The sequence below is a fragment of the Dama dama genome, chromosome 18 (genome assembly GCF_033118175.1).
Source record: "Dama dama isolate Ldn47 chromosome 18, ASM3311817v1, whole genome shotgun sequence".
Classification (NCBI taxonomy): domain Eukaryota; kingdom Metazoa; phylum Chordata; class Mammalia; order Artiodactyla; family Cervidae; genus Dama; species Dama dama.
The window spans coordinates 30,803,346-31,380,061 of record NC_083698.1 but is presented as its reverse complement, the minus strand read 5'-3'; the positions used below and the strand labels follow the sequence as shown (position 1 = coordinate 31,380,061).

Below are 576,716 nucleotides of genomic sequence, written 5' to 3'. Positions count from 1 at the left end.
AACTGAACAAGAACACATGTTAAACACAGAGTTACCATATATAACACAACAATTCTATTCCTAGGTATTTACTGATGATAACTAAAAACATAGGTTCACACAAAGACTTGTACATAAATGTTTATAGCAATATTATTTAAAATAATCAAAAGATGGAAACAATCCAAATGTTCATCAACTGATGAATGGATAGACAAAATGTAATATACCCATACAATGTGATATCATTAAGCAACAATAGGGAATGAAGTATTGATATATGCTACAACATGGATAAATCTCAAAAACATGCTAAGTGAAAGAAGCTAGTCATAGAAGACCACATATTGTGTGATCCTATTCATGTAAAAGTGTCCTGAATAGGCAAATCTATATAAATAGAAAGTAGATTATGATTGCAGAGACCTGGGGAGGTGGTGGCGGTCTTTTTGGGGTGCTAAAAAATGTTCTAACATTAGATTATGGCTATTGGATAAACCTGTAAATATAGTAAAAGCCACTGATTTATACACTTTAAATGAAATCTTAGGGAACTGCCTGGCAGTCCAGTGGTTAGGACTCTTTCACTGCATGGGACACAGGTTCAATCCCCGGTCAAGGAAATAAGATCACATAAGTGGCATGGCAAAAGTAAATAGATAAATGGGGGTACTTTATGGTATGTAAATTATATCCTGACAAAGCTGTTAATTTATGTCCTGCTTAGTAATACAGACTTTTTCTGAGATTTAAAGACATCATGGTTATCTTAAATCTTCCTTAGGATTTTGGTGGTAAATTTTTATATACAGTAAATATCACTAAAGACAACTCTAAACCAAAGAATAGTGCTAAGAAAATGCCCTTTGTATGTTTATCTGCTGTTGGTAGAGGAGTTAATTTTTAATCTCAGGTTGATTACTTGGTATCCAGAATGCTTTCATTTGTTGTGAGTTGCTTCCTCAAGTGAAGCAACCTGTCTACTGCCCCCACCCCCTCCTTAAAAATAAGAAAAGATCACATAATTATTTCTTTAATATGTTCACTTTATACATTGGAATGAAAGTAGATTAAAGATCTATTCCATAGGTTACAGCTGTTTATACTACAACTCATTACTTATCAGAGTCACAAGTCTTAACAGTTAGCTAGCTGTGCATATCTAAAGTATAAATTCCTGGTGTTTTTATACTTTTTACAGTGAAACTTATCCAGATTTGTCTACAGGAGCTATTTCTGTTTGTGGTACACTGAGAAAGAACTATATAGGATGAAAAATGAAAGGTCTCATGGGACTAAATATGAAATATCTTTTATGGCAACTTAAAAACCTTACTCACTACTTGGGCTTTCCTGGTGGCTCAGTAGTAGAGCAGCCATCTGCCAATAAACGCAGATTCGATCCCTGATCTCAGGAGATCCCACATGCTTGCAGCAACTAAGCCTTGGGCGCCACAACTATTGAACTTGTGCTCCAGAGCCTGGGAACAACAATTACTGAAGCCTGTGTGCCCTAGAGCCTGTGTTCTGCAATAAGAGAAGCCACAGCAATGAGAAGCCTTTTCGCCGCAACTAGAGAGCAGCTGCTTCTCTCTGCAACTAGAGAAAAACCCACGCAGCAACGAAGACCCAGCACAGCCAAAAACAAATAAAGCTAAATAAAAAACGTTATTATCACTACTTGTAGCAATTACAAGTTTTTCTTCAGAAAAATATTTTGACTCACAATCAATTTTTAACCTTGGGACAACTTCTTGTTAACAATATATGTCATGTCCCTGAACTACGGCTCAAGAGCCATTATCAGCCACCCCACTGCAAGAGATGTAAACGAATTCAAATTTAACCTGAACAGAATTCAGAATCTGCCATTAAAATACATATTGTGTATTTTGAAGAAAAACAAGTCACTTTTAACTATATGCTTTGGGGAATTATTGGTAGACTTGCTTATTCATATATTTTTAAAGATTACCTTTTCTCCCTTGCATACCCAAGTCTCCGTTTCCCTCCTTTGCATTCAGTCCCACGGGTTTTTTTTTTTTTTTTCTAAGAATCCAGCAATGTTTACAGAAATATTGTGTTTCCCTTTAAATTAACAAGATTAGGAGGCATTGACGCTAAGTGACCCTAAATTCTATGCCACCCTGAGGTATTAGACATGCAAAAACAGTAAGAGGTACCAAAATTCACTAGGGAAGAGAAAAAAATACTTTGAAGCTTTTTTGACTATTTTTAAAATTGTGTTTAAGAATAATATCTTGCAAGCTAATTTTAACATCCAGAACATAGCATCTAGATACTATGAGAGAAGTCTCCCCCCCCCCCCCCCGCATCTTTAGAAATCACAACTTTATAACCCCTATCTAAAGCCTTATTTGGCCTCATATGTTTCAGAAATCAAAACATTTATCAGAAAAGTGTGTCTGCCACTATTATGTAACATCACTAGTGCAGAAGATGCACTGTAACCAAACTCATTCATATTTTCGCAGAGAACTTAACAAATACTCATTTGTATCCTCAGTTTCCTTCTGGTCAGATTTTACAGTTAGGAAAAGATTGGGGCCTGGAACGGACATGTTAATTTGAAATCCAGTTATTTATATTTGATATCCAGTTCACAGTCACTGTAAACTATTGGTCTTTTCTTTCACAAAAATGAAAGTGTATTTAAAACGAAAACTGAAACAGTGTATTTCCAGGAGTAAATGTAAAATAGATCTGCTTGTGAAGCTATGTTCATTGTATTATGATCGTTCTCTAGCACTTGCCTAGTTCCCTCTGGTTAAAAACTTCATTTCTTGGTGCGACAGTAGAAGGCATCAGGTCAGCCTGAAGCCTGCAGTGTGAGTCCCTGCCCGCTTCAAGGACCTCGGGCAGCAGGAAGAACTGTGGGAGGGTGGGGAAGCTCCGACAGCCCAGTGCTGCAGGATGTCTACGCTGGGCAAACTTCAGCCTCAGAGGATGAAGCAAAAGAGAGACCAAGTGGGGATTTATGTGGTTACTGTTCTCTTGGTAGGACATGGAGGGAACGACAGTATTCCTCCTTAAGGCACTGGTGTAAATTCTTACTTGGGAGTTACAAAAAGTGACAGGAGTTCTTCACTTTGGAAAGTGCGGCTGCTAAGTAGGAGCTGGAGCTCGAAGAGGACAGCGCAGCGAGTCTTGCACAGCTTGCGTGAACATGGGCCATTTGTTCTTATACCGGTTCCAGAGAGTCAGGCACCTGAGCGGAGCGCGGCCGGCCCTCAGCTCCAGCCGCGTCCCGAGTGAGGCGCTGTGGTCCACCGGCTGCAGGCAGTCAACCACTGCCAGGCTGGGTTCGGACTGTGGCCCTTGGCGCCCGCCCGCCAGGCCGGTCGGTCGCCGGCAGCCTAAAAAGCTGCCCGGGACCAGGAAAGCCCGAGAGAGGCGGGGCCAGGTCGCGAGACCGCGCAGGCCCGGCCCGCCCTCCGCGCCTTCAAGGACCGGGCGGGACCCTCACGGCATCCCAACCAATCCCCGTTCCCCGGTGACCGCGGGGCGGGACCCTCGCGGCTTTCCGTCCAATTCTCGCTCCGCTGGGCGTGAGGGGAGCAGGGCGGAGCAGCTGGGGGCTGCGGCGGGGTTGGTGGAGTTGCGCTCCCTCCCTCTCTCCCCCAACATTTTGCGGGTGGGGAGAAGTTAAGGACTGAGTTAAAGGGTGTAGAGCCGCAGAGGTGACAGGACTCGGCGGAGGTGACTTCGGGCATCTCGCTGGCCGGGGTCTGAGAGGTACTCCTGAAGTCGGGCCGCTGGGCTGGTCCGTGGTGGTGCTTCGTTAGATTGCTGTCCCCTGGTGGCTTTTAGGGTGCGCGGAGCTGCCTTTGCTTTGGTGGGGGGCGTCTCCGAGCTCTCGTGGCCCCTCCTCCTGTCTCTAGAGCCAGGCTTTGAACTTGCACCCCTGCGATAAATTGCCAGCACCAGGTCCCTGGGCACCGGGAGGTACATTGTTATCGGGGGCTTATCTAACGGAAGGGAGTGCGGTTGTCCTAGTAGTTAACCTAGTTAATCCGTGTGGTAATTTTTATCTGGCTTTCTGGCAGATGGACTTTTTGCGTGTGTTTGCTGTGAGTTCCGAAAGGATGAGACTTGGCGCCTCCCAACCCTTCAGTTGTGTGTCTTCCACCCTTTTTCACTCGTTGTTAATTTTTCACTCCTGCAGTTGTTAAGCTTGTTTTCGTCCGTCCAGAGTTCGCCAGCTCAGTTCACATCCCTGTGGGTCCTGAGCAGAATTGTTGCAACAAGCACTTGGCAGTCCTAAACAACTCATCTTGGTTTACTGGTATGTGGTAATCTATGCCTTTTATTTTCTGTTCCCTGATTCTGTTTTGTACTCAGAGTTTCCATCTTCCTGCTCCCAGGTGGCCCACTGTAATGAAGTCCGGCCTCATCACTTTCCTAAAGCATTTATTTATAAGTTCTTTTGGAATTGTTTTATTCAGTCTTTGTGATTGAGAGATCAAAACAATCCTCCATGAAAGAATCGGATAATTCATATTTTTACTGTGTACCTCTTGCTGAATTAAGACTGTAGTGAGTATGGAGTTGATAGTCGTGGTCTCAGATGCCTAGAGTCTTTAAGTGGCACGGATGTATACAGAGGATAGCTTGTTTTTCTACATAGGTGTATTAGTTTCCTATTGCTACATAACAATTTATCACAAACCTAACAGTTAAAAAACAAATTTATTAACTGGCATCTCTATAGATGCAAAGTTTGGGTAGGTTTAGCTGGGTTCACTGCTTAATGTCTCACAAAGCTGAAGTGAATTTGTTGGTCCAGGCTTTCTGAGGGAGAACCCATCTTCAGATTCATTGAGGTTGTTGGTAGAATTAATTTCCATTAGGACCGAGGTTCTTATTTCCTCAATGGCCATCACCTGGGGCCTCTCTCAGTTCCACAGGAGCATGTGCCTTTTCAAAGCCAGACAACACCTTCAACCCTTTTCATGCTTTTAATCTCCCCGACTCATCTTCTGACACCTCTTGGAGAAAGCTTTCTGCTCCTTAGAGCTCAAGTGATTCGATTAGGCCCACCTGGCTAATCCCTCTCCTTTGAGGTCAATTTTGGAATAACACCATCACAGTCCAAGAAGTGATAATCTCATATTCACAGGTTCTGGGTATTAGAGGGCGCAGAATCAAGAGGGCCACTTACAGAAATCCTGCTTAACATGATGTGGTTGTCTCAAAACTAGATTATTTTTATAATTCAATTTTGAAAGTATTAAGGAAAAAATTAACCCTAACAACGACTCTCATTATTTGAGTATCCTCTCTACAGATAAAGAAATTCAGATAAAGTTATTTGTCCCAGGGCATGTGAGTAGAAAATGATGAGTTGGCATTTGGACCCAGATCTGCATTTCCTTTAATCCTAAAGCCATGTTTATGGATGGTCACACTGAAGTGCAGTCAGTCATTTAGATAGGAAAAAGCTGAGGAATTGGGATATTTGTTGTATCTCAGTTTTGGATTATCTCTTTATATTAGTGGTGCAAGCTAAGCTCTTCTTCCTTAACAAAGAAAGCCAAACTACAGTGGTGTAAGTAAAAGGGTTTTTTGGTGGTGGTGGTTTTTGTGTGTTTTTCTCATACATCTAGAGGAAGGAGCCCAGGGCTAGTAGGAAGATGCTAACAGCCTCAATACCTGTCTCCTATACATGGGTCCAAAGTGCTAGTCCAGTTGGCGCTTTCCTGCTTGGTAGTGAGGAGGAGAGAAAGCAGAGAACACCTGTAGTTCCTTACAGGGGCGTGGTCTGGAGGCAGCATACACATCCAAAGGCCATACCCAGCTCCAAGGGAGAGTAGGAGAGATACAGCTGTGTGGCCTGCTTCCCAGCTGAGACTTGGGATTCTGTTAAGGAAGGGCGAGAATTATATTGGCTTAAAGCAGTCTCTGCTACACCATTGTGTTTTGTTTTTTTTTTAATGTTTTATTCTGTAAGTTTCTATGAGTGGAGTATACTTTTTGACTTTGCTATTAGTTTTAACAAGTAGTATTTGAAAGGACAGGAAACTTTTTTTTTTTTTTTTTTAGGACAGGAAATTCTTAATCACTATTACTGTTCCTTGATTTCTCAGCTGCTATTTTAATATATAATTTTAAAGACTTCTTTGAGGAATTTCTTTTTCTATTCACATTTTGTGTTACTTTGATTTCTCTAAAAATTAATACATCTGGAAAATGTTCAAGATTGCTTTATGATGCTTGATCATTTTGTGTAGGCCTCACACCACTGGACAATTAGGTTACAGAAGTTTATGACTTATGCATTCTGTTGATTTATGCATTCTGTAATATTTTGTAAGTTTATGATTTAATGACTCTTCCACGCCTTTTCATATTTTCCTCTTGAAATTTTTCTCTCAGTCCGTTATCCTTTTCTACACATTTGCATTCTACCTACCCATTTTGACTTACTGTAAGTCCCCTCTCCCACTATCAGGTATGGGAGGAAGATTATGGTCAAACAGATCCGTATTTGAGTTGTTGGTTTGATCTTAGGCAATTTACTAAATCTCTGAGATTTGACTTCTTATGTAAAATGGCAGTGAATGCCATTTTCATAGAATGAAGATGAAGGAGATGACATGTTTCTATCACACTTACTGCAATACTTGGCCAGTATTCAGTGCTCAAAAAAATATAATAATCTTGAGGATCACTCCTTGACCTCTAGCAATTTGAGTCTCTGTTTTTGTTTTTGTTTTTTTTTTATTTTCTCTCTGACGAATCTGTGAATTCCTAAGGACTAGAACCAAGTCCTAGATATACTGTGATCCCTAAATATTGATGTAGTGGATTGAAACGAGTACCTAAAAGAATATTTACAAGATTTAATTATGAGGGCTTTTTTCTACAGTGTTCCTATTGTGACTGCATCATGGAAAATCAACTGGCTAAATCCACTGAAGAAAGGACATTTCAGTACCAAGATTCCCTTCCATCACTGCCTGTTCCTTCACTTGAAGAATCATTAAAAAAATACCTTGAATCAGGTATGTTTGTGATCTTTCAATGTATGTTAATATTGCTAGCAGCTTAACTGTGAAATTGTCAGAAGTTGATGAGGGTCTAATTGTTTTGTCCTCTAGGCTCATGATAATTAAAAGTATCCTTAAAATGTCCACAACATTTCTGTCTTTCTCTCATGTTAATTTTTCTATAGTTTAAAAAGCCAGGTAGTACTATTAGGTTTTTATGCTACTCATGCTTGATTGTTTGGCTGAGTATAGAATTCTGGGTTGGAAATGACTTTTCTTAAGTTTTGAAGGGACTGTTTCTCTTGAGAAACCTGATGCTGTTCTGGTGTTTGACCTTTTATATGTGACCTGTTGTTTTTCACTCCCTAGATGTGTTTGGAAACACATTTCTTTATCTCTGTTATTCTGAATATCCCAGTGATGTATCATGATGTATAGGTATTTTCATTATTTCTCTGAACATTCAGTGGGTCCTTTCTGTTTAAAAGTTATGTTCTTCAAAAAAAAAAAAAAAAAAAAGTTCTTCAGTTCTAGGAAATTATTCTTTTTTTTTAATTAGAGGAAAATTGCTAGCAATCCCACTCCTGGGCATACACACTGAGGAAACCAGAGCTGAAAGAGACACATGTACCCCAATGTTCGTCGCAGCACTGTTTATAATAGCCAGGACATGGAAGCAACCTAGAAGCCCATCAGCAGACGAATGAATAAGAAAGCTGTGGTACATATACACAAGGGAATATTACGCAGCCATTAAAAACAATTCATTTGAATCAGTTCTAATGAGGTGGATGAAACTGGAGCCCATTATACAGAGTGAAGTAAGCCAGAAAGATAAACACCAATACAGTATACGAACACATATATATGGAATTTAGAAAGATGATAACGATAACCCTATATGCAAAACAGAAAAAGAGACACAGATGTGTAGAACGGACTTTTGGACTCTATGGGAGAAGGCGAGGGTGGGATGATCTGAGAGAACAGCATCGAAACATGTATATTATCAAGTGTGAAACAGATCGCCAGTCCAGGTTGGATGCATGAGACAAGTGCTCGGGGCTGGTGCACTGGGATGACCCAGAGGGATGGGATGGGGAGGGAGGCGGGAGGGGGGTTCAGGATGGGGAACACATGTAAATCCATGGCCGATTCATATCAATGTATGGCAAAACCAATACAATATTGTAAAGTAATTAGCCTCCAACTAATAAAAATAATTGGGGGAAAAAATAAATTCTAAAAAAAAAAAAGAAAATTGCTTTATAATGTTGTATTGGTTTCTGCCATACAACAAAGCACATCAGTCATAATTATATGTATATCCCATCCTTCTTGAGCGTCCCTCCCCCGCACCATTCCACCCCAGAAATTTTTAAAGTATCACTTGTTTTGTAGTTTTCTCCTCTCTTTTTTTCACTCTCTTTCTGAGAGAAGCTCCTATTACTTGGATCTGGTTCTTCTGGGCAAAGTTTTTAATTGAAAAGTTGTTTTCCTTTCATTTTATTAGTGAAAGTGAGCGTGTTAGTCACTCAGTCATGTCCGACTCTTTGCAACTCCATTGCCTGCAGCCCACCAGGCTTCTCTGTCCATGGAGTTCTCCAGGCAAGAATACTGGAGTGGGTTGCCATTCCCTTCTCCAGCAGATCTTCCTGACCCAGGGATTAAACCCAGTTCTCCTGCATTGCAGGCCGATTCTTTACCTTCTGAGCCACTTATCCCTTTTTGGTCCGTTTAGTATTTGGCATCATCAGTCCTTTTTTGGTCTGACTCCTACATGAAAGGCTTTCCTCTAATATGTGGCAATCCTTTGTCATTCACATTTGAGTCAGATCCTGAGAAGCTTATGGGGAGCTCTGAGTGTGTGGGTAGACCTTGGTGACCTGTGGGCCTTAGAATGAACCATAAAGGGTAATAGGGCAGAGATCTAGAGGTTCTATTGGTACATATTCAAATGCCCAAACTCCTTTCTCTTGGACTGATATTTTCCCCAAAGAAGAATTCTCTCATCTTTTGTTAAGAAGGCAGAAGCCTGATGGCTAGTATTTGGAGAGCTGAGTGGAGGAAGAGGCAGGAGGGATCATTGTTCTAGTGTGCACTTTCATTGTTAACCCTCTTTTTAAAATGTGAGCTGGAATTCATGTATTCTGCTAGTTTGGTACAACTTCTCCTAAGGGTAAACCTTCATATTTCTAACGCTGTTGGGAGGGAGGAAGTTGTCTGGCTTTCTGGAGTGTAGGACATTCACAAGGACAAGTGTGGATGGGGTGGTTGTCAGCTGCTTTTACAGGCATTGAAGCAGTCATACTGTTTTCAGCCTCATATTGTCCCTTATCTTTAGAAGTTTGTATGTCTTGAATTTTTGAACCTTCCTAGAGTTCCACTGCAGGACTTGGCTTGCTTGGGTTTGCACCAAACCCTCCTTACCCTCCCATTTCCTTCTACTCCTAGGCTATGGATACTTTGTCCATTCTGTGGTCAGTCACCATTTCCCCACCTGTTTTCTAATTTGTAAAATGTTAACCTCTCTGCTGTCCTCTCTTCTTTCATGTTCTTTGTCCTTATACTTTTTTTTAGTAATTCTCATTTTAGTGAGTTACTAGAAGTGAAGATACATTTATCAACTTAGTTCCCTTTGTTTAACTGGAAGACCTCTGATTTTTAAAATTTTTTTTCTCACTGACTTTCATCTGGGAATTCTAGTTTCTTTTTTAAAAAAACTTTCTGATTATTCACTTGTGCTGTCTGAATGCAGCTATTTAAATTAACGTTAAGATTTTGAGGAGGCAAAAATAAATCAAAAGGAAGGTATTAATGCCCCTTGATTTCTAATTAAGGGATTTCTACTTTCATCTATAGCTTAATTTTCAGAACACTTGGTTTTCATGGACTAGGCACCCTGTATTCTGTGTATGTGTTCTTGAAGAAAATCGTTATTGGCTACAAGTGATTCTACACTGCTCTGGGAAGGCTTTACACTTAAATCTACATATATGCTGCGTTTACATTCATAATGTGTAAGGCTCTGCTTGAACATTAATGGAAAGAAGCTTTTAATTTCTCACAGTAATGGCTAAACAGGATTTACTTTCCTATTGGACGAACAACTAGGTGATAGTCCTGTGCGTCATTTTAACTATCATTGTCTAGAATGATTTTAAAATAATTTTGGGAGAAACAGTTATCAGACTGCATAGTATCCACTGTTTTATTTTTTGAAGTATTTTGCATTATTGCTTTTCAGCCATTTTCATGTTATAAACTCTAATTTAGTGGACTGCTCTAATATATATATAAGTGTTTTCTATAACTAAGTCAAGATTTATATAAGTAATAATAGAGGTGAGTTTGTGGTACTTGATGTCTAAATACTTTAATGCGTATTTCTTCCTTTTACAGTAAAGCCATTTGCAAATGAGGAAGAATATAAGAATACTGAAGCAATTGTCCAGAAATTTCAAAATGGTATTGGAGAAAAATTGCAGCAGAAATTACTTCAAAGAGCAAAAGGAAAAAGAAACTGGGTATTTATGTTATTGTATTTATTAGAATATTGATACTTAATGAAAAGTAAACGTGTATCTAGCTTTCATTTTTAAATTACTACTGTAGAATATACTGTAGAATACTATTACTGTAGAATTATACTGTAGAATCCTTACAGCTACTGTTGGCTTTATCATCCAAAAGAATGAATGAATTGTTTAACTCTGGGGAGTTTCAAGTATTGTGTGTGGGTTCCTCTTATTATGTGGGAGAACTTGGTAAAATGCAGAATTCCTGGGACCAATGATTCTGATTCAGTATCTCTGGAAAGGGGGCCCAGATATCCTTATTTAACTACCCTATGCAGTTCTGATGCAGGTCATCTTTAGACCATGTTTGAGAAAAACGTTTTGTCCAGATAATCATAGCCTAAAAAAAAGCCCAAAATACTAAAAAAGATATCACATTGATGGTGTGCAAATATTTATACAATGCATAGGAGAAAAGGGCCATTAGAAAACTGGAGTGAAGAATGGTTATGAGTATTCTGTGTTTCAGTTGGAGAGATTGAGGAAACATTGGTATAAAGATCTCAGTAATTTTTCACAAGGAATCTTCTTTGATTTTTCATCTTTAACAACTGTACTTCCGTAGGATGAGTTTTAATCATTTTAAGATACAGCCTTAGTCTAGAAATAATGTTTGTAACTATCATTTAGTTTTAGAAGTAAAAGGCAAACTGATCTTTTTATTGTTCTTTAGATACCTATGATGTAGTAATACAAGTTTATATGTCTAGATTCCTTTTTTTCTCAGTTTTGAGCCTTCAGTGACTTTAAATTAGGGTAAAGGTTAAAGAAGTCATTGTTCTGCCTGTATCCTCTTCACTTACATTTTTCCAAATGACTGACTATAGTTTGTAACATCAAATTCTTCAAAAAGAGCTCCAGGTAATTTGATGAGATCCACTTGCTTACACATGAAATTCAATTGCAGTTGTGAACAGGTACTCTGGGAAAACACACCTAGGGTGCTTTGTTGGATATTGATGATTTTAATATGCTCTGTCTGAAGGTGTTTCTTTCAATGCTTTCCTGTTTCATGTTTTTGATAATGTAGTTATACTTGAACAGTACTTAATTCAGATCCCATAATTCCAAAAGAAAGAAATGATCACAATAGCATTTTTACTATTTGTAATGATTTAAAATGAAATGTTTTTAAGTGTTGAAGAGTAATTAAAGAAAAAGGAACAAATAGAGCTTTTTTTTTTCCTTCTCAGCAGTTACACCTTCAGGTATTGATACTATCAATAGCATTAGGCTGATGTTCTTAATTTCTTTTAGCTAGAAGAATGGTGGCTGAATGTTGCCTACCTGGATGTCCGTATACCATCACAACTGAATGTCAACTTTGGGGGTCCTACAAGCCAGATTGAACACTACTGGCCTCCAAAGGAAGGCACACAATTGGAAAGAGGAAGTATAAGTCTTTGGCATAACTTGAACTACTGGCAGCTGTTAAGAAAGTAAGGATAGTTATGTCAATTCAGTTACATATTTACCCAAAGTCTCTGGTGGCGAAATCTTGAGAAGCTTAATTTACTCATTTGGGGATGAATACTATAGGTGTGACTATTTGGTTTAAAAGTTCTATAATGATTTCTTGGTCAATATACTTTTGTTTGTTTGTTTGTTTTTAATAGAGAAAAGTTAGCTGTTGAAAAAATTGGAAATATTCCTCTAGATATGAATCAATTCCGAATGCTGTTTTCCACCTGCAAGATTCCAGGAATTACTAGAGATTCAATTATTAATTATTTTAGGACTGGTAAGTAGAAAACTTTTGTACTTTTTCTGGTAAAAGCATTGGGATTTGGATAGTTGTTTTTTTTTTTTTTTTTTTTTAAGATTTATTTATTTAATTTATGGCTGTCTGGGTCTCTGTTGCTGCACTCGGCTTTCTCTGGTTGTGGCGAGTGGGGGCTTCAGTAGTTGCAGCACCCGGGCATAGTTGTTCCTCAGCATGTGGGATCTTCCCGGACCAGGGATTGAACCCTTGTCCCCTACTTTGGCAGATGGATTCTTTACTACTAAGTCACCATGGCAGCCCCAGGATTTGGGTGGTTTTGCTGCAGTTTTTCTGTGACGCTGTGGAATGTACTCTTTTTTTTTGACTGTGCCGTGTGCCTTACAGGATCGAAGTTCCCTGAGGAGGGACAGAACCCAGGCCCAGAGCAGTGCAAGTGTCAGGTCCGACCACTGAGCTGCCAGGGAGTTCCCGTGGTGTTATGGAACATACTATTTTGAAGAATATTTCTTACTGGATTTTGACTAGTTTTATTGGATTTTGATTTGGACTAGTCATAGAAAGACTAGGCTTTCTATGAACTTTACCATTCAGCCATAGTGATTTAACTGGAAGTAATTTATGGAAATGGATTTTTTTTGAAAGTGTCTTACATAGTTCGATACAAATCCTAGTGCTTACATTGCATCATTTGATAGTTTGAAATGGTCGTTTTGGAAAATGGGAAAAGCACACATTCTGTACAAACATAGGGTACCTAAACAGTGTTGGAATGTGTGTTTATGAGTTTAAAGTTAGACTGTATGGTATATTGTATTTTTTCTTAAGCAGCCGCAGTGGAAGAGGGAGTGAAGGATTTTTTTTTTTTTTTTTTTGGGAGTGAAGGATTTTTGCAAGGGAGAAATTACAATGTTGGGTATGGAATCTACTCTGGTTAAGGAGAAAATCGAAGAAATTATGTGTTGATGGGGATAACAGCGTGCTAACCACTGCAGCTAAGATGCTAGTCTCAGTAAGGAAGTAATACTTAGGCCTGGTTTGAAGTTTCTGCTGTTTTTTGTTTTTTGTGTGCATGCTAAGTTGCTTCAGTCATGTCTGACTCTCTGTGATCCCATGGACTGTAGCCTGCCAAGCTCCTCTGTCCATGGGATTCTCCAGGCAAGAACACTGGAGTGGGTTGCCATTTCCTTCTCCAGTGCATGAAAGTGAAAGTGAAGTCGCTCAGTCGTGTCTGACTCTTAGCGGCCTCATGGACTGCAGCCTACCAGGCTCCTCTCCTACAGCCTCCAGAAGGAACCCAGACTCAGGGACAACCCTCATTTTAGCCCAGAGAGACACATTTCAAACTTGTAGTCCCCAGAGCTCTAAGACAATAAAATTTTCTTGTTAGTGGTGATTTACCACTAAGTTAGTGGTAATATTGAATGTATTACTACATTATATTAATAATTTATTACAGCAGTCGTAGAAACATATTCATTCAAATGTTAGCCCATTTTGCAGCCCCCTTGCAGTGCTCTATTACCTGTTCATATACTTTGTCTCTATAAAGATGGATGAACTGTTCTGATTCCTGAGGATAGCCCTTCTGCATGATGTCCTGGGCTCCGCCACCTCTTGTTTAATCATGGGCCTTGCTTTTGCATTATCCTTCCCTCTGTGCTGCGTTAACAATTTTCCCTCTTTACTGGGTTGGACAGGTTTGTAATATGTCCCATCTTAAAAGGAAAAAATTGACCTCTTGCTTTCTTTCAGTGTCACACCCTAGTCAAAGCCACCATCATCTCTCTGGTTGTTCTCACCTGGACTACTTCAGTTACCTCCTAACTGATCCTGTTATGTATTCTCTTCACGCTTATAATCCCTTCTTCATATGGCAGCTGGAATACCCTTTGTAAAGTATTAATTAGATGACATTATTACTGTCCTGCTTAAAACCTTCCATTGGCGGCTTTTCCATCATTTTTTAAATTGCAAGCCCTTTCTAAGGCCTGTAGGATGTGGCCCCAGTTTTTTCTGCCATTTTAGTCATTTCTCTCTGCTGCAGCTGCACTGACCTTTTTCTCCCTTTAAGCAGACCAGCTCATTTTGCCCTAATCCTTTGCACTTCCTGATTCCTTTGTCTGAAGCTCTCTTCCTGCACATATTTCTGTGTTAGCTCTTTTACTTTACTTTGGCCTCTTATCAAATACCACCTCTGATGCTCATCCTTAGGTAGCACCCTCTGTCCTCCTCTCCCCAAATATTAACTTGGCCTCAGGTTTATTTCCTTTTTACAGCCCCAAATTTTAAGTAGTAGAGGACAATAAAAGGTAGTGACGGTAAATGTAAAAGGATATGGAGGTTTGTGAAGGGGAAGAAATGATTTGGAAATAGCCATGAGGGACACAGAAAACACATACCCCAGCTCTGAGGAAAGAGGATGTAAGAGGGAAAATAATAGTGCTTTCAGGAAATAGTTCTTCCTCATAGCTAATGAGTAGATATCATGAGAAAACATGTGTAAAGCATTTAGCACATTTCCTTGTACATATCAACCAATCAGTTTGCTTCCAATGGCATTATATGTCTCTCCTAACTTCCTTCCTTTTTTGGGAGGGAAGAGGCAGAGATGGTATAGGAAGAGCCTTGTCAGAGCCTAGTACTCGAAAAATGGGACTAAGTCAGAATAGTCTGTTATTTACAAATCTCAAAAACAAATAGTTCCTTAGTAATTAAGGTGTGCCAAATGAGTCAAACAATCGTCAGTGGCTTACCAGGTGTTATCAGAGCCTTCGGTAACACTACAAATTGGGCAGAATTCTTTCTCCTTGCCACTCAAGCGAAAAGTACCCTTATTGTACTGAAAAATACTTTGCTGAGAAATCCTAGCTAGATATTATTGCAGTTTAATAATCTGATGATCAATCAACAGTAAAGTAATCCCCCAAAGAAACTTAAATAACTCTCCTCCTGGACTTCTCTGCAACCCTTTCCCCCTCCCAGCCTATCCATAAATAAAACTAGAAAGCCCTGTAGTAGTATGGAATTTATATGATTCTTAAAGTATACAGAATTTGAAACATGAAAATCTAGATGTGTGACAGAGGTTTCAAGAACATGTATTTATGGCATAACTGAAATTTTATCACCTTATTGTTTTTATTCACTTGACATATTTGATGAATATATGATAAATAAAATATTGGAGGAATGATTTTTTACTCTTGCTTTCAGAGATTTGAGTCTTGTGTTTTCTTTTTTATTTTTCCAGAGAGTGAAGGACATTCCCCAAGTCACCTTGCAGTGTTATGTCGAGGCCGAGTTTTTGTCTTTGATGTAGTGCATGAAGGATACCTGATGACTGCACCAGAGATTCAGAGGTTTTCAAACTACTTTCTTAAGTCTCATTAGGTCTTAAACTTTTACTTGAGTTAAAAAAAACAGTTCAATATTAGCTTTTAAAAAGTGATAGTAAGCTGAGAAATAAGAATTTTATATATGCTAATTTTTAAAAGCCTATTTTTATTTTATTTTTAATTTAAATTATCTTTTCATTTTATTCATTGTATATGAATAAACTCTCCTTGGAGAAAAGATAAACATTACAAACATTACTCATCCCCTTCGCTGCCCCAAAATTAATCACTGTTGCTAGTGTGGTGTGTCCTTCCAGACCTAATGCAGTGAATTTACATGCACATACAGATTTTTTTTACAAAGAACATATATATATATATTTTACATATGCTGCTGCTGCTAAGTCACGTCAGTCGTGTCCGACTCTGTGCGACCCCATAGACAGCAGCCCAACAGGCTCCGCCGTCCCTGGTATTCTCCAGGCAAGAACACTGGAGTGGGTTGCCATTTCCTTCTCCAGTGCAAGAAAGTGAATTCGCTCAGTTGTGTCCGACTCTTAGTGACCCATGGACTGTAGCTTACCAGGCTCCTCCATCTATGGGATTCTCCAGGCAAGAGTACTGGAGTGGGTTGCCATTGCCTTCTCTGATATTTTACATATAGTATGTGGTAAAAGTGAAAATTGCTCAGTCATGTCCGACTCTTTGTGACCCCGTGGACTGTAGCCTGCCAGGCTCCTCTGTTCAAGGAATTTTCCAGGCAAGAATACTGAGTTGGTAGCCATACCCTTCTCCAGGTGATCTTCCCAACCCAGGGACTGAACCCAGGTCTCCCACATTGCAGGTGGATTCTTTACCATCTGGGCCACCAGGGAAGCACATAGTATGTAGTTTATATATATATATATAGTATGTACATGTAATAGTGTATAAGGAAATGGCACCCCACTCCAGCATTCTTGCCTGGGAAATCCCATAGACAGAGGAACCTGGTGGGCTACAGTCCACGGGATCACAGAGGGGTGGACACGACTGAGCGACTAAACAGCAAGCAGACTGTTATTTTGGATGTTTATATTTTTAAAGTTGGCATTATGGAAAATTTCCAAAGGTAGAGGGAATTATATAATGAAGCTCCCCCATGTAGTCACCCCTAGATTCAGCAGCTATTATATTAACTCCTAGCTTCAACAATTATAAATTCATTGTCTTATTCAACTATACCTCCGTGTGCCCCTCCTGTCACTCCACCACAGATTAGTTTAAAGAAAATCTCAGACATAATATCCTTTCACTTAAATAGTAAGCTTCTCTAAGATATAAAGACTCTTAAACATAAAAAAAAAAAACCATTATCACACCTAATGACTTTCTTCTCCTAAAATATTAACAAGAATTCTTTAATATATTAATATACAATCAGTTGTTCAAGTTTTCTGGTTTGTCTTCTAAAATTGTATGTATGTGTATATATTTTAAATTATTTTTATTGAGTATTACAACCTGTACACAAGCACACACGGAAGTCCACAACTAAATACTCATGCATCTACCACCCAGGTCAAGATACAGAACATTTCCATTATACCCCTTGTACCAGAAATCCCCCTTCTCAAGTGTAATCACTTAGCTTGCTTGCAAATTTTATTAATACAAAAAGTGCTGCTGTGAACATTCTTGTACGAGTCTTTGATGTATACATGCGTGCATTTCTGTCTCATTACACTCAGGAGAGGACTTGGGGAATCATAGTTTATGTGTATGTTCAGCTTCAGTGGTCATGCCAGTTTTCCAAAGTATTTGTGCTGATAAACACTTCCCACTCGTATAGGAGTGTTGTAGGAGTTCGTTATACATTCTCAACATGAGGCTTTCGTGGATTTCAAAGCGTCTCTTTGATCATCAGAAATTCTTCATCTGAATGTAGTCCAATATATCAGTATTTTACTGTATGTATTATACATTTTGTGTACTGTTGAAATTTTTTTCTAATTTTTTAAAATTGGAGTATAATTGCTTTATAATGTTGTGTTTGTTCCTGCCGTACAGTTGCACGAATCTACTCTATTTGTACAAATATCCGCTCCCTCTTGGACCTCCCTCCCTACTCCCACCCTAGTGGGATCATCATCCCTAAGCTGAGCTCTCGGGGGCATGCAGCAGCTCCCCACTAGCTGTTTTACACATGGAGTGAATCTGTGTCACTGTTACTCTCTCAATCCGTCCCGCCTTCTCCTTACCCTCTCTATGTGAGTAAGACCGTTCTCTGTGTCTTTGTCCCTGTTCCTGCCCTGAAGATAAGTTCAACAATACCGTTTCTCTAGATTCCGTATGTATACGTGAATAAGCAGTGTTGGTTTTTCTCTTTCTTACTTCACTCTGTATGACAGATCCTAGGTGCATCCACATGACTACAAAGGACCCAATTTCATTCCATTTTATAACTGAGTAATATTCTACTGTGTATGTGTGTGTGTGTGTGTGTGTGTATATACATATATATATACACATCACATCTTCCTAGTCCATTCATCTGTTGATGGACGTTTAAATTCCTTCCATGTTCTAGCTGTTGTAAATAGTGCTGCAATGAACACTGGGTACATGCATCTTTTTAAATTATGGTTTTCTCAGGGTATATGCCCAGTAGTGGGATTGCTGGGTCATATGGTAGCTTTATTCTCAGTTTCTTAAGGAACCTCCGTACTGTTTCCCGTAATGGTTATATCAGTTTGCATTCTTACCAACAGTGCAAGAGGATTCCCCTTTCTCCACACCCTCTTCAGCATTTACTGTTTGTAGATTTTTTGATGGTGGCCATTCTGATTGGTGACGTGATACCTCATTGTAGTAGTTCTGATATGCATTTCTCTCATAATTAGGGATGTTGAGCATGTTTTCATGTATTTGTTGGCCATCTGTATGTCTTCTTTGGAGAAATGTCTGTTCAGGTCTTCTGCCCATTTTTTGATTGGGTTTTTTTTTTTGGAATATTGAGCTGCATGAACTGATTATTTTTAGGGGTTTATTTTTAGGGGTTAATCCCTTGTCAGTTGCTTTATTTGCAAATATTTTCTCTCATTCTGAGGGTTATCTTTTCATCTTGTTTATGATTTCCTTTGCTGTGCAAAATCTTTTAAGTTTAATTAGGTTCCGTTTGCTTATTTTTGTTTTTTATTTTCATTACTCTAGGATGTGGGTCATAAAGGATCTTGGTGCAATTTATGTCATCTAGTGTTCTGCCTAGATTTTCCTCTATGAGTTGTGTCGTGTCTGGACTTCCATAAAAATTTTTTTTCCTAACACATTGTTAGAAAGATATTTTCTTACATTGTGCTCTAAACTTTCATTCTTTTATTTTTCACATTTACGTTAAAAGTCTGCCTAGAATTGATTTTTGTATGTGACATGAGGAAAGGGGTAGTTTTATGTATTTAAAAATAGTCTTTTAAAAATGATTAATTAGTCAATTTATGTTTGGCCGCACTGGGTCTTTGTTGCTGTGCTCGGGCTTTCTCTAGTTGCCACGAGTGGAGGCTCCTCTTAACTGCGGTGTGTGAGCTTCTCATTGTGGTGACTTCTCCTACTGCAGAACAAAAGCTCGAGGGTGCACAGGCTTCAGTAGTTGTGATGCATGAGCTTAGTTGCTCCGCAGCATGTGGAATCTTCCCAAACAAGGGATCCAACTGTGTTCCTTTCATTGGGAGGCAGATTCTTAACCACTGGACCACCAGGGAAGTCCAGAAAATAGTTTATTTTAGGTATTTTTCTGCAGTTCATTTCTTTTAGTGAATAATAAGACAATGAATAATAAGACAATAATATATTCATACTGGAATAGACATATCTACCTTACTCTTTTTAACTGTCATATAGAATTCCACCAAATGGTCATACTATATAGTTTGACATTTCTCCCTTAGTACCCATTGAGGTAATTTGCATTTGTTACTATAAAAAACAACCAACATTTTCAAGCATGCCTCTTTGTGGATTTGTGAGAAAATATCTATGTATTGACATTAGAAATGAAATTTCTGGAAAAAAAAAAGAAAAAAAATGAAATTTCTGGATCATAGGATACATACCTTTAAATTTTTAAACAAAGTCAGATTGTCGTTCATAGCAGGATTATGTTTCCTGCTAGTGTTTTAGGAGGATACCTACTGCTCTACATGATTGCTGACATAGTATAATTAAGCTTAAAACATGATGAACTGACCCATGAAAAATGGTTTTCGTTGTTGCCTGAATTGACACATCCCTCATAACTAGTGAAATTGAATATATTTATATATATTTATAGGTCACTTGTATTTTCAACAAGTTGCTTTTGCCTATTTTTCTATTTGCTATTTTTTAATTCTTATTGATTTGTAGCAATTATATGTCTGGGCACTCATCCATTAGTAGTTATATGGGTTGCAAACATTTCATTCCAGTTAAATTTTTTTCGTAATTGGACAGGCATTGTTGACTTTGATATAGACATAAAGATCCATTTTTTAGGTTTTTTGCTTTTGTTTCTTGGATGATCTTTCTGTCCCAGCTGTATTTTAAAATTTGTTCCAAATTTGACATAAAATAATTGAAGTAAAGTGAAGTTGTTCAGTCGTGTCTGACTCTTTGCGACCCTGTGAACCCCGTAGCCCACCAGGCTCCTTCGTCCATGGGATTCTCCAGGCAAGAATACTGGAATGGGTTGCCATTTCCTTCTCCAGGGGATCTTCCCGACCCAGGGATTGAACCCAGGTCTCCCGCATTGCAGGCAGACGCTTAAACCTCTGAGCCACCAGGGAAGCCCAATAAAATAATTAGGTCAGGCTTATTACTTGGATCACTGAAAGCCACTCTCTCAGAAACTGCATACATGTGATTTGTGGTCTGAATTCAGCCTGTAGCCTATTTTGCTTCGATAACAGAGAATTTGAATTGCTATTTACAAATCAGGAGAATTCACATAAACATTGACTTCTGTTTTTATTCATATAAAAGCTTGGATTTCTGTTCTTTGAAATAAAATCCTTGTTTGTTCAGATTGTTAACTCTGATTCAGCTTCACAGCTGGTTTTCTTGCTTCCCTACATTCTCTACAGTCATCAGTCCTGTGACTTTAAAAATTCATATTTGATTGAATCTCACCTTTGCTTACAATTCTTGAGTAGTTCCTTGAGGTCTAGCTAACAGTCTCATTTTTTAAACTGTGGTCTCGATCTGACCTTCGTCTGTCCCTTCAACCGTATCCTGCTCTTCCTCCCTCTGCATCCTATTCTACCCAATTTCTCTGCTTGCAGTTCTGAAATGTTAGATTATCTGTTATCTTTGTGTGTGCTCATGCTTTCTATTGGACTGCCTTCCCCTGCCTTGTCCACCTTTTAAGTAAGAATTGCTCCTCGTGCTTTGCTTCTGTTCACGTGTCACCACAGGCTTACTACTTTCTATTTTATGTTTTATTTCATAATTTCCCATTCCTTTTCCTCTCTTCATGGCCCAAGGACTTAGCCTCTTATTTATCTCTATTATATTGATTATTAAATTGTATTGAAGTCATTTATTTCTATATTTTCACATTCAGATGGAGCTCTAAGAGATTACTTAAAGATTTTTTTTTTTTTAATTCCCTCTGCTTAATACAAAGCAGAAAGGTGTGGGTGTGGATGTGTGAGTGAACTGAGTGATTTAGGCCAGCCCTATGCATTAGGAAATTTTATTTAGAAACATAAGATATGTATTAGTAGTATAAGATAAATTGGTCAGATTCTGAATCTTATGAGTTGGAGCCTCAAAAGAGATGTGTTAAAATTTGCAATAATCCAGGAAAAAAGTTAGAGGTTGGGACTTTAGGATATGGAACACTGTTCATAAATAGTAAGATTCTACTGTATGGTATAGGGAACTATATTCAATATCTTATAATGAACTATAATGGACAAGAATCTGAAAAAGAATATATATGTGTAAAACCGAGTAACTTTGTTGTATATCAGAAAGTAATACAATGTTGTAAAGCAACTATACTTCAATTTATATATATTTTTAAAAGAGATAAATGCAGAAGTAGTTTTGGAGATAAGATTAATTTGAATTGGTAACTGGATTTAGAAGGAAAGGAAGCTATTACTGAGTAAGTAGATAGTGTTATAACAGAAGAGGAAGTAGCATTTCCATTTTCAGTTTTTTCTTGTTTTTAATACTAGCTTTGAGGCAATTCACATACTACACAGTTCACCCATTTAAAGTGTATATTTCAGCATTTCTTAGAATATTCAGAATTGTGCTGTCATCTTCACAATCAACTTTAGAACATTTTTGTCACCCCCCAAAGTAACCCTGAACTCATAAGCAGTAATTCCCCATTTGCTCCCCAACTCTTACCCATCCATTAGCAGACATTTCTCATATTTCCCAAACACTCCCATCCTACCAGCCTGAGGTAGCTTTTCTATCTGTTTCACTTGACTTTTTGTCTCTATGGTTTTCCTTCTCTGGACATTTCATATAAATGAACTCTTAAATGGCCTCTTCTGTCTAGGTTCTTTCAGTTAGTATACCTTACATTTTCAACATTCATCCATGTTGTAGTGTCAGCAGTCCCCAATCTTTTTGGCACCAGAGACTGGGTTTCCTGGAAGACAGTTTTTCTATGGACATGGGCTGGTTTCATGATGATTCAAGCGCATTACATTTATTGTGCATTTTCTTTCTAAATATATCACATTGTAATATGTAATGAAATAATTATGCAGTTGTCACTTGTCACTCACTGATAGGGTTTGTATACAAGTCCATAAGCAACTGGTTTATCATGGTCTATGTGATGGGAATACCCGACCTCTTGAGAAACCTGTATGCAGATCAGGAAGCAACAGTTAGAACTAGACATGGAACAACAGACTGGTACCAAATAGGAAAAGGAGTACATCAAGGCTGTATATTGTCACCCTGCTTATTTAACTTTTATGCAGAGTACATCATGAGAAATGCTGGGCTGGTTGAAGCACAAGCTGGAATCAAGATTGCCAGGAGAAACATCAGTAATTTCAGATACGCAGATGACACCACCCTCATGGCAGAAAGTGAAGAAGAACTAAAGGGCCTCTTGATGAAAGTGAAAGAGGAGAATGAAAAAGTTGGCTTAAAGCTCAACATTCAGAAAACTAAGATCATGGCATCTGGTCCCATCACTTCATGGCAAACAGATGGGGAAACAGTGGAAACAGTGGCTGACTTTATTTTTCTGGGCTCCAAAAATTACTGCAGGTGGTGACTGCAGCCATGAAATTAAAAGATACTTACTCCTTGGAAGGAAAGTTATGACCAACCTAGAGAGCATATTAAAAGCAAAGACATCACTTTGTCAACCAAGGTCTGTCTAGTCAAGGCTATGGTTTTTCCAGTGGTCATGTATGGTTGTGAGAGTTGGACTATGAAGAAAGCTGAGCCCTGAAGAATTGATGCTTTTGAACTGTGGTGTTGGAGAAGACTCTTGAGAGACCCTTGAACTGCAAGGAGATCCAAGCAGTCCATCCTAAAGGAGATCAGTCCTGGGTGTTCATTGAGAGGACTGATGTTGAAGCTGAAACTCCAATACTTTGGCCACCTGATGTGAAGAGCTGACTCATGGGAAAAGACCCTGATGCTCAGAAAGATTGAGGGCAGGAGGAGAAGGGGACGACAGAGGATGAGATGGTTGGATCGCATCACCAACTCGACAGACATGGGTTTGGGTGAACTCCGGGAGTTGGTGATGGACAGGGAGGCCTGGTGTGCTGCAGTCCATGGGGTCACAAAGAGTCTGACACGACTAGCGGCTGAACTGAACTGAACTATGCAGTCAGACCTCTTCACTAGTGATAATCTATCTGCAGCCGCTCCCCAGAGCTAGCTAGCCTCACTACCTCACCTCTACCTTAGATCCTCGGGCATTATATTCTCATAAGGAACTCATAATCTAGATCCCTCGAATGCGCAGTTCACAGCTCCTATGAGAATTGAATGCCCCACTGATGTGACGGGAGGCAGAACTCAGGTGGTAGTGGGAGCGATGGGAAGTGGCTGTAAATGCAGATGGAACTTTTGCTCACTCACCCACTGCTCACCTCCTGCTGTGTAGCCTGGTTCCTAAGAGGGATTGGAGACTCCTGGTAGCATTTATTAGTACTTCCCTTTTTTTGACTGAATAATAATGCAGTTAATGGCTAGACCACATTTTATTTAATTATTTATCAGTTCGTAGATGTTTGGGTTGTTTTGACTACTGTGAATAATGCTGCTGTGGACATCTGTGTATAGGTTTTTGTGTGGACACTTCTCATGGGTATATTCCTTGGAGTGGAATTGCTGGATCATACTTCTATGCTTAACCATTTGAGGAACTGCCAAACTGTTTTCCAGTATGAGTGCACCATTTTACATTCACATCAGCAGTACTTGAGGGTTCCAATATATTTTCATTCTCACCAGCACTTGTTATTGTTAGCCTTTTTGATGGTAGCCATCCTAGAGAGTATGAAGTAGGATCTCATTGTGGTTTATAGTTGTGTCTCCATAATGACGAGATTGAACATATTTTCATGTGCCTATGACTATAAACTCTGGGAGGTAGTGAAGGACAGGGGAGCCTGGTGTGCTGCAGTCCATGGGGTCACAAAGAGTCGGATATGACTTAGCGACTGAACAATAACTTGGAGAAATGTCTGTTCAAATCCTTTACCAACTCTTAATTGGGTTATTTGTCTTTTTTATTATTGAGTTGTAAAACTTCTTTATATATCCTAGATGTAAGTCCCTTATTAGATACATAAATTACATATATTTTTGTCCAATTCTAGTGTTTACTTCGCTTTCTTCATGGTTGCTTGTGAAGGGCCAACATTTTAATTTTGATAGAGTTCAGTTTAACTATTCCTCAGTTATTTGTACTTTTAGTGTCATATCTTAGAAACCATCCCGTAATCCATAGTCATGAAGAGATAACTATGTTTTCTTCTAAGATCTGTTTTGTCTTAATTTGTCGGAAGAGGTCAGGGAGATAATTTTTAAATGTATATTTAATTTGGAACGTTGGCAGAAGTTGAGGTGGATATATCTGACAAGCATTTGGAAATTTGGTATTAGAAATTTAGAGAGAAAATAGGGTTAAAGTTAGAGACTTGGTTGCCTCTTAGGTAAAGGTGATAATTGAAGGTATTCAAGTAATGGGTGAAATTACCAAAGAAGAAACTTGTAGAAGAGTTTGGGGGAGGCCAGTGAGGGGAAATTTGGGAAGACACACATTTGATGGTGGATAGAGAACAACAGTCGGTGAAAAAGATCAAGTAGTCAGTGAGTTAGAAAGACCACAATGTAACAGTGCTACAGAAGCCAAGGCAGAGAGAATTTCAAGATTGACTCCTGGGTGGCAAATGACTTTATAAAGAGAAAAATGAGACTGAGATAAAGCTGCGAGATCTCATGGGATGCCATTGCTATTATTCAGAAACACATTTTCAAGATAATCACTGGAGGACAAAACCTGATTACATTAAAAGAATGAGTGGAAAGTAATGAAGGCAGAAAGATTTTGAGGAAATATCAAGGATAAAATATTTTAAAATATGTATGATTCTGAAATGTAAATATTGTTAATACAAATTTTTGTGCTTTTAAATATCAAAAATTGCATGTGTACTGAAAACAAGTCCATAGATAGTCAAATTGAAGGAGAAGAGGGGTAATTACAGTTACCAAATCTGTACCTCTTTTTACAATATGAATAGAGATGTTATTTTTAAACCACCTTTGAGGTATGATTGACATATGAAGCTGTGCATATTTTTCTGTGTACAACTGGATGAGTTTGGAGATAAGTTTACACTGATTAAACTATTGCCATAATGGATACCATAAACATATTCATCACCTCCAAAGGTGTCCTTCCCTCTTTATTTTTAAAAAAAATTTTGGTGGTAAGAACACTTAAGATCTACCCTCTTAGCAAATTTTCAAGAGTGCAGTACAGTATTATTAACTACAGCACTATGCTGTACAATAGATCTCTAGGACTTACTTATCTTGTATAACTGAAACTTTGTGTCACTTGACAGTTCTGCGATTAGTCACTCAGTCGTGTCCAACTCTTTGTGATCCCATGGACTGTAGCCCACCAGGCTCCTCGGTCCCTGGGGATTCTCCAGGCAAGACTAGTGGATAGCCATGTAATACATGGTTGCCATGCCCTTCTCTCAGGGATCTTCCCAATCCAGGGATTGAACCCAGGTCTCCTGCATGGCGGACGAATTCTTTACTGATTAAGCCACCAGGGAAGCCCAAGAATACTGGAGTGGGTAGCCTGTCCTTCCTCCAGGAGATCTTCCTGACCCAGGAATCGAACCACAGTCTTCTGCATTGCAGGTGGTTTCTAATGCCTCCTCATTTTCTCCTTAGCCCAGCCCCTGGCACCCGCCATTCTTTTCTGCTTCTAAGAGTTTTATCTATTTTAGATTCCACATATAAGTGATACCATGTAGTATTTCTTTTGTGTTTAGCTTATTTCATTTAGGATAGTGTCCATCAGGTTCATTCACATTGTTGCAAACAGTGGAATTTCTTTCTTAAAGCAGAATAAAATTCCATTTGTATGTTTATACCACATCTTGTTTATTCATTCTTCCATCATTAAATATTTAAGTTGCTTTTGCCTCTTGGCTATTGTGAATAATACTGCAAGGAACATGGGAATGCGGTGTCTCTTCGAGACCCTAGTTTCAGTTCCTTTGGATCTGTACACAGAACTGGGATTGCTGGATCACATAGTATCTCTAATTTCTTGAGGAACCTCCATAGTTTTCTACAGTGGCTGCACCAGTTGACGGTTCCACCTGAACTGCAGAAGGGTTCTGTTTTTCTTCACATCATCATCAGTGCTTGTTACTGCTTGTCTTTTTGGTAATAGTCATTCTGACAGGTGTGAGAGGATATCTCATTGTACTTTTCATTTACACTTCCCTGATAATTAGTGATGTTGAGCACTTTTTCATGTACCTCTTGGTCATTTTTATATCTTCTTTGGAGAAATGTCTGTTCAATTCCTTTGCCCATTTTAAAATCAGGTTGTTTGGTTTTTTTTGCAATTAAATTGTGAAGGTTCCTTGACCTCTCATCAGGTATATGGTTTGCAGATATTTTCTCATATTCTGTAGTTTGCTTTTTCACTTCACTGTTTCCTTTACAGTGCTAAAGCTTTTGGTTTGATGTAATCTCATTTGTCTCTTTTTACATTTGTTGCCTGTGCTTTTGGTATCATATCTAAGAAATGATTGCAAAAGGTTAATGTCTGGAAGCTTTTGTCCCATATTTTCTTCCATGAGTTTTACTGTTTCAGGTCTAATATTTAAGCCTTAAATCTATTTTGAGTTGATTTCTGTGTAAGGTGTAAGGTATAAGATAGGGGTCCAGTTTCATTCTTTTTATGTGGTGATATTCCCAACACTGTTTACTTAAGGGACTATCCATTTCCCATGTATTCTTGGTCTCCTTGGCACCTCAGTTGACTGTAAGTGGATTTATTTATAGGCTCTCTGTTCAGTTCCATTGACCTGTATGAGTGTCATTTGTGCCATATTGTTTTGATTACCATAGCTTTGTTTGGGTTGGCCAAGATGTTACAGAAAAACCCTAATGAACTTTTTGGTGAACCCAGTATACTTTTGGAAAACTCAACAGTGGCCACAGGACTAGAAAAAGTCAGTTTTCATTCCAATCACAAGGAAAGGCAATGCCAAAGAATGCTCAAACTACCACCCAATTGCACTTATCTCACACACCAGCAAAGTAATGCTCAAAATCCTCCAAGCCAGGCTTCAACAGTCTGTGAACCGTGAACTTCCAGATGTTCAAGCTGGATTTAGAAAAGGCAGAGGAACCAAAGATCAAATTGTCAACATCCATTGGATTATCAAAACAAGAGAGTTCCAGAAATACATTTATTTCTGCTTTATTGACTATGCCAAAGCCTTTGACTGTGTGGATCACCACAAACTGGAAAATTCTGAAAGAGATGGGAATACCAGACCACCTGACCTGCCTCCTGAGAAATCTGTATGCAGGTCAAGAAGCAACAGTTAGAACTGGGCATGGAACATAGACTGGTTCCAAGTAGGAAAAGGAGTATGTCAAGGCTGTATATTGTCACCTTGCTTATTTAATTTGTATGCAGAGTACATCATGAGAAACACTGGGCTGGAAGAAGCACAAGCTGGAATTAAGATTGCCAGGAGAAATATCGATAACCTCAGATATGCAGATGACACCACCCTTCTGGCAGAAAGTGAAGAGAAACCAAAGAGCCTCTTGATGAAAGTGAAAAAGGAGAGTGAAAAAGTTGGCTTAAAACTCAACATTCAGAAAACTAAGATCATGGCATCTGGTCCCATCACTTCATGGCAAATAGATGGGGGAACATTGACAGACTTTATTTTCTTGGGCTCCAAAATCACTGCAGGTGGTGACTGCAGCCATGAAATTAAAAGATGCTTATTCCTTGGAAGGAAAGTTATGACCAACCTAGATAGCATATTAAAAAGCAGAGACATTACTTTGCCACCAAAGGTCAGTCTAGTCAAGGCTATGGTTTTTCCAGTGGTCATGTATGGATGTGAGAGTTGGACTGTGAAGAAAGCTGAGCGCTGAAAAATTGATGCTTTTTAACTGTGGTGTTGGAGAAGACTCTTGAGAGACCCTTGAACTGCAAGGAGATCCAAGCAGTCCATCCTAAAGGAAATCAGTCCTGAATATTCATTGGAAGGACTGATGCTGAAGCTGAAACTCCAGTACTTTGGCTACCTGATGCAAAGAATGAACTCATTTGAAAAGACCCTGATGCTGGGAAAGATTGAGGGTGGGAAGAGAAGGGGACAACAAAGGATGAGATGGTTGGATGGCATCACCAACTCAATGGATGTGAGTTTGAGTAAATTCTGGGAGTTGGTGATGGATAGGAAGGCCTGGCGTGCTGCAGTCCATGGGATTGCAAGGAGTTGGACACAACTGAGCAACTGAACTGAATAGTCTTTATAATGATTTTAAGTAACAATGGCACATATGACAATATTTAAAACTACCTGGTATTTCTATTTTGGGGATTAAAACCCAAGCATTAATTGGGTATAGGATAAGTCCTCTGTTAATATATTCACATAGTATTTAGTTAGATAAAATATATATGATACTTGTGAGATTATGTGCCAGAATATTTTTAAATTTCTCCATTATGCAGAGTATTTACTTGGATCTTGGAAGTGTGTGTACCTTTTGAAAGTATAAATTATATCAAACAGAAAGTTTATTTACTTAAGCTCTTATCAAGTATACTGATATTAATAGCCACATAATCACTGTCGGGGGGGAGGGTGTAGGAAATAACTCCATTGCTGTAGAGACCATAATCCCTGTCTTTGGATAATACAGCAAAACTTTTAAGTACTAATAAACTTCGTAGCCTATGAAAGGCCAAAGTAGCTAGTGCTCCTGCCTGTGCTCTTTTTGAATCTTCCTTATTTAATCTTCCAAAGGCAATTGACATACATCCAAAAGAAATGCCACAGTGAACCTGACGGACCTGGGGTAGCGGCATTAACTACTGAGGAGCGAACTCGATGGGCTAAGGTTATAATTTACATTTTTCTTTTCTTTTGAGGTACAATTGACTTACAACATTCTATTTGGGTATACACATAAGGATTTAGTATTTGTTTATACTGAGAAATATCACAGTAAATCTGGTTAACGTCCATCACTGTATAGAAAATTTAAAAATTTAGAAATTCTCTCTTGTGATGAGAACTTTAAGATCTACTCTCTGGCAACTTTCAAATAGGCAGTACAATATTATTAACTATAATTTAACCCTGGGGAGAGGATGCACTATTATTTTGTTTACATTTATACTTCAAGCACTCAGCTCAAGCACATGCTGGCCGTTTGTTCAGATTTTGAAATAAAGACAAATAGACAGCTTTAAGCTTTAAGCAGTGTTAAATACATTGTACAATATTGAGCAATCAGAAAATCTAGCGGGTGGCATAACTTTATGTGTGCTTAGTCACTCAGTCATATCCGACTTTGTTGACCCCGTGAACTGTAGCCCACCAGGCTCCTCTGTTTATGGGATTCTCCAGGCAAGACTATTCGAGTGGGTAGCCATTTCCTTCTCCAGGGGACCTTCCCAACTGAGGGATCAAACCTGGGTCTCCTGAACTGCGGGCATTTTCTTTACTGTCTGAGCACCCAGGAAAGCGGGCATAACTTTATACCTTTATACATTTAGTAGCACAAGTGTAGGGAGTAGGCATGCTGTTAGAGAAGAAAACCTGTTTAGGATTCAACACACAGGTCCTTGAATATACACTTTTCTTGATGAACCTTTTCTCTAACTTTTTGAGAACCTGTTGAGCTTTTCTGGCTATTTTATATTTAACTTGTAACATTTTATTTTTTCTCCTTGCCCTTTAGGCACGAGAATATTTGATTAGTCTTAATCCCGAGAACCTGACTATGTTAGAAAAAATTCAGAGCAGTTTACTGGTATTTTGTTTAGATGATGACAGTCCACATGCTACACCGGAAGATTATTCTCAGGTATTCAGCTATCTTGTTCTGTTATTTCTTTCTTTCTTTTTTTTTAAAAGAATTTATTTATCTTTGGCTGTGCTGGGTCTTTGTTGCTTTGTATGGGCTTTCTCTCTAGTTGTGGCAAGCAGGGTGTATTCTCCAGCTGCGGAATGTGGGCTTCTCACTGCAGTGGCTTCTCATGGTGGAGCACAGGCTTGTAGGTGCGTGGGCTTCAGTAGCTACCACTTATGGGCCAGACCTCTGTCCCCTGCGCCAGCAGATGGATTCTTAACCATGAGACCACCAGGAAAGTCCCTTGTTTTATTTCTTCCCACAGATTTTTCTGGAGAACTCTTGTGTAAATTGAACATGAGAAGAATTTTGTTACATGCAGGCTTTTTTTTTTTTAAAGTATCACTTTATTAAGTGTAATTGACATGCAAAAAACTGTATATGTTTAATGTATACAGCTTAGTTTGAAGTATACACCTATAAAACCACCTTGAAACATAATCGTGAAAACAATTGTTTCCTAGATTTTGAAAATATCTTTTATCTTAGAATGGGGCAGCTAAGAAAAGAAAGCACAAATACTAAGTCATAAAATATAAATATTTTGTGCAAGCTTTTAAAGCATTTTCTTAGCTACACACACACACACACGTATCATAAGATTATACGTAAATAAATCTGCTACTGCTAAGTCACTTCAGTCGTGTCCAACTCTGTGCAACCCCATCCCTGGGATTCTCCAAGCAGGAACACTGGAATGGGTTGCCATTTCCTTCTCCAATGCATAGAAGTGAAAAGTGAAAGTGAAGTCGCTCAGCCATGTCCGACTCTTTGCGACCCCATGGACTGCAGCCTACCAGGCTCCTCCGTCTATGGGGTTTTCCAGGCAAGAGTGCTGGAATGGGTTGCCATTTCCTTCTCCAGAGGATCTTCCCGACCCAGGGATCGAACCTGGGTCTCCCACATTGTAGGCAGACGCTTTACCGTCTGAGCAGCAAGGCTGTTTAGACAGATCTTATATGTTGTTTAAAGAAGTATGATTATTATTTGCTTATCACATGGCACTGGTTCCCAACCTTTCCACTGATTATATATACAGAAAATTTGCATAAGGCATGGGGCAAAATGAGCTTTTCAAACCAAAGGTGACATGAAAACCTACCTATAGCCCACAGCAGTGGGCCTTGATACCTTAGTTGGTGAGGTCTGTCCTAAGAATTATGTCACTCTTGTGTCTTATTTTATCATTTGGTTTTATAAAACACACTAACGTTAGTGAGTTTAAGGATAATTGGGGTTTTATTTTTTTTTCTGGGACATTACCATTTCCTGGGAAAAAATAAAAGATAAGCAGTTGTATTTGTAGGAATCTCAGAATCTTTGCATCCATCAGTATTAAATGAGATAAATATTGGATTGAAAAATCTTGTAGCTTGAAAAATTTTCCCTCTTTAGCTGCTTTTTTATTTTTATTTATTTATTTTTTTAAACTGTTAAGAAAATTGTCATGGTTTTATTGTATCATGAGGCATTGAAACATCTGAACAAATCAATATCTGGGCGGTGAGGCAGCTACTTTCTCCTTCACTTCTTTGGGTTACTAGAGCAACTGTCAGTAGATTTAAAAAAAAAAAAAAAAAAAAGGCAACCTTTTGCACTACTTAAGTCTTTCCAAGGCATGCACTGGTACAACACAAACTTCTCCTGTGAGATGCAACTAGTCTAGCGTCCAAACATCATGCACAACACCTCGGTAGCAGCAGCGCACTGCGCCCACGCCCACCGCGGCCCTGCTCATTTGTGAATGATATTTGGAGCATCTGGAGGAGTGTGAATAATATCGGGAAGAGGAGGGAGGAAGAAACAGCATGAGTGCCTGGCTGGGAGGAGGTCAGCCAAAGTTGTGCAGGGCAAGCCTGAACATGTCATTGGTGCAAACCCAAGCATCGTTGATGTTCTTTAATAGGAACATCTGGTGGAACCCCATGATGGGGTCTTCATCGGCCTTGAGCTGGCCCACAACCATGCTGATGATGCAGCTGTCTGGTGTGGGCTGATGGTCCTGTGCCGTGATGCTGTGCTAGATTTTCTGGAATGGAAGGCTAGACAATTTCTCCACAATGGCAACTTTCCCCTGGGATTGCTGTCCTTCCCACGTAAGGCATGATGCATCAATCCAAGGGGCTGGCACGATGGCGGCGGCAGCGGCGGCAACCCCAACTGCCTTTTTAAAAGTAGAATCAACGAACTTCTTGAGGAAGAATATATTTTAATTAAATGTTGCTCAGACTTTTTTGCTGCAATCTACAGTTAGACATATTTAGATTGTAGCTCATTAAACACACATGTGCTCACACACACAAATGCATACATAGTAGAAGTTTCACAAAAGAGTAATTACTTTGACTATCTGTGATATACTCTGATGTTTATGTTCTATTGTTATTCCTTTTGTTCTTTTCCTGACTCATTTATGGCCAAAACCTACCATTTGAGAAACTGGCTTAGTGGGATATGAATTCTTGAAATATTTTCCTTGTAACTAGATTTTCATGACTAAACTTCAATGCTTCTTATCCTATTAAAGTTGCAAACACCTTGTCCTTTTTCTTTGATATTCTCTAAACATTCATGAATATTGTCCCATCCTCTTTTCTGGTAGAATTTCTTGGATTTTGAGTATTTAAATAGTCAGGACCTGAATTATTATTTCTTGAGAATAGCTGTTATTTTATTAAATTTGGTTTACCTGAAGAGAGGAAAAGTGAGATCATGTGTGTTTGTATGTATTTAAGATACAAATACTTAAAAACCAATATTAAGATTCTTTTAATTTGAAATAATAAATTTATTTTAGGTTTCTGCAAAGATTCTTAGTGGAGATCCAACAGTACGCTGGGGTGACAAATCTTACAACTTGATTTCCTTTTCCAATGGAGTATTTGGCAGTAATTGTGATGTAAGTAAACTACTGAAGTTACTTTTTCCTTTTACTCTTTTCAGTTAAATGAGTGGCAGTAATCTACAATAGTTAGGCTGTCCTGTGGCAGGATAATAAATCATTTTTTAGCTTTATGGCATTAGAGTAAAAGTTTTAGTTATGAATTCTCAGTGAAAACAGTATAGGACAAATTATTTTCATCTGTAGTTAGGCTAACAGTTTGGTGTGTGTCTGTAAAATGGAATTTGCATGTATCTTTATGTGGTAGAAGCTCTTTTAAAATCTACTGCTACTTGTTGAAAATAACAACATATTAAAAAAGATATAGCATTATGCATATGTTCTGTGTACAGAGAAATGTATGTAGCTATATTTGTAAATTTGCCTAGTAATTTTGTAACCTTGTTAAAAAAATGACACATGATCTTTGAAACATTATTTACTTCTGGATATTAAAATATTTGGTACTGGATAGCATTTTTTTTTTTACCTTCTATATGCAAGACAGAAAAAGAGACACAGATGTATAGAACGGACTTTTGGACTCTATGGGAGAAGGCGAGGGTGGGATGATCTGAGAGAACAGCATCGAAACATGTATATTATCAAGTGTGAAACAGATGGCCAGTCCAGGTTGGATGCATGAGACAAGTGCTCGGGGCTGGTGCACTGGGATGACCCAGAGGGATGGGATGGGGAACACATCTGCACCCGTGGCAGATTCATGTCAATGTATGGCAAAAACCACTACAATATTGTAAAGTAATTAGTCTCCAACTAATAAAAATAATTGGGAGAAAAACAAAAATAAATAAATAAAATATTTGGTACCGGATAGCATTGTTTTTTTTACCTTCTTTACAAAATATATGTATACACACACACGACTTGTTTCTCTTCTATTCTCCTATGTTTGTCTTTATCATCTCTCCCCTGCCATTGTCTGATGGACATTCAGGAGGTCTATGAACCAAGAAAATGAAGAAATCAACTGAAGTCAGAATTGCAATCTATACTTATAATCTTGTTATATAACTTTTCATAAAGTATGTGACTTGGTATAAAGTAGTATGAGACAGATTTTTTTGTTTGTTTGTGTTTAGGGGCTTTCCTCCAAAAGATTTAGTGACTAAAATACTAAAAAGACCTGTTGATCTGGGTTCAGTAGTTGTATTAATCAGTAATGTTTTTCAGTTTTAGGTGATAGAAACCTAAATCAAACTGTCATTACCTTACGGAGATATTTGTGGCATGGGATACAGCTAAATTTGGGTCAGGCTGACTTCCAATGTCCAAATGCTTTCGTTAGAAATTTCTACATTTTTTGGCATCACTTTCCTACGCTCAGCTTTATTTTTATGTAGACTGTACCATGTGATGGTTTTACCTACAATCTCATGTTTTCACAGCTCTCCTAGTACGTTATTGTTCTTCATGGAAATAGCCAGTTTTTTTTTTTTTTTTAACCCCTCTGGTTCCAGCAAAAGACCTGAGAATAATGCTCGTTGGTTGTATCAGCCTGTGTGCATCTTGTGCACATTCCAGGGAGTCCACCTGGCCTGGGTCACCTGCCAAACCTTGGGACCCAGCTAGTAGGATCACTCACTCATTCAAACCACCACAGAGATGTGTGCTGGTTGCCTAAAGAAAAATAAGGTAGTTGTTACTGCCAAAGAAGGTGAAGTAGTTGATGTGCAAGTAGTAGAATGTCTGTTAACAGTTGTCTTTCTTCTTCCTTAAGAGTCCCCTGTTTTTTCACCTTACTTATAGTTTCCTTTGTAGTGCAAAAGCTTTTAAGTTTCATTAGGTCCCATTTGTTTAGTTTTGCTTTTATTTCCAATATTCTGGGAGGTGGGTCATAGAGGATCTTGCTGTGGTTTATGTCGGAGAGTGTTTTGCCTATGTTCTCCTCTAGGAGTTTTATAGTTTCTGGTCTTACATTTAGATCTTTAATCCATTTTGAGTTTATTTTTGTGTATGGTGTTAGAAAGTGTTCTAGTTTCATTCTTTTACAAGTGGTTGACCAGTTTTCCCAGCACCACTTGTTAAAGAGGTTGTCTTTTTTCCATTGTATATCCTTGCCTCCTTTGTCGAAGATAAGGTGTCCATAGGTTCGTGGATTTATTTCTGGGCTTTCTATCCTGTTCCATTGATCTATATTTCTGTCTTTGTGCCAGTACCATACTGTCTGGATGACTGTGGCTTTGTAGTAGAGTCTGAAGTCAGGCAGGTTGATTCCTCCAGTTCCATTCTTCTTTCTCAAGACTACTTTGGCTATTCGAGGTTTTTTGTATTTCCATACAAATTGTGAAATTCTTTGGTCTAGTTCTGTGAAAAATACCGTTTGATAGGGATTGCATTGAATCTATAGATTGCTTTGGGTAGAATAGCCATTTTGACAATATTGATTCTTCCAATCCATGAACACGGTATGTTTCTCCATCTGTTTGTGTCCTCTTTGATTTCTTTCATCAGTGTTTTATAGTTTTCTATGTATAGGTCTTTTGTTTCTTTAGGTAGATATACTCCTAAGTATTTTATTCTTTTTGTTGCAATGGTGAATGGTGAAAAGACAGCCTTCAGATTGGGAGAAAATAATAGCAAATGAAGAAACAGACAAAGGATTAATCTCAAAAATATACAAGCAACTCCTGCAGCTCAATTCCAGAAAAATAAATGACCCAATCAAAAAATGGGCCAAAGAACTAAACAGACATTTCTCCAAAGAAGACATACAGATGGCTAACAAACACATGAAAAGATGCTCAACATCACTCATTATTAGAGAAATGCAAATCAAAACCACAATGAGGTACCATTACACGCCAGTCAGGATGGCCGCTATCCAAAAGTCTACAAGCAATAAATGCTGGAGAGGGTGTGGAGAAAAGGGAACCCTCTTACACTGTTGGTGGGAATGCAAACTAGTACAGCCGCTAGGGAGAACAGTGTGGAGATTTCTTAAAAAACTGGAAATAGAACTGCCATATGACCCAGCAATCCCACTTCTGGGCATACACACTGAGGAAACCAGATCTGAAAGAGACACGTGCACCCCAATGTTCATCACAGCACTGTTTATAATAGCCAGGACATGGAAGCAACCTAGATGCCCATCAGCAGATGAATGGATAAGGAAGCTGTGGTACATATACACCATGGAATATTACTCAGCCATTAAAAAGAATTCATTTGAACCAGTCCTAATGAGATGGATGAAGCTGGAGCCCCTTATACAGAGTGAAGTAAGCCAGAAAGATAAAGAACATTACAGCATACTATCACATATATATGGAATTTAGAAAGATGGTAACGATAACCCTATATGCAAAACAGAAAAAGAGACACAGAAATACAGAACAGACTTTTGAACTCTGTCGGAGAATGTGAGGGTGGGATATTTCAAAAGAACAGCATGTATACTATCTATGGTGAAACAGATAACCAGCCCAGGTGGGATGCATGAGACAAGTGCTCCAGCCTGGTGCACTGGGAGGACCCGGGGGAATCGGGTGGAGAGGGAGGTGGGAGCGGGGATCGGGATGGGGAATACTTGTAAATCCATGGCTGATTCATATCAATGTATGACAAAACCCACTGAAATGTTGTGAAGTGATTGGCCTCCAACTAATAAAAAAAAAAAAGATTTAAAAAAAATAAAAAAAAAATAAAAAAAAAAAAGAGTCCCCTGTTGACAAAAGATTCTTGTTAATTGCCTCAGCTTTTTTCTCTTCCGCTCCTTGTTTGATTCTCCTTAACCTCCTCAGTCTGGTTTACAGCCTCACTGTTCCCTGAAAACTGTGCTTTGTAAAGTAGTTAACAACCTTCTGGCTTCTTCCTTCCATCTCTCCTTGACTTGTCAGATGGAAAGGATCTCCCTCTTCTTCATGTGTGACTCACATTGCCTTCATCCTCCTAAAAGTCTCTTCCTGTCTCCAGATTCTAAAACTGAGCTTAATATTATTCATAACCATTTTCCCCCTCTGCCTGCTCTCTCTTCTGATTTGTTTGCACTTATATTTTTCTAGTTTTTACTCCGTACTCTCATTTTGAGAGTTTTGTTTCACTGTGTGTTAAATTGTCCAAACCGAATGTTACATTGTTATGTAAGGGATAAGTTACTCTCATCATCAAGAGTTCATCTTCTTGCTTTCCTCCCTCACTCCAAGCCCCCTAAAATTACCACCTTGTACTACCTTGATTTTTACTGATGACACCAATATCCTGCGGTTTGCTCAAATTCAGGAGAAAGTAATTTTAATCATATTTTCTATTTTGGGATAAAAATACTGGTCCTATAATGAGCATGTGTCTTTGTACAACTGAGATGCTTTCTTGTAGTAAAGTGTGTGGACACATTTTCTGTGTATGCATTATCCCCCATATATTTATAAAATTAATCTGATGGTCTTCACTAGATAATATGCTTTCAAAATTCCATGTAGGTTACTCTTGCACCCCAAGATGATTATTGAAAATACTATTTAACCTATATAAAACATTATTAGTAAAGCATATATACTGTAAAGTTAACTTGCTCTTGATCTAGAATCATGTTGCTGCTCTCTTACATTGGTACTAAAATATGTGCTTTATTGATTAGACTACATAATCACATTTCCCTCTAGGGATTTAAAATCCTGGGCTCAATTGTTTTGTCTTCTCTTTGTTAGAGGGTTTTGTGGAGATTACATTTGTTGTTCAGTTGCTCAGTCATGTCCGACTCTTTGCCACCCCGTGGGCTATAGCATACGAGGCTTCCCTGTCCTTCACTCTCTCCCAGAGTTTGCTCAAACTCATGTCCATTGAATCAGTGATGCCATCCAACCATCTCATCCTCTGTCACCCCCTTCTCCTCCTGCCTTCAGTCTTTCCCAGCATCAGGGTATTTTCTAATGAGTCAGCTCTTTGCATCAAGTAGCCAAAGTATTGGCACTTCAGTATTGCTCTTCTTACTGGTTGCATTTTAACACTATTGTCTCAGTGAAACAATATATGCAGTGTCTGTGAAAATTTGTTGTAAAGCTACAGAATACTATGCAGCTGTGAGATGCAGTTAGAAGAGGGTTTGTCCATGACCGGTGAGTCTTGTTACCTGGCATACATGTCACTGGGACCTCCATCTGCTTTTCCATAGTGGTCTTACCATTCCTTAACGTTTTACCATTCTATACGTATATGTGTATACCTCCTTTAACTTCCAGTACAAATAGCAATTGTCTTCTCTTTATGATTCATATTTACTTTACATCCCTTCCCGTTACTTCAAGAGCCCTGATTAGTTGCTTCTAACTTTAAATATGCGTTCTTCCTCAGGAAATAAAATACATCAATTGCTTACTATACTGTAGAATATCCCTATCTTTATCATTATGAAGTGAGGCAGATGAGAATTCTGCTCTTGTGTGTTAAGAGTGGGGCAAAAATGAAAATAGAATACTGGGTCAAGTCTTAACTTACATGAAGTATTCAAAATTTTGTATGTTTTCATTTTAGCATGCTCCTTTTGATGCAATGGTTATAGTAAAAATCTGCAATTATATTGATGAGAGCATTATTAAGAATGAAGGAAGATGGAAGGTATGTTAGAACAAATCATTTCCTCCCTTTTCACCTCATATTTTTATAGATACAGTATTTTTAAATTTTCTGTATTTTCAGGGCTCGGAAAAAGTACGGGATATACCGGTTCCAGAGGAGCTTGTTTTCACTGTGGATGAAAAAGTATTAAATGACATCAGCCAAGCTAAGGCCCAGTATTTCAAGCAGGTAGATTTTTCACTTTTCTCTTTGATAGTTAATACTTTATCTTTTAACTACTGTGTATGAATATTTGGCTATCATCCAAGTATGATGGCATAAAACATTTAGAAGTCATAGCTTTTAACACTTTTATTTCTGTTTTATTCATTTAATGCTAATAATAATTTGCTTATCTTTGGGGGTATTCTCCTTGGGTATATGCTCACTCTTCCCATTTAATTCTGTTTGTTAGGCATCCGATCTCCAGCTTGTGGTGTATGCCTTTACGTCTTTTGGCAAAAAGCTAACCAAGAAGAAGCAGCTTCACCCTGATACGTTTATTCAGCTGGCCCTTCAGCTGGCCTATTACAGACTTCATGGGCGGTGAGGACCAGTCCTTCTCCATTTTCAGAGTCTGGAGGCCAAAGAGGATATCTTTACTCTAGCTTTTCTACTGTAACTCCCGTGTTTCCTCTGAGGTTTTCCCCCCACTTGGCGCTGTGCCGTAATTTGTACTTTGATCAGCAGTGTTGTTAGGTTTCCACCTGTGACACTCTGACAGTCTTTCCTTGTTTTTCATTACCTTGATTCTTTTGAAGTACCTGTTCTCATCTCACAGAGGTTTGCCATGCTTTGAAATTCAGATCACTTGGTTTTCTTGAAGCCTGTTTTCAGATGGGCTCATGAAAAGATAGAGTTTTGTGGAATCTAGTCTTTACTCATTTTTAGGATAAGAGAGATGGTATGTTGTGACTTTCTACATCCGAAGCAGAAGTGGAAGCTTCTTGATCTTTTTAAAATTTTATCTGAGAATATGTATCTTTATGTTTTTAAATTTTGTTTATTTTTGGTTGAGCTGGGTCTTCATTATTGTGCATGGTCTTTCTTTAGTTGCAGACAGTGGTAGCTACTCTTCGTTGCTGTGCACAGACTTCTCATTGCAGTGGCTTCTCTAGTTTTCAGTGTACAGGTCTTTTTGTCTCCTTGGGTAAACTTAATCCTATGTGTTCTTTTTGATGTTATTGTAAATTGTTTTCTTGATTTACTTTTCAGATTACTTATTGCTAGTGTATAGAAATGCAACTGATTTTGGTGTGTTGACTTCATACCCTGAAAAACTGAATTCATTTATTATCTCCAACAATTTTTTTGTGGATTCTTTAGCATTTTGGTATCTATGAATAGAGATAGCTTCAGTTTTTCCTTTCTGATTTGGATGCCTTTTATTTCTTTTTTTATAGTTAGAATAGCCAGTACTATGTTGAGTAGAATGGCAGAAGCAGGCATCCTTGTCTTATTATTCATCTTAGCTGGGAAATTTTTGGTTTTCCACCACTGAGCATGGTGTTAACTGTGGGTTTTTCATAAATCTTTATCATATTGAGGAAGTTCCTTTGTTCACTTTTTATTATGGGAGAGTACAAGATCTTATAAAAAGCTGTTTCTGTATCAGTTGTGATTATCATGTAGGTCTTTTTCTTCATTCTATTAATGTGGTGTATTACATTGATTTTCATATGTTGCACCATCCTTGCATTCGTGGGATAAATCCCAGTTGGTTATGGCATACAGTAAGTTCCCTACATACAAATGAGTTCTGTTCTGAGCGCTCATTTCTGAGTCCAGTTTGTTAGTAAGTCCAACAAAGTTAGCCTAGGTACTCAACTAACACAGTCAACTGTATAGCACTGTAACAGCATGTATACTATCTATGGTGAAACAGATCACCAGCCCAGGTGGGATGCATGAGACAAGTGCTCCGGCCTGGTGCACTGGGAAGACCCAGAGGAATCGGGTGGAGAGGGAGGTGGGAGCGGGGATCGGGATGGGGAATACATGTAAATCCATGGCTGATTCATATCAATGTATGACAAAACCCACTGAAATGTTGTGAAGTAATTAGCCCCCAACTAATAAAAAAAAAAAATAAAATAAACGTTTAATCTTATAGTAAAGCCTTGAAGAATACAGTAGTACAGTACAACAGCTGCCATATGGAGGCTGGCATTGAGTGAACAAGCAGGAAGAATTACTGACTGGAGGAGGTAGAGGAGATGGGGAGATGGTGGAGCTGAAGGATCATCTGCAATAGGAGATGGAGGGCAGTTTGAACAACCACTTGCAAAGGTTGCATGCTCATGACAATGTACGCCAGACACGTGCACTAATTCACATGATTGATAAGTGAACACACGTTCACATCTTTGAAAGTTGGCAGCTTGAAGGTTCATATGTAGGAGACTTACTGTGTCATCCTTTTAATCTGCTGTTAAATTCAATTTGCTAGTAAATTGGAGAGGATTTTTGCATCTATTCCCTGATGGCTCAGCATGTAAACAATCCGCCTTCAATGCAGGAGACATAGGAGACAAGGGTTTGATCCCCGAGTCAGGAGGATCCTCTGGAGGAGGAAATGGCAATCTACTCCAGTGTTCTTGCCTAGAGAATCCCACAGACATAGGAGCCTGGCAGGCTACAGTTCATGGGGTCACAAAGAGTCAGATGTGACTGAGTGATACTATTTGGATTTTGGACATAAGGAATATTGGTCTGTAGTGTCTCTTCTTACCGTGTTTTTGCCTAGTTTTGGTGTCAGGGTAATGCTGGTCTCATTTTATGAGTAAGGAAATGATCCCTCCTCTCTGGTGTTTTTGGAAGAGTTTGAGAAGGATTGGTGGTTGATTTTTTTTAAATTTAGAATTCATCAGTAAAGCCATCTGGTCCAGGACTTAACTTTGTAGGGAGGTTTCTGATTGCTGATTTATCTCACTACTTGTTATACGTCTGGTCAGATTTCTGTTTTTCATTGAGTTAGATTTGGTCATTTGTGTATTTCTCAGAATATGTCCATTTCATCTAGGTTATCCAGTTTATTGTAAATGGTTGTTCATAATATTCTCTTACGGTGCTTTTTTATTTCTGTGAAGTCAGTAGTAATGCCCTCTCATAGTTGGTAATAATTGATGTCTTCTCCCTTTTTTCTAGTCAGTACAGCTAAAAGCTTGTCAATTTTGTTGATCTTTACAAAGAATCAACTTTTGGTTTAGTTCACTTTCTTTGTTTTTCATATCTGTATTTTTTTTTTTATCTCTATGATGATCTTAATTTGTTTTTTTGCTGGCTTTGGGTCTAGTTTGCTCTTCTTTTACCTAATTCCTTAATGTGTGCAGTTAATTTACTGATTTGAGATTTTCTTCTTTAATATAAATATTTAGAGCCATAAATTTCCCTCTGAACAGTGATTTTGCTTCATTCTATAAATTTTGGTAAGTTCTGTTCTACTTTTCATTTATCTCAGTGTGTTTTCTGATACTCCTTGTGATTTCTCCCTGACCAGTTGGTTGAGTGTGTTGTTTTATTTCTACATATTTGTGAATTTTTCAGTTTTTCTTCTGTTGCTTTTTGGCTTCATCCTATTGTCATTGAAGAAGATACTTTGTATGGTTCCAGTCTTTTAAAATTTATTGAGATATTCTGTGCCCTATTATATGGCTGTCCTGGTGAATGTTCCATGTATACTTGAGAAGAATTTATATTCTTCTATTTCCTAGTGGCATATTCTCAATCTGTCTTTTGCACACGTGCATGCTAAATTGCTTCAGTTGTGTCTGATTCTTTGTGACCCTGTGGACTGTAGCCCACCAGGCTTCTCTGTGCATAGGTTTCTCCAGGCAAGAATACTGGAGTGGGTTGCCATGCCCTTCTCCAGGGGATCTTCTCAACCGAGGGGTTGAACCTGCATCTCTGCATTGCAGGCGGATTCTTTACCATTGAGCCACTGGGGAAGCCCTTGTCTTTTAGGTGTAGTTGCTGTTCAGGCCTTCTCTTTCCTTGTTGATCTTATGTCTACATGTTTTATCCATTATTGAAAGTTGGATATTTCTGAAGTCCGTGACTGTTGTTGTAGAGCTGTCTAGTTCTCTCTTCAGTTCTGTTAGAGTTTGCTTCATGTATCTTTGAACTCTGTTGTTTGGTACATATATTTTTATAGTTGTTATATCTTGATGAGTTATATCTTTTATCAGTATATAATGTCCTGTGTGTCTCATTCAGCTTTTTACTTAAAATACAGTTTGTCTGATAATAATACTGCCACTCCAAATAGAAAAAAAAAAAATCTGTAGCCACTCTAGCTCTCTTTTGGTTACTATTTTTTTCATCCTTTTATTTTTAACCTCTATCTGTTTTAGTATCTAAAGCAAATCCCTTGAGGATAGTATATAGACTTATGTTTTTGTTCATTTTGCCAAAATCTACCTTTGGAGAGTTTAATATATTTATATTTAAGATGATTACTGATGAGGAAGAATTCTGCCCTTTTGCTATGTATTCTGTAGGTCTTATGTGGTTTTGTTCTTCAGTTCCTTCATTCCTGCCTTTTTTGGTATTTAGTTGATTTTTTTCTGTAGTGTACCATTTTGATTTCCTTGTCTTTTTTGTCTCCATTTTTAAAGATATTTTCTTTATGGCTACCTTGGAAATTACATTTAACATCTTAAATTTATAGCAACCTAGTTTGAATAATACCAGCTTAGTTTCAGTAGTATATGCTGTGCTTTTGTCCATCATTGTGCTTTTATTTTGTCACAGATTACATTTTTTTACATTGTGTGTTCATTAACATAAATTTTTACTACTATTTTATGTATTTGTCCTTTAAGTAAAAAAACTGTTAAGCGTTCTTGCTCTGTCTTCCATGTTTCCTATAAACTGATGGTTAGATTTGGAAACTTGAAAATAGTAATCAGTAAATTTTATTATTTTTTTATAACAGTAAATCATATAGTTCATCTTATTTGTTTCCTATCATATCCTGTTCAGTTGTTAGCCGACATCCACTATAAAGTTTCCTCCCTGATGTTTTTACCTAATGGTTTTAGTGGCCATTGATGATCATTACCAAGATATCTCTATTATTTCATTACAAGTTGCTGAGTAGTGATATTTTTTCATTCATTCTTACTGCATTTATTTTTAATTTTTTTAAAAGGTTTTTTATGTGAGCCATTTTTAAAGTCTTTGTTGAATTTGTTACAGTATTGCTTCTCTCTTGGTTTATTGGTCAGGAGATATGTGGTATCCTAGCTCCCTGACCAGGAATTGAACCCACACCCCCTACATTGGAAGGCAAAGTCTTACCCACTGAACCAGGAGGGAAGTCCCTAAATTGTTACTTACACTTTCTTATTCCCATTTTGGAAATGATACTAGTTCAGCTCAGGGAAATGGTCATAGAAACACTGAACAGAGGAGGCCCAGTAACTATTTGAGGGAGTTTCTTGGTGGTCCAGTGGTTGAGACTCGATGCTTTCACTGCCGTGGACCCACGTTTGATCCCTGGTCAGGAAACTAAGATTCCACAAGCTGTGTGGCATGACCAAAAAATAAAACAGTGTTGACCCCTTTTAGTACCCACTTTCACACCTTTTACTCTAATTCCATTTGATTGCTTTAACTCTGAATTCCTATCACCAGGAAAGAGAGCTTTGTACCAAAAGTTGTTATATCATTTATATCATTCTCTAACCCAGGAAAATAGTCATCATCCTTGGGCAGCAGTTCCCAACCTTTCTGGCACCAGGGATGGATTTTGTGGAAGACAGATTTTTCTGTGGGGGGATGAGGGGGATAGTTTCAACATGATTCAAGCACATTACATTTATTGTGCACTTTATTTCTCATATTACATCAGCTCCACCTCAGGTCATCAGGCATTAGATCCCAGAGGTTTGAGGGCTGCTGCCCTAGGGAACTTATTAAATAATGCTTTTACTTAATTTTACAGTCATTCAAGCTCTACACAGCAATAGAGAAGACAGAGTGCTTGGCCTTTAGTTCTCTCATATAGGCCAAGCACTGTATTCTCTATTGCTGTGTAACAAATTACCCGATATCTTAGTAGCTTGGAACAGCAAACGCTTAATATTCATCTCACATTTTCTGTCTGTCAGGAATCCAGGCGCAGCTTAGCTGGATGCCTCTGACTTCAGTTGTTATAGTCAGGGTGTCAGCCAGCGCCACGTCCTCATCTGAAGGCACTCCTTCACAAGGATGTGCTTCCAGTCTTACTCACGTGGTTGTGAGTAAGGTGCCTTTCCTCCCAAGCTGTAGCCTAGAGGCCTCTCTGTTTCTTGCTCGCTGGGCCTCTCTACAGGGCAGCCCCCAGCATGGCCGCAGGCTTTCCTCAGAGTGAGGCAGTGAGAGCTCATGAGAGAGCTCACTTTGTAACCTGATTTCAGAAGTGACTTCTCACTGCTTTTGTCCTGTTCTTTTTGTTAGAAAGAAGACACCAAGGCCATCCTACACCCACCGTGAGGGGCTATACCAGGGCATTAGGAGCTGGAGGCATCTTAGAGGCCACCTACCACAGACACCAAAGCATACAGCCTGACGGCAGCCACGCCTTTGAGACATTTGTTATACCAGGCCTGAGTAGTTTTTGCTCTTGGCTGTTGAAAATAGCCTGTTTGTTATTGAAAATCTCAATTGCAGTCTATACCATAGAACTTAATCTCTGACCAAAGCCAGCTTTACTAGGTAAACTCTTTGTAGTAACATTATAGTGTTTTCTTTCTCATGATACATTCTCTTTCATTTTCATTTTTTCTTATAGTCCTGGTTGCTGCTATGAAACAGCTATGACAAGATTATTTTATCATGGCCGTACAGAGACTGTGCGACCGTGTACAGTAGAAGCAGTCAGTTGGTGCCAATCCATGCAGAATCCTTCTACCAGTGTGAGTATTCAAAAAGCAAAAAGATAAGTTGTTTGTCCTAAAGGAAACTTGACCCTTGAATAACTAACTTCTTCAAATCCCTGAATCAGTAAAATATTTTCAAACCTTTTTTCCTGGAAACTGTCAAACATTTCTTCATTTGTCAGTGAAGTATGTACTTGGAGAGAGGAAGAAACAGGGAAGACCTGATAAGCCCATTTGCATCATCTTCTAGGCAAAGTAATTTCCCACACCTTGAGTATTTCACTACTGTTGATCTGCCTTTAGATAACACCCACACAATGCAGACTCTTCCCAAACGCCTTTACAAGGGAACTTTTCTTGATGTGGTTGAATGTTTTTGAAATGAGGTTTTTTTTTTAATATTAGAACCAATATAGCTTTATATGTTTTGTTGTTTTATACTTACTTTTAAGCATTTACCACAAAAGAGTAGTGCATTCCCACTGCTGTTTTGGTATTGCATTTGCTTCTTTAGTCTTGATAGACATAGTTATATATTGTTGTTGTTTAGTCACTGTCGTGTCCGACTCTTTGCAACCCCATGGATTGTAGCCCGCCAGGCTCCTCTGTCCCTGGGATTTCCCAGACAAGAATAATGGAGTGGGTGACCATTTCCTTCTCCAGGGGATCTTCCTGACCCAGAGATCGAATCCCTGTCTCCTGCATTGCAGGCGGATTCTTTACCACTGAGCCACCAGAAAAGCACCTAGTTATATATGTGTTGCCTTACTTTAATTTCATGGAGCTGCTTAATTATCTTTTTTGTACAACTATGCTTTCGTTTTGAAATCATAATTGCTTTTGTCTTTACCCTTGTTAATATCATGTTAGTGCTACCCACAAGTTCCTATTTTCTTGTTCTGGAAAGGAAATAAGTTTCAGAGCATATAGGAAGGAAAAGGCAGTGGAAGGAGGTAAGGGTTGAGGGGAGGGATAGGTTGGAGGTTTGGAATTGACATGAACACACTGATATATTTTAAATGGATAACCAACTAGGACCTACAGTAAAGCATAGAGAAGTCTGCTCAGTCTTCTGAGCATAACCACCTAAATGGGAAAAGAATCTGGAAAAGGATGGATAATGTATATGTAGAACTGAATCACTTTGATGTGCACCTGAAACTAACACCACATTGTTAATCAACTATACCCCAATATAAAATACATTTTTTTTAAAAGGCAATAGAAGAAGTGCTAAAAAAGACACAAAAATTATGTGTCTCAAGGTCTTTCTTGAACTCTTTCTTTTTTCTCTTATAAATTACCCAATTTCTAATTACCTTGAGCTCAGGTTTTTCTGTTTGGTTTCTGTACAGTCTGTTATTAAAGTATCTCTTGATTTTTAATACAGCTTCTTGAGCGGCAGCACATGATGTTAGAAGCTTTTGCAAAACATAATAAAATGATGAAAGATTGTTCAACTGGAAAAGGTACATACACTGGAATTATTATCACTCAAAAAAAAATTATCTTGTGCAGGAAATTCTTCTAACCTCAAGTTTGGGGTTCTATTGCAGGATTTGACCGTCATCTTTTAGGCCTCTCACTCATAGCAAAGGAGGAAGGCCTTCCTGTTCCAGAACTCTTCACAGACCCCCTCTTCTCCAGGAGGTAACGTAAAGCGGTGTCTTGTCACCTCAGCAGTTCTTCTTCCTGGATGTTCAAAGCTTTTCAGAAACAGCATAAGCCTCTGTAAGCCTAGTAAAATATCCTTTCTTTGTGCCGCACAGTGGAGGCGGTGGGAACTTTGTTCTCTCAACCAGCCTGGTTGGTTATTTGAGAGTCCAGGGCGTGATGGCCCCCATGGTGCACAGTGGCTATGGGTTCTTCTATCACATCAGAGACGACAGGTGAGCCTGCTCTTGTTATTCTCACTGCTCGTTTTCATTGTTTGAATGTCTTCCCTGCACTATGGTTCTGATGTTCTCGTCTGTCACTTGCTCCATGGGCAGGTATTTTTTACCACTTAGGTGTTTGATGCTTAATTAGTCTCTCCTGCTTTTGAGACTTTTGTGAAATCAGTCCTTGAGGTGTTTTGTGCACAACACCGTTTCAGCATTGACTCGGTGACCATGTCCTCATCATCCTCCAAAATCAGTACACATATTACCATACTTGTTCTACCTCAGGTATTTGATGCTAAGTTCAGGTAGAAACTGATGGTCTAAACATATGTGGTTGTTAGTACAGTCATAGACAGTAGCAATGATACCAGGACAAGAGACAAGGTAAATTAATTTACATTCAGAAAAGGATGGTTTACCCTTTCAGATGCATTTCATTTTTATTGTATGGGGTTTGACTTAAATTTTTGGAAAGAGTGAGAAAGAAAATACTAAAACCTGGCAAGAGAAAGAGAGGTGGAGAACAAGGTAATCAGGAATTGACAAAGACTTGGAAGGTCCCCTTTCATAGAGTCTGGCTGTCTCTTCTGTAAGAGCTTGGGTCAGGGAATTAAAATAACAGGGCTACATTTAGCACTGTGTGAATAAGAAGAGAGCAGGCTTAGAGGCATTTCAGGTGGAATGTGAAAAATGGAAATAATGGTATGTCTGACATGTTTCACTTTCTAAAATATTGTTTTTCTACTTCTTTTTAAAAGAATTTAGTCAATATTGTTTTTTCAAAATTTTATTATCTGCCATGTCAAGTGTGTTTGTGTATACTCGAGGTGCTCGTGTTTGTTGACATCTAAGTCTTAGATGGCATATTCCCATAGTCATATTTGCAGTTTCTATACATTAATTTGTGAATTAATGATAAAGCTTAAACATGGATCTTATTATCCTTTTTTGCAATAGTCAGAAGTCAAAAATCATCATCACATACAGAGAAAACTGAAGACTGTAACATATTCCCTGGCAAGTCATGGATCTCACCTTGCATGCAGGGTTAAGAGTTTAGGCCAGATATACCTCAGGTTTTTGACTTTTTGAAAAAATAAATTTTTCATGATCCTGGAACAGAACTTCTATTCACTCACTCAGGAAGTATTTAGTAAGAACTTACAATGTGCCGAAGATTGTTTTGGGTGCTCAGGACACAAGGCAAACGAGATCCCCTCTCTTGCAGATTGTACTTTTTACATGGGAAACAGGGACCAAAGGGGACAAACAAGTAGGGTGACTGCAAATAATGGTGACTATTGCAGAGGAAATAATTGAGTCAATGTGGCCATAGAAACAAACTGGCAGGGAGACAGAGCAATGCTTTATATAGTGTGTGGTCAGGGGAAGTGTCTGAGGGAGGGCTGATGAGGCTGAGATGGAGAGGACATGAAGGAATTCATCATATGAATCGCCAGGAGGACAGCCCTCCAGCATCTGTCCCCCGCTCACTCTGCAGCAGGTCCTCCGGGCTCTTCTTGCTTTCGCTTCCCTTCCCTGCAGACCATTCTCTGCGCAGCAGCCCTGATGGCCCATTGGAACCCAAGTCATATTCTCCTACTCAGAACCCTCTGAGGGCTTTTCCTTTCAGTCACATGAGATCCAGTCCTCGTGAGAGACCCTCATGATCTTGCTCTCTTCTGCCTCTCTGACCTTGTCTCCTGCAGTGCTTCTGATTGCCTCCACTCCAGTCCCAATGGCTACCTTCTACCTGCCGGGAAAGCACGTCCTCGAGGCCCTCACAGCCTCCTCTTAGTAGTCTGGTCTAAGATTTCCTCCTCTTAGTAGTCTCTTACCTGCAATATGTGCAAGGGTGACCACCTTATTTCAGAGGCTCTCGTCAGAGAGGCCTTCCCTGACCTTCTAAAATAGCAGTCCCCCTTCCCCACACACAGCTGTTGAATTTTAACATTTATAATCACCCAGTGTGTGTGTGTGTGTGTGTGTGTGTGTGTGTGTGTGTGTGTGTGTGTGTGTGTGTGTGTTATCTATCTTTACTTCCTAGAATATAAGCCTGCAAGAACATGATTTTTAATTTTTTTGAATCCCCAGCTCAACATGTTGTGCTCATTCCTATTTCCCAGTGACTTTGTTGTTTAGCAGAAGCATGCAAGTCTGAGGATAGGGAAGAGCTTGGAATATTAAGGCGCAGTGTGGCTATACATTAACAACTGAGTGGGAAGTTGGTAGAAGAAGAGATAGAAGGAGGGGGAGACCAGAGCGAAAACTGGCAGGAAGGGCAGTGTTCTCAACCCTGAGTGCATCTGAGAATTACCTGGTGAGCTTTAGAAACAGTATTCCTGGAGGTACTGATTAGGTTGGGGTGCTCCGTTGATGTAGGGCCTTGTAACATGGTAAGGAGTTTAGATTTCCTCCGAAAAGTAATGGGAAGCATTTTACTAATTTTAAGTATGAAAGTTACTTGTTTTATTTACATTTGAGAAGGACCCTTGGCTGTTATATGCAATATAAATTAGGTAGATAGTATTATGAACAAGAATGAGATGAAAGAAATCAGGAAGCATGGAAGGTATGTGTGTTGAACAAGGCAGTTGATACTGAAGGTGGAGAGCAGTAGAGAGGTTTGAGAGATGTTTTGGAGGTAGAACCAGTAAGACTTATTGATGGATTACTGATTCTAATGGTGGCATTTACTGGGATGGAGAAAATTAGAGGGGAAATGGGCATGTTAGGGTAGAAGTAATAATTTCGTTTTGTACATGGTCACTTCAAAATTTCTGCTAATATAGGAATTAACTATAATTTGTATTTATATACAAGATAATATGCCAGTAGGCAGTTGGATATATGAGTTTGGAGCTCAGAAAACAAGTCAGAGCTCAAGGTGTACTCAATTTCTGAGTCATTACTGTGTATATACCCCAAATACATAGAAATTCTCTGAAAGGAATTTCTCCTTCACCGTTAAGCTTGAAAATGTATGACCTAGAGAAAGTTAGTTTATTTTTGAAATAGCATTTTATTTTATGTGTACTTCATGCTCATTGTTAAAATATTTTGTAAAATATGGAAAAATATAAGAACAAATTTAACATTTCCGTTGTAAGACATGACATTATCTTTCTAATCTATAATGTGCATAGATTATAGCGTATACTTTTTTATAAATGTAGATCATATTATAAGTATTTTAGCACCCTTTTTGTGAATTGCATTCTCAATATTATTTCAGGCATTTCTCAGTGCCATTAAATATGCTTTGAGGTATTTTTGGTTGAGTAATATTTAGTCTTGTTGTTTAGTCACTAAATTGTGTCTGACTCTCTGTGACCCAATGGACTGCAGCACGCCAGGTTTCCCTGTCCTTCACTATCTCCCAGAGTTTGCTCAAATTCACGTCCTTGAGTCAGTGATGCCATCCAACCATCTCATCCTCTGCCACCCTCTTCTTTTGCCCTCAATCTTACCCAGCATCAGTCTTTTCCAGTGAATTGGCTTTCCGCATCAGGTGTCCAAAGTATTGGAACTTCAGTATCAATCCTTCCAATGAATATTCAGGGTTGATTTCCTTCAGGATTGACTGGTTTGATTTCCTTGCAATCCATGGGACTCTCAAGAGTCTTTTCCAGCACAGTTGGAAAGCATCAACCTTCTTTATGGTCTAATTCTCACATATCTACATGACTACAGGAGAAACCACAGATTTGGCTATACAGACCTTTGTCAAAAAAATGATGTCTCTGCTTTTGAATACACTGTCTAGGTTTGTCATAGCTTTCCTTCCAAGGAGCAAGCAAGCATCTTTTACTTTCATGGCTCCAGTCACTGTCTGCAGTGATTTTGGAGCCCAGGACAAGAAAATCTGTCACTGCTTCTACTTTCCCCCCTTCTGCTTGCTGTGAAGTGATGGGACTGGATGCTATGATCTTAGTTTTTTGGATGTTGAGTTTTAAGCCAGCTTTTTCACTCTCCTCTTTTCACCTTCATCAAGAGGCTCTTTAGTTCCGCTTCATTTTTGGCCACTAGAGTGATGTCATCTGCGTATCTGAGGTTTAGTCTTATGGATTTCCATAATTAAACCACTTCCCTACTATTTCCAGTTTTTCCCATTACAAATAATAATATGATAGTTAGTATTCCTTATTTTATCACATCATTGCCAACTTTAAGCTTTATAAAGCAGTCTACAAATTTTTATAGGAAAATATAACCTAACCTGAATTCATATGAAGAAAGACATTCTCTTTGTTTATTGTCATCTGTGTATATTCTTTGGTGAATTACGCATGTAGGAATGATTATTCTTTCTATAGTTTAAAAATATAACTGAATTAAAAAAAATTTAACACAGAAATTGTTCCTCTTTGTGAAGAAATACTTAGCTTTTGCTAAATATTTAGAGGTGTATGTACAGTATAGCTAGAAAATGCCTACTGATCATGAATCACCAGTGAAAGCAAGGCAGGACTTTCTGTAAGTTCCTGTATATCTTTCAGCAAATATAATCCACTCAAAGATTGGTTTCATTATTATATACTGAGCCAGAACATGTTTTTATTTCATTCTGCTTTGTCTAAAGTACATGTCGAAGATACCTACTTTCCTGTCTTAATTTTCAGTGATGTGAAAATCACATGGTCATCCACAAGACTTATATTATACAACATCTTTATTTTCTTTTTAAATTTATTTATTTTAGTTGGAGGCTAATTACTTTGCAATATTGTAGTGGTTTTTGCCATACATTGATATGAATCAGCCATGGATTTACATGCATTCCTCATCCTGAACCCCATCCCACCTCCCTCTCCATCCCATCCCTCTGGGTCATCCCAGTGCACCAGCCCTGAGCACTTGTCTCATGCATTGAACCTGGACTGGCGATCTGTTTAACTTGAGCATAATGCATGCTTTGGTGTAGAAAATTTGTGTGTCTATAAAGGGGAAAACTAGTTCCAAGAGAATTAGTAGCCATGTTTCTGCTCTGAACACTCGAAGAGCCAGGCTTTCTTCCTATTTATTTCAGCTTCCTGGGGCCACCTTTATCAGCTACTACATAGGGGATTTCTTCACCAGGAGCTTCTAGAAGAACATAGTGTGGAGGGCATATCTTGGTTTCAAGAAAGTTTCTCTGGCTTTTCTAGAAACAGCCTTTCTCTCCTCTTACCCTTCTTTTTCTATTTTATTATTTTTGTTTACTCTCTTCAAGTAGTCTTTAAAAATAGTTGAAGTTTTATTGCAGACAGTGGCATGAATTCATCTAACTCATCCCATCTGTGGCATGTTAGGAAGGTCTTTTATAGGAAGAAGTGAGTTATTTAGCACACTCAGACCTAACTCCAGAGCACCCATGAGCTCTGACTAGTTTCTTGTTCCCTTTTGTCCTTAGGCTCTAGTTACAAGGTAAATTAGGTGTTGTGCTATATGCACAAATGTGGCTTTACTTTCTCCTGTGTCCGGTAACCTTTGCCCATGGTGAGCGAACAATCCTGTTTCATACATGAGTAGCGGGGGGAGTAACGGCCGCGGCTCTCTCCCCTGTCGCCCTTGGAGCCGTCCGTGCGGACGTGTGTTGTGATCGTTTATTGTTTGTGCTTCGCAGGTTTGTTGTGTCCTGTTCAGCCTGGAAGTCATGTCCAGAGACTGATGCAGAGAAGCTGGTTCAGCAGGTTTTTCATGCTTTCCATGATATGATGCAACTGATGGAAATACCTCATCTCTAGAGACTAATCATTTATTAAGCACTTACCAAAATATATAATTGGGTGCCAGGAGTGGGTGGTATTGTGAAATAGGAAGGGATATTGACCGAAGGAAACTTGTTAAATGTAGAGACCAGTAGAATCATGCTCTCAAAATTTATCCTAACATAGAAAGTAGAAATATTTTTAAGCTTCCTCTGATGCAGCAGCAATGCAAATTACAATATGATTATAGAACTATGCAAAGTTTAAGATCAGCCTCAACAATGCAAATTTTTTTAACAGTGCAAATCTAACTCTTAAATATCTTTGTTGGTACCTAAGTAGGTAATAAGTCTCTCTGGACATCATTGTAGAGTCCATCTTTCAAGCACTTTAACATTTTCTAGTTGCCAAAGGATATGAAATACATAATTGGACACTAACTTCCCTGAAATCAGTGGTTCCACATTCACCACAGGGATACAAGCCTACTATGTTTAGGAAAGACCACTACAGTTTAATCTGAAAGTTTATGTAGAACAGACAGAATTAGGTTGTAGTAAGGAGGTTTACATGCTCTGACACATACAAAAAACCCTCGAAAATTTATTATATCATTACATTGAATTGCCCAAAGTTTGTTTGGGTTTTTCCATAGCATCTTACAGAAGAAGCCAAATGAACTTTCTGGCCAAACCAATAATTAGTTTTGTGAACATGAACTTAAAGCACTTATATTTAAACTTAATGACTTTAAAAGGATTGAATACTAAATCAGATTCTCAGGATTTCTTTTTCCTTTATCCTGTTTTATAGTTTTTACTCTCAGAAAATAAAATTTTCAAAATCACATAGCTTCTTGTTTTGTGTTTGAGTGATTCATTCCTCTGTGGCCCTCTACTTTCTGATCAGTTGCATATTTGTTGTCTAATAACCGCCCCCAGAACTTACTGCCTCACAACAGGTGGTCGTCCCATGATGTGTCAGTGGACTGTGCCCACTCGCTCGGCTGTGCTGCTGTCTTGCCTGAGTTACAGCGCTGCCCGTACCAGGCAGGCGGTGAGGCTGCAAAGTCTGAGACAGCCTCACACCTGCCTGGGGACATGGTGGCTGGGGCTTGTCTGCATGGTCTTTGATCATTCAGGATTCTAGCCTGGACTTCCGAACTGGGCAGTGGGAGTGTTCTTAGGAGGGAAGGGTGGAAGTTGAAAGACCTCTTGAGGCCTAGGCTCTGAAGTCATTTTGAAGGCACATGATGTCCCTTTTGTGTGCACTTGGCTAGAACGAGTTACCAGAGCAGCCCAGGATCAAGTGGAGGAGGAAAAAGGTTTTGCCTCACAGTAAGAGGAGAAGCAAAGTAATTTATAAATAATTTGGTAAATGTAAATGAGTGGGCACAAGAAGGCGTGGTTTATTGGGGGCCATTTTGTAGCAACCTACCACAAATATTACAATACATTTAGTGCACTGGTTGTATAATATATATCCTTTTTTGGTTACATTTTCATAGGTTCTGGTTCTGATGACTGGTTGTCATTGTTATTTCTTTGTGAAAACATTCAGAATTGGCCTCTATGGCACTTGATGTATCCTTAGGAGTTAATACAGACTACAAAGATGAAATCCGAGTTAAGACCTTTATACTCACTAGTACAAGTGTTGACTTGATTGTCAGCACACTTAGAATCATTTGGCTGGTTTTTTTTTTTTTCTCTTTTTTAAAAAAATATTTAATTGGGGGCAAACTGCTTTATAATGTGTTGGTTTCTACAGTACAACGTGAATCAGCCATAAGTATACATATATCACTTCCCTCTTGAGCTGCCTTCCTCTTCCCCACATGGTGGTTGTACCAACTTACATTCTCACCAACAGTATAGGAAGGTTCCCTTTTCTCTGTACCCTTTCCAGTATTTGTTATTTGTAGAGTTCTTAATGGCCATCCTGACTGATGTGAGGTGATACCTTATTGTAGTCTTGATTTACGTTTTTCTAATAATTAGCAATGTTGAGCATATTTTCATATGCCTGTTGGCGATCTGTATGTCTTCTTTGGAAAAATGTTTAGAACTTCTGGTCATTTTTTGATTGGGTTGTTTGTTTACCGAGTTGTAGAGCTGTATATTTTGGAAATCAGTCCCTAGTTCACATCATTTGTATATATTTTCTCCCATTCTGTAAAAGCTTGTAAGTTTGATTAGGTCCATTTATTTATTTTTGTTATTATTTCTGTTGCCTTGGGAAACTGATCTAGAAAACCCTGGTATGAGGACTTCCCGAGTGGTCCAGTGGCTAAAACTCCATGCTCCCAATGCAGGGGAGTCCAGGTTCAATCCCTGGCTGAGGAACTAGATCCCACATGCTACAACTTAAGATCCTGCATGCCGCAATGAGGATAGAGGATCCCATGTGCCACAACTAAGACTTGGTACAGCCAAAAAAAAATTGGTATGAATTATGTCAGAATGTTTTGCCTATGATCCCTTCTAGGGAGTCTCATGGTGTAATGTTTATGTTTGTCTTTAAGCCATTTTATTTTCACTTACAGAGTGAGGGAGTATTCTAACTTCATTGATTTACATGAAGTTGTCCAGCTTTCCCAGTACCACTTGCTGAAAGAGACTGTCTTTTCTCCATTGTATATTCTTGCTTCCTTTGTCAAAGATTAATTGACTGTAGGTGTGTGGTTTTACTTCTAGGCTGTCTGTCCTGTTCCATTGATCCATATGTCTGTTTTTGTGCCAATAACATGCTGTTTTGATTAGCTTTATGGTACTGTCTGAAGTCTGAGAGGCTTAGGCCTCCTGCTTTGTTTTTTTCCTTCAGGAAAATAATTGCTTTGGCAATTCTCTGTCTCTCATGGGTCCATATGTATCTTAGGATTATTTTAGTTCTGTAGAAAATGTCATGAATAATTTGATAGGGATTGGATTATATCTTCAATCTACAGTTTTCTATACCTAAATTTTTTACTTTCGTTTTTTAAATTCATATATAGTTGATTTACAATGTTTCAGGTATACAGCAAAGTGATTCCATTATTTTTATATGTCTATTTTTCAGATTCTTTTCCATTATAGATTCAAGATATTGAATATTGTTCCCTGTGCTATACAGTGGGTCCTTGATGTTTATTTTTATATATAGTAGTGTGTTTCTGTTGATCCCAGATTCCATATTTAAGCAATATCATATGGTATTTGTCTGAGAAACATTTAGTTAAGATAATGACTGATTTTATTAAGATAATCTCTAGGTCCATCTATGAGGCTGCAAATGGTGTTACTTCTTTTTTTATGGTGAGTAGTATTCTCTCCATACATTTTTGGTAACTCAGAGCCAGGCTGTTTTCATGCTGCATCAAGCCAGATGTTACTTTTAACAACTAAATTTCAAAAGCTGTAATATCCAACCCCAAATTGGATGTTGCAGATTGGAATAAGATATACCTATGTTTTATGGTGACTTATAAAAGAAGTCTCTAAATCAGAAAAAGTTGTCGGAATTTATTTTTAAGATACACTATAACAAGAGTTCATCAGTTCTCTGTCCCAGCCTGGACGCTGACCATGGTGAAGTAGATGCCTCGCTGTGCCAGCAGCTGCTGGTGCGTGCCCTGCTCCCTGACCCTGCCGTTCTCAATCACCACTATCAAGTCTGCGTTCTGGATGGTGGACAGGCGATGAGCGATCACGATGCAGGTGCGGCCTTCTCGGGCGTTGTCCAGGGCTTCTTGGACAATCTATTAATAGAACAGAAGCCTCACCTTAAAAATGATAGAAATAAGTTTTAAAAGTAAAGGAAATCCAAATATTTTTACCATCTATACAAAAGAAAGTCACCTTTCATTTCTTGTGTCATCTTTGAATTTTTAGCTTTATGTATTGAGTTTTACATAGTCCGTCTTGCATACAGTTATGTTCTTTATAATAAAAATGTATTCTCAAACTAATCTTCACAAGTCTTTAAATTTTCTAACCAGTCACAAAATAATTTAAACTAACGGCTTCAATTTTGAGTGTTTTTTTCCCCCCAGTTTTTCCCTTACTAATATGCTAAAGCATTCAAACAAAAAGTGCAATAAAAGTACTTTTTGTGTATAAAATGTCTATAAAAAGTACTTTTTGTGTATAACATTTTCTAAAATCATTTTAGAAAATTTGGAAAATGCTGGAAGTAAGGGATGAAATAAAAATATTTTACCTCAAAATAACTGCTGTCTACATTTGTTTACTTTTTTCTGTGCTTACCTATCTTTTAAAAATTTTATTAAAATATAGTTTACAATGGTGTGTTAGTTTCATGTATGCAACAAAGTGATTCAGTTACATATATCCTTTTTCATATTTTCCATCATAGATTATTACAAAATGTTGAATAAAATGCCTATACTATATAGTAGGTTCTTGGTTATCTATTTTATATATAGTAGTATCTATATTTTAAAATCAAACTCCACTCCTAATGTATCCCTCCCCTCTTTGATAACCATAAGTTTGTTTTCTATGTCTATGAGTCTTTCTGTTTTGTAAATAAGTTCTTTAGTATTATTTTTTAGATTCCACATTTGCATGATATCATAATGGTATTTCTTTCTCAGACTGACTTCACTTAGTACGGTACCTCTAGGTCCCTCCATGTTGCTGCAAATAGCATTATTTCATTCTTTTTATGGTTTATTAGTCCATTGTTTATATGTACCACATCTTTATCCATTCCTCTGTCGATGGACATTTAGGTGCTTCCATGTCTTGGCCACTGTAAACAGTGCTGCAAAGGACACTAGGGTGCATGTATCCTTTCAAACCAAGTTTCTTTTCCAGATATATGCCCAGGAGTGGGACTGCTACATTATATGCTAACTTTATTTTTAGCATAGAAAACTAAAGAAAACTTTAGTTTTCTGAGGAACCTCTATACTGTTCTGCACTGTGGCTGTCTGAGTTTACGTTCACCACCAGTGTGGGAGGGTTCCTTTTCTCCACACCCTTTCCAGCATTATTTGTAGACTTTTTGATGATAGCCATTCTAACTGGAATGAGGTGATACTACACTGTAGATTTGATTTGCATTTCTCTAATAGTGATGCTGAACATCTTTTCATATGTTTGTTAGCCATCTGTATGTCTTCTTTGAAGAATATCTAGGACTTCTGTCCACTTTTTTTTTTTTTTTGCCAGAGTTCTTTAAAAATATTGAGCTGTTTGTGTTTTTCTCATGATTGCATGAAAAAGTTTAGTTTTATGAATTGAATGGGACGTGAAGTAGGACGCCGTACCTTCTCACTTTCAGTGTCCAACGCTGATGTAGCTTCATCCAGCAGTAAGATGCGGGGGTGTCGGACGAGGGCTCGGGCAATAGCAATCCTCTGTTTCTGTCCCCCGGAAAGCTGAGTCCCCTTGTCTCCCACTCTTGTTTCATATTTCTGCAAGTTAGCCATTAATAAAGTTAGTAAGGTTCTAGTTTAGAAAAATCCTAATAGTATATTGAATAAACTTTTACTTAACACTTGACAGTTCTAATTGTAGAAAAAAATACTTAATAATAAAGTTTCTATAACAACTACCAAGTTGTGTATTTACTTTTTTTTTAACATGACATTCAAAATCAAACTAGAATGTTAATGATCTTAGTTTTCATTTCATTTCATATTCTGCAACAAATTGTCTAATTCCTATCATTATCTGAACATCAGTTCCCTTCTCCAGGGGATCTTCCCAACCCAGGGATTGAAGTCTCTTGCATTGCATGGACTTCCCTGGTGGCTTGATGGTAAAAAAAAATCTGCCTGCAATGCAAGAGACCTGGGTTCCATCCTGAGGTCGGAAGATCCCCTGGAGAAGGGAATGGTTACCCACTCCAGTATTCTTGCCTGGAGAATTCCATGGACAGAGGAGCTTGGTGGGCTACAGCCCATGTGGTCACAAAGAGTCAGACACAACAGAGGAACTAACACTTTCTTTCACTCCTGCATTGCAGGCAGATTCTTTACCATCTGAGCCAGCAGGAGTCCTAAAATGGTTACATGTCAGTATTCAACATTTTTAATTTAAAATATTCACATGACCCACACAGAGCCTAATTTACTCTTTTTTTAAATTCATTCATTCACTTAAATATTTACTGACTACCTGTTATGGTAGGACTGTAGGAAGTATAAAAATGAATCTGCCTCTCTTCTTACCCTTAAGGAATTTGTAATCAAGAGAAAAAAATACATAGCATGCAATATAAGATTAAATTACTTGTAACAGAAAATTGTGTCACTGAATTCTTACCTTAGTTTTCAAATCCGTATTGATCTCACTGCAATTTGGCTATAGTCACAGCAACTAAAGTAAAGTGAAGTCGCTCAGTTGTGTCTAACTCTTTGTGACCCCATGGACTGTAGCTTACCAGGCTCCTCCGTCCATGGGATTTTCCAGGCAAGAGTACTGGAGTGGGCTGCTGTTTCCTTCTCCAGGGGATCTTCCTGACCTAGGGATCAAACCCAGGTCTCCCGCATTGCAGACAGGCGCTTTACCCTCTGAGCCACCAGAGAAGCCCCAAGGGTGTGTTACCTGCCCGTCGGGGACTCGATCCGCAGTCTCCCACGTGACAGGCGGGGATACTCACCACTATACTAACGAGGATATATACTATATATATATATATATATATACTATACATATGCTATATACTAACGAGGATAGCAACTAAATGAGGTAACAAATAGGGAGTGTTGGGGACTGGAAATTGGACAGTACAGGTCCTCTCCAAAGAAAGAAAACACTAAAGAAAAACAGCCTTATGACAAAATTAACTGAAAGTGGAGCATGAAATTAAAACTAAATTGTAAAACAATAAATTTCGAAAATAAACAGTGGAGAAAATCTTTAGGCCCAAGGCCTAGACAAAGAGTTCTCAGGCTTGACATCAAAAGCACAATCTGTAAAAGGAAATAAAGGATGAACTGGGACCTCATCAAAATTAAAAACTTAAGCTTTGTAAAAGACCCTGTTAAAAGGATGAAAAAAGATAAGCTACAGACTGGGAGAAAATATTTGCAAACTACATTTCCAACAAAGGACTTACTAGTAAGTAGAACATATAAAAATCTGTCAACACTCAACAGTAAAAAAAAAAAAAAAAAAAATCCAATTAGAAAATAGGCAAAATACATGAAAAGACATTTCATCACAGAGGAAATATAGATGGCAAATAACTATATAAAAAATGTTCAACATCCTCTGCCATTAGGAAATGCAAATTAAAATCACAATAAGATATCACTGTGTACCTAACAGGATGGTAAAAAACAGTTGCAACAGCAAATGCTGGCAAAGATTCAAACTATATCCCTCATCCCTGCTGGTGGGAATGTGAAATAGCAACACCACTTTAGAAAACGGTTTAGCCATTTCTTATAAAATTAAACAACCAATTACCATATGGTTTAGCAGTTATACTCCTGGGGATTTATCCCAGAGAAATAAAATTCAGGTTCACACTAAAACCTGTACACAAATACTTATAGCAGCTTTACTCTTAAAAGACTCACTGGAAACAATCTCAATACACTTCAATAGGTGACTAGTTTAAAAAGCTGCAGGTCATACAGTAGCTCTAGTTTAAGGAACCACCACACTGTTCTCCACAGTGGCCGCACCAATTTACATTCCCACCGACAGTGACAGGAACGTTCTCTTTCCTCTGCAAAACAGAAATAGAGTTACAGATGTAGAAAACAAACATGGTTACCAGGGAGGAATGGGGAGGAGGATGTTAAATTAGGACACTGGGATTGACAGAAACACTCCACTATATATGTAAAAGAGAGAACTAATTATGACCTACTGTACAGCACATGGAACTCTGCTCAATACTCTGTAATGGCCTCTATGGGGAAAGAATCTTAAAATTGAGTGTATGTGGAGACACACATATACGTAAGGTATAATCATCACATATATATATGTGTATATATATATATACACATATATATATGTGAAACTAACACAACATTGTAAACCAATTATACCCCAATAAAAAAATTTTAAAAGCTGCAGGCCATCCAGACCATATATCCATCTGATTCAGTAATAAAAAGGCATGAACTACAGTTAACACACAAGAGCTTCAGGGAATTACACTGAGTGAAAATGCTAATCTCACGAAGTTATACACTGTACATGTCTTTATATAACATTCTGAAAGTATGACAGAAATGGAGAACACTTATTTGTTGCCAAGCGTTGTGGAGAGTGAGGGCAAGGAGGAGAGATGTGTCTACAGTAAGGTAACATGAGGAATCTGTGGTGATGAAAACGTCCCACGTCCTGACTGGAGCAGTAGATGTGAGTCTACACATGCAATAAAAGTGAAGAGAACTAAACACACATGTATACAAATGGATACAAGCAAAACCATCGAATTCTGAGTAAGGTCAGTGGGTTGTATCAAATTAGTATCATGGTTGCAATACTCATCACTTTTGCAAGATGTCATTGGAGAAAACTAGGTCAAAGGTACATATGATCTCCATATTCCATAACAACTGCATGTGAATCTGTAATTACCTCAAAATAAAATGTTTCATTAAAAAAGAAAGTGCCACTGTTTATAACTGCCAGGACATGGAAGCAACCTAGATGCCCATCAGCTGATGAATGGATAAGGAAGCTATGGTACATATACACCATGGAATATTACTCAGCCATTAAAAAGAATTCATTTGAATCAGTTCTAATGAGATGGATGAAACTGGAGCCCATTATACAGAGTGAAGTAAGCCAGAAAGATAGACCAATACAGTATACTAACGCATATATATGGAATTTAAAAAGATGGTAACGATAACCCAATATGCAAAACAGAAAAAGAGACACAGATGTACAGAACAGACTTTTAGACTCTGTGGGAGAAGGTGAGGGTGGGATGTTCTGAGAGAATAGCATCGAAACAAGTATACTACCAAGGGTGAAACAGATCACCAGCCCAGGTTGGATGCATGAGACAAGTGCTCAGGGCTGGTGCACTGGGAAGACCCAGAGGGATGGGATGGGGAGGGAGGCGGGAGGGGGGATCGGGATGGGGAACACATGTAAATCCATGGCTGATTCATGTCAGTGTATGGCAAAAACCACTACAATATTGTAAAGTAATTAGCCTCCAACTAATAAAAATAAATGAAAAAAAAAGAAAGTGCCATAAGGGATAAAGCAAACAGGGCTACAGTCCGAACACAACCCACAACCAACAGTTTGAGGTGACTTAACAATCGCCTCACTTACTTCCCACAACCTTGGTACAAGATAAACACCACAAGTAATATTTCCATTTCCCAATAAGGAAACTTGGTATCATGGACTTCAGTGTGTAGTCCAAGGTCACAGTGCTAGTACAGAGGCGAACTCTGGGACATGCTGGAGGAGGAACACAGTCTGCAGTTGATTCCGACCTCATCCAGGAAGTCACCAGTTCACTTACGTGGGGCAAGGTCTCAATGAAAGGATGGATGTTGGCTGCTTTGGCTGCGCTCACAATTTCAGGCATGGTTACGGGCCGGCTGTTGTCCCCATAGGCAATGTTGTCGGCAATGCTGCAGTCAAACAGGATGGGCTCCTGGGACACGATTCCAAGTTGGGCTCTGAGCCACTGGATGTTGAGCTTCTTTGCTTCGTGACCATCTAGGAGCTGAAAACCAAACCCCACAAACTGTAAGAAGGACTTAAACAAACAAACAAAAAAACTGAAAAGCACGTTACTAAGAGGACTGTGGCACAGGGATGTCGGCAGCTTGTGAAATACCAACCCTCACAGCCTGTAAGCTCTTACACTGTAAGAGCCTGTAAGACCCACACAGCCAACAAAAAGATTTTTTTATGGCGACTCAGCCATCCCTTTCTTGTTCTACCTGGGAAAATGGTAGCACATTTGGCCCTGTCTTTCCACATTACTCTGTTCCTGTCTGCCTTCATCCAGCAAGTGTATCATCCTCTGCCTTCACCACAATATTGTAAAGTAATTAGCCTCCAATTAAAATTAATTATTAATTTTAAAAAAGAAGCAAGCAACTCAGTGTCCTACTTGTATCTGCTGTCGCCGAACAGCTCTGACCTTTTCACTTTGACGCTGTGCCCCATCTCCAGGCACACCAGGAGGAAAAGCAGGTCAGTAGCAGGGCGCCACATTCTGAAAGCTGGTTATCTCCTGTCTTACCCCCCTCACCTCTCTTTCCCCTGAGAACTAACAGTCTTCACCTACCCTCACTGTTGGCTCAGATGGCAAAGAATCTGCCTGCCAATGCAGGAGACTGGAGTTCAATCCCTGGGGCGGGAAGATCCCCTGGAGAAGGGAAAGGGAACCCACTCCAGTATTCTTTCCTGGAAAATTCCGTAGACAGAGGAAGCTGGTGGGTTACAGTCCATGGGGTCACAGAGTCGGACAGGACTGAGTGACTAACACACAAGGACAGGAGTTCAACTGCAAGTGGATAAGTTCAAGAGTAGTATCTTTATCTTTGGTGGTGGTTTTATTTTTTGTTTGCTGGAAGCAGGAGGCCTGATGCTTCTAGAGGAGCCTTGTGATGTGCTAAGTGAGGATACAGCTTCCACAGTGCAAAGGACATGGTGAAGTAATACACACAAGTCCAACTAGTCTTGGCCTTTTAAGAAAGAAATCCCCACCGGAGGATTAGCATAGCATACCTGCAGAGCACTGTTGAGCTGGTTTGCCCAAATTCATATCTTCATAGTAATTGTAATAGTGGAAACATAAGATTTTCCCCCAAAGAAACAACTCAAGAAGGTTTAACATCCTGGTGACTGCCTACATGGGGGTTGGCTCCCTGGACCAGGTCGGTGGGTACCATCCCAAGGTAATGGGAGATGCAGGCATTATTGGTAAGAGCCACATTTCTGCTCGAAGAGGGCCCGGAGCTAGACACCAACAACATCAATGCTAAAAGCCAAATGTGAGAGGCCCGGAGGTAAGGATCAAAGAGAGCTTCAAGTTCAGGGTTAGAGAGATGGCCAAGCAGAAGGGAGGGGAGGGAGACCTGGGAATCTGCTCAGAACTCTGGCAGGAGTGTGTGGTTACCTTTATAACCCAGGAAGTGAGTGTGTGTTCTCGCAGGGGGATCTGGCTGGTGCAAAGGGCCCAGGGCGGGGTAGAGATCAATTTCACACTCAGACCTTTCTGAACTCCACTCAGTTCCAGATATTCTACCCTACTGTCCCCATATATTTGTCTGACTGTGGGCGCCAGTTTGGGATCCACAGAAAGTGATCATTTTTTCATTAAGATGATAGGTCTTGTCCGATAGTGCCTTAAGTCAGGTTACTGATCTCAGAAAGCATGCTCACCACTGTGCCAGCCAAGGGGTCGTAGAACCGCTCCAGGAGCTGGACGACCGTGCTCTTCCCGCAGCCGCTGCTGCCCACCAGGGCCAGCGTCTGGCCCTTCTTCACCTCCAGGCTCAGCCCCCGAAGCACAGGCACGTTTGGCCGGCTGGGGTAGCTGAACACGACTTCATTAAGTGTCACATTCCCTTCAAACTTATCCTAAAAAATAGGTATGTTTATATTGCTACTATAATTAGTCTGATAAATCATTGGAATAAAAAGTATAAATTCAAGGAAGCTTTAACAGAGACTACAGCAGAGTAACATAAAATCTGTGTTCAGTACAAGTGGTGGCACCAGTTAGTATTGGTAGCAAGTTGTTATAAAATGAAGACGGGAACCAGGGCTACAGGTTAAAGAGAGTCATATTTTAGAGTTGTCATATATACAAAATGAAGATGGGAACCAGGGGTTCAGGTTAAAGAGAGTCATAGCGTTGTTGTCTAAACTCAAAATTTCTGTGTCACTGAAGACAAATATTTAGTGTTCCCACATGATGATTTTGCAGCAGAAGCCAAGTCAATGGCTCAAGGCTCAAAGGCGTGGGGATTTAGAGCAGTCTTGGGGGACAGCCCTTAACTCAAGCCCTGCAGCCTCTCTAACTCACTCACTCGGCACAGTAATTTTATCATAACAGGAATTACATGATAAAGTCCCCCAAATGTTGCATAAGTCCCCATCTCTTTACCCACGCTGCTTCACATTAGAATGTGCAGTGGCTTGTATTATACAAAGAACACCGAGAGCTAAGCTTGGAGACAGTAAAGCCTTATTCCTCCTACTCTGAATAAAGTAGCCGTCTTACCATTTACAACACAGCCATTACACCAGGTGATGAAAGCCAAATTGCTAATGCAGTTACTCACAAAATTAAAGCCACATACCTTCCCTGCAGGAATGACTCAATTTTCATGGAAATTATTTCATTCTAGTACAATCTGGATATTTGGTGGTTGTTTTTTTAACTTTTGATGTGCTCAACTTCAGAATCCTTGCAACCCCCTATGAAATTTGAAAATGCCAGGAAAGTTGGCCAAATATCATTAGCCCTGTAACTATCACAAAGCTAGTGAAGTCAATGTCAGCGTAATCACTGCAAATTTATCCTGTGGTTACGATTGCCACTTGACATCTGCCTCTCATCTACAAGGGCTAAGCCACAAACTGCTGTAACCGCTGACCTTCAATACCCCCTGAAAGGGGTTCAGGGCAGAGATCAGGAATGAGGCACCCTGTGCTCTGGGAAAACACCAGCAGAACAAGCCTGCAGACAGACATTTTCGGGAGAAAATTTTATGAACCCAGTTTCTTGCATCTTCTCATAACTAGAAAAGCACTAAAACCATTAGCAGAGACATCTGTTACTTGTGACTAGCAGAAAACCTCTGCCAAAATGTGTGCCTGATGGCAGGTACCCCCTTCAGTAAAATCAAATGGAAAACTGTGGAGCAGTCTCTCAGAGCTATCTGAGATGCTGTCTCCCGGCTATTGGCCTCATTTTGTCCCCAATAAAACTTAACTCACAACTCTCACATTGTGCTTTTTTTTTTTTTTTTCCAGTCGACATGATCTAGCAGACAGAAAACCTTGAGGAAAAAAATCAACCAAGTGCTCATGAGACAGCAAGGAACTCACGGGCCTCAGGCCTTCCTCACTGTGGCTGTCAATCAAGGGTTGTCTTTCAAATAGCTTGAATAAGTGGGCTGCAGACAGCTTGGCTTTAGCATAGTCTGGAGCAAAGGAACTAGCATGTCCTAGAGCCACGGCGCCCAACACAATCGCTGAGAACACCCTAGATGGAAGCAGAGGGATTTTGAAAATTAGTTTATATAAGAGCTGACTCACTGGCAAAGACCCTGATGCTGGCAGACTGAGGGCAGGAGGAGAAAGGGATGACAGAGGATGAGATGGTTGGATGGTATCACTGATTCAATGGACATGAGCTTGAGCAAACTCTGGGAGATAGTGAACAGGGAAGCCTGGCGTGTGGCAGTCCACAGGGTCACGAAGAATTGGACACAACTAAGCATGCTCTGACTTCCTTCAGGACTTCTCATTTCCTGGATTTCATGGAACTTTGTAAAGTCCTTCTCTCTCCAGAAGTTGCTGATCAGACAATCAGAGTTGTGATGATTCTACTGATAATTCTCAGGTAATTCTACTGATTAGCTGCTTACCCTGTTTGGAGTTGAGGGAACTGGAGCTCTGGGTGCTGAAGGGGCTTGAACAGGACCAGATCAGGAGTGAGACTTCCTCCCAATTCTACAGCCCTGACCTCCAGACAGTGACTTCCACACCCCCACTCCCCACCTCTCCGCTGGGCAAATGATAATCATCGGCACTATGCTTAAAGAATTCTTACTAGGAAAAATAAGCCTTTACTACAAACAGCTTTTCTCTTATAAGTAAAATATCTATTGCTACAACCCTCAAAAAGCAATCCTCTTAACCTAAAGGTCTATTCTCCAATTCAGAGAGTGGATATGGATGATAACATCTAGGAAGAACTAAAGATCCTGAGATCTGCATGTGCATGCTCAGTCGCTCAGTCGTGTCCAAATCTTTGTGACCCCACAGCCCACCAGGCTCCTCTGTCCATGGGATTCTCAAGGCAAGAATACTGGAGTGGATTGCTGTGCCTTCCTCCAGGAGATCTTCCTGACCCATCCATCGAAACTTCATCCCTTAATGTCTCCTGAATTGGCAGGTGGGTTCTTTACAATTAGTGCCATTTACAAAGCTATTTACTTCTGGCATCAGAGCTCCCCAAAGAAAGAGGAGGGTAGGAAGATCTCTAATAATAATGGAGAACTTAAAAAAAATTTCCCCCAAACTTCTAAGGTTTTTCTTTTTTAAGCTGTTTGTATTGTTTTGTCTCTTTGAGCTACATTCAAATAAGTGAGACTAAAGTTCCACAAGCTTGAAAAAACCTGAGTCAAATTGAATCAAACTCCACGCACTGAATCGTCTCTGCTTTGCTTCTGTACCCTGATATGGATTAGATAATTCTGGGCTGGGTATCATGGCACTTGGCTTCTTGTTTTGGCTTGTAAGTTAATTTTTTTCTATTTTTAAATTCTTTTTAAAGAATTGAGGTATAATTGATTTATAAGACTGCATTAATTATTGCTGTGCAGCAAAGTGTAAACCTAATTATTAAAGTGTGTTTTAAGTACGAGAGGCTGGGGATGGTGGGTAGAGTATTCACGTAAATACGTGAGAAGGTTGATTACCAAAAATCAAATTTTCAGAGAGAGATGAACAGCTCACCCATAGCTATCTGCCTGACCTTCCTATAGAGCCTGCCATGCAGCCTTAGTATGAAAGACTTTAAAGGCTGTCTTCGAATTACCCAGAATTTAACATTTTAAAGATAAAAATAAGACAGCTTTCAAAAGCAGGGCCAATTTCTTCGATGGTGTTTTTCTAGACAGTATGCATACTCCAAGTGGTAATTCCCAACTGGCTGTTTGCATCTGTCTCTCTGAAACCACTTTCTACTCTCCATCTCTACCTGACACCGTCCTCCTTCCTCTGTGCCTTAGAGGCTGACCTACAGGGTCTGCATCGAAAGGTTTCCTCTTCCTCTGGCTCCTGATGGCATTTGGCAAGGACCAGCACAGTAGGGATGGAGGCTGGAGGAGAGGGGCCAGGGCATTTGTTGTGTTGGCCCCTTTTCTGGTGGATAGTTGTGGTGTTCCCCCTGGACCACGTGCTGGGTTCTGAAAATCCCTCCCTCTTCTTGCCCTTTAGGCTTAAGTAACATCTTGGAAAAGACCCTGATGCTGGGAGGGATTGGGGGCAGGAGGAGAAGGGGACGACAGAGGATGAGATGGCTGGATGGCATCACCAACTCGATGGGCATGAGTTTGAGTAAACTCCAGGAGTTGGTGATGGACAGGGAGGCCTGGCGTGCTGCAATTCATGGGGTCACAAGGAGTCAGACACGACTGAGTGACTGAACTGAACTGAACTGAACATCTTGATGGTTCCTAGCTAGGCACTGCTGACCTCGATACCTCTCACACCTTTAAAAACAGACCCTTCATTGTTTTAACTGCAGGATAATTGCCTTACAATGTTGTGTTAATTTCTGCTATACAACAGTGTGAATTAGTTCTAAGTAGACATGTACCCCCTCCCTCTTGAGCTCCCTCCTCCACCCTGTCCCTCCCCTCTAGGTCATCACAGAGTCCTGAGCTGAGTTGCCTGTGCTATAGAGCAGCTTCCCACTAGCTAGCTGTTTTATACATGGTAATTTATATATGTCAATGCTGCTGTCCCAATTAGAGAGACCCCGTACTTTGCAAGACCATTTGTCCCTGCTAGGATCCTAACTGATGCAAAGATACATATTTCTTTTTCATGGTTATTTTAATTTTGGATGAAAACAAGAGAACAGCTTGTAAACTCTTTCACTTTGTCTGTCTTGACCCTGTTTTTTTTTTTTTTTTTAAGTTGTTTGCTACTGCTTTAAAAATCATCCCATCACACCAGAAATATGCCAAGTGATCTTAAAAGAATAGCTTCCCCTTGGCAAGACTAGACTGCAACCTAATTGAATGTATTTGGCATATTTTGAAAGACCATTGGTTAGCCTTGGAAACCAAGACAACAGGAAGGCGAAGAGGCAAGAGTGGGCAGGGTCATCCCAGGTCTGGTTAGGGAAGAGAGTCTTTCCCAGATTTCAGTCATGCATTCCTATCCCACTGGCAAGGCCATCTTTGGTTGCCCATAAATAGTAAGCTATTTAACCTCTTGAAGTTTTCTAATTATGTTTTATTTCCACATTGAGAATACTGGCTATCCTCATGTCCTTCTATGTATTACTAGAAGTCTGGTTTATGATTGTGTACACTAGCTTGGCTGACTTCAGTCCACTCAATAAGGGAAACTACCCTTGGAGTACTGACAACGTCCAATTTTTGGAGTAGATTCAACTCTCTGGCTTCATCATAAATTAGTTTTTCAGTCTACTACAAACTTTTGCATAGACCTACTGAAGCTCTATTATGGAATAATGTCAATAAACTTAAAAAAAAATTACTTACAGAATAACATCTCTGAAGCGCATGTGTCCATTTACGATGAGATAGGCACCAAATCGAAAACAACCAGCATAGGAAAAATACATAAATGCTTGTGAAATACTAAAACTAATCCCATAGACATGTGCCTTCCGCACAGAATTCCTGAAAAGCAGATTAGTATATCTGTAACCATCTCTTCAGTCTCTTTAACACCGGGTTATACAAACAGCACAGCTTCTAAGTTTAGTCTACCTGTTAAGTTCTGCTCCCAATTATAATCAGAGGAGGTGATTTAACCTCTCTATATATCAGCTTTCTGATTTGTAAGAGGGGGATAACCAGGATATACAAAACTGCTTTGAGATCTAAATACACAATATAAATGTCTAGCACAGTACCTAGCTCACAGTGGATGTTCAAATGATAGTTGCTATTCTTATTACACATGAATATCTAGTAATTCAGACCTTCAACACATGATATAAACATGATTGTTGTGTCAAAAATAAAGGATGTCAGAGTTAAGACTGAAGCTTGAATGATCTAAATTCGACTGTCTAATACTATCTCGTCTTCTGTGACTAGTTATAGTCTCTTATGTTTTGGATTATAGTCTGTTCATGTTTTGGATTTGGAAAAGTAGGGTCAGCGAGATCTACACAGGCACATCAGAACTTCTTCCTGGAACTGGATCCCACCAGCCCCAGCACAATTTGTTCTACACCATTTCTAATTAGACCTCATGCTATCCTCTATGACTAGTTTCGCTACTTTATTACACTTCATTATTCTAAATCCTCCAAAAGAACAGTAATTTATTTACTTTCAAATTAGAAGGAAGGCACTTGGTAAGAGGGAAAATTCAAAGTATTACTTATTTGGCTAGTTTGACTTATGTGCTGTAAGCAGTATTACAATACTTAATGTTACTGAACAATTTACAGTGCTACTGACATGTATGTCAAACATCAAAGGGACAGAAAAACGTCGCTACATGAAGTATACATAGCTAAGAGGGTGGATACACTGAGAAATTCACAACTATCTCTGTCCAAATATGTAAGTGTTCAAAACCACTGTTCTAGTCCACAAAGTTGCTATTCAGCTTGTGTTCAGGTCTGTTAGTCCTAAAATATATCCATTCATGAGAACCGGCCCTAGTTGGAAACAAGTGGCAAACAGATGCTGGAGACTTGTTGAGTTGCTCAAGAATAAAGGAGAGAAACAGACTGTGTCTTTGTTTTCAGGATAGGATGGATCTGGCCCTCATCCAGAAAACAATGGAAACACTTTAACCCCAAAGCAAGTCTCATCTTTGGTTTAGTCTTACACAATCCAAAGAAAATAAAGGCTTGAGCAACTGCCTAAAAGAATGTTTACCCTGAATCACCAGATGGGTTGTTTATGTTGCCTGCACTGGTTAAAAAAAAAAAAAAAAAAAAAAAGTACTTATGCAGCCCTTTGTTCCTGTTAGCTCTCAGAGACCCAATCATACTATTTTATGAGATGTAAAAATCCAATCTTATAGTCCAACTGCATCAAAAAATTACTTGTTTTCAGTGAGATAATTATTGAAAAAAGGCCATCCTTATAATCATATCATTATTTGCAGCAGCAATAAAAACTGCAATCAAAAATTCAGCCTAAAAATTGCAATCAATAATACTAGGTTCTTAGTAACAATCATATGCTCATTACCTGTAAGCTCCATACAATTTTTCAACATACATGGATTCAAATTTTCTTTCCTGGGTCAAGGACACGACTGTCCTAATATTTTCTATTGCCTCTGTTGCAATCTGTAACATAGAACAGACCTTGATTAGAAGTGGGGCTTTTACTTCTGAAATAATAAATAATACTACTTCTGAAATAAATGATAAATATACATGTATTTATTATATATATAATATATATAAATAAGTCTCAGGGCTCTGTCCAAAGAACTCCAAAGTTTCCATTGAGGAGTTTTCTATTCCTTCAGTTTGTAGAGCATGGGCATAATGTGTTACTCAAGACAAGCTCTGTGAGAAACCTGGGGCATCTTCAAAGCCCCACTGGTTGCGCTATTATGTATGGTGGGCAAGCCTTCCTATGCCCTAGGCTGAGAGACAGATCAGCTTAGGGCACGAACAGTGGTCTGGACATGAAACCAAATTCTGTTCCCAGCCTTGCCACCAGGCAGTTACTTGACTGGCTTTAGTCAAACCCCTGTGTGACTTCGCTTTCTTTATAGGGTAGGATCTTAGAAGAGATAATCATGCTAAGTCCTTTAGTCATGTCTGACTCTCTGAGACCCCATGGACTGTAGCCCACCAGGCTCCTCTAACCACGGGATTCTCCAGGCAAAAATCCTGGAGTGGGTTGCCATTTCTTCCTCCAGGGGATCTCCCGCACTCAGGGATCGAACCTGCATCTCTTACGTCTCCTGTGTTGGCAGGTGGGTTCTTTACCAGTGAGCCACCTGGGAAACCCCAAGTGATTTCTAAGAGCCTACTGAAGGTGCAATCATTTCTTCCCTAAGGTACACTGCTTCTTAGGAAAGAAAATGCTTATCCTCATTTGAGAACATTCCAATTGTAAACACTACGACCTGGCCTTAATGATGAAACCAGGACAGACATCTGACTGATTTACGCCACTTGGATTTAGTTTCTGCACTTGAAGGCAACTCTGTGACTTGGGAGGGCCTGCAGATACAGAGGTTAAGGTCACCAGAGCGTGTGTAGGAAGCTGGCCTGAATATTCAGTGACTGAGGAACAGAACAAATGTCTGAACAGACTCAGAGATGAGAGAGCTAGTGGCTCTAAGAGAGGAGCTGCTGGGGGCCCTGCAGTCACCATCAGCTGTCGGTGTTCCCCTCACTCCCCCATGTGCTTATAGCAAACCCTTTGACCCAAACCCGCCAGAGCAGTTTTCTGACTGTGACAGCTAAACCACCCCTGACTAAAGTTAATTGTCTGTGATTCTGCTATTTAGCCTAAATCAGAGTTCTGCAGTTGATTCATCTAAACCGTTGGCACAAGGCGCATGAGACAAAAATCTAAAACGAAATCTTAGGTTGGAGACTTTTATCTCAGTTCTCAGCTTCTGGAACCTGATAAAAGAAAGATATTCAATACTTCAAGCCGAAGAGCCTTTTATCTTTATTATAAATGAAACACCTAACAGTAATCACAGCCGGAAAAGAGAATGTGCTCAGTCGTGTCTGACTCTGTGTGACCCCATGGACTGTAGCCTGCCCGGCTCCTCTGACCATGGGATTTCCCAGGGCAGAATACTGGAGTGGGCTGCCATTTCCTCCTCCAGGGAATCTTCCCAACCCACATCTCCTGCATCTCCCGAGTTGCAGGTGGATTCTCTACCGCTAAACCATCTTGGAAGCCCCTGAATAGATAATACAGATTGGCTTTTACTCTGTGCCAGATATTACCTCATGTGACAACCCTGTGAGGTCCATGTTCTTTTTCCTGTTTGCACAGGTGAGGGAACAAAGGCTCCAGAGTTCATGAGGAGGCGGGACAGGATTCCCTACGAGGCTGTTTGATACCAAGTCCCTGCTCTTAACCCATTATGCTCTTCTACTTTCCCTGCTTTGTAATTGAAACAAGGAGAAACTAGTTGTTAGGACTTTCCACCCAACTTCTCGTTTTCTGGTCCCTGGATTAAGTGCTTCCAGGGTTCATTCTGGTTCAGTAGGCCACTTATCTCAGTCAGCAGGCAGGGCCTGAGTCAAGAGGGTGACTAAACAGCCTCCCTCCCCTCTTTCCAGTCCAGCAACCAACACCCTCATTACTAAGCCTTTTCTGGAAAATGAAAATGGGAAATTATCCCAAGTCCCTATGTTCCTGAACCATGACTAATCTGCACACAGGTCAATGAGAACTTTAAAAAAACACCAAAAAACAGTGATGTGGCAGAAGAGCAGAGGGCAGGGGTGGGGGGCGGGGTGCGGCAGAGATTCCAAGACCTCATTTTGGGTTAATCAGGAGTTGACAGAGTAAACCAAATTGAAATATGATTGAATTGCTGATAATTAGTATTTACAGTTTCTAACCTCTCGTTAAAAAAAAAAAAACCCTTATGAGGTTAAAGTAGCTACTAAAAATGTTTCAGACTGGTCAATGTGAGTTGTTCATCCTCTGATGCCGGAAATGACAGTGTAGTAGCTGAAAGGAACCTGGGACCTTATCTGGTACAAGTTCTCACATTACATAAGTGAAAACTGAGGGCCAGAGAAGTGGGGGGTCTTCTCCAGTATGATATACCGAGTGGCTACAAGGCCAGGAGGGATGATCCAACATGGCGTTTTGCTTGCCAAGCTGTTCCATCCTGACCGCCCTACTGCTGCCAGAAAACTCTGGCTACTTTCAGTGTCATTGGCTATTTTTAACAGAAGTGAGGCTCTATCAACTAGATTTAAGAGGTTTTCTTCCATGTAACTGGTCTAAGAAAAATGACAATTTCCCTTCTGAAATGTGAAAAGCAGTAGGGTTCGGGAGAAAGGGAACAAACACTGTGGGGTGGCTTTTAGTGGCGACAAACAAGGAAATGACGCCATAAAGGAGCCACAGTCAGCAGCCAAGAGGTCTTCCAGGACTCTGGATATGAGAGCTGAAGTCTGGGGATCATGCTGACTGCTTTTCTTCCCCATGAGCGAGACATGCTATCTGCCCCACCTCGAGTAACCATAACTGTATTAAGGCCTAGGCAGTATTGTCTGTGAAAAGGCTTTGCAAATGCTGTGCTGTAGAAACTACATCACAATTTTCACTATTTCTTCACCTCTTAATGTTTCAGTATAGCATAATATTTACATAAGTAAGGGTAAAAAAAATTCCTGGTTGTTGTCTACATTTAACATTTAAATACATGTACGTCTAAATAAAATGTAGGTTTAGACACATTTAAACCCATATGAAGAGGCTATATTGAAATAGACCAGGACTTGAATCCCAGCCATGCCTTTAACTTGTTTCATTCTTGAGTTCCGCATTTGTAAAATTGGCAAAACATTAGTACTTGACTCACAGGATTCTTGTGAGGATGAGTTGGAACATATAAACCTTAGAACAATAACTGGCTCAAAGTAAGGTCCAAGTTTAAGTGTGTGCCCAATTGCCATTACAATTAGAATCACAAATCTGAGCATTACTGCCCTCTGGTGGCTGCCTAGCTTAACTACAGAAATCACAACCAAGAAGAACAGGACTGTCCACTTAAAACAATACACTTCTATTTCTCTGCCTTAAGGACTCTTCATCTGTAAAACAGGGGTAACCTTTGTCCTAACAATGGCATCATTGTACAAAGTAAAAGGTAAAACGAGCTCTGAAAGCTCAGGAATTCTCTGAATATAGCACTTTCTATATGCCAAAAATTTTACATTAATTATCCCATTTTCAAGTTCTAGGCATTGACACAATAAGATATTTCATACTCAATATTGACCACTATTAGTTGTACGGAGCACTAACATTATCAAAACATGCATGTTGTAACAAATTAAAAACCCATGTCTTAACAACCATACTTATATCCACTGAAGCCTTATTTGACCCACCTTTCCAGCAGTTTCCAGTTCCTTTTTATCTCTCTTGGCATTTCCAGCCAGCAATTTCATTTCAACAATTCCTGATACAGCAATAATTGGAACAACCGATAACAGCAAAAGGGTTAATTGCCAACCGTAGATGAATGCTATGATAATACCAGTTCCAAGGTTAGCCGTATTCTGTGCAATCAGAGCCAACCTGGTCCCAGTGGCCTGGATGAGCAAAAGAAGAGAGGGAGCTGTAGTTGAAGTTGCAGATCTATGAGCTACAGCCTTCAGCCTCCTGGCCAGAACCATGAGACAGGGATTCATGCCTGTGCTAACATTTGCTCTCTTTCATTACAATAAACCCAAGACTGTTGTTGTTGTTTAGTTGCTCAGTCGTGGCCAACTCTTTTGCGACCCCATGGACTGCAGCATGCCAGGCTTCCCTGTTGTTCACTGTCTCCCAGAGTTTGCTCACACTCATGTCTGTCTGTCACCCTCTTCTCCTCCTGTCCTTAATCTTACGCAGCATCAGGGTCTTTTCTAATGAGTCGGCTCTTTGCGTCAGGTGCCCAGAGTAGTCTCACGCATCACTTGGGAGGCTCTGCCGCTTATTCTCTGGCTGTGCCTTTCAGCTGTCACGCCTTTCCTGACCACATGGATTCAGCATCACAGAACCAGGTCATCACTGCTCTGCTTTGGGGAGAGGCTATGGGGCACATACACTTTTTCCTGAAGGCAACGTTTAAAGAGGAAATAAACCTCAGACCCTCTGGTCATTTTAAAGCCTGTTTGCTTCACATGTATAAGAGGGAGGCTCATGAGCTCCAAGAGACCATCAGTTGCAAAGGGTACAGATCCTAAGAGACCATCCCCTGGAAAACCTTTATAATGATGAAGTACTGTTTCCACCAATCAGAAAACAAGGGATGTCATAGGGACATCACAGGTGACATCTTGCATTGTGTAGAAGCAATGGGCTTTGTGTAACAGGCCTCAGCTCCAAGGCTGGGGGCAAAAGCCAGGGAGAGGGCGACACCCTCTGGAACCAGTTATTGGTTCAGTGTTGGGTATGCGGCCCAAATTAATCTAAGTTAGATTTAAAGGAAGGGTGTTTGTTTGGCGGTTGAGGTCCAGGTATGCCTTCTCTTCCATTGGATGAAAAACAAGGAAGCTTATAGCTCCGGTTGCTCCCAGAAGCCACCTTGTGGCCACAAGGGAAGGAGCTTCAGGGTGAAGCCAATTCTGAGGACTGAAAGCTGCTCAGAGTCAACAGAGTCCTGGGTCCTTTTGGACACTTGTGAGCCAATGGATCCATCAGTCCTGAAGTCTAACCTTCCTCTTTATTGTTCAGGCCAGTTTGAGTTTTCTGTTATTTGCAGCTGAGACAGTTTAAAGGTGGCAGCTATGCCATATGTTTCTCCCAGACCAAGTCAAAGAAAAACAGTAGTAGAATGAGGTCTACATACCCCTTGGACTTGCGAGGCATCCATTGCAAGTCTTGTAGAAAGTGCACCAGTACTGTTTTTATGATCATCAAACCAGCTCATGTCCTAAGGCACACGATACACCTTTAAATTAGTTCCAGATTAAAACAAGCAGAGAAAAATAGGGTGAAACATCTCAAACTCTCAATGCTGAGGAAGTACCCACTCTGAACTTGGCTGTTGGAGTTTAGGGGAGACCTCCCATGTGGCGGGGAGCCCGGGTCCCTGCCCTGAACACACACTGGGAGCCCACAGGACCCCTCCCAGCTGTGCCCGGAAAGCACACCATGGGTGCGGGGCTTATCCAGATGGCAGCCAAGCTCACCGCCAGCTTCACCGGAGACCGCGGTGCCTGCGGGTCCACCCACCCACTCCTCAAACCTGTGCTCCCAACACCTGCTCCCCGAGGGGGCCACTCCGCTCATAAAGGGTGGCGGAGCTGGGCTGAACATGGCTCTTTCTTCTAAATTCTAGGCATGAGATCATCAGCCCTGGTTTCTCACCATGTTTTGTTGTGTTTATTTGAAGCCAGGATCAAAGAGTCTATCTTAGGGCTTCCCTGGTGGCTCAGTGGTAAAGAATCCACCTTCCAATGCAGGAGACAAGTTTGATCCCTGGCCCAAGAAGATCCCACATGCTGTGGGTCAACGTGAAGCCTGTGCACCTCAACTATTGAGCCTGTGCTCTAGAGTCCGGGAGCCCCAACTACTGAAGCCGTGTGTGCCCCAGAGGCCGTGCACTGCGACACAAGAAGCCCACACACCACAACTCGAGAGGAGGCCCCTCTTGCAGCAACTAGAGAAAACCCTGAACAGCAATGAAGACTCAGTGCCACCAAAAATAAAGAAGGAAATAAATTTTAAAAAATTTAAAGTCTTAGATATGATTTTGATTATATGCCCCTCATCCACAGAATCTTTTAGTTTCATATAAAATAATTTTCCCTACATAGCAAGAGTTTAAAAGACACTGAAAAAAGTCTTGCACAAAATATGATACCAGCCCTGTGCCCTCCTGTGAACCAGAATGTCATCCGTTCCTGTCAACTACATGGATAATATTCTGGCCCTCTCTTAAGCCTTCTCTATAAAATAGAGAATTCATGCCTGCACATCTTCCCATGAGTCCTGTACTAGGTGTCACCCTCCTGATGGAGCCCACAATGCACGTGATAGTCCCAAAGACCAGCACACCATCTGGGACATAGCGAGTGACGCTGGAGTGAGCCAACAAGTGAACCAACATGGAAGAAGAGGTCCAAAAAAACTCAATGATCAACACGTGGTGACACCCATAGTAAGTTGCATCAATTGTTGGGCAGAAACCCTGCCAACCACTGTTGCCTTTGTTGAAAGGCATCCTAGTGTCTCAAGTGACTCCGAGGACCTGCACAGAATCCGGAAAACACAGGCAGATCCTTGAAGTGAGAGTATCCACGTGGATAGAGGGAGTTGCAAAAGAAGCCCCCAAAGTCATGACATACTAGCCCCTATTTATTACATAAACTAAGCCTATTCCCACGAAAACCCTAAGAGGTCTTTGGATGCTGAAGGACTAGTACAACTAGCGGGGATCTGACCAGTTCCTGCATGAACACCCGGGACCCACAGCACAGAGGGCAGCACAGTGAGGCCCGAAAGGAAAGGAAAACACTGCCCTGGTGCGCACACCTACCTGTCTCAACATCGCTTTAAAAGCCATTGACCGTAGCCTCGTGGTGAGGATCTCACCAGCCTTCCCAAACGTGAAGCCCTGGGCAGGAAGAAAGGCTCTTGTCTCTCTTAATCATCACAAGCATTCTGACACAAGTGTGTGTATTCACATGGAATTCTATAATCTTTATATATGACTCAACTATTCAAATAACAAAGTCTATGATCAGATACTAACTCAAAGTCCCAACTTCAAATTCAAGTGCTACTAGATGTATGCTATTACAGTTGGAATAGATAAACAGCAAGGACCTACTACACAGCAAAGAGAACTACATTCAGTATCCTATGATAAACCATATGGAAAAGAATATTTTAAAATGTTTATATATGTGTAACTGAATCATTTTGTTGTACAGCAGAAATTAACATTGTAAATCAACTCCACTTCCATAAAAAAACAAAAATAAAAAATTCATGTACTGGTAAATCATTGGTATGCAATAGAATCCTAAGACCAAAATCTGTAAATGTGTCTTAGAAATTGGCTTCTGACCCATTCTAAAGAGACTTCCTTTTCAAAACTCTCATGGACAACATCTCAGTGAGAATAATACCGTCTTAATTACAACCTTCAGAGTGTACCTATTGCTTGAAGCAAAACGGTCTCCAAAGCAAGTAACAAAATTCTATGCGGGGATGAATTTTGGCTCCTGTAGTCTAGAGACATCACTTTGCCAACAAAGGTCCATCTAGTCAAAGCTATGGTTTTTCCAGTAGTCATGTATGGATGTGAGAGGTGGACCATAAATAAGGCTGAGTGCCAAAGAATTGATACTTTTGACTTATGTTGTGGAGAAGGCTCATGAGAGTCTCGTGGACTGCAAGGAGATCAAACCAGTCAATCCTAAAGGAAATCATCCTTAATGTTCATTGGAAGGACTGATGCTGAAGCTGAAGCTCCAATACTTTGGCCACCTGATGCGAAGAGCTGACTCACTGGAAAAGACCCTGATGCTGGGAAAGACTGAAGGCAGGAGGAGAAGAGGGTGACAGAGGATGAGATGGTTGAATGGCATCACCAACTCAATGGACATGAGTTTGAGTAAACTCTGGGAGACAGTGAAGGACAGGGAGGCCTGACATGCTGCAGTCCACGGGGTTGCAAAGAGTCAGACACGAATGAGTGACTGAAAAACAACAACAAAAATTGGTCCCCAAGCTTTTTGGCATCAGGGACCAGTTTCATGGAAGACAGTTTTTTGACAGATGGGGTGGGGAGATGGTTTGGGGATGATGCAAGAGCATTACAATTTATTGTGCACTTAATTCCTATTATTATTACATCAGCTTCACCTCAGATCATCAGGAGTTAGATCTTGGAGGCTGGGGACCCCTGGTGTAGACAGATGTCTCTAGTGCTGGCTCCAAGGGAGTTTGCTGCTTTCCCGTCACAGCTCTGCCTGCTCTCAGATCAGCCAACGGTCAGTCTACTTGTCTTCTCCCAGCATCGTTGCCGGACACTTCCCTCTTTCTAACTATGGAGAGCAGCCCAGATGTCCACAGCTGGGCTTGCTTCCGGGGCCCTGGGATGGGTCTCCAGCCACGTTGAGTGTTGGTGCAGGCATGCGGGGTGCTCTTTGGGAGCACATATCACTAAGCCAAGAAGATGGGGGGTCAGTACCCCTGGAGTCCAGGCCTAGAGCTCGCTGATTTCCTAGAGTACCTTTGCTGGCAGATTGCTCAAGGCCTGGCCATCTGCCCACTGTTGGTGCAGCACGTGTTTGTAACTAGCTTCACTCCCTAACACACCGGGGCTTGTGGCTACATTGGACACTGAGTTGCCTGTGGCTACATTGGACACTGAGTTGCCACCAGCAAGGCAATCGTTTCTAAACAAAAATCTTGGCTTACTTTTACCACTGGCTCAACAATAGCAAAAGAGAAACACACTAGGCATGGCTAGGAAATATTTTGTGGACTTAATGGATTGTACTAGAAAGGCACTGAGTTAAAGAGACAAAAAGCCACTGGTAAAAGTCTAGGTAGACAAGTACAGAGTTTACTAGTTCATTTTGGGCAGGTCTATAATATCTAAATGCAGTATAATGTTCATTCTTTCAAATAGTTCATCAATTAAGGAAGAAAAGATCAGAGAAGTTACTTGATATTATATAAAAAGTAAGGTGGCTTAGACAGTAAAGAATCTGCCTGCAATGTGGGAGACCCAGGTTCGATCCTAGGGCTGGGAAGATCCCCCAGGGTAGGGAATGACTACTCACTCCAGTATTCTTGCCTGGATGATCTCATGGACAGAGGAACTTGGTGGGCCACAGTCCATGGGGTTGCAAAGAGTCGGACAAAACTGAGCAACTAACACTTTCAGTTTCAAAAAGAGAGTGCTGTTGTACTGATTTTTCTTTCAGTTTATGTCTCGTTGCATTTAAATGGAACTTATGTTGTCCTGTGAATTAAAGTCTCTTTCCTCCTTGGTAATGAATGTCTAGAGGGCCAACCTGTAACATGATGTAACTTAGCACCCAGGGAAGTCACAATGCCTACTACTTAGGACTCTGCCCTCTCAAAGAGCCTTGTGCCAATGGAGTCTGTAATTCATTTCAGTCTAAGATTTGGAAACTCCAAATCAAAGCTAAGGGTTTTTATATTTTAAAAAAATTTTAAACTGGAGTATACTTGCTTTACAATGTGTTAGTTTCTGCTGTACAATGGCATTAATCAGCTCCAAGTACACATATATCCCCTCCCCCTTGAGCCTCCCTCCTACTCAGCCCCCCTCCCACCCCTCTGGGTCATCACAGAGTGCCGAGCTGAGCTCACTGCGCTATACGGCAGCAAAGCTAAGGGTTGGATAACCTGTTTCCTTTATTGGATTTTGATTAATCAATAATTAATCTATATTAACATATAATTAATGAAAATCTAATTGATAATGAATCTATATTCTCTACTTGAATACAGACTCGATAAAGAAGATCAAATTATAGGTACCTACCTGAAGGAAGAAAGTAAAAAAGGAAATAATTCCCAGGCCTAAGAAAAGCAATGAGAACATGTTGCATTTCTGCTGCTTCACTTCATCGTCTCCTGGTCCAAAAATCTACAAGAGGACATTTAAAATACCCACTTGGATTACATGAACCTTGTATATTCCTCCCAGAAACAATGGCTTGAGCATTCCATTTTAAAAACTAGGTTTTGAATATGTGTTGTCTTTTTTCTAACTGTGGTAAAATATATGCAACATCAAGTTAGCTAAGTGGTAGATTTTAAGTGTACCACGCAGTGGTGTGAAGGATATTCAGAGTGTTGTGCCACCTTCGCCACCATCCATTTCCATAACTCTTCATCATCCACAATGAAATCCTGACCCATTCAACAAGGACTTCCACAACCCCACCCCTAGCCATCTAGTCCCACCATTCTACTTCCTGTCTCCATGAATTTGAGGAACACAGTAAGTGCCCTACATATGAATGAGCTCAGTTCCAAGAGCAGGTTCATAAGTCCAATTTTTTTTTGTAAATCCAACAAAGTTAGCCTAGATAACCCCACAAACACCATCGGCTGCATAGTAACATGTTTATAATACTTATTGCACAAATAATGCATACATAAAAAACAAGCGCAAAAAATGAAGGAAACCTCTTAAATCTTGTAGAACAGAACCCTGTAAAGTACAGTGGTACAACAGTGGCATACAGGGCCTGGCATGTGCGTTTGCATCTTTGAACGTTCACAGCCTGGAGGTTCGTATGGGGAGGACTTGCGGTGTGTGGTTGTTGACGTGGGTTGAAACACTGCACATGGACTGTGGTGGCTGCACATTCTCATGTTTATTCCTCTTCTTCTGCACCTGCTGTTCCCCCTGCCTGAACTCCTTCTGCCCCTCACCTGCCTCCCACCCCACCCCACAGGGCCTCGGCCCAAAGAGGTCTCTCCTGACCAAACTGCACGATACATCACCCCCATTGCCAGCCCCTCCACTGCCTGACAGTGCTTTTAAAATGCCTGCCATCCTGTGATGTGTAACATACGTGTTTTGTGTGTGTGTGTGTGTGTGTGTGTGTGCTATGTATCTGTCCCAATAGAAAGTAAACTGTTTAGGGGCAGGACTTGGTTTATTTTGTTTTCTACTCAATCTCCAAAAGCTCTGTTTGACACCAAGAAGAGGCCCCCACATATAAATACAGCCCACACTGTTTTTGAATTGCAAGAGAGTCAGGGATTGTGTTATTCTGCACTGTAAAAACAGTTGGTGGGTTCTCCCTAATTCATTTATTTTTTAATTTGTGGTCTTAACTGTAGACCAACGTTCCAACTCAGAAGCATAATAAATTCTTTATATGATGGGGAATAATTAAACTCTAACAAAAATTATCTCCAATAACATTAGAGATTAACTAAGGTTATAAAACATAAATGTTGGGTTTTATGGAGCCTTAGATATTTCTGATCACTTCTGATAAACATCCCTCAGGGAATTTAACAATTGGATTGTAGGAGTTTTCTCTCTGTGTCTCAGCCTCTCCAAGCCTTGTAAGGATTACTGAACAATGATGTAGTAGATAGCACTTTTTAATACTTATTTTGAGGCAGACACTCTTAAATGCTTTCTGTATATTAATCGTTACTTATATCATCTCTCTTTTTAAAAATTTTTCTTGGCGTATAGTTTTTATCATCTCTTAATCATCAGCCATTCTAGGAGGTAGGTTTGTTTTACAGATGAACAAACTGAGGTACAGCAAGGTGAAGCGTTTGCCCAAGTTTGCACGGCAAGTGGGGGCTTCCCAGGTGGTGCTAATGGTAAAGAACCCACTTAAAATGCAGGAGACGTAAGAGACGTAGGTTCTATCCTTGGGTCAGCAAGGTGCCCTTGAGGAGGACATGGCAACCCGCTCCAGTATTCTTTCCCGGAGAATCCCAGGGACAGAGGGGCCTGCTGGGCTCCACAGGGTTGCAAAGAGTCAGACGTGACTGAAGCGACTCAGCACAGCAATCAAATGGCGAGGGGTCTGAGCCCAGAGCCCGGCCTCTTAAGCCCTTGAGACTTGAACTCTTCCCCCACCCACACCCCCCAGCCATCCTGTGAGGTGGGCATCTCCTCTCCACAAACAGGGTGGGGATCACGGCCTGACACCCGTTCACCCGAGCGGAGAGAGTGACTAGAACGCCTCGTTCAGGGACCTTGCAGTTTCTAATTTCCTTGACAGCATAACTGGCCGATGTTTTCTTTTGCCTCCCGGCTTTCCTCAACAGGGAATGAAAGCCTTTGGCTTAGTTTCATTGGAGGCTGCCTTACTGCAGAGTGGACCGGGCTGGCGTGAGAACTGATTTCCTGGTGAAGTGATTTCACTCAGGCCATCCAGTGGTGTCCCCACACTCACCGCTATCATTTCCGAGAAGATGACCGAGAAGGCCGGCTGGAGCGCCCCGTTGGCAATGGCGCACAGCGTTCCCACCACTAAGTAGGGCCACTCTGTCTTGTTCAGTTTCAGGATCTTCAGAAAAGACACCGGTGGCACAGATTCATCCTAGAACACACACACATCAAGACGAACAGGCAGCAACACCACAGTCACGAGTGTGGACCCCGAGAGGCCCCGACCTGTCCTCCAGGGACTTACAAGTTGGGCGGAGGGAATGACTAGGCCACGGCAGACCACGGGAGGGTCCCACAGATGCTAACTGACAAGATGCTAACTGTGTCCCTGTCAATCCTAAAGGAAATCAACCCTGAATATTCATTCACTGGAAGGACTGATGCTGAAGCTGAAGCTCCAATACTTTGACCACCCGATGCAAAGAGTCTAGTCATTGGAAAAGACCCTGATACTGGGAAGGATTGGAGGCAGGAGAAGAAGGGGACGACAGAGGATGAGATGGTTGGATGGCATCACTGACTTAATAGACATGTGTTTGAGCAAACTCCGGAAGATAGTGAGGGACAGGGAAGCCTAACATGCTGGGGTCCATGGGGTCGCAAACAGCTGGGCATGACCGAGTGACTGAACGACAACAAATGGACTGCACAGCCTAAGCTGAGGGAGTCCATCACCCAAGGAGCAGTCCTCACGGTGTGACCAGCCTTTCTCTATCCCAGCCTCAGCAAGTGAGCAGCAGCAGGATCTGGGCATCAGATGCCCTAAAATTCAAGTCATGATGCTGGGGTCACGCAAGATATGACCCACGAATAGACGGGTTAAGTGTCCTCACCAACACAAGGCGCTGTGATTCATCTGAGGGCCTGGGCCTGGTCTCCTCACCCGAGAACCCTGCCTAGCACCTTATCCGTGTCATGTCCTAACTGACAAAACTAAAGTACCCACGCCCTTCTCTTTCACTACTACTAATGGTAGAGCAGACTAACTTTAGTCTGTATTCCCTACAGACTTCTGCTTCATAGCTTAACTTGTTTTGTGACTTTCCCCCCGTTTGTTTTTTTTACACATCTCTGTGACTTTGTTTTAAGATGTCTTGGCTTATGTCTTGGCTTTCACTATGGCTCAGATGGCAAAGACTCTGCCTGTAATGATCCCCTGCAGAAGGAAAAGGCAACCCACTTCAGGATTCTTGCTGGGAAATCCCAAGAACAGAGGAGCCTGGTGGGTTACAGTCCATGGGGTTGCAAAGAGTTGGATATGACTGAGTGACTGACTGAATGACTAACACTTGATCTCCTTAGAAATGGCCCAATGCCTGGCACATACCAAGTTCTCAGCAAGTGTTGAACCTGATGTTTGGTCAAGCATGAGGGATTTAAGTCACATAAAGGAGAATATTATAGGGAATTCCCTGGCAGTCCAGTGGTTAAGACTCTCTCAGCACTTTCACTGCCATGGGCCCTGTGTTCAATCCTTGGTCAAGGAACTAAGATCTCATAGACTGTGTGGGGTGACCAAAAATAAAAATAAAAAGGAGAATATTCTGATTATAGAGGTGGTTTCACAGTAAACTAGATACCATATGTGCCTATGGAATCCCATGGCCTTACAGTTGTTTAAATAGGTCACATTTTTGTCCCTATGAAATACAGAACATAGGAATAGTTTCTATTCAGCCCTTTGCTTTCAAACCACCCCTCTCCTCTGCATTTTAGGGGTTTTTTTCCTCCCTAGTTAGCACTATCTTTTAGACCTGGCCTCCAGCCTGATAAAGGAACTCAGGCTGCTTTTCACAAGCAAACAGTCCTTCTAATCAGATTTAATCTCCCTCTCTACCTGGGCACACCGTTTATCCCTCTATGATGGCACCAAGGACAGTCGTATTGATTGTGGCATTTTCTGCCTACCCCTCTTTGCATTTCTCCAAGAGAAGTGCTCCTCTAAAATACCAGACTCCAAAGATGTAACAGTGTAACTATCCAGACAAATGAGAAAATGAGAAGCAAATACTTCACAGACAAAAAGGGAGAAACTGTTTATCTTACTTACAATAATACAGCACCACAATAATACAATGTTATTCTCTTTCCACAAATACACCAAGATTGAGACTGCTAAAAGAGCCCTTCTCATCTCTGCAGTGACTAACATCCTGGGCAGAGGAAAACAGATGCAATGAACTCTCAGTAGGATCAGTTTCTTCATGCCAACACAAGAGGTAAAATACACTCAGCTTTTATTAACTGTTGTTTCATTGCTAAGTCAAGTCTAACTCTTTTGTGACCCCCTGGACTGGATGTAGCCCACCAGGCTCCTCTGTCCATGGGACTATCCAGGTAAGAATACTGGAGTGGGTAGCCCTGTCCTCCTCCAGGGGATCTTTCCGACCCAGGGATAGAACCCTTGTCTCCTGCTTGGCAGGTAGATTCTTTACCACTGAGGCACCTGGGAGGCCCCAGATTTTATGAGTAAATAACATCAAAGTGAAGGGAAAGTTGCTCAGTCATGTCTGACTCTTTGCAACCCCACGGTCTATACAGTCCATGGAATTCTCCAGGCCAGAACACTGGAGTGGGTACGTTTTCCCTTCTCCAGGGGATCTTCCCAACCCAGGGATCGAACCCAGGTCTCCTGCATTGCAGGCGGATTCTTTACCAGCTGAACCACAAGGGAAGCCCAAAAATACTGGAGTGGGTACCCTATCCCTTCTTCAGGAGATCTTCCTGACCCAGGAATCGAGCCAGGGTCTCCTGCATTGCAGGTGGATTCTTTACCAACTGAGTTACCAGGGAATAACACCAAAATACACTCCTAAATCGTTTCTTGAAGTCATAAAATATCTTTTCTTAGAATGTGTTCCCTTTCTATTATAAAAGCTTCTGTTAACTTGAATTAATAACATCCCAGTCACTTCTCTTGAGGTCCTTTGTGTTTTATACTGTCAACATGAGATTTGTGTAAACATGTGTATTATAAAGTGCAAGATGTTGATCTAAAAAAAAAATTCCAAGTTTTCAGGTGAGAAATATTAAAGAATGTACTCTTTGGCTATTTCTGGTTATTCTGTCCTTTTTCCTAGTAAGAGAATTCCAGTTTTACTCAGAGTAGCAATGCATATAGCAAAAGGGTTCCGTTTTCTACCCTCTCTTGTAGCTAACTTTGGACATGTGATTAAGTTATGGCCAATGACATAATTTTTTTTTTTAAGTATTGTATGTCTGGAAAATCTTTGTTTCTTCTTGCTGCTTGGAACATAGATGGAGCTTCCAGAGTCATTTTAGATTATTGAGAATGAAAGCTACATGCCAGGGTAATGAGAATAAATATGACATGAGCCTGAGTCCATGGTAACCATGGTGGAGTTACCATTGTAACCCTGGGTTTCTCACCTCTAAGTTTTTTAGTTTGTTTGTTTTAATGTCAAAGAGAAATAAAACCTTATTTTTCTTAAATTGATATTACTCTGGGTTTCCTAGCATAGACAATCAAAAGTAACCCTACATAATAGATCATGCAAATATTAGGGCCTCTTATTTTAGACTAGCCTTGTATTATTCTGGATCTCAAAAATGAATGGAACATCTCGTTTTAATTTTAAGCGTCTAAGCACAGAGCCTATGTTTTGGGATCCCTGTTCATTGAAAATCCATTGTTAATTGGAATTTATTTCAATTTTTGACAAGTACAATTAATATTGGATATGTCCTTCTTTTGAGAAGAGTATGGCTCACGGTGGGAATCTTCTGTGCCTACAATATACTTGTAAGGCTACGGATTTCACCAGCAAAATTAAACAATGAAACATAATTGAAAAACACTTACAAGTTCACTGGTTTCCACATCAAAGCCGTTCTGATACTGTCGTGAACTCCTCAGGCTTTTATGAAGAGAACGCCTAACTATGGGATGAGTCAAACCCATGGCAGGCTTTTCATCAGCGAGTGCAACTTTAAATTCTTCTGACTGGATCTGGCTTCCTGAAATCTAGAAGAAGAACAAAATGTTGAGTTGTGTGTCCAGATGGATGTAACCTTCAAGTTTAGAACCAGTAACTATCATTTGTCAGGCATCTATTTTGTGTTAGGTGCATTGAAAAAAAAAAAAAAAAAAAGATATAACAGCTTTATTGAGACAAAATTCACATACCATGAAATTCACCCTTTTAAAGTGCTTTTTATAGTATATTCAGGTGGGGCTCATCACTATGAACAAAAATAGTGGAAGTAATGGAATTCCAGTTGTGCTATTTCAAATCCTAAAAGATGATGCTGTGAAAGTGCTGCACTCAATATGCCAGCAAATTTGGAAAACTCAGCAGTGGCCACAGGACTGGAAAAGGTCAGTTTTCATTCCAATCCCAAAGAAAGGCAATGCCAAAGAATGCTTAAACTACTGCACAACGGCACTCATCTCACACGCTAGCAAAGTAATGCTCAAAATTCTCCAAGCCAGGCTTCAACAGTATGTGAACTGAGAACGTCCAGATGTTCCAGCTGGATTTAGAAAAGGCAGAGGAACCAGAGATCAAATTGCCAACATCTGTTGGATCATCGAAAAAGCAAGAGAGTTCCAGAAAACATCTATTTCTGCTTTATTGACTATGCTAAAGCCTTTGACTGTGTGGATCACAACAAACTGTGGAAAATTCTGAAAGAGATGGGAATAGCAGACCACCTAAACTGACTCCCGAGAAATCTGTATGCAGGTCAGGAAGCAACAGTTAGAACAGGACATGGAACAACAGACTGGTTCCAAATAGGGAAAGGAGTACGTCAAGGCTGTATACTGTCACCCTGCTTATGTACCTTATATGCAGAGTACATCATGAGAAACGCTGGGCTGGAAGAAGCACAAGCTGGAATCAAGATTACCGGGAGAAATATCAATAACCTCAGATATGCAGATGACACCACCCTTATGGCAGAAAGTGAAGAGGAACTAAAAAGCCTCTTAATGAAAGTGAAAGAGGAGAGTGAAAAAGTTGGCTTAAAGCTCAACATTCAGAAAACTGAGATCATGACATCTAGTCCCATCATTTCATGGCAAATAGATGGGAAAACAATGGAAACAGTGAGAGACTATTTTTTGGAGCTCCAAAATCACTGGAGATGGTGACTGCAGCCATGAAATTAAAAGATGCTTGCTCCTTGGAATAAAAGCTATGACCAACCTAGACAGCATATTAAAAAGCAGAGACATTACTTTGCTAACAAAGGTTTGTCTAGTCAAGGCTATGGTTTTTCCAGTAGTCATGTATGGATATGAGAGTTGGACTGAAAAGAAAGCTGAGTGCCAAAGAATTGATGCTTTTGAACTGTGGTGTTGGAGAAGACTCTTGAGAGTCCCTTGGACAGCAAGGAGATCCAACCAATCTATCCTAAAGGAAATCAGCCCTGAATATTCTTTGGAAGGACTGATGCTGAAGCTGAAACTCCAATACTTTGGCCACCAGATGTGAAGAGCTGACTCATATGAAAAGACCCTGATGCTGGGAAAGATTGAAGGTGGGAGGAGAAGGGGACGACAGAGGATGAAATGGTTGGATGGCATCACCGACTCGATGAACATGAGTTTGAATATGCTCCAAGAGTTGGTGATGGACAAGGAAGCCTGGCGTGCTGCAGTCCATGGGGTTGCAAAGAGTCAGACATGACTGAGCGACTGAACTGAACTAAACAGGTGCTTATTTCTTAACCTTGCAGCAGCCTCACATGGTAGGTTTTGTATTTCAAATGTGGAAACTGAGACTCAGAGGAGTTAAATTATTTGTCAGAAAACAAAACAAATTTTTGACTTAACTTTTTTGGAACCCACCCTCACCCCACTCCCTGCCACGTGCTCCCAAAGGGCAATATTTAGAACAGAGAATTATTAGAAACAAGTCACGTATTCAACTTCAGAGAAATGATTGAGCAGTTTATTATACATTAATGTAATTACTGCTGAGGACATAGAAAATGATAGTATTTGGATAATGTGTATCTGAAATGTGAAGAAGAAATAACAAAAATATGTACATATTAGTTACAGTTATCAAAGCAAATGTATAAACTTTTACAAATAGAAGAATTGTGTTTACAGGATAAATATTTTTCAGTTATTTATTTTGCAAAATTGCTCAAGTGACTAATTTCAATAATAAGGCAAATATAATTATCAATAGAACCTGCTTTAGGAAATAGAGTGAATAGTTGTTATTGTTGGTGTTGTTTTAAAGGAAAACCAAACTCAGGAATTCCCTGGAGGCCCAGAGGTTAAGACTTGGCACTTTCACTCCTGTGGGCACAGGGTTTGATCCCCAGTCAGGGAACTAAGATCTCTCAAGCCAAAAACAAAACACTGATTATTTACTTCCAAGAGCCATGAATCTTGCTATTGGCTTTATTAGGATGATCTGGGAAGTATTTTAAGGTCTCATAGGACTTCTCCCAACTGCCAGAGATCCTGGCATCAGTCTTTTACCCCCACCACCACTCTGAACATCCCTAATCTACTGGGGGAAGGACCCACTAGTTTGAAAAGGCAATTAAGAATCACTGTCCTAAACAACAAGTTCAAAATGTTTTTGGCATTTTCTTTTATTTCCACCCCCCTTCCCACCTTTCTCTTTCAAGATTCTTTCAATGACTCTGAATTAAAGTCTCAGATGTATCCTTGGCATCTTTCTGATACTTCTGATTTCTCCGTACAGCATTAGCTATGTGATATTTTAATAAAGAAAAATATTATATTAAGGAAAAAACAACAGAAAAACTTCCGAAGAAGCAGATACCTGCGTGTTTACCAGCCTGAAGTACACCCCTTCCTTCTTCATTAGTTCTCTGTGGCTTCCTTGCTCCACAATGACTCCGTCGTCAAACCCAGCGATGACATCTGCATTTCGGATCGTAGACAGCCGGTGCGCTATCACTATGGTGGTCCGGCCTTCCCTGGCCTAGAGGGGAAAAGGACAGGCATGGAGGGCAGCAGGGTTACACTGTCCTTGCACTGTTGATTAACACACAATGAAGCATGCAGATGGGGGTGTCTGTGGTTGATGGGACAGCAGCTCACCATGCCTGTGGGATCAGGGCACAAAGGCATCGCTCACACGTGAATGGATACAGGTGACTTAAATCATGGACCAGACAGGAGGCCAAGCCCCCAGGATGAAGATGGAAAACTCTGGAGTTTCTCTAATGTTTTCATACCATTGTGAGGAGTCCTGGTTCTGAGTTATATGATATGCTAAAGACTTTAGCAGAAGCATGTGCAGAAGTTGTTGCCACATAAGGCCTTCTCCAGAGCACTTCTGTCTGATTTCTTCTGAAGTGCCTGCAATTCTGTAATTACTGCGATTGTAATTCTGATGGACTATGTGCAGGCACCTTAGGCAAAAACATATCCTGGGGTCTGGATGGTTTAAATCATGGTTCAAAGACCATCTCAGTCACAAACTCTGGAGAGGGGCCAGTAACTGTGGTTTTTAACAATACTTTGGGTGGTTTTTATGGATACTGAAATCTACAAATCACCCCCTAAGTAGTTCAGTGAACTCACATGTCATTAGCTTGATGGGTTTATGAATGGGCATTTATACCCTGGAAAATGTCCATCAAATTATTCACGTTATGTCATTAACAATAGTTATTCTTTTTTTTTTTTTAATTTTTATTATTATTATTTTTTTTTCCAATGGGTTTTGTCATACATTGATATGAATCAGCCATGGATTTACATGTATTCCCAAGTTATTCTTTTTAATATTCATTACCCTATTAGACTAACAACTTCTTAAGACCACGCCTACCTACTCTGAGGCAATAAAACCACATTGTCAGGATGGTATTTAAGGTGTGGCCCAAATCACCTAAGCAGTTAAAAACATAAAAAAGAGAGGCTAGATTCATAATAGCCAAAAAGTGAGAACAATCCAAATGTTCAGTTGATCACAGGATTTAAAAAAGGTGGTATATCCATACAATGGAATAGCACTGGGCCAGGAAAAGAAATGAGATTCTGATACATGTTTCAATATGGATGGACCTCGAAAATATGATGCTAAGTTAAAGAAGTCAGTTAAAACAGACCATTCCTTGTATGATTCTATTTATAGGAAATGTCCAGAATGGGAAAATCCAGAGAGAGAGAAAGATTAGTGGTTGCCAAGCACCAGGGTGAGGGTAGAATAGAGTGAGTACTATGGGGTACAAGAGTTTGGGTTTTTTTTTTGGAAAGATGAAGATATTCTGCAGTGAGATCATGCAGATGGTTGCAAAATCTTGTGAATATATTAATACCAAAAACCAATGAACTGTGCATTTAAAAAGGGTGAACTTCAAGGTATATGAATATTTTTAAAAGATTCATCAATCTTTTTAAAAAGAGCATCCACAAAAATTCTGAAAAAGTTAATAAATATCTGGTAATATCTCCACTAGATACTAAAACATAAAAAGCTACAGCAATTAAAACAATAAAATCCAGAGGAAGCTATCACATGAACAATTTGATAAACAGAACCATATAGAAAGTCCAGAACAGAAATACATTTTTAAGAATTAGTGTGTGATAAATATGCATTGTCTATCAATAGAGAAAAGGCAGACTATGTGATTAATGGTACTGAGTCAATTGTATAGCCACCTGGAAAAAAATGTTTTTTTCTTCAGGCCTTATACTAATAACCAGATAAATCAATCAATTATGTTTCAATAAATATAAAAGAGCCTGGTAGCTCAGATGGTAAAGAATCTGCCAGCAATGGGGGAAACCCATGTTTGATCCCTGGGTCAGGAAGATCCCCTGGAGAAGGAAATGGCAACCCACTCCAGAATTCTTGCCTGAAGAATCCCAGGGACAGAGGAGCCTGGCGGGTTACCATTGATGGGGTTGCAGAGTCAGACACGATTGAGTGACTAACACACAAGAAAGCATAAAAAGACAGAGACGAGAGCATAACTCTACTGGACAACATTTAAGACTGTTCTTTGATTTTTAGCAATGCGGCCCCAAAGGAAACCTTCATAAATCTTTACTGATACACTAAGAAGGAAGTTGCACAGCTTTGTCCATGAATGATAAGGTATATAGGAAATAATTCGATCAATCTAATTATATTCATGATACTAACAGTGATGAGTAACTGCTAACAGTGGCTGGGTTTATCATTTGATAACAATAGGTTAATGCTATGTCAACTGAAAAAAATAAAAACAAAGGAATTGGGAGCCAGACTTGTGATTAAATGACTGGTGTGCAGGAGAAACAAAGTATGTATTTGTGAATTTCGAAGTTAGCAACTGTCACCCTTGACCAAAGAATTTTCGCTAGAGTAGAGGAGATGTGACACAAAAATATGTTCAAACCCCGCCACGATGACAAGACACTGGCAAACAAGTATCCCAGATTCAAGGAGACCAACTGTGAAGAAATCTGAAACTTCTAATGTTGGATGTGCAGGCGGGCTTCCCTGGTGGCTGTGACGGTGAAGAATCCGACTGCGATGCGGGAAACCTGGGTTCGATCCCTGGGATCGAACTTGGCAGCCCACTCCAGTGTCCTTGCCTGGAGAATCCCACAGACAGAGGAGCTTGGCAGGTACAGCGCCTGGGCTCCCAAAGAGCTGGACACGACTGTGTGACTGAGCACACAGCATAGGAATGAGAGGTGGGCCCAAACAGAGGAAGGACTAATCTATGAGTCTCTTTGACTTCTGGGGGAAAAAGCATAAATGGAAACTTTTAGGGATCATTTCACTAGATCACTATTTTCATTCTTTTCCTGCCCCTCCAGTATGGAAACCTATGAGTAGAAGAGGGACACAGGTACAAAACTTTGTGATTATTGACTTTCTTTAAAAAATCAAAATATCAAGTCTGCTTTTCTATTCTTCTTTAAGATTTTATACTGAAAAACCTATTATTTATTTTGAAGAACAGTTGCTATCTATTGAGCCAAAAGTGGATATGGTCATTAATTATTTTTTTCTAATGTAGAATGTGTTATTCAATGAACTAGGCCATGGTAATCAATTCAGTAAAAATTTATTCAGGCTTTATTATGTGTAGGCACTGGAGTAGGTGTTACAGAGTAAACATGAGCCATTTATTCGTTCTGCCTCTTAGGAGAGAGAAAGAGAGAAAGCATATAAATAAACAGCTAATTACAATAACATGGTGCCGGACAAGACATGGTGATACATGTAGAAAGGATCTACAAAAGGAAAATATTACGCTTCCAGGCTAGGTAATCAGAGAGGAGAAACAGTAATAGTGTTATATATATCCTTATGCTCCTCAAAGGACAGATAATTACAAAACTCAACTTTTCATTGTTAAAAGAAAGTTGGTTTTTAACCAGATGGACCAGCCAACTGACTGACCAGTATCACTGGGGGAGAGTGCAGTATGAAGGACTTCCCTCTTAAAGGCATAGTTTATTGTCTGAAAAATATTTCAGTTATCTTGCAATGTATGGAGTCAATTCCGTAGATTAGAAACCATCTATAGCAACTACGGTAGATAAAAAATGGCCACAAACTCTTTGTAGCTATTCCCTTCAGAGATGGACTATATTTTTCCACCTCCTCAAATTTGGGCAGGCCATGTGACTAGTTTTAAGCAAAAGATGTGAAGGAATCAATGCTTGTTCAATGTCTGAAGCACAGACTTTAAGGGGCCTTAGAGCTTCCGTGTTTAACAACACAAACTGCTAAAATTGAAAGAAGTAATGTATCCAAATATGAATTAAAACTTGCAAGGATACAACTTCTGCTGACAGAATCCACATCATGAACAGACTGGTCAGTCATTCTGCTTGTTTAGCACAGCCAGGGCTGCTACCCTGAATGCACACCTCCTAGAAAGCTTTGGGGCCTGGGTCCAGGGCTGACTGGGACTTTTCTCTAAATACCTCTTATCACACGTAACTCTATGCTAAAAAAGCTATACTGACACGTTTGAAATCGATTGTTTAATGAATGCATGTATTTATTTTCATGATTTCCTGGTTTAAGTCACTTCTAATTAACCAACCAAATATAAGTCCCCCATGTGTTATATTTCGGTTCCTTGAGACTTAATATACAGGAAAGCAATGTAATTCAGTATGAAAATTTATGAGGAATAACTATCATATTCTCTCATTAATAATTAAATTACATTATATAAAATAAGCCAAAATGTTAATATGATAAACCACAAAGTCTGAATTAACTGCAGTTTATAGCACACAAGGCAGTTGTGTTTACTGAGGATTCAAGTATAAGTTTTCCTGAGAAAATAAGGTTCATACAGCTCATCTGTATAATTTCAAGAGGACATATGTCAGATATAAAATATATAATATACATACACACACATATATGTATGCCTGAATCATTTAGCTGTACACTTGAAACTAATGCAACATGTAAACCAACTATATTTCAATAAAAACTGAAAAATAAAGTAGGTCAATTCAAAAAAACAATATTTCAAGAGGCAATGTGGATAGACTGTTAAATAACTTGCACATTTTATTACTAAACTTTCTGAAGTCAAAAATGCTTATGATGTTTATGTGTGTGAAATCTATTTACATAGTGTCATCTGACTAGTCTTTATACTGTGTTGTCATGACAGATGACACCAGCACTAACCTTGAAGTGTCCCAAGATAAGGTTCATGCTGCGAAGCTTCAGCTTAGTAAAGACAACAGTGAGAGATTTAGAAACGCTGAGCCAGGCCCATGAGTTCAGCGGCCTTGAAATATGTTCCTTATTTATATGCTTAAAGAAACACACAAATCAAACTTTATTTCCAGAGAGGCACTTGTTCACTTTTATGAACAGATAAAGATGATGTACTGCTACAAAATAAGGCAAGTATTTTGAACTGCTTTTCAGATGGACCACTGGGTAAGTAATCAGAATTTTCTTTGTACATTTTACTGCAAGAACTTTTGATTAAAGTCCTAACCTATGTGTAAAAAACCAAACAAAACCCCCAAAGCTAAGCAGCTCACTGCACAGGCCTGGACTGGGGGATAACGGCACCTTGGTCCAACAAAGCAAGCCAGGAAATGGGCTGCCCGCCTCTCTCTGCAATGTGCCCTGACAGAAAGGAGAAATCAAGAAAGTCCCATGGCATTGATATGTATACACTGCTGTATCTAAAATGGATAACCGACCTACTGAATAGCACAGGGACCTCTGCTCAATGTCATGTGGCAGCCTGGGTGGGAGGGAGTTTGGGGGAGAGTGGATTCATGGATTGGAAATGCGGAGTCGCTCTGCTCTGCACCTGAAACTATCACAACACTGCTAATCAGCTGCACTCCAATATGAAATAAAACGCTAAAAACAAAAGCCCCACGGGCGAGCTTTATCTGCTCTCGTGTTCACCTTTTTCAGCCTAGGCTCGCAAAGCATAGGTGAGAATTTCAGTAAAGTTTCAGTGGGCTGGTCCTTCAGGGGTGGAGGATCCACCCACCTTATCCAGGGCCGCCTGAACCTCGGCTTCACTCTCCGTGTCCAGTGCTGAGGTGGCCTCATCCAGCAGCAGAATCCTGGGGTTGCGAACCAGCGCCCGGGCGATGGCGATTCTCTGCTTCTGTCCACCGCTCAGCTGGACCCCTCTCTCTCCAACCAGGGTGTCAAATTTCTACAACAGAAAGCGTGGTAGAGCTCTTGAAATATTTCAAATAGAAGCAGCTATGGAGTCTAGGGATTCATGGAAGACAACAGGGCGTTTATGAGTCACAAATCACAATAAATCATGTCACATTCTAAAAAACCACTAACACAAACTCTGTATAAAATTTCCTGTGAGTCACTGTACCAAGCTACACTCCTTAACGCTCCAAATGGATAATTCAAGGTCTTACCTAGCAAAGTTGGACAACCTGGAACCTCAAACATTATTAGCTTAAGTTTGAAGAAAGAACTCGGTGGCATGAGTGAAGTCCGAGGGCACTTAAATGAACAGAGGCTTTACCTGTGGTAATCTCATGATAAACTCATAGGCGTTGGCTTCCTTCACAGCTTGCTTTATTTCATCCATGGTGACATTTCCACGGCCGTAACGGATATTTTCAGCAATGGTGGTGGCAAAGAGCACTGGCTCCTGACTCACCACTCCAATTATTTCCCTCAGATACTTTACATTAAATGTCCTAATATCCTGCCCATCGATGATAATCTGAAGAAACAAGACACTTCCATTAAATCTTTTAAACCATCTGACGTTGAAAGCATTTGTCACCAAAAAAGCCTTAGCTAATGTGTGATTCACGTTCTAAAGCAGAGACCAAGACAACACTGTAAAGGAATTATCCGCCAATTAAAAAAAATAACAATAAATCCACTGGATCCATACAAACTGATGAGCTATTTATGATTTTACCACATGACATGTAAATAAAATGGTGCTAATAAAATTTTTTCTTTTCCTTTTTCTGGCCATGCCTCTTGGCTTGCGGGATCCTGGTTCTCAAGCAGGGAATCAGATCCAGGCCACTGCAGTCAAAGTGCTGAGTCCTAACCACTTAGAGCGCCAGGGAACTCCTGCTAATAAAGTTTCTTCACTAGCACTCACATAATATTAAAGTCAGCACCAGTAATTTATATCTTTATTCTTTTAAGAGACACTTTAATGGGATTATCAGCTATTTCTGCTTGTGTGTTTACAAAGATGCTATATTTTGAATGCTTTAATCTTTTATTTAAATTATTACCATTCAATTTATACATTGGAATCTATTATTTTAATTGGGGTGTTTTCAACATTGATGAAACCATCTTTTAAATAACCTTTATCAGAACTTTACATATTATTTTTAGAATATAGCTCAATAAAATCTGTTTGCTGACAAGACAAAAAGAAAAAAAAAACCTTAGCTAATATTTAACTTATTTCCGTGGTTAGAAATGGGAATTGGAAATAAAGAGCAATGGGCAAGGCTAAAAATAAAGTCTATTTTCTCTTTTGATTTTATCATGGATGGAATATTCTCCATAAATGATTATGTATTGAGTTATGTATTTTGGCATAACTACGATTTTTGCTTACCATTATTAAATCTGAATTAAAATGGCCATTTACCTGCCTAGTCTACATATCACTTTGATGGCCTTATGATGTTTTACTCTACATAATGTGTCAATACCACAATGTACTTCTGCACTTCCCACCTGCTGAGTATTTGGCTTCGTGCAAAGAACACTGAAGGACAATCATAGTAAAAGGACAGAATGACCAGACTGAAGAGTGTGTTTCATTTTTTCTTCTCCAATAATAATTGCTTAACTCATACAATGACTGTCACATGTTGGGTATTTATTATTTGCTGAATAAAGGTTGAACAAACTCTCTAAAAAGATTTTTAATAATTTACAGTGTCAGCAGGAATATATATATTTGCTTCACTGTAATTTACTAGCTTTTATCATATTAATCTGTCTTTTCTAATTAATAAGTGTATGGTATAAGTTATATTTAATTCTTTTATAAGTGAAATTGAGCATTTCTTCAAACTTTTTTACAAATCTACATTTATTCTCAAAAGATATGCATGTTCATAGCCTCTGATAGATTCATATTAATTTATAAAATAGTAATATAATAGTTTTACCATATATCATAAATTTTTCATTCCAATTTCTTTCTTTCTTAAACTATAGCTTTACTGGTTTTTATTGGAGAGAGGGTTTAAGGGAAAATTGAATCAATCAACTGTACCACTGGGCATTTTTTCCATTATTTCAGCAGTAAGAAAACTTAAATCACAATTTGAACAGTGAATATCTCTGAGTTATAGAATTTCTGAAGACTTTTTTTTCCTGCTGACATGTATTTTCTTTTAAAAATGTATTACTCCAATAGTAATTTTTAAAATAAGATGTTTTCAAATGCTTATCTCAATGTAAGTACTTACTAGGTTCTTTTTTAAAAATGAAGAAAACTGTTTATACTTAAACCAACCTAGAGTTTGCTTTAGGAAATGAGAATGGGCCCATGTTCCTACTTGGTGTATCAGATTTTTCAAAGAAATTTTGTTAATTTTATTAAAGAAAGTAAATGATTCATGTATCCTAGAATCTCTGTCCTATATTAATGCCTTTTTGTGTGTTTTTTTTGTTTTTCTGTGTAACTTGTAAACTTCTGCTTTCATAATTATAACACATTTCAATGTCAGGTAAACTCAATGTTCGCAAGTCAGTACAACTGAGGAAATTTGAATATTTGCTGTGGGCCCCTATATTGCTGTTAAATTTACTGATTTTGATGATTGTTTTGTGATTAAATAAGAGAATGTTGTCCTCTCAGAAAATACATTCTGCTTTCCTATACGCCTGAAACGAACACAATATTGTAAAACAACCTATAATCCAATAACATTAAAAAAAAAAGAAATTATACTCTAATGTATGTAAGGGTCAAGAGGCATAATATCTTTAACTTACTCTCAAAGGTTCAGAAAAAAAAACGGCATGTATGTTTGTGTTGTGTTTTATACATACACATAAACATGTAGTAAGAAAGAGATGATAATAATGCAAGTAGGTCAAAATAAAAACAATAAATCTGGGTGAAGAGTATATGTGAGTTCCTTACTTGCAACTTTTCTGTAAGTTGGAATTTATAATAAAAATTTTAAAAGATCAAAAAACTATACCATAGGCCATTACTATTTCTCATGTCCCCAGTTTCTTGGAGACTGTTCCACTTTCTTTTTCAGATATTCCAACACTGAAGAAAACTCAACTGTCTTTGATGAATTTAATTACTGTCCTAAGATTCCTTGTGACCCTGAACACAAGCTTATTGACAATTACTAATGTGGAACATTTTAAACCAAACTCAGTAAGTCATTGAAAATAATCCTCTCAGTGGTTTGGATGACTATTTTCCAGTGACACAGTGGATTATGAAAAGCTTAGTTGGAACAGAGAAGAGCATTGTCTCGCTTCTTTGAGTTTTATCATCTTGACTACGTTTTTCAAAATAGCCCAAGGGTCTGAAGGTCTTATCCAGATGCATTGCAATTCCATAGCCTTTTTTTTTTTTTTTAACCAAAATTGGATTCACATGCAAATATGTTACCCAAAAATTTTCTAAGGGCTGTTTGACACCCAGCTTCCCGTCTGGACGAGCGGGGCTCTTCCCACTCACCCTCCCCACGTCAGGGTCGTACAGCCTCTGCACCAGCTGCACTGCCGTGCTCTTCCCGCAGCCGCTGTTCCCAACCAGGGCCGCCGTCTGCCCGCTCTCGACCCTCAGGTTGAGGCCCTTCAAGATCTTTAAGGGAAAGAGAGAAAAAGAGCACACTTCACATCAAAAGCCTGAAGGAGAAGTAATCTGACTCAATTTTACATTTGGAAACATAGTACTAAATAAGGGAATATAACCCCCAAAGGAAAAGGCACATACATATCAAAATAACAGAGACTGTGGATTCCTGAAGATGATTAAACAATCAATCTAAATTAGGAATCCCTATAAATATAACTTATAATACCTTGACATCCGGCCGAGCAGGATAAGAGAAATGAACATCTTCGAACTCCAAATTCCCTTTGATGTTGTCTGGTTTGTGTCCTCTCTCTGAAAAACTGTCAATTTTAGGGTCCTAAACAAAACAAAATTCAATGGCTATTCCATCATAGCATTTTTAAGGAATATGCTTCAGCAATTCCAAAAACAGGACCCCAAAAAGCATAATTCCCTTCACGTGAGTCAGAACCCAAGTTGAAGACTGTATATGTGTGTGTGTGTGTGTGTATGTATGTTTGTGTTTATGTGTTTAAGGAAGTATTCCTTCTCCGAAAATAGGTTTTTCTTAAAAAGCACATAAGGGATATATTCTTTTCATTTCATATGATATTTCACTTTAAGTGTCTGGCATATCCTCATAAATTTTCTAAATGTACATTCCTATGACTGCAATTATAAAATATACTATAATTGATGTATCCAGGTATTTCAGCATTTAGTGAAAATTAGCTTACTCCTAAACAATAAGTGTGATGGACTGGACTGAGAAGACTGAACAATTGGTTAGGGACAAGTTAGTTTGGAATGATGTAAATTTTCAATATATGCAGAAGCTGAACAATTTTCTCATGACTTAGACTGATGAAACAGGAATTGCTGGGACTAGACAATTACATTTCAGTTAGCTAGCTAGCATTTTCTCTGTGTAAATGCAGAGACCACTTTTAATGTGCCAAAATGATTTTCTTTATTTCACTTCAGTCAGGATAACTTATGCAATACAACTGATTCAAAATTATATCATATATACAGTGATCATTTTTTTTTTTTTTTGAGAGAGAGGGCAACCCACAGCAAAACATACTATCAATTTTGGTCTGACCAATCATTTTTCCATCCACTCATCCTGTCTACAAAGCATAATATTCTCAGTCTGGCTACAAAATGAAAGAGCAAAGGAGAAAAACTAGGAAGACAAACATCTTTGCTTTGAACTCTAACAATGACACATTAGTTCAGATGCACTTTCCCAAATGAGATCAGTGCTATTTGATTAAAGATAAGTATTCAGAAATATTTTTTCTTTAAAATAAAGTTTATTGGAGAGAGAATTCTTTAAAAAAAAATCTGTTCTCCTTTATAAAAGTTCTTAGCACATTCTGCCTTTTATTCCCCAATTGGCTAACTCAAAACTTAAATTTATTAAACCCTAACTTGAGGCAGGGATGGTAATAAGCACTCCTAACCTCATTTATTCCTTACTTGAAATCCCATTTCTATTATTTATTATTATTTTGTATTGATTCTTTAATTTGGAACCAGTGTGAATGTTACAAATAGTCAAGTCTAGGCTTAACCAGAAAAAGTTTCCTCATCATTTAGAGCTGGTTTTGATTACTGATCTTGGGATCCTGTGAGTTCTCAGACTTAGAATATAATGCAAATATTTAACCTTAAAAAAGAGGTATTTTTTCAAACTTTCACAAATATTCAAAAGAGGCATTTGGTTTTATTCATTAAGAAGCAGAGGTTTTTCATGTCACTTAATTTTTACAGGACATTTAACATAAAGCCAGATTTAATTATCCAGGCCTCAAACACATTTTCAGCATTAAAAATAATAAATGACTCACATTATCAATAATAGCAAAGATCGCATATGCTGCTCCTCTTGCATTGGCAAAAGCATCAATACAGGGAGCCGCCTGTCCAATGCTGAAGGCACCGATCAGGATTGAGAAAAAGACCTGAGCAAAAGAGCACAAGGAAAAGTTACCTGTCCCATCCCAGCGTCCACTGTCACCTCAGACATCATGTTCGGACACAGGCTGCCCGAAGGGTCAAGATTAGGTCTGTCCCTTGAAAATTTTTTTCAGCACAAGAGCAAAATTTACAAGGTCACTATAGAATTTTGTTGCACAAATGGGTTTCTTCAACCTCAAAAATATTTTTTCATCTATCTTGTCAAACTATTGGTTGTTCTTCTCCTGGGCTTAGACAAAATCAGAAGGATTTTTCAAACCTGTTGCCTTGATTCTGAAGCCATTGCCACCAGAGGAAAACATTTTCCATCAGTATTATTCATTACTAAATTATTTTCTCTAACTATGCATGGAATTACACAGAATTTTCAAGATGAAACAAGGTAGATTTTGGCCCCATATAACTTTCCTTAAAAAGTGCCATGTTATATATATGTATGTATGTATACACACACATATATATACATTTTAATAAGATTTTTAACATTAAAAAGTAATAGTTCACACATTATAAATCACATCTGTGTGCATTAGTTAATAATTCCTGAACTGGAGGAATCAACCTGCCTGACTTCAGACTCTACTACAAAGCCACAGTCATCAAGACAGTATGGTACTGGCACAAAGACAGAAATATAGATCAATGGAACAGAATAGAAAGCCCAGAGATAAATCCACATACCTTATGCACACCTTATCTTTGACAAAGGAGGCAAGAATATACGATGGAAAAAAGACAACCTCTTTAACAAATGGTGCTGGGAAAACTGGTCAACCACTTGTAAAAGAATGAAACTAGAACACTTTCTAACACCATACACAAAAATAAACTCAAAATGGATTAAAGATCTAAATGTAAGACCAGAGACTATAAAACTCCTAGAGGAGAACATAGGCAAAACACTCTCCGACATAAATCACAGCAGGATCCTCTATGACCCACCTCCCAGAATATTGGAAATAAAAGCAAAAATAAACAAATGGGACCTAATGAAACTTAAAAGCTTTTGCACAACAAAGGAAACTATAAGCAAGGTGAAAAGACAGCCCTCAGATAGGGAGAAAATAATAGCAAATGAAGCAACAGACAAAGGATTAATCTCAAAAATATACAAGAAACTCCTGCAGCTCAATTCCAGAAAAATAAATGACCCAATCAAAAAATGGGTCAAAGAACTAAACAGACATTTCTCCAAAGAAGACATACAGATGGCTAACAAACACATGAGAAGATGCTCAACATCACTCATTATCAAAGAAATGCAAATCAAAACCACAATGAGGTACCATTACACGCCAGTCAGGATGGCTGCTATCCAAAAGTCTACAAGCAATAAATGCTGGAGAGGGTGTGGAGAAAAGGGAACCCTCTTACACTGTTGGTGGGAATGCAAACTAGTATAGCCGCTAGGGAGAACAGTGTGGAGATTTCTTAAAAAACTGGAAATAGAACTGCCATATGACCCAGCAATCCCACTTCTAGGCATACACACTGAGGAAACCAGAGCTGAAAGAGACACGTGCACCCCAATGTTCATCGCAGCACTGTTTATAATAGCCAGGACATGGAAGCAACCTAGATGCCCATCAGCAGATGAATGGATAAGAAAGCTGTGGTACATATACACCATGGAATATTACTCAGCCGTTAAAAAGAATTCATTTGAATCAGTTCTAATGAGATGGATAAAACTGGAGCCCATCATACAGAGTGAAGTAAACCAGAAAGATAAAGACCAATACAGTATACTAACGCATATATATGGAATTTTAAAAAGATGGTAATGATAACCCTATATGCAAAACAGAAAAAGAGACACAGATGTACAGAACAGAATTTTGGACTCTGTGGGAGAAGGCGAGGGTGCGATGTTTCGAGAGAACAGCATTGAAACATGTATATTATCTATGGTGAAACAGATCACCAGCCCAGGTGGGATGCATGAGACAAGTGCTCAGGCCTGGTGCACTGGGAAGACCCAGAGGGGTGGGATGGAGAGGGAGGTGGGAGGGGGGATCCGGATGGGTAATACATGTAACTCCATGGCTGATTCATGTCAATGTATGACAAAAACCACTACAATATTGTAAAGTAATTAGCCTCCAACTAATAAAAATAAATGGAAAAAAAAAATAATTCCTTTACACAATTAGTCTGTACTATAGCACACAAACTTAACACATTTCCCTTCATATTTTTTTTCCACTAGGAAAACAAATTGATACAGAAAAGTTAAGACTGTAGTTTCAGAAATCCAGGTTATTAGCATACATTAACTGAGAAAAACATAAATGAAGAGAAATGACTCCTTTCTCTCTGGGCATGGTGAAACATCTACTTTTAGTTCGGCTTTTCTCAGAAGATGACAAAAAACAAAAACACTTAACATACCAGAATTCAAATATCTATCTACTATCTGCAATACAGAGAAAGACCAGCAAGAGAGCAAAACAATGTCCCTACCAGAAGCAATGCCATAAAGTTAACACACTCGAGTCCTTGGTCTTTATGAAGACGTCATCACTGGGCTCCCTGCATCATGGGATCACTCTGCCCTCCTATTTGGGAGAAGTCACTGTCTACACCCAACAAATGGGGAGACCAGGCCAGAGAGGATGAATGCCAGAGTCAGGGCTCAACCTCCCTGCTTTGTAAAATTTAGCAAGTGAGGAAGTAAAGAGAGGTGGAGTGCTTCCAAGCTGACAAGGAGAGGGGACCAACCAACAGGAGAAAAAACAGACTAGGCAGTGATGAAACCTCATCCAGCCAAACAGCCCTCAACACTTTGACGGGGCTCTGAAGGTACCACTCTAGAGAACATTCTGAAATGATACATTTTCATAACACCCCTAAGTCATCATCAAGGGGTCAAACTGTGTTCCATGTCCTCTGTTTAGAAAGACAGGGAAGTGCAGGTTTTAAAACATGGCTAGTTGAATGGTTACATGTTGTCCTGACCATCACTGACATGGAAAGAAGGTCACAATATCTTGTTAGTTTACAAAAAAATTTACAAAAAGATATGCATAATACAATTTAGGTTTTGAGAGAAAAAAACCCATATACAGAAAATAATCTGGAAGATACACACCAGAAGTTATCATTAAGTGTATATGGATTTTTAGATCATAAGTAATTCTAAGTAATTTCTCATTTTTAAAAGTATTCTAATTGTTTGTATAACTAGTATGTACAATTTCTCTAATCATAAAATGAACTTATTTTCATTTTATAGAAGAAAAAAAACTAAAATCACTTTTCATCTTGTATTTGGATAGCCAATATGATGTAAATTTAACGTTTTCTCATACTATGATCTATGTATAATAATGTTTACTTTCTTATATAATGAAAATCACAGGCACCACGAGGATGGTGCCAATTGATATTTGTTCACTCATAAACTCTTTCCATCTTTCTTTATATGCTCCATGTGTTTCTCACTTGGCCTAACCACATGTTACGCTCTGTGTATTCTAGAAGGCCAGCTCTGCCCATAGGACTGAGCGAAGATTTGCCACAAGTAAAAAGGTTAGAACCATGGTTCATCCTTCAAAAAGGAGGAAAATGAAAGAAGAGGTAGACAGATAAACAATATTTTCAGATTTGCCACAAATATTAGGAAAATGACTTACTGTAATTGCATTTCCAATAGTGTATTCTTTGGCTATAACTAGAGTGGATCCATACCAGAAGGCCAGTGCATACGATGCATATATTAGCAGGAAGGCAGTGCCCATAGAAATGTTCGCTGAAATAGCTTTTTTAATTCCAATCCTTTTGGCATTTTCTAGATGTTTCTGATACCTACCCGAAAATGAAGGGGGGAAATATGATAAGAATCCATAATCTTAGCTATATTCCCCTCCTGGACAGCTAGAGGTTTAAGGGACAAAAACCATCAAACAAGAAACCCGTGGAGATACCCAGCTACCCGGGAACTGAACCAGTGCAGGGTCAGCCTGGACCACAACCCATCTGAGCCTTTTCTCTCCTGGCCTGGACACACCTCCCTCAGTCCCCACCAGTCCCACCAATGTTCCCATAGCTGATCCAGGACTGAACGCCCAACCCTAGGAGAACCTCACCATCAACCTTCATGGCCAGCATCACAAGTCAAGGTTAGGGAGGAAGAAGAGAAACCACACCCACCAGGAGTGACACCAAAATGTAAACACTGTTTGGGACACTTAAAGCAGTTACATTCTCAGGACAGGCTACTTTGTCTTCTCTGCTGTCCCACTGGGTGAAAGGGAAAGTGTGAGTCACTCAGTCGTGTCTGACTCTTTGCAATCCCACGGACTGCAGCCCACCAGGCTCCTCTGTCCATGGGATTCTCCAGGCAAGAATACTGGAGTGGGTTGCCATTGAGCTTCCTGACCCAAGGGTTGAACCTGGGTCTCCTGCATTGCAGGCAGATTCTTTACCATCTGAGCCACCAGGGAAGCTTGACCCCAGTGGGTAAGGATGGGATTCTACCTGTTTGCATACTTACACTCCAGCCTTTGCTTTTTTGCTTTGCTTTGGTTTCCGTTTTGTTCTGTTTTTGATTAAGCCAGGGTACAGGGTACAAAGAGGTCACTACTTATGGGATATAGTTTCTTACTCAACTTTTTTAGATTTCCGTTTCATCACTTGTAAAATGGAATTGCTTTTTAAAAATTGAAGTATAGTTGATTTACAGCATTGTGATAGTTTCAGATGTATAAAGGGATGCAGCTATATACACATGCACACACATTTTTCAGATTCTTTTACCTTACAGATTATTACAATATATTGAGTATAGTTCCCTGTGCTGTAAGTAGGTCCTTGTTGCTTACCTATTTTATATAGAGCAGTGAGTGTATGTTAATCCTGAACTCCTAATTTCCCCCTCCCCTCCTTTTCCCTTTGGTAACCATAGGTCTGTTTTCTATGGCTGTGAGTCTGTTTCTGTTTTGAAATAAGTTCATTTGTATCATTTTTTAGGCTCCATATTGTCATAGGATTTCTGTCTTTGTCTGGCTTACTTCTCGTAGGATGACAGGCTCTAGGCCCATGCACATGGCTGCAAATGGCATTAGAAAGTGGAGGTACTGATGCCCACCTTGCCAGATGGTGCAAGGTGGACAGACAATGTCAGAAAGTTGTTAGAACAGTGCTGGCACACAGTTGGGACAATCTGATAAATCCTATTCTTATCATTATTGCCATTGTTTTAGAATTTAATCTCTTCCTAAATACCACTCATTCTATTATTACCATAATTTTAAATATTAAGTAAAATCCATTATTACTGGCTTCTGGGATTTGACATGAAGGTACACATGTCTAGAATGGTTCTGTTAAATAACAATGTTTTTTTTACATCAATTTCAGTTAAGCCTGTCATTCCATGATAGATGCAGAGAGTATATAAAATTTAATTTTGGCTCCTTAAAGTCAGAAAAGAAAAAACCCACTGGATGTACAATGAGACTTTAGGGAAAATATCACATCCATTAGAATGTTTGTAACAAAAACAAACAACATCATATCCTTTTTAGTTTAACCAAATAAGATGCATTTTAAAAATGCATCCTGCCACCCAAAATTATATCTTTTAATTACTGAAAGCACCTGAGCCTCCGGTGCTCTTTCCTCAGTGCTGGGCGAGGCACTGACTCAGCAGAGCTTTGTCCCTGGGGGGACAGCCGGCACCCCACGCCCAGGGCTGTGCTGAATCCCAGGGGGCCCGGCTGCAAGGTGCGGGCAGGAGGTTTACATCAGCCCCAGTGACACCGGGTCTGGGGACGCTGGTGGACATGCTGTAATTACCTTTGCTTAGATGGCTCGCCTTTTGCAGCTAATGGAGCGGCACTGATTACACTCACATCCTGAGGTGTGTGGGCTATTGTGTGCAGGAAACAGCAGTGAGAGAAAAAGGAAGCGGTTAGAGAACCAGGCACAGGTTGGCTGTCAAGAGGACTTAAGGAATAGAAAAACAGAAAATGAAAAAGAGGGGAGTGGGGACCTTTGCTTTCAAGGCTAGAGAATTTCCAGAGAATTTCTCTTTCATAGAGGCGGGGGTATCAGGAGTCCCGCGGAATGGCAAAAGAACATATTTTACATGGAGTCAAACTTCTTATATTAGGGTATGTTATTATTTAAAGAAAACTGGTTGGAGAGTTGAGTAGCCTTTATTAGGGGGGTATGTTCTGGCCCATACATTTTTGTCCGTCAACTCCCCTTAGAGCAGAGGTACTCGATGTGGAATCTCTGCTTAAGGAATTTAAACTTTACACTTCTAATTTTTCAACCCCTAACCAAAATTCAGCATTTCCTTCGATTATCAGTGCAGGCAACAAGCCCCTGTAGTGTTAGCAGTAACTGTGACTGTGTTGCCAATAGAAACCCCAGATCATTTTCATATCATGTTCTACTTTGTACAGATATCTTGAAATACATTTTACCCACAGACCTACTTTGAATTACAGTAGGTAAAAGACCTATAGTTAGTTCTTGATATTTAATAAGTTAAAAATAGAGACATGGATTTATTGTATCACAATTTGAAGAATGTTTTAATGACTGTGCCTCATTATAATTGGTTTCCTGTAAGCCTACGTATTTTGTTTTATGCATTTAAAATCATTATTCTAAGAAGGAGTCCATAGGCTTCATCAGACTTTCAAAGAAGTCCATGGAACATAAAAAGTTCAGAAAGTCAAAGTGTTAGTCGCTCACTCATGTCCAACTCTTTGCCATCCCATGCACTGTAGCCCACCAGGCTCCTCCATCCATGGAATTCTCCAGGCAAGAATACTGCAGTGGGTTACCATGCCCTCCTCCAGGGGATCTTCCCAACCCAGGGATCAAACCCAGGTCTCCCACAGTGCTGGTGGATTCTTTACCATCTGAGCCACTGGGGTAGCCGAAAAAGGTCCGAACCCTGCTGTAAAATCTGACAAACTCCAGCCATCAATAAAGGGTGTCTGTTTTGTGGGTAAGGGGTTTATATTAGGCAAAGGAAAGCAGTAGACACGTGTGCATGCCTGCGTGCTAAAAGTGTCTTCAGTTGTGTCCGACTCTTTGTGATCATATGGACTGTAGCCCTCATACCACAAAAGAATAAGTAATAAAATGTAATAGAAGCGAGCTCTTTGAGTCAGTGGACAAAGGGCCTTCCTGACCTCTCCAGCTCTCTCTTCTGGCCCCCAAAAGCGATCACAGTCCTGATGGCCCCCAGAGCTTCTTCCGCCACGGCACCTGCTTTTGCGTATGCAGCCAGTTCTTTGTCACTAAATGCTGAGAGTATCTGGAAAGAAGAGAAACACATGACTTTCAAATAGGGAAAAAAGTTAAAAGACACTCTGATCAACTCTTCAACTTACTTTTTCTTCCCAAACCCTGTCCTTTACCAAACGCTGTAGATGTGAAGCAAATATCACTCAGTGTACCACATCCCACAGCTTCTTCCATTCCCCTACAAAGGTTAGGTGTGATCTGCCTTGAGGACCTCTTCCCCAGGGAAGTTGTAAGCAGCTCTGGGCAGGAAAAAGCTCTCCACATCTACTACTATTCTCTCTCTATTGATTTCTCTCTCTCCCTCTGTCATCCCACCTACCTTAAACCAAGCAGCCCCATGTTCTGCTTGTCTCCAGCCCTAGCACAATTTTTTTTTTTTTTTTAAATTTTTGGCCACATGTAGGACCTTAGTTCCCCGACCAGGGATCGAACTGACATCCCCTGTGGAAGGCAGAGTCTTAGCCACTGGACCACCAGGGAAAGTCCCCCTTTCAAATCTTTTGATCACACAATACTTCACCTAACTTGTTGGTTCTTTTCATGGATCAAAGAAGTAGAAATAAAGAATAAGTCATTAACAAATGGCCAGGTCTCTTCCCTAGCTTCCCCTTCAGTAATCTCATGAATAAACTGTGTAAAGAGATAGCATTTAAAGAAAAATCACAAGAAGTTGACAGGCCTGCTCATAGGTCTGCACAATGGGGAGTACTGTCAACTCTGACCCTCTTGTCACGATGATTAACTGAGATGCTTTCCTTTGCCCCTTTAAAATATTTCATGAGTGAACAGAATCTTTGGAGATGGTTTTTGGTGGACACTGAGTCCACCATCTCTACCAGATTACCGGCATTCTGATTAAAAGCAACTGTCCTTTCTACCAGCTTTTGCAAGTAATGATTTTTTTTCAAGCAGCCGGACTTGATTCAGTAACAGAGTGAGGAAAAGGAAAGGCACATATAAATCACTAGATAGTGTTTTTGGTAATAGTGTTGAGTTCCACATCTACTACCGTTTTTTTCTCTATTGATTGCAAACTAAACTAAACTAAAATCTTGCTGCTCAGAAAGGATTCATCATCCTTATTGTTATTGTGTAATGATTTTTAATCACTTTGAAAACCACATTTCCAGACCTACTCATGGATAGTCTACTGAATTATAAGATGGCTAAACAAGATGCTGCAGGAGAAAGCTAAAGGAAGAATCGAAACACAAGAGACGCCAGTTGTCTATTAAGTAAATCATCAACCCCAAAATGAGCAAAAATTGCCAGTAAAATTTCTCAACCCTGGAATGTTGGCTGAAATGCAACAGGTTATATGGATTTTGCTGCAAGGCAAAATTGGCAGAGTGCCATGTAACCATCACAATTAAACGGCAAATCCAAACTTAGTTAAATGTTTTATAGTCATGCAATAATTTGAAGTTATGTTATATTTTTAAATTGGGCTTCCCTGGTGGCTCAGGTGGTAAAGAATCTGTCTGCAATGCAAGAGACCCAGGCTCGATCCCTGGATCAGGAACATCCCCTGGAGAAGGGAATGGCAACTCACTCCAGTATTCTTGCCTGGAAAATCCCAAGGACAGAGGAGCCTGGCAGGCTGCAGTCCATGGGGTCGCAAAGAGTCAGACATGACTGAGTGACTAACTGAGAGATGTAACTTTTAAATTATGTTTCTTTTAATAGGAACATAACGATTTATGTGATTTAAATTACTATGCCAGGAGATTTACCCAAGGTAATAAGAACAGTGCAGGGACTTCCCTGATGGTCCAGAGGTTAAGAATCTGTCTTCCAATGCAGGGAACACGAATTCAACCCCTCATCAGGGAACTAAGATCTCACATACCACTGAGCAACTGAGCCTACTCTCCACAACTATAAAAAGTCCGTGTACCACACCTGGAGAAACCCACGCAGCACAACAAAAATCCCATGTGCCACAACTAAGACCTGACACAGCCAAATAAATAACCATAAAAAATAAAAATAATCAATAATATTTTATTGATTTTAAAACAAGTAAAAAAAAAAATAAGAGTGCAAAAACTGTAATTGAGGTAATAACTGTGATGTTTTGGTTTTTTGGCCATGCAGCATGTGGGATCTTAGTTCCCTGGCCAGGGATCACACCCACATCCCTTGCATTGGAAACTCAGAGTCTCAACTACTGGACCACTAGGGAAGTCCCGTATCTGACATTTTGAATCACATTAAAAATACTCTTCCCTATTAGAGCATCATATTAACAACATGCTTCTGCATGCATTTTGAGTGACATTTAACGTAGATCTGTACAACACATAACCAGAATCCTGCATCTTGAAGATAACTCTATCTGTGTCAGTTACCACACATGGTCATGCCCGTGTTTCACATACCTTTGCCCAAACAGCTGTAGAGAGTCCCAGGATAGGGCTGATGGCCATTATCACAAGAGTGAGCTTCCATCCTCTGATAAACCCCACTATGAATCCTGCAAAAAACGTGGCTATTGCTTGAAAGAACATTCCAACCTTGTCACCAATTCCTTCACTGATTTTGGAGATGTCACTAAAAAAGATCACACCTAAGTGGTTACAGGTCTTCAGTCAGAAAGGCGAAGCAAACATCTAACCAACACAGACACAGGCAAAGCTTGTTCAGATGCCCGCAAGCCCCTCTCACAGTCTTAGCCTCTTGAATGACACTTTCCCCACCTAAAAACTGTACAAAGGAAGAAATTCAGGATTAGTTCACACTTCTGGGAAGTCAGTATCATTAAAAGTTGATGCTGTTCAGTTAGTTAATCCTATTAGAGAAGGATTAGCATTTTGAACACACGTCTCAGTTTTGTTTGAAAGTAGGACTAAGTGCTCCTTCCTTCTACCCGGGGTGCTTCTGTTAACCCAGTCTGTTCTCAGTACAGCAGCCAGAGTGATCCTTTGGAAATGGAAGTCTGAACATGCTACTCCCCAGGTCAAAAATGTCCAGGAGGCCAGCCAGGCCCTAAGTGCCCTGATCCTCCTTCCTCCTGGACATTTGCTCACTACCCTCTCGGCAGGATCTCCAGCCAGAAAACGCTTATCATCTATCACTCCCTGCTGGAACATAAGCAACAAGAGGCTAGAGATTTCTGCCTCATTCACTGTTAAGCCACAAACATCTAGAACAGTGTTTAACAAGCCCTCAATTGTTTGTTGAATAAGTGAAGAGTCAACAAGAACTAAGAGAAGTCTCTTTATGAATTCATTCAATCCCTGATTCACTCATTCATCCATCCTACCAGAGTGCCATCTTAATATCTGTCAGGCCTGTGATAAGCTCCATGAGAGAGAAATAAGTAAAGGATGTGAGTGTGTGTGTTAGTCGCATCCGACTCTTTGTGACCCCATGGGCTGTATCCTGCTAGGCTCCTCTGTCCATGAAATTCTCCAGGCAAGAATACTAGAGTGGGTTGCCATCTCCTTCTCCAGGGGATCTTCCCAACCCAGGGATTGAACCCGGGTATCCTGCATTTGCAGGCAGATTCTTTACTGTCTGAGCCACCAGGAAGCCCCAAAGGATGTGAGCTCAGTCCTCAAATACACCTACTTATATAACTGAGGCAAAAAAAACAAACCTAACAGGTAAGGAAGACGTACTGTGGCATGGGCTCTAAGTGCTAGAGATGGCTATCAGTTCATCTGTTCCCAATACACACCAAACGTTTAATTGAGCAAACTTTTTTTTTCATTTAAAATCTTCCCTTGACAAATTTGCACATAGCTAGTAGTTAATTTCTTTACGGATGTGTAGGTAACAATATACTTACTCTGTTAACCGTGTATTGAGTTCAGTGATGTCACTGATGTCAAACCAGCCTATTTCCTGTCGTAGAATAGCATGAAAAAACTCTTGTCTAATTTTCTTAATCTGTCGGCCAGCTGCCAAAGTCCAAAATGAAACCTGTACATAGGCAGCAACAAGAACTCCAGCACCTAATCCTGAATAATAATATGCATATCTGGAAAACAATTCAAAAGTTTCTTTTAAATAGAGTCTTAATGTTTGGGAGAGAAATATTCAGAATTGGAAATTAATAAATTTACTGACAGATCTCAAACACCATGTAGGACATTATAACACATACACATTTTTTTTCTCTTATCTTACATTATAATAGAACAGTGGCCAATCTATCCACTTGAATTACTAGCCAAAGGTAAAATAAAGTTGTGTGGTTAACGCAAACATACAGTGGTGTTCAGGAATCATTTTTAAACTTATATTGATAATCTGTAGACACAATTTGACTCTTCCATAATTCACATTCTAGACTTGCATATCTTACTGTTCTGAAAAGCTTCATCACATTGCAAATACAGGAATAAATAGGCTGAACATGCAAAATGGCTCTTAGTGTAAGCTTTTCCCATATTGTTTACACAAAGAACAAAAAACCCTCTTCCTGATTGGCAGAAGTTGAAAGATTTTTTTAAAACCAATGCTAAAATGTTATGAATTCAAATCAACTCAGAGTGTAGTCTTAACTAAATTAGAGGGAAGTTAGTATCTTTAGAAATAAATTCAATTTCATTACTCTCAAATATATTTTCCTTTCAGGCCACTACGGTTACAGACAGTACTCATTTAAGTCAGCAACATTAATTGAAAAGTCAACATACAAACATTATGTGACAGGCTTTGGGGATTTCTATTAAGAAGGCTGAAGAAGGAAAAAAAAGAAAAAAGAAAAAAAAAAAGAAGGCTGAAGAAAGGGGAAAAAATGCCTAAATGACATTATTAGATCAACAGACAAAACTGGAATTCAGATGGCAGACCAGGTCTAAGTATTGTATCAATATTAAATGTACTGAGGTTGATAGCTGTACTGTGGTTATGAAGAGAATGCCCTGTTCTGGGAACCAACCTGAAGTATTTATGAGTGAAGGACCATGCTCTGGGCAACTTACTTTTTAAAAAAAAACATTTATTCATTTGGCTGCCCTGGGTCTTCGTAATAGCACGTGGGATCTATTTCCTTGACCAGGGGTCAAACCCAGGCCTCCTGCATTGGGAGCACAGAGTCTTAACCACTGGACCACTAGGGAAGTCCCCTGTGTAACTTACTTTAAATGGCAGAGGAGGGGTATAAATGGAAACAATAGGATAAAGAGTCTAACAAAAGCTAAAAAGTATACAGGGATTCCTTGCACATGCTTATAACTCTTCATAAGGTTGAAATTATTTTCAAATAAAATGTTTTTTAAAAGTACAATATAAAGAAGTACATATGATATATACACATATTAGCCAATTACCTAGTCATTTCTTCTTCCAGAATTCTGCCTGGATTTAGCATTGCCAGTGAAAAATTCACTAAATAAAAACAAAATAAAAATAAGACATTTTTGAAAGGCACTGCTAGGTTTTTAAAATCTTTTTTCTCTTCCCCTGTCACTCTCAAGTCACTCTTACCATCTGGCCCATGTAAAGGGCCCTCAGGTTTAGGCGCACTGGGGGTCCAGTTGGGGAAGTAAAGCCCCCTCCCCCCCCCCAGCAGGTACTGCCCCCCTACCAGAGGCCTTGGGCCTTTAGCAACACAGCTTCCTAGAGCAGCAGAGTGGAGCTGATGAAGGGCATACAGAAGGCAGAGGAAGAAAAAAAGAAATGGTCCACATAGAAACACAGGACTTAAAAGGCACTTTTTTCTTAGTGGTGCAAAGCACTTTACAGATCCTTGCTTCTTTTGATTCTACTTTACTATATGTGTGTGTTTCCCTTACATGCTTCCTCACAACATAAATAATGGAAAGTCTGAATTACATTCATGGCAAAGGGAGAAAAATTAAAGACAAGAAAGATGACTGAGCTGCTCAAAGACAAGTCAGTGGATCCCTGGTGATCCGTCAGGGTCCTGCATTCCTTGTCTTGGTTGTTAGCAGTCCTGTAAATTGGTGTTTTTAAAGCAGCATTAACTGGAAGGAAATGGTCTTTTACTCTGAACTAATTTTGATAAAAGTGTCAATATGCCTTTTCTGGTTCACATGTTTTAGTAACAGCTAGGATCCAGTGAGCATTTATTATATGCTGGGCACTGTTCTGAATACTATACATGCATTACATGGTTTAATTTTCACAATTCTATAGATAGGACTACACAGGTAGGGTTCTATCATAAATTCCTATTTTACAGATGAAACTGATGCACAGGGATATAAAGTAAATTACCCAAAGTCACTCAGTTATTAGAGTAAGCAGGCTGAGAGTCCTAACACTACATCACACAGCACCGGACACTACACCACACCGATTGATTCACATGGTAATGACTTATTTTCACTTCTTTAACAAACACAAAGTAAAAAATAAAAGGAAAACAGCCCATACCTACTGCATTCCTAGAGTAATAGGATAAAATGTTACCCCAGCATTGTTGGGAAAACACACTTACCATGATGCTAGGGGAGAAACTAGGCTTTGTTCCTTTATCGTGTGTAAATAGCCCTGAGGTCACATTTTCTGGGTGCTGTATTATCACTCTTATCTTCTTCCAAAGGGAGATGAGGTAGAAATTTATTTTAAACTTAACCTACCATCAGGATCAATTACCAGGCCTGTAGCCCTAATGTTGGCATAATTTCTCTCTCAGGATTGTTCTTTCTATAGATGTTCATAGCAAAGTGTTTCTGCTTATTAACCTAGCTCTTTATCAGCTACTAGGTCCTTGAGAAAGCAGACTCTATTTTACTTCTGTTTTCATCCATTCAGTTCTGTGTGCTCATCTGCCTCCTGAGTTCATAAATCTGGCACCTTCGATAGCTACGTTGGAACTGTGTTTGGAACGAGAGGCAGACAAGCTATGTGAAAGCCGAAGTATGTGCAGAAATCGTTGTTTGAAACCACAGTAAACCTGCAGATTATGCGTACTATTTTCAGGGCTATTTTCCCCCTGAACTTAGAAAGCAGGTGAAATCTTAAAATGACTTTTTCTCTCCTCCAATACCAATATTGTAACTCAAATTGATCTTCCCTCCTTGCAAGTAAGAATCTACAAACATTACAAACTTGACCTGCTCCTGTCTCAGAGCCCCAGGCCAAGAATGGCAATCTAATTCTGGGTGAGTAACCCTAGAAGCCCTAAAGACCCTAGGAAACCAAGTTTCTGCTGCCAAAGGACCAAGGTGTTACAAATGTGTATGAATGTGTTCCTTGAAGAGTGATGAGATGAAATCTAGAATGCTACATCTGGAGATCTTACAGGATTTGATCTGGAGAAGGCTGCTACCTGGTCTTCCCAGATGCTATATATTAGGCTTCGGCTTCATAAACAATCTTCAAGCAGTTATCTGGTTGAGTGGTTTGCAGCACTGTCTGCCTGTTAGAATCAAGTAGGGTGGATGGAAAAAAAATACAGATGTCCAATAGGGACGACAGAAGATGAGATGGTTGGATGGCATCACCGACTTGATGGACGTGAGTTTGAGTAAACTCCAGGAGTTGGTGATGGACAGGGAAGCCTGGTGTGCTGCGATTCATGGGGTCACAAAGAGTCGGATATGACTGAGCAACTGAACTGAGGCTCCATCCAAGACCAGCTGAATCAGAACCTCTAGCGGAGTCTAGATCATAATCTAAAAATTTCTTCCAATTGACTTTAATGTACCAGGATGGAGAACTCCTTCTCTATTCTGCCTAAATGCCTCCCATAGCAAAGAAATGGGAAATTCTAAAGCTGCCTTTTCATTTTAGACAGCTCCCATATACTCCGTACATTTTATAGATGAGGAAACAGAATCTAAGAGTGGTTGTTGCATTTCCAAGTTCTTACAGCCAGTTTCCTCTCAATATTTATGCTCCAGACACTTGCCATAAGTCATCTCACTTAATTCTATCAGCAAGCCTACCTTTCAAAGCTGATAACAGTAGGGATTACAGAGGTTAAGCAATTTGCCCCAAATTCAGGTAGAGGCCTAAATAATAAATGTATACCGTAAGGAACACTCAAAGAGACATTAAATAAGGAGTGCTGACTGTCACTTTGAGTCTCAAAGTAAATGTCTGCCTCCCTTGATTCAGCCCAGGACCTCTTTTATTAATATTACATAGAAACACTCAGCACAAGACAGAATTGGTGGATGTCCAGGCAGTTTTAGCAGTATGGGTAATAAATCAAGGTAACGGGGGCTCAAAAATGTCTTTTCCTTTCATCTATGTGGCAATGCAAAGGCATGCAGGGTGTATAAATTTCTCCACACAACCTCCTACATTATTACAGACACACAGACTTGGCATAAGTTCCTAATACTCTGTAGAAACCCTGTTTCCTGTGACTCCATTCTTAAGGTTTGGATGTGGAATGTTTTACACATAGTTTCTGCACAACTGAGTCATTGTGAGGGAACAACCTTGTCACGGAGACTTCACTCTGTTGACAAGGATGGACTCTGTTCACAATAACTCATTGTCAGACCCTCTTGTAATTTAAACCTTTTCCTTTTTTCTTCTAACATTCTCGTCTCATTTGGCTCCCATTGAGTCTTGCTGTCCAAAAATCCAACTCTAAAGAATAGACTATAAACCAACATCATCTCAGTGAGACGACCTAGCGAGCTCAGCTAAGGACACCTGAGGACTCTATGTCTCTCAACCCCCATGACTTTGGCTAAACTCTACAAACCTAAACATATCTGGATTCAGAGCGAGCATGAAATGTAACAATTCATTTTCTCCAAAGAGCCATGGGAATATTATTTGTACAAACCTAGAGAGTGGACACTGGCATTAATAACATCTGGGGGACTTCTCATTCCAAGCCCCCCAAGACAATCAAGCTGCCTGATGACAAACGTGGCTGTGGAGAGCCAAGTGTCACTTAATCCGGAGGTCACTGCAACTGCGCTGGCCCTCTGGTGAGTGGGTCGCTCCACAGCCACAGGTCTGCAGGTGACTTGCTAATGCCACTCCCCAGAAGGACCTTGAATTTGGCCCTGGGCACAGTACGTGGCACCTGCCTGCCATTCCAGCTTCAAAGCAATTCGGTTGCATAATTAGAAACACATTAAAAATAAGCAGACTGCTCCAAATAAGAAAGCTGTGGAATTACTCTGGTGTTAGCAAAAACAAAAACGGGACTAATAAAACTGGACCAAAGGTCAGCTTCCCTGGGATAAGTACATTGCATCCAATTAAAAAAAAATAACTGTGATAAAATATACATTACCATCTTAACCATTTTAAGTGCATAGTTAAGTAGTGCTAAATATATTTACACTATGGTCAAATCAATCTCCAGAACTTTTTCGGCTTCGCCAACTGAAACTATGCCCATTAAACAACTCCCCATTTCCTTATCCTCCACCCCCAGCTACCATATCTTCTTTTCTGTTTCTATGAATTTGGCTACTCTAGACACTTCCTATAAGCAGAATAATATAATATTTGTCTTCTTTCACTTAGCATAATGTCCTCAAGATTCATCCACATTGCAGCAGGTGTCAAAATTTCCTTCCTTTTTAAGGCATTTTAACACTCCATTGTATGTATGTGACAACTTTTGTTTATCCAGTCATTCATCTGATTTTTTAAAATCCTAAATTGAAACCAGTTTTGATCGATATATTCTAATATGGGCCTCCTCCTGTTCTGTGTGTGTGTGTATTTATTATACATCTATAAATCTTATAAGAAGTAAAAGGAAAATAAATTAAAACTTCCTAGTTTCCTTAAAGACCTTTTTAAACTATCCTATCTTACTCTTTACAGTATTTGTGTTAAAGTTTTGGCCACTGGTCAAAAACAAGTAATCCAGTTAAAACTTTCCCAGACACAATTTCTAAAGGAGAATGTACAGTTACTTACATTGGTAGTATAATGTATACAGTCATGAGCATGGTATGGGTGGTAGAAAGACCTGAGTCTGAATTCTGCCCTAACACTGTATAATTTTGGGAGGTTATTTATTCTCTCCAAGCCTCAGTTGTCTTCATGTGTCACTGAGAAGAAGACCTAGCACATGATACACACTATGAAAGATTTCTATTATTTTTGTTATAAAGAGGTTCTTCTCAGACACAGTAGTACTAGAGAATCAATAAACTGTTTTTGTAGGAGTGTGCTTTAACTATTCAAAGGATGCTTCTACTAGACATCTAAAAGGTTTTAATATTCACCAATATTTATGTAAAGAGATCCTATTGTATAAATTAAGTCATCATGTTCTTAGGTAATTACATCTAAGCCCTACAATGCTAACCAAACATGTAGTTCTCAACAGTGAACACTGAAAACTCTTTTTGAGTGTCATCTAAATATATTCTACTGTTTCTCAGGTGTCTTTACTATGAAAGCTGCCTCTCCTTTATTAGCTGTTTCCTTTATATTCCGGCATCTGTGTGCCAGGACAGCTTCCCTCGGTGTTCTTCACCCAGTGCCCACAGGTCTCTAGGGAGGAACTGAGCCATCATGCTCGGTAGAAAGCATGGATATCTTCCTTTCTGTCTAATATGAAACTAATTTTGTCCATTGGAACCTCACTCCAATGTCGCTGACATAGCCCCTCGTATAGATGGCATTAACTTATGTGACTCCTTTTACACTTCAGTAATTTTAGTCCTTTGGGTGAGTTTCAAAGCACATCATTCTCATACTGAACCCATTCACTCTTTAGTAAAGTGTTCTGTTAAGGAACAGTCAACCTTGTTGATCCAAATATTAGAGACAGAAAGTAGGTGTAATTTTAGAAAGAAGGATGGGAGAGAGGGGGAGGGGGAGGGGAAGAAGAAAAAAAATCAGAAACAGACCTGCAAGCTGAGGACAGCTAAGAAGTATTGCCATGCTAACTGATTCATTTTGAGGCTCATCAATAGTCATTAACTGAATGGACACTGTGTAGACATGCTCTGCTATGGTTCCACCATCCTCAAGCAGACTGACTTCCTTACTTTATTGAAATACAAAGCTTTCTGGAAATTTCCTTATTCTATACTTAAAGTCCAATAGCATACACTTATTTGTTGAAATTTAACTGATTATTTGAGGAATTTTACTGAGAATTTTAAAACTCCTTCTGTGATATCTGAAGCTACCCAAATGTCCAAACGATGAAGCAAGTAGATGATGAATAGAAAAGTCAATTTCTAATCTTTCACTCAGTTAAATAAATGAATACATCTATACATCTACATATCTTAATTAAAGAAATGCTTACCTGGAAGGGAGAAATTTCCTCCAGTATTAACAAATCTGTCAGTCATTTCTCCAAATACTATCATCATGAGGGGCAGACCTGATCCATGAGTTATGGCCATGATAGTGCCAAAAGACATAAATAATTTATCCTGCCAATCAGAGTATCGAAACTAAAAAAAGAAAGAAAGAAAAGATAGGAATACTTAGCTTCTATGACAGAATTTCTCTTTTTTCACAATGTATGTTCTTTGGATTCCTCTTTAAGGTCAGTACTTTTGTAACCATTCCAAATAAATGTATAAGGGAAGAAAGAGAATTTCAATTCAAATCACTGACAGAGTAATTTCAAGAGTCTATTTATTTTGTATCTGTGTGGAAAACATTCTACTTTCATTTAATCAGTGTCTTATTTGGATAAGTCATTGCAATATAATCAGAAGGGACTAAGATTTGGTTTCATTAAGAAATACTGTTTGATCTTCCAGAGCTCCTGAGCTGGTGAATTAGAAACAGCTAGGGGTTTGATGTCATTTACATACACACACATAATACATCCTTTAAAAAGACATTCAGAATATTTCAGAGGGAGAATTATAAAGGGCAGAGAGGGAACAGATATTCTGGGTTTTGAGGATAAGGCCGCTTTAACAGGCTTAAGTTAGCTTTTGGAAGACAGATCAATAGTGAAGGGCAAGAAACTTAAGGAGTGCCTGGGTGTGTGCTCTAGGGAAGTCTTGCTTATGGAGATGATCCTCATTGTAGAATCTTGAAGGACAAGGGGGAATTAGCTGAAGAACTGGGGAGTGCAGAGAAAGTGGGGGAAGTGGGGGCTTAGAACAGCAGGGTGACTGGAAACTACACGAGTCCTCAGGGAACCCCATGTGGTGGAATTTCTAAGCACACAGTACAGACCATGGAGGACGATATTAGAGAGAGGTCTAAGAGGCCTGGTGGCCACACCAACTATCTCGGATTTAGCACCGTCTGTAGAGGACTTCCCTGGTGGCCCAGCTGGTAAAGAATCTGCCTGCAATGTGGGAGACCTCGGTTCGATCCCTGGGTTGGGAAGATCCCCTGGAGAAGGGTAAGACTACCCACTCCAGTATTCTGGCCTGGAGAATTCCATGGACTGAATAGTCCATGGTGTCTCAAAGAGTCAGACATGACTGAGCAACTTTCACTTATCACTTATAGAGGGAAGCGGTTATACCAGTAAAGTGCACAACACCCAAGAACTAACCAGCCGATCAGTGTCATAATACTCCAAAACCCTTTGTCCTTCACCACCTTCTTTAGTTCTCTCCAAATTCCCACTTTTTCTCCCCATTTCTGATTGACTGAAACTATGCCTCTCTCTTTGTTCTTCTCTCGTCCTCTGCCCTCCAGACGACATCTCCCATCTCTTAGTTTTCCATTTCTATACTTTCCCCTCTGTCCCCCACATCTCTCTCATCTTTTTAACCCTTATCTCTGCCCATTTCCCCACCCCACTCCCTTTGGGGGACAAAGAAGGAACAGTCATCAAGAGAATGGGTGATGAGTCAGGCTGGGCAGAGTGGGGCCCTTGAGAGTGGAGGCTGAGTCAGAGGGCGTCACTATGCAGGGGCACCCTGAGGTTAAAGCGGGGGGGTGGGGGGGTGCCAACTGTTCTCAGGGGTTTCCAGAAGTTCGGTCTGGGAGACCAAATTCCATCATTAAACACAGAGGGCAAGCGAGAGTGTTGAGAGAGACAAAGGGTGGGAAGCCAGGTGGACCTTGGAATGAAACAAGGTGGGCAAGTAAAGTCCAGAGCAGGTGTGGGGGGGGGCCCTAAAATTGCCACAAAAGGGACTAGTGTCCCCAAGGTTCACCTTAGTGGCTGGAGTGGAAGGGAGATAGAGCACTTGAGTTTCTGGGCCACAGCTCAAGCATAGGAGCAAGGTGACATGCAATGTTGTCTTCACAAAACATTTATGTGAAACTGCTGCTGCTAAGTCGCTTTAGTTGTGTCTGACTCTGTGTGACCCCATAGACGGCAGACCACCAGGCTCCTCTGTCCTTGGGATTCTCCAGGCAAGAATACTGGGGTGGGTTGCCATTTCCTTCTCCACATGAAACTGAGGAAAGTTTTAAAGGCTTTTCATAGCACATTTGAAACTCATGTAATGTAATATATTCACTGTTCCTCAATTAAAAAGTTTCTCATATTAATGAAACAAAATTTTATTGTCACCAAGCTTCAGTGAAAATTCCAGGGATTTCACAGTAATAAGGTTTGTGACATTTTGTTTTCTGTAAGATGCAGATTTAAAACCTTTGCATTAAAACCAGATTTAGTTTTACAAACAATTTATTCTCTAAAGTACTGAATTGAAAAAATGTTACCCTTACTGAGATTTTTAAACACAAAAGTCACAAGCATAAGGGAGAAGAGAAGGAAACTTGATAAGTTGGAGATTTCAGATGACATGCTTTTTTTTTTTTTTTTTTTTACCAGCTTCTTGGCTATCAAATAAAGGCTGTCATAGTTTGAAACATCTCTTATTCACCAAAAGTGGGTAAACATTTTCTTGGGTCCCCTCTCTAAGACATATTACAAATGAAAAACAGATTTGACTTCTTCCAAAACTATGTTGGCTTGCCCTGGACCAGTGGAAAACCACTGAGAATTGTCATAAATACATCTGAATCTGTAATAGTAACTTCATATTTAATCAATTTTCCTGGAGGCCAATGTGAACAGATTTCTTAAACATTTACAATTTTCTATAGTTAACAATCTACTTATATGCAAGTTTATTTTCAGGTAAATTTGTGTGTGTGTGTGTGTGTGTGTGTGTGTGTGTATGTGTGAAACAAGTGCAGAGATGTATTTTTATGAAATTAATTGGTTTGTATGGTGCTTCAAACACCAGTCCTAACTTCAGTTTCCCTGTACACCAGTTAGCTCTGCTCTCCCAGCCAGCCTATCCCTACCTGTTTTATCATCCACCTTGAGAATGTGGGCCATTAAATCAATGTGCCAATCCAGGACATCTATCGCTGCCTGCAGACAGTCTTAAAGTACTTCTCACTACAGATTCAAGACATCAAACTTAAATGAAGGCAGAATTGATTCAAACAATATTTCACAGCTTACCAATGTTAATGGTCCAATCAAATTTACTTTCTTCGTTTTTTCCTTAGCTTGGTTGCTGTAAGAAAAATATGTAACCAAATTTAAAAACTGTCACAAAATATTTCACAGTTAATTGAATATAAATTTAATAGTTACCATATTTGAATATTATATTTTCAAATGTAAAAGAGTGATGTCCACAAACTGTCAGAATTATCCAGTTTAATACACGGTGTAAGGCAATAACCAAGTGCAAAGGTGCTATAGGAACCTCCGGATAACCGGGGAATGGTCACCTGCCTTGCAGCACGCATGCACAGAAGGAAGATGACCATGTCAACAATGTCTGCAAGATCAGTTAATTCTTCATGTGCCAAAAAGGTACATATTGATCTAAAATTAGTAAAGGCCACTCTTCTGAATGATCATAGGGAGTGGCGTCAGGAAACCCTGTCGGCTCTACAATCAAAATACATCTAGAGTTCAGTCACTCTTCACCACTTTCATAAGTATCCTAATAGCCAGGAGAACTCCTGCCTTGTTCCTCCACTTCCACTTATGCCCACTTCAGTCTATCCACAACACTATACTCAGAGTCATCATTTAGAAACACAAGCCACACGCTTGCTAAAGAGGAGGAAGAGGCGAGGGACGGATTGGGAGTTTGGGATTAGCAGGTGCAGCTGTTACATATAAGATGGATGAACAGCAGGGTCCTACTGAAGAGCACAGGGAGCTACATTCAATTTGTAATAAGTCATAATGGAAAAAAGCGTGGAAAAGAATGTGTGTGCAAACATATACACAGATATGTATAGTTGATCATTTTGCTGTATAGCATAAATTAACACAACATTGTAAATCAACTACACTTCAATAAATTTAAAAAACTCTCAGGTCATACTATGCTGCTACTCTGCGCCAAGAGTTACAAGCGGCTTCCGCTTTTCTCAGAGTAAAAGCCAAATCCTTACGTTGGCCTCTAGGGCCCACATGATATTCTTCTGGTACCTCTCTGAGCACAGCGCCCACTCCCACTCCTGCTGGCTCTGCTCCAGTCACCTAGGTCTCTCTGCTGCTGCTGACCTGTGAACACGCCAAACACGTTCGCCCTGCAGGGTCTGCATTACCTCTGCCGGGAGTGGTACATATATGCCACACAGCTTTCTCTTTTTTTTTCAAGTTCTTGCTTAAATATTGCCTTCTCAATATGACCTACCTTAACTACCCTATTTAAAATAGCTTTTTTGCACTCCTGATTTCTTTAGCCTTAATTAATGTGTTCCCATAGCATTCATTACCTGCTAACAATTGTTTGCAGGACTAAGTGCCCCTGGGAAAAGAGTTTATGGATGCTTCTTTTTCACAAATGACCACATATTTGCACACATCTAACTTTATATTACTTAAAGCCCAAGAGTGCCCCTGGTCTGGGATATCTGATGCCCTTTGGTGATAATTTGTCTCAGAAGCCACAGGTTATTAATTTGGCTTTAGGTTGGAAACGCTGTTGCTTCCTCAGTCTTGGGTATAGAATGAAACACAATCTGGTTCTCCCCTTAGGCAGGAAGATGGAATTGGATACAATATTTTTCTTTTATGTATCTTGGGCTTTAATTCCATGGCATATAAAGATTACTTGCAGGATTTTAGCAATTACATGTTCAGCATATGTGTTGTTTACATCTATCCTCAACAATAAATAAATGCTAACTCTAAGAGGGCAGACTTTTTTACCTAAATGCATTTATTTAAATTACCAGGTAAAGTTTTATTCACAGGACTTGATCCCAAATTATCTGGAACATTTTCTAAAATCAAAGGACTGACATCTGCGATGAAATATGTTCACAAGTATGTGACCGGCAAAACTGCATGATTGGAACAACCATGTAACTCTCAATTTTCCCTAGACAACTGAAGTGAGCTGAACTTCCTTTGCCACACAAGGTTTGGTCTATTTTTTATAAAAATGTGTCTCATTACACTTAATTTCACAGTCTTAACTTTTTCTTAGTCTTCAGTACTCTTTGCACTCTCTTCTTCCCGACACAAGGCTGTGAGCTCCACTTCTGAGAACTTCCTTGGGTTCTGTTCTGTCACCGCATCTTTTTCAGGGGTAACCCCTCTGTACAGTCACCAAGGTTTAGCCAGTGCAACACAGAAATAGACTTCTTGGAGAAAATGCCATCTATTTATAGATTCACAGTCAATTCCAGCCTAAATTGCCAGCAAATGAAAACCACATTTTTCTAGAAGAAAAAATACCATCCATGGGTTTTCCAATTTTATAGGGCAAACTAGATATTCTGTGAATGAATACCATGGTACGTAGAAGAAATAAAGGAAGATCACTGAAGAAATTAACAGACTAAAATAATGCCCCGGTTTAACCACCAGATAGGCATGTTCTCTGCTAACTAATCAGGCCACTTGCAGCTTGAGGACCCACTACAGAACCTGATAAATTTGTCCCTCTGGGTGATCACTGGATGACACCGGTCAATTAGCTCTGGGTGGCTTGGCATGAACTCAGAGACCACAACAGCCTCATACATTTTGAGGCTGAAAGCGAAAATGATTCACTATCCTCAGAGTGAAAGAGGGACAACGACAGCATGCCACTTACTGATTGCTTATGCCCCACTAAGGTGGAGAAGTGAGAGTGACAAGGGCCCTGGGGAGCCACAGAGCCAGCAGAGGGAGAGAGACAGCAAGCAGAGAAAGGCGAGAGGTTCCCCCTGCATCGGAGCAATGATTTCTTTGGAAGCGCAGGTAACCTGCCCCATGCTGCCCAAGATTCCCCTCCCCACCTCACCCCTCACCCCCCAGAGGGGAGGAAGAGGGAACCTGAGAGCTGAGAGGAAGGTGGGTAAAATGAGGAGGAAGAGGAATAATGAGTGGAGGGAAGGAGCTGCCTGCTTCACTGCACTTGTTTAAAAAGCACAACCATCAACAGCAGATGTCTGATGCTCTTTAAGCCCAGAAGATCAGACGATGTTTACGAAAGTTTTCTGAAAAAGTTGTGAGCTACATAATGCAGGGAATGTTACACCACACGAGTTCATCGAAGGGCCCTGCACAAAGAGAAGAGGGCACTCTCAAACCCATGCTCTATTTCCTGTTGTTGTTTACTGGCTAAGTCCTCTCTGACTCTTCGCCACCCAGAGGACTGTAGCCCACCAGGCTCTTCTGTCCATGGGGATTCTCCAGGGAAGAATAAGGAGTGGGTTGTCTTGCCCGTCTCAAGGAGATTTTCCCAACCCGTCTCTGAGGGATACTTTACCCCTGAGCCACCAAAAAAGCCAGCCTGTCGCAAAAGAAGCCTCAGTGACATTCCTTGGGTAAAGTCAGAACCACAGAAAATATTCTAAGGAAACTCCAAAACAATGGCCAAAGGCATCATCAACTCAACTTCTTTGCTCGGCTACATGTGGCTCTGCTGACTCGCGTGTAAGGAGAAAAGCAGAAAAGCGGTGGCCGAGGGTGATGTACCTGCTGACGCCCAGTTCAAATCCGTCCTCCCTCGTCTCGGTGATGCGGAATGTTGCGATCCTTCCCACCTCTGGATCCATCTCAGCCTGGGGAGAAACCAGTCTCAGGCCCAAGGGCACCAGCCCCAGCTTGGGGAGGTCGCCCAGCCTCCTCACAACACCCCCCTCCCCACCCCGCCGGGGGATCGGGGCCAGCAGACTGGTCGCGGGGACCCGGGAGGACCGCGCGGATGGCACGCTGCCCCCCGCCCGGAGCCCACCTTCCCGAGCTTCCCTCACCGGGACGGCGCCTGTCTCTGGCCGAGCCGCCGGGCGCTGCGGCTGCGGCCGCGGGGCCTGGGACTTTGCTCGCTCCCGCCCCCCGCCCCCTCTGAAGCCGCCGGGGCGACGGCCCCGGGCAGAGGAGGCGCTCCAGCCGCCAGGCTCGCTCCGCACACCCCGCGGGGAAGGGTGCCCGGCGCGCCGCCCTCCGCTGCCGCCCACCCCGGGCGAGCCGCCAGCCCCGGGCCCGCCGAGCCAGCTGCGGCCGATAAGCCCCGCGACCAGCCTGGTGCCGCTGGAGTTCCGAAAGCCTCGCCTGGCGGGCCACTCGAGCCCTCCAGAGTGACGGTCACACTCCTTCACTGCAGTTTTCTTTTTGAAGCCTTGCGGGGGACAGTTTGGACATGCTCACCTGTGATGGGGCAGCTGAGGGACACGAGAGACCCCTAGGTCGCCTCCCGCTGCTTCTGCATCCTGGGGTCTGCTCCCCGGGGGGCACCGAACCCACCCATCTCTAGGGACGCTGAGAACAGGGCAGGGCCGCCCAAAGACATCGCAATAAGCTCTTCGCAGGATAATGCAGTTGGTGCATTTTTAGCAGAGGCACAGAACTTTAGGGCTGGAGGGGGCTTTAGACATCGCCAAATTCAAAACCGCTTCTCCTCCACTCCGTTTCCAGTAAGAAACTGATGCCCAGAGAGGTCGAGTCTCGCCAGTGGCTACATCCTCAGGACCAGGGTCCAGTCTGCAGTGACCTCTCCTGGCATCCTCTTCTGATCCTGGACTCTAAACCTCTAAACCTCGCGCTCACCAGAATCCTCTGTGTGGTTCTCTTGTCCCTTTTCCTTAACCTCGAGCCACACTCCTTCCTAAAGGAAAAATCTAAAACAGGGAGCAACATGTTCTCATAGCTTTGAAGCCAGTGGGATTCGAACTCAGAGCTTCCTATCTTACTAGTGATGTCACCCTGGACACTTTCTCGCTTCTCTAAGCCGCAGTTTCCTCATATGGTAACATGAGGATCAAACAGCCCCCTGACTAGGTCACTGTGAGGAATGAATGAACTAAGAAGCTGAAAGGAGCGAGCACGGCGCCTGAAACAGAACGCACCCCACAAACACGGCTTCCCTTCTCCCCACCAGGCAGCGGGGCTCCCTGCGGCTCCTTGCTCCTGCTGTCTCCTTAACACAGAAGTCATCCCGTGGCTTTCTCGGGTTCCCAGAGAAAAGTAACGCAGAGCAGCCTACGGGAGGAGGTGCTGCCAGCAGACCTTGGATCTCACCTGTGTCACCCACCGTTTGGCCTTAGGCGATTTACTTAATTCTTGGTTTTACGGAAACTGTAAAATAGAGGTGTTATTAGGATGAGACATAATGTGTGTAAAGTGCCTGGCATATAAGAGGTACCTAGTATTAATAGTTACAAGATCAGAAGAGGCTGATGAGGAGAGACTGGGAGAAGAGACAGGAGCTCCAGCACTCACTCTAAAATATGCCACTTATCTCTACCCCGCTCTGCATATCACCTTGAGATAGGCCGAACTTGACTTGAAGAGATGACTTAGAGTTGACTGAAACTGTGGCATGTTCTAGAATTATTAGAAATGAGTTTATTTACAGGTTTTCCTAAAAATGTTTTCTTCTTCTTAGCCCATCTACCACAATCAGGAGGATTCTCTTCTTTGATCAACCAGAATTCCTCTTCTTCACAAGTCTAACAGGTGGTCAGATCACTATTTAAAAAATACTCTACAATTAAAGCAGCTGAAATTGTTGAGCTGAAAGAATCCTTGGTGGTGACAGGAGGACATTATAAAACTCAGGAGCCTGTAAGGAGATGGTAGTCTGTTGCTGCTGCTGCTAAGTCGCTTTAGTCGTGTCCGACTCTGTGCGACCCCGTAGACGCAGCCCACCAGGCTCCCCCGTCCCTGGGATTCTCCAGGCAAGAACACTGGAGTGGGTTGCCATTGCCTTCTCCAATGCATGAAAGTGAAAAGTGAAAGTGAAGTCGCTTAGTCATGTCCAACTCCTAGCGACCCCATGGACTGCAGACCACCAGGCTCCCCCGTCTATGGGATTTTCCAGACAAGAGTACTGGAGTGGGTAGTAGCCTGTTAAGTTTCTATAAAAGACATCTTGGAGGAGTGAAAAGGTAGACGGTTGAGAAAGTAGGAAGCTTCTGAACTAAAACAAAAACAAAAAACCGACACACAGGAATATGACATTTTCCCCTGTCAGAGTCAGTTCATAAAGTTATCCCTATAAAAAGTGTTCATCATATGTTGCTTGCATCTGAGGCCTGTGTGTGGGAGAGAGAAGCCATGCCCACATGAGTGTATTTATGTATTTGCTTGTGTTACAGCCCATTCCAAGGGCTACTTTTACACTTATCTAATAACAGTAAAACCACCTTACCTGGTGCATCCATCCAGCTAGTCATTAAAAAACAGTATTTAAGCCACTGTGATAAACTGGAGAGTTCTCCATGACACTCAGGCTGTAAGAAATCTCAACTTTCTTTGGTTGGTAGGATATTGAGATAATCCTGCTTTGTTCTCCTTGATGTAGAGTTAATGTCCTTCCCTCCGTCTTACTTCTTCTACATGTTCCATTAGTTCTTTCTTTCTTTTTTAATCTTAATTATTGCTTTTGTTGGATTATTTTTATTCTTCGGTTCTTTTCCCTTGATTTAGTAAGTACATATTTCATTTCTATTTAACAGTTAACTCTTTCCTAGAGATTACGGCCCATCTTTGACTAAACAGTGGTGCTTTTCCGTCTTCCAGGCCAATGCAAGGACTTTAAAATTCTCAAACCTCATTTATCCACCTCTTACTTACAACTACTACTGTCATGCACTTTCATTTTTTTCTATCTTTTATGACCCTTATGAGAAATTATTTTATAGTCATTATCACTTAGATTTATCTATATATGTATTATCCTTTTCTTTATTTCTTCCTACATCTCAGAGCCACTATCTTGGATCATTTTCCTTTTACCTAAAGAATGCTCTGTGCTTCCTTTAGCTGGTGATAACTTTTCTCAACTTTTTTTTTCCTGAAAAGTTATTTCACATTTATTTAGGAAAATTATTCAGAGATTTGCCTCTGTTGTTGTTGTTGTTCAGTTGCTAAGTCGTGTTGGACTCTTTGTGACCCCATGGACTGCAGCACGCCAGGCTTCCCTGTCCTTTACTATCTGCTGGAGTTTGCTCAAACTTATGTCCATTGAGTCACTGATGCCATCCCACCATCTCATCCTCTGTCACCCCCTTCTCTTCCTGCCTTCAATCTTTCCCAGCATCAGGGTCTTTTCCAGTGAGTCAGCTCTTTGCATCAGAGATTTGCCTTACTGGATATCAAGAGTTTTATTGTGAAACTATAGTGATTAAGGCAATACATTTTGAACAGAGATAAACAAAATTAAAGTGAAACAGAATACAGATCTTATAACTGATGGAGCCAGAATTCTAATCCTGCCACTATTCTTAGCCACCACATTAACTAGAGCAGGGCAGTGGGGATGAAGAAGATGGGTCAGATGTATTGGGTGGTTAAAACATCTTCTTCCTCCAATTCATTGATCTTAGCATATTTTAACTGTTCCTCACTATCTTGGTGTGCTGTCTTCCATTCATCTTGCAGACATCCACAACCCCTTGCCTTCTCTCTTTATCAGATTTCTTGGTAAAAACCAGAATTCTGGCTAATTTAAATTATCCAACTACTGCAAGCTTCCACCATGCAACAGAGCATGGCTAAAGAAAAACACAAAACCATTTGACTTGTCCCACCATGAAACTAAGTGATCCTTTACTATATATTTAATGTATTTACTCTGCTTATTATTTATTGTCCATTCTGAGGGATGCAAGATTCATAAGAACAAAGTTTTTGCTGTCTTATCCACTGGTGTATTCCAACCTTTGCTGCCCAATAGCAACTGTTTCCTTATTCACTCCTCCACTATGTCAGACCATTACTTCATGCTTCCTTTCCCCTCAAATATCTTTCCGTCATTTTATATCTTCACATTCTGCTAAAGTACTATGCTTCTTACTTCACTGATAAAAGTCACAGTGTTTGGAAGGGACCTGCCATAATCTCCTGCCATGACACCTACCCACTGACCAGCGTCTACACCCAGCACCCCGGCTTCCCTAAAAGAACCAGCTTCTCCAAATGAACTATCCATGCCCTTCTATGCAACCAGTCCTTTTGTTTGTACTTTTATGCTATGGATCCCAGCACCTCAGAAATGAATTCTTTCGCAGACATTATTCCTTCTCTCTCCTGCCTCATCAACTTTTCTGTCCCTGCTGGACCATTCCTGTTTCTTCATCTTAAAAATTAGTCTCTTGACTCCACTTTTCTTACTAACTGCCACTGCATTTCCCTCCTCTTTGCAGCTAAACTGCATACTTAAAAGAGTTCTATCACTTTCTCCGTTTCCCATTTTCCTGTCCTCCCTGAAACACACTCACATCAGGAGTTTGACCGTTCACGCTACCAAAACCACCCTGGTTAAGTCACTGATAACCTCTACCGTGCTACATCCAAAGGTCAATTTTTTGTCCTCATCTGACTTAACAAATTCAAGCACTGACAAATTTATCTTTCTCTCTTCCTTGATACATTTTCCTCACTTGAATTCCAGGACACCACGTATTTCTTGGATTTTCTTCTGCTTTACTGGTCACTCTTCCTCAGTGTCCTTCCACTTGTGTCTCTTCTTTCTGCCTCTCAGCCAACACTGGGGCGCTCCGAGGCTGACTCTGAATCTTGTCTGTCTAGTCTCCCTCCCTCTGTGATCTCAGCCGGGCTCATGGCTTTAAATACCATCTGTATCCAACAATGTCTACGTTTTTTTCTCTAATCTAGACTTCCTTCCTGAATTCCTGGCTCATATACACAACTGCATCTTTGATCCCTCTACTTGGATGTTTAACATGCCAGCCTTGACTCTTGACCTTTCCCCTAAGCTGGCTTCTCTGACAGGTGTCTCTCCTCAGTTGACAGCTCCAGCCATCCAGTTGACCGACAAAAATATTAAGAGTCATCCTGCGTTCTTCTCTTTTTTCCCCACCTCATACTCCATGAGAAGATTTTATAGGTTCTGGCTTCAAAATATATGCTCAGTTGCTCAGTCATGTCTGGCTCTTTGGGACCCCTTGGGCTATTGGTCCTGTTGGGCTTTTCTGTCCATGGGATTCTCCAGGCAAGAATGCTGGAGTGGGTTGCACTTCCCCCTCCAGGGGATCGTCCTGACCCAGAGATCGAACCTGGGTCTCCTGCGTCTCTTGCACTGGTCGGCGGGTACTTCTTCACTGCGCCACTGGGTCTGCCTGTCTGTCTCTCACCAGTTCGACCAGCGTGGCGCAAGCTGCTCTCATCTCTCACCTGAGAGGCTGCAGTAGCTTCTTCAGGCTCCTCTGCCCCTGTCTTTGCCTCCTCTGCTGCCTTTGTTCATTCTCAAAGCAGAAGCCAGAGTGAGTCATCTGAAAAGTGGGTCAGAGCACGTGACGCCTCAAATCCTATTTCCCCAGAGGCCCCAGTCCATTGGGAGCCTTGGCCTGCAGTGGCTGGCTCTCTCTGTGATGTTTCTGACCTCATTTTCTACCTCCCTCCCTCCCGCACTGGCTTGCCAGCCACACTGGCTTCTCGGATGTTCCTAAAACAAGACAGAATTACACCTCAGGGTGTCTGTGCTAGGCGTTCCCTCTGCCCCGAAGTCTCTGCCCCCAAATATTCACATGGCTGAAACCTTCACCTCCTACAAGTCTCTTCTCCATTCCCATCTTGTCAATGAGCCCATTCCTGACCTCCTTAAAAACTGCATCTCAGTTCCCCTCAGTTTTTCTTCCCATATCATTTCCCACCACCTAGTATACTATATAATTTATGAAATGACTATGCTTGCTGTTTATTGTCACCTCAGTAATACATCAGATCCGAGAAAAAAAAGGTATTTTTCTATGCTTTATTCAATGAGGTAGCCAACATTTGCTACCCACACTTACTAAGTACCAGACCTTGTGCAAGGATTTGAGGACATAAAGAAAAACAGGTCTCAGCTCCTGCCTCAAAATGGACTGAGAATATATCAATACAAAAATCAGATCTCTACAGTGTTTTATAAAATTATGAAGCCATCACATGCAGGTATCACCTCATTCAAATCTCAAAAGAAGAAGCGCGTTCAAGGTAAACAAGTGCGGTGGTATTATTCTCAGTTTAAAGGTGAGGAAATTGCAATTCCTAAAACGTGAATGGAATTAGGACTCCCTGGGGAAGACTAGTGTCAGCAGAGTCAGGCCTATCTCTGTATCTGTCCCCAGAGCACCTGAAGGTCATTAAATGTGTACTGAATAGATCCGTAGCTCTAAGCTGCAGCATAAAAGATTTACATGGAAAAAAGAATGTCTTATAACTAAGAGCCAAAGGGAAGAACAAACTCCATCAACCAAAGTATTTTAAAATACTTAATATTTTGTATATTTTATATAATATTACATTGTAATACTTGAATATACTATTTTATATATTTTATATTATATTTACATGTGTATTAATTTGCAACAGTTTTCTCTGCAGAGAGAATGATGGAGTCGGTTCTCTGTTCAGTGGACCTTCAGCTTGATGGTAATACTCTCTGCAGTGTTTCTCCCACTATATTGTATTTGTGGCTAACAATTCTCTGACTTTTCATCTCTGAAGATAGACTGTTAGATGTTATCTTTGGCTGTTATATTTGCATGTCACCACACTTCACTGGTGCTTCCCTACAGCTGTTGAAGAACCTGCCTGCAATGCAGGAGACCCCAGTTCGATTCCTGGGTCAGGAAGATCCCCTGGAAAAGGGATAGGCTACCCACTCCAGTATTCTTGCCTGGAGAATTCCATGGACAGAGGAGCCTGGAAGGCTACAGTCCATGGGGTCACAAAGAGTCGGACACAACTGAGCGACTAACAATTTCACACTTCACTACATTCTGTTTCCAAATTTCCTGCCACCAATAGCTTTGCTTAAATCTTCTATCTTCCTCTCCAAGTTGATAGATCATCATTTCTCTTGTCTTCACTGCTTTCAAACTATGTTCAATCTTAAAATTTTTTCCCAAAATTCTTTTCAAAAACCTTCTTATCTGCTTGAAAAACAAAAATTCCTCTCCACCTCTGATCTCTTATCTCCTAAAAATCCTTCCCTTTTGGTCTCACTTTTCTTTTGCTCATTATAAAATTCATCTAACTTGGCTCCAGCACTTTGGAAGGCATTTGTAAGATGTTATGGATGAGGGTGATGCTGATTTCCAATGTAACTGCCTTTAACGGATATTTCCAATGATCCTTTCCTTGTCCATTGTGTGTGTGTTCAATCATGTCCAACTCTTTGGGACCCCATGAACTATAGCCTTCCAGCCTCCTTTTGCCATGGAATTATCCAGGCAAGAATACTGGAGTGTGTTGTCATTTCCTACTCCAAGGGATCTCCCCAACCTAGATATCTAACCCCCATCTCTTGTGTATCCTGCACTGGGAGGCAGATTCTTTACCTCTGTGCCGCCTCGGAAGACTGAACTCTTCCTTACACTCTCTTCAACCAGGGTAGACTTGCAAAGGTATGACAACGGTATGACAGAAATTAAAGCAGTTGGGAAGAAACATCATTACTAATCATCAATGTCATACCGTTTCCTCCAGGGTAGAGTAATGGCACATTGAGAATGCCAAGGTCACACTGCCTAGTGGAATTCTGTGCCCTGTGAGGATTATGGTAACATTTGGGTAGGGGTGCAGGGTGCCAAGGTTGGAGAGTGAATGAATAAGCCCCAGGTGGGGTCACTATGCTTTGGGTCATTAATGTTGACTCTAAAGTTTATTCTAAAACTGCACATTTTTAAAAAATTATACTTTACTTTGTAACAGATTAACAATATTTGCTCATATCATACTAAAATATCTATGGATAAGATAACAAAGAAGAACAATAACACTACATTTGCATTTGATGTTAGTTCTCAGTTACTCGCAGCACTATTTCCTAGCCCTAAAATTGTGGCATCTTAAGGGTTCTTCAATCACATTAAAGAGTGTTGTGAAATGTTCAGAAATCTACTGAAGCAAAGTAATTTGGGTTTGCAATCATCTGTGCAATATTTTTGTAACTCTACTAATATTACGTAGAATCTACAACTCTATCTCACTCCTTTGCTACTCTTTTAAAACTTTTAACTTTGAGATGCTTACAGATTCACATATGTTTGTAAGACAAATACAGAGAAACTCACTGTATACTTTTCTTAGTCTTCCCAATGGTGATATATTTTATTTATGTATCTAAATTGATAAGGGATATTGGTCTGCTGAGTGATATTCCACTGAAGCTTGGACATCTGAGGTATGATGTTGTGAGATTCTAGATCTTACTGAAACCTCCTGTCTTCCTTGATTTGAGGACAGTGCTCCGCCAGGGAGAGCGGTGTCACTCTTCACTTGGTCTCCGCTGACACCTGAGGTGGGAGGGGCCCCTTGTTACCGCAGAGCGGAGACAGCGGTTCTGACTCCCCACGAGGCCTCCACTGGTACCCTCCTGGCCTGGCAGAGAGGGAGTGCATTGTTACAGCTCTCCACGTGGTCTCTCCTGACACCGCAATGGGGAGGGAGCCTTGTTACTGTCAACATCAAAGTCCTGAGCCTCCACCAGGCCACCTCTTCTCAAATCCCAGAGGGGAGAGGAGAAGGTGCCTCATGGCTACTAGTAGGGATGAAAAGTCAGCTCCCTGCTGGCAGGCAGTGAAGCTGGGGTGTGCGTGTTACGGCCTCGTGAGGGTGGAAGTCAGGGCTTGCCACTCAGTTTTTTCAGGCATGGGTCTGGATGATACCATGGTTTTTCCTCTGATGTCTGACTAGAGTGGAGGCTGCCATCCACACATTTTCTATTTTGCTGGGCTGCCCCTTTCCTGGTCCTTTGGCTCGAGAGAGCTGGCTTTTGTTGGGGCTTTTTTGGTCTGTACACACTGTCATTTCTGGATTTTCATCTTCTTCAGCTCCAAGCTGACATATATAAGGCAAGAATAAAGCAAAACAAGACAAAAACATCAGACAAAAAAAAGAAATAAAAGATATCAAAATTGGAAGGAAGAGGTAAAATTATCATAGCATACAGATGATATGATGCTCTATATAGAAAACTCTAAAGACTCCACATGAAAACTATTAGAACTGATAAATGAATTCAGCAAGATAGCAGGATTCAAGATTAATATGCAGAAACTGGTTGTATTTCTTTACAGTGATATGAACTACCAGAGAGAAAAAAAAAATCCCATTAAAATCCCATTAAAAAAATATCTAGGAATAAATCTAACCAAGGATGTAAAAGACTCATACACTGAGAACTGTAAAACATTGATAAAGGAAATCGAATATGAATCAAAAAAATGGAAAAATATTCATGCTTTTGGACTGGAAGAATTAATATATGTAGTTAAAATGGCCAAACTATCCAAGGGAACTCTACAGATTTAATGTCATCCTTATCAAATTACCCATGACATTTTTTTCATAGAACTGAAACAAATAATTCTAAAATTTATTTGGAACCACAAAAGGCCCAGAATTGCCAAAGCAATCCTGAGGAAAAGAACAAAGCAAATCTATGGAACAGAGTAGACAGTCCAGAAATAAACCCACACACCTAAGGTGAATTAATCTTCAACAAAGGGGGCAAGAATATAAAGTGGGAAAAAGTCCCTTAGTAAGTGGTATTACAAAAGCTAACAGCCACAGTTAGTGAAGTTAGAATACACCCTCACACCATACACAAAAATAAACTCATAATGGCTTAAAGACTTAAATATAAGACATTACATCATAAAACTTCTGGAAGAGAACATAGGCAAACATTTTCAGACACAAATCATACCAATGTTTTCTTATGTCAGTCTCCTGAGGCAATAGCAATAAAAGCAAAACTAAACAAATGGAACCTAATCAAATTTACAAGCCTTTGCTCAACAAAGAAAATCATAAACAAAATGAAAAGATAGCTTATGGAGTGGGATAAAGTATTTGCAACCACGCAATATGGCTGCAAATTTTATTATTGGTTGGTTAAACCATGTAACCAACAAGAGCTTAATTTTCAAAACATACAAACACCTAATAAAACTTAATTTCTAAAACATATAAACAGCTAATAAAACCAACAATATTACTGGTTGATTAAACCATGCAACCAACAAGAGCTTAATTAATTTCTGAAATATACAAACAGCAAATAAAAATAACAAAAAAAAGAACCATCCAATTAAAAAATGGGCAAAAGACCTAAAGAGACATTTCTCCAAAGAAGACAAACAGATGGTCAAGGAGCACATGAAAAGATGCTCAGCATCATTAACTGTTAAAGAAATACATATCGAAACTACAATGAGTTATTACCTCACACCAGAATGGCCATCATCAAAAAGTCCACAAGTAATAAATGCTGGAGAGGGTGTGGAGAAAAGGGAATCCTCTTGCTCTATTGGTGGAAATGTAAATTGCTGCAGTCACTATGAAAAACAGTATGGAGCTTCCTTAATAAAATTAAAAAATAGTTACCATATGATCCAGCAATCCCATGCTATGCTGTGCTTAGTCGCTCAGTCATGTCCAACTCTTTGCAACCCCATGGACTATGGCCCACCAGGCTCTTCTGTCCATGGGGATTCTCCAGGCAAGAATACTGAAGTGGGTTGCCCCGTCCTCCTCCAGGGGATCTTCCTGACTCAGGAATTGAACCAGAGTCTTCTGCATTGCAGGTGGATTCTTTACCAGCTGAGCTACCAGGGAAACCCCCCAGCAATCCTACTCCTGGTCATACATCCAGGAAAGACAAAAGCGCTAAATCAAAAGATGCATGCACCCCAATGTTCACAGTGATTTTTAGCCAAGGCATGGAAGCAAAACAAATGTTCACTGACAGATGAATGGATAAATATGTGGTCAATCTGTATACAAAGGAATATTACTTAACCATAAATAGAATGAGAATGTCATTTGCAGCAACATAGACGGATCTAGAAATCTTACTAATTGAAGGAAGTCAGACAAAGACAAAGATTATATCACTTACAGGTGAAATTTAAAAAATAGTACAACTGAACTTATTTGCAAAACAGCAACAGACTCATAGACATAGAAAACAAACAACGGTTACCAAAGGGGAAAGAGGGGAAGGGTAGATTTGGAATATGAGATTAACAGATGCACATTACTATATATAAAATAAACAAGGATCTGCTATAGAGCACAGGGAGCTGTATTAAATATACTGTAATAAATTGTAACGGAAAAAGAATATATACATATATATATGTACTTTGCCGTACATCTGATATGCAACATTATGAACTATACTTCAATTACAGAAAAACAAAAATCCCCACAAGCCAAAACAAAAATGAGGAACTCAGCACCACGTCATTCTTTGGATTCCAAGTTCCTTGGCTTGGTTGTCTTCTTCTCTTCACTTCTCAGAGTGTTCTTATGGTTGTTTTAGAAATAATGCTCTGTGTTCCTAGTTGTACTTAGCAGGAGGAATAGGGAAAAACTTGTCTCCTCCATCTTCTTGGAGGTTGCTGCTGGATTTTTAAAATCCATTTTCTCTAATTGGATGCCAAGGCAAAGGAAGATTGTGAAACCAAATGAGCAAATCTTTATATTTGTTCATCAGTAGAAAAAAGGGATATGAAGTATTAGATTAAAAGATGTCTCTAACTTAGCTGCTCACTCTCCTCCTCCACACTCTGTCACCTTCTTAGTAACACCTAGTAGATGATGGCTACTTACAAAAATCTGTGTTTTTATATGTAAAATATGCAGGTAGGTGGATATTGCCTGGCCTTAAACTTACTCTATAGTAAAATACGAAGTCAAATGCTGATAATTATAGGGCTTATCAAAGTAGAACAATGAGGTGTCACTAAAAAAGCCAGGGTAGGGACTTTGCTGGTGTTCCAGTGGCTAAAACTCCACGCTCCCAACGTAGGGGGGCTCAGGATCGATCCCTGGTCAGGGAACTAGATCCCTCATGCCACAACCAAGAGTCTGCATGCCACAACTAAATATACTGTATACTGCAACTAAGACCCAGCACAGCCAAGTGAATAAATATACACATTTTTAGAGAAACCAGGGTACAAGATCTTCGTAGTTTTATCTTATGCTGTATTATACTGCCTTAATTATTCTAACATCTTTTTCTTCCCACTAGACTGATTTCCTTAAAGAAAGCGGATGAACTAAATTTAGTACCCAGCACATTGCAAGCACCTGATAAACACTCTTCTCTACCTTCTCCCCCACTTCTCTTCCACCCCCAGCTGGTTCAGCAATCAACAAAGAAAGCCCAGAGGAGAAACTCCATCCACAAACCATCTGGGCTTCAGGGCTCGGAGAAGACCCCTGATTCGAAATCCAAGCACCATCAACCAGTCCCTCAAACTAAGTCTCGCAGGAAGTGCGGGTCACCTCCCACCCCACCACACGCATCTTGCAAGATTCTGACACAGCAAGCACTGATGGATTAAAAGGAAAGGGTGATGGATCCTGTCTTCCATGTCCCTTCTCTGAGAGTTCTGACCAGTTTTGTCAATATTTGTTCAATAAATATTTATGGGGGAAGAAAAGGATGGATTTTAAAGAGCGAGGTTTTCCAAACTGTGACCTGGGGAGCCCCACCACGTGCTTAGATGACCAGGCTCCCTGGTCACATCCGTTTAAGAAGTGCTGGCTACAGGCTGCTCTCTCGGAGGTCAGGAGGATACCAACGTTCTGAGAGTTCTATAGTAACAGGTCATTTAGCTTTTTTAAGATGCATTTCTTTCCTCCACTCCCAGACCACAATATCCATTGGAAATACAAAATCCATATTCTCTAACCTCACACGTGAAGGTCATCTAAAAGAAATAATTCTAAAAGTCCAAAAGCAGGAAATAATACAGAAACAGATAAAAGTGAAGAATGGAGCCGGGAAGGAAGAAGGTATGATCTGACTGAGGCAAAAGGCAGATAAGGATGTGCTGGGGTATGTGGTAGAATAGATTAGGTAGGATTCTAGACTCACAACCATTATGGAGAAGGTTTTTAGAAAGCAGTCATTATCTTGTCAAGAATAGTGGCTTCTTTTTGAATAGCTGTAACTGTCTTTTATCAGTTGAAGTCCCACGAGGAAAGGCATAGCACACTCTGATTAGGATAATCAAGGCGCATGTAACACAGTGACTATTTACAAAGGCATGAGCAGAACACAGGGTACCGTGGACACACCATAACGGACAGGAAGGACGTTGGGGCCATGAGAACGGGTGGGCGGCTGCTGCCCAGGTCAGCATGGCTGAGGGGAGGGAGGGAGGAGGTACCAGATCACTTACGAATGTCATGTCAGAAAACTGTTCTGAGAAGGGCAGTGATCCACTCCAACTGTACCCCAGGTTTTCCTTTAGCTGAACCCACAGAAGTCAATCTCCCAGGGCAGAAGCCATGTGGAGAGAAGGGAGGACAGTTAACATACAAGGGCGAAGGGAAGATATCTGGCGCTTGTCTCAAGTAGAAGAATCTGGAGACTGGTGACTCTACCATTTCCTGCCTAGCTATGTCTATTCATGATTCACACAATGCTTTTGAAGAAGGCATGTACTAGGTCAAGATCCAGCACTGAGCACAGAGAAGATATATAGACGACAAGATCAAGAGCTCGCCATCAGATATATTAGAAACTGATAAACAGAGAAGAGAAAAAAGCAAATAATTAAAAGACATTGTGAAACATAAAAAGGTGTAGAAAGTATATGGTAGTTTGATGCTGAGAATTTGCAAAGCTAACGTGTAACCTTGCCCTTGATATGCAATGCTAGTATGTAAAATTGTCAGCCAAAGTGGACTTTCTGGCATAAATGCAAATTTTGAGAATCTAAAAGCTATTTGAAATTTAGTTCCATCCATTAATAGCCAATAAAAATTTTAGCTTCTCCAAAAAATTGCCTTCAGCATTGAAGTACATGCAAAAGATTTATTCATGAATTCAAACTTTCATGAAACATCCAATATTCTGTATTGAGCCTCTGACATTCTTAAGTATTTGTTCTCACAGAGGAAATTCATAAAATTGTGTTTTTCACTTCAACCCAACCATTTCCCTTTAGCATGTTGCTCTCCAGGTTCTATTTATATGTACAAGTTCCAGACCTGGGCTCCCTGATTCCAAACAATTTCACACCATTTTTTAAAATTAATTTTTTATTGAAGGATACTTGCTTTACAGAATTTTGCTGTTTTCCGTCAAACCCCAACATGAATCAGCCATAGGTCCACATACACCCCTCCCTTCTGAAGCTCCCTCCCAGCCCCCTCCCATCCCACCCTCTAGGTTGGCACAGAGCCCCTGCTGGAGTTTCCTGAGCCACAGAGCACATTCCCGTTGGCTGTCTATTTCACACATGGTGACGTAAGTCTCCATAGAGTCCAAGGAAGCAGATTATTGTGGCTTTAGTGTTCCTCAAATAATTCAGGTAGGTTCAGCCATAGCCTGGCAAGAACTGCCAGTCTTGCAGGCAACACAGACCATCCATGGAAAAATGACTTACTGCCTGAGTCACTTATTTAAAGTCTAAAAAGAGTGGGAGCAACAGGGTCATTGCCCACAGTGACAGACAAGTTTTGCTAAGAGGGGATTGGATAGGGACAATGAACTCTTTGAAGTGTTAGTCACTCAGTCGTGTCCGATAATTTGTGACCCCATGGACTGTAGCCAGCCAGGCTCCTCTGTCCATGGAATTCTCTGGGCAAGAATACTGGAGTGGGCTGCCATTTCCTTCTCCAGGGGATCTTCCCAACCCAGGGAGTGAACACAGGTCTCCCGCATTTCGGGCAGATTCTTTATGGTCTGCGCCACCAGGGAAGCCCAATGCACTCTTTGGGAAATGCAAAAACTGTCATACTCAAATTCAGACAGAACAGAAAAGCTTCAAATGCCATTGTTTAATGATAAAGATAAATATTAGAAGTATGATCTTGATAACATTGTTTAGTTTTCTCTATCTCTTCACTAAAATGAAAAAAAGAAAAAAAAAGCCCTCTTCCCCTCACCTTGCCTTTCCCCTCCTTCCCGAAAAGAACAGTGTGATTTCTGGCCTGAGATGCTAGGATGCTGTGGCCCCTGATGCTTGTGAGTGAAATATCCCGATAGCAGAAGCGGTCTTGCATGTTACCCACATGTGCAAGCGTAGCAAGCTAGGTCTCTATAGTGTATTCTTTTCTTCCTTTTAGGTAAGGAGTTTGTAAAAGGCTGATATGTCCATCTGCATAACAGAAATCAAAGAAGTTAAATGTGATTTATTTCATAAAATCTCACTGCACAGGTACCCTTGTAGGAATGTGGACACCTGAAAGTCAGGCATATCTCAACACTCTCACTATTTTAAACAAACTATAGCAAGAATAAAAATATATCTATTCTGGGACTTCCCTGGTGGAGCAGTGGGTGGGAATCTACCTGTCAATGCAGGGGACATGGGTTCAATCCCTGGTCCGGGAAGATCCCACAAGCTGTGGAGCAATTAAGCCCCTGCCCACAACTACCGAAGTCTGTGTGCCAAGAGCCTACAAACTGCAACAAGAGGAAGCCCTGCAATCCTAAGTCTACACACCGCAAACAGACAGTAGCCCCTACGAGCCGCAACTAGAGACAGCCTGCACCCAGCAACAAAGACCCAGCACAGACAAAAATTTAAATAATAATAATAATAAATAAATAAATAATGGCAATTGTGTCACTAAAAAAATAAAGCATTTGAATAAAATTACACCTATGCTGGCACATCTGGCGCTTCAGGCTCAGTTCCTGACTTCCTAGCCTCATCCCGGTGGTGGCCACCACCCACTGCTCCCAACCCAGCACCTGAAACTGACCATGAGTCACTTCCGACGCAGCCTTCTGTGCCCTCGCCCTGTGCACAGATTTCCTCTAGCGTCCATCTGACAAGTCGATACTTAGTTCTCCAAGAAACTTTTTTAACCCTCAGAGCACTCCCAAGAGAAGTGCTGGCGTTCTGTTTAGTTCCCCAAAAGTCTTGTGTAATGGCACCCACACATTACTAACCTTATTTCCTGTCTCCTTAAACTGTGAGCTCCTTATCACTGTGCTCCTAATATCTAGCCCATAGGCACTTAAGATAATTGTTAGGTGAAGAAACACAAAACAGAACTTTCTTTTCATGCAAGAGAACAGGTGGCCTTGAAGAGCATGAAGTGAAGGCAACCAACATTATTATTGTTTTTGCGATATTCTATCTGATAAGTATTGTCCTAAATATGATAATATCTAGTGTTCAAGTAATCCAGTGAGGTAGCTATTGAAATTCCATAAGGCCCAATGAGGAAATAAAGACTTAGAGACCATCAGTAACTTGCCCAAAGAATGACATATGTAACAAACAGTCAGCCAGGAGAGAAACCCAGGGTTTTTGGCTGGAGAACCTTGATGCTTCTCACAGAACAACCGACAATCAATGAGGGAAAACATTTAAATTGAGCTGCCTAGTACAGAAAGCAAAAATGTTCCATTTCCAATTCAAAGGTCACTTCTCCTTATGACCAAAACTGGCTCTTTTGAAAGAGTCCTGGTGAAAACATTTCATCATGTATCTTTGCCTCTTGCACACATCAGTACGCATTCCCGCTTTTCTCTTTGCTATCCTGATTCCTCCCGGCGCCAAGAGCAGAGGTCTTTGACCTTGGTGTTATAAGTTCCAAGTGGGACAAAGGACTACAGTTACAGATGGTGCTCCTGAAAATCTCTTGTCTAATCTCTTTCCTAAGATCAACAGATCTTTTGCTGTTTTCACTTAACAGATATTCTTAGTGAGGACTTCCAATGTGCAAGATGCTGACTGGGGTGTTGTGACAGCCTACAGGATACTTTTGAAGTTTTCAAGAGTTAAGGTAAGTGAAAGTCCTTTATAAGCTTTCCAACTCAGAGGGCTATTACTCGCTCTAGTTATCAATTGGCTTAAAATACTAGGTTTTTAAGACTCAAGATTCTGTGGATTGACTGGGCATGGCGGCTGGGTCTCGTCTCATGAGGATGCAGTTAGCTGCTAGCTGGAGCTAGTCATCTAAAGGCTTGAGTGGGTTGAAGTCTGTGGTACCCCCTCACGTGGCTGCCACTTGATAATGGCTGTGGGCTCTGCTGAGTCCAGTCACGTGGCCTGCCTATGTATCTCGGGCTGCTTCCTACGGCACGCTGGCTAGGTGCTGAGAGGGAAAGGCAGTCATAGTTCAAGATCTGATCCTCAGCTTATATCACTCCCAAGCTCCATTCTGTCAGCAGGGCTCCCAGAGGACGCAGGCCAGTGCTCCTGCCTTCATGCCGCCCTCGGCCGTGCTCAGCCAGCTCCAACCACAGCACCCTTCTGTGTGTACTTCCAGTGCTTTTAAGCAGAGGCTGAAAGGCGCTACTGAAATTAGAGTAGACGCTGGGATTCCTCCACCTGAAATGCTCTCCCTGCATCCCCAGGGCCTGTCTTCTCCACTCACATCACTTCTTGCGTAACTCATTTTTCATTTTAGCCCACATAATTAGCACTTGAAGAGCAGAAGATCTTTATGTTTCACCACATGAGTCTATCTTTAACTTTTTGTTGTTAAATAATCATAGACCCACAGCAAGTTGCAAAAGTTGTAGAGTCCCGTGTACCCCTCATCCAGCCTCCCTAAATGACAGCAGGTAACGACTATAACAGGGCTTCCCTGGTGGCTCAGACAATAAAGAATCTGCTCGCAATGCAGAAGAGCCAGGTTCAATCCCTGGGTCAGGAAGATCCCCTGGAGAATATAAAATCAAACCCAGGACGGTGATATTGGTATCATAATGTTATGGGGTTACTCTCACTTCATACAGATATTTCTTCTTTTACAAAATTATGGACACAAGTCCTAAAAGGCTTCCCCCTTTATTTGGTAGAGTAGGTAAAGCTGGGTCACTGGTCTTATAGTAACAATGGGCTTCCCTCCTTATTTTTTATGTAAAACTATATGGCCTTACAAAAGAGTACTCTTAATGTATCTTATATGAACAAATCACTTTTCAGATCTTAATTTTTGATAAAACTAACAGATAGGAAGGTACATACTAGATTTTTAAAAAACTTAGCAGAAGAGCAGACACTTACTGAACCGTACTGAGTATATACTAAGGACACTGCCAGATAAAAGAACAAAGTGATGCAAAGACACAGTCCTTTCCTCAAAAGGTTCATAAACCAGAGACAGGCATCTGAAATGAAGATGTGAGTATGAAAAAGGAATCAAAAACACTTCTTCTAACTGAGACCTGGGAACAAACGGCTGCTGTGTGCATCAGGAAACAGAAACACATTTTGACCTAAATTCAGAAGTTCATTCTGGTGAACAAAAAAATCATCATCATTGTTTAAAGTTGGACAGAGCTGGGTAATCCTAGGGTGGAACCAAGAAAATAAAACAGCTGGATGTCAGGTCGCGCCGCCTGGACCACCGAAATGCGCTACCTAGAAGTGTGGTGGGCACCAGCGCTCGCTTCTGTGTGGGCTGTGAGAGTGCTTCTTGGGGTTCGGAGGGGAAGAGGCTTGTAAGGTTCTTGCTTTTCCAAACCAGGAAGAGTGCACAGAGCCAGGGGACATCAGCCATGCTCCAAATCACTTGGCCTCAGCTTGTAAGGTTCTTGCTTTTCCAAACCGGGAAGAGTGCACAGAGCCAGGGGACATCAGCCATGCTCCAAACCACTTGGCCTCAGGAGCCAGTGACCTTTGAGGACGTGGCTGTGTACTTCACCCAGAACCAATGGGCCAGCTTGGACTCTGTGCAGAGGGCCCTGTACAGGGAGGTGATGCTGGAGAATTATGCAAACGTGGCTTCCCTGGTGTCTCCATTCCCCAGACCTGATCTGATCTCCCAGCTGGAGAGAGGGGAAGCTCCATGGGACCCCAATCCCTGGGAAGCAGAGGATTTGAGAGGCATCTGTCCAGGTGGTGAGAGGGGCATCAAGACAGAAGAGCCAGCAGTAGAGCAGCAAGCTTCTGAGGGCACAGAGGCCCACGGCAGGCCCGTGGGAGGGCTTCTCATGAACACGTCTCAGCACTTGGATTTTGAAAGCAAGGCAGTGTGGCAGACTTTCAATCTGAATCCCAATCTGATACTTCGAGGCGGCATGAAGTTCTACAAATGTAAAGAATGTGGGAAGATCTTCCGATACAACTCAAAGTTCCTTCGGCATAAGAGGAGCCACACTGGGGAAAAGCCCTTCAAGTGCAAGGAGTGTGGCAAAGCTTTCAAGTCCAGCCAGAATTGTATCATACATGAGAAAAATCACATTGGTCAAGGACCCTATGAATGTAAGGAGTGTGACAAAGGTCTGAGTTCCAAAGCCGCCTTGACCCAGCACCAGTGGATCCACACGGGGGAGAAGCTCTATAAGTGTAAGGAGTGTGGGAAGGCGTTCACCCAGAAGATCACCTCCATTCAGCATCAGAGAGTTCACACCGGAGAGAAAGCCTTCAAGTGGTACCCCAGCTTTCTTCAGCATCAGAAAAGGCACCGTGTGGAGAAGCCCATCAGGGCGCTCGGGCCGCCCCTGCTGCGTCCCCAGGACCCCTCTGCACCCTCAGCTCCCGGGCGTCTCCAGGGCCCGGGCTCTGCTCCTGCTGTGGCCGTTGCCTTGCCACACGCCATCCTCACTCCTGCCTCCGGGCCCGTGTTCATGCTGCTGCCCGCCGCTGGGGTGCTTTCGTCCCCTGTCCAAATAGTTCTTGTCTTCCAGGGTCTTCCTCCCGCTGTGAAGCCTTCCCCAGTTATTCTGACCCCTGCTCCTCACCCCCCGTGACCTCTGTCTTGGCACTTCTCTTGCTGTTACAGCAGATCTCTAACCTACCTTCAGCTTGATTATACTGTACCTGTGTTCCAGCTATTTGAGCATAAACCCCATTGTAATCGAGATATATTTAAAGACTGTGTTATATACAATATATTCTCTTCTGGGTAGAAAATGGAAACACTTGACTTTGATATTGGTCCCTTTCAGACTTGAACAGTGATGACTGTATCTGCATCATGGGGCTGCTCGTGGGTGAAGTGCTGGTAGGACGCTGTGGTGAATTACGGACATTTGAGAGAAGATATCCCCGTGTCAGGTCCCTGTGATGTGAGAGAAGCTGCCTGGGAGAAACAGGAGGCATGTGAGATCTGTCAGAGTTTAGAATTGGCCTGAGTTTCCAACCAGGGCCTCTAGAAATTAATGCAGGTGGTTCAGTGGTTGAAGGTTCATGGTGTTTTCATGCAGTTGAAGTTGGGTTATCTTTGACACAGATCATTGAGGATCTCGTACATCTGCAAAAAAATCATGTGAAATAACCAGTTAAAAAACATGTATTGGGCTTCCCTGGTGGCTCTGGGGTAAAGAATTCACCCCCAATGCAAGAGAAACGGGTTCAATCCCTGGTCCGGGAGAACCCACATGCTCTGGAGAAACTAGGCCCCTGTGTTGCAGCTACTGAGCCCACATGCTTCAGCTGCTGGAGCCCGATTGCCCGAGAGCCCATGCTCTGCAGCGGGAGAGGCCGGTGCCGTGAGAAGCCTGTACTGCAACTAGAGAATAGCCTCTGATTGCTGCAGGTAGAGATCAGCCTGTGCAGTAAAGAAGACCCAGCACATCCAAAAAAAAAGAAAGAAAATACGTGTACACAGTGATAGCAATTATTTATATGATTGATAGCAATCATGTAGTGAAAGGTTTTTTTTTTTTTTTAATCTTTAGTTTTGCTCTTGATACATAGTTGTTTCCTTTTAACTTTGGTTTCCTAGGCACACATACACCAAAGCATTTGTCTTTGCTCCACCTATTGTGTACATTTTTCTTGGTGGTGGTTCTAGTTTGCTGTTTGCAAGCATTGGTTTCTGCATTTCCTTTTCTCCAGATAGCATAAATTATGAGTTTGGCAAATTACTGAAGAAATAGGAGCAGATGATTTGGGGGAAATCTGAATATGCCTGTGTCATGTTTTTAAAATAATTATTTATTAGTTTTTGTTGGCACTGGGTCTTCATTGCTGCACATGGGCTTTCTCTACATGTGGTGTGTGGGCTTCTCATTGCAGTGGCTTCTCTTGTTGTGGAGCATGGGCTCTAAGGTGTGTGGGCTCAGTAGTTTTGGCACATAGCCTTGGTTGCCCCATATTATGTGAAGTCTTCCCAGACCTGGGATCAAACCTGCAGCCCACCAGGCTCCTCTGTTCTCTACTGTCTCTTGGAGTTAGCTCAAATTCTTATCCATTGATCAGTGAAGCTAGTTAACCATCTAATCCTCTGCCTTCTCCTTTTGCCTTCAGTCTTTCCTAGCATCAGGGTCTTTTCCAGTGAGTCAACTTTATATCAGGTAGCTAAATTATTGGAGCTTCAGCTTCAGCATCAGTCCCTCCAGTGAATACTCAGGGTTGATATCCTTTAGACTGGCTGGTTTGATCTCCTTGCAGGTCAAGGGACCCTCAAGAGGTTGTGACAGGTTAGTGAAGTAGAACTTTGGACTGCTCTTGCTTTTGACTTTAGATGAGGTCTTTTATAACTATGCAAAGGACTATGTGAAGTAATTCCTGGGAAAAGAACTTGAGTTATGCATTACAGGCACATCTTATTTTATTCCGCTTCATTATATCTGTTTTGCATATACTGTGTTTTTTACAAATTGAAGGTTTGTGACAATACTGCATTACTGGAAAATGGCTAATATTTTAGCAATAAAGTAATTTTTAATTAAAAAAAATAAAATAAAATAAATTTAAAAAAAAGAAAAGAAAACAGCTGATTTCAAGCAAACAGCACACAGTGGGACCCATCTGTGTTTAGTTAGTAACCAGAGGCCACACTTTAAAAAACCTTCTACTATGATGTCACCTTCAAGCCATACGAACAAACTGTCTCCATCCGTGTCACAGCGTTTTCCTAGCCAGTTTCTTCCCCTCCTTCCACCGTTCATGTCTAGACTCTGGATATTTCTCATAGCCACTGGTTCTTCTCTCTTCTCACTAGCCCAACTCAGAGTCTCATTACCCTTCTTTTTAAAAAGTAAAATAAAATAAAAGCATCATGTTTAGCTTCCCCGATCTGAGGTTTCTATTAGTTTCCCAATGCTACTGTAACCAATTAACACAACTTTGGTGGCTTAAAATTAGGGAAAACAGTGTGAAGGTTTCTCAAAGATATAAAAGACAGGGACTTCCGGGTGGTCCAGTGGTTAAGAATCCACCTTCCAATGCAAGGGACGTGGTTTCGATCCTGGCCGGGGAACAGAGATCCCACATGCTTCGGGGCAACTCAGCCGGTGCACCACAACTAGAGAAAGCCTAAGCACCACGACAAAGAGCCTGCATGCCACGACGAAGACCCAGCGCAGCCAAAGAAACATTTTTAATTAAAACTAGAACTACCATGTGATACAGCAGTTCCACTTCTGGGTGTGTACCTGAAAGAAACAAAATCAGCACTGCGTGTTCACTGTCACATTACTCACCATAGCCAAAATATAGAGACAACGTAAGTAGCCATCAAAGGACGACTGGATAAAGAAAACACAGTAAATATTTACAATGGAATATTGTTTAGCCATAAGAAGGAAATCCTGCCATTTGTGGCAACACAGATGAATCTGGAGGGCATTATGCTACTTGAAAGAAGCCAGGGAGACAAAAACATTTTCTGATAGAATCCTTAGGGTTTTCTATATGTGTATACGATTATATCATCTGCAAAGACAATCTAACTTCTTCCTTTCTGATGTGGATGACTTTTCTTTCTTTTCTTGCCAGATTACTCTGGCTAGAATGCCCAGTACTATGTTGACTAGGAGTCGAGGGCGGCGACTCTTTTCTCATTCCTGATCTTAAAGAAAAAGCTTTCAATCTTTCACCAATGAGTATGATGTTAGCTGTAGGCTTACAACATACGGCCTTTATTCTGTTAAGGTGTATTCCCTCTATGGCTTCCCTGGTGGCGCAGTAGTAAAGAATCCGCCTGGAATGCAGGAGACATGGGAGATGCAGGTTCAATCCATGGCTCAGGAATGTGCCCCAGAGGAGGAAATGGCAACCCACTCCAGTATTCTTGCCTGGAAAATCCCATGGACAGAGGAGCCTGGCAGACTACAGTCTATGGGGTTGCAGATGCAGACACAACTTAGTGACTGAACAACATATTTCCTCTATAAACAATTTGTTGAAAATTTTTTATTATGAAAGGATGTTGTATTTTCTCAAATTCTTTTCTACATCTCTTGAGATTTGATTTTTATTTTCCATTTTATTAATCTTATTTAATAGAATTAATTTATTAATAAACTATTGATTTGCCTATGTTGAACTATCCTTGTATTCTAGGGATAAACCCCCTTGATCATGCTGTATGATCCCTATAATGTGCTGTTAAATTCAGTTTGCAAGTATTTTGTCAAGAATTTTTGCACCTATATTGATCACATATATTCATCTGTAGTTTTCTTGCAATGTTTTTCACTTTTTAATGAGGACAATGCTGGCCTCATAAAATGACTTCGGAAGTGTTCCCTCCTCCTCCATTTTTTGAAAGAGTTTGAGAAAGTTTGGTGCTATTCTTTAAATGTTTGGTAGAATTCACCAATGAAGCCATCTGGTTCTGGACCTTTCTTTGTTGGGAGGTTTTGGTTTACTGACTTAATCTCCTTACTCATTATTGGTCTATTCAGATTTTTGATTTATGATTCAGTCTTGATATAGCATATGTGTCTAAGAATTTATCAGTTTATCCTAAGGTTATTCAAATTGTTAAGTGTGTAACTATTGATAGTAATCTCTTATGAAGCTTTCTATTTCTGTGGTATCAGCTGTAATTTCTCCTCTTTCATTTCCAATTTATTTGATTCCTCTGTTTTTATTTCTAGCTAAAGTTTTGTCAACATTGTCACCCTTTGGTGGTATCATGTTTCCTTGATTTTTCATGTCCCTCGAAGTTTGCATTGCAGTCTTCCCATCTGAAGTAATATTCACCATCTCCTGTCTTTATTAACTGGTTCAGAAGTATCTTCCATTGGCCCTGCCAGTGATTCTGAAGCTTTCTGACTTTCTCTGATTACACCTCATCCACATTTTTTTTTCCATTTATTTTTATTAGTTGGAGGCTAATTACTTTACAATATTGTAGTGGTTTTTGCCATACATTGACATGAATCAGCCATGGATTTACATGTGTTCCCCATCCCGATCCCCCCTACCGCCTCCCTCTCCACCTGATCTCTCTGGGTCTTCCCAGTGCACCAGCCCTGGGCACTTGTCTCATGCATCCAACCTGGGCTGGCGATCTGTTTCATACTTCATCCACATTTCTTGCTCCCTCTTGTGGCAGAACCCTTAGGCTTATCTGCCTTCTCTTGATCAGCAGGGCAGCCGACCATGTACTGGCTGTCTTCCTCCTGTTTTGCCAAAGGCGGCACTAAAGCTCAAGTTTGCGGTTTCTCCCTAGCCGGTAGATTTGGCTCAGCCGTCTGTGTGTGCTCACCAGTCATCAGCCAGATCCTGCTCTTGCCACTGCTGTCGGGAGCACGCAGGGGGCTGGCCACAGGGTCAGGGGCTATTTGTGGGTGAGGTATCCTGAGCACTTACGGCTCAGAGGGTAAAGAACCCACCTGCAATGCAGGAGACCTGGGTTTGATCGCTGGGTTAGGAAGATCCCCTGGAGGAGGAAATGGCAACCCACTCCAGAATTCTTCCCGGGAGAATCCCATGAACATAAGAGCCTGGCAGGCTACAGCCCGTGGGGTTGCAACGAGTCGGGCACGGCTGAGCGACTGAGCACAGCGCGGCATATGCTGAGCACGCAGGAGAGGCATCCCTGCAGCCTGAGGACAAGCCTCTTGAGTGCGGTCAGCTGGACCCGTGTGCCTTCGATGCCCTCTGAGGGGGCTACCTGCCATCTCCACCTCTTCCTGCCTCCCAGTCATGGATTCCACGTTTCAGGACTCTGGATGTGGGGAGAGAGAAATGAGCTTCTGTGGCAGCCTCCCGCATGGACTGGGAAGCCACGTGTCACCCACAAGCTCTCACTTGCCCCGAGAGAAAGTGCAGGATGAGATCTCTCTGGCCCTGGGCTGTGTCCCCTGGGGGCGGGGTGGTGCAAGTCAAGGGAAGCTGCACCTCGCGCTCTCTCAGCGCATCCAAACTCACAGTTTTGGGCTCCAAAGGTGGGCTGAGACTTCTCTTCTGGAAGCCCGGACTTCTCAAAGGCGCTCTGGTCTGTGGGTGACTGTTTTAGACAGGGTTTTCCAGGGGCTACTGGACCAAGGCTGGGGAGGGGGGTGCGGGCTGCTCGAGCCAGTTCATGGGCTGTTTCAGGGTCCAGCCAGAGCCCAAGCTGTATCCCTGTTAGTCACCTTGTGGGGAAGCAAGACTCCTCTCAGGTCCCCTTGGCACAGGAGGCCACAGCTCCCAGAGGTGCTTCTGTTCGTGGTTCAATGCCAAACTACTCTCGCTGAGGGCAAAACAAAGGACGTCTTATTCTGCCACAAGGCTGACGTCACTATTCAAGGGTTTGTCGTTTTAATCTGCATTGCTTTGAGACCGTGCACTTTCTTCCTCCTGCATTTCTTCCTTGGGAATTTCTGGACCATGTTCTCTTCCCATTTTTCCTTGGAGGTGATGGCATTTTTGTTCCTTTTAAAATTCTTCGTGTTTTCAGGATACCAATTGTTCATAATAAATATGGCAAATATTGCTCCCCGCTTGTGCCTTTCAGTCATGTTTATAGTGCTTTTTGGCTTGTCTTTTCGTAGTCAGAGCACCATTTTCTGTTGTATTTAAACTTATGGCACATTTTAATCATCTGCCACCAGAAGGATCAATTTGGAAGAGATCAGTTTACTGGGAAGAGTGATTCAATATCAAAACAGAAGAAGACTTTTATTGTTAAAAGTGCAAAAAGGAACTTCTTGGTGGTCCAGTGGCTAAGACTCCATGCTCCCAAGACAAAGGGGCCTGGGTTTGATCCCTTATCTGAGAACTGGATCCCACATGCCGTAACTAAGAGTGTGAATGCTGCGAACAGAGATCCCACATGCTGCAGTGAAGATGGAAGGTCCCATATGCTGCAACTGAGACCCAGCGCAGCCAAATAAATACATACAAATATTTTTCAAAAGTACAAAAATGAAAATTCTGTAAAAGCCCTTTATAAGAACAAAGCAACAGTCACCATACATGACAGTATATGCTTCACAGCTGTCCATCCTCTGCCCCATTTCAGCCCCTACAATCCTGTACTGATATATGTGACTAGTCTGAGAGTCAGCATAATGTGGAAATACAGGAATCAGCAGGATCAAGTTCAAGAAGAACAAAGCCATATGGCTTTGTAGAACCCAATGTGAAAAGACATGTACAACAGGAATTAATACACGGTTTAACCATTCTTACAAAATTAATGGGAGTTTTTAAAGAATCCCTTTTTTTTAAGTGCAGAAATGATCTTCAATAGTCCAAGTGAGAGATGACAGATTCACAGGCACTTCAGACAAGATGACTCCAGTCATATAAAAGTTTACTTTTATTATAGGCACTATATGCAAACATTCAGTACTTTTTGCTACTTCTATAATCTTTTAGCAGGGTAGTCAGTTACAGTCCGAATAAGAAAATATAAACAAAAATTTATACACTTTATTAACAAAATCTACTTTGAATGATTCTATAACCTTTCTAATGCCATCGAACTCACTGTTTTATGCCCATCGATGATGCTTCTTTCTGTTCTTTCAATTATAAAGTCTCTGAAGACCCAAAGTGGGATGGATCTTCCATTGCGGCAGGAAATGTTGAATAAGTAACTCTACATCGTTTCTCTGGTAAGTGTTTGCTTTTTAATTTTGACTAAATGCCACATTTTAACACAAATACTGTAAGACACTATTTAACAGCTTACACGGTCATGGCTCACTAGCGCTTCGTTCCGGCCTGGACGCTGACCATGGTGAAATAGATGCCTTTCTGTGCCAGCAGCTGCTGGTGCGTGCCGTGCTCCTTGATTCTGCCATTCTGAAACACCACGATCATGTCTGCGTTCTGGATGGTGGACAGGCGGTGAGCGATCACGATGCAGGTGCGGCCTTCTCGGGCTTTGTCCAGGGCTTCTTGGACAACCTGTTCAATAATCACACAAATTACCTCTGGTCAGGATAATCCTCCCCCTTGAATTCCTCCTTCCTAACAAGCCTCACCGTTAATGTATTCAATGATAAGTGCTCCTTTAACAGTGTCAGTGGAAAATAATACATATTTTACAAAGCAAGGGATCTGTTATACTGGAAGATACTGAATCCTAGTTTGGGTTAGTTCTCAGGTAGGGGCTATCTCCAAATTGTGACTATAAATACAGCCCCTGTGATCATTTAAAAGCATTCAGTGGTGGGCTTAGCCACGCAGCATCCTTCTGGTCTAGCAATACAGTTAAGTCAGGAAGCCTAGGCACGGGCCAAACACAGCTTCTTTGAAATAATTCTCAGTACAACATTATAAAATAACTATATTCCAATAAAAGATTTTTTTAAAAAAATCTCAGAATGAGTTCATCATTCAGATACCTGAATACTCAGCTTTTTCTCAAACTAAAAACAATAGCTAGTATTTACCTTAAGGAACAACCAGGTTTAAACATTTTTCTGTGCTTCCACTTTTTTATATAGTTGTTGAGGAGATGCTGTCAGGAGAGATGGGACCATGCCTCCTGAATGCAGCTTCTTGGATCAATACAAAATGATCCAGGGCTATTTTTTGGAGAACACGTGCTATAAAACTAATCTGTCTCATTTCATCTTAGTTCTCTTGAATGACAGCTACAGAAAGTGTTTAAATTCCACTCAAAGTAACAAAATTTGTTAGCAGCCTGAATTTTGTTCTCTACTGTGGAAGACAGTAGCACAGATTTATACCGTCTAAGGACAGCTGCTTCAACTGTGAATGAGTCCAATTTAAATTCTCACCTTTTCACTTTCTGTGTCCAGAGCCGAGGTAGCTTCATCCAGAAGCAAGATGTGAGGCTGTCTAACAAGGGCGCGAGCTATGGCAATGCGCTGTTTCTGGCCACCAGAGAGCTGAGTTCCTTTGTCCCCTACTCTGGTGTTGTATTTCTGTAAACAGGGTTTTGTTATTATGAAAAGTAGAACTGATAAAGCTGTGAGAAAGAGTCTGCTTGCAGAAAATAGGATAACCACTTCCATATACACAAAAACGTTGAGGTTCAGAAGCTAAGACTGGGTTGATGAGTTTAACAGCAAAAACATAGCTCTAAATGGCAGGATTAATTTCTCTTCTTGAAAACAGACACTTGTGTCTTAAAAATTATGTGTTAGTGTGGACAAATTAACCTGAGGAAGACTACTGTTGCAATGTTAGGCTCTTCAAGCCTTCTGGTTTCATTATATTTGGGACAAAGACTGGTCAGAGGAAGGAAATTTGATTTTAACAGGCTATGCATAATAATATAATTGAAGCTCATTTTATTTATAACCAGTAGGTGATGCCCTCTGCATTATTTCAAAAAGTGAGGAAGGGAAGATTCTTAGAATGCTAACCTTTTGCTGTCTGTTTTTATAAGACTATTTCCAAAGCTTCAACAATTTTAATGGATGCTAAGAAATTCTATTTTGCTATCCAACTTGAAAAACTGAAATCTCCTGATTTACTTTTGTTTTTAGAATTCTCCTGAAATTTTTCACATATTGTTTCCCACAGTAGATAATTAAGTATTAAATATGACGATAAGGACTAGAATTAAATAGTGTTAATAAGTGAGAGCAGAAATGCAATATATAACCTAGAAAACAACATTATCTTTTTCTATTCTCAGATCCTTGGCAGGCTGAAATTTTGTAAACTGTGGGCTCTGATTCTGACATCCAGAGTTTGATTTTAAATCACATCCTACCTCCTACTCTGTTGGTGAGAATGTAAGCTGGTGCAGCCACTATGGAAAACAGTATGGAAATTCCTCAGAAAACTAAAAATAGAATTAGCATGTGATCTAGCAATCCCACTCCTGGTCATACATCCAGACAAAACTCTAACTAAAAAAGATATGCGCACCCCTATGTTCATAGTAGCACTATTCACAATAGCAAGACACGGACCCAATCTAAATATTCACTGACAGATGAATAGTTAACAAAGGTGTGGTACATACATACAATGGAATATCACTCAGCCATAAAAAAGAATGAAATAATACCACTTGCAGCAACGTGGATGCAACTAGAGATTATCATACTAAGTGAAGTCAGTCAGAAAGAGAAAGACAAATATCATAAGCTATCACTTACATGTGCAACCTAAAACATGACACAAATGAACTTAGCCGTGAAGCAGAACAGGCTTGCGGACACAGAGAGCAGACTTGCGGTAGCCAAGGGGAGAGAGGTGGGGGAGGATGGAGTGGGAGGCTGGGGTGAAGCGGAAGTAATTACTATAGACAGGATGGATCCCCAATAAAGTCCCACTGTTTGACACAGAGAACTAAATTTAGCATCCTATAAAAACCATAAGGAAAAAGAATATTAAAAAAGAACGTGTACATATACAGGTAACTGAGTAACTCTGCTGTATGGCAGAACTTAACACAACATTGTAAATCAACTGTACTTCAATTAAAACAAACTCATGTTCTATGCAGGGCTGCCTGTTCTTGCTTGTTATTTCTAGCAACCCGAATTCTGTGGCACTCAACATAGAGCTCTCCACCTGCAGAGGCTGTGAGCAAGCTTGGAGGAGGTTTGGTCAGACGGTTGCAACAGGCCCACCCCAGAGCTGCAGCCCCCGGGGAGCCGATGCACTGAAGTGAGTCCCACGCGGGTGACAGATCCCACTGAGGCAGGTAAACGCAGGACTGTAAACCCTGAGAGAAGGAAACTAGACCAGCCCCGCTGCAGGATGAGGTAAATCCTAGCATGAACTGCAAAGGTGAAGAAGTAGGTCCTTGGACAGAAAGTAGGACTTCAGGGGTTTTGCCTTTTCCTTCCACATGTAGACACTGAGGAAAAGAATTCTGATGTGTACAGGTGTAAAGAGCCCAGAGCCCAGAAACATGGGTCCCTGTGGCAGACAAAGTGAGAGGGGGCAAAATACATTTCATAAGCTGGATGATAATCCCTCTCAGTATTTGCCTTTGTTAACCCCTAGCCCACCGGTTCTCTTAACTGCACCTGCATCAGTTATCACCTGCGGTATTAGAACAGAGACTCCTAGACCCCAGATCCAAGTTTCTGGTACAGCAGGTCTGGGGTAGGGCCTGAAAACCTGCATTTCTCACAAGATCCCAGGTGACACGGAGGTGCTGGCCCATGCCCAGACTAACTGACCTCATCAGTAGTGAAGGAGACTAAAGTTATACATTGAATGTTCCAGCCTTGGGAAGGGCCAATTATCCACAGATGGGCTAGAAGGTAAAGGAGGGGAGAGAGGGGACACTGCTTCTTCCTGGGGGGCTGTGATGTGTGGTGACGGCAGTGATCCAGAGAAGAGCCTCAAGAAAAGGCCGTCTAGGGAGTGGGCTAGGGCCATAGGGCATTGTCATCTTTCCCCACGAGGAGAGGACCTTCTCTGCCGGATTGAAGTTGAGCTTTGTTTTCAGGGGGCAATTCCTTATAATAAAGAACATAACTTGTGATAATGGGGGGCATTAGATAAGACAGGTCTAGTGTATATGTGTTGTCGTGTCTGAGTCTTGCGACCCTGTAGACTGTAGCCCGCCAGGCTCCTTTATCCATGGGATTTTTCCGGGCAAGAATACTGGAGTGGGTTGCCATTACCTTCTCCATACAGTCTGCTGCTGCTGCTAAGTCACTTCAGTCGTGTCCGACTCTGTGCGATCCCACAGACAGCCCACCAGGCTCCCCTGTCCCTGGGATTCTCCAGGCAAGAACACTGGACCGGGTTGCCATTTCCTTCTCCAGACAGTCCAGATGCACTTAAAATATAGCACCTAAGCAGCTTAAGAGAGGATAAGAGGCTCCACTTATCTAACTTCCTAGGAGGAATTCAGAGGGCATCAAAGGGACAACAGCCCAGGGCAGGCTTCAGTATCAGTCCTGCAAGTGGAGCGTGGGGCCCACGGAACGTGCAATGGTGAGAGACAACACCGTACCACGGACACCCCAATAACTCACCCTGCTCAGAGCCTTTTTTCTGAATGGGTCCAGCCCCCTGGCCTGGCCTGACTCCATAGAGAGAGGCTCGAGGCTTGGGGGAGAGCTGCAAGGAGGCGGAGGGAGGAAGGCTGGGAGAGAAATGACGGGGGAGGGTCACGCCTGCTTCTGTGGGCCCCACGCCCTGATGTGGAGGGAAAGGCCCCCCAGACGTGTACTTTTTAGTCAGACTGCTCACAGGGAGTCAGGCAGGTGATTGGGTCAACATGACATAGATGGGGATGGGGAGTTTCGGGTAAACAGGACATAGATGGGGATGGGGAGTGTCATATAAACATGACATGGATGGGGATGGGGAGTGTCATATAAACATGACATGGATGGGGATGGGGAGTGTCATATAAACATGACACGGATGGGGATGGGGAGTGTCATATAAACATGACACGGATGGGGATGGGGAGTGTCATATAAACATGACATGGATGGGGATGGGGAGTGTCATATAAACATGACATGGATGGGGATGGGGAGTGTCAGGTCAACAGGTCATAGATGGGGATGGGGAGTATCATATAAACACGACATGGATGGGAGTGTCATATAAACATGACATAGATGGGGATGGGGAGTGTCGGGTAAACATGACATGGATGGGGATGGGGAGTGTCGGGTAAACACGACATGGATGGGGATGGGAAGTGTCGGGTCAACATGACATGGATGGGGATGGGGAGTGTCGGGTCAACATGACATGGATGGGGAGATGCTTGTCCACAGCAGGGGTGTGTTTTGGTTGCTCATTTCTCTTCACCTTTGGGATCCAGCCCTTTACAAATCACAACCACAGGCTCCCAGGCACCGCATCTGGTGAGAGACTTACGTCTGGCAGCATCTCGATGAAGGGGTGGATGTTGGCCTCCCTGGCCGCGCGCTCAATCTCCTCCTGGGATACGACGCGGCTGTTGTCTCCGTAGGCAATGTTCTCGCCGATGCTGCAGTCAAACAGAATGGGCTCCTGGGACACGATGCCCATGTGTGCTCGCAGCCACTGGACATTCAGGTGCTTTATTTCCTTGCCATCGATTGACTGAAAACAGGAGATCATGGATCAGCCTCAGAACCACAACATTTTTGAATTTAGCAAACTTAATATTGTTATTTCCTATGTTAAGACTGCCAAGTTGTTATGAGACTTTTGTTGTTGCTTTTAGTTGGATTGTCAAGGTTAATTGAATCAGGTTATAATTGCATGCTTTGGGGAACCATCATGTTTCTTCTATTTTAACTCTGGCTTCTGATATATGCATCTGGTAGGCAGAATAATTGCTATCCCTTAGACTGCAAGATCAAATTAGTCAATCTTAAGGGAAATCAACCCTGAATCAACCCCTCACCGCCATTGGAAGGACTGATGCTGAAGATGAAGCTCCAATATTTTGATCATCTGATGTGAAGAACCGACTCACTGGAAACGTCCCTGATGCTGGGAAAGATTGAGGGCAAGAGGAGAAGGGGGTGACAGAGGACAAGATGTTGGATGACATCACCGATGCAATGGAATGAACTTGGGCAAACTTCGGGAGACAGTGAGGACAGGGAGGCCTGGCGTGCTGCAGTCCATGGGGTCGCAAAGTCAGACACAACTCGGGGACTGGACAACAGCAACAAGGCATAATGATGCCCATCTCCTCCATCCAAGATATCCACGCCCTAATTCATGAAGCCTGCTAACGTTATTCACACACAGAGAGAGAATTACGATGGAAGGTTGCTCATTGGCTGACCTCAAGATGAGGAGCTTATCTTGGATGATCCACGTGGACCCAAGATAATCATAAGGGTCCTTAACTGCAGGGGTGGAGGGCAGGAGAGTAGGGGTCACAGCAAAGCAACATGAGGAGGAATCGACCAGTCGTTGCTGGCTTTGAAGATGGAGGAAGGGGCCATGAGCCAGAAAGGATAAGCAAGCAGATTCTCCCTAAGGGCCTCCAGAAGGCGCACAGCCCCGCCGACACCGTGAGGTTCACTTCAGACATCTGACTTCCAGAATCTATAAGATAAATCTATGGTGTTTGACTCTCCTAAACTGGCTGTAATTTGTTGTAGGTAGCAGTCACCAGAAACTAATAACACATATTCTATTTCTGGAATGTATTCTGGCATTCTTTTTTTTTTTTTTCTTAAATAAGATGACTTTTTCATTTTAGTTTTCTGGCCATACCATATGGCACATAGGATCTCAGTTCCCCAACCAGGGGCTGAACCCTAGTTCAACTGGAGTCTTAACCACTGGACCAGCCAGGGAAGTCCCTCATCCTTACTGCTATGCATTGATTTTTCACAGGAAAAGTAGCCACGATTCGATTGTAAATAAGTAACTGCTATGACCACATAACAGGCCTGGAGGTCACATTTCTGATCTGACCTGTTAGTTAGGATCAGGTTTTTGAGGACTCAAATAAAACAGAAGTGAGCATGGGAGGACACCGCTCTCTCTCTAAATAGTTGATCTTAGGAAAGTGAGTTAGTATCTCAGTTTCTTTGCACATAAAATGGGAACGATTATAATCCCTAAACTCCAGAATTGAGGATTAAGTGACGTCAGTATGGACCCCACTGAACACAGTGCTAGGCACAGAGTATGTGAAGGACTGTCTGTGGTTTGGAACAGTGTCTGTGTGATGTACTTGGAACCACAGCAGATGGATAGATGTCTGAGGGGATAAAAGGAAGGACAGACATCTACAGCTTACCCAAAGGAGCAGGAGGGACAGCCCGGCCTTTCTCTAGGAACCTGGTTCCCCTTGTATCACCCTGCAGAAGCCTGGGGCGTGCCCATTACAGCCTCACAGATAAAAACCCTTCCTCTCTGATGGAGATGTATCTGCCCCAAAGATCTACTTTGCAAGAGAATGCTGGCATTCAAGTGAGAACTGCCGTAACCGCTAAAGAAGACATCAGTGACTCAGCTTCAGGCTTTTCTAATACTGATGAGTATATCCTGAGCTATAAATATACTCTGAATCCCATGAGCCTGACTGCACGCCTCTGGGAGACAGCTGGCCAAGGACAGGGAACATACGGGCTTTGCTGCAGGAAGACGGCTTCTATTTGTGAAACTAGCAGGTGCAAGGATGGATGGAAAACACAGCCATGACCTTATTAGTACCAAGCCCAGTTGCCATGGAGACTATTCCAAGCATCTATGCTCTAGGCTTCCTCATGGTGTTAAGTGAAAGTGGCAAGCAGAGGCTGAAGAGAGGAAGGAAAAGCCACACGAGGATGGTTAAAAGCCATATAGCAGGTCATGTTAGACGGGACACTGCGTACTGGAGAAAAGGAGAACTGAGGAAAGAAAAAAAAATTTTTTTTCCCCATACTTATACCCCTAAGGGGCTTACCTGGTGGCTCAGATGGTAAAGAATCTGCCTGTAATGCAGGAGACCCAGGTTCAATCTCTGGGTTGGGAAGATCCCCTGGAGAATGGCAAGTCATTCCAGTATTCTTGCCTGGAGAATTCTATGGACAGAGAAGCCTGGGGGCTACAGTCCATGGGGTTGCAAAGAGTCGGACACAACTGAGCAACTAACACATACACACACGCACACACACATACCGCTAGGGGAAAAAAGACACTGTTTAACTAATATAATCAGGCGAATATGACTGATCCCTGCAAGCGTCAATGAGTCTTTCCATCAGACATATAATAAGATGCTTAGAGCTCCTCATCCCCACACTATACACAGCTACTGCTAACTACTTAAAACTTTTTTGTTTCCTAAAGATCCTTTCTTGAGAGAAAATATGTTTAAAAGTCCAAATGTAAAAAGATCAATGCACATCTTCTTTGGCTGAGGCACGGGTGGTGGTCTGAGGAAGACCAAGGAAATCCAGTGAGTCTGTGAACACTGCTCAAAAGATACTGGCCTAAATGAAAATCTCAAGTAACACACTGGCAGTAACAATGAAAGGCTAAATTAAATGATGAGCCATCCCTATTCTAGACTTAAATCTACTGCCTGATTTCAGTAGCACAATCAAATGTTAAAGATGTATCATTTTCCGGTATGTATTTACTCTGAAATAATCATTTTAGATAAGTTACTGAGCACTGATTATATTATAGGTCCTGTGATTAAGTATATTAAGAGTGCCTCATGCACTCTCTCATTTCATCTTGACAAAACTTGCAAGATAGGTGTGACTTTAATGCCCATTTTACTGATGAGGACATGAGCAGAGTTCGGTCACTTGTGCAAGGTCATATTCTTAGTGACTGAGGGAGCTCAGATCTGCACACTACAGGTTAGATTTTGGCTACACAATGGCTGAGAATTGAAAAATACTTTCTGTCTTCTTTCAAAAGAACAATGTGTCCATCTTAGCCCAGGTACCCAGTGGGTAGCAGCCTGACGACAGGCTTCTAGCTGTGTCCTAAGAGGGAGAGAGGACTCTGATGGTGGTGTGTAGGATAGGCAAGGGGAGAAGGAAAAGGTCAGGGGAAGACTCAAGACTCGAGGGAGTCTCAGTGAAGCTAATGAATGCAAGATTCAAGGACCCTCATCTGCAGGCAAATGCTGGGAGTTAAACAATGTCCTGGGTGAGGGGAGGCCAGGCTTTTCTGGGTAAGCCTTTAGGATAACTTGCCTAAAAAGGAGAGGGATCAGCATCCTTAAGGCTTTAATATTTTGTTGTGAATTTTTTTCATTAGAAGCAAATATTTACTCTTGTGACTAATTCTGTATTCCTAACTTCGGACTCTTTCAAGTATAGTCCCTGAAATTGTACCACTTTCAGGCCCCACAAAACTCAGAACCTCTACTCTCTGAACAATCCCATAGCTTCATTTTCTAAGACTTGCCACAATGTGACCTGAAACTTGCAAAGTTACCAGTTCAGTGGTTCTCAAAGTCTGGTTGGCATCAGAATCATCTGGGAAAGTTTAAAAAATGAAAAGGCTGGGTCCTAATCTTTGTGAGTGAGCCAGGGTGGCTGCATTCTTTGTGAGCTCTCCAGGCCATTTGGACCCACACCAGTCTGAGAACCACCGCTCAGGTCAATGTTGGTAAATGTGACTTGAGGCTTGCTGATGGTCAGGAGGATTTCCTGACCTCAGGGTCAAGTCCTTGCTTCAGTTCTTACAATCAAATGATGCTCCAGCCCCCAGACTCATTTTTTTCTTTTTTCATGGCAGTAAGAACTAATTGCTAATAACCTATTAGCTTAGTCTTTTTCAAGATCACTAACTGATGTTCATAAACAGAACTTGGCATATTTACTAGCCGTTATTGTGGGCACTTCCAGTAAGAAGTCTGGCTGCGGTGTGGCACGTGGCGGAATCTCAAAGCTCCAGTGCAAACACACAGGAGCAGATCACCGTATTCCTCCAACAGATGAGGGCGTTTTGTTTCTGATCCGAGCATCATCACTGTTGTCCGGAGAGGGTTATTCTCCTATGCACTCAGCATTCATTTCCATATTCTTCTGTGTCTGTCCTCTCACCTATCAAGGGACTGGAGGACTAAAATCTATTTCCTAGGCTCCCTTCTGGTGCCAGAAGTAACTGAGGTTCTATCAGTGAGATGACCTGTGCAAAACCTGGAAAACAGAAGCTGTGGTAAACTATCACACGTGTTCCGACACAGAAGAGCTTTTGCAACCGCCAGATTCTGTTCTTGAATCTTTAGGTTCGGAGCAGCTGTGACATGGGCATAAGTTCTGGCAACTTCCTGGCCAGAGTTTTGCTGGGAGCACTGACTTTGACTTCCACTCTTCCAATGATTATGTAAGGACTGAATCCCCCTCATTAAACATGCAGCTGCTTGAAATACCCACAGCACTTGGTTTCCTACAGCAAACCATAACTGATACAGTTCATGTCTTTAATTTTGCTCCGCTGTGTTAATGTATGTGGAGAATAACCATTTATTTCTTTACGTTCTTGTAGTCTGATTATTTTACTGTTTACCATTATTGCTGCTTTGTTATTAACACTTTGTTATTACCAAGAGTTTTTCCCACTACAGTGACTACAAGTGGTTAGCGGGGCAAGGTGGGGAATGAAAGTTTTTGCCTTTCCTAACTGGGTTATAATGAAACAAGTTTGAGAGTCATTATTCTAATTAAATCCACTATTTCAATCAACTTATGCTGCATGTGTGCAAGATTAGTTGCTTTTGTTGTGTCCGACTCTCTGTGACCCCGTGGACAGTAGCCTGCCAGGCTGCTCTGTCCATGGGGATTCTCCAGGCAAGAATGCTGGAGTGGGTTGCCATGCTCTCCTCCAGGAGATCCTCCCGATCCACAGATTGAACTCATGTCTCCTGAGCCTCCTACATTGGCAGGTGGGTTCTTTACCCACCTGGGAAGCCCAACTTATGTTATGCTACATTAGGAACAAATCACTCATCAGCCACAGCTCACATTATCTTTCATCAAACAACATCTCGATTGCACACCCTTATAGCCTTATGCCTCTAGTTCTAGTTTTCCCTTAAGAATCAACTCTAGATCTTTCATCTGTTTAAAAAAAAATTTTGGGCCACGCTGGGTGGCATGTGGGATCTTGGTTCCCCCACTAGGGATCAAACCCACGTCCCCTACATTGGAAGCATGGAGTCTGAACCAATGGACCACTGGAGGAGTCCCAAAGTCTATCTTCTTAAGTCATGGAAGGATATGCCCTAACTCTTCAGTTAAAATCTTTAAGCATCCCCTCTAATTCATTAGAGATTAACATATAACACGCTGCTGAATAAATGCCTCTTAAGGACCATGACCACTGTCTCAGAGTCAACATTTCCTCCTCTGACGGCTTCATTCGCCAGGAAGGTCTTCACTGAGTTCTCTGTCCAAACTTCAATCATGAAACTGAAGCATGAAGTCAGAATTCAGAAAATATGTCATAAGGTAGTGAAAATAAGGAACCGAGCTTAAAGAAGAACAAGTGTACATAACTGTCACAGAATAGACTCACGAAAGGCACAACTGTCTCTGGATACAGTAAGAAATACTTATGATCATTGTGATCACTGTGAGGAAGTGAAAAGAGCCCTCACCTACAGGAGAAAATTCTATTTCCAGTCCATCATTAATGCAAGTAGGACCCACAAGGAGCTGGCGGGCATCAGTCTCACTGTACAAAGCAGGTGTCCGTCCTGGCTGGGCAGCGCCCAGGCCATTCCAGTTGGTGAATATTTGGATGTCACCCCTGAGTATAACCAATAACTCAAGGCCAACATAATAGAAATGTTTTGGTATAAATTTCACTCCTTCCTAATTTGATTCTTTTCTAGTCCCCATTACAGTCATTTAAAAATTCACTATTTGGGGGAGTTCCCTGGCGGTCCAGTGGTTACAACTTTGTAATTTCACTGCAATGGCCCAGGTCCCATCCCTGGTCAGGGAACTAAGATCCCACAAGCTGCACAGTGCGACCAGAAAATAACAATAAAAAATGTCCCTACTCCTTTCACAACTCCTATCTCGTTCCCAGTACCTAGGATAGTCCCTGACAAGCACTCATTGACAGTTTACTGAATGTCCCATGAATAAATCTGACCCTTCACTTATCCTTTTAGTTTAGAAAGAAAAGAGAATCCCTCTATGTTCTTTATCTGTTTCCCAAATTTGTTGATATCGCTTTTTTTTTTTCTTAGAATGTCATCTGAATTTCCTTTCTCCATCAATGGTTTTATCCCATCTTCAGCCATAAAAACGTTCACGAGTCCCCACGATAAACGCCTTCCCTGAGCTCTGCCCCCTCTTACTTTGCTTCCTTCTCCTCTGATCTGCACTAGTCTACACACACTTCGTCTCCGCTCCTGTCCCAACCACACCTCAGCCATGCTCAACGCTTTTCTTCCAGCACCACTTCCCTGAGAAGACTGAAATATCAGAAGCAGCCCATTAACTGCCAAGTCCTCCCATGTCTTCTCAGCCTTCATCTTACCCCGTCTCTCCACGGCATCTGTCACTGGTGACCACCTTCTCCTTGCCATCCCGGCTTCCATCTTGTTTCTCTCAGCACCCCTCCTCTGCCTTTCTGGATTTCCTCCCCCCACCGCCCCCCGGATCCTCTCATGTAAACTGAGACCAAGGGAAGGGGGACAGCAGGTAAAAAGGCTGCTTGCAGAGGAGGGGAGGGTGGTAGAGCTGAGGGAAAGGTTGGACAAATTGGCTGGAACAGTGGACACAGCTCTGAGACTGTATCAAGGAGGTCAGACTTTAAGTGGAATCATTGTTGAAAGGTTTGTAAAGCCATGGCTTATAGTCGAGAATTAAATACATCTAGGCATTAAGAAGACGAAAAATTTGGAATGAGCTGAACAAGAAAGGATGCTCTGAAGGACCTAGAAATTATTATATTAAATGAAGTAATTCAGACAGAGAAAGGCAAATATCATATGCTATCACTCATGTGGAATCTAATTTTTTTAAAAATTATACACATGAACTTTACAAAACAGAAAGAAGACTGTCAGATTTCGAAAACACACTTATGGTTACCAAAGGGGAAACATGTTGGAGAAAGATAAATTAGGAGCTTGGGATTAGCACACACAACCCTCTCTATATAAAACAGCTAACAGACAAGGACCTACTGTTGAGGGAACGCTACTCAATATTGTGTAACAGCCTGTATGGGTGAAGAACCGGAAAAAGAGTGAATATATGTATATGTATAACTGAATTGCTTTGTCGTACACCTGAAACTAACACAACACTGTAAATCAACTACACTCCACAAAAAAATAAAGAAAACAGTGCACTCACCACTGTGCCAGCCAAGGGGTCATAGAACCGCTCCAGGAGCTGGACGACCGTGCTCTTCCCGCAGCCGCTGCTACCCACCAGGGCCAGCGTCTGGCCCTTCTTCACCTCCAGACTCAGCCCCCGAAGCACTGGGATGTCTGGTCGAGTGGGGTAGTTGAACATGACTTCATTAAATGCCACATTTCCTTCCATTGTACTCTAAAATCAGGACAATAACAGTACATTTGATTGTTGCAATCCTGAAAACTGACTTTAGAGCCAACCCTCTGGACTGCCAGGTATCAGAAGGCAGCGATCTTGGATTCCAACCAAGCTTCAGTTGAAACTGCTAGAAAGTAATACAGATCTAAAAGGGGCAGTGTTTCCACAGCATGTCTCATTAACACAATACAGATGTGATAACCCAAAGCTATAACAGAATAACCTACACATAATAAAACCTGATTTGCAGGATTTGTGTATAAAATGGGCAGTATTCCTATATCCCTGTGGCTTTGTTATATAAAAGTACTAGATGTTAACATGTATCAATATTATCAGCATTTATTAAAATGAACCCATGATCAAAAAAGTTTTATTTTACTACCAGCAAGTAAAAGCATAGCTTTTATTAAACTTCCACACAGAATACATTCATTCATCAGTTAGGAGCAGATCACAGAATCAAAACATGAAACTGACCGGCTTTAGGCCTTCTGTGCTGTAGCTGTCGATCAGAGGAATTTTTTCAATGATATTGATGACGTGGGCCGCTGACACCTTGGCCTTGGCATAGTCAGGAGCAAATGAACTGACCTGTCCCACAGCCATGGCACCAAAGACAATAGCTGAGAACACTCTGCCAACAACAAAGACAAAACGCGTCAAGAGTTAACGACTGCAATGCCAAAAGCGTGACACATCTACAACCTGAGAGCGCTGCCTCGACGAATCACAACACGTTAGTAAAAAAATAAAACAACCGCTTCCTTATAAGTTCATATCAGTGTGGCTACCTGATTGCAAAATCACCCCATGCTTCATCTCTCTTTGGGTTTTCACCTTCTTATAATGTGACCTTGCAGCTTCTCCATGGAAGAAGTGGCATTTGTCTTCCTACTCTTGGAATCTGGGTTGGCCTTGGGACTTGCTCTGGCCAACAGGATGTGGTGGAAGTGACGGTTTCCAGCTCCAAGCCTATGATTCAGGGGGCCTTGCGTGCTCCTGTCTCTCTCATTCTGCCACAACCACAACCCCGGCTGGCCTGCTGCAGGACAAGGCACAGACAGAAGAGTGTCGTGTGGGCCCAGCCAACCAGCTCACTGCTCATTGCACACACGCGTGAGCCCAGCTGAGATCTACTCTGCCTAGCCCAGATCAGCAGAACTGCCTGGCTGACCCACAGACTTAAGCGCCAAGAACAAATGTTCACGATTGTACATTCCTGGGGGTAGTAGGTGGCTGTCTTGCAGCAGTATCTGTGGCCATCGATAATGGATACAGGCAGTTTCGCTGGAATTGGATCAGAGTCTTAGAAAACCCGTGACCCATGCAGCAAACAAGAGAGTTCCTTAAACAGCCAGATAGTGTGCTCCTCTCAAGAAGCACTGAGTTCTTTTTGGGTTTTTTTTTGGCCATGCTGCAGCTTCTGAGATCTTAGTTCCCCCTAGGGATTCAAGCCAGGCCACAGTACTGAAAGTAACCGAGTCCTAACCAGTGGACCACCAAGGAAGTGCCTGCATCACCATTCTTAATCTACAACATGAGAATTATAGCAGCTTCAAGTCGGGAAGGACTTCACAGGATGTCAAGTCCAGCTCTCCAAGTTTGTGCCAGGGCACACACCCCAAGCCAGCTCCCACCCTTTGTTTTAGGAAGGAGGAAGTTTGCTGGAGGAAGCCTTTTGTTAAAAAGTTCCTTTTCAAATCAAAGAGAAATGTACATCCTTTTGCCTAATACTGCCCTTCAAAGAATTTGAATTATTATTTAAAAAGACCTTTTCATCTTTGGTAACTCCTTTCACTCCCAACATTCCAGCTGCCCTTCTCTGGACACATTGATCAAAATGTCTTTTTAAACAGTGGGCCTAGAACCGATACAACATTGGGGATCCTCCCAGGATAATACCGTGAGTCCATCAGGTCTGTTTCTTTGGGCTCTATGCCTGAGCTCAAGGAGCACCCAGCGCTGTTTCTAAACACCTCTGAACAAATCACTCAGATGGTTCATGTGGTCTTCTTATCTAGACCTGTGGGATCTTTTTCAAACATAGCTCTTCAGACAGGTCTCCCCTATCTCCTACTCAGAAGACTGATTTTCCGAATCTAACAATCCAAGAGTCAGCAACTTCCATCAGTTGAATACCTTAACCTCAGAGTAAAGCACTAATTTGGATTCTCTGGTGACTCAGACGGTAAAGAGTCGCCTGCAATTTGGGAGACCTGAGTTCAATCACTGGGTCCAGAAGATCCCCTGGAGAAGGAAATGGCAACCCGCTCCAGTATTCTTGCCTGGAAAGTCCCATGGACAGAGAAGCCTGGTGGGCTACAGTCCATAGGATTGCAAAGAGTCGGACACGACTGAGCGACTACACTTTCATTTTCAAAGCAAAAATTATCATATAATTATCTAATCAAAGCACCAATACCAGTGATGCCTGAATACAATCTTTTGGTCATAGTTATAAAGAGCACCCGCATATCCTCTGTCAGATAGAGGTTGAGTTGAAATTTTACAGTCTTCTGTTGGGGTCATCCTGAGAACCTGGAATGCACGCACAAATCGATGTCTAAGCAGGATGTAAATATTATACTGACACATCCTTCCAAGTTTCCGTGATGCTGGTCTAAATGTAAAACTGTGTCACCACGGATTATGGTATGCTATCAAAGGGCAGCTCAGACATGACCAAATCAAGCCACTCAGAAAAATTACACTCACTTTCCACTACCAAACCACATATTTTAGTTTAACTGTATATTCAGTATTTTAGAAGGAAGTCCAGGCCTGTCTTCTGACTCAGGTACAGTCTTCTGCATTTCACGGTGATGAGCCAGATATTCTCACAGAGCTTTCCTTTTTCATTCCTCAATTTCTCCAGCTCTTACCTTCTAATTCCTTTTATCAAGCAAAGCAAATGTATCCTAGAATATTCCAGGGCTCTCAGAACTCAGTGCTCCACATCTATTCTTTAGCTGCCTTGTTCAGAATCTTGTCAAAGGAACCAGGTACTTGACTCTGGTTGAGGCTTCTTCCCAAACACCCAGGCCTGCTGGAAACCCCTTGCTGAATCACAACCCCACCTAGCCATGGATTTGAGAAGGTCAAATGTGTGAGTCAGTACTGGGGAGAAGGGCAGATACCAATTCCCCAAGTGAAATGGGATGCTTTCAGAGTAACACATGGAGACTCAGAGGCAAAATGCCAACTTCTGAATCACCAAAATCTCTTCATGAAGCTTCACAGTAAGGCTTCCTATCCAGGCATGAAGCACATGCACCTTGGTTTCATCTCTACAGCACGAGTGTCAACAGCCCATACTTACAAGAGAACATCCTGAAACTCCATGATGCTCTGAGCTACTAAGTAGGCACCAAACCGGAAACAGCCAGCATAGGAGAAATACATCATTGCCTGGGTGATGGAAAATGTAATTCCAAAGACATGTGCTTTCCTCAAAGAGTTTCTGAAAAGAAGACATTGTGACATTTACTTGACTTTCATTTCTCAGTCCTTAAAACATAATCTTTGATGCGTTAGCAGTAGGGGATGGTGGCATAGCAGACAAAGTGGGTTTCATTTCCAAAACACTAAGTTTGGTCCTCACATCTCCACTTCAATGGAGAACTAACCACACCTCGAAGTGTTGAGGTCAAGGTAAAATAAGCCAAGGACAAGAAGAACAGTTTGTTAGGGGTTAATGCACTCCTTCCCTTTCCCCCCACCTGTGGACATGTAACATGTATATACTCTACACTGAACAAATGCTCAGCACGTGTTGACCCAACACCCATAAGCTGTAGGGACGTGAAGGGCCACGCAGAGGTGCCAGGTGTATTCTTGTCCTTGGGGACTCAGGAGTTGAGTTGGATTATTCATGCAGTGGAAGATTACCTTATAACATGTTACAGCAAGAAAGGAGGAGGCACTAATCCTCTAGGGGGTTTAGGGAAGGTGCCACCAGGCAGTTAACAGTGTGGTTTTGAGCCACATGGAACTGGGTGATGTGGGCGCAGACTTGTGAGTGGGCCTGTTTCAAGCACGGCAGCTCAGCTTCTGTTTCGAGTACTGGGATTTAAACAATTTTTTTCCTAAAAAAGGCTCTACTATAAGACCCAAATCTGCTCCTTTCATTGTATAAGGAACAAGAGAGTCAAAGAGGTCAGGCCTGCTCGTATCCAGGTCACTTTTTAGAGCACTCACGATGAGTTCATTAAAAGACAAAGGGTCTGCACTGGAGACAGGTAAAGAGAAGAAGGAAGGGAGGGTGTCCTCAGGAAGCACCACCCCCTCAAGCCTCACAGACGCCCCAAATTTCATGTTCCACAAAGAAGTCATTCCCAGCAGGGTAATGTGGTAGGGTCATCACACAAATACAGGGTCAGAGGCATTCTCAATATCCTCACTCCCTCCTCCACCCTCAGATACCTGCTCTCATAGGTTCTACCTCAGAGACATTCTTGCCTTAGGTCAGGTCCTGTGATTCCTCTCTTGGAGAATTACAACTGCTTCCCAATTGGTTCCCTTCTAAAAGTCTCTCCACTTACTCCCTACCTTCTGGTCAAAGTAATTTTCCTGAAAACAAACCTGATGATTGAAAAACTCCCCATACTCCCCTCCTACTAGTCAGTGGCTATTACCTGTATGGTACCTGCAAACTCTGGGCATACATATATTCAAACCTCTCCTCCCGAGTCAAAGAAACAACAGTCCGGAAATTTTCTATCGCTTCAGTGGCAATCTGCAACAGAGAACACTCCGTCACTAAAGGTACAAAAGTCAACAGTGGCAATGAGTTGGAATTCCACTGAAGAGATTAATATTACATATTAAACAATATTTATTATGACCTCCGAGTTTCTTTGTTATGGAAAGAGATACTAGTATGTTATCAAACTGAGTTTTAGATCTGGAAAGAACATGAGCTAATTTAAACTCCTCTCTGCAGAAAGAGATTCTCAAGTGCAACAGATGAAGGCCCTTACCTAAAGCCACATAGCTTAACTGGAGCAAAAGTAACCTGAGAACTCAGTATTTTACCTCTATTGAAGTGCTCTTTTTTCTATGATGGTCACATTTTAAGTTCATAATTATTATATATAAATTATTATAATATCATTATAATTGCTATTATTAAAAATATGTAATATTTATATTTTTCTCTGCATAACTGTCATTTGAGACAACTAGAGAATATTTGGAAAATACTAAAAAGATAAAGAAGGTAATGAAAAGTTACATATTGGTGTATTTTACATAATAGCTTACATGCTGTTTGTTATTTTCTAAAAATATACCTGTTTAACAAAATTGGACTGAAGTTCTATGTTTGGCTTTACAGCCTTATTTTTTACTTTAACAAATATCAAAAGCCTTTTCCAAGGATGTTAAATATATATATTAACAATGGGTTGTTTAAAGGGCCCCTGAAAAAAGCTTTTACTGAACAAAGTTTTCAATTCTTATTAAAAAGAATGCTGTGAAAACATCCTTGCACATTTATGTCCCTATTAAATTATTCTCTTAGACATTCTTAAAAGTGAATTAACAAGATCAAAGAAAATAAACTAATTTTTAAGGAGTATAGCATATATTAACAATTTGTTTTCCAGAAAGTTTCTATCATTTGATTATGTTTTAGTTGAAAGTTTACTTCCAACAAGGCTATCTCATTAGGACAAGTACACCATTACCACCTTTTAGAGTCTGGGTAAAAAGGCTATAGAAAATACAGAAAACACCAGTGTACAATACAAAATGATATTTCAGCCTGCTTCAGTGTGGGACCTTAAAACATCTCTCTGTCTTGTTCTCCTCATCTATAAAATGAGGATAGACAAGAGGGTCTCTGAAGTCCCTTTTAACTCTAATTTTAAGACAAATAATTTTTAGATTGTAAGTCTAAATTATAAATCACTAAGAGAAATTACCCATATTAGGATGTTCTTCCTTTCTCTGGCCTCTTCCTGGTCAGAACTGACTCTAATACAGGCAAATTCAATTATATGAGAGTGATTTATGGCACAAAAATCAAAAATCCAAAATCTCACTTATTCTTTACTGAATCCTACACCAATACCTAACTTCAAAGATAATAGTGAATATTTGATAGGACATTGTTGGTTTTAATGACTAATGTGAAAGAAGAAAGAAATTAATACCATGTTCTTAAAAACAAAAAAAGTATTTTAAAAATAAAGTTAAAAATATTATATTCTATCTCAATTACAGGAAAAAAATTGTTAAAAATTCAAACATATGGAGGCTAAATAACACGCTTCTGAATAACCAACAAATCATAGAAGAAATCAAAAAGGAAATCAAAATATGCATAGAAATGAATGAAAATGAAAACACAACAACCCAAAACCTATGGGACACTGTAAAAGCAGTGCTAAGGGGAAGGTTCATAGCATTACAGGCTTACATCAAGAAACAAGAAAAAAGTCAAATAAATAACCTAACTCTACACCTAAAGCAATTAGAGAAGGAAGAAATGAAGAACCCCAGGGTTAGTAGAAGGAAAGAAATCTTAAAAATTAGGGCAGAAATAAATGCAAAAGAAACTAAAGAGACCATAGCAAAAATCAACAAAGCTAAAAGCTGGGTTTTTGAAAAAATAAACAAAATTGACAAACCATTAGCGAGACTCATTAAGAAACAAAGAGAGAAGAACCAAACTAACAAAATTAGAAATGAAAATGGAGAGATCACAACAGACAACACTGAAATACAAAGGATCGTAAGAGACTACTACCAGCAGCTCTATGCCAATAAAATGGAAAACTTGGAAGAAATGGACAAGTTCTTAGAAAAGTATAACTTTCCAAAACTGAACCAGGAAGAAATAGAAGATCTTAACAGAGCCATCACAAGCACGGAAATTGAAATTGTAATCAGAAATCTTCCAGGAAACAAAAGCCCAGGACCAGATGGCTTCACAGCTGAATTCTACCGAAAATTTAGAGAAGAGCTAACACCTATCTTACTCAAACTCTTCTAGAAAATTCCGGAAGAAGGTAAACTTCCAAACTCATTCTATGAGGCCACCATCACCCTAATTCCAAAACCAAAGATGCCACAAAAGAAGAAAACTACAGGCCAATATCACTGATGAACATAGATGCAAAAATCCTTAACAAAATTCTGGCAAACAGAATCCAACAACATATTAAAAAAATCATACACCATGACCAAGTGGGCTTTATCCCAGGAATGCAAGGATTCTTTAATATCCACAAATCAATCAATGTAATACACCACATTAACAAATTGAAAGATAAAAACCATATGATTATCTCAATAGATGCAGAGAAAGCCTTTGACAAAATTCAACACTCATTTATGATTAAAACTCTCCAGAAAGCAGGAATAGAAGGAACATACCTCAACATAATAAAAGCTATATATGACAAATCCACAGCAAGCATTACCCTCAATGGTGAAAAATTGAAAGCATTTCCCCTAAAATCAGGAACAAGACAAGGGTGCCCACTCTCACCACTACTATTCAACATAGTTTTGGAAGTTTTGGCCACAGCAATCAGAGCAGAAAAAGAAGTAAAAGGAAACCAGATAGGAAAAGAAGAAGTGAAACTCTCACTGTTGGCAGATGACATGATCCTCTACATAGAAAACCCTAAAGACTCTTCCAGAAAATTATTAGAGCTAATCAATGAATATAGTAAAGTTGCAGGATATAAAATTAACACACAGAAATCCCTTGCATTCCTATACACTAACAATGAAAAAACAGAAAGAGAAATTAAGGAAACAATACCATTCACCATTGCAACAAAAAGAATAAAATACTTAGGAGTATATCTACTTAAAGAAACAAAAGACCTATACATAGAAAACTATAAAACACCGATGAAAGAAATCAAAGAGGACACAAACAGATGGAGAAACATACCGTGTTCATGGATTGGAAGAATCAATATTGTCAAAATGGCTATACTACCCAAAGCAATCTATAGATTCAATGCAATCCCTATCAAGCTACCAACGGTATTTTTCACAGAACTAGAACAAATAATTGCACAATTTGTATGGAAATACAAAAAACCTCGAATAGCCAAAGTAATCTTGAGAAAGAAGAATGGAACTGGAGGAATCAACCTGCCTGACTTCAGACTCTACTACAAAGCCACAGTCATCAAGACAGTATGGTACTGGCACAAAGACAGAAATATAGATCAATGGAACAGAATAGAAAGCCCAGAGATAAATCCACGGACCTATGGACACCTTATCTTTGACAAAGGAGGCAAGGATATACAATGGAAAAAAGACAACCTCTTCAACAAGTGGTGCTGGGAAAGCTGGTCAACCACTTGTAAAAGAATGAAACTAGAACACTTTCTAACACCATACACAAAAATAAACTCAAAATGGATTAAAGATCTAAATGTAAGACCAGAAACTCTAAAACTCCTAGAGGAGAACATAGGCAAAACACTCTCCGACATTAACCACAGCAAGATCCTCTATGACCCACCTCCCAGAATATTGGAAATAAAAGCAAAACTAAACAAATGGGACCTAATGAAACTTAAAAGCTTTTGCACAACAAAGGAAACTATAAGCAAGGTGAAAAGACAGCCCTCAGATTGGGAGAAAATAATAGCAAATGAAGAAACAGACAAAGGATTAATCTCAAAAATATACAAGCAACTCCTGAAGCTCAATTCCAGAAAAATAAATGACCCAATCAAAAAATGGGCCAAAGAACTAAACAGACATTTCTCCAAAGAAGATATACAGATGGCTAACAAACACATGAAAAGATGCTCTACATCACTCATTATCAGAGAAATGCAAATCAAAACCACAGTGAGGTACCATTACACGCCAGTCAGGATGGCTGCTATCCAAAAGTCTACAAGCAATAAATGCTGGAGAGGGTGTGGAGAAAAGGGAACCCTCTTACACTGTTGGTGGGAATGCAAACTAGTACAGCCGCTAGGGAGAACAGTGTGGAGATTTCTTAAAAAACTGGAAATAGAACTGCCATATGACCCAGCAATCCCACTTCTGGGCATACACACTGAGGAAACCAGATCTGAAAGAGACACGTGCACCCCAATGTTCATCGCAGCACTGTTTATAACAGCCAGGACATGGAAGCAACCTAGATGCCCATCAGCAGACGAATGGATAAGGAAGCTGTGGTACATATACACCATGGAATATTACTCAGCCATTAAAAAGAATTCATTTGAATCAGTTCTAATGAGATGGATGAAACTGGAGCCCATTATACAGACTGAAGTAAGCCAGAAAGATAAAGATCATTACAGCGTACTAACACATATATATGGAATTTAGAAAGATGGTAATGATAACCCTATATGCAAAACAGAAAAAGAGACACAGAAACACAGAACAGACTTTTGGACTCTGTGGGAGAAGGTGAGGGTGGGATGTTTCGAGAGAACAGCATGTATATTATCTATAGTGAAACATGAGACAAGCACTCGGGCCTGGTGCACTGGGAAGACCCAGAGGAATCGGGTAGAGAGGGAGGTGGGAGGGGGGGATAGGGATGGGGAATACATGTAACTCCATGGCTAATTCATGTCAACGTAAGACAAAACCCACTGCAATGTTGTGAAGTAATTAGCCTCCAACCAATAAAAATAAATGAAAAAAAAAAATTATATTCTGACCCAGCAGGCCAACAAGACTGAACTAAGTTTACCATAAGCTACTAACAAATACAGGGAAATGTCCAGATTCAATTTATGTTAGAATATTTTATGCAATTATTTACATATTATAAAAATTATACTTATTTTAGAAATACTAACAGTGAAGAAAGCAAAAAGTTAGAGGAAAAAATTCATCTCCAGTCAAACCCTCAGAGATAATTGGTGGTAGAAATATTTTCATTTATGAGGCTTCAAACAAAGAAAAGACGCTTTTTGTGCATTAGTTAAGAAAATTCAGCAAACTTTAAAACTGTCTGCTGAAAAAAAACAGACCTTACTGTGAATTTCAATGTAATGATTTTAAGAAATATTTATTTTCTAGGCACATTTTTTCTAACGCCAGTGAGTATTGTTTGGTTTGTAACGTCATCACTTTATAGAGTGTGTGGAGAGCCCCATAAAAGTGAGAGTTCACGAGTTACACACCTTGAATAGTGAGTAAAACAATATAATCACTGCACAATCTTCATCTTGTCACAAAGAAGAAATTAGGAAAAGGCTTAATTAGTATTCTGCATCCTCACAGCTTCATTTACTCCAAATTTTACATAGAGACCCAGTAACCACTATGAGAAGAGAGAAGTTGTAATTCAAGAGGAGGAAATCAATAGCATTGGATTTCCCTCAGAAGTCATCATGTACTCAATAATTTTTAGGAATGCAAAAAATATGCATAGGTTTCCTGAAAAACCTCACACTTCTTTTCCTACCCTTGTAGCAACTCAAGTGTGATTACAATTTTCTTTATAAAAAAGAAAAAGCATCTATTCTACAAAAATGTTCATTCGTGAATAATGTAACAGAAATCAATGAAGCAGAGATCACGAGCAGTGTAGAGGTTTTAAGAGCTGGCTCTGACATCACACAGTCCTGCTCTGCACTGCTGGACCTGCTCTGTCCTAAGGGAAACCAACAGATATGATACTGGTCCCCACCTTAGTAGGGAAGACGGCCATTAATCATAAACAAGTGGGAAAGAAACATCAAGTGCTGAAAAGTGTTAGCAATAAACTCGAATGTCAAGAGAGACCTCTCAGAAGAGCTATGAAGACCAGAGGGAACCAGCTTGGAGTTTTCTAGGAACTGAAAGAAGGCCCGTGAGGCCAGGGCAGGGTGGATGAGGGAGACAGCAGTGCAAGATAGGGTCAGAGAAGTCATCATGGGCTGGGTCATGCAGAGTTTTATAATCCAGGGTTGATTTTACTGCCAGTGTGATCAGAAGTCACTGGAGGGGTGGAGGTTCAGTTCAGCTCAGTTCAATCAGTCATGTCCGACTCTTTGCGACCCCATGAACTGTAGCACGCCAGGCCTCCCTGTCCATCACCAACTCCTGGAGTCCACCCAAACCCATGTCCATTGAGTCGGTGATGCCATCCAACCATCTCATCCTCTGTCGTCCCCTTCTCCTCCTGCCCCCAATCCCTCCCAGCATAAGGGTCTTTTCCAATGAGTCAGATCTCCACATCAGGCAGCCAAAGTATTGGAGTTTCAGCTTCAGAATCAGTCCTTCCAATGAACACCCAGGACTGATCTCCTTTAGGATGGACTGGTTGGATCTCCTTGCAGTCCAAGGGACACTCAAGAGTCTTCTCCAACATCACAGTTCAAAAGCATCAATTCTTCTACACTCAGCTTTCGTTACAGTCCAACTCTCACATCCATACATGACCAGTGGAAAAACCATAGCCTTGACTAGATGGACCTTTGTTGGCAAAGTAATGTCTCTGCTTTTCAATATGCTGTATAGGCTGATCATAACTTTCCTTCCAAGGAGTAAGTGTCTTTTAATTTCATGGCTGCAATCACCACCTGCAGTGATTTTGGAGCCCAGAAAAATAAAGTCAGCCACTGTTTCCCCATCTATCTCCAATGAAGTAATAGGACCAGATGCCATGATCTTAGTTTTCTGAATGTTGAGCTTTACACCAACTTTTCACTCTCCTCTTTCACCTTCATGAAGAGGCTCTTCAGTTCTTCTTCACTTTCTGCCATAAGGGTGGTGTCATCTGCATATCTGAGGTTATTGATATTTCTCCCAGTAATCTTGATTCCAGCTTGTGCTTCCTCCAGCCTAAGGTTTCTCATTATGTACTCTGCATATAAGTTAAATAAGCAGGGTGACAATATACAGCCTTGATGTACTCCTTTCCCTATTTGGAATCAGTCTGTTGTTCCATGTCTTGTTCTAACTGTTGCTTCCTGAGCTGCATACAGGTTTCTCAAGAGGCAGGTCAGGTGGTCTGGTATGCCCATTTTTTTAAGAATTTTCCACAGTTTATTGTCATCCACACAGTCAAAGGCATTGGCATAGTCAATAAAGCAGAAATAGACGTTTTCCTGGAACTCTCTTGCTTTTTCGATGATCCAGCAGATGTTGGTCATTGATCTCTGGTTCCTCTGCCTTTTCTAAAACCAGCTTGAACATCTGGAAGTTCATGGTTCACGTACTGCTGAAGCCTGGCTTGGAGAATTTTGAGCATTACTTTACTAGCGTGTGAGATGAGTGCAATTGTGCGGTAGTTTGAGCATTCTTTGGCATTGCCTTTCTTTGGGATTGGAATGAAAACGGACCTTTTCCAGCCCTATGGCCACTGCTGAGTTTTCCAAATTTGCTGGCATATTGAGTGCAGCACTTTCACAGCATCATCTTTTAGGATTTGAAATAGTTCAACTGGAATTCCATCACCTTCACTAGCTTTGTAGTGACGCTTCCTAAGGCCCATTTGACTTCACATTCCAGGATGTCTGGCTCTAGATGGGTGATCACACCATCATGATTATCTGGGTCATGAAGATCTTTTTTGTACAGCTCTTCTGTGTATTCTTGCCACCTCTTCTTAATATCTTCTGCTTCTGTTAGGTCCCTACCATTTCTCTCCTTTCTTGAGCCCATATTTGCATGAAATATTCCCTTGGTATCTCTAATTTTATTGAAGAGATCTCTAGTCTTCCCCATTCTATTGTTTTCCTCTATTTCTTTGCATTGATCTTATCTCTCCTTGCTATTCTTTGGAACTCTGCATTCAAATGGGTTTATCTTTCCTTTTCTCCTTTGCTTTTCGCTTCTCTTCTTTTCACAGCTATTTGTAAGGCCTCCTCAGACAGCCATTTTGCCTTTTTGCATTTCTTTTCCATGGGGATGCTCTTGATCCCTGTCTCCTGTACAATGTCATGAACCTCTGTCCATAGTTCATCAGGCACTCTGTCTATCAGATCTAGTCCCTTAAATCTATTTCTTACTTCCATTGTATAGTCTTAAGGGATTTGATTTAGGTCATACCTGAATGGTCTAGTGGTTTTCTCCATTTCTTCAATTTAAGTCTGAATTTGGCAATAAGGATTTCATGATCTGAGCCACAGTCAGCTCCTGGTCTTGTTTTTGCTTGACTGTATAGAGCTTCTCCTGGAGAAGGCAATGGCACCCCACTCCAGGACTCTTGCCTGGAAAATCCCATGGACGGAGGAGCCTGGTAGGCTGCAGTCCATAGGGTCGCTAACAGTCCAACAGGACTGAGCGACTTCACTTTCACTTTTCACTTTCATGCATTGGAGAAGGAAATGGCAACCCACTCCAGTGTTCTTGCCTGGAGAATCCCAGGGATGGGGGAGCCTGGTGGGCTGCTGTCTATGGGGTCGCACAGAGTCGGACATGACTGAAATGACTTAGCAGCAGCAGCAGCATACAGCTTCTCCATCTTTGGCTGCAAAGAATATAATCAATCCGATTTCAGCATTGACCATCTGGTGATGTCCATGTGTAGAGTCTTCTCTTGTGTTGTTGGAAGAGGGTGTTTGCTATGACCAGTGCGTTCTCTTGGCAGAACTCTAGCCTTTGCCCTGCTTCATTCAGTACTCCAAGGTCAAATTTGCCTGTTACTCCAGGTGTTTCTTGACTTCCTACTTTTGCATTCCAATCCCCTATAATGAAAAGAACATCTTTTTTGGGTGTTAGTTCTAGAAGGTCTTGTAGGTCTTCATAGAACTGTTCAACTTCAGCTTCTTCAGCATTACTGGTCGTGGCATAGACTTGGATTACCGTGATACTGAATGGTTTGCCTTGGAAACGAACTGTCTGTCGTTTTCGAGATTGCACCCAAGTACTGCAATTTGGACTCTTTTGTTGACTGTGGTGGCTACTCCATTTCTTCTAAGGGATTCCTGCCCACAGTAGTAGATATAATGGTCATCTGAGTTAAATTCACCCATTCCAGTCCATCTTAGTTCGCTGATTCCGAGAATGTCGATGATCACTCTTGTCATCTCCTGTTTGACCACTTCCAATTTGCCTTGATTCATGGACCTAACATTCCAGGTTCCTATGCAATACTGCTCTTTACAGCATCAGACCTTGCTTCTATCACCAGTCCCATCCACAACTGGGTATTGTTTTGGCTTTGGTTCCATCCCTTCATTCTTTCTGGAGTTATTTCTCCACTGATCTCCAGTAGCATATTGGACACCTACTGACCTGAGGAGTTCATCTTTCACTGTCCTATCTTTTTGCCTTTTCATACTGTTCATGGGGTTCTCAAGGCAAGAATACTGAAGTGGTTTGACATTGCCTTCTCCACTGCATTCTGTCAGATTTTATTGCCAGTATGATCAGAAGTCACTGGAGGGGTGGAGGTTAGCAAGATCTTATTTGTGTTTATAAGAGATGACTGTGGCCTCTGTCAGACAAATATAAAAAGTAGACAGACAGACCAATTAGGCTGTTGCTATGTGACTTTGGGCAAGTTACCTGACTCCTCTGAACCCTGAGATTTATGATCTAACAGGGTAATTCAAAAGGGTTATTGAGAGTATCAAGTGAGAACATGTAGCATTCTTCGTATGATGCCTGGTACATAATAAACAATCAATAAATGGTAGCATGAGAATGACGATCAGATGGCAGCTGACTTTCACTATTTCATAGACTGGTTGGTGCAGCAATCACTTCCCCTGCCTGCTTTTATCTCTCTCACGAATCACCACTGATTTAGAGCATTTAACTCACTCCCAACCTTTATCCAGAAAACCTGCTCTACTCAAACATATCCGTTTCCATCTGCACCCCTTCACCTGCCCCACCTCCAACAAATTACCAGAGTCTTAAAGCTAACGCAATACTTCGAAGGTGAAAACCTGTGGCTTGCAATGAATCAGCTTCTGACTGCTCATCTTCCTACAAACAACCTAAACCTCCTCTCTGGGACACTTTGAACACCTCCATAAACGATGACACTAGAAGCAGTAATGCACTTTCTTTGTATGCACATTTTTTCATCTTCTCATTAGATGAATCAACACATAGGGGAAAATCCCACAAATTAAAGGATTAAATGAAGTGACTGGTCACAGGATGGTTCTCTGCCAGGGGCCGATGTCACCTGGGCCTGACCAATCCCAATGTCTGAGGGCCAGCGCCATCCTGTTGGACTTCAGGACCAGGCCTCAGACTGCGCAAAGGGAAACCTCACACGAGGACTTTCTCCCCCAGACAATCACCGAGAAGCACTAAAGCTGATCCAAAGAAGTTTCCTGAATGAATCCCAAAGACACAGGGTACAAAGTCAGAGGAGATAGCAGGGAGGCAACGGAAAAAGTGTGAGTGTTGACACCCAACCAAAAGGACCCCTTTCATCATCCTTATCGGTGAGGTGCCTGGTCCAGAGACAAAGTACCCAAGGCCATGGGATCTGGGCCACTGGATCTGCCCGGGTCGCTGCCTTGACTCTTAGGAACCTTGGAGGGTCCACGGGTAGATGTATCCCTATCCTAGACGGTAGGCCTGGTTCTGAGGGAGCTCGGCTCTGACCGCTCATTTCTGCAACGATACAGATGATGTGATATCAGACTGTGTCCCGCTGTCAGCAGACCTCCGTTTTGTTTTTTTAGTGGAGGATAATGCTTACACTGCTGTGCTGGTTCTTCTGTACAACGTGAGTCACTCTAAGTGTACACACATCGCCTTCCTTCTGAGCCTCCCCCTCCCCTCCGTCCTGCTCCTCCAGGTCAGCACGGAGCACTGAGTTCAGTCACCTGTGGTAACAGCAGCGTCCCACCAGCTGTGTGTTTTACAGTTTTGTATGTGTCTAAGACCTCTTTGTTTCTTAACTGAGGTACAACTTGGGAGCATGACTGTCTGGGTTTGAATCGAGGCTCTGAAACTTCTGAGCTCTGAGGCACTGGGGGCATTAGCTGCCTGTGCCTCAGCCTCACCTGTGAAGGCAGCTGAAAGAGGAACCTCTCTCACAGCTCACCCTGAGGAGGAAAGCAACTGCCGTATACGCACCTGTTCAACAACTCTACTCAAAACTCGGTAATAACCTAAATGAAGAAAGCATTTGACAAAGAACAGACACATGTATAACTGGATCACTTTGCTGTACACCTCAAGCTAACACAACAGTGTTAATCAACTATACTCCAATATAAAGTAAAACTTTTTGGGGAAATAGGGGGGAGATTCAAAATGCAAATCAAACAATGATAACAAACAGGCAAGCAAGCAACATGCTCCCCCCATGCCCAGCAAAATGTGTTAGGATAAAGGGTAAACAGGGTTTCCCAGGTGGTTCAGTCAGTGGTAAAGAATTTGCTTGCCAATACAGAAAACATAGGAGACGCAGGTTCGATCCCTGGGTTGGGAAGACCTCCTGGAGAAGGAAATGACAACCCACTCCAGTTATTCTTGCCTGGGAAATCCCATGGACAGAGGAGCTTGGCAGGCTATAGTCCATGGGGTTGCAAACAGTCAGACATGACTGAGCGACTAACAACAACAACAACAACAGACGGCAAACACAAGTAACATGAAGGGAGGAGGTGTAATGAAAGGGAGACAGTGATAATATTTTAGCCAGTTAGAGTGAATACCTTTAAGACTTCAATTTTTAAAAATCTCCCCTCCCCACATCTAATTAAATAGGCCTCCTTTCCTCAATAAAGCAATGGATTTCTGGAGAAAGGGGAAGGAAGGAGAAAAAGTGATATGAAAACAATTGTCTGTAACTAGAAAAGTCCCACAAAATTAGTCGTCAGTCTGTGAGTCTAAGAATTTGTTTTGATACTTTTCTTCAGATTGCAATCTGCTGAATAAGTGTCAAATAAGACTGCTTTGAGGAATGGTTATAAAAACATTCTCAGGGACTTCCCTGGTGGTCCAGTGGTTAAGACCCCTGTGCTCCTAATGCAGTGGGTCAAAGTTCAATCCCTGGTCCAGGGACTAAGATCCCACATGCTGCAACTAAGTTCACAGGCCACAACGAAGACTCAGCACAGCCAAATAAACAAACACAAAAGCCATCCTCAGAGCATAGAAAGTAGCCACGACTAACAGAACAACACGGCTTTGAATAGTTCACTCTACTCAGGTCAGAAATTTTATCTCATCTGACTCACCTTCCCAGCACCTTCCAGTTCTTTCTTATCTTTCAGGGCTTGTCCAGAGAGCATTTTCATTTCAATAACTCCTGCTACTGCAATGATGGGTACAATTGCTAACAGGAGAAGTGTCAACTGCCAGCCATAGATGAGGGATATAATAATGCCTGTGCCAAGATTTGCAATATTCTGGGTAATTACAGCAAGCCTGGAACCTATAGCCTGCAAAACAAACGGAAAACACTGTTAGACGCCTTCGGATCTTCTCTAAAGTTCATGCTCATGTATTTTCTTAGGGACTGTGAAAATTCAGCTTTGTGAAAATCTCATCTCCTCGGTTATGAGCTAATAAGTTAGTAAAAGTTTACATGTAACCTTATTTGGTTTCCCAGATAAGGATTTCCATGACTTCAGAATAAATACAGAAAGTAGGTCAATAATTCAGAGTTCAATTACATATTTCTATCTCATGTGATTTTTTAATACCACAAAACTTTTCATTACACAGTGACACCATGATCCCTAATGCAAGCTCTGCAAATTAGCAAGATAAAAAAGTCTGAAAATTATGTTCAAGTGGGACTGTTGGAAATTTCCAATGTTAGATGCATGACTACCCATAATTTAAGCCTAATATTGTCATTGAGGGTATCCAAATATTTTGTGGCTTATTTGAGATGCTTATTGTGTTTAGATGGCTTCCCAGGTGCTACAGTGGTCAAGAATCCACCTGCCAATCCAGGAGATGCAGGTTTCATCCCTGGGTCGGGAAGATGCCCTGGAGTAGGAAATGGCAACCCGCTCCAGTATCCTTGCCTGGAGAATCCCATGAACAGAGGAGCCTGGTAAGCTACAGTCCATGGGGTCACGAAAGAGTTGGACATGACTGAGCTAGAACTAGAGAGACTGTGTTCAGAAAAAATACACAGAGCTGAATGTTATGGAATTTAAATTTACGATACTAAGCAGGGATCAGAACCTTCAGTTTACATGCCAGAAGGAGCCTGAAGCATAACTGTCAGAAGCATTCAGTTATTTCCAACTGAAAAGTCATAAGTCAAAATACAAAGTCAATTCACTTCACTAATCTACACTTCTCTCCCTTACCCTGGAAACACCCCACAACCTCAAGCCTTTCCAAATTTCTGCTCTGGCCCATGTCTTATCAACTCTCCAAATTTCCTCTACCTGAGTGGGGCCATTCTCAGGGAAAGATTAATGATGGAGACCAGTCTAGAATGGTCATTTCCACCTCTGGGGTCCGGGTCAATATTTTCCCAACCCCAAAATGACTGGATACACTGAATAATAACCAAAGCTTCTGGCAGCCCTGAGTTTTAAGACAGAATTCTTTCCAAGCCCCCTGCCTCAATGTCAACCTTCTGAAATCATTTGAAACTTATGTTGGTATAAACACCAAATCAGTAACTAGGGGGAAACAGTATTAAAAAACTACCAATAGCTCTATAATTAAATTCCTTATCAAGGAATTGCACCAGGTCTGCAAAAAACAGCATATATAACAGAACATTTATTTTTATCTGATGCCATCATTGAACTTATATAAAGGGAGGTTCAGCCATATCTGGCATAAGTCAGAGTGGAGCGGCCTTTCAAATCAGCTCTGTATTTGTACATTTTCAATTTCAAAGTCAAGGATTATAATCTGAAAAGAGTCTGTGGCACAGGCAAGATGGAGACTGTTCCTTTTTCAGTATCCACCAGCCCTACTCAGAACTCATTTCCCACAGCACCTGACTGAAAGAAGCACTCAGAACATCCCCCAAGTTCACAGCAGACAAATTACTCCAGTATCTAAGCTTCCATACACATAAATGTTTCACCGAGGATGGCAGCCAAGGCCACAGAAATAAGTAAAATGGATCAAAGATGCTTCTTTAATGTACATGAAAGATGATGCAAAAAACCTAGAACCTTAAGCTGGTGGGGAAGTAAGCCCCTTGGCATAGTATGATTAAATGCGTCTGGTGATATTGCACTGGTTACTGTTCTTTATTCTAATGACACATTCACCGTCCCAATATCTATTCCTCATACAGAAAAAGTCTCCAGAACACTCCATGGGAGAGCATAGATTACTAGAAGCCAGAAACTTTTCATTTCAACAATGAGGAGGAGGGTAGGGAACATTCTAAAGCCAGAGCCCAAGAGTGAAACAAAGTTAGGACAAAAATGCTTTAATATCTGAAACTCACAAAGTCTCTCCTCAAAATCTCTCCACCCCACTATGCTATCACATTTTTCTACCCACCTTTTCCTGTTCCTCTCTCTCCTGTTATTTATTTCCTCCTCAGAGCACCATCATATCACTTGAAACCCAATTTTAAAATATGTGAGTTTACTAGGGAAAAAAAAAAGCCTATTTCCTGAACCTCCTTTTGAAATTAAGAACATTTCATCTTTCTCTCATTCCCCTTCTCCAGAAATTTTTTTCTAAAATATAGTTTCTTTTGACTTTTGCTGCTGCTGCTAAGTCACTTCAGTCATGTCTGACTGTGCGACCCCACAGACGGCAGCCCACCAGGCTCCCCTGTCTCTGGGATTCTCCAGGCAAGCACACTGGAGTTGGTTGCCATTTCCTTCTCCAATGCGTGAAAATGAAAAGTAAAAGTGAAGTCTTCTGACTTCTATATGGCTCTCATTTTCTTTTTTTCTCAAAATTCCAACCCTTTTATGAAAATTAAACAGCCCACCATTTCATACGGAAATATTGAGATTTTTGAAAGAAAATAAAAGTTTTCTTCTGATTTATGATTAGCAGGATTAAGCAAGCTACTTACTCAAAAATATCAATACATCAGAGAAAATCATTGATGGTGAAGTTAAATGTGAAAAAATTAGATAAACACTATCACTAACTATATACACACAGACTTGAGTTTGCCCTGTTTTATGTGGCAATGATTTTTGACAGCATTGCTTGCCTAACATATTTATATATTATAAATTATATACTTATATATTATATAATTATATCTATTATAAAATATACTACTTCCTACTGTAAAATAGATACACACATGTATATGTATATACATATTCTGTATTCAAGCATGCTCAGTCGTGTCCAACTCTTTGCAACCCCATGGACTATAGCCCGACGGGCTCCTCTTTCCATGGACTTTTGCAGGCAAGAAAATTGGAGTGGGCTGCCATTTCCTCCTCCAATGGATCTTCCCAATCCAGGGATCAAACCCGTATCCCTTGCATCTCCTACACAGAAGGCAGATTCTTTGCCACTTGGGCCACCTGGGGAGCCCCGTGCGTGTCTGTGTGTGTGTACATTTGTACATATAAACACACATATCCACCATCACAAGCAGGTCAGTTGGTGGCATGGTGGGGATTCAACTGTCCTCTCTCAGCCAATTTGTGACAACAGCTATATTTTATTTTGAAAGTTATGGGTATTTGCATTTATGAAATTTTACTTTTTTTTTTTCAACTGGAGGATAACTGCTTTACAATGTTGTGTTCATTTCTACTGTACAATGTGAATCAGCTATCACCTTATGCTAGCTTAAATTAAAAATAAAATAGAGTAATACTTTACATCTTCTTCCACCTACCACCCCATTTCCCTGCCCCACTTACGAGTAAGTCTTATGATGATTTGTCCAACTGTGTCCTATTCCTCTTTCCCTCTTTGTCTTAAATTCATTCCCATCAGGCTTTCATTCCTGTCACACCATGGAAACAGGTCTTGTTTGAACCATAAGCACTTCCATGTGGCTACAACACTGTACAACATATGCTTGTCTTGCGTGCTTATCAGCAGGATTTGAGACCCTAGACTGCTCTCTCCTTAAAATGCTTCCTCATGTTGTTCTAGGATACTGCCCATCTCCCTCAACAGCCAAGAATTCTTGCTCTTCTTCACTGGGTCATCCTCGTAGCTGTGCTCACACTATTCTCTTTTCTCTATCCACCCTTGCTCCCTTTGCTATCTCCTCCTGACTCGTGGCTTTAAAAGCCACCCATGGGCTGAAAAATCTCCTAATGTTTATCTCCAGATGTCTCTGCTAACCTCCAGACTTGCAAACCTATTTGCCATCAGGACATCTCCCATCTACTGTGGGCATCTCACATGCACCATGTCCCAAGCACAACTCTTTTCACAGGTTTCCTGGTTTCATTAAAAAGTAATTCCATTTCTTCAGTTGTGCAGATCCAAAATTTTGGAGTCATCCTTAAATCTCCTTTCCCTTATATCTCACAACCACATTCAGCCACTCAACAAATTCTGTTGGCTATTTCTTCAAACTATATCCAATTTGATTTTGTCATCACGTTCTCTATGACTATCCTAGTCTAAAACACTATCTTCCCTCCCTCTGGATGACTGCAATGATCCCCCTGTCTCTCCCTGGCCCCTTTAGCCTATCACACAGCAGTCTTCAAAAATTTCAGATCATGTACCTACTATGTTCAAAACTCTACAATGGTTTCTCATATAATTTCAGATATGATGTTGATCTCAACTTATGACATTTCCTTTCACTCCTTTTATTCCCAGTCACACTATCTTTCTCACTGTTTTAGGACCAGTTGTGGAAATAAAGGCTCCAGGAGCCTCAGGGGCTTTGCCCTTGCTGATCCTTCTGTTACAGAACATGCCACTTTAGACACCTACAGGGCTGGCAAATTTCCTTCCTTCATGCCTCTTGAGTTCGTCATCCCATCACTGAGACTGAGGCCTTCCTTCTCTACCATGCCCTAACAGCGTACCCTGCAGCCATTTTTCTCATAGCACTTACAACAATCTGACATCCTGTGAGGACTTCATAAGGGCACGATTATTGTCTGTTTAGGAAGTTCAAAGTTATTTCAAGTGATGTTCACATTCTGTTCTGTTAGATTCTGTACAGTTTGACCTAAACCTCAATTTCTGTTGATGTGTTTGCTTTAAGCAAAGAGATCTGTATTAAAATAACAATGCCTTAAGATTTTATTGGGATGTAATAACTCTGTATCGCTTCCACACTCATAACTGAATTTATTCTTACAGAAGCCCCATGTATTAGTAGAAGAAATGTAATCACAGTACTCTTACAGAAAGATTAAGAGCTAAAGACTGATATGGTTCAAGGGAGGTAAAGCCATGGCAGAGACCACATGCTTCCCCCGCCCAAATCCCACATCATCCTGTAGATTTTTCCCATAAACAGACCAGGTGGCGCTAGTGGTAAAGAACCTGCCTGCCAATGCAGGAGACATAAGAGACGTGGGTTCAATCCCTGGTTCAGGAAGATCCTCTGGAGGAGGGCACGGAAACCCACTCCAGTATTCTTGCCTGGAGAACCCTCATGCACAGAGGAGCCTGGTGGGCTACAGTCCATGGGGTCAAAAAGAGTCGGACATGACTGAAGCAACTTAGCTTCACCCGTGGTGCAGTTAAGGAAGAAACTGTCACTTTACCCACCGATCAAAGCCTGCTGGCTTAACAGTTTCTAGTTATATTAATTACAGAGATTCATGCAGTAGCAGAACTTAAGCTTTATAGTCTGATAGAATTGTTCCTTTTACCCTTGTTTTAATTTTTTCATACTCTTTTCATTTCTTTCAACCTTTGTCCAGATATTCTTCCCTCCCCTCTGAATTCAGTGCCCCTAAACTTTCTTACAGCAACCACACACACTTTTTTTCAGGAGCAATTACAATTTTCTGGGGATTTGCAAAGCATTAAAACAGACTGAAAAGATTTAAAAAAAAGACTGGGCTTGCATGATACACTGATAAATACTTTCTTTTTAAATAATTATCCTTCTACATGTATTTAGATAATAGCATGAGTAAGATGGAAAATAACAAACAAAGCTCAAAAGTTATCACTGTTATAGTGAAACAGCATATGATATTTAAACAGATAGTATTTTGTCCATAAGGCACATGATATATTGCATAGGTTAAAGGTTTAACATTTTCTAAATGATGATGAAAATTAACTGTGGGGAGAGAGTTTCATGCTCAAATTCTAAATGGCCCATTAGGACAATCACAGCAGAAAGGAGGCTGTCATACCCCTTTAACTTGAGCGGCGTCATTGGCAAGTCTGGTTGTCAATGCTCCCGTGGTGTTTTTAGGGTCATCGAACCAGCTCACATCCTGTGGCAGAGAAACTGATTTCATTATCTTAAAGTCTGACGCAGGAGACCTTCAGCTGAAGAGCACCGACACGGTGCCCTTATTCTCCTACATTAAGCACTTAGGACTTGACACTGAATAGATAAGAAAGGGACTTAATAAAGTCATAAAGAGATCATGTCACAAAAAAAGTTTTTTTGAGTGCCTGCTCTGTTTCAAACATAATTGCTATGTGTTGGACCTATTCAACACTGAACAAAAATGACAGAGTTGCTGCTTTCGTGAAGCCCAGATTCCAGGGACAGAAGCCATAAATTAACATACACCATGCCAAGGGGTAATACATGCTAGGAAGAAAACCAGAATGGGGTGAGAAGGAAGAAAGAGTGGGGGGAGGCACCATGTTATAGATCGGGGAGGTGAGAGAGAAGGCCTTGCTCAGGGGACATTTGAGCAGAGACCTGAGTACAGACAGGGATGAGCGTATCTGGACAAGGAAGGAACAGCATGTGCAAAAGCCCCGAGGCAGAGGCATTTTTGATCTGCTCACATACAAGCAAGAAAGCGTAAAGGTCGTCATCAGCCTTAAAAGCACCTCCATGTAAACGTATGAGGTGAAGCTCTAGGAGACGAGGTCTGGGGAGGTCGTGGGGGCACAGAGTTTGTGACTTTATTGGCAAATGCAAAGATTCCAGATTTGGGGAGTGGCTAGGACTCCACGTTTTCACTGCTGAGGGCCCAGATTCAATCCCTGGTCAGGGAGCTAAGATCCTACAAGCTGTATCACATGGACAAAAAAAAAAAACCCAGATTTTACCCTGAGAGATATGGGCAGCTTTCAGCAGCGGGATGTGATTTAACTTTTATCTTGGAAGAATGCTTCTGGTTCCTGGGCAATGAACCTAGTGGACTAGGATAAGGATGGAGGCGGTGCGACGGGTTAGGAGGCTGTTGCAATGTCGGACAAAGGAGAGGGGACAAGGACAACTCCTGGGACTTTAACCTGAGCAACTGGCAGAATGGAGGTGCCGTTTATTGATATTGGGGAGATCTGGGTAAGCAGTAAGCCCTTCGGCGAAGGGTGGGAGGGGTGTCCAAAGCTCAGTTTTGGAGACATTTGGTGTGAAATTCTTAACAGACATTCAAAGAGAGAAATAAAATAAACAGCTGACTATGGTTTATGGCCGAATAACTGAATTGGGTTTTAAAAAAAAATCAACCAAAGAAATCTAGATTAAAGTTTAATATTCTACATAAAACAGAATTTTCTTTATAAAACCACTTACACTTTTAAATACAAAAATAGTAAAAACATTGTGAGTTTGAAGTCTCAGTTTGTGTCTGTTACAAAAATAACTAAGGTCCTAAGAAGTTATCTCAACTGTGATTTGCAGTTAAAGCAGCATTTATCAAATATTCAAGAAAAAACTAATTATAACGCATTATAATTTATTATAGTGCATATCCACTTGCTTTTTTAAAACTGTTAAGTGCTTAAGTGTCTCCCCCATTGGAACATAACTGCCATATATACAGGCACCACTCTGACTTGAAGACCTTTACAACACCTAGTATTATGCCTTGTAAGCAGAAGGCGCTTAATGCACGATGGCCGGACTGAATAATTTGTGGAGAGGGTATGACACAAATCCTCAACTCAGCTTCCAAAGTATAAGGGGCCTAGGAGTTGGCCTACGGCCTGGCAGGGGAATGGGGCATTTAGCCCTGGGTCCAGGTCCTGAGTCTAAGTCAGATCTGTTACAAATACTTTCTGACTGAAAACCCTGACAAGAGGCCCTACACCAAACAGGGCTCTCTCACTCACTGGACTTGATCCTGGCTCTGTCAGTCCCACGCCAGCAATCCCCATGATCATGTCTTGGTTTTAAGTGGCAGGGGGTCACCATGCTTATGAGCCAGGGTTCAAATCCCGCCCCATGCCCCCAGATATATCTGAGGCATTCTTCTGAAGCATCACTGTATTAGTGATTTTTAAATGGAAAGTTACAAAGTCACAGGCAAAATGTGAGTGATTGTTAAAGACACCTTCCCCTTTGAACTGATCTTTGAGTGACATGTCTCGAACCCGCCTCTCCCTTCCCCTAAGAAAACATTCACACCCATGTGTTGTCAGGGTCTGGAAGGTGCCCAGTGTGAGAGACCTAAGTCATTATCGGCTGTAACACTGCAGCTTGAATGAGTCTATCAGTCAAGCCCCAGCAAAGAAACCAAGCAGCAGGAAGCGGGCCACGGGGATGCCTTTTGATCTGTGGAAAGAAAGGGTTCAGAGGGCACTTCTTGGCAGGAATAAACATGAGCATCATGGGTCTCCCGGGGAGAGAAGGAAGGAAAGAGAGGAAAAGGGTGTAGGGGCACGGAAGATCGCTTCCATCTCCTCTGCCTACAGCTGCTGAGATGGAGGGTGGAGGTGAACCTGCCTTGGAGACGCCATCTGTCTGGCGGGCACCCTGGTCCCCGCGCGCATCCCCAGCAGAGCACCCAGGGGCTCACTCTATGTCACCAGACAGCAACCCCGCCGCCTCCCCACAGGGCACAGTGCACCCTCCCGGGCACCGTCCCCGACAGACACACCTGTCTCAGCATGGACCTGAACACCATGTACCGCAGCCGCCTGGTGAGGATCTCTCCTGCCTTGCCGAACGTGAAGCCCTGTGAAGAGAGACACGCCACAGGGGATGGGACGGGTCAGAGACCTGGCCGCCGATGACGCCACAGGAAAGGGACTTGGGGTCAGTGCTGAGGCAGGACACCGAAGTCAGAAAGCCCGATTTCAGGGCTTGGCGGCTCTGTTTCTCAAACAGCATACCATGTGCGTGGCCACGCCACCAGCAGAGGTGGGAGGATCTGGTTTTGAAATCGACACTGCTGCTCCCCAACCAGCGGGTGGGCCCATCGCGGATCTACAGGAAAGTGGTTCCTCTGTCTCCCTTCCCACTCCCGCTCCTCTCTCTCAGGAACCAGGGTCTGTCACTCAGGAAGCTGGGGAGTTCTTCCCAAGGCAAGGGGAATTCTAACCCAGGGGTTTATATTATGAATCATCCCAAGCAGGAAATTTTTGACAGTGAATGGGGGGTGGTGGGTGGGTGGTGGGCACTGGTCACAATTACACGAGACCTGAGGTGCAACCTGGAAAAACAGGAATCTGCAGCCGCTCCAGCCATAAAAGATGCAGAGAACAAAGATATCAAATTCTTTGTTTCCAAGTTAAAAGAAAAGCCAAAGTCTAGGAGAGAAATAGGTTGGAAAGGAAGGCTTACTGGAAAGAGAGTTTTCTACACTGATCTCCCCCTTTCCCCAACAATATGACCTGGCAGGACAGAAGAGAGTAAGGTGTGACTGTATGGCCATGCCGGGCCACATCTGGGGAGGAAGGGGGACAGACCCTCGTCCTGGGAGCCTGGGGATATATAGGGCCAGACTGAGGCACTGCGTCACTTTCTGTCTGGAGCTCCGGGAAGGGGAAGTTCACACAAGGAGCCTGCCACACAATGGCCCAGGGAGAGCAGAGTGGAAATGGCTGGATGGTGCATTAGAAGAAGGGAAGCCCTGGGAAGAGCCCAGAGCCTCCTGCAGCATCTGCGACACGACAGGAGGCAACCGTAGCTCCTCCACACTCGCAGGTGGCAGGCTGGACATCACCGAGAGAGAGAGAAGAAACACGGCAAAGAGCCCAAGTGAGGAGAAAGCGAGCTCTGCCTCGTGGTCCTGGCCAAGGGGCACAGCAGGCTGGCCCGTGTAACTGCAGCCAGCGGCCCCTCCGGTCACCTGTGCGAAGCGGGGGCGGGGGGAGCGCAGACCAGCGCCCCCACCCGGGGCTGCAATGCCGCGTACCCTCTCTGCTAATGCACACCAAGCCAGGGACGGGGGGAGACAGAGACCCTGGATTAACTGAGCTGAAGCCTGCAGTTACCAAAACGATTAACTTGACTAGGAAATGACCAGATGGAGGTTTCCACTTGTTAAACTGAATGAAACCTGAACTATCCTGCCCACTATGAGAATACTACTCTTGTCATTTGGCTGAGAACTAGCCATTGATAAGTACGTCAGGAACATTATCTCTACAAGTCCTCAGGACAAACCTATAATTACCACTTTACAGAAGAAATGGAGGTTGAGGGGGGCTGGGAAGTGGCCAGAGGCTACAGTTCTAAGGCGGCAGACTTGGAATCTGATGTGCATCTAAGAGAACCTTAACCAGAATGAGCACCCAGAGCCTGGGCTGTAATCCCCCGGTGAGCTCCTTCCTTGCTTTTCTAAATGAGGGGCCAACTCCATCTAACACCACGTTCTGATCCCACTGCTGGACATGCCACCTCTGCACTTCTGAGGTCCTGAGCTCACAGCCTTTGTTCTCACCTGGGTTTGCCAGGCAAGCCAGGCTCCACTCTCCTGGGCATCACTGTGTGACCAAGGTACCGCTTTAACTGCCTTTGCGTCACCAACTCAGATTTCCAGCTCAAAGCCTATCCCGCTCCAAGCTCCTTAACCAACTGCACCTCAGCAACCTCTACATTCTCCCAACTTCTCTGGCATTAATACTTGGTACGACAATCCTGTATACAAGTTAGAGTGTCACATTTGTTCTAGTATGATCAGATTCCCCAAAGAGACTTGAAGGACTCAGTAACAAAAGAGTCCAGGGTTTGGGATCTCCTATCATGTCCAGAAAAGTGTCCTGTCTATGCAAAATATATAAACATGCTCACACCATGCAAAATAAAGAGATCTATTGAGAGTTCTATCTTAAAAAATTACATGTGACTAACCACTCATTCTGGAGAAGGAAATGGCAACCCACTCCAGTGTTCTTGCCTGGAGAACCCCAGGGACAGAGGAGCCTGGTGGGCTGCCATCTATGGGGTCGCACAGAGTCAGACACGACTGAAGTGACTTAGGAGCAACAGGAGCAGCAACCACTCATTCATTTAATAAGTGATTATGTTTATAGTCATCTCACACACAACTAGTAACTTACCTCTTTTCATCACCAAGAGTCAGCTACCATTATCCCCGTTTTAACAGATGAGGGAATTTGAGGCTCACACAGTTTAAGTTATTTACTTGCCCAAGGACACAAAATTAGGAACTGGTGCAACTCATACCTGACCCTACACCTAACACCAAAGCCCATACTGCCTTACCATGTGGAGCTTCTAGAGTGCTTAAACTCCTGGCAATTTCATTCCAGCCAAATGATCTGCAATCTGTAAAATCTGATACTTTACGTATGCTTACTACAATTTTTGTTTGAAGACTGACATTCTTCCATCATTAGAAAGGTTCCTTCTTCAGGAAAAGAATGACAAACTCTTCAAATATTTTTAAAACCAGCATGACTGGCTTGTGGGGCTCTAAGGTTTGTCCTTGCTTTTAGAACACTGGGAGATACGAGTATCAGAACTGGATGGCAGTACTTACATATCCAAACATATGTCCACAGCTCCCCTAGATCCCATTTTTAAGACCCCTGCTTTTACTTCTAATCATTGTGTTAGATCAAATACTCTCTGTTCTCTCTGACTTCATGAACATTTCCAGTCAGGGGAGAAGGTGGGGAGAAGGAAGGAAGCAAGGGTTCCTTCCTTTGGGGTGTAAGAGGAAGTCAGAGGAAGAAAACATCTTTAAGTTAAGGAAACTGACTGCTAAGAGCCCAGTGACTAGAAGAGTGACTCTACTAAAAAGCAAATCACACAGATGTTTAATAAATTCCCCCAGTTGGGTAATGATACATTTCTCCAAATGGAAAAAAAAAGTGAAAATGCAGACACTTACCTGAAGGAAAAATGTAATAAAAGAAATAATTCCAAGGATTAGAAACAACAGTGAAAACAAGTTACTATTCTGTCGTTTGGTTTCATCATCCTCATCTCTGGTGAAAATCTGGCCAAAAAAAATATTTAAAGCGTTTTCAGTACCACTGAAGAAATCATTCAAAATCTGACCCATTTTACATCTAGTTATAGTATTTGGGGTCAAGAGGACCTTAGCATGTGGAGGTCAGGCAGGCTTCCATAAGGCCAGACTTAAATGGGGCAGTATTGTGGGGGACACGTCGGGGGGCGGGACAGTCGCCTGGTCAGCGCCATGGGCTGTCTTCCACAGTCTCATTCCCAGGGCCCGAGGACAGAAACCAACTGCCACGACAAAGGGAGTTTTGAAAAATCGGTTTTCCTATCACAATAAAACTTCCACTCCTACATCTTCGAGCTACTAGATGAAGGTGCAATGCATGGTTTTGTGGCTTTTATATAAATTTACATATACAAACAGTTCATTCTTTAGGCAGGACTCACAGGTAAGTCCCCGAAATGAACATAAACACTTACTCCTATAATCCTTGAAAATATGACTGAGAATGCTGGTTGCAGACCTCCATTTATAATGGCGCAAAATACACCAATCACAAAATAAGGCCATTCAGTTATATTCAGCTTCAGAATCCTCCAAAAGGAAACTGGAGGTACATTTTCATCCTGGAGAACACAAAATATTACAACAAACTAGTTAGGAAAATAACTGATCTTAATGGATTGAACTGATGTACAGTTCTTCTGTATGCACAACAATTTTTAAACAAATATATCTTATTCCTACTTCCTTATCTATTGTTGGCTATGTAACATTTTTTAAAGAGTACTGACAGATTCTGTTACATTGTGCCTTCATTTTTAAAGAAATACATGATGAGTCCATAAATATTTAAGTCTCACCTGACATCTGGAATGTGACAAGTGTATTTGTAAGGATGAAAGAACAAAAATGTTTGTATTTGAAGACCCACTGTTATCTCTTTACATTATAAGCTCTAATTCTAAAATTCTCATCCTATAAATATAAATTCCACCTTAGAGTTAACATGTTGAGATTTGGGCCTGTGGACCAAGCTAAGGGATAGGACAGGGAATTCTGGATAACCCTTTCTTGCTCCCACTCCGATCCCAGCCTTAGCCCACTGGTAAAGACATCAGTCTGCAGCCTCCTCTGTACCAAAGTTTCTTCTGTACTGAGCTTTCTGTCCTGGCTTTGGGATCCACGGATACTCCTGCGAGTTGATTTTCTTCTGATTAGAATGTATCTTGAATCTTCGGAGGACGTGTACAAGTCATCAATTTCACTTAGGGATTCACCAGGGGTATTTTCTAATTCAAGTTCATTTCCTTTTGTCTAGAATAAACAAGAAATATGCATAAGTTGGTTAGGCGGAGTTAACCAATGAAATCTAATCGTTCAATAGCAGATATCAAGGAAAATGGTAATTTAAGTCCTTATGGGAAAGGATGAAGTGGAACTGCCATTTTTTTGGTGTGATTATATTTGAAAATTAAAACCATTAAATAAGTATCCCCATAAACTATGCTGAAACAACATGGCATCCATTCCAAGTATCTCATCTAGTCACCTCCTTTGTGTGAGTTTTTTTGGCTCAAACAGATTTGCTTTGGACCAGTGACATCAACACAAATAATGGTGCAAGTCATACTGTGAGACACAATGTTTTCAGTAGACATGTCAAAAAAAGTGATAGGTAAAGTTAGTTTTATTATATATTTTATCTCACCTCAAATGTATTTAAGATTAACCCACTTAATGGTGGGTTATGAGTATAAAAACTTTTTGAGATAGCTTGCATTTTTCTTTGGACTAAGTCTTTGGACTCTGGTATGCATTTTCAACTTACAAACACTTCAGTTCAGATTAATCACCACTAACGTGCTCAACAGCCGTGTGTGGCGAGCAGCTGCTAGAGCGGATACTGCCACAGCTGCTGGTTAGTCACTCAGTCGGGTCCTACTCTTTGTGCAACCCCATGGACTGTAACCAGCCAGGCTCCTCTGTCTGTGGAATTTTCCCAGCAAGAATACTGGAGTGGGTTGCTATTTCCTTCTGCAGGGGATCTTCCTGACCTAGGGATTGAGCCCATGTCTCTTGCCTGGCAGGCAGATTCTTTACCACTGAGCCACCTGTGAAGCCCTAGAGTGGATAGCTCACTTTTAAGCCTTTTTAACTTCACCTTTCTCTATCCTTCTTCATTTCTCTCCTTTCAAGAAGGGAAAAAAACATATCTAAAACCTGGTGTGATCCTCAATCCCCCTGCTTCCCACCCAAGAATATTTTTCCCTCTTCTCAAGATAATTAATAGTAACATACATTTATAGCACCAAATACAGCAAAATCAGCTCGTGCCTGAGATACTTGAGGAAACTGCTAGAGTCAGACTATACCTGCATTGTGACAAGTTTGAAGTAAATGCCTCTCTTCCGCATGAGCTCATCATGACTGCCTTTCTCGACAATGACTCCATCATCAAGACCAGCGATGACATCAGCATTACGAACCGTGGACAGACGATGCGCTATCACAATGGTGGTCCGGCCTTCCCTGGCCTAAAGGGAGAAAAATCTCATTTTTGAATACATGAATGATTATATGAAAAAAATTCAGTAATTCAATGTATATTTACTGACCACCAATTCCCTAGACATTGCAAAACTGTGTAAGCTATATGAGGCAGTCTTTGGCTTCAGTACATGTATTGTTAATGGTTTAATATGATGTTTTAATAAGTATAAACACAAATATGACAGTCTCATATTAATACTATATAAGCCTCTAAGATTTTACTCAACCTCTACTAGCCTAAGTTTACGTAATAATCAAGGGCTCATATAGAGGTAAAACACTCGAAAGCCCAGGAATCAGTCAATTGGAGCAGATATAGGCCCGCTGCTATCCCATGCAAGCCAGCCAGGACCAAGTCCCCCTGGAAGTCACCCTGTGCTCCCTCACAGACATCTGGATGACCAAGACAACAATAAATGTGAGGCAACAAAGGCCAGACTTCAGCATCACACGGATCTGAAGTCAAACCTTAGTTCTGCTCTATATGAATTCCAGGGTCTTATACAAGTCTTTAAACCTGTGTAAGGTTCAACTTATTCACATATCAAATGGGGATATTAATACAATGCTACTTTCTGGAGTGGTTGTGATATACAATAATGCACAGGTAGCACTGTGATGTACACAGTAAGTGCTTAATAAATGATGCTTATTTCTAGGGAGAAGCATTATGAAAAAACTAAGGAGTTAAGTAAATATCTTAAACACCGAATCTCATTTTTATTTTCATATGAAACAAAGCCAGATAACCAGCACATGTCTGAGATTTCTTTAACCTTTGTAACTTTCCCAATGCTTATAATTTTTCCTATTCATACGTCTCTCCAGGAAGTAGCAATAAAATTCTCAGAATAAGCTAGCAAAAAGAGGTATAAGGAACCGTATGAAAAAGAGAAGTGAGAAAAAGTCTAGGAAGAGAAAAATATGCACATCAGAAAAATTAGGTGGAAATAACTAGAAAGCGGAGAAGACAATGGATCAATTCTTTGGATGTTTTCAAACGATGAGGTGTGGAATGCCCCCTCTAAAATGTGCATTAAAAAGAAAAGGTATTTTTAAATGCAACCTTTCTAAATTCATTTTATTAATAATTTAATACATAGTAACATGGTAGAATAGAAAGAAAACAGATAAGCAAAGTGAAGAGGGAAAAGCAGACTCAATCGCATCTCCATCTATTTTGGTCCACAAAATTCTCAGGAACCTTTTTTCTTTTTCCTTTCTCAACAACCTGTTATGCACTCTGACAGGATGTTTAGAGAAACAGAGTTGCTTTGTTATTAGAAGAGGGAGAGAGTTGGGGCAGAAATGAGTTCATCTTTTAATTCTACTGGGAGCACTTCAACTCAGAGCACTCAGAGTGAAAAGGTTTCCGCGTTCCGTGTCCTCACAGAGCGAGCCTCGCTGTCATCAGACACCAGAGACCAAGCGCACAGTGACTCGCATGGCACACGCATCACGTCCATCAGGTGAGTGAGTCACACGGACTCAGGCACTGCAGGAAGGTCAACCTCTGTTGATGGTCAAGGACATTTCATTTCAATCCCAGCGTCATCAACTCTCTGGCACTCTCCTCAAGATAAGAGGTCTCTCACTTCCCATTGTCTCTGATAGGCATCTGACCTCTTAAGAACTAGATGTAAACCTTCCTCGTGTTGACAACAGGAAGAACTCATAAAACCTAAGTATCAGGGTTATCTCTAAGGCTAAGTTTTTAACATCACAATGAAGACCAACTTTCATCTGAGTCTATATTTCTCATTGTTTAACTTAAAAAAACGTGCAAGTATCTTTCAATGAAAGTTTTTTCATCTCTACCTAAAGATATACTAGAGAAATAGAAGTTATACAGGTCCAGAGAGGCCTGATGGTTCTAATAGCTTAAAGAATTACTTTAGGAGAGATTTCTCTAAAAATAATATTAAGAAGAATTAACAATGGAATGCTCTTATGCTTATAAACCAGCTAGGATTGAACTGAGGTTCACCCACCTTATCCAGGGCCGCCTGAACCACCGCTTCACTCTCCGTGTCCAGCGCTGAGGTGGCCTCATCCAGCAGGAGGATCTTGGGGTTGCGAACCAGGGCCCGGGCGATGGCGATTCTCTGCTTCTGTCCACCGCTTAGCTGGGCTCCTCTCTCTCCAACCAGGGTGTCAAATTTCTACAACACCGAAAACACAGGAGGATGAAACAACAGAATAAGCAATCTCAGCTCAGATTTGTAAGATGGGAAGTAATCCTATAAACAACCCAAACCTCACAGGCATATGGTCCAGTTGTGTGTGTGTGAAGTCGCTTCAGTTGTGTTGAACTCTGCGACTCTATGGACTGAAGCCACCAGGCTCCTCTGTCCATGGAATTCACCAGGCAAGAATACTGGAGTGGGTTGCCGTGCCCGCCTCCAGGGATCTTCCCAACCTAGAGATCGAATCTATGTCTCTTATCTCTCTTGCATTAACAGGTGAGTTCTTTATCATTGGCACCACCTGGGAGGCCTCATAAATTGGCAATAATCAACCCTAATCAAAAAAAAAAATGTCAGGGCTTCCCTTGTGGTCCAGTGGTTAAGAATCTTCCTTGCAATGCAGGAGACACCTGTTTGAACCCTGGTCCAGAAAGATCCCACATGCCAAGGAGCAACTAATACCATGAGCGACAACTACGGAGCCTGTGCTCCAGAGCCCAGAGCCCCAGAGTCCTGGGTGCCTAGAGCCCGTGCTCTGCAACAAGAGAAGCCGCCACACTGAGACGCCCTCGCCCGCAACTAGAGCAGCCCCTGCTCCCCGCAGCTAGAGAAACCCAGCTGGCAGCAATGACGACCCAGAGTAGTCAAAAAATAAGTAAATATTCTTAAAAAGTATGTCTGCTACTAGTTGATGCTACCAGAGCTTTAAAATCCGGAGTCATCTTGATTTGCCACCTTGGGAAGTTCCTCCAGTTTATATTCCTTTCCTGACTTCTGATGCATCAGGCCAGCATGCCATGACTCTCCAAGCACAACAAAGATGGAGAAGGACTTACATTAGGCAGTTTCATGATAAAGTCATAGGCGTTGGCTTCCTTCACAGCTTTCTGAATCTCATCCATGGTGACATCTTCACGGCCATAGCGAATGTTCTCGGCTATCGTGGTGGCAAACAGCACAGGCTCCTGACTCACCACCCCGATAATCTCCCGCAGATACCTTACATTGATGGTCCTGATATCCTGTCCGTCGATACTGACCTAAAATAAAAAGGAGCTGTGATATGCACACAGCGCAGATTTGTGACGTGCGATCTGCTGAGCTAAGTCAGTGCTGCAGCAGCTGGCTGAACAAGAGTCATCTCACCATGCCCTCCGTGGGGTCGTACAGCCTCTGCATCAGCTGCACAGTGGTGCTCTTCCCGCAGCCGCTGTTCCCAACCAGGGCCACCGTCTGCCCGCTCCCTACCTTCAGGTTGAGGCCCTTCAAGATCTATGAGAATGAACGAGAAATAAACTTAAACCGCAGATTTCAGGACTACATACATTGCTGAATTGTCAAGTAATCATTTCATTGTACCTTAACTTCGCTTCGAGATGGGTAATGGAAGTGAACATTTCTGAATTCCAGATTTCCTTTAATATTGTCGGGTTTGTGCCCAGTCTTCGAATAGCTGTCGATGCTTGGTTTCTAAACAGAATAAAATGTCAGAAGGTTATGGCAACTACTAGGTTACAATAAATACTTTCAATTACATTTGTGGAGAGCTGAATAAAAGTGATAAAGAAATGGACTGTTTTAGACAGATAGATAAATGGCCAGCCCAGACTTACATTATCAATGATCTTGAAGACTTCATAAGCTGCTCCTCGTGCATTTGCAAATGCCTCAATGTTTGGAGATGCCTGTCCAATACTAAAAGCTCCAATTAATACAGAAAAGAAGACCTGAGGAATGTGAAGTAAAAGCATCGAGTTACTTAGTATTTAGTACGCTTTTTTCATACTTTTAACATCACTAGTTAAAATTTTACATGGCAAGATAACATATGAATACTGACTATTAAAACTATTTTAAAATTGAAGTACTCTTCAGTTGAGAATGCTGAATTCATCTTACTGGATCCGTGAAATAATAAATTCTATATGACTGGAATACTTTCATATGTCTTCAAAGGCCAAGAATTTTGGGTTAGAGCATCAGCAGGGTATAGTGGAGATAAACCCTATTATGAGAGTCAGAAACCTGAGGTCTGAACCCTGGATTAAGCACTAAATGGCTGTATGTCTTCAGGTGATTCTCCGACAGTCTGGACTTCAATTTCTTTATTTGCAAGAAAACAGACAAGATTCTGTTTTCCCTACCAAGCAATCTTAGTGTTGTATCAAGTAGAACAGTACATAGGAAAATATTTTGTAAATGATAAAGCACACATTCTCCATCAGATGGAATCTTTTTATCCCCCTCCACCAAACTCTATTCTTTTTGAAGTCTGATGAACGGATTTTTTTTTTTTCATTTTGCCCAAATCAGTTTCTTATCGTACATTTGACACTGTTTCTCTAGAGGTGTTAAACAGGGCTAAAGTCAATGTTCATTTCTTTGTAAATCACAGTGGTTATATTATCCAACAACTTACAGAGAAGAAATTTTGCTAAGTGTTTGTATATTCACTTTCTCGATTAGTCCTTACAACAACACTAAAAGTTATGGCATCTTATTCCTGTCATTTCCATTTTGCAGAAGACATAACAGAGTCTTCAAAGGTCTAGGTGGCTGAACCAAATCATCCAGTCAGTAAGTGGCACAGCCAGAATTTGAATCAAACTGGCCTGATATCAAATCCCAGGCTCTCACTCACTCTTCTTGGCCATTATTTAATAGTTATTCAAAAATATATTCTCTAACAGTCAAACCAACACCACTAAATTTCATTGACATTTTAAAGGTGATTCATCTCTTACTATAACATCACTTACCGTGAGCACTTGTCCAATGGAATATTCTCTTGAGAGGACCAAGGAGGTCCCATACCAGAATGCCAGGGCATAGGATGCATAGATCAACAGAAAAGCAGCACCCATAGAGATGTTGGCCGTGATAGCTTTCTTTATTCCAATTCTCTTGGCTTCTTCCAAATTTTCGTTGTACCTGGGAGAAGTAACAAATTATCACACATGCTTGTAAAATCTTACAAAATGGGTCAATACAGCATGATGGTTGTTGAGTACTCAAGACGCACCAAGGCCTCTGATGGGCGCCTCACATGTATTTTCTCCCTTTGTCCACAGGTTGACCCTACGATGTTAGTACTATTTTAATCTCTTCTTGTAGAAAAGGAAACTGAGGCCTTATGGAAATTAAGTAATTTGTGGAGGCATGTTCTAAAAGCACCTTCTCTGGCCTTAGCAATAGTGAACTAAAAGATGTAATACTTAGCAAACTTACAGCACTTGCACTATTTCATATATAAGACAAAACACAAGCTATGAAAACACTTGTGTTTTCCCTTTAAAATCTGCATGCATTTGAAATGTATTAATAAAATGAAGATATAATGCTAGAAAGTCCTCAATACAGATGTTTGTGGAGATGTGGACCTAGAGACTGTCATACAAAGCAAAATAAGTCAGAAGAAAACAAATATCATATATTAACACAAATACGGAATCTAGAAAAACAGTACAGACGATCTTATTTGCAAAACAGAAATAAAGACACAGATGTAGAGAACAAACATACAGACACGAAACGGGGGAAGAGATGGGGTGGGATGAATTTGGAGGTTTGGACGGACACATATACAACTACTGATACGATGCATAAGACAGACAACTAATGAGGACAGGCAACTCCGCTCACTGCTCTGTGGTGACCTAAAGGGGAAAGAAATTCAAAAAAGAGAGGAGATGGGGGGGCGGTGGTGGTGTCTGTGTGTGTCTATGTCTGATTCTCTTTGCTGTATGACAGAAACTAGCACAACACTATAAAGCAAATATAGTCCAATAAAAATTAATTTAAAACAAAGAAAGTACTCAATACAAGTAAGTCCTTGAAACCTCTGCACATCAAGGATGGAGGCAGTTTGCTCCCTGTCCTGCCTCCCTCTGGGCCTGCTGGAAGGACCATGTGAGAAAAACACATGTGTAGGAGCAATCTGAGCGCTCTGAATTGCCATCTAAGACTTTTTACATGTAAATAAACTGTGTCCTTTGCTAAGTCCTGCCTGACTCTTTGCAACCCTAAGGACTATAGCCCGCCAGGCTCCTCTGTCCATGGGGTTTCCCAGGCAAGAATACTGGAGTGGATTGCCGTGCCCTCCTCCAGGGGATCTTCCTGACCCAGGGATGGAACTCAGGTCCCCTGTACCGCAGGCAGATTCTTTACTATATGAGCCACCAGAGAAGCACCCACGAATAATTCTTACAGCAAATACAGGGCATTACACAAAAGAGGGCAAAGCCAAGGAAGCAAACAAAACCGAAGCAATGCTGGAGACCACTGATGGACATTTCCCTCTCATTCTAATCACTTAACATAATTTGAGCACTTTTTAAACCCTGGGGAAGTGGTTGATTTCTGATATTCAAGTTAAAGGAGATATATACATAGCAGACTGTTCCGCTTAAGAAGAGCGATATGGAGGTAAGTGAATGGGGATCAGACTTAAAGAAAAAGAAGGATTTTTGCAGATACAGAACAATGGTAAAACTATCAGAGAGAGAACAGATTGTAATTGAGCCTTAAATCTGTCCTTATTCTCTTAATACAACTCCCTACAGGACGTCAGAACATTGCCTTGCTGAAAGAGGAGCTCATAATTGCTGAAATGAAAGAATTTATTTCTAATAGGATGTATTTTGAGTTCTTTGATCCATAAACACATAATGGTATAAACATTATACAGTTTTATATTAATTTTTTTGGAGTATTTGTTCCATTTGTTAGAATGTACAAGCAGAGGCCAAGCCCTGCTCAGGTATGAGCACGTATTCTTTCACGCCCTCATGACATTTAAAACTACTTCAACAATAACCAGTTACCAAACCATGGCATGGCCCAATGAAATTTACATGATTACTTCCTAAAGAGTAAATTTAAACAGAACTTTATAGTGATAAAATGGTAAAACATTATTAAAGTTTCTCCCTCCAAAAAATGTAAATCAACTAGCCAGTTATAACCCTTGACCAGAAAATTATTTTTGAGAAATGTCCTTCAATGGTTGAATATACATGTCTCCCACTTTATGAGTTGATGTGATGTGAAAGTACCACCGGGCATAAATTGCACATGATTACATTTAAGGAACTTTAATGCTTATGACTCACACTTTGTTTTGCCTTTATTTCAGTTCTTGCTTACCGAGACTAATGTAGAAATCACTGTGATATGCTGTGTCCCAAGCAGCCAGAGGAAAGTTTTGCACAGGAAGAAGCAAGAAGGAAGAAAATCACTTAGATGCCAGAAAAGATAAATGAAAAAAAGAAGGGGGTAAGGAAGGAGGAGAAGCAAACACTACTCCTTTTGTATAGGCTTTTTGATTAGCTTGTCAACAAAAATGTCACATGTACAAAATCAGATATTAAAATCATCAATTCATTAAAAACTCTAGTATCAAAATGGTAAAGTAGGATTTCCTAAAAGGGGTCAAAGTTACATAACAAAACACTGACAATTAGAAAAAACTATTCTTCTTAAGTAATATGAACACATTTATCAATGACGCAAATAGCCACCTATAGAGCAAGGAAAAATTTCTGCTGTGTGTGTGTGTGTTAGTCACTCAGCTGTGTCCAACTCTTTGCAACCCCATGGACTGTAGCCCGCCAGGCTCCTCTGTCCATGGGATTCTCCAGGAAAGAATACTGCTGTGGATAGCTACTCCCTTCTCCAGGGGATCTTCCTGACCCAGGGACCAAACCCAGGTCCCCTGCATTCCAAGCAAATTCTTTACTGTCTGGTCCACCAGGGAAGCCCCATTGTATACTATTGAATTAAAATCACTTTAAATTCTGAGAGAATTTGAGAGATCCTACTATACCTAGATAGCATATTAAAAAGCAGAGACATTACTTTGACAACAAAGGTCTATCTAGTCAAGGCTATGGTTTTTCCAGTGGTCATGTATGGATGTTAGAGCTGGACTGTGAAGAAAGCTGAGCGCCGAAGAATTGATGCTTTTGAACTGTGGTGTTGGAGAAGACTCTTGAGAGTCCCTTGGAGAGCAAGGAGATCCAAGCAGTCCATCCTAAAGGAGATCAGCCCTGGGTGTTCATTGGAAGGACTGATGCTGAAGCTGAAACTCCAATACTTTGACCACCCGATGCAAAGAATTGACTCATTGGAAAAGACCCTGATGCTGGGAGGGATTGGGGGCAGGAGGAGAAGGGGACGACAGAGGATGAGATGGCTGGATGGCATCACCGACTTGATGGACATGAGTTTAAGTAAACTCCGGGAGTTTGTGATGGACAGGGAGGCCTGGCGTGCTGTGATTCATGGGGTCGCAAAGAGTCAGACATGACTGAGTGACTGAACTGACTGACTGACTATACCAGCTAATTTGAAGAGAAAATGAAAGTAAGACCTTAATTACCTGTCTATGCGGAAGCAGCAAAGAGAAGGGTAAGAACTAGAAGGAAAACTGAAGAATTATATTTGGTCTAAGAATAGCTTTAATAATTCTATTATTGCTATTGTTTTATCACTAAGTCATGTCTGACTCTTCTGCCATCCCATGGACTATAGTCCACCAGGCTCCTCTGTCCATCAGATTCTCCAGGCAAGAATACTGGGATGGGCTGCCATCTCCTTCTCCAGGGGATCTTCCTGACCCATGGATCAAACCTGTGTCTCTCACATTTTCTGAATTGGCAGGCGGATTCTTTACCACCGAGTCACCTGGGAAGCCCCTTAATAATTTTACTTCCAAATTAAATCCCAAACCCAGGGACTTATCATCCTTCTTCTGGACCACTTCAATGGTCTTCTGAGTAGTTCAAATTTTTGACAGCTCTCATCCATTCACCGGACCAATTAGAGACAGAGAAATGATTTTAAAACATAAAGTAGACAGTCATTCCCTTGCTTAAATCCCTGAACTGCTTCCCTGTGCCCTTGGAGTTAAATCCTGACTCCTTACCAGGACATGCAAGTCCCCATGTTCTGGCCCCCACCCTCAACAGCCCCTCTTCACCTCAATCTCCTCTCACTCAACCGAGCTCCAGTCACACAAGCCTTAGGATATTTTCTAGAATATACCAAAGTCTCTGCCATCTCGGGAAACCTGGAAGACTCTTGTGTCCCTACCCTACCACAGCAGGCTTTTTCTCCTCCCTCAAGCACCAGCCTCCCAGGACACCTCAAATGTCCAACACGCATGCCTTCCCTGACCGCCATGGCTAAAGCAGACTTGTCCTGCTCACCCTCATCAGCACATTCTTTGCTTCCTTCAGAACACGTTTAAACAGTTCATGATCTAGTTCATGCCTCTGACGGTTTCTTTCTTCCTTCCTGCTCTCCTCCCTCCCTTCCTTCTCTTTTTTCCACCTCATGATTTTGACCAGGGATCATATGAGGGCAAAAAAGGCAAAGATAAAGTAGCATATCAAGCTGTCGAAAGACATATAGACTTCCTATAACTCATAGCCTGAGGAAATGTGCTAATTCTTTTACAAGGTTCACATCAACAGGGAAGGTAAGTGTAGTGTTCTAAATACAAACTGATGAAGCATTAGGAATTATCTGAAAAGTGAAACAGAGGAATATGATTATGACCTGAAACTTCCTTTTCTTAGGTTTTTAACTGTTTAAAAAACTTTTACATTTACTTTTTGAATAATCATTATAAGAAACAGTTAATAGAAACAGCTTTTCAAGGAAATTCTGATATGAATACCAAACAACATCACCTAATGCATAAGTAAAATTAAAACTGAATAAAATTCAGAAAAGTATTTCTGTCATATTCTGGAGGGTTTAACATAATTATATCCACATTTTGAGAAAACATTTCTAAATTTTCATTTTGTTTAACAGACAATTGATTTTTAAGCTTCTTGATGTTAAAAAAAATATCCAGTGAGGTCTACTTTGGTTTTGAAAGTTTATTATAATTTTTGAAGACCTGGTTACTTATTTGTATCAACTTAAAAAAAAAAACAAACACTGCTTAATTGAATCAGCTTAATACCAGAATTAAAACTCAATAAGAATGCCAGCATTTAATATGTGAATAATGCTAGAATGTATAAAAAAATCAGCCTGAGCACTGATTAAAAAAGATATTTTTCTTCCTATTTTTTATTCAAAGATTGGAGAAGAAAATGGCAACCCACTCCAGTAGTCCTGCCTGGAAAATTCCATGGACAGAGGAGCCTGGCAGGCTATAGTCCATGGGCTCGCAAAGAGTCGGACACGACTGGGCGACTTTCACTCACTGCCAATACACAAGTGAAAACCCAGAGCCTAGCATGGTGCTTGACATGCTGGATAAATTTGCCAAAAGAACTGAACGTTCAAGAAATGGCCAAGCTGGAGAGAACCTTAGGCCATCAGGTTGTAGTCTTGAGTCTACTCCTGATATTCACGAAAAACTATTTTCCAATAATTCCCAATTTTCCAGGGGACCTTGCAAAGACAGAATCCAATAAACAATATCTTCTGAAGAAATAATTCTACGCATAAAGTGAATCTTTGAATATAACTGTGTAAGCCCATTTGCTTGTTAAAAAGTTGATCACTATCTTCTCTAAAAAACAAAACAAAAAAACCTGTATCTAATTTCTTCAGTTTACTCAGTTGTGTCCGACTCTTTGTGACCCCATGAACCGCAGCATGCCAGGCCTCCCTGTCCATCACCAACTCCTGGAGTCTACCCAAACCCATGTCCATTGAGTCGGTGATGCCATCCAACCATCTCATCCTCTGTCATCCCCTTCTCCTCCTGCCCTCAATCTTTCCCAGCATCAGGGTCTAATGAGTCAGCTCTCCACATCAGGTGGCCAAAGTATTGGAGTTTCAGCTTCAACATCAGTCCCTCCAATGAACACCCAGGACTGATCTCCTTTCGGATGGACTGGCTGGATCTCCTTGCAGTCCAAGGGACTCTCAAGAGTCTTCTCCAACACCACAGTTCAAAAGCATCAATTCTTCGGTGCTCAGCTTCCTTTATAGTCCAACTATTACATCCATACATGACCACTGGAAAAACCATAGCCTTGACTACACGGACCTTTGTGGACAAAGTACTGTCTCTGTTTTTTAATATGCTGTCTAGGTTGGTCACAACTTTCCTTCCAAGGAGTAAGTGTCTTTTAATTTCACGGCTGCAATCACCATCTAATTACTTAAATCTAATTACTTAGCTCACTCCATTAAAAAATACTTTCAATTCCTTTAAACTTTCAGTGAACCAAAATAAGATTTATCTAAGTTTTGAATATTGGACTTGACACCTTTCCCTCCTTACACCCAGGTTATACATCATAATAGTTTTTCATTGCTAATAATATCTTCTAAAATTATCATGTTCTTCAAATTTTGGATGCCATTAATCTAAGAAGTTTTATAATCGTGTTCTTTTATGCAACATTAATAAAGGAGTTTAACAGAACACTCCGTATACAGCAGGGACCCAAAAGGCTCCAGCCTCAATATAATAAGCGTGTGCACCATGGAAAGTGCCAGCAGGGGAACCTGCTTGTCTCAACCTTGACGACAGATGGAGGGGGGGCGGCCCCGGAAACATGTCCCCTGGGAACTGGAACCATAAAAGGCAATGCTTATACCAGTCTGAAAAATACAAATTCACCAGTGTGGTTCAAAAACTCCTAGACCAAGAATATAATGTACATGGGCTCAGGTTAATAGTGCCCCCAGTGACTGGCAGAAGCAAATACAAATCCTTCCTGCAAGAACTCAGCTTCTCAATCCAGACCCACAGCAACTGTAAGATGGCTCTGATTGTAGGATTTGTCTCAAATTCAGAGATGATGAATTGCAAGAGAAAAATGTGTATCCTAGAATTGACGGAATACTACACGTTCTCTAACTGTTCACTGCTGTCCACACGAATGCCATTTTTACCCCTGGACTGGGTACCCAGAGGCCTGCCCGTACACTGTTGGTCTGCAGATCTTATTACACTGTTACTGGGATTGCTGTGTAGACAATCATATGCTCTATACAGAATGACAGTTTTGCTTTTTGTTTACCAACCTAATAACTTTTTTTATTATTATTATTCTTACTCTTACTTTTTCCTTAATTTTATTATCTTGTACCAGTACAACCCTAAATAGAAATGAGGCTAGCAGACATATTTGTTTCATTATTTTAAAGGAATGCTATTAACATTTCACCATTTAATAAAATTTCCTGTAGGTATCTGGTATATCCTCTATTAAATTAAGAAAGTTTTTGTCATGAATCATTTGTAATTAATACTTTTACCTCATCCATCAAAACAAAATGTCTTTCTTCCAGTCTACTAGTGTGGTTAATTATATTCATGGATTTCCTAACTTAAATCATCTTTGCACTTATGGGATCAAGCCATCAGGTTCAGAAATTTTTTTAATTTGATGATAGTTTCCACGTTGATTCATTTAGCAAATAATTTATCTAGACTTTCTGCATCTATGTTTTAGATGAAACTGTTTTATAATTTTCCTTTCTCATGTACCTGCTATCTTGTTATGATGTCAAGGTTATACTAGCCTCATAAAATGAACTCACAACTTCATATATATATGTTTTTTTCATTCTCTAAAACAATATCTGTTAGATGGGGTTATCTCTTTCATGAAGTTTTGGTAAAATCTGTCTGGAAAATTATCTGGACCTGGTGGTTTTTTGCATGTTTATGCGTGTACATATATGAAAGGCAAAAGATGGAGATTTTAAACTGGATCCAATTCCTTTAATGATTATGGTTCTACTCAAGTTTTCGTCTTAAGTGAGAATTTTAACCTATATTTTTCTGGGACATCATCTATCTCATCAGGGATTTTTAATTACTGGTATAAAACTGTAATTCTTAAAATAAATTTTTAAAAATCTGTAGCAACGTTTTTCCTTGTTCTCTTTCATTTTGTTCCTGATTAAACCTTCAAAATACTACTTCATTATTTATCTATATTTTCATAAAAATTAATGATTTTTTGTTAACACTTTGCTTCTTTATCTTTATTTTCTATTAAAATGTTTTTGCTCTTAATCCTTTACCCTTCTTATACTTCCTTTTCTGTTATTCTTTTTCCAACTTCTTAATTTAGCTGCTTAGTTCACAAATTTTCAGCAATTTTTAAATTTCTTCTACCAAACACCCTAGTGCTACCACTAGACGACTCAGTTTCATTTTTAATGTGAAACCCTCAGCTTTAGGAAGAGACAGCTCCCTGGTCCTCAGAGTATTTATTATAAATTCAAACTCTAGCAGCACCTGAAGATGAGGCTTGCAGTTTTGATTTCTATGGAGAGATGCTTTCCCTTGGCGCAATAACTAGGCAGAATCAGATAAGATTTGTCACCCCATGTTGGTAAACAGATTCTTTTTCTGATACACCTCTCCATTGAGAAAAACTGGAAATGAACGCCAAGTTCAAAACTTCATTCTGTCTCTACTCAGACATTTACTCAGAAAGTACTTTGTTGAATAAACTCTTGAAATAGTACCCCCCCCCCATGATTCTAACAGAGTATTTAACTTCCCCAAACAATATTTACCCCAAGTGGTACATTAGATATGTTGTTGACCTGTGGTTGTTTGTATCTGTCCCCTCCCCTTGCCAGAATTTAAACTCCAAGAGAAGAGGGGCTTCATTTGACTGGTTATTTCCCATTTTTTAGTCAGACTCATGTTAAGGCAAAAGCAAAAACCTTAGCAAAAAATGAGATAGAGCACAGATATTGCTTTCCTCTGAACTATGATAGGTACAGAGCCATCACAAATTCTCTCAGGATATCTTTATGGGTATGAAGTATATCATATGAGAAAAGTATACTCCAAACACAGTATGAACAGTTTAAAGAATAGACAGTGAGCATTCGTGTAAGCACAGCTGAGGTCACGAAATAAAACAAGGTCAGAATCAAGATGCCCCCACCATGTGCCCCACTTTTATCACCAGCCCCTCACCTCCCCCAGAAGTGACCATTATTTTCACTTAATGACCCCATCGATCTACAATACTCATTCTTAGAGAATCAAGAATTAACTTGATGGAGAAAAATTATCATCAGAGATATTATGTTTCAGCCTTAAGAAACTATTTATCTCACTACCCACCTAGGAGACTCTAGAAAACACTTTGAATTAGCAGATCTAAGAAGAATTACAACAATTAGAATGACAACTTTCCCAGAATATTAACTATGCTGTAATATACCCAAGAAGCTATCTAAGGAAACACATACATCAGAGAACACCCTTACAATCATCACCATCAACCTGAAGGGCATTTAAGATGACAGAATTTAACAGCTCTACCAACTTAAAAAAGGGGACTCAAACCTTTCAAGTTCTTTCTTTTGTCCTCCAAATGCAATCACAGTTCTGATAGCCGCTAAGACCTCTTCAGCTACTGCTCCAGCTTTTGCATATGCCAAAAGTTCTTTATCAGTAAATGAAGACAGTATCTGTTTAAAAATGCAATTGCAGATAATTTAAATTTTTTAACAAGTTAATTTTACCTTGTACACAAATGCTGCTGTCCATAGAATACTGTACTGTATATAAATCTTTTACTCGTCTTTGGTTATGAAGTCCTCTTTTTTAGTATACATACTGTAGACATTTCTTTTTGGACGGAGATGGTATATAATAAAGTAAAATTTCAACTTTCTCACTATACCCCATGGATCCTCATACAAATAAATAAATCTGGGACTTTGGGGGAGATTTTAAATCTTAAAAACAAGTGTATACTCTAAACATCAATAAATATAGAAAATGGGGTAGTATATAAAAAAAAAAAAATAGGTGTATTTAACATAGCAATTGCTAATTATATTCTGGTTCTAAAATACCAAGGTAGGAGGCTAGGAGAACACAGGGGACCAAGCACTGTGTAATGACAGGACCTCAAGAAGGTTTCAAATGGCAGGGAAGCAGAGTTCCTTTTACTAGGGTTTCTGAGCATGACATTAGGCCACCATGGAGGTCTCTTTTACGGATGCTCTCTGATTTTTCTGTTTGGTCCCTGAACATCTGTCCTGTGGAAGGAACAGTGCTGGGTCCTTTATATACACAGAATCTCCTTCATCAGTTCTTCTCAATTGTACCAAGAAGTAGGCATTATTTTCCCCGCTCAATACATGAAGAAATGGAACGAGAAAGAGGTCAAATCAATTGCTAATAAGTGAAATATCCACGATTTAAGGCTTCACAGCATGAATCAACGGCCACTGGAGTGAATCTCTCTCTAAAACCAGCCACTGACATGTGTGGAATCCCAGAGGGCCCTGTGATTAAAATTGAATCAACTGGCATGGGCAAAGGACTACTATTGTTACCTGAAATGATTGACTAGTCAACCATCTAAATATTGCAAGAATTCAGATAAAATTCTGAGTAAATATATTATACTCTTTCAATAAATAATTTATAGCATCTGTGGACTCATTTGTATAAGTAATTAACAATCTATTCCTTCTTGTCATAAAAAGTTCAATGTTTTGATTTTAAGAGTGCATTTCTTCCTCTGCTGCGTGTGAAAGTAAAAGGAGCTACAACAGATGTAGGAATGGGTGGGTGAAGGCAAACGAACCTTTATTAACCAGGTTCTATGTGCAGATGTTGTACTGTATACACCTTCTTCTTTGGTACCCCAAACAACAACCCACTGATGCTCTAGACCTTTCTGACCTCTCCAAATGACCTGCCTAGGGCTGCCCTATCACATCTGCCACAACTGCTCACAGCGCTGGGCCTGAACCAGGGAGATCACTGCCATCCCTGAACAAACAGGTCTGCATCAGGCAAGAGGCTCATACAATACAGTTTAGCTCTGTTTCTCTGCTCTTGCTGAAAACCTCAACCATCAACCACCCAGAAGCAGCTGACAACAGGAAGATCAGCAGAACTATTTTTGAATGAGGAGTTTCAAAACATGTCATTCTAATTTATTGTTGAAATATCAAGTACCATTCCAACTGATTCAATAAACCTGGCTTCTCTATGACCTTCCATAATGATAAGCATATCCTTAGGCAAGACTACGGTAGAATGTTCACGAAGTGTTTTGTTTTTTAACAGATCATGTCTGTTGAAAGAAAAAACACACCTTCAAATACTCTCAGGGATGTGAAAAGTCAACTTTACTGTTCCTCTAATATAAAATAACAGAATGGTGATACTTCCATTTTTACAATCACCCACCTAAACGATATCAAATTTCACTAACTTATCCCTTTTTCCAAAGGCTGCTAATTTTTTTTTAACAAAGCCTAATTGTAATAGTGCCAGACACATGAAATTGTTATTCCTCTAAGTTAAAAGCTAATACAGGCCATTTTACATTGTTCAAACTAATACATTGAAAAGCAATAGTTTTTACCATGACAGATGTTTTGGCCTTCATCTTTGTCCCTTTTTTCCAGTTCTCAGTGTAGGTTTTTATTTCAGTTTGTTTGGGATAATTTATACATGCTTTATCTTTTTAAACTTGTTATTGAGATAATTGTAGACACAAAGGAAGTTCTAAGGAAGATGGTCAGATCCCATAAACCCTTTATCTGGTCTTCCCCAAACAACATCTCCAACATCTCTTCAGAACAAGAGCCCAGCCAAAAATTTAACACTTAACATTAATTCAATGTCATTCAGATTTACCAGTTTTACATGCACTCGTGTGTGTGTGTGTTCAGTTCCAAGCAATGTTATGTTAGATTCTTGTGACGACAGTCACAATACAGAACAACTCCATCACAAGGACCCCTCAGTCCTACTCTTTGTAGCCACAGCCACCTCCTTTCCTACTCCTCATTTCTCCTCCCCTCCACACCATCCCTAACACCTGAAAACCACTAAACTGTTCTGCCTGTTATTTTGTCATTTCAAAAATATTATATAAATGGAGCATAAGGCATGTGACCTTCTGGGACTGGCCTTTTTCACCAAGTGCAAATCTCTAGAGACTCATGCAGGTTGTGTGTGTATCAGTGCTACTTTCCCTTTTATCACTGGATGCACCACAGCTGCTCAACCAGTGACCCGCTCAAGGGCATCTGGGGTTGTTTCAGTTTGGGGCTACTGCTGATACGGCTGCTATGAACGCCTGAATACAGACTGAGTGAATACATGAACTTAATTTCTCTTAGATAAATGTCCAATACAACTGCTGGACTGTATGGTAATTGCATGTTTAGTTTTATAAGACATCGCAAGCTATTTTTTCAGGTTGAATACCATTTTACATTCCCACCAATAATACATGAGTGACCCAGCTTCTCTGCATCTCAGCAGCATTTGGGGTTTCGCTTTTATTTTAGCCATGTTGGTAGATGTATAGTGGTATCTTGTTGCAGTTTAGTTTGCTTTTCACTGATGACTAATGCTGTTAAACGACCTTTCATGTGCTGACCTACCACCTGTATAACCTCTCTGATGACGTTTGTTTATCTCTTCTGCCCATTTTCTAACTGGTTCATTTGGGTTTTTTTTTTTCTTAATATATATTTTTTATTGACATATAGTTGACTTACAGTGTCTCAGATGCACAGCAAGGTGATTCAGTTACACAAAAACACACATTATTCTTCAGATTATTTTCCATTACAGCTTATTACAAGATATTGACTATAGTTCCCTGTGCTATACAGTAAACCTCTGTTGCTTGTGGCAGATCTACTTTTCAATTAGAAATCTAGCATTCTGTTTATAGGAAGTCAAACAAGTGGAATCAAAATGTCATAAATTTTTTTCAGTTAGGCAAAAGTCTATAAGTTTTCTAAAAAATACATATTGTACATACTATTTATATATATGTAGACAAAAGCTTTTCTACTATGTTCGATAAAGGCTTGAGAAAGAACAATAAAAAAAAAAGAGAGATGGAGAAATTGGAAAACATAAACTAAATGAAATGCCAGCACTGAATAAGAAATAGAAAAGTGAAACAAACTAAGTAAAATTAAAGATCATTATACAGTCCAGTTGTATTGAAACATGGTTGCTTATTAGGAACATATCTGGAACGCTAGGGAAAAAAACAATACCTGGGCATTTGTATTTTTCAAAAAATTCCAAGATAATTCAAATATGTATCTGGACTTTAAAAAGTGATTACAGGTTTTTCTATTAAATAGTAGTTTTGGTGATTTTTTTTTTAATGATCAAATTTTGAGAGTTCCTTATATATTTGATAAAGACTTATCCTTTGTCAGACATGTGACTTGCATGTTACTTTTTCCCAGCTTGTAGCTTGTGTTTTCATATCATTTACATGGTTTTCACAGCGCAAGAGTTCCCGCTTTTTGGGGAAAGCAGATAAAGCCTTCCTTCTTCTAGGGGAGATTATATAAAATTGGTGTCAATTCCTCTCTAAACGTCCAGTAAATTTTTCCAGTAAATGTTGTCTGTGCCTGGAGAATTCTTTTTCAGGAGCTCAGAACTTACAAAATAGATTTCTTTAATCACTATTTCATCTTAGTTATTCTGGATATCACAATATTCACAGGCGACATAAAAATCTACTGGTATCAACATTTTACCACTTGTAATTTTGGGTTCAATCACCAAATAGGATTTAGAAATCTCCTGGGAAAAGAGAGGCCCAAATCCCTGCTCTCTCTGTTGTTCCTTTCCCCTTCCTGATGCTCCCTCCAGTATGCCTTGTATCTCTTTCCTTCTGTTTCAAGAACTTCATTTAGCCAGTCTCTAATAGGCGGTATGCTAATGGAAACTTCCTCTATAGTCTTCCATGATCTGGGAATGTTTTTATCTCCCCCATCATTCCTAAAAAATACTTTAACCAAGTATCCACAGTTGACAGGTCTTTAAGCACTTGAAAAATAATTTGCCACTTCCTTCTGGTCTTTATGGTTTCAAATAAGAAATATATTGTCATTCACATTGGTGTTCCCTGTAGGTAATATGCTGTTTAGCTTTAGCCAATTTCAACTTTTTTGTCTTTAGTTTTCAATGATTTAACTATGAGTTTTAGCATGGATTTCTTTGGGTTTATCCTGTTTGAGGTTAGCTTAGCTTCTCGGGCCTGAAGGTTTGTCTTTCACAAACCTTGGACATTCTCAGCAGTTATTTCTTCCAATATTCCTTCAGCCTTACTTCTCTCCTTTCTTTTGGGACTCTGATGGTCACAAATGTTCTACATCTACATCATGTTACTGTCCCACAGGTCCCTGAGGCACTTTTCATTTTCTGTTTCATGGTGGGTGACTTGTATTGTTCTATTTCCAGGTCCACCGACTCTATCCTGTCATCTCCACTCAACAAGATTAAGCCCCTTCATCATGACTTTTGTTCTACGTTGTATCTTTCACTTATCTAATTTCATTCTGTCCTTTTTTCTTAATTTCTGTTTCACTGCTGATATTTTCTATTTCCTTTTGTTTTAGGATAATTTGTAATTGAATAGTGAAGCATTTTTCTGATGACTATTCCAAAATCCATGCCAAACAATACTGACATATGAATTATATCAGCACTTGTCAATTAAGTGTTTTTTTTCTCATTCAAGTTGTGATTTTCGTAGTTCTTGGTATGACAAGTGGTCTTTTTTTAACTATATTCTGGGCCTGGTGTCTATTATGTTAGGACACTCTGGGTCCTATTTAAAGTCTTTTATTTTAGCAAGCAGTTACCCTTTTGGGATTTAGCATCTAATTCTTAACCTACTTCTGTGAATTGTGGGTCAAGCAGCAGTTTTACATTCCGAGTGTTTGTGGTATTATTTTCGTCAGCATGGTTTGTCTGCAGTTGCTGGGGCCCCTGCTTCTGCTACCTGAGGGAGTGAAAGTGGTTCTTAAGCTTGGACCACCTCCTGTAGGAGGAGGCTATGGTAGTTTCCCCTCCCCTTGCCCCCTAGCTGACCCAGTGTCTCTGGGCGGGGTTAGAGAATTGCGTGCAGAGATCAAAAGAGGCTTTCTGGAGTAGGAAGCTTGCTGGGGCCAAGCCTCTTCCAGTTCTGCCTTCTTGCCCCAATGCCTCTGAGTTACAGAAGACAGCCTCAGAATCACACGGACAAAGCAGCTTCCTCCACCAGGCCTCATTTCTTTTTTAGAAAGACTGACAACCAGACAATTTAAGGCTCCATTTATTAAATAGTATCTGAAGTAACGCACAATTAATTATTAAAAGAGTACTTAACTGTTTTTCCCCCTAGCTTAAGTAGAACAAACATCAATACATTTTAGAACAGTTTTTCAGCAAATACTGATATGAAGAATCTGCCACCTGACTTGCCTGACGTGCCAGTAAACAGAAAAATCAATTAACACAAAGGCTTTTGCCAAATATTTCAACAGAGATGCCATTTAGCCACCAAGAACACCATTCAAACATTGTGTTAGTCTGAACAATAAATTAATAAGAGTTCTCAGAACTTCAATTTCTTCCTCTGTTAAATGAGATGATGTTTACACTTTACAAGAACATGTATTTCATGCCTTTGAGGAAGAAGATAATATGATGGAATGAGGGGGAAAATATTCTGTAATATTCTACAAACTTCTGCTTCATATGTAGAAAATATTATAGCTAAATATTGCAAAAAGTGTAACTAACATTTACTAATTTGGGGGGAGATTAAGATATGTTGTTATTTTATATTCTGAAATGCCCTGGGATTTTTTAACCTAAAAAAAGTGGAATCTGGGTAACAAGGTCCTATTGTATAGCACAGGAAACGGTATTCAATAACCTGTGATAAATCATAATGGAAAAGAATATGAAAAATAATGTGTGTATATATATATATATCTGAATTACTTTGCTGAGCAGCAGAAATTAACACACCATTGTAAACTAACTGCATTTCAACAAATATTTTAAAAAAGAGAAAAAAATATATATTTGCCTGACACAGTAGATACTTTAAAAAATGGCAGTTACCATTTATAATAGCAAAACAATATCCATCCTACAGGGTTAAATTTTTTAAATTTCTTAATGCAGTCTGATTTGTTTTGTGTTAGGCTTGGGTTTGCTTGGCCCTCCATTATTTTACATCCTTTTGCCATGTGAATGTGTTGTGCTGTCTCTAATTTCTCTTTTTCTCTAAGAAACTACATACCAGGCCAATCTCTCCACAGCCACCTACACTTACATGAAATCAATTTAGAATGAACACCACACCCAGTCTCAACAGAAAGGCCTCCGTGCAGAGACGGGGAGGGCCATTTGCATTGCTTTGCTTTCGTGACAGGGAACTGCAGACATCAGATGCACATGCATAAGGGGCTAGAAAATACCTTTTTAAAAAATTGTCTTCACACCAATGGACTTAAGTATGTATAAACACAGAGCCATTTATAATGCTCACAAAACTGTTCTGCCAACAAAATAAATAAAATCTACAAAAACACTGACATCAATAATGGTAACTGGATGGGATTTACGTGCTAGTCACTGAACGTGACGCTCTCCTTGTGAACATGGAACTGTCTGCCGGGGGACACAGCTCTCCAAGAGCCGGGCATGCCATTTGCACGAAGGCAAAGAAGGAGATGGGAGAGCTCCATCGTTCCCTTCGCCCATAACAGCACAGAGTCTGGGGGGGACACCTCAGTGACCTCACATCTGTCTATCCCCACTGATGTGAACAGAAGATTTAACACCAAGATTTATCAGAAGATTTAACAACAGTGTCAGGGCCATCATGTGACAAAAACAGCCTTCTACTGGAGGAGATGTGGGGTGTTTTTTGAGGGAGGAGACAGTTTAATAGCCTGGATTCACAGGCTTCACACCTACCTTTGCCCAGATAGCAGCTGACAGGCCAAGAACAGGACTGATGGCCAGAATCACAAGGGTGAGCTTCCAACCTTGTGTAAATCCTACTATAAAACCAGTGAAGAATGTTGCCATTGCCTGAAAGAACATTCCAATTTTGTCACCAATTCCTTCATTAATTTTGGAGACGTCACTGAAAGAAGAGTGTTAGAAATAAACATCAGGATTATGAACACCAGAACTCTCCTCCTGAATCTAGCTGAGTGCGTGTGTGTGTTTCAGTGTGGGGCAGGTCAGTTTACACCCAGGACTTTGCTCGGGAACGTCCCAGGCAGGCACCATGCCGCCCTAAGCTCACTCCCACAGGCCGTCTGGGTCTGGCACGTCCAGCCGCTCATTCACGGCCGGTCACGCGGGGCCTCTCATGCCCCGCCAGGGTTCTGGGAACGGAAAGACGCGTGAGGCGCGACCAAGACTCAGAAGGAATTTAGCTTCAGAATTACTTCTGAGGGATGGGCACTACCTCCAGGGATTACCTCCCGACAGATTTTATGACCTCGTTTCCATTCTAAAAGAATAAGAAGCACACGTCAGAGTTCAACACACACCCAGCTACTTACTCTATGAGCCGGGTGTTAAGTTCTCCAACGTCATGCACGTCAAACCAGCCTATCTCCTGTCGCATGATGGCATGAAAAAACTGTTTTCTGATTCTGTGCACTTGTCTTCCAGCGGCCAGACACCAGAACGAGACCTGGATGTAAGCAGCAATAAGCACGCCAGCGCCGATTCCGGAGTAATAGTAGGCGTACCTGGAGAACGGAGACAGCTGCACGCGCGCCGCTTTCCCGTCAGCGCGCCTGCGCCCAGCGGACCAGGCGCCCTGCCTTTCAGTCAGCCGGCAATCCTGCCCTCCCTCAGAGCAGAGCTGCGGGGCCGCGTCCAACCACGGCCACCCTGGCAGATGTCATGGTGAAGACCGTGCTTGCTGTTTGGGCTCAAATCCCAGTTCTCAACTGCTAGACAGGCTGACTTCACCTTTCGAAGTCCCAGTTTCCTAACTGGCAAAATGGAGATAAGAACTGTAACACAGTGGGACTTCCCTGGCGGTCCAGCAGTTAAGACTTCATGCTTCCATTGCCAAGGGCATGGGTTCAATCCCTGACTGGGGAACTAAGATCCCGTATGCCTCCTAACATGGCCAAGAAAAAGAACTGTTACAAAGTAATATATAAAAACACTTGCGTCTGCGCCTGGCACACAATTAGCATGTAGAGAAAGCCAGTTCTTGTGAAAGACGTGAGTGGTGCCTAAAAGCATCACAGCATTAGGTAAGGTCTACCAGTGTCATCCTGCATACCTGGGTTACCCCTGTATCAGCTGATGAACACTTGGGATGGTTTCTGCACACTGGGGAATGGAAAGAAGTGACAGAACTTGCCAGAAAGTGAAACCAAGAGATGGGAATGGTCACTGACCTTTTGGGTTATTAATCTGCCAAGAGACAACTGAGAATAAAAAATGTTTTTATACCATCTGCCCAACTGGCCATCATGAGTTATCCTGAAATGCTTAATCAATCAAGTAGCAGGCCCTCCAGTTTAAATTTTAACAATAAAAAAACATGAGCATCTTCTAAAACCAGACCCTTGATCAACTAGAAATGCCAAATTTATATTTCTTTATCTGAGTCTTCATATAGAAAAAAGTGAACAACTCGTGTGCTTCACTAAGCAATTACTTTTCAGGTAAAAACAAACATTCAAAAATGAAATACAGGATTCCAATAGTCTCACTTTTCAAAAACTTGCCACCTTCAAAGAAAAAACTTGTATGAATCATGCAGAAACTATAAAAATAGTGATGTAACAACCAGATAGTTGCTGATGTCGATGCTCACAACCTGATGTAAATGTATCTTCCCCAAGTTATACCTGGTAATGTACAATGTATTTATCAGGGAAGATAGAATACTAAATTTTAGTTAATAGATAACTCAATATTTATTATCCAAGTGTTAATGATACAGCAAGAGATAGCTAAAAACAAGTTCCTCATTAACAAGTGGAACGTGTGCTTTGAAAATGAGCTAATGTATTGTAAGCCACCAGTCTATGTTTACTCAGAAAGAAATACCTGTATTTAAGCGTTTATAAGATGATTACGGGCTTCCCGGGCGGTTCAAATGGTAAAGAATCCACCTGCTATGCAGGAAGCCTAGGTTCGATCCCTGGGTTGGGAAGATTCCCTGGAGAAGGTAACAACTACCCACTCCAGTGTTTTGGCCTGGAGAATTCCACGGACAGAGGAGCCTGGCAGGTTACAGTCCATGGGGTCACAAAGAGATGGACATGACTGAGAAACTTTCACTTTCAAGATGATTATAAGGCACTGTTTTTCATCAATATGAAAAAAGTGCCTCTCCATAAGAGTTTCTGGAGGTGTTTGCTTCTCAACTTTCAAAATATGGTCAAATATGTCCATTTTAATCAAACCTACTAGAGTACTTACAGGATAATATGAAATCATTTTCTTCTGAATCACCAACTCATGGCTTTGGCAAGTTTTATAAGCTGTTCTAAGAGCAAACTTCAAGGTAAGTAAATCATTAATGAAAGCTTCCAAAGCGAGTTAAGGTTAAAAGGACTATATTTATTCTGGAATGCCTTGTTTCATTGTTCAGAATAAGATGCTATCTATATTTTTAAAAATCCTGTTAACTGATCTCATTATATCATGACTAAAACTATCCAAGAAGCAAACTAATAATACAAAGCCATTGCAAATAATGTGATTCTTAACTTCATTTTAGATAAGCTCACTTCGAACCCCTCTAATTTCCCTGCAGATGATATTCTATATTTACCAATGCATACATCAGTCTGATCCAGGCTTAACCTTCACTTTAGAGTATCTTATGCAGCAAATTCTTTTATGGAAGAAAAAAACCTATACTAAATCCTCTTAAAAACTAACAATGATATTGCTCCCCTCAAAATTTTGAATCTTTATCATAATAGTGCAAAATTTTAAACCGTATCACAATTGGATTAAGACAGAAAGGCTTAGCAATAGTAGAAAAATGTCTACTTACGTGGTCATTTCCTTCTCCAGCTTCTTGCCATAATCTGTTTTGTCTATAGTACCTAGTTCACCACAAAACAAACATACACTGTTATGTCTCTTTATTTTCCATTAAAAATATGCATGTAAATAGAATGTCCTCCACAGTCAAGTATTAATAATCTGCTTTCCAATCCAGGGGACCTAGGTTCAATCCCTGGTCAAGGAACTAAGATCCCATATGCTGTGCATGACAACTAAGCCCTCATGCTCTGGAGCATGCATGCCACAACTGGAGAAGCCCATGCACAACAAACAGGAAAAGCCCACGCACCCCCAAAAAATTCCCACATGCCACAACTAAGACCCGACACAGACAAATGAGGAACTTTCAAAAAGATAAGCATGTAAAAATGAATCAAACTTGTGTCACTTAACAACCTACACAAAAACAGGTCGAACTAATTTAATTGCAATTATCTGTAAGTATCAGGGCATCTCTGCAAATCCTTTACTACGGCTGTGTGCAACCACACACACACTAAATTCAGTGAAGCTTACTTGCGAGAAGAAAGATGCATTGATTAAGGAGCCTGTCAGCAGAGATAACTAGTGTCCCTGCATTAAAATGTTTTATGAAATACCACTCCAGGATGACATGGAGAAAAATCTTTTCTGCAGGCTTTGTCCTGATAAATATCAGTGCAGACTTGACCCTAAACCATTTAGTATTTCAAACTGAACATCACATTTCTTCAGTTTTTATTTTAAAAATTTAAGATACAAAGAATGTAATAAATAACAGTGACCTCATTATGCAGTATTAGCAAATGTTAACATTTTAGGACAAGGTACATTAAAACTCCTCCCTCCAAACATACATATAAAACACATAAAACACCTCTCTCCACACACACACACACACACACACACACACACACACATGCGTGCATGCACTAGCCACTGTTCATATTCTGGTGTGAATTTTTCTTCAGATTTTATTTTCTATATGCAAGTATACACATACATCAATACACATACATGCTTATTTTAAAGGACAGAATCACAGTTCACATTCAGTGGCCAATTTTCCATGTCCGTGTGTGGGTATATGGGGCCTCCCCGGTGGCTTAGTTAGTAATGAATATGTCTGCAATGTGGGAGACATGGGTTTGATCCCTGGATTGGGAAGAGCCCCTGGAGAAGGGAACAGCTACCCACTCCAGTATTCTGGTCTGGAGAATTCCATGGAAAGAGGAGACGGGCAGGCTATAGTCCATGGGGTTGCAAAGAGTCAGACATGACTGAGTGACTTTCACATGTGTGTATATATGTGTATCTTTGTTTTTTCAAAGTTGCATCTATTTCAGTTGCTTCCAGTCTTACTGTTACACACAATGCTGCATTAAACATACCTGTCCACATATATTATAAATGGTGAATATTTTTGCAGGATACATTATCATAATCAAGATGGCTAGATCAATGGGGGGAGCACATTTTAAATCTTGTAGTCATTCCAAAAGTTACAATGCAACATAAGAGGGCCTAGTTCAGGTGAGTGTGCTCTTGACAGGTATGGGAAAGAAGAGGAAAAGTTTTTCTGGCAAAGAGGACAACATTGCATGTGTGAAGAATGAGTAAGCTGCTCTGACAGGAGTATGGGTGTGTTGTGTGGATGGAAGGAGGTGGATACATGGTTGAAAACATCATCTAGGCTCCCAGGTATGGGATATAAAAACTTGTAGACATTATGAGTGTATATATATATGTACATGTATATGTGTGTGTATGTATGTGCACATATATATACTTTTCTTCAGATTCTCCAACATACTGAGTGGAGTTCCCTGGGCTACACAGTAGATCCTTGTTGGTTTTCTATTTTATATACAGTAGTGCACACGTGATAATCCCCACCTCCTATTTAATCCCTCCCCAACAAGAAAAGTCAAACATTAAAGTGTAGCTTTTATTTTAATAAAATACTTGCTTAGATTCTTGACCACTTTCTCCTCCGGCTTCCAGAACCTCATTCTCCTGGTCCTCCCATAACGCCGATCCCTCTCGCTTGGTCTCATCCACCAGTTCCTCACGCCCTCTCCTCCCTCCATGCTGCTGCCTCGCAGAAGGTTACACTCACCCCCAGGGTGGGCTCTACACTTGTGCCGCTTCAGTGACCCCCGATCTGTCTGGGAGCCGCTCAAACCCTCTCCTTCCTCACAGCCAGTGTCTGCCTCAGGTCCCATCACCTCTCACATCTGCTCCAACAAGAGCCTCCTAACTGGCTTTTCTAATCCCATCAAGTCTTTATCTTGCCACCAGATCTTCTTTTGGGGAACAAAAATATAATTATACTGCCCCTGTTAATAACCTTAAATGACAGTCCACTGAATAAAGGACAAAGTCCAAGAGCCATAACATGCCCTATTAGTCCCTTTGCAATCTTACCACAATAAGCCACACAATGACTTTGCAGTTTTTTTCATCCCCACCGTTTCTCCTCATCCAGTAGCTAGGGCACTGTGCAGTCACCATCTTGGGTTGGGGGTAGGGGGCGAGGATACCACAGCATAAAAGGAAGCAGTGCCCAAGTCTGCTTGATCATCACGTTCCTGCAGCCTTTGCCCTTGGGATTGGAGAGGAAACTGGGCACGACAAAAGATGTTGCTTAAATTTCACGAGACTAAACTCTGTCCTTTGAGACTAAAAGCTACTTTCCACATACTGAGATGAGATGGAGAGGAGAAGTGCTGGCAGTTTTCCTCCTCTAAGCCTTTATTCATTCTCCTCTCTCTACCTGGACTGCCTTTTCCTAGTCTTTCTCCTGGAAAAGACCGGGCCTTCATGCATGAGCTCAGTATGACCTCTTCCCAAGTGGCTTATCTCCAGCAGGGTGACTCACAGGGTTCCAGATTAATCGACACACGATTCACTGACTAAGTCAACCCTAGAACAGACACGCCACGGTTTACATCCACCTCCTCCTCCCATCTCCACTGCTGCGAGCGCCTAGAGAACACGACTGTGTCACTTACCTTTGTGCCCCTGGCGCACACCCTGCTGCTCTGTCTGCTGTCCCTGAGCCTGTTCCCAAGATGCTCAAAGATCTCACAGAGCCAGCAACATGCGGACCATTGATAAGAATATTCCAACAATCACTCTATTTTGTACATGTGTCTTGCATATTGTAGGGTTAAACAGAGATACAGCAGACCACCACCTTACCACCTGGGGGAAGGAAGGCCTTTTCTAAAACCAAGCAAGACTGCAAAGAAATCTACAACTAAACAGGCTTTTGCCTGCAATGCAGGAGACCACCTGCAGGAGACTCAGGATCGATTCCTGGGTCAGGAAGTTCCCCTGGAGAAGGAAATGGCAACCCACTCCAGTATTCTTGTCTGGGAAATCCCATGGACAAAGGAGCCTGGAGGGCTACATTCCGTGTGGTTAGGGTTACAAGAGTCAGACACGACCTAATGACTAAACCACCAAACAGTGTCTAGCACCACAACTAAAGACTTCATACCATTTTGGAATCACATTTAATTACATTTTTATCTGACCCAAATATCTCAATAAGTTTAGTAGTTTTAACTACTGAACACTTAATAGTATAAATAACAAGTATGTGACATGGATACACTTGTGATTTCCTAACTGGTAAAATCAGATTATGTTATAAAGGTGTTTTCAAGCCATACTGCACATCACGCACTGTTCTAGATACTGTGGGCACAACCCAGAGCCAGAGTGCCGATTTTTCTAATCTCACTGGATTTCTGTGCAAGTAGGAAATCCTTTCACCATCAGACCCCAAACTCCATGTGATAGGGTACCACTGCTGAAACATTAAGATAGTTAACCTAAGATAGGAACTTTTTTTCTGTTATACCTTTCTTCCCATTTGAGAAGCTGTAATAGCCTGGCAGGCTGCAGTCCACAGGGGTCGCAAAGAGTTGGACATGACTGTGCGGCTGAACTGAATTGAATAAACAAGTAAATCAATAAATCAACAAGATAAGTGTAATAACTCATAAAAGGGAAATAAAGCAGTGATGCTACAGTAACTTTGGAGTGGACTAGGGACAAAGGTCTTTCTGAGGGAGAAATGAACGATAAGAAGCTGGGGCAGGTTCTACACGGCCCACAGCCAGGAAGGAAATGAGGGCATTCGTGGAACAGTGAGAAGGTCGCTGTGGCCGGGCTGTGCTCAGAGAGCAATAAGCAATGAGCCTGACGAGGCAGGGGGCGGCCAGATCAGGCGGGCCAGGTAGGCCAGTGGAAGACGCATTTACTCCAGGCTATGGAAAACCATCGAGGACAGATGTGACCTGCCATGTGTTTGTAAAAGCTCATTCTTAGGGACTTCCCTGGTGGTGCAGTGGCTAGGACTCAGCAATCCCAATGCAGGAAGCCTGGGTTCAATCCCTGGTCAAGGAACTAGTTCTCACATGCAGTAACTAAGAGTTAGCATGCTGCAACCAAAATCCAGAACAGCCAAACAAAGTTTTTCAAAAAAATTTTTAAAGCTCATCCTGAGAGTGTGTGGAGAACTAGATACTAGTGGGTGGGGGTGAGTGGAAGCACAGAGAGGAATTGGGAAGAAAAAGGATGAGTCGGCACAGGCTGCAGCTGGGACATATGTGGTGGCAACATATGCAGCGACTTCAGTACTGCTGCCAGGCGGTAGGAGAGACAATTAGCAGAGATCCTCCCCTCCACCACTTTCAGCCAAGGAAGGCTCTCTCTGAGCTGTTTTCCCCAGGCAGCATCTATGACAGACATCATTCACACAGGAGGATTCTCTGATTAAAGACATGAGTAAACCACTGCCTTCAGGGCCTGTCAGGTCCGTTCTAGCTCAAGAACGCTATGACTCAATTTCTCCCGTCATCTTGTGCAGGAAGCTCCATCAGACACAAGCAAGACGAACTTGGACCTTCTGCTTAGATGGTCACTCCCCTCTGGCACTTGCCTGCCACTCAGGGAGGCCGGGCTCATCGCAGGTGACCGAGGCGGCTCTGGGAGCCACAGTCCCTCCCGGCTGAAGAGTGGTACCTCGGGGCTGCCCTGCCTGATACACTAATATGTAAGCCCACAGGATGGCTTCTTAGGGAGAGAAAAGACCAAACGAAAAGTTGGGCTTGAAGCGTTTGCTTCAATTTTAGGCAGAATTTGAAAGCACCAATAGAGTGGGGAAAATACCAGAATAAAAGGCAGGATTCCTGGCCCAGGAATTCAGCAACGCCCACTAGCAAGCAATTCCATTCTGGCCATGTTGGTTCAACTTCCTGAGCATTGGTTTCTACATCTATCAAATTATGGGTTTGGGCCAGATGATTCTCTGGGCTCTTTTTCACCTATAAAATTGTGTGAGTTTGTCTCTCATTTATTCATCTCACTTCTTAAGCACCTAGAACGGGTCAGGTATTATCTATTTTCACTTTTTGCTGCTTTTTATATTATAGAGTTTACACTGTAACTAACCTACTTTTTAAAAAAGTGTCTCCCCCATAGTAACAAAACAGAAATCTGTAGTGTAGTATTCTACACTACTGCTACTATTCTAGAAAAATTAGACATATTTTGAGTTTTCACTCAAACTTAAAAAATAAACTGCCCACACTAAACAATATACTGCAAAATATTTTGCCATTAGTTGGTATTTGATTTTTCCAGAAATTTATCTCTAAGAATTTTTCCAATGAAATAGTTGGGAGCAGAGGAAATCCTTGAGCAAATAAAAAAAACAACCATCATGGAAATTTTTACAAAGTACTTAGAACTGAAATATCAGCTATCATTCTAGTTGGAAGCACACTCATCATGCTGGCCTTGAGGACACTGACCGCAGTGTTTCCTATATTTTCAACACCAAGGACACACACTCAAGATCTGCATATTCTTTATATGTTCATAGTTTAAGCAGAATATAGATATTATTTTGATTACTGGCATTTCACAAATAGTTTTCATGTTCCTCATATGAGTTTTAGTGAGGCAACAGTAGAAATGGTAAAAGATAAATAGAAAAGTAAGTTATTTCTACTTTTTTTTCCTTTTTCCCTGAATTATTAACTTGTCTTAGAAGTTGAGTGCCTCCTTTTCTCCCTTCCTCAGCCCACAGTCTGGTAACCAGAGACTAAACAGAACCAACCAAGACATAATTATAGAGAAAAAGAAAAGTCACCCATGTACCATCAACTGAACCACCAGAGACAAATAATCAAGAGTTTATTTTAAGGGTACCTCTGGGTGACAGTCACATCATGAGACATGGCAGATCTTGCCCACGTACTTTCATTTCTGGACTAACATGTAGTCCTCAAAGTGTCTTCCTTTCTGGGTCTCCCACTATCTACCTGATTCCTTGGACTTGGGGCTGGTCTGCATGGGTTCAAATAGTGAGTAACTCTATAACCTCAGTCAATTAAATATACTCAACGCTCTGAGCCCTGGTTTCCTCATCTGTAATGTACAGATAATAACAATATCAACCTCATGCCCATGAAGAAATAAAGGTGTCAGTACACATAAAACACCAAGAAGAGTGCCCAGAATATATTAAATGCTCAATAAATCTTAGCCCAGGAGACTTATAATCCCTTCAACTCAAGTGATGCCAAATCTCTAGGCCTACTATTTATGCTAAGATTCAGTCTCTCAGCTTTAACTGTCTGGATATCGTTTACACTTGTACCCAACCTGTCACCTTTAACACAACACGTCTAAAAATGACAATCACCTTTATTCAGGCTCATTTTCAGGCAGTGCACAGTCTCATGAGGAAGATGAGAACTCACAGAATACTACAGAACTTCAGCACTGGTTAAGCTCTGGTCACACGAGTGGACCAGAGTTCACAAGGCCCAAGTCAACAGAGATTTTAAAGCAAAGGCAAAATTTAACAAGATGGAGATGCAAGGGAGTAGGATATCAGGAAATCAGGTCCACACCAAAAAGATAAATAGAGAAAGGTGTTACAAGAAGAGAAAGCTTATAAGGGGTCTATTACAGCAGCAGAGGACATGCTCGCTCAAAAGTTTTTACGACTGTCTAGTTAAAGCCTATGTTTACTGTAAAACTCCCAGACTTTCAAGAGCCTTAGCAGATCCAAGCTTTCTTAAGCAAGGAATACTTCTTGTCCAACAAGGAGGCTCTGGTACCTAGTCTGCCCCCATGAAGAGGTCACGAGGTTCTACCTGGAGAAGGACAAGAAGAAAGGTCTGAGAGTGCCTGGGGTCCCAGAAGCATCAAAGACCTCGCTCGCCCTCATCTTCAGGACCAACATCAAAACCTTTGAAATCCTTCCCATCCAGGCAAATTTCAGGACATCTGGAAGTCTGACTCTGCAAACAGGTTTACAACAGAATACTGACTGTCCCAAGGTAAAAATTACTGTAGAGATAAATCATAAAGGCACAGAAGGATATATGACAGGGGAGAGGCAATCAGGAGTAGTGGTGAGAGAAGGGTATTAGCTTTGTTTTTTATCTAACATTTGTTTTTAAATGTTTTCACTTGTTACACAGAACATGTCTACTGTATGCACGAGAGAGATACCATCTGACCACACTTGGTTATCACCTCCTCTTGGAAGCCTCCCATGATTCCTAGATGGAGCCAAACACCCATCCTTTCCTTCCCAAGTATTTTGTGTATCACTGTATCATAGCACTACTCATATCCAACTGCACTGGTTGGCTCCCTGTCCATTCCACCCATCATACCAAGTTTCCTGGGGGCTGGAAATGCTTCTTCAGGACACATACTGTTGCTGGTACATAGAGCACTCTGTCAACTTTTTTAAAAATGCACAAGAGAGTTGTGAGCTGTTTTATTTTAGGCAAAATGAGGGCTATAGTCTGGGAGATAGCACCTCAGATAGCTCTGAGAAACTGCTCCAAAAAAGTGGCGAGGGAAGGACAGCATATATTCAATTTTGGTAAAGGGGGAGTTCATGCAAAAAAAGCACTTATCTTTGCAAAGGTTTTCTGCTAGTCAAGAGAAACTAATGTCACCATGAAGGAAATAAGTGCTTTTTTAAATATGAGGAGATGCAAGAACTGGGCTCCTAAGATCAAATCCTGAAAACATCTATCTGAAGACCTGTTCTGCCAGTTCTCCAGAGCACAGAGTGCCTCATTTCTGATCTCCATCTTAAACTCCCCTAGAGGGAGTAGCCATAAATAGTATAATAATGTCTGTGGCTTCCATGAAAACAGCCATAGATAATATGCAAACAAGTGGACCTGTCTGTGTTCCACTAGAACTTTATGTATAGATACTGAAATTTCAATTTCATATTATTTTATAATGTGTCACAAAATATTTTTCTTTCATTTTTTCCCAGTGATTTAAAAATGCAAAAATCACTCTAAGCTCACAGATGGCATAAAAAGAGGCAATAGGCCAGATATGGCCCACGGGCCATAGTTTGAGGTTCTTGCCTTCCCTAAAAGGCATGGCTAGCAGTCCACAGTTACTAAGGAAATGCACCTGAAAAGGACAACTTCACACTGATAACAGGTGCTGAGTGACTTGCAGTATGCCTTCCAACAACTATAAAAACTGAGTTAGTGTCACAGAGTTCTGAAAAGATAAGATGAGACAGGGAGCCATATCACTGCAAGTTATGAAGGTTCATTTGCGAGGAACATGGAAGCATGAGCTTCTCGTTGATCATTATAACAAATATTAACAATTATTGAGCACTTTTTTATTACTAAACCCTCTTCTGTGAGCCTTAAGTGAGGAATCCATTTAATTCTCACAATCCTTCTATGAAGTAGGTTCTACTGCTATCTAACTGTTCCAAAGATGAGGAAACTAAAAAGTATGAAAATAATCCCCCAAACTTCTTAACTAAAAAGTGACAGAGGTGGAGTTTCAGAGCCAGGCAGTCCTACGCTCCGGAGCCTGCACTTTAACTAATGAAAACAGCTTCTCCTAAGAAGGCAGCAGAGACAGAGACAAAACGTCCAAATAGTTCTCTAAATTTCCCCAAGACTGGAAGAGGGAGCTGGATGGGAAGGACTGGCAAGGAATGCAACCTGAACTACATCCCCATGTGGAAACTCTATGATCTGAACATCTCTGAAGACACATGCCGAGGAGGAGCATGTCTCCACAGCTGGACCATGTTGAGAACCTATATATGCTACTAGGTAACTAAGTCAGGTTACTGTCCATCTCACATGTAAATATAGACCAGGTAAAGCCAAGACACAGTAATGGTTAGTACTCCTACTTAAAGAGATTGATTATTTTCTTATGAAAGTAAGGGCCAAGTAATTTTTCAGTGATCGAGATAAAATGTATGTAAATGTTAATGCAGTTTTTTAAAAAAAAAGACCAGTTGAACACACATCCCAATGTTCATAGCAGCATTATTTGCACTTGCCCAAGATATGGAAGCAACCTGTGTCCACTGACAGATAAATGGATAAAGAAGATGTGGTGTATATACACATATACAATAGACTACTACTGAGCCACAAAAAAGAACAAAATCTTGGCACTGGCAGCAACATGTGTGAACTTCTATGGCATTATGCTAAGTGAAATAAGTCAAAAACACAGACGAATACTGTATGATATTATCAATTATATGTGGAACCTAAAAAAAAACCCAACAAACTAGTGAACATAATAAGAGAGACGCAGACCCACAGATACAAAGAACAAACTAGCGGTCACCGGAGGACTGGGGGAGAGTAGGGGAGGGGCAACATAGGGATTGGAGGGGGAGGTACAAAACTCCTGGGTGTAAGACAGGCTACAAGGGATGTAGTGTACAACACAAGGACTACAGTCAGTACCTTATAATAACTGGAAATGGAAAACAACTGTTAAACATTATATAAAATAAACATACACAAAAACGTTTCAAAAAATAAAAATAAAATTTGAAAAAGACCAATCCACACAGTTCAAGGTGAGTTTACTGTGGCCCATGCAAGCTCAGCTCTGCTAGCTTCAGGTAGCCATGTAATAGTCCACTCTTCCCAGGCGGGGCCAACCTCCAACAGTTGTGTTAACAGCCCAATATTTCCTGATTAACACAGCTGAGTTCAGCACTGGCCCTCCATGGAGTACATGCAGGTCACAGAGTGGTAAGTAGAACACCTCCCAAAGTTAGATCAATGTGTGTGTCTGGACTCAATTAAAAAATAAGTAAGATCAAAATGGGTCACAGATGTACATATAAAGTCGGCTGAGCTACCACAGAGCACTGGAAGAGTCTAGCATTGTAAGGTGGTAACACAACTCCAAAGACTGCTAAATTACAGCATGCATGGGCACCAATGAACACAGAAAGCCCTAAACATTTCCTTTTGGTGACTGATATGAAAGAAAGGTACCAGTCCAAATGCGATGCAACATCTTCTGACTGGTCCCTTTGAAGGAGCTTACAAACACAAGAGAATTTTACAGAGCTCAGACACACAGTAAGATTCTCTAGCCCAACTCGTTATCGGCATTCACATAAAGTGAAGTAGTCCTGCCGCAGGGTAAAGAATGTGCTCTTCAGGATCACACACACACACAAAAAAGTTCCTAGGACCCACAGACAGGTATCAGAGGATCCATAGAGACCCCCAAACAGCATGCATATCTATGTGCTTATTTCTGGGGGAAAAGATTCATAGCAATCATCAGAGACTTAAAGGTCCTGCAAAATCTATGTCATTAAATCCTGGAATGCACAAACAGGCCTCTTCAAGGTTTCCACGACTTGGGTGCACATCAGGCTGTAAGTCTTTGTGCATTTTAGTTCAAATCAGCATACACTTGACCAAAGGTGACTTGGGAGCTCACAGTTATGAACCAGTTTCTCCTCAATCAAGTTCAAGGATGTGAAAGTGTGACACCCCAGTCCACTCACTTTCTCACTCTGCTAAGAAACCTGTTTTAGTTTTTTTTTGCCATGCCATGCAGTTTAGGAGATTTTTTTTAGTTCCCTGACCAAGGATTCAACCTGGGCCCTTAGCAGAGAGAGTGTGGAGTCTTAACCACTTGATGGCCAGGGAATTCCCAGAACTTATTTTAGGTTTCCTTTCTTGATCAGCCAAATGTCTTGCTTCCTATTTGACTGAGAAGACAGGTTCTACAAATCCTCATGTCCAAGTACACCAACCTTTGGGCACTGACTTTCAAATACTCTGTCTTCTCACCCGTTATTATTGGTGAACTATTCATGCCTGTACTTCAAGCAAGTATGTCCTCTTAAGCATAAGTTTCCTTCCTTTCTTAAGGACAGCACTCAAACCAATCTCTCTCCTCTCCCCCAAAGCATCACTTTCTCTTCTATCTTGGATAATTTCTATTAGCATACTAACAAGCTGTTAATCTCCCATCCTAAACACACACACAGCTTCTCTTGTCCCCATTTCTCCATTTTTATGTTTCTAAAAAGCCCAACCTGTGACAATGCCCAAAATTAAATTTCTGGTATTTACTGCCAAAACTGATCTCCCTCTATCTTCCTCACCTCAATTGACAGTAACTGCATCCAGCTTATGCAGTTTCTCAGACTAAAACTTTAGAATCATCTTGGATTCCTGTCTCTTATACCCATAATCAATATGTCAGGGAACTGCCTAACTGATTCTTACTTACTATTCAAATACCAGATTAAGTTCCAATACCTTTTCCTGAAACTGCCTGGATATTTCTGACTTCACAGAACTCTCTTTTCCCATCTATCTCTACCTGCACTTCCACTGTATGTTCTAATGACTGTGAATATCATCTTCTCAAATTCATTACAGATATGAACTATAGCTCAGACCCCTCCATCTCCTGCAGCACTAAACATATTAATGCATACTTAGTGAGGACTCCACAAACCTCACTGTGAGTCAATGACTTTTCATCAAGCTTTCAAAAAAATCAGTACCACAAACAACACTTACTTGCATTAGTTGTGTTTGAAAAAGTTATGTTTCCTAAATTTCCAGCAGCTGCAAAGCTATCCGTCATGTCTCCAAACACCAGCATCATGAGGGGGAGTCCAGCTCCATGGATGATGGCAGCCAAAGTCCCCAGCACCATATACAACCTATCGAGCCAATTTGAATAGCGAAACTAAAAAAGGAGAAAATACAGACAATATGAACAATTAGCACAATGTCATGGGTGGTTAACTCTACTTTCCAAATGTATCCAAAATCTAAATAGTTAGCTCTCAGAGTACTATTGCAACCACCTTGGCCTAATAACCTAAGAGAAACAGACATTTGCTTCTTTTTTTTTTTTTTTTTGAGTTTTGACTTTCTTCTTTATATTGGACTTAGCTCACCCACTTAATAAAAAATTAACATATAGTTGATTTATAATATATTAGCTTGAGGTATACAACAGTTACTCAATAATTTAATGGATTTTACTCTAAAGTTATTATAAAATAATGGCTATATTCCTTATGCTGTACAATATATCCTTATAGCTTATTTATTTTATACAGTTGGTTTATACCTCTTAATTCCTACGCCTATCTTGCCCCTCCTACCTTCCCTTTCCCCACAGATAATACTCTTGATCTCTGTATCTGTGAGTCTGTTTCTGTTCTGTTACATTCATTTATTTTTCAGATTACACATATGATAACATACAGTGTTGGTCTTTCTCTGGTTTATTTCACTAAGCATAATACACTCTAGGTCCACTCATGTTGTTGCAAAAGGCATGACTTCATTCTTTCTATGGCTGAATAGTATTCCATTGTATGTATATGTGTTGTGTATACCACATCTTCTTCATCCATCTGTCGATGGACAATTAAGTTGCTTCCACATCTTGGCAATTGTAAATAATGTTATTAAGAACACTGAGGTGCAGAGATCTTTTTAAATTAATGGTTTCGTTTTCTTCAGCTCTATACCCAAGAGTAGAAGTGTGGTTCTGTTTTTATTTTTTTGAGGAAGCTCTATACTGTTTTCCATGCTGGCTGTACTAATTTACAGCCATACCACCTTGAACGTGCCTGATTTCATCTTCTTTCTTCTCTTACATACGAGGGCTTCATGAGATGCACAGGACATTCTGGAACATTACAGAGATATATAACGGCTCAATATAAGAAACATAGTATTTGTGACTCTGATTCCCAAGAGTGGAAGCCACTTTTCAGATCAAGATTTTTCTTGGTTAAAACACCATCACTGCCAAAGGTCCCTCTGAGAACACCACTGAGGAAACATGTTTTGCTGCTTTCAGAAAGTGGCTTGGGTCAAATATCTGCTGCCTAACAGCACTAGCATAAATGTTAAGTGGTATTAATGTAATTAGGCCTCCATGCCTGCATGCATTCTCAGTCATGTTTGACTCTTTGTGACCCCACAGACTGTAGACCACCAGGCTCTCTGTCCATGGAATTCTTCAAGCAAGAATACTGGAGTGGGTAGCCATTTCTTTCTACAGGGGATCTTCCCAACAGAGGACTTGAACCTGCATCTCCTGCAGCAGCAGGCGGTCCTTTACCACTGAGCCACCTGGGAAACCAATTAGGCCTCCATGAGAAGGAAAGGGAAAGCAATGAGTTATAAACATGCTTCCCAAAGACCAGAGCAGATCTGCATATACTCTTTAATTGCAGGCAAATCACAAGAAAGAAAGAGTGAGCTCTTGAGACGCAAACCTGATGGGAAGAGAACACAGTGAGGGGAGTGGGCGTGGGGCTGTGACAGGCCCACCTGGGAAGCAATGAATACTTCTCCCATATGGGAGGATCTTCCTGACCCAGGGGTCGAACCTGCATCTCCTGCACTGGCAGGTGGATTTACCTTCTATTAAAAACCATACAGTGGAAAAGTATCAAATTCCTCAATAGAGGAAGAAAAGATAAGTGATATACAAGGATTTCCCTCATCGCCACTCCCAAAGTACTATCTACCTCAAAAACTAATCACTGTCTGGAATAAAAGTAAGTGGGCCATGAATATAAACATTTACTAAATGCTACTCAATGACTGAAGAAATCCAGTAATAAATACCTAAAATACAATTCAAATTAAAAAAAAAAAAAAAGGATATTCAGTATATATTCTACATGCCTTGACAGCAGGGTATACAGAGTGGAGAAGACACAAACGAGCGAATGGGTCATTCCGTCCTTTGTGAAAAAGCTTCATAAAGAAGGTGATGCTTCCTCCCAGATTCGAAAGCTTACCACAGGTTGAAAAGCAAGGAGGGGGACTTCCCTGGTGGTCCAGTAGTCTAGCAAGAAATAATGTGTGTGATTAAGAATAATTTGGAGACCAAGTAATGCAGATAGCATGTGGACCATTGTTTTATGACCTTAAGACAAAAGCGAGAGAGATGATGGTTACTAGAGAGGGTTGTAATGCCAAGGGATAACTATTTAAAGAAATCTTCTACATGTTTGTAGGTAAAAGAGTCAAAGAGAGCATTGGTGAAAACACAGGAGGGAAACTGAGATGCCACAATGTCCTAGAAAATAATAGAAATAACTATTTTGAGAACCTGGAGTGAGGGATCATCAGCAGGCATGATAACTATTAGGAGAGACAAGATATTCCCTGATGCCCAAGACCCCTCATATCTGCCAGGGGGTAGAGCTCCTTCCACAGTGGAGGAATCCAATCTGTCATCACCTTAATCAAGCGATCAAACTCGGTACCATAAAAAAGTAAAATACACTGACATTTGGTGTTTCCAGGTGTGATGAGACATGAAGTACACAGCATTCCCTATGCAATTTTCTTACCAAAACTACTTAGCAGGAACGTATTAAAATCTTTAGACTTAACTCTCAGTTATAGGGCTTCTCTGGCAGCTCAGATGGTAAAGAATCTGGCTATGCCCTGGGTTCCATCCCTGAGTCGGGAAGATCCTTTGGAGAAGGAAATGGCAACCCACTCCAGTATTCTTGCCTGAGAAATCCCATGGATAAAAGAGCCTGGGCTACAGTCTATGAGGTTACAACAGAGTTGGAGATAACTGAAAGATTTGTACTTTTTTTTTTAGCATATAAGAAATGCAAGATGTGGAATAATAAGTTAAATGACACCAGAACAAAGGGATAAAAACTGTCCAGAAGGTGAAGCATTCTATAGGAAAATTGGTACCATATTTTTCAACACGTCAATGTTATTTAAAAAGAGAAGAAAACAGAACAAATCAACTGGAAGACACACTTAGCGGAGCTAATTGTGAAAGTTCAAATATGAACTATTACATAATACTGAGGAATTAACATTCATTTTGTTAAATATAATCACTTATTATGTTTTAGAGCAAAATTTTTGGTAGGAAAAATTTTTAAGAGACAGAAATGGAGGTACTTAGAAAATATCATGAAATCTATAATTCCAGGTGAAATATATGTAAAAAATGTTAACAACTACTAGTTATAGACAATGGTTATATGAGTATGCATTTTCTATTTCACCTTTCTACATGGTTAAAAAATCAAAATAAAACTTTTTAAAAGGAGAAAAGGTTCTCCAATAGGGAAAGGTATGTCTCTTCGTCTCAGGCTAGAAGGAATGAGCTAAAAGTGAGCACAAATACAAACAAGTGTCTGAGGATGAGGACAAAGTTGAAAAAGTACAAAACCTCATATTTATTTGTGACGTGAGGCAAGACTGATTTCTGGAGGGCATGTGGTAAGAAGATTTTGAGAGGGTAACAGGCAGGAAGGCCAGGGGTCTCCAAATGGAGGAAACAGGCTGCAAGTGTCAGACATCTTTTCTCTCTCTCTTAAGCAGCAGGAGGAAGCAAACAAGTGTTGGATTTTTTCCCCTTCTCTATGCACATTTAGAAAGAGGTTTCTCTTAAAATTCTGTGTTGCCATGACAATACCTGGCTCCACCTGAGCTTAACTTTTCTCAAACCATGAGCTAACCAATGGGTTTTTCTTACGGAAATGTTTGTCTTAAGCTATGTTAATGGACTATGCATTTACCCTAGACTCTGTCTTCCAGTCTTTTCTGCCTAAGACTCAGAACCACCTTGACAAACTCACGCAAAAGTTCTCTTAAGCTGTGTTGATGAGACTGTATTTGCTTGGAAACCTGCCTTTCTTCACGATTCATGTCCATCATTTTATGGCCGGGAAAACTCACCTCGTGCCAGTGTTATCTCAAACTGCATGTTGTGGGTGAGGGGCCTGGTGCCAGCCTCTGAGTTTTGAGACATTTCCTTTCTCTAATCAGCAGACTGCTCGTAGCAATCTAACATCCGGCTAAAGACTAGCAGGGGGGCACTCTTTCTGCCCCCTTCTGATGTCTATGTTAGAAGCTTTCTATCTCATTTATTCTTTAATAAAACTTTATTACACAAAAGCTCTGAGTGATTAAGCCTTGTCACTGGCCCCAGATTGAATTCCTCTCCTCTGGAGGCCAAGAATTCCGGCATCTTTCTCGGCTCAGCAACAACCTTTCAATTTGAGGGCAGCAGTAACACTGCTGAATAGGACAAAAGCCTCAGGGCAACATCCCACCTCTGTCATTTACTCAAAAGGAGACTTTGAAGGGAAAAAATCTCTTAATAACCTTGACCTTCAGTTTCTACATTTATGAAATGAGGAAAATACTCGTATACAGAAAGTTTCACATAGCTGTTATGAGACTAAAACCAGTACTTCATACTAGAAACATTTATTAGGCATATGATATAATACTAATATACAATATAAGCAGGTACTCTCATCGGTTTTAGAAATATAAAATAAGATTCTTTAGGAATTTACAGTAAGGGATCAAGTAGACAAAAAAAAAAAAGTAACACATAGGGTGAAATGTAGGAAAGTGAAAGTGAAGTCACTCAGTCATCTCTGACTCTTTGCAACCCCATGGACTGCAGCCTACCAGGCTCCTCCATCCATGGGGTTCTCCAGGCAAGAACACTGGAGAAGACTGCCATTTCCTTCTTCAGGGAAATGTAAGACAAAAGTTTATTTACAATTAAAGCCCTTTAAACAAGGAAATGAAAACTGTTTGGTCAGACACTTATAGGGAAGAGAGAGGGGATGAACCAGAACCACATGGGAGACAGGATGATCAGCACTGAAACTCAAGGGGTGGACTTCCCAGGGCAAAGAAGTAGAAGGTGCTGGCAGGGGAGAGGCTTAGGTAATATCCAGCAGGCAAGATGGCGAACATGATCTTACCATGGTACCTGGCTGGAGGCCAAAGTCAATGAATTCATTCATTCATGCATGCATTCATTCAACATTCAAAAAATATTAAGCACCTAGTAAGGCTCAAGCGTGGGTCTAGGTACTAGCAAAAGTGACTAAGACAAGCTATTTCTCCTCATAAACCTTATATTTTACTAATATGCAAATAGTTAAAGAGAAAATAGACATATTTAACAATCATTCACAATATTCAACATTCATTCAGTACGTAAGTCCCTATTGAAGTTCCAGGCACTGTTCTAGGATCCTGGAGCACAGCAATGAAGAAAACACACCAAACCCCCCTGCCCTCAAGGAGCTTAGATTCAGGGAGAAGACAAACATAAACAAGAAATCAGACAGTGGTTAATTGCTCAGGAGAAATATCACACGGAGTGAGGTGTCATGGTGACAGGTAGCTGGCTCAGACTGGTGGGGCAGGGGAAGTCACTATGAAAAGGCAACATGTGAGCTGAGTCATCAGTCATAGGAAGGACAAGGTCACGTGACAATCTGGGAACAGAGGATTCCAGGCAGAAAGAACAAAGATCCTGGGGTGAATACAAGCCCTGTGTGTTTCAAGGACCAGACATGATGACCACTGTGGCCAGAAGGTGAAGGAGACCTGTCTCACATGAAATTAGAGATGAGACAGAGGTCAGGTTACAGATGGCCTTTGATGGCCAGAAGAGGGAGTTTGTTTTTATGCTAAACCTCCCATCTGAGTGTAAAAGAAAGGCCTTTCTTAGAGGGTTTTCAGGCAGGAACTGAGGTGACTTGATGTGACTACTATGAGTAGGATAATTTGTAGAAGAGCTAATGTGGAGGAGGGTGACTAGGAGGTAGAGAGTGGTTGACAGAACCAAAGTCCAGAGCAGGAGTGGGAGGCAGAACAATGCCCCACCTCCCGAGCTTGACCACATCCTAATCGCAGGAACCTGTGAATATGCTTCCTTCCATGATAAAAAGGACTTTGCAGACATTAAGGATACTGAGATGGGGAAATTATCCTGGATTATCCAAGTGGGCTCAATGTCATCATAAGGATCCTTACAAGAGGAGCCAGGGGGATCAGGGTCAGTAGTAGGAGAAATGATGAGTGAAGTAAGGAAGGGGCCCAGAGTCCAAGAAGGCAGGAAGCCTGTAGAAGCTGAAAAAGGAGGGAAACATTCCCTCTTGGAGCCATGAGGAGAATCCAGCCCTGATGGCACCCTGACTTCAGCCCAGTGAGACTCTGAGCCCCAGAATTATATGACAATACATTTGTGTTGTTTTAAGCCACTAAGCTAGTGGTACTTTGTTCCAATAATAGAAAATGAATGCTCAAAGTAAAAAAAAAAGGATGATAAGGGAGAATGGCCAAGTGAGAAGGATCAGAAGTAGTGGGGGGAGCGGGGGAAGAGGTTCATCTGAGTTTACAGCAGCAGAGATGGGAGTCCACCCAGATGATAAACCAAAGGTCTTTGTTCACAGTGTAATTTACTAAAGGAAGGTAGGGATGTGGCAGGGAGGTAAAGAATGTGGCACCTAGGAGATGTTAATAAGGTGACCAAAATAAAAGAATGAGGAGAGCATAGGTGAAGGAAGGAGAAGCAATCAAATGCCAAGGTTCTCAATGGAGAAACAGAAGTGACTAGAAATCAGTAGAATTATCAGTAGAATTATCGCTGCCAATGGATAGAAGGCATTATAACTGTGCAGAATGAAACAAACATGAAAGGAAGCTCTGCATGAAAATGATTTCGAAATGGCCATGTGAAACTAGAGAAATGCCAACACCACCACTGACTCCAAGGATTGGGGTGGAGGAGCTCTAAGTTCACAGGCAAAGGTGACACAAGAAAAGAACCAAAGACCTGGAGGAAAACAAGCAGACTCCGGCATCGCAGAAGCAAACAGGAGGAATGGATATGGTGAACAGCGTCAAGTGCTCCTTAAACGTCAGCAGAGACTGTCCACTGAATTCAGTGAGTGGTGGAGGCAGAGCTAAATTAGAATGTAAGAAGTGATTTGGAGATGAAACAGACAGAAAGCAAAGTCATCTCTTATTTGTGAAGCAAGCTAGAGGAGGCTTAGTGAAATGAAGGAGGGCATTGGTAAAATTAAAGATAAGTGACATGTAAATACCAATCAGAAAGACCCAGTTGAGAGGGAGAGATGGAGGATACAGAAGAGAAAGTATGATAATAATAATGTAAGGTCCTTGAGAAAGTAGAGGATACAGGAGCCAAAGCACAGTGTACAAGAGGGTGATTAAAGAACCAAATGCTTCCTCTGTTATAACAGGAGGGAAGGAGGAAGCAATTGACCTGGGTACCCGTGTGTTTGTAGACTGGGGGGTGGGGAGAGCTGAGGAACTTCTGTCAGGTGGCTTCCATTTGGTTTGTGAAATTAAAAAAAAAAAAGGTGGGGGGGTCATCCACCAAGAGCTGGGGCTTGTGGGGAGAGATGTGCGAAATTTGTAAAGGGCTTAACATACTCATCGAGAAGAGGAAGAGTAGCATTTCTGTGTGGGATACATGCTGCCATGAGGTTTTTCTCCAGCACCCATCAGATGTAGGGGTTAAGGCACCAAGAAAGCAGATGGTCGATCTGCCTGGGCTGGGCTTGACAAGCGACAGGTGAAAGGAAGTCTGCAGCTCAGGCAGGAGCAAAACCAAAGTGATGATCATTGCTCTAAGGTGATAAGAGAAGGGAAACAAGAAGGGACTGATGGGAAATTGACAGGTCAGTGGACTCAGGATCCAAGGGAAACAGTGAGCAGGTAGAAGACAGAGGAGATAGCTGGCTAGTTCTATCTAACTGCTTCATAACAGCACTTTGGATGTAGAACAGTTTCAAATAACAAAATCTAGGATCTAAGTGTGTGCGTGGGTGGCTGGAATAAAGGAGAGGGAAAGAGTGGTTATCCTTATAACACCATAAAAGTCACCCAAGATAGCAGGAGCACCAGGGGCAGAGAGGGAGACACTGAGCCAGATGGTAAAGTCTCCAATGAAGAATGACCAGGTGGCCACAAGGTAACTGCATCAAAGAACCTTTCAATTCCAAGCAAATAAAAATTTAACCAATCACATATTATCATAAATGATTAAAGCTGTTAAAGGCTCTGGCTCTAATGTAAGCAAGGCAACCCACTCCAGTACTCTTGCCTGGAGAATCCCATGGACAGAGGAACCTGGTGGGCTACAGTCCATGGAATCACAAAAGAGTCGGGCATGACTGAGTGACTAAACAATAACAAAATGTTGCAACAAAGCCTGATAGAAAATAAAGGCCAGCAGAAAAATGTGAATCTATTCCTTACCTCTTTGTCATCATTTTCTCAAGACTGCTAAAAAAAAGTCTTCTACTAGAAAAAAGTTAACAAGGCTGGTGTACAGAAAACAGTTAATACTGCAAGCCTGAGACTGCATTCAAGGTTAGCCCTTGGCTGGCATCTAGAATTTGGATTTTGGTAAGAGTAACCATCACCCTAACTGATAGCAGTGGCCGAACAATTTGTACAAACAACGTGCTTTATGCTGACGGTCTGCCTTCCTTCTGTGAGTCTGGAATTTTGGTACATGCTGTGCCTACATCATCAGCTCCCAGTCAGAAACCCTCGGGCACTGAGTCTCTACTGAGCTTCCCTGACAGCCTTTCACACAATGAGCCGGCATAACTCATTGCTGGAGGAATCAAGTTGACCCCACTACACAGGACATTTGGTGCTTCTCTTGGACTTTTCCCTCCTTCCTTTGCCCACTGTTAATTTCGCTTTCTGTTCTCTTGCTGTAATAAATCTTAGCCATGAGCATGGCAATAAGCTGTGTCCTGTGAGTCCCCCAAGTGAATCATCGAACCCGGGGTTCTTGGAAACTCCCAACACACCTGAGTTTTTATCTTAGCTGGAAATTTTTAATTAATCAACAATGCTAATGAAAGGTTGTTGCTGAACCACAAAAGACGCCAGGATTCTTGGCCTCCAGAGGAGAAGAATTCAATCTGGGGCCAGAGACGAGGCTTGATCGCTCAGAGCTTTTGTGTAATAAGAGTTATATTAAAGTATAAGAGAGATAGAGAAAGTTTCTGACATAGGCATCAGAAGGGGGATGGAGACTGCCCCCTCACTAGTGTTAGCAATGGAGTTATATACCTTTTAATTAGTTATTACAATGAATCAAAAGAAATGTCTGGAGGTTGTAAAGATCTTACTGGACCCACTCCCATAGTTCACATTTTAAGATAACACGATTATCCAGAAGGTTTTCAGGAAGGAGAAACTGTCCTCAAGCAGGATACATTGTTGTTGTATAATCCCTAGTACAGAGTTTAAACTGAATTGTGTAACTGACTAAGACTAAGGAATGTAGACAAAAAAAGTTTGTCCTTTCCTCCTCCTTGAGAATTCCAGACCCCTCTCTTCATGGGGACCCCCAGATTTCTTACCAACCTGCCTAGGAATTGACTGTGTCACTAACAGCATCAGCATTTTACTGTCAAACATTCTTAGTATGTCCCTGTCTATACAGGTTTTACGCATAAGTTCAGTTTTCTGTGTCAACCCCTTTAAGACAAAGGCATGAGAAAAAGCCACATAAACATGTATTTCTCTGCCTTTTCATCTTGTTTAGGTTGCTGTGTTTGGAGTGGCCTTTCTGTATTCTGGCGGTCTGTGGCTCCTTTTTATTGTGGAGGTTTCTCCCAGTGGGTGGGGTTGGACGACTGGCTTGTCAAGGTTTCTTGGTTAGGGAAGCCTGCGTCAGTGTTCTGGTTCGTGGAACTGGATTTCTTCTCTCTGGAGTGCAATGCAGTGTCCAGTAGTGAGTTTTGAGATGGGTCTTTGTGTTTGGTGTGACTTTGGGCAGCCTGTATGTTGACGCTCAGGGCTATGTTCCTGCATAGCTGAAGAATTTGCGTGGTATGTCTTGCTCTGGAACTTATTGGCTCTTGGGTGGTGGTTGGTTTCAGTGTAGGTATGGAGGCTTTTGGATGATCTCTTATTACTTAATGCTCCCTGCAGTCAGGAGTTCTCTGGTGTTCTCAGGTTTTGGACTTAAGTCTCCTGCCTCTGGATTTCAGTCTTATTCTTCCAGGAGCCTCAAGGCTTCTCCAACTATACAGCATTGATAATAAAATTTCTGGTTAATGGTGAAAAGATTCTCCACAGTGAGGGACACCCAGAGAGGTTCACAGAGTTACATGAAAAGGAGGGGGAGGAAGGAGATAGAGATGAGCAGAAGAAAAAGGGACTCAAGAGGACAGAGACAGATCTAGGCAGTACTCTGTTCCCTAAGTGTTCTCCACAGCCCAGAACACCCACAGAGAGTCACAGAATTGGATTTTTGAGAAGAGAAGGGGGAGGGAGGAAATGGAGGTGATCTGGGGGAGAAAAAGGCGAGTCAAAGTGGGAGAGAGTGATCATCACGCTCCTGAGTAAAAATTGGTACTGAATATTGGATTCTTAAATGTCCAAAATTGATATCAAATGCTCCTTTCGAAGACGATGGGCTGCTTTTCTGGGTGCCTGATGTCCTCTGCTAGCGGTCAGAAGTTGTTTTGTGCAGTTTGCTCAGCGTTCAAATGTTCCTTCAATGAATTTGTAGGGGAGAAAGTGGTCTCCCCATCCTATTCCTCTGCCATCTTCCACATAAACATTTAGTATAGCTTTCCATCAAAAAGCTAAGAATATATTCCTTCCTTCCTATGCCAACCTGAGCATTATGATTTACAGTGTGAATTTCTCAGGTCTGAACCTTGGCCCTGACGAGTATTCCTGGGCAAGTTAGTAAGTCTCACCTCCCTTTCTTCACCTACAAAATTAGAACAACAATAGTATCTAGCTCCAAGAGAGTTGTAAAGATTAACGCATTCACATAGAAAGTATTTATTGCAACCCATGGCATAAAAAGCTATATTTGTGTTGTAATTACTACCTGGCCTTCAAACTTCAGATTTTTATTCTTTGGTGGCCTGAATTGGTTTAATAGTCTTACCTCTATATATTAGGTCTGTTAAATTTTCTAAAACGTAAGACTAATTTTTTAAATTTAACTTACTTACAAAAAATGAAATTACAAAAGACAGAAATATTCTAGTCTCAAAATGACAGAACTGGAAATTAAATCTGGGGAATAAACCCTATTTTAACACCCAAGCTCCTTTTAAGATAAGAATATAAAATGAAATGTAAAACAAAAACTGTCTCTTGGTTATTTCTGAGAATAACCCGAGTAAACAGTCTCATTTCCACAAAATTCCAAACAGAGTAGAGATGGACTCAAAGGTGGAATTTTATCAAGAGCAAGTGGAGGGCGAGAAGATGAAGTTCATATAAGATCACTGGAGTGTAAAAGACAGCTCTTTTTTATGCTTGTAACCATACTTAATATTCAATTTTACTAACATTCATTTTATAATTAGCCTACCCTACACACATACACAAATTTTATAAGTGTCTGGGGCGTTATGCCTGAATTACAAAGTGTATACTATAAGACTTAATTGGTTCAGTAAGTCTTCCAGGTTCTAACTGCATTCTCAGGAGAAAAAACAAAAACGGATACAGGTAAAGAGGGCTCATCAAGCAGCCTGTCTTATTCCAAATCTGATTAAAGAAAAGCTTCTAAGTGGCCATCATGAAACCAGAAAATAAGACAAAGAAGTATACTAAGGTTTTCAAATTCCAGATTTTCAGTTATTCAGCACAGAAGCATAGTGACAGGTACTAAGTCATAGTAATTAATAACCCATTGCTAACTTCTGAGTGCCTGGGACTTTGACCTCAAACCTGCCAGGATTAGAGCCCTTGGTGACAGCCTACCCCAGGTTTTGTTTGAACCACACTCCACGTGGCTGGTTTCCTGTGTCTAGGACTGAGACCACCAATGGGAGAAGAGCTTGTGCAGCTGACGTATCACTGGTGACGTAACTGGTTAGGAGAATACTGAAACCCAGGCCAGGACAGGGGACTCTGGAGGCTCACCGCACACAGTCTGTGTACAATGCTCATCACTCCCTGAAAACGAGCTAAGTTAAGTGAGTTCATTTCACCTCTTCATTAACATCTCTCCAGGAAAATATTATAGCAGATGAAATACCTCTTTTTTAGATCAAGAGAAGTCACAGCACTTTTTCTTCTGTTTTGCTTTGTTTTCATTGGAGTAAGATTGGTTTACAACCTTATGTTAGTTTCTGCTGTACAAAGTGAATCAGCTGTGTGTGTGTGTGTGTGTGTATATATATATATATAGCATAGTGAATACATTCAAACTCACCATTGCAAAAGTGCTGACAGTTGGTCTCTTTTCTTTCTTCTCATCTTTTTTACTGAAAAACCTAGCAACAGAATTACATAAAACTTTAAAAACTATGTAAATCTATATCAATCAATGTAGAGCTTATATTTAGCAACAAACAGGACAAAGAAACATGTCTACAATGTCAGTAAAAAAGAAAACAGGTTATAATATGATCCCATTTACCAAGTTTAAGTATGTTTACATATACCTAGAAATCTATGCATGGGGTTATCACTGAGTGTTGAGATTTCTGTCACGATTTCAAATTATTTTCTTCCTTGTGCCTTTGGTATTTCTTAATTTTCTATGATGAATACACAGGGACACACAAATTTGGAATTACAAAAACTAACACTAAAAAAAAGAGAGCTTCCTGTCTTCCTTGTACTTAGAACTCACTCATGGGCCCCAGAGTTAATCCCCTTAATTATCATCTCGGTGATTTTAGCAACAGATAGACTATCCTTCTATCTACCTAGATATTATTCCTTTACCTCAGGGAGAGTAATGGCAAACATGCACGGCATAAATTATCCTAAGAAAGAAACATAATTTTATCACTCTCCATGAGCAAATCTAATTCTGAAAAGATGTCTGGAGCCCTAAATGGGCCATTGTGGCAATACACACAACCTACAAAAAGCACCATCAGAAAAGGTGATTTGTAAACTGCAAAAAAAAAAGGTGTCCTCATGCAGAGAAAGCGCAATTATTTCAAGCGTAGATTCAAAACTCTCTAACTAGTGTTCTACTCTAACCACGAGAGCAACCTCCGCATCTGTATTTTCGTATTTATAAAACAGAGACTATCTGAGGGAAGAAGTACATTCTTTTTACACAGCTTTTCAAGTTCAAAAAGTAAATTCATCCGTGTCTTTGTTCTTTATGCTAAGCAAGGTCAAAGAGTTGAAGAAACTTCTAAAGAAAAAAAATCCAGAGTCTACTCCATATTTGGCTTTGGAGCAACGTTCCATGACTGAAAAACAGACAAAATACACAAACATAACTCTTCAGATTCGGTTCCACCCAGACATAGTTTCAGTATCCCTGGAAGCAGGATGAGAGGAGAAAAATAGCCATCCAGAATTGAGTTTTAGCTCTAAGCTTTTTATTTATTTTTTCATTCTCCAAAACTGCGGCTACTCTGAAGAATTTATAATGTTCCAGACACTGGCTAAGTAAACACTTCCCATACAAGACTTCATTTCATCTTAATCTCTGTGAGGCAGGCACATGTTTATCCTTCCCTTACAGACAAGAGAACTGCAGGTGAGAAGAGTTAACTCACTTGTCTAAGGTCACACAGTTAGAAAGAAGCCAAGCTTTCCATGGAGAAGTCCAACTCCCAGACACCAGGCTACCTGGTGCAGTGTCAGACTTCTGAGATACTGCCCTGCGGGAACACTGACTGTCACCCCTCTTAGAAGACTCATCTGTCCCCATTCGCTCCAACACAGTGCTGACAAATAGGAAGTTGCTTATCAAATCGCATTTTAATAAAGAATCTTATTAAAGCTCAAAAGAAACATTGTTTTCAAAATATGGGCTCTTACAGAAGAATAAATAAGTAAATGTCCCACAAATATTTATTGAACACCTTTTCCAAAAAGGTTCAAAAGGGAGGGGACATATGTATACCTATGGGTAATTCATGTTGATGTTTGGCAGAGACCAACACAATATTGTAAAGCAATTGTCCTTCAATTAAAAATAAATATTTTTTTAAAAACTAAGGTGTAACTGACATACACTGTATTAGTTTCAGGTGTACAGGAGAATGATTTGACATTTGTATATATTGGGAAACCATCACGACGAGTCTAGTTAACATCTGTCATCATACAAAGTCACAGAATTTTCTTCCTTGTGATGACAACTTTTATGATGATGAAGATTTACTCTTAGCAACTTTCAAATATGCAATACAGTGTTATTAATTGGAGTCACACTGCTGTACATTACACCTCCATGACTTATTCTATAACTGGCACTTTGGACCTTTTGACTCCCTTCACTCGTTTTGTCCCCTTTCCTCCACCTCTGGAAACCACCAATCTATCAAATTTCTTTCCTTCTACATAGCCTTAATACTTCTTATTTCAATGTCCCTAAGTGTTTGCGTCAAAAAACACGTATTTGTTTAAGGTACCAAGTTTAAAAACGTAAAAACAAAAAGGGATGTATCTACCTTCCACTCTATATAATCTATTTTATGAGAATTTATTATGAAAACCTTCAAACAAAAAGAATACTAATAATGACTACCCATTAAAAATTCACCTAGATTCAGCAACTGTGAACATTTTGACCATATTTTCTTTAATGCATAAGGAAGTTTATGACTGTTAATCACCAAACTATTTGAAAATAAGCTGCAAAGATCATGGCACTTCACATGTTTTCCTACCATTATCACATACAATAAAATTAACAGCAATTTTGATATCAAACCACATTCAAAATTTCCAAGAATGTTTTCTACAGGTTTTTCCTTTTTAGAACTCTGATGTAACTAAGGCTCATGTATTACATGTGATGGTTTTGTTTCTTGTTGTTTAGTCACTAACTCCTGTCTGACTCTTTCGCCACCCCACGGACCGTAGCCCGCCAGGTTCCTTGGTCCATGGGATTTCCTAAGCAAGAATACTGGAGTGGGTGGGCTGCCATTTCCTTCTCCAGTTGTCTCTTTAGTCTCTTTTAAATCTAGAAATTCTTCTCCCCACCAACCTCCCGCCAAACATTGACTTTTTATAGAAACAGAAACAGGTGTCTTATAGAATGTCCCACATCTTGGATATGTCTGTTTCAAACTTTGTCCAAACTGTGCAGTTAAGTGTGAAATACAGATTTGAGGATGCAGGATAAAAGAGAATGCAAACTATATAATTAATAATCCTTATTACATGTAGAAAGGATAATAGGTTGAATATACTTGGATCCTTAAAATGTATTTCCAACATTAATTACACCTGTTTCTTTTTACTTTTTAAAAGTTGCTATTAGAAAATTAATACTTACAAGTGTGGTTCACATTATATTTCTATTGGACAGCATTAGTCTGAAAGCTTGATAAGTTAGATTCACTAAATGATTTTGCAAACATACTCAAGGTGGTGTCATGTCACTAATGCAGTCTATTTCACCAGGAGCCAGGCCAGGTATGATCACTTGGTTAAGGTGGCGAACTGCAGTATCTTTCCACTGGAAAAATCACATTTTCCTTTTTCCAATAAAGAATTGTGGCTAATTCATAGATTCAACCTTTCTCTGAGTGGTTTAGGATCCATTAACAACCCTTGCCTGAACCAATTATAATAATGCAGGTTTCAACATTTTTCTGTGAAGGTTCTCTCTCTCTCTCCTTCTCTCTCCGTTTTCCTCCTCCTCTCAGAATTTTATTAAAAATTAATTTACTCAGTATCTCACAATCAAGTATAGTCATTATTCTTGTTGATGCTCAAATTGTTCCAGATTTGGGCCAGTGAAAGCCCCTTCAAGCCAGTTCCTATGTCCTTTTTGATAATCGCCTTCCGCCTCTTGTTTTCAGGTACCACAAGATACTCCAAGCTCAGGCTCAATTGGCATTAACCCTTTCTCTATGGGGTGCAGATTCCTTTTTTGTAAGGAAGGATACTGAGAAACCAAGATTGACATTGAGTGTGCCCTTTGCCACTCACTATCCATTTCAATGGACAGAAACTGATCTATTAAAAAAAATCATGAAATCACATTCAGATTCAACATTGTTTTTTAAAAGTCTACTTAATGTCCACACTTGTATGTCTTTTCTCTTACACTGAAAAGCTTGGTTTCTAATAATATTAATATCTATACTACTTTTACCATTTATTACTAACAAAGAGCTTATTGAGTGAAATTAAAAATTTCCTGTACAGATAGTGCACTGTGATCAAAATTTACTTAAGATAATTATTTTTCCTATGTGATTACAGAACCAATTCTATATACAGTCAGGATAATTTTACACCATTCTAATAACTCTTTGGTAGTACACTCGCCTCACAATTACTTCTACCAGAGTCAGACACTCATTGCCTTGAAAAGAAAAAAGAATACTTAGAAGTAGTTGTGGCCTTCTGTCCCATCTGCTGCGTGCCACAAGCATGCAATGTTCGTGTGACTGTTTTACCAGAAGGAACAGACTGGACCACAAGGCAGAACAGAAGCAGCGCATGGTTCAGGCTCATGCAAGATCAACATCACACGTGAAGCAGAAGGTTATAAAACACACGAAAGGAAGTGAGCCTTGGTCTGTGTGGGACCAGAAACCTGAGGAAGAAGCTCACCATGCAAATGCTGGGCTCAACTCAAGCCGGCGAACCTCCCCAACTGCCTGCATTTAAGATTAAAAAAAAACAAAAAACCCATCACCACCACCATCATCAGCTCATTTATTTCAGAGTTGGAGGCCTGAAACAAATCTCCCAAGTCATGTAAAGTATGAAGGTGGAACAAACTACCTTTTTTTGTCCCTTTTCAAGAAGTTCTTCCCCCCTGCTCTTCCATTGCGGCCGTCTTCAAGATCCATCGCGACCTGAGGAGCAATCCCAGCCAATCAGTCAAACCAAGATCCCCAGAAAGCTAACGTGAAACTGAACTTCAGTACAGCGCTCCGGGCAGAAGGGCGGAGCGCTCGCCCTGATGCGCCAGCGGCTCGTGGCCGCGAGGGTCGCCGCAGGGGCATGCCTCGGCGCCAGGCATCCAGCCTCCGCACGCGAGCCGAGGGGCAGGGCGGCGGCCCGGCCCGAACTTTGCCCGCCTCCACCGCGGCTTCTGCCTGCCGGTTCCCCACGCCATCCATCTGCCCGCGGGCTCAGCGCCTGGCTGCCCGCGCAGCGCTGGCTCTGCAGGCTCGGGGCAGCAGACTCCAGGACGGATAACTAGCGCAAAAAAAACCCCTAGAGACTGGAGTGCCTCAAGGGCTCCCCGACTGAGAATAAGTCTCACCCCTTTTAGTCCCCTTGGACTTGCCAATTGGAGTCTCCCCTTCCCTCTCCGCCGAAGCCCTCCGCCCCAGGGGACCCAGCTCAGGAAATTAGAGAGCCCACCCATCCTCCCCCCGAACCTTCTCCGTCTGGTCCCCAGCTCCCCGCGCCCTACCTCGGGCTTTCTCTCGGAATGTTCACTAAGGTGTGAATCTTGGAAGCAGAGATTCAGACTCCAGCGGAAAGACGCGCCGGATGCGAACAGCGATCTCCGCTCTTCTGAGCCTTGAAGAGCCGCTGCTCAAAGGCGCCCGGGCTTCCCGTGGCCCTGGGAGCAGGGAGCGGGGAACTTGCGCAGAGCCCACGCCCGTGCTCTGCGCTCGGCCAATCAGCCGCAGGCTCGGGACAGCTGCCGGCCGGTTCTAGTGAATCCTGATTGCGCCAAGTTACCGAACAGGTTGGAATTATGGGAGGAATGTCCTCCCTTCTGTTGCCCCTCAGTAAAAGGGCGAGCAGGGGAACGCTTATCAGCTGCATCACCGAGGACTTTTATTTATAGAGCCCTTGTCTGTACAAGTCCACGAAATTATGAATATATAGAGAGATATAAATGTCACTATACAATTCGCTTCTTGTGACTCGAGTAGATAAGGGAAATTATTTTTGATATCGCATCCAATGTATTCTAATAAAACAATCTCCGGCCTTGCCCATTCTGTAGTTAAAATTCCCTTCCGCTCTCTTATATTTTGTTTTTCATTCCACATCGTTTGTTACTTGTTTTTTTAAGTCATATATTTTTGTCTTTATAACAACAAATAAAAGATATGGTGAAAAAATAAAATTCCCCTCCAAGCAGCATTTTTAAAAAGGCCAGGTGAAATTTTTCTGCAAGTGTTTTTTTCAGTATGTTTGACAGTTTCTAAGGTGTGTATGTTTATCCTTTATTTGAAGAGACATACAAATAAATGTTCTTCCCTGGTGGCTCAGATGGGAAAGAACCTACCTGCAATGCAGGAGATGGGGTTCGAACCCTGGGTGGGGAAGATCCCCTAGAGAAGAGAATGGCAACCCACTCCAGTATTCTTGCCTAGAGAATTCCATGGACAGAGGAGCTTGGTTGACTGCAGCCCATGGGTTGCAGAGTCAGACATGACTGAGTGACTAACACTTTCTGCTTCAAGAAATAAATAGGAAAGATTTTTTCTTAAACATATAAATGGAAATGGACATTTCAAGGTAGAAATGTATGTAAAAGAGTGTAATATTTTGGTGTTTTAGCCATCAGGTGAATGCCCTGTTTTTCTCAAGGCATTTTAAAACATTTTTATTTGGATTCTAAAAGTATTGTGTATTTTAACATGTTACTTGAGTTGTAATTTAATGCCATATCTACTGTTACCATTTACAGGTTTTTCTGGTCCTCTCTTTTCCTCAAATTGATGAAAAGTAAGTGCAATTGTGAGGACAATTTGAATTCATAAAGCAGCATTAACTCACATCAAAGCTTTTCATACTTGTCAACCCAGGGGAAATGGATGTTTTTGTAACCTTTTGTCTGCGTTCTCTGACTTAGAGGAGTTACCTCTCAGCTCACTGCAAAAGTTTAAAAGAAAAAATTTTTTTAGTTTTTACTGCATAGTGTATTTTCTTTACTTTAAGTAACTCATATTTCAAAGCCATAATTTTCTTTCCTTCCTTTATTCCAGATTTTCTTTGCCTTGATGTTTTTTTTACTTAGCTATACAATTAGGTTTCTTTCTTTAAAAACTGTTAATTAGCCTTTCTAACAGACCATTCATATTCTCTGTGTTCTAATTGGAAATGTGTGTGTACAGCATCAGCCCAACCATTTAAAGGCTTAACACCAACCCTTTGTTCCACCTGGGGCAAATGTATAAGACTTTCCCCTTTCTCCCATGTGTTTTTAATCTGATTCATGCTTCTGTTCTTTTTTCCACTTTTGTTTTACCTTGTCCCTCATTTAGTTTATGTGATCTTGTCATATATTCGATATTTTATGTATCCTTGAAAAATGCCCTATATGCTCCCTAAAACAATGCAGGATTTTTTTTAATTCAAGTATAGTTGATTGTCAATGTTGTGTTAGTTTCAGGTGTGCAGCAAAGTGATTCGGTTTTTTTTTTTTTTTCTTTTTTAGATTCTTTTCATTATGGATTATTATAAGATATAGAATATCGTTCCCTGTGCTATACAGTAATTCCTCGTTATTTATTTTATATATAGTACTGTGCATATGCGATTCCCAAACTCCAAATCATCTCCTGCTCCCTTTTCCCTTTATTAACTAAAAGTTTGTTTTCTATGTCTGCAACTCTATTTCTGTTTTGTAAATAAGTTCACTTTTATCAGTTTTTTAGATTCCACATAAAATTGATGTCATGTGATATTTGTCTTTCTCCCTCTAACTTACTTAGTACGATCATGTCTAGGTCCATCCATGTTGCTGCAAATGGCATTATTTCATTCGTTTTTATGGCTGAGTAACAGGATATTTTTCAAAGTATAACATATATTTTGTTGATTGCACTATTTCTACAGGCTTGAACTTCAAGTGATAACCTCTATCAAGGAGTACATGGTTCACAGAATTTTCAGTAAAGCTCTTATACATATATATATATATACCTACATATATGTATATATATTAGTTGTTTTGCTCCACTGGCATGAAGATATGGATATAGAATACAATGGACCTAAACAATGGACGGTCCTAGCTACTCCCAAGCCGTAACCGTTGATGTTCAAGGCTGACTCCTGTCTCACGTTGCTGCAGCCACTCCTGGTAGCACTGATCAGCCGGACTGGGCACGCCCACTGTGAACCTCATTAACTTCCGGTGAAACCCTTTGGAGAGCAACCCCTTTGCAAGTCTTGACTCATTCACCTTCATTCAAGCAGCTATGTTTCCTTTTGAAGTGTGCTTCCCCATAATCTGTACCTTCCTGTCTTCTACTGGCTTGTCGTCCTTTCACAGGCTTTAATGTACTCTCCCAGCATTCAAGATTAGCATTCCTGCCACAGTTTCTTACATACCTGCGGGAATAATAACACATACCTACGGGAATAATAGTAACTAGCATTGACTAAGCACTGGCTGTGTGCCAGGAACTATCCCAAGTATTTGAAAGAGATTAAATCTTTTAAACCTCACAATTATCCTCTGACATGTGTAATTTTATTGTTACTCCCATTTTACAGTCACAGAAACGGAGGTTTGACATTTCGTGCCCAAGGTCACACAACTGGTGAGCAGCTGACCCAGGACTTGAGAGCAGTCCCGCTCCCAGCCGTCATAACTGCACTTTAACCCCTTGCCTGCAGTGGTGCGCTATTATAGCACACTCTCCTACACGGCCTTTTCAAGCCCCGTGAAACATTTTCATCTTATGACTCTATCTTAGAAATCATGCAACGGCTCCTTCCCACCAACTGTATCGTATCTGAGAGTTTCCACTTGACTCTTAAGGGCTGTAACACACCATGTCTCTCTGATCGTCTTCATCCACCTCACTTCCTTACACTCTCTCCCTCAACCCCAACACATACATGAGTGTTCACTCCATTTTGGCCCAACTCACCTCTCAGTAGATTTGTTGTTTTTCCTTTGTGCCTTTTCACATGTAAATCTTTAATTTACAGCAATTTTCTTTTTCGGTACCAAACTCCACAAACAACTCGAACTTAGATTCAGCTACTGCATGCATGCTAAGTCACTTCAGTCATGCGTGACTCTTAAGCGACCGTATGGACTGTTGCGTGCCAGACTCCTCAGTCCATGGGATTTCTCAGGCAAAACACTGGAGTCAGTTGCCATGCCCTCCTCCAGGAGATCTTCACAACCTGAAGAGCGAACCTATATCTTGGGTCTCCTACATTGGCCGGTGGGTTCTTTACCACTAGCACCTCCTGGGAAGCCCTTTCACTGTGTAAGTTTGAACAATTCATAATTTACTTGACTTTTCAGTCCTTGAGTTGTCTCTTTGGTAAAAGGAGATAATAATGGTACCTTATAGAGTTATTGCAAGATTAAGTGATTTGTGTATTGAAAAGGCTTGTACAGTGCCTGAAACACATTAAGCACTCAATAATTGTTATATATTAGTAATAAAACCCCCTTCTGAGTCTATTTTTGCCCTTCCTTGCTATTCTTCACCACTCATGTATGTAGCTACATTTATGTATTCTCTGTTACTTTGAACAAGCTTTCCAGGTGACTCAGTGGTAAAAATCTGCCTGCCAACGCAGGAGACACGGGTTTGATCCCTGGTTTGGGAAGATCCCCTGGAGAAGGAAATGGTAACCCACTCCAGTATTGCTGCCTGGGAAATCCCATGGACAGAGGAGCCTGGTGGGCTACATTCCCTGGGGTCACAAAAGAGTAGGACACGACCGAGCCACTAAACAATAACAAGACTTTCAACAGTCATAGAGATGCTAAATTATAGTGGTAGATGGTATAAACATTAAATTCTGCCTTCAGGGAGATTGTAGATTGTTTTATTCATAGAAGTTCTTCTGGCCCAAATAGACTGGGATTGTGTGTTTTATTATTTGTTTGTGTTGCAGTTCATATAGTGCTGAAAAATACAGTTCTTATAGTACTGTACTGTCTGTGGTAGAGATACCATAAATGCCATTGTCAGAATAGTTTCCCTATTTTCTTTGAAACTGTTTGCCATTCAAAATAACATTAACCTCTTCTGAAACACACCTTTCTACCCAATGTCAAGCAAAACTAGTATGTGATGCTCTACCAAAAAACTCTTTTTATTGAGATATAATTGATATACATTGCAGGGAGCCGGCCTGAATGTACAGGCCCCTTACGGCCCTAAGAGAGAACAAAGGGTCTCTCTTTGTCCTGCCACCCCTTCTTGTTAAAAGTATAGACTGGCATTTGTCTCCTTCAGGGAAAAAACACACCGGTGACCTTTTGCCTGTTTTTCTGGTGCTGATAAACTCATCATGCTCGAAACCTGCTTTCCATCTAGATAATGTTCTATTGATGAAGCCTGTTTTCTATCTGATGTTCTATTGATCTTAATCATGTTGGGCGCTAGGGTAATTAATGCTTTACTGATCTTGAGTGCGGGAATTTAAAACATCTGTAGCTCTGCACGTATGCAAACCCTCGATCTATTCTTAGTAACTCCTGTTAGCGTATATATAGGCGTGGTATTCTTCAATAAAGTCCGCGGAGTCAGACGCAAGCGGACTCCGCCCCTCTCAACCCCATCTTTCTGAGTCTTATTTTCCAAGGTACTCTGGTAATTGCGTTCTTGACCAGTTCGTTTGCCCGCAGGCTCCGGCAATACATTATTGTATTAGTTTTGGGCTTCCCTGGTGACTCAAATGATAAAGAATCTGCCAGCAATGTAGTAGACCTGGGTTCAATCCCTCGGTTGGGAAGATCCCCTGGAGGAAGAAATGGCGACCCACTCCAGTATTGTTGCTTGGAAAATCCCATGGACAGAGGAGCCTGATGGGCTACAGTCCGTGGGGTCGCAAAGAGTCAGACACGACTGAGCAACTAAGCAGCAGTATTCATTCTAGGTGTACAACATAATGATTCAATATTTGTGTATACGCTGAAATAATCACCACCATAAGTCTAGTTACATCCGTCACTATGTCTAGTTATGGAGTTTATTTTCCTTGTAATAACCACCTTTAAATTTCACTCTCTTAGCAACTTTCAAATATGTTATTCAGTATTGTTAACTTCATGCTGTACATTACATCTTCATGACATTTATTTTATAACTGAAATGTTGTACCTTTGACTCTCTCCAGCCATTTGTCCCACTCCCACTTTCCACCTCTGGCTACCACCAGTCTATTCTCTGGATCTATGTGCTTGTTTTGTTTTTGTTTTTAAGATTCCACATATTAGTGAGATCAGATTGTATCTATCTTTCGCTGTCTGACTTAGTTCACTTAGCATAACGCCCTCAATAATGCCCTTAGCATAACATCCATCCATGTTGTTGAACATAGTAAGATTCATTCTTTTTATGGCTAAACAATATTCATTTTATGTATACCTGCCACATTTTCTTTATTCATCTGTCAGGGGACACTTAGGTTTTTCCATATCTTTGCTATTGTAAATAATGTTTCAATGAACATGAGTACTCATATATCTTTTAGTGTTGGTGTTCTTGTTTTCTTCAGGTGCATACCCAGAAATGGAGTTGCTGGACCATACAGTGGTTCTGTTTTTAATTTTTTGAGGAAACCTCCATACTGCTTTCCATAATGATAGTACCAATTTACATTCCAGCAAGTAGTGCACAATAATTCCCTTTCCTCCATGTCCTCACCAGTATGTTCAGATGACTCAAACTTAAATGTAAGGAGTATTTGCCATGTAAGTCCCATAAGTGGTGAGTTTCACTCAGCGCATTGAAAAATTAGATATTATATGTGGAACCACCAGCACTTTAACTACCTTTATTTAGTAGGCTTTGTCTTACAGCCTATTAAACTATTCACAAATGAATCTTAATTCCAACTCCTTGTATTTTAATTTCTGTAAATGTGTTGTTAATAAATGTTTTTATTTCTTTAATGTAGAATTTTCAGAAGTTTTGAATTCTGCCATTAATAGAAAATCCATTACATGTGCTTTTATCAACTAACAAGCACTGACTAAAAATGGATTCTGAAGTATGAACAGGCTCTCTGGTTGTATATTTAGATGACTATTTATATCCTAGCTCCCTCAACCCTTCATTACCTTTTCAAGCTACTCTTACAATTTGTTTTTTATGCTCTCACCTACTTTCCTTCTTCTCCTAAGAAGAGAATTTTTTATTCTTCAGGAGGTTCTTCTTCCCATGACTCTTTTGTAGTAAATCCTGTGTATTTCTTTCCCTGGTCTCTCCAATAATTCATTTTCCTTATTTCTCCTACTTCTATTTAGCCAATCTGAGTGTGAATTGAAGATTCAATATTCTAAAAAAAGGAATGCAAATTCACACTGATGAACTCTGCTGACCTGAGCCAGAGAAAGAACACACCGGAAGTTTCAGTCCAAAGAGCAAGACAGATGACAACTGTGGCAACAACAGTCAGGGATCCACACACCCTCCACCCATTTATGTGTAATTAATTTTATGTACAAAGGATGTGTGACTATCTTGATGACAGGGGACATTCGATGACTGTACCTGAATTCATGTTGGATTACATCAGATTGCTTCTATGCACACACGCACTTTAAAAAAGAAAAACTCTTCACGTAAGCACATTGCTCCCCAAAGAGGTTATTTCTCTTGACATTGTTTAACCAGTGGATGCAACAGCCTTGACTTCGGTGAAATGGTGATCAGAAGATAACAAATTGACTTATTCTAAAACTAAGTGATTAACCCATGTATCCAAAGTGAAAGTCGCTCAGTCATGTCTGACTCCTTGTGACCCCATGGACTATACAGTCCCTGGAATTCTCCAGGCCAGAATTCTGGAGTGGTAGCCATGCCCTTTCCAGGGAATCTTCCCAACCCAGGGGTTGAACCCAGGTCTCCCGCATTGCAGGCAGATTCTTTACCAGCTGAGCCACCAGGGAAGCCCAAGCCATGTATCCAAGTCAATGACAAATAGAAGTCTGAATTCTACTCTTCTGTGTATCCTTCTCTGTCTATACTAGCCAGGAGTGACTCTTACCCACCCAACCCCCCGCCCCCACTGCTAATTATCTGTGTCCCTCATTTGGTATTTATTATTACTTTTTATATGATTAGGAATTTCTTTCTCTATCTTTTTTTTTTTTTTTGCCACACTACAAGTCATATAGGATCTTAGTTCCCCAAACAGGGACAGAACCAGTGCCCCCTGCAGTGGAAGCACAGAGGCTTCCCCTGCACCACCAAGGACGTCCCAGAAACTTCTGTTTATATTTTAATAACACAGCACATTAGATAAAGATTCAACACAAGCTTGTTGAATCTGTTAAGCACTGAGTCTGATGTCAGAGACAGCTTTATAGAAATTAGACCAGTAGACCAATTGCTCAAGTCAGTGCTTTGAGAGTTCTATAACCTTTATCCACCTCTCGTAGCATCTTGAATACTCCAATAGCGAATCATCCCTCTGAGTAAATCACTGTCTTCTATTAAAATAAATCTACCATAGTAGCACAAGAAGATTTTTAAAGTAAATCACAGAATTAATAGGAGAGAGAATAAGGCAGTAAGAACAAGGAAAAGAAGAGAATGAAGTGAAGCTTGGTGGTGGGTGGTCTAGTTACTAAGTCGTATCTGACTCTTGTGACCCCATGGACTGTGGCCCACCAGGCTCCTCCATCCATGGGATTTTCCAGTCAAGAATACTAGAGTCAGTTGCCATTTCCTTTTCCAGGGGATTCTTTACCACTAAACCACAAAGGAAGCCCTAAAGTGAAGCTTAGGAGGCTTTGAATTTTAATTGCATCATTTATTGACTGAATCATTTTGGACAGGTTACTCCAACCTTGATTTGTCCATTGTTAAAATTGAGACAATAGTAGAATCCACCTAAGGTTTTTGTAAGAAGTAGATTGGGTAAGACTTGAAAAGTATTTGGTGTTGAGTAAGTAGTATTATTACCCAGATAGCCTAGTAAAGATGATGAATGGAATGTCAGGAATAAAAATTAAATACAAGAATAAAAGTGTCTGAAAAGGACTGGTGATGGTCATTGAAAGTAAATAATCATATGGAAAATATAAATAATTATTTGAAATAAAGCTAAAAAGAAGGCAAAACTTATCTTGAATAAATTTAGATTTAGAGGCAACAACTAATCAAATAGTTCTTCATTGTAAATATCATGATGGATTAATATTCTTAATATTTAAATGGTTCATGTGAGTGTAGAAGAAAATTCAAAAGCCCAAATAGAACTGGGCAAAGTACACAAATAGATAAGTACACACAAAAAAGCAATAGTATTCTGGTCAAGAAAGTAGGATATAGTGAAATGTTCACTCTCACAGTACAAAGAAATTCAAATTGAAACAGCAAAGACATTTTGAAAAATGAGACTATCAAGTGTTCACAAGAGTGAAGTAAAATAGGTGGGAAGTGAAAATTATTAAGATGAATAAGGAAACAATGTTTGGCAATATATACTTTAAATGTTGGACTCAATCCAATATTAGGAATTCTGTTCTAAAGATGTAATCCAAAGAACAGGAAAAATGTCAGGCACAAAGACATTCATTGCTGCCTTATTTGATAACAGTGAAAAATGAGAAGTAACCTAAATACATAGTCACATATAAATGGCTGAGAAAGTTATGATGCATTCATTCAAAGAAAATATATAAAATGTACTGTGAACTTCATATTCAACAGTAAAAAGCTCTAAGTATTTCCTCTAAGATCAGGAACAAGACAAGGATGTCCACTCAGACAGAGAAAGACAAATATTGTATGATATATGGAATCATATATCTTGTAATTCTAAAAAAAACACATGTGAAATCTAAAAAGTATAACAAACCAGTGAATATAACAAAAATGAAGCCAACTAACAAATATAGAGAACAGTGGTTATCAGTTATCAGTGTGGAGAGGAGTTATCAGTGTGGGGAGGAGTATATATGGGATGAAGAAAACAAACTATTAGGTGTAGAATAAGTATATATGGGATGAAGAAGAACAAACTATTAGGTGTAGAATAAGCGACAAGGGTATATTTGAACAACACATGGAATATAGACAATATTTTATAATTACTATAACCTTTAAAATTGTGAATCACTATATTGTACACCTATAATATGGTACAGCAACTATACTTCAATAAAAGTAATTTTTTTAAAAAGGAAAAATGTACCTTCAAAGAATTTGCAATAATACTGAAAAATATCTATGCTAATATGCAAGGAAAAGGACAGGGGAAAATTATGACAGCATGATTTAACTAGGGTAAAAGAAATGAATTCATGTAATATTAGAAAGAAATATATCAAAAGGTGAAGAATGGTTGTTTTTCAGTGATGAAAGTTATGTCAGTTTTTTCTTTAAGCATTTCTGTATTTTACAAATTTCCCATATTAAAAGTGTAGAGAATTCCCTGGTTGTCCAATAGCTGGGACTCTGTACTTCCACTGCATGGGGGTTCGGGTCAATCTCTGATCCAGAGGAGAACCAAGATCCCATAAGCCACTTGGTGCAGCCAAAAATAAAGTGTATTATTTTTACAATAGAAAAAGTGGTGTTTTGTGTAGAGCATGGAGATGGCCATAAGGAAAAGGTTTCAGGACCCCAGTTACTGTTATCCACGTTTCAGTTTCAGTGGGGTTTGCTGCTTATTAAGGCACAAAGGGCCATGTTTAGTGAGGGGCAAAATTAACTGGCTAAAGCAGGTAACATGGAGAACTTCCAATATTCTACATTTCTTCAAAAATTTGTATTTCTGAAAATTCCTTTAGCATGGTTTTTCAAAGAAGAGAGAAAGGAGCAAGGAAGAAAGACAGAGGTAAACATAGAGCAATGTCTCTTTTAAGTGATAAGAAAACATATGGTAGACTGAAATACTGATTTTTTAGTTTTGCCAATTCACTGTCTGGGTGACATGGCTACATTTACCTTATTGCTGCTTCCCTATCAATGCCAAAGTGTCATGGAATAGATTAAAGACTAGAGGTACTTTTCCTGAATAACTATGCCATACCTCTCCCTGAGGAAAGTAATAAGGAGGAGGAAAGACCAGTTAGGGACTTCATTGTCATTCCCCTGAAGAGTAGAGCTCCATGATGGTGGAAGTCTTGTGTCTTTTTTTTAATTGAAGTGTAGCTGATTTACATTGTTGTGCCCCTGTCTACTGTACAGCAAAGTAATTCGGTTATACACATATACACATTCTTTTTACGTATTCTTTTCCATTGTGGTTTATGAAGGATATTGAATATTGTTTTACGCCGTGCCGCTGGGGCCTAGTACAAAGCACAGTGTAGATCGTAGGTACTCAATTTCTGTCTGTTGAACGGACTTAGAGAAAACCCATTAACAGCATGATTTGACTTTTTGGTTTCGTTTTTTGTTGTTTTTAATTTTTGGCTGTACTGCGTGGCCTGTGGGATCCTAGTTTCCTGACCAGGGATTAAACTCGTGTCCCCTGAAGCGGAAGGGCAGAGTCATAACCACTGAACTGCCAGGGAAGTCCGTATTTTCCATTTTAAAGCATATCCAAACAAATAAAGATGGATTTTTACCAGAACAACTAGGTCTTTCTTGAGTCTTCTTTTCTTAAAATTTGTATCGAGCGCTGTGTGGCCAGGCACCTGCTAAATGCTGGCAATGGGAAGAGGAAGGAGCACGAAGTCCCTCAAGTTGTGTGCATGTGTTTCCAGGGGTGAAAATTATTAGTATAACTTTAGTATACACAACAGATGTTTTGTTCGTGTTTTTTAAAAACAAAACTGAACTTTTACATCTAAAATGACCACTATCCTCTTCAAAGTAAATACCCAAGAAAATTATGAAACAATTTCAATGGTGCCAAGAAATAAGGTTGTTAGAACTTTGGCGGGGATTTGTCTTCAGATTCTACTGACATATGTTTTGAACGTCCTCAGTGTTAGCAAGTATTGCCTTATGTTGATAAATTCAAGTTTTAGAAACAGGTCATTTGATTTTAGACAATGTGTTTATTCTTACTGCAACAGAAATGTCTCATTTTTAAAATTAGTGAATGTAGAGCAGTTAGCTTAGTACCTGGATGTCTAAGCTTTGAACATTTACATCTCTTTTCTCATTATTAGTAGTAGGCTAGGGGCTGACTACCTTGAGAGAAGTTTCAGCTAAAAATGAAATATGGCTAGAAAGTAATGAGCCCAATTTTCTTGTGGGCTTAGCAAATTTGTTCTGAAGATTATTCCTAGAGGGAAATCCCTTCAATATTCAATGTTTATTTACTTGAATCACTCCTAGTATATATCCATTTAATCATTTTTTCACTTTATAGCCAAACCTTTTGCCCTCAGACATCAGCAGTGAGGAATTCCTAACACAATAACAGTGTTCCCTTAAATGGTTTTTGAACTTGCATAGTTCATAAAAAAAAAAATAACACTTCCTTTTTGGTTTTTAATTGTTTTATGATTCATTGACTTTGAACTTGCCTGATCTTAAATGAACTCTCTCCTCAGAACAAGGTCAAATCAGTTCACCAAGCTGACGTTTGCTCACTTATTTTTTCAAAAAGGTTTTGTATTATTTCAAAAGACAAATCTACTTAAAGTATACTTCCATGTGGAAGAAACATTTTGTGCTAATAGACTGACGCGTAGTCGTTAGATCTGATTTTATGATTATAACTCAAGTTAGGAAATGCTTCACTTTATATTTATATTGGAATTCATTCATGCATCCAGTCAACAATATTAATTGAGCACCTTCTCTATGTCATGTGTTATTATATGTCCATTGGCATTTGTCCATGAACAACAACAATATCTCTACCCAGGTGAAACCTACATTTGGTGGTAGGGTAGACAGATCAACAAAAGCATAGAAAATCAGTGATTTAGTATGTTAAAAAATGGAACATGCTCCGGGGAAAACAGCAGAGGAAGAGGACTGTGCCAGTCAGGAAAGATTGCAATTTTAAGTAGGATGACCCCATGTGACCGAGACAGGATGGAGCTGAGGAAGGTTATCAGTTATGCAGTTAAGATCTTGGGAATTCTAGATCCTGTCTCGGTCACATGAGGTCATCCTACTCAAAACTGAATATAAAAACTTTTAAAATTATTTCTGTAAAATGGTTTCTGCTATAGGATAATTCTCACGCTCCAGTGTTTCCTTCTAGATTCATGGATGTTTACGCTTGTATGAGATTTAGAGGTCAATGTATGCAGGTCTTTTATTACACCAAGTCTCTGAAATGCTAAGTCACTTGACTAAAGGCCATATAATCAGCAAGGGTCGAGTTAACAACACAGATTTTTCTGACACTGAGTTTGCTGTTCTCTCTATCATACTGAGAGGGATCCTAATGGTGAAGATTTCAGATTTGCTACTGTGGGGTGTGCGTTAGGGGCACAATCAGACTCTCTAGCTGTTTTACGTCACCTTTGTGGCAAGTTTCTCTCACTTGATTTTGTTTTTGCCCTTGGTCAGTTACATTACTGACTAGTGTTCTCAGCCTCCTTAATCAGTTGAAATTGATGAGAGGCCAGTCAAGAAATTTAGACGAGGTGTTATTCCTGGGGCTCATGCTGCCGCAAAGAGGAGGGAAAACAAATAACAGGTTCCCTTGCTTGCTCGCTTGCTCCCTGAGGTGGGGCAAGTTGGTTCCTTATATGGGGTGACAGTAGGGGTGTCAGGAAGATCTGGAGAAGGAAATGTCAATCCACTCCAGTATTTGTTGCCTGGGAAACTCCATGGACAGAGGAGCCTGGGGAGCTGGGCTATTGTCTATTGGGTAGCAGAGAGTCAGGCAGGACTTGAAGGACTTGTTGTTGTGACCAAACAACAACAAGGGGTGGGTCCAGGGCTCAGGCTGGAGGGGTGGCTTAGGTAGTTTGCCCACTTCTTTGGTGATATTGTGTGCAGGAGGCTTGCACAGTACCTTGCTTTTGCCTTCCGCTCTTCAAAAGTGGCAGTTAGGTTTTTGGTCTCTTCATATCGTGTTGTCCATAATTTGCCCTAACCACACATGCACATGATTATTTGTAGTTTCTTATACTTTGTTTTCATTTTGTTACTCAAGGGGATATTTGTCCAGATGCAAGCACTGCAGCAAATGGTCCCGGCCGCAGGTCCTAGCCTGCCTCATTTAGACTTCCCTGTTTTAATCACCATTTTTCAGGACCCAGGAGAAGGGCTATAGTTCGAGGGTACACTCTACCTTAGTAGTGCCTGAAGTCCAATTATCTGGGATTCTAAAGCTGGCCAACTGAGACCTGGGGTTTATTTTGTTGTGCATACTTGTGCATGAAAGAAATATTGCTCATTACAAGTTGCATTTTTGTTGTAGCTCAAAATTAAATTATGTATTAAAATACTTTAAATGACATTAACATTTCCAATATTATTAGAAAATGAGGACATAATGCTAACTACAGTAGTGTAAAAGAAATTGCGAAATTTGTCATTTATTGAATGACCCTTTCTTGAGACACTGATGATTTCTGATTCTTATCTTTTAGTTGGTTTCCCTTGTGTTAGTCCTTCCCAGTGAGGAATTCTGTAGTTGACCGAATTTTTGACTGCATTGTCTCTGTTACTTGACATAGCCTGCCATGACCTTGTAGCTATTGTGTTCCTTCTAATCACCGTCATATTGCATGTTCTTTTCCAGGAACTGGAAATTTAATTTGCAGTTAATATTCTGCTGTCACGTCTAATTTTATTCCTTTTATTTTGCTGATTATTATGCATTACAGTCAAATAGTGCTCCCTCAAGCCAAGTATATTGGGGCTTCCCAAGTGGTGCTAATGGTAAAGAACCTGCCTGTCAGTTCAGGAGATGCTAAGAGATGTGGATTTGATCCCTAGGTCAGGAAGATGCCCTGGAGGAGGGCATGACAACCCACTCCAGTATTTTTGCCTGGAGTAGCCATGGACAGAGGATCCGGGGGGGCCACAGTCCACGGGGTCACAAAGAGTCGGACACAACTGAAGCGACTGAGAACACAAGCCAAGTATGTTATCTTATTACCATTTCATCACATGACAAAGATGAACCTTCTTGCTATTCTACAGTCTAGATTTTCTCACTCTCTGTTATCTTTGTTACTCTTAAATACAGTAAATTCCAAAGATCGTGCTTTAAAATTACCACCTGGGTGGCTCAAAGCATCTCACATTGAGTATTGGACTTTTTTTTTTTTTGCTTTTTTCACCATTTATTTATTTATCTGACTGTGCCGGCTCTTAGTTATGGCATGGGGGATCTTTAGCTGGGCATGTGAACTCTTAGTTGCAACACGTGGGATCTAGTATCCTGACCAGGGTTCAAACCTGGGCCCCCTGCATTGGAAGTGTGGAGTCTTAGCCCCTGGACCACCAGGGAAGTCTCCAAGCCCTGAACTTCTGATCCTGTACCCGATTGGCTCCTCTTTCAGTTGCATATCTGAGTCAGCACCATCATTTACTTCATGTCAGAAACCTGGGGAAAGGGGGAGTCAATCTAGGCACCTGCTTCTCCCCTACTTTCTATGTCAGACTTGAATCCATTTTCTCCTCAACAGTGATAATAGCCTTGAAATCCCTGGAGAATGGAAGGTCAACCCACTCCAGTATTCTTGCCTGGAGAATCTCGTGGACAGAGCTTCCTACCTGGCTTCTCCATATCCATTCTAGAACGCTTCTAATGCACTCTCCACAGCAGGCAAAGTATCTTGTAAAAATGCACATATGGCCACGTCACACCCCCAGGTAAAGACTTGTAATGCCTTTCCGTTGCTCTCAGGTTCAATTCCCAATTCCTCTCTCTAGCTACAGGCTACTTCTCTCTTTGCTCCTTCATGATCCAGGCACGCTGGCCTCTGTCAGCTGCTCGGAGCTTTACTGTGCGAGGTGGTTCTCTTGCCCACCCTCCTGGAGAGATCTTTCTCTACGCCCCCCCCCCCCCCACCCTCGCCTACTCCTTACACTTGGCCAATGTGCATTTGCATGGACACACACACACACCAGCAGGTGGCTAATTGATTCCTTCTTCTGGTTCAAACATCAGTTCCTCAGAGAAATATTCCCTATGCTTCTGAGTTAGATTTTGTCATCTTGATAGTAGTTCACAGAGTATATTGCACTTTTCTTTCCTGTTAAGCATCACAATCGCAATTTTTGCTCATTACAAAATGTGTCTTTCCCATTGAGATATAAACTCTGTAAGGGCAGCCCACTTCTGCTTTGTTCTTCTGTTTCCCAACAAAGGAAGGATAGTGAACACGGTAAATATCTACTGAATGAAGGAATGGCTAAATTAATATTGTTGTTCATCCCGTTGCTTTTTCTCTCTTTATACTGGGCCTTCCTCGTTTTGCATCATCATTCCACATTTGTAGAACAAGTTTGAAAGATCTTAGCTGATTAACATCTCTACATTCATTTAACATTCTTAGATTCCTTTAAAGATGAGGAGACTAAGACTCAGTGAAGCTAAAAGATTCCCGTCTTTCTGAGACTATGAAGGAAAAGACATGTGTGCTAGTGTGCCCAGTCGTGTCTGACTCTTTGTGACCCCATGAAATGTAACCCACCAGGCTTCCCTGTCCATGGGATTTCCCAGGAAAGAATACTGGAGTGGATTGCCATTTCCTCCTCCAGGGGATCTTCCCAACCCAGGGATTGAACTCGAGTCTCCTGTGTCCCCTACATTGCAGACAGACATTTTACCCACCAAGTCATCGGAGACGCCTTTATGAAGAAAATAGGGCACTAATATTTTTTTTAAATGCTTAGGGCATGTCTAAAATTCTTTGAACTATATATCGAAATCAATAGATTTGATTTTCAGTTTTGTGTACATTGCAAATAAAAATCAGGACATAGTGTATTCATTTACTTATAAACAAATAAAATAATTATTCACAAAAGAATAATTTTTGATTTACGCCTTTTTGTATATAAAAATGTTATAAAAGGGGAATTCCCTGATGGTCCAGTGCTTATGACTCAGCACTTTCACTGCTGTGGCCTGAGTTCAATCCTTGGTCAGGGAATTAAGATCCCACGAGCCATGTGGTGTGCCCCCAAAAAAAAAAATGTCTAGTTACACATAGAGGAAATCACCTTTACTGAAGAGAAAGACTGGGAAATTTCTGGAGACTGTTAAATGTTCAAGATTTGTGACTAGTATTGGAAAGGATTTTCTGCTCTTTGTCACTACCTGCTTTACCCTGGTAATCTGGTGCCACAAGAAATACATTATTTACAATATTTTTTATAGCAGTGCTCCAGATGGATCTCTCAGACCTAAGAATCCCATAACAACAAAACTTAACAAATATTTATTGAGTGATTGTACTGAACCTCTAGGTGTAAAGAGAAATGAGTTAACCTTTGCCCTCAAAAGAGCTCCTAATGTATCAGAGGAAAGAAGGTAAAAATAATAACTAATATTTACTAAGCTGTAAATCAGATGTTTTTACACAATGCTGACACAATTAGGGCTATCATTATATTTATTTTTAAAGAAAACTAAGACTCAGTGATGTTTAAAAAAGCTATAAAAGAACACCCAGTCAGTGACCAATAGGACAGAAATTTGCATTCAAGATCCCATATAACAATTTGAACTTTGGAACCCACATCTTTAATCACTTCTCTATGTTTCCTCAGGTTCAAAATGACAGAGTGTTTAAAAAGCAGAACTGAGATCTTTTCTCAGGCATCTGTTGTGCTCCTTAAAGACATCCTTTTTTTTTTTTTTTTTTGGAGAGCTTATATATCCAAATTTGACCTTTTCCACCCAAAAAATCACATAGATTAATGCTATTATTAGAGAGCTGTATTAGAGAGGATGACTATTTGAGGTGCATGTTTTGTTGTTGAAAGGGTACTTAAAATAGTCTCCATCTGTGTGCCAAGGAAAGCAATTCAAATTCATGAAAATGTAAAACCAACCTGCATCAACAATTGTTATATATTTTCAACAGTTTCTTATAAGTAAATTCAGGCCTGTTAAAACTACTCGAGTATGTTTGAACGATTTAATAGGCAGTTTTCAGAGCTAGTTTCTGAATGAAATAGCTCTCTGCATAGCCTTGAGACATGGAAAGATTGGTAATTAAATCCAGAAAGGTGTTGTCATGGGCTCAATGGGTGGAATGTGTGTAAGAGTTTTTTAGTATTCATAACTGCTATGAGCTTGGGAGTAATAGCAGGAAGCTGAGTTTACGTGTCTGGATTGTATAACTCCATGTGTTCCTTGATTTTTTTCCACTTCCATTATGCTTTATTAAAGGATATTGAATATAGTTCCCTATACTATGCAGTAGAACCTTGTTGTTTACCTGTTTTTTTAAAATTTATTTTTCCCTAGAGGATAATTGCTTTACATTGTTGTATTGGTTTCTGCCAAACAATAACACGAATCAGCCATAAGTATACATATGTCCCCTCCCTCCTATGACCCCCTCTCCTATCCCACCCCTCTAGGCTGTCAGAGCACCAGGTTTGAGCTCCATGCGTCATACAGTAACTTCCCATTAGCTACCTGTTTTAAACACGGTAATGTGTATGTTCCAAAGCTCCTCTCTCGGTCCATCCCACCCTCTCCTTCCCCAGTTGTGTCCCCAAGTCTGTTCTCTACGTCTGTGTCTCTCTTCCTGCCCTGCGAATGGGCTCACCAGTACAATTTCCCTTGCTGTTGCCATTTAGTTGCTGAGTCATGCCCGACTTTTTGTGACCCCATGGACTATAGCCTGCCAGGTTCATCTGTCCATGGCATTTCACAGGCAAGAAGACTGGAATGGGTTGCTATTTCCATCTCCAGGGGATCTTCCTAACCCAGGGATTGAACCCACATCTCCTGCATTGGCAGGTGGATTCTTTATCACTGAGCCAACTGGGAAGCCCACCATTTATCTAGATTCCATATATGTGTGTTAATATATGATATTTGTTTTTCTCTATCTGACTTACCTCACTCTGTGTAACAGGCTTTAGGTTCATCTACCTCACTAGGACTGACTCAAATATGCTCCTTTTTATGGCTGAGTAATATTCCATACTGTGTATGTACCACAACTTCCTTATCTACTCATCTGTCGATGGACATCTAGGTTGCTCTCATGTCCTAGCTATTGTAAATAGTGCTGCAATGAACATTGGGGTCTTTCAATGACAGTTTTCTCAGGGCATATGGCCAGTAGCGGGACTACTGGGGCATGTGGTAGTTTTATTCCTAGTTTTTCAAGGAATCTCCATACTCTTCTCCATAATGGCTGTATGAATTTACATTCCCACCAACAGTGCAAGAGGGTTCCCTTTTCTCCACACCCTCTCCAGCATTTATTATTTGTAATTTTTTGATGATGGCCATTCTGACCGGTATGAGTATAGTAGTTTGTATCTGTTAATCCCATTTCAGAATCTCAGGATTTCAGAATTTATGTAATTTCCTTTAAAGGAAGCAAAGGAAGTATCCAGGGAAATGGGGATAATTGGAAGAATGAATAAAATTATGGAATGGGAAAGCATGGCTGCATAATATTAAGATCTTTTCTTTTTTTTCCCCCTCAACATTCAGACATTTCTTAAGCCCATAATTTTCACTTAAAATTTGGTGGAAGACAATGCTTTTACATACTACAGTGAAGATTATCACTGTCCTAAGCATGTTGTAGAGTAAGAAGGAAAATCCCAGCCAAAAGTGTAGATCTTTTCTCAAGATAAGTGTGCACACACACACAGACACACACACAGACACACACACACATAGACACACACACACACACACACACACACACTCATGTATTCAGGCTTCCCAGGTGGCACTAGTGGTAAAGAGCCCTCCTGCCAATGTGGGAGATGTAAAAGATGTGGGTTTGATCCCTGGGTCAGGAAGATCACCTGAAGGAGGGCATGGCAATCCATTCCAGTATTCTTGCCTGGAGAATCCCATTGACAGAGGACCCTGGTGGGCTACAGTCTATATGGTCACACAGAGCTGGACACGACTGAAGAAACTTAACACACGCGCACACATACATATATATGACTTCTCTGATAGCTCGGTGGTAAAGAATCTGCCTGCCAATGCAGGAGATGTGGGTTCAATCTCTGGTCCGGGAAGATCCCCTGGACAAGGAAATGGCAATCCACTCCAGCATTCTCCAGAATCCCACGGACAGAGGAGCCTGGCATGCTACAGTCCATGGCGTTGCAAAAAATCAGACACAACTCAGCAACTGAACAATAACAATGTATACTCCTGGAAACTGGTTTTAGAAAAATAATTCTAAATACTAAAAGCTTTATGACAGAATTGATTATTACAATGTTGTTTGAAATACAAATGATACACTGGGAAATAATTATCCAACAGTACAGAAACAAAAGTAAATTATGATTTGTGACTACTTTCATAAGTAAGAGGACTGTGGAGTAATATAGCAAGAGTTTATCATGTAAATAAGTAAAAACACAGGATACAGGATTGTTTTTACCATACGATTACAATTATATAATACTGCTTACACATAATGAAAAGCCCTGAATATCTGGGTAAAGAAAATGTGAATTATTATTTCCAAAATTTACAAATATATATGTTCTATTATTCTATAAGTAGCATGATGTATTTCTGTAAGTGTGACACTTTTGTGTTTTACAAACTATTGAAAATAAAACTTGGGCTTTTAGTTTTTGACTTCTATAGAGTTTTGTCCGATTACAAGGAATTGTCATTTAGAATGAAGAATTTGTATGATAATGTCATTTTCTGTTTAAATATTTAATTGTATGTTATGTGCAAGGCATTGTGCTATGTGGCACAGCTTCTGTGGCAGATAACAAACAAGGAATAAAAATTTGTCCTTGGTGTGAAGAAATTCACAATTAGTGAATAAATATAATCTTGCCATACAATAACATTTTTATAGTTAAATTTAGCACAGATTGTTATATTATGGACAATTCAGGTAATGAATTTGTCTGATAAAGAAAGATAGATATTCTGTTCAATATGGAACTGATACAATTCTGTGTTGAAAAAAAAACTCAATGTTAAAGTCAAATTTATAAAACTCTTGCCAAGCCATGTAACAGAAATTTGGAGAAACTGGCTGAATTCAGGTTTGATGTTCTGGTACCTACACCGAAGAACTATTAATAATAGTAGCTTACACTTGTTGAACAATTACTATACACCACACCCTATTTTATGAGCTTCTCTTGTTTTTCACTTAATCTTCCCCCAAACCCTATGAAAAAAGTGCTGTCATCATCATCCCATGTTTAGAAATCAGAGAATAGAAGTATTTAGAAATTATGTCATTTTCACAAGTCACATAATATTAATACATGAAGGACCCTGCCGAGAGCAGGGTTTGATCCCTGATCCAGGAAGATCCCACATGCCGTGGACCAACTAAGCCCGTGTGCCACAGCTATTGAGCCTGTGCTCTAGTGCCCATGAGCTGCAACCACTGAGCCCATGGCTGCAACTATTGAAGCCCGTGAGCCTGGCGCCCGTGCTCAGCCACAAGAAAAGCCACCACGATGAGAAGCCCATGCACTGCAACTAGAGAGTAGCCCCCTCTTGCTGCAACTGTTAGGGGAAGCCTACTGACTGAAACGACCCACCTTGGCCAGGCACCATAGTAACTATCTGCATGAGTTGTTTTATGACAGGAAATCCTAGTAAGAAACACGGAACTAATAAGCCACCATCAATCAGAAGAGTTCAGGAAAGGTCAAAAGGAGACACCATGCTTCTGACCATCTCCTAGAATCCTTCTCTCTGGCATCCATCTTTTTGACTGAGCCAATGCGTGTGCCGCCAGGAAGGACTCTGAGTCAGAATGACTGGCCAAAGACAACCCAGAAACTAATCCCATTACCATAAAACCCGAGACGTGAGCATGTGGCAGGGCAGTTCTCCTGGGTTCCCCTGCCCTGCTGCTCTTTACCCAGATGCTTCTTCCCAATGAAGTCTCTTGCTTTGTCAGCACGTGTGTTTCCTTGGACAATTCATTTCCGAGTGTTACACAAGAGCCCACTCTTGGGCTCTGGAAGGGCTCCCCCTTCCTGCAACAAATGGCGACTCTGGTGGGATTCTTCTTCACTGTGACTGACATCCTGACCACTCGGGGTACTCAGGGTCCAGTTTGCCCACCGATGGAACAGACCCAGCGGCCACAACCGGGACCCTTTAGTCCCTGATCTCCTCCCAACACAGACAACTGGCCAGAGTGCCCTGACTGCATAAGGAACAAGAGACTTTATGGACCTCTCTCCCCTTCCCTCTCTCTTTTCCCTTCTTAACCCTTCCTATCCTACCCTTTTTTTCTAATCCTCCAGTCCTGGGCACAAGAATCTAGTCAAAGGACCTCAGCCTGAGCTGAGAGTTGGAGGAATATCACCTTGGCTTGGCCAAGAATTTGAATTCTGGTTCTGTTTTGGTCTGGTTTCTGATTTGGACTCTGGTTCTGTTCTGGTCTGGTCTGTTTCTGGTAGGGCCAAGTTCCAGTCCTCCCTTCCTTGGAGGCCCAGGGTAAAGTCCTGTAATGCCTGGGTATCTGCAGATGGCAAGAGAAGTCTGTAAGGCCACCTTTTTTACCCCTCTCTCCCGCCTCCTTCCCCCTCTTCTTTCCACCTGGTCTCTTTTCTTCCCTTTGAAAATTTTGAACACTGAGATATTTTCATTTACTCTATTAGTACTCGGATCTGAACTTCTGTGTCTCAATAGGAGGTTTTCTGAGAGACTGTAATCTTTTATTTAAGGGAGTGTCTAATTAGGATGTCTGGGTCTATGTATGTGTTTTATACTCTGTGATTTGTGTTGTGATTTGTGATGGCCATTTTGCTTTGTGTGGTCACCATTTTGTTTAGACCTCAGAGAAAGTTGGTTTAGGTAAAAGTCTTAAAAATCAGTTCTCAAACTGGTTCTTTTTGCATATACAGTTAGTAAAAGCAAACTTGATCAAACATCTTATTGGAATTTTGACACTGAGGTCAGAAAATCAAGTAGAACTTGTTGATTTTCTCTCCCTGTGCCTTGAAACCAGGGCTCTCAGGAACACTTATCTAGACCATCTCTAACTCCTGAGATGGAGGGGAAAACAGGAAGATGCCTTTAAATTTTTTATTTATTTCAAATTTTCTTTATAAACGAGTGAATTTTATATTGCAATATCTGATTAATGACTAAGTTTAGAAAATGAAACTAGATCTCATGTTGTGTCTGTCTGGATATGTGTGTGTCTTGGTATGTGTCTTTGTCTCTGGATAGTACTGTTGAGATTAATTTGTAAATGAGTTCTATTTAACTGGCTTAAGGAAAAGTAAGTGCTTACAAATGAAACAATTCCAGATTAAGCTGGAATTGTTCACACGAACAGGAAATATTCAGTATTAAATTGATATCTGGTAATATAGACGTGTCTTCAGAACCATCAATAAGTATAATACTTCTGTTGTACCTAGGATTACTAGAGGTCAAATGAGACTGTATTCTATCTGTACAAATTTGTCAACAAGAAAAGGAATTCCATGGGAAAAAAGTTTTAAGGGAAGTGTTTTCAGTAAAAGAAGGTGTAAGAAATGAAAAAGTACTGAAAGGTGTCAGTTATGCATGATCAGGATTTTCTAAAATTAGATTGCAATTAATTGGGTAAATGGATTTTGTTAGAAATGACTCAGCCATAGGAAAACTGCTTAGAACCAACTAGGTCCAAGATGGTAGAATCAACTTTCACTAGACCTTGGGCTTCGGTATATACACCCATTATAAAATATCAGCAAGTTAAATGATACACCCACTTCTTCTGCTTCTAAGTCGCTTCAGTCGTGTCCGACTCTGTGAGACCCCATAGGTGGCAGCCCACCAAGCTCTGCCGTCCTTGGGATTCTCCAAGCAAGAGTACTGGAGTGGGGTACCATTGCCTTCTCTGGATACACCCGCTAGTATTGGCTAAATCTAAGTGTTCTAGATCCTTTTGATTTTTTGGACAAAATTTCCTAAATAAAATTCTATTAAAGCTCTTTTGACTTCAACTAACTTTGGGATGCTACAAAGGGCCCCTGAAACATTCCAAAGAAAGATACTAAACTAAGTAGGTTCATTTGGTATATAAAATTATGTGGGAAATATTATATTATCAATGAGTAATACATCCTTTTAGGTTATATTTTACGGTAAGTGTTACTAATATAGATGTCCTAGAAATTACATGGAGTTCCTAAAGTTCTGATATGTCCTGGTATTCTAATGGGAAAATTGATGACTTCAAAAAGGTTAACAAAAGGACTGAATTAACTAGTTAATATGCTTATAACTTCTATGGTTTCTATCTGAAAAAATTACTAGTTTGAAAGTGTGTTTTCCAGGAGTATGGAAAACCTTCCCTTCAAACTAATTATGACAGTAATATGGTCAAATTATACTATATAGACAAATTGAAATATTTATCTTTTCTCTGTATATGACCCCTCCAAAAATTGGAAACTCTTAGGTTTCCAATAACTTTATCAGATAAATTAGGAAGATTATCTCATTAACAGGTACAGAAATCTCAAGGAATTTTTGAGACCCTAAGAAGCTAGGAAATTCACCTAGATTTATTGGGCAAAATCTATGATGAGCCTTTGGCATGACTTTCTTAGCTATGAAATATTTTATTTTAAACGTTCAGTCTGGAGAATGGATAAGGAAGTTGTGGTACATATACACAATGGAATATTGCTAAGCTATAAAAACGAATGCATTTGAGTCAGTTCTAATGAGGTGGATGAAACTGGAGCCTATTATACAGAGTGATGTAAGTCAGAAAGAGAAACACCAACACAGTATATTAATGTGTATATATGGAGTTTAGAAAGATGGTAATGACGACCCTATATGCAAAACAGCAAAAGAAACACAGATGTAAAGAACAGACTTTTGGACTATGTGGGAGAAGGCAAGGGTGAGATGATTTTTCACGATAGCTTTGAAACATGTATATTACCATATGTAAAACTGACGACCAGTGTAAGTTCAATGCGTGAAGTAGGGCACTCAAAGCTGATGCTCTGGGACAACCGAGAGGGATGTGGTGGGGAAGGAGGTATGAGGGGGTTTCAGGATGGGGGGATACATGTACACCCATGGCTGATTCATGTTGATGTATGTCAAAAACCACCACGATATTGTAAAGTAATTAGCCTCCAATTAAAATAAATGAATTTTTTTTTAAAGTTCAGTTTGAGACTCTATAGAAGTTTCAACAAAGCAAAAAGTCTGTGATCAATTATGGTTCCATAAATCATCAGTCCAAGTTTATTGAGACCAGATCTATTTCATAAACAAACTAGTCTTAATTTGGTTATATTTGGTTAAAATGAGGGTGATTTTAGGAAGAAAATGATGTTTCAATGAACACTAAATCCCAGTTTGTTAATGAAGGCCTGTATTTACTAAGACTCATTTCCTGGATAGTTCTTTGCTGTTAGGGTATAGTAATGTAAAATTTAATTAAATTATTCGAAGACACCCTAAGTTTGTTTCTAAAGCTGATCTCAGTAATCCATCTTTGAACGAAGATCAGGTGCCTCACGACCTGCAACCAGAACTGGAAAATGACATAAGGGACTGTCTCCAACATGGATGGAAGAACCTTTTTATCAGGTACTCTTAGCTAGCTCATGCACAGTGAAATTAAAGGGGAAATGGCTCGTAGATTAATTCCCACTTCCAAAGGCCCCTACACTGGACTAGTCTATAGAGAGGACTGCTGACCTGAATTTATCTTAAAAAGGTGGTCAAGCAGAGGAAACTGTACTATACTAGGACGAGAGGAAGATGACATCAGAAGTAGACAATTTGCCCAAGATGCTGGACCTGATTCATATGATCATTTATAATGCTTTCTTAGCTTCTTGGACCTTTACGTATAAACCAAATGTTTTTCTATTATAGACACGATCCTGTGTTAGTTTTAGAAATCAATCCAATTGTTGGGTTTGTGGCCAATTACCTGTGTCTAGCTCTGGGTTACCTTGGTGAATTTCTCTACTCCAAGGCTCTAATTGGTTGGACGTGAGCAAATTTACTTTAAAAGGAAAATTATAGTCATGTTCAGGTCACTATCGATGTTACTAGATAGAATCACCTCACCTGGCCAGTTAATAATGCCTGCTCTGACTCTGGCCATAGGTTTAAATTTTTTTTCCGGGTCACTCAGATTCATTCAGAATGATGAGCTAAGTCTCAGCCAAATCCTCTAGTCTATTAAAAGGAAATCTCCCACAAGTATGGGATGGATTTATATAGGAAACACCAGGCTATGATAATTTAAGTTTAAAATACCCTCTAAATGGTCATGAAATGACCCCCATAACAATCAAGTTATGACCATGAGGGGACTCTGCCAACTAGAAACTGGTACTTACAACCTACCTCTACAAATATTAAATCATGGCCACTGCTGCTATTGACCTTCAACACCCCCGAAAGGAGTGCAAGGCGGAGATCAGGAGCGAGGCACTGTGTGCTCTGGGAAAAACTGGCAGAACAGGCTTTCAGATAGTTAGATATTTTCAGGTGGAGATTTTATGAGCCCCAATTCTTGCGTCTTCTCATACCTAGAGAAATACTAACATCATTATTAACGTGACTACTTTGGCTATTAAGGAGAATATTACAATTAAAAGTAAAAAAAAAAAAAAAAAAGATTGAATAGCTATGATTCAGACATCCAAGGAAATAACTAGGTGATGCTATGGGTATAATTTCGGACTAGTCCTTGTATTGCTAAGAACTTGAGCTTTCTGAGTTGACTCAGATTTGGATGCCACTAGACATTCTCAAAACAATGTCTGCAGGCAGCTAATAACTGCAAACTTGATAAAACTAAACTGGCTACCAGGCTACATGTCTTCTCAAAGTGCCAGGTCCAGATAGGGTTTCAGGCCTACTTTTCTGAAAAGAAATGAGATTTTATTTTGTCTATTAAAATTCCAGTTGTCACTCCTCCAACTACTTCTAACTGGGTCTGTTACATCAAAATGACAGATCAAAGGATTGAGATTTTAATCTTACAAGACTCAGATCTAGGACTTGGAACTCAGAAATACGTCCAGTTCAGTGTCTATTCTCCAAACTGACGCAGCCCTATGCCCTATTTGGCAGGAAGCTATCAGAGCCATGGTTGCCCAGTTCCCTGAATTAAAATTGAGCAGGAGTCTGGGGTCTTGGGGTCTTTCTGTGCCTCCTGTTTCCTGTTTGTAGGATATAGGCTTTATTCAGCCTTCTTGACATTCCCTGAGTTCCAAAGGGCAGATTCAAAGAGTTGATAATAGGGGAAGGGAGGGAATGGTGGCTTAGTGGTAAAGAATCTGACCAACTAAGCAGAAGACTGAGGTTCATTACTGGGTGAGGAAGATCCCTGGAGAAGGAGACGGCGACCCACTTCAATATTCTCGCCTGAAGAATCCCATGGACGGAGAGTCTGGCAGGCTACAGTTTATGGGGTCACATAGAGCTGGACGTGACTTAATGACTACATAGCAGCAGCAGGGAAGGCAGAAACAAAGGAGGAACCCTCAAGAAACAATAGTACAGCAATAAAGCAGGGTCCTGGTTCCTCCTCAAAGGATATTAACAATACCTTTGAACTTTTCTGCAGGAACTAAGGCCCCCACTCAAGTGGAGGAAGATTACTTCATGCTAAGCACAAGATTCTTAGAACTTCACCCTGTTACTTCACCACCAACCATTCAGAAGAAAGTCTGTATAGAGTGGAGAATAATGAAGACTTTGAACCCCTCCCCAAATGATTCTCTTTTAAAACACTTTTATTGTTGAGCTGGATCTTCAGTTGGTTTTTGGACACAAGTCTACCTTCTCCCCAGGTTGCCAGGGTATAAAGAAAATTTCTTTTCTAACCAACACTTTTCTCTTGAGTATTGGTTTTTGAGTGGTAAGCAGCCAAACCTCAGTTCCTTAACAAAATGATTGATTTGACCCTGAAAATTCAAGGGGGCAGTCATTACTATCATGGTCTTTTTGATATATTTTAAACATGTATATGCAAAATTCAACTATGGGCATAGTCAAGTGATGCCAGATGTATTTTAATTCTCTTGACTTTGAGAATCTCTCTAGGAGAATTTTCTTGAAAATTGTTTTAAGCTTAAGCAGTCTCATTTACTCTATCTGCAGAAAGAATTAAAGCAATATATATATATATACTTGACATCATGGCTTAAAATCCTTTTTGGAAGTTTGAGAGTAACCCATTTCTCACTGATGTTTAACTTTTGCCAAATATCCACAAGATGATTATTTTGAAAAACTTTACATTTGAATAAGTTGGCTAAGATAACTTACAGAAAATTGTTTTGTAGAATTGTCAGTCACCCAGTTATAGCTATAAAAATGAATTCTTGATGTTAAAGAGATTTGTGTGTTACTTTACTAACTTCATTATTAATCTTTCTGTTTTTGAGCTAGTATCTTACTGTCCTATAGTATGTTTTTATATACTTTACAATAGATTTTATTATCTGATAAAGCAAGTCTTCCCTTGTTACTGTTGCTTTACCTGGTGATCTAGGCTACATTTGCATGCTTATATGATTTACATGTGAAATTTAGAACAATTATGCCAAGACCCGCAAATGTAAACTTGTTTACTTCGTCATGGACAATTTAATCATTCTAATAACCAATATAAATAATAATAATCATAATAATTATGTCTAATGCTCATTGCATACTTACCAAATGTCTGTCAATATTATAAGCGCTACAGGAGTAAACTCAAGTGATATAATTGTTTACTTGAAAACTAAGAAAATCGACTGAAAATATATTAATAACAATGTGTGTGTGTGCGCTAAGTCACTTCAGTCTTGTCCAACTCTTTGCGACTGCATGGGCTGTAGCCCTCCAGGCTCCTCTGTCCACGGGATTCTCTGGGCAAGAATACTGGAGTAGGTTGCCATGCCCTCCTTCAGGAGATCTTCCTGACCCAGGGATCAAACCCACATCTCTTATGTCTCCTGCTTTGGCAAGCGGACTCTTTACCACTACACCACCTGGGAAGCCCATTAATAACAATAAACACACTTAAAAAGATGACTGTGCAAAAGGAAGTATATTTACTATGAAAAATTATAACCATTAATAGTTAGACATGTAATGAAAGTAAAAAGCCTAGTCATACTATCACTGGAACTTTATAACAAAAACTCCACCGAGTGAAATAAAAGAATATGCAAGGAATTTAAGACACATACCATGGTCTTAGAACATTGCAAATATTGCAGAGATGTTTATATTTTTAACCTAATCTATTAATGCAGTGCATTTTCATCAGAATCTCCATAGCTTTTTCTGGGGAAGAATGTGTCAAAATGATTCTAATGTGAAGAATAGACACTCTAAAGTTACTTAAGAACTTTCTGAAAGAGTTTAATTAGGAGATAAGCCCTACTTCCCTGGTGGCTCAGAAGGTAAAGAACCCGCCTGCAATGTGGGAGACCTGGGTTTGATCCTTAGGTCAGGAAGATGCCTTGGAGAAGGGAATAGCAACCCACTCCAACATTCTTGCCTAGAGAATTCCATGGACAGAGAAGCCTGGCGGGCTACAGTTCATGGGGTCGCAAAGACAGACACAACTGAGTGACTAACACACAAGCCCTACTAGATAGTTTTAAAAAAAAATTATAAGGCTTCATTCAATACTTATCAGATTTTGGTACCACTAGCTTACAAATGATAAATCTCTGGATCAGAATAGAAAATCCAGCAATAGACTCAAATATATGTAAATATTTAGAGCCTAATAAAGGTAGAATTTCATGTCCACGGGAAGGAATGCATTAATTAATACCAGTGTTAAAGCGTCAGTCACTTGGACAAGTTAGGCTTTTTCATCAATTATTTCTTACATCAAGATAAGGTGTGTAAGTATCAAATATACAAATGCAAAAAACAAAAAGGAAAAACACGTTACAAAATGTTAATCATTTTTATAATCGAAGCATAAATAAGTTTTTCTAAGCATGAAAACACACAAAAAACATAAAAATAAAAACATATAAATTTGACTGCATAAAAATACAAAGCTTTTAGAAGGAAGAAAATGTAGTAAACAAACACAAATAGTGACAGGTAGTGAAAATACATATTGACTGTGTATAGCATGAGACCATCTGGGTAAAATTAAGTACATTTATCTTTATTTTGTGTCTGGAGAGATATCTTGAAAAAAGTTGCTGTGAAACATTTATGTTCATTGTCTCTGTGGATTTATTATCATGAGCACATATATTTACTGCAAATGTAAAATTACTATTAAAATTATTCAGTTCAGTTCAGTCGCTAAGTCATGTCCGACTCTTTGTGACCCCATGGACTGCAGCACCCCAGGCTTCCCTGTCCATCACCAACTCCTGGAGTTTACTCAAACTCATGTCTATTGAGTCAGTGATGCCATCCAACCGTCACAACCTGTTGTCCCCTTTTCTTCCCTCCTTCAATCTTTCCCAGCATCAGGGTCTTTTCAAATGAGTCAGTTCTTCACATCAGGTGGCCAAAGGATTGGAGTTTCAGCTTCAACATCAGTCCTTCCAATGAATATTCAGGACTGATTTCCTTTAGGATGGACTGGTTGGATCTCCTTGCAGTTCAAGCGGCTCTCAAGAGCCTTCTGCCACACCACATTTCAAAAGCACCAATTCTTCAGTTCTCAGCATTCTTTATAGTCCAACTCTCACTTCCATACATGAATACTGGAAAAACCATAGCTTTGACTAGATGTAACTTTATTGGCAAAGTAATGTCTCTGCTTTTTAATATGCTGTCTAGGTTGGTCATAGTTTTTCTTCCAAGGAGCAAGCGTCTTTTAATTTCATGGCTGTAGTCACCATCTGCAGTGATTTTGGAACCCCCGAAAAATAAAGTCTTTCATTGTTTCCATTGTTTCTCCATCTACTTGCCGTGAAGTGATGGGACCAGATGCCATGATCTTAGTTTTCTGAATGTTGTTTTAAGCCAACTTTTTCACTCTCTTCTTTCACTTCCATCAAGAGGCTCTTTAGCTCCTCTTCACTTTCTGCCATAAGGATGGTATCATCTGAGTATCTGAGGTTATTGATATTTCTCCCGGCAATCTTGATTCCAGCTTGTGCTTCATCCAGCCCAGCATTTCTCATGATGTACTCTGCATAGAAGTTAAATAAGCAGGGTGACAATACACAGCATGGACGTACTCCTTTTCCTATTTGGAACCAGTCTGTTGTTCCATGTCCAGTTCTAACTGTTGCTTCTTGACCTGCATACAGATTTCTCTGGAGGCAGGTCAGGTGGTCTGGTATTCCCACCTGTTGAAGAGTTTTCCACAGTTTGTTTTGATTCACACAGTCAAAGCTTTGGCATAGTCAATAAAGCAGAAGTAGACGTTGGCAAATTTAACATTTCAAATCAGTAGGGAAAAGATTAATCATTTAATAAGTAAACCTAGACAAATGGCTAACCACTTGGAAAAAACAAACATATATCCTAATTTCACACATTCATATATTCCATATAGATTAACTTTTTATTTAAAAATATTTTATGATATTAAAAACAATGTGGTAGATGTTAAATGTAATGAAAGTGAAATCTGTCTTCCTGGAGCCACAGAACCGATAAATTTTTACAGAAATAAGTTTTTAAATGAAAAAAAAAATAGATTGACTGTTTTTTATATAAAAAAGAAACCATAAAATTTTGTATAATCTTGGGAGTGGCAAAGGCCCTTCTAAAACGACCCAGGGCAAGACCAATAAGGGAAAATAATAACTATAATTTGAATAAAACATTTTCAACATCTCTCTATACCATAACTCTATAGGCACTATAAACAGGGCAAGAACAAGCTAAAAATAGATCATCCAGTCCTTTGATCTTTCTTTTCTACCCCAACCCATCGTTTCTCTCTTTCATCTTTTCCTCTGTGTCCAGTGTAAAATGCTTGAAGAATCTCTTTAGAATCATACTGTTAATATCCCAAGTTTCCTTGTATTTGACTTTTCCTCTTATGCTCTCATGAAAATCTCATTCCTGCATAAAACCAACATTTCCCTTATGACTTCCATGCCAGCAGCCTAATCATCTGGGCTAAACGTTGTGTCCCCCAAGACTCATACACTGAGGCACTACCCTCCCAGTGTGACAGTGGTTGGAGATGGAGCCTCTAGGAAGTTATTAGGGTTAGATGAGGTCACGAGGATGGGCCCTAATGATGGATTAGTGCCCTTCTTTAGAAGAGACACCACCAAAGAATTTGCTCTCTCGTCCGCTACCCCACCATCCGCTACCCCACCATCCGCTACCCCACCATCCGGGCACGAAGAGGTCTTGTGAGCACACAGGGAGATGGCGCCATCTACAGCCAAAGAGAGTTTCACCAGGAACCAAACTGACTGGTACTTGATCTTGGACTTCTCAGCCTCTGTAACCTTGAGAAAATAGATCTGTATCATTTAAGCCTTCCAGACTATGCTGTTTGTTATGGCAGCCTGAGATGACTACGAAACTAACAATATCAAGGAAAATCATGCAACAGGATAGATTGGTCTCACTATAAATTCATCATCATGAACCTTAAAAGAAAATATATTAGTCATTCAGCTGTGCCCAGTTTGGAGTCCCCATGGACTGTAGCCAGCCTGGCTCCTCTATCCATGGAATTCTCCAGACAAGAATAGTGGAGTGGGTTGCCATTCCCTTCTCCAGGGGATTTTCCCAATCCAGGGATCCAACTGGGTCTCCTGCATTGCAGGAGATTCTTTACCATCTGAGCCAACAGGCAAGCCCTCATCAATCTTAAATTGGTCCTCAGACCCTGACGAGGAGTCCTAAATTTCTTTAGTCAACTTATTTCACCATTCACTGTAAGATGGACTGTTTGAATTTTTCAACCAGTGGCTTTGTCTTCCATTTTGAAGTTAAAACAGAAGTTACCAGATAGGAACTTCCTCATCTTTCTAATTGTAAAAGCTTAAAATTACTTATGTTTGCACCTGGGCTCCCACATTTCTCTATGGTTACAACTGAGAATTAGTATCTTTAACCAAAGCTCAAACCATCCACCTATGCGTTGGATCCCATTGCTTTTCCATATTCTTACTTCTGATCATTTTTTCTCTCTTGCATTGCTAACATTTCCTTGCCAGTGGATTCATTCCATCAGCTTTAAAATGTGCTCACGTCATTTCCATGAAAACAAACAACACAACAGTAGGGACGGAATACCAATATCACTTTACTCAACATTTCCCTATGTCACTCCCCCCGTTTCTCCCCCTTTACAATAACCTTTAAAAAGAGTTGCGTGATTCTCAGTTCCCACTCTTTCAGTCTCCTACTTGGCTTCCACCTTCCTTATTCTACTGATACAGTGCTTATTGATCTGCAAGAACGTTGTGTATAAAAGGAAATTAGCTTTTTGTCCATGATATGAATTTCAAATATGTTTTCTCAGTCTGTTACTTTTCCTTTGTGTTTATGATGAAACTTGCTTCATAGATTAAAAAAAGTTGCGTCTTCAGTTTTATCAATCTTTTCTGTATTGCTGCTGGGCTTGGATACACATAGAAAGTCCACTTCTTTGAGATTATAAATGATAATTTGGTAATCTCTTTGGCTTATAATATTTTAGATTTGAGGACATTTCATGTGTTACAATTGTAATTTTGTCTTCTTAAAAATTTTTTTTGTCTTTTTTGATGGGGACAACAAGGAGATTGGGGAAATGGTGAATGAGTATACTCTACCCATTGAGTTCTATGGAGTCCTTGTAGGTTAAATTCAGCACTTACTATTCTCATTATTTTTACTGTGTCTTTTTACATCTCTGAATAACTTTTGTGCCAATTCTTGGATTAATAAAGAATTGCAATAGGTACCAAAATAGGTCAAAACACAATGTGAAAACTCATGTGCTTCTATAGTACTATTGTACTTTGCGCTGGAATATAATTGATTCATTATCTCCCAGATTAGTGATCTGAAGAAAGAATGAGACCCACAACATATAGTTCAAGGTAATTAAGAAAAAAGCTTTATCAAAGAAGGCCCCCATGTGGCAGTTTAATGACACGCTGGGCATAGAAAAGAAGAAGGTTTAAGGTGAAATCTTGTGCAGCAAGTGCCGTCAACTGAATCCCAGTAAAAGTAGCATTGAAAATAATATTAATACCTAATCATGTGAGATGGAGTTTTACTAAGTCTCCAGTCATAACTGTAAATTCGTAGTACAAGTAACATGAAAACGTACTTGAAAGGCTAGGAAGCCACTTTTAAGAATAACGACCTCTCACTTTTCTCTGTTTGATGTGACCACTCAGTTTTGTCTTCCTGATAAGTGTTTCAGACATGTGTGTCCTCTCCCTCCTGCAGGACAAACCAGCATGGAATTTTCTTGATAACTTCCCATTCTTTTCTCTATGCAGTTCTCACCTGTACTTAAATAACAATTTCGATTTGAGTAAGATAAAACTTCCTTGCAAGCCTCTATGTCATTCATCACAGAGCAGACAAGAAATGTTTGGCAACCAGTGCACTGACCTGGAAAAAACTCCTACTTTTATGTGAAAGATCATGTTTAAAGTCTACATTGTTTTATTATAATTTTAATGTCTGAATATTTATTGTAATAAATTAGTTGTGAGTTTTTTTCTACATGGTATTTTCATTCTATTAATACTGTGATTAAGCTGAGTGGATGAAAGGGCTCAGTCTTTGCCCTGATGTTTCAAATAGAGATTAAAAATTTTTTACAACCTTGGAAATTAGTAATTTACAGCTTTAATATACAAAGCTCCGTTTTAAAAGCATTCAACATACAGTAACAGTACCTCCTGTAGTACTTTGTATAATATACAAGTAGAGATACCTACACTGTATCCATATAACTATTCTATAATATTCTTTGACAGAAATGTCAACACTAGAGCTGAAAGTTTAATGGATTTTGGAGCCACCAAAACTGTAAGATTAGAGTAAAATAATGTCAAATGTGACTTCAAGTTAAATTTAACGAACATTCTTTTTAACGGCTGAGAAGGTTCGTTAAATTTAACTTGAAGTCGCATTTGTTGTGAAGTAATTAGCCTCCAACTAATAAAAATAAATGAAAAAAAAAAACTCCTAATTAAAAAAAAAATAAAACTTTTTGACAAACATCCCCCCCCCCAAAAAAAAATTTAACGAACATTTATTGAAAACCAGCTTTCTGCACAGCAGCGAGCTAGGTATCCTAGGGACAGCTGTGAGTAAGGACTTCACTCTAAAATCTGGGCATACTGATGCAAAGAGAGATGAATGGCCAACCTAGATGAGCGCCCGAGAAGTCGGGGTCAAAGCCAGGACCTCCCTGTTGGTAAGGTCAGGGGTGGAGAACCTCTGGAAAGTGGACCCGACAGTCGTGCTGTGGATAGCACTCCTTGCCTCATCTCTGGGAGCAGCCCAGCCGAGCCAAGGCCGAACTGCCCGGAGGCTCGCCGCCCCCCGCTCCTAATTCCGGGGTCACTGCCCAGGACCGGAGAAGCGCGAAAGGTGCAGTGTACACTTGCGGCGCACTTCTGTGGGCGGTCACTCCGGGCTGCACGCCATGCTGGGGGCTAGGACAGGAGCGAAGTGGCATCAAATCTCACCAGCAGACGCCCCAGCAGGGATGTTCTGCGGGCAATTTCCCTCCTTGGGCTATTTGTAGTTGTCCATCAGGCCAGGGGAGGGCGTTAGCGCGAGCGCGCACACACACACACGCCACCACCAACACCACCAACCCCCCCGCGCGCACACACGCACACCACCACCAACAAAATCCGCTCCCTTCCTGGAAGTCAGGCCCTGGGTCAGGTGAAGGAGGGGGAGCTAGTGCAGGCTCGGCGTTGTAGCTACGGATGCCACCAGGCTGCGGAGTCGGCTTCCGGCAATAGGGTCAGTCTTTAGAGCTAGCGATCCCAGCCATTGGCTGGGCTCCGGGAAAGGGTCGACAGTGTTCCCGGGGCACACGTGAGCACCGCATCCCACAAGCCCCAGGCCAGCTGCGGCGCAGCTCCCCAGTGTGCAGACTGCCTGCAGCACACGGGTGGCGAGCGCCAGCCCGGCCTCTTGACAGCTGCCCACGCGCCGGGGCGGGCGCTAGCAGGTAGCTTTAAAGGTCCGCGCGGCGGCCCCGCCCCTCGCGTGCCGCGATTGGCTCCAGCTGGGGCGGCATTGGCTCGATAGGTGCAGCGAGGGCGGGGCTGCGCGCGCGAGGCCCGTGGCTCCCCGTGGCGTCCGCCGCTGGGCGCGAGCGGCGGCTGAGTGCGGGTGGTTGGGCGTGCGGGGCCAGCGGGCACGCGCGTGCGCGGCGCCGAGATCCCTGGGGAAGTAGGGGAGCGGCCGACGCCGAACCGCACGCACAGGCCGGCGGCGCGCGCGAGGGCGGGGGCGGTGCGTTCGTGTGTGCGCGTGAGTGTGTGTATGTGTGTAGAGCTCTGGTGCGGTGCGCCAGCCGCCAGTGCCCGGGTGCGAGTCCCCCGTCGTCTTCCACACCCTCCTTCCGTCCCCGTTCCTTCTCTGCCACCCTCCCGCGCCCCCACGGCCGCAAGCCGAGCAGAAGCCCAGGAAGCAGGTGTGGGGCGGCGGGCGGGGTCGCACGAGACAAAGGGGCCCGGGGGTCAGCCCGCCATGGCCGCCCGGAGCCTGGGGGGCCTGGGAGGGAGCCGCGGCGGGGGCGGCGGCGGCAAGAAGAGCCTGAGCGCCCGCAACGCCGCCGTGGAGAGGAGGAACCTGATCACGGTGTGCAGGTACGGCGCGGCCCGCCGCTCGGGGACAGAGGAGGGGGCCGCCGGCGCGCGGGCTGGGGAGAGCGCTAGCCCCCGGGGTCCCGGAGACAACCCGCTGGAGCCCCGGCCGCCGCCGCCGCGCCGGGCGTGTCCGCGGCCAGCGCGTCCCGCGTGGGGCCGGTCTGGGCTCCGCCGAGGCCCGGACTTTCCGTCAGTTTCAGCGCTGGGAGCCGCTGAGGGGAGGGCTTGGGGCGGGGCTGGGGGAGGATTTGTTTTCAGGGTACAGTCTAGCGTCTGAGTAAAGAGGAGGGCGGGGAGGAAGAGCTGTTTCCTTCTAGTGCGCGTTAAGCGGTCAGGCAGCTTTTCGTTAAGTAATTGTTGCTGTAATTGTTGACTGTGTTGCCTCAAAATCGGAGTGCGTTTTGTTTTCTGTGTTTGGTTGTTTGCACATATATTGTCGTTTCGTGCCACAGATAGCGAGTGCCTTCTACATGCTAGCCGCGTGTGGAGGTTTCCTTGTCCTCTGCACTCTAAATTGCGGTGTTACTGGTATTTCTGCAGTTGATACCGAGAGTAGGACTGTGGAGGATACCTAGTCGATGATTTATTTCAAGTTTTGCCTTTCTTTGTTTTGTAACTATAATCGTAGCATTCCCTTACTTTAAAAATGTATTTAGAAATTACTTTCAACCAGCGTAGTATTCAGAAATCACTGACTTTTAACGTGCTGACATTTTGTTTAAGTCTTGTTTCTGGGTATTAAATCCATGGTAGTCCTAAGCATTCATTTCTTAGGAACGCCATTGAGCCATCAAGTTGTTGTACAAGTACTTTGTTCCATGAAACTCTTCCTCAGCCATCAAAAATCCCGTTAAGAATAAGAGAATGAGGAGACCTTTCCCTCCTTTACAATTTATTTTTTTTTTTCTTTTCATTGTGTAAAGATGTGTCTAGCATCTTAAGCAGAATATAGATATTTATACTCGGACTTATATTCAGTAACTTTGAGCAGTTTTTTTTTTTTTTTAATTGCTTTGGACTTAACAGCTGTTCACCCCTCTGGTAGGAGGACCTGCCTCACTGGCTTTTATGGCACTTGGAGTTATAAACAGTAAAATATTAACATGGAATCTTTTGAATTGACATTTGTGCTGTTTAGGATGCAACCTTTTGAGGAAGATAGGTTGTATGAAATTTTTTTACATCTAGGCAGTGTTTTTAAGTTAGGTAAATAGAACAGTAAGCAAGGCTAACTTTCTTACAGTTTTGGTTTGGGAGAGTTTTGTTACCTACTGTCTCAGCTGAAGTGATTTTGAGTGTTTGTAGGATGATGTTAATTACCCAAATATTTCAACCTGGAACTTTAAATACCTGGGCTGACATAAATTGCTCTCAATCATTGTGGCAGTCTTCAGAATGGTGGGTGTTGAAGATTTGGGGTAAAACACTGAGAGGTTTTATATTAATTTTTAAAGACAATAAAAACAGATGAATAAAAAAATCAGTGGAGGATGCTATTTTGCATCTCCATTTTTGTCATGGCAGCAGAGGCAGTTCAGGAAAAGAAAGGGACAAATCTGAACCTTATTTACGTTACGTGTTTAAGGAATTTCCGTCACATCACACTGATTTGTGTGGACAGTTGTTACAGGTTAGAATTTTTGTTGTGTTTGTCTAATTCTTTTCTACTCTGGAGTGAGCATACATGCTGACTTTAGTTACAGTTTACGATAAATTTAGTACTGTAGCTAAAAGAAATTTCATTATCGTAGCTATAATAAATTTCAGTTTCTGGCTTAGATTTCAAGTTGAGTATTTATGTGGATAATGTTACTAACACTGTTCTTCATGTTCAAATAGTTGGTGTGTATCAATTATTATCCTTTTCTAGTAATGAAACCTATTTGATAGATTTTGTCTAAAGGCTTTTGGTTTTGGGGGAAAAGTCAATGTAGGCCATTTGGGTGTGTTAAGTATATCCACCTCGAATTCTGCAAAAGAAACATATCAGTATTTGTGAATTTCTGTTGCTTTTCTCTCTTTCAGAATTACCAGAACCTGGGTATCTCACCTACATCTGTTAATTAATTTATTTTTAAATGTTTATGTAGCAGATCAGACGCGATTTTGTATTTAAGTTGGGAAGAAGCTGGTTTAGTGAAAATATAATTGAGATCTAAGTTTACTTTGTCATTAATTGTGTCCTTAAAAAAGTCTGTTTTTCAATTTTCTCATCTGTAAAATAATCTTGGACAGAATCATTGGTGATTTTCACTGACAGCCCTAAAACTAGTTAAAAAAAAAAAGCTAGAACTCATTCAAGCAGAATGGGTTGGTTCATACTTAGTTTGGAATTTCTCCAAACAGGAGCAGGGTAATGGTAGACATATGCTGAATGGTAGCTAGATGAGGTATGTGCTTTTTTCTCTGTCAACAAAAACATTTTGAATTGTGTCTTCTGTATTGTGATAGCTTGATTCTCTACTGGTATTCTGGAAAAATGGAACAGTATAGAAAGCCAAACCAAACCAAAACAAACTCCCCCAACCCCTGAGTAGCATTCTGGTATATGTGTTAGTTGAGGGTGGGAAGATATTTTAACCTGTTTAAGTTCTTTGCAGGTTAATCAGTACAGGTGATACGCATCAATACTTATACAGTAATGCTTTTCATTACCCCTTAAACAGTCTAGGCATACTTGCAGTTTAGGTTTACAGCCCTATTACATAACTACACAATTCTTTTGGTTTAAAAATACCTCATATTAAGAACAGTGTTACAGTTCAAACTTTGGAAGTGAGTTATTTGGTTAAATAGGATAGTCAGGAATTGAATTTTGGTTCATTGTGATTGTGTGTGTAATTATTTCATCAGTTTTTTCATGAACACTTATATGTTGTAGACTAAAAACGCTTAGTACTTATCTCAGCAAATAAGTAGTCTTTAATCATTTCTTTTTACAGATTGTGATTAAAAAATAGATCATTCAAAGTCTCTAGATGTTCCACATTGAACTCTAAAATATTCATTAACTGACTTATTTCTATGTACAAACTAGTATTTTCTCTGCATATTCTCTACCATTTATAAAAATTGTTAAAATGCTTGAGGATTTTTTAACCTGCATTTTTCATCCTAGAAAATCAGGTACTAGTTACATTTTTAAGCTTCATAAGTTATTGAAAAAGTTATGTACTCCTTTGATTTTAGTTCTGGTGACAAGGAAAATTAGAATACAAGTTCTCTTTCCGTGGGTCAATAATAGTTTATGAAAAATTATTAAGATATACATTTAAATATAGGTGCATAAATATTTTAAAATAACATTTGACAAACTTCTAAACCAATACATTAAAAGAAACTCCCCACATAAAGCCGTAACTTCCCTGTCTTGTGTATGGAAAGGACTAATGAAAGATTGAAGGAGATAGTGTGATGAAGTAAGCATAGTTGAGACAAATGATGATTTTCAAAATTAAAGTACTTTTAATAACATGTACATAGTTCTTAGTTTTCTATAGGTCAAGATACTGTTTCATAACTTGAATGTTAATTCAGATAACGTCAGTTGAACAGCGCCTCATTTTCTCATTGTATTTGGGAAATGAGATGCTCGTATTTTTCTTGTAACTAGTGTTTGAGTTAGAATTCTCCAGTCGACTGCAGTGCTTTACTCAGCATGTTTTGTGGAGTGCAGTCTTCTGAAGCTTACAATCTTAAGTGTTCAGATTTATAGTACAATAAAGAACCCTATTTTAAACATTGTGGTTAAACTGCTTTTTAAAAAGCGTTATACGTTTCCCTACCTTATTTAAAAAGACTCTGCATAGACTCCTTAAAAGTGACTTTGCTCTGGGTCTGTGTCTGTGAACATACCCTGTGAGCGCTGCCTTGGAGACGCTGAGGCGCAGAGCTGTTTGCTACATGGCCCCATGGTGCGTTTGTTGTGCTTGGTCTGCATGTGCATTTGCTGGCTCTTCCTACCAAGTTAGCAGTATTTCCTGCCCCTCTGCCTGTTTCTACCAGCTCTTTCCTCTGTGCTTCCCATCCTGACATGCTCATTATAATTGGTTGTGAACTAGGAAAGCAGATAAGTAAATTTATCCAGTGTTTTAAAAAAAAAAAGAAAGCACTGAGACACCTAAGTTCAGTGAGTGAGCTTTAGCACTCTGCACCTCTTAACGTCTGGTGCTGAATAATCAGGGGGAAAAAAGATATATTCCTGTACTTGAACAAGGTGGTTAAAATGCAGATATGTAAAATGTTACCGAATATCATTGGTGATATAATCCTCCAAATAACTTTAAGTGCAGTGACTTACTTTCCTTGTTACTATTTGCTTGAGAGTGCTTTAGCAGACTGTTGATACCTTGCCTATCGTGATTATATTTTTGGCTGAAGCTGTTTTAATCAATGCTATACATAGTAGAACTTTGGGTTGGGACTTTGATAAACGTTACTTGTTACCGTATGGCTTTGGAGAAGATTCACTTTCATTTCTAAAGAGTTTTAGAATCCTAATCATAGGTGATCCCAGTGGAGGGAGGATGATCATCTTACTAGTCAGAGGTCGGCTTCTCAGCATTCACAGAAGATCCTTATCCCTTCCAGTAGCTTAATTGGCTTCATCGTCAACTGATAACGGAGAATAGCTGTCCACTACACATTTATTAGAGGGTGTTGTGTTAACCTCACTGCTGATTGATAAATGTCAGAACTTGGTTGAGAGATGCGATATTCAGGGGGGAATAGGTGAAGCTTATCCACTATCGTATTAGTCTTACAGGTTTATAAACTATGTCTCTGGGTCTGCCCAGAGAGCAGCTGAGTGTGTAGGTTCCATTGCTTTGCCCTGTCCTGTCTCCAGTTGCTTTTGCCCATCTTACTTTGGTAAGATTCCAGCAGCCTGCATTGAGCGTCCGCAGAGGAAGCCATCACAGAGGATCGTCTTGAAATTGTTGTTAAGAACATTGTTTATTATGTCAACAAATGTCTTCTTTTTGTGAAGATTTCTATGAGAAATATGTCTTTTTTTTTTTTTTTTTTTTAGTGCCGAGAGTTGTATCTTTAGGCAGTTGATTTACTTATATCTACTGGGCACAAAGGAATGTGTAACTGGCAACTTCTCTTTTTCTCATTCAATAATTAGAAATCTTAGTGTTAAATCGGGAGAAGGAAATGGCAATCCACTCCAGTATTCTTGCCTGGAGAATCTTTTGGACAGAGGAGCCAGGTGGGCTGCTGTCCATGGGGTCTCACAGAGTCAGACATGACTGAAGCGACTTAGCATGCGTGCATGCATTGGAGAAGGAAATGGCAGCCCACTCCAGTGTTCTTGCCTGGAGAATCCCAGGGACAGAGGAGCCTGGTGTGCTGCCATCTATGGGGTTGCACAGAGTCGGACACGACTGAAGTGACTTAGCAGCAGCAGTGTTAAATCTGTGGCCAACCTCCAAAACATATGTAGAACTATGTAGAACATAGTGATGTATTTAGCCTTGTTTCTAGCTATACTTTGCTTCCATTTTTTAACATATATTTTTATTGATTTATCATATGCATATAGAAAAGTACACACAGCATAGGTGTACAATGATTTTTTTTGCAAAGAGAACACAGCTTTATATCCAGCACCCAGTTCAAGAAAAAAGCGCATTACCTAAAGGAAACAAAATCTTTGTTTCAGAAAGGCGCCTGCACTTGCATGCTGATTGCAGCATTACTTGGAATAGTCAAGACATGGAAACAATCTAAGTGCCCATCAATTGATGAATGGATAAAGAAAATGTGATATGTATACCCAACTGAAAATTATTCAGCCATAAAAAAGGGGGAATCCTGCCATCTGCCACAACATGGATAGACCTTGAGGGCATTATGCTGAGTGCAGTAAGTCAGAGAAGACAAGTACTATGTGATCTCACTTTTATGTGGGATCTTAAACCATACCCACGGATACAGACAACAGGTTGGTGGGAGGTTAGCAAAACGGTGAAGGTGACAAAAGGTACAAACTTCCAGTTTCAAGATAATTAAGTTCTGGGAATACAATATTACTAATAGAAGAGAACATTACCCAAAGCCCCAGAAATCTCTTCCTTCCCTTCTTTCAGTTACTACATACTCCTAGCTTTCAACACCATTAGTTTTGCCTCTTTTTGAATTTGATACAGCATTGAACATTAAATTACAGCTGTGTGCAACAAAAAGGGTGACTCTCACAAACATAACATTGAGCAAAATAAATAGAAAAAGGTACGTATTGTTCCATTCATTTCAGATTCACACTGAGGCAAAACTCAACAGATCCAGTCTGTGATGTGAATATACCACAGTTTATCCATTCTGCCTGAGTGGGACACTTGCATTGTTTTCCCTCTTTGACTATTACTAGTTGAATATTCATGAATTTGTATTTTGGTGAATATTTGTACGTACTTCTGTCAGATATATACCTAGGAGTGGAGTTCCTGGGTGATATGGTATGTAGATGTTTGGCTTCAGTGGATACAACAGTTTTCCAAAGGCATTGTATCATGCTGCATAGTAGTGAGCAGTGTACAGTTGACTCTTGAACAGTGGAGTAAGGTTAGGGGTGCTGACTCTCAACATGGCCTAAAATCTGCATGTAACTTCACAGTGGGCTGTAACAGCAGTTCTGCATTCTCAGATTCTACCAACTGCTGACTGTATACTACTGTATTCAGTGAAAAAGCCTGCATTAAGTGGACCCATGCAGTTCAAACTCATGTTGCTCAAAGGTCAACTATATAAGAACTCCAGTTTCTCTAATTCTCACTAAGGCTTGAAATTTTTCTGTCTTCACTTTAGCGATTCTGGTGTGTTTGATGGGGTGTCACATGGGGATTTATATAATTTGTATTTCCCTGATCTCTGTTGAAGTTAAGCACCTTTCCATTAAGTCTGTTGGCCATTTGGAGAGTCTCTTTTGTGACATGCCAGTTCAAGTGGTTTGTCATTTGGAATGTCTGATGTTTTGTTTGTGTAATTCTTTGTACATTCTATGTGGATCTTTGCTGGGTCTGTGTGATGTAAGTATCTTTCCCCATTTGGTGGCTTGACTTTTCATTCTCTTTATGTTTTGACAAATAGAAACTAATCATTGTGAAGTAGTCCATCATAAATTTCTTTCTTGGTTTGTGCTTATTGTGGCCTGCTTAAGAAATTGGTCTAGTACTCCAAGGTAATGAAAATATGCTTCTGTTTTCTTCTAAAAGATTTAGTTTTGTCTGATACATTTATATCAGCAGTCCACCTGTACTTTATTTTTTGTTTATGCTGTGAAATACAGGAGCCAAGATTAAGTATTTTCCTTAGGAAAATCAGTTTGACATGCACTAAATAGTTTCAGTCGTGTCCGACTCTTTGCTACCCAGTGGACAGAGCGCTTCAGGCCCCTCTGTCCATGGCATTCTCTAGGCACGAGTACTGGAGTGGGTTGCCTTTCCCTCCTCCAGGGGCTCTTCCCTAGTACCATTTATTAAAATGACCATGCTTTCCTCACTACACTCAAGTGTCACATTTATCATAAGTCAGGTGACTGAGCGACTGAACAAGAACAAGGTGATGGGATCGTTGGTGTGTGTGCTTCTGGATCCCTCTTCTGTTCCATCAGTCTGTTGTCTGTTCTTGAGCTAATGTCATATTGGTTTAATAACTATATCTTTATAGTATGTCTTGGTGTTTGGAAATATAAGTCCCCCAGCTGTGTGTTCAGGACTGTCTTGGCTATTCTTGGGCTTTGCAAACCAGATTTTAGGATCAGCTTGTCAGTTTCCATTTAAAAAACCTGCTGGAATTTTTTTTAAGATTGCATTTAATCTATACATCATCTGCCATCTTGACAAGCCTTAAATGCAATCCATGAGTAAAAAATCTCCATCCCTTCATGTATTTGTAACTATTCTGAAATTTTTCTCAAAGATGTTTCATAGTTTTGAATATATAGATTTTATCTTTTTAGATTTGTTCTTCCATATTTAATCTCTGTATATAATAATTTTAAAACTTTTTTCCTTTTTGCTGATATATAGAGATTGAATTGACTTTTTAAAATATTGTTCTTGTAATTAGCAATTTTACCAGATATTCTTATTAACCTTAATAGATTTTCTGAAGTTTTGTATGTGTGTGTTTAGCATTCTGAAAACATTGTCATGTCTTCTACCTATTTTATTTCTTCCCTTTTTAAACTTTATGGCTTTTCTTTTTTGTCTTAACTGCACTGCCTAGGACCATAGTATTGTTGAAAGCATTAACAGTTTTACCACTAAGTATGATGCTTGCAGTAGGTTTTTCTTGGTTCTTTTTTTACTAATAGATTGCTGAGAATTTTTATTGTAAGTGGATGCTGAGTGAGTTTGAGCAAACTCCAGGAGATAGTGAAGGATGGGGAAGCTTGCGAACTATAATTCATAGGGTCACAAAGAGTCAGATACAGCTAAGCAACTGAACAACAGCAAATGTTATCAAATACTTTTTCTATCAAGATGAACATGTGATTCCTCTCCTTTTTTCTCTGTATGTCGTTAATCACATTGATTGACTTTTTGATGCTAACCCACCCTGGAATAAATAAACTGGGTTGTGCTGTATTATCTTTTTTACATATCTTTACATTAAGTAAGGTGATTTTTATTTGGGATTTTTGCACATTCATGAAAGTGGTTGGTCTGTGATTGTTCTTTCTTATAGTGTCCTTGTCTAGATTTGTCATCAAGATTATCTGACTTTACAAGTTGGGAAATGCTCTTTTATTCTGTTTTGTAGAAGAATTTGTGTACAGTTAATATTATTTTTTTCCTAAACTTTTGAAAGAATTCACCAGGGAAGAATCTGAACCACGAATTGTCTTTGTGGGAAGTCTTTTAGTAATAGACTCAATTTATTTAATAGATACAAACAATTCAGATTTCCTGTTTATTCTTTTATCATTTTCAGCAAGTTTTTCAAGGAATACACCCATTCAGGTATGTTACCAAATTTCAATCTTCTCTAAATATCCTCTGAATATCTTTTTATCATTTAAAAATCTGGTCATTTCCCATTTTTCTCTCCTGATTTTGCTGATTTCTGTTTTTCCCATTTTTTTCTTGATGGGAGTATATAAATTTTGTTACTATCTTCAGAGAAACAGCCTTTAGCTTTGTTAATTTCCTCTGTATATTTCTTAATTTGTTGCTTTCTCTTATCGTATTTAGTATTTCCTTCCTCCCCCCCCCCCCCCTTTTTAAGTTCTTGTTCTTTTTCTAATTTCTTGAGATGGAAGTTTAGATCATTGTTTTTCAGCCTGCCTTCTTTCCAATCTTTGCGTTTTCAGACCACAGATTGCCTTGTTTGACCTTGCTTTGGGATAGCAAAAAAGGGGCTTCCCGGGTGGCTCAGACTGTAAAGAATCTGCCTGCAATGCCGGAGGCCCTGGGTTTGATCTCTGGGTTGGGAAGATCCCCTGGAGAAGGGAATGGCAATCCACTCCAGTAGTCTTGCCTGGAGAATTCCACGAGAGGACCCAGGTGGGCTACAGTCCATGGGGTTGCAGGGTCAGACACAGGTTTAAAATTTGTATTTCATTATTAATTAGTTTAAAATGTTTTCTACTTTCTGTTGGGATTTCTTCTTTGACCCATTGTTTACGCTAAAAGGCACTGCTTAACTTTCAGACAGTTGAGGATTTTCTATTTTTAGTTATTGAGTTCTAACTTAATTCCACTGTGCAGAGAGTATTCGAAAAGATTTTAAAGTTTTCAATTTTTCTCTATGCTTGCTTTACAATGAACATTTGGTCAATTTTAGTAACTCTTTCATATGCATTTGAAAAGAATATAAACAGTCCTCTGTATTCACCAGTTCCACATCCAGCAATATGGAGGGCCAACTCTAAGGAACTTGAGCATCTGTGGATTTTGGTTTCTTCAGGGTTCCTGGAACCAATTACCTGCAGATATCAAGGGAGGACTGTATTCTGTCATTGTTGATTTCATGTTTTATAGATGCCATTGTGTTCCTATTTTCTCTGTCCTTCCTAGTTTTTTGTATGCTTAGCCTGATGTTAAGAGAGAGGTGTTAGATCTTTCCGATCTGTCTCTTGAGTGTAGATTTGTCTATTCCTCTGTTTAGTTCTGTCATTTATTTGCTATAAATATTTTGTTGTTCGATTACCAGTTGGGTACGGATTGAGAATTGTGATCTCTTCCTAGTGATTTCATTCCTTTGTTATGAAATGTCCTTCTTTTTCTCTAATAGTGTTCCTACCTTAAAGTCTAGTTTTTTCTATTAGCATAGTTAAAATAGGTTTCTTTTAGTTAATGTTTATATGATATACTTTTTATTCTTAACTTTCAGTATTTCTGGGTCCTTAAAAGTGTCTTTTTATAGGCAGGATAGAATTGTATTTTACATTTCATCTAGTTTTTTATTTAGAGCATTTAGCCCATTTATATTTAATGTTATTACATTTGGGTTTATGACTACCATTTTACTATTTATGTTCACTTTTTCTCTTTTCTTGTCTTATGTATCATTATTTTTTGTTATTTCATTTATTCCATCGGAGAAGGAAATGGCAACCCACTCCAGTACTGTTGCCTGGAAAATCCCTTGGACGGAGGAGCAGGCAGGCTACAGTCCATGAGGTCGCAAAGAGTTGGACGCGACTGAGCGACTTCACTTTCACTTATTCCATTTAGTTTTCTCTGTATGAACTTGTTGGTTATATATTCTTTTTCATTTTCTGTACAGTTTACCCTTAAATAGTATGAGGCTTAGGGGTGCATACCTTCCACAAGTCAGAAATCCACGTTTAACAGTCATGCGTATGCAGTCAGCCCTCCAAACTGTGACTGCATTTACAGATTCAACCAACCGTATACTACTGTAGTATAAATGGGAAATAAATGGTCCATGTCTAAGTGGACTTATGCACTCAAACTTGTGTTGTTCAAGGGTCAACTCTTTGTATTTTTGATTTCTATCCTTTTGACCTTTGATTTACTGCAGTAAATCCAAATTGAGCTTTTACTGCTTCTCCAGTAATGTTAGAACCATTTATCCCCCCTTATCTCAAAATATTTTTTAATAAATATGGTGCTCATTATGCTGTAATCTAATTATATTTTTGTCTTCTATTGGAATGTGCATTTCTCATGCCCAGGAATCATAGTTTATTGAGCATCTATTTCATTCACAGCATCTAGTACATAGTAGGGATGTTTGTCAAATGAGGTAATTATGTCCAACTAATGAAGAATAGTAGCAGTGGATATTTCTAAAACAAGGTTGAAGGCAAACTAAAGAACCATTCTCACTCACTTCTTTTTTTAAAAAAAAAGCCACCCTTATGAATAATCTCTAATGAGGGGGTTTTAAACATCGAATAGCTTTAGGTTCACAGAAACAGCAAGCTAGTGGTTACCAGTGGGGGGACGACTGGGAGAGGGGTAGTGTAAGGGTAGGAGATTAAGAGGTACATGCTTTTAAAAAATTTTGTTTTTACATATTTTATACTAGGTATAAAATAAACTACAGGGATATATTGTACAGCATGAGGGATATAGCAGATATTTTCTAGTAATTATCAGTGGATATAACCTTTAAAAACAGTGAAAAAAATAAGCATTGAAATTTAAAAATCTAATAGCTTTTTAGTAGTAGAACTGTCTATCTAGTTTACTAGATAGCTTGTCCCTATTATTGTTTAGTTGCAAAGTCATGTCTCACTCTTTTTGTGACCCTGTGGGCTGTAGCCTTCCAGGCACCTCTGTCCATAGAATTTCCCAGGCAAGGATACTGGAGTGAGTGGCCATTGCCTTCTCCAGGTGATCTTCCCAATCCAGGGATCGAACCCTCATCTTCTCTGTTGGCAGACAGATTCTGTACCACTGAGCCACCTGGGAGGCCTAGATAGCTTACTTATGTTACAATACATCACTTGAATATTTTCGTTTGTCTTTGGACAAAGAAGAATTGAATTCCAAAGTGATACGTGATACAAGTGTCCAGTGAAAGTATTCTTTATTAAGCTGATTTTAATTGGGAATTATTTTATATAAGAAATCAAATGAATTAAGATGGGAAATTTTTTTTTGTTTGAATACTTTCTAATTTTAAACAAGTTGTAAAATATTGTCTTGTCCTACGCATACTAAAGAAACTAACAAAGATTAAACACAAAGAATATTAAAAGCAGCAAGGGAGAAACACCAAGTAACATACAAAGGAAACTCCATACGTTTAACAGCTGATCTTTCAGCAGAAACTCTGCAGATCAGAAGGGAATGGCAGGATATATTTAAAGGACTGAAAGGGAAAAACCTACAACCAAGATTACTGTACCCGGCAAGGATCTCATTCAAAATTGATGGAGAAATAAAAAGCTTTTCAGACAAGCAGAAGTTAAGAGAATTCAGTACCACCAAACCAGCTTTACCACAAATGTTAAAGGGACTTTATAGTCAAGAAATACAACAGAAGAGAAAAGATCTACAAAATCAACCCCAAACAATTAAGAAAATTGCAATAGGAACATATATATCAATAATTACTTTAAATGTAAATAGATTAAATGCTCCCACCAAAAGAAACAGATTGGCTGAATGGATACAAAAGCAAGACCCATATGTATGCTGTCTACAAGAAACCCACTTCATACCTAAAGACACATATAGACTGAAAGTGAGAGGATGGAAAAATATATTCCATGCAAATGGGGAGCAAAAGAAAGTATTTTTTACTTTCAAAAGAAAGTTTTGTTTTTTTTTTTTTTACTGGAGTATCAGTCCTCATATCAGACAAAATAGACCTTAAACTAAAGAAGATTACAAGAGATAATGAAGGACATTACATATTGACCAAGGGATCAATCTAAGAAGAAGACATAATAATTGTAAGTATCTATGCACCAACATAGGAGCACCTCAATACATAAGACAAACACTAACAGTCATAAAAGCAGAAATTGACAGTAGCACTATGATAGTAGGAGACTTAGACACCCCACTCACACCAATGGACAGATCATCAAAACAGAAAATTAATAAGGAAACACAAGTCATAAATGATACATTAGATGAGATGGATCTCATTGATAACTTCAGGACATTCCATCCAAATGCAAAAGAATACACCTTGTTCTCATGTGTGCATGAAACAGTCTCCAGGATAGACCACATCTTGGGTCACAAATCAAACTTCAGTAAATTTAAGAAAATTGAAATCATATCAAGCATCTTCTCCAACCACGACAGTATGAGACTAGATATCAGTTACAAGAAAAAAACTAAAAAACACAAACCCATGGAAATTAAACAGCGTGTTTCTAAATAACCAACAGGTTTCTGAAGAAATCAAAAGGGATATCAAAAACTTTACAGAAACAAATGACAATGAAAACATGACAACTCAAAGCCTATGGAATGCAGCCAAAGAGTCCTAAGATGGAAATTTATGGCAATGCAATCCTACCTCAAGAAACAAGAAAAATATCAAATAGACAACCTAACTTTACACCTAAAGCAACTGGAAAAAGAAGAACAAAAACCCCTCAAAATCAGTAGAAGGAAACATAAAGATCCGAGCAGAAACAAATAAAAAAGAAAGAAACAGTAGTAAAGATTAATAAAACTAAAAGCTGGTTCTTTCAGAAGATAAACAAAATTGACAGACCTTTAGCCAGACTCATCAAAGAATAGAGAAGAATCAAATCAACAAAATTAGAAATGAAAAAGGAGAGGTTACAACAGACAATGCAGAAACACAAAGGATTATAAGAGACTATTATGAACGACTATATGGCAATAAAATGGATAACCTGGAAGAAATGGACAGGTTCTAAGAAAAGTTCAATCTTCCAAGACTGAACCAGGAAGAAATAGAAATTATGAACAACCCAATTAGAAGCACTAAAATTGAAGCTGTGATAAAAAATCTCCCCAAAAAGAAAAGCCCAGAATACATAGGCAGCTTATACAACTCAATACCAGAAAAGCAAACAGCCCAATCAAAAAGTGGGAAAAAGACCTAAAAGACATTTCTCCAAAGAAGACATACAGATGGCTAAGAAACACATGAAAAGATGCTCAACATTGCTCGTTATTAGAAAAATACAAATCAAAACCACAATGAGATATCACCTCCTACTGCTCAGAATGGCCATCATCAAAAAGTCTACAAACAGTAAATGCTGGAGAAGGTGTGGAGAAAAGGGAATGCTCTTGCGCTGTTGGTGGGAATTTAAATTGATACAGCCGCTGTGAAAGATGGTATGGAGATTCCTTAAAAAAACTAGGATTAAAACCACCATATGACCCAGCAATCCCACTCCTAAGCACAGACTCTGAGGAAACCAAAATTGAAAAAGACACATGTATCCCATTGTTCATTGCAGCACTGTTTACAATAACTAGAACATGGAAGGCACCTAGATATCCATGGACAGATGAATGGATACAGAAGTTGTGGTCCATATACACAATGGGATATTACTCAGCCATAAAAAGAAATGCATTTGAGTCAGTTCTGATGAGGTGGATGAACCTAGAACCTATTATACAGAGTGAAATGAGTCGGAAAGAGGTAAATCTCGTATTCTAATGCATATACATGGAATCTAGAAAAATGGTACTGAAGAATTTATTTACAGGGCTGCAGTGGAGAAACAGACATAAAGAATAGACTTATGGACATGGGGAGAGGGGAGGAGAGGGTGAGAGGTATGGAAAGAGTAACATGGAAACTTACATTACCATGTGTAAAATAGACAGCCAGTGGGAATTTGCCCTATGGCAAATTGCTCTAAAGGTCAAACAGGGTCTCTTTATCAACCTAGAGGAGTGGGATGGGGAGGGAGATGGGAGGGAGCTTCTAAAGGGAGGGGTATGTGTATACCTATGGCTGATTCATGTTGAGGTTTGACAGAAAACAACAAAAATCTGTAAAACAATTATCCTTCAATAACAATAAAAAACTGTTTAAAACATTGTCCTTTTGTTTAAAGATAGTGCTTCAGGATATTTTTCATGTTGTGCAATCTGTTGTCAGTCTGCTTATGTAGCAATACAAGATGTTAATATGATATCTCAGTCTTAGGTGTTTAGATTAACAGTTCTGTTTTACAAGCAATTTTGATAGTACACATGGGGAAAATATTTTAAAATATACCTCTCTCTCTCTGTGTCTCTCATTTTTTTACACTAAACAAAATTTAAAAAGGAAAAAAAATGGTAAACTGTGTCAAAGAGACTTTTGAGTTTCAGGGTATGTATTCCAGGGAAGAGGGTTGGAATTTTTTTCTTCTGTGTTTCAATAAAACTTTATAGAAACAGGCAACTGGTTGGTTTTTGCCTGTGGACGATAGTCTCAGACTCCCGCTAAAAGGGTATGTGAAAAGTTTTTTTCTACTTACAAAGGAGATTTAAATTTTAGGAAAGATAAAGGGGGAAAACAAATGATTGTTGGGACTTCTTAACTGTCATAAGACTTCAAAAGAAAATAAGGTGAATTGCTGATTCAGAAAGATTTGGGAGGGGTTTCTGGTATAAACTAAAAGAAATAGGCTTTCCAATGAATAGATACCTGGATACGGTGCTCATTATCATCCATAGTCACTACTTTACATTTGGGGTGGATTGTATCATATCTCTTGGCAGCCATCTCCTTGTTGATTATTGATAATAGATACAGCAATGGCAGAGGATAGTTACCCCACCCCTTGGTAAAACTACTTGCAATAATAATATATTATAAGGAATCCTGTAAATTTGGTGTGGTAGTAGTGGAAAGAATTCACTTACAATTTGGATACTTATGTGGCTTTTTAAAATACCACTTATAAATGATTATAGCTTTTCTGAACCCCTTTTGGTTTTGAAATGTAATGATTCTATATGCCTTTATGTACTTTGTTTATCTTCAGGTATAATTCCATATAAAGGAATATAAAAATATATATAAGAAAATCTGATTTTGTGAAATTAACATTTTTCTGATGCATGTTTGACAAATAGTTAAGATTATATAAGCTTGTGTTAAAGAGATGGAAATAAATTTCTTTCCTACTTGATTCTTCTCTATGTATGTGAATACATCTTTGTATATTACTAATACAGGGCCTTTAAATATTAAAGATGAATTTCTACTTTTAAATAGTTTCTTTTCTAATCAAGAGTGAGATATTTTGTGAAGTCATTTTGGGGGGACCTGCAATGAGCTGCTTTTTTTATTGCATATAGTTGATTTATAATATCCTGTTAGTTTCAAGTATACAGCACAGTGATCCAGCTATATGGATGTAGATATTCCTTTTCAGATTCTTTTCCCTCATAGATTATTGCAAAATACTGAGTATAGTTCCCCGTGCTGCACAGTAGGTCCCTGTTGGTAATCGTTTTATATATAGTAGTATGTGTCTATTAATCCCGAACTCTTAATTTATCACTTCCCCATCTCTCCTCTTTAGTAACTTGTTTGTTTCCTATGTCTGAGAGTCTCTTTCTGTTTTGCAAATAAGTTCGTTTGTATCATTCTTTTAAAAGTTTCACATATGAATGGTATCATATGATACTTGGCTTTCTGTCTGGCTTCACTGCATATGATAATCTCTAGATCCATCCATATTACTGTGGATAGCATTATTTCATTCTTTTCTATGGCTGAGTAATATTCCGTTGTATATATGTACCACATTTTCTTTATCCATTCATCTGTTGATGGACATTTACTTGCTTCCACATCTTGGCTATTGTAAATAGTGCTGCTATGAATATTAGGATGCATGTATCTTTTCAAATTACATTCTCTGAGGATATGTGCTCAGGAGTGGGATTGCTGGATCAGGTAGTAACTCTGTTTTTAGTTTTTTTGGAAAAGCTATTTTATTTTTGACTTTGTTGTCACATTTTTTGCCTTTAATTATTTGTTGTTACTGTTATGTTAGAAACTTGTTTACTGTGGAAGGAATTAATTTAAATGGGTTTAGTTAAGATTTTTTTTTTTAAATATAGTTTTGGTAAACATCTTTCTTGATATGTTTCCAAAGGGAAAAAGGTGGTTCCTGCTTTCTTAAATTTGATGGTTTAGTCACAATCATTTTTTTTTTAACAATCATTTTTTAAATTTCTGAACTAACAAAAATTTTCTTTGGACATTGAAGGTAGGAAAGAGAATCTTTTAAGACAGAGACGTTTCAAAAAACAGCATTTAATTAAAAGACCCTTTTATGTAAATTTTTTTCTTTTTAATTCCTATGTAAAAGCTGTTACTTAGACTTGATTTGGTATTTTTAGACATTCATCAAATTTTCATTTCGTTATTTTAAAATCAGTACTCTTTGGGAAATAGATGACTAATATTAATGTCATCATTATCAGGAAATAGCTCAGCATCTGTGAGATATTTTTTAGATGTACTGAAATTGTTTTTACAGGTTTGATTTTTATAACATGTCTTAGTTACTGGGTTTTGGAGGAAAGGATTCTCATTTTCTGGCATAATGGAGCTAGCTGCATAATTCTAGAGAAATAAATGCTGAATGGGAAGACTTGGCTAGCTAGAAGTAAAAGCATGGATTCTAAAGAACTAGTTTGCCTTCTGAAGTTTTGATTTGTGTTGACAGGAGGAGAGCAGGCTATAATTGATGAAGCAATGCTGGGAAACAGTAATTTCTTCATTATTAACCTTGTTATTATAGAAATTATTTGAAATGCTTTCTCAGCCTTAAAGTATCTTCCTGCTTGAAAATAACAGAAAATGTGTCTAATGCTATGCTTTAGGATATTTGCACTTTGCGTTTGTTTTAGTTTTTAGTCACATATTGACTTACAAGTAATCTGACGCTCCAAGATTCACCATTTTAGATTTTTGTCTTGCACATAGTGTCTTCTATAGGAGATGATCTACTATAACAACATGACAGAAAGATTCATATTTTATTGACTATTGATTGATCTGTACAGGCCTCTTGATGCTACAAAAATATATATGTTACTCTCCATGACTTTTCCTTCCTATTACATTTACAAAGAACATTTGTTAGGTATTTTTATGTTATTCCTGGAGGACAGTAGTGGCTGAAATCTTACCAGGCTGTTACAGGTGGAAATTGAGTTCTAGTTCTTTTTGGTGAAATAAGCACTCTGTTATTATCTTTAAATATCATTTTCAGTTCATTTCACCTGTGTGCTTACTATCTTAAATGCCATACTTCTTTGAAATTGAGGTAGATTACTGCTACCTTGAATGTGACTGCAGTGTTAGATTTTCCATTCTGTTCTATTAAAGATTAGAAACATTCAGAAGTTTCCTTCTTTTTAGGTCAAAGGTGAAGGTGGAGACTATATGGCTTTTGTTTATCCATTTTAGGAACACTTAGCATTTCTTTCTCTTATGGAATAAGATTAAACTTTTTTGTTATTGTTAAAAGTTTGCTGAAGATTGACAGCAATTTTCTAGTGTATTGTCAATGAAAAGGGCATAGGAAACAGAAGTGGATTTCAAGTCCCTGCTTTAATTTGATTTTGGTTTACTTTGTTTTTATTTCTATTCATATACTGATGGATTACACATAGTATTTATCTAACTTGTGTATTAGATACAAGAGAGAAACTTCCATCAATTACATCATAGTTATTCTTTTTTTGTCTGTGTCTTTTACATAGCGGCTCCTTCATGGAGCTCCAGTTGCTGTAGATAGTACTATAGTTGAACATTAATCTGTCTCAGCCTTTTTTGGTTAAAGTTATTTGTCTGAACAAAAGAAGATTGAAAATTGAGTGACTAGTTTCTCAAGGATGTGTAATTACTACCATTCTAGTTGCATTGTTATTTCATTCCATACAAAGAATATCGTGGGCTAGTGGCTCTCAAAGTGTGCTCCTGGACTCAGACCCTTTCAGAGGTCTGAAACATCAGTAATATTTTCTTAACATATCGGGATATTATATGCTTTTTTGTTCCCATTTTTAAACCAAGTGTAAGTGGAGTTTTCCAGAGACTACATGGTGTGTGATATTAGAATAGCTTGAATGTGGAAACAGATGTGAGATGCTAGTTATTGTCTATTAAGTACAACACTAAAGATATTTGCAAAGATTTAAATCATACTATTACCACTATTAGTTTTGACAAATACAGTTTTAATAAAAATATTTATGCTAACATGGAATGGGTTTCTTTGGTTTGAGGACTGTAAGGCAGTCTTCACTTTGCACAGTTCCCATTTGCACTGATTTTAGTTACTAGAATTTAATTTAATAATAGCAGTCCCTACAACAGCAACTCCCTGGTGGCTCAGGTAGAAAAGAAAGAAGGTGAAAGTGAAAGTCACTCAGTTGTGTCCAACTCTGTGACTTCATGGACTATGCAGTCCATGGAATTCTTCAGGCCAGGATACTGGAGTGAGTAGCCATTCCCTTCTCCAGGGGATCTTCCCAACCCAGGGATCGTATCCAGGTCTCCCTGGATTCCATTGCAGATGGATTCTTTACCACCTGAGCACAAGAGAAGCCCGCCTGCAATGCAAGGACCTGGGTTCAATCCATGGGTTGGGAAGATCCCCTGGAGAAGGGAGTGGATACCCACTCCAGTGTTCTTGCTTGGGAAATCCCGTGGAAAAGGCGCCTGGCGGGCTACAGTCCATGGGGTCATAAAGAGTCGGACATGACTAAGTGGCTAACACTTTGACTTCTATATTAATTGTGAGTAGTTGCATAGAATAAAATTTTGCTGGTAACTCACAGATCATTGTGTAAATAACAAATGCACATCATGGTTAGTGACCAGTCACGTCATTGCTTCAGAGTCTACCTAGGATTGGTCACTGTGCATCTGTTACTGGTTCATACACAGAAATCAAAACCTGCAGGTATGTTGTTTCTTTGTCTCCTTTTTGTAAACCCACACGCCATTGAGTGGAAATACACAATTAAAAGAGTAAATTGGCCAACAACGATGACACTGGGGCAAAGAAACAGAAAGTGATAATGCTGGAAGTAAAACTTGAATGGAATATAAATGGAACCATAGAAGAAACAGTTGATCTTTGGAATGTTGATTGAAAGTGATAGTGTTAGTCGCTCGGTTGTGTCCAACTCTTGGCGACCCCGTGGACTATAGCCCATCAGGTTCCTCTGTCCATGGGATTCTCCAGGCAAGAATTGTGGAGTGGGTTGCCGTGCCCTCGTGCAGGGGATCTTCGGGACCCAGGGATCGAACCTGCACCTCTTATGTCTCCTACATTGGCAGACAGGTTCTTTACCACTTGCGCCACCTGGGAAGTCCATAGTTTACCTTTCTAATTATTTAACAGCTCTCATTACCCCTTCTCTTCCTACGCTACTGATTGTCTTTACTTAGACACTCACAGACAGCATATTAAAAAGCAGAGACATTACTTTGCCAACAAAGGTCCGTCTAGTCAAGGCTTTGGTTTTTCCAGTGGTCATATATGGATGTGAGAGTTGGACTTTAAAGAAAGCTGAGCGCCAAAGAATCGATGCTTTTGAACTGTGGTGTTGGAGAAGACTCTTGAGAGTCCTTTGGGCTGCAAGGAGATCCAACCAGTCCATCCTAAAGGAGATCAGTCCTGGGTGTTCATTGGAAGGACTGATGCTAAAGCTGAAATTCCAATACTTTGGCCACCTCATGCGAAGAGTTGACTCATTGGAAAAGACCCTGATGCTGGGAGGGATTGGGGGCAGGAGAAGGGGACGACAGAGGATGAGGTGGCTGGATTGCATCACCGACTCGATGGACATGAGTTTGAGTAAGCTCCGGGACTTGGTGATGGACAGAGAGGCCTGGCATGCTGCAGCTCATGGGGTCACAAAGAGTTGGACACAACTGAGCGACTGAACTGAACTGAGACACTCACAAATCACCTTTCATAGGGTGTGACTGTAAAGGGATAGTATGCTTATAAAGGGATCAGTTCAGTTCAGGTGCTCATTAGTATCCTACTCTTTGTGACCCCATGGACTGCAGCTGCCAGGCTTCCCTGTTCTTCACCATCTCCCAGAGCTTGCCCAAACTCATGTCCTTCGAGTCAGTGATGCCATTCAACCACCTCTTTCTCTGTCGTCCCCTTCTCCTCCTGCCTTCAGTCTTTCCCAGCATCAGGGTCTTTTCCAATGATACAGGGATCGCATGAGGGAAGTGCTAGGGACAACAGAACTGCTCCAGATCCTGATTTTGATTGTGGGTCGAGGAAGATATACATGTTAGAAATCATGAACTTACTTTTTTGTCTTACGGAGACATTGGCCCTTTTACCGTTCCCTCAAAATAGGTCTTACAGATATATCAAGAGATACTTACAGAGTATATCCTTCAAGTCATTGTTCTATGTGCTAAGGAAGATATAAACACACAAAAGATATGCTTCTGAAGGAATTTGTATTCTAATAAGATAGAGATAGACAACACAAGTAATAGCAGTAAGATAAGTTGTAATCATCTCTTCAAGGAGATACAAACAAGATGATACTTTGAGCTAGGAATATGTAGAGGTTAAATTTCATTGAGAAGATGGCATTTAAGCTGAGTCTTGGGAAATGCATTGGTATTTGGCAGTCAGAAATAGAGACAAAGGACATTCTGAAGAGAAGGAAAAATATAGTGTACTTTACAGAGTTATGTTTTCCTGTTATAGTTCATAAAAACTTGGGATCTACACTTCATGAATACTCAAATCCTATCTTAATCAATTTTGTTCTCCAAAACTCTTAAAAGCATTTTGGTCTGATGCTTAAACTCTCATAAGTTGTATTATGGCTGTGGACTTAATGATTTAGGTCATTTTGTTTATTCTGATTTTAATGGCTCTGAGGACAGTGGACTATTTCTAAGTCTTAATGTAGTCAACAGATAGTAAATATATAAGTCAAAAAGGCTGATATTTCTGTAAAATTTTCTGTGTACAGAGTGAATTTGAGTAAATGGAGTTTTCAGACCATATAATCTTATAAAACATTTCTGTACTATTTCTCTAGATTTCTTTCCTCCCATTTTTCTTACTCGGTGAATGAATCACATTTACTTAAAAGCAATAATAAATTTTTTCCCCATAGGTTTTCTGTGAAGACCCTGATTGATTGATCCTACTTTGAGACAATTGATGATTCTTCTGAATTTAAGAATTTTGCAGCCATTTTGGAACAGATTCTAAGTCACCAACTGAAAGGTAATAGCACTGATGTATTATTTATTCTTCCAACAGTTCTGTTATTAACAAGCTTGAGATTTTAGAAATTATACGGTTTAGTGTGATTTAGACTGCAGCATCTTGAGAAACAAAAAATTGGTTTTAGAACACCTAATCTTTTGGCTTTGTCCCTGGTAAAGAATCTATTCTTGAATTTATACCCATTTCCAGGATGCATTAAAAATGTTGAATATTAATTGCCACATACAAGAAGCAGATTCACTTTCTATATGCAATTAAAATAAAAGCTTAAATTAAAAGGTAACTCATCTTCAGGATTACTAGTTGGCATTTTAATCAGTTTACAGAGGAGCACCAGGCATTGTTTGCTTAATCCTTTCTTCATTAAATTAAAAATCTTTGGAAAATTTAGCAGTAAGTAGATTAAAGAAGAACAATGTAAAAGAGATGCTGGACTTTAAAAAAAATCAGTAAATGTATTTATGTCAGAAACAAAAATCTCTTAAAATTTAAAAGAAAATATGAAGACTGTGTTCCTTCAGACATATGATACTTTTAAATTAAAAATATACATCTGTAAAATATAGCTGATAGCATCAAGAAATAGTATGTAGTATATAAATTTTAGTAGTAATAAATGATAACTTTATCACATTAATTCTGTTGCCTAGTTTTCCTAAAGGAAATTTGATCATTAGATATTTTCACTTAAGTTTTTATTATCTTTACAATCTTAATGGTATAGTAATTTCAAATAAGTAATGTTTTGGTGATACAGTTTATGAGCATCTCAAATTTAATCTGAAAGTTAATTCTGTTTTTTGCTTTTTAGTGCTGAAAGCATCAAGTTTTAGTATATTGTTTAAATCAGTTGAGCAGTCCTGTAGGCTTATAATAAATGGTTGAATTTAATTAAATGTTAAATGGGGTAACAAAATCTGAATTCATTCAGCTCTTTGCATCTTAAAATGGGATCCATAAAAATCACTGGTACTTTTCTGTTAAAGTTCATTGTTCTGTATTTTTAAAGGGTTATTTATTTTTCTTATTTTTGCTATTCAATATTTTCTAAATTTTCCACATTACCCTTTATGAGAAAATAAGTTTTTATAAAAGCAAAGTGTCTGAAAATATTTTGAAATATTTTCATAGTTACTATATTGTGTTATTATCATTTTTAAAATTTTATATGTAAATTTACAAATAATATTTTAAAGCATATGAAATACAGTGGTGTTGGCAGTATCTTAATGTTCCACAAAGGTTTTATCATAAGACCTCAATTCCCTTGATTTGGTATACCATTTAACATGTAATTTGTTCACAAAATACATAAACTACAAAGAAAACAAACCATGTTGATCTAGCCATGCTGAGTGATGGGGTAGACTCACTACCATATAAGTGGAACATCTCTCTGCCATCTTCTGAATCATGCCTCAGCAAAATACACATCATAGACCTTTAGACTGGCTTCTTCACCATAAATGTTATTTCTACAGAAGCCAGTGGACTTTGATGTTGAGAGTACATTCTCTAGTTATTTTATGGATAAGAATTCCACTAGAATGACAGTAAGAAATATGATTCTGAAATCTGTGAATTTTTTAAGCTTGGTAAGATTAATAATTCAAACATGGTTTTAAAAAACTTCCTGTAGATCAACTACAGTGGTCACTGTTTTTGTATGGATATGAATATGAAATGATCTGTAACTTTCTTGATGAGGTAGTTTATTAAAGATTCAGATGTCTAGAAAGTTACATATAGTATTGCCCATTTTTTGCTATTCTAATAATTAACAAATTGCCTTTAATTTTGCAAAAAGTTACATACTTATTTTGATAATATAGTGTGTTCACTTAGAATTTAGTTAATTTAACAACTAATTTTTTTCTATTCTTTCCTTGATAGAAGTACAAGTTTAAAATGTATAATTTCCTGGGTTTACAAGGCTTACTTTTCTGTAGCTACTTTTTATTTTTTGTAATAAAAAGGCATTTAGTTTATCAGTTTTTTTCAGAGGAAAAACAAAAATTCACCCCAGGCCCACTATAGGCTGTGCTGATACAGTTAGCAAAGAGAGCTTCGTTCACTCTAACAGCCCCATTACAAAAAAAACAAGACTTTTAAAATCACATATGTTAATGTCGTCTGCAGTAATTCTGTAATAAGATGATGATCTTACTTTTCTGGAATGTAGCTGAGAGCTGAGAATTGATCACAGAATGGAAAGTTCAAAGAGGCCTTAGTTCATGTCTTCACTTCAGTCATTTTTTAACTTTCGCTCTAAAGCATAATCCTTTTCTCCAACTCACTTCCACGTCCCCTTATAAAAGCCGCTGCAGATGCTGGATATGTAAGTAGGAGGTCTTGTTGAAGCCGGGTGGGAATATCAGGCATTTTGCCAGCTCAGCAGCAGTCACACCCACCTCCACAGTACCACTTCAGGCAGCACCATTAATCATAGCTTAAAAATCACTAGTCTGTCTCCTACTGAAGCAATCCACCCAGCGATATTTCCGGCTGGTGGACATATGGTCTTCATTTTAATGCTTCTGATATCGGGGAACACAGGATAGTACAGAAGGTCATTATTTTTTAGGCAGTTCAAATTGTTAGAAAATTCTGATGTATAATATAAGAAGTCAGCTTAGGTGACCGTGCTTTTCTGCCTCTTTTTAAAATTGTGAGCCTAATACATGTTAAAAGTTGCTATTACATAATCCTTTTTCCTTAGTTCCCCTTTTCTTCTTCGGGTGAAGTATCTCTAGTTCTTTCCGTCTTCTGGAACCACTATAGTCTCATTCTTTGGGTTTATCATTGGTTTATTGCATCTTAAAATCTGGTACTCAGAGCTGAGGAAAGTGCTTCAGATAGGCTAACTTCTGTGTTGGTTGGAGTTTGAGATTACAGTGAATTTCTGATTTCCCACATCACACTTTTGTTTATGTTTAAGTAAAGGCCAAGTAAAATCCCAAAGCTTCTAAAAGCTTAACTGTTGCTTGTCTTATGTTTTAGATTCTCTAAATCAGTTGCCAGAGATCAAGTTTGATAGTGACAAATGAAGTATTATTTTCCTAATCATTCTCTTCATTTATTTTTTTAAAAATATTTATTTACTTGGCTGTACCAGGTCTTAGCTGTCATATGAAAGTGTGAAAGTGTTAGTTCCTGAGTCATGTCCAACTCTTTGCGACCCGCCAGGCTCCTCTGTCCGTGGGATTCTCCAGGCAAGAATATTGGAGTGGGTTGCCATGCTGTCCTCTAGGGGATCTTCCCCACCCAGGGATTGAACCCAGGTCTCTGACATTGCAGGGAGATTCTTTACCATCTGAGCCACCAGGGAAGCCATTTGCCTTTTGTGAGATCTTTCAGTTGTGGCATGTGGGATTTTAGTTGTGGCATGCAAACTCTGAGTTGCAGCATGTGATATCTAGTTCTTTGACCAGGGGTGGACCCCGGGTTCTCTGCATTGGGAGTCTTAGCCCGTGGACCACCAGGAAAGTCCTCCTCATCATTCATTCTAGAGATAGATGAAGTGGCTATAAAAATAAAATTGAGGAGGATTTCTACTTTCAGGAAGATAAAGTGGACATACTTTCCCCTCTTTCTCCCATTAAACCCTGGACCTATAAAACACAAGACTCTGAAAGGTAGGGAGAAGAAGTCTAGGGACTTTGGTTCCTTAAGAATGGCATAGTGGCAGGTCTCTTGGATTTTCTGCTTGCTTTATATCCCACACTGAGTACTGGATAAGCCAGTAGCCTGTAGGCATCAACAGGGTGTAGGAGGGTGCCCATGCACACACAGTCTGACAAAGATCTGCTGTCTCTAGCTAAAAGACCAGGAATAGAAGGAATAGAACAGCCTGGCAAGATGGGAGACTCTTTAGACACAGTCTACTCCCTTTTAGCCAAATGCTACAGAAAAACTGGCGTTACCCCAACCCGGACCTGAAGAGGCTGAATGGAGAGCTTAGAATTCATCCTGACGAGAACAGAGCATCTCAGCAGCACCACAGTGTGGTATCAGAGGAGACCAAGCAGAGAGCTGGCGCGTCTTCCCTCCTCGCTGGTTGTGAGCCTCGTCTTCTCGCCTGGATTTTGATCCCCACCCAGCAGCAATGAGGTCGTGTCAGCAGAGGTGTATTAGAGAGTTATGTCTTCGACCGTCGCCCAGCAGTGATGAGGCTGCTCCCAGTGCCTTGTCAGTCAGCCTGTACTCCCACCTCCACCCAAGGCTAATGAGGACTCCTCCCTCAGATGCCAGTGACGGCCCCAGGGAGCTTGGACTTCTCCCTCCACGTGTCAGCAATGAAGTGTGGTGCCTTCCACCCCGTGAGCTTCCCCTGCGTGGGCAGGGTCACAGAAAGCCAGTGAAAACAGAGGGTTTCCATAAGATCCATAGTCTGATAACACAGTATGAACATATCCAGGTTTCATTCGAAGATGGCTTTTCATACCAAGAAGCAGGAAGATGTGTAACAAAAGGCAATAGATGTCAACACTGAGATGATGAAAGGTGTTAGAATTACTGCTACAGATCACAAATCAGTCATGATAAAAATGCTTCACTGAGCAATTACAAACATTCTTGAAACAAGTGAAAAAGTAGAAAAACACTGCAAAGAAATAGAAGATAAAAAGAAGAAACAAGTTGAAATTTTGATACAGAAAAGTACAAAACCAAAATGAAAAGTTCTTTGGTTAGGCTCAATAGGAAAGTGGAGGGGGAAGAGGAAACAATTAGTGAACTGGAAGACAAAGCAATGGAAACTTTCTAATTGAATAGCAGAGACTCAAAATAATCTAAAATTAGAGAGAAGAACCTTAAACAAAAAGCCTCAGGGATCTGTGGGATCATAACAAAAGGTCTAAAATTCTTGCCATCAGAGTTCTTGGAGACAAAGAGGACAAGACTGAAAATATACTCAAGAAATAATGACTGAAATTTTCTGAAATTTGGAAAAGATGTAAACATACAGACTCAAGAAAGTTTCCTTTTATTTTGTAGTTTTTTGTTTGTTTCCTCTGCTTTTGGTTTCTCTGTATTTTTCCTATTTCCTGTGAATTGTTTGAAAATTTTAGAATTCCATCTTTATTTATCAATAGTGTTTTTGAGTGTATCTGTTTGTGTGTGTGTGTGTATAGTAGTGGCTGCTCTAGGTATTATATATACATAACTTGTCACAGTCTGTTGGTATCATCATTTTCCAGTCTGAAACTTAAAAACTTTACCTTTCTCCATGAACATTACTCTCACCTATTTATAAATTATTTTAGCTATTTCCTGTAATACATTTAGAACCACATTAGACAGTGTTAACAATTATTCTTCCCACCATCAAATTTAATTGAGAAATTTTAAGAGGAGAAAGCCAGTCTGCTTTTCAGGTTACAAAGGGACTTAACTGCTGTGTCATTTCTTGAGTTCCAAGGTCCCTAGTCGGTCCTTTTTTTAATTCTCCAGCTTCAGAATCTTCTTTGCTTTGTTTTATATATAATGTCAGGGTTTAGGATTGTATTCAGCAGAAGGAAAGTGCATCTACTTTATCTTTTCTGGAAACAGTAGTCTTTAATTGTTTAATGTGAATAATTGCATCAGTAGTTTTTCTAATGTTTATTCATCCATATATCCTTGGGAAAAATCTAATTTGGGCCTCATGTATTATTTTAATATACTTCATAATTTTTCAAATTTAGTGTTTTTTTTTTTTTTTTCCTTTTTGGCTCTGCTGACTCTCGGTTGCGCTGCGGGCTTTTCTCTAGTTGTGGCAGGCAGGGGCTGTTGTTTAGTTGCGGTGCGTGGGCTTCTCATTGCAGTGGCTTCTCCAATCGGGCTCCCGAGTGCAGGCTTCGGGAGTTGTGGCCCGTGGGCCCAGCAGTTGTGGCTCCTGGCCTCTGGAGCGCAAGCTCAGTAGTTGGGGTACACAGGCCTAGTTGCTCTGCGGCATGTGGAATCCTCGCAGACCAGGGGTTGAACCTGTGTCTCCTGCATTGGCAGGCAGATTCCTTACCACTGAGCCACCAGGGAAGCCCTAGTGGTAAGTTTTGGCTCTGAGTTTATGAGCAAAATTTATCATTTTTCTGTTTGGTACTTGGTACTTTTTTTTGTTGTTGTTATCAAGATTATATACACCTCATTAAATAAATGAAGGTGTTTTATCTTTTATTATTCTTTGTAAGAATTTTGCATAATCTTGAAATCATCTATTAGGGAGAATTTGCCAGTAAAAACTCTGGGTCGAGTGGGGCAGGGACAAGACAGTGTGCATACACAAATGCAGTTTAATGGCTAATTTACTCGCTTAATGCTTATCAGTCTATTTAGGTTGTTGATTTCTATATTCTTTTCTACACTTGTCAGTTTCCTCTGTATCCTCTTAATTATTTAACCTCTAGTTAGTTGCCATTTTTCCTTTCATTGTGACGCACTTAAAATAGATGAAGTCAAGTGAATGGTTTAAAACACGTCAAAGCTCACCGAAGAGATCTAAAGATAAGTCACATGTTCATCCTTGTGGCATTGTTACAAACTACGATTCTGCTTTTCAAAAAACCCTACTCCCTCTCTTCATCGTTTACCAGCCATCCCCCTCCTCTGAAGGATATGGTATATAGTTGTTCCTAGAAATCCTTGGAGGATTGGTTCTCAGGACCTCCTGGATACCAAAATCCGCAGATGCCCAAGTCCCTTTTATAAAATGGCATAGTATTTACATATAACCTACACACATCCTCCTGTGTAATTTGAATCATCTGTAGATTACTTATAATGCCTAAAACAGTGTAAATGCTATGTAGATAGTTGTCAGCACCTGGTAAATTCAAGTTTTGCTTTTTGGAAGTTTCTGGAATTAAAATTTTCTTTTCCCCATCCGTGGTTGGTTGAATCCATGGATACAGAGGGCCACCTGCATTTAATTCAGGTTGCTGTTAAAGAATAAACAAAAGCTCTATTAGTGACTACCTGGTGTTATTTTCTATGCAGATGTCCCCTTTTATACCAGTAATATTGATTATTAGTTTTTTCTCTTTTTTCATGAGCACTATTGCAGAGATTTGTTAATTTTATTAGTCTTTCAAGTAGAGTAATAAAACAGATAACTTTGTTTTTGGCTTTGTTGATTTTTAACCTTCTCTCCAAATGCTGCTTTAGCTACATTTAGAAGTTTGGATATGTTTTGTTTTCACTAATACTCATTTTTAAGTAATTTTTACTTTTTGTTATTTCTTCTTTAACATCTGTGTTATTTGGAAGTTTATTTTTAATGTTTCTGAAAATAGCTTTTACATTTTCACTTTTATTTATTTATTTTTTTCACTTTTATTTCTATGTTAATTGACTTATGATCAGAGAATTTCGTCTGTAGGGCAGATATTTTTGAAATTTATAAGATTTGCTTAATTGCTTAGTGCATACACTAAGTTTCTATAAATGTTTTCTTATTAGTTTCAATAAATGTTCTATATTGAGAAGAGTTTGTATTCTCCCAATTCTTGATTATGTTTTTCAAATACTAGTCACAATTTTGTCAGTTTGATCTGTTAATAGCAGAAGTTTTAAAGTATTATTCTGATGAATTTATTAAGTTATTCTTATGTCTATTTTTGCTTTCTGTATTTTGAGTCTATTTTGAGGCATTCAGTTTTAGGGTTTTATAGAGTCTCTTATTTTCTGTTTATTTTTCATTTTTGGCCTCTTAAGGATTTCTGTGAGTTTTTTTCCCATGTGTTTGCCATATTTAAAAGTGTATTTATTATATTTTATCTAGTATTTCTACTTTTGTGTTGGGAGGAGAGAAGATTTTCCTTAAGTTCCTGCTTTCCATTCCAAGGACAAATTTTTGCTGTCTCTATGGAGAGTTCCAAACTTTTCTCTTCTTTTCTTCTTTGAGAGTTATCATTATCCTTTGTTGTTGATTTGAGTGAGCAGTTAAACTTAATGGTCCAAGTGTGTGATCTTGTGAGGTAAAGTCTGGCACCAATAGTAAGTATTCATTAGTTCCTTTTAGATAGTTTCTATTGTCAGTAGTTAAAAAATACTCAGATCTCTAGAAGAGTCAAAAATGGCAAGACTTCCTCTGTTGGCAGTGATCAAGAAAAAACTTCTGAAAGAGATTTCATTTGGGATGTCTAGGTCAAGATGCAGGCATTTGAATATAAGGAATAAATCATAGAGCTAGGAAATGTTATGTCCAAGAAATACTGGGGAGTTTCTTTTGCTTTGCCCAGATAAATTCTGTATGCAGAAGGGCAGAGTAAGGGTAGAAAGATAAGTTGGGATTACTTTTTGAACCACTTTGAATTACCTGAAGTTTAAAGTTGGACAAAATAGTGTCAGAAGTTATTCAAAGTGTTTCAGAAGAATATATCAGAGTCAACACATTAATGTGGAAACAATCTCTAGACACTTGGGGAGTTAGGAGAGCTTGTCGGTAGGGAGTCAGAAATGTTTGTTAAGAGAAGTCTGGCTGAAAGGTAATGAGAGCCGGACCTGGATGGCAGGGGGATGGAAATGAAGACAGAGGCGTTGTGCGAGCGGAGTCTGCAGGACTGGAGACTTCATGGGGGTCCAGTGGTTAGGACATCGTGCTTTCACTGCCACCGTCCTGGGTTTAATCCCTGGTTGGGGAGCTACGATCCCACAAGCCATGTGTCATGGCAGGAAAAAAAGGTATGTGTATCTATAGAACTTGAGCGTTGCTTATGTGTAGTAATGAGATTGGAGAATTGAAACGATGGTTTTCAGTTAAAGATGAATAAGAAACAGTGGTGCCAGGGAACTCAGCTCAGTGCTCTGTAAGGACCTGTGTGGGAAAAGGATCTAAGAGTGTGGCTGTGTGTGCAACTGGTAACTTTGCTGTACAGACAGAAACTAAGACAGCATAGTGAATCAGCTATATGCCAGGAAAACTTTTTAAAAATGAAAAACACTCAGATGTGTGTGTGTGTATATATATCTGGATATTATATCACATATAATAATATATAATCACTGTGATATTTAATAAATTCATATTTAGGGAATACAGTATATCATTTATTATGTATATATTTTTAATATGTATATATTTTATGTATATATATTTTAGATCCCCGTTTTTCCGAGTTTCCCCTTTTTTTACAGATAAATTCACCCATTTGCATCCTGTAGCCCTGGCTTTTAAGTACTTTTCTGTTCCTGTAGATACAAAATTCATTTTCTACTTGACAGTGAAGGGTGTTCCTGGTTATTACTCACTGAAACTATTAACGGCATTATTTTATTCTTTTTATGACTGAGTAATAGTTCACTGTATACATGTACCGCATTTCCTTATCCATCCCTCTGTCAGTGGATATTAGGCCATTGTAAATAGTGCTGCAGTGAGCATTGGGGTGCATATATCTTTTGGAAGTATGATTTTCTCCAGATTTGTGCACAGAAGTGGAATTGCTGGGTCATATGGTAGTTCTATATTTAATTTTTTTAAGGAACCTCCATAGTGTTCTCCATAATAGTTGTACGAATTTATGTTCCTGCCAACAGTGCAGGAGGGTTCCTTTTTCTCCACACCCTCTCCAGCATTATTATTTGTATACTTTTGTTGTTGGCCATTCCGACTGGTATGAGGTTATCATTGTAGTTTTGATTTGCATTTCTCTAATAGTTAGTGATGTTAATCTTTTCATGTGCTTTTGGCCATCTGTATGTCATCTTTGGAGAAATGTCTGTTTAGATCTTCCTCCTATTTTTTGGTTGAGTTGTTTATATTTTTATATTGAGCTGCACCAGCTGTTTGTGTGTTTTGGAGATTAATCCCTTGTTGGTCTCTTTGAGGGTCTTTTGTATTTCCATGGAAATTGAAAACTTTCTTAGTTCTAGTTCTGTGAAAAAATACCACTGGTAATTTGATATGAATTGCTTTGAATCTCTAGATTGCTTTGAGTAGTATAATTATTTTGACAATATTTTCATTCTTCCAATCCAAGGACATAGTATATCTTCTGTCTGCTTGTTATCTTTGATTTCTTTCATTAGTGTTTCATAGTTTTATGACTACAGGTCTTTTGCCTCCTTACATAAGTTTATTCCTAGGTATTTTATTCTTTCAGATGTGACTACTGTCACATGGGATTGTTTCCTTATTTTTCTTTCTGATCTTTCATTGTTAGTGTATAGGAATGCAAGAGACTTGTTTACTAATTTTGTGCCCTGCAACTTTACCAGATTCATTGATGAGCTCTAGTAGTTTGGTGGTGTCTTTAGGGCTTTCTGTGTGTACTATCATGTCATCTACAGACAGTGACAGTTTTACTTCTCCTTTCCCAATTTGGATTCCTTTTATTTCATTTTCTGCTTTGATTGCCATGGCTAGGATATCCAAAATTATGTTGAATAAACATGGTGAGAGTAAACGTCCCTTGTCCTGTTCCTGATTTTTGAGGAAATGCTTTTATTTTTTCACCATTGAGAATGATGTTAACTGTGGGTTTTTTGTATATGACCTTCGTTTGTTGAGGTAGATTCCCTCTGTACTCACTCTCTAGAGAGGTGTTTTTTTTTTTTTTTTTTTTAACATAAATGGGTGTTGAATTTTGCAAAAAGGTTTTTTCTGCATCTATTGTGATGATCATGTGGTTTTTATTCTTCAGTTTGCTAATGGGGTGTATCACATTGATTAATTTGCATATATTGAAGAATCCTTATTTCCCTAGGATAAATCCCACTTGATCATGGTGTATGATCTTTTTAATGTATTGTTGGATTTGGTTTGCCTAGTACTTTGTTGAGGATTTTTGCATCTATGTTCATTAGTGATAATTGGCCTGCAATTTTCTTTTTTGTTGTATCTTTGTCTGGTTTTGGTCTCAGGGTGATGATGACCTCTTAAAATGACCTTGGGAGTGTTCTTTCCTCTGCAGTTTTTGTGAGGAGTTTCAGAAGGCTATTGCTATTGTTGCTTTCTTTTGATTTCCATTTGTATGAAATACCTTATTCTGTCCCCTCACTTTCAGTCTGCATGTGTTCCTAGATCTGAAGTGGGTCTCTTGTAGATAGCATATATATGGGTCTGAATGAATCCACTCAGGCAGTCTGTGTCTTTTGGGTGGAGCATTTAATCCATTTACCTTTAAAGTAAGTATGTATATGTATGTTCCTATTGCCGTTTCTTAATTATTTTGGATTTGTTTTTGGAGATCTTTTTTCTCTTCCTCTTTGTCTTGGCTTCTCTTCTGATTACATCCCATGGGCAGAGGATCCTGGTAGGCTACAGTCCACAGGGTCACAAGAGTTGATGACTTAGCAACTAAACCACCAGCACTTGTAAATTATGTATTGCTTTTCCCTTGCTGCCTTTAGTTTCTTTCTGCGTTTCATTTGTTCAGTTGGACTAACATGTGTCTTGGCGTGTTCCTCCTTGCCTTCATCCCGTATGGCACTCTCTGTACTTTCCCAGATGCGAGTCAGTGTTTCCTTTCTCATGTCAGGGAATTTTTCAGCTATAATCTCTAAAAATATTTTTCTCAGGCCCTTTCTCTCTCTTCTCTTTCAGGGACCCCTATAATGTAAATGTTGGTGTGTTTAATATCCCAGATATCTCAAAGGTTAGGTTTTACATTATAATCCTTAATCAGTGACTATAAAAATAGTAAGAGATCTAGAAAAAAATCTAACAGCTAAATTAAATGGAATGCTGAAAATATTCAAATTATGCAAAAGAAGGCAGGCGGAAAAAAAGGCTAAGAGAAAACAGTCAACTGGTAGAACTAAATCCAATTGTATTATTAATTGCATTAAATATAAATGACCTAGGCACACCAATTAAAAGAGATCATTTGGGGGAAAATACTCAACATATAAAATTTTTAAAAACTTTAGTAATATAGATAGTTTAAAAATAAAAGATATAAAAAGATATTCCATGCAGAAACTAATTGAAGGAAAGTTGGAGTGACTGTATTAATATCAGATAATGTGAATTCCAGAACAATGAAAATTGATGTGATTGAATGTGGACATTTACATAATAAAAAGAGAGCCTGTTTGTCTAGAAGACATAAAAAATCCTAAGATACATACAGTTAACAGGGCTTCAAAAAGCAAAAGCTGATGGAACTGACCAGAGAATTAAAGATAGAAAAATCTACAGGTAGGGACTTTCCTGCTGCTGTAGTGGTTAAGACTCCATACTCCCATTGCAGGGGGCATGGGTTTGATCCCTGGCCAGGAAAGTGATGTCTCACATGCCTCACAATGTGGCAAAAAAAAAAAAGAAATCTACACTTGTACTTATCAACTACAGTGTCCCTGTGTGGATTCTCAGTTGTTCATTTGTGTTTGACTCTTTGTGACCCCATGGACCATAGCCCGCCAGGCTCCTCTGTCCGTGGAATTCTCCAGGCAAGAATACTGGGGTGGGTTGCATTTCCTACTCCAGGGGATCTTCCCGACCCAGGGACTGAAACTTCATCTTTTGAGTCTAGCTTTGGCAGGTGGATTCTTTACCAACTGTACCATCTGGGAAGCCCCATCGACTACAGCTCTTATAATAACCAGTAGGTCAGATAGACAGAATATCAGTAATAGAGAAGATCTGAACAGCATAACATAACAGCAATAATATAAAACAGCATAAAAATATTACAGCATATAAAGAATAAAAAATAAAACAGCATGTAAAAATATTATAACAGCAATAATATAGAAGACCTAAACCAACTGACTTAATTGACATTTATGAAACAGTCCACCCAACAGCAGTAGGTTGTATGTTCTTTTCAAGGGCAAATGGAACATTCAAAAAGATCTTATTCTGAGCCATAACACAAACCTTAACAAATTTAGAAGAATTAAAATCATACACAGTATGTTCTCTGACCCTAACAAAATTAAACTAGAAGTTAAGAACAGAAGGATCTGAAAAATCACCAACTATTATGGAATTTTTAAAAAATCATAAGTAATTCATATTTCAAAGAGGAAGTCTCAAGGACACTTAGAAGGTATTTTGAACTGAATGAAAAATTACATGCATCATACCATTTATGGAATGAAGTTAAAGCAGTGTTAAAGGGATATTTAAGGCATTAATTAAGGAAGCTTGTATTAGAAAAGAAGAAAGTTTTAAAGCCAATAGTTCAATATCCCACCTGAAGAAACTAAAAAAACAAGAGAAAATGAAACCCAAAGCAAATGGAAAGATCAAAATAATAAAGATAAAGGCAGAAATTGATGAAATTGAAAGCCTAAAAACAATAAATAAAACCAATCACATGAAAGGCTAGTTGTTTTAAAACATTAATACATTTTAATTTGATTAACTCTTGGTCCAGAGTGAGCAAGAAGAGGAGAAGACATAAACTACCAATATCTGGAGTGAAAGTGGGCATATCATTATAGATCCCACATTCAAAGGATAAGTAAATACTATGAACCACTCTTAACATAAATTTGACAGCATGGATGAAATGGATCAATTTCTTCAAAGACAAATCCTAACAAGACTTAACAGAGAAATAGATAACTTGCCTAGCCCTGCATCTGTTAAAGAGATTGAATAAGTAGTTGAAAACCTTCCAACAAATGAAACCAATGCTGTCTTTTATAAGGGCCCTAACTCCATTCATGAGGGCTTATGATGTGATAACCTCCCCAGAGCCCCACTTTCAAACACCGTCACACTGGGGATCAGGTTTCCGTGTTGGAGAGACGCAAACATTCAGTGTGTAGCAGGGATCTGCAGAAGTCTGCAGCAGGGATTCTCAGCCTTAGGATTAGTGACATTGTGGACCTGATAATTCTCTAAAACTCAATATTGTTAAGATGTCAGTTCTCGCTACATTGACTATAGATCCAGTGTCCTCTCAAAATGTTAGCAGGCTTTTTTTGTAGATATTAAACTGACTCTGTAAATGGCTAGACTAGGTAACTAGAATAGGCAGAACAGTTTCACAAGGGAAGAACAAAGTTGGATGCTCAAAGTCTCTGATTTTGAGAACTTTCAGGAAATAGTGATTAAAGGGTGTGTTATTGGTAAATTACAATTTCAATTAAATATTAAAGTAAATTAAATATTAGGACTTCCCTGTAACTCAAATGGTAAAGAAGCTGCCTGCAATGCAGGAGACCTGGATTCAGTCTGTGGGTCAGGAAGATCCTCTGGAAAAGGGAATGACAATCCACTCCTGTATTCTTCCTTGGAGAATCCCATAGACAGAGAAGCCTAGAGGGCTACAGTTCATGGGGTGGCAAGGAGTCAGACACTACTGAGCAACTAACACTTATGTACTTACACTTACTTATTGGTAAAAGCCTTTGTATATACATAAATATATAAGTTGCTAAGTCATGTCCAACTCTTTGCAATTCCATGAACTGGCTCCTCTGTGCATCGGATTTCCCAAGGCAAGAATTCTAGAGTGGGTTGCTATTCCCTTCTCAGGGGATCTTCCCAACCCAGTGATCAAACCTGGGTCTCTGGCTTGGCAGACAGATTGTTTACCAGTGAGCCACCTGGGAAGTAGAATGGACTAGAGTCCAGAAATAGAGGCACACAGATATGCTTGATTGGTTTTTTACTAAGATAAAAAGGCATTTCACTGGTGAATTGGTCATCTTTTCCAAAAAATGGTGCTAGAACAATGGGATTCAGCTCAGTTCAGTCACTCAGTTGTGTCCGACTCTTTGCCACCCCATGGACTGCAGCACACCAGGCTTCCCTGTCCCATCACCAACTCCCAGAGCTTGCTCAAACTCATGTCCATTGAGTCGGTGATGCCATCTCATCCTCTTATCATCCCCTTCTCCTCCTGTCTTCAATCTTTCCCAGCATCAGGGTCTTTTCGAATGAGTCAGTTCTTCACATCAGGTGGCCAAAGTATTGGAGTTTTAGCTTCAGCATCAGTTCTTCCAAGGAATATTCAGGACTAATTTCCTTTAGGGTTGACAGGTTTGATCTCCTTGCAGTCCAAGGGACTCTCAAGAGTCTTCTCCAACACCACAGTTCAAAAGCATCAATTCTTCAGCACTCAGCTTTCTTTGTGCTCCAACTCTCACATCCATACATGACTACTGGAAAAACCACAGCTCTGACTAGATGGACCTTTGTTGGCAAAGTAATGCCTGCTTTTTAATATGGTGTCTAGGTTGGTCATAGCTTTTCTTTCAAGGAACAAGCGTCTTTTAATTTCACGGCTGCAGTCACCATCTGCAGTAATTTTGGAGCCCCCAAAATAAAGTCTGTCATGTTTCCATCGTTTCCCCATCTGTTTGCTGTGAAGTGATGGGACTGGATGACATAATCTTCATATTTTGAATGTTGAGTTTTAAGCCAACTTTTTCACTCTCCTCTTTCACTTTCATCAAGAGGTTTTTTAGTTTTTCTTCACTTGCTGTCATAAGGGTGGTATCATCTGCATATCTGAGGTTATTGATACTTCTCCCAGCAATCTTGATTCCAGCTTGTGCTTTATCCAGCCTGGCATTTCGCATGATATTCTCTGCATATAAATTAAATAAGCAGGGTGATAATATACAGCCTTGATGTACTCCTTTCCCGATTTGGAACTAGTCTGTTGTTCCATGTCCAGTTCTAACTGTTGCTTCTTGACCTGCATACAGATTTCTCAGGCAGGTCAAATTGTCTGGTATTCCTATCTCTTGAAGAATTTTCCATAGTTGGTTGTGATCCACACAGTTAAAGGCTTTGGCATAGTCAATAAAGCAGAAATAGATGCTTTTCTGGAACTCTCTTGCTTTTTATGTGATCCAGTGGATGTTGGCGATTTGATCTCTGGCTCCTCTGTCTTTTCTAAATCCAGCGTGAATATCTGGAAGTTCACAGTTCACGTACTGTTGAAGCCTGGCTTGGAGAATTTTGAGCATTACTTTAATAGCATATGAGATGAGTGCAATGGTTCTGTAGTTTGAGCATTCTTTGGCATTGCCTTTCTTTGGGATTGGAATGAAAAATGACCTTTTCCAGTCCTGTGGCCACTGTTGAGTTTTCCAAATTTGCTGACATATTGAGTGCACACTTTCACAGCATCTTTCAGGATTTGAAATAGCTCAACCGGAATTCCATCACCTCCACTAGCTTTGTTCATAGTGATGCTTCCTAAGGCCCACTTGACTTCACATTCCAGGATGTCTGGCTCTAGGTGAGTGATCACACCATCGTGGTTATCTGGGTCATGTAGATCTTTTTTGTATAGTTCTTCTGTGTATTCTTGCTACCTCTTCTTAATATCTTCTCCCTCTGTTAGGTCCATACCATTTCTGTCCTTTACTGTGCCCATCTTTGAATGAAATGTTCCCTTGGTGTCTCTGATTTTCTTGAAGAGATCTCTAGTCTTTTCCATTCTATTGTTTTCCTCTATTTCTTTGCATTGATTGCTGAGGAAGGCTTTCTTATCTCTCCTTGCTATTCTTTGGAACTCTGCATTCAAATGGGTATATCTTTCCTTTTCTCTGCCTTTCACATCTCTTTTCTCAGCTATTTGTAAGCCCTCCTCAGACAACCATTTGCCTTTTTGCATTTTTTTTTCTTGAAGGTGGTCTTGATCACTGCCTCCTATACAGTATCACAAACCTCCATCCATATTTCTATATGCAAAAAGTGAACTTTGAGTTCTCCCTCACACCACATACAAGAATTAATTCAAAATGGATCATAGACTAAATGTAAAACCATAAAAATATAAAACATCTTTGTTATGTTTAATTAGGCAAACATTTTAGGTAAAGCAACAGAAGTGTAATCCATGAAGCAAAAAATAGTGATGTGTAGACCTCAGCAAAATTACTCACTTTTGTCCTCCTAAAGACATTCTTAACAGAATAACACAAGCCATAGGCTGGCAGAAAATAGTTGCTAACCACATGTTTGACAAAGGGCTTGTTTCCAAAATATGCTAAGAACTATGAAAATGTAATAATTTGAAAACATCTAACCCAATTTAATAATGGGCAAAAGATTTGAATAGACCCTTCACCAATGAAAATACGCAAAAGGCATGTAAAACACATGCAAACATGTTCAGTATCATTAGTTACTTGGGTGTGCGATTAAAACCACAGGCACTACTGTACTCTATACCCATTTCTAGTAGGGATGTGGGGAATTTGAAATATTGATGTATTGCCAGTGGGAATGCAAAATGGTTTCCCAGAAGCTAATTCCTTTACTCAAGAGAAATGGAAATTTATCTTTAAACAAAGATCTATTTATAACAGCTGTATTCATAATCACTAAAAACTAAAAACAGCCCAAATGTCCTTCATGTGATGACTAATTAAACCAACACAGTCCATACAAACTGAGAAAAAAAGGGGAAAAACATCTTCTCTGTACACAACAACCTTTATGAATCTCAGATGTATTATGCTAAGTGAGAGAAGTGAGACTCTGAAGGTCAGATACTGTATGCTTCCATCTGTATGACATTCTAGAAAAGACCAGACTGTCGTGTCAGAGAAGTTTAGTGGTTATCAGGGGTTAGTGATTAGAGATGTTGATGTTCATAATGTCAGCATGAAGGAGGTTTTTTGGATCATAGAACTATTATGTATCTTGTGATCATGGTTACATAATTAATTGCTTGCATTTAAAAAATGCACAGAACTAGGCTTGCCAGGTGGTGCTAGTGGTAAAGAATCCACCTTCCAATGCAGAAGATGCAAGAAATATAGGTTCTATCCTGGAGTAGGAAATAGCACCCCACCCCAGTATTCTTGCCTGGAAAATTCATGGGCAAGGGAGCCTGGCAGGCTACAGTCCATGAGGTCACAAGCAGTCAGACACAACTGAGAGACTGAGCACTCTGATACCAACAGCAAACTTACTGTACATTAAAATATATATTTATAACTTCCTCAAGTTCTATCAGTTCCCATTAAAACATTTTAAAATGGCAGAGACCTCACTGTTTCATTGTAATACTTAAAATTACCACTCCTTGATTCTTGGTTACCTTAGGGAGTTAGTAAGTTTCCTAACATAGCAGAAAGAAACCCCAAGGAAGATAGCCATCACCCCTTCACATTTTTCTTGGCTAAATGTAAGTCTTTATTTTTCCTCTGTTTTTGCAACAAGTCATAGTGTGAGTTCCCTATACTTTTCCTGGAGCATATGCTTTAAACTTGACATTGCACATATGCCTTCCTCTTTTTTCTTTTTCCCCCCTAATCTTCACACACACACACACACACACACACACACACACCCTATTTATACCATTCATTCTCTTATTTAAGAATCCATATAGATCCTTTGCGACCGTATGGGAACCAAAGATTAATAAGGCATGCTTTCGCCTGAAATCAGTTCTGGAGGGCAAAGGGAAGGTACATTAACAAACGATGTAGATGAGTGTCGTTGAGTCATAGTAGAAGTATTAACAAGCGTGATGTAGCACAAAAGAGTGAATAATCCTTTCTGCCGTATTGGGTCAGAGAGGGGTCCACACAAGAAAGACATAAAAGTGCCTCAAATAAAGCTTAAAATTTCATTTTTAAAATGTCATCTGTGACTTTGACTGTGGTAGTGTATTGTAGACTGGACAGTTTAAGAAAAATATGAAATTTACTGGTAAAGTGGTCAGAAACAATCTTGAAAAAACATCTTGAAAACTTCAACTAGGTGATATGGGGATGGGATACAGTGGTGAATTTTGTAAAGGATATATGAAAAATAACTGATTAAAATGAAAAAGCTCTGAGTATCATAGAGGATTAAAGCCTATCAGTGAATTAATTAAAGAAAAAAGGAACAAATATAATGAGATACTATTGATATATCAAATGGCAAAATATAGTAAGATACTGTTGATGTATGAAATTTCCTACGAGTTAATCTGCTAATTAAACTTCCTCACATTGGGCTTGCTGACTCACTTTGAGTTTAGATTTTGCCTCAGTTCCCAGCATTGTTCCCTAGTTACACTGTGCACAGAGAATCCTCTTTCTGTTTTTGAATTGCTGTGTTCTAGCCTTATTGGTGTTCTCCTTTTTCTTGAGGAACCAGACACTGCTATCATAGAGCACCACTGCACATCTCTATCTGAATGGTTAACTCCCCATCCGTTTCAAAACTGTTCGTTGAAGCTTAAACCCTTCCTAAATTAGAACCCACCTCACCTCCTTTCACCTGAAGCATTCCCGACCTCTTTTCCCTGTCCTGCTTATTTTTTAAAGTCTTATGACATATGTGATTTACTCATTATGATGATTGTTTATTGTATTCCTTTACCTCTGCTAAAGTGTAAGTTTCGATAGGCTAAATATCTTTGTTCATTGACGTCGCCTAGATTTCTGGAACAGTGCTTGAGATATGGTAGGCACATAGTGAATATTTGCTGGAAAACAGAACTCTTGAGAAATTTCCAGTTCTTGATCCCCTGAGTACTAATCTCTGGGCTGGTTTTTTGTGGCTTTTTTTTTGGTTTGTTTTTTTTCTCTGATAGCATCTGGATTCAGACTCTTAAAATAAGGTAGAATGTCTGTGACTTGACATTTTAGAATTTCTGCAATCCAGTTGAACTGTTATGATACCTCAGCATTGTTCAGGAACATTGGCTTGAACCTCAAAGCTCTTTCTGACTTAAATAATAAAATAGTTACCTCCCCATGAGGCCACCTTTTGAAGTGTGGTGTAAACACTGTTAGAAACAATGGTAAAGATAAACCTTTCCATTTGGCTCTTGAATTTTCTTTGTTCATTTTTGAATGTTCTCCAACTTTTGATTCTTAGTTCACACATAAAATGAGACTTGAATTGTTTCTGCAGTAACATTTGAACACAACTCACCCAATAAAACTCACCTACTCAGGCCAAAAAAACATGATACAATAGAAAAGAAAGTGGCTCTGAAGGTTGCCAAAGTTTGGCTTTTAGACAATGGACAAGGCCACTGTGTTCTTGGAATGTACTTCCATTATATACTTGGAAATGTAGGAAACCTTCAGCAGATTTTGTATCTCAGAAAATCATAATATTCAAACATTCTTGAAACATCCAGGGTTTTATGTAGATGGTTATTTTCGTAGTGTCTTAAATTGTATGTTTTAGTTGCTAAGTCGTATCCTGCTCTTGCGACTCCATGGACTGTAGCCTGCCAGGCTCCTCTGTCCATGGGATTTCCCAGGCAAGAATACTGGAGTGGGTTGCCATTTCCTTCTCCAGGGGATCTTCCTGACCCAGGGTTTGAACCTGCATTGACAGGCAGATTCTTTACCACTGAGCCATGGGGGAAGCCTCTTCAATTGTATAGGAAATAAAATTAACCTCTATGTAGTATAGTCAATTTAAAGTTCAAGTAGTAAATAAGCAGCTGTGTAGATTCTAAAAACAGAGAACTTCAGTTTGTAAGGCAAGTATGGTTAAAAAAATGTAACTGGAAACATTGAAGTATCACTCAAGTTTCCCATTCTTCATATATCTTTTCTGATTAAAATCATATTCCTATACTTTTATGTATTCCTAAGCTTATAACCCTTAATCATTTCTTGTTTTTCTGATGCCTTTTGAGAAACCTCTTTCTTCATTTTAAGATTTTATCCCATAAAGGCCATTGGACTATTTGACTTTGTTTATATTCTTGTTAATGTTCTGCTATGTTTTTCAAAAAAGGAAAGAAAGGAGGAAAATGATAAAGCTCTAGCACGATTCCTTCATTTAGCCCCTTTCTGTATATTATACTTTCATCTTCTTGGACCATCAGTTGTTTTCTGCCTTCCCTTTCACTGCTACTCCATGTAAAAATGACGAGGGGTTCACATATAAAACCATAGAAGTATTAATAAAACCTTCCAGAAATCCCAGATATAACTGCAGCTAGCAACTTTCTGTATATCTATCACATCTGAATATGTATACATAGACAGTATGTGTATTTTCTTTGTTATGACCTGTGTTTGGCCGTTAGTCATACTCTATTTTTCTGTTTCATTTTGTCCTGTTAGCATTTTAAGACTTGAGATTAAATTCATATAACAAAGTTCACTGTTTTAACCATTGTAAAGTGTACAATATGCTGGGTTCCAGTATACGCACAGTGGTGTGTGACTCTCACTGCTCTCAGTTCTCGGAGATTTTCATTATGTTACAGGAGAACCTCTGTGTCCACTGAGCAGTCACTTCCTTTTCTCTCCCCGCCCCCACCCGCCCCATTTCCTGGAAACCACTAATACACTTTTGGTCCTTATGGATTTACTTCTGAACATTTCATGTAAACGCAGTCGTAAATATGTGGCTTTTATGTTTGATTCTTCAATTTAGCGTCTTTTCAAGGCTAATCCTTGTACAGGTACCAGAGCTTCATTCCTTTTAATGGCTGAATAATGTTCCATTATGTAGATACACCACATTTTGTGTATTCATTAATCATTTAATGGACATTTAGATTGTTTCCATTTTTTTCTACAGCAACATTATAATAGTACTGTTATGAAAAGTCATGTACAGGTTTTTGAGCATCTATCTTCTATTCTCTTGTTTATATGTCCATTTCATTTTAAACAAATATATAATATTCAGTTGTATAAATGAACCATAATTAATGCCAGATTATGACTTTGTTTTGTGGAATGAATTTTTTAAGTTTGTCTAGAATAAAAAAGAATTAATTATGTACATTATGTGGAACTCATTATTTTATAGCCCATTTTGATCAATGGCTTTTTTCTCCCTTGATGTTAGTCTTCTTATATAATTATTATTGGTAGTTTATTATTTTATTCTTATGTTTCACTTGAAAGTTTATTTCTGTTTTGAAACTTCTGACTTATTTTTCTTGTCTTAGTTTCACATTGTATATGGTTTTTTGGTTTTTTTTTTTGCAATGCAAAATTATCCCACTCAAGGAGTGTTTAATAATGTGGATGCCAGGAATTACAAGCAATTTTCAAAAGCAAAGACTCACATTCATAAAACTTTATACAGCATTTGAACTAACAGATATTTATACTACTAGGATCAAATGGGCATCACTTTCATTCTTGTATCGTGATTTTATATATTACATTATTTATCACCATTCTCTGTCACTACACATATTTTTATCATACACTCGCACCATTCTCCTTAGATTTCTGATCTTTATCTTCATTCCTCCCATTATCCTTCTTAAGAACAGTGTGGATTTCATCCATTACTGTGGATAAGTTTCTGATTGTCTTATTCAGTTGGTTTTCAAATTGCAAATTCATGTTTTCTGAAATCTTTAAGTTTTCTTGTAACTGACTAAGGTCCTTTTTAACTTCTTTAAGTTCACCAGAGAGGTTTTTGTTAGAAAGCTCCAAATTTAATATGGTTTTTTCATCTTTATCTGTCTTTTCTTGTAGTAACTGCAGCTTCTGTTCCACTTCAGCTTGTACTTTTTCACTCTTTTCCAGTTTTTTCAAGAGGCTTCCTACATCAACCATTGCACCATTGTACACAATAAGACCAACATTTTCTTCTACATCCTTTGAGTCCTCTTTCACTATTGGTGTTGGAAGTAACAATCTGTTTCCTAGGATATCTTCCTGCAGTGCTTCAGATTCTTCATGGTTTTCTTCATCTTTTGAGGTGTCTTAATTTCCGGTAAAAGCAAGATTCACGGAGTACTACTTTATTAAGAAGCTTCTTTACTTGAGCCCGAGAAAGGTGTAGTCCAAGAGTATAAAATATTTCTTCCAAATCCTTTTCAAGAAGGTAACCACCATGGCTTTGATCAAAGTAAACAAATGCCATTAATAGATCTCTGTTAATCGTGATCATCTGAGTCTTCTCTTTTTCCTTATCTTTAGAGAGCCTCTCCTTGCAGTACCTGTTAATATCTCTTTTGTCATCTCGTTTGTTTTCTTCCTCATCTCGATCATCTTCTTCATACTCAGCTTCTCCTGCTTCCATTGGATCATATTCATCTTGATTATTATCTTCTTCAGTTTCATCATCATCTTTAGAATCATCTTTTCTTTTATCTTCTTTCTTCCTTTCATCCCTATCTTCTTTTTTATCTTTATCATCGCCTGATTTTCTCCGTTTGGGTTTTGGCTCATCGGTTTTATCATCTCTTTCTTCCTTTTTATCTTTTCTCTCATCTTTTTTGCTTTTCTTTTCCTTTTCTTTTTTATCCTCTTTCTCAGGAAGAGACAATAATGATTTGTATATTCTGACACCAAAACCTCTTTGAAGCATTTCATTGAAAAGCTCTGCAAGTAATGAAACCTCAAATGAATGTTGTTTATTATCCTCTAATCTGTAGTCCAAGAGTACACTCAAAGACATGATGCTACGATCAAACTTGCCACTTTTTGCAGCCCAGTTTGGATGTACAACGATAGCCGGCTCATCAGGCAAAATATACCTTCTTTCCCGACGCTGGCGTTCCAGTTCCTCTTGACGTTTTCTTTCTTCTTGCTCTTTATCATCTTCAGATTTCCTATCATCCTCCTCTTCCTCTTCTTTCTCAGATTTCTCTAATTCCTTTTGCTCTTCTTTTTGCTCTTCTACTTTAAGCTGTTTTGTCAGTCGGGCTATTAACTGGGATTTTAAGCCTTTGGAACTAAGAGCTCGACTTTCCAATTCTTTTCGGAGATCATTTACCTTCATTGTCTTTGGGTCAAGTTTAGACCAATGGATAGGAGTAGAAATTTCTTTAGCTTCACCATCATCCTTCTCTTCTTCATCCTGTTCTCCATCAGCCTCCTTGCGTTCACCCTGAAGCTTCTCGATCAGCTGCTGCTTGTATCCTCGGGAGAGGGTTTCCCACTCTGAGCGAGTGGGAAGGCAATGCCAAACATCCGGGAAAAATAAAACCATTGTCTCCACATGAGCTGGAACTGTACGCCCCTTGTGGGTCTCCTCAGGGTGATGGTAGCGAATCTCTGCAAAATGGTACCATTGTGTGCATACACTTAGATCAATGCCTGTCAGAGCCTTACAACAACGAATAGCAGTCTTAATCAACACACAAGGATCTTTTTCTGGGTCTGGTCCCTCCAACCAAGGAGACCATGGCCTCCAATGGCCATGGCTTCATCCTTGCCTTTCATGCCCACTAAAAACTTAACGAGTCTAGCAGGATGCTGAAATCCATCTCTAAGTTCTTGTGGGTCTTCAGCAAGAGCACATGACTTATGATACAAGTCTTCCATACTAGTGCTAGCCATCAGCATTACCTTTGCACTGTATAAATGGTCAGCATCTGGTGGATCAAGAATGGCCATATTTTTTTCTAAAGACTCTACTTCTCTGTGCATTAGATAGAAGTTGGAGTAATTTCCCAGCTGAGATGGTCTTGACAAAAGGGAAAGCATCCACCCATGTAAACTGAGCATCAAAAAAGTCACTAGGTATATATAAATTCTGATAACGGCGCCTTAGTTCCATCATGTCACAACTAGGACAATCTAAAGAAAACTTTGAAAACTGAACTGTGTAACATGGGACAACACGTCGGACTCTCCGAGGTGACCGTTCTCTCTCTCTCCGAGGAGATCTCTCGGGAACGTTTTCTCTGAGGAGATCTTTCTCTGGATCTACGTCTTTCTCACTCTCTTTGACGACTTTGGTCATCCTTTCTGTTGGGCACTTGATCCCCTCTGTCATTTCTTCCTGAAAATCTGGATGGTGGATCTAACCTTCGTGCTGGTTGTGGCTGTGAAACTATACGGACAGGAGGCTGCAGTAAACCAGCTTGCTGCTGTAGTAAAGGCTGCGGCTGAGTCTGAATAGTGGTGTAATAGAAGCCTCTGAAATCTGTGCCTGCAGCAGGGGCTGGGGCTGAGCCTGAACACCAAACGTTGTCTGTGGTGCAATTGGCTGAAATACGGCAGGAGGGGTCTTCAGTAAAGGTTGAGTTTGGGATTGATTCTGATTTGTTAGTGTTTGAATTCTTTGTGCATTGCATTTAAAAGGCATATTGGGATTATATGTAGCTTCAGCCAGTACTCTGTCACCCACTTGGGGGGTTTTCCCTTTGACAGCACTAAGCTGAAAGAATACATCTTCATCCACAAATCCAAATGTATCGTGTAGTTTTGTGACCGCCCCTGTAAAAACACACTGTTTCTGAGGTTGTGTTTGTTGCTGACTGGACCTTGGTGTTGGATATGATGCAGTTATCTGAGCTGCAGGTTGAGGAGTTGACAAGCTCAGGCTTGTAGGGAGTCCAACAGCTGGCTGTGTTAGAGGCTGCTGAGGTTGCTGTAACTGTTGCTGCGCACTATACAAGGCCTGCTGAGGTTGTGAATATTGCTGGTGCAACGCAGCTGCTACAGCTGCGGCTTGCTGCAGTGCTGCAGTCTGAGTTAACTGATAGTTTGCTGGGGTTTGTGCAGTAAGGCCTGCTGCTGCCAGGGCAGTTTGCTGTGTATAAATGGTAGGAGATGCTCCAAGGAGAGATGGCTGCTGAACACCCAATGCAGCTGGCTGAGATACCGCAGTGGCTGTAAACTGAGTAGCCCATGGCGGATTCTTCTGTCCTCCAAACTGAGCCATGACAAAAGGGGAGAGGGGGGCCTTTGCTTGTTTGTCTTCTACAGCAGCGATCTTCACCTGAATCTGCTCCCGGTTAACACCGAAGCCATTTCAAACCCCTGTATATGGTTTTGAATGTTTAAAATTCCGAAACACACATACAAGTGGCCACATCCTTGGTGATTTGCTCCTGTTTGAAGCTGTGTGATTGTTATACTACTCGTAATTAGTGTTATTTGTTGTAGGCGTTTTTAGGTGAAGAGCAAGAAAGATATCTCAAGTTTTTATATTTATTTGGAGATAGGAACAAAACAGTTTTTATATTTTAGAACCAAACCATAATTTTCAAGGAATTTTTAATCTTCACATTTTGTTATTTACAGAAGGAGAGGTTTATTAATGGTTTTAAACCTGGTTACCCCTGGAGAGTTTTTCAAGTTTATTTTTTGTGAACCTCCCTTCAAAAGTCCTTCAAATTAAAGAATTACAATTTAGAGTTGGGTTCTGAGAAGGGAGTACTACATGGAGGAAAGCATTATGAAAAGACTTATTAAATAATAGCTACTATTGATGGAGTTGCCTAGGATATTTTGTGCTGTTGTTTTTTTTAAATATATGATAGAGTTTAAAAAGTTTGTGATTCTATTAGGTAATCCAGTTCTTGGAGTTAGCAGGAAATGATGGTTTCTGATGGTAATTCATGTTTGTGTTTATTTACCTGTGTCTGTAGCCCTTTGAGTCTGCCAAAAACATAATAGGACATTCCCAGTTTGATCTTATGATTTTTGCAAATTAGCATAGAGTTACTTACAGTACTTGTAATTATCAAATCGTATTTTGTTTCTTTTCAGTAATGGAAAGTTTTTTCTTGGTAAAATTTTTGTTACATAACTTCAACAGTTTAGATCACTTAATGCTCAAATATTGCTCATTTAAAGGAAGTAAATATTTCTCATATTATAGAACAGGGAAAAGGTTGCACAATTTAATGGACTTTCATTCATTTTTGGAGAGCATAATTTCAGTTCCTATATTTTTCTGATTTTCTCATTTCAATGGGTTGTTCATGCATATGATCTAATATTTTTATTTGGTTAAAATTCTTCCTATATTCTTTTTCTTTAAAGTCACTATGACTTTTCAAATGGAAAGTATTTGCATGATTTTGGTGCTCAGTTTTTAAAAATTGTTGAATCAAATAACCAGGTACTGTTTCTAATGTACCTACATTTACCTGTAAATGGCATTTTAAAGCAAAATTTAAGAAGTTTAAGATAGGAAAAAGTAAAAAAAAAAAAAAAAAAAAAAAGAAGTTTAAGATAAGTTATATATAATATATTAATTGTAGAAGCTACTAAAACATGGGAAATGGCTACATAGAAAAGATACTGTTTCATTGTTAGCTGAATTACAGTGCATATTACAGTTATAAATATTGCTTCACTGAGTGATTTTTCTCTTACATACAAATATATGGTTAAAGATTCAAAATTTCAAGCAATACAAACTTGAACATTATTAGTATTAATGACAGAATAGATTATATTCTATCTGGTATTCCCAGTTTAAAAAGAGAACTTGTGAAAATTCTGACTTACTATCTGATCATTGATTATCAGTCTTATTTGCCTTATAAATGGCAATCAGTTTACAAATCTATCTAGGTATCTTTTCAGGAATCCATCTTTAATTACATAAAAGTAAAATCATCTACTTGTAGCCTTATTAGAAAAGTATACATGCACAAAGAGAAAATAAGACTAAATACAGCGGAGGCAAAAGGTTCACGTTTTACAAAGTTGTTAGCATCTATCAGACTTTATCAATCATGATAATGTAACTCAGTCATCAAAGGAATCAAAATAAATAGAAAGCTGAAGTTGTAACAAGGGCTAACATGAAAAAAAGGGAAGAATAAATGTATTTATGGATTCGTATTATATCCAGTCTTATCACCAAGGTTGATTGATTTGTTTAAAGCAGTAGTCTTTTCTGTATGGTGGCCATTTTGCACGTTAACATACAGATTATAAAGTTGATTTACTTACAGCTATTTGTTTTTGAAAATTATCAACTTTCCAAGTCAGAAAATACTATATCTTCAGTATAATTAAGCATTCTTTTATTGCATATCCATTTCTGAGTAGATTCTTCTTTTAGATAAAATTTTAGAAACTAGCATGTAATATCCCCATATATTATATAATTATAATGGTCCATTTGAATGACTTTTATTCTTGAAGAAAACATTTTCAGTTTGTTTGGTTTAAATATTTGGTCTTGTCTCATCTGTCCTAACATTATATATTTAATGTTAAATATATAACATTATATATATGTAATAGATTTGAATATATAATATTACATATTAATTACATATGAAATGTGTAATATAAATTACATGTGAAATATGTAAATAAATGTTAAGTATTTATGTATTAATATACCTATATTTTTGTCCAGGTATATTGTGTATGTATTATGTCTTTTATATATTATAAATAATTTAAACAAAATATATAAATAAATATTATTGTATACTTTAAAATAAAAAGTTTTAATTTCAATTGAAAATGAGAATGTTTTCTACTAACAAGCCACTCCTGGAGCCGCTTTGAAATAATGTAAGCTTTGCCATTCATATATACATATATATGTATATATTTTGGCACCATCTAAGCTAAGGATTTAAATTTTATATGAAAAATATTTACCCCATTCACACTCTGTGTTTACTGCCCCATTATTTTTCCCATTTATGAGACTGTAGTAAGAACTCATGTTCAACCAGGAAAGCCAATCGACTGATTCTCTCGTCTGTCAGATCTTGTCCATATTCGAAGGAGTAGATGAACATGAGGATACAGGGAACAGAGATGTGCTGGGTCTAGGTGGGCGCTCTCTGGGCCTCACCTTTCCATCTATAAAACGAGAGGGGTGCTGAACGATGACTACAGATAATTGGAATCTGGTGGATTGTCTTTTGGTCTGGACACTTCTGGTTGCTTATAACTGACCTCAAGTGAGATATTAAATTATGATCAAAGCAATTAATGCCTACAAATAAGTGGAAATGTTTTAGTTCTTAATATTTTCAGATGGCATTCCACAGCCAGAATCAAAATATTACACATAACCAGGTCATAAAGGCTAACATGTTAACAACTGAAAAAACCCTAAAGTATAAATTGAGCTTCATAATAGATTCAGTAGTTGTTTCCTATTTTGTACCAGGAATTGATTAAACCATGACATAAATCTGAACATGATGAATCTTATTCGAGACTTTTTTTTTAAGTAAAATTACTTTAAGCACAGTTTTCCTGAAAATTGTTTTTACTTTGATAACTTTTTGATTATATAAATGACTACAGGTAAGATTACTACTACTTTTAAGGCAGAGTTAGTAAACGTGGTTTAACATTAAAAATTGGTGTTCTTAACATTTTCAACGAAAAGCATTCTGTTCTGATTTACATTTAATGGAGAGTGATTTTCATTTTGTTTGTTATAGAAAGAGCATTCACTTTTAATATGGGCTTCAGCTAGGGTACCTTTTGGTTATGGACTCTTTTGGATCAGTTCAGTTCAGTCACTCAGTCACCTTTTGGATATGTGTTTCCAAATTTAATATTTGTTTGCAGTGATGCAAATGGATGTAGGAGGATAGAGCTGAATAGTAGAGACATAGATGTAGCCAATAGCACAACTATATATATCTCCTTCCTTTTACTTTTTTATACATTACTGACCGTGTTTGGTTGGTTGATTCTGTTTAGTTTCATAAAAGGTCTAGGTATTTGGAAAGGTGTGGGACCATGTCCTATTGGAATTTCAGTGTTTGCTTATGAAAGAAGATACCATCTGTGGGGAGTATTGACTTCAGAAATTTGACTTTGGAGTGTTCCTGTATAATTCTACTGGGAATTGCCAAAAAACATAGGCAAGAATTTATAGTACTTTTCCAGATGGTGATTGTTAAACAATAGTTGGAAGCTGTGAAAAACAGTGTTTTTGCATAAAGTAGGCATTTAGTCAACATTGGTTAAGGATTATTTTACTAAATAATTAAGTGCTGTTCTCATGATTCAGAAAAAATTATGCAGACTTTAGCTCTTCTTAAACCAATAAAAGAGAGAACTGCTCCTTAAAATGAATTTTATAACTTTTTGAAAAGTTTAACAGTAAAAAAGAACATTTATTTTGAAAGTTAACTTTCTGAGTCTTATAATTCAATAAGTGAGCAACTTTCCTAGCCATTTGTATACATTCTGAGGTGCAAGGCTAGCAAATTCAGCAGGCTTCTTGTTCATTTTGCATTCTTTCATTATCAGGTTATTATGTTTGGGGAGCAGTAATGGAGATGAAAATAAACAGGGAACAGTAGCTTCTCTCTTTTGTAACTTGGACACCCCAGCCTCTCCAACAGGATAGGCTCCAAGAGACCAGTTTGATTTCCATGCTGAGTAGAGCCCATATTCATCTTAATTGAGTTCATCTTATGTAATAGATGTAAGTGGTGTTTACTGCATCAAGATTATTTGTAGCTATGTTATTGGGGCTGTTCAATTTGCTTTTGTAAACTTCATGTCAGGTTTCTCAGATATCTCTGTGTTGTTGTTTATTTTTTTTAAAGAGAGTTCCCAAAGTTGCTGATGGCTGTCTCATCTGCAAATACCTCTCCAAGGTACTCTGTGCTGGTGATGTCTCCCGCCTCTGAGCTGCATGGGAGCATGGAATTGACTTACTGGGGAGGGCTGTATCAGTTAAGTGATCTTTCTTAGTACACTGCATGGGTTTTGCAAAGCTTTCTGCTTTTGTTAATCCAGAGGGCAGAACTATGCTTACGCTGATTTTTAAATTAAAAGCTTTTTGTTAACCCACACGATATAACACTCCATTTACTCTCCTACATGACCCCTTCTATATTTCTATTAAGTTTCCTGGTTTTAAGCACAATTTTATTAATCATGCATATCTGTGTTATTTATATTTTACTATAACTCACTAATATAAGACTTACTGGTTATTTTCTCAGTTTGTAAGTGTCGTGTAGTAATATTTGAATTACATGCAACCTGGGGCTCAGGGAAGCTGTGAATTTTCCACAGTTACTCAGTAAAACATACATGGGTGCTACCAACAGTCACTACTGGTCTTAAACCACTACTGGGAATATATTCCTTAGTTTCCTTTCTTCAAGGTAGAATATATGCCTTCTCACTTATTAGAAACATTTTTTATTGTGTTCCTGCTGTATACGAAGCACTGCCAGACCTCATGCTAATGACCTGGACTTTTATTATATTTTTCACTTAGGAAAGAAGTACATAGTTGTTATTTTTAAAGATCACCTACAGTAAGACAAATGGCAAACCACTCCAGTATTCTTGCCTGGAAAATCCCACGGGCGGAGGAGCCTGGTAGGCTGCAGTCCATGGGGTCTCAAAGAGTCAGACACAACTGAGTGACTTCACTTTCATTCTATAGTAAGACAGGTAGAAACAGAAAAACAATATGTTCTTGTTTCCTCAATCCTGATCCCCTCAATCATTTTAAACACTTTAGGTCCCTTATGTATAACCTTCAGTTCAGTTCAGTTCAGTCACCCAGTTGTGTCTGACTCTTTGCGACCCCACAAATAGCAGCACGCCAGGCCTCCCTGTCCATCACCAACTCCTGGAGTTTACTCAAACTCATGCCCATCGAGTCGGTGATGCCATTCAGCCATCTCATCCTCTGTCGTCCCCTTCTTCTCCTGCTCCCAATCCCTCCCAGCATCAGGGTCTTTTCCAGTGAGTAAACTCTTCGCATGAGGTGGCCAAAGTATTGGAATTTCAGCTTCAGCATCAGTCCTTCCAATGAACACCCAGGACTGATCTCCTTTAGGATGGACTGCTTGGATCTCCTTGAAGTCCAAGGGATTCTCAAGAGTCTTCTCCAACACCATAGTTCAAAAGCATCAATTCTTTGGCGCTCAGCTTTCTTCACAGTCCAACTCTCACATCCATACATGACCACTGGAAAAACCATAGCCTTGACTAGACGGACCTTTTTGGGCAAAGTAATGTCTCTGCTTTTTAATATACTGTCTAATTTGGTCATAACTGTCCTCCTTCCAAGGAGTAAGCGTCTTTTAATTTCATGGCTGCAATCACCATCTGTAGTGATTTTGGAGCCCGAAAAAATAAAGTCAGCCACTGTTTCCCCATCTATTTGTCATGAAGTGATGGGACCAGATGCCATGATCTTAGTTTTCTGAGTGTTGAGCTTTAAGCCAACTTTTTCACTCTCCTCTTTCACTTTCATCAAAAGGCTTTTTAGTTCCTCTTCAGTTTCTGCCATAAGGGTGGTGTCATCTGCATATCTGTGGTTGTCACTGCTAAAACATTGCACTCTTTTTCTTCAGGCCTATGCTTTGATATGTGACTCTCTGTGGATGTCAGCCTTCATGCTCTTATTTCAGTCTACCAGTGTTCTCAGCCTTATATTAAAAATGCTGGTGGAAGAAGAAAGCAAAACCTTTGTACTATGCTTTGAAAGATAGTAAAATTACTAGGATGAAAAAGCCTATAAGTCAAATTCAGTTTTCAGATTTCTGGTGAACCTGATATCTTCATTTTCTTTGTTGTTTTGGGAGATTAAGAATTGGCTGAGTTTTATGGTATAAACTGTGGTATAGTTTAGAAGTTTGTTTGTGATAAATTCCTTACCAGTGAACAAGACATTGTCAGTACCAGAGGATAATGATTACATTTTATAGATTGGTAACTGTGATTCATAGTTGCTGAATGATTTACTTGAGGCATCTTAAAAGTAACATAGAGTTAGCGGTATAAGTACAGTTGAGTATCTCGTCTAGACTCACACTTATTCACATCAGCTGAAAGTGTAGTTAAAATTAGTAAGTGTTTATATTTGTTCTTTTTTTTTTTTTTAGAACATTAACATGAAACTTTATCTCGAAAATTAATCAAGGTCACGATTGTACTTCAGTACTGGGTGGTCTAATAAATGTGAACTTCAAATAATAGTAGTGCCCTTTTTTTTTAAAGGACAAGATTCTGATCTTTTTCAGAAATGGGAACTTTCTCTGTTTAGAAAATTTTAAACTAATTTTCATAAATTAGCAGGAAGAAATTTAAGACTCTTGCTTCCCTGACAACTCAGTGGTAAAGAATCCGCCTGCAGTGCAAGAGACACAGGAGACGTGGGTTCAATCGCTGAGTTGGGAAGATCCCCCCAGTAGGAGGAAATGGCAACTCACTCCATTCTTGCCAGGAAAATCCCATGGACAAGGAATCTGTGGAGGGCTACGGTTCATAGGGTGCAGAGGGTCGGACACGATGAAGAAGCTGAACACACCCACACACACTGTAAAATTTACAGTGCAAAGGTAAAAGTCTAAATATATTGGCAACAGTATAAATCCACAAGTGATTAGTTTCCTTTAAGTATCTGAAACTTTTGCAGTGATATTTTTGTTGTTCAGTTGCTCAGTCATGTCCGACTCTTTTTGACCCCATGGACTCTAGCACGCCAGGATTCCCTGTCCTTCACTGTCTCCCAAGGTTTGCTCAAACGCATGTCCATTGAGTCGGTGATGCCATCCAACCATCTCATCTTCTGTTGTCCCCTTCTCCTCCTATTAGTCTTTCCAGCATCAGGGTCTTTTCCAATGAGTCGACTCTTCATATCAGGTGGCCAGTGAATATCAGGGTTGGCTAGTAAATTGGCTCTTCGCATCAGGTAGCCAATGAATATCAGCTTCAGCGTCAGTTCTTCCAATGACTATTCAGGCTCAGTTTCCTTTAGGATTGAGTGGTTTGATGTCCTGCTGTCCAAGGCACTCTCAAGAGTCTTCTCCAGCACCACAGTTTGAAAGCATCAATTCTTTAGCATGCAGCCTTCTGTATGGTCCAGTTCTTACATCCATTCATAACTACTGGAAAACCACACCTTTGACTATGTGGACCTTTGTTGGCAAAGTGATGTCTCTGCTTTTCAAAACAGTGTCTAGTTTTGTCATAGCTTTTCTTCCAAGGAGCGGTGATATTAGAATGGCTTTTTAAAATTTGATGGTGTTTTTAGCGCTTGTCTAGATAAATGGCAGGTCCAAGGTAATAGTCTTTCATGTCATCATCCAAGTGATGTATTGTGGCACTAACAAAACTTCAACCTGTGAGACCAGCTCTTCACATAACTAAGTACAATACAAAGAGTGGAGAAAGAAAGTCATTTATTTAACAGATTCATTTATATATTACCAAAAGATGATGTGTTGTCATCCACTACTAAATAGAGAACCACTTTGGAAATTTTGGTTTTTAGAAGGTCTCATCTGGCCATAAAATAACATAAAAGCAAAACACAAATATACTGCATGATGTGAGTATCTGCATTATTCAAGTTAGATAATATAAAAGAGCAATTAAAAATAATGTTAGACCTTAGAGATCACAGGCCATTTTAAGGTGTTTCAAAATAGGGAGTTTAGTGGGAAAGACATCATGTAGCTGGTTAGTAGCAGATCACCTTTTAGTCTAGCAAACTTTCACCTCTTATTTCTGTGCCTGAAATGAATTAGATTCAGATGAATGGGTTGGAAATAAGTATTGAAAAGTTTGTTTAACTTAGGTAAAAAGTCAACCTCTAAAAATACATATAAAATTGAAAGCATTTTATATACATCTGTACATGTTGCCAACAATAAAAAAGAAAATTCAGTGATAGCGTGTTTCTTCTCCTGAATAAAATTTCTTCAAAATATAGGCTAGTTGGTTCCTTGCTATGTGATTTGATTTTGTGGTTATTTTTAAAGGAAATGAGAATATCTTTGGAGTGATTATTTATTACCTCAGCAATTATTTTTAAAGGCATGGTCAGCTTGTACCTTTGTTTTTTAATTTTCCTGTTAAATATAGGTTTTACAGACTAATAACCCCAAGTACATCTTTTGCTCACAGTAAATTTGTATTTAAGTACAAGTGATGTTCAAGTAATAATAATTCAGATAACCAATTGAACACTTCTGTTATTCTTAATTAACCTCAACCATTTTCATAGATGCAGAAATTAATTACTTAAAATCCTATGCTATATGGACAATTTACATGAGAGTTCATTTGGAGTTTCTAACAAATGACCCCACCTTCTCTTAATCAAAGCACATCCTTCTGAACGTGAAAAATTCAGGGTCTTGATTTAGCAAATTCATTTTGAAAACGATGCACATGAAAGAGTAAGGCAGGCAGAGTCAAGTCAGTCATCCTCTCCTCTAGTTTATTGAGTAGGTGGACGTGTTGTGAAGACACTATTACTGGTATACTTGTTGTTCAGTCACTCAGTCGCATCCAGCTCTTTGCAACCCTGTAGACTGCAGCACGCCCAGCTTCCCTGTCCTTCACCATCTCCCGGAGCTTGCTCAAACTCACGTCCATTGAGTTGGTGACGCCATCCAACCATCTCATCTTCTGTCGTCCCCTTCTCCTCCTGCCTTCAGTCTTTCCCAGCATCAGGGTCTTCTCTAATGAGTCGGCTCTTTACATCAGGTGGCCAGCGGATTGGAGCTCCTGCTTCAGCTGAGGCCCTGCAGGTCATGGTGACGTGTCACTCTGCTAGTTGTTTAGTTTCTCAGTTTCTGTAGTCTCTTATCTAGGGAATCTTGGCATTGTGTCTTGGGTGAAAGTCCTGCAGACAGCATATCGTACACATGGCAGGAGTCTGAAGGGTTTAGCGTGCATTCCTTCCCTGCATAACCTAAGCCTAGATACTTAGTCTTTCCGAGCCTTTGTTTCCTCTGCTCCGAAAGGGGCTCTGCTTTCACGTCAGTGTTTCTGGAGTGCAGCTGCCTCACCGCCGTGTTGGTCTGCTGCGCAACAAGCAGGACCAGTGCCCGTCTACATGTTCCCCTCGGGCGGGGGTTTCCTTCCCAGTTAGGTGACCGCAGAGCCCTGAGAAGAGTCCCCTGCGCTATTTAGCAAGTTTTCAGCACTTACCGAATTTACACATATTATCGGTAGTGTATATATGTCAGTCCCAGACTCCCAATTCATCCAACCCCACTTCTCCCCCCTTGGCGTCCATATGTTTGTTCTCTATGTCTGTGTCTCTGTTTCTGGTTTGCAAATAAGATCATCTATACCATTTTTCTCGGAGAAGGCAATGGCAGCCCACTCCAGTGTTCTTGGCCTGGAGAATCCCAGGGATGGGGGAGCCTGGTGGGCTGCTGTCTATGGGGTCGCACAGAGTCGGACACAATTGAAGTGACTTAGCAGCAGCATACCATTTTTCTAGATTCTGCATATATGCATTAATATATGATATTTTTCTCTTTGTAACTTACCTTACTCTGTATGATAGCCTCTAGGTCCATACATGTCTCTAGAAATGATCCAGTTTCATTCCTTTTTATGGTTGAGTAATATTCTATTCTCTATATGTACCACAGCTTCTTTATCCATTCCCCTGTTGATGGACATTTAGGTTGCTTCCTTGTCCTGCCTATTGTAAGTAGTGCTACAGTGAACACTGGGGTGCATGTGTTGTTTTGAATTTTTTATGGTTCTCTATGGAAATATGCCCAGTAGTGGGATTACTGAGTTATCCCTACCCATCGATAGGGGACTCTGTTACATTTTAAAAAATCTTCAACAGCTCTGCTTTGAAGCTTCTCATAAATTATTTTCCTCAGCCACATCAAACTTACGAGAAGGTTTAAAATAAAGTTACCAGAGAAACCCTGTGATTCTCCCTACAAGATTGCTTCCAGTGTATGGTACTGCATTTATTGAGAGAAGTGTGGTTGCTATTCCTCATTTTTAAATTGTGGGATGATCTCAATTAATAGAGGTTAAAGAAATTAACCAAGACTAGATTTTAGGGAGGTCAATTTAGGATGGTGGTTGTGGGAAAAGGTTGGATCAGGGAGTAAATTTTAAAGATTTTTCTAGATTCTAAGCATGTAATGGGAAAAACTTCACTGTGCATTTCATTGCTATTTTGTAATGCAAGGGGAGCTTTGATCTCTTAACTCTTTGTATGATAATAATAAAAGTAATACTGGTTATTAACATCTGTATTAGGCTATATAGTAATTGCTGCACATACATTATCTAATCCTCACAACAGTGTTATCATGTAGATACTACCATTAATATCAGTTTATAGAGAAAACTCATGTTGGTAGGGATTGCATTGAGAAGAGAAGGGAGAGAGAGGAAATAGAGGTGATCTGGGGAAGAAAAAGGCGAGTCAAAAGGGGGAGAGAGTAATCTTCACACCCCTGAGTAAAAAGGGGTACTGAATATTGGATTCTTAAATGTCCAAAATTGATGTCAAATACTGAAAAACAAAGATTAAGAATCTAGAGTAGAGGTTAGACTCTTAAAAATACAATATTAAAAACAAAAACACAAAAAATTTAAGAAATATATATGAAGTTCACTTTAAAAATAGGGTCTTTTTTTTTTTTTTGAAAGGTTATAGTGAAATGAAAATGAAAATTAAGGCCATATGACCCAGCAATCCCACTCCTCGGCATACACACTGAGGAAACCAGATCTGAAACAGACACGTGTACCCCAGTGTTCATCGCAGCACTGTTTATAATAGCCAGGACATGGAAGCAACCTAGATGCCCATCAGCAGATGAATGGATAAGGAAGCTGTGGTACATATACACCATGGAATATTACTCAGCCATTAAAAAGAATTCATTTGAATCAGTTCTAATGAGATGGATGAAGCTGGAGCCCATTATACAGAGTGAAGTAAGCCAGAAAGATAAAGAACATTACAGCATACTAACACATATATATGGAATTTAGAAAGATGATAATGATAACCCTATATGCAAAACAGAAAAAGAGACACAGAAGTACAGAACAGACTTTTAGACTCTGTGGGAGAAGGTGAGGGTGGGGTATTCAGAGAGAACAGCATGGAAACAAGTATACTATCAAGGGTGAAACAGATCACCAGCCCAGGTTGGATGCATGAGACGGATGCTCAGGGCTGGTGCACTGGGAAGACCCAGAGGGATGGGATGGAGAGGGAGGCGGGAAGGGGGATCGGGATGGGGAACACATGTAAATCCATGGCTGATTCATGTCAATGTATGGCAAAAACCACTACAATATTGTAAAGTAATTAGCCTCCAACAAATAGAAATAAATGGAAAAAAAAAACTTCAATGAAATAAAATTATATTCAAAAAATGAAAAAAAAAACAAACTCAGGTTGGTAGAATGAAAAGTCATTTGCTTAAGATTGCATGTCTAGAAAGTGATCTGTTCTGGTCCTCTTGACTCAAAAGCCCATATTCTTAACATTAGACAGCCTGTCTCTTCTCCAAATGGCTAACAAATTGATAACATGAAAATTGCCCTAAAAACGGATTATATTGACATCCTGTTCTCGGAACTTTTTTTAACTAAAGAGGGGAAGGAGCAAAGAAAAGTGATGGGGAGAGACTGAAAGAAAGAGGAAGAATATAAATATTCCTATAGATTTCTATCTTTTGGCAGTAAGATTTCATTACTGAAGAGACATTTGAGTTATATAATGATGTTTGAGTAAGGATGTGTCAATGCTTTTGTATTTTTGTAAAGGTAAATATTTTTGTTCAGAATATTTGATGTTTGTAATGTAGCATGCAGACATCTTGATACCAGATTGTCACTGAGCTGTTACTGTAAAAGAATCCTAATTAGACTTTTAAGATTCAAATTTGTATATGCGTTGCAATTGAGATCTGGTTAGTGTGGATTAACCAGTCGATTTGTTTTAATATTTATTTACTAAATGCCTGCTGTGAGACAAGCACTGTGTCAAGTGCTGGAGTAGAATTACAGACAAATAAGATATAGTCTCTGCCTTAGTGACCTTACCATCTAATGTGTGAGGCAGTCAAGTAAGCAGGTAACTGTAAGTGTAAGCTCAGGGTGTTAGGCCAGCTTGTAGGGAGGAGTAACTTGCTGTAGAGATCACATGCAGCTTACAAAAGGAGGAGGCCTTTGAAATGTCCTGCATGATGAGTAGGGATTACCTGTCATGACATATGAGCTTTCCCTTGGTTGATTAACTGTATTATTGGAAATACCAGAGGGGTCTTTTTAACAATAGCAATGCCTAGGCCCACCCCCAAAGATTCTGGTTATTTAGTTTGGGTGGAGCCCAGACATGAGTACTTTTTAAAAGAAGCCTAGTTATTCTTAGGTGTTGCTGTGGTTGGACACCACTCAGATATTTCAGACATTGTTTCTAAAATGCTGCTCGTGGACAGGAACACTTTTACATTTCTTGATGTTGCTTAGGTGTTAGTGGGGCAAAGAAAACTGAGATAAATAAATGTTACTTGAAAATAAAGAAGCAGAGGTTTTAAAATACAAATGCTACTCTTTCTTAAGATTGAACAACTTCCATAGGTAAGAATAATTATTTCAGAAAACCGAAGAATACTAAGATGTTTCTCATATCCCATTTAAAAATATTCAGAGTACAAAATTGTTCCTGTTATTGGACTTATTACCCAAAGTCCTGCATTGAAATATTAACACACACAAAAGAACATTTGTTCTTGAACACAGACGAAGTTATCCAGGTCTGGAAGATTAGAATGGTAAGTGCCTAAGGACTTGTCATGGGTTGTTGACTAGAAGTGAACAAGTGAATGACAGATGAAGATTTGGGTAGAATGCTAGTGAATGGGTGGTAATGATTAGTCAATGTATGGTTCCTGCTGTTGATAGGTACTTATGGGCTACATGTTGTTTCATTTCTTTGAAATATCCCTCTGAAGAGGAGAAAAAGTGTTGCCTTTTAAATTTTTTTCAGTTTTTCCAAGAAGAGGAAGGTTTAGGATGCAATAGGTAACATTTCTTTTTCCTTTTCTATGCTCAGGACTACTCAGGCATCACTCAGGCATTGTTGTGTTTGATTCAGAGAATACTCATAAAGTGGTTACACCAACTAGTCCCCTTTTAGAGTCAAGAAAAGTGGTGTTCAGAAAGGTTAATTAACTTGCCTGGGGTCACACAGTCAGTAAATGGCAAAGGTGCGATTTAAATTAATGCTGAACTGGAAGCACAAGGACGGATAACTGTGTGCTCTCTGAAAGACTGTGTTAGAATAATAAAAATTGTGTTTAGTGTCTAGGCCCTTTTTGCTTCATTTACTTTGACTGTATTGTTGAGAAAACTACAGTCCAGATCCATTAAATAAATTGCCCCAAATCACACAAGTAGGTAAAGTTAGGGACCAGACTTAAGGCTTTTTGACCCCAAGATCAGGGTCCTTTCCACAATCTCAGACTCTACTGCCCTTTATTTTGTTGTTCTTGCATTTTGAGTTACTAGTCTGGTTTCCTTTTTATTTTGTGTTACAATTTGTCTCCTGAAGGTCAAGTAACCTGGTTTGGTTACGGAAGTCCTCGTAGCTTCTGGGACTATATCAGAGTGGCCTGCCGGAAAGTTTCACAGAACTGTATCTGCAGCATTGAAAATATGGAGCATGTCAGTTCCTCCAGAGCTAAGGTAAGACATCAGTAGTAATGTGCAGGCTGCGTGTGTGCTCTCAGCCTAAGCATTTTGACCCAAAGAGAGAATTCAAGCTCCTTGCTGTGTACAGTATTTCTTTTCTTTGTTGAAATTAAACACTTGACCAAATTTAGTATCTTTCAGAGGCTTAATTTTTTTTTTACTAGTTATTTTAGAGTGCTCTTAAATCTTCACTGTTGCCTTATAAGTAGCAAGAAGGCATGAAGCTAGTCACTGTGAGTTTCTTTTTTGAGAAGCATGGTGAAACATTTCCCAGTCTGTGACGTTTCAGGTGTCCTGCACTGGCAGTCCACATGTCAGACTGTGTTCACATAATTCCAGAATGTGATTTGCCTTTTGCACCGGGTTGATATTCGCACTACTGATGCAGAAGCAGTGGTAGGTAAAATTGCTGATGCCTTGGCATAAATTAAAACAGTGGCATCAAACTATTCTAGTAGTCATTGAGTTCTTCCTCGTCATGTACTCAGTCTTAAAAAAAAAGCCAGTTTCACTTAATGTCTATAATGGTAAACATTATTAATTTAATTAAATCTCAACCTTTGAAAGCCTTTTTAATATTTTGAGTGACACAGTGGGAAGCATGCATAAAGCATTTCTGCAGCATACTGAACTATGGTGATTGTCTCAAGGAAAAGTACTCATGCAGTCATTTGAATTGTTAGCTGAACTAGATGCTTTTGTTGTGTAATAGTATTTTTACTTGAAAGAAAAACATTCAAACTATAGCTTTTTTGACTTACGCATTTGTAGACAGTCCTTAGATAAAGATGAATGAAGTAAGTCTGTTCCGACAAGAAAAACAGCTTGACAATATTTGTTGCCAACATTAAAATTAAAGCTTTCAGGTAAAAATTAAAATTTGGGAAAACGTAGAATGTATGCACAAGTTTGATAGCTTCCTAGGACTTACAAGACTTTTCTGATAATATTAACAAAAATGTATTTATCTTGTTTAATGGAATGTGTAATATTTAAGTTAGTGTGTTAGTCATGTCTGACTCTTTGCAGCTCCATGGATTGGGGCCCACCAGGCTCCTCCGTCCATGGGATTTTCCAGGCAAGAATACTGGAGTGGGTTGTCATTCCCTTCTCTAGGGATCTTCCCAACCCAGGGATCAAACCCAGGTCTCCTGTATTGCAGACATACTCTTTACTGTCTGAGCCAATAGGGAATACATTTAAGTCAATAAGTGTCTTCATTTCTAAATCAACTATGACTAGTTTTCTTGTAAAAAGTTTTTTTCTCATAGATGTTTAAATCTTTTTTGTTTCTTTTTTACTTTAGCAGACTTCATTTTTGTCACAATTGTTATCTTAGTAGTCCTTTGGCCTCCATTTTCTTGAACTATTAAATTTATTCATTTATTTACTCTCTTAATTGTCTGATTGAATACAGGTTTTAAAAATGTGCCATTTGAATTCTCTTTTGCATCTTAACTGAGTTTGTATCTTGGCTTCTGTAGGTTAAGATGAAAAGACTTGTTCAGTCGCTCAGTCATGTCCGGCTATTTGTGACCCCATGGACTGCAGCACGCCAGGCATCCCTGTCCTTCACTGTCTCCCAGAGTTTGCTCAGACTCGTGTCCATTGAATCAATGATGCCATCCACCCATTTCATTCTTTGTTGCCCCCTTCTCCTCCGGTTCTTAGTTTTGCCCAGCATCAGGGTCTTTCCAGTAAGCTGGCTGTTCACGTCCTATGGCCAAAATATTGGAGCTTCAGCTTCAGCATCAGTTCTTCCAGTGAATATTCAGGCTTGATTTCCTTTTGGAGTGACTGGTTTGATCTCCTTGCTGTCGATGGGACTCTCAAGTCTTCTCTAGCGTCAAGGTTCAAAAACATCACTTCTTAAGGGCTCATCCTTCTTTATGGTTGAACTCTCACATCCATACATGACTATTGGAAAAACCATAGCTTTGATTATACAGACCTTTGTCGACAAAGTGATGTGTCTGCTTTTTAAAACACTGCCTAGGGTTGTCATAGCTTTTCTTTCAAGGAGCAAGTGTCTTTAATTTCATGGCTGCAGTGACTGTCCACAGTGATTCAGGAGCCCAACAAAATAAAGTCTGTCACTGTTTCCATTGTTTCCCCATCTATTTGCCATGAAGTGATGGGACCAGATACCATGAGATTAGTTTTTTGAAAATGTTGAGTTTTAAGCTAGCTTTTTCGCTCTCCTCTTTCACCTTCATCAAGAGACTCTTCAGTTCCTCTTCGCTTTCTGCCATTAGGGTGGTGTCATCTACATATCTGAAGTTATTGATATTTCCCCTGGCAGTCTTGATTCCAGCCTCTGATTCATCTAGCCTGGCATTTCACATAATGTACTCTGCATATAAGTTAAACAAGCAGGGTACAATATACAGCCTTGAAGTACTTCTTTCCCAATTTGGAACCAGCCTGTTGTTCCATGTCTGGTTCTAACTATTGCTTCTTCCTGCATACAAGTTTTTCAGGAGGCAGGTCAGGTAGTCTGGTATTCCCATCTCTTTAAGAATTTTCCACAGTTGTTGTGATCCACACAGTCAAAGGCTTTAGCATAGTCAATGAAGCAGATGTTTTTCTGTAATTCTCTTGCTTTTTCTGTGATTCAGTGGATGTTGGCAGTTGGATCTCTGGTTCCTCTACCTTTTCTAAATCCAACGTGTACATTTGAAAGTTCTCAGTTCATGTAATGTTGTAGCCTAGCTTGAAAGATTTGAGCATTACCTTGCTAACATGTGAAATGAGCACAACTGTATGGTAGTTTGAACATTCTTTGGCATTGCCCTTCTTTGGGACTGGAATGCAAACTGACCTTTTCCAGTCCTGTAGCTACTGCTGAGTTTTCCAGATTTGCTTCTGTTTTGAGTACAGCACTTTCACAGCATCATCTTTTAGGATTTGAAATATCTCAGCTGGAATTCCATTACCTCCACTAGCTTTGTTTGTAGCAATACTTCCTAAGGCCCACTTGACTTCACATTCCAGGATGTCTGTCTCTAGGTGAGTGATCACACCATCATGGTTATCTGGGTCATGAAAACCTTTTTTGTATAGTTCTTCTGTGTATTCTTGCCACCTCTTAATATCTTCTGCTAGGTCCATACCATTTCTGTCCTTTATTGTGCCCATCTTTGCATGAAATGTTCCCCTGGTATCTCTAATTTTCCTGAAGAGATCTCTAGTTTTTCCCATTCTGTTGTTTTCCTCTGTTTCTTTGCAGTGTTCACTTAGGAAGGCTTTCTTATCTCTCCTTGCTATTCTTTGGAAGTCTGCATTCAGATGGGTGTATCTTTCCCTTTGTCCTTTGCCTTTAGCTTCTCTTCTTTTCTCAGCTGTTTATAAGGCCTCCTCAGATGACCACTTTGCCTTGTTGCATTTCTTCTTCTTGGGGATGGTTTTTGTCACCACGTCCTGTACAATGCTAGGAACCTCCATCCATAGTTCTTCGGGCACTGTCTATTAGGTCTAATCCCTTGAATCTATGTGTCACTTCCACTGTATAATCATAAGGGATTATATTAATAGAAGGTACCCCGGTGATACAGAAACTTTATTTGCTTATTTTCAAATTCAAAGCAGGAGAAATTAACAGGAGAAGTGTATTCTAAACCCCTTCAATATAGAGGAGAATATGGTTCTATAACTAGCATATACCAAAATACAAAAGGTAATTGAGAAGGTAAGAAACTCTAGAAATGTAGCACTCTTGACCTGGGTGGACCAAAGAATCCCAAACTCCAGCTGACCAGCTCTCTTAATAAGCCTTGGGAGTAGGCCCTACACAGCAAGATGCTGCCCAGCAGAGACAGGTTAATATTTATTCTGTAAAAAACTGGTATTGAGTATCAAAACACCGCAGAACAATCCCGTTCTAAGTCCTGTTTTTATATCTTTGTTTTGCTCAGGCCTCAAACAGAGTCCATCCCCAGGCAGGGATACTGGAGTGTGATACCATTTCCTTCTCCAGGGGATTTTCCCAACCCTGGGATCGAACTCAGGTCTCCCTCATTGCAGGCGGACTCTACCATCTGAGCCACCATAGAAGCCTCCATTTATTAATACTTGTGGGGGAAAAAAGATCTACTACATGTGTGGAAAAGTCTGCAGGCAAAGATTACACCTGTCTTTATTCATTGTAGTGCAGAGCAAAGTACTTAATCTACTCAGTGAATCACATCTGGCAAGTGTCAGGATTGAAGGATTAAACAGATACCTCAGGTGGCAGGTTTCCTGAGCCTTTGAACTGCAGTTCGCAGAGACTGCTAGCGTGTATAGCACTCTTAGCCAGCCTTGATACTTGGGAACACGTGTCAGAACCTGAGCACCAAGCTTACATTTTAAACAGTGTGTAACTCTAAGATCTTCATTTTTGACTTCTATTTAAGAAACCAGATTCATTCTGCTTACACTTTGAGGGTTATGTGAACATTTTAAATAGTGGAAGACAGGATGCCCCGTGGCGCAATGAACGATTCAGTCCAGAGACATTCTCTAAATTGATTGATTGAATCAGGATTGCCTGTGTCTTCATATCACTGTGCAACTGAGGTTCACATTGTAGAAATTTGCTGCCACAGAGATGTGACTTGGTCACCCTAACCTGAGGCCTGTAAAATGTAGACATTTCCTTTCTTTGCTTAGTCTGTGACTAATTGAACTCATTTTCCAGGGCCTATTCATAGCCTGTCAATGAAATAGAATATTTGAATTGAAAATTGTGACTATAATCTTTACATCTCAGCCATATTTGCAGCTATTCTTTCTACAGTATACACGGGATCTTCCCTGGCAGTCCAATGGTTACAACTCTGTTTCCACTGCAGAGGGCATGGGTTTGATCCCTGGTCAGGGAACGAAGATCCCGCAGGCCCACCAGTGCAGCCAAAAAGAAAAAGTATAATATGCAGGAATTTGGGGACATAGGATTTCTGTACATCAGCTTATTTAGGTGTCAGGCTAGAATTAGCTTTCTGAGAAAAACAACTTCATATCAACAGGTACCTATTTTGCTTGCTTCTGAACTTATCCATCTTCCCTATCTGCCAATGTGGGCCAATTACTTCTAAGCATAATATTAATACATTACCTTTGACAGAAGGTCCACTGAAATTGGATCCTTAGTTACTTTTGTTGTTTATCTTGCAGATATTTCCATTGGATTTTCTCAGTATCCCAGCTGATTTCAAGTTCAAGATAACCTTCTTCCCCTTTAGTTAGTTTCTGGCCTTAAAGTATGAACTCTCTACTGTAGTTGAGTTCTTTCTTCTTCCTGCATATCTTGTGTGAATTTTCTTTTCCTTTGTTTTTTATTTCAGGCTGTGTTACGGTTTCCTAATTTGTGGTTGCTTACCCTATTTATTCTTTGCAGCCAAAGATGGAGAAGCTCTATGTACAGTCAGCAAAAACAAGACCAGGAGCTGACTATGGCTCAGATCATGAACTCCTTATTGCCAAATTCAGACTTAAATTGAAGAAAGTAGGGAAAACCACTAGACCATTCAGGTGTGACCTAAATCAAATCCCTTAAGATTAAACAGTGGAAGTGAGAAATAGATTTAAGGGACTAGATCTGATAGACAGAGTGCCTGATGAACTATGGATGGAGGTTCGTGACATTGTACAGGAGACAGGAATCAAGACCATCCCCAAGAAAAAGAAATGCAAAAAAGGAAAATGGCTGTCTGAGGAGGCCTTACAAATAGCTGTTCAAAGAAGGGAAGCAAAAAGCAAAGGAGAAAGGGAAAGATATACCCATTTGAATGCAGAGTTCCAAAGAATAGCAAGGAGAGATAAGAAAGCCATCCTCAGCGATCAATGCAAAGAAATAGAGGAAAACAATAGAATGGGAAAGACTAGAGATCTCTTCAATAAAATGAGAGATACCAAGGGAACGTTTCATGCAAAGATGGGCTCAGTAAAGGACAGAAAAATGGTAGGGACCTAAAAGAAGCAGAAGATATTAAGAAGAAGTGGCAAGAATACACAGAAGAACTATACAAAAAAGATCTTCACGACCCAGATAATCACGATGGTGTGATCACTCACCTAGAGCCAGACATCCTGGAATGTGAAGTCAAGTGGGCCTTAGGAAGCATCACTATGAAAAAAGCTAGTGGAGGGGATGGAATTCCAGTTGAGCTATTTCAAATCCTGAAAGATGATGCTGTGAAAGTGCCACACTCAATATGTCAGCCAATTTGGAAAACTCGGCAGTGGCTACAAGACTGGAAAAGGTCAGTTTTCCTTCCAATCCCAAAGAAAGGCAATGCCAAAGAATGCTCAAACTACCACAAAATTGTAGTCCTCTCACACACTAGTAAAGTAATGCTCAAAATTCTCCAAGCCAGGCTTCAGCAATACATGAACCATGAACTTCCAGATGTTCAAGTTCATTTTCAAAAAAGGCAGAAGAACCAGAGATCAAATTGCCAACCTCCTCTGGATCATCAAAGAAGCAAGAGAGTTCCAGAAAAACATCTATTTCTGCTTTATTGACTATGCCAAAGCCTTTGACTGTGTGGATCACAATAAACTGTGGAAAATTCTGAAAGGGTTGGGAATACCAGACCACCTCACCTGCCTCTTGAGAAACCTGTATGCAGGTCAGGAAGCAACAGTTAGAACTGAACATGGAACAACAGACTGGTTCCAAATAGGGAAAGGAGTACGTCAAGGCTGTATATTATCACCCTGCTTATTTAACTTCTATGCAGAGTACATCATGAGAAACACTGGGCTGGAAGAAGCACAAGCAGGAATCAAGATTGCTGGGAGAAATATCAATAACCTCAGATATGCAGATGATACCACCCTTATGGCAGGAAGTGAAGAAGAACTAAAGAGCCCCTTGATGAAAGTTAAAGAGGAGAGTGAAAAAGTTGGCTTAAAGCTCAACATTCAGAAAACTAAGATCATGGCATCCGGTCCCATCACTTCAACTGTACTTATACTGCTAGCTCTACGTTACTTATAAGATGCCTCAAGTAAATCATTCAGCAACTATGAATCACAGTTACTAATCTATAAAATGTAATCATTATCCTCTGGTACTGACAATGTCTTGTTCACTGGTAAGGAATTTATCACAAACAAACTTCTAAACTATACCACAGTTTATACCATAAAACTCAGCCAATTCTTAATCTCCCAAAACAACAAAGAAAATGAAGATATCAGGTTCACCAGAAATCTGAAAACTGAATTTGACTTATAGGCTTTTTCATCCTAGTAATTTTACTATCTTTCAAAGCATAGTACAAAGGTTTTGCTTTCTTCTTCCACCAGCATTTTTAATATAAGGCTGAGAACACTGGTAGACTGAAATAAGAGCATGAAGGCTGACATCCACAGAGAGTCACATATCAAAGCATAGGCCTGAAGAAAAAGAGTGCAATGTTTTAGCAGTGACAACCACAGATATGCAGATGACACCACCCTTATGGCAGAAACTGAAGAGGAACTAAAAAGCCTTATGATGAAAGTGAAAGAGGAGAGTGAAAAAGTTGGCTTAAAGCTCAACACTCAGAAAACTAAGATCATGGCATCTGGTCCCGTCACTTCATGGCAAATAGATGGGGAAACAGTGGCTGACTTTATTTTTTCGGGCTCCAAAATCACTACAGATGGTGATTGCAGCCATGAAATTAAAAGACGCTTACTCCTTGGAAGGAAAGTTATGACCAACCTAGATAGCATATTAAAAAGCAGAGACATTACTTTGCCCAAAAAGGTCCGTCTGGTCAAGGCTATGGTTTTTCCAGTGGTCATGTATGGATGTGAGAGTTGGACTGTGAAGAAAGCTGAGCGCCAAAGAATTGATGCTTTTGAACTATGGTGTTGGAGAAGACTCTTGAGAATCCCTTGGACTTCAAGGAGATCCAAGCAGTCCATCCTAAAGGAGATCAGTCCTGGGTGTTCATTGGAAGGACTGATGCTGAAGCTGAAACTCCAATACTTTGGCCACCTGATGCGAAGAGCTGACTCATTGGAAAAGACCCTGATGCTGGGGGCGGGGAGTTGGGGGCAGGAGGAGAAGGGGATGACAGAGGATGAGATGGCTGGATGGCATCACCGACTCAATGGACATGGGTTTGGTTGGACTCTGAGATTGGTGATGGACATGGAGGCCTGGCGTGCTGCAGTTCATGGGGTCACAAAGAGTCGAACTTGACTGAACAACTGAACTGAACTGAAATCCATGTCTCTATTTTTAACCTATTGAATATCAAGAACTAACTATAGGTCTTATACCTACTGTAATTCAAAGTAGGTCTGTGGGTAAAATGTGTTTCAAGATATCTGTACAAAGTAGAACATGATATGAAAATGATCTGGGGTTTCTATTGGCAACACAGTCACAGTTACTGCTAACACTACCGGGGCTTGTTGCCTGCACTGATAATCGAAGGAAATGCTGAATTTTGGCTAGCGGTTAACAAAATTAAAAGTGTAAAATTTTCCCTGGTCAAATTCCTTAACCAGGGATTATAGGTTGAGTACCTCTGGTCTAAGGGGAGTTGATGGACAAAAATGTATGGGCCAGAACATACCCCCCTAATAAAGGCTACTCAACTCTCCAACCAGTTTTCTTTAAATAATAACATACCCTAATATAACTGAAGTATGACTCCATGTAAAATATGTTCTTTTGCCATTCCGCAGGACTCCTGATACCCCCGCCTCTATGAAAGAGAAATTCTCTGGAAATTCTCTAGCCTTGAAAGCAAAGGTCCCCACTCCCCTCTTTTTCATTCTCCGTTTTTCTATTCCTTAAGTCCTCTTGACAGCCAACCTGTGCCTGGTTCTCTAACCGCTTCCTTTTTCTCTCACTGCTGTTTCCTGCACACAATAGCCCACACACCTCAGGATGTGAGTGTAATCAGTGCCGCTCCATTACCTGCAAAAGGCGAGCCATCTAAGCAAAGGTAATTACAGCATGTCCACCAGCGTCCCCAGACCCCGTGTCACTGGGGCTGATGTAAACCTCCTGCCCGCATCTTGCAGCCGGGCCCCCTGGGATTCAGCACAGCCCTGGGCGTGGGGTGCCGGCTGTCCCCCCAGGGACAAAGCTCTGCTGAGTCAGTGCCTCGCCCAGCACTGAGGAAAGAGCACCGGAGGCTCAGGTGCTTTCAGTAATTAAAAGATATAATTTTGGGTGGCAGGATGCATTTTTAAAAATGAATAAATTCTCAGCATCTTATTTGGTTAAACTAAAAAAGATTTGATGTTGTTTGTTTTTGTTAGAAACAGAAACATTCTAATGGATGTGATATTTTCCCTAAAGTCTCATTGTACATCCAGTGGATTTTTTCTTTTCTGATTTTAAGGAGCCAAAATTAAATTTTTATACTCTCTGCATCTAGCATGGAGTGAAAGCCTTAACTGAAATTGATGAAAAAACATTGTTATTTAACAGAACCATTCTAGACATGTGTACCGTCATGTCAAATCCCAGAAGCCAGTAATAATGGATTTTACTAAATATTTAAACTTATGGTAATAATAGAATGAGTGGTATTTAGGGAGAGATTAAATTCTAAAACAATGGCAATAATAATAAGAATAGGATTTATCAGATTGTCCCAACTGTGTGCCAGCACTGTTCTAACAACTTTCTGACATTGTCTGTCCACCTTGCACCATCTGGCAAGGTGGGCATCAGTACCTCCACTTTGTAATGCCATTTGCAGCCGTGTGCATGGGCCTAGAGCCTGTCATCCTACGAGAAGTAAGCCAAAGACAGATATCCTAGGACAATAGGCAGCCTAAAAAATGATACAAATGAACTTATTTCAAAACAGAAACAGACTCGCAGCCATAGAAAACAGACCTATGGTTACCAAAGGGAAAAGGAGGGGGGAGGAAATTAGGAGTTTAGGATTAACATACACTCACTACTCTATATAAAATAGGTAAGCAACAAGGACCTACTTACAGCACAGGGAACTGTAGTCAATATGTTGTAATAATCTGTAAGGTAAAAGAATCTGAAAAGTGTGTGTGTGTGTGTAGCTGCATCCCTTTGTACATCTGAAACTATCACAACACTGTAAATCAACTATACTTCAATTTTTAAAAAGTAATTCCATTTTACAAGTGATGAAACTGAAATCTAAAAATGTTGAGTAAGAAACTATATCCCATAAGCAGTGACCTCTTTGTGCCCTGTACCCTGGCTTAATCAAAAACAGAACAAAACGGAAACCAAAGCGAAGCAAAAAAGCAAAGGATGGAGGATAAGTACACAAACAGGTAGAATCCCCATCCCTTACCCAATGGGGTCAAGCTTCCCTGGTGGCTCAGATGGTAAAGAATCCGCCTGCAATGCAGGAGACCCAGGTTCAACCCTTGGGTCAGGAAGCTCCTCTGGAGGAGGAAATGGCAACCCACTCCAGTATTCTTGCCTGGAGAATCCCATGGACAGAGGAGCCTGGTGGGCTGCAGTCCATGGGATTGCAAAGAGTCAGACACGACTGAGTGACTCACACTTTCCCTTTCACCCAGTGGGACAGCAGAGAAGACAAAGTAGCCTGTCCTGAGAATGTAACTGCTTTAAGTGTCCCAAACAGTGTTTACATTTTGGTGTCACTCCTGGTGGGTGTGGTTTCTCTTCTTCCTCCCTAACCTTGACTTGTGATGCTGGCCATGAAGGTTGATGGTGAGGTTCTCCTAGGGTTGGGCGTTCAGTCCTGGATCAGCTATGGGAACATTGGTGGGACTGGTGGGGACTGAGGGAGGTGTGTCCAGGCCAGGAGAGAAAAGGCTCAGATGGGTTGTGGTCCAGGCTGACCCTGCACTGGTTCAGTTCCCGGGTAGCTGGGTATCTCCACGGGTTTCTTGTTTGATGGTTTTTGTCCCTTAAACCTCTAGCTGTCCAGGAGGGGAATATAGCTAAGATTATGGATTCTTATCATATTTCCCCCCTTCATTTTCGGGTAGGTATCAGAAACATCTAGAAATTGCCAAAAGGATTGGAATTAAAAAAACTATTTCAGCGAACATTTCTATGGGCACTGCCTTCCTGCTAATATATGCATCGTATGCACTGGCCTTCTGGTATGGATCCACTCTAGTTATAGCCAAAGAATACACTATTGGAAATGCAATTACAGTAAGTCATTTTCCTAATATTTGTGGCAAATCTGAAAATATTGTTTATCTGTCTACCTCTTCTTTCATTTTCCTCCTTTTTGAAGGATGAACCATGGTTCTAACCTTTTTACTTGTGGCAAATCTTCGCTCAGTCCTATGGGCAGAGCTGGCCTTCTAGAATACACAGAGCGTAACATGTGGTTAGGCCAAGTGAGAAACACATGGAGCATATAAAGAAAGATGGAAAGAGTTTATGAGTGAACAAATATCAATTGGCACCATCCTCGTGGTGCCTGTGATTTTCATTATATAAGAAAGTAAACATTATTATACATAGATCATAGTATGAGAAAACATTAAATTTATATCATACTGGCTATCCAAATACAAGATGAAAAGTGATTTTAGTTTTTTTTCTTCTATAAAATGAAAATAAGTTCATTTTATGATTAGAGAAATTGTACATACTAGTTATACAAACAATTAGAATACTTTTAAAAATGAGAAATTACTTAGAATTACTTATGATCTAAAAATCCATATACACTTAATGATAACTTCTGGTGTGTATCTTCCAGATTATTTTCTGTATATGGGTTTTTTTCTCTCAAAACCTAAATTGTATTATGCATATCTTTTTGTAAATTTTTTTGTAAACTAACAAGATATTGTGACCTTGTTTCCATGTCAGTGATGGTCAGGACAACATGTAACCATTCAACTAGCCATGTTTTAAAACCTGCACTTCCCTGTCTTTCTAAACAGAGGACATGGAACACAGTTTGACCCCTTGATGATGACTTAGGGGCATTATGAAAATGTATCATTTCAGAATGTTCTCTAGAGTGGTACCTTCAGAGCCCCGTCAAAGTGTTGAGGGCTGTTTGGCTGGATGAGGTTTCATCACTGCCTAGTCTGTTTTTTCTCCTGTTGGTTGGTCCCCTCTCCTTGTCAGCTTGGAAGCACTCCACCTCTCTTTACTTCCTCACTTGCTAAATTTTACAAAGCAGGGAGATTGAGCCCTGACTCTGGCATTCATCCTCTCTGGCCTGGTCTCCCCATTTGTTGGGTGTAGACAGTGACTTCTCCCAAATAGGAGGGCAGAGTGATCCCATGATGCAGGGAGCCCAGTGATGACGTCTTCATAAAGACCAAGGACTCGAGTGTGTTAACTTTATGGCATTGCTTCTGGTAGGGACATTGTTTTGCTCTCTTGCTGGTCTTTCTCTGTATTGCAGATAGTAGATAGATATTTGAGTCCTGGTATGTTAAGTGTTACTGTTTTTTTGTCATCATCTGAGAAAAGCCGAACTAAAAGTAGATGTTTCACCATGCCCAGAGAGAAAGGAGTCATTTCTCTTCATTTATGTTTTTCTCAGTTAATGTATGCTAATAATCTAGATTTCTGAAACTACAGTCTTAACTTTTCTGTATCAATTTGTTTTCCTAGTGGAAAAAAAAAGGGAAATGTGTTAAGTTTGTGTGCTATAATACAGACTAATTGTGTAAAGGAATTATTAACTAATGCACACAGATGTGATTTATAATGTGTGAACTGTTACTTTTTAATGTTAAAAATCTTATCAAAATATATATATATATCTCTATATATATATAAAACATGGCACTTTTTAAGAAAAGTTACATGGGGCCAAAATCTACCTTGTTTCATCTTGAACATTCTGTGTAATTCCATGCATAGTTAGAGAAGATAATTTAGTAATGAATAATACTGACGGAAAATGTTTTCCTCTGGTGGCAATGGCTTCAGAATCAAGGCAACAGGTTTGAAAAATCCTTCTGATTCTGTCTAAGCCCAGGAGAACAACCAATAGTTTGACAAGATAGATGAAAAAATATTTTTGAGGTTGAAGAAACCCATTTGTGCAACAAAATTCTGTAGTGACCTTGTAAATTTTGCTCTTGTGCTGAAAAAAATTTTCAAGGGACAGACCTAATCTTGACCCTTCGGGCAGCCTGTGTCCGAACATGATGTCTGAGGTGACAGCGGACACTGGGGTGGGACAGGTAACTTTTCCTTGTGCTCTTCTGCTCAGGTCTTTTTCTCAATCCTGATCGGCGCCTTCAGCATTGGACAGGCGGCTCCCTGTATTGATGCTTTTGCCAATGCAAGAGGAGCAGCATATGCGATCTTTGCTATTATTGATAATGTGAGTCATTTATTATTTTTAATGCTGAAAATGTGTTTGAGGCCTGGATAATTAAATCTGGCTTTATGTTAAATGTCCTGTAAAAATTAAGTGACATTGAAAACCTCTGCTTCTTAATGAATAAAACCAAATGCCTCTTTTGAATATTTGTGAAAGTTTGAAAAAATACCTCTTTTTCAAGGTTAATTATTTGCATTATATTCTGAGTCTGAGAACTCACAGGATCCCAAGATCAGTAATCAAAACCAGCTCTAAATGATGAGGAAACTTTTTCTGGTTAAGCCCAGAGTTGACTATTTGTAACATTCACAATGGTTCCAAATTAAATAATCAATACAAAATAATAATAAATAATGGAAATGGGATTTCAAGTGAGGAATAAATGAGGTTAGAAGTGCTTATTACCATCCCTGCCTCAAGTTAGGGTTTAATAAATTTGAGTTAGCCAATTGGGGAATAAAAGGCAGAATGTGCTAAGAACTTTTATAAAGGAGAACAGATTTTTTTTTTTAAAAAGAGTTCTCTCTCCAATAAACTTTATTTTACAGAAAAAATATTTCTGAATGCTTATCTTTAATCAAATAGCACTGATCTCATTTGGGAAAGTGCATCTGAACTAGTGTATTATTATTAGAGTTCAAAGCAAAGATGTTTGTCTTCCTAGTTTTTCTCCTTTGCTCTTTCATTTTGTAGCCAGACTGAGAATATTATGCTTTGTAGACAGGATGAGTGGATGGAAAAATGATTGGTCGGACCAAAATTGATAGTATGTTTTGCTGTGGGTTGCCCTCTCTCTCAAAAAAGAAAAAATGATCACTGTATATATGATATAATTTTGAATCAATTGTATTGCATAAGTTATCCTGACTGAAGTGAAATAAAGAAAATCATTTTGGCACATTAAAAGTGGTCTCTGCATTTACACAGAGAAAATGCTAGCTAGCTAACTGAAATGTAATTGTCTAGTCCCAGCAATTCCTGTTTCATCAGTCTAAGTCATGAGAAAATTGTTCAGCTTCTGCATATATTGAAAATTTACATCATTCCAAACTAACTTGTCCCTAACCAATTGTTCAGTCTTCTCAGTCCACTCCATCACACTTATTGTTTAGGAGTAAGCTAATTTTCACTAAATGCTGAAATACCTGGATATATCAATTATAGTATATTTTATAATTGCAGTCATAGGAATGTACATTTAGAAAATTTATGAGGATATGCCAGACACTTAAAGTGAAATATCATATGAAATGAAAAGAATATATCCCTTATGTGCTTTTTAAGAAAAACCTATTTTCAGAGAAGGAATACTTCCTTAAACACATAAACACAAACATACATACACACACACACACACACATATACAGTCTTCAACTTGGGTTCTGACTCACGTGAAGGGAATTATGCTTTTTGGGGTCCTGTTTTTGGAATTGCTGAAGCATATTCCTTAAAAATGCTATGATGGAATAGCCATTGAATTTTGTTTTGTTTAGGACCCTAAAATTGACAGTTTTTCAGAGAGAGGACACAAACCAGACAACATCAAAGGGAATTTGGAGTTCGAAGATGTTCATTTCTCTTATCCTGCTCGGCCGGATGTCAAGGTATTATAAGTTATATTTATAGGGATTCCTAATTTAGATTGATTGTTTAATCATCTTCAGGAATCCACAGTCTCTGTTATTTTGATATGTATGTGCCTTTTCCTTTGGGGGTTATATTCCCTTATTTAGTACTATGTTTCCAAATGTAAAATTGAGTCAGATTACTTCTCCTTCAGGCTTTTGATGTGAAGTGTGCTCTTTTTCTCTCTTTCCCTTAAAGATCTTGAAGGGCCTCAACCTGAGGGTCGAGAGCGGGCAGACGGCGGCCCTGGTTGGGAACAGCGGCTGTGGGAAGAGCACGGCAGTGCAGCTGGTGCAGAGGCTGTACGACCCTGACGTGGGGAGGGTGAGTGGGAAGAGCCCCGCTCGTCCAGACGGGAAGCTGGGTGTCAAACAGCCCTTAGAAAATTTTTGGGTAACATATTTGCATGTGAATCCAATTTTGGTTTAAAAAAAAGGGGGGGGGGGTGTGCTGTGGAATTGCAGTGCATCTGGATAAGACCTTCAAACCCTTGGGCTATTTTGACAAAAGTAGTCAAGATGATAAAACTCAAAGAAGCGAGACAATGCTCTTCTCTGTTCCAACAAGCTTTTCATAATCCACTATGTCACTGGAAAACAGTCATCCAAACCACTGAGAGGATTATTTTCAATGACTTACTGAGTTTGGTTAAAAATGTTCCACATTAGTAATTGTCAATAAGCTTGTGTTCAGGGTCACAAGGAATCTTAGGACAGTAATTAAATTCATCAAAGACAGTTGAGTTTTCTTCAGTGTTGGAATATCTGAAGGGGAAAGTGGAACAGTCTCCAAGAAACTGAGGACATGAGAAGCAGTAATGGCCATCCATTGATCTTTTAAAATTTTTGTTATAAATTCCAACTTACAGAAAAGTTGCAAGAAAGGAACTCACCTATACTTTTCACCCAGATTTATTAATTGTTTTTATTTTGACCTACTTGCCTTATTATCATCTCTTTCTTACTACATGTTTATGTGTATGTATAAAACACAACACAAACATACATACCGGTTTTTTTCTGAACCTTTGAGAGTAAGTTAAAGATATTATCGCCCCTTGACCCTCACATACATTAGAACATAATTTCATTTTTTTAATGTTATTGGATTATAGGTTGTTTTACAATGTTGTGTTAGTTTCAGGCGTATAGCAAAGCAGAATGTATTTTCTGAGAAGACAACATTCTCTTAATCACAAAACAATTATCAAAATCAGTAAATTTAATATTAATAAATAGGGGCCCACAGTAAATATTCAAATTTCTTCAGCTGTACTGACTTGCAAACATTGAGTTTACCTGACATTGAAATGTATTGTAATTATGAAAACAGAAGTTTACAAGTTACACAGAAAAACAAAAAAAAAACACAAAAAGGCATTAACATAGGACAGAGATTCTAGGATACACGAATCATTTACTTTCTTTAATAAAATTAACAAAATTTCTTTGAAAAATCTGATACACCAAGTAGGAACATGGGCCCATTCTCATTTCCTAAAGCAAACTCTAGGTTGGTTTAAGTATAAACAATTTTTTTCATTTTTAAAAGAGAGCCTAGTAAATACTTACATTGAGGATAAGCATTAGAAAACATCTTATTTTAAAAATTACTATTGGAGTAATACATTTTTAAAAGAAAATACATGTCAGCAGGGAAAAAAGGTCTTTAGAAATTCTATAACTCAGAGATATTCACTGTTCAAATTGTGATTTAAGTTTTCTTACTGCTGAAATAATGGAAAAAATGCCCAGTGGTACAGTTGATTGATTTGATTTTCCCTTAAACCCTCTCTCCAATAAAAACCAGTAAAACTATAGTTTAAGAAAGAAAGAAATTGAAATGAAAAATTTATGATACATGGTGAAACTATTATATTACTATTTTATAACTTAATATGAATCTATCAGAGGCTATGACCATGCATATATCTCTTGAGAATAAATGTAGATTTGTAAAAAAGTTTCAAGAAATGCTCAATTTCACTTATATATGAATTAAATATAACCTACACCATATACTTACTTATTAGAAAAGACATTAATATGATAAAAGCCAGTAAATTACAGTGAAGCAAATATATATTTATATATTCCTGCTGACACTGTAAATTATTAAAAATCTTTTTAGAGAGTTTGTTCAACCTTTTTTCAGCAAATAATAAATACCCAACATGTGCCAGTCATTGTGAGTTAAGCAATTATTATTGGAGAAGAGAAAATGAAACACACTCTTCAGTCTGGTCATTCTGTCCTTTTACTATGATTGTCCTTCAGTGTTCTTTGCACGAAGCCAAATACGCAGCAGGTAGGAAATGCAGAAGTACATTGTGGTATTGATATATTATGTAGAGTAAAACATCATAAGGCCATCAAAGTGATATGTAGACTAGGCAGGTAAATGGACATTTTAATTCAGATTTAATAATGGTAAGCAAAAATCATAGTTATGCCAAAATACATAGCAATATATAATCATTTATGGAGAATATTCCATCCATGAAACACAGTATACATAAGATAATAAAATCAAAAGAGAGAATAGACTTTATTTTTAGCCTTGCACATTGCTCTTTATTTCCAATTCCCATTTCTAACCACTGAAATAAGTTAAATATTAGCTAAGGTTTTTTTTTTTTTTTCTTTTTGTCTTGTCAGCAAACAGATTTTATTGAGCTATATTCTAAAAATAATATGTAAAGTTCTGATAAAGATTATTTAAAAGATGGTTTCACCAATGTTGAAAACACCCCAATTAAAATAATAGATTCCAATGTATAAATTGAATGGTAATAATTTAAATAAAAGATTAAAGCATTCAAAATATAGCATCTTTGTAAACACACAAGCAGAAATAGCTGATAATCCCATTAAAGTGTCTCTTAAAAGAATAAAGATATAAATTACTGGTGCTGACTTTAATATTATGTGAGTGCTAGTGAAGAAACTTTATTAGCAGGAGTTCCCTGGCGCTCCAGTGGTTAGGACTCAGCACTTTGACTGCATGGCCTGGATCTGATTCCCTGCTTGAGAACCAGGATCCCGCAAGCCAAGTGGCATGGCCAGAAAAAGGAAAAGAAAAAATTTTATTAGCACCATTTTATTTACATGTCATGTGGTAAAATCATAAATAGCTCATCAGTTTGTATGGATCCAGTGGATTTATTGTTATTTTTTTTAATTGGCGGATAATTCCTTTACAGTGTTGTCTTGGTCTCTGCTTTAGAACGTGAATCACACATTAGCTAAGGCTTTTTTGGTGACAAATGCTTTCAATGTCAGATGGTTTAAAAGATTTAATGGAAGTGTCTTGTTTCTCCAGATTATCATCGATGGGCAGGATATTAGGACATTTAATGTAAAGTATCTGAGGGAAATAATTGGAGTGGTGAGTCAGGAGCCAGTGCTCTTTGCCACCACCATTGCTGAAAATATCCGTTACGGCCGTGGAAGTGTCACCATGGATGAAATAAAGCAAGCTGTGAAGGAAGCCAACGCCTATGAGTTTATCATGAGATTACCACAGGTAAAGCCTCTGTTCATTTAAGTGCCCTCGGACTTCACTCATGCCACCGAGTTCTTTCTTCAAACTTAAGCTAATAATGTTTGCGGTTCCAGGTTGTCCAACTTTGCTAGGTAAGACCCTTGAATTATCCATTTGGAGGGTTAAGGAGTGTAGCTTGGTACAGTGACTCATAGGAAATTTTATACAGAGTTTGTGTTAGTGGTTTTTTAGAATGTGACATGATTTATTATGATTTGTGATTCATTACGCTAGTCAAAATGAAACGCACTGTTGTCTTCCATGAATCCCTAGACTCCATAGCTGCTTCTATTTGAAATATTTCAAGAGCTCTACCACGCTTTCTGTTGTAGAAATTTGACACCCTGGTTGGAGAGAGAGGGGTCCAGCTGAGCGGTGGACAGAAGCAGAGAATCACCATCGCCCGGGCACTGGTTCGCAACCCCAAGATTCTGCTGCTGGATGAGGCCACCTCAGCACTGGACACGGAGAGTGAAGCCGAGGTTCAGGCGGCCCTGGATAAGGTGGGTGGATCCTCCACCCCTGAAGGACCAGCCCACTGAAACTTTACTGAAATTCTCACCAGTGCTTTGCGAGCCTAGGCTGAAAAACGTGAACACGAGAGCAGATGAAGCTCGCCCGTGGGGCTTTTGTTTTTAGCGTTTTATTTCATATTGGAGTGCAGCTGATTAGCAGTGTTGTGATAGTTTCAGGTGCAGAGCAGAGCGACTCCGCATTTCCAATCCATGAATCCACTCTCCCCCAAACTCCCTCCCACCCAGGCTGCCACATGACATTGAGCAGAGGTCCCTGTGCTATTCAGTAGGTCGGTTATCCATTTTAGATACAGCAGTGTATACATATCAATGCCATGGGACTTTCTTGATTTCTCCTTTCTGTCAGGGCACATTGCAGAGAGAGGCGGGCAGCCCATTTCCTGGCTTGCTTTGTTGGACCAAGGTGCAGTTATCCCCCAGTCCAGGCCTGTGCAGTGAGCTGCTTAGCTTTGGGGGTTTTGTTTGGTTTTTTACACATAGGTTAGGACTTTAATCGTTTAAAGTTCTTGCAGTAAAATGTACAAAGAAAATTCTTATTCCTTACCCAGTGGTCCATCTGAAAAGCAGTTCAAAATACTTGCCTTATTTTGTAGCAGTACATCATCTTTATCTGTTCATAAAAGTGAAGGGGTGCTTTTCTGGAAATAAAGTTCGATTTGTGTGTTTCTTTAAGCATATAAATAAGGAACATATTTCAAGGCCGCTGAACTAATGGGCCTGGCTCAGTGTTTCTAAATCTCTCACTGTCGTCTTTACTAAGCTGAAGCTTCGCCGCATGAACCTTATCTTGGGACACTTCAAGGTTAGTGCTGGTGTCATCTGTCATGACAACACAGTATGAAGACTAGTCAGATGACACTATGTAAATAGATTTCACACACATAAACATCATAAACAGTTTTGACTTCAGAAAGTTTAGTAATAAAATGTGCAAGTTATTTAACAGTCTATCCACATTGCCTCTTGAAATATTGTTTTTTTGAATTGACCTACTTTATTTTTCAGTTTTTATTGAAATATAGTTGCTTTACATGTTGCATTAGTTTCAGGTGTACAGCTAAATGATTCAGTCATACATATATATGTTTATGTATGTATATTATATATTTTATATCTGACATATGTCCTCTTGAAATTGTACAGATGAGCTGTATGAACCTTATTTTCTCAGGAAAACTTATACTTGAATCCTCAGTAAACACAACTGCCTTGTGTGCTGTAAGTAGTTAATTCAGGCTTTGTGCTTTATCATATTAACATTTTGGCTTATTTTATATAATGTAATTTAATAATTAATGAGAGAATATGATAATTATTCCTCATAAATTTGTGTACTGAATTACATTGCTTTCATGTTTATTAAGTCTCAAGGAACAGAAGTATAATACATAGGGGACTTATATTTGGTTGGTTAATTAGAAGTGACTTAAATCAGGAAATCATAGAAACAAATGCATGCATTCATTAAACAATCAATTTAAAACATGTCAGTATAGCTTTTTTAGCATAGAGTTACGTGCGATAAGAGGTATTTAGGGAAAAGTCCCAGCCAGCCCTGGACCCAGGCCCCAAAGCTTTCTAGGAGGTGTGCATTCAGGGTAGCAGCCCTGGCTGTGCTAAACAAGCAGAATGACTGACCAGTCTGTTCATGATGTGGATTCTGTCAGCAGAAGTTGTATCCCTGCAAGTTTTAATTCATATTTGGATACATTTCTTCTTTCAATTTTAGCAGTTTGTGTTGGCAAACACAGAAGCTCTAAGGCCTCTTGAAGTCTGTGCTTCAGACATTGAACAAGCATTCATTCCTTCACATCTTTTGCTTAAAACTAGTCACATGGCCTGCCCAAATTTGAGGAGGTGGAAAAATACAGTCCATCTCTGAAGGGAATAGCCGCAAAGTATGTTTGGCCATTTTTTATCTACCGTAGTTGCTATAGATGGTTTCTAATCTACGGAATTGACTCCATACATTGCAAGATAACTGAAATATTTTTCAGACAATAAACTATGCCTTTAAGAGGGAAGTCCTTCATACTGCACTCTCCCCCAGTGATACTGGTCAGTCAGTTGGCTGGTCCATCTGGTTAAAAACCAACTTTCTTTTAACAATGAAAAGTTGAGTTTTGTAATTCTCTGTCCTTTGAGGAGCATAAGGATATATATAACACTATTACTGTTTCTCCTCTCTGATTACCTAGCCTGGAAGCGTAATATTTTCCTTTTGTAGATCCTTTCTACATGTATCACCATGTCTTGTCTGGCACCATGTTATTGTAATTAGCTGTTTATTTATATGCTTTCTCTCTTTCTCTCTCCTAAGAGGCAGAACGAATAAATGGCTCATGTTTACTCTGTAACACCTACTCCAGTGCCTACACATAGTAAAGCCTGAATAAATTTTTACTGAATTGATTACCATGGCCTAGCTCATTGAATAACACATTCTACATTAGAAAAAAATAATTAATGACCATATCCACTTTTGGCTCAATAGATAGCAACTGTTCTTCAAAATAAATAATAGATTTTTCAGTATAAAATCTTAAAGAAGAATAGAAAAGCAGACTTGATATTTTGATTTTTTAAAGAAAGTCAATAATCACAAAGTTTTGTACCTGTGTCCCTCTTCTACTCATAGGTTTCCATACTGGAGGGGCAGGAAAAGAATGAAAATAGTGATCTAGTGAAATGATCCCTAAAAGTTTCCATTTATGCTTTTTCCCCCAGAAGTCAAAGAGACTCATAGATTAGTCCTTCCTCTGTTTGGGCCCACCTCTCATTCCTATGCTGTGTGCTCAGTCACACAGTCGTGTCCAGCTCTTTGGGAGCCCAGGCGCTGTACCTGCCAAGCTCCTCTGTCTGTGGGATTCTCCAGGCAAGGACACTGGAGTGGGCTGCCAAGTTCGATCCCAGGGATCGAACCCAGGTTTCGCGCATCGCAGTCGGATTCTTCACCGTCACAGCCACCAGGGAAGCCCGCCTGCACATCCAACATTAGAAGTTTCAGATTTCTTCACAGTTGGTCTCCTTGAATCTGGGATACTTGTTTGCCAGTGTCTTGTCATCGTGGCGGGGTTTGAACATATTTTTGTGTCACATCTCCTCTACTCTAGCGAAAATTCTTTGGTCAAGGGTGACAGTTGCTAACTTCGAAATTCACAAATACATACTTTGTTTCTCCTGCACACCAGTCATTTAATCACAAGTCTGGCTCCCAATTCCTTTGTTTTTATTTTTTTCAGTTGACATAGCATTAACCTATTGTTATCAAATGATAAACCCAGCCACTGTTAGCAGTTACTCATCACTGTTAGTATCATGAATATAATTAAATCAAATTATTTCCTATATACCTTATCATTCATGGACAAAGCTGTGCAACTTCCTTCTTAGTGTATCAGTAAAGATTTATGAAGGTTTCCTTTGGGGCCCCATTGCTAAAAATCAAAGAACAGTCTTAAATGTTGTCCAGTAGAGTTATGCTCTCGTCTGTGTCTTTTTATGCTTTCTTGTGTGTTAGTCACTCAATCGTGTCTGACTCTGCAACCCCATCAATGGTAACCCGCCAGGCTCCTCTGTCCCTGGGATTCTTCAGGCAAGAATTCTGGAGTGGGTTGCCATTTCCTTCTCCAGGGAATCTTCCTGACCCAGGGATCAAACCTGGGTCTTCTGCATTGCAGGCAGATTCTTTACCATCTGAGCTACCAGGCTGTTTTATATTTATTGAAACATAGTTGATTCATCTGGTTATTAGTATAAGGCCTGAAGAAGAAAGAGTACATTATTTTTTTTCCAGGTGGCTGCACAATTGACTCAGTACCATTAATCACATAGACTGCCTTTTCTCTACTGATACATAATGCATATTTATCACACACTAATTTTTAAATGCTGAAGCTGAAACTCCGGTACTTTGGCCACCTCATGTGAAGAGTTGACTCATTGGAAAAGACCCTGATGATGGGAGGGATTGGGGGCAGGAGGAGAAGGGGACGGCAGAGGATGAGATGGCTGGATGGCATCTCCGACTCGATGGACATGAGTTTCAGTAATCTGCAGGAGTTGGTGAGGGACAGGAAGGCCTGGTGGGCTGCGATTCATGGGGTCGCAAAGAGTCGGACATGACTGAGTGAATTGAACTGAACTGAATTCTTAAAAATGTATGTCTTTTCTGGACTTTCTGTATGGTTCTGTTTATCAAATTGTTCATGTGATTGCTTCCCCTGGATTTTATTGTTTTAATTGCTGTAGCTTTTTATGTTTTAATATCTAGTGGAGATATTACCCAGATACTTACTAACTTTTTCAGAATTTTTGTGGATACTCTTTTTAAAAAGATTGATGAATCTTTTAAAAAGATTGATATGCCTTGAAGTTCACCCTTTTTAAATGCACAGTCATTGGTTTTTAGTATTAATATATTCACAAGATTTTGCAACCATCTGCATAATCTCACTGCAGAATGTTTTCATCATTCCAAAAAAAAAAAAAAAAAAACACCCCTTGTACCCCATAGTACTCACTCTATTCTACCCTCACCCTGGTGCTTGGCAATCGCTAATCTTTCTCTCTCTCTGGATTTTCCCATTCTGGACATTTACAATAAATAGAATCATACAAGGCATGGTCTGTTTTAACTGACTTCTTTAACTTAGCATCATATTTTCAGGGTCCATCCATGTTGAAACACGTATCAGAATCTCATTTCTTTTCCTGGCCCAGTGCTATTCCATTGTATGGATATGCCACCTTTTTTTAATCTTTTGATCAACTGAACATTTGGATTCTTCTCACTTTTTGGCTATTATGAATCTAGTCTCTCGTTTTTATGTTTTTAACTGCTTAGGTGATTTGAGCCACACCTTAAATACCATCCTGACAATGTGGTTTTATTGCCTCAGAGTAGGTAGGAGTGGTCTTAAGAAGTTGTTAGTCTAATAGAGTAATGAATATTAAAAAGAATAACTATTGTTAATGACATAACGTGAATAATTTGATGGACATTTTCCAGGGTATAAATGCCCATTCATAAACCCATCAAGCTAATGACATGTGAGTTCACTGAACTACTTAGGGGGTGATTTGTAGATTTCAGTATCCATAAAAACCACCCAAAGTATTTGTTAAAAACCAGTTACTGGCCCCTCTCCAGAGTTTGTGACTGAGATGGTCTTTGAACCATGATTTAAACCATCCAGACCCCAGGATGTGTTTTTGCTTAAGGTGCCTGCACATAGTCCATCAGAATTACAATCGCAGTAATTACAGAATTGCAGGCACTTCAGAAGAAATCAGACAGAAGTGCTCTGGAGAAGGCCTTATGTGGCAACAACTTCTGCACATGCTTCTGCTAAAGTCTTTAGCATATCATATAACTCAGAACCAGGGCTCCTCACAATAGTATGAAAACATTAGAGAAACTCCAGAGTTTTCCATCTTCATCCTGGGGGCCTGGCCTCCTGTCTGGTCCAGAATTTAAGTCACCTGTATCCATTCACGTGTGAGTGATGCCTTTGTGCCCTGATCACACAGGCATGGTGAGCTGCTGTCCCATCAACCACAGACACCCCCATCTGCATGCTTCATTGTGTGTTAATCAACAGTGCAAGGATGGTGTAACCCTGCTGCCCTCCATGCCTGTCCTTTTCCCCTCTAGACCAGGGAAGGCCGGACCACCATAGTGATAGCGCACCGGCTGTCTACGATCCGAAATGCAGATGTCATCGCTGGGTTTGATGATGGAGTCATTGTGGAGCAAGGAAGCCACAGAGAACTAATGAAGAAGGAAGGGGTGTACTTCAGGGTGGTAAACACGCAGGTATCTGCTTCAGAAGTTTTTCTGTTGTTTTTTCCTTAATATAATATTTTTCTTTATTAAAATATCACATAGCTAATGCTGTACAGAGAAATCAGAAGTATCAGAAAGATGCCAAGGATACATCTGAGACTTTAATTCAGAGTCATTGAAAGAATCTTCAAAGAGAAAGGTGGGAAGAGGGGGAAATAAAAGAAAACGCCAAAAACATTTTGAACTTGTTGTTTAGGACAGTGATTCTTAATTGCCTGTTCAAACTAATGGGTCCTTCCCCCAGTAGATTAGGGATGTTCAGAGTGCTGGTGGGGGTAAGAGACTGATGCCAGGATCTCTGGCAGTTGGGAGAAGTCCTATGAGACCTTAAAATACTTCCCAGATCATCCTAATAAAGCCAGTAGCAAGATTCATGGCTCTTGGAAGTGAATAGTTCAGTGTTTCGTTTTTTGTTTTTGGCTTGAGAGATCTTAGTTCCCTGACTGGGGATCAAACCCTGTGCCCACAGGAGTGAAAGTGCCAAGTCTTAACCTCTGGGCCTCCAGGGAATTCCTGAGTTTGGTTTTCCTTTAAAACAACACCACCACCAACAATAACAACTATTCACTCTATTTCCTAAAGCAGGTTCTATTGATAATTATATTTGCCTTATTATTGAAATTAGTCACTTGAGCAATTTTGCAAAATAAATAACCGAAAAATATTTATCCTGTAAACACAATTCTTCTATTTGTAAAAGTTTATACATTTGCGTTGATAACTGTAACTAATATGTACATATTTTTATTTCTTCTTCACATTTCAGATACACATCATCCAAATACTATCATTTTATATGTCCTCAGCAGTAATTACATTAATGTGTAATAAACTGCTCAATCATTTCTCTAAAGTTGAACACGTGACTTGTTTCTAATAATTCTCTGTTCTAAATATTGCCCTTTGGGAGCACGTGGCAGGGAGTCGGGTGAGGGTGGGTTCCAAAAAAGTTAAGTCAAAAATTTGTTTTGTTTTCTGACAAATAATTTAACTCCTCTGAGTCTCAGTTTCCACATTTGAAATACAAAACCTACCATGTGAGGCTGCTGCAAGGCTACGAAATAAGCACCTGTTTAGTTCAGTTCAGTCGCTCAGTCGTGTCTGACTCTTTGCAATCCCATCGACTGCAGCACACCGGGCTTCCCTGTCTATCACCAACTCCCGGAGCTTATTCAAACTCTTGTGCATTGAGTCAGAGATACCATCCAATCATCTCATCCTCTGTCGTCCCCTTCTCCTCCCGCCTTCAATCCCTCCCAGCATAAGGGTCTTTTCAAATGAGTCAGCTCTTCACATCAGGTGGCCAAAGTATGGGAGTTTCAGCTTCAGCATCAGTCCTTCCAATGAACACCCAGGACTGATCTCCTTTAGGATGGACTGCTTGGATCTCCTTGCAGTCCAAGGGACTCTCAAGAGTCTTCTCCAACACCACAGCTCGAAAGCATCACTTCTTCATCACAGGCTTCTTTATGGTCCAACTCTCACATCCATACATGACTATGGAAAAACCACAGCTTTGACTATAATGACCTTTGTCTGCAAAGTGATGTTTCTGCTTTTTAATATGCTCTCTAGGTTTGTCATAGCTTTTCTTCCAAGGAGCAAGTGTCTTTTAATTTCATGGTTGCAGTCACCATCTGCAGTGATTTTGGAGCTCCAAAAAATAAAGTCTGTCACTTTTTCCATTGTTTCCCCATCTATTTGCCATGAAGTGATGGGACCTCATGCTATGATCTTAGTTTTCTGAATGTTGAGTTTTAAGCCAGCTTTTTCTGTCTCCTCTTTCACTTTCATTAAGAGGCTTTTTAGTTCCTCTTCACTTTCTGCCATAAGGGTGGTGTCATCTGCATATCTGAGGTTATTGATATTTCTCCTGGCAATTTTGATTCCAGCTTGTGCTTCATCCAGGTTGACACTTCTCATGATGTACTCTGCATATAAGTTAAATAAGCAGGGTGACAATGCACAGCATGGACGTACTCCTTTCCCCATTTGAAATCTGTCTGTTGTTCCATGTCTAGTTCTAACTGTTGCTTCTTGACCTCCAGATTTTTTAGTAAGCGGGTCAGGTGGTCTGGTATTCCCATCTCTTTAAGAATTTTCCACAGTTTGTTGTGATCCACACAATCAAAGGCTTTGGCATAGTCAATAAAGCAGATTTTTTTTTTCAGAAATTCCCTTGCTTTTTCTATGATCCAAAGGATGTTGGCAATTTGATCTCTGCTTCCTCTACCTTTTCTAAATCCAGCTTTAACATCTGCAAGTTCACGGTTCACATACTGTTGAAGCCTAGCTTGAAGAATTTTGAGCATTACCTTGCTGCATGTAAAATGAGCTCAGTTGTGTGGTAGTTGGAACATTCTTTGGCATTGCCCTTTACTGGGATTGGAATACCTGACCTTTTCCAGTCCTATGGTCACTGCTGAGTTTTATGATTTTGCTGGCATATTGAATGCAGCACTTGAACAGAATCATCTTTTAGGATTTGAAGTAGCTCAGCTGGAAATCCTTCACCTCCCCTAGCTTTGTTTATAGTAATGCCTCCTAAGGCCCACCTGACTTCACACTCCAGTGTGTCTGCCTCTAGGTGAGTGACCACACCATCATGGTTATCCAGGTCATTAACATGTTTTTTATATAGTTCTTCTGTGTATTCTTGCCACCTCTTTTTAATATCTTCTACTTCTGTTAAGTTCATACCGTTTTTATACCTTTGCTCTATGTCAATTAGGAAATTATAGGAATTTTGGAGCTGTGTGCCAGGAACCATGGATTAAGACCAAAATGTATATATCTTATTAAGCATAATATCATTGTAAGTTTTCATTTCTCTGGAGTAAATATCCATGAGTTTCCGGGTCATATGGTAGTTGCCTGTTTATGGTTTAAGAAACTGCCAACCTGTTTACTAGACTGATAGTGTCATTTTACATTCCTAGTGGCAGTGTATGACTGTTCTAATTTCTCCACATCCTCACTAGCATTTGGTGGTGTTAGTATTTTCATTTTAGCAGTTCTGATAGGTGTGTAGTAATACCTTATTGTGGTTTTAATTTACATTTTCAGTAGTGGCTACTGATGTTGAAAATCTGTTCATATGTTTATTAGCCATCAGTTTATCCTTTTCAGTGAAATGACTCTTCATGTGATTTGCCCATTTTCTAATTGAACTGTTTATATTTTCACTGATAAGTTTTGAGTACTCCTTGTATTATCTAGATACTAGTCCTTTGTTGACTATGTAGTTACTAAATTAGTAAATATTTTTTCCCACTCTCTACCTTCCCCCTTTATCCTCTTAAGCAAGGTCTTTCATGGCATAAAAGTTTTTAATTTTGATGAAGTCATTAGTTTTTACTTTATAGATCATGCTTTTGGTGTCAAATCTAAGAATATTTACTATTAGAGCTGAAGATTTTCTCCTATTTTTAAAGTCCTTGATCCATTTTGAGTCATTCTTATATAATGTATAGATTTGAGGTTGAAGTTTGTCCTTTTTTGTTTATTTTACCCTATGGTTGTCCAATTGCGTTTGTTGAAAAGGTATCTTTCCTCCATTAAGATGCTTTTGCACTTTGTCAGATATCACTTGGGCATATTCTGTGGATCTATTTCTAGGTTGTTTATCCTGTAACATTTGTCTGTTACCTACATCAGTACCACACAGACTTAATTCGTGTAGCTATAGAGTAAGTCCTGAAATCAGGTAAACTGATTCCTTCTACTTTATTCTTATTTTTCTTTTTGAAAGTTGTTTTAGCTATATTCTAAAGTTCCTTTGGCTTTCTATATAAAATGTTTTTGAAATTTAATATTTATTTTTGTGGGTGCTGGGTCTTTGTTGCTGCATGAGACCTTTGTCTGGTTGCAGTGAGCTTGCTACAGGGGGCTGCTTTGTAGTTGTGGTGCTCAGGCTTCTCATTGCCATGACTTCTCTTGTGGAGCTCTAGTTTATTGCCTATGCTTTATTGTATAAGTTTTCTTGTTTCACGTCTTAGATTTAAGCCTTTAATCTATTTTGAATTTATTTTTGTACATGGTGTGAGAAAGTAGTCCAATTTGATCCTTTTACATGTAGCTGTCCAGTTTTCCCAACACTGTTTATTAAAGGGGCAGTCTTTCCCACACTGTGTATTCTTGCCCCTGTTATCATAGATTAATGGCTTATATAACTGTGGGTTCATTTCTGAGCTCTCTATTCTGTTCTGTTGATCTGTGTCTGTTTCCTGCCAGTACCATATTGTTTTGCTTCAGTTAGTTCAGTCGCTCAGTCATGTCCAAATCTTTGCCACCCCATGGACTGTAGCACACCAGGCTTCCCTGTCCATCACCTACTCCTGGAGCTTGCTCAAACTCATGTCCATCGAGTTGGTGATGCCATTCAACCATCTCATCCTCTATCATCCCCTTCTCCTCTGACTTTCAATCTTTCCCACCATCAGAGCCTTTTCCAATGAGCCAGTTCTTCACATCAGATGGCCAAAGTATTGGAGCTTCAGCATCAGTCCTTCCAGTGAATATTGACAATTGATTTCCTTTAGGATGGACTGGATTGATCTCCTTGCAGTCCAAGAGACTCTCAAGAGTCTTCTCCAACACCACAGTTCAAAAGCATCAATTCTTCGGCACTCAGCTTTCTTTATGGTTCAATTCTCACATCCATAGATGACTACCGAAAAACCATAGCTAGACTATATGAAGGTTTGTTGGCAAAGTAATGTCTCTGCTTTTTAACATGCTGTCTAGGTTGGTCATAACTTTTCTTCCAAGGAGCGAGCGTCTTTTCATTTCATGGCTGCAGTCACCATCTGCAGCAGTTTTGGAACCCAGGAAAATAAAGTCTCAGTGTTTCCGGTTTCCCCATCTGTTTGCCATGAAGTGATGGGACCAGTTGCCATGATCTTAGTTTTTTGAAAGTTGAGTTTTAAGCCAGCTTTTTCACTCTCCTCTTTCACTTTCATCAAGAGCCTCTTTAGTTCCTCTTCGCTTTCTGCCACAAGGGTAGTGTCATCTGCATTTCTGAGGTTACTGATATTTCCCCTGGTAATCTTGATTCAGCTTGTGCTTCATCCAGCCTGGCATTGCTCATAATGTACTCTGAATATAAGTTAAATAAGCAGGGTGATGATATGCAGCCTTAATGTACTCCTTTCCCAATTTTGAGCCAGTCCATTGTTCCATGTCCAGTTCTAACTGTTGCTTCTTGACCTGCATACAGATTTCTCAGGAGGCAGTTGAGGTGTTTTGGTATTCCCATCTCTTTAAGAATTTTCCAGAGTTTGTTGTGATCTACACAGTCAGAGGATGAGAGGGTTGGATGGCATCACTGACTCAGTGGACATGAGTTTGAGTAAACTCCGGGAGTTGGTGATGGACAGGGAGGCTTGGCGTGCTGTAGTCCATGGGGTCACGAAGAGTCGGACGTGACTGAGTGACTGAACTGAAATGAACACAGTCAAAAGATTTAGCGTAGTCAATGAAGGAGATGTTTTTCTGGAATTTCTCTTGCTTTTTTCAACACTTTCCAGCCGTTGTTGGCAATCTGACTTCTGCTTCCTCTTCCTTTTCTAAATCCAGCTTGAACATCTGCAAGTTCACAGTTCACATACTTTTGAAGCCTAGCTTGAGGATTTTGAGCATAACTTTGCTAGTGTGTGAAATGAGAGCAGTTGTGTGGTAGTTTGTACATTCTTTGGCATTTCCTTTCTTTGGGGTTGGAATGAAAACTGACCTTTTCCAGTCCTAAGTTTTCCAAATTTGTTCACATGTTGAATGCAGCACTTGAATAGAACCATCTTTTAGGATTTGAAATAGCTCAGATGGAATTCCATCACTTCCACTAGCTTTGTTCCTTATGATGCTTCCTAAGGCCCATTTGACTTTGCTCTCCACGATGTCTGGCTCTAGCTGAGTGATCACACTGTCATGGTTATCTGGGTTATTAACATCTTTTTTATATAGTTCTTTTGTGTATTCTTGCCACCTCTTCTTTTTACCTTCTGCTTCTTTTAGGTCCATACCATTTCTGTCCTTTATTATGCCCATCTTTGCATGAAATGTTTCCTTGGTATTTCTAATTTTCTTGAAGAGATCTCTAGTCTTTCCCATTCTATTGTTTTCCTCTATTTCTTTGCACTGATCACTTAGGAGGGCTCTCTTATCTCTCCTTGCTCTTTAGAACTCTGAATTCAGATGGGTATATCTTTCCTGTTCTCCTTTGCCTTTAGCTTCTATTCTTTTCTCAGCTATTTGTAAGGCCTCCTCAGACAACCATCTTGCCTTTTGCATTTCTTTTTCTTGGGGATGATTTTGATCACCACTTCCTATACAGTAGTACAACCTCCATCCATAGTTCTTCAGGCACTCTATCAGATCTAATCCCTTGAATCTATTTGTCACTTCCAAATTGTGTAATCATGAGGAATTTGATTTAGGTCATTTCTGAATGGTCTAGTGGTTTCCCCTATGTTCTTCAATTTAAGTCTGTATTTTGCAATAAGGTGTTCATGATCTGAGCCACAATCAGCTCCCAGTCTTGTTCTTGCTGACTGTATAGAGTTTCTCCATCTTTGGCTGCAAAGAATATAATCAATATGATTTTGGTACTGACCATCTGGTGATGTCCATGTGTAGAGTCGTCTCTTATGTTGTTGGAAGTGAGTGTTTGCTATGACCAATGCATTCTCTTCGCAAAGCTCTGTTAGCCTTTGCCTTGCTTCATTTTGTACTCCAAGGCCAAACTTGCCTGTTACTCCAGGTACCTCTTAACTAACTACTTTTGCATTCCATTCCCCTTTGATGAGAAGGACATCTTTTTTGGTGTTAGTTCTAGAAGGTCTTGTGGGTGTTTGTAGAACCATTCAACCTCAGCTTCTTTGGCATTAGTGGTTGGGGTACAGACTTGGATTACTGTGATATTGAATGCTTTGCCTTGGAAACAAACCGAGATCATTCCATCGTTTTTGAGATTGCACCCAAGTACTTCATTTCAGAGTTTTTTTTGAGTGTGAGGGCTACTCCATTTCTTCTAAGGGATTCTTGCCCACAGTAGTAGATATAATGGTCATCTGAATTAAATTTGCCTATTCCAGTCCATTTTAGTTCACTGATTCCTAAAATGTCAGTGTTCACTCTTGCCATCTTCTGTTTGACCACTTCCAATTTACCTTGATTCATTCACCTAACCTTCCAGGTTCCTATGCAGTTTTGTTCTTTACAGCATCGGACTTTACCTCCATCACCAGTCACATCCACAACTGGGCATTGTTTTTGCTTTGGCTCTGCCTCTTCGTTCTTCCTGGAGCTATTTCCCCACTCTTCTCCAGTAACAATTGGGCACCTACCAACCTGGGGAGTTCATCTTTCAGTGTCATATCTTTTTGCCTTTTCATGCTGTTCATGAGGTTCTCAAGGCAAGAATAGTGAAGTGGTTTGCCATTCTCTTCCCCAGTGGACCATGTTTTGTCAGAACTCTCCACAATGACCTGTCCGCCTTGGGTGGCCCTACATGGCATGGCTTGTAGTTTCATTGACTTAGAGAAGGCTGTGATCTATATGATCAGTTTGGTTAGTTTTCTGCGATTGTGGTTTTCATCAGTCTGTCTGCCCTCTGATGGATAAAGGTAAGAGGTTTGTGGAAGGTTCCTGATGGGAGGGACTGGCTGTGGGTGAATCTGGATCTTGCTGTGATGGATGGGTCAGTAAATCTTTAATTCAATTTTCTGTTGATGGGTGGGACTGTGTTCCCTCCCTTTCAGTGCCATGACCCCACAGCGGGTCATTGTCGACCCATGCCTCTGCCGGACACTCTGGGACACTCATCTGCAAGTCTGGCTCCGTCTCTTATGGGGTCACTGCTCCTTTCTCCTGGGTCCTGGTGTGCACAGGTTTTTGTTGTACCCTCCAAGAGTCTGGTCCCCAGTCCTGTGGAAGTTCTGTAATCAAATCCCACTGGCCTTCAAAGTCAAGTTCCCTGGGGATTCTCAGTCCCTTTGCCGGATCCCAGGTTGGGAAGTCTGTTTTGGGCCTTAGACCTTTTGCAACGAGCGTGAACTTCTTTGGTATAACTCTTCTCCAGTTTGTGGGTAATCTGCTCAGTGGCTCTATGGTTGGGCTAATGGCACCTTCCTCCAGGAGGACTTACACCACATGCTGTGCCTCCCAGGTCTGCTGCAGCCAGAGCCTCTGTCCCCCCAACAGGCCACTGTTGACCCATGCCTCTGCAGGAGACACTCAAACACTCTAAGGCAGGTGTGGCTTAGTCTCTTGTGGGGTCTCTGGGTCCTGGTGCACACAAGGTTTTGTTTGAGCCCTCCAAACGTCTCTGGTGGGTATGGGGATTGATTCTAAACATGATTTCGCTCCTCCTACCATCTTGTTGGGGCTTCTCCTTTGCCCTTGAATGTGGGGTATCTTTTTTTGGTGGGATCCAATATTCTCCTTTCAATCGTTGCTCAGCAGCTAGTTGCAATTTTGGTGTTCTCGCAGGGGAAGATGAGTGCATGTCCTTCAACTCTGCCATCTTAGAGGCCTGTTTTGATTACTGCAGTTTTGGTTACTGTGGTTTGGAATCAGGGATAATGATAACCTCTAGTTTGTTTTTCTTTCTCAAGATTGTTTTGGCAATGCAGGATCTTTTGTGTTTCCATACAGATTTTAGAATTTATTTGTTCTAGTTCAGTAAAAAATGCCATTGTCATTTTGATAGGAATTGTATTGAATCTATAGATTGCCTTGTGTAGTATGGTCATTTTAACATTATTCTTCCAATCAAAAAACATCTGTTTGAGTCACCTTCAATTTCTGGTCTTATAATTTTATGTATTCAGTGTTAATATTTTATCTCCTTGTTAGATTTATTCCTAGGTATTTCATTCCTTTTGAAATGATTGTGAATGGGATAATTTCCATAGTTTTCCTTGTTGATAATTTTTAGTGTTTAGAAATGCAATAGATTTCTGTATATTAATTTAGCATCTTGTAACTTTATTGAATTCATGAGGAGCTCTAGTAGTTTTCTACTAACATCTTCAGGATTTACTGCGTTTAATATCATGTCATCTGTAAATGGTGACAATTTTACTTCCTCCTTTCCAATATGGATTCCTTGTATCTTTTTCTTCTCTTCTGTGGCTAGGACTTTGAAAACTATGTTGAATAAACCATGTGGAGTGATGAGAGTAGTTATCCTTGCCTTGTTACTGATCTTAGAGGAGATGCTTTCAGCTTTTCACTGTTGACTATGATGTTAGCTGTGGGCTTGTTGTATATGGCTTTTAGTGTGTTGAGGTTTGTTCCCTCTGTAACCATATACCCACTTTGTTGAGGGTTTTTATCATGAAAGAGTGTTGAATTTTGTCAAAAGCTTTCTCTGCACCTACTGAGATGACCATATGGATTTATTTTTAGCTGAATTATTTTATTGTTACATATTTATTTATTTATAAACTTTATTTTACTTTTGGCTATGCTGGGTCTTCGTTGCTGTGCAGGCTTTTTCCCTCTAGTTTCAGGGAGTGGTGGCTATTCTGTAGTTCATGGTGCACGGGCTTCTCATTACGGAGGCTTCTCTTGTGAAGCATGGGCTCTAGGTGGCACAGGCTTCGGTAGTTGCGGCTCATGGGCTCAGTAGTGGTGGCTCTTGGGCTCTAGAGCACAGGCTTAATGGTTGTGGCACACAGGCTTAGTTCCTCCTTGGCATGTGGGATCTTCCTGATCAGGGATCAAGCTCGTGTTTCCTGCATGGGCAGGCGGATTCTTTACCACTGAGCCACCGGGGAAGTCCTCATCATATGATTTTATTCTTCAGTCTGTTAATATGGTGTGTCATTGATTGATTTATTGATACTCAACTGTTCTTTCATCCCTGGGATAAATCTCACTTGATCCTGGTTCATGACCCCTTTTGATCATTGTTTATCTTGTTATTAAATTTGGTTTGCTAAGATTTTGTTGAGGATTTTTGCATATACATCATCAGTGAAGCTGGCCTGCCATTTTCTCTTTGTGTGTTACGTCTTTGGTGCTTTTGGAATCAGTATGATGCTGGCCTCTCAGGAGGAGTTTGGAAGTTTGCCTTCCTGTACATCTTTTTGGAAAGTTTCAGAAGGATAGGCATTCACTCTTCTCTAAGTATTTATTAGAATTCACCTGTGAAGCCATCTGGTCCTGGACTTTTTTTTGTTGTAAGTTTTTAAATTATTGATTTAATTTCATTTCTGGTAATTCATTTATTCATATTTTCTATTTCTGGTTTAGGAATTTTTCCATTTTTTTCTTGGTCATCCATTTTACTGGCATATAGTTATTAATCTGTTATGATCCTTCATATTTCTGTGGTGTCAGTTATAAAATTCCATTTTGATGAATAGATTTTTGTGTATATATTCCTTTGCTGAGGTGTTCTAATTTTTCATTTGTTTCAGACATCTTTGTGAGTGATCAGTCAGTGATTTATGTGTTGCTTGCTTTAAAATCTTTGTCAGATAATTCTGTCAGTATCACTGTGGTGTCTGTTTATTGTCTCCTGTCATTCGGTTTGACATCTTCCTTGTTTGTTTATTGGCTGCACCGTGTGGTTTGCAGGATCTTAGTTCCCCAACCAGGGGTCGAACCTGGCACCCTGGCAGTGAGAGCACCAATTTCTAACCACTGGACCACCAGGGAATTTCCTCTTCCTGCTTCTTAAAATGACAAGTGATTTTTAAAAAATTGGAAGCAGGAAATTTTGAGTATTCTGAGGCTCTGAATCTCCTTTAAATATTCCAGTTGGCCCTTTTGACACTGTCAGCTCAGAGGAAGAGGGTGCAGCTTGTTACTGAGCTGGTAGAGCTGGAAGGCCGTGTTCCTCACTCAGCCTCCGCTGACACACGTGGTGGGGGTAGGGGCCTTTACTTTCTCGGACAGTGTGGTCTGAGAGTTTGTGCTCCCTCCTGAATTCATTGTTGAAATCCTAATGCCTGATGCAATCGTTTTAGGACGTGGAGGCTTTGGGAGTTGATTAGGTCAGCAGGGCAGAGACCTCATGAATGAGATTAATGCCCTTAGAAGAGAGACCGCAGAGCTTCCTTGCCCCTTCTGCCTTGTGACGACACAATGAGAAGTGTGAAATCCAGAACGGGGCCCTCATTTGACCTTAGCAGAACCTGGATCTTGGACTTGCGGCCTTGAGAACTGAGAAATAAATCATGTTATTCATAAGCTACCCACTCTCTCGTGTTTTGTTACAGCAGCCTTAACAGACTAAGACAGTGGGAGTGGAATTTCTGACTGCCTTGGTGGTTTCCGTCGCCACTGGTGAGGTGGCCTGATTACTGTCAGGCCTCCACTGCTAGTCCTCTGATAACTACTAAGAGCCCTTAACATATGCATCCTTGTTACTGAAAATCCCCAGTCTGATAATTTTAAAATCTCTGCCATATCTGAATCTGATTTTGATGCTTGGTTTGTTTCTTCAGACTATATTCTTTGCCTTTTAGTATGCTTTGTAATTCTTTTTGTTGAAAGCTGGGCATGATGTATTGGGTTAAAAGACAGACCTTTAATGTGAAGTTTTATCTGGCGAGACGTTAGGCTTTGTTTACTTCTGGAGAGCTGTGTTATAGAGCCTGAAATTTCCTCCACTGTCCCAGTTGGTGTCTCACCTGTTGTCTTTTCTTGGAGATTCCTCAAGACAGTAAGTAGTTTCCCTTGAGTGTTTCTCCTTCCTTAAAAAAAGGAGAATAGAGATTTGGGGCATATTTGAAAACTGGTTTCTTTTTCCCTTACCCTGCTGGAAACAGGAGGGGATTTCTCTCTGATGTTAACAACGAGGATCTGGTAGGGCTCAGAGGCTGAAAGTCATGAAAGCGTGAAGGCCCTCTCATAGTAGCACCTCAGAGGTTTTGATTCTCCAGTTAGTCTACACCGAGCTTCCAGCCATTTGTCAGATATAGCTCGTAGCTTTCCTCTTGGCACTGGTTCTGACTTTGGGCTTCTGCTCTACTGTACTGTAAGTGAGTCTCTGTATTTGACGTTCTCTCCAGGCTCAGACGGTAAAGTGTCTGCCTACAATGCGGGAGACATGGGTTCAATCCCTGGGTTGGGAATACCCTCTGGAGAAGGGGATGGCAACCCACTCCAGTACTCTTGCCTGGAAAATCCCATGGATGGAGGAGCCTGGTAAGCTACAGTCCATGGGGTTGCAAAGAGTCAGACACAACTGAGCGACTTCAGTTTCACTTACCAGTGCTCAAGGTAGCAGTTTGACCAGTGACCTCAATTCTCTGATTATCCTAAGAGGAATTGATTTTTCAGTTTATTCAGGTTTTTTTCTTGTTGTGAGGATGGAAGTGATGTTTTTAAGCTCTTTACATGCAGAACCAAAAATCAGAATTATTCTTTGGATTTATTTTGGTCATTGCATGCTACTTTCTTAGGTGGAAACATGAATTATTGATTTTTAGCCTTTCTTTCCTCAACTCCACATTTAAAGCTGTGAATTTCCTTCAAAGTACTAAATCAGATGTGTTCCAAAAATTTTGATGTTGTGTTTTATCAGTTGAAATATTTTCTGATTTTCTTTGTAATTTCTTTTGCCATGGATTATTAATTTTTCCAATAATTGGATTTTTCCTAGATACCTTATTGTTCCTGATTTCTAATTTAATTCCAATCTGGTCAAAGGAATATACTCTTTAAGTTTCCAGATTTTTTAATGTATTGAGTCTTGTGTAATGGCCCTATGTATGATCTGTCTTGGTGACTATTTTGTGCTCTTTATATTGTATTCTGCAATTGTTGGGTATAGCGTTCTGTAAGACATTAGGTCAGGGTGGCTGATGTTTTATTTAGATCTGCTGAATTCTTACAGATTTTTTTAAATTATTCTGTTATTCTCTGATAGAGGATATAATAATCTTTAGATATAATTGAGGATATGTCTGTTTTCCTTTTTAGTTCTCTCTGGTCTGCCTCATAGGGTTTTGAACCTTAGTTATTAGGAACATACACATTCACTTGATACGTTTTTCTGATACATCTTTATTATGATGAAATCTCTTTCATTGTCATTGGTAATGTTCATTATCTTGAAGTCTTTTATTTGAATGTAGTATAGCCACCTTTCAGCTTGCAGCTTTTCGCTTTCTCATAGTAGTGTTTATGTAGCCTATTTTTTCCATTCTTTTACTCCAAGATGGTGATACAGTTCTGTCTTGTTCTGTCACCCTCTGTGACCCCATGAACTGCTAGGCTCTTCTGTCCATGGGATTCTCCAGGCAAGAATATTGGAGCAGATTGCTATTTCCTGCTCGGGATCTTCCTGACTCAGGGATCGAACCTGCATTGGCAGGTGGATTCTTTACCGCTAGCACCACCTGGGAAGCCCTAGAGACTCCACAGATAGTATGCAGATGGCTGTTGATGTTGTAACTTTTAATTGGAAAGTTTAGTCCTTTAATATAATTTTTCATATGGTTGGAGTATTAATCTATTTTTGTATATTTTTCTAATTGTTCCCTTTTTTCCTCCTTTCCTGTTATTTGTTTGAATTTTAATAACATTATATTGATTCCTCAGTTCCCGTTTCTAGGCAAACAGTTCTTCAAAAGCATTTCACATTGGGCATATCTCATGTGTGTGGCATTGTCTGTCCTTTGTTCCTGATCATCTTTTCAAGTATGTTTGGAGAGTGAATGACCTTGGAAGATACAGGATCCTCAGGGATTTGGATCCCCTGAGGTCAGGTGTCCTCTCCGGTGGTGCATCCACTGTGTGCTCAGGTGTCGTCCGGCCGTCGTCACACTGCCTGTGGAAACTGGGGCCCAGGATACAGGGATCAGAATGCCGGTACTCTGGCTGCTGCTGTTGCTGCGATGATGGACTTTATGTCTCACCGCAGAGAGTTTCGTCTTTACCGGGGCTCTCATGATGCCATGCAGGCCGACTTGCTGACTCGCAAGTAGAGTGGCTCTCAGGCCCCTCGTGTCCTGACGCCCTTACCTCCTCCTCTTCGTCTGTGCTGTTGCCTCACGATGGCACATCCTAGTACTTACAGATGCCACAGTTCACAGTTAGAATTTTCAATTTAAATAGTCTTATGTCTTTTAAATAGTTAAAAAGAAATACATATATTACCTGTAACCACATATTTCCCACCTCTTTTGGCCTTCCTGCCTTTCTGAAGATGGTAGTTACGTGGTGCCACCATGACCCTTCATCCTAAGGAACTCCTTTCAGCATTTCTTTATTGAAGGTATTTTGGCAGGGTAATCTCCAAGTTTTTGTTCTATAGAAATGTCTTTATAAAGCATTTTTGACATGTATTTGGCAGCATACAGAATTCTGGCTTCCTTTTTTTTTTTTTTTAACCACCCTAAATGTGTCTTTACATTGTTTTTTGGCCTTTCATGTGTCTGCTGAGAAGTTGGTCTTCATTTAATCACCCTTTCCCTGTATGTATTTTGTCATTTTCCTCTTGTTTTTTATTTCTTTCTTAGTCACTTTTTTCTCTTTTTTTGATATTTGGGACTCTGTCAATTGATACCTTTCACTAATTCAGGGAGTTTTTTGCTCATCATTTCATCAGGTAATTTCCTCTTCTGTTTTCTCTCCTTTTCTCTATGACTCCACATAAACTAGTGCTGTACCGCTTGATATTTCCCCTCAAGTCTCTGAGCCTCTGATCATTTTTCTAAAGGTTTGGTTTTTTGTTTTTAATTTTCCATGCCACGTGGGTTGCTGGATCATGGTTCCCTGACCAGGGATTGAACTGGACCCTCGGCAGTGAAAGCATAGAGTCTTAACTGCTGGACCATGGGGAAGTTCCCATTTTTCTTCATTATTTTTCTCTTCCTTCTTCCGATTTAATTTTAGGTTTGTCTTCAGTGACTCCTTGCTGTCTCCTTTCTGCTGTTAAGCCCACTTAGTTAATTTTTCATTTCAGGTTTAGCATTTTCACTTGCAAGTTTTAACAGTAAGTATTTCCTTGCTGAATTCCAAATCTGCCCATGCACTATGGACCCATCATCTTTGTACCCCTTGCACACGTTTATAATAGGTGTTTTGGAGTTCTTGTCTGCAGATAGCATCATCTTAATCGTCTCAGTGCTGGTTTCTGATGACTTTTTCTTTTGTTTCTTTTTATGTCTAATGAATTTTGATTGGATAGTGGACATTATGAAGAATGCATTGTAAAGACTCTGGGTTCTTTTATATTCTTCCCAAGAGTCAGTTCTTTTCCAAAAGGCAGTTAACTTTGGCTAGGTTCAGACGTCACACTCAGGCACCACTGTGGTGGGCTGCAGCTGAGATCCCCACCCCGTCTGCCGTCCGCGGGGTGTCTGGCTTGTTTTCGTTGTCTTCTCCTGGGGCTGCACAGTTGAGTGGTGAGCCACCTCTTGTGGCTGACTTTGTCTCTAAATTCAAGGGCTTACGTCCTCTGTTTGGAGAAGAAAATGGCAACCCACTCCAGTGTTCTCGCCTGGAGAATTCCATGGACAGAGGAGCCTGGAGGGTACAGCCCGTGGGGTCGCAGAGTCAGACGTGACTGAACGACTAAACAACAACAAGAATGTCCTCTGTAGCCTCTTTTCCTAGGATTTCCCTTCTGACTTTCTGATTAGTCTACGAGCCTGAACTCTGGTGTTTGCCGTCTCAAGCAAGTAAATGTACTGTCCCTTGCAGCTCCCATGGGCAAAAAGCTGTAAATGTGCAAACCTCATTCATGGCACTTTGACTTTTAACAGTAAGCGTCCCTCTAGCTTCTACTTGCTTTTTGTTCTTCCTCAGAGCTTTCAAATACTGGGTTTAAATAATGTTCTGTCAGATTTCATAATTGGAGAGGAGAGTTATTCTAACTTTCTGCCATCCCTCCACTTCCTTTTCATAATAATCTTCAAAAAACATTGCTTCTTAGCCCTAAGTAGAACAATCCCAAGCTGAGTAATATAGGTTTATTTTGTAAGCAGGAACTGTCATTTAGAAATGCTTTATTCGTGTCTGGAAGTTGAGAAAAATTCTGTTTTTTCCTTTTTAAAGAATAGGCGTATATAAATCTGGGAAGCTTTTATTTTAGAAATAAATGCTTAAAAGAATCAAATACCAATTATCACTATAAACTTTTTTGTATATCAGGTTCAGGTATATCAGGTATATATTTTGACCACTTTTTTTCTATTACAATTTTAGGATGCTTTTCTGAAAATCATTCAAAATGAGGGCATTAAATCCCTGTGGAGTGGCCTTCCTCCTGCGTTGTAAGTTGAAATTTAGTATTTTTCTTACTTAGTGATGGTGGTGGTTTTGTTTTGCCCTGTCAGTATGATGGGACACATCATGCATTTTTAATATCAGCTTTTCATTTTCTAGAGCATTGTTTTGTGACTCTCACAACTACCCCACATTTGATGATTTGCTAGAAGGACTCACAGGACGTATACTGATGTCTGTGGTTTCTTACCGCAAAAGGCACGAAGTGGAATCAGTGAGGGGAAAAGGCATGAAGAGGAATCAGTGAGGGGAAAGGCGCAACAGGAGCTGGCCAGGCGGAGTCCTCCCGAGATCTCCGCCCCCGCCCCTTGTGACACGCAGGGCGCATGCGCCTCTCCCAGCCCTGGGCCGCCGCGCAAGTGCAGTTCTGCCTTCCCGGCACTTGAATCTGAGTCTAGGGTTTGCAGTGGGGGCTAATGATAATCGCATGCTGTGTTCATGACTGGCTGTGGTTACTGAAACTCCAGCCCCCCAAAAAGAAACAGATGTTTACCAAAACTCACATCATTTGCACAAATCAATGCAGGCAAACTGGTTTAGTGCTCCAGACATACAGAAAAGCCTTGTTACAGGGAGTTTTTCAAGGGCTAAATTCCTTGAAGATGACCCAAGGTCCAGCAGACAAATAGGCCCTCCTAAAGATACCGATTTGGGGCACAAACATTCTTTATTTTTTCATGTTCAGAAATTAAGAAATCAGTGTTCGAGTTTTTATTTTACTAAACTAATGAGAGGTATTATGCTATTTATAGTTCTTTTCCAGATAATTCTGTACTAATTCACCTAGGTATTAGGTGAATTCATATGACAAGCTAGTAAGGCTGAATGTAAAAATTCCAATTAATACCTTGCCTTTCTCCACCTCGTTTCTTTCTGATTTATCTTGTTATGGAGCACATTAGTCAGTTTTGAGGCACATACTCTAAACAGTGCCTAAGGTTATAAGGTTGGTGATAGATCCGGGAGCAGCAGTCAGTCCTGTTCCGAAGTTCTCATCACCACACTTCACTGTAGAGTATTAGGCATCGCCACGTGTGGTCTGTGATAGTCCTTTGGTTAGACCAGAAACAGAGACTGGTTTCTTGTTGCATTAAATCTTGATGACATGATAGTACCTTCCACTTTGTATTTAATAACTCCCTCTTAATATTTTCATTTGAAAGAATGTCATTGGAATATATATATAATTCTGGTGACATCATTTTCAGTTATAAGCAGGGATGACATGGTCCGCAGTATTTTATAATTGTGCTTGTACTTTTTTACAAGTAAATTTTATAAGATTTTTTACTGTAGTGATTTTCATGTTACCATAATGTATGTAGTTTGGAATGAAGACCAGGCACAGAATAAGTGAAGACAACTTATTTGTCTTTTCATATTTACGACCTGACTGGGTGCTCTAAACTTGTCTTCTCTACTACATTACAAATCTCTGGAGAGCAGAAACCTACTTTGCATCTTTTTGTTGTCTAAGTTAAACACTGATAATCATTAAAGAAAAATTGATCTCATAGCTGATTTCTTGTGGTTTTCAGCTTCTGTAAAGTAGGATCTTCATTTTGTGCTTCCTGGGTGGTGCAGTTGGTAAAGAACGCACCTGCCAGGGCAGGAGACACAGAGAAGTGGGTTTGATCCCGGGGTCAGGGAGATCCCCTGGAGAAGGAAATGTCAGCCCACCCTGGTACACCTGCCTGGGAAATCCCATGGACAGAGGAGCGTGGCGGGCTACAGCCCATGGGGTCTCAGAGCCTGACGTGACAGACCACACATGCACCATGCACTGTGTCTTGTACTTAATAATAACTTAAGAATATGTTTAAGCCTTTTGATAGTGTTGTGCAAATCTTTTTGTTTGTATGTTTCCAACAGAGTGATGGCAGTTCCTGCCACAGTTATTTATTTTACCTGCTATGATCAATTAACTACTCTTCCGAGATCTAAATTAGCAGAGAATGAAAGCCGCATACCAATTGTTGCTGGAATTGTGGCCAGATGTAAGTAATAAATTCACAATATTTTCATTCTGATTTCTACTTAAAGCTTGTTTTAACATTTTTACATTTATAGAGAATTTCAAATAGAGTATTGGTAAAGATTTATTTTGCATTGTAGTTTGTCCTCATATGTTAATACCTACGCTCTAGTGGTCATATTGTGTGGAGACTGCCATCAGAACGGGACAGGATCAACCTATCCCATTAATTCTTGGACAGAGTTTTTAGATTTGAGACTGTAGACCTTAGATTCTAGATTTTAGGATAATAACACAGAGTCTAATTAATGCCAGAGTCTTTAATCATTTTCTGTATACACTTTGAGATTCAGAGTTTAATCAGAAGGACATTTTTCTCTGTATAGTGGAAGTGAGGTTTATAATAGTCCTGGTTGATATATAATGGCTGTGGAACTGCTCTTGAAAGAGTAAGGTATGTGAAATACCTTTATCAAGGAAAAAAATCTGAGCCAGGATGTTCCCATCATTAGATACTAGATACAGTTTGCAGACATTTTAGAATAAAATTTTAAAATATAAAAATGCATGAAATACTCATTTCTGCATGCATGTCTTCGTAATGCATGGCTTTACTTTTGTTGTATTTTCTTGTTTTGTACCAGTTGGCGCAGTGACTGTAATAAGGCCATTGGAATTGATTAGAACCAAGATGCAATCTAAGAAGTTTTCTTATGAGGAACTACATCGATTTGTCAGCAAGAAAGTATCTGAAGATGGTTGGATTTCCCTCTGGAGGGGCTGGGCTCCTACCATTCTTAGAGATGTACCATTCTCAGGTAGGATTTATCTGCTACATTTTAAGTTGCTTTGTATATACCACTTTTAAATCAAGGAAATTCTAGACTCTTTTTTTTTTTTTTAATTCTAGACTCTTTAAGGCTAAAGGTACGTTACTATCTTAGGTGATTACACACACCTAGTTCAGTGTGGCTCTCTCAGATCTTGATAAGTATTTATTTAATGAATGGTTTCTGTTTGAAGCCTGGTTTTCTTTTCTCTTTGTGTTTTCTTTCTTTTTAAATATCAATTGGTGAGTACTCATATTTAGGTAATGCAAACTACCTTTAAAATTATTGTAAAGAAGTCATAATTAATAAGATATGTAAAGTACTACAAATCAAAATATCATAACATTTAAGTGAATTACAAAATATCATAACATTTAAGTGAATTATCTTGACTCCTACTTTATTCAGTTATTAAAAATCTCCCCCACTTGAGTGTCTTGTAGGGACCATTATAAATCAGATTCAAGATTGTGCTAACCATTGAATTATGAAAAGGGAGAAAATCATGAAGAAATACAAAATTACCAACTTATAGAATGTGCATACTTCAGTAGTACTTCTCTTGTGAATCTGATGTTTCCATTTAAAACCTGGAAGAAATAATCACTGAGAACCATTGTATTAACATTCCACATTCTTTCTCCCTTTGATTTAATCTTTTGCTTGGACTCCTGTTCACAGTCCTGTATCTTTCCCTTTCCATTAATGTTTTTCTTCAACTTTTGTGTTCAGCTGTGCTTTTTAGAAACACCATGGATTCCTAGACCAATACTTCTTCATTTTTTATTTTGATGTTTTATACATAAAAAGTAGTAAGGATATAAATTACCAAGTGTGCTAATAAACACCTGTGAAGTCACTACCTCTGTAAATGAATTAGAACATGGCAGTTTTTAAAATCAGAAACCACATATGTCCCCCTCCACTGTCAAATCCTTAGTGGTGCCTCTTACCTGAATTTTTATCACTTACTTGGTTTTAAAAAGTAGTCTTACCACATATGTATTATTGCTAAACGATGGTATTCAGTTTTGCTTATTTTTGAGGTATAAAATTTTACTTGGAAATATTCTTTTTGTTTCATATGTGCAGCTGTTTGATTTCATTCTTGTTTATACATGAATAAACAGGTAAACAATGCTGGGAACATTGTTTAAGTCTCTTGCTGGGTATGTACAAGAATCTGCAGCTTTTAGTGCCTATTTAAAAAAATCTATTTAAAAAAATTTTCCAGTGTTTGTGGATGTTGCAATGTGAGTTAATTTTAGTCTGTTAGCTTATATTCAGCTTCTTCTGTTATAAATCCTAATTTGCCTACCTTTTTTCTATGTAGAGAATAATGTGTAAATTACAACTATTTCATTTTTAAGTTTGTGATGAGTATCCTTGATCCAGTTGAAGCAACTGCCTTTTATTCCTAGGTTTCTAAGAAATTTCTTTGAATGCTTTTCCATCATTTTTAGATGATTTTACAATTCTGTTAATGTGGTACACGGTATCTAAAGCATTTCTTATGTTTACCACCACTGTGTTTATCAGATAACCTAATTTAGTCATAGTGTGTGATAGTTCATGAAATACTTCAGTTTTTCTTCTTTTGGATTTTTACATCAGTGTTCATGAGATGTGACTCTCTCCTTTCCTCTCATGTTCTTGTTGGGTTTTGAGATTAAAGTCCTACTTTCTACTGATGCATATAGTTTTATTTATAAGACTGCTAGAATATTACTGAGAATTTGGTTACTATTTTTATAGGTTTCACCTAGTACGTGTCTAAGCAGAAAGTAAGGTGTGTCAGTACTAGAATTCTCTTTTCTTTTAATATATAATATTCTTCAAATATTTTCCGTAAAGTCCACATTTCATTTCTAAATGTGTTCATTCTATTCTGTTTTTGTATCAATGTACTGGTATAACTATGAAGTCTTAAAGAGGTGGTTGTGTGCAAAATCTGGCTTATATGAACCAACATTTATGATCAACTTTACCTCAGGGGCATTGTCTGGTTCTGTAAGTTTATTCTTTTGTTGTTATATTCCAAAATAGTGATAATTGTCTTACTAAAACAGAACAAAATATTATGTAGCATTTCATGTCTATTGAGATAGAACAATTTTAAAGTAGTGCATCCTCAAAGTGCTAAGTATTTATTACCCTATTTTGAAGATAAATTATCAGTACTAGCCATTAAATATTTTAAAATGCATTTTATATCTCTTTATTATATTACATTATATCTTTGTGAAACTTTTGAATTTGTTAGATCACTAGTTATTATTGAGGTTCAGTTCAATTCAGTCGCTCAGTCATGTCTGACTCTTTGCGACCCCAAGCCTCCCTATCCATCACCAACTCCCGGAGTTTACCGAAACTCATGTCCATTGAGTCGGTGATGCCATCTAACCATGTCATCCTCTGTCGTCCCCTTGTCCTCCTGCCTTCAATCTTTCCCAACATTGGGGTCTTTTCAAATGAGTCAGCTGTTCGCATCAGGTGACCAAAATATTGGAGTTTCAGCTTCAAAATCAGTCCTTCCAATGAACACCCAGGACTGATTGCCTTTAGGATGGACTGGTTGGATCTCCTTGCAGTCCAAGGGACTCTCAAGAGTCTTCTCTAATAGCACAGTTCAAAAGCATAAATGCTTCGGCACTCAGCTTTATAGTCCAACTCTCACATCCATACATGACCACTGGAAAAACCATAGCCTTGACTAGACAGACCTTTGTTGGCAAAGTAATGTCTCTGCTTTTTAATATGCTATCTAGGTTGGTCATAACTTTCCTTCCAAGGAGTAAGCGTTTTTTAATTTCATGGCTGCAATCACCATCTGCAGTGATTTTGGAGCCCAAAAAATTAAAGTCAGCCACTGTTTCCCCATGTATTTGCCATGAAATGATGGGACCAGATGCCATGATCTTAGTTTTCTGAATGTTGAGCTTTAAGCCAACTTTTTCACTCTCCTCTTTCACTTTCAGCAAGAGGCTCTTTAGTTCTTCTTCACTTTCCACCATAAAGGTGGTATAATCTGCATATCTGAGGTTATTGATAATTTCTCCCAGCAACCTTGATTCCTGCTTGTGCTTCTTCCAACCCAGCGTTTCTCATAATGTACTCTGCATATAAGTTAAATAAGCAGGGTGACAATATACAGCCTTGACGTACTCCTTTTCCTATCTGGAACCAGTCTGTTGTTCCATGTCCAGTTCTAACTGCTGCTTCCTGACCTGCATATAGGTTTCTCAAGAGGCAGGTCAGGTGGTCTGGTATCCCCATCTCTTTCAGAATTTTCCAGTTTATTGTGATCCACACAGTCAAAGGCTTTGGCATAGTCAGTAAAGCAGAAATAGATGTTTTTCTGGAACTCCCTTGCTTTTTCAATGATCCAGCGAATGTTGGCAAATTGATCTCTGGTTCCTCTGCCTTTTCTAAAACTAGCTTGAACATCTGGAAGTTCACGGCTCATGTATTGCTGAAGCCTGGCTTGGAGAATTTTAAGCATTACTTCACTAGTGTGTGAGATGAGTGCAATTGATAATGAGTTTAGATAGTACTTTATTACATAAAGTGTTTGGCAGTTTGTTATCTCTTATGTATCATCTGATTGAATAGAAGTAATTGCATCCTTTGCTGCTAATTCCTGTTTCTTTGGGAACATTCTGACTGAGTACCTCTTAAAAGAATTTGAACAAAACTTACAATTAGAAGGCAGCAGTACCCAGTGACCATTTTTGGGTAGTAGGGAGTTCACCCTCAGCATAATGAAAACTCATGTAGTGGGCCTTTGTGCAGATTCTTATCACCATGATCTTGGACACAGAGAGCTTTCTTATCCCCACATACTTAGAGAACAAATTTTGATGACACAGTGATGTGCTGATATATTGGAACCAGATAAAGAGAGTGAAGGAGCACAGTGAAGTCATGGAGACTGGCAGAAAAATACTGGAGTAACTGTCAGAAAACCTAGGCTACAGAAGACCCTGAGATTGTGTTCAAAATTGAGACATGAAGATTCTCGGGTCTGGTATATGTCGAATTAACCCTAATGGGGTACAAATATATTGAGGCAAAAGAGCAATTCTTTGTAGCAATTTAAGAAGTTAGAATACCAGCAAAATCTTTTCATTATTTCTCTTATTTGTGAAGTGATTAAAAGTAACTTATAAATAAAATTTGTATCTTTATCCACCATGAATGATGAAAAACCGAGTACCATTTATGTTTAGTGACCCCTAACAGAATTGTAGAACCAGTTCTGCACTTAGTGCTTTATGTTTAAAAAAAAAAAAAAAAAAAAAAGCTGAATGGCTCTAGGGTGTTGTCTCAGCTTTCCAGTAATGAAAGAATGTTGTTTTACTCTTTAACTAACACAGAAAATATATTTTTAAAATCTTTAACAATTTAGAAAATAGTACTGTCTTTTAACTGTTAAATTAAAATGTGTCTCTGCAACAGGAAAAGCACATCAGTGGGATAATGCCCAGGCTTTCTGTTAGAAAACAGAACAGCCTAAACCCTGTTATTCTGCGAAGTGTCAGGCTCATACCTCATTGTTGCCACCTTTGATACTCCCATCAGCACTCCATATCCAGGGGTTCTGCATCTGCAGATTGAAGCAATTTGATTCTTGGCTGTTGAATTGATAGATGTGGAACCACAGACATGGAGGACCAACTGTGCTGTGCCATTTTATATAAGGGACAGATACTCCACAGGTTTCAGTATCTGTAGCCAGTACACCTCAGATATGAAAGGACAACTGTATGTGTTAGATTGTGGAGAAACAATTGATTTTATCTTATCTGAGATCTTTGAAACTGATTTCAAGAACTTAAATCTCTTTACATTGATGGGTAAAATAAAAATAAATGATTTTAAAGGTTATTTTATGAGAATATTGGCCAAATGTAAGTTGGGAAACAGAAAATAGACACTAGGTTTTACTTTGCATGACTGTTATATCAAATATAAGACATTCTTAAGGTAATTTGTTCTTTCAGAAAACCTTCCTTGCTTAATTAAGGCATTATGCAAACTGTTAAATCGATTAATTTGAAAATTTTTTAATTAATTATTTTAATTGGAGGCTAATTAAAATATTGTGGTGGTTTTTTCCATACATTCACATGAATCAACCACGGGTGTACATGTGTTCCCCATCCGGAACCCCCCTCCCGCCTCCCTCCCCATCCCATCCCTCAGGGTCATCCCAGTGCACCAGCCCCGAGCTCCCTGTCTCATGCATCGAACCTGGACTGGCGATCTGTTTCACATATGGTAATATACATGTTTCAGTGCTATTCTCTCAAATCATCCCATCCTTGCCTTATCCCAGAGTCCAACAGTCTGTTCTTTACATCTGTGTCTCTTTTGCTGTCTCTCATATAGGGTCATCATTAACATCTTTCTAAATTCCACATATATGTGTTAATATACTGTATTGGTGTTTTTCTTTGAGTTACTTCACTCTGTATAATAGGCTTCAGTTTCATCCACCTCATTAGAGCTGGTTCAAATGCATTCTTTTTAATGGCTGAGTAATATTCCATTGTGTATATGTACCACAGCTTTCTTACTGTCTGCTGATGGACATCTAGGTTGCTTCCATGTCCTGGCTATTATAAACAGCACTGCAGTGAACACTGGGGTACTCTTTCAGTTCTGGTTTCCCCAGTGTTAGGCCCAGCAGTGGGATTGCTGGGTCGTATGGCAGTTCTATTTCCAGTTTTTAAGGAATCTCCACACTGTTCTCCATAGTGGCTGTGCTAGTTTGCATTCCCACCAACAGTGTAAGAGGGTTCCCTTTTCTGCACACCCTCTCCAGCATTTATTGCTTGTAGACTTTTTGATGATGGCCATTCTGACTGGCGTGAGATGGTACCTCACTGTGGTTTTGATTTGCATGAAATGTGTTTTTAAAGATGCTTTGTGAACTACATTTAATAAATATGTTGAAACCCATAAAGAAAACGTATGTAGCACTAAAAGTTCAAAAGTCCATTTTTCTAACAATTTTTAAAACTTTTGGAAAATTTTAAATGCTAATTACTAGGTACTTGAATTTCTGCTTTAAAGTACATATTATACCTTCATCTGTAGTAAAGGAATAATGGAACACACAGGAGCATCAGAAATTGTGAATACTGGTTTTGCAGTCAGAGGTCTGCTTGGAATTCTGACTGCCAACTAGTGTAGTGTGACCTCAGGAATATAGGGGGACTGTTCTCTTACTCCTGAACTTTGGGAGGAATATGTAAGACTTTATCTGTTCTCTTCAATAGGAGCTTCTCTTTAAACCTCTCTGGTTTCACTTTATGTTTCAGTTTAGTTATGATTTTATTACTATCCTTATTAATATGCTAATTAGAGTATAAAATACTTTGGGGAAAATTTAATCAATTTTACTTTTTGTTAGTTTGCAGCTGTTCTGACTTTGCCATTTGATGAACACAAAAGCAGACATAACTTTGGATATATGAAAGCCAGAAAAGTAAGTTTAATTAATTTAAAATGTGTCTAAGATGCCATGAAAAATATTTTCTTTCTGGATACTATTAGGAATATCTAAGAAAGGGAAGACAAGATTCCCCCTGCCCCTTTGTTGCCTTCCTCTGTACTTAACTCAAACTAATGTTCTGTTAGAATGGAGTACCCAGAAAAAACTCGAAACCTAAACAAAAAATTTCAGAAATTTTAAAGACTATATTAGTATGCATATACATATTCTCCTTTTTTTTTCTTTTCTATTTTTTAGCTTCCCTTTTGATGTGTCCCCCCTACTATAAAGAAGTAGATAATAGGGTGAGGCCTCCCTACCCCCCACCCTGTTATCTCATCTACTTCTTTATAACCTGTAATTTCTTCTAGAACAAAATTGTCCCGGGGACTTCCCTTTCAATGTAGAAGGTGCAGGTTCGATCCCTGGTTGGGGAGCTGAGATCCCACATGCCTCCTGGCTAAAAAACCAAAACATAAAACAGAAGCAATACTGAACAACCTCAATAAATAATAATGGTCCATATTAAAAAAAAAGTACTATTAGTTGCTTCTACTAGATTCATTGTTATTATCCAGTGTAGCAAGCCCACTGGAAATAGGGCTTTGTTTCTGAAACATAAAATTGTTAGAATTTGATCATTTGGATGGTCAGTAGAAGAGTGTTTATTGTTGTCTGTGCTTGAATAATCACACAGTGTTTCCTTACAGTGTATGAAGTTGCTTTTCCCTGTAGAAAGAGCTCTTGGATGTTGGATCTTTAGGCAGGGCTCTGCCATGGCTTACCTCCAGTTGAGAAGTTGTCTTGTTCGTTGTCTTTTACATTCATCTCACCCTACTATTAAAATACAGACCAGTTTGGAACTTGAGCTCCATAAGATTAGAAATACCCAGTTACTTAGCCTCCTTTCTTTACTAGTTGTTTCCAAAATTGAAAACATTTAAACAACGAGTATAAGTTGCCAACTTGTAGTATAAAGCTTTTGTCACTGTTTTTAGAGAGATAAATTTCAGTCATAAATACTTTGTTCTTGGTTTTAAAATGTATCCTTTCTGTTTGGTTGCTCTAAGTACTGTAGTTACACTATTTAGATAGATAGATTAGCTTCCTAAATGAAAAGGCCTCGTTTGTCTTCATAGAGAATCTAATATTATGTAAAAGAAATTTGGAGATAACGAGCCCCTCTTCATTAAGTTGCAGATTCTACAGCGCTATTACTGAATGACACCTTCCCTAACTTCCCCTTCTTCGAGGGGCATACTTCCTAAAATGCACTTTAATCCTGATGGCTCCGAGTGCCGTCACTGTGCACGCTGATTACTGTAGTTTCATAGCGCAGCTCTCAGAAGCGGGTGAGGCTGACTCAGGAGTGCCGGCCTGTCGCCCACTGGTCTGGGCGAGACGGAGGTCTTCACCTGTCACAGTGCTCACGTGGTCGGACGCCCACCTGTTAGTAGGTTTTTTTCACCTTTAGCGTCTGTGGTCTGTGGGCTAAGCCAGCTGCTTAGAATCATTGTGTGTGACGAAGGTAAGTGAACTCTGTGTATGTACAGCTGATTCATGAGGTTTATGTTTGAATCTGAGTAACATCTGTTTTTGCTGTTTTCAAAAGATGTATAAATCTTTCCTTACTGTGTCCCAGACACTTGAGTAGTTTCAAATAAGTGAGATGTTACTGTTAGTTACAGGAAAACTCTTGCCCTCAGAGGAGACAGGACTGATTTATTTCAGGACTAGAACATCTATTCAGAAAGATTCTAATAATGTGGAACCTCCCTAGGGAGAATGAGCTATTTTCCTTAAAGCTTCTCTTAGGGGAAAAAAGTTTTTTTAATGTATGCACTAAAAGTACAATGAAAAATGGTTATCATGGCTTCACTTGGGGAACCCCATGAAAATTCCTGTATATCTTTAAAGTTTTTCATTATGAAAGATTTTTAAGATGTGGAAAAAAGTATAAAGGATACACACCACCAAGCTTAAACATCAATTCAGGAGAGGCTTTCTGTATATTCCTCCTTCACTGCATCTGGTCCTATGTACCTTAAAAGTGCCTTTAAAATGTCTTTTTAATGAATCCAACTATTAAAAATAAGATTTAAAATAGTTCTTTAGGTAAAAAGGTCTGTTCTTATGATGATGAGATGATACATCCCGAAGCCCATAGACACTCGTTTATGTGTACTCACCTATGTTAGACATTAAGCGGTGATTTAAAATAGCATCGTTTCTTTAACGTACAGTTTCTGTGCCTTTGCAAATGTCAACCTGGACTATAATGAAGAACATTGTTGCTAAGAATGGCTTTTCTGATTGGAATGATACAGAGAAGATTAGCATGGCCCCTGCGCAAGGATGACACGCAAATTCGTGAAGCGTTCCATATTTTTGGAATATTACTCAGCCATTAAAAAGAATTCATTTGAACCAGTCCTAATGAGATGGATGAAGCTGGAGCCCCTTATACAGAGTGAAGTAAGCCAGAAAGATAAAGAACATTACAGCATACTAACACATATATATGGAATTTAGAAAGATGGTAATGATAACCCTATATGCAAAACAGAAAAAGAGACACAGAAATATAAAACAGACTTTTGAACTCTGTGGGAGAATGTGAGGGTGGGATATTTCAAAAGAACAGCATGTATACTATCTATGGTGAAACAGATCACCAGCCCAGGTGGGATGCATGAGACAAGTGCTCCAGCCTGGTGCACTGGGAAGACCCGGGGGAATCGGGTGGAGAGGGAGGTGGGAGCGGGGATCGGGATGGGGAATACGTGTAAATCCATGGCTGATTCATATCAATGTATGACAAAACCCACTGAAATGTTGTGAAGTAATTAGCCTCCAACTAATAAAAAAAACAATAATAATAAAATAAAATAAAATTGAGATATAATTGACATGCAAAAAAAAAAAGAAAAAAAAAAAGAATGGCTTTTCTGGATTATTTACAGGTAAAAATATTTCCTTTACCAAACTGTTGACTAAAATGTTTACTTTCCCTTTTTAAATTAATTGCCTTTCAGCAGAAACTTTTTGAAAATACTCCTCATTTACTATTTCCTCATAAATATCTTTGCTGTAAGTTTAAAAATTTTAAATACCAGTTGCTTTTGAAGTAATTTGGAATTAAAAGTGAGGAGTGAACGGTTCGGCTTGTTCTCTGACACCAGTTGTGGGACAATGTTTTATATGTTACTTCACTTAATTTGATAACTGTCAGAGTGAAACCAAATGAGTTACATTTTAAAATGCAAGGTAAAATTTGGTCTGAATTTTTCTGTTCCCTTTTTTAGGACTGATTCCTCGTTTAACTAAAATTGCTCCTGCTTCTGCTGTTACAATCAGTACATATGAATTTGGAAAGTCTTTCTTCCAGAAACAAAATGCTCAAAGACAGCAATACTAGAGATGCCGTTTAAACCTGAAATAACAACCTCGACCAAATAATAAGAGGAGACTCTTAGGCAAGAGCTTTTTTCACTTTTTTCGCTATTATCTTACAGTGGTTTTCTAGCATTCTTATCTATAATTTAAATGAATAGTAAATCTCTACTTTGCATTTAATCATTCTAACTTCAAATTTTTATCCTAAATTTTGAGAATTTGAAAAAGATATTCCAGAAATCATAACCATTGAGCATTCTTCTAAAGAAGAGAAAAATTATTCTACACTGAAAGCAATAATCTTAGAGTTTGGTACAGATTTCTATGTAACTTCATACTGTTGGGAGTGTCAAGAGACGTCAAACATTTTTGCAATTGCATGCTGAATGATGTACACAGTCTAAAAGAATTCCCAAGTCTTTTAAATCATGGACATAGATAATTGTTTCAACAAAGTAGATAACAAAATTGCCTATCAGTTATTTTCTTTAATTCACATATATTTGGGTTTTTTTTTTTTCCCCACCCTGTTACTGTTTTAAGGCCTCATGTGTATTAAGATTTCTCTGATCAGAGGTATGGCTATCTTATGTTCATGAACCAAAAATATAACTTGTGTGATATTGATGCTGCTATTTTTGATGTTTAAAGACCCTGTATTATCTACTGTTTCTGTGAGAGAGAGCGTTTACTGACCGTATTAAATGTTCACTTCAGTCAAACTTGCAGTGGAAAACCACACTGTATTCAGGCTAGTGAGAATGCTGTTTCAGCACAAGAAAGGCCTCTGGTTTCAGCTGTCTTGTCAGCAGGTATTACCATTTGTGAAGTTCTCTAGGTCACGTCTGTTCTCTTGTTCTAACATCACTGAGACAGAGAGGCTAATGCCTAAGAAGTTTAGTTTATGAATGTAACAATGAAAAAGAATATGATTTCAAGACAATATTTTTTAATATTTTTGTTTTGCACTTTATTGCAGTCTATCTGTATTTTATGAAAATGTGAAACGTTTTTCCCTAAAATAGAGTAATACATATTTAAGTGACAAATCTCTAGTGTTGGTAGGAATTAATGTATTTTCTAATATAGTAGAAAACTATGTTTCACCAGAAAGAAGCTATATAGGGTTTGTATTTAAGCTTTTTGTGTTTATTTTATCCTGTGTTAATATACCTTATGTTTGCAACATATATATCCATAAAAATATAAATATATTTTCATTGAAATATTTTGTGCTTTCTTAAAGCTACCACTGTGCTTCTAGCTAAATACTATGCTATACTATCAACATATGTATAAAACACATGGAAGTTTATCTAGAACACTGATTTGAACAGTATTAAATTTAAATTTACCTTTGTTTTGCTGTGCTTCTTTTGGTTAACTGGTAGGAAAAGGTAAAAAAATTTAGGTTTTGAACAATAGTTTCAAAAAACAGTTATGTATTTCAAGTTAATGTCACTTATAAACAAACAGAAGGGAAACTTTCATCCTCTCCTTGCCCCACTACTGACTGTGTTGTGGAAAATTCTTATTTTATAAAAGAACTTAAATAAACCTAATTCCCTGTTGTTTTTGTAACATATGTTACATGCAAGGTATCTGAAAGAAAGAAGTCTGAATTTAGTCTTTGTCTATACTTAAGTGGGGAGAAGGCAATGGCACCCCGCTCCAGTGCTCTTGCCTGGAAAATCCCATGGACGGAGGAGCCCGGTAGGCTGCAGTCCATGAGGTCGCTAAGAGTCGGACACGACTGAGCGACTTCACTTTCACTTTTCACTTTCATGCATTGGAGAGGGAAATGGCAACCCGCTCCAGTGTTCTTGCCTGGAGAATCCCAGGGACGGGGGAGCCTGGTGGGCTGCCGTCTATGGGGTCGCACAGAGTCAGACACGACTGAAGCGACGCAGCAGCAGCAGCAGCATACTTAAGTGGTAAAAAAGCGTTACTAGTAGAAACCAAAAAAGGTGTGGCTACAAATTGTATTCTTGGTAATGTTTCTAAATGCATTCTGTTAATGTTAAAATTTCTACCATACACATTTCTTATGTGTAAGTTTTTTAAGAAAATTGTCTTATTCAAGTATTACATGCTTGCTGCCTTTCATATAATTCCATATTACTTTTTAAAAATAAAGTTATTTTTGGAAAACTATTCATTATGTTTATTTAGCCACATGTGACTCCTTTAATTCTAGCCTTTCTCCCCCCACCCTGCCCCGGGCACAAATTCCAGGGATATGAGAATGTTTGGTATATTATTTTTAATTTTTGTCCAAAAGGAATTTTTAAAAGTAAATTACTGTTACTATGTTTTAATCCGTGACTCAACACTTACTGAGATGAGTCCTTTCATGTGGTAGGCAATATAAACAACTCTGGAGGTAAGACATTTCAGCTACTCTCATTGGTCTTAAGGTTTCAGCTGTGATTGTTAGAAATAAACAAAAGAAGTAATGGAAAAGCTGGAGAATTCTCCCCTGGCCTGGGGTGCAGAGGCTGGTCGGGAAATGGTACTTAGGGAGTCCAAGGCAACATACCTGGAGGTTGGGGGTCTTCAATCAGGCAGTGGTACTTAGCACCAGTGACTTGAGCAGAGTATACATGCCACGTGGTAGATCAGATTGGAAGAGGAGTCCAAGGGGCCTGGTCTGCCAAACAAGGAACAAGAGGCAAGAGAAAACCAAGGAAGTATTTTGGGCACAGCTCTGAAAAGGTACAGAGTTGTGTTTTGTTTTTCTCTCAAGACCTTTTTTTTTTTTTAAAACTGAAAGAAAATAGGATAGCATAGGTTAGCCTAGAATAAAACAGAAAACACCAGAATGTGTCACATATTAAGACCAAGTGTTGTATAGTGAAACTGGTTTTAGAAAAATGACTGGCAGGATGAAAAATGGGACTTATGATCAGGTGACCTATTTAAAAACAAAAGTTTTGGTTTATACTAAAGTATATTTTTAAAAGGTACCACCATGGCATTGGTATAGTTTCATCTTCCCCTCCTATCAGTGGGGAAAAAAAGCTAAAGCAAAATAGAAGTTGGTTTGCTTACTAAAGAGCAAAGTGGACTAGGTAAAAGAAATTAAGAGCCCTGATGTTCAAAGCAGTCATGTGACATTTCCAGAGTAATCCACTGTATTAATTTATCAAACCTAGAAACTATAACCAACAATCAGAAATTTAACAAAGAATTTACATAAGTTGTAAATTTGAGAAACATTTTTGACCACTTGAAAACTTGTATGTACATCTAATAAAGATGACTTAAAACCAACTTAGTCTACTTGGATGTTTAAGGTTCCTGTCAGTCACAGTTAATAGTAGTTTGCATTTGGTACTTACCGCTTCAGAACTTATAATTCTATTTAATGTTGACTTTATCCTGATGCCATCACATGGGTGCTGAGAGGATGGGGGTGGGTCCATTTTACAGGTGAGAAAACAAACAGGGTTGTTACATAATTAAATCACAACTCAGCCAAAACCACTACTGTACTGTACCACCTGAGTGAATGTTGTCAATTTAAACCATATTATGTCATTTTTTTAGAAAATGAAAAGTAATTTGAAACAAAATGAAGATTTCTCCAAAATCATTTTCATATCAGTATTTGAGGTATTAATATACATTTACCCCATTCGTTGAAACAAAAGTTCAGTGTATACCTTGAATCAAATAACATTTTGTCATTATTTGAAAAAATAAGACTACTACTGCATGGTACAAAATGTTTAATATACATGCAACAAGTATCGTACATCAAGGCAACAAAATACACATGGAAATAGTAGCATATAGTTCAGCATTCTGTTTAGGGGAGGGTGTGTGAACAATGAACACTACTGAAGATCGAGACATACCGCATGCAAACGTTAACAAACTATCTCTAAAACTAGCGTGAAATGAACTGTGTAGAAACCTGAAGTCACATTAGCAGATCCATTTTATACCAAGAGCTCCAAGAAAGGAGAAAAAGTCACTGTCCTCAGATATCATGTTTCAATCTGCGTTCAGCAGCACGTTAAGATGCACAAGATTCTGTGCACATTAGAACAAATCCGAAAATTTTGATCAATTATGGAATCCCGTATTTCCTTTCTGTGTTATAAACATGTATGGAAAATGTAACAGTGATTTTCTTTAATTACTGAAGGATAATGTCATTTGAGAGTGGACCATGAATGAAAGCATTTAAATAGTCTGACCGTTGTTAGGAAAGCAGCAGCAACAGTGCTTAAGGCCAGCCTAAAATTTTTTAAGATCCCCCCGCCCTTAATCGTTTCTCATTTGCTCCTCCCAAGGTTTCCAGTACCCTTGTTTCAACCTTCCTTCCATTCCCCTTGCTGAGTTACAAACTGCTGTAGATACATTATTCACAAGAAGGTATACAGAATTAAGACTAGATTGATGGTACCATTTCTCAAGAATATTTGCATTACTACAAGTGCTAAAGACTTAAGCTAAAGGAAGGAAGCTCTGAGTATGTTCTGATGCCTCTAAATAATTTCTTTTAAGGGCTTCCAGGTCTTCTTTGTCCCTGAAATGACATTGAACTGTCTTAACATAAGAGTAGCCTTGTTACTGTTTATCATCTTAAATTCTGAATAATGAGAGTAAAGTATTGCAGAGAACCACCACACTCCCACATTTCGAATACAAAGAATAATGTAGTAAGTACTGCTTTTCTCAATATTTTAGGAGGAATGTTCTTTCTATAGTCAAAGTTACTAAGTTTGAATGTAGTGTTTTATTAACAAAAAATAGCATATGAAGGCCCAGATAAGTATTGTAGTAGCCTCTTCATGTAAACAATGTATAAAACATCTTTGGCACAATTGATCATGTTTCCCTCATACTTACTCTAGAAAATATACTTCATACGTTTCCTCTTTCAACATGGTGGAATTTGGGGGGACCAAATGTACAGTTGTTTCAAAATTTGCAAAAATTTAAAAGACAGCTCAGAGCTTTTTAATAAAACTAACTTTCAACTAGTAATTTTTAAGGTCAGTTTTAAAATGAGATTATAGCATGATTAATGACAAGCTGTTAAAGCACGTAAGACACAATTCTTTCTTGCACACAAGAGAAAAACAGCACTGGATGGCAGATGTTAAGTATGGTGATTAGCCTACTGATCCTTATTTTAAAACTTCTCAAATCCTTAAACGAACTTGCAATCTCTCCTGATAAAAGTGTTTTCAACATCTGTTCTACATCTTTAAGTTGTTCCAATTTATAGGACATAAATGTGATCAATTTTTAAATTGGTAAACTTTAAAGGAAATTTTGGGAAAACAAAATGTTATTCATTTTACCTAAATGGCCTAAAATACTGTAAAATACTTTCCCTGTGACCCGAACAAATTTAGTAACTGCCTAAAGGCACGTCCTACAAAATTTATAAAATGTTGAATGGAATGTTAGGTTGATGCTAAATGGTAACTGTTAAACTGAATAAACTGCTGTGAAACTGCAGCTGAGAACCTTTCTCCTCACTTCAAAGACAAGGCATTTAAACATCAGAACCTGGAAAGTTCATGAAAAATGAAATAAGTCATTTTTAGAAAATGGAATTGAATAAGAGAGCAAAAGAAAATACTTAAATATCTAGAATAAAACCTTGAACTCAGTCTCTGGCAACTATGATATATTTAAATATATGAAAATCAGCTGAATAATAAATATGTACAATTTGCAATGGATTATTAGAGGATATCTGAAAGTTTTTTAAGCCTGTGTTTTAAACTTCAGTCACAAATATAATCATTTTAAAATGAAAAATGGCAGCATTTTTTTTCACCCAGAAGTTTACATGGAGTGGACTAAATTCTCTCATATAAGCAACAGAACTCCAGACATGTCCCAGAACAATATAAAATTCCAAAGATTTTCCCAGCAGTCAAACTTACGTATATGGAATATTTGCAACATAAAAACTTCTGGCTTTTACATACAATTTTTCAGGATGGAGTCAGACCTGGACTTGTCATCTCTGTTGTAGGACTTGCAAGGTAGTCATTTGATTTTAGGCTTGTTAGAGATTTGTAACTTGCCACTGATGTTAGAGACCCACAGAGGCCAAGTAATGAGGGAGTATCTTCTTTACCTGAAAATTAGGATAAAATAACATATTTAATTGCTCTTGAATCCTGATACTAGTAAGATCCTAAAACCATTAAACTTTACATATTGTATAAAACGGTGCAGATATACTGTAAAATCAAACATCTGTATGTTGACATGTTTGATCTTCCAGTAGTTTCAATGCTACTCCTTATAGAAACATTACAGTGGGAGTATTTGTGCTGCTTTTAAGGTTCCAGATCTGGAAGCTTGAAATGTTCTGGAACAAAAATGGAATTTACCTTTTGGGGGAGAATATGGTCATATTTGATTAGTAAAAAATAACAAAAAACTATAGCAACAATACAAGTGCCCAGGCGACAGAAATACCAGGAGATCCGTATGTGGGTAAAGGTAAAGTGATGCAGACGCAGCAGAGCCGCTTCAGTTCAGCTGCAGGCTGGACCCAGGGAACCTCTGTCCACTGACTGAATAAACTTATTCAGCATCTGTGCTGCACCAGGATACGGTTACCTGCTGGAAGTCAGCTGGTCCCTGAAGGAAGAGTGGCTGAGGTCTGTGTCCATGCCTGGGGAAAACATTCTTTCCCGAGCAGCACACGCTTGCTCTAAGAGGCTGGCCTAAGGCTGTGCAAGGCTAGTAAGGTGAAAATCAGTTTTCCAAAGAAGATGGAAAGCTTAGGCTTTACTCACGTGGTTACAGAAATGTAAACTGAACCAGATGTCAGACGTTTCTGAGTGTCATGCATTGTCTCAGACAGCCCCTCTGCAGTGTCTTCACTGTCATACTATGTGATAACTGTGGGGCGCTCCTTTATTAAAAAACCACAGACTGAGTAAGGACACGGAGTTTGCTGTGGTCATCATCATATTCCCGGTGCCAGCGCACAGGAGACACTCACAATTACATAATGAGTGACTCAGTAAGAACTGTGCTGGGACATGAAAGAATGCCTGTATTCTTTATAGCCGTGTGACCGGAGGAAAGGAGTCTCCTCTGAGCCTGTTCCTTCCTTTGTAAAATGAGAACAGACACCAAAAGATGACTATGTTCACTTCATGGTTTCGCTGACTAATAAAATATAGGAAGATATAACACTGTTAGGAAAACATATGGAAGAATAATTGTTACATTCAGGTTTTAAATGTTAGCTTATTTTGATGAAGGACTTCCCTGGTGGTTCAGATGGTAAAGCATCTGCCTACAATGTGGGAGACCCAGGTTCAATCCCTGGGTTGGGAAGATCCTCTGGAGAAGGAAATGGCAACCCACTCCAGTACTCTTGCCTGGAAAATCCCATGGATGGAGGAGTGTGGTAGGCTACATACAGTTCATGGGGTCACAAAGAGTCAGACGTGACTGAGTGACTTCACTTTATTTTGATGATGACATTTGTTATCATCAAAAGATACAGATGTTCCTTTTCAGGTCTAAGCTTAGAGACCTATTTCAGGCCATTTAGAGTTCTTGCTAAATGCTCTAGGAACTCAAATGCTTGAACAATTTCTCCCAAATTCCTAATTCATCATTGACCTATAATATTTCAGAGATTTACTGCTAATTACATACACGCAAAGGTACAATTCAGTGACATTAATTACATTCACACTATTGTGCAATCATCACCAACCACTATTTCAAAAAATTTTCATCTTGCCAAACAAAAACTCCCTACCTCTTGAAACAGTAACTTTCCTTTCTCCCCTTCCCCTCAGTCTCTGGAAACCTCTAATCTACTTTCTGTGAATTTGCCCATCCTAGATTCATTCTTAAAAGCAGAATCATCCAGCATTTGCCCTTTTGTGTCTGGTTTATTTCACTTAATGTAATACTTGTTTTCAAGGCTCGTGCATGTGGTATGTATCCCTTTTCCATGGCTCAGTAACACTCCATGGTGTGTGTATATGACATTTTGTTACTCCACTCATCTCTATGGACATCTGGGCTGTTTCCACCTATCTACTACTGAAAATAATTCTGCTGTGAACGCTGGCATCCAAGTACCTGTTTGAGTCCTATTCTCAATTCTTTGAGAGTGTATACTTAGATTACACATATTTTTAAAACATACAGATTATAACACAGTAACTCCAAAGACTAAAAGTCTAACATACACAGTGAAGTAATATGCAGGTGTAAAAGAGAATGAGAAAGATCTCTATAATTTCCAGGATATACTATGTAGTGGAAAAAGCAAAGCCCATAACGTGTTACCTTTTATATTGAGGAACATGAATTTATTTTAATTTGCATATGTTTTTAAAGATCAATAGATAATTAAACTAATAAAACAGTTACTTATGAAAGTAGAAGTTAGCAGAGTTGAGATGAACTTTAAGCACAGTACTCTATGACTCTGGAATATATTCGCAAGATTAATTACAAACTGATCTTAATCTATTTTAACTTTTCCTATTTTAGTAACAGAGATAATATTACTTTGAAATTAGAACAATAAGGAAAAGCAAATAATTATGTTCCTATAAACTAGGGACCAATATTTTCCTCATGAGAAAGATATAAAAATATAAAATCAAGTACCTGGAAACCTTTTATGTATGAATTACAAAGTAAAATAAATTTAAGGTATATTTTTCTTTAAAAAACTTCCTAACTCGTTAGTGAAGAGGCTAGAAACAGTGACCAGTCCAGTCATAGCAGGCACCTCTATGGCCCAGATTATGTTCTCTGGTATCATTTTCTAGTGTAAGGAAACAGGACCTCTTGGAGAAACAGCTGATCCTGGGTATGGCCATGAAATGTACCAAAGAAACTCAGAACGTCTTGTTTTCCACAAAGCAAGGAAGCTGTGACAGATGATGTTGAAAGGAACAGTCTTTTAAAGGGTCTCTCAGTGTGCAAAAAGGACAGTGACCTCCTAATGAGATGTACTAAAAAAGATGCATTATTTATACTGTATTCTTCCCAATGAAATTAAAAGATGCTTGCTCCCTGGAAGAAAAGTTATGACCAACCTAGACAGCATATTAAAAAGCAGAGACATCACTTTGCAAAGAAAGGTCTGTCTAGTCAAAACTATGGTTTTTCCAGTGGTCATGTATGGATGTGAGAGTTGGACTATAAAGAAAGCTGAGCACCGAAGAATTGATGCTTTTGAACTGTGGTGTTGGAGAAGACTCTTGAGAGTCTCTTGGACTACAAGGAGATCCAACCAGTCCATCCTAAAGGAAATCAGTCCTGAATATTCATTGGAAGGACTGATGCTGAAGCTGAAACTCCAGTACTTTGGCCACCTGATGTGAAGAGCTGACTCACTGGAAAAGACCCTGATGCTGGAAAAGATTGAAGGTGGGAGAAGGGGATGACAGAGGATGAGATGGTTGGATGGCATCACTGACCCAAAGGATCTGAGTTTGAGTAAACTCTGGGAGTTGGTGATGGACGGGGAGGCCTGGCGTGCTGCAGTCCATGGGGTTGCAGAATCAGAGACGACTGAGTGACTGAACTGAATTGACTGATTCTTCCCAAATATGTATAACCAGCATATACGAAGAATGAACGACCAGAGAAATCTAAATTGTCAGGGATTTAACAAAACTGTTGGCTGGGTGCATAAAATACATAAATGTCAAGTGAGAGAAAAAGTTGGGGGTGGGGGGTGCAGTGCTCTGCTAGATGAAAGGACACCAAAGAGACTGAAAACTAAATGCTCTGTGGGATCCTTGACTGGATCAAAAAAAAAAAAAAAGCAACAAACAATCAGAAAATTAAGAAACATTTCCAGTTACAATAGCATCTAAAAGAGTAAAATACTTAGGAATAAACTTAAGCAAAAGTATACAAGTGTGTACACTGACAACTATAAAATAGTGCTGTAAGATAGTTGAAGTTAAAATAAATGGAAAAACATCACTTATTTTGATGGACTGGAAGATAATATTGTTAACATGGCAATGTTTCCCAAATTGACCTAAAAATTCAATGTAATCCCCATCAAAATTCTAATTGCCTTTTTTTAGAAATGACAAATTGATTCTAAAATTCATATGGGGGCTTCCCTGGTGGTCCAGTGGTAAAGAATCTGCCTGCCAATTCTGGAGACATGGGTTCGACCCCCGCTCCAGGAAGATCCCACAGAACGACTAAGCCCATGCACCACAACTACTGAGCCTGAGCTGTGGAGCTTGGGAAACAGCACTACTGAGCCTGAGCGCCCTGGAGCCCGTGCTCCACAAGAGGGGCCACTGCAGCGAGGGCCCGAGCACTGCAACTTGACAGCAGCCCCCACTCACCCAAACTAGGGAAAGCCTGCACGCAGGGATCAAGGCCCAGTAGAGTCAAAATTAATAAATGAACACAAATTATGTTTGAAATAAAGTCATAGGAAATGCAAAGGATCCCAAACAACAGAAACAATCTTGAAAAAGAACAAAGTTGTAGGACTCACATATCCTGATTTCAAGCTTACTGCAAAGCTACAGTAATTTAAGGCAGCGTGATACGGACTAAGGATGATGTGGCACCATCATCAGAACAGAACTGAGAATCCAGAAATGAACACACAGGTGTATGGGTAATGGATTTCAACAAGAGTTCTAGGACCATTCAGTGAGGGAAAGAAGAGTCTTTTCAACAAATGGTCCAGGGACAACTGACTACATACAGAAAGAATGAAACTGGAACCTTAGTTCACACCATACACAAAAATATATACACCTTGGATACATATCAGTTCAGTTCAGTTCAGTCACTCAGTCATAGCCGACTCTTTGCAACCCCATGAATAGCAGCACACCAGGCCTCCCTGTCCATACCAACTCCCAGAGTTTACACAAACTCATGTCCGTCAAGTCGGTGATGCCATCCAGCCATCTCATCCTCTGTCGTCCCCTTCTCCTCCTGCCCCCAATCCCTCCCAGCATCAGGGTCTTTTCCAATGAGTCAGCTCTTCGCATGAGGTGGCCAAAGTATTGGAGTTTCAGCTTCAGCATCAGTCCTTCCAATGAACACCCAGGACTGATCTCCTTTAGGATGGACTGCTTGGATCTCCTTGCAGTCCAAGGGACTCTCAAGAGTCTTCTCCAACATCACAGTTCAAAAGCATCAATTCTTCAGTGCTCAGCTTTCTTCACAGTCCAACTCTCACATCCATACATGACCACTGAAAAAACCATAGCCTTGACCAGATGGACCTTTGTTGGCAAAGTTATGTCTCTGCTTTTTAATATGATATCTAGGTTGGTCATAACTTTCCTTCCAAGGAGTAAGTGTCTTTTAGTTTCATGGCTGCAATCACCATCTGCAGTGATTTTGGAGCCCAAAAAAGTCAGCCATTGTTTCCACTGTTTCCCCATCTATTTGCCATGAAATGATGGGACCAGATGCCATGATCTTAGTTTTCTGAATATACTTAATACATATACCTTGGATTTGGCAGCATTTTCTTAGATGTGACACCAAACAAAAACACAAGCAACCCAAAGAAAAACTAGATAAATTGGACTTTGTCAAAATCGACAACTTTGTAAGTTAAAGAATACTAGCAAGAAAGTGAAAACACACCTCAGAAAGGGAGAAAAATACTTGCAATTTGTATTATCTGATACAGGACTAGAATCCAAAATAAACACAAAGAACTATCACAACTCAACAACAAAAAGACAATGCAATTTTCAAATGGTCAAAGGATCTGAGTAGACATTTCTCTGAAGGTGATACACAAATGTCCAACAAACACATGAAAAGATGTTCAACGTTATTATGCATCAGCGCAATCCATGTCAAAACCATGAAATTCCACTTCATGCCTACTGGATGGATACTTTAAAAGACAGTCAGTACAAGTGTTGGTGTGGGCGAGGAGAAAATGACACCCTCACTGCTGGTGGGACTGTGAAATGCAACCGTCTGTTCAAAAAAAAAACACAAAAAACCATACAACAGTTTGGCAGTTCCTCAAATGGTTAAACATATGATCCAGCCAATTCTGTTCTTAGTTATATACACAAGAGAAAAATATAAGTTCACTCAAAAATTTGTACATGAACGTTCATGGCAGCAGTATTCATAAAAGCCTCGAAGTGGAAACAACCCAAATGGTCAAATGATGAATGCACACTGTGGTGTTCCCATGCAGCGGAATGTTATTTGAGCATAAAAGGAATGAAGCAACTGACGGACGCCGTGGCATGGAAGAACTGTGACAACGTGCTAAGTCAAAAAAACCAGGCCCCAGAGAAGCTACACATTGTATGATTTCATTTTATGCAATGTTCAGAACAGTAAAATTCAAAGAGAAGATAGATTAGTAGTCCCCCAGGAAGGGGGGGAAGGAGGAATTGGGACTGAACCCTAGTAGGTACAACAGGGTTTCGTAAAATTTACTGGGTGATGGCCATGTTCTGAAATTAGACAGCGGTGATGGTTACACAACACTGAATATGCTAAACACCATTGAATTGTGTGCTTTAATATGGTGAGTTTAAAAATTTTGTTTTATAAAATGATAGATTTTATATTACAAGAATTATAGTGAAACAGTTTTTTTTCTAAATCTAAAAGACCTTTTAAAATAAAAGTGCTAAGAGATATGGACAAATGGGTTATAGTTTAATTGTTGGCATTCTCTTTTTTGGGGTTTTTTTTTTTTTTTTTGGTTAGACTTGATGAACTATGTAGCTGTTAGCATAATACCAGTCACATATGAAAGGCTTAATACATGCTTCCCAAAAAAAGACAATTTCTCAATCTTCCTATCAACAACTGTGGTACATTTTAACTTATAAAATTTTTTAAAAATTTAAATAATCAGTAGGGATGTAGAATTTCCTTTTGTTTTATACCTCTTTACTATATCATTCATTAAAATAAATCCTTGAGGAATGTAGGGGCCTATATAAAGGCATAAAAGGTTTTTCTGTTTGAATCAAGTTTTACAATACAAGGACATATTTCTTTTCTTCAAGTAATAAGTAACACATCTCTATTTCTTAAGACGTGTCACATAGAGATGTTAATAGTTTTAACAAAAAATGTGAAATATATGTAAAAGTAATAATCAGTTACAGTTCTATCATTAAATTAACCACTTCAAACAATACATTTGATGTATTTAATTTCCAGTAGTTTTTTTTCCCATTTATTTTTATTAGTTGGCAGTGTTTGTTTTCAGAAGGGAAAAACATCGATTATGTTTGTAAAAATGACACATTCATAATAAAAATTTAATCAATGCAGCAAAGCACAAAAGAAATTTTAATGAACTTACCATCCAGCTTACATTCAACAAGAAATGTAGGTATAAAGAACATTATAAAATTGGGATGATGTCATGAAAGTCTTTAAATTAAAATTTTTTCATTTTTACTGTGATGCAATGTAAGAAATAGCCAGGAAAAGAAATGCTGAACTTCCAATACATTTCTTTTCCTGAAGAGTCAGTATTTTTCGAAAGAGTGATCTATGTTGAGAGAGCATGAAAAATGTATAGCTACCCATCAAGTCTAAGTGTTTTCTAACATGTATCAATTTTAGAATTATCTATTGAACTCTTAAAATTCAACAGTTAAAAAAAAAAAGGAATTCAAGTAGAGAATAGATAAGACAGGAAGAGATCTTTCACTGGAGGACACTGATGGCAAATAAGTTCTCGAAAATGAACGTCACTTGCCATCATGCATGCTCAATGCCTCAGTTGTACCCGACTCTTTGTGACCCCATGGACTTTAGTCCAAGAGGCTCCTCTGTCCACGTAATTTCCCAGCAAGAATACTGTAGTGGATTGCCATTTCCTCATATAGGGGATCTTCTTGACCCAGGAATCAAACCCATGTCTCCTGAGTCTTTCTGCACTGGGACGCAGATTCTTCACCACTGAGCCACCTGGAAAGCCCATCAGGGAAATGCAGATTAAACCCACGTGAGAGTACAATAAACACTTCAAGTGAAGCGCGGCAGCTGCCACGGACCACGCAGAAGCACGGTGGCTGCCACGGACCGCTGTGCAGAAGCGTGGCCAAGAGGAGCTACCCCTCGCCCAAGGTCGGGGCGGCGGCCGAGAGGAGCAACCCTATGCCTGAGGTCAGGGGCGGCGGCCGAGAGGAGCAACCCTATGCCTGAGGTCAGGGGCGGCGGCCGAGAGGAGCAACCCCACCTCCAAGGAGCGGCGGCTGCACAGGCGCAGGAGGGCCGAGAGGAGCTACTCCACGTTCAAGGTCAGGAGGGGCAGCGTGAGGAGATACCCCTCGTCCAAGGTAAGGAGCAGCCGTGAAGAGATACCCCACGTCCAAGGTAAGAGAAACCCAAGTAAGACGGTAGGTGTTGCAAGAGGGCATCAGAGGGCAGACACACTAAAACCATCATCACAGAAAACTAGCCAATCTGATCACAGGACCACAGCCTTGTCTAACTCAATGAAACTAAGCCATGCCGTGTGGGGCCACCCAAGACAGACGGGTCCTGGTGGAGAGGTCTGACAGAATGTGGTCCACTGGAGAAGGGAATGGCAAACCACTTCAGTATTCTTGCCTTGAGAACCCCATGAACAGTATGAAAAGGCATAAAGATAGGACACTGAAAGAGGAACTCCCCAGGTGGGGAGGTGCTCAATATGCTACAGGAGATCAGTGGAAAAATAACTCCAGAAAGAATGAAGGGATGGAGCCAAAGCAAAAACAATACCCAGTTGTGGATGGGACTGGTGATAGAAGCAAGGTCCGATGCTGTAAAGAGCAATATTGCATAGGAACCTAGAATGTTAGGTCCATGAATCAAGGCAAATTGGAAGTGGTCAAACAGGAGATGCAAGAGTGAACTTCAATTCTAGGAATCAGTAAACTAAAATGGACTGGAATGGGTGAATTTAACTCAGATGACCATTATATCTACTATTGTGGGCAGGAATCCCTTAGAAGAAATGGAGTAGCCATCATGGTCAACAAAAGAGTCGGAAATGCAGTACTTGGATGCAATCTCAAAAACGACAGAATGATCTCTGTTCATTTCCAAGGCAAAAACTCAATATCACGGTAATCCAAGCCTATGCCCCAACCAGTAACACTGAAGAAGCTGAAGTTGAACGATTCTATGAAGACCTAGAAGACCTGTTAGAACTAACACCTTAAAAAGATGTCCTTTTCATTATAGGGGACTGGAATGCAAAAGTAGGAAGTCAAGAAACACCTGGAGTAACAGGCAAATTTGGCCTTGGAGTATGGAATGAAGCAGGGCAAAGGCTAATAGAGTTCTGCCAAGAGAACGCACTGGTCATAGCAAATACCCTCTTCCAACAACACAAGAGAAGACTCTACACATGAACATCACCAGATGGTCAACACCAAAATCAGACTGATTATATTCTTTGCATCCAAAGATGGAGAAGCTCTATACAGTCAGCAAAAACAAGACTGGGAGCTGACTGTGGCTCAGATCATGAACTCCTTATTGCCAAATTCAGACTTAAATTGAACAAAGTAGGGAAAACCACTAGACCATTCAGGTATGACCTAAATCAAATGCCTTATACAGTGGAAGTGAGAAATAGATTTAAGGGACTAGATCTGATAGACAGAGTGCCTAATGAAATATGGACGGAGGATCTTGACATTGTACAGGAGACAGAGATCAAAACCATTCCCATGGAAAAGAAATGCAAAAAAGGAAAATGGCTTTCTAAGGAGGCCTTACAAATAGCTGTGAAAAGAAGAGAAGCGAAAAGCAAAGGAGAAAAGGAAAGATATACCCATTTGAATGCAGAGTTCCAAAGAATAGCAAGGAGAGATAAGAAAGCCTTCCTCAGTGATCAATGCAAAGAAATAGAGGAAAACAACAGAATGGGAAAGACTAGAAATCTCTTCAAGAAAATCAGAGATACCAAGGGAACATTTCCCTCGATAAAGGACATGTCCTTGATAAAGGACAGAAATGGTATGGACCTAACAGAAGTAGAAGATATTAAAAAGAGGTCGCAAGAATACACAGAAGAACTGTACAAAAAAGATCTTCACGACCCAGATAATCACGATGGTGTGATCACTCACCTAGAGCCAGACATCCTGGAATGTGAAGTCAAGTGGGCCTTAGAAAGCATCACTACGAACAAAGCTAGTGGAGGTGATGGAATTCCAGTTGAGCTATTTCAAATCCTGAAAGATGATGCTGTGAAAGTGCTACACTCAACATGCCAGCAAGTTTGGAAACCTCAGCAGTGGCCACAGGACTGGAAAAGGTACGTTTTCATTCCAATCCCAAAGAAAGGCAATCCCAAAGAATGCTCAAACTACTGCACAATTGCACTCATCTCACACGCTAGTAAAGTAATGCTCAAAATTCTCCAAGCCAGGCTTCAGCAATACATGAACCGTGAACTTCCAGATGTTCAAGCTGGATTTAGAAAAGACAGAGGAACCAGAGATCAAATTGCCAGCATCTCTTGGATCATCAAAAAATCAAGAGAGTTCCTGAAAAACGTCTATTTCTGCTTTATTGACTATGCCAAAGCATTCAACTATGTGGGTCACAATAAACTGGAAAATTCTGAAAGAGATGGGAATACCAGACCACCTGACCCACCTCGTGAGAAATCTGTATGCAGGTTCGGAAGCAACAGTTAGAACTGGACATGGAACAACAGACTGGTTCCAGATAGGAAAAGGAGTATGTCAAGGCTGTATATTGTCACCCTGCTTACTTAATGTATATGCAGAGTACATTATGAGAAATGCTGGGCTGGAAGAAACACAAGCTGGAATCAAGATTGCTGGGAGAAATATCAATAACCTCAGATATGCAGATGACACCACCCTTATGGCAGAAAGTGAAGAAGAACTAAAAAGCCTCGTGATGAAAGTGAAAGAGGAGAGTGAAAAAGTTGGCTTAAAGCTCAACATTCAGAAAACTAAGATCATGGCATCCGGTCCCATCACTTCATGGCAAATAGATGGAGAAACAGTGGAAACAGTGGCTGACTTTAATTTTTTGGGCTCCAAGGTCACTGCAGATGCTGACTGTAGCCATGAAATTAAAAGACGCTTACTCCTTGGAAGGAAAGTTATGACCAATCTAGATAGCATATTAAAAAGCAGAGACATAACTTTGACAACAAAGGTCCGTCTGGTCAAGGCTATGGTTTTTCCAGTGGTCATGTATGGATGTGAGAGTTGGACTGTGAAGAAAGCTGAGCGCTGAAGACTTGATGCTTTTGAACTGTGATGTTGGAGAAGACTCTTGAGAGTCCCTTGGACTGCAAGGAGATCCAAGCAGTCCATCCTAAAGGAGATCAGTCCTGGGTGTTCATTGGAAGGACTGATGTTGAAGCTGAAACTCCAATACTTTGGCCACCTCATGCGAAGAGCTGACTCATTGGAAAAGACCCTGATGCTGGGAGGGATTGGGGGCAGGAGGAGAAGGGGACGACAGAGGATGAGATGGCTGGATGGCATCACCGACTTGATGGACATGAGTATGAGTAAACTCCAGGAGTTGGTGATGGACAGGGAGGCCTGGCGTGCTGCGATTCATGGGGTCACAAAGAGTCAGACACGACTGAGCGACTGAACTGAACTTAGACAGCACTGCATCCCTATAACAATGGCTAAAATAGAAAACTGTGACAACATGGAAAAATGGCAAGGATGTGGAGAAACTGGATCGTTCATACATTGCTGTTGGAAACACAAAGCGGGACAGTCACTCTGAAAAATAGTTGGGCAGATTCTTAAAAACCTAAACATGCAACTACCATACAATCTAGCAGCTGTACTCCTAGGTATTTATCCCAGAGAAATTAAGACTTAGGTTCACACAAAAAGCTGTCAATAAAGGTTCATTAGCAGCTTAGTCCCTTTCAGCTGCTATACCAGAAATGTCATAAACTGGGTGGCTTATAAACAACAGAAATTTGTTTCTCACGGTTCTGGAAACTGGGAAATCCAAGATCAAGGTCACTGCAAATTCAGTGTCTGGTTATGGTCCGTCTCCTGGTTTATATACAGTAGTCTTCTCACTCTGTCCTAATAAGACTGAAGGGGTAAAGGAGCTCTCTGGGGTCTCTCTTTAAGGGCACTAATCCCATTCATGAACCCTCCAGCCTCATACCTAATCATCTCCCAAAGCCCATGTTCTAATATTCTTATACTAGACATTTGGTTTCAGCAGATGAATCTAGGGGAACACAAACATTCAGTCAATGGTAGCAGCTTTACAGTCCTCAAGTGTAAACCAACCCAAACGTCCCTCAATGACTGGTTTCAAAACAAAACAAAAATGATACAGCACATCCATACCATGGAATATTCTTAGCAATAAAAAAAGCAAAAATAAAAAAGGCAATAAAAAAAATAGACACATCACAACTGGGACAGATCTCGGGAATTATGCTGAGTGATAAAATCCAATCCAAAAAGTCCATGTACTATCTTAGTACTCTTCATGATTTTATTATACAATATTCTTCACAGTTTCATGACAAATTACAGTAACAGAGAACAGATTAGTGCTTGCTGTGGGTTAGGGAAGGGGCAGAGGTAAGGCATGGCTGGAAGGGAGGTGGGTATGGTTATAAAGGGCACCATAAGGGATCCCTGTAGTGAAGGAACTGTCCATGTCTGAGTGGTGGTGTGTATACATGGACCTACACATGTAAAATGGCATAAACTAAAAACACACACAGCTGAGTACATGTAAATCTGAGTGAAATCAGTGGATTATACTGTCAATTTCATAGATGTGATATTATACAGTTTTGTAAGATGTTGCCCCTGAGGCAAACTGGGTGAAGGGTATAGGGAGATCTCTGTATTATATATTAAGCTGCATGTGAATCTATAATTACTTCAAAATAAAAAGTTAAATTTTAAAAAGGGGGTAGCTAGAGAAATTCTTCAAAGTGATAAGCATTCAGGGAAAAGTACAGAATGTAAACAAATATTAAGTGGACAGAATAACCTTGGGCATACATAGTTTTGTGCTACTTAAGTATATCTTCAGGGTAAATTTACTGGATTAGAAAATAAAAGCATATGCAGGATTGTGTCAACTTTACATTAACTTGGAGAAAACTCGAAAGTATTACTTTCCATTCACTTGAGTCTGCTTTTGTATTTCTTAAAAATGATTATAGCTCTCCTGAGATAGGAAAAAACTTAACAAGAAATGTACAATGCCTAAATATTTTATCTTCTCTGCTATTTAAAGTTTTTCTTTTTCCCTACCAACAGAGTCACTGGTTATTTGTACCACATGTGAAGGCTACTGATTTCTGTATAATTTTATATCCTGTTACCTTAGAAGACTTTTAGTTTTTAAACTTTGCAGTTTATTTTATTTTTGAATTTTGTTTATTTCTGGCTGTGCTGGGTCTTTGTCGCTGCACACAGGTTTTCTCTAGTTGCCGCGAGCGGGGGTTACTCTCTGTTACAGAGCACAGGCTCTAGGAATGCAGGCTTCAGGAGTCTTCAGCATGTGCGCTCAGTAGTTGGGGCACATGGGCTTAGTTACTCTGTGGCGTGTGGTATCTTCCCGGATTAGGGATCGAACCCATGTCCCTGAAGGTGAATTCTTAACCACAGAGAAGCTCCAAGACTTTATTTTTATTGTCTAAATTAGTGTTGTTATTTATCTGTGCTTCCCGGGTTCACGCTATAAACTCTAAAATCCAATTCTCATGTCCCTAGAAGTTTCCTCTTTAAATGCACTGGCTAAACCTCCAGTATAATGTTAAATGGTGGTAGAAACAATGGGTATCTCAGCATTTCCCCACTAAGATGCTCATTTTAGGACAGCCATACACACATATATACATATTCATATAATGTAAGTAGTACTTAGATCTTCTGTCTTGAATGGTTATCACACAAGTATTGAATTCTGCCCAGGTTTTTCTGGCATCTGTGGATGATAAATCTTTTCCATCTCAGATCTATTAATATGGTGTGTCATATTAATAGATTTCCTAATACTGAATCACTCTTATGTTCCTGTTCACGGTGTATCATTTCTTTATGTGGTGCTAGATTCTGTTCACTAATACATTATTTCAAACTTTTATATCAATATCTGTAAGTGGTATTGACCTATCATTTTTTTATTTTTCATACTGTATCTATCAGGTTATACTTATTCCCTTAATTTTTATTTGCTTTCCTCCATTTATGATTGAATTATCTGGGTCTCTTTTAGTTAAAAAATAAGGTTTCTTGGGAAAATAGATGGGGAGACAGTGGAAACAGTGTCAGACTTTATTTTTGGGGGCTCCAAAATCACTGCAGATGGTGACTGCAGCCATGAAATTAAAAGACGCTTACTCCTTGGAAGCAAAGTTATGACCAACCTAGATAGCGTATTAAAAAGCAGAGACATTACTTTGCCAACAAAGGTCCATGTGGTCAAGGCTATGGTTTTTCCAATGGTCATGTATGGATGTGAGAGTTGGACTGTGAAGAAAGCTGAGCGCCCAAAAATTGATGCTTTTGAACTATGGTATTGGAGAAGACTCTTGAGAGTCCCTTGGACAGCAAGGAGATCCAAGCAGTCCATCCTAAAGGAGATCAGTCCTGGGTGTTCATTGGAAGGACTGATGCTGAAGCTGAAACTCCAGTACTTTGGCCACCTCATGCAAAGAGTTGATTCATTGGAAAAGACCCTGATGCTGGGAGGGATTGGGGGCAGGAGGAGAAGGGGACGACAGAAGATGAGATGGTTGGATGGCATCACCGATTCGATGGGCATGGGTTTGGGTAGACTCTGGGAGTTGGTGATGGACAGGGAGGCCTGGCGTGCTGAGATTCATGGGGTCGCAAAGAGTCGGACACGACTAAGTGACTGAACTGAACTGACTGAACTGAAGGTTTCTTGATTTATTAAGTAAATATCTTTTTGATTCTCTATCTCATTAACTTGTAATTTTATCTTTATTATTTTATTCTTTGTGCTTTTTATTTACTTTTTGGTTCTTTTTCTAGTTTTAGGGGCTGGGAAAACTCATTTATTTTCTTTCCTTTTTCAGTTCAGTCACTCAGTCATGTTCCTCCTTTAGGATGGACTGGTTGGATCTCCTTGCAGGCCAAGGGACTCTCAAGAGTCTTCTCCAACACCATAGTTCAAAAGCCTCAATTCTTCAGTGCTCAGCTTTCTGTATAGTCCAACTTTCACATCCATACACGACCACTGGAAAAACCATAGCCTTGACCAGACGGACTTTTGTTGGCAAGGTAATGTCTCTGCTTTTTAATATGCTGTCTAGGTTGGTCATAGACAAGTAAATCTCACAAAGTCTGCTATGCAGAGTCTTCACTGGCATTTTTTCAAAATTCATAATTTCAACTTATATTTTTGTTTCACCCAAGACTTGTTCAATAGATGGTTTATTTATCCCCAGGTGAAAGGCCCCTTTAAAGAAAAAAATTATCAAATTCTATGATTCTTTTGCATTTTGATCAGAGTACTACCTGTAATGTATGTACATCCATCAGGGATATTGGCCTGTCATTTTCTTTTCTGTGTGATATCTTTGTCTGGTTTTGGTATCAGGGTGATGCTGATCTCATAGAATGAGTTCAGAAGTGTCCCTTCCTCTGCAGTTTTTTGGAATAGTTTCAGAAGTAGAGGTGGTGACTCTTCTCTAAATGTTTGGAAGAATTCACCCGTGAAGCCATCTGGTCCTGGACTTCGGTTTGCTTGAAGTTTTTAAATTACTGATTCAATTTTATTACTAGTAATGCATAAGTTCATATTTTCTATTTCTTCCTGGTTCTGCCTTGGGAGATTGTACATTTAGGAATTTGTCCATTTTTTTTCTTGCTCATCCATTTTACTAGCTTTCGTAATCTATTACGATCCTTTGCATTTCTGTGGTGTCAGCTGTAACTTCTCCTTTTCCATTTCTGATTTTATGGATTTGGGTCTCATCTTTTTTTCTCTTGATGAGTCTAGCTGAAGGTTTATCAGTTTTGCTTATCTCTTCAAAGCACTACACCTTGAACTCTTAAACACAGTATTCTTTAGGGTAATTAGGTTCACAAAGAACCTGAGCATGAAGGTACAGAGATTTTTCATAAACCTCCTACCCCTGCACATGCAGTCTCCCATTATTAACCTCCCCACTAGAGAGTACATTTGTTAAAACAGGTGAACCTACATGAACACATAATTATCACCCGGAGGCCACAGCTTATATTAGGGTTCACTCCTGATACTGACGATCCTATGGGCTGCACAAATGTATAATGACACGTATCTACCATTTTAGCATCACTGGAGCCATTTCATGGCCCTAAAAATCCTGTATGTGCCACCCATTCATTCTTCCCTCCTCCTCCACTCATTTCTTTTTTTTTTTCTTAACAAATTTTACTTTATTATTATTTTTGGCCACACCACACAGCATGCAGGATCTTAGTTCACTGACCAGGGATAGAACTCCACACTCTCAGCAGTGGAAGAGCAGAGTCTTAATCATTGGACCACTAGGGAAGTCTCACATTTGTTTTAATAGTATAAAAATACTCATTATTAATCTTGTCTTACTGATATTAAAATGCCTAAAATTAGAAATTAAAGTTTGAATGAATATATTTTTACATGAAAAACTGTCATAAAGAAATGCACTCATAGTATTCATTAGGTTTTTTAAACATATATACTCTAAATAATGACAGTTTACTCTTTTCCATTGACATTAGTGCCACTAAGAGACTCTAATATGCTATCTTTATTGTCCACATCATCAAAGAAAGATCTGTTTGTATTTAATATACACTGTTTACTAAACTAGTAAAACAGACTAAGGCCTTTTGAGAACATACTAAACTAGTAAAACAGACTAAGGCCTTTTGAGAACATGTCAACAACTATCTTAAAAGAAGCAGGAAATTCATTTTATTACAATTTTCCTATTGCCTGAGACTTCTGGTTAACTGAATTTTTCCTTTATACTACCAATAATTTGCTCCTCACAGTCTATGACACTTCTTATATATACTTATTCTATCAACAAATATTTAATGACTGTCTATAATTCATCAGACTCTAACAATATACTGGTGAAAATATGCATAAGATATCCCACCCTCATGTATGGTGAAAGCATTTGTCACCCAGTCATGTCCACCTTTTTGTGGCCCGCCAGGCTCCTCTGTCCATGGAATTCTCCATGCAAGAATACTGGGGTGGGTTACCATACCCTCCTCCAAGGGATCTTCCCAACCCAGGAATCAAACCCAGGTCTCCCGCACTGCAGGTGGATTCTTTACTATCTGAGCCACCAGGAAGCTACCCTTATAAGCTTAGATCTTAGTGGGGAGTTACAGGTAAGGATCATAGCATAATGTATGGTAATGTGTATGGTAAAGTTCCTGGGACGGGGTAGACATGGAGACAGGTGGTGAATTAAGGTACGGCAGCCAAGGAGAACTACTTTAAAGAGCTGATATTTGTACAGAGACCTGATAAAGAAGTTGCCATGGAAAGATTTTAAGAAAGGCGTTTCAGGGCAGTGGGAAAAGGAAGTGTAAAGATAGCTGAGGCAGAAACCAGCTTGGAGGGACAGTCTAGAGGTCAGTTTGCTGTGGTGTAGAGAACAAACAAAAGAATGGACCGATATGAGGCAGAAGCTGGTAAGGATCAGATCACGAGGAAGCCACGAAAAGCAGTTTGGGTTTTATTCTGACTGGCACTGACGGCAGTTACAGAATTTCACGGTGGGTGGCAACAGATTCTGAGTCATGTTTTTAATGATTACTGATCCCTAAATGGAGAATGGACTGAGAGGAGGCAGGAATGAGAGGAAAGCAGTTCGTCCAAGAGGCTTGATTCAGGTGGCCTAGACCACAGTAGCAGTAATGGAGAGGATGAATCAGTGCATGCAGCATGCATCGCAGTTAGAGGGCAGAGAGCAGCGTCTAGGATAACGCCTGCGGTGGTGTCATTTACTGCAACAAAGACGACAGAGAACAAAGGAGGCACAGAAGAAAACAGTTCCTTTGAAGTAAGGAAGTGTCTTTCCCTAGACCTCACACACATCACCAAGTGTGGAAGTGAGAAGAGCAGAGGAAAAATATGTGAGCATCAGATCATTCCAGCACCAGCTATCTAATCCAAAGTGTTAGAGTCACACACCTAGCCCATAGTTGGGGGGGTGGGAGTGGGAAAGGAAAGAATTTTGAACCAGCTATTCTACTGAAATTTAAAAGCAAATAGATGGTGTCTCAGAAACTGAAATGTGATCATATGATTGAAAGTGGCCTCAAAAGTTATGAAACTGAATCAACATGTTGTTCATGAAAATGCAACTCAGTAGAAAGAGGAGTGGTTAGAACACAGCTGAATGCAGTAACAGGAAAGAAGATGACTCTTCTATGTTTATTCCCCAAGTTTTTCAGAATATTCAGAAAATGAAATACCAAAAGGAACTCAAGAATGAGTAATCATCAGCTGGATCAAAAACTGCTGAGAAGTTTAACAGGGTAAAGACAGAGGACTGATGTCAACGATATGGCAGCGGTTGATCACCTTCATAAAATGCATTTTAGTAAGTAGCAGAGACACAAAAGCCAAATTGGAAAAAAAAAAAAAAAAAAGCCAAACTGGAGTGGATAAAAAAGAACACAGTGAAGTGAAGAAATAAAGGTTAACAGTTACAGAATATCTTTTGAGAAGTTTAGCTACAAACACATGAGATAAAAACAAGAGTCGACGCTTTTTAATCATAAAGTGAAGTTGCTCAGTCGTGTCTGACTCTGCAACCCCGTGGTCTGTAGCCCACCAGGCTCCTCAGTCCATGGGATTCTCCAGGCAAGAATACTGGAGTGGGTTGCCATTTCCCAATGGCAGCTTAATTTCTAGCATGCTTCACAGAAATGTCACTATTATTCTTTAGCAATCTTCTGCAACAAAAATATGTACAGTGCAGGAAAACATAATTTTCAAATAGATTTTTTTTTTCTTACCTTCACTGATTAAATTTAATGTGTCTTGTTTTCCATCTCCTTCTTGTGACTGACCTGGATCCAGTGACGTCTGAGAAAGGCTAACCTCAGCTGATAACTGGTCAAGGCTCTGATAACTTTTTCTGTAAGACAAAGGTAAAATACTACTTTAACTTCTTCCCACAATAAAAAATTTCTAGAGATATTCTTTAATGGTTTTCTCCAATTTATTGAATTTCTGGTTCACTTCTCTCCATTTGCCCCCTAAACTTCATCTGTATCATGGCAGCAATAGAAACTGTTATATATTTCCCTCTGCCCTCTTTGGAGGTTGTTAAATCCACCAAAAGAGAAAAAGAGAAACAACCTGTCAAACAAATTCAATTCCTTACATCTATTTTTGATGATCAGGTTAGTAAAGAAATAGGCACTTCTGGTCATTATCAATTGTCAAAGGTGCAGAAAACCTCAAGTCTCTCAATACACAAATGAAACTGACATAATTTTTGTTATGAGGATTGTGTCTCCTAAGCACAATACCTTGCTACTATTACAGATGATTTTTACATAAAAACAACAAATTATTGTTAACAATTCCTGTAACTGAGAAATTAAAAAATGTTGGGTAGTAAAATTCCTGTTTGTGTTAATACACCTTCAAGATGATTAACCTCCTTCCATCATCTATTGACAACTGTGAGCCCATTTTATTTCTTTAAAAAATTTATTTATTTTTAATTGAAGGATAATTGCTTTACAGTATTGTGTTGGTTTCTGCCAAAAATCAACATGAATGAGCCCATTTTCTATTAAATAAATTCACTAGAAATAAATTATAACAGATGAAAATTCAGTTATGAATGGAAAGTTAATGAATGTTTATGTGTAAATGTTCAAATCTTCCTCATATTTGTTTTGTCAACATAAAACCAACTCAAAGAGATATATGCAGCTGTGGTATTACTGACATTTCAGGTATGTGACAAAATTCAGTATTATTTCTAAATATAAATGATCCAGGAAGAGGAACACATCTTTCGGGTTCAACATTTATTTCCAAAGATAGTCAAACCCTATCTAATTTCCTAGAAATGTTATAATAATATATATATTATATAAAATATATATAATTAAATAAAATATATATAATCTAAGTGATCTATGACATAGCTCTTCTCTATTCATACACACAAGAGGAGGCTCACAGATTTATCTGCTGTGTGTGTATTAAGTATGAGGGGGATACAACTGGCACCTATTTGTCTTTTCCTTTAAGAAATGAGGTGAAGGATGAGGTGATGAAATAGCTTCCTAGCTTACAACGTGAGCACTTTCTCACTTTACAACAGTGATGACTTTTCAAATGTTGAGAGTATAGAAGTTCTTACTCATAATTTTAAATAGCAAGATAGTCTCTGTAGGAAACTTCTGATAATTGTAACAGATAACACACATATATAACATGTAACAAAAAATGATAGCAATATTTATATAGCACTTATCAAATGCTAGGCACTGTTCTACATGTGCATATATATTAACTTCCTTAATGCTCATGGCTACCAGAAGAGGTTGGAATTATTATCATCCCCAGTTTACAGAAGAGGACTGGGACACAGGAGATGAGATTTGCACCTGGTAGCCTGACTCTATGGAGAAGGCAATGGCACCCCACCCCAGTACTCTTGCCTGGAAAATCCCATGGATGGAGGAGCCTGGTAGGCTGCAGTCCATCGGGTCGCTACAAGTTGGACACGACTGAGCAACTTCACTTTCTTTCGTAGCTAAGTTGATAAAGAATTTGCCTGCAATGCAGAAGACCCAGGTTCAGTCTCTGGGTTGGGAAGATCCTCTGGATATGGAAATAGTAACCCAGCCCAGTATTCTTGCCTGGAGAATCCCATGGACAGAGGAGCCTGGCGGGGTACAGTCCATGGGGTCGAAAGAGTCGGACACGACTTAGCGACTAAACCACCACCACCACCAGATACACCAAACCAGGTAACAGTCTGTTCCTATTTCTCAGAGTTAAAACTTTTTAAACAGCAACAGCTTAATCAAAATAAGAACCCAGATAGTAACAGTCATGCATTGACTACATAAAAGTTCGCAGTTTACTCAATGCCATTACATTGTTAAATAGAATTTAAAATTGTAGGAACTGTTGTGAGCACTTGAGACATAATAAAATTCACAGCATCCAATTTCTTACTATAGGAACATTTAAAAACCACTCAAATTCAAACTTCTATATATAGAACTGGGTACCAAAATAAAGGCAAATTAAAGGAAACAGTGATAAGTCAATGCAATTATAAGTAAATTTTTCTACAGTCTTATACTTCATATCAATGCAGACACAAGGATGTAGCTAATTTACATTACTTATTTGCCCATTAGATATCTTGAGGTCAGTAATAATTTACATTATCTGGTAGTCACTGGACAACAGGGTGTGATAAACAGAAGAATAAACTATCCATATGTAGAAAACAGAAACAAATATATGCACTCTATACACAGAGGCACATCACTGTGCATGGAAACTGTTCTTTTTATTCTTGGTTTGATTTCCACGGAAGTATGTTTAAGGAACAAAGTAAGCATTTGCTATAGCAGAACATCTATAAACATGGAAGGATGTTTACTAAAAATGGAAGGATGTGAGGAAGCTTAAAAGAGGACAAAATGTGAGTCAGGTCAATACAAAACATAATTTGTAAAAGATTTCTACAACCTCAGTGCTTTAGACACACATGAGAAGGAGAACCTGGAATATACATGAAGTGATTATATCAAATGCACTGGAAATCATTAAGAAAAATAGGCCTAAACAGTAGATCATGAAGGGCATAAAAAACCCTCATAATTCTTAATAATTTTGTGAATAGAAGCCAAATTGGGAGACAATGATAAACTTAGAAGACTAAAAAAAAGTGTAAGTAGAAGATACATATATGGTGACAATGGATCTGATCTGGAATAGGAATAATCTAACAAAGTTATATAACAGATAATCTAACAAGATTATATAACAGATATTTAACAAGCTCATGTGACCTAGACTTTGCATATAAAGATAAATATATTAAAACAGAACTTAGTGGAAAGAAAAAAGAATCAATTGCTCGGTGTGTGTGTTAGGGAGTGTGCCTTATATATTTATTTATTGTTGAGCTTTTACAGTAATGCCTTAAATGCCTTAAAATTTTTTAACATGATATGCCAATGTTTGAAGTAAAGGAAGAGATATAATAAAATCCCATATAACTAATCTTGTCAGTCTAAATAATCTAGAAATAAATTTGAAATGATATGTTTAAAGCTTTATAAACAGTGTAGTAAATAGAAATAAATTTAAGATCTCTTGTGAAAGGGGTCCTCCATGACAAGGTGATCACAGCCAAGTTACCCAACGGGTCATTTTACCACAAAATTCATTACATCAAATAGCACACTCTCTTTTTTCTAAAACCCAAGTGGGCAAATACATTTACAGAGCCCCTGGATAAGTTAACTACAGACCTTCCATATCCTCAGCATGAAATTTCAATGGCTCATTACAGGGTCAGTTTCTTTCTCCATATTATTAAGAGAGCTAATGTTCCCTGCTAAGGAGGCTCTGGCTACCTCCTTCATGATCGGCAGTTTCTCACAAATGTTTGTTGGACTTATTTAAGACACTGATAAAATGAAGAGGAATTGGTGATCAGGTCAGGTCAATGACTTTGGCCTGTATCATAAGTCTGAGGAGAGCAAAAACTGTATCTTGATGAAAAGCTATGATGTGTCTCAAACATGAATTATATACAGCACTACTCTGTTCTGAAAATCCATTTCTACATGAAAATGTCCATTTCTACATGAAAAAGTTGGTATTATTTATTTCAAACAACTGGGAATTTGTTTGTCATTTTAAATTTAGATAGGGCTTTAAGAGCTCTCTAAGAAATAGCAGGATATCAGGTGAGTGGATATTGTCCAAACATGAAAGATATAAGGCTATATAAGAGTCCAAACAGAAAATATTAGTAGACTATAAATAAATAAAGTTTCATCAGAAAGGGATTAGGTGCCAAGCAATTTACTACCTCAGATGACTCTTATGATTCCGTTTAAATAAGCATTCCCCCCATGCCATATTACATGTGCGCAAACAAAAAGCAAGGAGTCATGCTTGGTGTTAAACAGCAAGGAAGCCACAGAAATACTTTCAAATCCTGACTTTAAACTCTAGGTACGGGGATGTCAGCACTGCCCCAAGTGCGTACTTTTATTCAGGGATATCAGTTTGGCAACAGGGTCACAGAAAAGCAGTGCCAACATCAGAGGTCTGGCTAGATTAAAAACGCATGATGCTAGGAAGGAACGGGTATCCTTTCTTAACCTAACGGAGAAACCAAGTCAAGAGGGACAAAATCTGGATCCATTCTAAACAGGCAGTTTCGCTGGATTCTTTTCTGAGACTGCAATTACTCTTGTTGCTGCTACAATATTTTGTAGAAGACAGCCACTATTACTACATGCAGAGGTAACCCAGAAATAAATCTTCCACTTGGGTGTCGTCACTGGTTCCCCACTGGGCAGCTCTTGGGGCAGGCAGTGGTATGTACATGTCTTTCTGCTAAAACATTTTACCACCCACTATCTACAGTGACAACATAGATGTTGTAATAAAAAGCACAGTTACTAGTCTTTTGTCAGGATATAATAATATTTTTGCAGTTATAAAAGCAAAAGCATCTTATGTCATAGATAAGTATACCAAGTATTGCTATAAATTCAGGATTTCAATTATAAATTAGAAATACAAATAAATATTTTTGCATACATTAAATGTGTCACAGAAAGATAAACTTATATACTAGAATAATAAGATATATTCCAGTTATTTAAATCTTTCATAGGTTGTAAGGGGAACTAGGTTCCAATCCATGAAAGACCCAGTCAACACCTTGAATCATACTCAGTGTGGTGCAAGAGATGATGAAGAGAGTCCTACTGATTCATTTTGTAAATAACTGGCTCATATTTCCCTACTTATCTCTAACAGTCAATGAAACTAATAGGCAAGTAAACATAAAAGCCTCCAGCAATCTTTTTTAAACAACAAAAGGTAAAAATGTATTTTGAGTTCTATCTCTGAAATGAGAAAAATCACAGAGGAAAGTGGGCAGAAATTAGGTCTGTGCTAAGACATTCTTTGTAGTTTCTACAAGGAAATGTAGTGTCAGGCCACTAATTACCTAGTGAAAGGTGGCCTAAGAAGCACGAAAAGAAGTATATTGCTCTACCAATGAAGGGCTTCCCTGGTGGCTCAGTGATAAAGAACCTGCCTGCCAATGCAGGAGACACAGGATACGTGGGTTCGATCCCTGGGTTGGGAAGATCCCCTAGAAGAGGAAATGGCAACCCACTCCAGTATTCTTGCCTGGGGTTAAATCCCATGGACAGAGGAGCCTGAAAGGCTATAGTCCATGAGGTTGCAAAGAGTTGGGCATGACTGAGTATGCATGCACTACCAGTGAAATTTTAAAAAGGGCTATAAAAGAAAAGCCGAGAAAAAAAAAAAAAGAGGGGGGGGGAACGGAAAAGAGAAGAAAGAGAAAGAGAAGAGAGGGAAGCAGAGGAAGGAGGGACAAAGGGAAGGGAAGGGAGAACCAAAGGAGATGGAGGGAGAGCAGGGAAAATCAGAAAAATCAGCTGAAGTATGAAAATAAAGACATTGAAAACAATTATCAAGATGGGAAAGTAACTAAAAGCCAAAAGAAGGTAACACGATTTACAAGTTCTGAAATGAAGATTACCTAAAGAAAGAGAGCCTAAGATTTTGCGGATCTCAACAGGGGGAAATAGTAGCTAAGTGAAACAGTCCTGAATGCTGGGACAAAGAAATAGGAAAAGGATCTTGTGGCCATGGGTGGAGTGATTTTATCTTCAATATCCCCCCAAAATTAGATTTATTGAAAAATGAACAAAACTCTTTCAGACCCACCAAGAACAAGTAAATTTCTTTCTATCCTTTTATGACATGGAATTTTGTGTTTTAGAACAAGCATGAAAATTAGTTCTAATGTAAAAACAAACACCACAGCTAGAATTCAAATACAGATGGCTCATTAAATACAAGCTCACTGACATAAATGAAGGACTGGCTGAAGGTTCAGTAGAGAAGTGAGTAGCTACTGTAATACTACACAAGCGTTTCTCAACGTCTTTACTTCTCCAGGGTGCCGTGGCTTTGTAACATTACCACATTCACTGCCTTAATATAACCTTACCAAGCCAAAATAGTCTTAAATCCTACTTTTGCTCTGAGCTAATAATGAATTCAGAAAAGTATTAGAAACCAAAGTGGACAGTCATATGTTGCGGTACAACTAAGTTTGTAATTAGTTGGAAAAAAAAAAAAAAGGGTCACACTTACTCATACCACTGTTTATTGTGTTTTCGGTAAAGCAACGTGTCCAAGGCAACAGCATTGACATCCAGAGCTCCTGGGGAAGGCCACTGGTTGGTGAGGTGGGCAGTTAACTCTTGTCTCGATCTTAAATCATTATTCTTTAGCACAGTCCTGTGAATATTAAGATGGTGAGTGCTTTTGTCTTCACTGTTCTGCAATGGCAGAGGAACCTAATGGTATCAATTTAGGCCCCCAAATTCACCTTTTAAAAATGGTATGTTAACAGACTGGGGACAGAACTACAGGAAGGCTGGCTGGGGCTATAACTGTTCTGTCTCCTGCAGTAGGTGCTTTTCATTCTTTCTCCACCTGCTGTAACAAATCGATACCTGTGAAATTCAGGCTTCCTATCTTTTCCCCAGAGATATTACTAAAGGACTAAAGGACTCAAGCTGCACTGGACATCGTAACTAAAAAATAATGGTGATATCTTAAGAGTTACAGGTAATCAGATGCCAATAAAAACATAAAAGAGAGTGGAGATTCCATCTGTATGATTATCTAGCTTCAAAATTCACAATGTTGAAGTAATAGTAAACAAAAGAATTAAATAGAAATAAAATATAGAAAAATAAAAAATAAAAACTATGAGGTTCCTGTAGTGGTTTCTGATAGAAGTGACTACCAATAAATCTTCATGAAAATAATTTCCTCAATGACAACTGCATTGAACCATATACTGTACCAGAAATTTTCTACAGAATGAAGCCACTGTAACAACTCATGGTTTTATTTTCATCTTCTGTAGAGCTGTTACTCATTAATACAACTTGGAAAAGAACTAGCTTTCTGCCAAAATTTCAATTTCACAAAACTAATTCAACATCTGAACTGTTAGTTCAATTAAAAGCATAATTCTTTTTGCAAAGCTCTAATTCTACCTCTAGAATACCTTAAAATATCACCTAGGCAATCTGCATTCTCAAGCAGGAGTCCAGGACTTTAATGTCCCAAGGTTCTGAGCAATCAGCTCAGAAGTAGGAAGTGAAATGTGCTTGCCACTAACTTTCAGAGACCACAGTCCTGTTGTGGGCAGCAGACAGCCAGCAGTGCACTAGCAAGCATTAGAGAAGGCCAGCCTGCACAATACCACTGGCTACTAACCATGGTTCTAATGGAGCACTACCACTTTTAAATGTCTCTACAAGCTACAAACAAATATTCTGATTTTATAGAGATCTGATTTTATCTGTGTGTATTTAAAATATTTGTTACAAAAAATAAAATATTTGTTCCACTATGTCCATAAAGAAACATTATCTGATGTAAACAATAGATTTTCTCCTAAAATGGGAATACTAGAAATGAATAGGCAGAGGTCAGTGAGAATGTCTCCCATTAAGATACTACCTTAAGCAAGGTTCAACTATTTCATTTCAGTAGAGAAGGAATGAAACACTTAAAAAAGACTTCTAGGGTACTTTAACATTAGTTTTTACAAAAACAGTAAAGAGGGATTAGAAAACTTCTAAGATTGACAGAAAAATTGTGTAAAGCAGAAATGGTGGTTATTGGCCAGAGAATCTATTAAAATAAACTATCTTTATTTTGGGCTCTATTACTACATTTTTCTCTTTCACATACTCCTCTTTAGGGTTTCCAGTGGATGTCACTGGAGAACAGAATCTCAAAGTCATAACTGGCCTACAGGAAATATTCACAGCAGAATGCAAGAAAGGCACATAGGCACCTGAGGAAAGGACACTGGTAAAACTCAGTTAATGAAAACTAAGTGCACCACCTCCACTTCAGAATATGTTGTAGAAAGTGAAAACTTTTACACCATGTAGAATGGAAAAAGGGACTGAAAGTTCACAGAATTTTTTACACACTATTTGCCCATGGATAATTTTTGCCCATTGATGAATTAGGTATTATCTTTTTCTGTGGGAATCTGCCTGGTCCTCTGGAACAGGATATAAGAGATTTCAGCGTATTGAACAGGTCTAGTTTTTCATCCATGCCACACCTGGTTCCCACCATCTGTGAGGAACGCGGACAGAGGAAATCCTAGCACTTGCCCTGCGGCTGTGGAACGCAAAGCTTCCTGGAGGATCCTGGTACGGGGACCCTTGCTCTCACCACCCCCGTACACTAGGGGGCAGGCAACTGAGCTGGTTAGGTTGAGAACCCCACCCCTGAATTCTGAATCTTGACCAGAGTTCATTTAGGGTGATAAACAGACAAGCAGTTTATTTGTTCTAGCAGTGAGGTCCTGACCAAGATGTACCAAAAAAGAGACAATCCTATTTCCCAACCGTCTGAAGGAGCTCAGCCTGCTGCTAACATTTAAGGTTAATAATTCTACAGAAAGATGAACTAAGAGAAAATTGATTAATTTACTAAGAAAGTAGAAATAATATATGTATTCCAGCTCATTTTTAACAACTTTCCTGTAGTATCTACCTCTGAATTGGTGGATAACTAATATCTCTTTAGATTCTCAGTAGGAATTATTTAGGAATTTGGCCACACCCACACAATTCAATCTTATCCTCCTCAGCTTTACTGAAGGATAATTGACAATTTAAAATTGTATACATTTAAAGTAAACAACTTGATGATTTGATATACAATGTGAAATAATAATCACACTCAAGCTAATTAACACATCCAACACCTAACATAGTTAACTTCTTTTTTTTGTGATGAGAACACTTAAGATCTACCCTCTTAGAAAATTTCAAGTATACAATAACGTTAACTACAGTCACTTTGTCATGCATTAGATCTCCAGAATTTATTCATCTTGCATAATAGAAACGTTGTACTCCTGAACTTTATCTCCCTAAATACCCCCCTCTCCAGGCTCTGATAACATTTTATTCCATTTCTGTGAATTTGACTTCTTTAGAGTCCACATATAAATGGGATCATATGGTTTTTGTCTTTCTGCATCTAGTTTATTTCACTTAGCATAATGTCATCCATGTTGTCATGAATGGTAGGATTTCCTTCATTTTTAAGGCTGCATTATCATCCATTGTATATGTTTGTATATAGACACACAGTCTTTATATATCACATATTCTTTATCCATTCATCCATGGACACATGGACACTGAAATTACCTCTGCCTCTTGGTTACTGTTAATAATGCTGAAATTAACATGACAGTGCAGCTATCACTTCAAGAGAAAGGCTTTAATCTCCTAGGGCTTCCCTGAGTTCCAAAGAGATTCAAGCAGTTTTGAATTTAGGGAAATGAGGGAATGCAGAAACAAAGGAAAAGCAGTCAAGAAACAATAGCTCACATAAACAGAAAATTATAGCAGACTGACAAAAGAAATCAAAGATGATATAAACAATTGAGGAGATACATCATATTCCTGGATGGGAAGAAATGGACATTGTGAAAATGACAATCCTACCAGAAGCAATCTACAGATTCACTGCAAGCTCTATCAAATTACCAATGGCATTTTTCACAAAACTAAAACAAAAAAATTTCACAATTTGTATGGAAGCACAGAAGACCCCAAAAAGGCGAAGCAATGTTGAGGAAAAAGAATGGAGTTGGAGGAATCAACCTCCTGATTTCAGACTATACGACTAAGCTACATTCACCAGACAATATAGCACTGGCACAAAAGCAGAAATACAGACCAATGGAACAAGATAGAAAGCCCAGAGATAAAATCACACACCCATGGGCACCTTGTCTTTGACAAAGGAGGCAAGAACATACAACTGAGAAAAGACAGTCTCTTCAATAAGTGGTGCTGGGAAAACTGACAGCTACGTGTAAAAGAATGAAATTAGAACACTGCCTAATACCACACACAAATATAAACTCAAAATGGATTAAAGACCAAATGTTAAGACAAGAAACTATAAAATTCTTAGAGGAAAACACAGGCAGAATGCTTTTTGACAAAAATCACAGCAAGATCCTCTATGAGCCACCTTCTAGAGTAACGGAAATAAAAATAAACAAGTGTGACCTAATTAAACTTTAAAAGTTTTTGCATAGCAAAGGAAACTATAAACAAGGTGAAGACTACTCTCAGAATGGGAGAAAATAACATCAAATAAAACAATTGACAAAAGATTAATCTCCAAAATATACAAGTAGCTCATGCAGCTCAATACCAGAAAAACAAACAACCCAATCAAAAAGTGGGCAGAAGACCTAAACAGACATTTCTCCAAAGAAGACATACAGATGGCCAATGGTCACACAGAAAAATGCTCAAAATTGCTCATTATCAGAGAAATGAAAATCAAAACTACAATGAGGTATTACATCATACCAGTCAGAATGGCCATCATCAAAAAATCTACAAATAATAAATGCTGAGAGGGTGTGGAGAAAAGGAAACCCTCTTGCACTGTTGGTAGGAATGTAAATTCATACAGCCATTATGGAGAACAGTATATTGTTGTTCAGTCACTCAGTTGTGTCCGACTCTTTGTGACCCCTCTGGACTGTAGCCCGCCGGGTTCCTCTGTCCATGGGATTCTCCAGGCAAGAATACTGGAGTGGGTTGCCATTTCCTTCTCCAGTAAAACAGTATGGAGATTCCTTAAAAAACTAGGAATAAAACTACCATATGACCCAACAATCCTACTATTGGGCATATACTCTGAGAAAACAGTAATTGAAAAAAACACATACCCCAGTGTTCACTGCAGCACTATTTACAAAAGCTAGGACATGGAAGAAACCCAGATACCCATCAACAGATGAATGGATAAAGAAACATATATACAATGGAATACTAAGCCATTAAAAACAAATGCATTTGAGTCAGTTCTAACGAAGTGGATGAACCGAGAGCCTATCAAACAGAGAAGTCAAGTAAGAAAGAAAAAAACAAACATCTTATATTCACATATATATAGGGAATCTAGAAGGGTGGTACTGATAAACCTATTTTCAGGGCAGCAGTGGAGACACAGCCACAGAGAAAAGACTTGTGGACACAATGGGGGAAGGAGACGGTGGATCAATTGAGAGAAACATGGAAACACATATGTTACCATACGTATAATAGATAGCCAGTGGGGATATGCTGTATGATGCAGGGAGCCCAAATCTGGTGCTCCTTGACAACCTAGAGGGATGAGATGGGGTGGGAGGTGGGGGGGAGGTTTAAGACTGTTGATGTATAGCACAAACCAACACAATATTATAAAGTAATTTTCTTCCAATTAAAAATAAAACACTAAAAAAAAATAGGTCAGTGATAAAAGAGTCTTAATGCCTCCTCAAGAGATATACCTAACAACCTGACACATATGTTTGAGTTGTTCTGTAGGAACTAAGACCCCCACCCAGGTTGCGGATGGGGATGACATGCTAGCACAAGCACTGGACCTCAGACTGGCTGAAAGGTTGGTGATTAAGATTCCTGAAATACCACCCTGTTACCTTCCCACTAACCAATGAGAAAAAGGTCATGGCCCCTGCAACCCTCATGCCAACTGTTGCTTTTAAGAACCCTACGTCCTGGCCAGCCAGTAAGATGGATCTGAGACAAACCTTTGTCTTCCATCTTCTTGGTGAGCACCCTTTTGATCAACAAACCTTTCTTTGCTCCAAAGTCTGACTGTTCAGTTTGTTTGGTCTCACGGTGCATGGGGCTCATGAACTTGGGTTTGATAACAATCCTAATTTCCCTCCGTTTGGGTAAATACTCAGAAGTGGGACTAATGGGACCATATAGTGGTTCTACTCTTAATTTTTTTCCAGATGATTAGTGAAGTTGAACACCTTTCCACACATAACTGCTGGGTCATTCCTATGCCTTCTTTGGAGAAATGTCTATTCAAGTCCTTTGCCTATTTAAAAAAAAGTTATTTTTGCTATTGAGTTGTGTAAATTCATTAAATATTCTGGATATTAATTCTGTAAGGCAGCAATATTTGCCACCCTAAAAATGTGCCTCTTTGGCATGAGAATTAATTTAGGCTGATTGTTTTCAAGGAGGAAAAGACGGCTCAAAAGTCTTTCTTTTTACATTCCTCTTAGCTACCTAAAGAATTTAGATAATGGGTCTGTTCCAGGAATAGAGCTATTACTGCAAATACATACAAAGAATACGTAATCCAAGTCTATGTCCCAACCACTGATGGCAAAGACTCTGAAACTGACCAGTTCTATGAAGACCTACAGCATCTTCTAGAACTAACACCAAAAAAAAGACATCCTTTTCATCACAGGGATTGGAATGCAAAAGTAGGAAGTCAAGAGATAGCTGGAATAACGGGTAAGTTTGGTGTTGGAGTACAAAATGAAGTAAGGCAAAGGCTAACGGAGTTTTTCCAAGAGAACACACTGGTCATAGTAAACATCCTCTTCCAACAATACAAGAGACGACACTACACATGGACATTGTTGTTGTTCAGTCGCTAATTCACGTCCGACTCTTTGTGACCCCGTGGACTACAGCACTGCCAAGGCTTCCCTGTCCCTCGCCATCTCCCGGAGCTCACCCAAGTTCATGTCCATTGAATTGGTGATGTTATCCAACCATCTCATCCTTATCTTCATCTCTTCTCCTTTGCCTTCAACCTTTCCCAGCATCAGGGTCTTTTCCAATAAGTAGGCTTTCTCCATTAGGTGGCCAAAGTATTGAAGCTTCAGCATCAGTCCTTTCAATGAATATTCAGGGTTGATTTCCCTTAGGATTGATGGGTTTGATCTCCTTGCTGTGCAAAGGACTCTTAAGAGTCTTCTCCAACACCACAGTTTGAAAGCATCAATTCTTCAGCACTCAGCCTTCTTTATGGTCCACTCAAACATCTGCACATGACTACTAGAAAAACCAGAACTTTGACTATACAGACCTATGTCAGCAAAGTGATGTCTTTGCTTTTTAATAAGCTATTTAGGTTTGTCAAAGCCTTCTTTCCAAGAAGCAAGTGTCTTCTATTTCATGGCTGCAGTCACCATCCCAAGTGATTGGGGAGCCCAAGGGAAAACTTGTCACTGCTTCCATGTTTTCGCCTTCTATTTGCCATGAAGTGATGGAACCAGATGCCATGATCTTGGTTTTTTAATGCTGAGTTTTAAGCCAGCTTTTCCACTCTCCTTTACCTTCATCAAGAGGCTCTTTAGTTCCTCTTTGCTTTTGGCCATTAGAGTGGCATCATCTGCATACCTGAAGTTGTTAATATTTCTCCCAGCAATCTTGATTACAGGTTATACCTCATCCAGCCCAGCATTTCACATGATGTATTCTGCATAGAAGTTAAATAAACAGGGTGACAATGTACAGCCTTGCCGTACTCCTTTCCCAATTTTGAACCAGTCAGTTGTCCCATATAAGGTTCTAACGGTTGCTTTTTGACCTGCATATAGGTCTCTCAGGATGCAGGTTAGGCAGTCTGGTGTTCCTGTTTCTTTAAAAATTTTCCACAGTTTGTTGCAATCCACACAGTCAAAGGCTTTTTGCATAGCCAATGAAGCAAAAGAAGATGTTTTTCTGGAATTCCCTTGCTTTTTCTATGATCCAACAAATGTTGGCCATTTGATCTCTGGTTCCTTTGCCTTTTCTAAATCCAGCTTGCACATTTGGAAGTTCTAGGTTCATATATTGTTGAAGCCTACCTTGAAGGATTTAGAGCATTACCATGCTAGCATGTAAAATGAGCGCAATTGTCCAGTAGTCTGAACCTGCTTTAGCGCTGCCCCTCTTTGGAACTGGGATGAAAACTGACCTTTTCCAGTCCTGTGGCCATTGTTGGGTTTTCCAAACTCACTGATATATTGAGTACAGCACTTTAACAGCATCATCTTTTAGGATTTTAAATAGCTCAGCTGGAATTCCATCACCTCCACTAGCTTTATTGGTAGTAATGCTGCCTAAGTTCCACTTGACTTCACACTCCAAGGCGTGTGGTTTCAGGTGACTCATCACACCATCATGGTTATCCAGGTCATCAAGACCTTTTCTGTATAGTTCTTCTGTGTATTCTTGCCACCTCTTCTTAATCTCTCTGCTTCTGCTAAGTCTTTACTGTTTTTGTTCTTTTTTTTTTTCCAGTGGGTTTTGTCATACATTGATATGAATCAGCCATGGATTTACATGTATTCCCAATCCCAATCCCCCCTCTCACCTCCCTCTCCACCCGATTCCTCTGGGTCTTCCCAGTGCACCAGGCCGGAGCACTTGTCTCATGCATCCCACCTGGGCTGGTGATCTGTTTCACCATAGATAGTATACATGCTGTTCTTTTGAAATATCCCACCCTCACATTCTCCCACAAAGTTCAAAAGTCTGTTCTGTATTTCTGTGTCTCTTTTTCTGTTTTGCATATAGGGTTATCATTATCACCTTCATGCCCATCCTTGCATAAAATGTTTCTTTGGTATCTCCAATTTTCTTGAAGAGATCTCTAGTCTTTCCCATTCTATTGCTTTCCTCTATTTCTTTGCATTGTTCATTAAAGAAGGCCTTCTTATCTCTCCCTGCTATTCTCTGGAACTCTGCATTCAGTTGGGTCTATTTTTCCCTTTCTTCTTTGCTTTTCACTTCTCTTCTTTCCTAGACTATTTGGAAAGCCTCCTCAGACAACCACTTTTCCTTCTTGCATTTCTTTTTCTTTGGGATGGTTTTGGTCACTGCCTACCATACAATGTCATGAACCTCTGTCCATAGTTATTCAGGTACTGTCTAACACATCTAATCTCTTGAACCTATTCATCACTTCTACAGTATAATCATAAGGGATTTGATTTAGGTTATATCTGAACGGACTAGTAGTTTTCCCGACTTTTTTTTATTTTAAGCCTGAATTTTGCTATAAGGAGCTGATGATCTGAGCCACAGTCAACTCCAGGCCTTGTTTTTGCTGATGGTATACAGCTTCTCCATCTTCAGCAGCAAAGAATGTAATCATCACTCTGATTTTGGTATTGACCATCTGGTGATGTCAATTTGTAAAGTCATCCCTAGTGTTATTGGAAGAGGGTGTTTGCTATGACCAGTGCATTCTCTTGGCAAAACTCTGTTAGCCTTTGCCCTGCTTCATTTTGTACTCCAAGTCCAAACTTGCTTGTTACACCAGGTACCTTTTGACTTCCTACCTTTACGTTCCAATTCCTATGATGAAAAGGACATTCTTTTTTTTTTTTTTTTTTGGTGTTAGTTCTAGAAGGTGTTGTAGGTCTTCATAAAATTGGTCAACTTCAGGTTCCTTGGCATCAGTGGTTGGGGCATAGACTTGGACTACTGTGATACTGAATGGTTTGCCTTGGAAACCAACCGAGATCATCCTGTCATTTTTGAGATTGCACCCAAGTACTGCATTTAAGAGTCTTTTGTTGACTATGAAGGCTAGTCCATTTCTTCTGAGGGACTCGTGCCCACGATAGTAGATATAATGCATGAATGCTTAATTGCTTCAGTTGTGTCTGACTCTTTGTGACCCCATGGACTATAGCCCACCAGGTTGCCCTGCCCATGGGATTTTTCAGCCATTTTCTTCTCCAGGGGATCTCCCTGACCCAGGGGTCAAACCTGAGTCTCCTGCACCTCCTGCATTGCAGGCAAATTCTTTACCACGGAAGGTTATAGTAGATATAGTGGTCATCTGAATTAAACTTGCCCGTTCCCATCCATTTTAGTTCACTGATTCCTAAGAAGCTGATGTTTACTCTTGCCATCTCCTGCTTGACCACATCCAATTTACCTTGATTCATGGACCTAACATTCCAGGTTCCTATGCCGTATTGTTCTTTACAGCATTGGATTTTACTCTCACTACCAGATACATCTAGAACTGGGCATTGTTTCTGCTTTGACTCAGCCTCTTCCTTCTTTTTGGAGCTATTTCTTTCTTCCTCAGGAGCATATTGGATACCTTTCAACTTAGGGCAGTCTCTTCTTTCTGTGTCATATTTTTTTGCCTATTGATATAGTTCATGGGGTTCTATCGGCAAGAATACTGGAGTGGTTTGCCATTCCCTCCTCCAGTGGACCATGTTTTGTCAGAACTCTCCACTATGACCATTACCATCACATGGACATCACCAGGTGGTCAATACAGAAATCAGATTAATTATGTTCTTTGCAGCCAAAGATGGAGAAGCTCTATACAGTCAGTGAAAAACAAGACCTGGAGCTGACTGTGGCTCAGATCATCAGCTCCTTATAGCAAAATTCAGGCTTAAATCGAAGCAAGTGGGGAAAAACCACTCGGCCGTTCAGGTATGACCTAAATCAAACCCATTATGATTATACAGTGGAGGTCATGAACAGATTCAAGGGATTAGATCTGGTAGACAGAGTGCTGGACAAATTGTGGACAGAGGTTCATAACACTGGACCGGAGGCAGTGACTAAAACCATCCCAAAGAAAAAGAAATGCTAGAAGGAAAAGTGGATCCCTGAGGAGGCTTTACAAATACCTGAGGAAAGAAAAGAAGCAAAAGGCAAAGGAGAACGGGAAAGATGCAGAGTTCCAGAGAATAGCAAGGAGAGATAAGAAGGCCTTCTTAAATGAACAATGCAAAGAAAGAGAGGAAAACAATAGAATGGGAAAGACTAGAGATCTCTTCAAGAAAATTGGAGATAGCAAGGGAACATTTCATGCATGGATGGGCTTGTTAAATGACAGAAATTTTAAGGAGCTAATAGAAGCAGAAGAGGTTAAGTGTTAAAGTGCTGCACGCAGTATGGCATCAAATTTGGAAAACTCAGTAGCCACAGGACTGGAAAATGTCATTCGTCATTCCAATCCCAAAGAAGGGCAATGCCAAAGATTGTCCAAACTACCATATAACTACACTCATTTCACATGCTATTCAGGTTATACTCAAAATCCTTCAAGCTAGGCTTTAGCAGCACATGAACCAAGAACTTCCAGATGTACAAGCTGGGTTTAGAAAAGGTAGAGGAACCAGAGATCAAATTGCCAGCATTCACTGGATCATAGAGAAATCAAGGGAATTCCAGAAAAGCATCTACTTCTGCTTCATTGACTACACAAAAGCCTTTGACTCTGTGGATCACAACAAACTGGAAAATTCTGAAAGAGACAGGAGTACCAGACCACCTTACTTGTCTCTCGAGAAACCTGTATGCGGATCAAGAAGCAATAGTTAGAAACAGACATGAAACAATGGACTGGTTCAAAATCGGGAAAGCAGTAAGATAAGTCTGTGTATTGTCACCCTGTTTATTTAACTTCTATACAGAGTATATCATGCGAAATGCTGGGCTGGATGAATCAGACACTGGAATCAAGATTGCTGGCAGTGGGATGGGGTTGGAAGTGGGAGGGAGGTTCAAGACGGACAGGACATATGTATACCTATGGTTGATTCATGTTGCTATATAGCAGAAGCCAACACAATATCGTAAAGCAGTTATCCTTCAATTATAAATTAAAAAAATTTTAAATACATCTCAACAATTAAAAAAAAAAGATTGCCAGAAGAAATTTTCACAACCTCAGGTATGCAGATAACACCACTCTAATGGCACGAAGAGAAGAGAAACTAAAGAGTCACTTTATGAGGGTGAAAAAGAAGAATGAAAAAACTGGCTTGAAATTCAACATTAAAAAAACTAAGATCATGGCATCCAGTCCCATCACTTCATGGCAAATAGGAGGGCAAAAAATGGAAACAGTGGCAGGTTTTATTTTCTTGGACTCCAAAATCACTGCACATGGTGGCTGCAGCCATGAAATTAGGACACTTGCTCCTTGGAAGGAAAGCTAGGCAAAGACACCACTTTGCTGACAAAGTCTGTATAGTCAAAGGTATGGTTTTTCCAGTAGTCATGTGAGATTTGGACCATAAAGAAGACTGAGAGCCAAAGCACTGATGCTCATGAATTGTGGTGTTGGAGAAGACTCTTCGAGAGTCCTTTGGACAATAAGTAGATCAGTCAATCCTAAAGGAAATCAACCCTGACTATTCATTGGAAGGGCTAATGTTGAAGCTGAAGCTCCAATACTTTGACCACCTGATGCAAACAGACAACTCACTGGAAAAGACCCCGATGCTGGGAAAGACTGAGGGCAGGAGGAGAAGGGAGCGACAGAGGATGAGATGGTTGGATGTCATCACTGACTCAATGGACATGAGTTTGAGCAAACTCTGGGAGATATTTGAGGACAATGGAGACTGGTGTGCTATATACTTCAGGGGGCTGCAAAGAGTCGGACACAACTTAGTGACTGAACAACAACAACCAGGAATAGAGCTATCACTGAAGATGCCTAAAAAGAACATGGGCCAGGCATGTGAGGGGCAGAACAGGGTTGACCATGTCCCACTATGTCTGCATGGTCAAGCAAACATCGTTTATCAAACGTTTTCCTTCTTCTCTGAATGTAAATTTCATCCCTCCTCTTAGCATTTCCAAACCACTACTCCCAACAAATCACCTTCTTTTGTCTTTAGCTGCAAATGGCACTTAAAGCAAGGGTTTCAGCCAGAGTACCCTGGTGTCAAAAATGAAATCACACATTTTTTTGCACCCTCAATATTACACTCATTATTCTAAATGAAAGACAAAAAGAAAATTTCCAGTTCGGTCTCTTTCCTTCCTTTCAGAGATTAGGCTCAAGTCTACTGTTACTTACAAGCTCTTTTAAAAGATGTAGAATCCCATACTCTATATTTTGACTGAGCAGTGCTCAGTCAATTCAAAGTATTACTCTGTTCATTTATTTGATTCCGTATGCTGTGTCTCCATACTTCAGGGTTATCCTTTCTCCCTCATTTTGCTCCTTTCCCCACTCACCTCAGATGCTGTGCTGATGTTCATGATGAAGTTTTACTTTCAGCCTCTAGTTATACATAAGGCATATAACACTTGGAACTTACCATTTAATATCTGTGACTCCAAGTATTCCTAAGTAACCCCAAAGGTCCATGATATGAGGCAATTTTTAATGTTGATAAGCTAACACACTTGAAGCCGATGTCTACAAGGCAAGTTCGAATGGCAAGTCCAGCAAATGCCCCAAACCCCTGCTGCACACCTTTGCTATTTTCTATGTATTATTTATTTCCTGATGTACTGTAATTCTCAGGATATAGTCCAGTGCTATTTGTAACAGGGCACACTGAGAAAATCTTAGGCTGTAATCTTCATGAAGATAAAGGATCTAATCTAGCACGAGAAAGGGGCTTCCCTGCTGGCTCAGTGGTAAAGAACCCACCTGCAATGCAAGGGATGCAGGTTCGATCCCTGGGTCAGGAAGACCCCCTGGAGGAGGACATGGCAACCCACTCCAGGACTGGACTGACTGAAGCGACCAAGCGCACACACATGCACAGCACAAGTATTTTACTCAAATGCGCAAAATGACTAGGGTAGAGAGACTGACGCTCCAGACAGGGAAAGCCACCAAACATGAGGTGTGGATACACTTCTCCTCTTTTCCTCTCCTAGGAACACAGGATAAGAGCTACCTCCTTACAGCTCAAACAGGAAGGAAGCGGGTAGGGCATAACTTTTAAAATAATGACAGAGCCTGAGGACACGACATAAACTGATCAGAACCAAACAGGTCCAAGATGGCAGATGGGTCAACTTCTACTAGACCTTAAGCCTCAATATACGTTCATTGTAACGCATCATCAAGCTAAGTGACTCACCTTCAGGCACCATGACAGTTCCAAGGCCGATCATCAAAGACCAAAAAGTGAGTGGTGGCCCAGTTCCTGGAAATCTCTGCCCTTCCCCCAAATAGTTGGAATAATCCTCCCACTTAGCCTATGAAATTACCCAGCCCATAAAACCTAACCACAGCAGTATTACGAGGCTGCTCTTACCTTCTGAGATGGCCCACACTCCGTGGAGTGTGTTTGTCTCTAAATAAATCCACTTTTTACCTAGCACTCTGTCTTTCACTGAATTCCTTCTGCAACAAAACAACAAGAACCAGAGCTTCATTAGGTCCTGAAACCCGGTTTCTGACCGGGTCAGGTCAGGTTTCAGTCCTGGCCACATGGGTTAGTCCCAAACTGAACAGTTTCACAGCCTCTCTCAGCTACTTTGGAAGAGGAACAGGACCATCACTCAGGCGCTATTTGTTACTGTTGGTGTCGGTGAATCCCGACTGCCTAAGGTAAACTCTATGAGGGCAGGGACCCTGTTTTATTCACTCCAGAGTCACTAGCCCCTAGAACAGAGCCTGGATCTTCATGGCATTCTCAATATTTGTCAAATGAATGGATATAAATACCAGAGGAGTTACAAAAGCAATTTAGTACCAAAAGAAGTAATAAGAATTTACTCTTTATTCCTGAAAGTTTACCAGAATTGGAAAATGCTTACATAGCATTTTGAAAACCCTAACTTCTTCATAATTTCAATACAAAATATTCTTTAGTTATGTGTTTTGCTTTTTGTTAAATTTAGACACAGACATGGGATAAAGGTCACTTTACAGTTATTCAGAAATTATAAATTATCTACCTATTTTTGTAAATTTTTTGTAAAGTGATTCTTTGTATCACTTTACAGTTGCTGCTGCTGCTGCTAAGTCATTTCAGTCGTGTCTGACTCTGTGCGACCCCATAGACAGCAGCCCACCAGGCTCCGCCGTCCCTGGGATTCTCAAGGCAAGAACACTGGAGTGGGTTGCCATTTCCTTCTCCAATGCATGAAAGTGAAAAGTGAAAGTGAAGTCCTCAGTCCTGTCTGACTCTTCATGACCCCATGGACTGCAGCCTACCAGGCTCCTCCGTCTATGGGATTTTCCAGGCAAGAGTACTGGAGTGGGTTGCCACTGCCTTCTACTTTTTGGGCAAAAATACTTCATAGGTAGATAATAATTTTTGAATACCTGGCTCCCTACTAGGCTTCTTCTTTCAAAGTGTTTTATAAATTTATAAATAAATAAAGTGTTTTATTTATGTATTCAAAAATTATTATCTACCAAGAAGTATTTTTGCCCAAAAAGTTAATCCCAAATCTAACAAGGTCTCTTAAATGCTTTCCAATGTTTACATTTTTAAAAGAAACTGAAGTACAATTGATTTCCAATATTCTATTAGTTTCAGGTATATAGCATAGTTATTCATTACTTTTTGAATTATATTCCATCTATAGTTATTATAAAGCATTGGCTATATTTCCTGTGCTGTACATTAATTACATCTTTGTATCTTATTCATTCTAGTTGAACTTTAGACCTTTACTTGAGAGTATCCTTTGAAAAGAAACATTAATGAGTAATTTAGAACCTCAAACAACCCTCAAATGCCTCCTTATTTATTTTTCTGGTTGTGTTAGGCTCAAAACCAGGCCCCCTGCAGTGGAAACATGGCATCTTAACTACTGCACCACCAGCAAAGTCCCTAACCTCCTTTTTTATAGTAATTATTTCCTTGTTGTTCATTGCCGTCTTAACTACTGGAACCGCCAGGAATTCCCTCAAATGCCTCCTTTTCCCTTTCATTGTAAAATATAAGATAAACTCTGGATCCTTAGAGGAATGGCTGATTCCAGGACCAGAACTATCCAAGATCAGCCTGTGGTATCTTGTACCAGAAAGCAAGAAAGTTAGCAATGACAAATGTATCTTATCAGAAGTACACAGGAATTAACATAAAAGCATTTCCACTAGTAAAAACTGGATAATCTGAGCATCAAAAAGAAAAATAAATTTAAGTGATAGAAGGACATTGAATTATGCATTTCTGCTGTAATCCAGAAACAAAACAAAACAGTGTTCTTCAATCACACAATGAAAATAACTCGCCTCATGGGGAAAGGGATTCACTGGTGGCTCAAATGGTAAAGAATCTGCATGCAATGCAGGAGACTTGTGTTCAATCCCTGGGTCGGGAAGATCCCCTGGAGAAGGGAATGGCTACCCACTCCAGTATTCTTGCCTGGAGAATCCCCATGGACAGAGTCTACAGTCCATGGGGTCACAAGGAGTCGGGTATGACTGAGCAACTTTCACTTACTTATGGGGAGAACCGGGTTATGGGATGACAACTCAAAGCCTATTCAACCTTCTAACTAGACCATTAAGAAAGACTGTGACAATCCTAACTCAACTTCAAACCTAGTGTAAAATATTTGTTAAATTTCTATTAATTAAAGAAATATTACAATAACTTTACAATGACAACAGCTTTAACGACAAACAAGAGCTACCTGATAGAAGATGGTCGAGGCTCCTGAGGTTGAGGCTTGCCATAAAGGCAAGGGAAAAACCACACAAAGCTGCGTTACTACAGGACAGTCATCTCCAAGTCCTAGGTCAGAGCTAGAAGAAAGCAGGATGAGAGCGCCATCTATTGGTGTACAGTGAGAGAGCGCCATCTATTGGTGGCCTGAAGTATTTGCCTGTATTCAGTTCAGTTCAGTTCAGTTCAGTTCAGTTCAGTCCAGTCACTCAGCTGTCTCCGACTCTTTGGGACCCCATGGACTGCAGCACTCCAGGCTTCCCTGTCCAGCATCAACTCCGAGAGTTTACCTAAATTCATGTCCATTGAGTCGGTGATGCTATTCATCCATCTCATCCTCTGTTGTCCCCTTCTTCTCCCGCCTTCAGTCTTTGCCAGCAACAGGGACTTTTCCAATGATGTGGCCAAAGTATTGGAGTTGCAGCTTCAACATCAGTCCTTCCAATGAATATTCAGGACTGATCCCCTTTAGGATGGACTGGCTGGATCTCCCTGCAGTCCAAGGGACTCTCAAGAGTCTTCTGCAACACTACAGTTCAAAAGCATCAATTCTTCGGTGCTCAGCTTTCTTTATAATCCAACTCTCACATCCATACATGACTATTGGAAAAACCATAGCTTTGACTAGATGGACCTTTGTTGGCAAAGTAATGTCTCTGCTTTTTAATATGCTGTCTAAGTTGGTCATAACTTTTCTTCCAAGGAGCAAGCGTCTTTTAATTTCATGTCTGCAGTCACCATTTGTAGTGATTTCGGAACCCCAAAAAATAAAGTCTGACACTGTTTCCCCATCTATTTGCCATGAAGTGATGGGACCGGATGCCATGATCTTAGTTTTCTGAATGTTGAGCTTGAAGCCAACTTTTTCACTCTCCTCTTTCACTTTCATCAAGAGGCTCTTTAGTTCTTCTTCACTTTCTGCCAATAAGGGTGGTGTCATCTGCATATCTGAGGTTATTGACATTTCTCCTGGCAATCTTGATTTCAGCCTGTGCTTCATCCAGCCCAGCATTTCTCATGATGTACTCTGCATATACGTTAAATAAGCACGGTGACAATATACAGCCTTGACATACTCCTTTCCCGATTTGGAACCAGTCTGTTGTTCCACATCCAGTTCTAACTGTTGCTTCCTGACCTGCATTCAGATTTCTCAAGAGGCAGGTCAGGTGGTCTGCTATTCCCATCTCTTGAAGAATTTTCCACAGTTTGTGGTGATCCAGACAGCCAAAGCCTTTGGCATAATCAATAAAGCAGAAATAGATGTTTTTCTGGAACTCTCTTGATTTTTCAATAATCCAACGGTTGTTGGCAACTTGATCTCTTGTTCCTCTGCCTTTTCTAAAACCAGCTTGAACATCTGGAAGTTCATGGTTCACACATTGCTGAAGCCTGGCTTGGAGAATTTTGAGCATCACTTTGCTAGTTTGTGAGAAGAGTGCAATGGTGCGGTAGTTTGAGCATTCTTTGGGATTGCCTTTCTTGGGGATTGGAATGAAAACTGACCTTTTTCAGTCCTGTGGCCACTGCTGAGTTTTCCACATTTGGTGGCATATTGAGTGCAGCACTTTCAAAGCATCATCTTTTAGGATTTGAAATAGCTTAACTGGAATTCAATCACCTCCACTAGCTTTGTTTGTAGTGATGCTTCCTAAGGCCCAGTTGACTTCACATTCCAGGATGTCTGGCTCTAGGTGAGTGATCATACCATCTTGATTATCTGGGTCATGAAGATCTTTTTTGTACATTTCTTCTGTGTGTAATAGATGTCAGCCTAATTGTAATTTGATATTTTAATAGCTGTTACCTGCCAAAAATATATATGACCAGTAACTGCCATGATTTTCCCATTTTTAACTGGGAAAAATGATGACGTCATGCCCTCTGTTAGAATCCACACCAGTCATCCTAAAAGTTGTAAGCCAGGGTGCCACAGCATCAATGCCTTCTGATTTTCAGGCTAACAGATCACACCATTACTACAACACCAAACTGGCTGCTGAACCTTAACAGTGGCCTAGTTTTAGCAATGCATGATTCTTCACTCTGCTAGTCAAGACTCTTCACTCCCTTCTCTAGGGAGCCCTCTAAAACATTTTCCTATTCCTATTTTTCAAATCACAGAAAAATTTCATCAACTAGAAAATAATCATTATACATTTTATCGATAATAATCATGACACAGTGTTTAGCTCTTGTATCCTGTTCTGAGACTGTCTGTCCTCAAAGTTTGCAATGAGTGCTTCACAAAGAATCACCTGTACAGCAGAAAATCTCTCTGAATGCCTATCACAGCTCTATAGTATTATCATAAATATTCATCCAAGTACCACTGAGCCTGCCTGCCAACGCAGGAGACTTTACAGATCCAGGTTCAATCCCTGGGTAGGGAAGATCCCCTGGAGGAGGGCACGGTAACCCACTCCAGTATTTCTGTCTATAGAATCCCCTTGGACAGAGGAGTCGAGTAGGCCACAGCCCACAGGGTCGCAAAGAGTCGGACAAGGCTGAAGTGACTTAGCATAGCACAGCACACCATTTAGAAACTCAATCTCAAAAGTGAATTCCTTGATACTCAGGGATAATACAATCAAGTCCAAACTCACTGTCTGAGCTGTACCATTTAGGCATGTTAAGGTAAAACATTTTAAACTCAATATTCATCTGAGTGAATATATTAAGGAGATCTTATGGTTTCTACAAGCCAAAACAGACTAATAATCTTGATTACCTTCTTTGTCCTAACAGTATTAAACATAATATGATTTAATACTTAATATCTCCATGTTACAAATAATGCAACAGAGGCTCCAAGAAAATAATTCAACTGAGATTGAGCTCATAATAGGCAAGGACAGAGCCAGTATCCGAGCACAGTCCTGACCTGCGATGAAGCTATGGAATGCTCCTCTATCATATCATCTACTGCCCAAACTACACAATGCTCAGATTTCACGAGTATTTAAAGACTTTAAAGCATATTTTAACAGTAATTAAAAAACACATCTAACCTTTGAGAAATATATAAAAAGTTAAGTGGCAAATTATCTTAATCACCCAGGAAAAGATAATCAACATAATGTAGAAGCAAATATTTCATACTTCATATTCCATTTAATGCTCCTCTTCTAACCTTTTTCTTTATATGTTATAACTTTGACTGCAGACCTTCCTGTTGGAAAAAAATCTCGTGACATAGGGAGGAAAAAATGTCCACTCTCCCTACAGTTTCAAAAATGCCCAGAGTTTATCTGTACCTTAAATGCAATCTGATAACATAGCAAATTGTAAACATTCTAGAAGACACCTTAGTCTATTAAGTGTTCCTGCAATGCTTTCTGTATAAAGGGATCTTGTAAGGCACCAATTTACAACCCATCCAGAGACTGCAACCATGTTATGTGAAAATAAATCTTTAATCTCCAAATTCCAAATCTAATTCTCATCAGTTACTTTAACTTTATATTTTTTGCTCTAGTAACTTAAAGAGATTAACTAGATTAATCTAGTAACTTAAAGAGATTAAAACTTAAATTTATTAGTATTTGATTAGTAACTAATCAATTAGTGATTGATTAGTATTGAGATTAGTAACTTAAAGAGATTAAAAACAATTGTAAGGATTCTTTGCAAAAACAGAAAGATCAAGGACACTTCTATCATAGCAATAAGATAAAACCTAACTCACAAATTCTTTTTTAAACTAAAAAATTTGAGACTTTCCTTTAAATTATCAGAAGTAAAATAAACGTGATGCATTCAAATTTAATTCTTCAAATGGAAATATCTCTGTGATGAAATAAAAACTGACTACGTAATTATTTTTAAGTTAAAAGCATTTAGACAAACTACCAGTATTATTTGCAAAAGAAAAATTACTTTCTTAATCTTTTAATTGTAAAGAAATAACCAGAAATCTCTATTGTTTGTGTCATAATATTTTTCTCCTGCTTATAGTAGTGAGGGACACTATAGGATTAGTAGCATTAATGTGCTCCTCAGTGAGAGAGATCCCATAGGACACATTCTCTTTAAAATATTTTTTAAAAATCTTGAGAAACAATAAGTGAACGTAATTCTTCTTACCAAGACACAAATTCCTAGAAACATTAAATTTTTATGTTCCTTAATAAAACTTTTTTACTTAAAAATATCATTTAATTTTCTTAGTTGCAAAGTATCTCCATGCAAATTATGTGTTAATTACAGAAGGAACAGCAGTAACTATACAGAAGAGAAAAACATCTTAACCAAATGATTAAAATTAACATCACTAACAAAAGGCCAACAGACTTCATGAACCTCTAGATGTGACACCCTGAGAACACACTGCTTGCTTACTATTCCAGCCCTAAATGGATAAGCTCATCCTAATTACAAGGAAAAGCAAACAAACTCAAATTGAGGGGCAGTCTATAAAATTTCTAGCTTGTGTTCTCAGAAATACCAATCTAAACTGAGATAACCACTGAACGCTAACGTGAAAAGCAACCGAAGAGACTGAGGGTCAATGCAAAATGTGATCCTGGATTAGATTCTGGACCAAGAAAACAAAGGCAATATGAAACATTACTTGGACAACTGATGAAAGCAAAATATGAGATATAGGTAAAATGGAAGTATTTTATTGATTTAAATTTCTTAAAATGAGAGTTGAACTGTGAGTGGTTAGGATAATGTTATTGTTCTTAGGAAAAACACACTGAAGTACTATGGGGTATGCAAACTACTTTCAGGTAGTTCAAAAAATAACATGTCTATATATACGAGGAGAGAATTATGACATGAGGAAAATGCTGAAAACTGATGAATCTAGTAAAGAGCATATAGAAATTATTTTGTACTATCTTTGTAACCTTTCTTAAAGTTTGAAATTATTTCCACTGCTATGCATACACACTGAGGAAACCAGAACTGAAAGAGACACATGTACCCCAATGTTCATCACAGCACTGTTTATAATTGCCAGGACATGGAAGCAACCTAGATGTCCATCGGCAGATGAATGGATAAGAAAGCTGTGGTACAATGAGGTACCATTACACGCCAGTCAGGATGGCTGCTATCCAAAAGTCTACAAGCAATAAATGCCGGAGAGGGTGTGGAGAAAAGGGAACCCTCTTACACTGTTGGTGGGAATGCAAACTAGTACAGCCACTATGGAAAACAGTGTGGAGATTTCTTAAAAAACCGGAAATAGAACTGCCATATGACCCAGCAATCCCACTTCTGGGCATACACACCAAGGAAACCAGATCTGAAAGAGACATGTGCACCCCAATGTTCATCGCAGCACTGTTTATAATAGCCAGGACATGGAAGCAACCTAGATGCCCATCAGCAGACGAATGGATAAGGAAGCTGTGGTACATATACACCATGGAATATTACTCAGCCATTAAAAAGAATTCATTTGAATCAGTTCTAATGAGATGGATGAAACTGGAGCCCATTATACAGAGTGAAGTAAGCCAGAAAGATAAAGATCATTACAGCGTACTAACACATATATATGGAATTTAGAAAGATGGTAATGATAACCCTATGTGCAAAACAGAAAAAGAGACACAGATGTACAGAACAGACTTTTGGATTCTGTGGGAGAAGGTGAGGGTGGGATGTTTCGAAAGAACAGCATTGAAACATGTATATTATCTAGGGTGAAACAGATCACCAGCCCAGGTTGGATGCATGAGACAAGTGCTCGGGCCTGGTGCACTGGGAAGACCCAGAGGGATCGGGTGGAGAGGGAGGTGGGAGCGGGGATCGGGATGGGGAATATATGTAACTCCATGGCTGATTCATGTCAATTTATGACAAAACCCACTTCAATATTGTAAAGTAATTAGCCTCCAACTAATAAAATAAATGAAAAAAAAATTTTTTTTAATTTAAAAAAAAAAGGAAAAAGAAAAAGAAAGCCGTGGTACATATACACAATGGAATATTACTCAGCTATTAAAAAGAATGCATTTGAATCAGTTCTAATGAGTTGGATGAAACTGGAGCCTATTATACAGAGTGAAGTAAGTCAGAAAGAAAACACCACTACAGTATATTAATGCATATAAATGGAATTTAGAAAGATGGTAACGACGACCCTATATATGAGACAGCAAAAGAGACACATATAAAGAACAGACTTTTGGACTCTGTGGGAGAAGGCGAGGGTGGGATGATCTGAGAGAATAGCATTGAAACATGTATATTATCAAATGTGAAATAGATGACCAGTCCAAGTTCGATGCATCAAACAGGGCCCTCAAAGCCGGTGCACTGGGACAACCCAGAGGGATGGGATGGGGAAGGAGGTGGGAGGGGGGTTTGGGGCGGGGGACACATGAACACCCGTGGCTGACTCAGTCATTGTATGGCAAAAACCACCACAATATTGTAATTAGTCTCCAATTAAAATTAATTAATTTAAAAAAATTTAAAACTATCCTTAATGTTAAGTAAATATTAACATGAGGAGGTTTTCACTATAAACAACTAATTGATAAAATTGTTTGACAAAATGGTATGACTAGCAAAAGTGCTTTAAACTAGTACTTTAAACACTACGATAAGGAGCTGTGCCAGACTGTAGATCAATACACAGTTTTCTTCAACAACAAAACTCTTGCTATGAAAAAAATGTCAGCTCTACTAAACTGCACTCAGTGACATTCTGGCACAGCCTGGTAACAAGTTTATCTAGTGGCACTGTACTTCCAATAGTACAGTGTACTTTGAATGGATGATCTTATATGCCATCTTTTTGCAATCACTAAAACCTTAAAATTATGCACATGCATTTGGAATAACACACACCACATTATCGCAGTTAACTCTGGGTAACACAACTGACGGTGCTTTTTTTCTTCTTCCCATTTTTTGGAATGTTTCTGCAGTGAACACAGGTTAGTTTTACAAGAAAAAAGGAAACTTTTTAAAAAGACTAAGTGAAAAAGAACTAAATAGCACACAATCAGATTTCTTGGAACTTGAATCCTATGCCAAACATGACATTTTTCTTAACTTTACATACTGCCAAAATTTTTCCAAAAGGACTCACTTACAGCTGATCTTGAAGCTCCACAATTATATATTCTAATTGTTCCTTCTCCAGTTTATGAGCCAGGTCAGAATCTTCAATCCTCTGTAGTAGTATTTTATTCTGAGCAACAGATTCAGACAGCTGGTTCTCTCGAAGTTGTAAGAGTTCTTCAAGATAACCCTGGAAATAACAAGTGCAAAATTCTAATATATATCTTGAAGATAAATGCTGAGTAGATTAAATGTTATTCTTAGCTATGTTGTAATGAAATAATTTCAAAGTATCACTGAAGAAATGGTAAATAAAACAGCTTTAACTGAATTAAAAATTTAACATATGTTCTCCATTATTCTCTAAAGTTCAATAAAGTATGTTTATAATTTAACATAAAACTGAGTTAAAACATTATAATTTCTAAGCTCTGCAACAGTGATAAATACTCTAAATGCCTTCAGGCTTCAAAACAGACCTAATTATAGAATGATTAATTAAAAGTCTGCCTCTGGGTGATTATTTTTCAAAAACAGTTATTAACATTTTAGCATTAGCATATTACAGGAAAGCAGTATAATGTCTAGGTTAGGCCTACAGGGTAAGGGACTGTCTCATGTCATATTGCAGTTCTACTACTTTAAACTAAGGGTCCTTGGGTAAATTATTCAGTCTCTCTGGGACACAGCTTAGTTTAAGCTATGCATGATTATTTGTAAACATCAGTGATTAAACAACACAAATTCCCAGCACCTGGATTCACTGCCAGTACTCTCAGAGTCACATGATGTCTTTCTGATCACATCCCCTGTTCTCAGCAGAGACGACAACATCCTGAGATTTGTGTTTATCACCCCCTTGCTTTTCCTTCCAGCATCACCACAAATGTGTGTCTTCTTAAACAATACACTGTTTAGTTTGGCTGAGTTTTATCCATATTCTTTTGCAACTTGCTTTTTCATCCAGTGAGGAGTCTCACTACAGTTGGTACATTTACTCTCAACAGCACATAGTATTCTGTTGTATGATACTGCAGCTTATTTACTCACTCTCCTATCAATGGCCATTTAGATTATTTTACATATTTCTTAATATAAACAACATTACTGTGAACAGTCAGTTATATGATACCTGGTACAGACATCCGAGAGTTTCTAGGAGACATGACTAGGAGCAGAGCTGCTGGGTCATAGGCCTTAGACATCTGCGCACTTACTAGATAATGCTGAACTGTTCATGCCACAGGTTTTAACACTAATCATACCCCATTTGAGTTCATGTGACTGTATATTAGTATCAAAGTTATACTGAATTCATAAAATCAATTGGAAAATATTCTTTCTTTTCCTATTCTCAAGAACAGCCAATAGAAAATAGGAATTACTGCCTCTTGAACATTTGGTAGCATCTACCTCAAAAACCAAACAGGTCTGGTGATTTGAGGGGAAGGAAGGGACAGATTTTGAACTACTTGTTTAATTTCTTCAATGATTATAGGTCTATAAGTTTTGAGAAGTAGTATTTATAAAAACTCTTCATCCAAATTTTCTAAGGTACTGACATAAAATTGATAAAATTATTAATAATTATGGGAGGGGTCTCCCTGGCATTCAAGGTTATACTATCTATTCTCTTTTAATTCTTAAAATCATCTATCTGTGCCTCAGCTCTTTTAAATTTAATTATGGTTGATTATATTTGTTTGTACAGATAATCAGCTTTTGGTTTAACTGATTATGTACCTCTGTTTATTTCATTAATACCTGCTCTTATTTTTATTATTTTGAACTGGTTTGTTGTTTTTGTTTACTTCTTGGATGCTTAGCTCTTTAATTTTCATTCTTTTCTAGGATAAGTAATTCTCCAAGTACTGCACAAGTTGCATCTTAGTACTATCAAGTGTGCATTGTTTTCATTCCTGTTCATTTCTAAGTATCTTCTCATTTCTTTTTGACCCATAATTTAGAAGACTGTATTTTTTTTAAATCCCCATTGGTGTACTTTAGGTGGTGGAAACCTTTTTCTATTGAATCTAATTTTACTGTATTGTGGTCACTATTGTATCATTTTTGTATTTGCTTTGTGACCTAGTATAGCCCATAAAAAATGGAATAGTTGTCCCATGTATGCTTTAAAAGAATGTGCATTCTAATTGTTAGCATTTACCATATCTCTAAGACATAAACTTATTTATTTATTTTTGGCTGGGCTGAGTCTTCATCGCTGCGTGGGCTTTCTCCAGGTGCAGAACGTGGGGTGCTCTCCAGCTGCGGTGCCTGGGCTGCTCACCAGAAGGTGTAACGGCTTCTCTTGCTGTGGAGCACGGGCTTCAGGGTGCTCGGGTTTCAGTAGTGAACCCCAGGCTCTAGAGCACAGACTTAACAGTTGAGGTACATGGACTCAGTTGCTCTGTGGCATGTGGGATCTTCCCGGATCAGGGATCGAATCCAGGTCTCCTGCACTGGCAGTCCACTAATAAAAATTGTAAATACTGCATTCATTGACCGGCATTCGGATTCTTCACCACTGAGCCACCAGAGAAGTCCCTACTGTAATTTACATCACGCCTACTAGCTGCGTTGCTCAAGTTCATTACATCCTTACCAATTTTTTGTCTGTTTAATCTGTAATTATTGGGATGTTAAAATTTTCTACTATTATTATGGATTTATTCATTTCTCCTAGATAGTCTATTAATTTCTATTTCATATTTTTCATGGCTGAATTTTTAAATGCATGTAAGTTCAGTACTGTTATAGATTGCTGGTGAATTCTTCTCTTTTAAAAAGGCAATATCTTTCTTTAGCTTAATAATACTTTTTGTCTTTTGATGTCTAGTGTGAATTATACCGATATAGAATTATTTTGGTTAGTATTTGCTACTCTATTTTATCCTCCTAGTTTCAACATTTTTTGAGGCACTATGTTATGCATGGCTTTTACAGACAGACTGCATGTCACTAAAACTTACAATTTAAAAAATAAATTTAAGGCAAAAACCACTACAATATTGTAAAGTAATTAGCCTCCAATTAAAATAAATAAATTTAATAAAAAATAAAAAGAAAAAAATAAATTTAAGAGTTTGTCTTTTTTCCTTTACTTTTTAAATTATTATTTTTTTGGCTTCTCCATTTTAGCTTGTGAGAACTTAGTTGCCTGACCAGTGCTTGAAACAGGGCCTTGGGCAGTGAGAACACAGAGTCTTAACCACTGGACCACCAGGCATTCTCAAGAGTTTGTCTTAATTGGCAAGCTTATAACTTTTCCTTTTATGGCAATGCTGACTCTTGGTTGTATTGAGATTTCTGTTATTTTGTGTTTTTTTAAATACTATCTTCATTTTTTCTCATTTGCTCTTTTCTATTGTAATAATTGCATTTTCTTTATTTCTTCTCTTATTACCAGTTTAAATGCGAAATATTCTATTTCTTTAACTGCAATTTTGGAAACAGGCATATACCTTAAAAAGGGTGTCTACACTCCTTTTACACTACACTACTTATAATACATAGATCCTAAGAGGCTTTAACTTCAGTCACTCTCTCTCACCCTTTCTGATACTATTAGACAGTGTTTAGTTCCATTTTACTTCCCAGGGAGGGCTGAAGCCAGACCTGAATGTTAAGCTTCCGGTATTTTGTAATTCAGTCGTTAAAACACTGCTATTATTAACAATTAAATTATATAAACTTGGTTAAGTAAACTGTATTGAAAAACAAGGATTAAGTAAACTGTATTAAAAAAAAAAAAAACTACTCAAAATAACCACTACTTAAAATAACTACTACTCAAATAGTAGTAGTTGAGTAGAAATAACTACTCAAAACCCATCACTTCCCAAGTAGTTTACAATAGTATACTATCGCTATCTGTGCTCTTCAAGTCACAGTCACTGTATTTCTCTGCGAGAAAAACTATGTAATTGTGAGCTACTGTGCATCTCTCCCTTATTTTGCATTCAGTAACATCAAACAGGTAGTTTTAAGTTGGCCATGAAGGGAGTATTTATCCCAGAGAAATCAGCAAATGAAAGCAAATCAGAGCTCATCTACTTCCCCTGCAAAACCAGTTCATCAGCATATTCCAGAATACCACCGCCAGCCCATAGTGGCATTAATACTGCTGCTGCTATTTCATGTAGTCAAGGTTTACCAATTTCTGTGCTTGCTCTGCCACTGTGCATCTCATTCCTGTCTTTGAGGTTCAATCTCCAACTTGAATGATAGTGGGCCTCGATTTGCTGTGCCCTGCTGGTATTAAAACACAGGTACCTAGGTTAAGGGAATGGCCCCTCACCCCAACCCCAGGAGTTTGTAATGGCTTTAACTCATTTCACCCACTTGTTTTTAGGCCCTTCCTTGTTTATACAGTCCTTCGGTTCAGTTCAGTCGATCAGTCACGTCTGAGTCTTTGTGACCCCATGGACTGCAACACACCAGCCTTCCCTGTCCAGCACCAACTCCTGGAACTTATTCAAACTCATGTCCATTGAGTCGGTGATGACATCCAACCATCTTGTCCTCTGTCATCCCCTTCTCCTCCTGCCTTCAATATTTCCCAGCACCAGGGTCTTTTCAAATGAATCAATTCTTCCCATAAGATGGCCAAAGTGTTGGAGCTTCACCTACAGCATCAGTCCTTCCAATGAATATTCAGGACTGATTTCCTTTAGGATGGACTGGTTGGATCTCCTTGCTATCCAAGGGACTCTCAAGAGTCTTCTCCAACACTACAGTTCAAAAGCATCAATTCTTTGGCACACAGCTTTCTTTATAGTCCAACTCTCACATCCATACATGACTACTGGAAAAACCATAGCCTTGACTAGACAGACCTTTGTTGACAAAGTAATGCCTTTGCTTTTCAATATGCTGTCTAGGTTGGTCATAGCTTTTCTTCCAAGGAGCAAGCGTCTTTTAATTTCATGGCTGCAGTCACCATCTGCGGTGATTTCGGAGCCCCCCAAAATAAAGTCTGTCACTTTTTCCATTGTTTCCCCATCTATTTGCCATGAAGTGATGGAACCGGATGCCATGATCTTAATTTTCTGAATGTTTTCGTTTTCTGAGTTTTAAGTCAACTTTTTCACTCTCCTCTTTCACTTTCATCAAGAGGCTCTTTAGTTCTTCTTCACTTTCTGCCATAAGGGTGGTGTCATCTGCATATCTGAGGTTATTGCTATTTCTCCTGACAATCTTGATTTCAGCTTGTGCTTCATCCAGTCCAGCGTTTCTCATCATGTACTCTGCATAGAAGTTAATAAGCAGGGTGACAACAGACAGCCTTTCCTATTTGGAACAAGTCTGTTGTTCCATGTCCAGTTCTAACTGTTGCCTCTTGAACTGCATACAGATTTCTCAAGAGGCAGGTCAGGTGTTCTGGTATTCCCATCTCTTGAAGAATTTTCCAAAGTTGGTTGTGATCCACACAGTCAAATGCTTTGGCATAGTCAATAAGGCAGAAGTAGATGCTTTTCAGGAACTCTCTTGCTTTTTTGATGATCCAGTGGATGTTGGCAATTTGATCTCTGGTTCCTCTGCCTTTTCTAAATCCAGCTTGAACATCTGAAAGTTCACAGTTCACATACTGTTCAAGCCTGGCTTGGAGAATTTTGAGCATTACTTTGCTAGTGTATGAGATGAATACAACTGTGCAGTAGTTTGAGCATTCTTTGGGATTGCCTTTCCTAGGGATTGGAATGAAAACTAATGTTTTCTAGTCCTGTGGCTACCGCTGAGTTTTCCAAATTCGCTGGCATATTGAGTGCAGCACTTTCAAAGCATCATCTTTTAGGATTTGAAACAGCTCAATTGGAATTCCATCACCTCCACAAGCTTTGTTCGTAGTGATGCTTCCTAAGGCCCACTTGACTTCACATTCCAGGATGTCTGGCTCTAGGTGAGTGATCACACCATTGTGGTTATCTGGGTCATGACCTTTTTTGTATAGTTCTGTGTATTCTTGCCACCTCTTCTTAATATCTTCTGCTTCTGTTAGGTCTATACCATTTGTGTCCTTTATTGAGCCCATTTGCATGAAATGTTCCCTTGGTATCTCTAATTTTCTTGAAGAGATCTCTAGTCTTTCTCATTCTATTGTTTTCCTCTATTTCTTTCCACTGATCACTGAGGAAGTCTTTCTTATCTCTCCTTGCTATTCTTTGGAACTCTGCCTTCAAATGGGTATAACCTAACCCTAACCCTTTTCTCCTTTGCCTTTCATGTCTTTTCTTTTCTTTGCTATCTGTGAGGCCTCCTCGAACAACCATTTTGCTTTTTTGCATTTCTTTTTTTGGGGGGATGGTCTTGATCACTGCCTCCTGTACAATGTCCTTAGTGAGCTCTCTATGTTCTGTATGAAACTATTTCAAAATTTTACTCTACTTGGCATTTTCAGATTTTTACAGTGTAAAGGCTTTTAGTTATCTTAGTCTGACTTCTTGCTGGTATCTGGTACCAGAATTCTTCTTTCACAAGGTATTAATGCTTTCTTTGTATATCTTAACTAGTAGTTGTTTGTCTACAGGAAATCTTTTCATATTTGTAAATTTCCTTTGTAACCATTTTCCTCAGTGTATTTTTTATTGTTCTAATATTTCTATTGATAATTCCACTAGGCTTTTCCTAAGTAGCTCATCTATGAATAACAGTAATTTGAAAGAAAGGGAAGAAAGGAAAATAAACAATACAGGAAAAATATGAGTATGTTATAACTCAAGATGCTAGTCTGTATCCCAGTCTGCTATGTACTCCCCTTTGCCTACTATAGTGCTTAACACACAGTAACTGCTAAAATACCTGATTTTAAAAAGAGAAGAGAGAGACACATATATGGAATTTCTTAAGCAATCACTATTACTACATTTTCATAAACCAAATAATCTTTTATAAAATTAATCCTAGAAATTAATACCTCAAACATGTAAATGAAACTGCATACAGGAGAATAAATGGGTCAGTGTTATATTAGAATGTAAAATTCGAAAAGGTTTTACACACAAAAGCCTCTCCTAAAATTGGGCCTGATTTTTAATTAAGAGGAGGGCAATCTAAGAAGAGAAAAGAAGTAGCAGTAGGCAAATACTTTTGTTTAGTTAAAAGATCTTTTGGTAGTGACAGTCTGCAGGCAGTAGCTAGAGTCAACATGAAATGACTTCTGATGACTGATACACACCTTCTGTTCCAGGGTGAGCTGATACTTCTGTTTGACTCTCTTACACTTGTTGAACCAACTGTTCTCATCCATGATGACTGGAGGCCCGACCTTCTCTGGAGTGCTGCTCTCACTATCACTGCTTCCCAGAGTCCTCAGCTCTTCCTCGTCACTGCTGATACTATCAGAACTGAGAAGATTAACATTTTTTAAAGAAATAAAGTTTACAGTATGTTCCCCTTTGGTTTTCTAGAAATACTTCAGCATTTGCAAGTTACTGGAAAGTAAGCTCCAAAATATTCAGCACTAACTATACGATAATGATGATATTATCATCAGGCCTACAGATGCAACAGAAGTTCAAGTGAGGTTTACAGATCGAAGGCATTAACACAGAAAAACTATGAGAATGTCCCAAAGACAGAGGAAAAAACTTCCAAAGAAGAGAGCCAGAAACGCCACATGTGCTGAGAGTTTTCCTGCTGGGTTGTTTTCACTGCCTGTTCGATCTCCACTGTAAGGCAGACAGCACGTCACCAGTGTGCTGCCAGCGGGGTATAATATCAGCGCAGTGCTCAAGATCAGCTCGGCTTTGACTGAGAGAAGAAAACAAGAGGTTCAGAAAACCAGTTATACCTAAACACTTCTACTGGGGGGAAGGAGGAGAGACATAGGTGAAGCAGAGAAAAAATCCATTACAATCCATATGTAAAATCCCTTATGACATCAGTCTGGTAGAAAACACAGAACAAGGTGGGGGAAAAAGTAGGAGAGAAGCTAAATAAAGGAGAAAAAGGTGTGCTAAGATGATTGGCTAGTTTAGAAGAAAAATACACTTTAAAAGGAACAGGGAAAGTAATTAGCCTCCAACGAATAAAAATAAATGGAAAAAAAAATAAAAGGAACAGGGAAAATAAATTTTAAAATATCAGCAATGATATTAACATTTAAGAAACAGCATAAAAATAGTCTCTATAACCCTCAAGGTATACAAAAAATTCTAATCTAGCAAACAGAGGAACAAAATAAGAAAAAACAGTAACTTTAAAACAAAAAATAAGATGGCAGAATAAGCACTAACACAAAAGAAATTACAAAAATCTTAAATAGTTAAACTCAACAGCCAAGTCAGATGTTCTGGTTTGATTAAGGCAAGTCAGTGCCAACAGTAAGCTATCTATAAAATACATATGAGCACAGAAAAATTAAAATTAAAAAGATGGAAACACACCTAGAAAATATGAACCAAAGGAAGTCCAGGTCAGAAATTATAATTTTGTAAGTTAATATAGATATAATGGTAGAAAATACAAGGACCAAAGAAAGATGTTCTATTCTTCCATCCTCCACAATCAGCGTTTGCATCTGCTGGCCTCCTGAGTCAGGTCCAAGCACACTGCAGACTTGAATTAGAGACATCCATTTAAAAGCTCAACCCATGGGAGGTTCTTAGCTAATGATCTCAGAAACAAACCAACGCGCAAACACATGCCAAATGAAGTCTGCCTGTCACATCTGTGGCTCTGGGTGGCTGATAATAAAGTTTCAGTTTTGAAAAAGAGACAAGCAGAGATCTTAAACGACGGCATTTGACATTAAAAATTAAATGAATTAGCTATAAAGCAGATAAACTTAAGAGAATTAGTTACATTTAAGGTAGATATGAAGAAATTATAGTATTAAAGATTGTCAAAATGCTAAGAAAAAATAACTGCTGAAACAGGCTAGCAAGTACAGAATAATTATCCTTCCAGAAGGAGGGCAATATAAGCATGTTTCCAGAAAACTAGAACTTAAGGGATTTACCAAAAAATTCTCACTAAAAGAAACTTCCTAATGATTGTAGTTTAGGAAAAGGGAAAGCGAGTTAAGAAGCACTAAGCAAATAAAACAGTGAACTTATGGGAAAACCTAAACAAATTGAGTACAGAACTCTAACAATAATGCCTAGTTTTATGGAGTTTTAAATAAACCAACAACAAACTTACAATTCTGGACAGTAATAGCATATGTCAAGAATGAGATAATTATAGAGTTAAAACAATACAAGGTCCTCATTTATCTGGATAAGTGGTAAAGATATTAAATTTAGCCTTTGTTAAGGTTTAGATATGCTTAGTAAAACTAGTACCACCATAAAAGAAAAGCCTATAAAAGAAGCCTAGTAAAAGAAGAGTCTATAAATTGTAAATGAGTAAGGAATAAAATGGCAGAAAAAAAGTTAACCTCCCCCCCCCCCAAAAAAAAGAATCAAATTAAGACAGAAAGAGTAGAGGAGAATGTAGGACAAACAGAAAGTAAGAAGGTGCTGTGCTGTGCCAAGTCACTCAGTCGTGTCCGACTCTGTGACCCCGTGGACTGTAGCCCGCCAGGCTCCTCTGTCCGTGGGATTCTCCAGGCATGAATACTGGGGGGTTGCCATGCCCTCCTTCCAGGGGATCTTCCTGACCCAGGGATCGAACCTGCACCTCTTATATCTCTTGTACTGGCAAGTGGGTTCTTTATCACTAGCGCCACCCGGGAAGCCCAGAGAAAGCAATGGAGTGGATATCAACCCAAAAATATCAGTAAATACCCTAAGCACCTCAGTTAAAACATAAAGCCCATTAGACTAGAGTTTTTAGAGTCAAGTAGTATTTTTAAAATGTGTGTGTGTGTATACTTTAAGAACATAAAGGCATGAAAGGTTCAATGAACTCTATTTTATCAGTCCTTACTGTACATTTTTCACATAGTAACACACCTGAAATCAGGGTACAACTTACAACTAACGACATATAACTACAGCTGTCAAACCAATTTCTCATATACTAAATGGAAGGTATGTCAGACCAAATATAGTTTTTAAAAAAGACACTAGAAAAATATTAATCTAAACAAAACTGGTTAGACGCCATTAACATCAACTAAGTAAACTTCAAGGAATTTTTTTTAATTACTATGTATTACATCAAGATGAATAAAGAATTCTAAACTTGTATGCATCTAACAAGTTAGTTTAAAAAATATGCAGTAAAAATCAAAGGACCTCAAGGAAAAACCAACAAATCAAATATCATAGTAAAGAACTTACATTTAAATAATTTAAAAGATGAAAAGAGGATAAGTGAGAAAGGACATAAAATACTGCACTAGAACACCACCATTAACAAGCATAATCTAATGAATACTGGACCCACTCACTGGAATACCACTGATTCTAGATCATTTCTCAATAAATTTCAAGGAACTATTATAATAAATATAATATTATGTAGACCACATTCACTAATCGTAACCAAAACAAAGGCACTGAAAATATCTGAAAATTAAAAATTATATTCCAAATAACCTTTGGTCAAAAAAATTATAAAGGAAACTGTACTTCAAACAACAAAAATTAAAAAATAACATCAAACTTTTAGGATGCAGCTAAAGTAGTACTTCAAGGGATGTTTATAAGCCTTATTTACTCATAAGAAAAGAAATAAATTTAAGTTTTAAGAAAGCAAAGATCATAAAAGCTCTGAACAAACGGGGCATAGGGAATATACTTCAATATAATACCAGTTATTTACATTGAGCCCACAGCTAACACCATATTCAATGCTAAAAAGCTGAAAGCTTTTCTTCTAAAATTAGGAATAAGACAAGAGTGCCCACTCTCATCACTTATATTCAACATCGGAAGTCCTAATGAGAGAGCAATTAGGCAAGAAAAGGAACTAAAAGGCATCCAAGTAAAAAAGGAAGAAATAAAACTGTCACTATTCACATATGACATGATATTATACATCAAAATCCTAAAGACTACCAAAAAAAACCTGTTAGAACTTATAAACAAATTCAGTAAAGTTGCAGGATAAATACCAATATACAAAAATCAGTTGCATTTCCATATAATAATGATCAACTATCAGAAAGAGAAATTGAGAACAATGTCATTTTCAGTTGCATCAAAAAAGAATAAAATATCTACAGAAAATTCAACTATGAAGGTGGAAGACCTGTACACCAAACACTATAAGATGCTGATGAAAAACTACAGAAGAAACACTTATATGGAAAGATAATTTTGTGTTCACAAATTGAAAGACTTAATACTATTAAAATGTCCATACTACCTAAATCAATCTACATGTTTAACGTGATGCCTACAAAAATTCCAATGCATTTTTCACAGAAATAAAATGCACAATTCTAAAATTTGTATGGAACCATAACATACACCCAATAGCCAAAGCAATTTAGAGGAAGAAGAACAGAACTGGAGGCATCACACTTCCTGCTTTCAAAATATATTACAAATCTACAGTAATCAAAACAGTACAATACTGGCATAAGTACAGATATACAGATTAATAAAACAGAACAGAGAACCCAGAAATAAACCCATGTATATATTTATGACAAAGGAGTTAAGAACATACAACGGGGAAAGATAGCTTTTCCAACAAATGGTGCTGACAAAACTAGTCAGCCACACACAAAGAATGAAACTAGACCTTATATCTTATACCATATGCATATCATATATCTTGTACTGTATACCATATGCGTATCTTATACCATATGCAAAAATCAATTCTGAATTGATTAAAGATTTGAATACAAGACCCGAAACTGTAAAAATTCTAGAAGAAAACACAGTGGGTTTTGTGTCACAGTGGGTGTTTTGACATCAATCTTGACAACGATTTTCGGATTTGACAGACACACACACACAGTCAAAAAAAAAGCAAAAGCAAAAACTAAGAAGTGGGCCTACATCAGACTAAAAGTCTCCTGCATAGCAAAGGAAGCCAGTGACAGAATGAAAAGGCAACCTCCTGAAAGGGAGGAAATATTTGCAAATCATATATCTGATAAGGAGTTAATATCCAAGGAAACTCAACTGCAAAACAACAACAACAACAACAATGTGACTGAAAAATAGGAAAGGAATGGAGTAAGTATTTTTCAAAAAAAGACATAGAAAGACATACAGTCAACAGGTACATGAAAAGGTACTCAACATCACTTATCATCAGGAAAATGAAAATCAAAATCACAAGATATCACTTAACATCTATCAGAACACATGCATGCACGCATGCTAGGTCGCTTCAGTCGTGTCTGACTCTTTGCAACCCCATAGACTGTAGCCCGCCAGGCTCCTCTGTCCATGGGATTCTCCAGGCAAGAATACTGGAGTAGGTTGCCAATTCCTTCTCCAGAGGATCTTCCCCATCTAGGGATCAAACATGCACCTCTTAAGTCTCCTAAATTGGCAGGTGGGTTCTTTACCACTAGTGCCATCTGTCAAGAATGGCTATCTTAAAAAAAAGAATGGCTATAATCAAAAAGATAAGTGTTGACAAGGATGTGGATGTGGAGAAAAGGAAACCCGTGTCAACTGATAATGGAAAGTCAATTGGATTTTTGGAAAATAGTAGGAAGCTTCCTCAAAAAAATTGAAAATAGAACTACTGTACGGTCCAGCAATCCCACTTCTAGGTATGTATCAAAAGGAAATAAAAACAGAATCTTGAAGAGATATCTAGATTTTCTTCTTTACTGAAGCATAAGTAATCAACATATGGACAAGATCTAAGTGTCCATCAACAGATGAATGGATAAAGAAGATGTGGTGTATACATACATACAGTGGAATCCTATTCAGCCACAAGAGATTAGGAAATCCTGCCAATGGCAACAACATTTAGAATCTTGAGGGTGTTATACTAAGTGAGATAAGTCAAAGACAAATACTGAAGGTTATCACTTACATGTGAAATCTTAAAAGTAAAACATAAAAATAGTGAGCGGAAAAGTGGTTCCCAGAGGGTAGTGAAGACTAGGGAGAGGTTGGCAAAAGGGTACAAACCTTCAGCTGTAAGATTAATAAAGTCTGAGGATCTAATGTTAAACACAGTGATAATAGTTGATAACACTATTGAATAACTGAAATTGGTTACAAAAGTAGAACTTAACATTTAAGTTAAATATGTGAGATGATGGATATGTTAGTTAGTGAGATGGGGAAAATTCTTCCACAAGGTGTACATTATCAGAGGTAGGAAGAATGTATTCAGTTGTGTCCGACTTTTTGTGATCCCATAGACACAGGCTCCTGCCCTGCTCCTCTTCCATGGGGCTTCCCAGGCAAGAATATTGGATTCGGTTGCCATTTCCCTCTCCAGGGGATTTTCCCAATACCAGGAATGGCAGGTGGGTTTTTTACCACTGAGCTATCTGGAAAGTCATATATTATCAGAATATGGTAACAAATCATCATGATGTGCACTTTAAATACCTTAAAATTTTACCTGTCAATGATATCTCAGTAGACCTTATTTTATAAAAAGGTAAGAAAAGATCATCACAAACCCAAAGAAGGTAGAACAAAATAATATAACAACATAAGTAATATATAATTTAAAACCACCCAAGAGAAGAAAGGAAGAACTGATAATAAGGAAGTTCCTTGTGAGGACAAGGAGGAAAATAAAGAATAACTATAGGGATCCAAGGAACTGTATGAACACTTCATGTACATTACCTCATTAGTCCTCATGATAACCCCATGAAGTATAGCTGTACTATCTAATAAGTTCATTCAACAAAGGAAGAAAATGAGGATAAGAGATGAAAAATAGTTGCTTGAGGTCACCCTAGTCAGGGGAACTGGTATCACTCTTTTAGGGAGAACGTTCCATGCAGGCTTCCTAACTATGATGGTACTAAGCAGAGTTTTAGAGAAGATGAGGGAAGTAGCCATGCAAATATCTTGAGAGTGATTGTGTTCCTAGTAGAGAAAACAGAAAGATGCATATGTGGGCTGGGTGTGCTCAAGGATTAACAAGGTGGCCAGTGTTACTGAAGCACAGTGAGTAAGAAGGCAGGGAACGGGACGTGAGGTCAGAGAGGAACTGGAGGCCGGGTAAACTTAGGAATTTTGTCCTTCACTTTGAGTCGGAAGGAAAGCAACTACTGGAAAGTGTTTTCAACAGAGGGAAGAAATTATTTGACATATTCCTAAAGGATCACTCTGGCTGTTCCATGGAGAAAAAATGACAGGAGTCAGAGGTAAAGCTTGAAGACTCTTGCAAATCTCCACATTTAAGTTTAGGAGGTGATAGTGGTGGTACAAAAATATTAACTGATGGATTATGTAAGAGAGAATTCAACACTGACCCCAAAGTTTTTGAGCATAAGCAACTGGCATGCTAGAATTACCATTCTAGGAATGACAAAGACTAAAGGAAGAAGTGTGTTTTTTTTTCAGAGGTGGCGGTGGTGGGATTAGGAGTTCTTTATTGTACATGCTTCATCTGAGGTGCTTATTATACATCCAGGTGGAGATGTCAAGTTGGCAGCTGCCTGTATGAGTCCAGAGTTCAGAGCAGTGTTCTAGGTAGAAGCATACATATGGGAAAGAGCAGTATAGTGTTTAAAGCCGTGAAATTGGATGCAACTACTTAGTGAGTGTAGTCGGAGAAGACAATTCAGAACTGAGCTCGGAAACAGTCCAACATTTAGAGGTTGGGGAAGTGAGAAGAAAGCAGTGAAAGAGATAAGAAGGAGCAAATAGGAGGAAAAGTAGCAAAGTGCTGAGAGGAGGAGTTGTGTGTATCCAACACTGCGCAAAGGTAAGTAAGGTGAGGAAACTGACCTCTGGCTTTGGCAAGGAGACATTCCTGCTGACTCTGAAAAGAGCACTTTCAGTGGTAGGTATTAAAAGCTCCTTTGACTAGCTCAAGAGACGTGAAAGTGGTAGTCGTGTCTGACTCTTTGCACCCCATGGACTGTGGCCCTCCAGGCTTCTCTGTCTGTGGGGCTCTGCAGCCAAGAATACTGGAGTGGGTTGCCAATTCCCTTTTCCACGGGATCTTTCCAACCCAGGGATCGAACCTGGGTCTCCTGCACTGCAGGCAGATTCTTTACCATCTGAGCCATCAAGAGAGAAAGGAGGGAAAAAAAGAGGAGGCACAGTTCTGTCATAAAGGAAAGGGTACTAAGGAATAGCTTAGAAGTGTTGAATGTGGGGTTGGGAAATTTTCTTGGCTCCCTTTTTTAAGAAGGGAAAAATAACAACATGCTTATATGTTATGACATGCAGGAAGATCTAGAAAAAGGGACGTTAATGGAAAGGGTCAACTGCCAGAGCTAAGACCATAGCAGAAGAGAGAGGATGGGGTGCAGTACACAGGCCAAAAGACTGGCCTTTGGTAGAAAAATGCTTAGCTTATCCCTCCTAAGAGGCAAAAAGACAGGGTAAATAGGTCCCTCAGTATCCATGAAGGACTGTTTTCAGGAGCCCCCTGAGATAGCAAAGTCCATGGAAGCTCAAGTCTCTTACATGTCCAAGTCCTGTATACATTTGATTCACAATTGGTTGATTCACAGATATGGAACCTGCAGATATGGACAGCCAACTATATATGAAAAGCTACAGCTAAACTATATATGCAAAGCAATTTAACAGCATACTTGATCATTTACAATCTTTTAAGCTCAGCAATTCTGTCTGCAGAAATTTGCCTCTTTAGGAAATAATCATTCAAAATACAAATGCTTAACCATAAGCATGTTATAATTCACAGTGAAAAACTGAAGGCATTATAAAAGACCAACAATCATCAGCTACTGCTAGACTTTTCTGGCCTAAAATTTATTTAAGAAAAGATGTTTAAAGTTATATCAAGCAGTAACTCAGAAAAATTTATATCTTATCACTGATACACAATTTAAAACTTAATTAAACCAATTTTAAATATGAAATATATCTTAGGATGTTTTCTATTGACATATTTCACGTATTTAGCTTCAGAAGCATAAAACTCTATTTTAAAAGACTAATAACTAGTATTTTCAAAGTTCAACTTCACCAGCAATCAAATAAATGCAAACCAAAAACAACAACAGGATATTTTTTATATAGAGCATTAGGCACACCTTTAAGACTTAATTGTAAATGACAGAGATAGGCCCTGTCACATATTGCTGATATGATCTAAACTGGTACGGCCTCACTGGTGGGCGGTTGGACAGCAAGCTTCAAAAGTTTTAATAACATATATACTATATATCCAAAAAATTCTACTCCAAGATTTTAACCTAAAGAAATAATGATGGTCCTGCATAAAAAGATGTAGTGCAAGGCCATTAACTGCAATACTGTTCATGACAGGGAACTGAATGCACTTCAAAAGTCCAACAATAACTGAGTTAAAATACTATATAAAGAATGAGATTCTATTCATGTTAGGAAATGATGCTATAGAATGATGACTAAGAACATGCAAAAGTGTTCATTATATAGTATTAAGGGAAACAGTTACATGTATATCATGATTCCATTTTAATCAAAGAAAAAATATTCCTATGCACAGAAAAGGCTGAAAGTGATCCGTCAAAATGTTAACAATGCTAGTGGCTGCTCTGTAAAATAAGATTATGAGTGACTTAAGCTTTCTTCTACTTTCGACCTTTCTGTATTTTCTAATTATTGTATAATAAATACCTACTTTCCAAATAAGTTAAAAACAGTAATATGGGGAAGAAGAGACTCTTATACCAGAACCTGGAATGTTAGGTCCATGAATCAAGGCAAATTGGAAGTGGTCAAACAGGAGATGGTGAGAGTGAATGTCGACATTCTAGGAATCAGCGAACTAAAAGGACTGGAATGACCATTATATCTAATATTGTGGGCAAGAAGCCCTTAGAAGAAATGGAGTAGCTATCATAGTCAACAAAAGAGTCTGAAATGCAGTACTTGGATGCAATCTCAAAAACAACAGAATGATTTAAGTTCGTTTCCAAGGCAAACCATTCAATATCACAGTAATCCAAGTCTATGCCCCAACCAGTAAAGCTGAAGAAGCTGAAGTTGAATGGTTCTATGAAGATCTACAAGACCTTCTAGAACTAACACCCAAAAATGATGTCCTTTTCATTACAGGGGACTGGAATGCAAAAGTAGGAAGTCAAGAGATCCCTGGAGTAACAGGCAAATCTGGCCTTGGAGTACAGAATGAAGCAGGGCAAAGGCGAATAGAGTTTTGCCAAGAGAACACACTGATCATAGCCAACACCCTCTCCCAACAACACAAGAGAAGACTCTACACATGGACATCACCAGATGGTCAATTCCAAAATCAGACTGATTATATTCCTTGCGGCCAAAGATGGAGAAGCTCTATACAGTCAGCAAAAACAAGACTGGGAGCTGACTGTGGCTCAGGTCATGAACTCCTTATTGCCAAATTCAGACTTAAATTGAAGAAGGTAGGGCAAACCACTAGACCATTCAGGCATGACCTAAATCAAATGCCTTACAATTATACAGTGGAAGTGAGAAATAGATTCAAGGGATTAGATATGATAGACAGAGTGCCTGAAGAACTATGGACAGAGGTTTGTGACACTGAACAGGAGGCAGTAATCAAGACCATCCCCAAGAAAAAGAAAAGCAAAAAGGCAAAATGGTTGTCTGAGGAGGCCTTACAAATAGCTGAGAAAAGAAGACAAGTGAAAGGCAAAGGAGAAAAGGAAAGATATACCCATTTGAAGGCAGAGTTTCAAAGAATAGCAAGGAGAGATAAGAAAGCCTTCCTAAGTGAACACTGCAAAGAAACAGAGGAAAACAATAGAATGGGAAAGACTAGAGATCTCTTCAACAAAATTAGAGATATCAAAGGAACATTTCATGCAAAGATGGGCTCGATAAAGGACAGAAATGGTATGGACCTAACGGAAGCAGAAGATATTAAGAAGAGGTGGCAAGAATACACAGAAGAACTATACAAAAAAGATCTTCATGACCCAGATAATCACAATGGTGTGATCACTCATCTAGAGCTAGTCATCCTGGAATGTGAAGTCAAGGGGGCCTTAGGAAGCATCACTATGAACAAAGTTAGCGGAGGTGATGGAATTCCAGTTGAGCTAGTTCAAATCCTAAAAGATGATGATGCTGTGGAAGTGCTGCACTCAATATGCCAGCAAATTTGGAAAACTCAGAAGTGGCCACAGGGCTGAAAAAGGTCAGTTTTCATTCCAACCCAAAGAAAGGCAATGCCAAAGAATGCTCAAACTAACACACAATTGCACTCCTCTCACACGCTAGCAAAGTAATGCTCAAAATTCTCCAAGCCAGGCTTCAACAATGCATGAACCGTGAACTTGCAGATGTTAAAGCTGGATTTAGAAAAGGCAGAGGAACCAGAGATCAAATTGCCAACATCCACTGGATCATCAAAAAAGCAAAGTAGAAAAATATCTACTTCTGCTTTACTGACTATGCCAAAGCCTTTGACTGTGTGGATCCAAATAAACTGTGGAAAGTTCTTAAAGGGATGGGAATACCAGACCACCTAACTTGCCTCCTGAGAAATCTGCATGCAGGTCAAGAAGCAACAGTTAGAACTGGACATGGAACATTGGGAAAGGAGTTCCACACTGGGAAAGGAGTACGTCAAGGCTGTATATTGTCACCCTGCTTATTTAACTTATATGCAGATTACATCATGAGAAATGCTGGGCTGGATGAAGCATTAAGCTGGAATCAAGATTGCTGGGAGAAATATCAATAACCTCAGATAGGCAGATGACACCACCCTTATGGCAGAAAGTGAAGAAGAACTAAGGAGCCTCTTGATGAAAGTGAAAGAGGAGAGTGAAAAAGTTAGCTTAAAGCTCAACATTCAGAAAACTAAGATCATGGCATCTGGTTCCATCACTTCATGGCAAATAGATGGAGAAACAGTGGGAACAGTGGCAGACTTTTTGGGGGTTGGGGGCTCCAAAATCACTGCAGATGGTGACTGCAGCCATGAAATTAAAAGACGCTTACTCCTTGGAAGAAAAGTTATCACCAACCTAGACAGCATATTAAAAAGCAGAGTCATGTGCTCGCTTCGGCAGCACATATACTAAAATTGGAACGATACAGAGAAGATTAGCATGGCCCCTGCGCAAGGATGACACGCAAATTCGTGAAGCGTTCCATATTTTTAAATAAAAAAAAGAAGAGAAAAGAAGATAAAAAGCAGAGTCATTACTTTGCCAACAAAGGTCCATCTAGTCAAAGCTATGGTTTTTCTAGTAGTCATGTCTGGATGTGAGAGTTGGACTATAAAGAAAGCTGAGCGCTGAAGAACTGATGCTTTTGAACTGTGGTGTTGGAGATAATGCTTGAGAGTCCCTTGGGCTACAAGGAGACCCAACCAGTCCATCCTAAAGGAAATCAGTCCTGAATATTCAATGGAAGGACTGATGTTGAAGCTGAAACTCCAATCCTTGGCCACCTGATGTGAAGAACTAACTCATTTGAAAAGACCCTGATGCTAGGAAAGATTGAAGGTGGGAGGAGAAGGGGACAACAGAGGGTGGAGGTTGGAGGGCAACATCAACTCAATGGACATGAGTTTGAGTAAACACCAGGAGTTTGTGATGGACAGGGAAGCCTGGCGTGCTGCAGTCCATGGGGTCAAAGAGTTGGACATGACTGAGAGACTGAACTGAATTGAGACTCTTATAATTAGGCATCAAATAGAATTTTTAAACATGTGTCTAACACAGGCACATATTAGTGGAAGTCATTCAATTTTTTAAACATTGGTTCTTTATGACTATTAGGATAGTTTAAATCTTTCTAAAAAGAACACCTCCATGGTCAGTAATGCTAGCTGGGTTATGACTAGGTTGAACTGATATTTCTCTTCTTGTTCTTGTATCCTTTATATAACAAGATGGCAGGAATCCTCTGTTATATAATGACTACAAAGGAATAAATATATGTTTGGATTACTGCACAGAATGAGGAAATTGGAAAAAAAAAAAAAACTGGACAAAAGGTGACTAAGCAGCTGAAGACACAGAATGCAGATCATTAAATTCATTCTGAGGGTACCAGGGGAGAAGGTTCCATGATTGTAACTTTTTAAAAGCACTGTAATAATCACTACATTCTCTCATTTCAGAAGAGAGGAAAATTTGCATTTATGATTATCTTTATATTTTAAATCATTTCCTAAATCACTAAAAACTGCCTTTCTATCTGCATGCTAATGACCAAACTCCTATCTCCAACTGTCATTTTGCTCTCTAATTTCAGATCTGTGGCCCACTCGGCACAAATCTGCTGTGTGTCTATGGACAAACTACTTAACCTCTCTGTGTTTCAGTTTTTCACTTAAAAATAAGGATAGCAGTGCCAACCTCACTGATTTTTGAGGAGATTAATGAGTTAACAGAAGTAAAGCACTTAACACAATGCCTTATAAACATGCAATAAATAGTATTACTCATATTCACTAGTATTATTTTGAACTGTTAGTTATCTCCACAAAGTGTCCTATAAATCCAGTAAATCCCCAGTGTTAATTTCATGCCTGTTCAAAACATTTTGGTGTGTTTCTTTTCTAGATCTAATGTAACAAAATTACCCATTTCCCAAGGGATCCTAACTTAAGTTAGAAATCTTTGTACCATAATACTCTATTCCTCCTTCTCCTTCATCATCTAAAAAATCTTCACACTCCTAGCTCTGAAATCATAGTGACTTCTCTTACTAGACGGTGATTATTTTCCGTACGGGGATTGTATTCCTTTATAGAAGTTTACAGAGTTCCTATACTGTTGACATCTAAGAAGAAACCTAGCAAAGTTTTTTTCCTGTCTTCAGTTCAGTTCAGTTGCTCAGTCGTGTCTGACTCTTTGGGACCCCCATGGACTGCAGCACGCCAGGCCTCCCTGTCCATCACCAACTCCTGGAGCTTACTCAAACTCATGTCCATTCAGTCAGTGATCCCATCCAACCATCTCATCCTCTGTCATCCCCTTCTCCGCCTGCCTTCTATCTTTCTCAGCATCAGTGTCTTTTCAAATGAGTCAGCTCTTCGCATCAGTTGGCCAAAGTATTGGAGTTTCAGCTTCAGCATCAGTCCTTCCATTGAATATTCAGGACTGATCTCCTTTAGGAGGGACTGGTTGGATCTCTCTGCAGTCCAAGGGACTCTCAATAGTCGTCTCCAACACCACAGTTCAAAAGCATCGATTCTTCGGTGCTCAACTTTCTTTATGGTCCAACTCTCACATCCATACACGACCACTGGAAAAACATAGCCTTGACTAGACGGACCTTTGTTGGCAAAGTAACAACTGTGCTTTTTAATATGCTGTCTAGGTTGGTGATAACTTTTCTTCCAAGGAGTAAGCGTCTTTTAATTTCATGGCTGCAGTCACCATCTGCAGTGATTTTGGAGCCCCCAACCCCCAAAAAGTCTGCCACTGTTCCCACTGTTTCTCCATCTATTTGCCATGAAGTGATGGAACCAGATGCCATGATCTTAGTTTTCTGAATGTTGAGCTTTAAGCTAACTTTTTCACTCTCCTCTTTCACTTTCATCAAGAGGCTCCTTAGTTCTTCTTCACTTTCTGCCATAAGGGTGGTGTCATCTGCCTATCTGAGGTTATTGATATTTCTCCCAGCAATCTTGATTCCAGCTTAATGCTTCATCCAGCCCAGCATTTCTCATGATGTAATCTGCATATAAGTTAAATAAGCAGGGTGACAATATACAGCCTTGACATACTCCTTTCCCAATGTGGAACCAGTCTGTTGTTCCATGTCCAGTTCTAACTGCTGCTTCTTGACCTACATACAGATTTCTCACGAGGTGGGTCAGGTGGTCTGGTATCCCCATCTCTTTCAGAATTTTCCACAGTTTATTTGGATCCACACAGTCAAAAGCTTTGGCATAGTCAATAAAGCAGAAATAGATGTTTTTCTGGAACTCTCTTGCTTTTTCTGATCCAGCAGATGCTGGCAATTTGATCTCTGGTTCCTCTGCCTTTCCTGCCTTATGCACTCAATAAATGCATCTTCTGTGTATGTATACACATACATCTATTACTTACAGACATATATTACTCACTCTCTCTCCCTTATAGTTTTGGCCTATCATAACATTTCAGAAATATATATTATTCAGGAAATAAGTTATGCAAGCAGATCTTAAGAAAAATTTTAGATTTCACCTGATTTATTTTTAATGCTGATGAGACTGTGGGAAACCTCTGACTCTCACACAATGTTGGTATTAGGATAAAGTGATACAACACTAAGAACAGACTTTAAGAGTCACAAAATTTTTCATTGTAGTTACGTAAATAACTCTGGAAATTAACAAAAGAAACAAAATAAAATTATTTGCACAAAAATGTTCATTATTATTTTCATTATAATGGAGGTAACATGAAAACCGATCTAAATAATGAATTATAGTTTTGAAATCTCAATGGACTAGTATAGAGCTATTAATGCTATTATATTAACTACAGAAGTAGAAATAGATGCTGTTTTCAAAGACTATATTTATGCCATGGTTATAATTATATAAAAACTATATATTTATATATATACTAAAAATGCAACTGGAGTTCATATTTTTGAATGATTTTTGGTACTGAAATAAATGTTCTATAAAAGGTAATTTTAGTCAGATGAATATATAAGACATTCAACTATAAATTAAGATTTCAAAATATCAAATACCTTTGGGTAAACCTCAAATATGGTATATAGTCTATTACAGCAGGAAGGTTGCCATCCAATCTTTCTCCCTTTAGGCAGAAGCTAAGACAACAGACAATAAATATATTAATACATAAAAATTTAAATCACAGTGTTATAAACAAGTCTTATTAGAGACATTTGTTTCATCAAACTGCAGATGAATTTTTTATTTGTAATTTAAATGTGACTTGTTACAATCACCTCAATAAAAATAATTCTACCTTCAATATCAAGGGCTTACAAAAATTAGTAACACTATTACATACATACATCATGCAAAAGTAAAGTTTACTGAGAAATCTGTACAAATACTATTTACATAGCTCATTTCATCTTGGTCTTTATTAGACTCCAAAGATGTCACTGGAGTCGTTTCAAATGAAGAGCTGTTCTCAGTCACATGCAAACTCTCAGGTGACAGTGAATAGTTCCTAAAGAGGTCTGACTGCTTAGGAAAACCATATATGAACTACTGCCTTTTGGTTCCTCTGGGAAGTTTTGCTGCTAAAATACCTACTCTAATATATTAATATCAAGGGTGCAGGATGTATTTTTCCAGACTTAAATAAGGAGAGAATCAAAGTGGCCACATTTTATATGGGCTTTCCTTCATTGACAAAAACATTACCAATGTATCATTAAGACATTTGCTTTCTACACAATATCAAAGGGCTACAACAAACCAAGAGTTTATATTATTATCCCAGTTTTGTTTTCAACCAAAAAATAAATTGTAAAGGATTTAGACAGAGCCAGCAGCATATAGTAAAAAGTCAACACCCTTAGAGAAATCATGAAGACAGCCTTCATGCTGCATTCACCACATTCATCCCAAACAATTAAGTTAATTAACCAAATCCCACTTTATCAAATTTCAAATAGAGGAAAGTTATACTTACAAAGAGAAAAGTATTTTGAAAAAGAAGTGACTTACTAGAAAAAAGTAACTTGAGTGAAACTGAGGAACTTAAGGAACTGACTGACTTAACCCTTCCTCAGTTAATTTACGTTTAAGACAGTCTCTTTTTCGAGAGCAATATTTTTTAGTTCAAGACCTAAAAGCAGATTTTTAAGTTTTATGCTTATTTGCTAACAGTGGATTTTTAAGTGATATATTTCAATGAAAATATAACCCTTAATTCTCAGGTTTGAATTCTTATTATAGACAAACCTTCTACTTTTAGTACAATGTAAAATCTTAGATCAATAAATGAAATGCAAAAGGATGCTCCAAACAACCTACGAAGAACTTAGAATGTCCGTTTTTAGTACTTGTAATCTTAGTCTGGAATCAACTCAATTGTTGATAATAAAAGCAAATATTAACAAAAATTTTAATACTCCAGAAACAAAACAAGAAACATAAGGTATCTAAAACAGCCTGTCAAGATCCTCTTTATCTCACCACATGAGAAAATGAAAATCTTTCTGGCTATGAATCAACATTAGTATATTTCTTTTTCATTTTAAAACAGTAGTTGAAAAATACTAAGAGATAAGATCTAAAGCCTTCCTTCAGTGCTACCAGAATACACCATTTTTTTGGTCAGGGGGATGTGGTCCAAGCTTTCTTTTTCCCAAGCCAGAGAGCAAACAAGTTTTGTCAGTTAATACCTTAAGTTTAAGAGAGCCTCTTTTTTTAGAGCAAACCTATTTATAAAACTGATCTCATTATAAATGGAACAACACAAATCAAACCAATATCCAACTGCATGCTTTACTTAGAAAACTGAAAGAAAATAATCATAAGCAGAAACTATTTTGAGGTAGAATAATTTTAAATCAGAATACATACAGTTAGATGAAGTACCTGAAATCAATAGCATTGAGTCCAAGGAGCATGCCAGCAAGCATATTTGCTTCCTCACCCAAGACAATTGCTCCATCTTCATAAAATCTCCTAAAAAATGAAATGGGTGAATATATATTAAAAGCAGACTGAAGCTTCAGCTACAGGAATCACTTAGAGCCCAAGCTAGAGTAGAAAGAACTAAAATTGATTTAATTTGTCAAAACAAGAACATACTTGGATCACTTAAATCTTGCACATACTTAGCAGAATAAAAAAGCTGCCATTGTAACAAGGAAAAAATCATTCTAAGTGTTTACATGTCTCTTAAAAAGAATCTTCAAAGTGACTCGTTTAGTAGGCCTACATTGTCTAACATTTTTCCAAGACTGAGGCAATATATATGTAAACTGAAAGGTGGTAAACACAGTCATTTAAACCGGTCTCCTTTCAAAACTATGTAGATTATTTTTCTACTAATATACAGAGAACAAACACAAACATACATTGTTTTTCTGTAATTCCAAGGGTTATTAACCAAACTAAGAAGTAGGAAGACGTGATTAATAGTAATTTATGCTAACCTTTAACATTACAATACTAATAGGGCAGATGGGCTACCTAGGTGGCCGCATACGAAAAAGAAAGTGTTCACTGTATCTCTGACAAAATGTGAATATGAATCTATCTCTGTTAATTCTTGTGAAGCCTTCTGTTTTGGTTCATGCTAATTTTTATAATATTAAAGTTTTATTTTAAAATATTTAAAATAAATATTTTGAAAAAATATCATTTAATATGGGCTTAAGGTGTTTTTCCACAGAAGAATCTAAGATTATTGAATTCATTTTTCAAACAGTATCAAAAACTTGTTTATGTTCAGTAACAGGGATAATAAAATTGTTATTGTCTTGCTCTTTTCCATATTCTTGAGCTTATAGAGCAGAGAAGGCAATGGCAACCCACTCCAGTGTTCTTGCCTGGAAAATCCCATGGACAGAGGAGCCTGGTGGGCTGCCGTCTATGGGGTCGCACAGAATCAGACATGACAAGCGACTTAGCAGCAGCAGCAGCAGCAGAGCTTATAAAGACTGCATATAAAGTTTATATTCTTATGTTACTATCATCAATTCTGAGTAGTCCACAGTTTACCAAATACTTTTATAATCATATTACTTGATACTTGCAAAGCTGATGAAATAAATGCAGAAGCAATTGTCATTCATTTCAATTTCATTATAAAGAAGAGAGACAGGTTTAAACAGTTTGCCCAAGATTATGTTGATAAACTTATCAAGGAGAAAACCAATTTTTACTTAAGTTCTACATCTTTTCTACTGAACCATGATACTTCCTGTAAAATAAAAATATTTAAAGAGAATTTAACCTCTGTTGCGGCCTGTAAGAAATTTTACATGAATAAAAAGTACAAAGGAAAATACAACTATTTACCCTCTGACAGATGTAAGGCTACAAACAAATATGGTGGGAAGACTAGATGCTCTTTCTTGGAAATACGTAAATTTACATTTCTTGAAAATGTAAATGAATAGTTACCATTTACATAAAAGGAGAAAAACTAAAAGTTTCAGCCTAACAAAGATCAGTAAAATAAATGGAAGAAATTCCTACATATTCAACTGAGGTGTTCCACAAAATGGTAAAGATATTTAGACAAAACTAAACATCTGAGATTTTGTCACTGCCTCAATGGCTAAATTGGCTGTTGACAGAATATTTGATCAACTCCTTGAAGAACTATGATTCCAATGGTTCTACACCACCACTGCCTACGGGACACATGCATTTATTCTGGCGTTTGACATCGGCAATCACCCATAATTCCCAGTATTTCCCTATATGAGAACAGGTGTATTTTTATTTGCCACCTTGAGCTCATCATGTTTAAAAGTACATTCTAAGAATCAGGTCAAAACTATTTTTGCTTGCTTTCTAATGTTAATATTATACTAGGAACTAATGAAAAATACCTAAAACAAAAACTAAATGGTTTTAGAAAAATTTTGAGCAAGCTTAAAGGTAATTTATATACCCTATGTTTTATATACCATTTTGTTTTACTGAGGTCTTCTGGCCTTTATTTTACTATTGATGTTTTAAGCTAACCCAGGGGCTTCCCTGATAGCTCAGTTGGTGGAATCCACCTGCAATGCAGGAGACCTCAGTTCGATTCCTGAGTCAGGAAGATCTGCTGGAGAAGGGATAGGCTACCCACTCTCGTATTCTTGGGCTTCCCTTCTGGCTCAGCTGGTAAAGAATCTGCCTGCAATGCAGGAGACCTGGGTTCAGTCCCTGGGTTGGGAAGATCCTGTGGAGAAGGGAAAGGCTACGCACTCCAGTACTCTGACCTGGAGAATTCCATGGACTACAGTCCATGGGGTCGCAAAGAGTCAGACATGACTGAGCAACTGTCACCGTCACATAAGTTTTTACACTAGATGTGAGATCAGTTAATTCCACTTAAAACCATATCTGAAACATAATATTACACAGACCTGTTTTAATACGCCTCTACTGTAACAGAGGGGAGGGGAGGACAAACAGAAGAGGAAAGGCTAGTTAAGAGAACTGTCCATTGTATGCTGAACTTTTTCATTATTAGATCTGATTAAGAAAATAAATTAAGTAAATGCACCTAAAGAAATCTATCAACATTTAGGTTTCATTTATATACTATCATTTAATCAAAGATACAAGTCATTCATGTGTATTAAAGAGGCAGAAGCTATCACAAAAAACTGTTTTATTCCCTTAATCAAGCCAATATATCAATAATTCTGACTGAAAATCTGATTCTTGTTATCAATACTTTCAAAGACTTCTAAAGACTGTAAACTTTCAATCTCTTCATTTTACCTCACAGAAAAATTGGAACATTTTTATATAACCAAGATTATGTAACCAATGAGCCAAGAGTAAAGGCTAAGATGACTAATAAGGTGTACAGTAAAAAAATTCCCTTTTGTTGAAAATATTTTTTGTCCTAAGGAAAATATTTTTACGAGAAGGGTCTAAACCAAAAACAGCACATTGGCTTGCAAAAATGGATTATAAATATTGAAAGTAGCAAGATGAAAAATAAATTTAAAACTTCTATTTAAAGAGTTATATGTTAGACTGTATCTTTAAAGAAGTTTTGCATTTTAGAAACAAAGGCACATTGTCAGCAACTCTTTGATATTACTGTGATCTGGAAGAAAAGTCCCCAGTTTCTATCAGGTGTACTCTTTCCAATTATTTCTATGTTGACTACAAAAATATTAGACACTAGAAAGGTACTTAAAATAACACTCAAATAACAATAATCTTTTTCTCAACACATATAATTTAATTCCAATTGAAATACATCTACAATGCCATCTTTAGTGCTTATTCTGAAGGACTATTTTAAAACCTTTCAGGTACTTTAGTAACAAATATCCTTTGGATGGGGAGTGAACCACCAGAATAGATGATGTTGATACTGAACAATATCATGCTTCAAAATTTATTTTGAGAGTCACAAGTTATTCTACACACTAAAAGTGCAATACTCAAATATGAGAAAGCTTATTTTATAAGCCAAAGAAATTCCATTACCAATATCTTGTTCTCTTCCCCAGTTTAGTCTTTATTTAAGAAGCTTGAAGTGGGGGGAGATAAGATTCTCCCTCATGACTTACAAAACAAATTACAGCATTACAAAGAAATGTTCTGTTCTATTCAAAGACAAGGTGAATCAGAATGAAAAGATAGCCAAAAAAATCAATCTCCAAACAGTCTTGCTAAGAATGTGAGATTCTCTATTTTATCAACAAATACATCATGCAGCAAGAACTGTGTTATATACTAGAGATAAAATGATAAAGAAGGTAAACATGACCCCACTTTATGAAACTTATTGTCTAGGGGAGAGGACAGGCAATAAACAGAAGAAACAGACAATCAGAGATGGCAAGCAGTATAAAATAAGAACTAGGTTGTTGAGGTGGAGAAAAAGTAAAGATAAATCCAACTTGGAAGAAGGGCATTGGGAAAGATATTCTCAAGTAAGTGTTTATTCTGGGACCTTAGGCCCAAAGAAGTCTGAAAACAGGGCTTTGGAGGCCAAAGCCTGTACTGAACGCTAGGCACAGTTGTAAGTGCTTTACATGAATTATCTTGCTTAATTTCACCAACAATTATTATGACACAGAGGGAGTATGAAATTTACCCAAGATTCCAAAGCTAGAAAGTGGTGAAACCAGGATCTGACTCTAGGAAATGTGTTTGCAGAGCCTGCTGGCTAAAGTAATGAGAAAGCATTTAAAGTGGGAATTGACAGGATCCCATTTACAATGCTTTTTAAGAAGACTGGCTGGAAGCTGGGTGGCTACTGGCGTGGGGCAAACTGGAATCTCAGTTGGGAGGCTAACAGGGGAGGATGTAGGCAAGAGATGGGAGAGGTATGCATTACTGCTACAGCCATAATGATAAAGGCAAACGGATAGATTCGAAACAGATTCTGGAAATAGGATCAAAAAGACTTGCTAATGGAATGGCTGCAATGAGTGAAGGTGAAAAAGGAATCAAATATGAATTTAGATTTTGACTTCATTGGCCATTTAGGTAAGGCAATGAAACAACTTTCAAAGAATGGGGTGAACAGGGTTAGAGGGGAGAAGAATCAAGAAATCTGAACAAAAAAAAAAATCTACAAACAACAAATGCTGGAGAGGAGGTGGAGAAAAGGAAAAAACCCTCTTGCATTGTTGGTGGGAATGTAAATTGATACAGCCACTATGGAAGAAGTACAGAGATTCCTTAAAAAAAACTAGGAATAAAACTACCATATGACCCAGCAACCCAACCACTGGGCAGATACCCTGAGGAAACCATAACTGGAAAAGACACATGTACCCCAGTGTTCACTGCAGCACTATTTATAAAAGTTAGTACATGCGAGCAACCCAGATGTCCATCAACAGAAGAACAGATAAAGAAGCTGTGGTATGTATATACAATGGAATATTACTCAGTCATAAAAAGGAATGCATTTGAGTCAGTTCTAATGAGGTGGATGAACCTAGAGCCTATTAAACAGAGTCAAGTAAGTCAGAAAGAGAAAATAAATACCGTATATTAACACATATATATGGAATCTAGAAGGACGGTACTGATGAACCTATTTGCAGGGCAGCAATGGATGTGCAGACATAGAGAACAGCCTTACGGACGTGGGGTCGGGGGAAACAGGGGTGGGATGAATGGACAGAGTAGTACGGAAACATGAAGTGAAGTGAAGTCGCTCAGTCATGTCTGACTCTTTGAGACCCCATGGACTGTAGCCCTCCAGGCTCCTCGGTCCATGGGATTTTCCAGGCAAGAATACTGAACTGGGCTGCCATTTCCTTCTCCGGGGGATCTTCCCGACCCAGGGATCGAACCCGGGTCTCCTGCATTGCAGACAGATGCTTTACCGTCTGAGCCACACAGGAAGCTCTCGTAGGGAAACATATACACTACCATATGTAAAACAGCGGGAACTTGCTGAAGGACTCAGGGAACTCAAAGTAGGGCTCTGTGACAACCTAGAGGGGTGGGATGGGGTGGGAGGTGGAAGGGAGGTTCAGGAGAGAGGGGACGTTATGTGTACCTATGGCTGATTCATACTGATGTATTGCAGAAACCCACACAATACAGTGAAGCAATTATCCTTCAATTAAAAATAAATAAATTTTTAAAAATCTCCAGAGACAGGTGCAGTTGTGAGAGAAAGAACAGCAGAGAACAGAAGACTGGGCGCAGAGAATACTGACACAAAGAAGCTGTGAACAGTAAAAGAAGCCTGAGAAACAGCAAGTGGGGAGACAGAAAAGCCAGGGAGTGTTATGTAAGTAAAAAACAGAGGTTTTTCAATAAAGAAGTTTTCAACTCTTTTAGCCGGACTATGGAGTACAATGCGGACAGAGAAATGTTCATGATATTTGGGTGGCTTATGGATTATTGGTATTCTTTTAAAAATCATCTTTGAAAGTAAAAAAAAAAAAGTATACTTCTTAATTAAAAAAACATTTCATTGCTAAAAAAAAATAAATAAAAATCATCTTTGGTGGAGTGGTAGAGGCAGAGGCTAGAGAAGAATGAAGAGTGATTCTGAGGTAAGGAGATGACAACAGTGTGTATAAAGATGTGTGAGAAGTTTGGTGATGAAGCAGAACATGGAAATGAGCCATATGAGAGAGAAATACTGGTTCTAGGGAGAAAGTTTTTCCTTTTAAGATAGGGGATACCAGTACACACTTCTGTATGGGTGGGAATGATTCAGAAATGGCAAGAGATGGAGGACCAGGAGTGAGAGAGGTGATGATAACTAAAGGAAAAGGTGAATGCGGGGCAGGACCTAGAAGAAAGACTGGCAGGAGAGACATTCCATTGCAACAACAACAAAAAAAACCAAAGAGAATGTGGGTAAGGTGTGTTTGGCGACAGAATGACAGCTTTAATTTACAGCAAGTTCAATTTTCTAATGAAAGGAGGCCTTGTACTAGTAGCTTAATGGAAATATCTAGTTCTCTCTAAATTTTAAAATGGCAGTTAGAATTGTTTTTACTCTCAGGTCACAAGTCTGTATCAATGACCAGGAAGATTCTTATTGCAGTCTTGTCTTTACTATAGACTAATACCAAATATACTCTGAAGCTTTTTCTTCTTTCCAGGAATACGTGGAATTATTTCTTGAAAGCAAATTTAAAATGAACACATCTTTGAAACAAAATTTATTAAAAGAGAGCTTTTGGGTATTTAATAAGCCAAAATATTTTATAGACAAAACAAAAAGCTGTGGCAGCAGTCCACAAGCACCTTTTAATAATTTTTTTTATCTTAATAATGTAAAACTTTTAAACAGATTAAAATTCCTAAGGTCTTTATTTCTTGAAAGATTTGGTAATTTATCACTATCTTATCTACCTTTCTATAGTTAAAAAAAGTGTTTAGCCAACTATTTTTTTTTTCGCTTTGTGACAGCTGAGTAATTTTTGAAGTTTTTATACTTTACTCCTTCTCTTACTCCTACTATAATAATGAGAAGGTTAATATTACTCTTGAACATCACTTTCATTATAAATGAAGCATTGTGGTGCACTTGCAAAGTAATAAACAGGACTTGATAAAGTAATTTTATCTCTATATTTTCCACAGTTATTACTTCACATTCTTACCAGAATATTTTTGATCTTGTTTTAAATGTCACATTTGTATTCTTTAGCTTAACTTTTCTAATTATTTTCAGGCTGTGGGTGGAGAGAAATGAAACCTTTGAGCAAATTAATTCAGTTTCTACCTTACTTCTCTATCTCTAGGCCTTCCCCACCTCTTCTTTTTTTGTATTAACTTTGATTATCTTCTTGAGTCTGTCGACTTCCCATCACTGGCTATTTCCCAATAACACCCCAATTCCTAAACTATGAAACTCTTCAAGGGTTTTTTCAATTGCTTACCAAGATACCCTCCACCGAGGCAAAATGATCACATGAATTTCTCTAATACTTTGGAACCATCGTCATGCATTTCAGAAGACCTACTATAGTTCTGCTCCCCACAGTTCCTCCTCCCAATCTTATCCTTAGATTATCACTAATTAGTACTTTCAAGCTTGCCTGCCTTAGCCCATGTAGCTCCTCGTTATGTACTGAGTAAACACTTGTTATCATCATTTTAAAGGACCTCATTACTCTTTATCTGTGAAGAGTAGAACAAGAAGAAATCACTTGATTCAGACACTCTTGAGATTCCTAAAGAATTAGAGATCATTTCTCATTGTTCTACAAGCACTTATGTCAGGGAGCACTCAGACAAAAGGTAAGGTGTAATTATTCTTTCCAAAAGTACGCTTGTAATTTTACAAACCTAACCTTCCAAGGACATATGTTTTCACTAGGGGTTCACAATCAAATGGATTTATAATTGAGAATTTTCTCTGGTTTGATTTTGGTTTAAAAAAAAAAAAAACAGTGTAAATAGTTTTTAAAAAGACTGTCTTTTTGCAACTGCATTTTAAAGTTAACATTTAGGATGGGAATTTTGAAATAACTCCTTACATCATTTTTTGATAATTGCAGAGCCATTATAGTCACATCTAAATACTGTGTGATGTGTATATAGAAACACGATATATTTCTCTGTGTGTATAAACATACACTAACCATGTTTCTATGTGAATAATATGTTTATATATTGTTACAAGAATATTTTTACTTCATGAACTTTTTAGAGATGAATCACTTCCTTTTTCTCCTGAAAAGAACAGCTAATACCTAAACATAAGGCAAAAAGCATTTCCCTTAAAAATTTTGAACTACTCACTCTAAAAACAGTCTATTCAAGTACTATTTCTACTCCACCCAACTGTATAAACTGTATAAACTGTATAAACTAAGAAATGAGACTAACAACTTAGATTATTAATGCTTTAATTTCTATTTAGAAAAGACTGTCTTGTTATTGTATAGCAGATAATTATGGTATAAACTTAGTTTTGATTTCATAGGATTTCTAGGTTTGATCTATGGGGTTCTGATTTTTTTTAAAGCCTCAGTATCTTGAAAATTTACTATCTTTCATAATTAAATGTATTTACTAGTGATGATAAAAGAAACAAATGTTCATTGTGGAAAGTTTACTTCAAGTGTCTAAGAGTTTATCATCATCTCACTGTCCATCTTTAGAAATATCCCGAGTACCATATTGCTTGAAAATGATCCAATAAGCACATCTCATATTTACTTTATGCAAATACTTCTTGGAGTTAAAAGTCTTTATAACCTGGTCAAATTTAAAGTCATGATAATTTTTTCTTCGTATCTTCCAAGTAAAACATTTATTATTTTATTACCTAAGAACATCAGTTCAGTTCAGTCGCTTAGTCATGTCCAACACTTTGCGACCCAATGAACTGCAGCATGCCAGGCCTCCCTGTCCATCAACAACTCCCAGAGTTTACTCAAACTCATATCGATCGAGTTGGTGATGCCATCCAACCTCATCCTCTGTTGTCCCCTTCTCCTGTTGCCCTCAATCTTTCCCAGCATCAGGGTCTTTTCAAATCAGTCAGTTCTTCACATCAGGTGACCAAACTACTGGAGTTTCAGCTTCAACATCAGTCCTTCTAATGAATATTCAGGACTGATTTCCTTCAGGATTGACAGGTTACATCTCCTTGCTGTCCAAGGGACTCTCAACAGTCTTCAACACTACAGTTCAAAAACATCAATTCTTCGGCACTCAGCTTTCTTTATAGTCCAACACTCACATCCATACATGACTACTGGAAAAACCATAGTCTTGACTAGACGGACCTTTGTTGGCAAAGCAGTATCTCTGCTTTTTAATATGCTATCTAGGTTGGTCATAACTTTGCTTCCAAGGAACACACATCTTTTAATTTCATGGCTGCAGTCACCATCTGCAGTGATTTTGGAGCCCCCCAAAATAAAGTCTCAAACTGTTTCCACTGTTTTCCCATCTATTTGCCATGAAGTGATGGGACCAGATGCCATGATCTTAGTTTTCTGAATGTTGAGCTTTAGGCCAACTTTTCACTCTCCTCTTTCACTTTCATCAAGAGGCTCCTTAGTTGTTCTTGGTGTCATCTGCATATCTGAGGTTATTGATATTTCTCCCAGCAATCCTGATTCCAGCTTGTGTTTCATCCAGCCCAGCATTTTCCATGAAGTACTCTGCATTTAAGTTAAATAAGCAGGGTGACAATATACAGTCTTGACGTACTCCTTTCCCGATTTGGATCCAGTCTGTTGTTCCATGTCCAGTTCTAACTGTTGCTTCTTGACCTGCATACAGATTTCTCAAGAGGCAGGTCAGGTGATCTGGTATTCCCATCTCTTGAAGAATTTTCCAATTTGTTGTGATCCACACAGTCAAAGGCTTTGGCATAGTCAATAAAGCAGAAATAGACATTTTTCTGGAACTCTTTGTTTTTTCAATGATCCAACGGATGTTGGTAACACCTAAGCAAAGACACTGTCATCTATACCAGCTAGTCAGCTAAAACAATGTGTCACATTAAAGATTCAGATTTTCTCAAAATCCAAAACATCAAACATGCCATCAGGACATGGAAATTTCAAGATTTTAGATATATGACTTCTGTATATATATGCCTAATTTTCTCTGTCAGAACTGGCTTACGTCACTCTCTTCCTGCAGAAATATGATTAACAAGGTAGAAATACGTATGGTAATTTAAAAGTGTTGAAGTCAGTGCTGTCTGATAGAACCTCGTGCCATGAAGCACTGTTCTGCATCCGTGCTGTCCAATTTGGCAGCCATTAACCACACAGGGCCAGTGAACACTTAAAGTGTGATAAAGCAACTGAAGAACTGAATTGATAATTTAATTTCTATTTTAATTTACTCAGTGGCATGTGGTTAGTGGCTACTATACTGAACAATACATATGTAGGATACTGAAATTATTTAATGTTTTCATTTACAAATACTTTTGAAATGGAAAAAAAAGTGACTGCTTTAACAAAAGCCTTAAATATAGATTAGCAGAGCAGAGCTGAGTGGGCATGACTATTGTCCTTATATGAATCTTTTCTCTATCATCATAAAGTGAAAGTCACTCAGTCATGTCTGACTCTTTGCGACCTCATGGACTTTACAGTCCATGGAACTCTCCAGGCCAGAATACTGGAGTTAGTAGCCTTTCCCTTCTCCAGGAAGAATCATCATAAAAAGTTAATAAAGTCCTGTTTTGCACAATGTACCATCTCATAAATCTATACAACCTAAGGAGACCATTGGTATAGACTGCCCCAAAAACACAACTGAGCAATCATTAATTATATAAGAATTAAAGAAGTGAATAAAATAAACGTTGCAGTGTGGAAAGAGGAAGAATGGAATAGGAAAAGTCTGTGGTGAGAATGAAACTTCAAGTGCTGAAAAAATAAGAATCAAAACTTTCCAGAAAAAAGATACTCCAGGCATAATGTGAGGCCTGAAAAGATAAAACAAGGTAGAAGTATGTTTAGTTGAAAAAACAGTATTTTCCTGAGAAGACAGTGGATTTATCTGAGAAGTATAAAAAGGGGAAATAAAATAGATGAGGACTTGAAAAACAAATGAGTCTTTATTCTGTTCTTAACTTCTAAGTCTTCAGGTGACTCTCTTAATATATATTTGAAAATTAAAAGGACTTTTAAACCTGGTTGTTTTGAAGTCTCTCAGAGCTGTAGAGATGTATTCAGACAAATGTTTTTCCATGAGTGCTACTCTGATCCAGGCTCTACCCTAAAAGGAAGAAGAAAGAATCAAACGTAAAGAAAAAATTAGAAATTAAAAAGTATTGTGTTCACTATGTCATCAAAAATATAAGCATTTTAACATGCAAAGAATAACTCACTCAAAATGTGTATTTGATAAAGACTAAAAATATTTAAGTAGATGAGGTAAATTTTAATTATATATAGTATATACTTTGTTTCTCTAAAGGTGTAGGGTAGAGCATGTCTAATTAACTTTCTAGCTTCTGAAGGGACAGAACCATCAAAACTGAGTTACTTGGGTTAGAGACTTCTTTTTTTTGGGGGGGGGGGTGGTTAGAGACTTCTTGTGAATCATATAAGGAAATCACAAGGCTCATCTCTTTACTTCAGTGCCCAAATCAACACACTAATTGAAATGAATCCCCTTATAAAACAAGAGGAAAGAGTCCATTCTCATTAAGAAAAATAATCTTCACACCACTTGTTTAGTCTTTCCAGAGGGAAGTTTACACAACAAACAGTGAACCAAATTTCATTATTTATCATTTATACAAATCATAAGTCACTGAATTTGGTGCCTCCAGAGCATTCTAAAAAATATTACCAGAAATTTAAACCAGAAAAAGCAAACACACAACAAAAAATATCCCAGAAGCACATCCTAAAATAAAATCACAGAAACACACAATTCTAACAAAATATGAATAATCTTACTTTTGAAAAGGGGTAACAGCATTCAGTAGTTGGGACTAGTCAGTAAAGTTCTTTTTATAAGCCAAAGCATTTATTCTGAATTTTTTGTTTAGAATGAAAGAATACTTGTTAGTGAGAATTTTATAATTCTATTATGTTCACTTCACTCAACCCTTTCACACCTCTCCAGAAAATCTATGAAGACTGACTATATGAAAAATCAAACCACTGTAATAGTAGCTAAGAATAAAGATGACACTAACCAATGTATATATGATGGTCAACTACCAGTATAGAAAAAAAGCATTGAAATGCCTACACTTACAGAAATGTCTACAGTTCTAGTGATTTCCTCAAACTGTTGGACAGGAAGGGTTGAAAACAAGTTAATCCAGACAGTGGTAAAACCTGGCAGGCTAGAAACGGCTATACTGTTTGGAACATGGGCCTGGTTAGCAGGCCAGTCAATTTGCCCACCAACCTCAAAATCCCTTAGCTTGCTCAGTCAACTGCTTCTGCTGAGTAAGCCTAGGGGAACCTACAATTAGTTGCAGCTGAATGGAACAGAGGAAGGGAAGGGGCACACAACAGCCCTCCGTCTCAAGTTTCTTAAGATTTCATCTCGAAGACAGAGACTAGCAGTAGAGGCTTGAATCAAAAAGCTACATTCTCACACAGAAGCAGGGAAAGTTGCTCTCCAGAGAAAGTGTGCTATTGTTAGATAAGAAATGTGGGGGAAAGCCTTGCTTCCTGATTTATTCATTTCAAGCCATACAAAACTGGGTTGCACCTAGTTTCCTGTCTTTCGATGTTTGTGCAATTCTGTTATACTGTCATAACAAATGGTGCTGATTTTTAACGGTTTCTTTTCTTTCAACAAAACCAACAGAATGTTTAAGCTTGTTGGAATCATCAACAGGGAAAAGCTGAAAAGTAGGTATAAGATTTTAGACTGCATCAGTTAGGTAATGGTAAACCACTGTAGGTTGTTGTTATTGTTTGGGAGACACAAATATTAGCCTGTTTGCCACTAATGGTTTTTGGGAAAAAAAATTAATAAAAGTAGTCAACACTCCTTAAGAATGTAATTAATAAATGCTTGCCTCTGCATTAGACACATTAAAATATTTAATCCTCCTGAGAACTGTGTCAGTTACAATACTGTCCCTACTTTACTATATGAGGAAACAAAAAAACAGACACAACTAGAAGACAGGGGACTCATTTCACCACCAAACTGACCAACCTGATAGAATTAATATCCATACACTCTACCTTCCCTCTTATTTCAGGGGGTGGACTGCAACTATTTAAGAGAGTAAAAAGAAAAATCACAGAGTGGACAAAAGCATCTGCATTATATGTAACTGACAAATGACTCCTATCTGTAAAATGCAAAGAATTCTTACAAATCTATAAGAAAAAGATAAGTCCATTTAAAAATGGGCTGCAAGGGGAAGAGTTGAAACCAGAGAGTCAATTTCTTTAGTAGACATCAGAATATTTAGAAGTTTTCCTTCTTTTTGTGTTAGTTTTTATAAGTGGTATTTTTCAAAGAATTTGCCCATTTCATTTAAATTTTTTAATTTACAAGTGTGAAGTTATTCATACCTTCTCTTAGGATTTTTAATGTTTGTAGAGTCTATGGGGTTCATCGCTTCTTCATTACAGATATAGGTAATTTATAACTTCTCTTTTTTGTCCTTCTAGTAGCCTTGCTAGAAACTTATCGGTTATATTAATCTTTTTAAAAACACCAACTTTTGGTTTGTTGATTTTCTTCTAGTGTACAATTGTTTCAGTTTAATTGAATTTTTATTCTTCATTACGTCTTTCCTTCTACTTTGGGTTTATTACTTTTTTTAAAAGTTTCTTGAGATGAAAGCTTTGATAACCGATTTTCTGCCTTTTTCTTAAAATACATAAATGCCTACTTAAACTTATCTATTCTCCTTTAAGTACAATTTTTATATGTTATATTTTCATTATCATTACTAAGTATGTTTTAATTTCATGTGTAATTTCTTCTTTCATTCAGGAGTTATTTAGAAATTCTTCTCAACTTCAACTTATATAAGCCTAGCTAACTCTGTTATGGATTCTACTGTGGTTAGAGAACATTATATTTATATTTGTTTATATTTCAATCCTCTGAAATTCACTGATGTGCATTACAACTCAGCAAATGATCAATTATTGTACAAGTTCATTAAGAATGAATATTTTGTAGTTTCCTATTTTGATTTTCTTGTATACTCCAGTTCTCTAGTATTAATCTTTCTTTATATTTTCTTCATATTATAATTACTTAAAAGTCCATTATCTGCATCTCTTATAGGTCTGTTTCAATTTTACTTTTTACATTTCTTAGTTTTGTTCATTTAACCTTGTTTCCTGATAAGCTTGGTGATTTTTGATTAAATATTACACATTGTGGAAGAAAATTTGCAGCAACTCTAATGCTACCTTTCTCTAGAGTAGATTTACTTTTCTTCTGGTAGACAGAGTGTATCTAACAACCACTTTGTACCACTTAAGGGCACCACTTTTAGGTTTTGGGGGTGCTGATTTTCATCTGAATTTCCCTAACTCCCAAGGTACAGCCTTTCTGGGGTCTCAAAAGCCTGGAGTGTTTACAGGGCCCCTTCAATTTGTTTCACTTCCACGTTTGGGGCCATCACAGTAAAGAACAAGGGATAGGAAAAGTGGAGTGGTAGTTAAAAGAGGAGGTAGATTTATTACTCATTAAGAGAAAATGAACATAAAAGTGGCCTCTTTGCAATACTGTATCTTACTGTAAAGTTCCAGTATTTGGTAACTCTGGTCTATCTGTGATTAACACCCTCTCTCTCTGCCTCTGCCCCTTTCAGTAGAAAATCTGGCTAACCACCATCTAGGACAAAGCACTGACAAGGTAAGCTTCTGAACAAGGAGAAAGTAAGATGATGAGACCAGGAAAAACTAGGCACAACAGGGACATAAATCATAAAAATGTATTAAGGGCTACACTCACAGTTCTATCACAGTATAGGTGCTCAATAAAAATTTATCAGCTGGAGGGATGCATGGATATATGAGTGGTTGATGTGACTAGTATATTCAGAAGTTATAATATGTTACATTCATATTGAATAGAAGGAATACCTAGGGTAAGCAATCACAAATTAGGAAAGCCTAACACAGCCTTAAATAAGAATTTTGAAAAATAAGAACACTCTTAAAAACAGAGAAAAACAAAATTCACACAAGATATGCAGGAAGAAGAACGAACTCAAACTACAGTAGAGAGTTCATACTTTAAGGCCAGAAACTAACTAAAGGGGAAGAAGGCTATCTTCAACTTGAAATCAGCTGGGATACTAAGAAAATCCAATGGAAATATCTGCAAGATAAACAACAAAAGTAACTAAGGATCCAGTTTCAGTGGACCTTCTATCAAAGGTAATGTATTAATATTATGCTTTCAAGTAATTGGCCCAAATTAGCAGAGAGGGAAAAAGGATAAGTTCGGAAGCAAGCAAAATAGGTACCTGTTGATATGAAGTTATTTTTCTCAGAAAGCTAATTCTAGCCTGACACCTAAATAAGCTGATGTACAGAAATCCTATGTCCCCAAATTCCTGCATATTATACTTTTTCTTTTTGGCTGCACTGGTGGGCCTGCAGGATCTTCGTTCCCTGACCAGGGATCAAACCCATGCCCTCTGCAGTGGAAACAGAGTTGTAACCATTGGACTGCCAGGGAAGATCCCGTGTATACTGTAGAAAGAATAGCTGCAAATATGGCTGAGATGTAAAGATTATAGTCACAATCTTCAATTCAAATATTTTATTTCATTGACAGGCTATGAATAGGCCCTGGAAAATGAGCTCAACTAGTCAAAGACTAAGCAAAGAAAGGAAATGTCTACATTTTACAGGCCTCAGGTTAGGGTGACCATCTCAGCTGCACAGTGATACGAAGACACAGGCAATCCTGATTCAATCAATCAATTTAGAGAATGTCTCTGGGCTGAATCGTTCATTGCGCCACAGGGTATCCTATCTTCCACTATTTAAAATGTTCACATAACCCTAAAAGTGTAAGCAAAATGAATCTGGTTTCTTAAATAGAAGTTAAAAATGAAGATCTTGGTTTTGGGTCCCAAGCCTACTGAGTTACACACTATTTAAGATGTAAGCTTGGTGCTCAGGTTCTGACACGTGTTCCCAAGTATCAAGGCTGGCTAAGAGTGCTATACACGCTAGCAGTCTCTGCGAGCTGCAGTTCAAAGGCTCAGGAAATCTGCCACCTGAGGCATCTGTTTAATCCTTCAATCCTGACACTTGCCAGATGTGATTCACTAAGTAGATTAAGTACTTTGCTCTGCACTACAATGAATAAAGACAGGTGTAATCTTTGCCTGCAGACTTTTCCAGACAAGCAGTAGATCTTTTCTCCCCCACAAGTATTCATAAATGGAGGCTTCTATGGTGGCTCAGATGGTAAAGAGTCCGCCTGCAATGAGGGAGACATGCGTTCGATCCCAGGGTTGGGAAAATCCCCTGGAGAAGGAAATGGTATCACACTCCAGTATCCCTGCCTGGGGATGGACTCTGTTTGAGGCCTGAGCAAAACAAAGATACAAAAACAGGACTTAGAACGGGATTGTTCTGTGGTGTTTTGATACTCAATACCAGTTTTTTACAGAATAAATATTAACCTGTCTCTGCTGGGCAGCATCTTGCTGTGTAGGGCCTACTCCCAAGGCTTATTAAGAGAGCTGGTCAGCTGGAGTTTGGGATTCTTTGGTCCACCCAGGTCAAGAGTGCTACATTTCTAGAGTTTCTTACCTTCTCAATTACCTTTTGTATTTTGGTATATGCTAGTTATAGAACCATATTCTCCTCTATATTGAAGGGGTTTAGAATACACTTCTCCTGTTAATTTCTCCTGCTTTGAATTTGAAAATAAGCAAATAAAGTTTCTGTATCACCGGGGTACCTTCTATTAATATAATCCCTTATGATTATACAGTGGAAGTGACACATAGATTCAAGGGATTAGACCTAATAGACAGTGCCCGAAGAACTATGGATGGAGGTTCCTAGCATTGTACAGGACGTGGTGACAAAAACCATCCCCAAGAAGAAGAAATGCAACAAGGCAAAGTGGTCATCTGAGGAGGCCTTATAAACAGCTGAGAAAAGAAGAGAAGCTAAAGGCAAAGGACAAAGGGAAAGATACACCCATCTGAATGCAGACTTCCAAAGAATAGCAAGGAGAGATAAGAAAGCCTTCCTAAGTGAACACTGCAAAGAAACAGAGGAAAACAACAGAATGGGAAAAACTAGAGATCTCTTCAGGAAAATTAGAGATACCAGGGGAACATTTCATGCAAAGATGGGCACAATAAAGGACAGAAATGGTATGGACCTAGAAGATATTAAGAGGTGGCAAGAATACACAGAAGAAGAACTATACAAAAAAGATCTTCATGACCCAGGTAACCACAATGGTGTGATCACTCACCTAGAGCCAGACATTTTGGAACGTGAAGTCAAGTGGGCCTTATGAAGTATTGCTACAAACAAAGCTAGTGGAGCTAATGGAATTCCAGCTGAGATATTTCAAATCCTAAAAGATGATGCTGTGAAAGTGCTGTACTCAATACAGAAGCAAATCTGGAAAACTCAGCAGTGGCTACAGGACTGGAAAAGGTCAGTTTTCATTCCAATCCCAAAGAAGGGCAATGCCAAAGAATGTTCAAACTACCATACAGTTGTGCTCATTTTACATGTTACCAAGATAATGCTCAAATCCTTTAAGCTAGGCTACAACATTACATGAACCGAGAACTTCCAAATGTACATGCCAGATTTAGAAAAGGCAGAGGAACCAGAGATCCAATTGCCAACATCCACTGAATCACAGAAAAAGCAAGAGAATTCCAGAAAAACATCTGCTTCATTGTCTATGCAAAAGCCTTTGACTGTGTGGATCACAACAACTGTGGAAAATTCTTAAAGAGATGGGAATACCAGACCACCTCACCTGCTTCCTGAGAAACCTGTATGCAGGAAGAAGCAACAGCTAGAACCAGACATGGAACAACAGCCTAGTTCCAAACTGGGAAAGGAGTACTTCAAGGCTGTATATTGTACCCTGCTTGTTTAACTTATATGTAGAGTACATTATGTGAAATGCAAGGCTAGATGAATCACAGGCTGGAATCAAGACTGCCAGGGGAAATATCAATAACTTCAGATATGTAGATGACACCACCCTAATGGCAGAAAGCGAAGAGGAACTAAAGAGTCTCTTGATGAAGGTGAAAGAGGAGAGTGAAAAAGTTGGCTTAAAACTCAACATTTTCAAAAAACTAATCTCATGGCATCTGGTCCCATCACTTCACGGCAAATAGATGGGGAAACAATGGAAACAGTGACAGACTTTATTTTCTTGGGCTCCTCAATCACTGTGGACAGTCACTGCAGCCATGAAATTAAAGACACTTGCTCCTTGAAAGAAAAGCTACGACAAACCTAGGCAGTATTTTAAAAAGCAGACACATCACTTTGTCGACAAAGGTCCGTATAATCAAAGCTGTGGTTTTTCCAATAATCATGTATGGATATGAGAGTTCAACCATAAAGAAGGATGAGCACTTTGAATTGATGCTTCTGAACCTTGACGCTAGAGAAGACTCTTGACAGTCCCTTGGACACAAGGAGATCAAACCAGTCACTCCAAAGGAAATCAAGCCTGAATATTCACTGGAAGAACTGATGCTGAAGCTCCAATATTTTGGCCATATGATGTGAAGAGCCAGCTTACTGGAAAAGATCCTGATGCTGGGCAAAACTGAGGGCAGGAGGAGAAGGGGGCAACAAAGAATGAAATGGGTGGATGGCACCATTGATTCAATGGACACGAGTCTGAGCAAACTCTGGGAGACAGTGAAGGACAGGGATGCCTGGCGTGCTGCAGTCCATGGGGTCACAAATAGCCGGACATGACTGAGCGACTGAACAAGTCTTTTCATCTTAACCTACAGAAGCCAAGATACAAACTCAGTTAAGATGCAAAAGAGAATTCAAATGGCACATTTTTAAAACCTGTATTCAATCAGACATTAGAAAGTAAATAAACGAATAAATTTAATAGTTCAAGAAAATGGAGGCCAAAGGACTACTAACATAACAATTGTGACAAAAATGAAGTCTGCTAAAGGAAAAAAGAAACAAAAAAGATTTAAACATCTATGAGAAAAAAATTTTTACAAAAAAACTAGTCATAGTTGACTTAGAAATGAAGACACTTATTGACTTAAATGTATTCCCTATTGGCTCAGACAGTAAAGAGTATGCCTGCAATACAGGAGACCTGGGTTTGATCCCTGGGTTGGGAAGATCCCTAGAGAAGGGAATGGCAACCCACTCCAGTATTCTTGCCTGGAAAATCCCATGGACGGAGGAGCCTGGTGGGCCCCAATCCATGGAGTTGCAAAGAGTCAGACATGACTAACACACTAACTTAAAATATTACACATTCCATTAAACAAGATAAATACATTTTTGTTAATATTAACATTACCAGAAAAGTCTTGTAAGTCCTAGGAAGCTATCAAACTTGTGCATACACTCTACGTTTTCCCAAATTTTAATTTTTACCTGAAAGCTTTAATTTTAATGTTGGCAACAAATATTGTCAAGCTGTTTTTCTTGTCGGAACAGACTTACTTCATTCATCTTTATCTAAGGACTGTCTACTAATGCCTAAGTCAAAAAAGCTATAGTTTGAATGTTTTTCTTTCAAGTAAAAATACTATTACACAACAAAAGCATCTAGTTCAGCTAACAATTCAAATGACTGCATGAGTACTTTTCCTTGAGACAATCACCATAGTTCAGTATGCTGCAGAAATGCTTTATGCATGCTTCCCACTGTGTCACTCAAAATATTAAAAAGGCTTTCAAAGGTTGAGATTTAATTAAATTAATAATGTTTACCATTATAGACATTAAGTGAAACTGGCTTTTTTTTTAAGACTGAGTACATGACGAGGAAGAACTCAATGACTACTAGAATAGTTTGATGCCACTGTTTTAATTTATGCCAAGGCATCAGCAATTTTACCTACCACTGCTTCTGCATCAGTAGTGCGAATATCAACCCGGTGCAAAAGGCAAATCACATTCTGGAATTATGTGAACACAGTCTGACATGTGGACTGCCAGTGCAGGACACCTGAAACTTCACAGACTGGGAAATGTTTCACCATGCTTCTCAAAAAAGAAACTCACAGTGACTAGCTTCATGCCTTCTTGCTACTTATAAGGCAACAGTGAAGATTTAAGAGCACTCTAAAATAACTAGTAAAAAAAAATAAGCCTCTAAAAGATACTAAATTTGGTCAAGTGTTTAATTTCAACAAAGAAAAGAAATACTGTACACAGCAAGGAGCTTGAATTCTCTCTTTGGGTCAAAATGCTTAGGCTGAGAGCACACACGCAGCCTGCACATTACTACTGATGTCTTACCTTAGCTCTGGAGGAACTGACATGCTCCATATTTTCAATGCTGCAGATACAGTTCTGTGAAACTTTCCGGCAAGCCACTCTGATATAGTCCCAGAAGCTACGAGGACTTCCGTAACCAAACCAGGTTACTTGACCTTCAGGAGACAAATTGTAACACAAAATAAAAAGGAAACCAGACTAGTAACTCAAAATGCAAGAACAACAAAATAAAGGGCAGTAGAGTCTGAGATTGTGGAAAGGACCCTGATCTTGGGGTCAAAAAGCCTTAAGTCTGGTCCCTAACTTTACCTACTTGTGTGATTTGGGGCAATTTATTTAATGGATCTGGACTGTAGTTTTCTCAACAATACAGTCAAAGTAAATGAAGCAAAAAGGGCCTAGACACTAAACACAATTTTTATTATTCTAACACAGTCTTTCAGAGAGCACACAGTTATCCGTCCTTGTGCTTCCAGTTCAGCATTAATTTAAATCGCACCTTTGCCATTTACTGACTGTGTGACCCCAGGCAAGTTAATTAACCTTTCTGAACACCACTTTTCTTGACTCTAAAAGGGGACTAGTTGGAGTAACCACTTTATGAAAATTCTCTTAATCAAATACAACAATGCCTGAGTGATGCCTGAGTAGTCCTGAGCATAGGAATTGGCACATAAAAGTACTGTAAAAAAAGAAAGATAATAAAAAAGAAAAAAAAATTACCTCTTGCATCCTAAACCTCTCTCTTCCTGGAAGAACAGAAAAAAATTTAAAAGGAAACACTTTTTCTCCTCTTCAGAGGGATACTTCGAAGAAACAACGTGTAGCCCATAAGTACCTATCAACAGCGGGAACCGTACATTGACTAATCATTACCACCCATTCACTACAATTCTACCGAAACCTTTACCTGTCATTCACTTGCTCACTTCTAGTCAACAACCCATGACAAGTCCTTAGGCACTTACCATTCTAATCTTCCAGACCTGGATAACTATGTCTGTGTTCAAGAACAAATGCTCTTTTGTGTGTATTAATATTTCAATGCAGGACTTTGGGTAATAAGTCCATGGGAACAATTTTGTACTCTGAATATTTTTAAATGGGATATGAGAGACATCTTAGTATTTCTTCAGTTTTCTGAAATAATTATTCTTACCTAGGGAAGTTGTTCGATCTTAAGAAAGACTAGCATTTGTATTTTAAAACCTCTGCTTCTTTATTTTCAAGTAACATTTATTTATCTCAATTTTCTTTGCCCCAGTAACATGTTCTCTCTAAGCAACATCAAGAAGTGAAAAGTGTTCCTGTCCACGAGCAGCATTTAAAAACAATGTCTGAAATATCTGAGTGGTGTCCAACCACGGCAACACCTAAGAATAACTAGGCTTCTTTTTAAAAAGTACTCATGTCTGGGCTCCACCCAAACTAAATAACCAGAATCTTTGGGGGTGGGCCTAGGCATTGCTATTGTTAAAAAGATCCCTCTGGTATTTCCAATAATACAGTTAGTCAACCAAGGGAAAGCTCACATGTCATGACAGGTAATCCCTACTCATCATGCAGGACATTTCAAAGGCCTCCTCCTTTTGTAAGCCGCATGTGATTTCTACAGGAAGGTTCTCCTCCCTACGAACTGGCCTAACACCCTGAGCTTACACTTACAGTTACCTGCTTACTTGACTGCCTCACACATTAGATGGTAAGGTCACTAAGGCAGAGACTATATCTTATTTGTCTTTAATTCTACCTCCAGCACTTGACACAGTGCTTGTCTCACAGCAGGCATTTAATAAATATTTATTAAAACAGATCAACTGGTTAATCCACACTAACCAGATCTCAATTGAAACGCATATAAAAATTTGAACCTTAAAAACCTAATTAGGATCTTTTTACAGTAATAGCTCAGTGACAATCTGGTATCAAGACGTCTGCATGCTACATTACAAACATCAAATATTCTAGACAAAAATATTTACCTTTATAAAAATACAAAAGCATTGATACATCCTTACTCAAACATCATTATATAACTCAAATGTCTCTTCAGTAATGAAATCTTACTGACAAAAGATAGAAATCTATAGGAATATTTATAATCTTCCTTCTTTCTTTCAGTCTCTCCCCATCATTTTTCTTTGCTCCTTCTCCTCTTTAGTTAAAAAATGTTCCCAGAACAGGATGTCGGTATAATCCGCTTTTAGGGCAATTTTCATGTTATCAATTTGTTAGCCATTTGGAGAAGAGACAGGATGTCTAATGTTAAGAATATGGGCTTTTGAGTCAAGAGGACCAAACAGATCACTTTCTAGACGTGCAATCTTAAGCAAATGACTTTTCATTCTACCAAACTGAGTTTCTTCTATAAACTGATAATAATGATAGTATCTACATGGTAACACTGTTGTGAGGATTACATAATGTATGTGCATCAATTACTATATAGCCTAATACAGATGTTAATAATCATTATTACTTTTATTATTATCATACAAAGAGTTAGAGATCCAAGTTCCCCTTGCATTACAAAATAGCAATGAAACACACAGTGAAGTTTTTCCCATTCTTTGCTTAGAATCTAGAAAAATCTTTAAAATTTACTCCCTTACCCAACCCTTTCCCATAACAACCATCCTAAACTGACCTCCCTAAAATCTAGTCTTGGTTAATTTCTTTAACCTCTATTAATTGAGATCATCCCACAATTTAAAAATGAGGACTAGCAACCACACTTCCTCAATAAATGGAGTGCCACAGACTGGAAGCAATCTTGTAGGGAGAATCACAAGGTTTCTCTGGTAACTTTATTTTAAACCTTCTCATAAGTTTGATGTGGCTGAGGAAAATAATTTATGAGAAGTTTCAAAGTAGAACTGTTGAAAATTAAAAAAAAGTAACAAAGTCCCCTATCGATGGGTAAGCATGACTCAGTAATCCCACTACTGGGCATATTTCCATAGAGAACCATAAAAAATTCAAAACAACACATGCACCCCAGTGTTCACTGTAGCACTACTTACAATAGGCAGGACAAGGAAGCAACCTAAATGTCCATCAACAGGGGAATGGATAAAGAAGCTGTGGTACATATAGAGAATAGAATATTACTCAACCATAAAAAGGAATGAAACTGGATCATTTCTAGAGACATGTATGGACCTAGAGGCTATCATACAGAGTAAGGTAAGTTACAAAGAGAAAAATATCATATATTAATGCATATATGCAGAATCTAGAAAAATGGTATGCTGCTGCTAAGTCACTTCAATTGTGTCCAACTCTGTGCGACCCCATAGACAGCAGCCCACCAGGCTCCCCCATCCCTGGGATTCTCCAGGCCAAGAACACTGGAGTGGGCTGCCATTGCCTTCTCCGAGAAAAATGGTATAGATGATCTTATTTGCAAACCAGAAACAGAGACACAGACATAGAGAACAAACATATGGACGCCAAGGGGGGAGAAGTGGGGTGGGATGAATTGGGAGTCTGGGACTGACATATATACACTACCGATAATATGTGTAAATTCGGTAAGTGCTGAAAACTTGCTAAATAGCGCAGGGGACTCTTCTCAGGGCTCTGCGGTCACCTAACTGGGAAGGAAACCCCCGCCCGAGGGGAACATGTAGACGGGCACTGATCCTGCTTGTTGCGCAGCAGACCAACACGGCGGTGAGGCAGCTGCACTCCAGAAACACTGACGTGAAAGCAGAGCCCCTTTCGGAGCAGAGGAAACAAAGGCTCGGAAAGACTAAGTATCTAGGCTTAGGTTATGCAGGGAAGGAATGCACGCTAAACCCTTCAGACTCCTGCCATGTGTACGATATGCTGTCTGCAGGACTTTCACCCAAGACACAATGCCAAGATTCCCTAGATAAGAGACTACAGAAACTGAGAAACTAAACAACTAGCAGAGTGACACGTCACCATGACCTGCAGGGCCTCAGCTGAAGCAGGAGCTCCAATCCGCTGGCCACCTGATGTAAAGAGCCGACTCATTAGAGAAGACCCTGATGCTGGGAAAGACTGAAGGCAGGAGGAGAAGGGGACGACAGAAGATGAGATGGTTGGATGGCGTCACCAACTCAATGGACGTGAGTTTGAGCAAGCTCCGGGAGATGGTGAGGGACAGGGAAGCCAGGCGGGCTGCAGTCTACAGGGTTGCAAAGAGCTGGATGCGACTGAGTGACTGAACAACAAGTATACCAGTAATAGTGTCTTCACAACACGTCCACCTACTCAATAAACTAGAGGAGAGGATGACTGACTTGACTCTGCCTGCCTTACTCTTTCATGTGCATCGTTTTCAAAATGAATTTGCTAAATCAAGACCCTGAATTTTTCACGTTCAGAAGGATGTGCTTTGATTGAGAGAAGGTGGGGTCATTTGTTAGAAATGCCATATGAACTCTCATGTAAATTGTCCATATATCCTAGAACTTTAAGAAATTAATTTCTGCATCTATGAAAACGGTTGAGGTTAATTAAGAATAACAGAAGTGTTCAATTGGTTATCTGAATTACTATTACTTGAACATCGCTTGTACTTAAATACAAATTTACTGTGAGCAAAAGATGTACTTGGGGTTATATTCAACAGGAAAATTAAAAAACAAAGTTACAAGCTGACCATGCCTTTAAAAATAATTGCTGAGGTAATAAATAATCATTCCAAAGATATTCTCATTTCCTTTAAAAATAACCACAAAAACAAATTATATAGCAAGGAACCGAGTAGCCTATATTTTGAAGAAATTTTATTCAGGAGAAGAAACACGCTATCACTAATTGAATTCTCTTTTTATTGTTGGCAACAAGTACAGATGTTTAAAGTGCTTTCAATTTTATATGTACTTTTGGAAGTTAACTTTTTACCAAAGTTAAACAAACTTTTCAATACTTATTTGCAACCCATTGATCTGACTCTAATTCATTTCAGGCACAGAAATAAGAGGTGAAAGTTTCCTAGACTAAAAGGTGATCTGCTACTAACCAGCTACATGATGTCTTTCCCACTAAACTCTCTATTTTCAAACACCTTAAAATGGCCTGTGATCTCTAAGGTCTAACATTATTTTTAATTGCTCTTTTATATTACCTAACTTGAATAATGTAGATATTCACACCATGCAGTGTATTTGTGTTTTGCTCTTATGTTATTTTATGGCCAGATGAGACCTTCTAAAAACTGAAATTTCCAAAATGGTTCTCTATTTAGTAGTGGATGACGACATGTCATCTTTTGGTAATATATAAATGAATCTGTTAAATGACTTTCTTTCTCCACTCTTTGTATTGTGCTTAGTTATGTGAAGAGCTGGTCTCACAGGCTGAAGTTTTGTTAGTGCCACAATACATCACTTGGATGATGACATCAAAGATATTACCTTGGACCTGCCATTTATCTAGACAAGCAATAAAAGCACCATCATATTTTAAAAAGCCACTCTAATATCACTGCTCTTTGGAAGAAAACCTACGACAAAACTAGACAGTTTTAAAAAGCAGAGACATCACTTTGCCAACAAAGGTCCCCATAGTCAAAGATGGTTTTTCCAATAGTCATGAATGGATGTGAGAGCTGGACCATACAGAAGGCTGCATGCTAAAGAATTGATGCTTTCGAACTGTGGTGCTGGAGAAGACTCTTGAGAGTCCCTTGGACAGGAGGACATCAAACCACTCAATCCTAAAGGAAATCAAGCCCGAATATTCCACACAATGGAAGAACTGACACTGAAGCTGATATTCATTGACTACCTGATGCAAAGAGCCAATTCACTGGCCAACCCTGATATTCACTGGCCACCTGATACGAAGAGTCGACTCATTGGAAAAGACCCTGATGCTGGAAAGACTGAAGGCAGGAGGAGAAGGGGACAACAGAAGATGAGATGGTTGGATGGAATCACCGACTCAATGGACATGAGTTTGAGCAAACTTTGGGAGACAGCGAAGGACAGGGAACCCTGGCATGCTGGAGTCCATGGGGTCAAAAAGAGTCAGACACAACTGAGCAACTGAACAACAAAAATATCACTGCAAAAGTTTCAGATTTTAAAGGAAACTAATCACTTGTGGATTTACACTGTTGCCAATATATTTAGATTTTTAACTTTGCACTGTAAATTTTACAGTGTGTGTGGGTGTGTTCAGCTTCTTCATCGTGTCCGACCCTCTGCACCCTATGGCCCAAAGCCCACCACAGATTCCTTGTCCATGGGATTTTCCTGGCAAGAATGGAGTGAGTTGCCGTTTCTTCCTACTGGGGGGATCTTCCCAACTCAGCAATTGAACCCACGTCTCCTGTGTCTCTTGCACTGCGGACGGATTCTTTACCACTGAGTTGTCAGGGAAGCAAGAGTCTTAAATTTCTTCCTGCTAATTTATGAAAATTAGTTTAAAATTTTCTAAACAGAGAAAATTCCCATTTCTGAAAAAGATCAGAATCTTGTCCTTTAAAAAAACAGGCACTACTATTAGTTGAAGTTCATATTTATTAGACCACCCAGTGTTTAAAGTACAATTGTGACCATGATTAATTTTCTAGATAAAGTTTCATGTTAATGTTCTAAAAAAAAAAGAACAAATATAAACACTTAAACTAACTTTAATTACACTTTCAGTTGATGCGAATAAGTCTGAGTCTAGATGAGATACTCAACTGTACTTATACCGCTAGCTCTACGTTACTTATAAGATGCCTCAAGTAAATCATTCAGTAACTATGAATCACAGTTACCAATCTATAAAATGTAATCATTATCCTCTGGTACTGACAATGTCTTGTTCACTGGTAAGGAATTTATCACAAACAAACTTCTAAACTATACCACAGTTTACACCATAAAAATTAGCCAATTCTTAATCTCCCAAAACAACAAAGAATATGAAGATAATCAGGTTCACCAGAAATCTGAAAACTGAATTTGCCTTATAGGCTTTTTTATCCTAGTAATTGTACCATCTTTCGAAGCAGAGTACAAAGGTTTTGCTTTTTTCTTCCACCAGCATTTTTAATATAAGGCTTAGAACATTGGTAGACTGAATTAAAAGCATGAAGGTTGACATCCACACAGAGTCACATATCAAAGCATAGGCCTGAAGAAATCGAGTATAATGTTTTAGCAGTGACTAAGGTTATACATAAGGGACCTAAATTGTTTAAAGCGATTGTGGGGATCAGGATTGAGGAAACGAGAACATACTATTTTTCTATTTCTACCTGTCTTACTGTAAGTGATCTTTAAAAATAACAACTTGTACTACTTTCCTAAGTGAAAAATATAATAAAAGGCCAGGTCATTAGCATGAGGCCTAGCAGTGCTTTGTATACAGCAGGAACACAATAAAAAAAGTTTCAAATAAGTGAGTTAAGGCATATATTCTACCTTGAAGAAAGGAAACTAAGGAATATGTTCCCACTAGTAGTTTAAGACCAGTAGTGACTGTTGGTAGCACCCATGTATGTTTTACTGAGTAACTTTGGAAAATTCACAGCTTCCCTGAGCCCCAGGCTGCATGTAATTCAAGTATTACTATATGACACTTTACAAACTGAGAAAATAACCAGTAAGTCTTATATTAGTAAGTTATAGTAAAATATAAATAACACAGATATGCATGATTAATAAAATTGTGCTTAAAACCAGGAAACTTAATAGAAATATAGAGGGGGTCATGTAGGAGAGTAAATGGAGTGTTATATCGTGTGGGTTAACAAAAAGCTTTTAATTTAAAAATCAGCGTAAGCATAGTTCTGCCCTCTGGATTAACAAAAGCAGAAAGCTTTGCAAAACCCATGCAATGTACTAAGAAAGATCACTTAACTGATACAGCCCTCCCCCGTAAGTCAACTCCATGCTCCCGTGCAGCTCAGAGGCGGGAGACATCACCAGCACAGAGTACCTTGGAGAGGTATTTGCAGATGAGACAGCCATCGGCAACTTTGGGAACTCTCTTTAAAAAAAATAAACAACACAGAGATATTTGAGAAACCTGACATGAAGTTTAAAAAGCAAATTGAACAGCCCCAATAACATAGCTACAAATAATCTTGATGCAGTAAACACCACTTGCATCTATTACATAAGATGAACTCAATTAAGATGAATATGGGCTCTACTCAGCATGGAAATCAAACTGGTCTCTTGTAGTCTATCCTGTTGGAGAGGCTGGGGTGTTTAAGTTACAAAAGAGAGAAGCTACTGTTCCCTGTTTATTTTCATCTCCATTACTGCTCCCCAAACATAATAACCTGATAATGAAAGAATGCAAAATGAACAAGAAGCCTGCTGAATTTGCTAGCCTTACACCTCAGAATGTATACAAATGGCCAGGAAAGTTGCTCACTTATTAAACTATGTGACTCAGAAAGTTAACTTTAAAAATAAATGTTCTTTTTTACTGTTAAATTTTTCAAAAAATTATAAAATTCATTTTAAGGAGCAGTTCTCTCTTTTATTGGTTTAAGAAGAGCTAAAGTTTGCATATTTTTTTTCTGAATCATGAGAACAGCACTTAATTATTTAGTAAAATAATCCTTAGTTTAACCAATGTTGACTAAATGCCTACTTTATGCAAAAACACTGTTTTTCCTACAGCTTCCAGCTATTGTTTAACAATCACCATCTGGAAAACTACTATAAATTCTTGCCTATGTTTTCTGGCAATTCCCAGTAGAATTATACAGGAACACTCCAAAGTCAAATTTCTGAATTCATACTCCCCACAGTTGGTATTTTCTTTAATAAGCAAACACTGAAATTCCAATAGGACATGGTCCCACACCTTTCCAAATACCTAGACCTTTTATGAAACTAAACAGAATCAACCAACCAAACACGGTCAGTAATGTATAAAAAAGTAAAAGGAAGGAGATATATATAGTTGTGCTATTGGCTACATCTATGTCTCTACTATTCAGCTCTATCCTCCTACATCCATTTGCATCACTGCAAACAAATATTAAATTTGGAAACACATATCCAAAAGGATCTATAACCAAAAAGTACCCTAGTTGAAGCCCATATTAAAATGGAATGCTCTTTCTACAACAAACAAAATGAAAATCTCTCTGCATTAAATGTAAATCAGAACAGAATGCTTTTCGTTGAAAATGTTAAGAACACCAATTTTTAATGTTTAAACCATGTTTACTAGCTCTGCCTTGAAAGTAGTGTATCTTATCTGTAGTCATTTACATAATCAAAAAGTTATCAAAGTAAAAACAATTTTCAGGAAAACTGTGCTTAAAAAAAAAGTCTCGAATAAGATTCATCATGTTCAGATTTATGTCACGGTTTAATCAACCCCTGGTACAAAATGGGAAACAACTACTGAATCTATTATGAAGCTCAATTTATACTTTAGGGTTTTTTTCAGCTGTCAACATGTTAGTCTTTATGACCTGGTTATGTGTAATATTTTGATTCTGGCTGTGGTACGCCATTTGAAAATTTTAACAACTAAAACATTTCCACTTATTTGTAGGCATTAATTGCTTTGATCATAATTTAATATCTCACTTGAGGTCAGTTATAAGCAACCAGAAGTGTCCAGACCAAAAGACAATCCACCAGATTCCAATCATCTGTAGTCACAGCTCAGCACCGCTCTCGTTCTGTAGATAGAAAGGTGAGGCCCAGAGAGTGCCCACCTAGACCCACCACATCTCTGTTCCCTGCATCCTCATGTTCATCTACTCCTTCGGATGTGGACAAGATCTGACAGATGAGAGAATCAGTCGATTGGCTTTCCTGGTTGAACATGATTTCTTACTACAGTCTCATAAATGGGAAAAATAATGGGGCAGTAAACACAGAGTGTGAATGGGGTAAATATTTTTCATATAAAATTGAAATCCTTAAGCTTAGATGGTGCCAAAAATATATATATATATGAATGGCAAAGCTTACATTATTTCAAAGTGGCTCAAGGAGTGGCTTGTTGGTAGAAAACAGTCTCATTTTCAATTGAAATTAAAACTTTTTGTTTTAAAGTATACAATAATATTTATTTATATATTTTGTTTAAATTATTTAAATATATAAAAGACATAATACATACACAATACACCTGGACAAGAACATAGGCATAGTAATATGTAAATACTTAACATTTATTTACATATTTCACATGTAATTTATGTTACATTACATATTTCATATGTAATTAACATGTAATATTACATATTCAAATCTATTACATATATATAATGTTATATATTTACCATTAAATATATAATGTTAGGAAAGATGAGACAAGACCAAATATTTAAACCAAACTGAAAATGCTTTGTTCAAGAACAAAAGTCATTCAAATGGACCATTATAATTATATAATATATGGTGGTATTAGGTGCTAGTTTCTAAAATTTTATCCAAAAGAAGAATCCACTCAGAAATGGATACCCAATAAAAGAATGCTTAATTATACTGAAGATATAGTATTTTCTGACTTGGAAAGTTGATAATTTTCAAAATCAAATAAGTGTAAGTAAATCAACTTCATAATCTTTATATTAATGTGCAAAATGGCCACCATACAGAAAAGACCACTGCTTTAAACAAATCGATCAGCCTTGGTGATAAGACTGGATATAATACTAATCCATAAATACATTGATTCTTCCCTTTTTTTCAAGTTAGCCCTTGTTAAAACTTTAGTTTTCTATTTATTTTGATTCCTTTGATGACTGAGCTACATTATCATGGTTGATAAAGTCTGATAAATGCTAACAACTATGTAAAACGTGAACCTTTTGTCTCTGCTATATTTAGTCTTATTTTCTCTTTGTGCATGTACACTTTTCTAATAAGGCTACAAGTAGATGATTTTACTTTTATTAAATTAAAGACAGATTCCTGAAAAGATCCCTAGATAGATTTGTAAATTGATTGCCATTTATAAGGCAAATAACAAGACTGATAATCAATGATCAGATAGTAAGTCAGAATTTTCACAAGTTCTCTTTTTAAACTCAGAATACCAGATAGAATATACTCTATCCTGTCATTAATACTAATAATGTTCAAGTTTGTATTGCTTGAAATTTTGAATCTTTAACCATATATTTGTATGTAAGAGAAAAATCACTCAGTGAAGCAATATTTATAACTGCAATATGCACTGTAATTCAGCTAACAATGAAACAGTATCTTTTCTACGTAGCCATTTCCCACATTTTAGTAGCTTCTACAATTAAAATATTATATATAACTTAAACTTCTTAAAATTTGCTTTAAAATGCCATTTACAGGTAAATGTAGGTACATTAGAAATAGTATTTGGTTATTTGATTCAACAATTTTTAAAAACTGAGCACCAAAATCATGCAAATACTTTACATTTGATAAGTCATAGTGACTTTAAAGAAAAAGAATATAGGAAGAATTTTAACCAAATAAAAATATTAGATCATATGCATGAACAACTCACTGAAATGAGAAAATCAGAAAAATGTAGGAACTGAAATTATGATGCTCTCCAAAAATGAATGAAAGTCCATTAAATTGTGCAACCTTTTCCCTGTTCTATAATATGAGAAATATTTACTTCCTTTAAATGAGCAATATTTGAGCATTAAGTGATCTAAACTGTTGAAGTTATGTAACAAAAATTTTACCAACAAAAAACTTTCCATTACCTAAAAGAAACAAAATACGATTTGATAATTACAAGTACTGTAAGTAGCTCTACGCTAATTTGCAAAAATCATAAGATCAAACTGGGAATGTCCTATTATGTTTCTGGCAGAGACTCAAAGGGCTACAGACACAGGTAAACAAACACAAACATGAATTACCATCAGAAACCATCATTTCCTGCTAACTCCAAGAACTGGATTACCTAATAGAATCACAAACTTTTTAAACTCTATTCTATATTTTAAAAAAACACAAAAAATATCCTAGGGAATTCTATCAATAGTAGCTATTATTTAATAAGTCTTTTCATAATGCTTTCTTCCATGTAGTACTCCCTTCTCAAAACCCAACTCTAAATTGTAATTGTTTAATTTGAAGGACTTTTGAAGGGAGGTTCACAAAAAATAAACTTGAAAAACTCTCCAGGGGTAACCAGGTTTAAAATCATTAATAAACCTCTCCTTCTGTAAATAAGACAATGCTTAAATGTGAAGGTTAAAAATTCCTTGAAAATTATGGTTTGGTTCTAAAATATAAAAACTGTTTTGTTCCTATCTCCAAATAAATATAAAAACTTGAGATATCTTTCTTGCTCTTCACCTAGAAACGCCTACAACAAATAACACTAATTACGAGTAGTATGACAATCACACAGCTTCAAACGGGAGCAAATCACCAAGGATGTGGCCACTGTGTGTTTCAGAATTTTAAACATTCAAAACCATATATGATGTGAAACTAAGACAAGAAAAATATTTCAGGTGTTTCAAAACAGAAATAAACTTTCAAGTGAAACATAAGAATAAAATAATAAACTACCAATAATAATTATGTAAGAAGACTAATATCAAGGGAGAAAAAAGTCAGTGATCAAAATGGGCTATAAAATAATGAGTTCCACATAATGTACATAATTATTTTTTATTCTAGACTAATTTTAAAAATTCATTCCACAAAACAAATAAACAAAGTCATAATCTGGAAGTTAGGAAAGGAGATGACTAAACATGAACATACATTCAATCACATTTGTAAATAACAAAATTAAAATAACAAAATGTTGTATATATTTCATATTAATAGAAGACCAAAAATATTTTCCCCTTACCAAATTAAAAATAGTAATATAATAGTATAGTGAGCATACGAGAAAATAACCATATATACTATTGTTGGTACAACCTGATAGATGATAGATAATATAGCAACATACATTAAACATAACACAGTACATATATATCATAATGTGCATACCCTTTAACTTCAATAATTACAATTTTAAGCATTCATTAGCTACTATCATTAATAGAAAACAATTTTAAAGAATTAGAAAACTGTGAAAATTTTTTTCACTGATATATGACAGCATGTTTATGAAAGAGAAATTTGGTAAAACATTTCGATTAGTAAATATGACATTAATTATGGTTCATTTATACAATCGAATATTATATATTTGTTTAAAATGAAATGGAAATATAAACAAGAGAACAGAAGATAGATGCTCAGAAACCTGTACATGACTTTTCATAACAGTACTATTAAAATAGTACTGTTGCTGTAGAAAAAAATGGAAACAATCTAAATGTCCATTAAATGATTAATGAATACACAAAATGTGGTGTATCTACATAATGGAACATTATTCAGCCATTAAAAGGAATGAAGCTCTGGTACCTGTACAAGAAGGATTAGCCTTGAAAAGACGCTAAATTGAAGAATCAAACATAAAAGCCACATATTTACGACTGCGTTTACATGTTTACTGCGTTTACGTTCAGAAGTAAATCCATAAGGACCAAAAGTGTATTAGTGGTTTCCAGGAAATGGGGCGGGTGGGGGCGGGGAGAGAAAAGGAAGTGACTGCTCAGTGGACACAGAGGTTCTCCTGTAACATAATGAAAATCTCCGAGAACTGAGAGCAGTGAGAGTCACACACCACTGTGCGTGTACTGGAACCCAGCATATTGTACACTTTACAATGGTTAAAACAGTGAACTTTGTTATATGAATTTAATCTCAAGTCTTAAAATGCTAACAGGACAAAATGAAACAGAAAAATAGAGTATGACTAACGGCCAAACACAGGTCATAACAAAGAAAATACACATACTGTCTATGTATACATATTCAGATGTGATAGATATACAGAAAGTTGCTAGCTGCAGTTATATCTGGGATTTCTGGAAGGTTTTATTAATACTTCTATGGTTTTATATGTGAACCCCTCGTCATTTTTACATGGAGTAGCAGTGAAAGGGAAGGCAGAAAACAACTGATGGTCCAAGAAGATGAAAGTATAATATACAGAAAGGGGCTAAATGAAGGAATCGTGCTAGAGCTTTATCATTTTCCTCCTTTCTTTCCTTTTTTGAAAAACATAGCAGAACATTAACAAGAATATAAACAAAGTCAAATAGTCCAATGGCCTTTATGGGATAAAATCTTAAAATGAAGAAAGAGGTTTCTCAAAAGGCATCAGAAAAACAAGAAATGATTAAGGGTTATAAGCTTAGGAATACATAAAAGTATAGGAATATGATTTTAATCAGAAAAGATATATGAAGAATGGGAAACTTGAGTGATACTTCAATGTTTCCAGTTACATTTTTTTAACCATACTTGCCTTACAAACTGAAGTTCTCTGTTTTTAGAATCTACACAGCTGCTTATTTACTACTTGAACTGCAAATTGACTACACTACCTAGAGGTTAATTTTATTTCCTATACAATTGAAGAGGCTTCCCCCATGGCTCAGTGGTAAAGAATCTGCCTGTCAATGCAGGTTCAAACCCTGGGTCAGGAAGATCCCCTGGAGAAGGAAATGGCAACCCACTCCAGTATTCTTGCCTGGGAAATCCCATGGACAGAGGAGCCTGGCAGGCTACAGTCCATGGAGTCGCAAGAGCAGGATACGACTTAGCAACTAAAACATACAATTTAAGACACTACGAAAATAACCATCTACATATAACCCTGGATGTTTCAAGAATGTTTGAATATTATAATTTTCTGAGATACAAAATCTGCTGAAGGTTTCCTACACTTCCAAGTATATAATGGAAGTACATTCCAAGAACAGAGTGGCCTTGTCCATTGTCTAAAAGCCAAACTTTGGCAACCTTCAGAGCCACTTTCTTTTCTATTGTATCATGTTTTTTTGGCCTGAGTAGGTGAGTTTTATTAGGTGAGTTATGTTCAAATGTTACTGCAGAAACAATTCAAGTCTCATTTTATGTGCGAACTAAGAATCAAAAGTTGGAGAACATTCAAAAATGAACAAAGAAAATTCAAGAGCCAAATGGAGAGGTTTATCTTTACCATTGTTTCTAACAGAGTTTACACCATACTTCAAAAGGTGGCCTCATGGGAAGGTAACTATTATTTAAGTCAGGAAGAGCTTTGAGGTTCAAGCCAGTGTTCCTGAACAATGCTGAGGTATCATAACAGTTCAACTGGATTGCAGAAATTCTAAAATGTCAAGTCACAGACATTCTACCTTATTTTAAGAGTCTGAATCCAGATGCTATCAGAGAAAAAAAAACAAACAACAAAAACCCCACAAAAAACCAGCCCAGAGATTAGTACTCAGGGGATCAAGAAGTGGAAATTTCTCAAGCGTTCTGTTTTCCAAGAAATATTCACTATATGCCTACCATATCCCAAGCACTGTTCCAAAAATCTAGGCGACATCAATGAACAAAACAAAGATCTTTAGCCTATCGAAGCTTATACTTTAGCAGAGGTAAAGGAATACAATAAACAATAATCATAATGAGTAAATCACACATGTTAGAAGTTAAGACTTTAAAAAATAAGCAGGACAGGGAAAAGAGGTCGGGAATGCTTCAGGTGAAAGGAGGTGAGGTGGGTTCTAATTTAAAATATGCTGGAAGGGTTTACGCTTCAACGAACAGTTTTGAAACAGATGGGGAGTTAACCATTCAGGTGGAGATGTGCAATGGTGCTCTATGATAGCAGTGTCTGGTTCCTCAAGAAAAAGGAGAAGACCAATAAGGCTAGAGCACAGCAACTCAAAAACAGAAAGAGGATTCTCTGTGCACAGTGTAACTAGGGAGCAATGCTGGGAACTGAGGCAAAGGCTAAACTCAAAGCGAGTCAGCAAGACCAATGTGAGGAAGTTTAATTAGCAGATTAAGTCATAGGAAATTTGATACATCAATAGTATCTTATTATATTTGACCATTTGATATATCAATAGTATCTCATTATATTTGTTCCTTTTTCCTTTAATTGATAGGCTTTAATACTCTATGATACTCAGAGCTTTTTCATCTTAATCAGTTATTTTCCACATATCCTTTACAAAATTCACCACTGTATCCCATCTCCGTATCACCTAGTTGAAGTTTTCAAGATGCTTTTTCAAGATTGTTTCTGACCACTTTACTGCTAAATTTCATAATTTTCTTAAACTGTCCAGTCTACAATACACTCTACCACAGTCAAAGTCACAGATGACATCTTACTCAAACTCTTCCAGAAAATTGCAGATGAAGGTAAGCTTCCAAACTCATTCTATGAGGCCACCATCACCCTAATTCCAAAACCAGACAAAGATGCCACAAAAAAAGAAAACTACAGGCCAATATCACTGATGAACATAGATGCAAAAATCCTTAACAAAATTCTAGCAAACAGAATCCAACAACATATTAAAAAAATCATACACCATGACCAAGTGGGCTTTATCCCAGGAATGCAAGGATTCTTTAATATCCGCAAATCAATCAATGTAATACACCACATTAACAAATTGTAAGATAAAAACCATATGATTATCTCAATAGATGCAGAGAAAGCCTTTGACAAAATTCAACACTCATTTATGATTAAAACTCTCCAAAAAGCAGGAATAGAAGGAACATACCTCAACATAATAAAAGCTATATATGACAAACCCACAGCAAGCATCACCCTCAATGGTGAAAAATTGAAGGCATTTCCCCTGAAATCAGGAACAAGACAAGGGTGCCCACTCTCACCACTACTTTTCAACATAGTGTTGGAAGTTCTGGCCACAGCAATCAGAGCAGAAAAAGAAGTAAAAGGAATCCAGATAGGAAAAGAAGAAGTGAAACTCTCACTGTTTGCAGATGACATGATCCTCTACATAGAAAACCCTAAAGACTCTACCAGAAAATTACTAGAGCTAATCAATGAATATAGTAAAGTTGCAGGATATAAAATTAACACACAGAAATCCCTTGCATTCCTATATACTAACAATGAAAAAACAGAAAGAGAAATTAAGGAAACAATACCATTCACCATTGCAACAAAAAGAATAAAATACTTAGGAGTATATCTACCTAAAGAAACAAAGGACCTATACATAGAAAACTATAAAACACTGATGAAAGAAATCACAGAGGACACAAACAGATGGAGAAACATACCGTGTTCATGGATTGGAAGAATTAACATTGTCAAAATGGCTATTCTACCCAAAGCAATCTATAGATTCAATGCAATCCCTATCAAGCTACCAACGGTATTTTTCACAGAACTAGACCAAAGAATTTCACAATTTGTATGGAAATACAAAAAACCTCGAATAGCCAAAGTAATCTTGAGAAAGAAGAATGGAACTGGAGGAATCAACCTGCCTGACTTCAGACTCTACTACAAAGCCACAGTCATCAAGACAGTATGGTACTGGCACAAAGACAGAAATATAGATCAATGGAACAGAATAGAAAGCCCAGAGATAAATCCACGAACCTATGGACACCTTATCTTTGACAAAGGAGGCAAGGATATACAATGGAAAAAAGACAACCTCTTTAACAAGTGGTGCTGGGAAAACTGGTCAGCCACTTGTAAAAGAATGAAACTAGAACACTTTCTAACACCATACACAAAAATAAACTCAAAATGGATTAAAGATCTAAATGTAAGACCAGAAACTATAAAACTCCTAGAGGACAACATAGGCAAAACACTCTCCGACATAAATCACAGCAAGATCCTCTATGACCCACCTCCCAGAATATTGGAAATAAAAGCAAAACAAAACAAATGGGACCTAATGAAACTTAAAAGCTTTTGCACTACAAAGGAAACTATAAGTAAGGTGAAAAGACAGCCCTCAGATTGGGAGAAAATAATAGCAAATGAAGAAACAGACAAAGGATTAATCTCAAAAATATACAAGCAACTCCTGCAGCTCAATTCCAGAAAAATAAATGACCCAATCAAAAAGTGGGCCAAAGAACTAAACAGACATTTCTCCAAAGAAGACATACAGGTGGCTAACAAACACATGAAAAGATGCTCAACATCACTCATTATCAGAGAAATGCAAATCAAAACCACAATGAGGTACTATTACACGCCAGTCAGGATGGCTGCTATCCAAAAGTCTACAGGCAATAAATGCTGGAGAGGGTGTGGAGAAAAGGGAACCCTCTTACACTGTTGGTGGGAATGCAAACTAGTACAGCCGCTGTGGAAAACAGTGTGGAGATTTCTTAAAAAACTGGACATAGAACTGCCATATGACCCAGCAATCCCACTTCTGGGCATACACACTGAGGAAACCAGATCTGAAAGAGACACGTGCACCCCAATGTTCATCACAGCACTGTTTATAATAGCCAGGACATGGAAGCAACCTAGATGCCCATCAGCAGATGAATGGATAAGGAAGCTGTGGTACATATACACCATGGAATATTACTCAGCCATTAAAAAGAATTCATTTGAACCAGTCCTAATGAGATGGATGAAGCTGGAGCCCATTATACAGAGTGAAGTAAGCCAGAAAAATAAAGAACATTACAGCATACTAACGCATATATATGGAATTTAGAAGGGTGATAACGATAACCCTATATGCAAAACAGAAAAAGAGACACAGAAATACAGAACAGACTTTTGAACTTTGTGGGAGAATGTGAGGGTGGGATATTTCAAAAGAACAGCATGTATACTGTCTATGGTGGGGCAGATCACCGGCCCAGGTGGGATGCATGGGACGGGTGCTCCGGCCTGGTGCGCTGGGAGGATCCGGGGGGGACGGGTGGAGGGGGAGGTGGGAGGGGGGATCGGGATTGGGAATGCATGTGGATCCATGGCTGATTCATGTCAATGTATGACAAACCCACTGGAAAAAATAATAATAATAATAATAAAAATTTTAAAAAAATAAAAAAATTTAAAAAAAAAATGAAATTTTAAGTTTTATTTGAGGCACTTTTATGTCTTTCTTGTGTGGACCCCCTCTCTGACCCAATACGGCAGAAAGGATTATTCACTCTTTGGTGCTACATCACGCTTGTTAATACTTCTACTATGACTCAACAATATTAATCTACATCATTTGTTAATATACCTTCCCTTTGCCCTCCAGAACTGATTTCAGGTGAAAGCATGCCTTATTAATCTTTGTATCCCATACAGTAGCAGAGGATCTAGATGGATTCTTAAATAAGAGAATGAATGGTATAAATAGGGTGTGTGTGTGTGTGTGTGTGTGTGTGTGTGTGTGTGTGTGTGTGTGTGTGTGTGTAGATTAGGGGGAAGAAGATGTGCACAGTCAAGTTTAGATTGCTGTGTCTGGAGTGGGCTTTCTGTATTCTGGAGGTCTGTGGTTCCTTTTTATTGTGGAGGATTTATCCAGTGGGTGGGGTTAGACGATTGGCTTGTCAAGGTTTCCTGGTTAGAGAAGCTTGCGTCAGTGTTCTGGTGCGTGGAACTTGATTTCTTCTCTTTGGAGAGCAATGGAGTGCCCAGTAATGAGTTTTGAGATGGGTCTGTGTGTTAGGTGTGACCTTGGGCAGCCTGTATGTTGACGTTCAGGGCTATGTTCCTGCGTTGCTGGAGAATTTGCGTGGTATGTCTTGCTCTAAAACTTATTGGCTCTTGGGTGGTGGTTGGTTTCAGTGTAGGTATGGAGGCTTTTGGACGGTCACTTATAACTTAAAGTTCCATGTAGTCAGGAGTTTTCTGGTGTTCTTAGGTTTTGGGCTTAAGTCTCCTGCCTCTGGATTTCAGTTTTATTCTTCCTGAAGTCTCAGGACTTCTCCAACTATACAGCACTGATAATAAAACTTCTAGGTTAATGGCGAAAAGATTCTCCCCCTTTAGGGACACCCAGAGAGGTTCACAGAGTTACATGAAGAGGAGAAAAGAGAGGAGGGAGATAGAGATGAGCAGGAGGAGAAAAAGGGGGACTCAAGAGGAGAGAGACAGATCTATGCAACTGTCTGTTCCCAGAGTGTTCTCCGTATCTCAGACACCTACAAAGATTCACAGAATTGGATTGGGAAGAGAAGGGGAAAGGAGGAAATAGAGGTGTCCTGAGGTAGAAAACAGAGAGTCAAGATTGGGAGAGAATAATCTTCGGTTTAAAAATAGGGCTTCTCTTTTTTTTTTTTTTTTTTTTTTGTAAGGTTATAGTGTATTGAAAATGAAAATTAAGGAGTAGTAGAGGAGTACTAGAGGACTTTAAAAGAAATAAGAGAAAAAGAAAAATAGAAAAAAGAAGAGAAAAAGGAAAGAAAAAAAAGAAGAAAAAAGGAAAAAGAAAAAAAAAAAGAAAGAGAAAAAACAATTTTTTTTCCCAATTAAAAAAAATCATAAAAATCTATGAAAATGAAAGTGAAGGAGTAATGGGGGAGTAATAGGGAATTTTAAAGGAAAATAAAAGAGAAAAAATAAAAAAGAGAAAAGAAAAAAAGAAAAAAAAATTTTTTTTTTTCCTTCCTTACTTAGGAAAAAAAAAAAAAGGTAAAAATATATCTAGGAATTTCTCTGGAGCTGTTGCGGTCAGTGTGGGTTCGGCTCAGTTTCAGATAGCTCCTCGTTCCAGCTTACGTTTCTCGATATCTATAGGGCCCTTCTGGTGTAGTCCGTGTTTTCTAGAGGGATTTTAATCTGTTGCACCAGTCCCTTCTGAAGCGGTTCCCTTTGTTTATTTGGCTTCTGTTTGCCGGTCTCTTCAGAGCCTCATTTCCGCCCTGACACAGGCGGGCGGAGGTGGACTCTTATTCAGGTAGCTAGTTCCGTCGCTCCGCGGGGAGGGGCTGGCGCTGTGGGGACAGGCTTGCGCCGCGGGGATGGGCTGGCGCTGCCGGGAGGGGCTGATGCTGCTTTCTCCGTCTGCGCTGCTCAGGCTTCCGGCTGTTCTATATGGAGCGCGCCCCGCCCTGCGCGAGGCTCCAGCCCTCGGGTGTTCCACAAAAGCCCGGAACGAAAAGCTGCGCCCGCTCTCTGTGCCTTCCCCGTCAGAGCGGTCCAGGCAGCCAGGGGCTCGGTGGGCGCACTCTCCCCAGGTGTGGCGCGCCCCCTCCCCTCCGCGGACCCAGTCTCAGTTTCCGCTGGCGCCAGTCGGGTGCGCGCGCCTTCTGCCCTCCGCGTCCCCAGCCCCAGTCCCCACCCGCGCCGGTCGGGTGCCTGCGCCCTGTGTCTCGCCGCGACCTTCCCCTCCCCGCTGCCTCCTGCCTCCGGCGGGGCTGGGTCGGTCAGTAGCCTGCGAGCTCCTCTCTGGACTTTGTCGGTCCCTTTGTTCTGCAAACGGCCGGCAGTGTGTTCCGGCCGGTTAATTTTCTCTCTTTTGGTCTCCCACAGTTCAAGTTGGCAACTCACAGAAGCTCCCTCCGATTGTCCTCAGGGCACTCAGGCCCGGACCCTACCCCAAGCAATGCCGCCTAAGACTCCCTTCCCTGGACGGATCTCCGTCCTTCGCTCTTTTGTCTCCCTTTTTATCTTTTATATTTTGTCCTACCTCCTTTCAAAGACAATGGGCTGCTTTTCTGGGCGCCTGATGACCTCAGCTAGCGATCAGAAGTTGTTTTGTGAAGTTTGTTCTGCGTTCTTTTGTTTGTTTGTTCAAATTCTTTTGATGAATTTGTAGGAGAGAAAGTGGTATCCCCGACCTACTCCTCCGCCATCTTGGCTCCTCTCCTCCCACTGTCAAGTTTAAAGCATATGCTCCAGGAAAAGTTTAGGGAACTCACACTATGACTTGTTGCCAAAACAGAGGAAAAGTAGACTTCTATTTAGCCAAGAAAAATGTGAAGGGGTGATGGCTATCTTCCTTGGGGTTTCTTTCTACTATGTTAGGAAATTTATTAACTCCCTAAGGTAACCAAGAATCAAGGAGTGGTAATTTTAAGTATTACAATGAAAGAGTGAAGTCTTTGCCATTTTAAAATGTTTTAATGGGAACTGATAGAACTTGAAGAAGTTATAAATATATGTTGTAATGTACAGTAAGTTTGCTGTTGGTATCAGAGTGCTCAGTCTCTCAGTTGTGTCTGACTGCTTGTGACCTCATGGACTGTAGCCTGCCAGGCTCCTTTGCCCATGAATTTTCCAGGCAAGAATACTGGGGTGGGGTGCTATTTCCTACTCCAGGACAGAACCTGCATCTCTTGCATCTTCTGCATTGGAAGGTGGATTCTTTACCACTAGCACCACCTGGCAAGCCTAGTTCTGTGCATTTTTTTAAATGCAAGCAATTATGTAACCATGATCACAAGATACATAACAGCTCTACAACCCAAAAAACCTTCTTCATGCTGATATTATATTATCAACATCTCTAATCAATAACCCCTGATAACCACTGAATCTCTTCTCTGACATGAAAGTCTGGTCTTTTCTAGAATGTCATACAAATGGAAGCACACAGTATCTGACCTTCAGAGTCTCACTTCTCTCACTTAGCATAATACATCTGAGATTCATAAAGGTTGTTGTGTACAGAGAAGATGTTTTTTCCCTTTTTTTCTCAGTTTGTATGGATTATGTTGCTTTATCTAGTCATCACAGGAGAGACATTTGGGCTGTTTCTAGTTTTCAGTGATTATGAATACAGCTGTTATAAACAGATCTTTGTGTAAAGATAAGTTTCCATTTCTCTTGAGTAAAGAATTAGCTTTTGGGAAACCATTTTGCATTTCCACCAGTAACACATCAATATTTCAAATTCCCCACATCCCTACTAGAAAGGGGCCTAGACTACAGCAGTGCCTGTGATTTTAATTGCACACCCAAGTAACTAATGATACTGAACATGTTTTCACGTGTTTTACATGCCTTTTGCGAATTTCCATTGGTGAAGGGTCTGTTCAAATCTTTTGCCTGTTATTAAACTGGGTTAGACGTTTTCATATTATTACATTTTCATAGTTCTTAGCATATTTTGGGTATAAGCCCTTTGTCAAATATGTGATTAGCAACTATTTTCTCCCAGCCTATGGCTTGTGTTATTCTCTTAACAATGTCTTTTGGAGGACAAAAGTTAGTAATTTTGCTGAGGTCCACATGTCATTATTTTTTGCTTCATGGATTACACTTCTTTTGTTTTATGTAAAATCTGTCTGCCTAATTAAACATAACAAAGATGTTTTATGTTTTTAAGTTTTTATGCTTTTATATTTAGTCTATGATCCATTTTGAATTAATTCTTGTATGTGGTGTGAGGGAGAACTCAAAGTTCACTTTTTGCATATAGAAATATGGATGGAGGTTTTTGACACTGTACAGGAAGCAGTGATCAAGACCACCTCCAAGAAAAAGAAATGAGAAAAGGCAAAATGGTTGTCTGAGGAGGGCTTACAAATAGCTGAGAAAAGAGACCTGAAAGAAAAGGAGAAAAGGAAAGATGTACTCATTTGAATTCAGAGTTCCAAAGAATAGCAAGGAGAGATAAGAAAGACTTCCTCAGCGATCAATGCAAAGAAATAGAGGAAAACAACAGAATGGGAAAGATTAGAGATCTCTTCAAGAAAATCAGAAATACCAAGGGAACATTTCATGCAATGATGGGCACAATAAAGGACAGAAATGGTAGCGACCTAACAGAACCAGAAGATATTAAGAAGAGGTGGCAAGAATACACAGAAGAACTATACAAAAAAGGTTTTCATGACCCAGATAACCATGATGGTGTGATCACTCACCTAGAGCCAGACATCCTGGAATGTGAAGTCAAGTGGGCCTTAGGAAGCATCACTACAAACAAAGCTAGTGGAGGGGACTGAATTCCAGTTGAGCTATTTCAAATCCTGAAAGATGATGCTGTGAAAGTGCTGCACTCAATATGTCAGCAAATTTGGAAAACTCAGCAGTGGCCACAGGACTAGAAAAGGTCAGTTTTCATTCAAACCCAAAGAAAGGCAATGCCAAAGAATGCTCAAACTACTGCACAATTGCACTCATCTCACACGCTAGTAAAGTAATGCTCAAAATTCTCCAAGCCAGGCTTCAACAGTACATGAACTGTGAACTTCCAGATGCTCAAGGTGGATTTAGAAAAGGCAGAGGAACAAGAGATCAAATTGCCAACATCCGCTGGATCACAGAAAGCAGAAAAACCACCATTTCTGCTTTATTGACTATGCCAAAGCCTTTGACTGTGTGGATCACAACAAACTGTGGAAAATTCTTCAAGAGATGGGAATACCAGACCACCTGACCTGCCTCTTGAGAAATCTGTATGAAGGTCAAGAAGCAACAGTTAGAACTGGACATAGAACAACAGACTGGTTCCAAATCAGGAAAGGAGTACGTCAAGACTGTATATTGTCACCCTACTTATTTAACTAATATGCAGAGTACTTCATGGAAAATGCTAGGCTGGATGAAACACAAGCTAGAATCAAGACTGCCGGGAGAAATATCAATAACCTCAGATATGCAGATGACACCACCCTTAATGGCAGAAAGCGAAGAAGAACTAAAGAGCTTCTTGATGAAAGTGAAAGAGGAGAGTGAAAAAGTTGGCTTAAAGCTCAACACTCAGAAAACTAAGATCATGGCATCCGGTCCCATCACTTCATGACAAATAGATGGGAAAACAGTGGAAACAGTGAGAGACTTTAATTTTTTGGGTTCCAAAATCACTGCAGATGGTGACTGCAGCCATGAAATTAAAAGACGCTCACTCCTTGGAAGAAAAGTTATGACCACCCTAGACAGCATATTAAAAAGCAGAGACACTGCTTTGCCAACAAAGGTCCATCTAGTCAGAGCTATGGTTTTTCCAGTAGTCGTGTATAGATGTGAGACTTGGACCATAAAGAAAGCTTAGCGCTAAAGAATTGATGCTTTTGAACAGTGGTGTTGGAGAAGACTCTCGAGAGTTCCTTGGACTGCAAGGAGATCAAACCTATCAATCCTAACGGAAATCAGTCCTGAATATTCCTTGGAAGAACTGATGCTGAAGCTGTAACTTCAATAGTTTGGCCAACTGATGCGAAGAACTGACTCATTTGAAAAGACCCTGATGCTGGGAAAGATCGAAGGTGGGAGGAGAAGGGGATGATAGAGGATGAGATGGCGTCACCGACTCAATGGACATGAGTTTGAGCAAGCTCTGGGAGTTGGTGATGGACAGGGAAGCCTGGTTGTGCTGCAGTTCCACGGGGTAGCAAAGAGTCAGATACAACTGAACGACTGAACTGAGCTGAATCCCATTGTTCTAGCACCATTTTTTGGAAAAGATGACCAATTCACCAGTGAAATGCCTTTTCATCTTAGTAAAAAACCTACCAACCATATCTGTGTGCCTATATTTCTGGACTCTAGTCCATTCTACTTCCCAGGTGGCTCACTGGTAAACAATCTGTCTGCCAAGCCAGAGACCCAGGTTCAATCCCTGGGTTGGGAAGATCCCCTGGGAAGGGAATAGCAACCCACTCCAGAATTTTTGCCTTGGGAAATCCGATGCACAGAGGAGCCAGCTCATGAAATCGCAGAGAGTCGGACATGACTTCGCAACTTATGTGTTTATGTGGATATAAAAGCTTTTACCAATAAATATAAGTAAGTAAATGCTAGTTGCTCAGTCGTGTCTAACTCTGCCACCCCATGGACTGTAGCCCTCCAGGCTTCTCTGTCTATGGGATTCTCCAAGCAAGAATACAGGAGTGGATTGCTATTCCCTTTTCCAGAGGATCTTCCTGACCCACAGACTGAATCCAGGTCTCCTGCATTGCAGGCAGCTTCTTTATCGTTTGAGCTACAGGGAAGTCCTAATATTTAATTTACTTTAATATTTAATTGAAACTGTAATTTACCAATAACACACCCTTTAATCACTATTTCCTGAAAGTTCTCAAAATCAGAGACTTTGAGCATCCAACTTTGTTCTTCCCTTGTGAAACTGTTCTGCCTATTCTAGTTACCTAGTCTAGCCATTTACAGAGTCAGTTTAATATCTACAAAAAAAGCCTGCTAACATTTTGAGAGGACACTGGATCTATAGTCAATGTAGCGAGAACTGACATCTTAACAATATTGAGTTTTAGAGGAATTATCAGGTCCACAATGTCACTAATCCTAAGGCTAAGAAACCCTGCTGTAGACTTCTGCAGACCCCTGCTACACACTGAATGTTTGTGTCTGTCCAACACCGAAACCTGATCCCCAGTGTGACAGTGTTTGAAAGTGGGGCTCTGGGGAGGTTATCACATCATAAGCCCTCATGAATGGGGTTAGGGCCCTTATAAAAGACAGCATTGGTTTCATTTGTTGGAAGGTTTTCAACTACTTATTCAATCTCTTTAACAGATGCAGGGCTAGGCAAGTTATCTATTTCTCTGTTAAGTCTTGTTAGGATTTGTCTTTGAAGAAATTGATCCATTTCATCCATGCTGTCAAATTTATGTTAAGAGTGGTTCATAGTATTTACTTATCCTTTGAATGTGGGATCTATAATGATATGCCCACTTTCACTCCAGATATTGGTAGTTTATGTCTTCTCCTCTTCTTGCTCATTCTGGACCAAGAGTTAATCAAATTAAAATGTATTAATGTTTTAAAACAACTAGGCTTTCATGTGATTGGTTTTATTTATTGTCTTTAGGTTTTCAATTTCATCAATTTCTGCCTTTATCTTTATTATTTTGATCTTTCCACTTGCTTTGGGTTTCATTTTCTCTTGTTTTTTTTTTAGTTTCTTCAGGTGGGATCTTGAATTATTGGCTTTAAAACTTTCTTCTTTTCTAATACAAGCTTCCTTATTTAATGCCTTAAATATCCCTCTAACACTGCTTTAACTTCATTCCATAAATGGTATGACGCATTTACTTTTTCATTCAGTTCAAAATACTTTCTAAGTGTCCTTGAGACTTCCTCTTTGAAATATGAATTACTTATGATTTTTTAAAAATTCCATAATAGTTGGTGATTTTTCAGATCCTTCTGTTCTTAACTTCTAGTTTAATTTTGTTAGAGTCAGAAAACATACTGTGTATGATTTTAATTCTTTTAAATTTGTTAAGGTTTGTGTTATGGCTCAGAATAAGATCTTTTTGAATGCTCCAACTGCCCTTGAAAAGAACATACAACCTACTGCTGTTGGGTGGACTGTTTCATAAATGTCAATTAAGTCAGTTGGTTCAGGTCTTCTATATAATTGCTGTTACAATATTTTTACATGCTGTTTTATTTTTTATTCTTTATATGCTGTAATATTTTTATGCTGTTTTATATTATTGCTGTTATGTTATGCTGTTCAGATCTTCTCTATTACTGATATTCTGTCTATCTGACCTACTGGTTATTATAAGAGTGCTGTAGTCGATGGGGCTTCCCAGATGGTACAGTTGGTAAAGAATCCACCTGCCAGAGCAGGAGACTCAAAAGAGATGAAGTTTCAGTCCCTGGGTCGGGAAGATCCCCTGGAGTAGGAAATGCAACCCACCCCAGTATTCTTGCCTGGAGAATTCCACGGACAGAGGAGCCTGGCAGGCTATGGTCCATGGGGTCACAAAAGGTCAAACACAAGTGAACAATTGAGCATCCACACAGGGACACTGTAGTTGGTAAGTACAACTGTAGATTTCTTTTTTTTTTTTTTTTTTTTTGCCACATTGTGAGCCATGTGAGACCTTACTCTGCTGACCAGGGATCAAACCCATGCCCCCTGCAATGGGAGTATGGAGTCTTAACCACTGCACCAGCAGGGAAGTCCCTACCTGTAGATTTTTCTATCTTTAATTCTCTGGTCAGTTCCATCAGCTTTTGCTTTTTGAAGCTCTGTTAACTGTATGTATCTTAGGATTTTTTATGTTTTCTGGACAAACAGGCTTTTTATTATGTAAATGTCCACATTCAATCACATCAATTTTCATTGTTCTGGAATTCACATTATCTGATATTAATACAGTCACTCCAACTTTTCTTCAATTAGTTTCTGCATGGAATATCTTTTTATATCTTTTAAACTATCTGTAGTACTATAGTAAAGTTTTTTAAAATTTTATATGTTGAGTTTTTCCCCCAAATGATCTCTCTTAATTGGCGTGTCTAGGTCATTTATATTTAATGCAATTAATAATACAATTGGATTTAGTTCTACCAGTTGACTGTTTTCTCTTAGCCTTTTTCCTCCCCCTGCCTTCTTTTGCATAATTTGAATATTTTCAGCATTCCATTTAATTCAGCTGTTAGATTTTTTCCTAGATCTCTTACTATTTTTATAGTCACTGATTAAGGATTACAATGTAAAACCTAACCTTTGAGATATCTGGGATATTAAACACACCAACATTTACATCATAGGCGTCCCTGAAAGAGAAGAGAGAAAAAGGGCCTGAGAAAAACATTTTGAGAGATTATATGAAAAATTCCCTGACATGAGAAAGGAACCACTGACTCGTGTCTGGGAAAGTACAGAGAGTGCCATATGGGATGAAGGCAAGGAGGAACATGCCAAGACACATGTTAGTCCAACTGAACAAATGAAACACAGAGCAAAATTAAAGGCAGCAAGGGAAAAGGAATACATAATTTACAAGTGCTGCTGGTTTAGTTGCTAAGTCATGTTCAACTCTTATGACCCTGTGGACTGTAGCCCACCAGGATCCTCCGCCCATGGGATGTAATCAGAAGAGAAGCCAAGACAAAGAGGAAGAGAAAAAAGATCTCCAAAATAATTAAGAAAATGGCAATAGGAACATACATATACATACTTACTTTAAATGTAAATGGATTAAAAGCTCCAACCAAAAGACACAGACTGCCTGAATGGATGCAAAATCAGACCCATATATATACTATCTACAAGAGACCCACTTCAGATCTAGGAACACATTCAGACTGAAAGTGAGGGGACAGAAAAAGGTATTTCATACAAATGAAAATCAAAAGAAAGCAACATAGCAATGTCCTTCTGAAACTCCTCCCAAAAACTACAGAGGAAAGAACAGTCCTAAGCTCATTTTAGAGGTCATCATCACCCTGAGACCAAAACCAGACAAAGATACCACAAAAAAGAAAATTACAGGCCAATTATCACTAATGAACATAGATGTAAAAATCCTCAACGAAGTACTAGCAAACCAAATCCAACAATACATTAAAAGGATCATACACCATGATCAAGTGGGATTTATCCTAGGGAAATAAGGATTCCTCAATATATGCAAATCAATCAATGTGATACACCCCATCGGCAAACTGAAGAATAAAAACCACATGATTATCTCAATAGATGCAGAAAACACTTTTAGCAAAATTCAACACCCATTTATGTTCAAAAAAAACTCTCTAGAAAGTGAGTACAGAGGGAATCTACCTCAACAAACGAAGGTCATATACAACAAACCCACAGCTAACATCATTCTCAGTGGTGAAAAAATAAAAGCATTTCCTCAAAGATCAGGAACAACAAGGGACGTTTACTCCCATCACATTTATTGAACATAATTTTGGACACCCTAGCCAAGGCAATCAAAGAAGAAAATGAAATAAAAGGAATCCAAATTGGGAAAGAAGTAAAACTGTCACTGTCTGTAGATGACATGATAGTACACACAGAAAACCCTAAAGACACCACCAAACTACTAGAGCTCATCCATGAATTTGGTAAAGTTGCAGGGCACAAAATTAGTAAACAAGTCTTTTGCGTTCCTATATACTAACAATGAAAGATCAGAAAGAAAAATAAGGAAACAATCCCATTTACTGTCACAACTGAAAGAATGAAATACCCAGGAATAAACCTATATAAGGAGGCAAAAGACCTGTAGTCATAAAACTATGAAACAATGATGAAGGAAATCAAAGATGACAAGCAAACATAAGATATACCATGTCCTTGGATTGGAAAAATGACAATATTGTCAAAATAAATATACTACCCAAAGCAATCTAGAGAGACAATTAATTCATATCAAATTACCAGTGGTATTTTTTCACAGAACTAGAACAAAAAAAGTTTTCAATTTGTATGGAAATACAAAAGACCCTCAATAGCCAAAACAATCTTGAGAAAGAAAAATATAGTGGGAGGAATCAGGCTCCCTGACTTCAGACTATACTACAAAGTATACTACAAAGTATTTGATCATCAAAACAGTATGGTACTGGCACAAAAACAGATAAGATAGATTAATGGAACAGAAGAGAAAGTGTAGAGATAAAGCTATGCACCCTGGTCAACTAATAAGACAAACTAGTGAAGAATAAAATAATGGAGAAAAGCCAGTCTCTAATAAGTGGTGCTGAGAAAACTGGACAGCATGTAAAAGAATAGAACTAGAACATTCTTTAACATCATACACAAAAATAAACTCAAAATGGATCAAATACCTAAGATAAGATCCAGACACTATAAAACTCTTAGAGTAAAACAGGCAGAACACACTATAACATAAATTACAACAATATCTTTTTGGATCCACCTCCTAGAGTAATAAAAACAAAAATTAACAAATGGGACCCTTTTAAACTTAAAAGTTTTTGCACAACAAAAGAAAGCATAAACAAAATGAAAACCATTTTCACAAAATGGGAGAAAATATTTGCAAACAAAGAGACCAACAAGGGATTAATCTCCAAAATACACAAATAGCTCATGCAACTCAATATAAAGAAATAAACAACTCAACCAAAAAAGAGGAGGAAGATCTAAACAGACATTTCTCCAAAGACAACATACAGATGGCCAAAAGCACATGAAAAGATCCTCAACATCACTAATAATTAGAGAAATGAAAATCAAAACTACAATGACAGCCTCATACCAGTCGGAATGGCCAACAACAAAAGTATACAAATAATAATGCTGGAGAGGGTGTGGAGAAAAAGGAACCCTCCTGCACTGTTGGCAGGAACATAAATTCGTACAACTATTATGGAGAACACTATGGAGGTTCCTTAAAAAAATTAAATATAGAACTACCATATGACCCAGCAATTCCACTTCTGTGCACAAATCTGGAGAAAACCATACTTCCAAAAGATATATGCACCCCAATGCTCACTGCAGCACTATTTACAATGGCCAAAACATGGAAGCACCTAATATCCACTGACAGAGGGATAGATAAGGAAATGCGGTACATGTATACAGTGAACTATTACTCAGTCATAAAAAGAATGAAATAATGCCGTTAATAGTTTCAATGAGGAATAACCAGGAACACCCTTCACTGTCAAGTAGAAAATGAACTTTGTATCTACAGGAACAAAAAGTATTTAAAAGCCAGGGCTACAGGATGCAAATGGGTGAATTTATGTGTAAAAAAATGGGAAACTCAGAAAAGGGGATCTAAACTCATTGGAAAAGATCCTGATGCTGGGAAGGCAGGGGGAGAAGGGGACGACAGAGGACGACATGGCTGGATGGCATCACCGACTCGATGGACATGAGTTTGAGTAAACTCCGGGAGTTGGTGATAGACAGGGAGGCCTGGCGCTCTGCAATTCATGGGGTCGCAAACAGTCGGACACGACTGAGCAACTGGACTGAACTGAACCTTAAAAATATATACATAATAAATGATATACTGTATTACCTAAATACGAATTTATTAAATATCACAGTGATTATATATTATTATATGTGATATAATATCCAGATATATATATATACAGACACATCTGAGTGTTTTTCATTTTTAAAAAGTTTTCCTGGCATATAGCTGATTCACTATGCTGTCTTAGTTTCTGTCTATACAGCAAAGTTACCAGTTGCACACACAGCCACACTCTTAGATCCTTTTCCCACACAGGTCCTTACAGAGCACTGAGCTGAGTTCCCTGGCACCACTGTTTCTTATTCATCTTTAACTGAAAACCATCGTTTCAATTCTCCAATCTCATTACTACACATAAGCAACGCTCAAGTTCTATAGATACACATACCTTTTTTTCCTGCCATGACACATGGCTTGTGGGATCTCAGCTCCCCAACCAGGGATTAAACCCAGGACGGTGGCAGTGAAAGCACGATGTCCTAACCACTGGACCCCCATGAAGTCTCCAGTCCTGCAGGCTCCGCTCGCACAACGCCTCTGTCTTCATTTCCATCCCCCTGCCATCCAGGTCCGGCTCTCATTACCTTTCAGCCAGACTTCTCTTAACAAACATTTCTGACTCCCTACCGACAAGCTCTCCTAACTCCCCAAGTGTCTAGATATTGTTTCCACATTAATGTGTTTACTCTGATATATTCTTCTGAAACACTTTGAATAACTTCTGACACTATTTTGTCCGACTTTAAACTTCAGGTAATTCAAAGTGGTTCAAAAAGTAATCCCAACTTATCTTTCTACCCTTATTTTGCCCTTCTACATACAGAATTTACCTGGGCAAAGCAAAAGAAACTCCTCAGTATTTCCTGGACATAACTCATTTCCTCTCTCCATTGTTACCTATGATTTATTCCTTATATTCAAATGCCTGCATCTTGACCTAGACATCTCAAATGAAATCTCTTTCAGAAGTTTTTTCTTGATCACTGCCAACATAGGAAGTCTTGCCATTTTTGACTCTTCAAGAGATCTGAGTATTTTTTAATTACATGACAATAGAAACTATGTAAAAAGAACTAATGAATACTTACTATTGGTGCCAGACTTGTTTACCTGACAACATCACACACTTTAATCATTAAGTTTAACTGCTCACTCAAATCAACAACAAAGGATAATGATAACTTTCAAAGAAGAAAAGAAGAGAAAAGTTTGGAACTCTCCATAGAGACAGCAAAAATTTGTCCTTGGAATGGAAAGCAGGAACTTAAGGAAAATCTTCTCTCCTCCCAACACAAAAGTAGAAATACTAGATAAAATATAATAAATACACTTTTAAATATGGCTAACACATGGAAAAAAAACTCACAGAAATCCTTAAGAGGCCAAAAATGAAAAATAAACAGAAAATAAGAGACTCTATAAAACCCTAAAACTGAACGCATCAAAATAGACTCAAAATACAGAAAGCAAAAATAGATATATCTATAAGAATAACTTAATAAATTCATCAGAATACTTTAAAACTTCTGTTATTAATAGATCAAACTGACAAAAATGTGACTAGTATTTGAACAACGTAATCAAGAATTGGGAGAATACAAATTCTTCTCAATATAGAACATTTATTGAAAGTAATAATAAAACATTTATTGAAACTTAGTGTATGCACTAAGCCATTAAGCAAATCTTATAAATTTCAAAAATATCTGCCCGACAGACCAAATTCTCTGATCATAAGTCAATTAACATAGAAATAAAAGTGAAAATGGAAAAGTTATTTTCAGAAACATTAAAAATGAACTTCCAAATAACACAGATGCTAAAGAAGAAATAATAAAAAGTAAAAATTACTTAAAAATGGATATTAGTAAAAAGAAAACATATCCAAACTTCTAAATGTAGCCAAAGCAGCATTTGGAGAGAAGGTTAAAAATCAACAAGGCCAAAAAAAAAAAAAAAAAAGATCAGCAAGGCCAAAAACAAAGCTATTTGTTTTATTAGTCTATTTGAAAGACTAATAAAATTAACAAATCTCTGGCAATAGTGCTCATGAAAACAGAGAAAAAACTAATAATCAATATTAGTGGTATAAAAGGTGACATCTGTGTAGAAAATAATACCAGGGAGTCACTAATAGAGCTTTTGTTTATTCTTTAACAGCAACCTGAATTAAATGCAGGTGGCCCTCTGTATCCATGGATTCAACCAACCACGGATGGGGAAAAGAAAATTTTAATTCCAGAAACTTCCAAAAAGCAAAACTTGAATTTACCAGGCGCTGACAACAATCTACATAGCATTTACACTGTTTTAGGCATTATAAGTAATCTACAGATGATTCAAATTACACAGGAGGATGTGTGTAGGTTATAAGTAAATACTATGCCATTTTATATAAGGGACTTGGGCATCTGCGGATTTTGGTATCCAGGAGGTCCTGAGAACCAATCCTCCAAGGATTTCTAGGAACAACTATATACCATATCCTTCAGAGGAGGGGGATGGCTGGTAAACGATGAAGAGAGGGAGTAGGGTTTTTTGAAAAGCAGAATCGTAGCTTGTAACAATGCCACAAGGATGAACATGTGACTTATCTTTAGATCTCTTCGGTGAGCTTTGAAGTTTTTTAAACCATTCACTTGAATTCATCTATTTTAAGTGCATCACAATGAAAGGAAAAATGGCAACTAGAGGTTAAATAATTAAGAGGATATAGAGGAAACTGACAAGTGTAGAAAAGAATATAGAAATCAACAACCTAAATAGACTGATAAGCACTAAGCAAGTAAATTAGCCATTAAACTGCATTTGTGTATGCACATGGTCTTGTCCCTGCCCCACTCGACCCAGAGTTTTTACTGGCAAATTCTCCCTAATAGATGATTTCAAGATTATGCAAAATTCTTACAAAGAATAAAAGATAAAACACCTTCATTTATTTAATGAGGTGTATATAATCTTGATAACAACAACAAAAAAAAAGTACCAAGTACCAAACAGAAAAATGATAAATTTTGCTCATAAACTCAGAGCCAAAACTTACCACTAGGGCTTCCCTGGTGGCTCAGTGGTAAGGAATCTGCCTGCCAATGCAGGAGACACAGGTTCAACCCCTGGTCTGCGAGGATTCCACATGCCGCAGAGCAACTAGGCCTGTGTACCCCAACTAGTGAGCTTGCGCTCCAGAGGCCAGGAGCCACAACTGCTGAGCCCACGGGCCACAACTCCCGAAGCCTGCACTCGGGAGCCCGATTGGAGAAGCCACTGCAATGAGAAGCCCACGCACCGCAACTAAACAACAGCCCCTGCCTGCCACAACTAGAGAAAAGCCCGCAGCGCAACCGAGAGTCAGCAGAGCCAAAAAGGAAAAAAAACTACATCCTAAATTTTATGAAGTATAGTAAAATAACACATGAGGTCCAAATTAGATTTTTCCCAAGGATATATGGATGAATAAACATTAGAAAAACTACTGATGCAATTATTCATATTAAAAAATCAAAGACTACTCATTCCAGAAAAGATAAAGTACATGCTCTCTCCTTCTGCTAAATACAATCCTAAACCCTGACATTCTATATAAAACAAAGCGAAGAAGATTCTGAAGCTGGAGAATTAAAAAAAAGGACCGACTAGGGACCTTGGAACTCAAGAAATGACACAGCAGTTAAGTCCCTTTGTATTGAAAAACAGACCTGCTTTCTCCTCTTAAATTTTCTCAATTAAATTTGATGATGGAAAGAAAAATTGTAACACTGTCTAATGTGGTTCTAAATGTATGTACAGGAAATGGCTAAAATAATTTATAAATGGGGTGAGTAATGTTCATGAAGAAAGGTAAAGTTTTTAAGTTTCAGACTGGAAAATGATGATACCAACAGACCATGACAAGTTATGTATATATAATACCTAGAGCAACCACTACTACACACACACACACACACACAAACAGATACACTCAAAAACACTATCCATAAATAAAGATGGAATTCTAAAAAGTTTTCAACAATTCACAGGAAATAGGAAAAAGATAGAGAAACCGAAAGCAGAGGAAACAAACAAAAAACTACAAAATAAAAGGAAACTTTCTTGAGTCTGTATGTTTACATCTTTTGCCAAATTTCAGAAAATTTCAGTCATTATTTAAGTCCATTTAGAGTCTAGTCCTCTTTCTCTTCTTCAAGGACTCTGATGGCAAGAATTTTAGACCTTTTGTTATGATCCCACAGATCCCTGAGGCTTTTTGTTTAAGGCTCTTCTAACTTTAGGTTATTTTGAGTCTCTGTTATTCAATTAGGAAGTTTCCATTGCTTTGTCTTCCAGTTCACTAATTGTTTCCTCTTCCCCCTCCACTTGCTTATTGAGCCTAACCAAAGAACTTTTCATTTTGGTTTTGTACTTTTCTGTATCAAAATTTCTACTTGTATCTTCTTTTTATCTTCTATTTCTTTGCAGTGTTTTTCTACTTTTTCACTTGTTTCAAGAATGTTTGTAATTGCTCAGTGAAGCATTTTTATCATGACTGATTTGTGATCTGTAGCAGTAATTCTAACACCTTTCATCATCTCAGTGTTGACATCTATTGCCTTTTGTTACACACCTTCCTGCTTCTTGGTATGAAAAGCCATCTTCGAATGAAACCTGGATATGTTCATACTGTGTTATCAGACTATGGATCTTATGGAAACCCTCTGTTTTCACTGGCTTTCTGTGACCCTGCCCACGCAGGGGAAGCTCACGGGGTGGAAGGCACCACACTTCATTGCTGACACGTGGAGGGAGAAGTCCAAGTTCCCTGGGGCCGTCACTGGCATCTGAGGGAGGAGTCCTCATTAGCCTTGGGTGGAGGTGGGAGTACAGGCTGACTGACAAGGCACTGGAAGCAGCCTCATCACTGCTGGGCGACGGTCGAAGACATAACTCTCTAATACACCTCTGCTGACACGACCTCATTGCTGCTGGGTGGGGATCAAAATCCAGGCGAGAAGACGAGGCTCACAACCAGCGAGGAGGGAAGACGCGCCAGCTCTCTGCTTGGTCTCCTCTGATACCACACTGTGGTGCTGCTGAGATGCTCTGTTCTCGTCAGGATGAATTCTAAGCTCTCCATTCAGCCTCTTCAGGTCCAGGTTGGGGTAATGCCAGTTTTTCTGTAGTATCTGGCTAAAAGGGAGCAGACTGTGTCTAAAGAGTCTCCCATCTTGCCAGGCTGTTCTATTCCTTGTCTTTTAGCTAGAGACAGCAGATCTTTGTCAGACTGTGTGTGTATGGGCACCCTCCTACACCCTGTTGATGCCTACAGGCTACTGGCTTATCCAGTACTCAGTGTGGGATATAAAGCAAGCAGAAAATCCAAGAGACCTGCCACTATGCCATTCTTAAGGAACCAAAGTCCCTAGACTTCTTCTCCCTACCTTTCAGAGTCTTGTGTTTTATAGGTCCAGGGTTTAATGGGAGAAAGAGGGGAAAGTATGTCGACTTTATCTTCCTGAAAGTAGAAACCCTCCTCAATTTTATTTTTATAGCCACTTCATCTATTTCTAGAATGAATGATGAAGGGGACTTTCCTGGTGGTCCACGAGCTAAGACTCCCAATGCAGAGAACCCGGGGTCCACCCCTGGTCAAAGAACTAGATATCACATGCTGCAACTCAGAGTTTGCATGCCACAACTAAAATCCCACATGCCACAACTGAAAGATCTCGCAAAAGGCAAATGGCTTCCCTGGTAGCTCAGACGGTAAAGAATCCTCTTGCAATGCCAGAGACCTGGGTTCGATCCCTGGGTGGCGACGATCCCCTAGAGTACGGCATGGCAACCCACTCCAATATTCTTGCCTGGAGAATCCCACGGACAGAGGAGCCTGGCAGGTCGCAAATGACTCAGGAACTAACACTTTCACATGACAGCTAAGACCTGGTACAGCCAAATAAATATTTTTTAAAAAATAAATGAAGAGAATGATTAGGAAAATAATACTTCATTTGTCACTATCAAACTTGAACTCTGGCAACTGATTTAGAGAATCTAAAACATAAGACAAGCAACAGTTAAGCTTTTAGAAGCTTTGGGATTTTACTTGGCCTTTACTTAAACATAAACAAAAGTGTGATGTGGGAATCAGAAAGTCACTGTAATCTCAAACTCCAACCAACACAGAAGTTAGCCTATCTGAAGCACTTTCCTCAGCTCTGAGTACCAGATTTTAAGATGCAATAAACCAATGATAAACCCAAAGAATGAGACTATAGTGGTTCCAGAAGATGGAAAGAACTAGAGATACTTCACCTGAAGAAAGAAAAGGGGAACTAAGGTAAAAGGATTATGTAATAGCAACTTTCAACATGTAGTAGGCTCACAATTTTAACAAGAGGCAGAAAAGCACGGTCACCTAAGCTGACTTCTTATATTATACATCAGAATTTTCTAACAATCTGAACTGCCTAAAAAATAACGGCCTGCTATACCATCCTTTGTTCCCCGATATCAGAAGTATTCAAATGAAGACCATATGTCCACCAGCCGGAAATATCGCTGGGTGGATTGCTTCAGTAGGAGACAGACTAGTGATTTTTAAGCTATGATTAATGGTGCTGCCTGAAGTGGTACTGTGGAGGTGGGGTGTGATTGCTGCTGAGCTGGCAAAATGCCTGATATTCCCACCCGGCTTCAACAAGACCTTCCACTTACATATCCAGCATCTGCAGCGGCTTTTATTAGGGGACGTGGAAGTGAGTTGGAGAAACGGATTATGCTTTAGAGCAAAAGTTAAAAAATGACTGAAGTGAAGACATGAACTAAGGCCTCTCTGAACTTTCCATTCTGTGATCAATTCTCAGCTCTCAGCTACATTCCAGAAAAGTAAGATCATCATCTTATTACAGAATTACTGCAGACGACATTAATATATGTGATTTTAAAAGTCTTGTTTTTTTTTGTAATGGGGCTGTTAGAGTGAATGAAGCTCTCTTTGCTAACTGTATCAGCACAGCCTATAGTGGGCCTGGGGTGAAATTCTGTTTTTCCTCTCAACAAAACTGATAAACTAAATGCCTTTTTATTACAAAAATTAAAAGTAGCTACAGAAAATTAAGCCTTGTAAACACAGGAAATTATACATTTTAAACTTGTACTTCTATTAAGGAAAGAATAGAAAAAATTAGTTGTTACATTAACTAGATTCTAAGTGAACACACTATATTATCAAAATAAGCATATAACTTTTGCAAAATTAAAGGCAATTTGTTAATTATTAGAATAGCAAAACATGGGCAATACTATATGAAACTTTCTAGACATCTGAATCTTTAATAAACTACCTCATCATGAAAGTTACAGATCATTTCATGATTCATATCCATACTAACAACAGTGACCACCATAGTTGATCTACAGGAACTTTTTTAAAACCATGTTTTGAATTATTAATCTTACCAAGCTTAAAAAATTCACAGATTTCAGAATCATCTTTCTTACTGTCATTCTAGTGGAATTCTTATCCATAAAATAACTAGAGATTGTATTCTCAACATGGCAGTCCATTGGCTTCTATAGAAATAACATTTATGGTGAAGAAGTCAGTCTAAAGGTCTATGATGTGTATTTTGCTGAGGCATGATTCAGAAGATGGCAGAGAGATGTTCCACTTATATGGTAGTGAGTCTACCCCATCACTCAGCATGGCTAGATCAACATGGTTTGTTTCCTTTGTAGTTTATGTATTTTGTGAACAAATTACATGCTAAATGGTATACCAAATCAAGGGAATTGAGGTCTTATGATAAAACGTTTGTGGAACATTAAGATACCTTAAACACCATCGTATTTCATATGTTTTAAAATATTATTTGTAAATTTACATATAAAATTTAAAAAATGATAGCACAATATAGTAACTATGAAAATATTTCAAAATATTTTCAGACATTTTGCTTTCACAAAAACTTATTTTCTCATAAAGGGTAGTGTGGAAAAATTAGAAAATATTGAATAGCAAAAATAAGAAAAATAAATAACCCTTTAAATATACCGAACAATGAACTTTAACAGAAAAGCACCAGTGATTTTTACGGATCCCATTTTAAGATGCAAAGGGCTGAATGAATTCAGATTTTGTTACCCCATTTAACATTTAATTAAATTAAACCGTTTATTATAAGACTATAGGACTGCTCAACTGATTTAAATAATTATACTAAAACTTGATGCTTTCAGCACTAAAAAGCAAAAAACAGAATTTCAGATTAAATTTGAGATGCTCATAAATTATATCACCAAAATGTTACTTATTTGAAATTACTATACCATTAAGATCTTAAAGATAATAAAAACTTAAGTGAAAATATCTAATGATCAAATTTCCTTTAGGGAAACTAGGCAACAGAATTAATGTGATAAAGTTTTCATTTTTTACTACTAAAATTTATATACTACATACTATTTCTTGATGCTATCAGCTATATTTTACAGATGTATATTTTTAATTTAAAAGTATCATATGTCTGAAGGAACACAGTCTTCATATTTTCTTTTAAATTTTAAGAGATTTTTGTTTCTGACATAAATACATTTACTGATTTTTTTAAAGTCCAGCATCTCTTTTACATTGTTCTTCTTTAATCTACTTACTGCTAAATTTTCCAAAGATTTTGAATTTAATGAAGAAAAGATTTAGCAAACAATGCCTGGTGCTCCTCTGTAAACTGATTAAAATGCCACTAGTAATCTCTGAAGATGAGCTCCCTTTTAATTTAAGCTTTTATTTTAATTACATATAGAAAGTGAATCTGCTTCTTGTATGTAGCAATTAATATTCAACATTTTTAATGCATCCTGGAAATGGGTATAAATTGAAGAATAGGACATAGCCAAAAGATTAGGTGTTCTAAAATCAGTTTTTTGTTTCTCAAGATGCTGCAGTCTAAATCACACTAAGCCGTATAATTTCTAAAATCTCAAGCTTATTAATCACAGAACTGTTGGGAAAATAAACAATACATTAGTGCTATTACCTTTCAGCCGGTGACTTAGAATCTGTTCCAAAATGGCTGCAAAGTTGTTAAATTCAGGAGAAGAATCATCAATTGTCTCAAAGCAGGACCGGTCAATCAGGGTCTTCACAGAAAACCTATGGGGGAAAAAAATTATTATTGCTTTTAAGTAAATGTGATTCATTCACCGAGTAGGAAAAATGGGAGGAAAGCAGTCTAGAGAAATATTACAGAAATGTCTTAAAAGATTATATGCTCTGGGGAGGTGGGAGGGGGGATCGGGATGGGGAATACATGTAAATCCATGGCTAATTCATGTCAATGTATGACAAAAACCACTACAATTTTGTAAAGTAATTAGCCTCCAACTAATAAAAATAAATGAAAAAAAAAAAGAAAAAGAAATGGAAAAAAAAATAATATGCTCAGGGGAAAAGAAAAGGATAACAAATCTCCCTATCATTAGAATTAGTAAAAATAAAAAATAATAAAATAAAAAAAAAAGATTATATGCTCTGAAAACTCCATTTACTCAAATTCACTCTGTACACAGAAAATTTTAAAGAAATATCAGCCTTTTTGACTTATATATTTACTATCTGTTGACTGCATTAAGACTTAGAAATAGTCCACTGTCCTCAGAGCCATTAAAATCAGAATAAACAAAATGACCTAAATTATTAAGTCCAGAGCCATAATACATAACTTATAAGAGTTTAAGCATCAGACCAAAATGCTTTTAAGAGTTTTGGAGAACAAAATTGATTAAGATAGGATTTGAGTATTCATGAAGTGTAGATCCCAAGTTTTTATGAACTACAACAGGAAAACTTATAACTCTGTAAAGTACACTATATTTTTCCTTCTCTTCAGAATGTCCTTTGTCTCTATTTCTGACTGCCAAATACCAATGCATTTTCCAAGACTCAGCTTAAATGCCATCTTCTCAATGAAGAATTATCCTCTATATATCCCTAGCTCAAAGTAGCATCTTGTCTGTAGCTCCTTTAAGAGATGATTACAACTTATCTTACTGCTATTACTTGTGTTGTCTATCTCTATCTTATTAGAATACAAATTCCTTCAGGGCAGAAACATATCTTTTGTGTATTTATATCTTCCTTAGCACATAGGACAATGACTTGAAAGATATACTCTTTAGTACCAGTTGATGTATCTGTAAGATCTACTTTGAGGGAATGGCAAAAAGGCCAATGTCACAGTAAGACAAAAAAGAAAGTTCATGATTTCTAACATGTATACCTTCCTGGAACCACAATCAAAATCAGGATCTGGAGCAGTTCTGTTGTCCCTAGCACTTCCCTCATGCGATCCCTGTATCATTGGAAAAGACCCTGATGCTGGGAAAGACTGAAGCAGGAGAAGAAGGGGACGACAGAAAAGAGCTGGTTGGATGGCATCACCGACTCGAAGGACATGAGTTTGGGAAAGCTCCGGGAGATGGTGAAGCACAGGGAAGCTGGCATCCTACAGTCAGGGTCGCAAAAAGCAGGATACTAAAGAGCAACTGAACTGAACTGATCCCTTTATAAGCATACTATCCCTTTACAGCCACACCCTATGAAGGGTGACTGTCTAAGTAAAGACAATCAGTAGCCTAGGAAGAGAAGGGGTAATGATGAGAGCTGTTAAATAATTAGAAAGGTAAACTATGGACTTCCCAGGTGGCGCAAGTGGTAAAGAACCTGTCTGCCAATGTAGGAGACATAAGAGGTGCAGGTTCAATCCCTGGGTCCCGAAGATCCCCTGGACGAGGGCACGGCAACCCACTCCAGTATTCTTGCCTGGAGAATCCCATGGACAGAGGAGTCTGGTGGACTACAGTCCATAGGCTTGGAGAGTCAGACACAACTGAAGCGACTGAACGCATGCACACACACACACACACACACACACACACACACACACGGGAGATAAAGGAATACAAATTGTTCCTTAGGTTTTAGGCTTACTGGCAATGCTCATTCAATCAGGACAAAAAAATACAAGACCTGCGTATAAAGGCAAATATAAAGATACTTGTTTCTATGAGTTACACACAGGCGGTCCTCCCTCTGCACATGAAAAAGTCTGTGCAAACTGAGATCATGCAGTGTGATGGCAATAATCAATAGAAACAATTACAATTATTCTGTGCCCTTCACAAATTTCTGTGAAAACATTAAAAACTCTCTGCCGGCTATAATGCACAGGGAAATGGAAAAAATAGTCAAACATTATTTAGTACACTGTAATTTAAAACATGAGCAATATTGAGAATTAAGGTGTCTTGTTTGTAAACACTTATCTAGAATAGTTTGAAAAGTGTTTACTTTCTCCTCATTGTATAATTTCAAATATGAGTGAGTATGTTGCCGAAGCCTGGGCAAACTGTCGTATGCTTTTCTAAGTTTGAATCAGTTCCAACATTTTACCCTGTGAATTTTCAAAGCAGTGAGAATCTCTGAGAGGCCCTATAATACTATTACTACATCTTTCTGTCATAACCACTTTGTTGATTTAGATCAATGTTTCCTTCAATAATTTCCTCTGGCTGATTATCCAAATTCTCTTGAATGGCAGCAGTTTGGGCTTCCCCGGTGGCTCAGATGGTAAAGAATCTGCCTGTAATGCACAAGACCCAGGTTCGATCCTTGGGTCAGGAAGACCCCCTGGAGAAGGGAATGGCAACCCACTCCAGTACTCTTGCCTGGAGAATCCCATGGACAGAGGAACCTGATGGGCTATAGTCCATGGGGTTGCCAAGAGTTGGACACAACCGAGCAACTAACACTATCACTTTCAATCAACATTCCAAAGATCAACTGTTTCTTCTATGGTTCCATTTATATTCCATTCAAGTTTTACTTCCAGCATTATCACTTTCTGTTTCTTTGCCCCAGTGTCATCGTTGTTGGCCAATTTACTCTTTTAATTGTGTATTTCCACTCAATGGCGTGTGGGTTTACAAAAAGGAGACAAAGAAACAACATACCTGCAGGTTTTGATTTCTGTGTATGAACCAGTAACAGATGCACAGTGACCAATCCTAGATAGACTCTGAAGCAATGACGTGACTGGTCACTAACCATGATGTGCATTTGTTATTTACACAATGATCTGTGAGTTACCAGCAAAATTTTATTCTATGCAACTACTCACAATTAATATAGAAGTCAAAGTGTTAGCCACTTAATCATGTCCGACTCTTTATGACCCCATGGACTGTAGCCCGCCAGGCGCCTTTTCCACGGGATTTCCCAAGCAAGAACACTGGAGTGGGTATCCACTCCCTTCTCCAGGGGATCTTCCCAACCCATGGATTGAACCCAGGTCCTTGCATTGCAGGCGGGCTTCTCTTGTGCTCAGGTGGTAAAGAATCCATCTGCAATGGAATCCAGGGAGACCTGGATACGATCCCTGGGTTGGGAAGATCCCCTGGAGAAGGGAATGGCTACTCACTCCAGTATCCTGGCCTGGAGAATTCCATGGACTGCACAGTCCATGGAGTCACAGAGTTGGACACAACTGAATGACTTTCACTTTCACCTTCTTTCTTTTCTACCTGAGCCACCAGGGAGTTGCTGTTGTAGGGACTGCTATTATTAAATTAAATTCTAGTAACTAAAATCAGTGCAAATGGGAACTGTGCAAAGTGAAGACTGCCTTACAGTCCTCAAACCAAAGAAACCCATTCCATGTTAGCATAAACATTTTCATTCAAACTGTATTTGTCAAAACTAAAAGTGCTAATAGTATTATTTAAATCTTTGCAAATATCTTTAGTGTTGTACTTAACAGAAAATAACTAGCATCTCACATCTGTTTCCGCATTCAAGTTATTCTAATATCACACACCATGTAGTCTCTGGAAAACTCCACTTGGTTTAAAAATGGGAACAAAAAAGCATATAATATCCCAGACATGTTAAGAAAATATTACTGATGTTTCAGACCTCTGAAAGGGTCTGAGTCCAGGAGCACACTTTGAGAGCCACTAGCCCACGATATTCTTTGTATGGAATGAAATAACAATGCAACTAGAATGGTAGTAATTACACATCCTTGAGAAACTAGTCACTCATATTTCAGTCTTCTTTGGTTCAAATAAATCTAACCAAAAAGGCTGAGACAGATTAATGTTCAACTATAGTACTATTTACAGCAACTAGAGCTCCATGGAGGAGCCACTATGTAAAAGACACAGACAAAAAAAGAATAACTATGAAGTAATTGATGGAAGTTAGATAAATACTACATGTAATGCATCACTATATGAATAGAAATAAAAACAAAGTAAACCAAAATCAAATTAAAGCAGGGACTTGAAATCCACTTCTGTTTCCTATGCCCTTTTCATTGACAATACACTAGAAAAGTGCTGTCAATCTTCAGCAAACTTTTAACAATAACAAAAAAGTTTAATGTTCTTATTTCATAAGAGAAAGAAATGCTAAGTGTTCCTAAAATGAATAAACAAAAGCCATATAGTCTCCACCTCCATCTTTGACCTAAAAAGAAGGAAACTTCTGAATGTTTCTCTCTAATCTTTAACAGAACAGAATGGAAAATCTAACTCTGCAATCACATTCAAGGTAGCAGTAATCTACCTCAATTTCAAAAAAAGTATGACATTTAACATAGTAAGCACACAGGTGAAATGAACTGAAAATGATATTTAAATATAATATAGAGCTTATTTCACCAAAAAGAGTTGAAACTCAATTTCCACCTGTAACAGCCTGGTAAGATTTCAGCCACTACTGTCCTCCAGGAATAACATAAAAATACCTAACAAATGTTCTTTGTCAATGTAATAGGAAGGAAAAGTCATGGAGAGTAACATAAATATTTTTGTAGCATCAAGAGGCCTGTACAGATCAATCAATAGTCAATAAAATATGAATCTTTCTGTCATGTTGTTATAGTAGATTATCTCCTATAGAAGACACTATGTGCATGACAAAAATCTGAAATGGTGAATCTTGGAGCATCAGATTACTTGTAAGTCAATATGTGACTAAAAACTAAAACAAAAGCAAAGTGTAAATATCCTAAAGCATAGCATTAGACACATTTTCTGTTATTTTCAAGCAGGAAGATACTTTAAGGCTGAGAAAGCATTTTAAATAATTTCTATGATAACAAGGTTAATAACGAAGAAATTACTGTTTCCCAGCATTGCTTCATCATTTATAGCCTGTTCTCCTTCTGTCAACACAAATCAAAACTTCAGAAGGCAAATTAGTTCTTTAGAATCCATGCTTTTACTTCTAGCTAGCCAAGTCTTCCCATTCAGCATTTACTTTTCTAGAATTATGCAGCTAGTTCCATTATGCCAGAAAATGAGAATCCTTTCCTCCAAAACCCAGTAACTAAGACATGTTATAAAAACCAAACCTGTAAAAAGAATTTCAGTACATCTAAAAAATATCACAGATGCTGAGCTATTTCTTGATAATGATGACATTAATATTAGTCATGTATTTCCCAAAGAGTACTGATTTTAAAATAATGAAATGACAATTTGATGAATGTCTAAAAATACCAAACCAAGTCTAAGTAACAGCTTTTACATAAGATTTAAAAAGTTAAAAAATTTACATAAAAGGGTCTTTTAATTAGATGCTGTTTTTTGAAATGTCTCTGTCTTAAAATATTCTCTTTCCTACCTTCAATGTCCAAAGAAAATTTTTGTTAGTTCAGAAATAAAAAAAATGATTGTGACTAAACCATCAAATTTAAGAAAGCAGGAACTACCTTTTTCCCATTGGAAACATATCAAGAAAGATGTTTACCAAAACTACATTTTAAAAAAATCTTCATTACACCTATTTAAATTAATTCTTTCCACAGTAAACAAGTTTCTAACATAACAGTAACAACAAATAATTAAAGGCAAAAAATGTGACAACAAAGTCAAAAATAAAATAGCTTTTCCAAAAAAACTAAAACCAGAGTTACTACCTGATCCAGCAATCCCACTCCTGAGCACATATCCTCAGAGAACATAATTTGAAAAGATACACGCATCCTAATATTCATAGCAGCACTATTTACAATAGCCAAGATGTGGAAGCAAGTAAATGTCCATCAACAGATGAATGGATAAAGAAAATGTGGTACATATATACAACGGAATATTACTCAGCCATAGAAAAGAATGAAAGAATGCTATCCACAGTAATATGGATGGATCTAGAGATTATCATACGCAGTGAAGTAAGCCAGACAGAAAGCCAAGTATCATATGATACCATTCATATGTGAAACTTTTAAAAGAATGATACAAATGAACTTATTTGCAAAACAGAAAGAGACTCACAGACACAGGAAACAAACAAGTTACTAAAGAGGAGAGATGGGGAAATGATAAATTAAGAGTTCGGGATTAATAGACACATACTACTATATATAAAATGATTACCAACAGGGACCTACTGTGCAGCACGGGGAACTATACTCAGTATTTTGCAATAATCTATGAGGGAAAAGAATCTGAAAAGGAATATCTACATCCATATAGCTGGATCACTGTGCTGTATACTTGAAACTAACAGGATATTATAAATCAACTATATGCAATAAAAAAAGCAGCTCAAATAAAATCTTGAACTCTCAAAAAAAAAAGGCAGCTCATTGCAGGTCCCCCCAAAATGACTTCACAAAATATCTCACTCTTGATTAGAAACTATTTAAAAGTAGAAATTCATCTTTAATATTTAAAGGCCCTGTATTAGTAATATACAAAGATGTATTCACATACACAGAGAAGAATCAAGTAGGAAAGAAATATATTTCCATCTCTTTAACACAAGCTTATATAATCCTAACTATTTGTCAAACATGCATCAGAAAAATATTAATTTCACAAAATCAGATTTTCTTATCTATATTTTTATATTCCTTTATATGGAATTATACCTGAAGACAAACAAAGTACATAAAAGCATATAGAATCATTACATTTCAAAACCAAAAGGGGTTCAGAAAAGCTATATTCATTTATGAGTGATATTTTAAAAAGTCACATAAGTATCCAAATTGTAAGAGAATTCTTTCCACTACTACCACACCAAACTTACAGGATTCCTTATATTAGTATTGCAAGTAGTTTTACCAAGGGGTGGAGTAACTATCCTCTGCCATTGCTGTATCTATTATCAATAATCAACAAGGAGATGGCTGCCAAGAGATATGATACAATCCACCCCAAATGTAAAGTAGTGACTATGGATGATAATGAGCACCGTATCCAGGTATCTATTCATCGGAAAGCCTATTTCTTTTAGTTTATACCAGAAACCCCTCCCAAATCTTTCTGAATCAGCAATTCACCTTATTTTCTTTTGAAGTCTTACAACAGTTAAGAAATCCCAACAATCGTTTGTTTTCCCCCTTTATCTTTCCTAAAATTTAAATCTCCTTTGTAAGTAGAAAAAAATTTTTCACATACCCTTTTAGCGGGAGTCTGAGACTATCGTCCACAGGCAAAAACCAACCAGTTGCCTCTTTCTATAAAGTTTTATTGAAACACAGAAGAAAAAAATTCCAACCCTCTTCCCTGGAATACATACCCTGAAACTCAAAAGTCTCTTTGACACAGTTTACCATTTTTTTTCTTTTTAAATTTTGTTTAGTGTAAAAACATGAGAGACACAGAGAGAGAGAGGTATATTTTAAAATATTTTCCCCATGTGTACTATCAAAATTGCTTGTAAAACAGAATTGTTAATCGAAACACCTAAGACTGAGATATCATATTAACATCTAGTATTGCTACATAAGCAGACTGACAACAGATTGCACAACATGAAAAATAACCTGAAGCACTATCTTTAAACAAAAGGACAATGTTTTAAACAGTTTTTTATTGTTATTGAAGGATAATTGTTTTACAGATTTTTGTTGTTTTCTGTCAAACCTCAACATGAATCAGCCATAGGTATACACATACCCCTCCCTTTAGAAGCTCCCTCCCATCTCCCTCCCCATCCCACTCCTCTAGGTTGGTACAGAGTACCTGTTTGAGTTTCCTGAGCCATGCAGCAAATTCCCGTTGGCTGTCTATTTTACACATGGTAATGTAAGTTTCCATGTTACTCTTTCCATACCTCTGACCCTCTCCTCCCCTCTCCCCATGTCCATAAGTCTATTCTCTATGTCTGTTTCTCCATTGCAGCCCTGTAAAAAATTCTTCAGTACCATTTTTCTAGATCCCGTGCATATGCATTAGAATACGAGATTTATCTCTTTCTGACTCACTTCACTCTGTATAATAGGTACTAGGTTCATCTACCTCATCAGAACTGACTCAAATGCATTCCTTTTTATGGCTGAGTAATATCCCATTGTGTTTATGGACCACAACTTCTGTATCCACTCATCTGTCAATGGACATCTAGGTGCCTTCCATGTTCTAGTTATTGTAAACAGTGCTGCAGTGAACAATGGGATACATGTGTCTTTTTCAATTTTGGTTTCCTCAGCGTATATGCCTAGGAATGGGATTGCTGGGTCATATGGTGGTTTTAGTCCTAGTTTTTTAAGGAATCTCCATACCATCTTCCACAGTGGCTGTATCAATTTACATTCCCACCAACAGCGCAAGAGCATTCCCTTTTCTCCACACCCTCTCCAGCATTTACTGTTTGTAGACTTTTTGATGATGGCCATTCTGAGCAGCAGGAGGTGATATCTCATTGTGGTTTTGGTTTGTATTTCTCTAATAATGAGCGATGTTGAGCATCTTTTCATGTGTTTGTTAGCCATCTGTATGTCTTCTTTGGAGAAATGTCTGTTTAGGTCTTTTTCCCACTTTTTGATTGGGTTGTTTGTTTTTCTGGTATTGAGTTGTATGAGCTGTTTGTATATTCTGTGCTTTTCTTTTTGGGGAGATTTTTTATCACAGCTTCAATTTCAGTGCTTCTAATTGGGTTGTTCATAATTTCTATTTCTTCCTGGTTCAATCTTGGAAGATGGAACTTTTCTAAGTATCTGTCCATTTCTTCCAGGTTATCCACTTTATTACCATATAGTCGTTCATAATAGTCTCTTATAATCCTTTGTATTTCTGCATTGTCTGTTGTAACCTCTCCTTTTTCACTTCTAATTTTGTTGATTTAATTCTTCCCTATTCTTGATGAGTCTGGCTAAAGGTTTGTCAATTTTGTTTATCTTCTGAAAGAACCAGCTTTTAGTTTTATTAATCTTTACTATTGTTTCTTTCATTTCTTTTTCATTTATTTCTGCTCAGATCTCTATGTTTCCTTCTACTGATTTTGAGGTTCTTTTGTTCTTTTTCCAGTTGCTTTAGGTGTAAAGTTAGGTTGTCAATTTGACTTTTTTCTTGTTTCCTGAGGTAGGATTGCATTGCTATAAATTTCCCTCTTAGGACTGCTTTGACTGCATTCCATAGGTTTTGAGTTGTCATGTTTTCGTTGTCATTTCTAGAAATTTTTTTACTTCCCTTTTGATTTCTTCAGAAACTTGTTGGTTATTTAGCAATGTGCTGTTTAATCTCCACGTTTGTGTTTTTTCATTTTTTTCTTGTAACTGATATATAGTCTCATAGCGTCATGGTTGGAAAAGATGCTTGATACAATTACAATTTTCTTAAATTTACTGAGGTTTGATTTGTGACCCAAGATGTGGTCTATCCTGAAGAATGTTCCATGTGCACATGAGAACAAGGTGTATTGTTTTGCAGTTGGATGGAATGTCCTGAAGATATCAATGAGATCCAATTTATCTAATGTATCATTTAAGACTTGTGTTTCCTTATTAATTTTCTGTTTTGATGATCTGTCCATTGGTGTGAGTGGGGTGTCTAAGTCTCCTACTATTATTGTGCTACTGTCAGTTTCTCCTTTTATGTCTGTTAGTGTTCATCTTTTTTGTTTGTTTGTTTTTAGTGTTCGTCTTATGTATAGAGGTGCTCCTATGTTGGGTGCACAGATATTTACAATTGTTATGTTTTCCTCTTGGGTTAATCCCTTGGTCAAATATGTAGTGTCCTTCCTTATCTCCTGTAATCTTCTTTAGTTTAAGGTCTATTTTGTCTGATATGAGCATTGATACTCCAGCTTTCTTTGGCTTCCCATTTGCATTGAATATATTGTTCCATCCTCTCACTTTTAGTCTATATGTGTCTTTAGGTATGAAGTGGGTTTCTTGTAGACAGCATATATACGGGTCTTGTTTCTGTATCCATTCAGCCAATCTGTTTCTTTTTGGTGGGAGCATTTAATCTATTAACATTTAAAGTAATTATTGAAAAAATAATAATTATTGATATATATGTTCCTACTGCAATCTTCTTAATTGTTTGGGGTTGATTTTGCACCCATATGGCAGAAAGTGAAGAAGAACTAAAGAGCCTCTTGATGAAAGTGAAAGAGGAGAGTGAAAAGTTGGCTTAAAGCTCAACATTCAGAAAACTAAGATCACGGCATCTGGTCCCATCACTTCATGGCAAATACATGGGGAAACAGTGGAAACAGTGGCTGACTTTATTGTTCTAGGCTCCAAAATCAGTGCAGATGGTGATTGAAGCCATGTTATTAAAACGCGCTTACTCCTTGAAAGGAAAGTTATGATCAACCTAGATAGCATATTGAATAGCAGAGACATTACCTTGCCAACAACGGTCCATCTAGTCAAAGCTATGGTTTTTCCAGTAGTCATGTATGGATGTGAGAGTTGGACTATGAAGAAAGGTGAGCATCAAAGAATTGATGCTTTTGAACTGTGGTGTTGGAGAAGACTCTTGAGAGTCCCTTGGACTGCAAGGAGATCCAACCAGTCCATCCGAAAGGAAATCAGTCCTGAATATTCACTGGAAGGACTGAAACTCCAATACTTTGGCCACCTGATGTGAACAGCTGACTCATCTGAAAAGACCCTGATGCTGGGAAAGATTTAGGGCAGGAGAAGAAGGGGACAACAGAGGATGAGATGATCAGATGGCATCACCAACTCAATGGACATGGGTTTGGGTGGACTCCGGAAGTTGGTGATGGACAGGGAGGCCTGGCATGCTATAGTTCATGGGATCACAAAGAGTCGGACACAACTGAACTGAACCAATTTTGTAGATCTTTTTTCTTCCATTCTATTTCTTGACTATAAAGTCCCTTTAGAATTTGTTGTAAAGCTGGTTTGGTGGTACTAAATTCTCTTAACTTTTGCTTGTCTGAAAAGTTTTTTATTTCTCCATCAATTTTGAATGAGATCCTTGCTGGGTACAGTAATCTTGATTGTAGGTTTTTCCCTTTCAGTCCTTTAAATATATCCTGCCATTCCCTTCTGACCTGCAGAGTTTCTGCTGAAAGATCAGCTGTTAAACGTATGGAGTTTCCTTTGTATGTTACTTGTTGCTTCTCCCTTGCTGCTTTTAATATTCTTTGTGTTTAATCTTCATTAGTTTCTTTAGTATGTGTAAGACAATGTTTTACAACTTGTTTAAAATTAGAAAGTATTCAAACAAAAAATTTCCCATCTTAAATTAATTCATTTGATTTCTTATATGAAATAATTTCCAATTAATATCAGCTTAATAAAGAATACTTTCACTGGACACCTGTATCACATATCACTTTGGAATTCAATTCTTCTTTGTCCAAAGACAAATGAAAATATTCAAGTGATGTATTTTAACATAAGTAAGCTATCAAGGCTTCCCAGGTGGCTCAGTGGTAAAGAATCTGTCTGACAACACAGAAGATGGGGGTTCGATCCCTGGATTGGGAAGATCCCCTGGAGAAGGAAATGGCAACTCACCCCAGTATCCTTGCCTGGGAAATTCTATGGAGAGAGGTGCCTGGAAGGCTACAGCCCACAGGGTCACAAAAACAGTGGGACACGACTTTGCAACTAAACAACAGCAACAAGCTATCTAGTAAACTAGATAGACAGTTCTACTGAAGCTATCAGATTTTTAAATTTCAATGCTTTTTATTTTTTTCACTGTTTTTAAAGGTTATATCCACTGATAATTACTAGAAAATATTTGCTATATTCCTCATGCTGTACAATATATCCTTGTAGTTTATTTTATACCTAGTATAAAATATGTAAAAACAAAATTTTTAAAAAGCATGTACCTCTTAATCTCCTACCCTTACACTACCCCTCCCCCAGTCGTTCCCCCACTGGTAACCACTAGCTTGCTCTCTGTATCTGTGAATCTAAAGCTATTCAATGTTTAAAAACCCCTCATTAGAGATTACTCATAAGGGTGGCTTTTTTTTTTTTTTAGGAAGTAAGTGAGAATGGTTCTTTAGTTTGCCTTCAACCTTGTTTTAGAAATATCCACTGCTACTATTCCTCACTAGTTGGCCATAATTGCCTCATTTGACAAACATCCCTACTATGTACTAGATGCTGGGAATAAAACAGATGCTCAATAAACTATGATTCCTGGACTTGAGAAATGCACATTCCAATAGAAGACAAAAAGATAATTAGATTACAGCATAATGAGCACCATATTTATTAAAAAGTATGTTGGGATGAGGGGGGATAAATGGTTCTAACATTACTGGAGGAGCAGTAAAAGTTCATTTTGGATATACTGTAATAAATCAAGGGTCAAAAGGATAGACATAAAAAATATAAAGAGTTGACCCTTGAACAACACAAGTTTGAAGTGTGTAAGTCCACTTAGACATGGACCATTTATTTCCCATTTATACTACAGTAGTATACGGTTGGTTGAACCTGTAAATGCAGTCACAGTTTGGAGGGCTGACTGCATACACATGACTGTTAAACGTGGATTTCTGACTCGTGGAAGGTAAGCATTCCTAAGCCTCATACTATTCAAGGGTAAACTGTACAGAAAATGAAAAAGAATATATAACCAATAAATTCATACAGAGAAAACTAAATGGATGCTCAAGTTCCTTAGAGTTGGCCCTCCATATTGCTGGATGTGGACTGGTGAATACAGAAGACTGTTTATATTCTTTTCAAATGCATATGAAAGAGTTACTAAAATTGACCAAATGTTGCATTGTAAAGCAAGCATAGAGAAAAATTCAAACTTTAAAATCTTTTCAAATACTCTCTGCACAGTGGAATTAAGTTAGAACTCAATAACTAAAAATAGAAAATCCTCAACTGTCTGAAAGTTAAACAGTACCTTTTGAAATAATGAGTCAAAGAAGAAATCCCAAAAGAAAGTAGAAAACATTTTAAACTAATTAATAATGAAGATATGAATTTTAAATCTGTGTCTGATTCTGCGACCCCATGGACTGTAGCCCACCTGGATCCTCTGTTCGTGAAATTCTCCAGGCAAGACTACTGGAGTGGATTGCCATTCCCTTCTCCAGGGGATCTTCCCAACCCAGAGATCAAACCTGGGGCTGCCTGCATTGCAGGCAGATTCTTTACTCTCTGAGCCACCCTGGAAGCCCCTTGTTTGCTATCCCAAAGCAAGGTCAAACAAGGCAATCTGTGGTCTGAAAATGCAAAGATTGGAAAGAAGAAAGGATGAAAAACAATGATCTAAACTGCCATCTCAAGAAATTAGAAAAAGAACAGGAACTTAAAAAAAAAGTGGGGGAGGGGGGAGGAAGGAAATACTAAATATGATAAGAGAAAGCAACAAATTAAGAAATATACAGAGGAAGTTAACAAAGCTAAATGCTGGTTCTCTGAAGATAGTAATAAAATTTATATACTCCCATCAAGAAAAAAAATGGGGAAAACAGAAATTACCAAAATCAGGAGAGAAAAATATGAAATGACCAGATTTTTAAATGATAAAAAGATATTCAGAGGATACAGAGAGAAGCTTGAAATTTGGTAACACACATAAATGGGTATATTCCTTGAAAAACTCACTGAAACTGATAAAAGAATAAACAGGAAATCTGAATTGTTTGGTATCTATTAAATAAATTGAGTCTATTACTAAAAGATTTCCCACAAAGACAATTTGTGGTTCAGATTTCTTCCCTGGTGAATTCTTCCAAAAGTTTAGGAAAGAAATAATATTAACTGTACACAAATCCCTCTACAAAACAGAATAAAAGAACATTTCCCAACTTGTAAAGTCAGATAATCTTGATGACAAATCTAGACAAGGACACTATAAGAAAGAACAATCACAGACCAACCACTTTCATGAATGTGCAAAAATCCCAAATAAAATATCACCTCACTTCATGTAAAGATATGTAAAAAAGATAATACAGCACAACCCAGTTTATTTATTCCAGGATGGGTTAGAATCAAAAAGGCAATCAGTGTGATTAACTACATAAAGAGAAAAAAGGAGAGAAATCATATGTTCATCTTAAGAGAAAAAGTATTTGATAACATTTGTTGTTGTTCAGTTGCTAAGTCGTGTCTGACTCTTTGCGACCCCATGAATTGTAGCTTGCCAGCTTCCCTATCCTTCACTATCTCCCAGAGTTTGCTCAAACTCATTCAGCATCCACTTACAATACAAATTCTCAGCAATCTATTAGTTAAAAAAAGAACTAAGAAAAACCTACTGCAAACATCATACTTGGTGGTAAAACTGTTGATGCTTTCTACAATACTGTGGTCCTAGGCAATGCAGTAAGACAAAAAAGAAAAGCCATAAAGTTTAAAAAGGGAAGAAATAAAATAGGTAGAAGACATGACAATGTTTTCAGAATGCTAAACACACACACACAAAACTGCAGAAAATCTATTAGAATTAATAAGCACATCTGGTAAAATTGCTAATTACAAGAATATTTTAAAAAGTCAATTCAATGTATATATATCAGCAAGAAAGAAAAAAGTTTTAAAATTATTATAATACAGAGATATCAAATATGGAAGAAAAACCTATAAAGATAAAATATATATTCAAAACTACAAAACATCTTTGAGAAAAATTTCAGAATAGTTACAAATACATGAAGGAATGGAGATTTTTTACTCATGGATTGCATTTAAGGCTTGTCAAGATGGCAGATGATGTATAGATTAAACGCAATCTTAAAAAAAATTCCAGCAGGTTTTTTAAATGGAAACTGACAAGCTGATCCTAAAATCTGGTTTGCAAAGCCCAAGAATAGCCAAGACAGTCCTGAACACACAGCTGGGGAACTTATATTTCCAAACACCAAGACATACTATAAAGATACAGTTATTAAACCAATATGACATTAGCTCAAGAACAGACAGGCAGACTGATGGGACAGAAGAGGGATCCAGAAGCACACACACCAACGATCCCATCACCTTGTTCTTCTTCAGTCGCTCAGTCACCTGACTTATGATAAATGTGACACTTGAGTGTAGTGAGGAAAGCATGGTCATTTTAATAAATGGTACTAGGGAAGAGGCCCTGGAGGAGGGAAAGGCAACCCACTCCAGTGTTTGTGCCTGGAGAATTCCAGGGACAGAGGGGCCTGGAGCACTCTGTCCACTGGGTAGCAGAGTCGGACACGACTGAAACTATTTAGTGAATGTCAAACTGATTTTCCTAAGGAAAATACTTAATCTTGGCTCCTGTATTTCACAGCATAAACAAAAAATAAAGTACAGGTGGACTGTTAATACAAATGTATGAGAGAAAACTAAATCTTTTAGAAGAAAACAAAATATTTTCATTACCTTGGAGTACTAGACCAATTTCTTAAGCAGGCCACAATAAGCACAAATCAAGAGGGAAATTTATGATGGACTACTTCACAATGATTAGTTTCTATTTGTCAAAACATAAAGAGAATGAAAAATCAAGCCACCAAATGGGGAAAGATACTTATATCACACAGACCCAGCAAAGATCCGCATAGAATGTACAAAGAATTACACAAACAAAACATCAGACATTCCAAATGATAAACCACTTGAACTGGCATGTCACAAAAGAGACTCTCCAAATGGCCAACAGACTTAATGGAAAGGTGCTTAACTTCAACAGAGATCAGGGAAATACAAATTATATAAATCCCCATGTGACACCCCATCAAACACACCAGAATCGCTAAAGTGAAGACAGAAAAATTTCAAGCCTTAATGAGAATTAGAGAAACTGGAATGCTTATACAGTTGACCCTTGAGCAACATGAGTTTGAACTGCATGGGTCCACTTAATGCAGGCTTTTTCACTGAATACAGTAGTATATAGTCAGCAGTTGGTAGAATCTGAGAATGCAGAACTGCTGTTACAGCCCACTGTGAAGTTACATGCAGATTTTAGGCCATGTTGAGAGTCAGCACCCCTAACCTTACTCCACTGTTCAAGAGTCAACTGTACACTGCTCACTACTATGCAGCATGATACAATACCTTTGGAAAACTGTTGTATCCACTGAAGCCAAACATCTACATACCATATCACCCAGGAACTCCACTCCTAGGTATATATCTGACAGAAGTACGTACAAATATTCACCAAAATACAAATTCATGAATATTCAACTAGTAATAGTCAAAGAGGGAAAACAATGCAAGTGTCCCACTCAGGCAGAATGGATAAACTGTGGTATATTCACATCACAGACTGGATCTGTTGAGTTTTGCCTCAGTGTGAATTTGAAATGAATGGAACAATACATACCTTTTTCTATTTATTTTGCTCAACATTATGTTTGTGAGATTCATCCTTTTTGTTGCACATAGCTGTAATTTAATGTTCAATGCTGTATCAAATTCAAAAAGAGGCAAAGCTAATGGTGTTGAAAGCTAGGAGTATGTAGTAACTGAAAGAAGGGAAGGAAGAGATTTCTTGGGCTTTGGGTAATGTTCTCTTCTATTAGTAATATTGTATTCCCAGAACTTAATTATCTTGAAACTGGAAGTTTGTACCTTTTGTCACCTTCACCGTTTTGCTAACCTCCCACCAACCTGTTGTCTGTATCCGTGGGTATGGTTTAAGATCCCACATAAAAGTGAGATCACATAGTACTTGTCTTCTCTGACTTACTGCACTTAGCATAATGCCCTCAAGGTCTATCCATGTTGTGGCAAATGGCAGGATTCCCCCTTTTTTATGGCTGAATAATTTTCAATTCTGTATACATATCACATTTTCTTTATCCATTCATCAATTGATGGGCACTTAGATTGTTTCCATGTCATGACTATTCCAAGTAATGCTGCAATCAGCATGCAAGTGCAGGCGCCTTTCTGAAACAATGATTTTGTTTCCTTTAGGTAATGCGCTTTTTTCTTGATCTGGGTGCTGGATATAAAGCTGTGTTCTCTTTGCGAAAAAAAAATCATTGTACACCTATGCTCTGTGTACTTTTCAATATGCATATGATAAATCAATAAAAATCTATATTTAAAAATGGGAGCAAAATATAGCTAGAAACAACGCTAAATACATCACTATGGTGTTCTATATATGTTTTAGAGGTTGGCCAGAGATTTAACACTGCTGCTGCTAAGTCACTTCAGTCGTGTCTGACTCTGTGAGACCCCATAGACGGCAGCACACCAGGCTCCTCTGTCCACAGGATTCTCCAGGCAAGAATATTGGAGTGGGCTGCCATTTCCTTCTCCCAATTTAACATTAAGATTTCTAATTGCTATATGAGAAAAAGAGAAGTTACCAGTTACACATTCATTTGTGCCCAGTAGATGTAAATAAATCAACTGCCTAAAGATACAATTCTTGGCACTTTAAAAAAAAAAAAAAGACAGATATTTCTCATAGAAATCTTCACAAAAAGAAGACATTTTTGACATAATAAACAATGTTCTTGACAACAATTTTAAGAAGATCCTCTGTGATGGCTTCCTCTGTTGACACTCAATGTAGGCTGCTCGAATCTTACCAAAGCAAGATGGGCAAAAGCAACTGGAGACAGGACAGGGCAAAGCAATGGAACCTACACACTCAGCTGCTCTCTGGGTGGACCCAGAGATATACTTTATAAACCTGTAAGACTAACACAATAGTGAAATGCTCACTTCGGCAGCACATACACTAAAATTGGAATGATACAGAGAAGATTAGCATGGCCCCTGTGCGAAGATGACAAGCAAATTCGTGAAGTGTTCCATATTTTTTATATATGACAAACCCACAGCAAACATTCTCCTCAATGGTGAAAAATTGAAAGCATTTCCCCTAAAGTCAGGAACAAGACAAGGGTGCCCACTCTCACCACTACTTTTCAACATAATTTTGGAAGTTTTGGCCATAGCAATCAGAGCAGAAAGAAAAAAAATAAAAGGATCCCGATAGGAAAAGAAGTGAAACTCTCACTGTTTGCAGATGACATGATCCTCTACATAGAAAACCCTAAAGACTCTACCAGAAAACTACTAGAGCTAATCAATGAATATAATAAAGTTGCAGGATATAAAATTAACACACAGAAATCCCTTGCATTCCTATATACTAACAATGAAAAAACAGAAAGAGAAATTAAGGAAACAATACCACTCACCATTGCAACAAAAAGAATAAAATACTTAGGAGTATATCTACCTAAAGAAACAAAAGACCTATACATAGAAAACTATAAAACACTGATGAAAGAAATCAAAGAGAACACAAATAGATGGAGAAATATACCGTGTTCATGGATTGAAAGAATTAATATTGTCAAAATGAGTATACTACCCAAAGCAATCTATAGATTCAATGCAATCCCTATCAAGCTACCAACGGTATTTTTCACAGAACTAGAATAATTTCACAATTTGTATAGAAATACAAAAAACCTCGAACAGCCAAAGTAATCTTGAGAAAGAAGAATGGAACTGGAGGAATCAACCTGCCTGACCTCAGGCTCTACTACAAAGCCACAGTCATCAAGACAGTATGGTACTGGCACAAAGACAGAAATATAGATCAGTGGAACAAAACAGAAAGCCCAGAGATAAATCCACGTACCTACGGACACTTATCTTCGACAAAGGAGGCAAGAATATACAATGGAAAAAAGACAACCTCTTTAACAAGTGGTGTTGGGAAAACTGGTCAACCACTTGTAAAAGAATGAAACTAGAACACTTTCTAACACCATACATAAAAAAATAAACTCAAAATGGATTAAAGATCTAAATGTAAGACCAGAAACTATAAAACTCCTAGAGGAGAACATAGGCAAAACACTCTCCAACATAAATCACAGCAGGATCCTCTATGACCCACCTCCCAGAATATTGGAAATAAAAGCAAAACTAAACAAATGGGACCTAATGAAACTTAAAAGCTTTTGCACAACAAAGGAAACTATAAGCAAGGTGAAAAGACAGCCCTCAGATTGGGAGAAAATAATAGCAAATGAAGAAACAGACAAAGGATTAATCTCAAAAATACACGAGCAACTCCTGCAGCTCAATTCCAGAAAAATAAATGACCCAATCAAAAAATGGGCCAAAGATCTAAACAGACATTTCTCCAAAGACGACATACAGATGGCTAACAAACACATGAAAAGATGCTCAACACCACCCATTATCAGAGAAATGAAAATCAAAACCTCAATGAGGTATCATTACACACCAGTCAGAATGGCTGCTATCCAAAAGTCTACAAGCAATAAATGCTGGAGAGGGTGTGAAGAAAAGGGAACCCTCCTACATTGTTGATGGGAATGCAAACTAGTACAGCCACTATGGAGAACAGTGTGGAGATTCCTTAAAAAACTGGAAATAGAACTGCCATATGACCCAGCAATCCCACTTCTGGGCATACACATCAAGGAAACCAGATCTGAAAGAGACACGTGCACCCCAATGTTCATCGCAGCACTGTATATAATAGCCAGGACATGGAAGCAACCTAGATGCCCATCAGCAGACGAATGGATAAGGAAGCTGTGGTACATATACACCATGGAATATTACTCAGCCATTTAAAAGAAGTCATTTGAATCAGTTCTAATGAGATGGATGAAACTGAAGCCCATCATACAGAGTGAAGTAAGCCAGAAAGATAAACACCAATACAGTATACTAATGCATATATATGGCATTTAGAAAGATGGTAATGATAACCCTATATGCAAGACAGAAAAAGAGACACAAATGTATAGAACAGACTTTTGGACTCTCTGGAAGAAGGCGAGGGTGGAATGATCTGAGAGAACAGCATCGAAACATGTATATTATCAAGTGTGAAACAGATCGCCAGTCCAGGTTGGATGCATGAGACAAGTGCTCAGGGCTGGTGCACTGGGATGACCCAGAGGGATGGGATGGGGAGGGAGGTGGGAGGGGGGTTCAGGATGGGGAACACATGTAAATCCATGGCTGATTCATGTCAATGTATGGCAAAAACCACTACAATATTGTAGTAATTAGCCTCCAACTAATAAAAATAAATGGAAAGAAAACAGAACAAAACGAAACAAAAAAATTCCAGTTCAAAAAAAAAATACAATATTGGATAAGCTTCACATATTTCCCCCCTGAATATCACATCTCTCAACCAAGTTCTGACATTTATCAATCAGCAGTGAGGTTAACACAACACCCTCTAATAAATGTGTAGTGGACAGCTATTTTCCGTTATCAGTTGAATATGAAGCCAATTAAGCTACTGGAAGGGATAAGGATCTTCTGTGAATGCTGAGAAGCCGACCTCTGACTAGTAAGATGATCATCCTCCCTCCACTGGGATCACCTACCATTAGGATTCTAAAGCTCTTTAGAAAGGAAAGTGAATCTTCTCCAAAGCCATACAGTAACAAGTAACGTTTATCAAAGTCCCAACCCAAAATTCTACTATGTATAGCATTGATTAAAACAGCTTCAGCCAAAAATATAATCACGATAGGCAAGGTATCAACAGTCTGCTAAAGCATTCTCAAGCAAATAGTAACAAGGAAAGTAAGCCACTGCACTTAAAGTTATTTAGAATATTATATCACCAATGATATTCGGTAACATTTCACATGTCTGCATTTTAACCACCTTGTTCAAGTACAGGAATATATCTTTTTTCCCCCTGATTATTCAGCACCAGACGTTAAGAGGTGCAGAGTGCTAAAGCTCACTCACTGAACTTAGGTGTCTCAGTGCTTTTTTTTTTTTTAAAACACTGGATAAATTTACTTATCTGCTTTCCTAGTTCACAACCAATTATAATGAGCATGTCAGGATGGGAAGCACAGAGGAAAGAGCTGGTAGAAACAGGCAGAGGGGCAGGAAATACTGCTAACTTGGTAGGAAGAGCCAGCAAATGCACACGCAGACCAAGCACAACAAACGCACCATGGGGCCATGTAGCAAACAGCTCTGCGCCTCAGCGTCTCCAAGGCAGCGCTCACAGGGTATGTTCACAGACACAGACCCAGAGCAAAGTCACTTTTAAGGAGTCTATGCAGAGTCTTTTTAAATAAGGTAGGGAAACGTATAACGCTTTTTAAAAAGCAGTTTAACCACAATGCTTAAAATAGGGTTCTTTATTGTACTATAAATCTGAACACTTAAGATTGTAAGCTTCAGAAGACTGCACTCCACAAAAAATGCTGAGTAAAGCACTGCAGTTGACTGGAGAATTCTAACTCAAACACTAGTTACAAGAAAAATACGAGCATCTCATTTCCCAAATACAATGAGAAAATGAGGTGCTATTCAAATGAGGTTATCTGAATTAATATTCAAGTTATGAAAGAGTATCTTGACCTATAGATAACTAAGAACTATGTACATGTTATTAAAAGTACTTTAATTTTGAAAATCATCATTTGTCTCAACTATGCTTACTTCATCACACTATCTCCTTCAATCTTTCATTAGTCCTTTCCATACACAAGACAGGGAAGTTACGGCTTTATGTGGGGAGTTTCTTTTAATGTATTGGTTTAGAAGTTTGTCAAATGTTATTTTAAAATATTTATGCATCTATATTTAAATGTATATCTTAATAATTTTTCATAAACTATTATTGACCCATGGAAAGAGAACTTGTATTTTAATTTTCCTTGTCACCAGAACTAAAGTCAAAGGAGTACATAACTTTTTCAGTAACTTATGAAGCTTAAAAATGTAACTAGTACCTGATTTTCTAGAATGAAAAATGCAGGTTAAAAAATCCTCAAGCATTTTAACAATTTTTATAAATGGTAGAGAATATGCAGAGGAAATACTAGTTTGTACATAGAAATAAGTCAGTTAATGAATATTTGAGTTCAATGTGGAACATCTAGAGACTTTGGATGATTTATTTTCTATCACAATCTGTAAAAAAAAAAAAAAAATGATTAAAGACTGCTTATTTGCTGAGGTAAGTACTAAGCGTTTTTAGTCTACAATATATAAGTGTTCATGAAAAAACTGATGAAATAATTACACACACAATCACAATGAACCAAAATTCAATTCCTGACTATCCTACTTAACGAAATAACTCACTTCTAAAGTTCAAACTGTAACACTGTTCTTAATATGAGGTATTTTTAAACCAAAAGAATTGTGTAGTTATGTAATAGGGCTGTAAACCTAAACTGCAAGTATGCCTAGACTGTTTAAGGGGTAATGAAAAGCATTACTGTATAAGTACTGATGCGTATCACCTGTACTGATTAACCTGCAAAGAACTTAAACAGGTTAAAATATCTTCCCACCCTCAACTAACACATATACCAGAATGCTACTCAGGGGTGGGGGGAGTTTGTTTTGGTTTGGTTTGGCTTTCTATACTGTTCCATTTTTCCAGAATACCAGTAGAGAATCAAGCTATCACAATACAGAAGACACAATTCAAAATGTTTTTGTTGACAGAGAAAAAAGCACATGCCTCATCTAGCTACCATTCAGCATATGTCTACCATTACCCTGCTCCTGTTTGGAGAAATTCCAAACTAAGCATGAACCAACCCATTCTGCTTGAATGAGTTCTAGCTTTTTTTTTTAAAAAAACTAGGTTTAGGGCTGTCAGTGAAAATTACCAATGATTCTGTCCAAGATTATTTTACAGATGAGAAAATTGAAAAACATAATGACAAAGTAAACTTAGATCGCAATTATATTTTCACTAAACCAGCTTCTTCCCAACTTAAATATGAAATCACATCTGATCTGCTACATAAATATTGAAAAATAAATTAATTAACAGATGTGGGTGAGATACCCAGGTTCTGGTAATTCTGAAAGAGAGAAAAGCAACAGAAATTCACAAATACTGATATGTTTCTTTTGCAGAATTCGAGGTGGGTATACTTAACATACCCAAATAGCCTACAATGACTTTTCCCCCAAAACCAAAAGTCTTTAGACAAAATCTATCAAATAGGTTCCATTACTAGAAAAGGATAATAATTGATATGCACCAACTATTTGAACATGAAGAATGGTGTTAGTAACATTATCCACATAAATAAATACTCAACTTGAAATCTAAGCCAGAAACTGAAATTTATTATAGCTACGATAATGAAACTTTTTTAGCTACAGTACTAAATTTATCGTAAACTGTAACTAAAGTCAGCATGTATGCTCACTCCAGAGTAGAAAAGAATTAGACAAATACAACAAAAATTCTAACCTATAAGAACTGTCCACACAAATCAGTGTGATGTGACGGAAATTCCTTAAACACGTAACTTAAAATAAGGTTCAGATTTGTCCCTTTCTTCTCCTGAACTGCCTCTGCTGCCATGACAAAAATGGAGACGCAAAACAGCATCCTCCACTGATTTTTTATTCATCTGTTTTTACTGCCTTTAAAAATTAGTATAAAACCTCTCAGTGTTTTACCCCAAATCTTCAACACCCACCGTTCTGAAGCCTGCCACAATGATTGAGAGCAATTTATGTCAGCACAGGTGTTTAAAGTTCCAGGTTGAAATATGTGAGTAATTAACATCATCCTACAAACACTCAAAATCACTTCAGCTGAGACAGTAGGTAACAAAACTCCCAAACAAAAACTGTTTGGAAGAAAGTTAGCCTTGCTTACTGTTCTATTTACCTAACTTAAAAACACTGCCTAGATGTAAAAAAATTTCACACAACCTATCTTCCTCAAAAGGTTGCATCCTAAACAGCACAAATGTCAATTCAAAAGATTCCATGTTAATATTTTACTGTTTATAACTCCAAGTGCCATAAAAGTCAGTGAGGCAGGTCCTCCTACCAGAGGGGTGAACAGCTGTTAAGTCCAAAGCAATTAAAAAAAAAAAAAAAAACTGCTCAAAGTTACTGAATATAAGTCCGAGTATAAATATCTATATTCTGCTTAAGATGCTAGACACATCTTTACACAATGAAAAGAAAAAAAAAAATAAATTGTAAAGGAGGGAAAGGTCTCCTCATTCTCTTATTCTTAACGGGATTTTTGATGGCTGAGGAAGAGTTTCATGGAACAAAGTACTTGTACAACAACTTGATGGCTCAATGACGTTCCTAAGAAATGAATGCTTAGGACTACCATGGATTTAATACCCAGAAACAAGACTTAAACAAAATGTCAGCATGTTAAAAGTCAGTGATTTCTGAATACTACGCTGGTTGAAAGTAATTTCTAAATACATTTTTAAAGTAAGGGAATGCTACGATTATAGTTACAAAACAAAGAAAGGCAAAACTTGAAATAAATCATCGACTAGGTATCCTCCACAGTCCTACTCTCGGTATCAACTGCAGAAATACCAGTAACACCGCAATTTAGAGTGCAGAGGACAAGGAAACCTCCACACGCGGCTAGCATGTAGAAGGCACTCGCTATCTGTGGCACGAAACGACAATATATGTGCAAACAACCAAACACAGAAAACAAAACGCACTCCGATTTTGAGGCAACACAGTCAACAATTACAGCAACAATTACTTAACGAAAAGCTGCCTGACCGCTTAACGCGCACTAGAAGGAAACAGCTCTTCCTCCCCGCCCTCCTCTTTACTCAGACGCTAGACTGTACCCTGAAAACAAATCCTCCCCCAGCCCCGCCCCAAGCCCTCCCCTCAGCGGCTCCCAGCGCTGAAACTGACGGAAAGTCCGGGCCTCGGCGGAGCCCAGACCGGCCCCACGCGGGACGCGCTGGCCGCGGACACGCCCGGCGCGGCGGCGGCGGCCGGGGCTCCAGCGGGTTGTCTCCGGGACCCCGGGGGCTAGCGCTCTCCCCAGCCCGCGCGCCGGCGGCCCCCTCCTCTGTCCCCGAGCGGCGGGCCGCGCCGTACCTGCACACCGTGATCAGGTTCCTCCTCTCCACGGCGGCGTTGCGGGCGCTCAGGCTCTTCTTGCCGCCGCCGCCCCCGCCGCGGCTCCCTCCCAGGCCCCCCAGGCTCCGGGCGGCCATGGCGGGCTGACCCCCGGGCCCCTTTGTCTCGTGCGACCCCGCCCGCCGCCCCACACCTGCTTCCCTGGGCTTCTGCTCGGCTTGCGGCCGTGGGGGCGCGGGAGGGTGGCAGAGAAGGAACGGGGACGGAAGGAGGGTGTGGAAGACGACGGGGGACTCGCACCCGGGCACTGGCGGCTGGCGCACCGCACCAGAGCTCTACACACATACACACACTCACGCGCACACACGAACGCACCGCCCCCGCCCTCGCGCGCGCCGCCGGCCTGTGCGTGCGGTTCGGCGTCGGCCGCTCCCCTACTTCCCCAGGGATCTCGGCGCCGCGCACGCGCGTGCCCGCTGGCCCCGCACGCCCAACCACCCGCACTCAGCCGCCGCTCGCGCCCAGCGGCGGACGCCACGGGGAGTCACGGGCCTCGCGCGCGCAGCCCCGCCTTCGCTGCACCTATCGAGCCAATGCCGCCCCAGCTGGAGCCAATCGCGGCACGCGAGGGGCGGGGCCGCCGCGCGGACCTTTAAAGCTACCTGCTAGCGCCCGCCCCGGCGCGTGGGCAGCTGTCAAGAGGCCGGGCTGGCGCTCGCCACCCGTGTGCTGCAGGCAGTCTGCACACTGGGGAGCTGCGCCGCAGCTGGCCTGGGGCTTGTGGGATGCGGTGCTCACGTGTGCCCCGGGAACACTGTCGACCCTTTCCCGGAGCCCAGCCAATGGCTGGGATCGCTAGCTCTAAAGACTGACCCTATTGCCGGAAGCCGACTCCGCAGCCTGGTGGCATCCGTAGCTACAACGCCGAGCCTGCACTAGCTCCCCCTCCTTCACCTGACCCAGGGCCTGACTTCCAGGAAGGGAGCGGATTTTGTTGGTGGTGGTGTGCGTGTGTGCGCGCGGGGGGGTTGGTGGTGGTGGTGGTGGCGTGTGTGTGTGTGCGCGCTCGCGCTAACGCCCTCCCCTGGCCTGATGGACAACTACAAATAGCCCAAGGAGGGAAATTGCCTGCAGAACATCCCTGCTGGGGCGTCTGTTGGTGAGATTTGATGCCACTTCGCTCCTGTCCTAGCCCCCAGCATGGCGTGCAGCCCGGAGTGACCGCCCACAGAAGTGCGCCGCAAGTGTACACTGCACCTTTCGCGCTTCTCCGGTCCTGGGCAGTGACCCCGGAATTAGGAGCGGGGGGCGGCGAGCCTCCGGGCAGTTCGGCCTTGGCTCGGCTGGGCTGCTCCCAGAGATGAGGCAAGGAGTGCTATCCACAGCGCTACTGTCGGGAACCTAGCGACCACTTTCCAGAGGTTCTCCACCCCTGACCTTAACAACAGGGAGGTCCTGGCTTTGACCCCGAGTTCTCGGGCGCTCATCTAGGTTGGCCATTCATCTCTCTTTGCATCAGTATGCCCAGATTTTAGAGTGAAGTCCTTACTCACAGCTGTCCCTAGGATACCTAGCTCGCTGCTGTGCAGAAAGCTGGTTTTCAACAAATGTTCGTTAAATTTAACTTGAAGTCGCATTTGACATTATTTTACTCTAATCTTAGAGTTTTGGTGGCTCCAAAATCCATTAAACTTTCAGCTCTGGTGTTGACATTTCTGGCAAAGAATATTATAGAATAGATATATAGATATAGTGTAGGTATCTCTGTACTTCTTGTATATTATACAAAGTACTACAGGAGGTACTGTTACTGTATGTTGAATGCTTTTAAAACGGAGCTTTGTATATTAAAGCTGTAAATTACTAATTTCCACGATTGTAAAAAAATTTAAATCTCTATTTGAAATCATCAGGGCAAAGACTGAGCCCTTTCATCCACTCAGCTTAATCACAGTATTAATAGAATGAAAATACAATGTGGAAAAAAACAGTCACAACTAATTTATTACAATAAATATTCAGACATTAAAATTATAAGACAATGTAGACTTTAAACATGATCTTTCACATAAAGGTAGAAGGTTTTTCCATGTCAGTGCACTGGTTTCCAAATATTTCTTGTCTGCTTTGTAATGAATGACATAGAGGCTTGTAAGGAAGTTTATCCTACTCAAATCAAAATTGTTATTTAAATACAGATGAAAACTGCATAGAGAAAAGAATGGGAAGCTATCAGTTATCAAGAAAATTCCATGCTGGTTTGTCCTGCAGGAGGGAGAGGACACACATGTCTGAAACACTTATCAGGAAGACAAAACTGAGTGGTCACATCAAACAGAAAAGTGAGATGTCGTTATTCTTAAAATTGACTTCCTATGCTTTCGAGTACATTTTCATGTTACTTGCACTACGAATTTACAGTTATGACTGGAGACTTAGTAAAACTCCATCTCACATGATTAGGTAAGAATGTCATTTTTCAAAAGCTATTTTTACTGGGATTCAGTTGATGGCACTTGCTGCACAAGATTTCACCTTAAACCTTCTTTTCTATGCACAGCGTGTCATTAAACGGCCACATGGGGGCCTTATTTGATAAAGCTTTTTTCTTAATTACCTTGAACTATATGTTGTGGGTCTCATTCTTTCTTCAGATCACTAATCTGGGAGATAATGAATCAATTATATTCCAGTGCAAAGTACAGTACTACTATAGAAGCACATGAGTTTTCACATTATGTTTTGAACTATTTTAGTACCTATTGCAATTCTTTATTAATCCAAGAATTGGCACAAAGTTTATTCAGAGATGTAAAAAAACACAGTAAAAATAACGAGAACAGTAAATGCCTACTTTAACCTACGAGGACTCCATAGAACTCAATGGGTAGATTATACTCGTTCATCGTTTCCCCAATCTCCTTGTTTTCCCCATCAAAAAAGACCAAAAAAAATTTTAGGAAGACAAAATTACAATTGTAACACATAAAATGTCCTCAAATCTAAAATATTATAAACCAGAGAGATTTTCAAATCATCATTTATAATCTCAAAGAAGTGGACTTTCTATGCATACCCAAGCCCAGCAGCCTACAGAAAAGATTGATAAAACTGAAGACGCAACTTTTTTTAATCTATGAAGCAAGTTTCATCATAAACACAAAGGAAAAGTAACAGACTGAGAAAATGTATTTGAAATTCATATCATGGACAAAAAGCTAATTCCCTTTTATACACAACATTCCTGCAGATCAGTAAGCACTGTTTCAGTAGAATAAGGAAGGTGGAAGCCAAGTAGGAGACTGAAAAAGTGGAAACTGAGAATCACACAACTCCTTTTAAAGGTTATCATAATGAGGGAAAAAAGAGGGGAGTGACATAGGGAAATGTTGAGTAAAGGGATGTTGGTATTCTGTTCCTACTGTTGCTTGTTTTCATGGAGATGACGTGAGCACATTTTAAAGCTGATGGAATGAATCCACTGGTAAGGACATGTTAGTAATGCAAGAGAGAAAAAATGATCAGAAGTGAGAATATGGAAAAGCAATGGGATCCAACACATAGGTGGATGGATTGATCTTTGGTTAAAGATACTAATTCTAGTTGTAAACATAGAGAAATGTGGGAGCCCAGGTGCAAACATAAGTAATTTTAAGCTTTTATTATTAGAAAGATGAGGAAGTTCCTATATGGTAACTTCTGTTTTAACTTCAAAATGGAAGACAAAGCCACTGGTTGAAAAATTCAAACAGTCCATCTTACAGTGAATGGTGAAATAAGTTGACTAATGAAATTTAGGACTCCTCCTCAGGGTCTGAGGACCAATTTAAGATTGATGAGGGCTTCCCTGGTGGCTCAGATGGTAAAAATCTCCTGCAGGGCAGGAGGTCCAGTTGGATCTCTGGGTTGGGAAAATCCCCTGGAGAAGGGAATGGCAACCCACTCCACTATTCTTGCCTGGAGAATTCCATGGATAGAGGAGCCTGGCGGGCTACAGTCCATGGGGACGCAAAACCAGGCACAGCTGAATGACTAATATATTTTCTTTTAAGGTTCGTGATGATGAATTTATAGTGAGACCAATCTATCCTGTTGCGTGATTTTCCTTGATATTGTTAGTGTCATAGTAATCTCAGGCTTCCATAACAAACAGCATAGTCTGGAAGGCTTAAATGATACAAATCTATTTTCTCAAGGTTACAGAGGCTGAGAAGTCCAAGATCAAGTACCAGTCAGTTTGGTTCCTGGTGAAAACTCTTTGGCTGTAGATGGCGCCATCTCCCTGTGTGCTCACAAGACCTCTGTGTGTGGAAGGTGGGGTAGCAGATGAGAGAGAGCAAAAGCTTTGGTGGTGCCTCTTCTAAAGGGCACTAATCCATCATTAGGGCCCATCCTCGTGACCTCATCTAACCCTAATAACTTCCTAGAGGCTCCATCTCCAACCACTGTCACACTGGGAGGGTAGTGCCTCAGTGTATGAGTCTTGGGGGACACAACGTTCAGCCCAGATGATTAGGCTGCTGGCATGGAAGTCATAAGGGAAATGTTGGTTTTATGCAGGAATGAGATTTTCATGAGAGTGTAAGAGGAAAAGACAGAAATACAAGGGAACTTGGGATATTAACAGTATGATTCTAAAGAGATTCTTCAAGCATTTTACACTGGACACAGAGGAAAAGATGAAAGAGAGAAACAATGGGTTGGGGTAGAAAAGAAAGATCAAAGGACTAGATGATATTTTTTTAGCTTGTTCTTGCCTTGTTTATAGTGCCTATAGAGCTATAGTATAGAGAGATGTTGAAAATGTTTTATGCAAATTATATTCATCATTATTTTCCCTTATTGGTCTTCCCCTGGGTCATTTTAGAAAGGCCTTTGCCACTCCTAAGATTATGCAAAAAAAATTATGGTTTCTTTTCTAAATAAAAAACAGTCCATCTTTTTTTTTTTTTTTCATTTAAAAACTTATTTCTGTAAAAATGTATAGGTGCTGTGGCTCCAGGAAGACAGATATTACTTTCATTACATTTAACATCTAGCACATTGTTTTTAATATCATAGAATATTTTTTAATAAAAAGTTCATCTATATGGAATATATGAATGTGTGAAATTAGGATATATGTTTGTTTTTTCCAAATGGTTAGCCATTTGCCTAAGTTTACTTATTAAATGATTAATCTTTTCCTTACTGATTTGAAATGTTAAATTTGCCAACATCTACTTCTGTTTTATTGACTATGCCAAAGCTTTGACTGTGTGGATCACAACAAACTGGAAAATTCTTCAAGAGATGGGAATACCAGACCACCTAACCTGCCTCCAAAGAAATCTGTATGCAGGTCAAGAAGCAACAGTTAGAACTGGACATGGAACAACAGACTGGTTCCACATTGGGAAAGGAGTATGTCAAGGCTGTATATTGTCACCCTGCTTATTTAACTTATATGCAGAGTACATCATGAGAAATGCTGGGCTGGATGAAGCACAAGCTGGAATCAAGATTGCTGAGAAAAATATCAATAACCTCAGATACTCAGATGATACCATCCCTATGGCAGAAAGTGAAGAGGAGATAAAGAGCCTCTTGATGAAAGTGAAAGAGGAGAGTGAAAAAGTTGGCTTAAAGCTCAACATTCAGAAAACTAAGATTATGGCATCTGGTCCTATCACTTCACGGCAAGTAAATGGAGAAACAATGGAAACAGTGAGAGACTTTATTTTGGGGGGCTCCAAAATCACTGCAGATGGTGACTGTAGCCATGAAGTTAAAAAACACTTGCTCCTTGGAAGAAAAGCTATGACCAACCTAGACAGCATTTTAAAAAGCAGAGATGTTACTTTGCCAATAAAGTTACATCTAGTCAAAGCTATGGTTTTTCCAGTATTCATGTATGGATGTGAGAGTTGGACTATAAAGAAAGCTGAGCACCAAAGAATTAATGCTTTTGAACTGTGGTGTTGGAGAAGACTCTTGAGAGTCCCTTGGACACCAGGAAGATCCAGTCCATCCTAAAGGAAATCAGTCCTGAATATTCATTGGGAGGACTGATCTTGAAGCTGAAACTCC

At 39.2% G+C, this 576,716-nt stretch overlaps 8 protein-coding genes, 1 long non-coding RNA gene and 3 other non-coding genes across 26 annotated transcripts; 7 read left to right on the top strand and 5 right to left on the bottom strand.

Annotated features, from left to right (window-relative positions):
* Nucleotides 1-3,561: 3,561 nt before the first annotated feature.
* On the top strand, nt 3,562-54,030 carry CROT (carnitine O-octanoyltransferase). 3 transcript variants are annotated; one of them, XM_061165115.1, is made up of 18 exons: nt 3,563-3,735; nt 4,193-4,285; nt 6,869-7,004; nt 10,392-10,516; nt 11,825-12,006; nt 12,184-12,308; nt 15,541-15,649; nt 29,176-29,269; nt 30,116-30,241; nt 33,084-33,185; nt 38,664-38,747; nt 38,829-38,936; nt 39,163-39,293; nt 45,523-45,646; nt 47,001-47,079; nt 47,167-47,260; nt 47,380-47,499; nt 53,099-54,030. In XM_061165115.1, exons 3-18 carry the CDS (start codon nt 6,890-6,892, stop codon nt 53,217-53,219), a joined length of 1,839 nt encoding a protein of 612 aa, XP_061021098.1. In that variant the 5' UTR covers nt 3,563-3,735; nt 4,193-4,285; nt 6,869-6,889; the 3' UTR covers nt 53,220-54,030. The 3 variants fall into 3 exon arrangements, with proteins under 3 accessions (XP_061021099.1, XP_061021098.1, XP_061021097.1); XM_061165114.1 differs by having other exon boundaries at nt 4,166-4,285; XM_061165116.1 differs by lacking the exon at nt 47,380-47,499 and having other exon boundaries at nt 3,562-3,735; nt 4,166-4,285.
* Nucleotides 54,031-54,177: 147 nt separating this feature from the next.
* LOC133072161 (phosphatidylcholine translocator ABCB4) lies at nt 54,178-83,857 on the bottom strand. Its single transcript, XM_061165117.1, has 12 exons — nt 83,682-83,857; nt 81,287-81,391; nt 78,296-78,373; nt 76,604-76,687; nt 75,159-75,362; nt 71,293-71,393; nt 69,616-69,756; nt 66,200-66,356; nt 64,526-64,723; nt 62,649-62,855; nt 58,459-58,605; nt 54,178-56,922 (listed from the first exon to the last, which is right to left on the bottom strand). The coding sequence occupies exons 1-12, from the start codon at nt 83,688-83,690 to the stop codon at nt 56,719-56,721; spliced, it is 1,635 nt and encodes a 544-aa protein (XP_061021100.1). The 5' UTR covers nt 83,691-83,857; the 3' UTR covers nt 54,178-56,718.
* Nucleotides 66,365-95,382, top strand: LOC133072163 (uncharacterized). Of its 2 annotated transcripts, none has more exons than XR_009696653.1 (3): nt 66,365-66,716; nt 67,142-67,271; nt 85,820-86,463. It is a non-coding gene; the product is annotated as an uncharacterized LOC133072163 (long non-coding RNA). The 2 variants fall into 2 exon arrangements; XR_009696654.1 differs by lacking the exon at nt 66,365-66,716 and adding an exon at nt 95,282-95,382 and having other exon boundaries at nt 67,260-67,271; nt 85,783-85,896.
* A 265-nt stretch (nt 95,383-95,647) lies between these two features.
* Nucleotides 95,648-123,480, bottom strand: LOC133072162 (phosphatidylcholine translocator ABCB4-like). The gene is made up of 12 exons (XM_061165118.1): nt 123,435-123,480; nt 120,336-120,486; nt 114,448-114,505; nt 112,959-113,150; nt 111,547-111,718; nt 109,051-109,175; nt 105,532-105,703; nt 101,767-101,880; nt 100,158-100,268; nt 99,812-99,937; nt 96,635-96,838; nt 95,648-96,301 (listed from the first exon to the last, which is right to left on the bottom strand). The coding sequence occupies exons 2-12, from the start codon at nt 120,451-120,453 to the stop codon at nt 96,092-96,094; spliced, it is 1,602 nt and encodes a 533-aa protein (XP_061021101.1). The 5' UTR covers nt 120,454-120,486; nt 123,435-123,480; the 3' UTR covers nt 95,648-96,091.
* Nucleotides 123,481-145,668: 22,188 nt separating this feature from the next.
* Nucleotides 145,669-147,072, top strand: LOC133073015 (zinc finger protein 621-like). The gene is made up of 2 exons (XM_061166525.1): nt 145,669-145,826; nt 145,911-147,072. Exon 2 carries the CDS (start codon nt 145,963-145,965, stop codon nt 147,070-147,072), a length of 1,110 nt encoding a protein of 369 aa, XP_061022508.1. The 5' UTR covers nt 145,669-145,826; nt 145,911-145,962.
* Nucleotides 147,073-153,783: 6,711 nt separating this feature from the next.
* LOC133072159 (ATP-dependent translocase ABCB1) lies at nt 153,784-253,679 on the bottom strand. Of its 2 annotated transcripts, XM_061165111.1 has the most exons (28): nt 253,482-253,679; nt 252,842-252,915; nt 248,337-248,397; nt 235,850-236,021; nt 223,960-224,011; nt 221,486-221,677; nt 220,887-221,058; nt 213,468-213,592; nt 203,929-204,100; nt 202,783-202,896; nt 202,529-202,639; nt 202,316-202,441; nt 202,006-202,209; nt 200,975-201,145; nt 198,806-198,967; nt 197,571-197,747; nt 196,910-197,056; nt 196,356-196,463; nt 193,152-193,229; nt 190,497-190,580; nt 184,473-184,676; nt 172,014-172,114; nt 170,699-170,839; nt 167,857-168,013; nt 167,176-167,373; nt 159,278-159,484; nt 155,239-155,385; nt 153,784-154,399 (listed from the first exon to the last, which is right to left on the bottom strand). In XM_061165111.1, exons 2-28 carry the CDS (start codon nt 252,907-252,909, stop codon nt 154,196-154,198), a joined length of 3,855 nt encoding a protein of 1,284 aa, XP_061021094.1. In that variant the 5' UTR covers nt 252,910-252,915; nt 253,482-253,679; the 3' UTR covers nt 153,784-154,195. The 2 variants fall into 2 exon arrangements, with proteins under 2 accessions (XP_061021094.1, XP_061021096.1); XM_061165113.1 differs by lacking the exon at nt 253,482-253,679 and having other exon boundaries at nt 248,337-248,399; nt 252,843-252,860.
* A 35,648-nt stretch (nt 253,680-289,327) lies between these two features.
* LOC133072158 (phosphatidylcholine translocator ABCB4-like) lies at nt 289,328-407,769 on the top strand. 8 transcript variants are annotated; one of them, XR_009696651.1, is made up of 17 exons: nt 289,328-289,767; nt 311,823-311,935; nt 351,768-351,901; nt 362,855-363,026; nt 365,065-365,178; nt 366,672-366,782; nt 367,003-367,128; nt 370,126-370,329; nt 370,680-370,850; nt 372,027-372,101; nt 392,899-392,966; nt 394,852-394,976; nt 395,599-395,772; nt 400,990-401,064; nt 402,203-402,277; nt 404,527-404,758; nt 405,589-407,769. XR_009696651.1 is itself a non-coding variant. In XM_061165109.1 (16 exons), the coding sequence occupies exons 3-15, from the start codon at nt 351,879-351,881 to the stop codon at nt 402,229-402,231; spliced, it is 1,554 nt and encodes a 517-aa protein (XP_061021092.1). In that variant the 5' UTR covers nt 289,329-289,767; nt 311,823-311,935; nt 351,768-351,878; the 3' UTR covers nt 402,232-402,277; nt 405,589-407,769. The 8 variants fall into 8 exon arrangements, 3 of the variants coding, with proteins under 3 accessions (XP_061021092.1, XP_061021091.1, XP_061021093.1); XR_009696648.1 differs by lacking the exon at nt 372,027-372,101 and adding an exon at nt 376,540-376,701 and having other exon boundaries at nt 289,329-289,767; XR_009696649.1 differs by lacking the exons at nt 289,328-289,767; nt 372,027-372,101 and adding exons at nt 291,348-291,397; nt 376,540-376,701.
* Nucleotides 333,794-337,400, bottom strand: LOC133072157 (cell division cycle and apoptosis regulator protein 1-like). Its single transcript, XM_061165107.1, is given in 6 exon segments — nt 333,794-334,478; nt 334,480-335,905; nt 335,908-336,193; nt 336,195-336,393; nt 336,395-336,620; nt 336,623-337,400. Coding segments are annotated over 6 exon segments (3,417 nt in total). The 5' UTR covers nt 337,389-337,400; the 3' UTR covers nt 333,794-333,964.
* Nucleotides 404,571-404,673, top strand: LOC133073158 (U6 spliceosomal RNA). Its single transcript, XR_009696867.1, has one exon. It is a non-coding gene; the product is annotated as a U6 spliceosomal RNA (small nuclear RNA).
* A 1,662-nt stretch (nt 407,770-409,431) lies between the features above and the next one.
* On the bottom strand, nt 409,432-571,070 carry RUNDC3B (RUN domain containing 3B). 4 transcript variants are annotated; one of them, XM_061166322.1, is made up of 12 exons: nt 570,666-571,070; nt 545,610-545,725; nt 513,119-513,169; nt 505,229-505,362; nt 495,952-496,037; nt 484,761-484,850; nt 482,930-483,010; nt 467,428-467,596; nt 460,283-460,440; nt 437,075-437,221; nt 430,669-430,790; nt 409,432-411,788 (listed from the first exon to the last, which is right to left on the bottom strand). In XM_061166322.1, exons 1-12 carry the CDS (start codon nt 570,782-570,784, stop codon nt 411,643-411,645), a joined length of 1,419 nt encoding a protein of 472 aa, XP_061022305.1. In that variant the 5' UTR covers nt 570,785-571,070; the 3' UTR covers nt 409,432-411,642. The 4 variants fall into 4 exon arrangements, with proteins under 4 accessions (XP_061022305.1, XP_061022307.1, XP_061022306.1 ...); XM_061166324.1 differs by lacking the exon at nt 437,075-437,221; XM_061166323.1 differs by lacking the exon at nt 513,119-513,169.
* Nucleotides 479,280-479,386, top strand: LOC133073246 (U6 spliceosomal RNA). The gene has a single exon (XR_009696943.1). It is a non-coding gene; the product is annotated as a U6 spliceosomal RNA (small nuclear RNA).
* Nucleotides 563,491-563,597, top strand: LOC133073157 (U6 spliceosomal RNA). The gene has a single exon (XR_009696866.1). It is a non-coding gene; the product is annotated as a U6 spliceosomal RNA (small nuclear RNA).
* Nucleotides 571,071-576,716: the final 5,646 nt, after the last annotated feature.

Coding starts and splice junctions, on each gene's coding strand:
- CROT (XM_061165115.1), top strand. CDS start 6,890: ATGGAAAATCAACTGGCTAAATCCACTGAAGAAAGGACATTTCAGTAC. Junction 10,517..11,824: donor CAAAAGGAAAAAGAAACTGG/GTATTTATGTTA, acceptor AATTTCTTTTAG/CTAGAAGAATGGTGGCTGAA. Junction 47,261..47,379: donor GACCCCCTCTTCTCCAGGAG/GTAACGTAAAGC, acceptor TGTGCCGCACAG/TGGAGGCGGTGGGAACTTTG.
- LOC133072161 (XM_061165117.1), bottom strand. Junction 71,394..75,158: donor AACTGGAAACTGCTGGAAAG/GTGGGTCAAATA, acceptor TCTATGTTACAG/ATTGCAACAGAGGCAATAGA. Junction 62,856..64,525: donor ACCCCTTGGCTGGCACAGTG/GTGAGCATGCTT, acceptor TTTGGTTTTCAG/CTCCTAGATGGTCACGAAGC.
- LOC133072162 (XM_061165118.1), bottom strand. CDS start 120,453: ATGTCTTTTGGCACTATCATGGCCATAACTCATGGATCAGGTCTGCCC. Junction 114,506..120,335: donor AGGAAATTTCTCCCTTCCAG/GTAAGCATTTCT, acceptor GTTTTTATTTAG/TGAATTTTTCACTGGCAATG. Junction 113,151..114,447: donor CTGGAAGAAGAAATGACTAG/GTAATTGGCTAA, acceptor ATTGTTTTCCAG/ATATGCATATTATTATTCAG.
- LOC133073015 (XM_061166525.1), top strand. CDS start 145,963: ATGCTCCAAACCACTTGGCCTCAGGAGCCAGTGACCTTTGAGGACGTG.
- LOC133072159 (XM_061165111.1), bottom strand. CDS start 252,909: ATGGATCTTGAAGACGGCCGCAATGGAAGAGCAGGGGGGAAGAACTTC. Junction 190,581..193,151: donor TCAGGTCCATGCTGAGACAG/GTGTGTCTGTCG, acceptor TCTCTGCCACAG/GATGTGAGCTGGTTCGATGA. Junction 168,014..170,698: donor GAGTTTCAGGATGTTCTCTT/GTAAGTATGGGC, acceptor TGTTGTTGGCAG/AGTGTTCTCAGCTATTGTCT.
- LOC133072158 (XM_061165109.1), top strand. CDS start 351,879: ATGTCAGTTCCTCCAGAGCTAAG. Junction 363,027..365,064: donor CTATTGGAAATGCAATTACA/GTAAGTCATTTT, acceptor TCTTCTGCTCAG/GTCTTTTTCTCAATCCTGAT. Junction 394,977..395,598: donor TGCTGGAATTGTGGCCAGAT/GTAAGTAATAAA, acceptor GTTTTGTACCAG/TTGGCGCAGTGACTGTAATA.
- RUNDC3B (XM_061166322.1), bottom strand. CDS start 570,784: ATGGCCGCCCGGAGCCTGGGGGGCCTGGGAGGGAGCCGCGGCGGGGGC. Junction 496,038..505,228: donor TCAGTTCCTCCAGAGCTAAG/GTAAGACATCAG, acceptor TCTTCCTTTTAG/GGTAGAGCCTGGATCAGAGT. Junction 483,011..484,760: donor CTCAATGCTATTGATTTCAG/GTACTTCATCTA, acceptor CTGTTGTCTTAG/CTTCTGCCTAAAGGGAGAAA.